At 47.9% G+C, this 412,087-nt stretch overlaps 11 protein-coding genes and 1 long non-coding RNA gene across 29 annotated transcripts; 7 read left to right on the top strand and 5 right to left on the bottom strand.

Annotated features, from left to right (window-relative positions):
* The first annotated feature begins 43 nt into the window (after positions 1 to 43).
* Positions 44 to 121,208, top strand: CREBBP (CREB binding protein). Of its 4 annotated transcripts, none has more exons than XM_025859064.2 (31): positions 44 to 359; positions 23,307 to 24,019; positions 54,702 to 54,878; positions 70,772 to 71,012; positions 72,333 to 72,446; positions 79,812 to 80,054; positions 81,515 to 81,617; positions 81,930 to 82,076; positions 83,395 to 83,512; positions 84,184 to 84,355; positions 84,671 to 84,715; positions 86,934 to 87,058; positions 87,644 to 87,832; positions 89,152 to 89,568; positions 91,139 to 91,318; positions 92,283 to 92,472; positions 96,305 to 96,423; positions 97,264 to 97,503; positions 97,957 to 98,045; positions 103,278 to 103,358; positions 104,827 to 104,883; positions 105,910 to 105,987; positions 106,299 to 106,366; positions 110,179 to 110,329; positions 110,847 to 110,993; positions 111,642 to 111,755; positions 112,866 to 113,031; positions 113,250 to 113,417; positions 115,998 to 116,159; positions 116,309 to 116,590; positions 118,021 to 121,208. In XM_025859064.2, the coding sequence occupies exons 1-31, from the start codon at positions 275 to 277 to the stop codon at positions 120,139 to 120,141; spliced, it is 7,302 nt and encodes a 2,433-aa protein (XP_025714849.1). In that variant the 5' UTR covers positions 44 to 274; the 3' UTR covers positions 120,142 to 121,208. The 4 variants fall into 4 exon arrangements, with proteins under 4 accessions (XP_025714849.1, XP_025714850.1, XP_073755698.1 ...); XM_025859065.2 differs by having other exon boundaries at positions 81,539 to 81,617; XM_073899599.1 differs by lacking the exon at positions 44 to 359 and adding an exon at positions 18,254 to 18,404.
* A 9,395-nt stretch (positions 121,209 to 130,603) lies between these two features.
* Positions 130,604 to 187,745, top strand: TRAP1 (TNF receptor associated protein 1). Its single transcript, XM_025859066.2, has 18 exons — positions 130,604 to 130,750; positions 157,980 to 158,144; positions 159,349 to 159,431; positions 160,587 to 160,727; positions 163,421 to 163,492; positions 164,825 to 164,985; positions 166,081 to 166,190; positions 166,777 to 166,850; positions 167,643 to 167,798; positions 169,488 to 169,608; positions 170,526 to 170,595; positions 178,574 to 178,721; positions 180,653 to 180,838; positions 181,208 to 181,346; positions 182,123 to 182,208; positions 182,872 to 183,017; positions 187,118 to 187,190; positions 187,506 to 187,745. Exons 1-18 carry the CDS (start codon positions 130,675 to 130,677, stop codon positions 187,605 to 187,607), a joined length of 2,109 nt encoding a protein of 702 aa, XP_025714851.1. The 5' UTR covers positions 130,604 to 130,674; the 3' UTR covers positions 187,608 to 187,745.
* On the bottom strand, positions 181,176 to 231,001 carry DNASE1 (deoxyribonuclease 1). 6 transcript variants are annotated; one of them, XM_073899600.1, is made up of 11 exons: positions 230,863 to 231,001; positions 203,642 to 204,147; positions 189,830 to 196,390; positions 189,203 to 189,286; positions 188,888 to 189,003; positions 188,631 to 188,743; positions 188,404 to 188,558; positions 188,168 to 188,264; positions 187,920 to 188,029; positions 181,944 to 182,133; positions 181,177 to 181,311 (listed from the first exon to the last, which is right to left on the bottom strand). In XM_073899600.1, the coding sequence occupies exons 3-9, from the start codon at positions 189,856 to 189,858 to the stop codon at positions 187,976 to 187,978; spliced, it is 648 nt and encodes a 215-aa protein (XP_073755701.1). In that variant the 5' UTR covers positions 189,859 to 196,390; positions 203,642 to 204,147; positions 230,863 to 231,001; the 3' UTR covers positions 181,177 to 181,311; positions 181,944 to 182,133; positions 187,920 to 187,975. The 6 variants fall into 6 exon arrangements, with proteins under 6 accessions (XP_025714853.1, XP_073755701.1, XP_025714860.1 ...); XM_025859075.2 differs by lacking the exons at positions 203,642 to 204,147; positions 230,863 to 231,001 and adding an exon at positions 189,441 to 189,529 and having other exon boundaries at positions 188,888 to 188,976; positions 189,830 to 190,007; XM_025859072.2 differs by lacking the exons at positions 203,642 to 204,147; positions 230,863 to 231,001 and adding an exon at positions 189,441 to 189,529 and having other exon boundaries at positions 189,830 to 190,007.
* Positions 231,002 to 231,058: 57 nt separating this feature from the next.
* Positions 231,059 to 252,393, top strand: SLX4 (SLX4 structure-specific endonuclease subunit). 5 transcript variants are annotated; one of them, XM_025858988.2, is made up of 15 exons: positions 231,059 to 231,132; positions 233,012 to 233,717; positions 235,137 to 235,361; positions 237,386 to 237,572; positions 238,412 to 238,624; positions 240,618 to 240,814; positions 240,936 to 241,237; positions 241,784 to 242,024; positions 242,506 to 242,594; positions 243,390 to 243,536; positions 244,178 to 244,347; positions 245,297 to 247,539; positions 249,836 to 249,935; positions 250,480 to 250,896; positions 251,297 to 252,393. In XM_025858988.2, exons 2-15 carry the CDS (start codon positions 233,375 to 233,377, stop codon positions 251,685 to 251,687), a joined length of 5,265 nt encoding a protein of 1,754 aa, XP_025714773.1. In that variant the 5' UTR covers positions 231,059 to 231,132; positions 233,012 to 233,374; the 3' UTR covers positions 251,688 to 252,393. The 5 variants fall into 5 exon arrangements, with proteins under 5 accessions (XP_025714773.1, XP_025714772.1, XP_025714775.1 ...); XM_025858987.2 differs by lacking the exon at positions 231,059 to 231,132 and adding an exon at positions 231,136 to 231,213; XM_025858990.2 differs by lacking the exon at positions 231,059 to 231,132 and adding an exon at positions 231,223 to 231,614.
* LOC112813811 (uncharacterized) lies at positions 241,179 to 267,136 on the bottom strand. The gene is made up of 7 exons (XR_003205582.2): positions 267,043 to 267,136; positions 254,818 to 255,066; positions 254,356 to 254,533; positions 253,217 to 253,325; positions 249,286 to 252,852; positions 248,087 to 248,200; positions 241,179 to 241,315 (listed from the first exon to the last, which is right to left on the bottom strand). It is a non-coding gene; the product is annotated as an uncharacterized lncRNA (long non-coding RNA).
* NLRC3 (NLR family CARD domain containing 3) lies at positions 255,475 to 285,461 on the top strand. Its single transcript, XM_025858993.2, has 20 exons — positions 255,475 to 255,791; positions 266,258 to 266,349; positions 266,750 to 266,811; positions 267,100 to 267,283; positions 267,382 to 269,131; positions 270,108 to 270,194; positions 272,905 to 272,988; positions 273,467 to 273,550; positions 274,991 to 275,074; positions 276,376 to 276,459; positions 276,963 to 277,046; positions 277,734 to 277,817; positions 278,335 to 278,418; positions 278,946 to 279,029; positions 279,511 to 279,594; positions 281,621 to 281,704; positions 282,121 to 282,204; positions 283,062 to 283,145; positions 283,565 to 283,648; positions 283,931 to 285,461. The coding sequence occupies exons 4-20, from the start codon at positions 267,124 to 267,126 to the stop codon at positions 284,019 to 284,021; spliced, it is 3,180 nt and encodes a 1,059-aa protein (XP_025714778.1). The 5' UTR covers positions 255,475 to 255,791; positions 266,258 to 266,349; positions 266,750 to 266,811; positions 267,100 to 267,123; the 3' UTR covers positions 284,022 to 285,461.
* A 3,770-nt stretch (positions 285,462 to 289,231) lies between these two features.
* Positions 289,232 to 322,083, bottom strand: CLUAP1 (clusterin associated protein 1). Of its 3 annotated transcripts, XM_073899603.1 has the most exons (13): positions 321,937 to 322,083; positions 319,194 to 319,305; positions 318,215 to 318,299; positions 317,185 to 317,364; positions 314,012 to 314,107; positions 311,455 to 311,538; positions 307,000 to 307,133; positions 304,604 to 304,745; positions 302,679 to 302,751; positions 296,986 to 297,093; positions 294,000 to 294,055; positions 293,670 to 293,726; positions 289,232 to 290,256 (listed from the first exon to the last, which is right to left on the bottom strand). In XM_073899603.1, the coding sequence occupies exons 1-13, from the start codon at positions 321,956 to 321,958 to the stop codon at positions 290,110 to 290,112; spliced, it is 1,296 nt and encodes a 431-aa protein (XP_073755704.1). In that variant the 5' UTR covers positions 321,959 to 322,083; the 3' UTR covers positions 289,232 to 290,109. The 3 variants fall into 3 exon arrangements, with proteins under 3 accessions (XP_073755704.1, XP_073755705.1, XP_025714878.1); XM_073899604.1 differs by lacking the exon at positions 317,185 to 317,364; XM_025859093.2 differs by lacking the exon at positions 293,670 to 293,726.
* On the top strand, positions 290,796 to 291,184 carry LOC112813853 (large ribosomal subunit protein eL37). Its single transcript, XM_025859095.2, has one exon. The coding sequence runs from the start codon at positions 290,827 to 290,829 to the stop codon at positions 291,118 to 291,120; it is 294 nt and encodes a 97-aa protein (XP_025714880.1). The 5' UTR covers positions 290,796 to 290,826; the 3' UTR covers positions 291,121 to 291,184.
* Positions 322,084 to 328,728: 6,645 nt separating the features above from the next.
* CUNH16orf90 (chromosome unknown C16orf90 homolog) lies at positions 328,729 to 330,641 on the top strand. Of its 4 annotated transcripts, none has more exons than XM_025859100.2 (3): positions 328,729 to 328,856; positions 329,353 to 329,706; positions 330,131 to 330,641. In XM_025859100.2, the coding sequence occupies exons 1-3, from the start codon at positions 328,811 to 328,813 to the stop codon at positions 330,286 to 330,288; spliced, it is 558 nt and encodes a 185-aa protein (XP_025714885.1). In that variant the 5' UTR covers positions 328,729 to 328,810; the 3' UTR covers positions 330,289 to 330,641. The 4 variants fall into 4 exon arrangements, with proteins under 4 accessions (XP_025714885.1, XP_073756381.1, XP_025714886.1 ...); XM_073900280.1 differs by having other exon boundaries at positions 328,731 to 328,822; XM_025859101.2 differs by having other exon boundaries at positions 328,747 to 328,826.
* A 5,123-nt stretch (positions 330,642 to 335,764) lies between these two features.
* Positions 335,765 to 360,262, bottom strand: NAA60 (N-alpha-acetyltransferase 60, NatF catalytic subunit). The gene is made up of 6 exons (XM_025859062.2): positions 360,124 to 360,262; positions 344,188 to 344,303; positions 340,039 to 340,168; positions 338,570 to 338,666; positions 337,098 to 337,332; positions 335,765 to 336,053 (listed from the first exon to the last, which is right to left on the bottom strand). The coding sequence occupies exons 2-6, from the start codon at positions 344,295 to 344,297 to the stop codon at positions 335,897 to 335,899; spliced, it is 729 nt and encodes a 242-aa protein (XP_025714847.1). The 5' UTR covers positions 344,298 to 344,303; positions 360,124 to 360,262; the 3' UTR covers positions 335,765 to 335,896.
* Positions 360,263 to 373,883: 13,621 nt separating this feature from the next.
* On the top strand, positions 373,884 to 379,392 carry ZNF597 (zinc finger protein 597). Its single transcript, XM_025859096.2, has 4 exons — positions 373,884 to 374,019; positions 374,419 to 374,504; positions 375,356 to 375,482; positions 377,399 to 379,392. The coding sequence occupies exons 2-4, from the start codon at positions 374,472 to 374,474 to the stop codon at positions 378,508 to 378,510; spliced, it is 1,272 nt and encodes a 423-aa protein (XP_025714881.1). The 5' UTR covers positions 373,884 to 374,019; positions 374,419 to 374,471; the 3' UTR covers positions 378,511 to 379,392.
* Positions 379,393 to 393,136: 13,744 nt separating this feature from the next.
* ZNF174 (zinc finger protein 174) lies at positions 393,137 to 402,147 on the bottom strand. Its single transcript, XM_073899626.1, has 4 exons — positions 402,065 to 402,147; positions 400,987 to 401,625; positions 399,720 to 399,942; positions 393,137 to 396,429 (listed from the first exon to the last, which is right to left on the bottom strand). The coding sequence occupies exons 2-4, from the start codon at positions 401,392 to 401,394 to the stop codon at positions 395,828 to 395,830; spliced, it is 1,233 nt and encodes a 410-aa protein (XP_073755727.1). The 5' UTR covers positions 401,395 to 401,625; positions 402,065 to 402,147; the 3' UTR covers positions 393,137 to 395,827.
* Positions 402,148 to 412,087: the final 9,940 nt, after the last annotated feature.

Raw genomic sequence — 412,087 nt, forward strand, 5'->3', positions numbered from 1 at the left:
GGGGATGAGGGGGCCGCGGCCGGCGGCGGCGGCGGCGGCGGCGGCCGGGGGCGGGCGGTGAGCGCTGCGGGGCGCTGTTGCTGTGGCTGAGATTTGGCCGCCGCCTCCCCCACCCGGCCTGCGCCCTCCCTCTCCCTCGGCGCTCGCTCGCGGCTCGCGGCTCGCGCTCGCTCCTCTCCCCTCGCAGCCGGCCGGGGCCGGCGCCGACCCCAGCCCGGGAGCCCTTGCCGGCCCGGCCGCCCGCGCTCGGGGCTGTTTCCGCGAGCAGGTGAAAATGGCCGAGAACTTGCTGGACGGACCGCCCAACCCCAAACGAGCCAAACTCAGCTCGCCCGGCTTCTCGGCGAATGACAGCACAGGTGAGGGGGGGGCCAAGCGGGGGGCGGGGGCCCACCCCCAGGTGAGCGCCGGGGAGACCCTCCCCGAGGCGGAGGCCCGCGCAGCCGCTTCCCGGGACTACGCCGGGCCGGCCGAGGGGAAGTTTGTGGCCAGACTGCGCCGGGGCCCCAAGCGGGGGCCGGCCCTTCCCGAGCGCTCGCGGCGGGCCCCGGAGTTGGGGAGTCCTCCGCGCGCCGAAAGCGAGCGGTACCTGCGGGGAGGAAAAGTAAAGTGGAGCGAGCTCGTCTTCGTGGGGATTCCACGCGCCTCTCTGTGCCACCGTGCGTCGGCACACTCGGGGCTGCCTGGAGGGATGACAGCACAGGGTAGGTTTCATGGTTAGGGAAGGAAAAAGTGCGGCGAAAGGGGGGGCCCAAAGTGTTTTCTGAAGTAGTAGCACAATTCGCAGTGCTGCGACTAGAAGACACTAGTAGCAGCATCCAGCCTGGGAGTTACGACTTGGAAGTTTCTTTGGAATGTGCTCCTTGGGAAAATGCTTAGCAGTTATCTTGAAAACTCTCGTTGTTTGGTCACTTAAGTCGTTCCATTTTCACCTTCCCAAACTTCGTTAGCAAGATGTCATCAAAGTTGCTGTGGTGTGTTTCAGAGGCACAACCTTAAAAGAAAGTTAGATAGCAGATCCTTTCGGGCTACAATCTCCACTTGAGCTGGTGTGGCTTTTACAGTGTAGATGTATTTTTAAAAAATTATGTTAAGGAATGTAGGAATTGCAATTTTTGCCCCCCCCCCCCATTTTTTTTTTTTTTTTTTTAGCACGGTATTAAACAGCATCCCCGAAAACTTCCTGAGGTAATCCCATCAGTTGCTTAAGTATTTTAGTTTATTCGTTTAATAACTCTGGGTTCTTCTGGGCTGGTTCACGGTAGCATTATGATCGAGTTGTATTTCCTCTTTCAGAGCTCTCCTTTGCAGTAAAAAAACTTGTGCGCTGCTTGCATTTCTCCAGTACAGTCTTGGAGTAGCAGCATCTGAAAATCAGTTTATAATGAATGGGTCCAAATTGAGTTATATTGCTGCAGCAATGCCTTCAGATTTGCAGAAGACACAGCTGTTCAGCTTGTGCAAATATTTCTGTGGCCACTGACATGTTTCTACTAATGGTCTAAAAATTTTATTTCTCCTGTTGAAACAAAACTACTTGAATTTTGTGGCTTCAGTTTTAACACAGTTCCTAGAATATTAATGTAGGGGTGAGAGAAACGATTTTTAAAAAATCCGCTATAAGGAGATTCTTGTCTAGTTTAAATAAAATTTGTTAAATGGTTGAGGGGGGTAGTAAATACGTCTCATGAGACATAAAAGTCACTAATGCTTTTTTTTAAATTGGTAAAGAATTGAGTGTGATGTTTATTTTGTCAAATCACCTTGTCTGAAGTAAGAAGTGTGGAAACAACCATGATTTAAATGCCCTTTTACTGCGGAACAGATCTCCTTTGCTTCATTAATCTTGCTGTGTTTGAATGAAAAGTCTTTAATCATGTGAAACATAGATCATACCAGGCAAGTTCAGCTTTGAAGCTTGTCTTCTGAAACTGGTAGCTTTTTGAATGGCCTTGCAGCTTTGCTGTTGTTGAAGGAGTGTATTACAGATTGTGTTTTCTTGAGGGATAAATTACTAACACAAGACTTAACAGAAAGGCTTGTCCAAATATATACATTCAGCTGTTAACAAGATGGAGCCCAGAGAATGGCCTTTTTGGGTAGTTCTGTTATTGGATGGTCACATATTTACTTGATGCACTGCTAAATCACAACAAAGTTTATCTGAGAGGATTTTTCCCTCTTGGCCACTTTTCCCTCCTTCCTTTCCAACGTCGATCCTCCCAAGGCTTGAGGGCTCGCTCTTTTCCAAATGTGGAGCAAAAAAAGTTTTTAATAGCTTCAATTTAAATCATTTAAAGAATAAAATTCATGATCATACTTATGTCGAGTTCCCTTGGTTACATGTTCATCACGTCACGTTATCAGGCAAGAGTCTATTAGTGTGGGGGCCAAGGAAGGGATCATCATCCAGCACATTAAACGAGGTACAACCTTGTCTCCCATCGCTACTAGTCTGAGACAGAGAGATCTTAAGGATACATATTAAGCAAATAAAGGATTAAAGGAATCGCATTACGTACAATCAAAGGAGTGAGGGCATTGGGTTAGATGGGAAAGTAGGGAGACTCAACCTCATTGTAGTGAGAGGATGTGTTTTTGAGGCTCCCAGGAGAAAATTGGACCAGGTGGAGCAAGGTGTGTTTCCTGTTTCTGTGATAAACTTTGAGTGACGGGAGCTCTGTGCATATGAGGAGGAGCAGGAGGAGCCCGGATGGCCTGAGAAACCTGAGTGATTTGGACTGCCACCATGCAGTACGTGTCTGTGGGGACTGGCCTGGGGAGCCATCGGTGTCCATTGTGTGAGTCTGGGGGGCTGACATTGGGTGGAGAGAACAGTACTCCTGCCATTGGGGAGCTCACAGGCCAGGGTACTGCCTACAGGGCACTTACAGTCTAGCAGAGGGAGTGTGGCATGCCAGTGAGGTAAGGTGGCATCTCTGAGTGATAAATGTCATTACCACTGATGACAGGAGAGGCTGGGAAGGCTTCTGAGGAGAGTTTGGGGAGGGGATGCGGCACTAGAGAATGTGCCCCAAAGGAAAGTAGCAAGAGGAAGAAGGAAAAGAAGGAAAACTGACCTCACCCAAACCTCAGCTCTGGAGTGGCCCTGGATTTAACATCAGGAGATTGCTGTTGAAGTAGCATTTTCTTGTTTTACATCGAAGGCTTTCTCACAAGTGCAGTCTTCCTTCGCTTGGCACCCATTATAAGAGGTAGGACCGTGTGTTTCCAGTATTAATTGTGTGTTTTGGAAACTTCTTTATTTAATATGTTCAGATTAAAACAGCATATTAGTATTTTTCAACAGCAGGGATTCATGATTTAACATTGAAGGAGAAGTAAATATCCGGGCAAGCAGTAGACTTTTTTTTTTTTTTTTGGTAAGCTTTATTGAAGCCACATTTACATACAACAAATAGACTAGTTAAAGTTTTTAAAGACTGTCTTCTGAAAATTGAACACAGATCTATTTCATCCTATCCTGTTTAAGTGTCCCTAAGTAGTTGTGATATACTTTATAAGGTGAGTCCCTTTAAATGCTATAGGAAACCATATTTAAAGAAAGTTTGGGGTAAATACGGTTACCAACCAAAATACCTTTCACAACAAAATAATGATCTGTTATGTATGTGTCGTGTTTTACTTATCAGAGTGCTTTTCTCCACATCCCCTCAGCTTGGTCCTCACAGCATCCTTTGAGGTAGGATGGGAAGATACTCTTCCTGCCCATTCTAGGGAAAGAACCAGACGAGAGAGGTGATCCGCCCAAAACCAGAACCAAACCTAGGTGATTAAAGTAAATATTTTGTGTATATTCGTTTTCCAAATCTGTGTCCATAAACAGGAAATTTGCTTGAATCATGGATTTAGGAGCTTGTAGTACTTGGCAAGTTTCAATAGCGTAACTCCAGCAGGTGAAGTAAATCTTGGGGGTGTGGAGTCTGCCACCAGCTCTGGGGGGAAGCAGAATGTGTTCTTCCTACCGGGGGTGCAGGGCACTGGCTCCCTCTTCCCTCTGGTTCTGGTGCAGCAGTTTGTTCTCACCTTCCTGCGGATGGCAGTGAAAATTGAGGACCAGTCAAGTTTTTTCATCTCTTCATTGAGTTCTGGCTAAATAGGAAACAAACTTTTGTAGAGACTTCTAGGGCCAGGGCTTTTCATGACTTGACTTGACTTTTACACGTGTTGGAAAAGTAGGGACTTTTGGATAACCTAGGGCTCCGTTGAACTTGCTCAGGGATGATGATGGGTAAGTACGAACCCCACCAGGGGTGTCTCTCGGTGCAGCAGACCACCGAGAATCACTCCTGTTGGACGTTCGAGTGTGATCCCGTAACTTTTAAACCTTACAGAGACAACTTGTAAAGGGGTGGAGGGGCTTGTTCTTAGACCAGTAGCAGTGTTTTTACAACTTGTGACTAGTACCACTGTGGCTCTGAGACAGAGTATGTGATTACTTGGGGCCATATAAATGCTGACTTTGTGTTTTTACTTAATGTATTTGAAAACAAGAGTTAAAAATGATTTTGCCAAAGTATGCCTTCTCTGGTTAGGATGAAATGTATCTTATTGTGAGCTGTTCAAAATGAGCAAAGCTTGTGTTAAGCCAGTTGAGTTCTTGGGTGCCATTAGTCAGGACACCACCTCTTCCATCTTAATTCAAGCCAGCATTCCAAGTATGTTCCAAGAAAACTAGAAGGCATGCGAAGAAGCATTTCTTAGAAAAGGTTTTGTGCTCACACGAGGCTGGGAATAGCTGAGGAGCTCTACGGCAAGGCCTTTCCAGAGCCCTAACATGCTGCTGGGCTCTAGCCTCACGGCACAGGGCTGTAGTTTGCACCATTCCCAAACCTTTTTTATGTAAATACAAGGGTTGACAGACTTTCTCTAAAGGGCCCAAGGTCATATTCTTGGCTTTCCAGGCCGTATGGTCTCTGTCATACTGAAGACTGCCTTTTCAGCAGGGAAACAGCCCTGGACGTAAGTACACAAATGGGCGCGGCTATGTGCTGGTAAACTAGTAACTTTGTCAGAGCCAGGAGTTGGCTCTCAGGCCACAGTATGGGACACTGATGTAATGTGGGATTCCTGCTCTGAGGATCCTCGGTTTTCTCTTTTGAAAAGTGAATGTGCCCCCATAGTCCTGGCTCCTTGGACCAGAGACCTGTTTGTTGATGGATCTGTCAGAGACAGTCACCATGCGCATGCGTCCGTGTAGTCCCACGAGCAGGCAGATCGGTTGCAGTGTAACACACTCAAGTGGGGTGGTAGCCAAGAATTCTGTAGTCAAGACTATTGATTTTTGTCTCCATTTTCAATTATATGTCTATGTAATAGGAACAGGAGGACCATGAAATTTTAAAATTGCAAGAACTTAGGTGGTGCGGTGTATTCTGAAGATTATTAACTAACTTGAAGCATATTTCATGGACTGTTTCTGCAGCAAATGAATAGGTGATTCTGGTTCTTTACCACATGTATAACAATTCAGTCTGAGTTACCTAGGCAGTAGCAGTATACAGAGGATTCTTATCAGTGGCTCTGAGTAGCGTAGAACTGTGTTGACAAAATAAAACTTGGAGGCAAAACTCAAGAATACAAAATGCTATCAAGTGCTAGAATGCTTGAGTCATAAAGGGCAATCGGAGAGGGCTTCATTTATTCACCTGCTGTTCACTGGATGTCCCTGTATGCAGAAACCTGGGGCTGGATGTCCAGGTGGGGGGTAGCACCTGAGAGATCCTGGGGACAGACAAGGGAGCCTTGGCTGAGGGAAGCACCAGGAGTAGCCTGGTGGGCCCTCTGAACTCCTGTACTCCGGTGCCGCCGCCTCTTCTGAGCCAGAACAAGGCACCTGGCAGCTGGGGAAGTCTGCTGGGGTCTGTGCCTTCTGTAATGTTAAGAAAAGCACTCTGGCCGGGGCACCTGAGTGGCTCAGTCGTTGGGCATCTGCCTTCCGCTCAGGTCATGTTCCCAGGGTCCTGGGAGCCAGAGCCCCGCATCTGGCTCCCTGCTCAGCGGGAAGCCTGTTTCTCCCTCTCCTGCCCACCCCCCGCCCCCGCTTGTGTTCCCTCTCTCGCTGTGTGTTTCTCTGTGTCAAATAAATAAAATCTTTTTAAAAAGAAAAGAAAAGCACTCTGGCCACTCACAGCAGTTTCGTCTCTATGAGTGTCATCATGTATGGCCTGTGGGTATGATCTGTGGCCCCTGGCTCGCATTGAAGTCTTCTAGTTGCCCCAGACTGTGTCTCCTAAGCTCTCAAACTCTCGGCCATCCCCTCTGGTTTTCAGCACACGTGCCTGTTGTTCCCTGACCCAGTCTTAGGCCTTTGCCTAGTGGTGCATCCCTCCTTAGAAATGCCATCCTATGCTTGATGGGCTCCTCGGGGCTGGCGTGGTTGTCCACGGCTCCTGCATTAACTGGGGGAGGGGTGCCACACTTGTCCAGCTCAGTCTTAAACTTTGCTTTCAGGGAAATTCTCACATTGCAGCACATCACTGATGAAGAAATGTAATCCCTTGTGGCAGTGCCTGTTGGGGGGCTTTTGCACATTCGGCTTTCTGTGGGGGCTGTGCTCTGCTGTCAGGAGTGCTGAGATGGAGCCACATGCGGGGTCCTGTGGGAGTGGGGCAGAGGTTGCCCAGCTCCAGCCTGGACTTGGTGAGCCGTGAATCACTCTGATTTGCAGGAGAGCTCTTTAGATGCAGGGAATGGGTGCAGGAAAGGCACGCAAGTAAGCAAAAGTGATTCCTTTTCCCCCCAGGATTTTAGACAATGTAGGGAATGACTGTTGCTGACGTTGAAAAACTGCCTTCAGGGTGTTTCTGGTTCTAAATTTGGGAAGCAAGGCTATCTCTGAGCTATATGTCTAAAAGTTGAATTCCTTTCTTTTTAAATCTTCCCCTTAGAAAGATACCATCCCATGTGACATTCCCCCCCCCCGTGTTTCATTTCCATTAATCAAAAGAACGTTTAGTGGAACCATCCCTAAGCATAGTAAAATCTAATGGTGAAAAAAATTTCACCTGATTATATCTGACTTTCCTGTTTCTAGGCGTCCCATCTGCTACTGTTTAAAAATCTCTTAATTTGCCCATCTTTCTAATGCACCTGTGCCACAGCGTAGACAGTAGGTGGTTCTTAACAGTGGTAAGCTGTTTAATGGGGTTGGACAGTTCTGTTGTGAAGCAGATTCTTTTTATTATTTCAAAAGCTTCCCTTTGCACTACCACCCAAATATTTTGGATTTTTTTAAACTGTACCATTTATACATGTTTTAACTTTGTGGTTAGAATAACCAATGAAATACCAAAAAAAACAAAACAAAACAAAACAAAAAAAAAACTCTTGTTATGAGAGGCTTGTCCAATATTTAAATAAAGGACATTTCAGTATTTGATTACAAACCAAATGATGACACTCAGAACTATAGAAATCTATCAAATAATTAGGGTTTGCTTTGACAATTACGGGCTATAAAAGCTTGACCCAGTTCCTTTGGATTAAAATATTTTGAGTATTTGTCACCTGATTAAAAGTAGAACCTTCTACCCATGACTCAGAGTTGAAGGAAATGTCAGAGCTTTTTATACTGAGAGGCGGGCAGCGCGGTAGTAAGGAAGGAGCCCTGGCCTCCGCTCGGAGTGGACACTGAATCTCAGCTCTCAGCTTGTCAGTTCTGTGACTTGGGCCAGTGACTTTACATTTGAGCTTGGGTAGGTGAGGGTGGCGATCTTTTTCTCCAGGGGAAAAAAATTCCTTTTTCTGTTATCACTTTGACTCACTTTGTATATTGGGCTACTGTGGTTACTGGTATGTAGCAGGTTGCAGCAGCTGTTATTGGTCTTTAATTGTTTGGGAAAACATTAGTCGTGCGCTTCCTTGTGGGCTGGTGGGGTTTGGGATGATGTAGGTAGGTGAAGAGTCTGACCCAGAACCAGATCCATGGGAGTTTCTCTCTGAATGAATGGAAAGATGCCACCCCTGCCTAGTTCTCTTCCTGTACCAGGGCTGGTGTTGAGTGTTGGCTCTATCAACTTGCAAAAGAATGAATTAGAAGCCGAGATTCAGGAATCCTACAAACCAGGTGATAATTTGACACACTTTACTCAGTTTGTGTTTGAAGTTAAAAACTATCCTTTATTGGAAAATTGAAGTCTAAATGAAATTGTTTTTCAACAGGAAGTTGATTTAGGTTAGGACTTAGTGAAAAAAGAAAAGCAAGTATGGAGAAATCATAAAAACAGTCTTTTTCTAAAACAGGAGAAATGGCCTTGGGATCACTGTCCAGTTTAGTCAGGTTGATTAGACGGAAGAAGTGTCAGTGAAGTTCACTTTCTCCCTTGGTTCAGCTGCACTGCTCTGGAAGGGGTCAGAGTGAGCTTTCTGCTGTATTGTGGGGGTTTTCTCTCCTACAGATTCTGTCCTGGAAGCGATTTCAATGGAGTTTATGGCTTTCCATTCTAGATATTTTGGGTGTGGTGATTTGTGGTTTTTGCTGGGAAAACTGTCCCATGGTGGACAAAGAGCTTTTTCTCCTAATTTGTGTGTCTTTACGTTAAATCTTGTTTACATTTTATTTAGTAAACAACTTTCACTGAAAATGACTAAAAGGCATGAAGTGTACTGATAGATTTTCTGTCCTGTTTTTGTTGTGCCTCTACTAATAATGGGTTTGGGTTCTGTTTGAAGAAGAGCACAGTCTGCCCAGGGTTGAACTTCTCTTTAAAAATCTGTAAGAGAATCATTTGAATTACTGGTAGATAATTGGCTATTTTAGCTTGCACTGGTGACTTTCTCAGTCTTTGAAAGTGTAAGGAAAAACTGATTTCTTCTCCACAGTAAGAGAGTAGATTGGGACGTTTCCTTTGTTTGAAATGCCCATGTTCTCGTGGTAATCTGAGCGAGTACAGTCCAGTAGAACTTGATGTGATGGTGCCATGTTCTGTATCTGCACTGCCCAGTACTGGAATCACCAGCAAATTGTTACTAATGTAATTCAGGAACTAAATTTCAGATTTTATTTAATTTTAATTAATGTACATGTCAACAGCGGCCTCTGGCTAGTGGCTGCTGTGTGGTACAGCACAGCCCTGAGTGCATTTACTTATGTCATTTGTTCATAGTTTTAAGGTATTTATGACCTAGAGGACAAAGTTCCTTCCAAGGGACCATTTTCTAAAGACACTTTCAAAAGTATTTGTTGCTTTAGATGTAGGATCTTTTACCCATTTAGACAATATTTTACGCTGTGGGGTCCTCCGTGGACATTTAGTATGATGCGACGAGTCCAATGTCTGCCTTCATGGGAGACAGCTGTAGTTTGGTGTAACCGAGCACCTCGGAGGGGAGGTCCCCAGGCATATGGTCCCATGCATGGTGGGGCACAGGACAGAGTCTGTTCTGAGGGTCTTGGAGGGTCTTCTGGGAGAGGTGACATTTGCATGGAGACCTATGGATGGACAGGAGATGGGGGTGGAGACTACCGTTGCAGGTGTAGGGAATGGCGTAAATAGCCATCATGAAGGTCTGGAAGTTGAGAGTCCTGAGTGTGTAACAGCTTTTGCAGAAGCCAGTTTTATTTTTGGTTTACACTCATTGGGCTACCATTTAGAGGCCATGTGGTCTTGCTTCTGAGAGGCAGAGACTGCCGGTGTGGTCCCACTCTGGATACAATCTCAGCTGTACCGCTTCATTCTTTTAATCAACAAAGATTTAAATGCTTATGTCACTCAAATCGGTGATATGTTCTTACTCTGTGTGGGATACTGCTAGGCTGTGGTGACCCCAGTGCTGGTTCCGTCCTCTTGGACGGAGCTGTGGTGGTGTGGCCAGGCAGTCCAGCAGGCCCACCAATGCCTGTCTGATCTCATACTGAGATCAGCGCTGCAACGGAGGCTTCAGGGCCGCGGTCAGGAAAACTTCGTATGTAGAAGGACTATTGGGGGACTCAGTCTGGGCACCTGAAGGCAAGGTAAGGTTGTGGAGAGCCTCTGGTGTCAGACCAGGGAGTCCAGATCATCCTTTTAGGGCTTGAAAAACAATACAAAATTTTAGAAACCCGTTGCGTCCAGGGTAATTGGAGGAAGCAACTGTGATTTGTTCTCCAGAAATCTAGATCAGCTTTTCCAAGGGTGTATTTTTCCATCCATGTTCGTATCTGCTGGGAGAGTTGACAACTGCTTTCTCTTCCCCACAAGCCCTGTTTGTGAGAGGAAAAGCCCCATGAATCAGAATTCATATACTTATTTAAGATATTAGGAATTTCTTGTACAAACATAATTTTCTTTCAAAAACTTTTTTAAAAATTGTTTTGAGAGTATGGGTAACGTATTCGTATGGCTCAAACTTGCAACCAGCAGGAAAGATGGTTTAGGAGAGGGCCTCCTTCTCCTGCCTCTGGAGCCCCCGGCGTCCTCCCTGGAGGCAGCCCGCGCTAGCTGCTGCTTGTGCGCCTTTCTAGAGCACGCTGTGCGGGTGGAAGCGCATGCCCTCGCTTGCTCTTTCCTGCCAGAGTGGCACAGCATGCATGTTGCTCCCACTCTAAGTGCACTCCTGACTGAGAAATACCTCAGAGCTGTTGCAAATACTAATATTTGAAGAGCAGGCTTCATTCTAAAAATCCTTTTTTTTTTTTATGGTAAAATATTTTGGTGCTGTACTTAACACAAAATGATTTCAATGTTTTCACTGTACTATAAATAGGAAGAATTGAAGTTTCAAAAAAATTAATCGAAGACTGTAGGAGATTTTGCTACTGTCATCATGTTACATGTCATGCAACCAGTTCACACCAAAGCTCTGTTCCTAGTTTCCCAGTTTCTGGAAGAGATTCCTAAAACCAGAGGTTTTTTATTATTCACCTTATTAATTAATGATATACACATATCTCTAGCTTAACAACCTACTTGTATACCAAGCAGATAAAGTAAAAATCAGTCTCTTGTTTGGTAGGACTTCTAAGAATGTTCACATTAACTCCAGACCTTTTCTTTAATTTAGTTAGTTGACCTAGAGATTGCAAAAATTAAGGTGACCAAAAGGTCCTTCAGAAGAGGAGTGGCTGAGTCCCCTGCCATGGTGGTTTGGGGAAGGGAAGCGATCTTCCCTTCAAAAGGAAGAGAAGTCTGAGGGTTATTAACTTTAAAACAGATGGAAAACATACATGATAATTAGGCCCTTCTCAGTAGTAAAAAGTGTGTATACATAGATTTCCAGAAGAAAACCTCCAGAAATTGTTTTTCTTGGCAGCGGGGGACTGAAGATGTTTTGGGGGCTCTCTGCTTTGCACTTTATATTCTTCTAAATGCTTCAAAAAAAATCCATAAGAGCGCCTAGGTGGCTCAGTGGGTTAAGCGACTGCCTTCGGCTCAGGTCATGATCCCGGAGTCCTGGGATCGAGTTCCGCATCAGGCTCCCTGCTCCCCCAAGGAGCCTGCTTCTCCCTCTGACCCTCTCCCCTCTCATGTACTCTCTCTCGTTCTCGCTCTCTCAAATAAATAAATCTTTAAAAAAATAAAATAAAAAAAATCCATAAACATCATACTTTCATCACAAAACTAGTGAAAGAGTAAATCAAATCCAAAGCAAAAATCTTAGTTTTTGTGGTTAGAAGAATCTGTTAAATGGTGACAAGTGGTGTTTTGGTTAGTTCTGTTGCAAAACCTTTAGACCTCTAGCAAGAATGATTTGAACAAGTGTAAATTAACTTAGAAGTGCCATCCAAAGATAGGAAAATGTGATTGTGTTTTAGTGGCATGTCCTGTTACCACTTTCTTTGTCACAAGCTCCGATTCTAACAGAATCCTTTCAGTTAGAGGTTTCTCCATTGATGTTACTGGAAGCCGCGGGACCTGACACCACCTAATGTTTGAGTATTTCAAACTACTGTCGGCTTCCCCAATGTGGCAACATTTAGCTGTTACATTGGGTGCACAATGCTGTATGTAGATTGTCATACTCCTTTAGGAAAAAAACAGTAGTTTTTGAAAAGTCCTTCTTTAAAGTACTTTTTCTTTTCCTGCCTTTTAAGCTCATGTGAACACTAAAACTATTTTAAACTAATATTGAGTGCGTTTCAGATTTCATCTTCAAACTGCAAATACTCCCAACTGGAAGTGTTCCAGGTGTTATCATCTGGGCTGAATGAAGCTCATCACCTGGGCCTGCACACCCCAGGGGCTGCCTTTAAAAAAATCAATTTCCTTAATTACTTAAATGAATCGTTCATTCACAGGGTTCAAAAATCAGAGGAGGACACAAAGCTGTAGAGTGAAACTTTCCTCCCTCCCTCCAACTAGTGCCCCCAGGTAACCACTGTGAGTAGATTGTGCACCCCTCCAGGGTTCCTCTCTTCAAGCAGACGCTGTCTATTCTTGGCTCCCTTGCCGCCTTCCTGCCTTTTCTTGTTCCTGGAGGTAGCATACTGTACACATTGTTGCACACCTGTACATAGCAGCATGTGGAGAGCTTCATTGTCTCTTTCCATAGTTGCTGGTGTCCATTATATGAGATGTGCCATAATTGGTTTAATCTGCTCCCCACTGATGGACATTTAGGTTATTTCCAATCCTGTTCTCGCACAAACAGTGCTTTAATGAATAGCCATGCACAATTATATGTGTATCTGTAGAACAGATCCCTAAAAAGCGAATAAAAGGTTAAAAGGAATATGCATTTATAATTTTGATCATATCATCAAATTATCCTCCCCAGTGCTTGTATGTTGGTGGATTCTTAAAGCTTGAAAAGCAGCACACTTATATCCAGCATAGACCTCACTGGGTATTTTGGGTATATTATTTATTAAATATAGTCTAGTTGATGGATACTCAAGTTATTCTTCAGCTCGTGATTCTCCGTCATTTTGTACCTCTTAGTCGCTTGCGATTTATCTATAATTCTATGGTGTTTTTTCCCCGTTAAGACTTTTTTTAGAGCAGTTTCAGATTTCATGGTAAAATTGAGGGGAGGGTGCAGAGATTTTCCACACATACCCTGCCCCCACATGCACAGCCTTCCCCATTAAGGGCACTCCCACTAGAGTGTGTTTGTTATACTTGATAAACCTACATGGACACATCATCATCAGTTTACCTTAGGGTTCATTCTTGGTTTTGTACGTTCTGTGTTTGGACAAATGTATCATGACATCTATCCATCATTGTATTATACAGAGTATGTTCCCTGTGCTAAAAAATCCCTGGACTCCACCTGTCCAAACCGCCCCCCCTCCGCCGCAGCTGCTGACCTTTTTATTGTCTCTGTAGTTTTGCCTTTTCCAGAATGTCCGATAGTTGGGACCACGCAGTTTGTAGCCTTTTCAGATTGGCTTCTTCCACTTAGTATTATACACATAAGGTTCCTCCATGTCTTTTTGTGGCCTGATAGCTCATTTCTTTCTAGTGCTGAATAATACTCCATTGTCTGGATGTTGGTGTACTTTTTGGACTTAATGCATTTACTTCCTGTTATGGGTGTTCCTGTAGTCCACATATAAGCCCACTTTTATTTGCTGTATAGTTGACACCGCAAGTTCAGACAGCGGTATTTCCCCCTTCCTCCTGACTTGGTGTTGCTGCCTGCCAGCCACAGCTGCCAGCATTTGGGCCAAAGGACCTGGTCTCTGGGCATCCCTTGCTTGTTCCTCACGCGGTAGCCAAGTAGTCTGAGGTGGCCTGGCACCTGGGGCCTGGGGTAGTTTCTGCAGAGGTTAGATCCTAGCCCAGCTGCCAACATTCCTCCTCCTTCAGGACTTCAGAGTTGCACAGTGGATGGGTAGCTGATTCCAGCCCCTCACCTGGGTCTCAGTACCCCCTCGGCTGTGGTGGTGGAGAATAGTGAAACCCTTTCTGCTCCCTTGGCTCCAGACCACCTGGTTACCATTTGGGGGCCACTGAGTGAATTACGGTTGGTCTGGTGGTGGCTTGCTGCTGTGACCACATCTTCTGTCCCACCTTTGTCTTACGAAGCCTTCAAAATCTCCACCATTCACGGATGAGGGAGAAAGCACACAAACCACATTTAAGAAACTTAAAATTGTCCTAGCTCTCTGGGAATGGCACTTCCCTGGAACTTGTAAGTGCGTGGAGTGAGGGTAGGAGGCTGACTGTGATTCCAGGACTCTGGTGATTCAGGCCCAGGGTGACAGGACTTGCGGTCTGGACTGTCTTGGGTTCCTTAAGTGAAGGGTAAATAGCAAACATTCAGGGAAGCAAGATTTCTCCATCTCTGAAGCACAGTAACCATGAAATGCATTTGTGAATGAGAAAAAAAAATGCTCGAATTTTAATAGTAAATGATGATCCAAAGTAGACTTTAGCCTTCTTGGGTAGACTTATTGTATAGAGGGCATTTTTATAAACCAGGTTTTTCCCTTCTGACTTAATATCACAGTTTCTAAAGTACTGTAGTTTTATTTCATTTAGTTTCATCTACTGCAATAGCCTGCTGTCCTTCCCCTCACTTCAGACAATATAGTTGTTGGTGTTTAAATATTTAAAGGTACTTACTGGACAGGTTTCCATCTAAAAGAGTCCCCTGGGTGGATCCTTTGGTAACAGGAATATTTGTCCCCTAAATTAGCTATAAATTTGGGTTTAATAAATTATAACTGTCAACACAACACTTATATTGGAGAATAGAATTTAGGCTTTTATTTTTTTTGTTTGGGTTTTTTTTTTTTTTTTTTTTTGGTCCTATGCTCTGCATGATGAGTGGTTTTTTAAAAGACATTAACAACGGATCTTCCCAAAGAAGGCCTTTCTTCATTTAAAGTGTTCTGGTGGGGTCCCTTCCTCCTGAATCACATCCACACACCTGCAGAGGGAAGCCCACCATGTTGGAGTTAAAATCCATCACAAGCAAAGTGGCCAGCTTGTTCTGTCTGCCCAGCCCCCTTCTTCCACCCCGTCCATGTGCAGTGTTCCTTTCTCAGCGTCTTTTCCTTCTAAAGATCTGCTCAGAGTTTGCCTCTCATCTGCAGCCTTTTCCACTTGCTTGTAAAATCTGGTATCTGTGTTAGCAGTTTCAGTTTGTGACTTGGTGTCCATGACCTGTCTTCCTCAATTAGATTAGAATCCTCTGGGGGGCAGACTTTTATTCGAGTCTCAGATAAGCCCAGTTGTCCCTGCAGGGAGTGAAGTCCCGAGCACGACATGTGCCCACTCTAGGAAGGCCCCAGAGGAGGCAGATTGCTCAGCCACGTCTGCTCTGGCTCTTGAGCAGATAGTGATTCTGAGGTGAGGCAGGACTTTTTGTTCAATATAAAATCACTGTTCAGAATGAAGTAAAACCTCATTCTGTACTAATTAGGGGGTAGTATGTCTGCATAAAAAGCTTGAATCACAGAAGATTTAAGAAGGAATTTACTTTAATTATTTCCCAATAGTCATTGTAAAAAAAAAAAAGATGTCTTTTGGGAACTTGTTTAAATGCCTAGATAAAAATTATTTGTGGTGTGCCAGGTGGCTCAATCTGTTGAGAGTTTGACTCTTGATTTTGGCTCAGGTCATGTTCTCAGGGTTGTGAGATCAAGCCCCACATTGGGCTCTGCCCTGGGCAGGAAGCCTGCCTGGGGTTCTGTCTCTCCCTCTCCCTCTGTCCCTTTCCCCCTCCAAAATTATTTGTAATGGGCCTAAATGCTAAGAAAACAGTGTTCTTTTCTTTTTCTTTTCCTTTTTTTTTTTTCAAGATTTGAGAGAGCGTGAGACAGCAAGCAAGAGAGCACAAGCAGGGGGAGCAGCAGAGAGAGGGACAAGCAGACTCCTCACTCAGCAGAGAGCCCGATGTGGGGCTTGATCCCAGGACCCCGGGGTCATGACCTGAGCCAAAGGCAGAAGCCCAACCAACTGAGCCACCCAGGCACCTCTCTTGTCCTTTTAAAAATGTTTTAATTCTGCATTGTTGGAGAGTTGTCCCGTTATTTATTTGCACAATCCCCACGAATTTTCAAAGCAGAGTAAGCTTTACTTCTACTAGCGTTGTCACAAATTATTAGGACTTTACCTCAGAGAACTGACAGTCACTGAGCATGAACCCTGTACCAGGGATGCCTGGTCCTTGATGGGCATGTATCGGTTAGCCCTCATAGCAATCTTGGAAGATGGTGCCGTGACAGATAGTGACTGATATGTATTGAGTCCTTACTGCATGCCAGGCTAAGTACTATGTACACACAGTATGGTTTCATTCTTTCCTCAGTGAGCCTAGAGGCAGCTACTATTTTCATTTCCGTTTTAGAGCTGAGCAAACACATCAGGAGGTGTAGTCGGAGTGACAGAGAGGGGCTTGAATCAAGACCAGGCTGTGGTTCCTGTATTGTGAGTGTCTCACTGGTAATGTATTGATAAATGTACTGTGGAGGTCTCAAATGGTCTCCAGATCATCTAAGAATTAGAACCCTATGAAAGTGTTTACCATTCTGTGGATTCCTCTTCTTCAGATATGAGCTTTTTCAGAATGCATTGCCCTTTTTGGATTAATTTTTGTATCCAGTTTTTACTTAGGAATTAAAAATTCTTTTTGTAAAAATTTCCAGGGTTGATGAATAAAAGTGCTTAGCTTTTCTAAGATTTAAGAGAAGCATTTGAATAGTCAGAGTTATAGTACGAGTAATGCCAAAGGTCATGTAAAAAAAATAGGGAAGGAAAAACAAAAACAACTTTTTCAAAGAGAATGAGGGCTGCAGTGAGAAATGGGCGTGGGTTGGGGGAGAGGAGGCATCTGTGGGAGGGGTGTTTCATGCTCAGGAGTAGAGAAACGTAACAGGAACCAGCACCTAAACTCTTACTCTCAGGTTTGTTTCTCAGGCTATCTCTTATTCTGTGTTAGGCCATTTAATCTTCACACCGGCCACAGGATGGAGGGCCCTGGATCCTGAGGTGTATCCAGAGAGAGAAGTAGCCTGACTGGTCCCCTGCAGGTTTCCTGCAGGCTGCAGGAAAGGGGTGGGTGGGTAAAGAGAAGGATGAGTAGAACAGGGAAGCATTTTAAGAGAATTCATTATTGAATTTTGTTCTCTTTGTTTCTGTTTTATGATAGTAGTAACGTTAAGATAAATGTATCTTAAAATGTTTAACAAAATGTTTATATCTTCAGCTAAACAAGTAAAGTGTTAAAATTGTTATTTTGTATCCTGTAACTTTGGCACTCTTCTCCAGAATTCATTCACATGTTCAGGGTGGAGGTACTCGTGGAGAGCCCAGTCCCTCTTTCATGGTCCTTACAGCCTTGTGAGTTATAACTGAGAGTTGATATATGATTTTAAGACTCACTCATTATGTCTGCAAAGTATAGAAGAGTTCCTACTTCTGGCCAATACGAGATTTGATAAACTAGTTTGTACACATTGGGACAGAAAAATCAGTTCTGTGCCAGTTAGAGAATTTAGGGCCCCAGTTGTCAATCAAAGGAAGAAAGTAAAGTAATATGAGAGAAAGAGGAGACGTTAGAAAACCTAAGGAAAGATGTGTTTTAGGGATGACTTACTTGCTTAGCTGCATTTTAACAGACTTTCATATGTTACAGGCTGGGCAGATGGACTCAGCCACTTACCTGCTATTTGATTTGTAAAATGGATAGCTTTTTTCAGAGTACCTGATAGTAGTTCATCCCTTGTTTAAGGTGAAATATGGACTTCTGATAACGATGGCTAAGAATGGATCTTAGAACATGTAGGTTTCCTTGTCTTCGGGGTTGAGAGGGAATTGTTTCCTGGAGCGAGGTTTCTCTAAGCAGTCCAGAAGTGATCCCTTGTGATCGTGCTTGATGAAGACCTTCTGTGCTGTGGGTGCCCCAGCCTTGTAGGAGTGTGACAGAGACTGGGAAACCGGTAGCTGCTTTTCTTCCACCTCCGCTTAATGAAAGGGACGGACTCTGGGTTAGAGGCCAAAGAGCCCCAAAAGAGAGAAAATTCCTGGTGGCTGCGGAAGCATGACAGGCTGTGTGTGCTGTGTGATTGGGATGTCTCCTGCCAAGGCTAAGCCCCTAGAAAGCCGGGTCCCACGAATCTTGTTCAGCCTCAGCTCTGCTCCCTCCTGGGGCCGCTGGTGACTTGGTGGAGGAAAGGGAAACTACCTGGGATTGGAAGTGGTGAAGCTTAATCTTGAATCTTCAGAACTTCCGGTGATTCAGATTGGTATTGCCCAACCTGTGTGTTGGGACACTTTGGTGTATAGAAAGCATCACTCTGTATGTTGCAATATCCTGGCTTTCCTTCATCATTCTCCTTTGTCCGCTTTGTGAGCCAGAGAATATGTGCGTGGAGACAGTCACAGGGAGAAGAGGGGTGGCACTGTGAGTGGGGATGGCCCTCCGCACACCCTGCCCAGCCTACCTTGTCTTACAAAGACGCTCCCTGTGGATTTGCTTGTGGACGTGTGCACACGTGGTTGGACTGGTAGGTAAGGACGTAAGCAGAATTAGTCCGTTCTTTCCACAACCAAACAGCTGTGAGATGTGTTTGGACTGAAACAGGGTGAGAAAAGTGGTTGAGGTGGCCAAAGTGTGGCGGAGCAGCACAAACCAAACTGAGCCCAAAACATACCGCCCATGACAGCTGTCAGAGTCGCATGTGCGTGTGGAGTGGAGCTCCAGTAAACCACTAAGAAAAACCACACTGGTAAATTTGAGAGTGGTGGAATGGTGGGTGGATTTTTTTTTCTTTAAATTTTTATTGTTATGTTAATCACCATACATTACATCATTAGTTTTTGATGTAGTGTTCCATGTTTCATTGTTTGTGCATAACACCCAGTGCTCCATGCAGAATGTGCCCTCTTTAATATGGTGGGTGGATTTTTAAAGGTAAGAAATTTTATAGTTTGTGTGCAAGAATAGAGTACGATAGCCTGTTCCAGCTTTCATCGTGTAGATGGGCTATTGTCCCTGTTTCGCGGTTGGGGGAAGTGCGATCCAGAGGTTGAACGGTTTGTTCAAGGATGCGGGGCTGGCTGATTGAGCCTGGATTTGAATGCGTGTGTTCCACTTGCAGGTGTGCCTTTTCCTTCCTCAGTTCCAGTTCCCACACTGGAATCAGGGACCTGGACTCTGACACTGTGTAACTGTTCATTTGGGTTTACCTGCTTTTGTCCTGGCCCAGCTGCCCTCTCTTTGGGAAAGGGCTTCGAGACGATGGGAAGAGACAATCGGGGCTTTGGCAGGTTGTTCCAAACTTTAAATATTTGGAGTTCATTTCCTTCTAACGATTTACAGTGCTTGGCACCGACTCTTCATCCCCTCCCTGGCAAATAGAAAGGAAACTTGGTCTCTGTCTTAATGGGTCCTGTTGCTGGTTTAGATGAAGTTTCATTTTCATGGTCATAGATTAAGGAGCATTGCGTTAATTAAATGCACACACCGGGGTTTTGTTTTGTTATAAGAATACTGAGTAGGGGCGCCTGGCTGGCTCAGCTGTTAGAGCGTGCGACTCTTGATCTTGGGGTCGTGAGTTCGAGCCCCATGTTGGGTGTAGAGATGACTTAAAACCTTTTTAAAAAGAAAGAAAGGATACTGAGTAAAAATGTGCATGTGTGTGGACAGAGTCTGGAAGATAACAGAAACATCAGTTATGTTGGAGAGTTGGTTTTTTTACTTTATTTCATGTGTTCTTCCCACCCCTGCCCGCAATGTGTTCTTTTTATCTGGAGACCTTAGTGGATCTCGACATTCAGGACAGCACAGTGCCACAGAAGCTATGGAATGGAACGCACAAAACCACGTTGAGATGCAGAAGCTGGGTAGTTGGCAGCAAAAACCCTGATCCGTGGCAGTGTCTCAGCTGTCTGCCGTATCCAGGAGTTGACTCCTGTGTCTCTTCATAATTACGTGTCCTGTAATCAGGAGGAAGCGACCCCAAATTGAGGGACATTCTACAAAACAACTGGCCTGTCCTCTTCAAAAATGTCACAGTTAGGAAAGAACAAGTCTGAGGAACCTTTCTAGACAAAAGGAAAAGACCGAGACATGACAGCTAGGTGCACTGGGGTCCTGAACTGGATTTTAGACCAGGAAAATAAATGTAATAAAGGGCATTATTGAGACAGCTGGCTAAATTTGAGTATTGTATCAGTGTTAAATTTACCAAATTTGATAAATGTGCCGTGATTTTGTACAAGGGTGTTCTTGGGAGATGCATGGTCAAATACTTGGGAGGAAAGACTCATGCTGTCTGCAGCTTACTCTCACAGGTTCTGTAAAAATCTGTGTGTGTATGTATGTGTATGTGTACAGTTGCAAGTAATCCCTAATTCCTTATAGTTGGGTAGGATGGAATAGGTATATGTTAGTTAGAGGTGGTTTACTAGGCATGTATGTACAGAGAACTTTGGAGGCTGAAAAGAGGGACTGGTCTGTTCTGGGGTAGCCCGAAGACAGTCTTCGTAGTCACTGCGTTTAATCTGAGTGAGAGGTAGGGGTATTGTTTTCTAGACAGAGAACATCCAGAAGAAGGATTTCTGTTGCACGTGACAGCTCACTCTTGTGGCTGGAAGGTAGGGTGCATCAGAAGGTGCCAGGGGAGGGGCGCCTGGGTGGCTCAGTCGTTAAGCGTCTGCCTTCGGCTCAGGTCATGATCCCAGGGTCCTGAGATCGAGCCCCACATTGGGCTCCCTGCTCTGCGGGAAGCCTGCTTCTCCCTCTCCCACTCCCCTTGCTTGTGTTCCTGCTCTTGCTATCTCTCTGTCAAATAAATAAAATCTTTAAAAAAAAAAAAAAGATGCCAGGGGAACAAGGGTTGAGAAGTGGTCAGGGGCCACATTCTGATGGCCTTGTATGCCTTACAAAGGAGTTTGAACTTCATCGGGTGACCTTAAACTTTGGCTAGAATGGCTTAAATGACAGGAAATGCATTTTCTCCCATAATGAGAAATCTGAAGGTAGGGAGGCTCCAGGGTTGGGTAACTGAGCTCAGAGTTGGCTTCATGACCCCAGCGTTAGTTTTTGCTACAGTCATCCCTGGTGTGTGCGAGATGCCTCCTCTCCTGTCTGAGGTTGGCTGCCGTAGCTCCACTATGAAATGTGGTGAAGGAAAGGGAGATTTCTTCCTGAGCATTCCTTCCCAGTAGGAAGGAAAACCTTTTCTACATTGTCATGGCCAGCTTGCCTTTAACTCCTTTAGCTGGGATTGTGTCACCTGCAAGGAGAAGGTGCTTATGGGGGGGTGGCTTCTCCAATCAGTCCTACTCATGCAGCTGGGAAGGTGTTGCTGTTTTTTAGAGGAACCCCAGAGCAGCCACCCGAGGGGGTTGTGGGGCAGGCAGTCTTAGGGTCTGACACCGCGGAGAAGACAGTTCAGTTTTCTCAAAGGGGGTGGTGGGGGGCGGGTGGCTCTGTTTGAAACAACAACAGAAAGCCACATGCACTCATCACCCCACCACTTCTACCAGTACGATTCTTTATTTTTGGCGTGTTACTTGCCAGCCACTGCCCACATGCACACACTTCAGTTCTAATTGACGTGCCGTTTTGCATGCAATGCTAATTGCATGTTTTTACATCACATACACATTTTCCTACATTTTTACAGTCATCATAATTTAGTAGAGGTGTAATTTTTAAAAGATTTTATTTATTTTAGATAGTGAATGGGGGGAGGGGCAGAGGGAGAGGGATAGAGAGTCTTAAGCAGACCCCATGCTGAGCACGGAGCCTGACATGGGGCTCGATCTCGCAACCCTGAGGATCATGACCTGAGCCAAAATCAAGAGTTGGACACTCAACTAACTGAGCCACCCAGGTGCCAAAGATGTGTAATGTTTTCTAATATTATACAGTAATTTATCAAACCTTCTGTTACTGGATAAAAGTAATAATAACAGCTGATAATGACGGTGCACTTAACCACCCACAGGCACTGTTGAAGTGCTTTACATTTATTAATTCATTCAGTCCCCACGAAACCCTATGAGGTGTGGTGGCCAGATGGAGGACACTGAGGCACAGAAAGTCTAGGTAATTTAGAGCTAAGAAGTAGGGAGCTGGAGGCGGAGCTGGGTTCAGTTGCAGGCAGTCTGGGTCTAGAGACTAACCACTAGGCTGACCTGCCTCCGTGTATTGTTTGCCCCTGTTTCGATATCACACATGAAGCCACTCTTGTCATAGTTCTGCTGATCTTGTCCTTTGTGCATGCACGTGTGGCCAGGTGGTTGTGGGTTGAAGAAAACGTCAGTGAGGGACTAGAGATGACACTTAGGCCACATGTTAGAGAAATGGTACTTTGAGAGGGACCAGGAGGAAGAAAACGTGGTCAGTGAGGGACTAGAGATGACACTTAGGCCACATGTTAGAGAAATGGTACTTTGAGAGGGACCAGGAGGAAGAAGTTGCTTTACTTGTCATTGATTACTGGGTAGGATGATCTCTTCCGTTGACTTTTATCTTCCTTTTTGATACTTACCTGCTGGCCTCCTTTGTGTGTTTATATTCGGGAGTCAGTGTGCTGCCAGTCCTTCTGCAGGGCTGACGTTAGCCCCTTTCATGTGAGACAAGTAGCTGTTAAGTTATTTTCTTTTACTTTTAACTATTTTTAGTTTCTTTATACATCTTTATTTTCTGCAGCTTCATTTGGAGAACTCTCATTTTCTGGGGTGGGTTTTTTTTTTTAATTTACTTTTTAAAAAATAGGTAATCACTTAAGGTTAGGCTTTACTTAATTTCCCCAAATTGCTGTTCATTTAACCGATTCCCAGTTACTTTTTCACACACATGTATTCTTAAAAGCATTTTAACTTAAGTTCAGTGAAGGTTTAACTCCCCGTTGATTTCCTTTAGTTTATATATCTACATTTCTCCTCAAGCCACATGATTTAATTATTGTTTTAGAATATATGGTAACATCTAGTGGGGTTGACCCTCCTCTCACCTCTGTTTAACTTTTCCTTCTTCAGAATTTGAAAAATAAGCTTCCTTGTTTTATTTTCCCAAATGAAGTTTCAAGTCATTTTGACATTACTCTTAAGATGTGCTGGCGTTCTGGGGGTCCTCGGTGGCTCAGTTGGTTAAGTGTCTGCCTTCGGCTCAGGTCATGATCTCAGGGTCCTGGGATCGAGCCCCGCATTGGGCTCCCTGCTCAGCGGGGAGCCTACTTCTCCCTCTCCCCCTGTAGCTCCCCCTGCTTGTGCTCTCTCTCTCTCTTTCAAATAAATCACATCTTTTTAAAAAAAAATTAAAATTAAAAAAAAAACACTTTAAAAAAGATGCTAGCATTCTGTGTGGACTCCTTTAGGTTAAGATCATAGTAACGTATGATAGTTGGAAAGCTGTTGTGGTTGCTTAGTTTCTCATTTCCATTTCTGTTTAATTTCTAGATTTTGGATCATTGTTTGACTTGGAAAATGATCTTCCTGATGAGCTGATCCCCAATGGAGGAGAATTAAGCCTTTTAAACAGTGGGAACCTCGTTCCAGATGCTGCTTCCAAACATAAACAACTGTCGGAGCTACTGCGCGGAGGCAGCGGCTCTAGTATCAACCCAGGAATAGGAAATGTTAGCGCCAGCAGCCCCGTGCAGCAAGGCCTTGGCGGCCAGGCTCAGGGGCAGCCGAACAGTGCAAACATGGCCAGCTTGGGTGCCATGGGCAAGAGCCCTCTGAACCAGGGAGATTCTTCAGCCCCCAGCCTGCCCAAACAGGCAGCCAGCACCTCTGGGCCCACTCCCCCTGCTTCGCAAGCACTGAATCCGCAAGCACAAAAGCAGGTGGGGCTGGTGACCAGCAGCCCTGCCACGTCGCAGACGGGACCTGGGATCTGCATGAATGCTAACTTTAACCAGACTCACCCAGGCCTCCTCAATAGTAACTCTGGCCATAGTTTAATGAACCAGGCCCAGCAAGGACAGGCGCAAGTCATGAATGGTTCTCTTGGGGCCGCTGGCAGAGGAAGGGGAGCTGGGATGCCGTACCCTGCTCCAGCCATGCAGGGGGCCACAAGCAGTGTGCTAGCCGAGACGTTAACACAGGTTTCTCCGCAAATGGCCAGTCACGCTGGACTGAACACGGCGCAGGCAGGAGGCATGACCAAGGTAAGTGAGCTTAAGTGCTTTGAATGCTTCCTGTAAGCGGGGGTGGGGAGCTTTTCCTTCTAAGCAAGCAGCACAGTGAAGCGGGACGATGTGGCACGTTCCTGTCCTCCTCCAGTCTTTCTTCCTGCCCCTCTGATTTGGAAGAGGGAGGTTTGGTATCTGGAACCCAGAAGATCTCTGCCCATCCTGAAAGTGGGCACTCTTAAGCCAGCAGTAGAATAGCCTGCACATCAGGCAGTTGCGAACATAGGGGATGTGTTTGGACTGATGGCCAGTTTTCAGCCTCTGAGGAAAATGGTGGAAATAGGACCACGTAGTTGAAAGAGGCAACTTCCGGCGGGGAATCTGCTTTCTGTTGCATCACTGAATCTGGTGAAGGCTGCTGACCCTCTCCTTTACCAGCTGACCAAGTTCTTCCTCCGTATACCTTTTCCTTTTTATGTTCACCTGGTGAGGTGTCTTGCCACAGTCTCTGTTTTACCAAGAAGCTGGTCCACAAGCTGCCACGGTTCACAGCGGGTGAGGTGGCAGAGCCAGGGGCAGTGCAGGCCCTCGGGTCACAGAAGGACCTCTGCAGCAGTGGTTCCCAGAGCGAGGTCCGTGGGCCGGCAGCGCAGCACCAGGGACTTGTTAGAAGTGCAGAGCTACTGGACTCAGAACCTGGGGGGCCCTTTGGAGCCTCTAGGTGGCTTTGAGGTCTGTGCAGGTTGAGAGCACTGTTTTGGGTTTCAGCCACCAGTCCTGCAGCTGGCGTGTAGAGTAGGAGCTGAACGTGGAGGACAGGGAAGGCAGATGCCATGGTAGAGGGGGACAACTGGAAAGCTGGAAGCTGACAAGCGGCGTGCAGGCAAATTCCCAGAGAGGGAGCAGACACCATGGCAGCTCTGAGACAAGGCTCCTTGGTGGCAGCCACTGGAGCACCTGTTGCAGGCAGTATTTATAACAGCAAGTTCTAGAACAGTAGAACAGTTTGTGCTATTTCTTGAATTTGATTAGTCCAAATGAAGGAAAAGGACAGGTAAGAGTAGCAGTTTCCCCACAAAGCTGTTGCGGGCACTAAGGGACGCAGATGAAGCCTGGGACGGTCTTAGGTAAAGAGATAATTTCTTTTTTTTTAACTTAAATAAAAATGAAGTACAGTTGAATCTTGAACAACACAAGTTTGAACTACACGAGTTTCCTTATACATGGGGTGGATTTTTTTGTTTTTTGGTAAGTACAGTACTGTAAATGTGTTTTCCTTATGATTTTCTTAATGTTTTCTTTTCTGTATTTTTATTGTAAGAAAACAATATATAATACATATACAAAAAATGTGCTAATCAACTGTTTATGTTTTGGTAAGGCTTCCGGGCAATAGTAGGCTATTCGTTACTAAATTTTTTTAGGAAGTCACAATTTTTATGCCGATTTTCCACTGGGCAGGGGTCAGGGCTTCAAACCCCCACATTGTTCAGCAGTCAACTGTAATTCCAACATTAAAATTGGCATTTATCTCTTTTGAAGTGTTGTTAAAGGGGAGGGAATGTGAACTTAAATTTTAGTTGTCCCTGGCGTTTGCAGAGGGGTCTGTGTATGCACATGCCTTCCAGAGGTAGGTTGAGAAGAGATTACTGTGGGTTTAGGGCTCATGGTCAGCCTGATGTTTGCTCTTTCCCAATTCACTCATCAATCCATGCTACCCCCTTACAAAAAAACTTAATTTGGAGAATTTCAGTCCTGTGCAAAAGTAGACATAGTAGTTTAATGCAAGGGTTCTCAAACTTTTTGGTCTTAGGATTGTTAGGCCCAACTGTTGAGGGCCCCAAGGAAATTTCTTTAAAATGTGGATTATATCTATCAATATTTGCCACATTAAATACTGAAACAGAATTTTGAAAACCAGGCACACATTCTTTTAGCCATTAAGCACGGTGATACCACAGGTCCCAGAGCTTCTGGAAAGTGCCTCTGTGTTTTTGTGAGAGAATGAGAGTGTCTTAGTATTTTATGAAAATAGTTTTGACATCATGACCCCCTCCCCACCCCGAAGGTATCTGGGCTCCTTGATTATACTTAGTGAGCCATTGATAATGTGTATTCCTAAAAGTTAGACAGGGTAGACCTAAACCCAGTGCCATTCTCACATGTAAATAAATGAATGATTTCTTGTCATCAAGGTCTACTAGATAACTCAAATTTCCAGTGGCCTCATGTGTCCCAATCTGTTTTTACGGGGGGTTTTTTCCCCCCTCCAAATTGGAATAACTATATTCAGTGGATATGGCTTTTAAGAATCTGTTAGTCTCTAGGATCCTTACAATTCATTTGTTGAAGAATCTGGTTGTTTTGTTTGTTTTGTTTATTGGTTCTGGCAGGTTTCCTGCAGTCTGGGCTCTGTTGGTGTGTCTCTCATTTATGCTCCTGGCTGCCCAGGGCTTTCATTCCTTTGTACAGAGTGATCTCTCTTTCAGACAACACTTGGCGAGTGCTCACTGTTGTGGGGACAGTCATCTCTGCTCCCCGTAGGTACCCCAAAGAGGCTGATGGTAAAGGAAGGACAGGGACTGGTGTTTTTTGGAAGGGTTGTTGTGGCTTTTGGGTGGGACAAAAGAACTAATAGTGATGGGCAAATAGTAAGAGCAAGAGACAAGTTCGTTTTAAGCCAGGTAAGATTTTAAGATGCACAGGAGGGAAAAGAAACTTTTTTAAAAGATAATTTTGTTTAAAAAATTATCATCACAAAGGAAATGCAGATTGCCTATAAAATAATTCAAATAATAAAAAAGAGCAGCCTCATTTCTTACAGATGACCACTTATTTTTTTTCCCTCGTTTATTTTTTGTTTTTGTTCTGTTCTCTTTTTTTTAAGTAGGCTCATTGCCCAGTGTGGAGCCCATTGCAGGGCTTGAACTCAAGACCCCGAGATTAAGACCTGATTGAGCTGAGATCAAGAGTCAGATACTTAACTGACTGAGCTGCCCAGGCACCCCCAGATAACCACTCTCTACAAATATGTTCATAAGAAATGGAACCAAACTACATTAGCACCTTGCTGTTTTATGTAACGGTATATACACTACTTGCCTTTCCTTAGCAGTGCACACAGATTTCCCTTGTTTTCATCAAGTAGCTGGCAAAGTATTCCATTAAAGGATGCACCATAATTTATTGATCTCCTCTAATGATGAACATTTGGATTGCTTTTGATTTTTCATTAGTACAGCTGCAATGAATGTATTTTTTTGTATAGGCATATCCACATGCATCATGGGATAGATTCTGTGAGGTTATTAGGTCAAAGCCTTTGTTAAAAGTTTTGTTTCTAGAAAGTAATCCTGTACATGGTTTAATAACAAACCACAAAAAAAAAAAAAGTAAAAAGGCACCACGAGTAAGAACTGAAAAATTAATCTCCCTTAACTCTTGACCTTTGGCTCTCCCAAATTCTCTCACCAAAGACAACTATTTCTTACCTATCCTGTTGGGGATGATCTGTGCATAGAGAGGTGAGTGTGTGTACGTGTATCTGCCCTAAACATAAAGAGTAGTATAGTATAACATCTCTCTCTCTGCCCCTCCTTATATGTATGTTGGTATACATATACCTCCTTCTTGCCACTTTAATGTAAGTTGGAAGTTCTGTGTTAGGCAGAGTTCAGTCCTTCTTACTGGGTTTGATATGGTAGTAGTCCCCAATTTGGGTATATCTTAATTTATATGACTAGTGCCCTAATGGCTGTACATTTAGGTTATTTCCAGTGTTTTGCTGATGTAACAATTTTGATAATTCATCTTTCTACAGCTGAGTGTATCTGCTAGATAAATTCTTGGTAGTGGGGCAACCCTGTCATGACCTCTCTGACTCTGGAGAGCTTTTTATGTGTCCTTGCTTAATAAAACTCACCCCCTCCCAAATCTTGGTAGTGAAACTTCTGTATTAAAGGCTACTGACATTTTTGATAAGCATAGCTGTTGTCAAATACTCTCCATAAACATTGTGCATTACACCCTCACCAAAAGCGAATGACTCCCTGTCACTCCCCACCCCCCCATCCCCTGATTCTTACCAACACTGATAGCATACTTTTGCTGATTTGCCATTCTCTTAGGCAAAAATGTCTTTTCATGAATTCATGGGCATTTATATTGTACTATTCGTGTCCTCTGCTAGTTTTTCTGTTGTGTTTCCTTTTTTTCTTGTTGTTTTGAATATTTTTTATATTGAAAGTTAAAACCTTTATTAAATGTAAGCTTTTTCCCCCTCTTTTTTTTATTTGCTGAAGTCTGTTTTACCAGGAGTATGGCTACTTGGGTTTACAGTTTGATAGTTCTGTGTTTTTACCAAGTGGATGTTTTCAGTTTTTATAGAAACAGATTTATCCATTTTTTCTTTTACGGCTTTTGGGTTTTTTGTTATGTTTAGGAATGCTTTCTGTATTCCAAAATTATGAAATATTTTTCTGTATTTTTTTCTCCTTATATCTTGGATATTTAGCTCAGAATTGATTTTGGCCAGAGTGAGATACAGAGATCTAGCTGTATATTTTTTTCCAAATGGTAGTCGTCATCCCAGTGCCATTTATTTAGACTGCTGATCCAGCTTTTTTCCCCACTAATGTAACATACCATTTTGGTTAGATTTTACTCAGTTTTCACATATACAAGGTTTGGGTCTAATTCTGGACTCTTTGTTTGTTTCACTGATCTTTGCTTATCCTGTGCCAGAAACTTAACTGTACTACCTATATAATTTCAGTACATGATGGAGGTAGTTGCTCTTCATTCTTTTTCAAGAATCCAGTATTTTCTTGGCCGTCCTTATAAGATACTCTTCTAGATGGGTCATTCTCAACCGTATCTGCACATCAGAATTACCTGGGGAGATTTTTTAAAAATGCAATGCCTGAACCCCACTGCAGACCAATTAAGTTAGATTCTCTGGGGTGTGGTATGAGCATTGATATGGTTCACAGTTCCTCATATGATTTTCATGGCAGCCAGGGTTGAGAACTACTGTTTCAAGTAAACTTTAGAACTGTCTTTCAAATTCTTAAAAACAAACAAAAGTCTTAGAATTTGATTGGGATTGTATTGAACTTTATAAATCATTTAAGAAGGAATTTGGTATTTTAATAGTTTTGTGGCTTCATGAGTCATCTTATTCTAAACTTACAAGTTATGTCTTTTCATGGAGTCTTATGTTGCTCAGAAGCATAGTATAGTTTTCTTTATATAGATAATACACCTTTCTTAATTAAGTTTATTTCTGCATGATTCAGTGGGTTTATTGCTGTTGGGATGAGTTATTCTCTTTCACTACATGATTACTGTTAGTACAGGAAAGATGGTAACATATATATATGTTACTTTGATAATCCTGGCCACTTTATGGGAATTCTCTTATTTATTCTAATACTTTTTCAGGTGATTGTCTTGGGTTTTCCTGGTAGACAGTCATCTTTGCATTTCTGATACTTTCATCTTCTTCTTGCCAGTATTTCTACCAGTGTTTATGTTCTTGGACTTCCCTGTCTTTTATCTGACTTAAATTAGAGGTGTATCTAGTATTTTATTATTATGTATGATGTGAGCTTTGGTTTGCAGCCATTTTAAATTGGAGCATAATCTAATCCTCATTTATTAGTTGTTGGATTTTATTAAATTCTTTTTTAACGTCTAAGATTATCCTGTGATTTTTCTCTTCTGTTTTATTTATGTGACATATTTCCTCAGTAGGTTTCCTAATAACAAATCGAACCCTCTCTGTAATTGTGAAGTTAAAAGCTAATGTAATGCTGAATTTTATTTGCTAGTGTTTCATTTAGAAACTAATCAGTAGTGAGATTGACCCATAGTTCTGTTTTGTGTTTTGTCAGGTTTTGATATGGTGTTCTGTAACTGGGTCAGTATGAGTTTGGAAACCTTTCACATCTCTTCTCTGGAAAGGTTTAGCATTTGAATGATCTGTTTCTTGAAGAATTGAGAGATACGACCTGTACAACTGTATGGGCCTGAAGCTTTTTTTCTCTAGGGGGTGACTGAAGATCTTTGACAGCACTCGTATTTTCTGTAGATCCTGGACCTTTTAGACACTTGATGTCTTTGGTCAATATATTTTTCTTTAAGAAAAGTCTAACTTTGGGGCACCTGGATGGCTCAGTTGGTTAAGGGTCTGCCTTTGGCTCAGGTCATGACCGAACCCCACATCGGGCTCCCTGCCCAGTGGGGAGTCTGCTTCTCCCTCTGCTGCTCCCCCTCCTTGTGTGTGCGCTCTCTCTTCAAATAAAATCTTTAAAAAATATAATAAAGAAAAGTCTAAGTTTACTTTCATTTTGAGGAAAACTCAAAAACTTTTTAACTTTTAGGGGCACCTGGGTGGCTCAGTTGGTTAAATGTTTGCCTTCGGCTCAGGTCATGATCTCAGGGTCCTAGGATCAAGTCCCACATCAGGCTCTCTGTTCAGCGGGGAGCCTGCTTCTCCCTCTCCCTCTCCCTGCTGCTCTGCCTATTTGTGCTCTCTCTGCCAAATAAATAAGTAAAAAAATCTTTAAAAAAATATTTAACTTTTATTCCCCATAAAACTGTATGAAGTGGGTAGTATATACTATTTCCATGTCACAGATTAAGAAATGGAAGAACACAGGGGCACCTGGGTGGCTCAATCGTTGAGCGTCTGCCTTCAGCTCAGGTCATGGTCCCAGGGTCCTGGGATCGAGGCTGCATCGGGCTCCCTGCTCAGCAGGAAGCCTGCTGCTTCCACTCCCCCTGCTTGTGTTCCCTCTCTCGCTGTGTCTCTCTCTGTCAAATAAATAAAATCTTTAAAAAAAAAAAAAAAAAAAGGAAGAAAGAGTGGAGAGAATGAAGGAAAGTTGACTAATTTAGCACAGTGGCAGAACCAGGATTGGATCCCATGCAGTCTGGCTAAGGGTCTCTTCATCACTGACCTGTGCAGTCTGTTCTTGGGTCAATTTTATAATTTATATCTTAATAGAAATTCTTTTGGGGGCACCTGGGTATCACAGTCAGTTAAGCATCTGACTCTAGGTTTTGGCTTGGATTGTGATCTCAGGATCATGAGATCAAGCCCCACCCACATCGGGCCCTGTGCTCAGCCTCAGAGTCTCCTTGACTCTTCTCTCTCTCTGCCCCTTCCCCGTTCTTGCACACTCGCTTGCTCTCTGTGTCTCTCTCTCTCATATAAAGAAATCTTTAAAGAAAATAGAAATTCTTTTCATCCAGCCTTAGAGCTCACAGCTCTAAGCACATTAGCTTAGAGTCATGCAAAATTTTTTATTATAATTTTAGGCTTTCTCGATGTTTGTGATTATTTCTGCTTTCTTATTCCTAATTTTGTGGCTCTTAAAGAAAATATTTAAAATAGAAAATATAAGCTATTTCAACAACATAGCAATAATGTTAACAAGGCACAGTATGACTTAAGAAAAAAAAGGAAACAGTCTCAACTTCAACAGTGGCAGAACCTGGTACGTTATCTCTTTGGTAGCATGTTCTAGTTTTCCACTGAAAATATCCCAAATGCTTGTCTTTTAGAAGGAAAGCAAAAAAGATAAATTCAAGTGGGAATTGGAAGCTGTACACTTTAGTCTCCCGGCTATAGGTGTTGAGAGTTGTTGCTCTGCATAGAGAAGGTTGCGGAGGAAAGTCAGCAGCTGATAGAGGATGGTGTTGTGATATGTGTTGCCAAGGGTCCAGAATCTCTCTAATTCTAAGGTTGATAAAAATGTGCTTTTGCGACCCTAGAAATCCTATTAGTCCTTTCTTAGAAGTAACAAATTTGAAAGGGACCAAAGTAGTTTGTATGGTAAATCATCTTCACAGGGGGTTAGATGAGGGCTTATTTTTTTTTTAAATAACATTTTTGGAATATTCTTCTCTTTTGGAAAGTGGTCAAAAAAACATAGAGTTTACTTTTGCCTAGAGCTCTCTCTAAGGGGTAAAGGCTTTGATTTAGATGAAGACCCCTTGGACCCAGTCAACCATCATTTTGGTCAGATGCGAGGAAGGAGTGATTCTCAGACTTGAGCATCCAGCAGAATCACTGTAGGCTTGTTAACGCAGAATCCTGGACCCCTCCCCAGAGTTTCTGATTCAGTGGCCTTGGGGTGGGACCTAAGAATTTGCTTTTTTTTGCCAGCTCCCATGTGAGCAACCATGTAGTTGTGCTGATCCATGACCACCCTCTGAGAACCTAAAGGAATGAATTAGGAGAATATAGTGTGTAAAGAATTAGTAGAGCCAAGTTGGCTATTAAAGGAATGAATGACTCATCCACCTTCTCTGTTTTTGAATGATAATAAGATATTTCTAATATTTAATAGCAAGAGAAATAATACTGTACATTTGTCTGATACTTTTCTTGTTTTCATGTAATCTGATCCTTTCATCTGATCCTTGAACTAATGCAAAGAAAATAAGGGAATTTTAAGTAAATCCTAAATTGGCCTTTTATTTATAGTCACAGTGAAAATTAGTGGTCAGTTTATGGAATGAGAAGATTGAGAGCTTTGAATGCAGCGTGCCATGGGTTGCGTGTAGCTCCGATAGGCACCAGTTTTGGGGAAAAATGTTAAGCCAGCTCAGTAATCAAATCCATGATCTTAATGGAAGGTACTCACAGCTGTGCCTAATTTCCCATGGTAATTATCCATGAATTTGGGGCACCTGGGTGGCTCAGTCCGTTAAGCATCTGCCTTGGTTCAGGTCATGATCCCAGCGTCCCCGCATACTGACTCCCTGCTCAGTGGGAAGGTCTGCTTCTCCCTCTCTGTCTGCCCCCCCCCCCACGTACACTGTCTCCCTCTCTCAAATAAAATCTTAAAAAAAATTATCCATGAATTTACTTATTTTTCAAACCTTTTAATTAAATGAGATTGTATATGTATAGTAAATGGCTTGGCTACAGGTAGTACTTGACCTTCTTCCTCTTCCTCCTCCTTTTTTCTTCCTCTTCATAGTAGCAGTGCAGCCACCGCCACTGTGTTCCCCAGATTCAGTACAGGGCTCTGCTTAAGAGCCAAGCCAGAGCTCTGCAGGAAGCTCTCGTTCAGACCCAGACTCTGCTAATTATCAGCTGTGGGGAAAATTATGTAACCACTCTGGGTCTTAGTTTTTTGTCTTTTAAATGAGGATAATAATAGTACCTGCCTTTGAGAATTGTGTAGATTAAAGGGGGGTGATGATAATAATATTTGTCCCGGAGAGTTGTTGTGCTGATTGAATGAGGTAGTGTGCACATCATTCTTAGCACGGTGCCTGAAAACTTTCAGAGAAGATCGATAAGGTGGCTTGTGCTGTCTTATAGAAAGGATTTGAGATAACCACAGAACATTTGAAGTGATAATGAGACTACTTTTCTAATGTTTTCAGAGAATATTTTCTTTTTTTTTTTTTTTAAGATTTTATTTATTTTTTGACAGAGCGCAAGAGAGGGAATACAAGCAGGGGGAGTGGGAGAGGAAGAAGCAGGCTTCCCGCCGAGCAGGGAGCCCGATGCAGGGCTCCATCCCAGGACCCTGGGATCATGACCTGAGCTGAAGGCAGACGCTTAACGACTGAGCCACCCAGGCGCCCCTGGGGAATATTTTCTAATAATGGAAATAGTTGCTGTTTACTGTACAAAATTTTGAAAGTCTAGAGAAGAAAATACTGTTCATGAGGATGCTATCACTTAGTTCAAAATTAGTGTTACTTTTTTGATGTCTTCCTTACCAGTCTTTTATCTATAATTATGTATCTCTTTTTAAAGTCAAAGTGGGAGTCATATTTCTTTTTTTATAGTTAACTTTGTGACTGATTATGTTCTTTTAGACAAACTGAATGTTTTGCATGATAGCAACATTGAATACTTTGATTAGGTAAGTCTCCCAGGTGACTATTTTGAAGAGTAATACTTGTAAGGAAACCCAGTCAACCTTGTTACTTTCCAACTAAAGGTCAACTGTTAGGATCTGGAGTTAAAGACCTACGAATTTTTAAATGCTATATTGTTTTATTATTTTTGGAAATGCAATGTACATAGTGTGAAATGCACAGGTCTTAAGTGTTAATTTGATGCATTTGTCAAAACTCAAGGGGGTGTAGCCCATATCCCTGTCAAGATGTAGGGTGTTTCCATTATCCCAGAAAGTTCCTTTGTATTTCTCTCTTCTCCTGTCCTTCCACCCCACTCCTGCAGTCACTACTGATTTCTTTCACCTTGTACCTGTTCTCAGACTTTGTATAAATAGAATCCTATGGCATGGACTTTTATCACAAAGCTTCTTTTCCTCATGGTGTGTTTTTGAGCTTCATCCATGTAATTCCTGAGTTTGGTTCTTTTTATTACCAAATAGTATTCCATTGTGTGAGTACACCGTGATTTGCTTATCCAGTCTCCTATTCATGCAGGTTGTGGTGGTTTCCAGTTTGGAGCCATTAAGAATAAAGCTTCTGTGAACATTTTTGTGTAAGTCTTTGTGTGGACATAAATTTTCATTTCTCTTGGATAAATAACTAGGAATGGAATTGACTGGATAAGGAGGGGTCTGTTTCTAGACTCTCTAGTCCAGGAGTCAGCAAGCTACAACCCAGGGGCCAGATCTGGCCTGTGGACTATTTTTATATGGCCCACAACCTAAGAATGGCTTTTATATTTTTAAAGGATTGGTTAAAAAATACACTAAAAAACAAACTAATGAGGGGCACCTGGGTGGCTCAGTCATCAAGCGTCTGCCTTCGGCTCAGGTCAAGGTCCCAGGGTCCTGGGATCGAGCCCCGCATCAGGCTCCCTGCTCCACGGAAAGCCTGCTTCTCCCACTCCCCCTGCTTGTGTTCCCTCTCTCGCTGTCTCTCTCTCTCTCTCTCTCTCTCAAATAAAAAAAAAAATCTTAAAAACAAATAAATGAATGAGGGATGGAAACCATAGGTTGCCTGCTAAGACTAAAATCTTTAGTAACGTTTCCTTTGCAGAAGAACTCTCCCACCCCTGTTCTGGTCTATTTCATTGATCTGTCTGTTCATTTCTTTAGGTTTCCGGTAAGTATTAAAATCAGGTTGCTTAGTTTCTCATTTTCATTTCTATTCATTTTCTAGGTTTTATATCATTGGTTGACTTGTTTGTTGCTAATATGGAGAAATATAACTTGACTTTTCTGTATTAATGTTGTATCTTATAACCTTGCTAAACTCAGTTATTGGTTCTGTTATTTATTTGGTAGATGCCTTAAAATTTTCTAAGTCATGTTGTCTTTGAATAGAGAGTTTATTTCTTCCACTCTTGTTTTTCTGTCTTTATTGCTCTGCCTGAGATCTCCAATACAGTGTTTCATGAAAGTGGTGTAAGCACATGTGTTGTTATTCTTGACCTGTAGAGGAAAGCATCCTGCCACTATTAAGTGTAGTGTTAGTTGGAGGCTTTTTAGGATTTCCTTGACTAAGAAAGGCCCCTGCTGTTCCTACTTTGCTGAGTCTTTTGATCATAAATGATTGCTGAACTTCATCAGATACTTCTTCTGCATCTGTTGAGATAATCATAGACATTTTCTTTATTAATGTGGTGAAGTACATCTTTCTGAATGTTGAACCAGCCTTACATTCCTGGGATAACTTCCCTTGATCATGATGCGTGGTCTTCTGTGTGTATTACTGGATCTGATGTATTAAAATACTGTCCAGGATTTATGCATCTGTGTTCATGAGGGATACAGGCATGTGCTTTTCTTGCCACGTCCTCCCTGGTTTTTGGTATTGAGACCCTACTGGCTTCATAGAATTACTTTGGAACAGTTACCCTTTCCCTTCTTTCCTGAAAGAGTTTGTCTAAGATTAGTATTGTTTACTCCTTAAGTGTTTCATAAAATTCACCATGAAGCCATCTGGGGTTTTTCTGATGGGAAGATTTTTAATTATTACTCAGTTAATTTCATAGGTACAGACTCTTCAACATTTTCACTTCAGCTTGTGCTCCTTTTGTACTGGTAGCTTATTTTTCAAGGGGTTTATCCATTTAATCTAAATTCTTAAATTTATTTGGCATAAATGTGCTCATAATATTCCCCTAATTTCCTTCTAATGTCTGTAGAATCTGTCATTAATGGTCAGTACCCCTTTTCAATCTGGTATTTATAATTTCTGCTTCTCTCTTGTTTCTCCCTGATCAGGCTGGGTAGGGGTTTGTCAACTTTAGTTTTTCAAGCAATCAATTTTTGATTTATCACCTTCTTGTTTTTTATATCAATTCCATTTTTGTTAATTTCTTTCCAATTAATTTGGGTTTGTTTTGTTCTTGCTAGCTTCTTGGGGTAGGCGCTTAGATCACTGGTTTTAGATTTTTCCAATAATTAACATTTGAGCAGTAAATTTCATCCAAAATATTGCTCCACACTGCATCCCATAATTGTGTTTTCATTACCATTTAGTTCGAAGTATTTTTATATTTTACTTGTGATTTCTTCTTTGATTTGTGTTTTTATGTGGAAGTATGTTGCTTAATTTTCAAATATTTGGGAATTTTGCAGATACTCTTACTCCTTTCTAATTCATTTGTGGTCAGAAAATATATTCTATATGATTTTTGTCCTCTGACATTTGCTGAGACCTGTTTTATGGTCCAGCATATAGTCTGTCTTGGTGAATGTTCTGCATGTGGTCTGGAAGAACGTGCATCTTGCAGCTGTGGGGTGAGATGTTCTGTAATGTCAGAGTTGGTGGATTGTGCTCACATCAACTGTATTCTTACTGACTTTTTTTTTGGTTTTATCAGTTACTGAGAGACTGTTAAAATATCCAATTGTAATTATAGATTTGTCTATTTTTCCTTTAGTCAGAATGAAATCTGACTGCTTATTTCCTATGTTTTGAAGCCCTTTCATTAGACAGATATACATTTTGGATTATTCTGTCTAGCTGATGAATTGAGCCTTTTATCATTCTAAATGCCCCTCTTTATTTCTGTTAATACCCTTTGTCTTGAAATCTGCTTGTCTCGTTAACATAGCCGCTCCTACTTTTTTATGATTACTATTTGCAAGGCATATTTTTTTACCCTCTTGTGTCTGATAAAGTCCATGGGGTGTCTGGCTGACTCATCGGTGGACTCTTGATCTTGGAATTGTGAGTTAGAGCTCCACGTTGGGTGTAGAGATTACTTAAAAATAAAATCTTTAAAATAAAAAAATAAGGGGCGCCTGGGTGGCTTAGTGGGTTAAGTGTCTGACTCTTGATTTTGGCTCAGGTAATAATCTCAGGGTCTTGAGATGGAGCCCTGGTTCAGGCTCCACACTGGGCATGGAGCCTGCTTGAGATTCTCTCTCTCTCTCTCTCTCTCAAAAAAAAAAATAATAATAATAAAGCCCATCTCTTGTAAAGAGCATATGGTTGGAACCTATTTTTAATTTATTTGGACAATCTGAGTTGTGGAGTATTCAGTTTATTTACAATGAATATTGATATAGTTGGATTTAGGTCCCCATCTTGCTATCTGTTTACTATTTGTAACAGATACTATTTGTCCCTTCTGTGTTTTTTTCCTTTTTTCTCTTCCTTTCCTGTCCTTCTTTTGAACGCTGATTTTTGCATTTGTGGTATTTTGTTTTTTATATATATATAATTTTCGATTGTGGGTTACATTTTCCCACTTCTGTATGTTCAGTAATTTTTGATATGTAGTGGACATTGTGAATATGTTGTTGGAAGATGAGTTTTGCTGTCTACCTTTAGAGAGTGTTGTTGTAGAAGATGTTAGACTCATAGGCCAGTTTGATCCTTTCAAGACTTGTTTTTAAACTTTCTTAAGGCAGGTCTTGAAGAGTCCTGCTCCTTAGACTTGGTCTTTTGTGGGCGGTCTCAGTTCAGTATCTGGGATTTTGAGCAAAGTCTTGAACTAGCTGGTCAGAATTTCCATGTCTCCAGCACTGTGCTGCCTCTGGTATCTGTTAAGTGCGTGGTTCCTTGATAGTTGTGCACACCTGAGCATTTGCATTCAGAACCCACGTTCACTCACTAAGGTGTCCAGGGCCCTTGTACTGCCTTCAGCTTCAGCCTTGCTGAGCTGCTGTACTGACTGCAGGTTCTCTCAAGCCTCTGCTCAGACTCTTCCCTGGGCCTGCTCTCTGTTGCTTATGGATCTCTGCATTTTGTTGTTTGTTGCCTGTGGTTTCTTGATTGGGAACTTGCCTGACTTGAACGAACAAATGGAATTTTTGGGGTTGAGGGGCTCTAAGCTGTGAGGTTGACCCTCAGGCCAGCCTCTACTATGGCAGGCATGCAGCCTCAGAGATGAGCTGAAGGGACAGGCTTGCCCCGATGTGGCAGAAGACTGCAGCAGATTACCAGAAAGCTTGAAAATGTGATTGTACCTAAGCTTTAATGTTACCCTGTAACTACTCAGTAGGTGAAAAATTTGGAGCTCAGAATCAAATGTTTTACTTAGGGTCCCAGTTGGGAGATGGTGGTGCAGTATTCAAACCTAGGGTCTCTGTGAAGCCTGTGTTCCATTATATTCCTCTTCAGGTGCATTTTAGGAACCATTCTCAAACCTGGCCAGGCACCTACCTGTCAGACTTCAGCATAGATTTGGGCAGTGCTTCCTAAACTTTAAGGACTTAGGAATCACTTGGGGATCTTGTTAAGATGCAGATTCTAATTTGGAGGTCTTGGGGGTGGGGCACTATGAGTTTGCTTCTGTTACCAGCTCTACAAGGGGCCAGTGCTGTGGCACTGGGAGACCTCTCCAACTTGATGTGAGCATACGTTAGAATATGGAATGGGGGATCCTGGGTAGCTCAGTGGGTTAAGCATCTCATTCTTGACCTCAGCTCAGGTCTTGATCTCAGGGTCGTGAGTTCAAGCCCCTCATTGGAATCCATGCTAGGTGCGGAGCCTACTTACGTTGCCCATTGGTGACTAGACACATCACACTTCAAAAGGTATCTGTCATTTCCTTCATTGTTCGGTGTAGAAAGTTGGAATGTGCTAAACCTAATATTCTTTATGTAAATGGGTCCAAAGCATGACTTCAGGGATCCACTTCTCCACAATATTTCTGCAATATTTTGGAAAGAATCACATTTACTGTAGACAGAAATTTGCTGTCCATCTGTCATCAAGTTAAAACATTTAGGGTTTTTGTGTTGAGTACTGTGTAATACTTTTGGCATTGTTCAGAATTATATAATGACTATAACATAACATTTCAGTATGATCCTATTATGAACAAGGATAACAATTATTGTACTTACTCTTCCTGAGTTATGGTAAGAGAGGAACAGGTGAGGAGTGACCATTCTTGGGTGCCCACTGTGCTAGGGAGTTGGTGGCTTGATCCCACTTCATCTTGTGCATCTGGTAGCCCAGGGAGGTAGGTAGGTGCCTTATCTGTTTGACACATGGAATAAAATATTCTGAGCTACTTTCTTGCCTCCCAGGAAATTATTCAAGATGTAGCGATGTGGACGTACAGCCTGTCCATGTCTGACTCCACAGTCCGTAGTTACTCTTGTTACACCATTTTGTCTGTAAGACAGCAAAATTCCGAATTGGTGGGAAATAGCTGATGTGTATGTGTCAGATTTCCCCTGTGTGTAAAATTTATAGAACAAATAACTTGGAGAGAAAGTCTTAGTTTTCCAGGAGCATTTTTCATCCTGAAAGGATTTTCTCCTTCCACTTTTCTAGAAACACACCCACGTGTACTGTGAGCCTTGCCTGTGTTCTGATTGGGCTGTGGCTCTCAGTCTGAAATACTAACTCAGCCAAGCAGGTTTTGCAAGACCCTTGAAGAAGTCAACTTTTCTGGCTGGTGAACATGTGTGTTTACCTAACATGCAGGAGGCCAGCACAAATTATAATTTCTTTACACGTGAATTTTAGAAGTGATCTTGCGACTTAATTTTTTTTTAAAGATTTTATTTATTCATTTGAGACACAGATACAGAGAGAGAGAGAGAGAGAGCATGAGCAGTGGGAGGGGCAGAGGGAGAAGGAGAAGCAGACTCCCTGCCGAGCCAGGAGCACGATGTGGGGCTTGATCCCAGGACCCCGGGATCACGACCTGAGCCGAAGGCAGACGCTCAACCATCTGAGCCACCCAGGCGTCCCTTAATTTTTTTTTTTTTAACAGTATTACTGTAGCAAAGAAAGGTCTGAATTGTGACTTTCAGGTTTTTTTAAATTTTCAAAACACAAAAGAACACAATAATGTAACCAGTACCTGTGTTTCCATTAGAATTAACACATGTTGGTATTCATCAGATCATTTTCATGTTTTTTTTTCCTGTTTTTAAAGTACACTTTTGGGGCGCCTGGGCGGCTCAGATGGTTAAGCGTCTGCCTTCGGCTTAGGTCATGATCTTAGGGTCCTGGAATTGAGTCCCGCATGGGGCTCCCTGCTCAGAGGAGAGTCTGCTTCTTCCTCTGCCTCTCCTGCTTGTGCTTTGTGTCTCCTGCTTGTGTTCTGTCTCTCTCTCTCTCTCAAATGAATAAATCTTAAAAAAAATACACTTTTAGAACGGTTTTAGATTTACAGAAAAATTAGCAGCACAGAAGAAGATCCCCATATCTTCTTCCCCTGCCCACCAATTACACAGTTTCCCGTTATTAAAATCTTGGTTGAATATGGTGTATTTGTCACAGTTAGTGAACCAGTATTGATATAGTACTATTATTAACCGAAATCTATACAGATTTCCTTAATTTTCCACTAATGTCCTCTTTCTGTTTTAGTTAGGATCCCATCCAAGATACCACATTACCTTTTTCATTTCTTATTAGGCTCACTCCTCTTGGCTGTGACATTTTCTCAGACTTCACTTGTTTTTAATGACTTTGACAGTTTTGAGGAGGACCAATCAGGTATACTTAGGGTGCTCCTTTACTGGGGTTTTTCTGATGTTTTCCCATGATAAGACTAAGGTTAAGGACTTTCGGGCTACTGAAGGAAGACTGTGAAGACAAAGTGCCGTTTTTATCACAGCAAGGACAGGTACTGTCAGCATGGCTTATCATAATGGCCAGTGTTGCCCTTGATCACCTGGCTGAGGTCATGTCTACCAAGTGTCTCTCTGTAGCATTCTTCCTTCTTCCCCCTTCCTTCCTGCCCTCTTTTGAAGGAAGTCATTCAGCATAGCCCACATTTAAGGGGTGGGGGGTGTTCCTACCTCTCTTATGCTGGAGTGTCTATATAATTTATTTGGAATGCTCCTGCATGGGAGATGTCTCTTCTTCATAGTTTTTTAAAATAAATGAAATCAAATTTAACAGTTTAAAAATCTTAATGTCTTGGGGCATCTGGCTGGCTCAGTTGATGGAGTGTATGACTCTTGGTCTCTGGCTTGTGAGTTGAAGCCCCATGTTGGTTGTAGGGATTACTTAAAAATAAAATCTTAAAAAATATTTGGTATTATTAAAAATGAATACATATAGATTTGATTCATTTGTTATTATAGCTTCTATTCATATCATTTTAAATTCTACCTTGTATTTTTTTCTACTACAATTTTTCTATATTGTTATAACTTTTGAAGGTCCATATAGCCAGAAAACTGCCTCCTACCAGACGTTCAAATAGTGGGTGTGACTGGACCTCAGAAACCAGAGGTTTTGTCTTAGTAATTTTTTTTTAAGATTTTATTTATTTATTTGACAGGGAGAGACACAGCGAGAGAAGGAACACAAGCAGGGAGAGTGGGAGAGGGAGACACAGGCTTCCCACAGAGCAGAGAGCCCAATGTGGGACTCGATCCCAGGACCCTGGGATCATGACCTGAGCCGAAGGCAGCCGCTTAATGACTGAGCCCCCCCAGGCGCCCTGTCTTAGTAATTTTTAAATAAAGATGTATTCACTCAGAAGCAACCCAAGTGTCCATCAATAGATGAATGGGTAAAAAAAATATGGTGGGTGTGTGTTTATGTATGTGTGTGCATTCAGTGGAATATTACTCTGCCATAAAAAAAAAAATGAGATCTTGCCATTTACAACAATATGGATGGAACAGAGGGTATTATGCTAAGTAAAAGATCAGAGTAAGACAAATGCCATGTGATTTCGCTTATATGTGGAATATATAAAAAAAACTAACGAACAAACAAAAACAGACTCTTAAATACAGAGAATAAACTGATGATTGCCAGAGGGGTGGTTAGTAGAGGAGGGTGGGTGAAGTAGATAAAGGGGATTAAGGGTACAAGCATCCAGTTATAAAATAAATAAGTCATGGAGATGAAAAGTGCAGCGTAGGGAACATAGCAATGCTGTGATAATGTATAGTCACAGGTAACGACCACACCTCCCGCGGTGGGCGTAGAGGAACGTATAGAATCGTTGAATCAATATGTTGTACACCTGAAACTAATGTAACATTGTATGTTAGTTGTATTTCCAATGTAAAATAATTAAAGGCAGATTACAAAATTGGCAGGCGGGGAGGGGAAAGAATGTACTCAATTACAAATGGAGTTTTCCCCCAAGCATCTTTGATCATCTTTGCCTACACAGAATACATTTTATCAAGCAAATCAAAGAGTCCCTTTCACAGGCGCAGGTGTCTGCTGAGGAGTGCGCACCTTTCCTGAATGTTCTAACTAGGCGAGTGTCCACAGTGCTCTAAACAGCACCTCATCAGAGCTCTAAATTGAATGTCGGTGACACTGTCTATTCAGAAGAGGTAAATAATTACCAGTGGATTATAACTCCAAGGCCATAGTTCTGTATATGTACACCTGTGCATATTATTATGAATTTTAGGATGAGAATGTGGCACTTTGGTTTGTGGCTTTTGAAAATGGTGCATAATCTGAGGTAACCTCATTGCAGTGGTTGCTTTGTTATCTACTAAGTGGAAACTTGATGCCCTCAGTAATGAGCCATATTATTCATTTCATGTTTTTCTACCAAGTATATGAAGAAAGAACTGGAAAACAAGCCATCTTAAATCCTAGAACAGGACAATAAATAGGTAATACTAGGAAATGCCAATTTCAAATATAGTTTTGGAATTACTGACTTTGTAAATTGTTACAATTAGGGTACATGCCTGTCTCTTTTTCAGTATTATAGAAAATGTATTCACTGTAGAAAATCCTTTCGGATGTTAAGAGATTTTCTGTGCTCTAGTTTTGGAAAGAGACCTTAAAGCCACCTCCAGATTGCACAGTGCTTTGCGGTTTCCCGATCATCTTCCTATGTGCTATCCCATGTAAGTTGGAAACAGGAAGTCTGAGCAGCCCCATGTGCTTGGCTTGCAAGGGTGTGTGGTCTCAGCAGGGAGCAGCCAGACTGATGGGGCACAGAGATAAGGGACAGACCAAGGGGAGGTTACAGGGCATCCTTTCTCTCCTGAAAACGTGGCACATTTTGTTTGGAGATTTACTGTGGAATGGGAGGCGCTGGCCCGCTTGGCATTTGTACTGAAAATTGTCAGGTGTGGCTGTGCCTAGGTGTGCTTTTGCTACGTGTGGGTTCGTTGAAGGAAAGGTGTGTGGAGGTGGCTGTGACTCCAGATCGAGTCTGTCAGGATCTGATTGGAGGGATCACAGCAGCTTTCTTCCCTGGCTGGCGGTGTTGCGAATGATGCTCTTCTGAGACAGTGCTTAGCTTTGATGAGTGATCAACCGAATTAATAACCGGCTTACTCCTGCTCTTTCCAGTCTCGGCGCTCATTTTAATTAATACCTTAGACCTGTCAGTTAACTCCCAGCCAGATGGATGGTCATCTAGTCCTGTTGAGGATATGTGAGTAGAGGTCGACTTTGAAACTGCAAGAATGAAAACTTCTCTAGGCCTAGTGGATACTCAGACCCCTTCCTGACAGGTCTTCCTCTGTCCTCGTGGATGGTGATGATGCAGAACAGTAGCTCCCAAAGTTGGCTATCACTGTTACTGTTTAGCCCAGCTCAGGTGTGACCTCTTGAGTCATTTGTCCCCCGGGCCAGGACCCTGTTGCCCTCTTCAGACTGCACTTAAGTGTTCCATGTGCGTGCTAGCTGCTCACCTCACACATCTGGTTTCCTTGGAGCTTGTGTCTCTCCTTGGGCCTGGGAGGGCACGGCCTTGCATGCTGTGCACCTCCACTGTCCCAGAGTGTCTCCCTCCTGGAAGATGCTTACATGGTCAGTAAACATGCATATTGCTGTAGCCTTTCAGATACCACTGTCCCAAAGATCAGAGCGTCACTGCTCAGAGCTCAGAGATAGGAGGCAGGTGGGCTTTAGTGAGAGGTGGGCAGACAGGATAGCTTCTGTCCCCTTCCTTGAATAGGTACTTTCCACTTAAAATGCACCTTGCTGTCTGAACCTGGGAGCCAAAGACATTCGGGTAAATCCCTCACGATCCAGTCTCCTGCCTGTTGTTCTCCAGAGCTCAGGTACCGCGTAGGTTCGAGTGAATGGTTTCCCCAATGGCCTGAACTACGAACCAGAGTATGGGTAACAGGGTAACTGTGCCTTTGTTGTACCAGGAATCTACTGTGCAGTTTCCAAGTTGATAAACATAAACAAGTAGAGCAGTGTGCCAAACAAGTAGAGCAGTGTGCCGCCTTTTATATCCTGACTGGCTTGACTGTATTTGCTTCTCTTTCCCCTTCTTTAGCCTTCTTTGCAGAGAGTGGTAGGACATGGCTGAGTGGCTTAGCCTTGTTAGGCTTTTTCTGGCCACATCTATAATCCATTAGAGCAGAGTGTGACAACTTATAGCCATGTTATAACCAGAGTGAATTTGATTAAATTACCACCCAAGAGTAATCTCTGGCCGTCATAATCAGTTTGATCTACCTAGTTTTATCAGTGTCTGTTGACAGCTTAAATTAATATTTCAGATATGGATGTGCAGCCAAACAGTGGGTCGTCGTATCCCTATGGGTAGTCAGAATGTTTGAGTAGAGGATAGTTTTAAAAAACAACTTTTCTCCTTATAAAATAATGCCCTGTGTAGAGGATTTGAATAATATAGAAAATACTTAGAAGAAAACTTTTAAAAATCACTTGTAAACCCTCTAGAGTCACCACAATTAAATATGTTGGTGTTTGGGGTGCCTGGCTGGCTCATTTGGTAGAGCCTAAGACTCCTGATCCTCAGGGTTGTGAGTTCGCGCCCCTTGTTGGCCGTAGAGCTCATTAAAAAAAAAAGAAGAGAAAGAAAATGTGTTCTCTTTGCTGTGTGTGTGCAGGCACATCTGTTAATTATAGGGATTATATGTTTTGTATTCTTTTTTTTTTTTTTTTTTTTACAAATTAATGTGCAAGGAGCATTTTCCCTTCATCAGTAATGAGTTTTCATAGTAAAAGAAGAGTTTTACTTGCAGTGCCACCACTGCCTTCCATCAGCTTCACACTTTCCCAAGTGCTTTCCCACACCTCATTTGTGAGCCACGGTGCAGAGTGTGGCGCGCCAAGGTGACTCTGGGCGTCCTCAAAAGCCCTGCTCTACCTCCTCACCAGAATCACCAGTGGGGAAGACTGGAAACATTCATATTTCATTAGCAATTTCGGAACTCAGTGTTTGGTTGGAAGTAGAGTTACGTGTATGTGGAACAGTCCTGTAGTAGAGTAGTAGTAGTGTTTCATGGTTTGAGATTTATGGCGTTCCATAAGCTGGACAGCACCTTACTTTATCTCCTCATGTCGTCTTGGGGCTGAGGCCCAAGAAGCTGGATAGGGGGAGGCCACAGGAAGCCCCAGGTTTGTGTCCTCGTGCCTGCCTCCTGGGGCTCGCCCTCCACCCTGCCTGTTTGAAGAACTTCCTCCGTTCTCCTGCCCCAAGGTAGAAGAGGAACATAATTTTCGAATTTTCTTTAGCTTTCTTTCTCCTCTGATGTAATAATCATAGGCTCACTTCCCCAAAGCCTTCTTTGCATGTTCAGTCCCACCTTTACCTGTCCTTCCCCATGTGGACATTGCCTTGTTCCTCTGTGCTCCATCTGCGCTCTTTCCTCGCTTTTCGAGGGGACAGTAAATGCCTGCGGGAGAGTACTCCTCAGCCTAACAGGCGTTGGGCTAAAGGCTTGCGTCATGGAGTAGATTACTGAAAGCCTGGATCTCTATTGCATTGTGCCACAGCTGAGCTGCAGTGTAAATTAAAATTCATCTTCATCAAGATGCGCTCTTTGTAAAATAAAATGCTTTTCTTTTTTTCCCTTTTCTCTCTTACTCTTTTATCATCTTATTCTCCTTTCTCTTCTCTCTCCATGGTTGCTGTGGGCTAATGCTGGCCTTTACTTTGCTTGCAAGGAGTACTCAATCCTAATGAGGCTGCTTTTCTACCTAGGAGGATATTTGGACTTGGAAGCACTGGGGGAAGGAATTTTTTCCTTCTGTTGATTGTAGTTTCATTGCCCTCACCTGCGACTGTTGTGCCTGTGACCTACTCTGGGATGGTGTGGAGGGTCTGGAGCTATGGAAAGCCTGGGCCCTGTGCATTGTGGGTGGCAGGGAGATCCCCAGTGTTCTGGACAGGCCGCTGGCCACTCCACAGGATCCCCACAGGAGCATTACCCTGGGAGGTCCTCCTGCCCCAGGGCCTGGCACTTGGCTCAACTCCAAGTCTCCGGTTGTTACCCACTCTGAGTAGCTGCGCCTTCCAGGAGTGTAGACCTCATGCGATTTAAGCACCGATTGTTTCAAACGAAAAAAGTCATCAGATTTAGGCTCAGAAGATCACCTAGTGGTCATCTGAATGCTTCATGTTTTACAGCCAAGGAGAACTTAGAGGGGGCAAGAGGTTTGTCACACAGCTGATGAGTGTAGAACCACGATGGCAGACAGTGTCCCACTGAACTTGGCCTGGTGCATTTGCCAGTGAGCTGTCAAGGGTCACACCCTGGAGAGCTGGTGTATCTAACTGCTGTGACATGCCAAGGTAGCTCTAACTCTAAGGTACTAGTTGTGTTGCTAGAAGGTTCTAGAGTGAATTATGGGTGAATACAGATGAGGCCCCAGGCCTGAAACCTTGGCAGTGATTTGCTGTCCCATCACCTTCCTTTTAGCCGCGTCCGTTGTTTCTAAGTCACATTCTGGTCATACATTATCCAAGTGAAATATACCACGAGCATCGCTAAATACTCTTACCGATCTTCCAGTTGTGATTTATTGGTCTAAGGGAAGTGTCCAGACTCGGGGGCTATGGATTTCCCTGAATAATTTCCAAGTTGGCAACGTTATAAGAGTCGAGTCCAGTGAGGTGGGCCGGGCCGTTCCTGTGCCTGGTTCCCTTGCTCCAGGTGACTCTGCACAGGCCAGGCCATGGCTTTGGTGTTGCGATCTGTTGCATATTTCTCCTTACTCTTTATTTGCCAAGTTGAGGTACTGGAAGGATTCCAAGAGCAAGCGGGTGATAGCAGACAACTGAATGCAACCATGTCTTTCCATGAAAACTGCTTTTCTTGGCTTTCTCCCAACCATGGTAGGTTGCCAAGAGAAAATGCTTTTGGCTTTACAAATGATATGGCCATACTCTGGGTTAGTTCTGGTTCTTTATGTCATTGAAAAGAAAGAATACTTCTGGCTCTTAAATTATTTGGCAGATTTTTGCCGATGGTGTATGAAATTGCGTTGTCTTTACACGCCCTCTGTGAATCTGTGGCTTCACATGTTTGCCAGCATGTGAAGGAACAGGCTGGACTCTTCAGGCTAGTGAACATGTTGGGCCAGGTTGAAGCCACATGAGGATGGAGCACTTGGTGCTGTGTCACGGCCAACTTACAGGCAGAAGTCCCCTCCGTTTCTTTTCTTTGTAGGTATATTCTTCCATGTTTTGGTTTAAATTCAAGCCCAGGAAGTTTAGGCCTGGGTTGTGCTGGTGTTACATTGTTATTGCTTATAGTATGTATTAAGATTCTGAGTATGGTTTTTAAGGCTAGAAAACAGTCTGAAGTGAGAACTGGAAATGTTTGTGGTTTGCTAGGACAGCTTGAAAACAGTTGCCCATTATAAGTATTGCTACAACTGGTAAATGCATGGGTTGGGGTTTGTCACAAGTTTATTTCATGTTTCTCTGAAAGTGTCTCATAATCCAATGCCAGTGTCTCCAGCTGGCCTCTCCCTCTGATTCTGTCTGAATCACTCCCCACCATCACACATTCTCTGAAAAACATTCACTTATTTTGTTATTACCCTAAGCATGTTTCTGAAAGAAATCCTATCTAATGTGAAACCATTCCTCCGCACACCAAGTGATAGCAGCGTCCTAGCCAGCACCCATAGTACAACCTCCTCCTGAGGTTTTACATCTGTGGGTTTGTTTAATCATCCCTCATCTCTAAGAGGAGGTGCTGTTATGTCTGTTTTAGGGAACAGAGAGGTGTAAGTAAATTGCCCAAGATCACACAGCTCACCCTTAGCAGAGAGCTCCCCTCAGACCAGGTAACTATCCCCAGAGTCCGTACACTTAGCTACTGCTTGCTGCTTGTCCAAATGAAATCCTGTTTGTATCTGTTTTCCAGGAAAACTTTAATTTGTTTTGGGTTGGCTTTGTTGCCCATGCTGCTGGTCCTGTGGACTGAGCCTTCTTGTCCAGCAGTATCACGTGCCATGCATGCACCAGGCCAGGTGTGGCTGGGGGAGACACGGTTCTGCTTTAGCACCGAGGCGGTGGGGAGTGCCAGGGTCAGTTCTCCATCGGATTTGCTGTCTTCCTCAGCTTTCTGGGCCCCCCTCTCCTCTTCCACAAAGGGATACATTTTAACCAGATATATTTTGAAGCCCTCACACTTGAAAATTCTAACCTGTCCAGTTGTCCCTTCTAAGGTCATACTCTGCTTCCTTTCTGTGTGTTTTCTGACCAGCATCAGTAACGCCCCCCAGAGCAGTACTTCCTCTGATTGCTGTGCTGTGTAGTTTGGTTTTAAGTGTATGTGAGGTGCGAGGAAAGCTGCTGAAGAATGCATTTTTTGAAAAAGAACGTGTTTAGTGGTCTCATCGAAACCACATCAAACTCCACATTTGTTGCCACTTAAAGCATTTCTGAAGGCCTGGCTGACTCTTAAGTAAAATCATGCAGTGGAAGCATCTTTCTGCTGGTCCTGTTCAGGCTCTGCCTTCTGCTGGTCACACAGCATCGTCCCTATCAGGCTTTTAGCTCATAAGTGGTTATGATCTGATGCTTCCTGAGAGGGTATGTTGAAAAGAGGATGTTTGGAGACGAAAATTGAGGAGAGTTCATTTGTGAGGGTGGTGGTTTACATGAGTGGTTGACATCTTTGGACGGGAGAGTGTCTACTGGAAAAGGCCCATGTGTGGCAGGGGTGTGAGATTGGGGAGAGCTTCCCCTTCCCTGAGAATGGAGAGGAACAGGCAGTGAGGAGTTTCCTTCCCCCCAGGGCCGGCATCCTTAACCTTTAGGGGTTACCAGGGAGCAAGAACATGGATACTTGGCTTGCCACTATTGTAGAAATTTCTACTGTCTGTGCTATTTTTCTTTAACCATCCCCTCCCCCCGTTAGCTCTTTCATTTTTAGTTTACTACCTTATTTGATGAGGTGAGCAGTAAAGATGTTCTTAGGATTAGTGGAGTGGAGAGAATTTTGCTGTTTTGGGGAGAGCCTAGAGCTTGTTTTTTTTAGTACTATATGTTGATAGTTGTCATGACACAAGTAGAAAATAAAAATATTTGTCCCACATGCTGGGGTCAGCAGAGGAGGTTGTTTGCAGCCACTGGTGACCACTGAGGCCAATAGATCAGTGTTTTGTTGCACCATTGGGAAGCCTGGGGGAGGGGGGTACGGCCTGGAGCCTTGCACCAAAGCCAAGGCTTTGCTGGCCCAGTGGATGTAGCGCAGAGAACCTGCTCTACAGCCGGGCCAAGCTCCTGTGTATACTGTGATGCCCCACAGAGCTATCATCTTCCTGTAAAACCAGCTCCTGAGGGCATGGTCTCGTCGTGCTGAAATTCAGCATGGCCAGCAGGCTGCCTGTCTGCTCTGTCCTCCTGTCTATCGGGATGGGTATTTAGAAGATAGGAGGGACACCATTCCTGCCTTTCCCAGTGCCCCTCCAGCCGGTGGTGACTGGCCCCCAGTTCTTCAGTTGCATCTGCCTTCAGGGCTGATGTTGGGGTCTCTGTTGTTCTGAGCAGCTGTGTGATGCAGTAGTCTCTTAAAGGGCTCATTTATCTGGTTCCTTCCCCAAATACTAAATAAGCACCCACTACGTACTAGGGCCCGAGAACACAGAGGAAATGTATGTTCCAGGAAGGCAAGTCTTATTCTGGTTTTATGCCAAAGACAGATTTAGGGTGGACTGTCATAAGTCATATTATGACAAATAATGCCATAGACTTAGGTAGTGTTTTATACTTTGCACAGTATATCTGTAGTACATGTCTGTTACAGTAGAAAGAGAAGCATCGTCCGTCCTGTCCTCCTCCTGTAGATGGCGGTCACTCACCTACTTGCCAGACAGCTCAGGACTTCAGGTTTTGATTGATGGGCCAGGCACTGTTACTACAATTTATTTCAGACACTGTCTGTTTCAATAACAAAGGCTAGTGTGCAGGTATTGTTCAAATTTCTTTTTTTCTTTTTTTTTCCTTTTGAGAGTACTTATTTATTTATTTATTTGAGAGCGAGAGAGCACAAGCCAGGTGGGTGGGAGGGGCAGAGGCAGAAGCAGACTTCCCGCGGAGCAGGGAGCCCGATGTAGGGCTCGATCCCAAGACCCCGGGATCATGACTTGAGCCGAAGGCAGACGCTTAAAAACTGAGCCACCCAGGCGTCCCTTGTTCGGGTTTCTTGGACTAAACTCTAAAGAGAGATTTCTCTTTGGATCTCGTGCTTTAGAGCCCTGCTTTGGCTAATACGTAATCCACATCCCTGTGTAGTTGGGGGGGCAGGTAGGCCTCTGGATCTGCACTAGTAATTTTCTCTCCTTCTTATCTAGTTTGTGCTCTCCTGTGCACTGGGACTGCCATCTACATGTCTTATTCTCTTGTTGAAGTGAGAGCCACAGATGACAGAATCAGTAGGTTTTCCAATGAGTGATCCACCTGTTAACAGTATTGTTTTTTCACGGGAAAATGCGGTAGACCTATTTAATTTAGATTTCGTTATAGGAGAGCGTACCTTTTTTTAGGTACTTAACTTGTCCACTCTTCCCATTTCTTGAGATTGAACTTGAATTCAGTGCTTAAAGGAGCTCCGAAAGAATAGAGTTAACATGTGTGGGCTGTTGCTGAATGAGGCAGAATATAAATATTAATTCCATAGGCTTTAATTTATTCATACGTTATATAAATTTCACCATCAATTGAACAGTTGCCTATTTCTGCTGTTCTGCCTTTTGAATTTTATTGAAAAGATTAACACGGTCGTTCTCTAGCAGCCTTAAGCCAGATCCTGATAAACTTTAGTTGCAAATAAAGCCAAGTGTACAAACTTGTTATCAAGTAACTTGGGAAATTAGAACAAATATGTAGATATTTATTAATTGGAAATAGACATTTTGATTTTACTACTTACTACTTCATTATGAACCTTGGTGCCAACAATGTGTGTTAGCCTAGGCTTGGACCATTTGTATTCAGTCTGATCAAAGGAGAATAAATATAGAACAGGAATTCAGAAATCTACAAATCTTTAGAAGTGAATAGCTCTTACCCCAAACTGTAGGCGAGGACTGGAGAGTAGCCTTCAGTTCTACCAGGTTCTGTCAAGACAGTCTATGACAGGGGAGGTAGGTGGCTGCAGCCCTTTGCAGGACTGTCCATTGGTTTTCCTGTTCGCTCTGACTGGTTAAGGTCAGCCTGGAGTGGGCTCTGGGCCGAGGGAGCAGAGCCTGACCTCTTGCAGGTAGCCTGGACTCACTATGCTTATCTCTGGAGGTGTGTGTTGTCATAGACTAAGGATGGCATTTCCCCCTGTTTTTTAAATGTATAGCTGGACATTTCCCTACCTGCCATCTGTGATCTTTGACCTTACCTTGGTTCTTGCCCTATGAGGTTCAAAACCACCTTGAGATAGTTTCCTTCATTGTTGATTGAAGAAAAGAAGAAAAAGTGACAAGAAATCTGTCAGAGTGGGACGCCTGGGTGGCTCAGTCAGTTAAGCATCTGCCTTTGGCTCAGGTCGTGATCCCAGGGTCCTGGAATCGAGTCCCGCATGGGGCTCCTTGCTCAGCAGGGAGTCTGCTGCTCCCTCTGCCGCTCCCTCTGCTTGTGCTCTCCTTTCTCTCTCGGACAAAAAAATAAATAAAATCTTTTAAAAAAAGAAAAAAATCTGTCAGAGTGCATCAAACACTCTGAAACATTTGATTCAGCCACTTAGAAAATGCTTTGCCCAGAGGCTCACCAGGCAAGTAGTACCCAACTAACCAGACCACCTACCTACCTCATTTTCACCCTGGCAAGACAATTCTAGAAATAGGTTTTTCAGAACAGGTTGGGTGAACTTTGAGACTCACAGAACTCCTTTGGGAGTTCATTGGCTTCTTGGTACTTACTCCCCTCTGCACCAAAGGGTGATGCCCTTGGATGGTTGGTGTGAGTAGGAGGACAGTTACTTCTTCCTGCCCTCTAGTTGCTACCCACTTTGGTTTGCTGATGCTAGAAACTTCCACAACAACATTGATTTTCTTGTTTGTCAGATTGGTGGCTCTAAGGAGTGCACTCCATGACAGGTGGGAGAGGTGCATCTACACATGCTTAAAACCGGGCATGGCTCACAGCAGGCACTCAGGAAGTCCTGGCTGACCTCGAGGCCAGGGCGAGTTCATGGAGGCGTGAATGGTGCACATGCCTTCTAGCATACGTGTCCTAAGTAGAGAAATTTTAAATGAAATCCAGGAAGTAGAAATCCTAAGAATGTTTTCTCTGCAAAATCTTGGACCACTAAGAACAGGGTTTGATTTTATTCAATGAAACAAATTCTGAGAGAAAGAATTACTTCATGGAGTTAATTTGGGGTAATCCTTTTTGAAAATACAAGTTCTTCAGTTCTTCAGAGTTTCAGGTAACAACTGAAGGAACCTAGTTGAGAATCAGAAATGCCCGTTACGTTAAGAGCTACCATGTCGCTTGGGTTAAATCATCTGAACTGAAAGTTGAGCCTAATTACTGGGCTTTGAGAAGAATTTGTTTTTGTTTCAGTTACTCAGGTTGAATTTGAAGTTCCATTGAATTTAAATTTGTTTCCATTTACTCAAGGAAAGCAAGTAGGGTAAAAGTGGCAACTGGAACGTGTTCAGTTTCAAACAGGTGAAAATGTCAGCAGTGAGGGCCATGCCTAGACGCCACCTGCACGTATGAACATGCTCGGGAGCAAGATCTTCTTGGTTATACTAGTTTGTGTTTTTATGTGGACATTTCAGCTGAGAAAGGTCAGCTGTGGTGAGCATTGGTTTGTTTGCAACCTAGAATCTTAGAGCTGAAAGAAATAATGTAATTCTTCTTGTTCAAGACACTCATCTTACAGGTGAGATCAGGGTCCATAGGAGGAGTGAGTGGAAGTTGCCCGGCAGCAGTGGTCCCCGTGTGGGGTTAGCCGGGAGAGCTGAGCCACGGTTTCTTGATTGCGGGCAGCGCTCTTCCCTAGGAGGCCGTCCCTCAGGGTACCCTTCCTCCCACTTTCCAAACATCAAACTCATAGAGACACCAGAGAAGTCGAGCGAGCACCAGGCAATAGGTAGGATATTAGAACTTTGAGGAAAAGCGGGGGCAGGTGACTAAAGAAGCCAATCCCTCCAGAGTGGCAGGCCCGGCTGGGTGTCGCTGCAAGGTTCCCGAGCTCACTCCTGTACGGACTGGAGCTGGAGAGAGGCATAGATGGGGGCTCCTCCTTCCTTTTCTTGCCTTTAGCTACTGTATGTTTGATTTTATTTCACTAATTAAAAAAAACTTCTTCATGGAGCACTCAACCCTAACTTGTAATATTAGAGAAGGTAGTATAACAACCTCCCCACACCTGTCACCTGGTTAGGAGTTAGCAACATGGGGTGCCTGGGTGGCTCAGTCATTAAGCGTCTGCCTTCAGCTCAGGTCATGATCCCAGGGTCCTGGGATCGAGCCCCGCATCGGGCTCCCTGCTCCTTGGGAGCCTGCTTCTCCCTCTCCCACTCCCCCTCTTTCGCCGTGTCTCTCTCTGTCAAATAAATAAACAGAATCTTAAAAAAAAAAAAAAGCAACATATGGCCAGTCATTTTTCATCTAGGCCCCTTTCTTGCCACAACCCCTTGCCTCCTGGGATTATTTTAAAGTGAATCCCAGAGGTTATATCATTTCGTTGTCAACATGCCTACTACTATTTTGAGCTAATGGAAACAGTTTCAATCTGATGGGGGAATTTGAAAGAAAGTAGTTACTGGGGGAGTGGTTCAGGATTAAACTCAAGGAGCTCCCCTTTGTCAATGATTCTGGAAGCTCCATTTTCCAGATGATTTTCTTAATGTGTTGCTGCCATTGTCGGGGCATGGGGGTGTTAGGATGAGGATTACGGCTGGGGTGAGGGTGGAAAGGTGCTGGCTCTTGGGATGATGGTTAAGGAAGTAAGGCAGAACTGTCGGGAGTGGCTTTGGTCTTCTGCCTTTATGTGCCGCCATTGTAGCAAGTTGCTCTGTTCATAACCCAAAAGGAACCTGGAGAATGAGCATTCAATTTATAATTAAAATGAGGGTTTCACAAGAAGTAATGATTTTTGCTTCAGTGGGTCAAAGTGAGCATTTCTGAGGCCCTTCCTCTTGTATGTGATTGTGTCATGACCGCTCATGTTGCCTCTTTCTGTTTCAGATGGGAATGACTGGTAACACAAGTCCATTCGGACAACCCTTTAGTCAAACTGGAGGGCAGCAAATGGGAGCCCCTGGAGTAAACCCCCAGTTATCCAGCAAACAGAGCATGGTCAATAGTTTGCCTCCCTTCCCTACAGACATCAAGAATGCTTCAGTCACCAACGTGCCAAACATGGTAAGTTGCCCTTGGCCCTCAGGCTGTGGTCTCCAGTGGGTGCTTTGGCGTGTGGAGTGTGTCATACGAACTGTGAAGATCTGCAACTGGACGTGTGTCGTGGTGATAGGAAAAGAGAAATAGCCCTGAGTAGCGCGCTCTCAGTGAGTTTCTCTTCGCTGAGCTGGAGGCTAGGTGGAGGTGGCTCCCTCTGTGCAGGAGGAGCTTCGTGGCAGTCATGGAGCAGGAAACAGCCGGGCTCTTCTCACGCTTCCTGTTAGTGGGTGAGGCTGTCCGAAGAAGCCCATCGACTTGTGTTATAAACGAAGGGCGTTGACCTCCAAGGACTGCAGTGTACCTGGGTGATGAGGATGTCGTGTCCTTCTTGGTAGAGGGCTTCACATGTGTTTCTTCTTCCTGAGATTTCCTACCTATAAGAGAGGAGCTAGCCTCAGAGCCTCCTAGCCTAACTAACCAAGATCGTGATGGGAAAATAGCTCCCTTTGCCCTGCAAAATGGAATCTTTCAAAATTCCAAACCCTGAGGGGCAGGTGTGTTCTTTTGTCAGACTTCACTGTGCACACTTAGTGACTGGATATCTGATGTGCCTTTGGTGGTCGGTCAAGGCCATCTGTCTTCCCTGGGCTTATTGCTGGGAACCTGCCCTTCCAAGCTTGCCATCCACGTAGTTGTGCAGTAGCGGTTTCACAAGGCTCAGAAGAAAGCCAGGGATTATGTTCAGAAAAGCATCATTTTTGGTTTGTCTTTTGATTTTTAAAAAACTTTTTCTTTATATATAAAGATACCATGGAGAATTCCTATATCTCTGTCACTTGGCTTCTCCTGATGTTAGCATCTTAAGTAAATAACCTTGGTACAGTTGTCACAACTAAGAAATTGCCATTGCTTACAGTACTTATAGTTTTGAGGCTGTTGGAAGTGGGGGGGGTTGTTGGATTACTCTTAGTTTTTGATAAAATCAGAAAATGGGGTAAGAGCAAGGTATCCTGATCAAGTGTTCTCTCTGTTACATTCTTCTTTCTTTAGAAAAAAAAAAGGCGGCGGTGGGGGGGACAAGTAATAAAACAGGTTCTCAAACTATTTAAATTTTTTACTACTTTATTTCTTCTGATCATCTCCCCATAACCTCCCTGGATCTGCTGTTCTCTTTGCAATAACATTTTGTTGCCAGGATTGTCCTGTTCTCAGTGGTGCAGATCCAGAACCTGAATCAAAGCCACCGCTCCCTGGGTCGGCTCCTCCGAGCTCTGGGGCAGCAGGTTGGGACCTGGCATCCACGCTCTTGATGCTCTTCCTTTTCCAGTCTCCTTGTGTGGACTCGAGTGCTGGTGATCATCCCCTGAGCTCAACCAGAGTGAGAGTGTGTGCTTCTGTACAGAGAGTCTGTGTTTTGTTGTCTGGGAAACCCCACCTTACATTTTCCTCCCTTCTCTCTTTTCAGATCTTCCCCAGCCCATTTCCCCCGTTCTCTCTCCTTTACCTAAAGCTTGGTGGCAGAGGCCCTTTGCCTTAGGTTCCCCTCTCTGCCTCTGCCTCTGGGGACTGAATTCCTGGCATTGGTGTGCATGTCGAGGCAGATTCATTTTGGACTTTAGAGAGGCTTCTGGGTCCCTTCACATGTACCAGGGCTGGTGGGGACAGTGGGGACAACCCTTTGGTGTGGGGCAGGGCTTCTTTCTCCCTCAGCCCTGTTGACATTTGGGACTGGATCTTTCTCTGTTGTGAGGGCCATCCTGTGTATTGTGCCCCTCACCCACCAGGTGCTCACAGCCGTCCTCTATCCCCACAGTCGCCCCAGGTGAGAACACCTGCTCTGGGAAGGCAGTAGCACTAGCATTCTATTCTCTGTCTGTGTTTGTGACATGTAGCTCTCTCCATCCCTGTCTTTTTCTCTCCCTCTCCCTTCCAACTACACTCTTTCTTACTCAGAATATCAGGGTAAACTGAGGAAGTGTTTTGATCTGTAGAGCTGTGCTGTTTGCCTAGCCACCACTGTCCCACAGGGGTATGCATGCACTTTGACAGAGATCCCCAGCAGGGAGGGCAGGCTTTGAATGCTGTCCTCAGACATTCACCTGAAGCGTACGGGGCTGACTTTGCCAGCATGTGTGTCTATAAGGGAGCATGGCCCAGTCGCAGCCTTGGTGCTGTTGGGATGGGAACCAGAGGGGACTGGCAGAGACGTGAGACAGTGCACAGTTTGCCTGAGGTCTTTCTAAGTGCCCTCATGCCCTGCAGTTTACCTTATTTTTATAACAGTCTCTTAAAAGACATTACTACATGTCCCATTTTACAGATGAGGAAGTTGAGGGTCTGAGGGGTTCTCATTTGTTCAAGGCTATGAAGCTCCTGTCTGCAAAGCCTAAAGCTCTTTTTAATAATGCCTGGTATCATGTTTTAGCAGCCCTGAGTCCACTGGGAATGCTAGCCTTTGTTTATGTCGCTTCCTTGAGCATGTTTTGTGGTCTTCCTTAAATTTTTTAAATTATACCTGACCCCTTGGAATCTGTGGATTTTTTTAATTTTATTTTTCATTTTTATTTTTGCACAGTGAGGGAAAGAAAGTAGCAAAAACTGGGTGTCTTTAATGGGAAAAAAGAATATGAAGCCTTTTTTTTTTTAAAGATTTATTTTTATTTTTATTTATTTGACAGAATGAGATAGTGAGAGCAGGAACACAAGCAGGGGGAGTGGGAGAGGGAGAAGCAGACTTCCTGCGGAGCAGGGAGCCCGATGCGGGGCTTGATCCCAGGACCCTGGGACCATGACCTGAGCGGAAGGCAGACACTTAACGACTGAGCCACCCAGGCGCCCCAAGAATATGAAGCCTTGATCTTATTTGTGTTTTTTTTTTGTCATCCTTTGGGGAATAATCTTTTAAAACCCAACTGGATCTGGTATACCAAACAATTCAGCTCAGGGCTCTGGTGCCACATCACCTGATGCCCTGGTCGAGCTCTTCATGGAATGATTTTAAGCTACTCAGTCATTGATCATGGGGCGCTTGCGTTTTCCTCTGTCCTAGTTTTTGGAGGACTCCAGCATCCCCAGGTAGTGTTGAGAAAGGAAGGGGATGTGGCCATCCCTTTAATTCACCCCATTTGTCGAACACCTTCTCCTGGCCCATGTGCTCCCAGGATGCAGGTGTGAGTGAGCTCACCCCCTCTTTCATGAAATTTGGTGGGTGGTGATGAAAAACAAATCATCACAAAACACTGCCCTAGCAGGTCTCAGTAGCAAGCAGTGGTTGAGGTTGCCACAGGGACCTCCTTAAGGCCAAACCAAGGAGGGACATTTAAGGGCAAGGTCAGAAGATGAGCAGAAGCCACAGAGACCTCGGGGCACGGGGAGAGTGTTGGCTTGTATAGGGACCAGCAGGCAGCCAGTGGGAAAGGCAACTCTCGAGGGAGTGGAGAGCCATGTACTGGAATGTTGGGGGCCGAGCAGGAGCCAGCTCAGGGAGGGCTTTGGGTGGCAGGGATCACTGCGGTGGTCTAGACTAAAGGACGCACTTGATCACAAAGGGAGGGGACGGAGACCAGACAAGGTTTGCCACTGGAACAGAAGTGTGGGCCCCACCACATAAGGCGACTTGGTGGGTGGGGGAACCATTTACAGAGCTGGGGGAGGAACAGACTGGAGAGGGGTGAGGACGAGGTGACAGAGGGGAGGGCGTTCGTAATTGCACTTCACCTGTGTTCCTTTTGAGATGCTTGTGAGATGTCCTGGTGGAGTTGTCAAGCAAACGGGTAGGCGGGCATACAACAGGGCAGCCGCTGTGCCACTCCCAAGGGAGTGAGAAAGCCCTGCAGGGGAGACAGGTGGAGGAGGAGCTGGGTAATGGGATGATACCACTGCAGTGGAGAGAGGAGGAAATTTGAACAGGAGGGGATGGCGAGTCAGGCGCCAGGGCAGAAGAGTGTCCCCGGAACATGGGGGTCAGTCTGTGGGGCAGTCTTTCATCTTTGAAGTCAGTGGTCGTGGAGCCCTGTGACTATGCTCTGTTGTCCCCCACAGCGTTCCCAGCTGTCATGATCCTCTGGGATGTGCTGGGGGCGTCTGGCAGGGAGTGGGGGAGGCTCCAGGCCCCAGTGCAGGTGGGATCATTGTTGAGGGCTCATAGATCCTCAGGATAATACTCCAAAGCAAATTGGCACATTTTCCTAAATTTTTAAATGTATCTCATCATAGTTCTATGTTTGGCCATCGTGTTTGTAATTTCTTAACTTTCTACAGATTATTTAAGTTTGTTAGAAATTTCACCATATTATTACTGTGTTTTATCATTCTAAGATGCACTTTTTTTTTCAGATTGTAGTATCTCTGAAATCAGGTTGTGCTTTAGAAATAATCAAGATTTATTTAAATCTAATAAAATACAGTCTGTATGCTATTTTACTTGTTCATAATTTGAATTAATAGGAATGATGTAACACTTAAACATATATATTCACTGTATAGTTTTCCTGAACAGCTTTCATGGATAGAAGGATTTTTTAATTATTTAAATTTTACTGACAAAGAAACAGGAGCAGATTTGGGTTGGGGTAGAGGTTGGGTCATCTTTCTGTGGACTGGGATTGAGGTCCAGGTAGGCCATCTTGAAGGAGGGGGGTGTGCACATGGACGTATGAGGAAGCAGAGAGGGGGAGATAGTTTCCCGGGCAGTGCTCTGGAAGAGGAGGCCCCCTCATTCCTGGTGATACTGTCCAAGAGGGAGGGACATCTGACATCATTTGGGACTGGAGTTGTCAATTAGGTCATTGCTGACCTTCACAACAGGTTCAGGGTTTGTTTTTAAAGGAGCATTGTTAAGAAGTGGGACGCATTTTGGGTGTATCTAATCTGAGAAAGTTTGGTGACCAAAGGAGCCTCCTCGTCAGGTTCTCCCATGGACTCTCCTGTGGGGCTCTCAGATGTAGCCTCCTGCCGGGTTCTTTCTAATAGGAAGTTCAGGGGAAGGGGGGGTGGTGGTGTTCTTCTTGTTTGGTTTGGGGCTTTTGTTTGTTTTTTGAGAAAAACTTAAGAACTGTGTTATGGAAATGTCCTGATTCTTAAAGTTGTAACGAGGGAAATCAGGAGTGCTGCTTATTTAAAATTGCTCATGAGAGTGTGTTAGGATTCACATTGGTCCCCATGTCACAGGAGTTTGAAGTGGAAGCTTCAGGTGAGGCCCCGAGATCACTGCTGATCCAGGTCTGTCCACGGGAGGAAAACATGGCAGGTGGAGGCCTGTGCGCTCAGGGGAGGGCTATGCCCTCCTGCCAGAAGGACGGAGCTGGGACTGACTGCGCTGTTAGCTGCATGGAGTGGCGAGCAATTAGCTGCGGCCTATGCGGCGGGCGGGGGAAGGGGGGGCCTCTGTGCATCTTAGGGTTTTGTTTCTGTTTCTCAAGGTGTGTCCATGGACCCACTGCTCCAGAGTGACTGGCTCCTGGACCCCATCCAGTCTTCCTGGGCAGAATCTCTTAGAGGAAGGACAGGAAATCTCTGCTTTTGTGGTCACTGTTCAGTTTTTTCTTTTCCAGTGTTTACCACTCAGTTCCTTCTAAGGCAGTTCAGGAGAATCACCCAGTAGGTGGGTTTATTGTTCTTTCTCTTAACACTGGAATCTGCGGTTTTAAAACAACTGCCCCAGTGACTCAGATGTAGAATAACATTTTTGAGAGCCTCTGTCCATTACAGTGTTGGCAACCTGCTGTAGAGGGGGCTGACTTTGTTGGTCTCTGTGTCCACTTTAGTACCTCAAAAGGCTTCCCCCAACCCTTGTTTGTCTTATTCTCATAATTTTCTGTCTCCTGTATCCAGTTTCTGATCACTGAGGGGTCAAGACTTGAAATGACCAAGCAGGGTGAAGCCTCATGAACCCAGGGGTTCCTTGCAGAGATGCTCCCCTTCTCATAACCCTGTACACCTGCTCCTTGTACTTCACAACGGGAACTTACAGTCACTGATTGGTTGATAGAGCCCTCCTGTCATTCTGGGGAAACCAACAGCGAGGGAGTGGTCACACCAGCTCAGATCACTCCATGGTTAGGAATGGTGCCTCTGTCCTTGAACTGGGAACCATGGGCAAAGGCTAGGAAGTAAGTGTGTGTTATTATTAGTAACAGCAGTGTTTGTGTATTTTTAAGAGTTTACATCTGCTTCGCTCATCTTCTTCACCTCTGTCTTGAAGATCCCTCAGAGAATATGGATGTGGGGCCTTTGAAGAATAACTGAGTCTAGAATTCTCACCAGTAGCTCTGTAAATCCTTGCTACTGTTTAAACTTTTGGCAATACATATCAACCTAAGCACAAAATAAGATACCTTGCAAATACCAGGAAACTATAAATTGAGAAAAATGAACAACGTCCCTTGATATCAGGCATGAGCATAAGGATTGCAAGTAGTCAGGGTCGTTTGACTTTCTTTCCAGGGTCTGATTAGTACAGGCCTTTCTTCAGCCACCCCCTCTAGGTAGCAGCTCACATTATCTCCAGGGACACTCTGCTCTCACGCTTCCTGCCGAGTAGAGAGCCTACGGGAAGGCTCCATGGCTCTGAGGCTGGGCCGTGTCCCCACTGACTGCTAATGTTAGGATGGGTGCCTGCCTGTCAGCAGCAAGTGCGACCGAAGTTTACGAGGCATTTCTGAGGAGTGAGGTGACCCTTCGAAGACCTCTGTAGAGAGCACGCTTGGTCTGGATGCTTGCACAGGGCTCCGCACCGTCTGGCACCGCATCTGAAGTGCCATAAGCCGATTTTCCCTCCCTTTCCATGGCTGCCTGAAACGGCCCCGAGGCTCATGTCACCAGACACCAATTTGTCACATGAGGAATTTGCCAAATTATCAAATACTCACTGTGATAAGTATTTCTGAAGAACGTGTTCATGTGTATTGATGATATTCAAGAAGGATGTTTCATAAAACTTTTTGGTACATTGGTAATTCTCATGATCTGGTCATTTGGTGAATGGGCCTGATGTTGAGACCCTTGGTCTGGTTGGCCTGTCACGTTGGCCATTGGAGTAGATCCAGCACATTCTACCTTTTAGGGTTTATTTGTGCAGAAGCAGGTAACCACTCAGCCCTTCTTGGCAGACTGACTCCAGTTTGAAAGGAGTGACCTTGAGGCTGGGGAGAGAATGAGGGGGTGTGTCCAGTTGTTAGTCCCACACCTTTGCCGCCACCATGCCCCCACCCACTCCACGGTCTATCATGTTTTCTTCCTTGATGTAACCATTTTTTTTCTGTTCTAAAATAATTTCTTATTTGGAAGATTATTTAAAAATTCTTGTCCAGCTTGCTCATTTTAAGTTATTGTCTTAATGGGATTTAAATCTTAAATTTTAAGGTAATCTTATTTCTTAAAATCAATAAGCACCAAGCAAAAAGAAGAGAACACAAGAAACATTATTCGGCCTATCTAAACAGCTATGTTCTTTTCCTTACCAGTTGATCTTTATCATCTCAAAGGTGATTATTGCCTCTTCCTAGTTTGATAGCTGTGTGCACTTAATGAGCATTTTCTTTATTTTATGACTCCAAAGCTTTGCATACCCAGCTGTTCTAGGGTCCTTCTGGGGGAATCAGAACAAGCTCATATTGCAGAGCAATTCTGTGTCCCACCTGGTGTTTGCTTTGGTGTCATTTTCTGACTTGAAGTGGAGGCTGGGGAGAAGTCAGGTTTCCAGGTGGGCCAGGGGAAGGATGCTAGAGTGTGGGTCTGAACCCCACTGGAGATGTGGAAGGTTTGGGCCAGGTTAATCTGAAGGGCCATCTCCAGGAATCCCAGCCTCATGTGGATGGGAGGCAAGAGTTTGGTAGAGAGAGGAAGGGCTTCTACCACCTCCACCCCGCCTCCATCCACCCCTCCCCCAGTCCTACCCCCTCTCCTACCTTGGTCAGTTCCTGCTGTATACTGTTTGTGCTAGTCTTTGCAGATATGATAGCCTTTTCTTGGATGCTTAATGTAAAATAACTTTTTTCTAGGAAGAATGCCAGGATAAATTTTATTATATATGCTCTTTATGCACATCTGTGATTATATCCTTAGGATAGAATATAGGGCATATATAGAAATGGGTTTGGTGCTACTTATTCAAACCTGTGTAACAATAGCAATTCTAATAAAAGTACATGTTAGATTCTTTTAAATATTAAAGAATACCAGAATATTAATGGCTTGCTTTTCCAGGTTATTCGATGGATAAGGGTATGAACAAAGATTAAGTTATGGTGACAAGTGATACATGCAAAGAGCATGTGACCAAATCTAGCAAAGCCTGGAGTGGAGTGAGCAGGCTATAGGCCCTGCAGCTGCTGGGTCAGTGAGCTGTGTTCACCTGCTGTTACTCATGGCTCAGAATGTTCACATACAGGGTAGAATCGTGATGGAGCCGTTGTGGCTCTTGCACCATGCTAACCTCGTGATTAGGAATTACCTGTGAGCTCATTTGAGTCCCAGAAATGGGTATTACGTATATTTTAAGGATACCATTATATTGCCTTCAACAAAAAGCTATGTACCATGTTTCCAGTATTAAACAGTGCTTCCGTGGCTAGGGTTGTCACTCTGTCCTTTGATGGGAGAAAATGGTGTTTCATTATATTGATTTGCATTTCTTTGATTACTAATGAGAATTAAAGTACTTAGATTTGGAGACATACTTCCTTTTTTTTTTTTAAGATTTTATTTATTTATTTTAGAGTGAGAGCTCAAATGGGTAGGGGCAGAGGGAGAAAATCTTAAGCAGACTCCACATGGAGCCTGACGTGGGGCTTGATCCCAGAACACTGTGATCATGATCAAGAGTTGGATGCTTAACCGACTGAGCCACCCAGGCGCCCCTAGAGACATGCGTTTCTTTCCTGAGTGGCTTAGTTCCTGTCTTCTGACAGTTTTTCTGTTAGATTCAAAGCAAGGTGGTTAGCCCTCAGTCAAGGTAGGCTGCAGAGAGCTTAAGGGTGCAGCTCAGCTGCTAGATCACCCACTCCACCAGCACCGCCAAGCATTGCCCTCTGAGTATGGGGCACCCCTCTGGGGTTACTTCTGTTGTACCTCGGGATTGGCCCCAAGTTAGTTCCTCCCTTGGTGGTTGGGTATTAAATGAGTTGCTGCTTGTTGGGCACTGAACGCAGCCTGCACAGAGAACTTGAGAAATACAGACTGGCCAAGAGGAGAAGGAATTATACCCACGTGATTATTTGCTTTGTCTTGTGTGTTTCAAATACCGTTTCCTGGTTTGCTGATTGCATTTGTTCCAGCAGTTTTGGCACTTGCCCTTTCTAGACCGGTCTGCACTGCATCAGAATCACCTGTGTACCTTTTTGCTTTTCAGGGTTTTGCTTTCTTCTATGAAAGTACATACATGTTCATTTTGGAAAATTTGGGAAAAAGTTTAACACTTAAAACGATAAAGCACCCTCCTGTGGAACATTAACAAATAGAAATGCTCCTAGCTTTTCGTCCGCTCTGTGAATCCTAGTCTGGGAGGAGGGAATGGGGAATCAGTTTGTAGGGGTTTACTGGCGATTGGTTAGGAACCACTGCTTTGGGTTTTGTTTTTGTTGTTGTTTTTTTATGAAGGCCTTTACCACCTTTGCATTACAAAATACTCATTTTAACTACCTTCTGAGACCTTTACAGTTTTAAGATGCACATTAATTCTTTAGTGTTTTCTATTGATTCCTCTGATTTCTTTTTTCTCCGAAGTAGAGTGTTTTCTGGTTCTAAAAATGGTAGACACTTGTTGTAAAACATTCAGACAATACGTGGTTATAAGCAGGATCTCACCCCTGCCTAGGGGTAGCTACCAGATCATTGTAACAAGGTTTTTTTTTAAAGAACAGGTGCAGATAGATAAAGTTAATAAGGAAAAACGGAATGATTTCATGGTATTATTTTTTAACTTCCTTTTTTAGCTTAATGTTATTATAGACTGCTTTTGTGAAAGCATAAAGGTCTGCGTTATTATTGTTATCCTCACGTAACAATCATTTTATTACATCTCAGTTTTGGGGGCCAGACTTGGCTGGGCCGTTCTTTTGCACCTGGCTTTTTGACTAGGGTCACTTGAGGTCTGCCTTACTTTTCATGGCTGCATATTATTTCATTAGGTCTGTAGCCAAGAATTAATCCACCTTCTGTAGGATTTAGGGGTATTCTGGTTTTCAGTAACTTAATAACTTATGGTGTGATGCCTGTCTTTGCATGGACATTCTAGCACGCTAGCCCAGTCTCTTACTCCCTAATAATAAGTTGTAAGAAGTGGAGCTACTAGGTGAAAAAAATGCACATTTTTCTTTTTGATACAAGTGGCTTTCCAAAGTTAAACCAAATTGCATTATCACCAGAGCACCTGAGAATTCTCTACACCCTCATCAATACCAGTTATTTATTATATTATTTTGGTCAGATTGATAGGTGGAAAATGCCTTTTTATTTTAATTTCTTTTTTTTTTTTTTGGTGGTTAGTGACAGAGCTCTTAAAGAATTATTTATTCATTGGAGAGAGAGACAGAGCACAAGCAGGGGAGAGGCAGAGGGAGAGGGAGAAGCAGGCTCCCTGCTGAGCCAGAAGCCTGATGTGTGGGGCTCAATCCCAGGACCTGGAGATCATGACCTGAGCTGAAGGCAGATGCCCAACCATCTGAGCCACCCAGGCACCCCATGAGATAGAGCTTTTTAAAAAAAAAAAAACCATTTTATTAAGATACAACGCATACCATACAATTCCTGCCTTTAAAGTACATGAATCAGTGGTGGTTTATATTGTACAACCATCACCGCAATCAATTTTAAAGATTTGTTTATTTATTTTAGAGAGAGAGAGCAACAGAGAGCACAAGTGGGAGAGACAGAGGGAGAGAGAATCCTCAAGCAGACTCTACACTGAGCGCAGAGCCCAATGAGGGGCTTGATCCCAGGACCCTGAGATCATGACCTGAGCCAAAACCAAGTCAGACTCAACTGACTGAGTCACCCAGGCGTCCCTCACCACAGTCAGTTTTAGAACAGTCTATTACCCCGGAAAGAAACCCTGTACCATTTGCAGTTACTCCCCATTTTCTGTGAACCCCTACCCAGAAGCAACCAGTAATGTATTTTCTACCCCTGTGAAATGACCTCTTCTGGACATTTCAAAGAAATGGTATTTTACAGTGTGTGCTCTTTTGTGACGTCTGTTTTAACCTGAGCATAGTGTTTTCAGAGTTCCTGATTCAGCATGTGTTTAGTGCTTCCTTTTCGTGGCTGAATAGTAGTCCATTGTGGATGTATCATGTTCTGTTTTCCATTCATCCCTTAATGGGCATCTGGGTTGTTTCCGCTTTTTGGCTGTTATGAATAATGCTACTACAGACATTTGTGTGAACATAGTTTTCACTTCTTTTGAGTAGATACTTAGGAGAGGAATTGCTGGGTCTTATGGTGACTCTAGGTTTAACCTTTTGGGGAGCCGCCAGACTGTTCTCCAAAGCGGCTGCTCCATTTGACGTTGGTGTAGCTTTCCACATGCTCATCAGCACATGCTGTGCCTCTTGTTGTTAATTGTGGCCATCCTGGTGGGGATGACGCAGCGTCTCATTGTGGTTCCCATTTGTTTCCCTGATGGCTGATGGTGTTGAGCAGCTTTTCGTGTATTTATTGACCATTTGTGTGTCTTTTGGGAGGAAATATTCAGATATTTTGCCCATTTTTTATTTTTTTAAGATTTTATTTATTTATTTGACAGAGACAGTGAGAAAGGAAACACAAGCAGGGGGAGTGGGAGAGGGAGAAGCAGGCTTCCCACGGAGCAGGGAGCCCAGTGTGGGGCTCGATCCCAGGACCCTGGGACCATGACCTGAGCCGAAGGCAGACGCTTAACGACTGAGCCACCCAGGTGCCCCTATTTTGCCCATTTTTTAATTAGGTGTTTGTCTTTTTATCATTGAGTTGTAAGAGTTCTTTGTATGTTTTAGATGCGAGTGCCTATCACATCTGTGATTTGCAAATATTTTCTCCCATTCTTTGAGTTGTCTCTCACTTTCTCAGTGGTGTCCTTTGAAGCAAACAGGTTTTAATTTTAATGAGGTCCAGCTTCTCTTTGTTGTTGCTGTTGTTCGTGCTTTTGGTGACATATCTAAGAACTCATTGCTTAGCCCAAGGTCATGAAAATTTACTCCTGTGATTTTTCTGAGAGTTCCAGTTTCAGTGCCCACTGTTAGGTGCTGGGTTTGTTCTGAGTTACTGTTTGGGTATGGCGTGAGCGAGGGGTCCACATTCGTGCTTATGCGGGTGAGTGTCCAGTCCTTCCCTCTTCACCACCAGTAGTTCGGAAGACTCTTCTTCCCTCCATTGAGTGGTTCTGTCACTGAGGCGTGGAACGTGTTTTATGTTTGTCATATCCTTGTATTTCCTTTGTTGAGGTGTCTGCACATTTCCCCCACATACTTTTTAGTGAAGTAGTGGTGTTTTTTGTTTTTTGTTGTTTTCTTTTTCCTCTTAAGAACTCTTTATATGATATAAATGCCACAGCCTTCCTGGAAAGCAGACATTTCAGGAGCTTAAAAAATGGTCCTATCGAGGCGCCTGGGTGGCTCAGTCATTAAGCATCTGCCTTCAGCTCAGGTCATGATCTCAGGGTCCTGGGATCGAGCCCCATGTTGGGCGCCCTGCTCAGCAGGGTGTCTGCTTCTCCCTCTGCCGTTACCCCCACTCATGTGTGCGTTCTCTCTCTGAAATAAATAAATAAAATCTTTTTTTAAAATGGTCCTTTTGGGGTGCCTGGGTGGCTCAGTCGTTGGGTGTCTACCTTTAGCTCAGGTCATGATCTCAGGGTCCTGGGATCACTGTCTCTGTCAAATAAATAAAGAATATCTCCAAAAAAAAATGGCCCTATATTTTTACTATTTCTACTTCTTAAAAACAACCATTTTTTTCTCAGTCTTTTTACCTTTATTTATTTTTAAAAATTTTATTTATCTCTTTGACAGAGAGAGAGACAGCGAGAGCGGGAATACAAGCACAGGGAGTTGGGGAGGGAGAAGCAGGTCTCCTGCAGAGCAGGGAGCCCGATGCGGGGGGCTCGATCCCAGGACCCTAGGATCATGACCTGAGCCAAAGGCAGACGCTTAGCAACTGAACCACCCAGGCGCCCCTGAAGGGTGTTTCTGACGGATTTCAGGACACTTGCAGTTCATGTAACTCCTTCGTCTCATCAGATCTCAGTCTGAGAGTGGAGGCATTTGACTCTGCCCTGCATTTGTCAGCACCTTGCTAAGTGGACTAGCCCCATACAGCTCTACAGAGTCATCAGGAGGGCCAGACACAGGCACCGGAGGCGTGTCTTATGTTCCATTTTGCCCGAGACTTATGTCTACGACATGTAGAGCTCATCAAGCATCTCCTGATAAACATGTGCCATAGACTTTCCAACTGTGCTCTTTTGACATGTTGAGCTTCCAAAATGTGGTCATTATAGTTGAAAAAATGCTATTAAGAACATCCCAAATGAGAATCAGTGTGTTAATTTGTAGTAACCTAAAAGCATTCCATTTATAATTTAATCGTAAGTTTAGGGTTTCACCTGGCTTTTATATGATTTATATTTTTGTATGTAGCATTTCTGTATCTTAAGAAATAGGACAACTGGCATGGTCTCTTCAATAAGTCAGGTTCATGAAAAAATAAAGGAGGAGGGAAGCAATAGATGAACCTTAAAAACAACCACCAAATGTGGGGTGTGGGCCTTAATTGGGTCCTGTTTCTGCAAACCAACTTTAAAAGACACTTTTTGGACAACTAGAGAAATTTGCATATGGACTAAGTATTAATGAATATTAAGGAATCGTTCACTTAGGTGTGATAATGGTATCCTTTCCTGTTTACTTTTCTGTATATTTGATACTTTTGTAAATGCAGCAGAGAGAAGCCTGAGCAAGGGTCCTCTTCCATTTCTCCATTCCTTTTGATTTCTTATGGGACTTTCTATTGGGAATAACCCGATCGAGGAGGAAACTTTGAGTATCGGTAGTGAATGCTGCTGGGGGCATAGTCAAAGGCTGCTTGTGAAAGCTGTATTTTAAGTTGCAAGAAAAGGGAGGCGGGGAGTGTAGTTTATGTTCAGCAATGGGAGATTGGATAAATGAATGTATAGTCATATGCTCATTACAAATCATGCTGTCATATTGTATGAAACAACTTAATGGGGGCACCTGGGTGGCTCAGTCATTAAGCGTCTGCCTTCGGCTCAGGTCATGGTTGGGATCGAGCCCCACATCTGGCTCCATGCTCCGCGGGAAGCCTGCTTCTCCCTCTCCCACTTCCCTGCTTGTGTTCCCTTGCTCGCTGTGTGTCTCTCTCTGTCAAATAAATAAAATCTTAAAAAAAGAAAAAAAAAAGAAACAATAATCCGGGACAGAGCCTGGAGTTAAATACCAAGTCGTGTGTGTCTGTGAGTGAGTGAGTGATAGAAGACTGTTGATTATGGTTCATACATACGCATGTACGTAGAAGAGAAGACTGCAAGAAGAAAAACCTATCAGCACTTTAAGAGTGGACTCTTGGATGTTGGGATTTCAGATGTTAATTATCTCCTTCATAGCTCTTTTGCTTTTCAGATGTTCTGCAGCATGCATATAGTACTTTTACACCGGGGAAAATTAACATAAGGAAGGAGAGGTTCTCTTTTCCTTGGTGTTATGTGCTTCTCCAGTCAGCAGCTAGGACTTTGCTTTTGCTTTTGCTTTGGACCCTAGTTAGGTTTCCAGGAGTTGTGCTTCTGAGGAAGCCTTGTGGCTTTTCTACATACTTATTTTCTGAGTTCTCATAAAGATAGAACCAAAACAAAACTCTGTAACTTTTTGAAAATGAGCTTTGATTCGTTAAGAAATATTTGTATAGGTTTTTTTTTTCTCTTGTAATTGGAGGTAAATAGTTTTGATGCTTAATATGAAAAGTCAGAGAGGTGGTATACTTGGGGGAGGCAGTGAGTGCTGTGAGGTGGAGCTGGGAGTTGTGGGGTCAGAGCCTGAGAGAAGGTTAGAAACCCTGCACTGTGGACTGCATCCTTGCACATCAGGAATGTCACATGCCTCTCACTTTGTAAGTTTCTTTGGTACATTTTCTGAAGGATATTGGCAGTCTGTAAAGAATAAGAAGACTCCACAGATCACCTTTCCCATTCTCTTTGCAGTTGGGAGGTGTGGTCAGCCTTGCTTGTTAGTTTGAAAGGATGAAAGCAATTAAACTCTATATCCGTACTTTAGCAGATCATCAGCTACTTCTTGAAAAAATTGTCAGATATCTGAGTTGAAATTTTAATAGGCCACAGCATTTCCTGAGCATTAACAGCTGTACAGAAGGGTTGTCTTAAGGGTGTGTGTCATACAATTCTTTGAGGAGAGGTCAGAAGTGAAGCAAGAACTGTCCTGGTCACAAGATAGTGAAATCCGCTCTGCGTGTGGCTCCAGGTTCTCTGATGCACTGGGTATTTGCAATGGGTTGTGATTGGTCAGGCCTCGGCAGTCTAAAGGTTGAACCATGAAATTGCCAGCGTGTGGCCATTGGGCCTAACGGAAACAAGTTTCATATGGTTTAAGCTAAGACAGCCCACAGCCACTCCTGCACTTATGTATATTATAGAATAAGCTGGGTTTGGTTATGATGGTTCAGGAGTAAGTGTCATTTTCTTGCTCTGAGATCCTCACACATGAGTGAATTTTAACCAGCCTTCTGAGTTGGTTTATTTCTGTGCTTCTGGATCTTCCTTAAAATTGCTGTTAAATTAAAGAGAACCACACCAGCTGCCTTCTCTCTGTGGCCAATATTGCCCATCAGCTTTAACGTTAACCTGAAAAATAATGAATGTGAATTAGACCTCTGAAAGCTTATTAAAAAATTTTTATTAATTTGTTTTATTTTAGTCTCAGATGCAAACTTCAGTGGGAATTGTCCCCACACAGGCGATCGCAGCGGGCCCCACTGCAGATCCTGAGAAACGCAAACTGATACAGCAGCAGCTGGTTCTACTGCTTCATGCTCATAAGTGTCAGAGACGAGAACAAGCGAACGGAGAGGTTCGGGCCTGCTCTCTCCCACACTGTCGAACCATGAAAAATGTTTTGAATCACATGACACATTGTCAGGCTGGGAAAGCCTGTCAAGGTAAGTGCCGTTTTCTGAAATCCTGGTGGCGTGGCTTAGGATGAAATGTGTCCGGTATTCTTCGGGAGCTCTCTTGTTAGTAAGGTTCCTGCAACCTCCGCCTCCACACACCAACCAGGCACAGGCCACTGGCACGCTTACCTGCTCAGGAGAACGGTGGTTTCGTTTCCTAATACTCTGTGAGCTTCTACTGGATGAGGCAGTGCCCTGCGTTTGTTCTCTTCCTCCTTCCTCTGTCACGGAAGACATTTGTCACTTCTTGAGCACTGTCTTTATCATAAATGTCTAGAGCACGGTTTTGTTTTGGGTAGGATGGCACAGGCGCGTGCGCGCGCAGCCCTCCCTGAACCTAGAGCATCTGTCTTGCAGCTGTTTCATGTGTTCTGGCTGCCGGAGGCCCCTGCCTTGCTCCTCCACCCTTTCATCTTGAGGCCGTTCAGGATACCAGCGACGTTGTCCTGGGCCACGATCCGTGACACGGGGAGCCGTGTGCACCGTATCATCCCTGCCACCTCCTTCCTTCTCCTTGAGAAGGGGGTGAATCCTTTCCCCTCTTCTCTGGCAGACACCTCAAGTCTACAGAAGAAAGTGTTTCTTACTAACAACTATACTTTGATCTTTATCCTCCTCCTTTCTCTTCTTACTTGTGCTCCTAGACCTTGGGGAGAATCTCTCCCTGACTTCCCTCTCTCTCCCTTTGTGACATTTGTGAGTCCCCAGCATAACCAGGATCCTGATGGAGAAGCAGAAGAGGGTCATGCTAGATCTTTAGAAAGAAATCACAGTGCCTCGGTATGGAGTGAAAATGAAGACTCAGAGTAACCGCTAGGTTCAGTCACCCTCTCATGTACTTAGAAAAGTGCCCGGCGTCCCCTTTAGAATCTCCCCAGACTTCTCATTTGCTTCTCTGTATGTATTTCTTGAACTGTGGTGTTGAGATGGTTTCATCCTTCAACATAATGTAGAATTTTTATTTTCATTAGTGACATGACATTATTATTTGTCCTAACTTTCATTCCAATTGTTCAGTATTTCAAATCAGATAGTTTTTGTTACGTTTTGTTTTTGTTTTGTGGGCCGAACCTTAATCACCATCATCCATGACATTGCTTCTATGGGAAATTTGTGTTTAGAATTCTCAACAGTCGACTTACAAACGTTTTGGAAAACATCCTGTTTGTAAGTTGAGGACTGCCTGTACTGTGTTATGGTTACACGTGTTACCATTTTCTTATGGAATCTGGCATTATAATTTAGGTGTAATTGAAAGTGTGACGATCTGGATAGAAAAATAACATCTCGTTGTTTTTCTGGTCATAGTTGCCCATTGTGCATCTTCACGACAAATCATCTCTCATTGGAAGAACTGCACACGACATGACTGTCCTGTTTGCCTCCCTTTGAAAAATGCCAGTGACAAGCGAAACCAACAAAGTAAGTGAGCATTGGGGGTAGAGAAGCTCGGAGATGAGAACAGCTACTTGGAAAGAGAGTGCGGGAGAAGAGGTAGGAAGCAGAGCAGTGATCTCGAGCCCAGAGGCTAGTGGTGAGCAGAGACACGGAGGTGGAGCTGCACTGAGACACCAGGGGGAAGCTGAGCTTAGCAAGAGATGGATTCTCAGTGTGCACAGGGCCACTTTGGGATATCGTCCCCACTCTTGTGCACGCGCGCACACACACACACACACACCCACCAGAATTGGCAGCAGCGGACCAGAGCAAAGGAGGAAAGTCGCTGTGACCGCAGAGCGGACGTGACAAGGCTTCCTATGTCTTGACAGACACTCAGTATCTGAGGATTGAATGTCACGTCACTATAATGGCAGTGACTTCCAAGGGGGCGGGGAAGTAGAGGGGACACTTACTTTGGAATTGAAACACCTTATCCTAAAGTAAGTTTGGCGAGGGCTGTGCTATGGAAGTGTCAGGCAGGCAGGGTCAGTATAAAATGCCACATGTAGACACTTGGGAGGTTTGCCGTCCTCCATGCAGAGGCGGTTCCCAGACCTGTTTGTGTAACTAATGATTGATTCAGCACAGATTGAGTGTTTGCCCCAGGACTGGCCGCATCCTGACCATTCCCATCGTTTCGTTGTCTTTCGAGCCATCTGTATAGCCCTTAGCTGGTCGGCGGAGCCGAGGCCCCTGCTCAGGAGGTCTGAGTGTGGCTCCCTGGGGGATCCCTGCCCTCGTGGGCATCAGAGCAGTGAAAGGATGAACATCTCTTCCAGTTTTAAGTCCTTTCCTGTCACTTCAGGGGTAAAACTGTGGTCTTAGGGTATGTCCCTCAGTTGGGACAGATAGGACGTGCCCTCCGGTGTCGTGTGACCCCTCTGGCTGGAGCTGCTCCCCGCGACCTCCAGCACCACACAGTCTTGCTCATCTTCCTCCATCTTGTCTGGGCCATCTTGTTTGTGGTTGCGTGTTCATTGCTCTCATCCTTCTTGATCATCTGCCTCGAGACCCCACTGCTGCCTGGAGAGCCTGTGCAGCTGTCTCTCTGTTCGTTTCCTTGGGGCCTGGGGCACGGCAGAAAGCATGCCCTGAGAGTGCTGGGGTGTTGCACCAGTGACGCCGGGGGTGTCCCTCCCAAGTGGGCAGCCGATTGTGGGTTCGTTGTCGTCCCTCCCTACAGAAGGACTCACACTGCGTTTCCTTTGAAAAGGCACTTTCCTAAATCAGTTTAATTTTTCTTTGACCACAGTTGGAATTAATACACAGTTTTCCAGGACCTCTCTTACATGAAGTGAAGTTCTAGGAATCTAGGTCTTTCAGAACCATGTATTTGGGAGAGTAGTTCTGTTGGTATAAGCTTGTTTTTCCTCATAGTTAGTGTAAAACTATTTTTTTTAACTAGTATATTATGGTTACGTTTTCTTGTGTTTCAGGACATGTTTCAGTAACAGGCTTTTTAAGTGCCAAAATATTCATTCCATGAATAATAAGTTAGGATTATATTCTGAATTTCTCATTTGGGGGTGTGGCTTTTCTGAGACCTTTTGTTTTTAGTATGTGTTGCCATGACAGTGTTAAACTTTGGTGATTTCTCTTTTTAAGAAACACTTATGTGGTTTTTGTTTTAAAAAAGAAAAGAAATACATGTGGGTTTTTTTTTTCTTCAACATCCTTATAACTGCCTGAATGTTGTGACAGTTGATCCAGTGCGTGCTCTGAAGTGGTAAACCACAGTGCTTCCACTAGTCATAATGTAAGGTGTCACCAGGGTGATTTTATAACGTCAAGTCACCGGGAATATTTAGATTAACTTTATACCAGGTTCTGGTAACTTTTTTGTAAAAGAAATGAAAGCACTTATGTAAGAAATGGTTAAATACTCCTCAAATTAGGTTTCGGCCCTGAGTGTGCTCTTCTGGCTCTCTCTCGCTCTGTGGTTTTCTGAGGGCAGGAGGTTGATGTGGTGAGTGAGAACGTTCCAGCAGTGTGCTTCTATAAGCGTTTGCTCTTCCTCCTCTCCCGAAGCAGACTGTGCTGGTGGTGTGTGCCCACGGGGGTTCGGCAGCAGGGAGAAAGTGTGGGTCCAGCCCTCCGACAGCTTCAAGTCAGGGGCCAGAGTCAGAAGATGTACACTGCAGCGAGGTGACAGTTGTGCCACAGGAAGGAACGAGCTGGAGGCGAGTCCTGGGGGAGGACCCGGAGGACCTGTGTGTGCTGGAGGCCAGGGCTTGATGGAGCCCCATTCCAGTACCGTAACGATGGAAGGACACTGCACACAGCACAGTGTCCGCACAACCTGTGCAAGCGAGGGGATTCGGGGAGGGAGGGAGGGTTTGTGGCGAGAGGTTGGGGCCCCTGGGGTTTTGCCGGGAGACTCCCAGTACCTGCCGAGGCTGTGCTTTCCTGGCAGGTTTCCTGCAGGTGCTCATACCCTCCACGGCCTCACTTCCTCCGTGGATGTCTCTGCTGAGAGACCCTACCGGTATCATCTGTGGAACTAAGCCACTCCATTGGTTACCTTTCTGGCCTGTGTTGAGATACTGTTCAATGTTTCTTTGTTTTCTTGAGATTGTGTTATCACTGATCTTGAGCTATCCCTCCCTTAGAGAGATAATCAGATTTTATTGAATAGTTAGGACTTTTCAAGGTATACACCTAATGTCAGTTCTGACATCTGACTTCCAGAAAATTCCAGTGCGCAGGGCTGTGTGGACACAAGACCTAATTCCCTATGTGAACCCCTGTTGCCTCATCAATGGGGTTCTTGCTACCAGGCTACACAGGCAGAAGTGCAGAAAGTCAAGCCCCATCTCAGAAGTCCTCGGTGATCAGTATGCACAGTACAGCTGAGATGCACAGCCTTGGAGGATGCCTTGAAGGGCTCGGTGTTTGTCCCAGAGCCCTTGAGACGTTTCGAGTCACTCTGGGGAAATCATGGGTTTCCCAGCTCAGAATCCCACAAGAACTGTCAAAATCTGTTCCGCGGGATCAGCCTCCTCCTGAGACCAAACACAGTCACTGCTCACAGCCGTCTTAGATGCGGGCTGAGCCCCGCAGCATGACAATGGGGAGTGTCTGAGTCAGTAGTCCTCTGGTCCGGCGCTTGAATACCTCCATGGGCTTGACCCTCACTACCTGGTCTGGCTGTCTGTTCCAATTTTAAGCACCTGTGATTGTGAAGTGCCTTCCTTCATGACGTGAGTCCAGATCTACCTCCTTAGAGCTTCTGCCCATGGAGCAGCCTGCTCCGGGGCACAGTAAGGGTTTGTTGAACAGGCCCTTGTTCCACCTGAGAGCCCTTCAGAGACTCTCAGATGCCTCTTCTGACGGCCTGTGCCTGGGATGCGGAGCAGAGGTTGCAGTGGAACTTGAATGGCTGTAGGGGTAGAGCTGTAGGCTTGTCTGCCCCTAATTTAAGTACCCAGCAGTCAGTGGTGATGTGTATCATCAAAGTAGCTTTTGCCTTGCTCGTCTGGGTCCCACAGTGTTGCCCCTCCTGAGTCGTTTGGCTTCTGAAGAAAACCTGTTGCACGCTTGTGTGTTCTAGCTCAGTGGTGGCTGTGCTGGAGGTCCAGCCCTGGGGCTTAGGTGTTCTTTCTTGTTCCTGCCCTGCACCGTGCACAGGAAGATGCTGGAGGGGCACTGGACCCCCTCTTTTGGTAGAACATGTGACTCTTGAAATTAGGTTGGTGAGTTCGAGCCCCATGTTGGGTGTAGAGATGGCTTGTAAAAAAAAAGGATGCTGGAAAGGAAGGTCGACCTGGTGCGCACAGAGGTGTGGGGGCCACTCTGCAGAGACGTCTGCAGGTCTGAGTTAATTCCAGCATGACTTTTTTCAGTAGAAATCTAAGCAGTGACTAGTTAGTCACTGCTTTGCCTGCTTCGTGGTAAATCTCCCACCATGCTGACAAAGCTTTGAAATTTAGTTTGTTCATTTTCATTGGATTTTCACCTCGAGTCCAGTTTTACTGAGAACATCTGGGGACTTGAATTTTCGCAATGTGCTCTGAACGCGGGACCTGTTAGTGTAGCGGTCTCCATTCTCTCAGGGGAAGGACATGAAAAGTGGCAGGTGGATCCTGAAAAGAGCCCACTAGAAAACTTGGCCTTTTATTTCCTAGGTCACGGGCTCCCGATTTAGCTGCAGCAGGAGGGTGGTGAGGCAGTGGAGATGTTGGGGGTATCTTGAAGATGGGCTGCTGGCGGGAATGCCACTGACCCACAGGGAGGAGAGCCACACTGATGGATTGAGACACTGTATGAGGGGATAGAGACTGGATACGAAATATAGCATTAAGCTCTAAGAAAGGAAAGAAGATGTAAAAATGGGAAAAAGAACAAGAGGTTTTAACATTTAAAGAGGTAAATGTCGATAATGTTTAAAACTGATGAATGCAGAAGGCCTCGTTCTCAGTGATGCCAGATAAATGAGCGTTGCTGCCTTTAGCACTCCTTGCTTTTGTTCAACCCCAAGGCCTGTGGTGTTGCATGCCGGGAGGGCCCTGGGAAGGCCGGTCGCTCTGCCACCTGCCACAGCTCCCTGAACTCGGCCGGGGCTTTCCAGGGCTGTGTCCATGGCACCATGCTTGGCCTGCCTTCAGGGAGTATACAGGGATGATGGGATGAGCATGGTTTTCTCCTTCCAGGGTCCAGAGCCGCTGTGACTTAGGGGATTATTAGGTTGATGTGTTCTCTCTCCCAGCCGCCCCTGTGCCCCGAGTGCAGACTTTGTGCTCCCGTCCTGGAACCTCTCAGAGTGCCCCGCACAGTCTGCATGCACTCCACCTGTGGACTGAGTGAGTGAGCGTGTGAGGTGGAAAAGGCGCAGAGAGAAGCAGAGGCCCAGTAGGCATTGTAGGAATGGCAGGAAGCCTTATTGCCACCCAGGAGGCGAAGAAGACTTCTAGGAGAAATGCAGAACAGAGTTTAAACAGAATCTCCTTTTACCTGATGACTCCTCTTTCAACCAGTCATCACCCCTACAGTAAACGTCTGCATTCCCTTACCCTGAGGTACCCAAAACTAGCATTTGTCATTTGGACTCAAATTGGACTATGCTTAAATGTCATAAACCTTTTTTACTTTTTTGTGCTTTGTTTTCCATGCCTCTGAATTGTTAGGATTGTCAAATACCAAATGCTTACTTGTCTCCTGATAGATAATGTGTTGTTTCATTTTTTTAATAAAAAAACACCATAATGTTTATATGTAGGAATTAAATGCTTTTAACACAAATACAAATACAGTGACCGTATCAGCAGCTTCCGTGGAGGCTCTGGCTTCCCCACAAATGGCCTTTGGCTTGGGAGTGGCATTCACCCTAAGGTGGGGCATTTTTCATGGAAAGGATGGCATTTGGGGCTGGGTGGATGAAAGTGGAATGTAGTAGGAAAAGTTGTTATTTCTTCACCCTGAAACAGAAGGCTACCTAGACACCTTCTTCCTTTAAATTCCTCTCCACAATTCATCACTGTGTGTAGCAAATATAGTCTGGGCCTGTTCTTTCTTAAACCAGTAGGTGATAGAAAAATAAACCATCCTACCATTATTTCTTTCTTTTTAACATCAGAGTGTTGTGTTTTGTTTTGTTTTTTAAGTAGGCTCCATGCCCAGTGTGGAGCCCAATGTGGAGCCCAATGCAGGCCTTGACCCTGAGATCAAGACCTGAGCTGAGATTCAAGATTCTGACGCTCAACCGACTGAGCAACCCAGGCACCCCTAACGTATCAGAGTTCTTTTAGAAAATCTGACCTGTCAGTTTTAGGAATACGGTGGGCACATGTTGAAAGTTTGGGGAGGGGGAGTATTAACTATTAGGGAAGATACTTTTAAAGATATCATACATGACTTAAGCTACACGCTTGTCATAAAGAGTAGCTTGGGAATTGCTTTTCATTTATAATAATGAGGTGCTTGGTGTGTGTAATTGTGTCTAATGAGCGTTAATGAGTTTGAGATCTGAATATCCTTATTAGAAAAGTTAATAGTATGGAATGTGTAATTACCAAGATTTTTTTTTACACCTTTAGCTTTAATTAAAATACTCTGATAAGTATGTGAGTTGTTTACATTATAGTTGCATGGTTGAATGTGAGAATATTATCGTTACACGTAATTGTCAGAATATGAAAGGAAAGCTTTGTGAGAGTGCTTAATGTGTCAAAGATCATATGTTATAGTATCAGTTTTATAAGCTACTGTTTATAACATGACTAAAATTTGGGGAAGTTGGAAAGAAGGGAAATCTTAAGAATAAGAATAAATAGTAGAACATAAAGCTTTTGCCTTATGATGCGTGCTCACCAAATGAGGACATTTGGATGGTTGGACAGAGGGATGAATTGAACTTGAAGTGACCAAGGAGATACAGATTTGGGGCCATCTCTGTTAAGTTTGAAGTGCTTGGGAATGGGGTTCTTTATGTTGCTCCAAATTTTCCTTCGGTCTTTTGGGATTGGCCCTGGTAGATGGTGGAGTACCAGGAGGGAGAGGGAGTGCCTGCAAGCCATATCAGTAGGCCAGGTAGTGGGCGTGGATGGCTGCGTGAGGCTGTGCCAGTTCCTGAATCTCAGTGGTACTGAGGTGACGCCTGGATAAATGAAAATCCATGCAGAATCTCCAAGCCTCGTTCCATCCATTAATTTTAGCTAGATCAGTCAGTCAGGTACAGTATTTCTTGAGCAGCTTTAGATAGCCAGACAGCTTAGCATGGGCCTTCCTGCATAGGAAACTGTAGGAAAGAAAGGTTTGGTGTTAATGCCATTGTACATATAAGTTTTGAGGAATTGAAATTTTGTCGTTAGAAAGATTGAAGTCCTAGACTTATTAATTAATAAGTAACAAAACTGACCAACTAGGTGTCACCTCTGCCCCTTCTTTAATCCTCTGTACCTGTGCAGGTGAGCAGTGAAGGACCCCAGGGAAAGTGGCAGCCAAAGGGGGGCCCCCTTAGTTCATGTCAGTGATGGCAGTTGCTCCCCCAAATCAGAACACTTTCTTTTGTCACGTGTGTGCCACTCCCCTGAAACAGAGTTCTGAGTCTCTAGATTTCATACATAATTTTCATTAAGTGAGCTCTGATTTTGTGATCTGTTGGTTGTAAGATCAAAGCTTGAATTTCCTTCAGGTTTTTGCTCCTCAAGTGCTGCTATACAGAATAGGTGACGACCTCAGGCTCCTTTTCTCTGCACAGCTCCATTCTCAATAGCCTTGTTCTGTTGCCTTATGACATACGTAGATAGTCTGCTGATGAAATTGTACTGGCTTCTCAGTAGCTTGTCAATCATTTGTGGGCTTCTCCCTTTTACTTAACTTTTTCGTTTGTCTGTCTGTTTGTTGTTTTAGCCATCCTGGGGTCTCCAGCTAGTGGGATTCAGAACACAATTGGTTCTGTTGGCACAGGCCAGCAGAATGCCGCATCTTTAAGTAACCCAAATCCCATAGACCCCAGCTCCATGCAGCGCGCGTACGCTGCTCTTGGACTCCCCTACCTGAACCAGCCCCAGACGCAGCTGCAGCCTCAGGTTCCCGGCCAGCAACCAGCACAGCCTCAGACTCACCAGCAGATGAGGACTCTCAACCCCCTGGGTAGGTGAAGGAATGCTTGAGAACTTGTTTGTTCAATGCAGCAGTGGGAATGACAAGTCTTTCTGGAACCCAAGGCAGTTTACCGTTAACTGTTTTTGCTTTAAATTCAAATTAATATATATATAAATTATGATGAAGGTATCTTTTAAGTGCTTGAAGTAAAGAACTTCCAGGAAAAGGCTACCATGTCTATTCAAGGAAGATGTTCCAGGTTTGAGAAAAGAGAAGCATTTATAAAGGAACCAACATGAGGTCGCTATGCCGCTCCTGTCTGGACAGTTTTCAGAAGGGGCATTTCACATGACTCAGAATGTGGGATCTCACAAGTTAGAATTACGACTGTCCCACTTGTAGACCACTGCTCTGCTGGAGAACTCGTAGGTGGCCTGCCAGTTCCTGGCATGTCTTGGTCACGGGCTAAGCCACAGCTGGAGGCGAGCAGCCGGACAGGAGCGGCCTAGCAAGGAGTCTCCGCACATGCTTCCTGCCTCAACCTTGTCCCGGGCACAGGGCTTCCTGCTGTCATCTGAGCTCATCATTAGCCAGGGTTTGCTCATTCGCTCACACATCTCCATAGTTTCTGCCATCTCTGCATATTGTGTTTTTATTGTTTTTCTTTTAAATTGACACAATGCTCTTAAAGTGAGCCCCGCAGGCAGTTAAGTGAAGTCAAGGTGGTTGTGCTAGTTTGGTTGTTTTCCTAATAAAGTATGTCTTTTAACCTTAAAAATGACCCTTTTAAGATTGACGAATTAAAAACATCTCATTCATTGCTTTTTGGACAAAACTGCCCTAATGTGTATCTAACTTCTAGTGGCCTTGCAACTGGGTTGGAGCCCTCAGACCTGAGTTGTAAGGTGGACTCTTACTCCTGTTTGAGGGTATAATTTGGGACAAGACTATTAACCTCTCTCAGTCTAAGCTTTTTCTTACTTTAAAATGAATATTCTGCCCCTGAAACAAATAATACATAATACGTTAATTTAAAATATTTTTTTAATTTTTAAAAATAAAAAATAAAATGAATACACAGATGTTTTCACTTGCAAGTAATTTCTATGATTTTATTTTCTGATATGAAAAGAAAAGGTGACACAAATCTTTGTGGCAGGTCAGTTTAGTTGTTTAGGGCACGGTATTAATGAAGCCAGAATAAAAGTCTGAAGCTTACAAGCAGATCACTTGTCCTTTTTTGCACAGCCACAGAGTCCACTTATGATACCAGATAGCCTCCGCAGAAATGCTTGATTTTGGTTACAAAATGCAGTGAGAAGGAGTCTTGCAACTGAATTTGTACAAGTTGATTACAATTATTGAAAATAATAGCTTGCAGAGTTCCTACCATAGTGGCTATTATTATAACTCCTAAGAATCACTTATGTGGTGACTTGTTTACGTTATCAGTACTTTGAAGTGTATATTATATTTAGGACTTGGTTGATTTCTTTCTGTCTTTAAAGGAAATAACCCAATGAACATTCCAGCAGGAGGAATAACAACAGATCAGCAGCCACCAAACTTGATTTCAGAATCAGCTCTTCCAACTTCCCTTGGGGCCACAAAGTAAGACTCGTGTTTGAATCAGCTCCTATCTGAGTGATGGTCGCACATGAAAGTGGGTTGGGAATCACAAAACTGTGATAGTTTCTTAAATGTGTGACAGCGAAGATAGTATGGAGGGGGGTGCTTTTTTTAAATTATCATTATTATTATTATAACCATAGAGCTGATAATAAATTAAACACGGTTTCGGTTTTGTTGTATATACATCACTTGGCTGTCCTGAGTTTTTAAAAGTCAAGTGTGGTTGAAAAACCTCATTTAAATGAAGCGCATTTGCATCACTTGTAATGAGTATTCTTGTTCTTCCCCTAGCCCACTGATGAACGATGGCTCAAGCCCTGCAAACATTGGGACCCTCAGCACTATACCTACAGCGGCCCCTCCTTCCAGCACCGGCGTTCGGAAAGGATGGCACGAACACGTCACTCAGGACCTGCGGAGCCATCTAGTGCATAAACTGTACGTGCCTGCCTCACCTTCATTCACATATGATGGAAACATTTTGTGGCTGACAGCAGTGTGACAGTTTTGTAGTTTCACTGATGTCTGATTTAATTCCTAAGTGGTCCCCTGGGTCTCAGGTGACAGTGCTCTAGCAGCTGAAGAGGGTCACACACTTGTTCAGAGAGCCACAGCCACTGCAGGCAGGCCAGAGAATCCTAGTTGGGGGTGGGGGGTGTCAGAGCATCCATGGCTCTGCCCTGCCTGGGACATGAACTGTCATCCATGTCACAGAGGTCAAGATTTCTAGTGTGGCCAGACCTCTTGTCCTTTGAGCTCTGACATGCAACAGGGAGCTGGTGTTAGCTCAAAAGCTTTGCCTTGTTTTATAGCTGAAGATTGTAATCGTGGAGGCCCCTGAGAGCTGGGGGAGTTTGGGCCTGGGGAATACAGAGGGCAGGATAGTGCACATACAGTATGTTAACAGGAAGTCAGCAGTTAACTCTTCCGAGCTACTGAGGTAAATTGAAGGGGAAATTAGATGAGCTTAATTCCCTTAGAGTGTTTTTTTCCTTCATCTTTTTAGTGAAAACTATCTATGATAAATAGTTTAAAGATTAGGAGTTCCAGGGGGCACCTGGGTGGCTCAGTCAGTTAAGTGTCCAACTCCTGATTTTGGCTCAGGGCATGATCTCAGGGTCAAGGGATCGAGCCCTGCATCGAGCCCCATGCTCAGTGGGGGAGCCTGCTTAAGATTCTCTCCCTCTGCCTCTCCCCCCACCTCCCCGCTCACACCCTCTCTCTCTCTCCTTCTCAAATAAATAAATCTTAAAGAATTAGGAGTTTGAAATTGTATTATTCTTGAGATGACCTAGCACGTTCTGTAAATAGCAAAATATTGGTGTGTTTGACGTATAGATAAATTGACAGGTCAGTATTGTTTCCAGAAAGTGATTTCATTTGTGTGTTCACATACTGGGCGAGAGAGATTTGGCATTTCTCTCAGCAGTATGTTGCCCCCCATAAGTAGATGGTCTCATTTCTCTCTCTCCATGTCATCATGTATAAACTAGCAAGACACTGATGGTGTCTCAAAAGTCTGTTGACAGGGGCGCCTGGGTGGCTCAGTCGTTGGGCGTCTGCCTTCGGCTCAGGTCATGATCCCAGGGTGCTGAGATCGAGCCCCGCATCGGGCTCCCTGCTCCGCGGGAAGCCTGCTTCTCCCTCTCCCACTCCCCCTGCTTGTGTTCCCTCTCTCACTGTGTCTCTCTCTGTCAGATAAATAAAATCTTAAAAAAAAAAAAAAAAGTGTTGACAGAACATGTTGTCCTTGCAGCGTCCAAGCCATCTTTCCAACCCCTGACCCGGCAGCCCTGAAGGATCGCCGCATGGAGAACCTGGTGGCTTACGCTAAGAAAGTGGAGGGGGATATGTATGAGTCTGCCAACAGCAGGGTAGGTTGCCATCCATGTTCCAGCCGCATGACACCCACAGTCGAAAGAATGGCATCTGTCTGGAAATGGGGAAATCTGTTAGGTAGACTCATCACCTCGAGGACACTGACCAGAGAGACTTCCCGGATAAGACAGCAGACTCCTGCACAACTCTCTTGATTGATGACACATGTCCACTACGGTGGTGAATGAGCATGTAAAATTGTGTTTTATCCATGGATGGACTTTACAGAGGGCGCTGTTTCTAATGCTCGTACTGTGTTACTACTGCCAGTGTCGAATATCCAGGAAGTGATTGGACTGCGGAATGAAATGTAATGTGCATTTAGCGCCCCTTGCCTGATAAGTCCTATAATGTCACTAGGCGTTCAACAAGAAGTTGGGCCTTGGGTTTATTGGTTAGAAGTGCTGGATGCTGGGGCACCGGGCTGGTTCAGCTGGTAGAGCATGCGACTCTTGATCTTGGGGTCATGAGTTCAAGCGCCCTGTTGGGCCTAGAGCTTACTTAAAACAAAAAACAACAGAACAGAAGTGCTAATACTTACCTTTGCCAACATACTTAATGTAAAAGTTCATTCATTTGCTAAAACATGTAAAACAGATTGGGTTGGGTTCCCCCCCTTCCCCTGCACAGCTTTGGCTGCTTAATATTGAATGTTATTGCTTTTTAGGATGAATACTATCACTTACTGGCAGAAAAAATCTACAAGATACAAAAAGAACTAGAAGAAAAGCGGAGGTCACGTTTGCACAAACAAGGCATCTTGGGTAACCAGCCCTCCCTGCCGGCTCCCGGGGCGCAGCCCCCAGGGATTCCGCAGACACAGCCTGTGAGGCCTCCAAGTAAGGACTCCACCTCCTTCTGCCAGCCCTCAGTCTGACGGCTTGTTTTCTCCTCTGGGTTTGGGGTGTGTTTCTAAGCCTAGAGAACTGTGTTCTCAGGGAGCCCGCACTTTGGAAGCTGTGTGGTTGCGGCCGTGGCCTTCCGCACCGGTCTGTTTCTGGAGAGGCCTCGGGAGGGTGTGCAGGCGGCCGAATGCTCAGTGTCTTCGCACCTACTCACGGGTTTTCCCTTTAAGTTTGATGTTCTGAAGGTAAAATTCCTTGTTCCCAAATGAAGGATTATTTTAAATAAGCAGGTTTTTTCTGCCATTGCAGACGGACCCATGCCCTTGCCGGTGAACCGCGTGCAGGTGTCCCAAGGTATTGAACCGTTGTTGTGAATCATGTTTTGGTTTAACACTCAACAGCCGCAAAGCTGATCCGTTGATCCTCTTCTGTCTGCATCTCTTTGTAGCTTCTCGTTAGTCCCTCCCCTCCTTCTGCTGGTGGTCGGAATTTACTTCCACAGGCAGTGTGCTTATCTGTGATATTTGCAAGTTAAAAGACCATAGGAAAGCTCTCCCAGGACATCAGAAGCAGGGTTTAGCTTTTTTTTTTTTTTTTAAGATTTTATTTATTTGACAGAGAGACACACGGTGAGAAAGGGAACACAAGCAGGGGAAGTGGAAGAGGGAGAAGCAGGCTTCCTACCGAGCAGGGAGCCCCTCGATCCCAGGACCCTGAGATCATGACCTGAGCCGAAGGCAGACCCTTAACGACTGAGCCACCCAGGCGCCCCAGCCTTTTTTTTTTTTTTTAATGGACAGGAAGGGATATTACTCTTTGGAAGAGTTTCCTCGAAAAGCCTCATTGGTGGGGGCAGGAAACCTGCCGGAAAACTGTGGAGGAGAGCGTTAAGCCGGACTGAAGAGGGTTTGTGCTCCTCCTCAGGTTGGGTTGTGCTGGCAGCGGCCTGAACCACTTTTAAAGGCTCTTTCTCAAGTTGAGATTCTATGGTGTCTGTGGTTGAAACACTCATTGGAGTTTGGGAGAGGAGCATTTCAAGGCTTTTACGGCTCTTGTCACATAGAGACTTGAACAACGGGATGTTTTTACAGGTTGTGAAATAAGGTGGTGACATTATCCAGGAGATTCCAAAGCAAGGCCTTGCTGCTGTGGGCAGAGTAGTACGAGAGGGGAGAAAGGGTCATTTTAAAAGTTGTGGTAGTCTTGGGGTTGTGAGTTTGAGCCCCACATCGGGTGTAGAGATTACTTTCAAAAGGTAAATAAAAAAATTTTTAAAAAGTTGTGGTAATCTTAATTGCATACTGAAGAGACATGGTAGGTCAACTGATGTTTGGGAGAAACTTGAGGGCCTTGTTTTGATGGACAGACTAGATATGAGAGTGAAGGAAGTCAGGAAAATGGAGCCTTGAGAATGTAGCTGAATGCTGCGTGGGGGATGACGTGGAAGATGGGGCTGATTTGGGATGTGAGGAGGGCTGTTGAGCAGGGTATTGAAGGAGTTTTCTAGCAAAACCCTCATAGCTCCCTTATCAGCACATTTCCGTCTGTGAAGAGGGGCTCTTTGTGGTGCTGTTTCTCAGTACTGCCTTTTTCTCTTATATAAAATCCTCAGGGAGAGGGGGAAGCTTATAGCCTTCCTAGAAAGTCCTCCTGGGCCCGTGCAGGCACTGGTTTGTTTTAGGTGACGTTTCTAGGTGTCCTTGAAGGTAATGCTGAGGGAGGCACATGTTCTCCGAGACCTTCTCACGTGTGTGCCAGTGTTAAGACGGCACCTCAAGGATTGTTAGATTCCCAGCGTCAGTCCTAAGACTTGCTTGAACCAACATTGATGTGTAGAGCTTTACATGTAGGTGTGGAGTTTACAGAGTATGGTGGGAAGTGAGGAAGAATGAGACACCGTGGTCCGGAGACGCGTAGCAGCCAGTGAGGTGTCTTTGATCGTGTGACATTCCTGTGGGCTGTGGACACCCCTGGGAAGGGGAAGATAGCCATGGGAGGGGGAGCTTGCCAGTCTGGAGAGAGGAGGCTGCGATTGAGAATTGCTCACCCTTGGGCACTTTCTAAACACTTTACATGCTCGCAAAATTAAAACCATAGTTTGAGTCTTATTTCAGTTTCTAACAATAAATGTAAACCCAGCCGAAGAGCCAGGAGGCCTGGGATGATGGGGCAGGCCTTCCTGCAGGAGAGGAAAAGGGAGCCATGTGCTCTGGAAGGTTTTGGGGAGGTTGTCTCAGATGGGTGCCCTGGCCTTAGCCAAGACCTCCTCCATGGAGGGTAGGAGCGCCTTCCTGGTGCCACCTCGTTCATTGGTGGTTGACCTGACTTTCTCCCTTCGTCTCCTCATGCTGCCCTGCCCCCACCCCACCAAACCACTCTCACCACCGCCACATTGGTGCCATTTTTCTGTATTTGAAAAGTGTTACATGGCCATCTTTTCTGATTTCCTGGGTGATTTCTGTTGTATGTCTTGTGTATGTATTCCAATTTATTTTGCATAGAGTTTGGCGAGCTGTAGCTCTGTTTTCCTGTGGGTGCTTTTTCTAATGAATCATTGTGGGTGCATTTACAGGGATGAATTCATTTACCCCGATGTCCTTGGGGAATGTACAGTTGCCACAAGCTCCCATGGGACCGCGTGCAGCATCCCCCATGAACCACTCTGTCCCGATGAACAGCATGGGCTCCGTTCCAGGGGTAAGTGCTTCTGTTTGCCTGAGCCGTGCTGAGAGGGCCTTGCTCGAATAAGGAAAATTCTCTATGCAGTGAAATTGAGATTGTGCTTGTTTCTCTGGATTTAGTTATGTTTTATTTACTTCATATCTCTCTCCCTCTCTCTTTGGTCTTCCTGACTACAGATGAGAATTATATGACCATTGTTTATTTTTATTGGGATGTTAAATTCATAGGGACTTGTGACTTTGTGAGAAGACACAAGTTCTGAGGTTGGAGTAGGCAGTCTCAGATATGTCTCCGAGAGATGCTTGACAGCGTCCCTTGACTCCTGGAGCTTACTCTCCTGAGGCTGCTTTCTTAACATGTCATAGAAGTCGTGAAAGGCATATTTTGAACTTTAAAGTATAGCATGCTATTGATCTCTCTTCAGAGATGAATTTGAAACTGGCTTCTTGGAGACCTTATATGAGAAAGCACGCAAAGTGCCTGGGAGCTGGAAGGTCTTAGTGGTGGTTCTCTTGCCACAGGGAAGGGAGGGTTCAGAGAGTTCTATCTTGAAGACTCTGGTCCTCATCCTCCGATCTCTTGATGATGCTTGTTTTTTAGATGGCCATTTCTCCTTCCCGAATGCCTCAGCCTCCGAACATGATGGGCGCTCACACCAACAACATTATGGCCCAGGCGCCTGCGCAGAACCAGTTCCTGCCACAGAACCAGTTCCAGTCCTCCAGTGGGGCGATGAGTGTAAACAGTGTGGGCATGGGGCAGCCGGCGACCCAGACAGGCGTGCCACAGGTACTGCGCTCCCGGGTCAGGGCTCCAGCTTCCTCCTGATTAGAATTCCAGAATACACATCTCATTATTACAGATGAGCATCTCTTGATTTTTTACCCCCATTTTGTTGTTATTTTTACCTTCTTCAGAATTACTCTTATCATCTCTGGGCCAACTTCATACGAAAGTGGAATGGATTGTGGTTTTTTGGTTCATAGGCTTTGTGTTTTGGGTTTTTGGGTTTTAGTGGTCATTTTCTTGGTTTTTATTTGTGTGTTTTAAATTCACATGTGATCCTGAGAGACCTTGAATATTAGAGAGTGAGGACAGGCCCCATGAACTCGGCTGGTGACTTGGTTGGTGTGTCCTGTTGCCCGTCTCTCTGGGCATCCTGGGTGAAGTCCGCTAACTGGATCGATTGAGTAGTTCTCTTCTTGTCAAATTTGTTTTTAACGATGCTGTTTAAAGCTGAGGAGAACTATTTTCCATTCATTTTAGTGCCTTTTTCCCCCTTTTGAGAACTGATAATTGTCGGGCATGGAGTTGCTGCTGTATACACATATGCATGTGTTTAGAACAGGCTGGATCTTCCCCTGGAAGACAGTATTCCTGTTCTCAGTTTTTACATGAAGTAATGTTGAAAAAAGTCATTGACTGTGCTCGATTTACTCACTCAATATTTACTAATTCTTCATTTCTGTAACACGCCATTGTTCTGGAACAGCAGACTTGTTCCTGTAAATGCTTCCGACTCTTTGAACTACTCGGTCTCACTGTTGTGGAGCTGCCAGGGGCATAGTCGTTCACACGTAATTGAAGGGGTGTGGCTGTGTTCCAGACTTTCCTACAGGGACAGGCAGCTAGCTGGACTGGGCCCTAACCCCTGTTCTAGAGCAATGATTTGGAATCGCTTTTTTAAGAAGTCCATGGATAATTGCGAAGCCTGTCCCCATTTGGGAATCACTTTATTGAAACATTTCAGTGTTTCAATAACTCATTTCTTGAAAAAAAGAGAAACACCTTTTTCAGTGGTCTAAGCGGGTAGATGTTTTGGAGCATGAAGCTAGTAAGCTGAGTGGATATGTGTTAGTTTAAGACAGAGGTTTCAACAGTTCTGTAAATCACAGGATGAGAAACATTCCACTGCATTAACTTTACTGGAAAGTGCATGTTGTTATAAGTGTACAGCTGGGTGAAGTTTTACAAATGACACATGCCCTTGAAATGAGCAGACCTCACCAAGAAACCATGGTTAGATTTTCATGCGTTTAATTCTTTAAATCTGTTGCCACGTTTTCACTTGGGGAAATAATTTTAACATCCTCTGTTCTACCTGTTAGGGACAGGTGCCTGGTGCCGCTCTTCCTAACCCTCTGAACATGCTTGGGCCCCAGGCCGGCCAGCTTCCCTGTCCACCAGTGACACAGTCACCGTTGCACCAGACGCCACCTCCTGCTTCCACAGCTGCTGGCATGCCATCTCTCCAGCACCCGACGGCGCCTGGGATGACTCCTCCTCAGCCAGCAGCCCCCACCCAGCCATCGACTCCCGTGTCGTCTTCCGGGCAGACTCCCACCCCGACTCCAGGCTCCGTGCCCAGTGCTAGCCAAACCCAGAGCACCCCTACGGTCCAGGCAGCGGCCCAGGCCCAGGTGACCCCGCAGCCTCAGACCCCAGTCCAGCCCCCATCTGTGGCCACCCCTCAGTCATCACAGCAGCAGCCGACACCTGTGCACACCCAGCCTCCTGGCACACCGGTGAGCCCCGCAGTCTGTCTTTGGGCTGAGACTCCTGATCGAGAACTTCTCCATAAAAAAAATCCTGTCACAAAGTTGCCTTAGTGTCTTGACACAAGCCCAGAGTATCTGTCCCGTAATCAAACCATAGGAGCTGTATTTTGTCCCTGACATTGGCTCCAAAGGCCATGTTTGTGTTTGGCAGGATGTGACTTAAGATTATCTTCTCTCATTAAACGAGTTTTTAGAAATTAGCAGTTATAAAGAAATCATACGTGGGTCCTCTGTCTGTACATAGGAGCCGTGTGTTCCCCCTTATCTGTCCTAGGTGGGTGTCCTCTGGTGTTAGTAGTTTTTCTCTTAACATTCTGAGGATATGGTAAACAAGTCTCGTTCCTAATTGTATGTGCTTTGACTTTGCCTGTCAGCCTTGTTTTCAGACCTGGAGCCTATTCTTCTCACGACAAAATGGCAGACCCAGGTTAGCGCTTTCTGTGGCTCATGTCTGCCCAGTCCTCTGTGGACCTGCTTGCTGGCCATGCCCAGCTGTAGGCTGCCCACTCGCCACCCCCACACACACCCCTGCCCCATTTGCCACTGAAATCTTCACATCTGTTTTCATATCATCCTGACTTAGACACCACCCTTCCCCCTGAAATACGTTAACTTTATTCTTAGGAACTGAGGATATTTATTTATAAAATATCAAAATCTTAACAACACCCCCAAGATAACATTACCTTATGTATTTCTCTACAGGAAGTATGTTTATTATTTATCCTTATTTTATATTTCTTATTTTTAAATAAGATTCCTTTGTAATTTTATATTCCCTTTTGTTTACTTGAATTAGAACTCTGTGAGGCAGGGGTGCCTGGGTGGCTCAGTCGGTTGAGCATCCAACTTGGTTTCGGCTCAGGTCGTGATCTCGGGGTCTTCGGGCTCTGAGCTCGGCACAGAGTCTCCTTGTCCCTCTCCCTCCCCCTTTTACCCCTCCCCTGACTCATGAATGCCCTTGGGCTCGCTCGCACTCTAAAATGGATAAATAAAATCTTTAAAAAAAAAAATTATGAGGAAGGCTTTGAAAATTGAGAGTTCTTGTGGTGGTTCCTTACCTTGATGTTTGCTTACTCCACCACCACTGCCACCGCCCCTGCCCCTGCAGTTATAACAGGCTAATTACACATTCTTCATGTAGGCACTTCATCCCCCTTCTACATGTACACTTCTATATCTACAGTTCAGCATTTTACAATAAACTGTAATGACCTTATTGGAAGGAATTAATTTTAAAATAGGCGGTTCTGTGACTTAGAAACTTCCAGAAAATAGTCTTATATCAAAATGTGAAAAGCCCTGCTCTTCCATCTCTACATTCTTGGTAGGAAGTTCTTTGTGTTTCTATATGATGTTGACTTCCTCTGGGACTCCTGTTTTAAGTTTTCTGTTCTTTAGCTCTCTCAAATAGGGCTGTCTGTTAGTTTAGTATTGAAAAATGTTAACACGAAACTGTGTATTGGGTGAACAATAGAGTTTAACAGCATTTCTGTTGTCTTAGTAATGGAGATAAATAATTTTGGTTTCTCCACAGCTTTCCCAGGCAGCCGCCAGCATCGATAACAGGGTCCCCACTCCTTCCTCGGTGGCCAGTGCTGAAACCAACTCTCAGCAGCCAGGACCCGATGTACCAATGCTGGAAGTGAAGACAGAGGTCAAGACTGAGGATGTTGAGCCCGATGCCAGTGACTCCAAGGGGGAGCCTGGGTCTGCGGTAAGTGCCATTCCAGGGTGTGAGCAGATGTGCAACACGCAGAAATGTCACTCAAGTGTGCTAAGGGGAAACATCACGGGTCCTCCATGGATGACACTACTTTTTGCTTTAATACCCTGTTTGATTATGGGTTCAGAGAGGATAGAGGTTAAAAATAGAGTGGTTATTTTTAGGTATTAGGTATGGGTTTTACTTTATTTTGCTAGAAATAAGAGTACTGGTTTATATTTTAAATGACTGAATCATCCAGTGACTTTTCACTGCCATTCTTCATTCATACATAGTTCTGCAGCGTTGGGCTGCACAAGGGTGTGCTCGTTCACTAACCTGTGGCAAAAGTTGAAAACTGGATCCAGCCCCATGGACATGTTTTGTTCGACCCACACAGTATTTTTAAAAATGAGGAATTACAAATAAAATGCTGAATTTCTGGCTTTTCTATGAAAATGAGAAGCTCTGTCAACATTGCGCTTGCATTCCTGTGGCAGCAGTCTGGGTGGGAGCCTCAGCCGGGGCTTGGTCTCTCCAGTTTGCCCGAGTCCCCATTCCTCCCTGCTGGCTCACACAGCTCCTGCTGCGTCAGTGACTTCACCCGCCTGGCTGTCTGAGCAATTTGGTTTTTTCCCCAATTTTCAAGGAGGTTCTTGTTCCAAACTAGGAGGACCTATATGTGAAACTACTGAGCAGGTGGTGGGGTGTGTGGATGCAGTGTCTTGTAAGCACTCAAGCATGTAAATTTTTTGAATCAGGATTCTGATTGCAGTGGTGCTGTATTAAGGCAACTCACCCGGCCCCAGATGCTCCATTCATCCCTGGGGGAGAGGAAAGGATGGTAAATACAGCTCTGAGTAGGGGACGGTTTGACGAGCCCAGATAGATGGTTGAGAGACTTCCAGAGAGGCTGAGTTAGAATGAAGTTCTTTGCTATTCATACATCGTTGTCTCTAATTCTGTTTTTCTCAAGATGATGGAGGAGGATCTACAGGGATCTTCTCAAGTGAAAGAAGAAACAGACACAACAGAACAGAAATCAGAACCGATGGAAGTGGATGAGAAGAAACCGGAAGTCAAAGTAGAAGCTAAAGAGGAAGAAGAGAACAACGCTAATGGGGCCGCCTCTCAGTCAACATCTCCTTCACAGCCACGCAAGAAAAGTAGGCCTTGTTTCCTTGAACTTTTCAACTGTGCTGCCTTCCCATCATGTTGTGATTGCACACTGCGGGTTAAAAACTAAAGCTTTTATCTTTGCTGCCTGCCATTCCCCAAGTTTTACCTTTTCAGAAATGGTGACAGTGAGCGAGATTCCAGCCCAAGGGCCCGCAGGGTTTATGGTAGGAATGAGAAACAAGTCACGTCTCTGAGGGGCAGCCCAGGAGCACATCTCTCCTCTGAGCTGTCACTGGCTGTGGGGCCAGGGTAGAGGTTGCATCTGAGTCCTTGTGCCTGCCAAGAAGCTTGGGCTTTCTTTACTCAACAAGCTGTGGACAAGCACGATAGATTTGAGCAGGAGATTGCCCGAAAGCCATGTGAGGGAAGTTACCACCATGGCAGAACATGTGTGCACTGTTACAGATGGGAGACTGTGTGCCCAGAATAAGTGCGCTGTGCGGTAGGGCCCAGTGGCCTCGTGGGGTGATAAGTGAAGATGCTCTGGGCTCTGAGATGTGCTGGCTGAGCCAGCCTCACAGAGGGAGTCGGAGGGAACCCATTGGAGGTCCACCGTAAGGAGGTCAACAGGGTGTCAGAACGTTGTTAGGTGACCCTTGCAAATGGGGGATGTGGCTCAGAAGTTAAGGGCTGCTTGTGGCACATTTGAGAAAGACAGCAGAGAACTGTGAGAGGTTGATATTGTATAGTTTTGCCACTGGGAGGGAGAACCTACAGAAGCTTTCAAGTTTTTGGTCTAAGATCTGTTTATGCTCCTAAAAATTGAGGACCCTGGAGTTACTGTTCGTATGGATTATCTGTCACTATTTACTCTATTAGAAATTTTAAAAACATGCATTTAACAAATCTGTTACATGGCATCCACGAATAACACATTTTTATGAAAAATAAGTTTCCCACAACAAACATACTTAGAGTAGTGACAGTGTTTCGTGTACAGTTTTGCGACTCAGAGATTTCGGCGGACGTGGCTGGACTCTCCTGCTGCCGCTGCTGGCTCTGTTGTGCTGTGTTGTTCGGTGCATGCCCTGCCCCACGCAGATAGCTGGTTGATGAAAGCTTTTTCAGATAATTGTGGGTGTTCTTTTTTTAATACTACACCAAAACTCAGCAAGTGTGCAAGTTTCCTAAAGATTAGTTTCCATGTGAAGTCTGGATGCATAGCTCTGAGTTCTTCCTGCCCAGTGACGTTAGAGTCCCTCTGTCTTGTGCTGTGAACGAATCTTTTGCCCTTGTGTGAATTTTTTTTTTTTTTTTAATAACATGATCCTTTGGTCATCTTGGAATTTGGCTCATGAGTTACACAGATTTTCCAGATGTCACCACACTTCACTGTACGATAGTTCTAAAAATCACATTGATTAATACCACTGTGAATCTCCTCAAAAAAGTCTTGGGAATTTGGGAAGGCTGTCAAACTCACGTGACAGATGCAAGTTCTCCAAATTCTAATTTTGATATAAGTCCAAACTTTACCATTAGCAATAAATACTGTCAGTTGTCCTTGGTGTCACTGGCCCACTTAGTTCCCTTTTGGGAAAATGTCTGCTTCTTGCCCAGATCTGAATACCCATAGCTCGTCTAACCTCCCCAGTCTTTTGTGCTCCGTGCAGAGAAGCAGCTGCCTCCACGCTCAGCTCTGCGCACACGAGCACTTTCTGTCAGGACTGCCAGCTTCCTGTTTGGTCGTTCAAAATCCAGACACGTAGCCAGGGCTTGAAAGCACGATGACAACTAATGCAGCATTGGTGCTGCTGCCTGCTTTGTGCGGCAGTGCGAGTGACTTTGTTGTGGTTCCTTTTGCCCGTTTATGCCGGCATCAACACGGTGCACCAGGTGGATGACGGCCTAGTGTTATCGGGAAAATCATTTTATGTTATGGGAGTAAACTTGGTTGCACGGACCCTAGAAAACTGGATCCAGCCCCATAGACATTTTGTTCGACCCACACAGTATTTTTAAAAACGAGGAATTACAAATAAAATGCTGAATTTCTGGCTTTTCTTTGAAAATGAGAAGCTCTGTCAACATTGCGCTTGCATTCCTGTGGCAGCAGTCTGTGTGGGAGCCTCAGCTGGGGCTTGGTCTCTCCAGTTTGCCCGAGTCCCCATTCCTCCCTGCTGGCTCACACACCTCCTGCCGTGTCAGTGACTTCACCTGCTTGGCCGTCTGAGCAATTTGGTTTTTTCCCCAATTTTCAAGGAGGTTCTTGTTCCAAACTAGGAGGACCTATATGTGAAACTACTGAGCAGGTGGTGGGGTGTGTGGGTGTTCTTTTTTAGAAAGGGCCTGGAGCAGTGCTAGAACTTTCTGTGACGACAGGAACGTTACATGTCTGTGCTCTCTGTAGTTGTCACCAACCACATGTAGCTCCTGAGCACTTGAAATGTGGCAGGTATGACTGAGGAAGTGATTTTACATCAGGCCGGTGGCTAAAGACAGGAGTTTGGAGCTGCTTTTTCCTTGGCATAGGTGTTTTCGGCAAATGTGTAGTGAGTAATGAGCAACTGACCAAAGTGACGTGCGTGTGAGGTTGCCCCTAGGAGATGATGGGCCTGCAGCAGGCTTGCCACAGGCTCTGAGAAGAGCCCGATCGCTCCCCTCGGGCTTTGTGCGCCAGAATGTTTCATGGTTTGAAAGCCACTGCAGACAGTATGTGAGCAAATGCGCTTAACTGCCTTCTCACAAACCTTTATTTTTGGAGACTAAAATTTGATTTCGTGTATCATAAAATATTATTCTTTTCTTTTTTTCCTAACCATGAAACACCACAAAACCCAATCTTAGCTCATGAGCTATACAAAGGCAGTGGCTGGTCAGATTGGGCCAGTGGGTCCAAGTTTGCTGACCCCGGGCCTAAGAGGAAGGAAAAAGCTATCAATTAAAGAATTGTTCTCTTGGAAAGAATTATTCAAAGAAAACCAACTGCTACTCCCATTACTGTAAAAACAGTAGAAGAAAAGGAGCTAGCTGAAGGCAGGATGTGTATGTGTTTCGTGAGGCTTCCGTGGGGCACATCTGCTCACCGGCCCCCAGCAGTGGTCCCATCTCTAAAGCGGGATGCAGCAGAACACAAGCGCTGCTCACCGACCTGCCTCTTGCCTTCATAGGTTCTTACACACGTTTTCCCCGGTCAGTAAAATTCATTGGGTTTTGTATGAATGTATCGTCTTGAATGTACGTGGCAGCCAGTGTTTATCCTTCGATTGGTGACAACACAAGGTGTAGTAGGAAATGGAGTGGCTGAGGGGTGGAGGGAATGGGCATTGGTAAATGTAGGAGGGAACGATTCAGAAGTTTTGGGGAAAAACTTGATTTTGTTTCTCTGTTACTATGTACGTTTGTTTGTGAGGTTGTAAGACAAAACCATTTGTCCCAGGTGTCTGGAGTTTACTTCGTCCAAGGACAGACAAATTTCATCAGAGGAAGAAAGGCCCTCTTCCAGTGAAATGGCTTTATTACCACCCATTGGATCAAGGAAATCAGATTTGGGAGTTAGCTTCATTTTCTGTTGCAGCACAGTTTTAACATTGGAAACCCTTATTATTGAAGAAGCAAACTTACCGGTGTGATATTTAGCCTTGTGACGTAGAAGCAGTTTTAAAACCCTAATGTAACGGTGTTTTCAGAAGCCCCGAATTGTAGCTTGAGAATGTTCATGGACTCTGCAGTGAATGAGAGCCCTTGGGGTCTGCACGGCTTGGGGTGGAGATGATAGGGGCCTTCTAGAAGCAGCCCAGGCTTCCATTTGAAATGTGATGGACAAAGAGTCTGAGCGCCTTGTAAGTAGGGTCACTTCCTGATGTTTTCTAACCGTAGTCTTTAAGCCAGAGGAGTTACGCCAGGCTCTGATGCCTACCCTCGAAGCGCTGTACCGACAGGATCCGGAGTCCCTACCTTTTCGGCAGCCTGTAGATCCTCAGCTCCTAGGAATTCCGGTAAGTTAACATAATAAAAAGAAAGCCTTACCAGCGATACTTAGAATATCCATGTTTTATCTCTGAAAATTGGGTAACGAACCCTTGTTTTGAAGATTTTTCTCCTATAAAAAAAATTTTTCTGTCAAAACAGTATGTTTCATTGATTGGAACGTGTGTTTCCCTGCCTGTTCTGTCAGCCCCAGGGGTCTGTGGCAGGGGCGCACTGCCTGCTCACCTTGGTGCACGGCCTCCGTAGCCTTGCTGTCTGTCTGGGGCTCTGTGTGAGCCTTCGTCTGAAAGGGGGGATTTGAAGAACTGGTGGACACCAGTTAGAAAGCATGTGGGTCTTGTTCTGGTATTTCTGGGGAGTCTTGTAAGGGCCATGGCAACCCCACAGGTTTCTCTTGAGCAGTGTCACTATTTTTGTTTCTGTTCTTATGTTTGTCTTGGAATTTCATCTTGTTTGCCAGGACCAAGAGTAAATCTCTAAAAAAACAATGTCTGATAAGTGTGCTTACCTTTTTAATTCAGTGGATTAAAATCCATATTTTAAAAATTCTGTATTAAAAAAATTTTTTAACCCATTCTTTTATTAAATAATATATTGATATTATTTTGCCCTTAATTTTGCTTTTGAAATAATTTGGTCACACTTGACAATACTAATTACAATTTTAGATAATAAAATCAGAGGAAGGTCAGAGACTGTTTTCTCTTTAGTTCCCATTTATTATTACTAAAAACGGAGGTTGTCTGGGGCTGATTATTTCTATTTCGTTTTTTAAGATAAAGCTGCTACATTAGGCTGGCATTTGGTATTTGGGGGATCCACTAGACTGAAACGATTTTGTCTTTAAGGATTATTTTGACATTGTGAAGAATCCCATGGACCTTTCCACCATCAAACGGAAGCTGGATACAGGGCAGTACCAAGAACCCTGGCAGTATGTGGACGATGTCTGGCTTATGTTCAACAATGCCTGGCTCTATAATCGTAAGACGTCCCGGGTCTATAAGTTCTGCAGTAAACTTGCAGAGGTCTTTGAGCAAGAAATTGACCCTGTTATGCAGTCCCTTGGATATTGCTGTGGACGCAAGGTACAGTTTAAACTTTTTCTGGAAAGTGAACTTCCCTGGTTAATCGAACCAGAGAGGGTATTATGATGACATGATAGACTCAACATTTTGGCCACACACCTATGTGCTGGGAAGGACCCAGATGGGGTCTGGGCTTTGGTAAAAACAGTTGATTGCCTGAAGCCATGTAATGGATGATCAAAGCTGGAGGCGCTTACTGGAGAAGACCTTGGGTTACGCCTTTCTGGCCGCCCTTGCGTCCCTTTATCCATCTGTAATAAATGTCTCCCGGCAACTGATTCTGTCACATTGAATCCAAAAACGTCTCTAAATAGCTGTGAAAGTTGTTAGAAAACTATCCCATGTGCTAACAGAAATATTTTACTAGCTGAATCTAACTCTCCGTAATGAACCAGAATATGATGTGACAGTAACTAGGATATATTTTTAGTATTTTCTCCTTTGTTTTTGCAGTATGAGTTTTCCCCACAGACTTTGTGCTGCTACGGGAAGCAGCTGTGTACAATTCCTCGTGACGCTGCCTACTACAGCTATCAGAATAGGTAAGCCCCGGGCCCATGTCCCGAGTTACAGGATCAAAGGATGGTCTTAGGGCAAGGCGTGTTCATCTGATGGTAGCCTGGGTACATTATTTCTCTTGTGAAGTTCTAATGAAACAGGCCACAGTTTTCAGTGCTGCTCAGTCACTCAGGCCCTCAGTCTCTTAACTTTAAAGCACCCTTTTACAGTATAAAAATTTAAGCTCAAAACTGCTCACTGCACTACTTGAATCAGGAGCATTCATTCTTAAGGTGTGCTCTTTCCAAAAAGGAACCACATAAGAAAGAGTCTGCACGTGAGAGTAAGTCTAATAAAGGGAGCTTTACCTTTTTGAAGATCTTAGTAAAGTGGATACATTGTATTTCACTATTTCGCATGTACTTGGCCTGGACAGTCTGATGGAAAGACTTGATTTAGTGATAATTTATCTAAAAAAGTACTAAAAGCTTTAAAGAATTTTTTTTTTTTAACTAAGAGCACAACACTGAGTGTTCTTGTTGAGTTCCACGTGAACTCTGCTGTCACAGAATGGCCGTTTCAGGGTTTTGTGAGTGGGAGGCATCCTCGAGAAATCTTTGCCATTCTCTTGAAATGTGAAGATGGCTGAGTCTCCTGTCTTAAGCAGAAGAGAATGAAAATATTTTTTGTTGCTCATTTGCCATACAGATACGACTTCCACAGTTTGGGGGGGGGTTGAAAATTAAAGTTAGTTGTATCTGTTGCTCCAAGTGGCCCCACATTGCCATAGCATGAGGGTGTCATGCCCGGAGGCACAGGTGGTAAATCTCGGTCACATTCAGTTACTTTGCCTGCATGTTAGGAACAGATGGTGAAATGTATGTGACCAAGGTGCCACTTTGTCCCTCTTGTTCCTCTTTAGATTCAAGTATTAAGCATCAACATTTAGGGTTTGATGTTTTGATTACTTGATCTTAACTGCTTATAGTGATTACCTATGTTCTCACATTTCGAGGAAGATCAGGAAAGGGCTTCTTGTTATTCAGAGATATGTCCACAGGCCTGAATAATTTGGAATTTTGAAATATTTATCTTCTAGTTAGGATTTTAAAGTACCTGAATTTTTTTAAAAAATCTAATCATATTTAAAATAATTAGTAACTCCCATGAAAATCCTGCTTAAAAAAAGAGAGAGAGAAAGAACTCTTGACCTAAAAATGCCTCAAGGTGCAATTTCTAAGCCCTTCCCGGCCCCCTCGTCCTGGCACGGTGGCAGCATGAGATGCCGGTGCTTGTTCTGGGGGGAACAGGAGTGTGGCCTGTGCCCCTGTCCTAAAAATACGTTCACGCCTGGACTTAGTTCCTGTCCTGGCTTCCCTTCTATCAGTAGGAGCATTTGAAATAATACCACAGTCCTTCGTGATAGAGTCACTCCTGTAGTGACACGTGCTGTTCTGGGGGTTCTGGCCCCGCCGGTGAGTTTTAGCCCCGTGACGTTCAGCACATCCCATAACATACCAAGTTTAACACCTTCCCTGACAACCTCGATTGTCACTTTCTGTCAAATAACGATCAGGAATTCCCTTTGGAAACTTTTTATGTGCCAAGCAAAATAATGAAACTTCAAGAGAACAGATTTCAGTTAACTCTTCCCTGAAAAATGCCCCTGCTACTGGTTGTCCCGTGTGGTTTGGGTCTAGAGGGAAGAACAGACAGCAGGTTGTTTGCCACCATTTCTAAAGTTTGGGGCCTTTTCACTGTCTCCGGGTCCGTTGAAACCTTGCCTTTGCTGATTTGCACAGATTTTGGCCATTTTTAAGTGGAGAGCAATTAATTTAAATAGAGTTGATAGGATCAGGTTACACTGCTACTCTCCCGACAGGAGGTTATGCGTGGAGTGAAAACACGGGGTTGTTTTTAAAGCTCTGAAATACCCAGTTTTAGTTTTTGTGTAGAATTTTATCTTTACTCAGCAAAAGTAATAATGTTTTTCTTACGAGTAGAGAAATAAAGGAGTTCTGTTCTGTTAGTGATACATTTTTTAAAGTGTAGGCATACTGCTCCTTAGCTGAATCTCACAAGGTGTGCTTCCTAGAATACTGTACTTGGAGAGAGTAACGTGTTGTCATGCTAAGAAAGCAGTGGCCTAACTATGATCAGCATCCTGACTGCTGACACTTCTATTCGCATCTTTGGCTACTTAGCAACACCGATGTTCTCATGAGTAACTGTTTTGGCACTTATGGTCCTAAACTGTTTGGGCATTTCGAACAATAGAAAGTCCTACAGACCATTTAAACAAGTGAAATTAATATTTAAACTAGCATATGAGTACATTTTCACTTGTTTCCATGCTTTGAAAATTTGAAAGTAACTCATGTTGAGAAAACAGCTATATGAATTTTCCAGATACTATCTTTAGATGTCCCAGTTATTTGTATATACTGATATGGTACTTAAAACAATCTGCATTTGAAAATTTACTCCATACGTTACCCTTGTAGATAAACTATGCAGTTACATTGTGCTAACTTTAGGTACCCAGATGCACATCATCATCGGATTATGTGGAAGTATTTCTCCTTTGCAATTCCATATTCATGAAATTGCTTCCTTCACACAAGGCTAATGTCAGCAAGGCTCTTAAGATTGAAAAGTGACTTTCTGTACCATTCTGTATTTTTAGGGTGAAAAAGTTTGGACTAGGTAATAATGTGGGGGCAGCCTGGCATTCCCATCTGTCCCCCACTGATTGCCAAGGTGGTTTCAGCACACTTGACCAGTGGGTGGCTGTGCCCCTTCTCCAGACTGTCACCACCTCTCAGGAGGGCACACTGAAGGGCGGCCTGGGCCTTCCCCTCCCATTCTCAAACCCCAGCAGGTTCAATTCTCCAATGTCTCCGACGTCTCCACTTGCTCTGGGACAGGCACTAGAGCGTGTTAACTCTCTCTGTGCCTCCCACTTTCTGACGCTGAGGTTCTTTGCAAATGAGAGCTAGTTACACAAAGTGTAGGCTTCCGCCACTTCAGGGCCTGCCCTTGAGCCATCAGTGTTGTGTTCTGGGCCGGTTTCCGCTGCGAGTAAACAGTGGGCTTAAGATTCTTGTTTCCTTGGTGTTCCTGGGCTTGATACCCTGCTTGAATAAAAGCTAAGAGTTTGTCCAGGATTTTAAAGTCGTTTTGCCTCATGTGCAATTATCGTGGTGATTTTGTTTCCAGAGGAGTTCAGCTTTTCGCTCACCCACAGCAGCTATATGTTTGGTCATAAAATGAATTGGAACAGTCAAGTCCAAGTTTTATTTTCAAAAGGGAGACACTTGCTGTTGAGGGGGATATCTTTTTTGCATATTGCCCTGGTCACCCCTGAATTGGTTTGTGGTTTCTGTACTTTAATTCTTTCGTGCCAGTGATGATCACGCCCTCCTGCACATGGAAATTCTTTTTACCACATGATTTCAAGGCTCCATACGAATATTTATGAAATAATGATAGCCAGTTGATTCAGGAGAAGAACATACAGATACAGATACTTTTAAACAGCAATGTTTGTTCTTGGTCAGAGTTTTTAATCTTGGCAGAATTCGTTGATTGAATCATTCTAAATAAACTGGTCCCAGAAGAAACTTTCATTAATCCAGTTGCTACCCACAGTGAATCTGTCATGTTCCTCCTTAACAATTTAAAAGATCAGATCATTTTGAGATGGGTGCATGCTCTAAAGTTCATGCTTTTAATTGACTCTGTGTGTTTAGTCGGAGAAGTACACAGACAAAATGCTCAGTGTGTTTAATTCAGACTAGAATTAGAACTTGAGGGGGACTGACCTGAGCAGTAACGGAGACAGACGGCCAGCCAGGGGCCTGAGCCTCCGTCCTTTGCAGCCGTGTGTGCGCGTGCGTGAGTGAGCCTGCAAGCTGCCGCGTCCCCTGCGCGTGTCCGTGTGGCGTGGCGCTCCAAGTCTCGTCACAGTGTCTTTAACACTAATCCTCGTGGCATCTTGTAGACGTAGTTTTGAGCACTAAAACCGCATTTGACTGTACTGCTGCCACTACCTTCTACTCCTCCTTTCCGCTTGTATCATTCACCTCCCTTCAGCTTGTTTATTTTGACAGTACTCCTGTGTGCCCATCTTGTTTTATGCAGCATTAGCCTGCATTTTTGTTGACTTCTCATGCGTGTCCTTTCCAAACATTTAATAGTTTTTAATTGTTCCTATTTGATACTTCGAGCCCAGGCTCCATATTATCTTTCAAGAAATTGGGGTAATGGATAATTTCTCAAATGCAGATTGTGCTTTAAAGATCAACTCTCTAAATTTGCTTAACTTGGATTGTCACCAAGTCAGAGCAGTTAATCACTGAGGATCTCAGATTGGTGAACGATTCGTCCCATTACCAAAAAGTTTAAACCAAAGCTTAGAATTGAATTTTAAAAGTCTTTAAGATTGTTCATGGATTTACATATATTGTATTGCTTATACAATATATCTCAGCTTTTTTTCTCTGTACATTCGTACTGATAAATGGCTGGAAAGTCTTTGACCCTGACTGCGTTTCTGTTAAATGTTTGTCTAGAATATGGATTTGGTTTCATTTGTATTATAACCCAATTAACTAAGTGATTAACATGAGAAAAATAACAGGAAAAAATTAAAACCAGTTCTGCGTCCTCAACATTTTTAGTACCTTTAAAGATCTGGCTTACTACCGGAAATAAAATCTGTGAATTGCTGTCAAGCATAAATTTGCCATTTTGAAAAATAATTCCTTTTTTTTAAGGCCTTTGTGAGACTATTTTGTTCAAAAGTGAATTTTTTTCCATCGCAAACCCTGGAGTTATATTTGATTTTCTCTAAGTAATAACAAAAGTCAAACTCCTAAATTGAGGCTCCTTGCAATTCTAGTATTAACAACTCCTCGAAAACGTTTGCATCTTGGAGCTGGCCCGAGCCCAGCCGTTGTTAGCGATGATGGCCTGTGACGTGTGCAGTGAGACCGAATGCTAATCAAGCTTTGCCTTGGCTTTCTGCTCTGTGTTGTCTCGGTGTTTGCGTCTTACCTCTGTGTCTCTGCTATCTGTTCCCTTCCCTGTTCTCTAATCCTGCCCTTCCCCACCTGCCCCTCTTCCTTCCATTGTCCTCACTGACCCATCAATCAACCAACAACGCCCCCCCTTCGTCGTGGTGATCTGCCCTGCTCTGATTGGTGGCTTCGTTGCTTGGGTGGCTGTGTGTTATGATGGACCAGTTCACCCAAGTATGGCCTTCTTGCTGACAGGTATCATTTCTGTGAGAAGTGTTTCACAGAGATCCAGGGGGAGAATGTTACCCTGGGTGACGACCCTTCACAGCCCCAGACGTAAGTACTATCCTGTCATTTTTCTCAGGGTTGACTCTTGTATTTTTCCTCTTGCCCATGACTAAAAGGGAAGCACCTCCGCCATGCTGGTGCATTTTTTCATACTCAAATACGCCCACATTCATACTCTGGAATTCAGCTCTTTAACTGGACACCAGGGCCACCTCCACATTCTCCCCTTCTTTGAAGACTGTGATGCTGTAGCCCCCACTGCAGCTCTCCGGTCTCTCTCGACCTTGCTCTGTCTCTTCTTTTAAAATACTTGCCTTTTCCTAGTGGTGGTCCTCCTCCATTTGGAGAAATTGTAAATTTTCAGTTACACCTCAGAAACCAGTTCACCCTTCTGACCTGGCAGTAGCGAGAAATGAATCTTGCATACATAACCCATCTTCAGCATTCATATCATCTTCCACTGAAACCTCTGTCCTAAAATGCAGACTGTGAGACCCCAGAGAGGAAACATGTCTCCTTCCTTGCTGGAGCGGTGGCTCTTGCTTATGTGCTCTGGCATGCACAGGCATGAGTTGGTTCATTCATTCCTTCACTGAGTTTGCCTTTGAGTGGTCACATAGTCGGAATGTGGCCAGAAAGAGCAGATCCACTAATTGAATGGTCACCTCCTTTATGTGCTTGAGATACCAAAAACCTGCCAGCCACCGTGTCTACCCAGGACTGCCAGCATTTTGTGGTTCTCTCTTTTCTCCTGACTCTGCCGTGATTCCTGCCCTGCTGGGACGTCTGCTCGCGGGACTGTCCCTACAGGCAGGAGGGCTTCCCACCAGAGCAGCTTCCAGCAGTCTAGGATGCGGACTCTGCACTTCACGTTTACTGTATCCAAACACAGAACAAACTGTAGCCATTCATGAGACACATAAACAGAAATGCCTGAAATTCTACATAATTTATTTTTATGTCCCTTTTAATCTTAATTCTTTGGTCCAATTATGTGATTGATAATTGGGTTATACAGTTCCATGAATCAAATAATTCATATATGCGCTGATCATAACAAAAGGACAGACAGTATAGAAACCAGGTCCTCGGTCCTTTAAGAATAAATAAAATATCCCCTAGTAGATGCTGATCTTGTGTCAGCTAATTCTATTGTAATTAGAAGAATTGAATATGCCATTTATCCATCAGATCCAGGAGCCATTCACCATACAGATTTGATTGAAAATTTATAGTTTTGGATCTCAGAGTAAGTGCTGGTGGTAGTTGGGAGGAAATACCCCAAGGCAGATAGAGAAAAACAGATGGTAGTGCTTTCTGTGGAGATAAATTTTATATATTCATGCCATCATTACATCTACTTGAGATTTTGGCTGACCATTTTTTACTTTTTATTTGAAAAAATAGTTACAAAATAATATCCCACAGACCCTGTAGTTTAGACTCAGCAGATAAATTTTGTTAATTAACATTTCTCTTTTTTCTTTTCTTTTCTTTTTTTTTTTTTTTAAACAAGGACAATTTCAAAGGATCAGTTTGAAAAGAAGAAAAATGATACCTTAGATCCTGAACCGTGAGTAGTATAGCGATTTCTTTCTGACTCTTGGATTTTAGTTTCCGATCAGGAAAAATCCCTCCTCGTGACTGGCCTGCAGAAGACACTGTTGGAACATTGGAAATACGTTGCCCTGGGTGGGATTTTTTTGTATGAAGTTATTTCAGATACGGATTCTTTTTTAAAACTCCAACAAAACATGTACGTCCCTGTAGCATGCTCTCCAGTTACTGAATTTCAACAGTGATAAGATTAGATGGATGTTCTCGTTCTGTCAGAACCTCTCTGATAAGCTGGTCATAAGGCATAAGTTGTGGTAGTTAAGGGAGTGGCTGAATAAATAGGTTTTGATGTCCACGCATATTGGCAACTAAGAGTCCCAGTGAGGTGACAGGGCCCAGGTGAGGCAGGGTGGGGGCTGCTACAGAGGGTGAGCGGAGCGGTGTACCCCTGCTGTCTGGTGCTTACATGAATAAAGCCTCGCATTTACCAGTCAGCTTGACACTTCCCACCTTTGTAGCTGGCTCCGAGCAGATGCTTCCTGCGCGTAGGCTTAAGAGCAAGTGTTTCTGACACTGGAAGCATTGTTCTCTGTTATTTGAGGCAGTTTGGGCCTGTGCGGTCACCAGTGCAAGCACTGGTCTTGAAAATGTGTAGTCATGTCAGAAATACTGGCCTGTAAAATCCGCCTCTATCATAGCGGTTTTTGAAAGTAAAGTTTGATTTCTGGTTGTCAAGGAGATTGGGAGAAGCAAGGGATAGGCATTTGTACAGAGAAATGGAGGAAGTCTGCTTTCTCATAGAAAGTATCATACCGATGTGACTTGATCTTGGAGTTGTGAGTTCGAGCCCCACGTTGGGCATAGAGCTTAACCTTAGAAGAAAAAGGAAAGTAAAATGTGGCTGAATCAATTGGCAGAAGCATTAACCCCACAATACAGGCAGTGATTCAGAGGATGAGGTGTGAATGCGGTACGCAGGCTACTACAGATGACCCCCTTGCGTGCTTCCATGTGCGTTAGACACACTCTCTTTGTCTTCCAGTTTTGTTGATTGCAAGGAGTGTGGCCGGAAGATGCATCAGATTTGTGTTCTGCACTATGACATCATCTGGCCTTCAGGGTGAGTAGTTTCCTGGTGATTTCCTGTGATCCTGGGGAAGGGAAAGCCTCTCTGCCGGGACTGGAGGGAGGGGTGTGCTGCTGGGCATTGGCTGTTGCCTAGCAAGGGCTAGGGTGGGGGCGGGGGACAGCCGGTTCTCAGTTTTTTTTACATCCTATGTATTGGCCTGCTTTAGGGATTGTAGACTCAAAGCTGCCTGCCTCTTCGCTTGCGAATAGTGATGCCAACGAAACACTTCCCAGCTGCATGTCGCTGGTTTGGCAGCATAGACTATTTCATACACTCTGATCACACTCATTCTTTTTTTGCAGCTTTGTGTGTGACAACTGTTTGAAGAAAACTGGCAGAACTCGGAAAGAAAACAAGTTCAGTGCTAAGAGTAAGTTGTGGGAGGGCTTCTGTCTCCCCGTCTGAGTGTGAGGGGCTTGTCCCCCTTCCCGGTCTTCCTGCAGCTCCTCTCCGTGTGCGGCTTGGGGCTCCCTTGTCTGAGGCCCTGTACTGTGAGTTCGTTTTCCATACTTCATACTTGTCGGTCTTACCCCTCCATGGAAACATTGGACATGCTCTTTACATGAAGACTAGCTTCATGGTCAGTTCATGTTTTAAATGAAAGTTTAGAAAGCTCAGATATAACGTTAAACTTTGTAAATTCTGAGAGAAAATTTGTCAGCAGATCTTTTTCAAGTGGCTCAGAAATAAGACCCCCCCCCGCCCCCCAACACACACACGCACCCCACTCTGACATCCTGTCGCGACCAGCATGCTCAGCCCTGGGTGCGTGTGGGGCGGCCGCTGCTCCATTGGCCGGCGTGGCCCTCAGCCTGCTGGAGTCGGCCGCCACCGGCCGGGACTGGCAGAGCCCTGTCTGCACGAGGACTTGTGAGCATTGCTGCTGCATTTAGGGCGGCTCCTGGTGTCTCTTCACAGTAGAGACAGCCTGTTGCTATGCCAAGTACCTCTTCCTGGGTAGTCTTCACTCAGTGATAGCATTCTTTTCAAAAGTGTACAATATGAGATTTTCGTCAACTTGGTTCTCGAGGGCTAGGGGCCACCTTCCGCAGCATGGTGTCCCTGAGCTGGCCTTTGCGGAGTTCAGTGACCCTGAGTGAGAATGCCACCTGTGGTGGAGACTTTACAGCTTGCTTGTCTAGCGCTCCCTGCAGCTGTCACCCTCCCCAGCAGGGCAGGGTGTCCCCAGCAGGAGCCAGGCCATCTGAGGATCAGGGAGTAGGAGCGAGATGGGATGGAGAGAGAGATCCCACACCAGGGGGAGGAGAAGAGGGGGAGCAAGCAAGGAAGAAGCCACTCTGTGGGCCTCCCAAGTCATTGCTAATTCAGGGTTAGACTGTTGTTACCAAAATCCACAGTTATCCTATAACTTAAGCTCACTCTTGTAAAATCTTTTGAAATACGGATGAACTCACAAACCATTGTAATATTTCTCTTCAGATCAGGGTTTCTCAACCTGAGCCACCATTGACATTCAGGCCCAGATAATTCTCTGTTTTGGGGGCTGTCCTGCGCTTTGTAGGATATTTAAGAGCATCTCTGGCTGCTACCCGCTAAGTGCTAGTAACATGAACCCCACTCCCATGAGTGGTCACCTTCAGAAATGTCTCCGAACATTGGTAGATGTTCCCCTAGGAGAGCAGAGTTGCTTCCAGTGAGAACCCCTGCTTTAGAGGGTCCATTCAGGGTGAGATCACTAAAGCAGTCAGCAAGCTAGAAACACTTTCCTGGGCCAGAGCCTCGTGCCCAGAACACAATTGCCAGGAGAGCTGGGCCCAGGTCAGAGAGCAGTTGCAGCTGGTAGCGGATGGGGGCAGAAGAACCCAAGAGCGGGCCTGTGACGAGAACCTTTAGGGTTAAAGATGGACAACACTCACTGACAGAAGAGAACCTTCAAAGTCTGGCTACCCGGCGTCATTTGGTGTGGACATATGGGCACAGCCTTTGCGAGGGTCTGTAGGCCCCAAAGGATGGGCTGCCTCATTCGCATTGGCACCAACCCCGTACTGCTGATGAGTGGGTGAAGCACGGTCAACAACTGACCGTCCCCCACTCGCTCCACCCTCCCCCCCTGACAGCCTGCACTGTGCCCAGCCCAGCCGGGTGGAGGGAGAAGGAGAACCACCAGAGGTGCCTCCGAGTCAGTCCCTGTGTTGGGTTGTGAGAAGCCTCCCTGGAGATGGGACAGCCCTGATGTCGGAGAGCAGAAGGCCGAAGGATTTGATCACTGGGAGAGGAAGGGGGACTGCAATCTAGAGTGTTCGTTTCCAGACTCCGTGATTGCACTTGTGCGCGCGTGTCCCACAACGTGTGTGTGCGTGAAGGCATGTGTAAGGACGGCCCCCGCAGCGTGAGGAGGAGCTCTGGGACGTGAGAGTGAGGCAGAGCTGTGTGTGTCGGACACAAGGGGCGTGATTCTCCCCAAAATTGTTCTGCGGGTTCGCCTCCGCACAAGCCCTTCCTCTTTGCCACAGGAGCAACTGCTCTTCTGGGGGATCCTCAGCACCTTCACAGCGCTCGGTTTCGTGCCTGTAACAAGATTGTCATATATGGTCTTGTTTAAAGCTTTTTTTTTTTTGCTTTTTTTTTTTTAGTACAGGTAGTTCAGGTTATTTGAAGAAAAAAAATAAGACAATTTTAAAGGTTTACTCTCCCGTTTGCTATTTGAAAACCACAGTATGTAGGGTCCTGTGTTGAAAAGGGAAGGGGAGTGAGGGGAGCCAGACTTGCTCAGCAGTGGCATGAGGGGGCCCACGGGAGTGAGAATGGGAGGGTCTCCTCTAGGGGCTGCTGGGGTAGATGTGCTGGCTCCCAGGCCCCTCTGCACCCGACTCTGTTTCTCGGGGAGGCTGTTGCAGCCACGGCGCTCAGCAGAGCGTCCATGGCTGTGTGGAGGGCATGCCTTCGTCCAGGTGTGAAATCCACTTTTCCCCTCAGTTTTGTAGCTTTTCAAGTTTTTATTTTTCTATGGGGTTTTTATTTCATCTTCATGTCGTGTTTTCTTTTTAAATCACTTGTATGCAGGTATAACTTAGATACCAAAAAAGCTCCACCATTGTTATATTAATTGTAGAAAAATGGAATTTAGAAAGTCAGTCTAAATTTTCTAGATACTTCTTGGCTTCAGTAAGGAATCTTAGGAAATCCCAAATAGCTTTTTAAAAAGATTTCTCATCCATGTAGTAAATAGTTAAAAATCAGTAAATATAAAGAAGAAAATGTCTTTCAAATCCCATACCTGTAAATAACCACTGTTAACTTTCTGCAGCTTTTCCTTCTAGTTTTTTCCCCTCCTGCGAAGAATTTTTAGGCTGTGACCAGTGTTTTATCTGGGGGTAGCTTGTTGGAAAAGTCCTGTCACAGTGGCCACACCTGGGGCATCCCCAGGAGAGGGAAGGTGTGGAGGGGGTTCAGGGCTGAACTGGGTTCTGATGCTGTGTGAGCTCCTGCCTGGGATAAACTCGCAAGGCTGCATTCTGGACTCCTCTGAGCTGGGCAGAAAGGGGAGAGCAGCCCTGCCCTCCAGGAAAAGCAGAGTTTCTCAAACACTGTGGATTCTGGCTTCGGGCCCAGCTCTGACACCGAGCAGCCACGTGGGGGCGCCCGGGGCCAGATCACGGCCTCATCCTGGCCAGGGCAGGGGAGGCAGGAGGTGGGCTCAGCATGGCCCCTGTGTCTGCTCCTTCCCCTTTAGCCCACAGCCTTCAGTCAGCCTTCATGGCTCTTCTGCCCTTGCAGCTAAAAAAAGGTGGAAATGTGTGGGCGTTTAAATGACAGCATTTGTCAGTGTGTGGAGTGCCTGAGATTCCAGAGTCCACCTTTTCCTTACATGCTTACCTTGTAGGACAGACTAGGTCCCTTCTGGATTTGGAAAACATTAATCCTTAGAAAATCAATCAGACTGCACTAGGGGCACCGGTGTGGCTCAGCGTTTGCCTTCAGCTCAGGTCATGACCCTGGAGTCCTGGGATCGAGCCCCACATCGGGCTCCCTGCTCAGTGGGGAGTCTGCTTCTCCCTTTCTCTGTTCCCCCTGCTTGTGTGTGCTCTCTCTCTATCTGTCTCAAATAAAGTCTTTAAAAAGAAAAAATCAGGCCACTCTTAAGGGTGGGTCCTGTGGCCTCAGCCACCTTCTCCATAGCCCATCCGAAGCCCCCTCACCTGTTTGCTCTGGACTTTGCAGGACTACAGACCACACGATTGGGCAACCACTTGGAAGACCGAGTCAACAAGTTTTTGCGGCGACAGAATCATCCTGAAGCCGGGGAGGTCTTTGTCCGTGTGGTGGCCAGCTCAGACAAGACTGTGGAGGTCAAGCCCGGGATGAAGTCACGGTTTGTGTGCACACGTTGTGCTGTTTTGTAAAGCGCTCTTTGAGGGATCCTGTACCTGGTTAACCAAAGCCCTGCTTTCTGGCACAGCTTTAGAGTTTGTATAATTCAGGGCGCCTCGCTGGCTCAGTCAGTAGCACATGTGACTCTTGATCTTGGGGTTATGAATTCGAGCCCTACATTGGGTGTAGAGAGTGCTAAAAAAAAAATAAGCTTAGAGTTTGTATAACTTAAAGGTTTTTCAGCGTGTGTGGTACAGTCAACTCTTTTCTCAGTATTCCATATTCATAAGGGGAGATAAAATTCCTGGCTGAGCAAGACTATGTCACGAAGAATAGGGTCACAACCCCGAGCTGCCCAAGGCCAGGCTGGTAGGCAGAGCTCTGGGCCAGCAGTCAGCAAAGGCGAGCAGGCCTTCAGCTCCTCTGCACTGCACGGGCTTAGAGCAGCAGATCTCATTTATAAAGTGCCTTGTAAAACAATGATGTGTGCACACCTCAGGCTCTGACTTTGATTTCAGGTTTGTGGATTCTGGGGAAATGTCAGAATCTTTCCCGTATCGAACCAAAGCGCTCTTTGCTTTTGAGGAAATTGACGGAGTGGATGTGTGCTTCTTTGGGATGCACGTGCAAGAATATGGCTCTGATTGCCCCCCTCCAAATACAAGGTAGTCCTTCTCCTCCCCTTCTTGGGTACATATCAGTGGGCCCGCGATGTCGCAGCAGACTGAGAACCTAAGTGTCTTGTTGGAGAACCTGTGTGCTCCAGACCTGGGTTTAAATCAGATAAGCCACGCCTAACAAACCAAACTAGTTAGTTGAGTTTTCCACTAAGCCAGTGAGAAATGAAGGGTTTTGATGACTGTTTAAAGTGTGTTTTGTGTAGTGAGTACTCGTGGGTTCCAGTCCTGGTCTTGCTGTTGTCCCTGTCTTACCTGGGGCAGGTAAACCTACAGACAGGGGGGTGGGGATCACTCCATGGGCCCACGTGTTGTAAAAACCAAGTACCTCTGCCAAGAGTTATTTCACATTCAGTCAAGAATCCAGGTGAGAGGGAATTGGAAGAGGCTTTGTGTTAGTTTGCCCTGGCCTTCCCATGGCTCTCCATCGTGGGCGATCCATCGCTCTTGCCCCAGGGATGGAATTGTTTATTCATGGGCAGTGGCCCTTGGTGATAGGAGTTTCCTTACGTCTTGTTTGCACGGCCAGTGTAAATGCTATGAAAACAGAATTTATTTCTGGAGCCTCTTTTGGATGTTGGTGTTTGGTTTCAAGTTTGGGGGATACCAGTTAATTTCTTCCCACCCACCCCCCAGGCGTGTGTACATATCTTATCTGGACAGTATTCATTTCTTCCGGCCCCGATGCCTCCGGACAGCTGTTTACCATGAGATCCTTATTGGATATTTAGAATATGTGAAGAAATTGGGGTGAGTTTAATTCAGATTATTCAGAACTAATAAAAATTTTATTTTTAATTTTCACTGTGTGTTTTGCGAAATAACCAGAGTATTTTTTAAAGCCGTATGTGTTTCTATTCTAACGTCCTCAGATTGATTCAGAGTTCTCCCCAGCCCCCCTCCCGGGCACTTCCTTGGGCCACGCAGATCTGGGCTCCCCAGCACAGCGCACATGCTTTCCCTGTCTTCTGTGCTTTTCTCACTCTTTTTCCTATTCTAGTCTCCTTTTTTTTCTTTTTAACGTTTTTGAGGAATATTTTATGTATCATAAAATCTGCCTATGTCAAGTGTACACTCCAGTGATTTTTAGTAACTTCACTGAGCGGCGCGGCCTGGATGTCAATCCATTTCCAAGCGTTGTCCTCCCCCCAGTAGTGGGACCGCCACACCCATTTGTTGTTTATCCTTGTTCTACCGCTGCGCCCAGCAACCATTGATCTGCTTTCTCTATATATAAATTTGCGTTTTCTGGACCTTTCATATGAATGGGATCCTACAGGATACTGGTCTTTTGCATCTGCTTTTCTCTGTTTCGGCATTCTAGATCTGTCGCATCCCTTCCCAAATTTGAAAAAGTTAGAAGTATTTGACTGACAGGTGTCTAACAGAGTGACAGATTATTTTGACTTTGGCCCTTTAGAGATACTCAGCTCCTCTCCATCGCACAGGAAGAGATAGTTAGGAAATGGAGCACATCCCTGGGCATAAGCCGTTCCCCGTGCCTCAGAGCCACGTCTTCCGGGCTCTGTTCCATGCTGACAGGATTCCCTGGAAGCCTTGACCCCTGCCCGGCATGCACACCCTGAGAAGGAGTGTCTGAGGGCTGATTTCCAGGTGTGCTCTCGCATGCAGAGATTTGGCCTTGCCCACCCATGCACCCCTCTCCCCCCTCCCCCACACCGGTTTGGAACTTCTCTGAGCCTGTTATATTTGGCTGCAAGCATCGTGGAAATTTCTTTGTTTTCTCTTTTCTAGTTATTTCTGTCCTTGCTTTGGTTCCTGCTCCTCAGCTGTTACTCCTTGAAGGCAGGGAGGCTTTCACTTAGTACTGTGGTCTGAATTTGTCTGTGTGTCCTGCAGGTATGTAACAGGACACATCTGGGCCTGCCCCCCGAGTGAAGGAGACGACTATATCTTCCATTGCCACCCCCCTGATCAGAAAATCCCCAAACCAAAGCGCCTACAGGAGTGGTACAAGAAGATGCTGGACAAGGCGTTTGCGGAGCGGATCATTCACGACTACAAGGTACCTGGGGCTGAAGCAGGGCCTGGCGGCTCATGCATGTCAAAGCTCTGTTCACCTATGAGGAGTAGAAAGCAAAAAGAAGGAGAGCGTAGAGAAAAGGCATAGAAGCACTTTACATGTAGTTGCCGTGCCCCATCCTCACCCAGCGGCACAGCCCCTGGGCCCCTCCCCGGAGTGCCACTGACTTCCCTGTTTGCTGTGCTTCCTTCACTCCCCAGGACATTTTCAAACAAGCAACTGAAGACAGGCTCACCAGCGCCAAGGAGCTGCCCTATTTTGAGGGTGATTTCTGGCCTAATGTGCTGGAAGAGAGCATTAAGGAGTTGGAGCAAGAAGAAGAGGAGAGGAAGAAGGAGGAGAGCACGGCAGCTAGCGAGACAACAGAGGTAAGGAGATGCGGCGGGCCCGGCCTCGCGCCAAGGACAGTGGACGCACGCCTTCTTTGTCGGTGGGATTGCTTTTACACGTGCCTGCCCCTTGTCACCAGCCACCGCAGGTCAGGGCTGGAGCTCGAAGGGCGAGCTGAGACACGGTGCTGGAGACACGAGGTCACCTGGGAGAAGGCAGATGGGAGGTGCTGGGTCTAGCATCTGTGAACAGGGCAGGCGGGGTGGAGGCTCAGAAAGACGAGAGCGGGGGACATCCTGCCCAGCATCCCAGAGCAGACAGAGCCCTGTGCTCGCAGTCAGCAGCCAGGCCACTGACTACAGACCTTTCCTGAGAAGGAGAACCTCGGGCGTCATCAGGCCTCTCCCTTTCACTTCGTCATGAGCCAGCCCACCCCATCAGACAGCCCTCCATCTGGTGTTGCCTTCGGGCACTCACCTGCTTACCAAATCCCGCCTCACATGGGCTCTGTGCTCAGCAGTGCGGTGGTGAACTGTAGAAGACTCCATCCCTGCCCTCCCAGGGTGCGCGTTTTAGTGGGGAAAACAATGCATCCAAACGCAGCGGTAGGAGCTGTAAGGAAAGGGATCACCGAGATTGGCTGGGTCGGCACCCAGCCAATAGGTGGGGAGGTGGCAGAGGCTGACCTGCTGAGAAGGAACCCACACGGTGGGGAGCTGCCGGTGGGAGGAGGAGATGTGTGAGGGCTCACGTTGGGAGCAAGTGTGTATGTGTTTGGGATGTCCAAGAAAGAGAGGATGGGGGTTTCCGTTAGGTTCATAGCTTTAGAAGCAGCGGGGAGTGTATGATGTGTTTTGAGAGTAGCAGCCCCAGAACATGGCGCGGACTGTTGTGGTGTGTGAGGGAAATCCTGGATCGGAGCTGCCTGCTGGGTCTGGGGCCCGAGCATCTGAGTCAGTGCTGCCGCCTCTACTCAAAGGAGGAGGCTAGGGAAGCATGTTTGGGAAAGAAGTCCTTCAGGAACTGGCTGCTGAGATGCCTGTTAATGCCAAGGGGCTGTGCAAGACGGGCCCTCAGAACTAGGGTCTGCTGCGGGGGTCCTTTTGCTGGGGCCTCCCTGGAGGCAGGATCTGTCATCTGACCAAAGATAACAATACTCCCAAATGTCAGGGGTTTTAGGGCTCGAGAAACCACTCCGCTGGGGTCTTTAGGAGGCCACCAGAGATCCTGTTTGGGTGGGCCAAATTTGAGTAGAAACCAGGGAGTTCTGGCAGGAGAGAGTGCAGAGCTGAGCTGTGAGCCCAGGTCCCTCTCCGTGTCCGCCACTGCCTGCACCTTGGATGAGAGGTGGCCTGAGTCAGAACATGCATCTGGGGCTCCAGGGCAGCGGGGGGGGGGGTCACAGCAGGGAGAAGAGGGTCTGCGGCCTCTGAGGCAGGACACAGGCTCCAGCTTGGTGTCCTGTCCAAGGAGGACCTGCTTATCTCTGGCCTGGTGGCGGCTCATTACCAGCTTTTGCAGTGTTGGGGACTTCCCCGTGGTATCCAGTCCACAGAGGCAGCGGGCAGGCCCCACCCTGTGGACACCCCAGGATCCCATGGCGGGCGGTGGCCTCAGTTGTGGACGGCATGTGGGCCGGACTGCTGCTTTACCATTGGCAGTGTCCTTCCCTGGGGGAGGTGGGGAAGGGATAGGCTCAGTGTCACGTGTGTGACCCCAGCTCCAGGGGGAGAACCACCCGCGGGAGCCACGCATAGGTACAATTCCAAGAAGAAAAATTGGAATGCTGCTGCTCAGGGTGGCCAAAAAAAATTTTTTTTTTAATTTGGCTATATTTTCTGAACTTTGTGCAGTGAATCTATTTCTTTTATAACTTTTTGAAAGTCAGCTTAGTTTTTAGAACGGTTTCAAGGCTTACTGAAAACTCGAGCGGTGAGCGGAGCTCCCTGTACTGCGCGGTCCCCCCGCGGCTGCCTGGGAGTTGTGCAGCCCGCGCCAGCGCGCTGCTCTTCACCGGGGCCCTCTTCTGCCCCAGGCTCCAGACAGGAGTTGTCAGTGCCTCTCGGCACCCAGAGCATCTGTCCTTCTCTCTCCTCTTCTTGAGAACAAAGTTCTTTGGACCAGACCTGGGGCCTAAATGACGGAGGGCCTGAGTTCTTTCCAGACCTGGGGGGCAGGACTCCTCACACCTCAGCTCGCTAGAGAGCTCAGGGTGGGGGTTTCAGGCCCACACGGCACCTTCTCCTGGCACTGTTCCCCCGTCTCATGCACAGTGGATGTTTGGAACTGTGTGCAACGGAGCATGTGGCACATGGCATGGAGTGGTATGGAGCAAGGAAAAATAGCTTGGACCCCCTGCCTTGTTAGAGTCCATCCTGGGTGTATTCTCCCCCAGTGTCACCACTGCCATGTGGCCAGTGTGGCCCCTGTGTCACCACTGCACCCCTGGCCCTGCTCCTGTCCTCCTCACCTCTGCCTCCATGACGCCTTCCGAAGGCAGCTGTGGAGCCTCCTGGGGCACCCATCTCCCTGGCCGTGGGGGCTGGGTGCCCCAGCCAAGTGCCAGGCACGGAGGAGGGGAGGCTGGGCTTGAGCAGCAGCTTCGCGTGTTGTTTCAGGGCAGCCAGGGCGACAGCAAGAATGCCAAGAAGAAGAACAACAAGAAAACCAACAAGAATAAAAGCAGCATCAGTCGAGCCAACAAGAAGAAGCCCAGCATGCCCAATGTGTCCAATGACTTGTCCCAGAAGCTCTACGCCACGATGGAGAAGCACAAAGAGGTAGAGACCAGGGCCCCTCCTGGTCTGTGGGATCAAGGAGAGGGATTGCTGAGAAGCCGGGGCCCGTGGGCCTTGTGGAGAGGGCCCTGGGCACTGGAAGGCCAAGTTACCTCGCTCTCCGTGGAGGCTAATGCTATCCTCTCCTGCAGGTCTTCTTTGTGATCCACCTGCATGCTGGGCCTGTCATCAACACGCTGCCCCCCATCGTTGACCCCGACCCCCTGCTCAGCTGTGACCTCATGGATGGGCGGGACGCCTTCCTCACACTCGCCAGAGATAAGCACTGGGAGTTCTCTTCCTTGCGCCGGTCCAAGTGGTCCACACTGTGCATGCTGGTGGAGCTGCACACCCAGGGCCAGGACCGCTTCGTCTATACTTGCAACGAGTGCAAGCACCATGTGGAGACGCGCTGGCACTGCACCGTGTGCGAGGTAGGCCCCACTTCCCTCCCTCCCCGGTCACTCCCCTGCCCTCGCCACCGTCGGCGTGGTCAGCATTTCAGATTGAACGGTGAGATAGTCGGCATTTTCTAGGGGCACCAAATGAAAAAGGCTCATCTACCCCCTGGTCCTCTCCGGGAGTTGTTGGTCATGAGGTTGGTGTTTCCTTGTTCACAAAGAAGAGAATCCGTGCTCTGTGCCTGCTCCAGGCTCAACAGCAGATGTTCAGGGTAGGAAGGAAGGAGCCTTTCTCCCTTCATGGAGCATGTATGGTCCCAACCCTGCTGAGCATAACAGAGGGTGTTAGTGTGTGTCCGGGCTACACTTGGCCCCTGGCAGGAGGGGCTGGTCTCCCTAGGAGGCAGAGGAGTGGACAGGCCTCCTAGGGGAGGCAGTGTTTCTGCTGATTTTTTCAGGAAGACGTGATTACAGAGCACTTTTATTTTATTCCTTGTTGTTTGCTAACACCAGCCGTGTGTCAGGAACATCCACGGGCCCTCTGGTGCCAGAGTAGGAGCCAAAAGAGGCACCGGCTATGCTTCGGCCCCGCCAGGATTCTGACTGGTTTCCCCTGTTCATACCTCCAGTTGTATGTAGCCTTGCACAGGTTGAGCTGCTGAGAAGGCGCTGTCCTGGGGGACCCGTGGTTGCACACGCTGTGTGAAGGGGTGTGGTCCGTCCCTTCCTCAGATGGGTCCCTCTGTCCCCCCCACCCCACCCTCGCCTTGCCAGCGTCTGCATTCCAAACGGTTCCCAGAATCACATGCCCGTAGGAGCAGCTCTGTGATCTTGGGCAGAGGGGGCGGATGGATCCTCTGTAATGCCTTTGTCTTCATTTCCCGGTTTTTCCTGCCTCCTTCTGTTCTCTGGTCACTGCCCATTGTTGGGATCTTCATGTCCTTTTGGAAAAAGGGTGTGTCTCGGTCATACGGTTTCCTTCTCCAGACCTGGCATTTGGTAGTCTCTCTGTCTGCAGATACAAGCAACTTTTAAGAAACCCGTGAGCGTGCGTTTTGTCGCTGGGGTTTGAGCCCAAGGCCTGTCTTATGGTGAAGGCCTCTCAGTCCCGCAGGCTCTCTGGGCCACCCTGCAGAGCTCAGAGGGCGCACCAGGGCACCCAGCAGCAGCCCCAGGGAGTGGGGGCTGGTTTCTAGAAACCCAGGTGCGTAGCACTTGGGTGAGCTCGGGAGGAACTGCCAGGCTTCCCAGGCCAGGTATGGGAGCAGGGCCTCAGTGGTGTGGGTGCCCTTCCCCAAGGGCCAAGGAAGGAAGGAAAGGGGACCAGATGTGAGCCAACGCACCCAGGAGCCTCTGAGACCATTGGTGGGGGGGTTGTGAGGCTGCCGGGGTAGACACGGGCAGACATCTGGTCCCGTGGGGCCTCGTGCTGACCGCGGCGCATGCCCTGTGCTTATCTGCAGGACTACGACCTTTGCATCAACTGCTACAACACCAAGAGCCACGCCCACAAGATGGTGAAGTGGGGGCTGGGCCTGGACGACGAGGGCAGTAGCCAGGGCGAGCCACAGTCCAAGAGCCCCCAGGAGTCGCGGCGCCTGAGCATCCAGCGCTGCATCCAGTCCCTGGTGCACGCCTGCCAGTGCCGCAACGCCAACTGCTCGCTGCCATCCTGCCAGAAGATGAAGCGGGTGGTGCAGCATACCAAGGGCTGCAAGCGCAAGACCAATGGGGGCTGCCCGGTGTGCAAGCAGCTCATCGCCCTCTGCTGCTACCATGCCAAACACTGCCAAGAAAACAAATGCCCGGTGCCCTTCTGCCTCAACATCAAACACAAGCTCCGCCAGCAGCAGATCCAGCACCGCCTGCAGCAGGCTCAGCTCATGCGCCGGCGGATGGCCACCATGAACACCCGCAATGTGCCTCAGCAGAGTCTGCCTTCCCCTACCTCAGCTCCGCCCGGGACCCCCACACAGCAGCCCAGCACGCCCCAGACGCCGCAGCCCCCGGCCCAACCCCAGCCCTCACCCGTGAGCATGTCACCAGCCGGCTTTCCCAGTGTGGCCCGGACTCAGCCCCCTACGACGGTGTCCACCGGGAAGCCCGCCAACCAGGTGCCAGCCCCACCGCCCCCCGCACAGCCCCCACCAGCCGCGGTGGAAGCGGCCCGGCAGATTGAGCGGGAGGCCCAGCAGCAGCAGCACCTGTACCGGGTGAACATCAACAATGGCATGCCCCCAGGGCGCACGGGCATGGTTACCCCAGTGAGCCAGATGGCCCCCGTGGGCCTGAACGTGCCCCGGCCCAGCCAGGTCAGTGGGCCTGTCATGCCCAACCTGCCACCCGGGCAGTGGCAGCAGGCGCCTCTCCCCCAACAGCAGCCGATGCCAGGCATGCCCCGGCCTGTGCTGTCCATGCAGGCCCAGCCAGCCGTGGCCGGCCCGCGGATGTCCGGCGTGCAGCCGCCCCGGAGCATCTCGCCCGGCGCCCTGCAGGACCTGCTGCGGACCCTGAAGTCACCCAGCTCCCCGCAGCAGCAGCAGCAGGTGCTGAACATCCTCAAGTCCAACCCGCAGCTGATGGCGGCCTTCATCAAGCAGCGCACAGCCAAGTATGTGGCCAGTCAGCCTGGCCTGCAGCCCCAACCCGGCCTGCAGCCCCAGCCCGGCCTCCAGGCCCAGCCCGGCCTGCACCAGCAGCCCGGCCTGCAGAACCTGAACGCCATGCAAGCCGGCGGGCCCCGGCCCGGCGTGCCTCCGCAGCAGCAGGCGATGGGAGGCCTGAACCCCCAGGGCCAGGCCCTGAACATCATGAACCCGGGCCACAGCCCCAGCATGGCGAGCATGAACCCGCAGTACCGGGAGATGCTCCGCCGGCAGCTGCTCCAGCAGCAGCAGCAGCAGCAGGGCAGTGCAGGCATGGCCGGGGGCATGGCCGGGCACGGCCAGTTCCAGCAGCCCCAGGGACCCGGAGGCTACCCCCCAGCCATGCAGCAGCAGCGGATGCAGCAGCACCTCCCCATCCAGGGTGGCTCCATGGGCCAGATGGCGGCTCAGATGGGACAGCTCGGCCAGATGGGGCAGCCAGGGCTGGGCGCAGACAGCACCCCCAACATCCAGCAGGCCCTGCAGCAGCGGATTCTGCAGCAGCAGCAGATGAAGCAGCAGATTGGCTCCCCGGGCCAGCCGAACCCCATGAGCCCCCAGCAGCACATGCTCTCAGGACAGCCGCAGGCCTCGCACCTCCCCGGCCAGCAGATGGCCACGTCCCTCAGTAGCCAGGTGCGGTCTCCGGCCCCTGTCCAGTCTCCGCGGCCCCAGTCCCAGCCTCCACATTCCAGCCCGTCGCCACGGATACAGCCCCAGCCTTCTCCACACCACGTCTCACCCCAGACTGGTTCCCCCCACCCAGGACTCGCAGTCACCATGGCCAGCTCCATAGATCAGGGACACTTGGGGAACCCCGAACAGAGTGCAATGCTCCCGCAGCTGAACACCCCCAACAGGAGTGCGTTGTCCAGTGAGCTGTCCCTGGTCGGCGACACCACAGGAGATACCCTAGAAAAGTTTGTGGAGGGTTTGTAGCATTGTGAGAGCATCGCCTTTTTTTTCCCCCCTTTCATGTTCTTGGACCTTTTGTACTGAAATCCAGGCATCTAGGCTCTTTTTATTCCTAGACGGAACTGCTACTTCCAAGCCATGGAAGGGTAGATTGCTGTTTAAAGAAACAATACAAAGAATATATTTTTTTGTTAAAAACCAGTTGATTTAAATATCTGGTCTCTCTCTCTCTTTCCTTTTGTTTTTGTTTTTTGTTTTTGTTTTTTTGTTTTGGGGGGAGGGGGGTTTTGTTTGGATTCTTTTTGTCGTCATTACTGGTGACTCATGCCTTTTTTTAACGGGAAAAACAAGTTCATTATATTCATATTTTTTATTTGTATTTTCAAGACTTTAAACATTTATGTTTAAAAGTGAGAAGAAAAATAATATTCAGAAACTGATTCTTGAAATAATGCAAGCTTATAATGTATCCCGATAACTTTCTGACGTTGCGGGAAGATTTTTTTCTATAGTGAACTCTGTGGGCGTTCTCCAAGTATTACCCCTGGACGATAGGAATTGGCTCCTGCGTGCACACACGTACACACCCACACACACATCTATCTATACATACTGGCCTAAGCCAAACTTTTGTCTTGCAGATGTAGAAATTGTTGCTTTGTTTCTCTGATAAAACTGGTTTTAGACAAAAAATAGGGATGATCACTCTCTTAGACCATGCTAATGTTAATAGAGAAGAAGCATTCTTTTCTTTCTTCTATGTGAAACTTGAAATGAGGAAAAGCAATTCTAGTGTAAATCATGCAAGCGCTATAATTACTATAAATAAGAAAATTCAAGAAGATTCAATCACTGTATAGAATGGTAAAGTACCAACTCATTTCTTATATCATATTGTTAAATAAACTGTGTGCAACAGACAAAAAGGGTGGTCCTTCTTGAATTCATGTACATGGTATTAACACTTAGTGTTCGGGGTTTTTTGTTATGAAAATGCTGTTTTCAACATTGTATTTGGACTATGCATGTGTTTTTCCCCCATTGTATATAAAGTACCGCTTAAAATTGATATAAATTACTGAAGTTTTTAACATGTATTCTGTTCTTTAAGATCCCTGTAAGAATGTTTAAGGTTTTTATTTATTTATATATATTTTTGGAGTCTGTTCTTTGTAAGACATGATTCTGGTGGATTGCTCACAGAGGAGAGGCAGGGACCACGGTCCTGGTGGCCATGTGGGTGGCAGGCAGGCTCAGCCAAGGCCTTGGGTGGTTCCCTTTCCAGGAAGCGAGGTGGCCAAGCTCATTGATGGTCTCATATATTCAGTGCTCCACGGGGAACTTCACCCACCGAGTTAGGGCTTCAGGTGGGTCAGAAGCAGCACTTTGTCTCCTGTCCTCCCTTAAGCCTCGAGAAACCAGAGTAGGGATGGTTCCTGCGGTTGTTGTCAGCAGTACCTACCCTCCCCTTTCCTATATGTAAATCCCAAAATTGGTGCAAAATCTGCTCCAGGGACTGGAGGTGGTTCCTGCTTCCCCCTAAATCCTGTGCTCTGTACGGGAGGATGCTACACGCAGCATGTCCTGCTGTGACCTCCGATGCTGGGCTGGGCAGCTAAGTGCTCTGGCCTTTGCTCTCCACCCTCTAGAAACAGGGCCTGTGGGCAGCACTGTGGTGAAAGAGCCCTCCAGCTTTGAGGGACGGGCACTTGGCCACGTGGTCCCACACACATCACTCACCACCACCCCGCCTGCCCCCCCCAGGTCCACAGTCAGGTGCCCTTACCAAGAGGGTGACACTCAAGTCCCTGGATGCTGTAAACATCACGTCGGAGCGGAGGAATGCCTCCAGGGAGCGTGGATGTGTGCCCTCTAGACTGCAACATCCCTTCCCCACCAAGCACAAGGGACTTGAGTCCTGCCTCTTGTGTCCCTGGTCCCCCAACCTGGGCGGGGGCGGTTGTGGTGGCAAATTTAGAATTCATGGCCCAAATAGCTTCCCTTTGGGCCCTGTATTCACAGAGATCATTTCAAAATACTTAATTTGGGAATCTAAACTTGAGGAAACTTTGAAAAAAATTAATTCTAGCACAGAGCTTCAAATCTTGAGTTTTAACATAGATTATGCCAGATAATAAGACCATCTAGCATTGCCAACCAACTGCCACCTCCACCACATCCCCAAAAGGGAAAGCAGGGCCATGGCCCTCCAGTGGCTATCTAGCCATCCTTGCTCTGCTTACTTCTTGAATCTGGGACCCTCTCCCGAATCACCCTCTCCACTGATGTTAAACCTTGAGCCCGTGTTCAGACCGAAGGGGTTGAGCCATCTGGAGCCCTGGAGGAGCGGCTCCAGGCCCATGTTACACGTTGTGCAGGGCAGCCATTTAATGGGGCCAGTGGGGGGCCTCTTTTTCAGGTCGTCCTGGGATCCGAAACTCTGTGTACAGATCTCATCTTTTTGGAGTCCATGTCCCGTGTAATCCGCCAAGGGATGCGGCCGAGGGTGTGGTCGGTGGATGCTAACCCCGCACTTGGCGTAAGGAGATTTCTGTAAGACAGCTGGAAAACCCCGGCGCTGTGTCTCATGCTGTATACTTAAGAGGAGAAGAAAAAAGTCCTATATTTGTGATCAAAAAGAGAAAACTTGAAATGTGCTGGTGTTTATAATAAAAGCTGGTAAAACTGCTTGGATTCAAAGATGGTCCCAGTCGGCTAACAACCCTTAGAATTAGCTTAGCAGCTAGTCTTCGTGAGATCGAAGGGTCTCGGTTGAGTGTGCCTAGTACGTGTGTTTGATGATGTTCCTGAGAATTTAGCATGTTGAAAACGAGTAGGATGCAATCTCTGGAAAACAAGGTGGAGTGTCTTCGGCTTATAAGATCGCAGACTGAAGACATAACTTTCTCCCTTTTTTTGTTTTTTTTTTTTTTTACTGCTACAAAATGGAACCGAAGATTCCGTTTAAGCCGAAACGTGCTTCTAGCACTGCACAGGAGAGTAAGCTGCTCTGAAAAAGGAAAGTCTTTTCATGAAGGAGCTGAGTACAGATTGGTCGCCATCGCACCTTCGGGACGCATGTCACCCAAGGACCGTGCTGGGAAGTCGGTGCTCCAGCCAGGCCACCTTAGCAAGTAGGGGTGCAGGAGCATGTAGGGATGGGGGCTGGAGAAACCAGATTGCACCTTCCCGGGATGTCTCATGTTCATGCTACTGCATCACTTGGGTATGATATCATTGTGCAAAATCAGGAGTAGGGAAATGGGTCGGTTTTGAAACGTAAGCGAATGCAGCCCCCAGGCTGGAGGACGAGACAGGAACTTTGGTGATGGTGAGGCGATGAGAAGGCAGATGGTGCCTTCGATCCTCGCACGCCTTCCTCCCGAGGATTTACCAGGCTGTGTGGACGGTGGCACCTGTGTCAGACTACGGCACCCAGCGGAGAATCCACAGGTGCTGACTGAACACCTTGGGCTGATTCAGACAATCGGGGGTGTTGAGAGCGAGCGGGAGGCAAGCACACGGGAAGTGGGGGCCTGCGGCGTCCTGGTGAAGGGATGGCAAGTGGGCACGTCAGGGGGGTGGCCACCGGGAGCCAGGGCCTTGGTGGGGAGTGAGCTCTCTCAACCCCGCCTGCCTTCCTCGGTGAGACTTGGTAACACGTGTTGGAAGACCCCACTAACTCCTCCGTCCTGGCTGCGAGGTAGGACAGTGTGGGGACCTGCCCGAGTTCACGGGTGGTGGGCAGGGGCAGGTGTGGGCCGCTCAGCCAGAGCCATGCTCTTCACCACTGGGCCCGAAAGGAGCTTTCCTCCCCTACTAGCTCCGCAGGCTCACCTTGAACTCACTTTGGGGATACCTTGAGGAAAGGGGGGTGCATTACAATACCTCTAACCCCTCAAGCGTCGCAGACAGGACCTTACACAGGACTAAGTGGGACTTGGCCTGCCTGAGTGTGGTGCCCACCGGTTCAGCCCCTGGAGAGGGCTGTTACTGAAATGGGCTTTATGCTCTGGTCCCGGGACCCCAAGGAAGCCTCTTAGAAATGGATGTTTAAAGTGGTCCTATATAGGCATATCAACAAAGTTTAGACTTGAAGATCCTCAAAGCCACTAGTGATGTTTAGAGAATGTTCCAGGTGAGGGTGGACTGTCAGGAAAATGTCCAGAGAGGACATCCTTGGAAGGATGGTGAGGCATGGTGTGCCGGGGCTCCCTGCACCAGGAACCTTCCTGTGTCTCTGACCCCACCCAGGACCCCTTCACGTCTGGCACAGGTTTGGGAGCCTCAGAAGAGGGAGGGTGGTTTCACGTGCTGCCACAAGTTGAGCATCTGGAGGCTGGGCGGTCAGGGGGGGAGAGTCTTGGGGACAAGACTGAAGCTGGGAGGTGCAGAGAAAGAGGCAGCTGACTCGAGGGAGGCCAAGGCTCTGCGCGGGAGGCAACCAGAGTTGCCTGGTGTTCAGCGGCCAGAACGAGTGTCCCCTGTGAGGGCTGGACCTCTGCAGCCAGAAGCACAGAGGACCCTCCGAACTTCCAGGGAAGTCAGTTCTTGCTATTTCCAAGCCTCTAGACACTGGCATTCTGGTCTCCGGTTTCCTGAGTGAGGAAAGGGGGTTCTTTTGTGGGGAGAGGTCTGCAAGTGTGAGAAATGGCAGGAGAGACATGAGTGGGCCCCGAGCCAAGGCCCCCTTCTCTCCCAAACAGGCAGTTGGAGGGGTGCACACTGCTGCTTCTAGTTGACAGGAAAATACGCAGGTCTTGTCCAAGCACTGAGTTTGCTTACTCAGCAAGCATTTACCGAGCAGATCCTAGGCACGGATCTCAGCCCTTGGAGAACTCCACCGAGAGACACAATCAGTCACTGGAGGAAGGTACAAGGTGGTGCCAGGGCTCGAAGCCGGAGCACCGACTCCAGTTTGTGCTGGGAACGAGGAGATGTCTCTCTTTGTCAGGGCCAGCAAGAGCACAGTGCTGGGGAGCACTCATCCTCCCTGACCCTGCCCCGTGCTCAGGGCAGCACTCCCCCAGCTCTGACGCGCAGACGGCGTACCTGAGATCTTGCTAACACCCCGATTTAGTAGGTCTGGGCCAGGGAGTGGGCAGACTGAGCTTTTAGGTTTCGAAAGAGCTCCCAGGTGAGGCCTGGACCTACTTGGAGTAGCAAGGACATAGGGGACCAAGAACAACCATCTAGACTTTGAAATTGCCTTAGTCTGTTTTTTTTCCGTAAAGATTTTTTTTAAGTAATCTCAACACCCAACATGGGGCTCGAACCCACAACCCCCAAGAATCGCAGTTTCCACCGACAGAGCCAGTCAGGCGCCCTGAAACTGCCTTAGTCTTAATGTTCACGATAAATGTGGGTGCAGGGAGAGGGGGTTTGGCCAAGCGGTTCTTTGTCTCCTTCACAGCTTTTGTTCTGAGCTGGTACCCTCTGTCCCCTTTTGTCCTCAAATCCCTGAATAAGTACATGGCAGGAGTACTGGCCACTGAGGTCTCCTGGACGGGACGGGAGCTAGGGCAGAACCCGGGGGACCAAGAGGTACGGGACGATGTCCTGTGAAGTGCATTTGTGAAAATGCAGCTTGTGAGCAAAACAAACTTCTTTTCCAAAGAAGCAGGAGGAGTGCCCTGCTCCTGGAGCAGGTGCTGGGGTCAGGCCTGTCCTCCCTGTTTCCTGAACCACACGCGTGGCACCCCCCCATTCAGAAGACACCTGCCTGAGACTGAGACCACGGCCCCCTCTGACCTGTGCCTGGGGGCATTGGCCCCTTCAGGGAGCATACCGGATGGCTTGCATTCCCACCCTGTCCTCCGATACCGCATCGGACCAGAGAATCCTGACGGAGGGGACCATCTTCATACCTGAAGAGATGCAGTCTTGGGGAGGGGAGCTCCATGGAAGCCGCCCACCTGCTGGGGCCTGATGCCAGGTGCTGCTCAGGATGCCACCTGGACTGGGCTCTGGCTGGGGTGGGGGCCCTTGGCACCCAGGCAAAGTCCCAGTCCTTAAGGGAGGCAGGACCTCACTGACACGGAACAGCTGTTGAGAGGGCCCTGCAGCTACCAGGCAGCCATGCTGAGCAGGGAAAGGGGCTGTCAGCTGGCGAAGCCTCCCCAGATGGCCTCTCTGCTCCCTACAAGTGTCGGGGTAACAATGGTGGCTTATAGGAATTACAGGTGCAAAGCCTGAGCCCAGATGCACACATGCTCCCAACCATACACGGCATGGAATTGCTTCTCTACACAGGAGAGTCTCTCACACCAAACTCATTTTTACTTGTCTTCCTTCTCGCAAGCCATAGACACCGTAGATTCTGAGTTGGGTGGACATGTTTTTATTCCAATGCCTATAATGACCTCATCCACAAGCTGGGGGAGAAATGTCCTGAATGCTTTGGCAGGACAGAAGGCATCTTTCAAAATATGCCCTCAAGGCTAGTTCGCCAAGTGGTATCCCCCAGTGGAAGTTTCTGGGGATAAATGCAGCAGGGGAGGTGGCTGCCTCCTCCACCCTGCCTTTCCCTGAGCCAGACTTGCTCAGAAAAGACCCTGCCAGTGATTCGTTGTGGTTGTGTGGACTCAGCTCTGTTCCATTTATTGTGCTGGGCAGGGAGGCTGGAAGCCCAGCAGAATGGCCCACCCTGCTCCTCCTGCAGGGGACACAGACCAGGTGCAGGGGATTGCCAAGGGCAGCCCAGTGAGTGCACGGCCAGGAAGCCCCTAAAAGGGCCTGGACAAAATGCCAATGCCACAAATCATGAAAAGGGACAAAGGCCTTGGGTTCACTCTCCTGAAAGTTTGGGGGTCTGTGGATTCAATCTGGGACATTTCCAGTGTCCTTGATGGTGGAATAAAAAGTGGACACCGACAGGGGTACCTGGGTGGCTCGGTTAAGTGTCTGCCTTTGGCTCAGTTCATGATATCAGGGTCCTGGGATTTAGCCCTGCTCAGCGGGGAGTCCGCTTCTCTCTCGCTCCCTCTGCCCCTCCCCTTGCTTGTGCTCTCTCGCTCTCAAACAATAAAATCTTAAAAAAAAAAATAAGACACTGACAAAGCAGAAGGAGTCATTTGGAGAAAAAGCTTCAGAGTCACCCACATTTGGAGAAAAAGCTTCAGAGTCACTCACCCACCCACTGAAATGAGAAGTGTTCTAGTAAGTTCCAGACCAGGTCCCAAGTGGCTGCACCTGCCTCCACAGAGGGCCATAGGTCTTGCTTCTGGCCATGTCCCACCATTAGCATGTGTGCAAGGAGGGGTCAGGGCCTGGGTTGCCGCCAGACCTAGTGTTGCCATGGGCAGGGGTCTGAATTCAGCATACTGGGATGGGTGTCAAGTGAATCAGCAAATACTCAGTCTCTGAGTTCTGACCCATCCTGAGTTGACATGGAAGTCCTGCAAAGGATGAAAAGGACTTTAAGAATCACCCAAAACCCTGAGCTGGCACCACCAGGCCATTAGATGCTTCTCCTAATTTGAACGTTTTGGCACCTCTGAAAGCCCAGAAGAATTAGTGCCCTTGAAGCTGTGGTCACAGCCTCCAAACTGCAGCTGCTGTTGTCCCAAAGGGGGTCTGTACAGGTCCCCTTGTGCTAGGGGTTGGGGGGCATCCTTGTTCCTGAGGCCTGAACACCAACAGTAACAGTAACAGCATAGTTACTAACAGTAACAGCTTAGCTTTCAGACAACACCTGGCATCTGCAGGACTGCCTAGTCTCTCCTCAATACCTGCCCTCAACTGTTCAAAAAATATATTTTATTTTTAAGTAATCTCTACACCCGACATGGGGCTCAAACCTACACCCCGAGATCAAATAGTCACATGCTCCACTGACTGAGCTAGCCAGACGCCCCAATACCCCTATTTTTTGAGCTTCAAAAATTAAGGTGCCTTATTCAAGGGTTTATGAAATTGGAAGAAAATCCCATCATCCCTGGGCCCTTTCCAGGCCAAAAAGTACCCTATAGCCACGAGCTTTTCCTCCTCTGGGAACTCCCAGGATGCTGCCCGAGGAGGGGAGAAACTCACCCAGAAGTTGGTGCCTCGAACAAAGAAAGGAAGATAAAGGGAGACATATTTGTTTTTCCTTTCCAGAAGGCAATATACATAACATAAAGATTACCATCGTAATAATTTTTTAAAGGTTTTATTTATTTTAGAGCTCACTCCAGGGGAAGGCAGTGATTTCTGGAGAAGGAGCGGGCAGCCTCGTAGAGGCTACAGTGGTGGTCAGGAGACCCAGGAGCCCTCTCCTCCTCTGCTTCTCTCTCTGCTCTCCCCAAGCAAGTCCCTGCCAGCCTCCATCAGTTCAACTTGTACATGTTCATCTAATCATTTTTTTTTTCTTCTTCCATTTTCCTTGTATGCATAGGGGCTGAAATCTGCCCAGGCCCCCTCAAGACTTGGTTTGGATCCCTAAGCATCTTAAAAAGCCACAGTTCCCCGAGGTACCAGAGACTGGTTTCTCGAATATCTGAGGATGTCTGAAGTCAGTCCACAGGCTGAGAGGACAGGAGGTGCTGTTAAGTGTGTCTGAAACCTGGTGTGTTTGCCTTTCACAGAGCCTGGATCCTGCCTGTCATTTTTAAAAAATTTTTAATTTAAATTTTATCTTTTATTTATTTTTAAAGATTTTATTTTTTTGACAGGCACAGACACAGCGAGAGAGAGAACACAAGCAGGGGGAGTGGGAGTGGGAGAGGGAGAAGCAAGCTTCCTGCACAGCAGGCAGCCGGATGAGGGGCTCAATCCCAGGACCCTGGGATCATGACCTAAGCCGAATGCAGACCCTTAACAACTGAGCCACACAGGCGCCCCTTATCTTTTATTGAAGGATAGTTGACACAAGATGCCCCCATCCTTTTTTTTTTTTAAGATTTATTTATTTGACAGAGAGAGCACAAGCGGGGGGTGGGGGCGAGGGATAGAAGCAGACTCCCTGCTGAGCAAGGAGCCCGATGCCGGGCTGGATCCCAGGACCCTGGGATCACAACCTGAGCCGAAGGCAGACACTTAACCAACTGAGCCACCCGGGCGCCCCAAGATGCCCCCCCATCCTTAAGTGAAGTGTAGGTTTTGCTCTTCCCTTTGCCAAATACCACTTCCCCTTCCTGAAATAAAAGGGCTTCTCAGCCTAGATCTATTGCCCCATAGACCACTGTGTTGGCTCTTACAAAAGGGAGGATTTCCTGGGTGCACAACAAATGCAACATGAGGCTGAGACCCCTCAGTTCCCCCAGAGCAGCTGCAGTGACACACTGGACCGGCTCGGCCTGGGACAGGCTCTGTGTGTCTGGAGCGTGGTGGGGGGGGGGGGGGAGAGGCAGGTGTCAGGTTGTACAGGGCCTGGAGGCCAAGGGGTTTGCAATCGATTCTAAGTGTGCACTAGAGGGGAGGCACTAGAGGACGGTAACTGCTAAGTGTATGATCCAGCTGCCTTGGGGGCCAGTGAGGAGGTTGCTGGAGTCTTCTTCCAACACCAGAGAACTGCTCTTCCAGCCAAGTCCGCCCACCTCCTTGACATTCTTCTCAACTGCTAAAGCCTGGCACGTGGGGCTCATCCTTCACACCTTCCACCTGGAAGAGCCCCAGAAGTGCCCCTCCCAATGCCCCGACTGTGTCCTGGCTCCAGGCGGACCCTCTCCTGACTTTTGTACTTTGCAACTCTGGTCAAATCTCAAGCACCTCCGTTTTTGCAGGTTTTTTTTCTGTGGCAGCGAGTCTCCAGCGAGCCTCAGAATCATCTGCGGGCGGGGGCCGCCGGGGCCTCGCTTCAGGCGGCGTCAGAGAACCTGCACGTTGCGCGGCGTAGCACTGGGCGAGAAAGGGCGTTGACTGGGGCAGGAGCTGCACCGCACAGCGACTGCAGTCACTGGCCGAGGGTTGCGGGATGACCCACAGCAGCTACACCGGGGGTGGGCGCGGCACAAGGTGCGGCGCTGCTGAATCACGACATTCCACATCTGGAACTAATCTTTGTGTGTCAACCATACTTCAATTTAGAAAAATTTATTTTAATTAAAAGAAAAGGAGTGGTGGTTCTCAACCTCAGCCTCACCTCCAGCAGGGCGGGAAACAAGGAAGGAATAAGCCCAGTCCTGCTGGTGGGGGCGGCTCCTGCGTTCGCGCTTAGGAGTGGACACAGGCCGGCCTGAAGTCCGTCCTTCCCCTTCTCCGCCCGCCTCGGTCGGGCCGATGGCACGGGGACGGCAACAACCTCCGCCTGGGCGCTGCCTTTTCACACCCTCCGGGTGCCTGCGAACGGCAGCCTCGTTCTAGGGATGCGCGAAGTGAGGCCCAGCTGGCGGACAGCGCGCTCGGTCCGTCGCCTTTGACAACGCGACACAAGGTCACGGAGGGCACGCCCTCAGGTCCGACTGTCTCCGCGCGGGCCAGCGGTGCCCGCGCCACACAGGCCCCCCGCCCACTCTCCGGCGCAGGCAGTGGGCCGGGCAGCCCTGCGCTCACCGTGACGTCACCGCGCCGCGCCCGAGGAAGGCCCCGCCCCGCCCCGCCTCCGCTGCGCGTGCTGCACGGCTGCTGGGGAAGAAGGACATGGCGCGTGAGCTGCGGGTGTTGCTGCTGTGGGGTCGCAGCCTGCGGGCGCCGGCCCTGGCGGCTGCCCCGAGAGGTGAGGGGGGCCGGGTGGGTGGGCGGACCCCGTCAGGTCCCGAGCCCGCTTCCTCCTCCTTGGGAGGCACAGAGGTTTTGTGAGATTTATGTGCCACACACGCGGCGAGCGCTGAGCGTCCGGGTGTCGCCGGACTGCCCGGGTTTCCTCCCCCACCCGCCGTCAGGTAGCGGGGTTGAGCCCCGGCCCGCGGCACTCCTGCAGGGCCTTCTCCCCGTCGAGACCTCCGGCTCGGTTTGAGGCGGAGGGGCCGAGGGCTCCTCGCTCCTGCATCCGACGGCAGTTACGGCGAGTGGGAACGGACTTCACCTGGGTGATCACTTAAGCACCTTCATGGCGATTTTATTGCTCCCCTCCCCCAAGTTGTGTTATACCGCGGTGATGCAGAAGCCACTTGCTCTGCATCCTTCGGCACAACACTGAGTGCCCACTTCGCGCGGGACACAGCCACGAACCAGGCAGAACCGCCTCTGCCCTCGTGCAGCCCCTGGACTCTGGGTTCTTGACCCCCGTATTCCCAGGACCTGAAATTGGTAGGTGCTCAAATAAATGTTAGGGCAAAAAAAAAAAGAATAACCATAACTGCTTTCTTACTCTCCCCTCGGAAGAAACCAGGGGTGAACGTCTTAGCGTTCCTTCCAGGCTCTGCACACATTGTTACACACACGTGGACAGATGTCTGTTTTTATGTGAAAAGTCCTAACCCATAAATGCAGTTTGCTCCTGAATTGTTTTTAACGTTCTCTGCAAAGCTTACACATCTTGTGTCACTAACCCCGGTCTGTGGCTTTCCAGTGGTTGCATAGTGTCCTGTATTGTGGACGTATAGTCATTTACTTAGCCGAATCCTATTGGACATAATTTTCCAGGGTTTTTTGTTTTTGTCTACATTGTTGCGTAGAATGGGCGAATATTTAAATCTTTGGGCACGTGTACGGCATTTCTTTAGAATTTCAGAATCCGAGTTTTAGAATTGATGGTTCAGAGTCTGTGCATATTTGAAATGTTAGCTGACATTGCCAAATTGCTGTCCAGGGTCCTCCTCGTTAGTATAGTGGTGAGTATCCCCGCCTGTCAAATTGCTGTCCAGGAAGGCTTTATCGGTTTATAGTCCCATTAGCAGGGAATGAGACTACCTCTATCAAGGCATTTCCTCCATGGATAGTAGTGAGAAAGAATGTTTTCATTTGTTTAATGGCCGTTGAGGTATCTTCTATGAATTTCTTTTTCACGTCTCCTGTATTTTTTTTTTCAAGATTTTATTTATTTATTTGACTCAGAGAAAGAGGGAGCACAAGCAGGGGGAGCAGCAGAGGGAGAGGGAGAAGCAGGCTTCCCGCTGAGCAGAGAGCCCAGCCTGGGATCATGACCTGAGCTGAAGGCAGACGCTTAACCTACTGAGCCACCCACGCGCCCCATCCTACACTTTTTCTATTACCTGAGTTTTATATTTTCGTGTAGTGTTTTTTTTTTAAACAATAATTTTTAAAAATAACATGTGTTAACCGATAAGACAACTGTAAGTTTTATACTTTTGCTTGTACCCACCGTCTTCCTTCCTTAATGGATTTATTTCCTGTCATATGAGAGTATACCCGTGTGTTAGTTTTGCAGAAGTCTCTGGGTTGTGAATTTTCTAAGCCCTGCCATGTCTAAAAGATTTTATTTTGCCCCCATACCTGTATAGTAGGTTGCCTGGGTATTGTATTCCAGATCAAAATAATTTTCCTTTGAAGAATGAGGATATTGCTCTGCTGTTTTCTAGCATCTGTGTTACAGATGAGCAGTCATATCAATTTCATTTTCTTTTGTAGCTTTTTTTTTACCTTTCTGTGGAGGTTAAGGTTTTTTTCTCTTTTTGTTCATGTTCTAAGATGTTCCAGCCACGTGTGTTGTAATTCATTCTTTGTACCATGCAGTATCTCTTCCACTAGGAAGACACACCAGTTTTCAGCCCAGTTTTTCTCTCTTTTTTTTTTAACTCTTTCCCTTAATATTCTGCGTCCTCTCCCTCTGAACTTCCGTCACAGTGCTCTGTGCAGTCTTTTGTTTGAATCTAAGATCGAGAACCTGTTCTTGGAAGTGTGACGTATTGCAGATGCCCTTGATACCCACCTGTGTGGGCAGTCATGAAGGTACAGTTGTTTGGAGGGACTGAGGGATGGGTGAGTTTAGCCTAGAAAATATGTATCTTATACAATGGGGGAAAAGAATAAGTGAAATCACCCCTACAGAAAATTCAGAATTCACCTGTATTTTTTTTTCTCTGTTGTTGGGAAAGTGTTGCTAAATGTTAGCATGTGCTTGGCGTCACATCTGAGAGTCTGACTTTGTCACCATCCCAGTCCTTCCCACCTGCTCTGTGAAGTGTGGAACAGTCTCAACTTTTGGACTTTTTAGTTTTCATTTTTGTTCGTTACTTAGTTTATTCAGCAGATATATTTTGAGCGGCACCTGGCTGGCTTAGTCAGAAGGGCATGCAACTGTTGATCTTTGAGCCCCATGTTGGGTGTAGAGATTACTTTTTAAAAAATAATAAAAATATTTTGAATGTTCTCTGGGACTTCAAAGATGACGTGACCCTGCCGTTGGGGTCATACGTTAAGTGGGAGCATGTGTTTTCCAGGCAGTGTACTGGGCCATATTGGAGGCCTGTGTGGCCAGTCAGGGAGCGCAGAAACATATGGATGATTGCTTGTTTGGCTCTCATAGAAGAGAGGGTTATGGGCCCAGTCTTGAAAGCACCAGCTGCAGGGTAGGAGGCACTACTGAATGATTGGGTTTGACAAGAAATGGGAATATATGGGAGTGAGGGTGAAGGAGGCTGAAAATTACGTCCTTTCTCTTCTGTTAGATGTAAATTTGTGGGCCATTTTCTGTAATATCAGGATAGTCACAGTGCCAGACGTGGGCCAGTGTTTGGGGAACCCAGCTGCAGGCACTGTGAGGTCCACACACCTGATTTTCTGAATGCTCTCAGGACCAGGTGGGTGACTGATTACAGACAGTGTTGTCCCTGGTGAATCTGGTGGTTGAGAACCATTGAGTAATTCCTTCCACTGGTAGAAGGTAATTATAAGGAGTAGGGCTATTAGAACCTGGGTAATGTGGAAAATGTAATGTTCATAGTAAAAATGTAAACTGCCATCAAACCTTTCCACCAGTTCTGACAAGTAGCAGAAGTAATGGATTTGCCGGCGACAAATAAGAAAGCCACCTCCCGAAGAAGAGACAGTGAGCCTGAAAAATCAGCAATAGGCTTGGTTTCCCAAAGCAGATGATTGTGTTGTAAGGTGGGGAGGGTGGTGGGTTGGTCATTTCACGTGCCCGTGTAACTGCCTTGACACCACAGCCTGAGCTCTGTGTCCTACTCTCGAGGACACCGTTCTCACTGTTGGCATCGCCAGGACCCCATCTTGAGGCAGCTGCCGTAGGACTGCTTGGGCCTTGAGTTAGTGTCTTCTGCCTTTTCCAATCTCTGCAAGCTGGAACCCTTTCTGGACTTTTCTGGCTTAGAAGTGAGACTTGGAAGGGGTGAGGAGTCTGCTCCAAGCACCAGAAAAGTCAGAAGAGCAGGGTTCCCCCGCTTTGTTGTAGGGCTCCAGCATTGCAGGTTTATTTCCCCAAACGAACCCCACCCAGACCCTGTGCAGGCAGTCTCATATTTACTGCTTTTATCCTTTTGTTTATTTATTTTGCTTCCTCCTCCTGCTCTCACTTTGTTTGGAGGCCCATACTGTTTAATTCATGCGCTCATACCTCTTGTGTTACAGCCATCATGAGAATTGATGCAAATTCAGGTGTTCCCAGGCTCTCTGCAGGATGAGTGGAGCAGCACTTGTGGGCAGATTTCATTCTCCGTGAAACAGCTATTCCTGTTGCTAACATAAAATAATGATAACAGGTTTGATCCTTAACTGCTTAGATCCTCAATGGCGTTGCCGCCTCTGTAAACCAGTGCTGGGGCCTTGGTCAGCACCAGCGAGGCACATGGGCAAAGGGTGTATAGTGTGGCCGGCTGCCCAAGAGGCACTGGGTTAGGACCAGAGGGGCCGAGTCATCTGTAGAAGATCAAACCAACCCAAATGTAATAGGTTAGCAAAGGCCTTATTAGTTACTAGGTGAGTAGTTGCCCAGAATTAAGGCCAAAAATAAAAAAAAAAATCTAAATGTTTGCTGCCCTTGTGCGTTGAGACAAATGCTGCTTGAAGGGCCGGGAGGTGGGGGGGTGCGTGGGAGTTGGATTGAAGAGAAAACAAACATTTCCCACCTCTGCCCCCAAAGTCCATTCCCAGGTAATAAAGGTGATTTCTGTAGGGAGACTTACTGAGGCAGTGGTGGTGGTCGCTCTCTCAAACCAAAATACTGGGCATTAGCAAAGTGTATCCAGTTCACACTCCAGTGAAATGTTTTAGTTCAAAGCCAGAGGATGTTCTTGAATTGCATTTGTGGTGCCCTCAACGTAGCCAGCTAGAATTTTTCTTTTTTTAAGATTTTATTTATTTGACAGAGAGCACAAGCGGGGGAACAGCAGAGGGAGAGGGAAAAGCAGGCTCCCAACGTGGGGCTCGATCCCAGGACCCCGGGATCATAACCTGAGCCAAAGGCAGACACTTAATGACAGCCACCCAGGTGCCCCTAGAATTTTTCTTAAATACAGTCTTGCTCAGTCTGGATACAGAAGACTCAGTTTTTACTAGGAAGCTGCTGTTTGCTTACTCTACAAAGGAAACATTTAGTGAAGATAGATTTTGGGGTGTTCATTTCTGGTATGGCTGCTAAAGCCACTAGGAATCACAGACCATGAAAGTTGTAGCTTAGAGAACCACTATCTACTTGGGCATCATCCCCACCTGCTTTTCCACTGGGTGAATGCCCACAGATCAGGTAAATTGAATTCAGGTGTACCCGAGTCATGGCCTTAACTAATTTTAAGAGTGGCTCAGTTATTTAACAGCTATATAATTAAAATCTGTGATTAGAACATTTAAAGAAAAAAAATACAGTATTTTAAAAACCCAGAAGATTATATGGCAATCCTATTAACAAATGGAAAGGTCTCAGTCCTTCTAGTGGAACTGGATGTATCGGGTAGCCAGTGTGGCGCATTCCCATTGTGGTTCACACTCACCAGTATTCTTGCATTTATGGAGAATTGGAGCACCTGAGCGGATGTTCCATGAAGCTTACTTTTAAAGAAGTAAAACATTTCATTTTAGTCATTATGATTAGAAGTGTTTCTAAAAGAGGTACATCAGATGGAACATAACTAAACCTTCTTTTGATGTTTTCAGAGTCATTGTGAATGTTAATCTACAGTTTTCTCTGCTAACACACAGGCCCTTGAGGGGCACTGGGTAGGACGACTCCCATCTATGAAGTGTCTCCACAGTGAAACTGCTTCTTGAGTGTTGCTATGTTTTTAGCCTCCTTTCCTCTTGTTTAGCTGGCCAGGCCTCCCTGGGGCCATGTTCCCTCCTCTGCCAATTTCCAGATGTGGGCTGGGAAACTAGATTATAAAACCTGTTAGTGACAGATTTTTTTAAAAGAGAAATATGGTGGGGGGGCACCGGGGCGGCTCAGTTGTTGAGCGTCTGCCTTCGGCTCAGGTCATAATCCTGAGGTGCTGGGATCAAGCTCCTGTCGGGCTCCCTGCTCAGTGGGGAGCCTGCTTCTCCCTGGGCCTGCCTCTCTGCCTACTTGTGCGCGTATGCTCGCTCTTGTCAAATAAAGTCTTAAAAAATAATAATAAAAGAAAGAGGGGCTGTTAGTGAGGACAGGAATAGTCTTGGGTGACTAAAACTTGGGGTGTGGGTTTTATGTCCTATATTTTGACTCTTTTAAGAGGTGCCCCTCCTTTTTTGTTGTTTTGTTTCTTTGTATTTGGGGAGTTGATGTAAGAGTTTGGTAGAGCTAAATAAATGATTAGAACAGGAAGGAAGCAGTGAAAATGTTCAAGAATGCCATAGGTAAGAAGTCAAAAATTTTCAAGGGAATATAAATCCTTATTTGGTATGTAAGTAGAAGGTGGAGCGTTCTGTCTAGAATATTGGAAAACTTGGGGTGCCTGGATGGCTCGGTTAAGCAGCCAACTCTTGATTTTGGCTCACGTCAGAATCTCAGGGTCATGAGATAGAGCCCTGCATCCAGCTCTGTGCTCAGCTTGGAATCTGCTTGTCCCTCTTCTTGTCCCTCCCCCTGCACGTGCATGCATGCGTGTGCTCGCTCTCGCTCTTTCTCTCTAAAGTAAATAAAATCTTCAGAACATTGAAGAACTTAAAACAAATGTTACCTGACATAATTACAGAATTTAAGAAACCAAATGTTCGGACAGATTTCAGATGTGAGTAGCTAACCTGTGGTATCCGGTGGAAATTGAATAATGAAACTGTCCAGGTTGACTACTGAAAAGCAGAGAATTTCATGGTTATCGGCATAAAACTCTGGTAAAATAATTGGAGATGTTTGGGGCAAAAGCTAGAGGCTACATTGTAAAGAACTACAGTTTTTCCAGGATAGTATTTCTACTTTGTGGGAGAGCATTAATTCTACTTTTCACTGATTTGAAAGTACCTTTAGTTTATGGAATTTTAAACTTACAAAGCAAACTTATTTTTAAAGAAATATTTTACAGAACCCAAAACATTTATTTATTTTAAGATTTTATTTACTGGGGCGCCTGGGCGGCTCAGTCACTTAAGTGTCTGCCTTCAGCTCAGGTCATGATCTCAGGGTCGTGGGATCGAGCCCCGCATCGGGCTCCCTGCTCGGCGGGAAGCCTGCTTCTCCCTCTCCCACTCCCCCTGCTTGTGTTCCCTCTCTCGCTGTTCTCTTTCTGTGAAATAAATAAAATATTTTTTAAAAAAAGATTTTATTTACTTATTTGACAGAGCACGAGCAGGGGGAGCAGCAGGCGGAGGGAGAGGGAGAAGTAGGCTCCCGACCTGGGGCTCGATCCCGGGACTCCAGGATCATGACCTGAGCCAAAGGCAGATGCTTCACCGACTGAGTCACCCAGGTGCCCCTCCATTTCATTTTTTTAAAAAAATTCTGGTTTAACCCACATTCAGTGATTTTGACACCAGCCACCAAGATTGGTGGGTCACCTGTCTAGATCTACAGTCGGTGAAGCTCTTTGAGTTACGTGTCCGTGCCTTCTGAGAAAATTACCACATGTTTATTGAGGGCCTGCTCTGACTCTAGCATTATCATGGGAAAGACGGATGCGGGACTGTCCGGGACATCTCCCACATGGTGTAGTGCTAGCAGTTCATTAATCATCTCAGCTGCCTCCTTGGTGCCTGATACTGCTCTGGTGCTAGGTGCTGCCCCGGGGACAAAGCAGACAAGAATCCTGGCCCTCCGTGGTGCTGGGGTGCAGATAAATAAATGCAGTGTGAATGTTGGGTGCCAAGCCCCATGAAGAAACCAAAGCAGGAGGGGGATCCTGATAGAGTGGGCAGGGAAGGCTTCCTGTGGAAGGTAGCATTAAGCACGGCCTGGAAGAGTGGGGAGGTGGCTGGGGAAGGGCGGCTCACGCCAAGGCAGCAGCCCGTGCCAGGGTCCTGAGGCAGGAGTGGTCTGGCATACTTCGGGGACAGCTAGAAGCCCTGGGCCAGTGCTGGGGGTGCTTTTGAGAGCAGTCAGGGCAGAGGTGTGCTTCTTCCGTCTTAGTGTGAGTCTCAGATTGAGATTTGGCTGATGGGTAAGACTGGGCATTGAGTTCAGAGTAAAGGCTAATGTTACGGAAGTTTTCTGAGGAAAATCCTTCCAAGTTTTTGTTACTGAGAAAGTAGGGCTGTCTTTCAGAACCAGTTGGTATGGTGGAAAAAAAAAATCTCCTTCCGCCCTTAGTGCGCAGCAGTGCCAGAGAAAGCCCCTGTGGTGACATGGGGGTGCACACCCAGGTCCCTTAGGCGGGAGAAGCTGCGCTGCACCAGGCATGTGGTCAGGCCTCCCCCACCCTTCCTGCAATGCGTCTCGGGGTCCGTTTCCTGTCCCTGCTTGAGCTGTGCTGTCCCCTGTGTGGGCGCCCCTCACTCAGCCCTTTCCTGTTTCCACATTTGCTTAAATCACAGGCCGCACCGCCATCCGAGTCTCACACCTTCACCAGCGTGAACCTAGTGTTAGTTGTCAGTCTGACAGTGAAAATGCTGTCTTGTTTTCACAAGCATTTCTTTAGTCTTGAGTGTGGTCAAGCATCTTCTCTGATTCAGAGCCATTGATGTTTCTCTTTTAGGGAATTGCCTTTTTTCTGTTAAGCTCTTGGCCTTTTTGTTACAGACCTATAAGTGACCTTTTAAAGTGTTAAGGAAGCTGGCCTTGTGCTGTTTGCCTGCTGACTTTAATTTTTTTTTTTTTGGTAGCATGCTTATTTTTAGTTGTCCGTGTGTGTGTGTGTGTGTGTGTATTTTAAAGATTTTATTTATGTATTTGACAGAGACACACAGCGAGAGAGGGAACAGAAGCAGGGGGAGTGGGAGAGGGAGAAGCAGACCTCCTGCGGAGCAGGGAGCCTGATAAGGGGCTCGATCCCAGGGCCCTGGGATCATGACCCAAGCCGAAGGCAGATGCTTAACGACTGAGCCACCCAGGCACCCCTATGTATATAGATCGATCGATCTATCTATATATTTTAAGCTTTATCCCCAGTGTGGGGCAGGAACTCACAACCCTGAGGTCAAGAGTCGCACACTCTACTGACGGCACCATCCAGGCGCCCCCATGTATGTATTTTTAAAATTAAATTTTATTTATTTTTACTTTAATTTTTAAAATATTTATATATTTTTAAGTAATCTCTATACCCAGTGTGGGGCTCAGACTCACAAGAGTTGCATGCTCTGTTCACTGGGCCACCTGGCCCCCATGTGATGAGAACTTTTATGATTTATTCTATTTAATTATTTTGTGCTCCATAAATTTATGGTTTGTGGGTTATGTATTTTGTTTAGAAAGCATTTCCCCTTAAGTCATTAGAGAAAAAGATGTCAAGATGATCATTATTGGTAGGAAAGGCAAATCAAAACAACAGTGTGGTGTGACTTCATACCCACTCTGGTGGCTGGAATAAAAACCATAGGTGATAATGATGTACTTTGGAGTGTTGAGGTCCGGAGCCAGTGGCCAAGAAAGGATTCTTGAGATGTCTTTGGTGCAAAATGGTGGTTTTATTAAAGCATGGGGACAGGACCCGTGGGCAGAAAGAGCTGCATTGGGGTCTTGAGGAGTGACTGATTTTATGTAAGAGTGTTTTTTGTTTTGTTTTTTAAGAGAGCTCAAGCGGGGGCGGAGGGGAGCAGAGGGAGACGGAGAAACAGGCTTCCCAGCTGAGCAGGGAGCTTGGGATCATGACCTGAGCTGAAGGCAGATGCTTAAGGACTGAGCCACCCAGGTGTCCCTGGAGATTGCTTTTTTTCTTGTAAATCATTAAGACAGTTGCAAACTGATGGAGATTCCTGTCCTGCATGAGTGTGATCTCTATCAGGTAACCACTTGTTTTTCCCTTTCCTTTGTTCCAGGGCATCCAGGAGGGCTTAAGGAATGTCACATATTTTCCACCTTGGCGGGGGTTGGGGGGGACAGTTTGCGGGCTGTCAGCTTGTGCTTTGCCCTCAGCTCGCCTTCTGCCCCCTCATCAGGAACACGGCAGCAACTGGTGAGGGTGTGGAGAAGCCCGAGCCCTTGCTCCCTGCTGGCGGGGACGTAAAGGGATGCATCACTTTGGAAAACAGTCTGCAGTTCCTCCAGTGGTTAAACACAGTTACTATTCAACCCAGCACTTCCACTGCTAGGTGTATGCCCAGGAGACAATACGTCCTCACAGAGGCTTGTACAACAGTGTCCACAGCACAGCCAAAAGGCAGAAACACCCCAGTTGCCCCTTAACTGACGAATGGATAAACAACACATGGTCTGACCATATAACGGATCATTACCCTGTGGCGCCTGGCTGGCTCAGTCAGAAGAGCATGCAACTCTTGATCTCGAGGTCGTGAGTTCGAGCCCCATGTTGGGGGTGAAGATTACTTAAATGTTTTTAAAAAGAGTATTACTCAGCTGTAAAAAGGAGTGAGGTATGATATGTGTTACAGCGTGGACGAACCTTGAAAACCATTATATTAACTGAAAAAGGCCAGACACAGAGGACCGTGTATAGTATGATTCCATTTGTGTGAAATGTCCCAAACTGGCAAATCTACAGGGACAGAAAATGACTGCTAGGAGCTGGGGGAGTGGGGAGTTGTTGCTAATGAGCACGTGATTTCTTTCTGGGGTGATGACGTGTTCTGGGATTAGGTGGTAGTGATGGATGCACAGCTCTGTGAATGTGCTCACGCCCACTGAATTGTACACTTGGGGTGAATTTTATCTCCCTAAAGCTGTTCTTAAAATACCTTTTATGTTTTCTTCCAGTACTTTTAGCTTTTTTTTTTTCACTTTTATAGCCCATCTGGAATTTTTGATTTAATAAGTGAGAGAGGAAATTAATATGGTGGCTTAAATTAATGTGCTTTAACACAGTTAATAGTCTTTCCTCACGGTTTTCAAAAATCTTGGCCATTCATGCAAAAATTTAGTCGTCCATATGAATTTTGGAATTAGGTTGAATCTTTTAAAAAATTCTGAGTTTTCATTGGGCTCATGTTAAAGATAGAGGCTAATTTAGAGAATTGATGTCTGTCTGTATTTATTTATTTTAAGTAACTTTTATGCCCAGTGTGAGGCTCGAACTCACAACACTGAGATCACAAGTCATGCACTCCACCACCTGAGCCAGTCAGCTGCCCAGAGAATTGATGTCTTTAAATATTTGCTCTTCCTGTCAAGGGACAGGAAGATCAAAAAAAAGCTTTTTTGATCCTTTTGTAAATGTGTTTTACGTCCCTAGTAAATTTTTTTAGTGTGTTTTGTAATTAGGTAATTTTTATAGATAGGCTATTTTGTGAATAGGCTATAGATATACATAGCACAGAACTCACAAGGCACAAAGGTGTGTGCACTGAAAAGTACGTCTCTGTCACTGCTACCCTCAGACACCAGTTACCCTCCTGGTTGCAGCCCCCTTAGCCAGATTCTCGGTGTCATTGCAAAGATATGCTTGGCTTGGGGTGCCTGGGTGCCTCAGTCGTTAAGCGTGTGCCTTCAGCTCGGGTCTCCCTGCTCGTGCTCGCGTGCCCTCTCAAATTAATTTAAAAAAAGTTTATTGTTAATTTTAAGTAAGTAAATATTTATGTGTTTTTGGTTTTTTTTAAAGATTTTATTTATTTATTTGACAGGGCGAGGGAGCACAAGCAGGGGGAACGTCAGAAGGAGAGGGAGAAGCAGGCCCCCCCCGCTAAGCAGGGAGCCCGATACAGGTCTCAATCCCAGGACTCTGGGATCGTTACCTGAGCCAAAGGCAGACGCTCAACCATCTGAGCCACCCAGGCATCCCAGTAAATATTTATTTGATTGAAAAGGTATGCATTGAGAGGTCTTGCCCTCAGCTCGGTCCCCTTCTCCCCCACGCCCTCACCCTCCTAGGTCATCTTGGTTAGGAGTTGCTCCTACATCCTACCTGTGTTCGTGTGAATGCAGTAAGTACAGATGAGCCCCTGCCTCTGTATTTTAGTCACTGAGCAGACCCTGGAGAGCTTGCTGTGACAGCACCACTGTTACCTTCCTGTCTTTTTCTTGACAGCCACGTAGTGTAGTGGTAGGAGTCCAGGAGTTGCTTGGGAGGCAGGCACCGTGGTTGAGGTACTGTTCTCCTCAGTACCACAGGACATGTGGGTGGTTTCCAGGCATTTGCTGTTCTGTACGATGTTACAGTGTTATGGCCCTTTAGCTCTGTCTTTATATACAGGTTCAGGTGTATCCAGGGAGCGAAGTCTCCACACACAACTGCCAGATGTGAGAGGGTATATGCATTTGTAAACTTGACCAGTGTGGCCAAATCACCTTTCACTGGGTCAGGCCATTCTTGCTGCCCTGCGAGCCTCCCTCACTGGGCCACCAGAAGTACTGTCTGGAAGTTGCCCCTGAAGTAACACGGGTGTGTGGGCATCTCTCCCTTTATCTGAGCCGGTGAAGGTTAAGCGTGGTTGGAACTGGGGCACGGTGCCCACGTCGAGGCCTCAGAGTGGGGAGTGTTGATTGAGCTGCTGGGGCTGCCGGGCCCTGCCTGATGCCCTTCTTTCCTGTCCTGATGTACATTCCGCCAACTCTGTGTGGGAGAGTTGCTGCTGTGCTGTGTCCTCACCGACACTCGGGATTTCCAGACGTTCTAAATGTTTGTGAATTTGATGGTTACAAAGTGGTGTTTCAGTTGTGATATTAGTTGTATTTTGATAAATTGCCAGTGAAGCTGAACATCTTTTCATGGTTTATTGGCCATTTGTTTCCATTTCTGTGAAATCCTACCCATGTCTTTTGCCCCAATGTTTTCTTCTGGATTGGTTGACTTTTCTTATCATGTATTTTTGTATATACTCTTTTTTTTCTCAGAGGGAGAACCAGACTCCCCACTGAGCAGGGAGCCCGATGCGGGACTCGATTCCGGGATCATGACCCAAGCCAAAGGCAGTTGCTTAACCAACTGAGGCACCCAGGCGCCCCTTGTATATACTCTTTATGGGCACTAATCTTCTATCACTTCATCCTTTGTCAGTCAGGAATGATTGTTGGAAATGTGTTCTCCCAGGTGTAGCTCGCTGCTTCACTTTGATCCTGGTGTCTGTTTTTGTTTTTAGATTATTTATTTGAGAGAGAGGGGTGGGGTGAGCACATGCGCTGGAGCTTGAGGGGGAAAGACAGGGAGAGGCAGAGGGAGAAGCAGGGAGCCCAACACGGGGCTCCGATCCCAGGACCCTGGGATCATGACCAGAGAGGAAGGCAGATGCTTCACCGACTGAGCCACCCAGGCACCTCTTGTTTTGTTTTGTTTTTTTTTTCGATGAATGGAAGTTCTTAATCTTTTTTTTTTTTTTAAGATTTTATTTATTTATTTGACAGAGAGAGACACAGTGAGAGCAGGAACACAAGCAGGGGGAGTGGGAGAGGGAGAAGCAGGCTTCCCGCTGAGCAGGGAGCCCAATGTGGGACTCGATCCCAGGACCCTGGGATCATGACCTGAGCCGAAGGCAGACGCTTAACGACTGAGCCACCCAGGCGTCCAGAAGTTCTTAATCTTGATTTTGTCAACTATACCAGTCTTTTCCTTTGTGGTTTACCCAAGATTCTGTAAGCTAAGGCCTGTGGGTTGGGTTAGGCCCATGGCCTGTTTTTGTAAATAAAGTTTTATTGGGGCTCAGGCATGCTTATACTTTCACATGTTTGTGGCCACTTTCCTGCCGTAATGGCAGAGTTGAGCAAGAGAGACCACAGGGTCCAGAAGGCCTAAAATATTTACTGTATGCCCTTTCCAGGAAATGTTTGCCAACCTCTGTTTACTCCAAGGTCATAAAGATCATCTACTTCCATAAAAGTTGTTTCCTGATGCATTTCTACCAAACAGGAGTAGGAGCCTTTATTTGAAGCTTTACTCATTCTCTCTTTGCTGGTAAACTTTCTCATGGGCTTCATTTTCAAGATAGGAGATTAGAAAAAACAGAACTAGCAATCACAGGCTAATTCTGGCTATAAACAAATTGTGTTTGGCCCAAATATATTTTTTTAAATATTTATTTATTTGACAGAGACACAGCGAGAGAGGGAACACAGCAGGGGGAGTGGGAGAGGGAGAAGCAGGCTTCCCACGGAGTAGGGAGCCTGATGCGGGGATCGATCCCAGGACCCTGGGATCATGACCTGAGCCGAAGGCACACGCTTAAGGACTGAGCCACCCAGGTGCCCCTTGGCCCAAATATTTTTTTAAAAAGTAGTTGCAAGGGCACCTGGGTGGCTCAGTTGGTTAAGCGACTGCCTTCGGCTCAGGTCATGATCCTGGAGTCCTGGGATCGAGTCCCGCATCGGGCTCCCTGCTCAGCGGGGAGTCTGCTTCTCCCTCTGACCCTCTTCCCTCTCATGCTCTCTATCTCTCATTCTCTCTCTCTAATAAATAAATAAAATCTTAAAAAAAAATAGTTGCAAATATTTGAAGTCAGATTTCACATAAATATTTGAATTGCTTATTTCTTTTGAAAACTGAAAAGTTCTGGGAGTTTTGGTTTACATTCCACAATGGCAACAGTCTCTTGGGATACGGTGGCAGCTGCTGCCTCCTGCAGATGGACCTGCCCTCTCCAGTTAGGTGTAGTACCACACGCTCAGTTGCTCTTCATTCACAGCCCATTGGTGCCATTTCTTTTTTTTTTTTTAAAGATTTTATTTATTTATTTGACAGAGAGCACAAGTAGGCAGAGAGGCAGACAGAGGGAGAAGGAGAAGCAGGCTCCCCACCGAGCAGGGAGCCTGACATGGGGCTTGATTCCAGGACCCTGGGATCATGACCTGAGCCGAAGGCAGCCGCTTAACTGACTGAGCCACCCAGGCGCCCCTGTTGATGCCATTTCTTCATATAGTAAATTACTTGATTGATGGTCTAGTGCTAAAAACAGCCTTGCATCCCTGGGATAAACATGCTTGGTCATTATGTAGTATCATTTTTACCTGTTGCAGGATTTGATCGGCTAATTTTTTATTACGGACCTCCATGTCTGTGTTCATAAGGGATATTGTTCTCTTATTTATTGTGTGCATGTAATGTCCCTGGCAGACTTTGATAATTAGGGTTATGCTGTCATCATAAAACTTGTCAGGAAATATTCACTCTGTTTTCTGAAATAGTTTGTGAATATTGGTCTTATTGTCTCTTCATATGTTTGATAGATTTCACTGGTAAAAATTCTGAGCGTAGAATTTCATTTGTGGAAATTTTTTTTTTTTTAAAGATTTTATTTATTTATTTGAGAGAGAGAGAAAGAGAGCACAAGCAGGGGGAGCAGTGGAGAGATAGGGAGAAGCGATGTGGGGCTTGATCCAAGGACCCTGGGATCATGACCTGATCCGAAGGCAGCCACTTAACAACTGAGCCACCCAGGTGCCCCTGTGGAGATGTTTTTGAAAACAAATTCAATTTCTTTTTTTTTTTTAATTTTATTTATTTGAGAGTGAGAGAGAGAGCCCAAGAGGGGGTAGAGTCAGAGGGAGAAGCAGGCTTCCCGCTGAGCAGGGAGCCCGATGCGCACTTGATCCCAGGACTCTGGGATCATGACCTGAGCCAAACGCAGTCGCTCAACCAACTGAGCCACCCAGGCACCCGAAAACAAACTCAATTTCTTTATTAGATATAAAGCAGTTTAGAATTTCTGTTTCATCTTTTGTCACCCTGGATAAATTTAATTTTTTTCAAGGTAATTTATCCATTTCACCTAAGTTGTTAAATTTCTTGCCATGAATTTGTTCAGAATATTTCCTTATTATCCTTTTAATGTCTGTAGATTTGTCATGATAACCCCAGCTTCATTCCTGATGTTAACGATTGGTGTTCTCTGGTTTCTTGATCAGTTCAGGGGTTTACCCATCACTCCTGTTGATCTTTTTTAAGAATCAGCTGTGGCTTTGTTAATTTTCCTCAGTGTTTATTTTCTGTTTCATTGATTTGTACTCTTTGTTATTTCTTCCCTTCTATTTTATTTGGGTTGACTTTGTACTTTTTTCTAGGGTGAAACCTTAGGTCATTGATTTTAGACTTCTTTTCTAACCCAAGCATTTGAAGCTGTAAGTTTCCTGCTATGTGCTTCTGTGGGTGACCCCACGGCTTCTAACATACTGTGTTTTTATTATTGCTCAGTAATCTCCTTTTGATTTCTTCTTTGACCTATGGATCATTTAGTATATGTTGTTTAATTCCCAGATACTTGGGGTTTTCCTAGATGTTTTGTTATTACAGATTCTGACTTAACTCTAGTATTCAGAGAGCTTACTTGGTATGATTTCAGCCCTTCTAAGTTTATTAAGACTTGTGGCCCACTTACTGTGTCTCCTAGTGAATATACCATGTGCATTTGAAAAAATATGCTTTTCAAAAAGAACCGTATTTTACACTTGGGTGTAGTATTCGATGAGTAAGTCAAAGTATTTCATACTGTAGTTCAGACGATCTTTGCCTTGATTTATCTTTTGGTCTCGTTCTATCAGTCGTTGAGAGAGAGACAGCTCTGACTTTCTTTTAAATCTTTTAGTTGTTTTTTTTTTTAAGATTTTTATATTTATTTTAGAGAGCAAGAGAGAACAACCAAAAGTGGGGGGAGGGATAGAGGGAGAGAGAGAAGCTCAAGCCGACTCCCCGCTGGACAGAGAGCCTGACACTAGCTGATCCCACTGCCCTGAGATCATGACCTGAGCTGAAATCAAGAGTCGGACGCCTAACTGACTGAGCCACCCGGGCACCCCTAATTCTTTTAGTTTTAATGTCATATTTTGAAGCTCTGTTATTAGACACCCAATTGTGATTAAGCTTTCCTGATGAATTGTATCTTTTATTCTGAAATATATCTTTTTCTCAAGTAATACTTGTTTTGAAGTCTGTTTTGTCTGATATTAATATGGCCTCCACCCTTGCTAGGCTTACTTTGTGCACGGTATCTCGTGTTCCGTCCATTCCTTTTCAGTGTATTTAGTTTTTATATTTGTGTTTTTTATTTAAGATTTTATTTATTTGAGAAAGAGAGCATGCAAGTGGCGGGGGGGTGCGGTGGGTAGGAGCAGAGGGAGAGTCAGAGAGAATATTCCAAGCCGATTTCATGCCGAGCGAAAACAGGGCTTGATCCCATGACCCTGAGACCATGACCCAAGCCGATATTGAGTCGGATGCTTATGGGGCGCCTGGGTGGCTCAGTCGGTTAATAAGTGTCTGCCTTCGGCTGAGGTCATGGTCCCAGGGTCCAGGGATCGAGCCCCACATCAGGCTCCCTGCTCCGCGAGAAGCCTGCTTCTCCCTCTCCCACTCCCCCTGCTTGTGTTCCTTCTCTTGCTATCTCTCTGTCAAAAAAAAAGAGTCGGATGCTTAACTGACTGAGCCACCCAGGCGCCCCACTGTTTTTATATTTGAAGTGATTGTTTTGTAGACAGCATATCATTAAGTCTTGCTTTATCATTTCTGACAGTCTTTGCCTTATAATTGGAGCGTTTAGTCCATTAATATAAAATGCATTTATTGGTATAGTTGGTCTCTATTGTTTTATTGTCTCCTCTCATTTTTTCTCCTTCTTCCTTTTTTGCCTCTTTTTGGATCGGTAAATATTTTTTAGAATTCCATTTTAATTCATCTAATGCTTCCTTAGTTATACCTTCTTATGTCTTTTTTTTTAGTGGTTTGTCTGGTGAATGTAATGTTCATCTTTTTCATAGTCTGTTTAGAATTAGTATTGCAATACTTTGTAGAAAATGAAAAAAACTTGCAACTGTATTAAAGTGCATTTCCTCTCTACTCCATCTTTTTTTTTTTTTTTTCTTAAAGATTCTATCCATCCATTTGACAGAGTCACAGCAAGAGCAGGAACACAAGCAGGGGGAGCGGGGGAGGGAGAAGCAGGCTTCCCGCTGAGCAGGGAGCCCGATGCAGGGCTCCATCCCAGGACCCTGGGGTCATGACCTGAGCCGAAGGCAGACGCCCAACGACTGAGCCACCCAGGCGCCCCATGTACTCCATCCTTTATGTGAGAGTTGTCATATGCATGGCATGTACATCTGTTATAAGCTCCATAAGACAATTTTTTAACTTCTGTTTAAGTTATTGTTTATCTTTTGTTTTATTTTTTTAAGATTTTATTTATTTTTTAGAGAGCACAAGCACTGGGGAGGGGTAGAGGGAGAGGGAGAAGCAGGCTCCCTGCTGAGCGGGGAGCCCCACATGGGGCTCGATCCAAGGACCCTGGGATCATGATCTAAGCCAAAGGCAGACGCTTAACCAAAGGCAGACTGAGCTACCCAGGTGCTCTATTGTATATATTTTAAAGAAATTAAGAGAAAAATACTTTTGTATTTATCTGGGTTGCCGTTTCTGATGCTCTGCCTTCTTGAAGATCCAGGTTTCCATCTGATATCATTTCCATTCAGCCTGCAGAACTATAGCATTTCCTTTCCTGCTGGTCTGCTGTTAAAGACTTCAAAGATGTACCGTTGTTTTCTGGAAGGTTCGCTGTCATTCACATTATTGTTCTCCCATGTAATGTGTCATTTTTCCCTGGCTGCTTCCAAGATTTTCTTTTTATTTAGTTTTCAGCAGTTGACTATGATGTGCCTGGGGGCTTTTCTTTGAAATTATCCTGCTAGTGGTTCACTGAGCTTTTGAATCTGTAAATTGATGTCTTTGATAAACTTTGGGGGAAATTTTCAGTCATTACCTCAAATATTTTTTTCTGTCCTATCCTATTCTCTTTCCCCTCTCCTTTTGGAACTCTAGTTACATGTAGTTAAATCTTTTTTTCTCTCTATACCTGAGACCCTGTTTTTTTTTAATCTTTTTTTCTCTCTGTTTCACACTGAATAATTCCTGTCATTCTATTTTCAAGTTCACAGACTCTTCTCTGGTGTCTCCACTTGGTTGTTAAGCCTTCTAATTAATTTTTAAATTTCAGATAACTGTATTTTTATACCTAGAATTTTCACTTGGTTCTTCTCTTACAATTTATATCTCTGAAATTTCCCACCTTTAATTTTGAGCATATTTTACTATAGATCATTACAGTATTGTAATGACTGTTTTAAAACCCTCTGATTCCAACATCTGGATCTTCTTGGCACCAGTCTCCATTGATTGACCCTTCTCTTGAGCAGGGGTCACGTTTTCCTGTTTCTCTGTGTGTAGTAACTTGTTATTGCATCCTGGACATTGTGGATGTTACCTTGTGGAGTCTCTAGATTGTGTTATATTCCTCTGAAGAGTAGTTCTTGTTTTAAAGTGGGCTATTAAACTAGTTGGAGTCCAGCTGCAAGCAGAACCGTTTGATTTTTATTCTTAATGGGCTGTTTGCATTTTCCCCCCACATGCATGGTTCAGGGGGTCAGCCAGAGACTTAGAGGAGTTTATTCCCCAACCTGGGGGCTCCCTTTCTTTTACTCTCTCCTTTCTGGGACCCCCCCCCCATGTTTTACCCTTTATGGTTATCCTAATCTCTCCTCTCGTTCTTCTGGCCAGAAAAATTATACATTGTGTGTGCATCAGCCAGCCACCCTTTGTAGAATCTGCCCCCATTCTGTGCTCTTCTCTTCTTCCAAGTGTTGGCTCTTATGCAGAAACTGCCTGCTTTTGCTGATTTCTCCAGAGCCTTTCAGGTAGTCCTTTTGTTGTGGTTCCTAAGTTCATGGTTGTTATCCACAGGAGGTTTGGTTGGAGGCTGTAATGGCCTGTTGTACACAAAGTGGCACTCTGTAGTAAAGACAAAAAGTTAAATTGTTCTCTATTCTACACATGGTAAAAAGGGAGACTGTCCATTTGGGATATGTAATTCCAAGAAAAGAGTCTGCATATTTCTCACGGTTTAAAATACTAAGTATGTCTGTATCTAAAGTACTGTACTTAAGATGTCATCATAAGGGGCGCCTGAGGGGCTCAGTTGATTAAGCGTCTGCCTTTGGCTCAGGTCATGATCCCAGGGTTCTGGGATCAAGCCCCGGATTGGGCTCCTGTTAACCGGGGAGCCTGATTCTCCCTCTCTCGGCCCCTCCCCCCACTTGTGCGCGCGCTCTCTCTCTCTCTCTCTCTCTGTCAGATCTTAAAAAAAAAAAAAAAAGTCATTATAAGAAGCAAAACCATAGTAAGAATGGGCGCTTGGGTGGCTCAGTAAGTTAAGCATCCAACTCATGATCTCAGGGTTGTGAGATCCAATGTGGGCTTCCACCCGCAGCATAGAATCTGTTTCTTTTTTTTTTATTTATTATTATTTTTTTAAGATTTTATTTATTTGACAGAGAGCACAAGTAGGCAGAAAGGCAGGCAGAGGGAGAGTGAGAAGCAGGCTCCCTGCCGAGCAGGGAGCCCGACATGGGTCTCGATCCCATGGCTCCGGGATCATGACCCGAGCCAAAGGCAGTTGCTTAACAGACTGAGCCACCCAGGTGCCCCTGGAATCTGTTTCTCTCCCTCTGCTCCTTCTGCCAGTCCCCTGCTTGTGCACATGCACTCTCTCTCTCTCTCTCTCTAAAAATCTTAAAAAAAGAGAGAGAACTGATAGGGCACCTGGGTGGCTCAGTCGGTTAGTGTCTTGCCTTCGGCTCAGGTCATGATCCCGGGGTCCTGGGATCGAGTTCCACATCAGGCTCCCTGCTCAGTGGGGAGCCTGCTTCTCCCTCTGCCTCTCTCTGTCTCTCATGAATAAATAAATAAAATCTTTAAAAACAAACAAGAAAACCAGATTAAGAACAATGGCAGATGTAGAGGGGAGATGAGTGATTAGAACAAAAAAAAGTATCCAGTGTGTTTTGACTCCTTTGCCTTACTTGGCTGCCCCTGTAGGCAGTTACATTTTTAATTCTTGCTTCTTCCTGAGAAATGGCCCTGCAGGACCACTACCACTGTCTTTTGGCTGACCGAATGTCCTGTGTCTGAGCATGGTGATGTTTGTTGTGATAAAAGTTGCATGTTTGTAAGGAGAGCTGCTTCTGCACTAGAGGCCATGGAGTAGGGAGAAGTTTGTGCCCTCTTGCCTTCCTTGAGTTTGATACTAAGAAACACAGACTTGTTTCTGCCCTTGGGTGGTGACGTGTTCTCTCTGAGCAAAGTCAGTAGTAGAGGGGCGTCTGGGGGGCTCAGTCGGTTATGTGTCCGACTCTTGATCTCAGCTCAGGTATGGATCTCAGGGTTGTGAGGTCAAGCCCCGCGCTGGGCTCCACGCTGGGCATGGAGCATACTTAAAAAAAAAAAAAAAAAAAAAGGCCACAAGCTGGCTTAGAGCTGCAGTTCGAAATGAGCAGTGTAGGAAGTAAGTGCTGTGAATTCATAGTAGGGAGAGGTGGTTATGAGGTGCTGGGGATGGGAGCACCTCACCCTGGACTCTGAAACAGTTCGGGTAGAGAGAGGGACATGCTTGCAGCCTGAGGAAACAGCATGAGCACTGGCAGGGGTGTGTGGAGTGTTAGATTCAAACTGTTCCCATTTTGTGCGACCCCAAACCACCACACAGAGTAACACACAGACATGGCTGCCTGGCACTGAAGCTTGTGGTTTTTCCTTCAGGGTGTAGAGGAAGCCTGAAGACAGATACTGTATAGATAGTGTTTGTATCTGCTTCGGGCTGATTGACTGCACTGTTGGTTTATTCATACAGTCATTGTGGGAAGTATAACTCTCAGTCAAATTTGCTCTCAGTAGTGCTGTTGATTACTTTAGTCTTGGAATTAAATGGAAGGTCTGAAAACCCTGGTTGGAAATATGGATTGGTTATTTGTTCCTTTTTCCTTACGAGGAAGACTTCTCTGTTTCTCCCATCATGAATAACAGATCATTCCAAAAAGATCGTATTCAGTGGGAAAAACAACAGGAATAGGAAAAATGAGACATGGGAAAGCGGTGTTGAGTCTTGGAGTGAGGAAGGCCTTTACCAATAGGACTAATTTTGGAAGGCCGTGCACCTCGCCTCTGGTGGCTATGTCAACTTTACGGAGTCCGTGGCTGCACTTGGCCGCCTCCTCATCCGGAACGTGGAACAGAAGCTGTACTGGTACTAGAAGCTCTATGAAGGGCAACCGATGCATCTGCCACAACGAGCTGCTCACCATCATCCGGGCCATTAACCCCTGCAGTGACTTGACTGTGAGTGCGGAGGAGTCACCGATATGGTGTTTTCCAAGATTGATGTCAGTGGCAATGAGGAACCTTCCCAGAGGAGCTCATGGAAGGCATTTGGAAGGACCCAGATGCCCCTGGACATGCTGACATGGAGCCTGGACCTCACCCGCATCATGTGCAGGTGCCAGAACAGCAAGCAAAATGAGGGTGCGGGAAGGAGGCTGGTGATGGGGAGACTGAGGCAGCCAGCTGAGCCCATTGCCAGGCTGCTTTTCTGTATTGGGGAGGGGGTGTGTGCTGGTGCCTGGGGTCGTCATCATTGTAATACTAGATACAGCCTACTGAAAAACAAAAACGAAGACTAAGTTCGTTAAACTCTGAAGTACTCTACAAGTCAGTAAGAAAAATACTATAGTAGAAAAATGGTCAGGATATCAGAAGTTCATCATGAAAAAAGGAAATAGAAAATATTTAAAAATATGGGTAGGTGCTCAGGTCTTGCTCGTGGCAAGAGAAATGTAAATGAAAACTACAGTAAAAATTTTACCCGACCCAGGACACCTGGGTGGCTCAGTCGTTAGCGTCTGCCGTCAGCTCAGGTCGTGGTCCCAGGGTCCTGGGATTGAGCCCTGCACCAGGCTCCCTGCTCGGTGGGAAGCCTGCTTCTCCCTCTCCCACTCCCCCTGCTTGTGTTCCCTCTCTTGCTGTGTCTCTGTCAAATAAATAAAGAAAACCTTTAAAAAATATTTTAAAAAAGGGCGCCTGAGTGGCTCAGTCGTTAAGCGTCTGCCTTTGGCTCAGGTCATGATCCCAGCGTCCTGGGATTGAGCCCCGCATCGGGCACCCTGTTCACCTGGGAGCCTGCTTCTCCCTCTGCCTACCCTTCCCCTTGCTTGTGTTCTCTCTAACAAAAAAATAAAATCTTAAAAAAAATTTTTTTTACCTGACCTATAGGCAGGGGTCCAAAGTTTCCCTAAGGCCATCCTGGCAGGAGTGTGAGGTGACACACCCCTGTGCTGCTCCCGGAATGTGAGCCGACGGTCCCTGGAGGGTGACTTGGCAGCATTGACCATATTGTAATCTGGACATAACCTGGGACCTGGTGAGCCCACTTCTAGATGTGTACACCGACATGTGTCCATGCAGGAATGAAATGACACGTGGTTGAGAATGTTTTTTATTTTGAAACTTTTTACTCTGGAGTGTTTTCTACCTTACAGAGCTGTTCCTGCTGTAGTGCACAGGGTCCCCTTGCCTTAGTTTCTCCTAATGTTAACATCTTACGTCACCATGGTATGAGGATTAGAAATGAGTAGCAGTGGTGCTGATTCATGGGCCTGTCTTACTCAAATTGAGTCAGTTTCCCCACTGATGTCCTTCTCTGTCCAGGATCCTACACCGCAGGTCCTTTCCGGCTCTGATGGTTCCTCGGTCTGTGTGTGTCCTTCATGATCGTGACACTTTGGAAGAGTACTGCCCGTTATCTCATAGGATATCCCTAGATTTGGGTTTGTCTGATGGTGTTTTTATGATTAGGTTGAGATGCATTTTTGGCAAGACAAGCAGGGAAGGGAGGCCATGCCCTTCCACGCCACCAGGATTGCAGGGTGTTGACCTGTCTCACTCCTGGTGACAGTGACTGTGGTCATTTGGTCAGGAGGTATCTGGCACTTCACAGCAAATGACTGTTTTTCTCTTTGAAATCAGTGTGTGTCTTGTGGGGGATACTGTGAGATTTTGCGAATGTTCTCATGGACATTTAAACCATCCACAGTTTCTCCCTGTCACAGCTGCAACTGTGCTTGCCAAATGGGGACCGCACCATTAATTGTAATTCTGTGAGGAAGAGGTCTTCTGTCCCCCGTTTATTTATAAGTCAGCTAAGTGTGGACTAACTGATGTTTATTTTATTCGCCGGCTGTAAGCTTACAGTCCATTACCATCATCCTTTTGTTGCTCAGACGGTCCTAGGTTTTGCCTTTGGGACTGCCTTCCAGTTGGAGCCTGTGCACTCTTGGAGACCCCATCCTTGGGGCCCTTCCTCCCTTTCTGGCACCATCTTTGTGTTCTCCAGCAGCCCTGGAGATGGCATTTACACACCAAGGTCTGGGTGTGGGGAAAGTGACCACAGTGGCCCGTTCTGGGACAGTTGTCCTCCCTGTGCGGGTGTGCTGCTGGTGTGTCGTGGCCTCTGCCCCCCCAACCCCCCACCTCCGTATTTGTTCCGGCACCAGTCTGTGAATCAGCGAGAATCTCCCATCCATTTCCAGTGCAGCACCCCCCCGGTGCCGCCAGGCCTCCTCCTTCCCCTTTGGTAACTGCTTCCTCCTGCCGTGGGACCCACAAGCTACTTATTTGCCTGATCCGAGTAGCTGCCGAAAGCCGTTTCAGAAGCGTTCACGATTCTGCTGCAGTAATTATATGCGGTGCTCTCTGAGGCTGACTTGACAACCACAGTACCATTTTTGAAGTCATTTAGGTTCTTGTCTTTTAGGGTGCTTAGGTTGTTCATAATACAGCTATGCGTATCTATTACGGTTTCTGTCTCATTGAATGTGCCCCGCACCCCCCACAGGTGCTCCTAGTTACTCTTCGGTTGTGCAAGAAAGAACTGTGGTTTTGAGAGTCGGATATACGAAAGGGCATACTCAGAAATGTCATATTCCCCTCAGCTCTGCTCCCCTGTCCCCAACTCCCCCACTCTTTCTCTTGTGTTCCCACATACCCATTATGGGTTGAGTTGTTGCCTCCCAAAAAGATGTTGAAATCCTGACCTCCATGACCTGTCATTGTGACCTTATTTGGAAATAGGGTCTTCGCAGCTGATCAAGTTAAGATGAGGCTGTTAGGGTGAGCCCTGGTCCAGCATGACCATGTCTTTATAAAACGGTGGAATTTGGACACAGAGTCTGACGTGCAAGAGGTCGGACCCCATGTACAAGCCAAGGGACACCTGAGGCTATGGAATCGAGGAGAGGGGCCTGGGACAGATTCTTCCTTGCAGTCTCAGAAGGAACCAGCCCTGCCAGCACTCTGATTTTGGACTTCTAGCCTCCAGAACTTGAGATGGAAAATTCCTGTGGTTTCAGCTGCCCAGTCTGTGGTGCTTGGCCACAGGAAGCCCAGGAAACAGCACATACCTCTTCTAGGTGTTCAGTTTCTTGTGGTTTGAATTGTGTGCCCCGAAAAGATACGTCCACGTGCTAACCCTGGGTACCTGTGAATGTGACCTTATCTGGAAATAGGGTCTTTGCAGATGCAAATAAAGATGAGGGTGTACTGGATTAGAGGGAGCCCCAAATCCAATGTCACCGGTGTGTCTGACAGGGAAATTGGGACACGGGAGATACACACGGGGAGTGAAAACAGAGCTTGGAGCCAGGCAGCTGTGAGTCAAGGAACGCCAGGACTGCTGACAGCACCCCAAGACGGCAGAGGTGTGGACAGACTTCCTTAGAGCCTCTGGGAGGAACCAGCCCTGCTGACACCTTCAGTTTGGACTTCTGGCCTCCAGAACTATGAGGGGATGGGTTTCTGCTGTCGTTAGCCACCCAGCATTTGCTGCTGCTTTCCAGCAGGCCTGTGAAATGATCTCACAAGTTTCTGGTTCATCCTGCCTGTGTTTCTTGTGCACAGAGCGGTGAAACATGCGTATTTTTCTGCATCGTCTCCTTTCATCCATCAAGGAGGGTAATGTGGTAGATAATTCTTTGGCACTACAGAGCATTATTTTTTAACAGTACAAGACAAGAAACAGTTTAAACATCCATCAATTGAGTGCTAAATACTTACCCATTACAGTGGAATAGTACTTGTTTGTTAAAAAAGAATGAGGAGCTCTGTGTCCTGACATGGAATGATCTGTGAGATGTGTTATTTTTATCTAAAAAATTTTTTAAGATTTTATTTCTTTGAGAGAGAGAAAGCCCGAGAGAGGGGAAGGTCAGAGGGAGAAGCAGACTCCCTCTTGAGCAGGAATCCTGATGCCGGACTCTATCCTGGGACTGCAGGATCATGTCCTGAGCTGAAGGCAGATGTTTAACTGACTGAGCCACCCAGGTGCCCTTATTTAAGTTTTTATTTTAATTTTTAAACTGTGTGGATAAAGTGAACAGTGGAGTTAGGCCCAGATAATTAAATACTTAGACTGTTTGGAAATTGAATATTTAGGGTTTTTTTTTTTTTTTAAGATTTTATTCACTTATTTGAGAGAGTGAGCACGCACGAGCAGGGTGAGGAGAAGAGAGAGAAGCAGACTCCCCGCCTAGCAGGGAGCCCGATGCGGGGCTCGATCCCAGGACCCTGAGATCATGACCTGAGCTGAAGGCAGACATCCAACCGACTGAGCCACCCAGGCACCCCCAAAACTGTCAGTTTTTTAAAAATTAGTGTATTTAAAAACTGAAAACCAGCAAATGATCTCCCCTAATCAGGAAGGGGACTCACAGTGTCTCATGTTAGTTTTCTGACTTCTTGCTCAGCACAGCAGACTGAGGAACGACTGTGAGGGAAGAAGGCAAACCCCTCTCTCCAACACTGTGGTCTGCAGCCTGGCATGCTGGACAGCCACCCCCTGCGGACACCTCCAGCCCACCCTGCAGGACGGAACCCACCTTTAGCAGGAGCCCCTCAAGACAGCATCACTCACTGGCGTTGGTTTAGTAGGTGCTTAATGCCCAAGGCTTTTAAGGAGACAGGTCAGACACTGCAAGACATCCCGTGTCAAAGTCTAGACCTGCATGAGCTGCACCCACCTGCTGTGTACGACACACGTTGGTCGGAAAGGAATGATTCACAATGTCCAGAAAAGACCTGGAGGTTTCAAAACAACGTATCAACTTGTGGGAGTCCGCCTCTCCCTCTCCCTCTGGCCCTCCCTCAGCTTATACCCTCTCTTGCTCTTTCTCTCTCTCTCAAATAAAATCTTTAAAAAAAATAAAATGCTCTTTTAAAAAAAACCTGACAGTTTTGGACACCAGTTTAGAACATGGTGAGACTGTTTTGGAACATTAATATAAAAATTTGGATCCCTCTTAGGGGTATATTTTTCCCCCCTCTTTTTCATGGTTGTCACACGGTAAGGAAGGCTGGCGTGTGTTACTGCGGGCTCGGAGGGGGGTGCTGTGAGCGCCAAGGCATGTTTGAGTTTGGTGGGTTTGTGCAGGATCCCTCCCAGGCCACACAGGGGAGTGATGATGAGGGCCTCTGCCCACCTCCTGCAGCTCTGCCCCTGAGTTGGGATTCTTTCTTGGAATTTGATGTGTGTGAGGATGTGTTACCAAACCGTACGGTGAAGTGCCCGCCGTGTGTCGGGCCCTGCCACCCCGAGTGCTCCCGATCTCGTCTGAGATACCCACCGGCTGCTCAGCATTCGGTCACTTTGAATTTCCCCTGGGTGATCTTGGGGCTTTTGATCAACGGCTTGCCTTAGAGATCTCCACGTTAGCGTTTGCAGGACTTACCAGACATGTTTCCGATGTCTTACTAAATGTTTATTCTTTCTGCTTGTCTTACCAGGAAAACCCTTTCTGTGTCCTTGGCGGACCCCGGCCCAGTCCAGGAACCCCAGGCAAAGCCTGGCGTCGAGCTTCCACGCTGGACGGCTCTTCAGCTCGCAGGCTGTGGAGGACCGGACGGAGGAGCCCCTGCACTCCATCATCAGCGGCACCGAGACCGTGCAGGGTACTGTGCGCAGCCGGCCTGTGAGGGGAAGTTCTTGAGGCAGAAGCAGTGATTGATAGAGCCACCCACTTGCTTCAGTCCGAGGGAGGGTTCCCCCAAACAAAGCATCCTCCGTTTCCTGCTTGGCCAGGAGCTGCTGACTGCCAGCCTGGTGTGTCTTGCCCCCTCTGGTGGTCACCCGTGAGCTCGCGGCCGGCCACTCGGTGTGGTGATTCATGGCCCATCTGCTAATAATCATGGAAGCAGGATATAAACCCAGCATTGGCTGTGCCGACGCAGGCCTGCACGCTCAAGCTGTCCTGTCACCTCAGAAGTCTAGAAAAGCAGTCTGCAGCCAGTACTCACGTGGGTCCGTTTCTGGCTTTCACATGAGATGACAACACAGTCTCTGATGTTTGGGTTAAGAAGTGAGATTTTCTTGTTCATTTGTTTTCTAAATAAATAATTTGGAAACCATGGTTTTGAAGAGCAGAATCTAGGGTCTGGTTATTAGAGCCAGTCCGCTTCTCATGTCCTTGGGAAGTGCCGGCCCCGACTGGCCCTCGAGGTAGTGGCCTCGAGGGGACGGGTCTCAGTGGTGGGAAGCAGGGGAGGCTCCCTTTGCCCCTTCCTGTGGATAGAGGGGGCCCCTGGCTTGTCCTTTCTGACACCTCCTCCCTGAGAGCCCCAGTGACGTAGTTTTTCTTTTTTCACTCCTTTTTTTTTTAAGATTTTATTATTATTTTTTTAAAATGTTTTATTGTTATGTTAATCACCATACATTACATCATTAGTTCTTGATGTGTAGTGTTCCATGATTCATTCTTTGGGCATAACACCCAGTGCTCCACGCAGAATGTGCCCTCTTTAATACCCATCACCAGACTAACCCATCCCCCCACCCTTCTCCCCTCTGGAACCCTCAGTTTGTTTTTCAGAGTCCATCGTCTCTCATGGTTCGTCTCCCCCTCCGACTTACTCCCCTTCATTCTTCCCCTCCTGCTTTAAGATTTTATTTTTAAGTAAACCCTACACCCAGCGAGGGACTGAACTCACAACCCAAGATGGAGAGTCACATGCTCCACTGACTCAGCCAGGCGCCCCTTTTGTTCACTCTTTTGAAAAATGTTTAAAATTCATTACCTGAAACATTCTTTTGAATGTTACATAGCATACCATAAAAATAAAAACTAAACTTTTCTGCTTGTGTCTGATTCATTACCAGGTTCCATTTCCAAACATGAGTTCCAGGCTGAGACAAAGAAGCTTCTGGACATTGTTGCCCGTTCCTTGTACTCAGAAAAAGAGGTGCAGTATCTGTTCATCACTCCCAGTGCTAGCAGCGTTTCTTTTTGAAAAAACGATTTTTATGCTACTCTAGGGAAATGCCAGGTAGTGTAATAACTGTGAGAATGCATTAAATTTGGACAGGTCTGGATCTTAGTTACCAGCAAGAGTATTTTTACTAAAATCTGTTTGGATTTCATGGACAGATAGGCCCAGATGACTCTTCGTGCTAGATTGACTCCGGGAGTTACTTTTGCTGATAGTTTAGAAGCCTCCCCACCCCCCAGATACTTGGCGTGGGGGCCCTGGGGCTCATTTCTTTGGTGGTGGCAGTATGCTCTGAGGCCCTGTGTTACTGTGTCACGTGGCGGGTGGTCACCAGGTGACCACTAGATGGACGGCGGGGCTATGGGAGGAAGGCCCCCCAGCCCCATGTGGAGAGAATAGGGGCTGAAAGGCAGTGAGGAACGACAGGCTGTGGGAGAAGTCGAGAACAAGTGGTCCATTGTGTCCATGTTCGTTATTGCTAGAATGCAGAGGGGAATTTTGGGGAAGGGTAAAGCACAAAATTCCAATGTTAAAAGGGACTTTTTAGGAAATACTTTCCAGGCTCGTGCTGCCGCACGCCATATTCAGGTATCCCTGTGATCTCCAGCTTCTGTGCCCTTGGGGTCACATCACCGTGCTTCCTCCCTCACCTGCAGGAAGAAGGTCTGTTTGAGGCAAAGGTGCTTCTCAGACACAGGTAGTTGGACCATGTGGCCCTTTCCTCCCCAGAGCGTGGTAGGCCTTCACTAAAGAAAGCCAGAGTCTTCAAGGCGTAGAAGAAACAGGTGTCAGGGGATATTTTGACATCCTTGGTCAAGAGTTGGGCAAGAAGTGGTGGCACGGGGCTCTTCAAGTTTGAGCTGACATAACAGATCGGCACCTGCTTGATTTTCAGGACAGAGCAGCATGGTTAGAGTTCACTCCTTAAAGCAGTGTCAGGGAGAAGCCCTGGGCCTTGAGTCATTTTGGGAGCTGCCTTGGAGAAACTGTCTCTGAGAAAAGTGGGAGGTCTTTATGGTTAAAACACTGAATATTCTTTGGTAGTTTTCCCCGAACTTTGAACACACGCTGTGGGTGCTGCTGACCAGGACGGCCTGTGGCGCTGGCATCTTCTTTCTGCTCCTGTAGGTGTTCATACGGGAGCTGGTCTCCAACGCCAGTGACGCCTTGGAAAAGCTGCGTCACAGGCTGCTGTCTGAAGGCCAAGTGCTGCCGGAAATGGAGATCCACTTGCAGACGGACGCCGAGAAAGGCACCATCACCATCCAGGTACCCCCTTCTGAGTGCCCTGCCCCCAGCGCTACCCCCTTCTCTCCTGGGGCAGGGGAGCTGGACCTGCCTTTTCATTCCATCTCCGGGCTCCAAGTGACGCACCATCTGTCTTCGTTGTTGACTCTTGTTTTATTTTTTTTATTTTATTTTTTTAAAGATTTTATTGATTTATTTGAGAGAGAATGAAAGAGAGAGAAAGCACATGAGATGGGGGGAGGGTCAGAGGGAGAAACAGACTCCCCGCTGAGCAGGGAGCCCGATGCGGGACTCGATCCAGGGACTCCAGGATCATGACCTGAGCCGAAGGCAGTCGCTTAACCAACTGAGCCACCCAGCCGCCCTGACTCTTATTTTAATTTACTATAAAAATAACCCTTGTTCAGTATAGAAAATTTGGAAAACACAAAAGAAGCAAGTTTAAGGCTTCATTTGGGGCTGACAGCTGTTACCGTGTTAGTGTAGTTTTTTGGTGTCTGTGCATTTATTTACATATCTAAACGTTAAACTGTGTGTCATTTTTAGTGTTTTCTCTTTACATTTTTAACTGTACTTTTCCTCTCGTAATGCGTGTTTCCCCGTGTCATTAAATATCCTGCAGTACTATTGTTAATCACAGCCCGGTGTTTGGATTAACGGTCTTACTTTAGATGAAACAATACTTAGGGCTGTTGTAACCTGTTGAAAATTAATTAAGGTCAGAAAGAAAGGCAGAAGTGGGGGGCTCATCTGCAGTGGTTGAGGGACACCGTGTTGCTGAGACAGCTGCTTCAGGGTCCTGGGGTGATGGCTGGAACTGGGGAGGGGGGCGCCTGCAAGGTGGAAGGACGTGCTGTGGAGGCTCTGAGCCCCTGACCTGGGCTTCCTGCCTCCGCCAAGGGGATGGTGCTGGCGGGGGGGCTCTTAGGCCGTTGCTCGTTCCTTCTGGTCTGCGTGTGTGCACCTTTTTTGCTGTTGTTTTAAGAAGCTTTATTGAGGTAAGATTTATACACAGTAAAATTCAGCAGGTTCAGGTGCACACATTCTGGTGACCACGATGCCATCATGATTTCCTCCCCCAAGGTCCCCACTGCCTTCCCAGCTCGTCAACCACTCATGTGCTCTCTGTCCCTTCAGGTTTATATTTTCTAGAATTCCATAGAAACAGAGTTTGGTCTGACTTCTTGCCATCAGCAGAATGCTGTGAGATTCATCCCTGGGGCAGCATGTAGCTGTAGCTTGTTCCATTTCCTCCCGGAGAAGTATTCCGTCGCACGCGTGCAGAGCACTCGGCGTCCACTCACCACGTGATGTGCTTCGGCTTGTTTCCACTTCGGGGTGTTCAGAATAAAGCTCTTGGGTGAATGCCTAGGAGTGGGGCCGCTGGCTCCAGGAGAGCTGTGTAACCGTGACACATGCCAGGCTGCCTGCAGTGGGTGTCCCGGTTTGCTTGCTGGCTGCGGCGGCTGGGAAGTCGTCACGGCTGCTGTCCTTGCTGGCACTGGTTACTGTTGGCCGTGGAGATGGCCATTCCAGCGGCTCAGCTTTTTGTTTGCTTATTTATTTGAGAGAGAGCACTAGGGAGAGGGAGCAAGAGAGAGCAAGCATGACTGGGAGCGGAGGGAGAGGAAGAAGCAGGGAACCCACCGTGGGGCTCGATCCCAGGACCCCGGGATCATGACCTGAGCCGATGGCAGACGCTTAACCATCTGAGCCACCCAGGCGCCCCCGGGACTGAGTTTTTATCGTGCATTTCCCTCGTGATTAATGGTCGATCCTGAGCATCTTGTCATGTGTTTGCCACTTCTGTATCTTCCTTGTGAAATGTCCAGATTTTTGGTTTATTTTTAATCAAGTTTTTTTAATTGAGATGTGAGACTTCTTTATATGTTCTGCATGTAAGTTGCATATCAGATACGTACTCTTTTTTTTTTAAAGATTTTATTTATTTATTTGACAGACACATCGAGAGAGGGAACACAAGCAGGGGGAGCAGGAGAGGGAGAAGCAGGCTTCCCGTGGAGCGGGGGTCCCGATGTGGGGCTCGATCCCAGCACCCTGGGATCATGACCCGAGCTGAAGGCAGATGCTTAACGACTGAGCCACCCAGGCACCCCTCAGATACATACTTTGCAAATATTTTTTTCCCAGTGTGTGGTTTGCTTTTTTATTTTCTTGGTGGTTTTTGAAAAGCAAAAGGTTTTAATTGTAATGAGGTCTAGTTTATCACTTTTTCTTTCTGTTTCATGCTTTTAGTAACGTAAGAAATCACTGCCTCTTCCACAGTCAGATTTTCCCGTGTTTTCGTGTAGAAATTGTGCAGTCTTCGCTGGTCCTCTGTGTCTGATCTGTTGGGGGCCTGGTGTGAGGGGGGCTGAGGTTGGGTGCACTTTCAGCACCATCTGCTTTCCTTTCCCCTGTTGAGTTCTCTCAGAACCTTTGTCAGAAATCAAGGGACACAGTCTGCACAGTTGTTTCTGGACTCTCTTCTGTCTCTTGGCTCTGGGTTTCTTTGCTAGGGGGGTTTGTTCTGGTGCGGCCGGCCCCCCGGACTAGAACTGGTCTCCCTGATGACGTGTGCTGTGACTTCCCCAGGTCCTGCCTGGCACGTGTAATTCATGCTCCCCCCCGCCCCCCCGGTCCCCGGCTGTCCGCCCACGTCCATCCCAGCTCCCGCGTGCTGGCCTTGGAGCTTAGCGTGCCTCTCTCCTCAGGACACCGGTATCGGGATGACACAGGAAGAGCTGGTGTCCAACCTGGGAACCATTGCCAGGTCGGGGTCAAAGGTAAGCCCCCCCCCACCCCTTCCTCAGGGGCTGCAGCTGGTACCCCCCTTAGGGCTCGAGGATCTGTTCTCGAGGCCACCTGACCAGAGAGGGCAGGACCCAGAGGGCTCTAGGCCCCAGCGACAGCAGGACTATTCTTGGGTGCCAGCTCTGTTGGCGCTGTGGGAGCGCTTTGCCCTTCACGGGGACCTCTGAGGCGGTTTCCCTTTCTTATAGATGAAGAGGTGGAAATTAGTACTTTGTAGCTAGAAATCGGCCAACCCCAGGCTCCAAGCCCGTCTGTCAGAGTCTGGGTCTGTCAGAGTCTGGAACGCACCATTCTGTCCCTGCCTTTCTCCCTCTCTCAGCAATTGCTTGAGGCCGAGGGGGCCTGGCAGAGATAGTCATTCCTCCTCTTCATCCTCAGCACCATTCATGAGACTAGGCCATGTCTGTGGATGGGCAGCTCTGTGGGGAGGAAACGCCCTGGGAGTCGTGGCTGCCGTGTGACCCTCAGGGGGCAGGCGATCCTGGGACCTCTGCCAGCAGTGAGTTGGAGACTGGTGGCCCCCGTCTGCCTGTGTACCTCTCCTTGGTTTTGTGGGCCTAGGTGGTGCCTAAAATGGAACCATGCAATGATGAAAGTGCTGGAAGTAGTGTAATTCTTGGTCCAAAGTGACTTGCAGAAATTCTTTTAAGAAACCATATTGCCGTAACAGTTCCTCCCCCTGTTACATTCTTGGTTCTATTTCTGTCAAGGAAAGTCTGTGCCGTCACATACAATAGCCACCAGCTATACATGCCTGTTTGAATTTAAGTTAAATGTAATATAAAATTTGGTTCCTGGGGCATACTAGCCCCACTTGAGTGCTTGAGAGCCAAATGTGGTCCACAGCCACCATATTGGGCCATGTAGAACACTTCTGTCATCGTAGATGGCGCCATAGCAGTGAGTGGGTGTCTTTTACTTCATTTTTAATCTTAGAAACTTTGATAAACTGGAGTCATAAAAATTGTCTTCTGATACCATATCAGACCTGAATGTGGTATATACCGTTTCCCCCTGAAGCTTAGAATCTAGGAGACACGCAGAAGACACATTTAGGAAAACTCTGGGGGTCACTCTTTCTGTGCCCTGCCTGCTCAGATCGCTGCCCCCCATGCCTGGGAAGTGTGGCCCACCTGTCTTAGTTTCCGGGCTGGACCATGTGGTGAAAAACCACTCAATGTGGTTGTCTTGAGGATGAAGGGTGTTCCCCACCAGCGCTAGGGGAATGGACACAGGGAGTCACAGATACGCGTTCTGCCTGGGGAAGGGGCCACCCTTCCTCTGACCAGCCTTCGCCACCACAGGCCTTTCTGGATGCACTGCAGAGCCAGGCGGAGGCCAGCAGCAAGATCATCGGCCAGTTTGGAGTGGGTTTCTACTCTGCTTTCATGGTGGCTGACAAAGTGGAGGTCTATTCCCGTTCAGCGGACCCGGGCAGCCCTGGTTACCAGTGGCTCTCAGATGGGTGAGTAAGTGAGAGCGGGCCTCACGTCACACACACACAGTGCCCTGGGGCCACCACAGCCAAGCGTACCTGATGTGCACCTGATGTGCACTGCGAGGGTCAGCTGAGATGTTAGCACTTCACTTGGAAAGTTAAGAGTCACTTCACTCTTTGGGGAACCAGTGACTCTTTCCCCTCCAGATGGCGCATGCTGTCTGTGCCTTAGGTTTGTGCTCTGGAGCGTGGCCTGTGCCAGGCAGGGCTCCTTTGGGAATGGCTGGCCGTTGGATCGGCCGGGCACCAGGTATCCCCTGCTCCGGGGCGGCCTGTCTGGATTCTGTTTTGCGGGAATTCCTGGGTTTGCCGGGTCAGGCCCAAGGCCTTGCCTATTAAAGATGCTTGTTTGTTGTGCAGCCTGCTCAGGGACCGTGGCTCACAGGCTCGTTGGGTGGATGTTCCAGGAGAATCTTGAGACTCTGTTTAAGGAGAATGGTACCCTGGCCAAATTGAAGCATGTACTTCAATAGGCCCAAACCTTCATTTCCGAATCCCTCCCCGATGTCTCCCATCTGCCGTGGGGGTCCAGCGGTGCACGCGAGAGGGGCTCTGCCAGACCCCAGCCCGTTTCCCTCAGTCAGAACTGCGATTTCTGTTTAATGCTGCGAAGGTGGTGCTCAGAGGAAACAGGCCAGGGTTTGACAAGGCACTTTCTGGGGGTGCATCTTCCCCTCTTGTACTTCGGAAATAGTTTCTCTGCCTGGTCTCTGCTAGAGGTTCAGAAACACGGGGGGTTAGCTCGAGCTAGGGGCGGTCCCTGTGCATCTGCTCTTTCTGCCCAGTACCTTACGGCATCGGGGCCGCTTTGGGTGACCCTAGAGCCCATGAGGTGGCGCTCGTCATAGGGGGAGCCCCACTCTGCAACCCTGCGGCTGTGCTCCCTGGGGGAGACAACAGCTGGGGGCTCAGTGGGCTCCGAAGTGGTGGCACTCAGGCTTGTGTCTCTGCGTGTGGATGTGGGCTCTGCTTGCGACAGTACTACGAAGGGTGACTGGACGGGCAGTGTAGGACCCATCACCTTCGCTGTGTGCAGCTGGCTTTCCCTTTCCCATGTCTTAGTTCTGGGGTGTTTGAAATCGCTGAAGCCTCGGGAGTGAGAACCGGGACCAAAATCATCATCCACCTCAAGTCAGACAGCCGAGAGTTCGCCAGCGAGGCCCGGGTCCGAGGTGAGCGGGAGCCTGGGCTGCGGGGGATGGGTGCACGATGGCACCGGGGCCGCGCAGTGGTTAGGGCGCGGCTCACGTTGGTCGCCTGGGGCTGCTGGCTCTGTGTGGCGCCGGGAGGCCAGGCCTCCTGGGGCACCGTCAGGTTTGGTTCTGTCTTCTGCCCTCAGTGCTTGCACGCAGTGCGTTCCCTGGCCCCTCTGTGTTGTAAGATGCTTCCCGAAGCCTGCGCCTGCTTCACAGAGAACAAGAGCTGGCGCTTCCATGCGGTGGTCTCATCCGGTCTGAGTGGATGCTTCTCTGAGGTGCCGAGTGCTTCCAGGATTCACCATTAACCCACAAAACTATATTTATGCCACCAAGAAGGTGTGGGGGTTCATGATGGCCTGGGCCTCAGATCTCTGGTTCTCGTATGAGTTCTGGTCCCTCTGCAGGCAGGACATTGTCCCTGACATGGCCTGGCTTTGCACCTGTGAAACTGCTGGCCTGGAGTTGCCCTGGTGTGCTGTTACCTGCAGCCACTTCCAGAGCTTTTGTATCCAGAAGCTTCCTGTATTCATTGTTGCTGTGTGTTTTTTCTCTTTTCAAGATGTGGTGACAAAGTACAGTAACTTCATCAGCTTCCCCTTGTACCTAAACGGAAGGCGTGTTAATACCTTGCAGGTGAGACCCTCGGCTGCCTGAAGGGCTCGGGTGGCTGTGGGGAGCGTTTGGTACATTCCAGCGCTGGATGGACAGTGTCCGGGCTGGGTGGCACTGTTCGAGTCCCAGCGTGGGGAGTCCCCTGTGCAAGGCCAGGTCTTGACCCCTCCATGTCCTGTCCCCATGCACCATGTGCAGTTCAGCGTCCTTCATGTGTTCACAGAGCCACAGTCTGTTCTAGAACATTCTCATCCCAAAAAGGACCCTGCCTGTGTTAGTAGTCGCTCCCCATCTCCCCTCCCATCACCCCTGACATGTCATGTCAGTGGAATCAGACACTGTGGCCTTTGTGTCTGGCTTCTCACCATAACGGTTCCAGGGTTCATCCATGTTGGAGCCTGTGTCAGTCCTCTGTTCCTTTTTACAGCTGAGTTATAGTCCACGGCTAGACCATGTTTCTTTGTCCATTCACTCATTGATGCACTGGTGATGTCCTACAGGCATGTGCAGACCTCTGGGCTGGCCTTTCCTGACGCCCTGTACTGGGAGGAGGGGGCGCCCTTGTTCTAGAGCCTCTTGTGTGTCTTTGTGGTTCCCCCCTTCCTCCCCACACTGGAGTGGGTGGGGCTGGAGACTGGGATGGAGGCTTGCACCCGAGCCCACAGCCCTGGTCTGTCCCATGGGTGGGTCCTTGGGTCATCCTGGGGGCGTACTTGCCAGCGCCCAGGGCCACAGGCTCCAGAGGCCCAGCTCTCTGCGGTTGTTGGGAGGGCACGTCTTAGACACTGCGGCCTCATGTATCTCCATTTCCAGGCTATCTGGATGATGGACCCCAAGGATGTGAGTGAGTGGCAGCACGAGGAATTCTACCGCTATGTCGCTCAGGCCTACGACAAACCCCGCTACACCCTGCACTACAAGACGGACGCACCTCTTAACATCCGTAGCATCTTCTATGTGCCGGACACGGTGAGGCCTGGCGGGTGTGGGGCAGGGGCTGCCAGTGCTTGTCTGCTGCTCCTTGGGATGGGGGCCTCCCTCATGGCGACAGCGTTTCTCAGCACCAGTAGCACTTGCCTTGAAGGGTGACAGATCAGCACAAACATCACAAAAATTAACTTGGTAGCATCAGAGTAAAAGCAAAATTCATGCCTCCGGTTAGGTGAGCACAGGGTTTTAAAGTGGGGGGGGTGGTTCACGTGCCATCTTGGGGAAGAACAGAATCATTTGGTCGTGCGGGCTTGGGCTGTTGTAGACCCATGGGAAGACCCTCAGAGCAGCGTGTGGGCGGCCTTTGCATGCGGGTGCACCCCTGAGCTGTGCGGCTAACTGGGGCTCCGTGGTGTTCTGATGAGTTGGCGGGCACTCTGTACTTGTGCTTGGCCCCTAATACCCCATGCTCACAGCAGCATGGCGAAGGCTCAGATGAATCCTGCGAAGGGGAAATCTGCTCAGGGGTTAGAAAAGCTTCCTGGCCTTTTCTGACTGCCGCTCTTGTAACATCCCATGGCTACGCATTTTGGGAAGCAGCATGAGACCCTCACTACTGAGTGAGTTCCGCAGACCAGTACCAGCATGTCCTGGGACTTATTAGGGATGCAGGATCTCAGTGGCCCCAGGATCTCCATTTCAGCAGGATCCCAATGTGATGTGCGTGCATGCTGCAGGTTTAGAGCAGGAGTTGGGGGATGGTTGTGACTAGTTTGGGCTATATAAGCCGTGCACATCCTGGAGCCCTGCCCCCGTAGCGTGGACACCCATAAGCTGCAGATGAGCCCGGCTGTGTTCTAGGAAACTTCATAGACCCTGCAGTGTGGATTTCACATATTTTTCACATATCATGAGACCTTCTTTGTTTGCTTTTTCACAGTCCTTTGAAAGTGTGCAAGTTAAAAAATAAAAGTGTACAAGTTGTGGGGTGCCTGAGTGGCTCAGTCGGTTAAGCATCCAACTCTTGATTTCGGCTCAGGTCATGATCTCAGGGTTCTGGGATCGAGCCCCGAGTCGGGCTTTGTGCTCAGCAGAGAATCTGTTTCAGATATTCTGTCTCCCTCTTTGCTCCTCCCTCCTCAAATAAATAGATACATTAAAAAAAAAAATTACGGGGCACCTGGGTGGCTCAGCTGGTTAAGCGTCTGCCTTTGGCTCAGGTCATGATCCCAGGATCCTGGGATTGAGCCCCGTTAGCGGGGAGCCTGCTTCTCCCTCTCCCTCTGCTGCTCCCCCTGCTTGTGCTCACTTGGTGCGCATGCATGCACTCTCTCTCTGTCAAGTAAAATATTAAAAAGAAATAAAAATGAAAGTGAGCGAGCTGTTCTGGGGCTATACCAGCCAGGTGATTTGGCCTGTGGGTTGTTAGTTGCTGACCCCTGGCCCCTGTTGGGTTTGGCTCTGTTCACAGGGACGTGCAGGTAGTTGTTTATTTTCTCCAGGGGAACAAGCTGAGGGGCTGCAGCTGCCCAGAGAAGGCCCATGGCCTGCTCCCCCTGCCGAGAGCATCTAGGGCTTCTCAGCAGACAGGGGGTGGCCTCCTGGCCTCTCTCTCCCTCTGGGTCCCCACACTCCCCACCCCCCCCACTCCCCAGTGCCGACCTCTGTCAGAAAGGTTCTCAGAGTTGTCCTCAGAGCTCCCCAACACTGCTCTCTCCTTGTCCCCAGAAACCATCCATGTTTGATGTGAGCCGGGAGTTGGGCTCCAGCATCGCGCTGTACAGCCGCAAGGTCCTCATCCAGACCAAGGCCACCGACATCCTGCCCAAGTGGCTGCGCTTCGTTCGAGGTAAGGCACTGATGCCAGTGCTTCGCCGTGTGGGCCGTGGCCCTGCAGCCCCGGACTGCGCAGCTGCCGGGGTGAGGCGGGGCTGCCGACTCTGGGAGAAGGCATTCGTGTGCCGTGGGTGCAGGGTCGGGGTGAGCAGGCACAGGAAGCTGCTCAGTGCTGCCCAGGGAGCTTCCCGCCTCTGGCCGCCTCGTCTTGGTGCAGGGCCAGGGTGACAGGACACGTTAAAATGGTTTTTTTTTTTTTTTTTTAACTTATTTGACAGAGACAGCGAGAGAGGGAACACAAGCAGGGGAGTGGGAGAGGGAGAAGCAGGCTCCCTGCTCAGCAGGGAGCCCGATGTGGGGCTCGATCCCAGGACCCTGGGACCATGACCTGAGCCGAAGGTGGACGCTTAATGACTGAGCCACCCAGGCGCCCCTGAATGGAATTCTTTTTAAATGTTTATTCATATTATGTGAGTTTCAGGTTTACATATGAATTGTCTTGAATTTGAGCGAGATTATAGCTTTAAAAAGTATTCACCTAAACCATTGTGTCACCTTAGCCTCCAAAGTGTGAGGTGTCCACAATATAGTTGTGATTCTGAACATAAAAGTCCAGGACGTGGTTTCACAGTGTCAAGCTGAGGCTAAAATCAGCAGCTCTCCCTGGCAGAGCTCATCTGCCTTGCCGGCTTTTTTTCTGATTGCTTTGCTGTGACTGGGGCTGTGTGCGTCAGCTCTGGGGCATCAGTGGGACCTGGAGGGGCCAGAAGGTGTTGCCTCACTGCATCTCCCCTGTGTCCTTCGCCAGTTTGCTGTCACCCAGGTGTGGTCTCACTTGGTGTCATGCGGGGAGGCAGAAGGGGGTGTGCAGTGAGGACGGGGCAGAGCCGTGGGCGCTGCAAGGGTCCTGACGGCCTGTGTCTCACTCAGGCGTGGTGGACAGTGAGGACATCCCCCTGAACCTCAGCCGGGAGCTCCTCCAGGAGAGCGCACTCATCAGGTAAGCTGCACAGGAGGTGGCCCCTGCAGCGCTCACCTTGGCCACCAAGGGTCCCCAGGGAGCATGAAGGAGTTGAGAGCCGAGTGTGGTGCTGCGGTGGGACCAGGCCTGGGGGGCCGTGTGTGGGGAAATGCCCCCACCTTGGCCATGCTGGGGGAGACTCCAGGCCTGCTGCCTCTGAGGTGGAGGAGGCGAAGGATGACAGTCGCAGGAGGGATCTGACCTTGGTCCACAAAGGTCACTAATGATGTGAAGGTGACCCTCTCTCCAGGAAGTCTCTCTGGAATCCCTGTGGGCTGAAGTGGCTGCATTTCTCAGCTCCCCACCCTGACTGTAGCAATAGCTACTGTTTGCTGAGTGCTAACGCACACCTGGGACCTCCCGGGGCCTTTCCTGGGCAGCCCGTGTCGTCCTTTGAGGGGGCTCCACAAGGTCATGGTTGCAGAAAGTTACAGACCAGTGACGCCAGTCAGTGGGTGCACCTGGATTTGAATCCGTGTGCTTAGGGGCAGGCACTGCACAGTGACTGCAGCCTGGCACACAGAGCCTGACTTTGGAGTTGTCGTCCCATTACTAGGGATGTTCACATGGCACATGACGAAGGGGGTGTCTGCCAGGCATCTCCGTGTCGAGTTATTCTTTTCCCCTTTGGAATTAATACACTGTACATGGGGGTGGTATTTTGCAGCTGTGTGAACAGCATCTTGCTTCATCAAACTTTTTAAGATTTTATTTATGTGAGAGGGAGTGTGCACAAGCAGGGGGAGCGGCAGAGGGAAAGGGAGAAGCAGACTCCCTGCTGAGCAGGGAGCCTGATGCAGGGCTCTATCCCAGGACCATGATCTGAGATCATGATCTGAGCTGAAGGCTGACTCTTAACCAACTGAGCCACCCAGGTGCCCCACTTCATCAGACTTTCAGTGTATTTATTATAGTATGTGTGCATTTTTAAATACCTAAAGTTTATTTATAGGAACTGATTTTCCATTTTGTTCAGTGGGTTCTGATGTGTTACTGTCATCGTGCATCTCGATGCCCACATGTCGTGCAGCGTAGCCAGCAGGAAGGAGCCCGCCCGGACTGGCTCCTGGGCCCTTTGACTATGCCCCCACCTTGCTTTCAGCATCCTTGCTTTCGGCACAAGATGTTCTAGGCTCTCCTTGTATTTCGCCTACATCTTGTCCTGACCCTGGAACCACTTACTCCATGAAGGTGCCCCGTTTCCTTTGATTGGAACATGGTATTGAGAAGCCAAGATCTGGGCCCTAGGGATGGCGTTGCTGTTGGGGTGTCCTTTCTCCCAGGCCCTCTTAGTAGTCAGCTAAGGAATACACGAGGTCTGCATGTGTGGATGTGTGTGCCTCTACAGCAGTACTTCTTTCTGAGTCTGGTGAGTTCACCAGTGACCTCCCAACACCACTGGGACTTCCTGGTCTTGACCCTGCCCATGTGTGCTGCTCCCTTTTTATTTTTTTTAATTTTTTATTGTTATGTTAATCACCATATATTACATCATTAGTTTTTGGTGCAGTATTCCATGATTCATTGTTTGTTCATAACACCCAGTGCTCCATGCAGAACGTGCCCTCCTCAATACCCATCACCAGGATAACCCATCCCCCTCCCCCCCTCCCCTCTAGAACCCTCAGTTTGTTTTTCAGAGTCCATCATCTCTCATGGTTCGTCTCCCCCTCTGACATACTCCCCTTTTCTTCCTCTCCTGTTATCTTCTTCTTTTTCTTTTTTCTTAAAATATGTTGCGTTATTTGTTTCAGAAGTACAGATCTGTGATTCAACAGTCTTGCACAATTCACAGCGCTCACCGTAGCACATACCCTCCCCAATGTCTATCACCCAGCCACCCCATCCCTCCCACCCCCAACCACTCCAGTAACACTCAGTTTGTTTCCTGAGATTAAGAATTCCTCATATCAGTGAGGTCATGTGATACATGTCTTTCTCTGATTGACTTATTTCACTCAGCATAACACCCTCCAGTTCCATCCACGTCGTTGCAAATGGCAAGATCTCATTCCTTTTGATGGCTGCATAATATTCCATTGTGTATATATGCCACATCTTCTTTATCCATTCATCTGTCGATGGGCATCTTGGCTCTTTCCACAGTTTGGCTATTGTGGACATTGCTGCTATAAACATTGGGGTACACGTACCCCTTCGGGTCCCTACATTTGTATCTTTGGGGTAAATACCCAGTAGTGCAATTGTTGGATTGAACGGTAGCTCTAATTTCAACTGTTTGAGGAACCTCCATACTGTTTTCCAGAGTGGTTGCACCAGCTTGCATTCCCACCAACAGTGTAGGAGGGTTCCCCTTTCTCCACATCCCTGCCAACATCTGTTGTTCCCTGACTTGTTAATTTTAGCCATTCTGACGGGTGTGAGGTGGTATCTCATTGAGGTTTTGATTTGGATTTCCCTGATGCCGAGCAATGTTGAGCACTTTTTCATGTGCCTGTTGGCCATTTGGATGTCTTCTTTGGAGAAATGTCTGTTCATGTCTTCTGCCCATTTCTTGATTGGATTATTTGTTCTTTGGGTGTTGAGTTTGATAAGTTCTTTATAGATTTTGGATACTAGCCCTTTATCTGATATGTCGTTTGCAAATATTTTCTCCCATTCTGTCGGTTGTCTTTTGGTTTTGTGGACTGTTTCTTTTGCTGTGCAAAAGCTTTTTATCTTGATGAAATCCCAGTAGTTCATTTTTGCCCTGGCTTCCCGTGCCTTTGGCGATGTTTCTAGGAAGAAGTTGCTGCGGCTAAGGTCGAAAAGGTTGCTACCTGTGTTCTCCTTTAGGATTTTGATGGACTCCTGTCTCACGTTTAGGTCTTTCAACCATTTGGAGTCTATTTTTGTGTGTGGTGTAAGGAAATGGTCCAGTTTCATTCTTCTGCATGTGGCTGTCCAATTTTCCCAACACCATTTGTTGAAGAGACTGTCTTTTTGCCATTGGACATTCTTTCCTGCTTTGTCAAAGATAAGTTGACCATAGAGTTGAGGGTCCATTTCTGGGCTCTCGATTCTGTTCCATTGATCTATGTGTCTGTTTTTGTGCCAGTACCAAACTGTCTTGATGATGACAGCTTTGTAATAGAGCTGGAAGTCCGGAATTGTGATGCCGCCAGCTTTGCTTTTCTTTTTCAGTATTCCTCTGGCTATTCTGGGTCTCTTCTGGTTCCATACAAATTTTAAGATTATTTGTTCCATTTCTTTGAAAAAAGTGGATGGTATTTTGATGGGGATTGCATTGAATGTGTAGATTGCTCTAGGTAGCATTGACATCTTCACAATGTTGATTCTCCCAATCCATGAGCATGGAACGTTTTTCCATTTCTTTGTGTCTTCTTCAATTTCTTTCATGAGTATTTTATAGTTTTCTGAGTACAGATCCTTTGCCTCTTTGGTTAGATTTATTCCTAGGTATCTAATGGTTTTGGGTGCAATTGTAAATGGGATAGACTCCTTGATTTGTCTCTCTTCTGTCTTGTTGTTGGTGTATAGGAATGCCACTGATTTCTGTGCATTGATTTTATATCCTGCTACTTTACTGAATTCCTGTATGAGTTCTAGCAGTTTTGGGGTGGAGTCTTTTGGGTTTTCCACATACAGTATCATATCATCTGCAAAGAGTGAGAGTTTGACTTCCTCTTTGCCGATTTGGATGCCTTTGATTTCTTTTTGTTGTCTGATTGCTGTGGCTAGGACTTCTAATACTATGTTGAATAGCAGTGGTGAGAGTGGACATCCCTGCCGCGTTCCTGACCTTAGGGGAAAGGCTCTCAGCCTTTCCCCATTGAGAATGATACTCGCTGTAGGTTTTTCATAGATGGCTTTTATGATATTGAGGTATGTACCCTCTATCCCTATACTCTGAAGAGTTTTGATCAAGAAAGGATGTTGTACTTTGTCAAATGCTTTTTCTGCATCTATTGAGAGGATCATATGATTCTTGTTCTTTCTTTTGTTAATGTATTGTATCACGTTGATTGATTTGCGGATGTTGAACCAGCCTTGCAGCCCAGGAATAAATCCCACTTGGTCATGGTGAATAATCCTTTTAATGTACTGTTGGATCCTATTGGCTAGTATTTTGGTGAGAATTTTTGCATCCATGTTCATCAAGGATATTGGTCTGTAATTCTCTTTTTTGATGGGGTCTTTGTCTGGTTTTGGGATCAAGGTAATGCTGGCCTCATAAAATGAGTTTGGAAGTTTCCCTTCCATTTCTATTTTTTGGAACAGTTTCAGGAGAATAGGTATTAATTCTTCTTGAAATGTCTGATAGAATTCCCCTGGGAAGCCATCTGGCCCTGGGCTTTTGTTTCTTGGGAGATTTTTGATGACTGCTTCAATTTCCTTAGTGGTTATAGGTCTGTTCAGGTTTTCTATTTCTTCCTGGTTCAATTTTGGTAGTTGATACATCTCTAGGAATGCACCCATTTCTTCCAGGTTATCTAATTTGCTGGCATAGAGTTGCTCATAATATGTTCTTATAATTGTTTGTATTTCTTTGGTGTTGGTTGTGATCTCTCCTCTTTCATTCATGATTTTGTTGATTTGGGTCATTTCTCTTTTCTTTTTGATCAGTCTGGCCAGGTGTTTATCAATCTTGTTAATTCTTTCAAAGAACCAGCTCCTAGTTTCATTGATCTGTTCTACTGTTCTTTTGGTTTCTAGTTCATTGATTTCTGCTCTGATCTTTAAGATTTCTCTTCTCCTGCTGGGTTTAGGCTTTATTTGCTGTTCTTTCTCCAGCTCCTTTAGGTGTAGGGTTAGGTTGTGTATTTGAGACCTTTCTTGTTTCTTGAGAAAGGCTTGTATTGCTATATACTTTCCTCTCAGGACTGCCTTTGCTGTATCCCAAAGATTTTGAACAGTTGTGTTTTCATTTTCATTGGTTTCCATGAATTTTTTTAATTCTTCTTTAATTTCTTGGTTGACCCATTCATTCTTTAGTAGGATGCTCTTTAGCCTCCATGTATTTGAGTTCTTTCCGACTTTCCTCTTGTGGTTGAGTTCTAGTTTCAAAGCATTGTGGTCTGAAAATATGCAGGGAATGATCCCAATCTTTTGGTACCGGTTGAGACCTGATTTGTGACCTAGAATGTGATCAATTCTGGAGAATGTTCCATGGGTACTAGAGAAGAATGTGTATTCCGGTGCTTTGGGATGGAATGTTCTGAATATGTCTGTGAAGTCCATTTGGTCCAGTGTGTCATTTAAAGTCTTTATTTCCTTGTTGATCTTTTGCTTAGATGATCTGTCCATTTCAGTCAGGGGGCTGTTAAAGTCCCCCACTATTATTGTATTGTTGTCAATGTGTTTCTTTGCTTTTGTTATTAATTACCTTATATAATTGGCTGCTCCCATGTTCAGGGCATAGATATTTACAATTGTTAGATCTTCTTGTTGGATAGACCCTTTAAGTAGGATATAGTGTCCTTCCTCATCTCTTATTACAGTCTTTGTTTTAAAATCTAGTTTGTCTGATATAAGGATTGCCACCCCAGCTTTCTTTTGGTGTCCATTAGCATGGTAAATGGTTTTCCACCCCCTCACTTTCAATCTGGGGGTGTCTTTGCGTCTAAAATGAGTCTCTTGCAGACAGCATATTGATGGGTCTTGTTTTTTAATCCAATCTGATAGCCTGTGTCTTTTGATTGGGGAATTGAGCCCATTTACATTCAGGGTAACTATTGAAAGGTATGAATTTAGTGCCATTGTATTACCTGTAAGGTGACTGTTAACTGTCTGTTGTCTGTGTTCGTTTCTGCTCTTTGCTGCTTTTAGGTTCTCTCTTTGCTTAGAGGACCCCTCTCAATATTTCTTGGAGGGCTGGTTTCGTGTTTGCAAATTCCTTTAGTTTTTGTTTGTTCTGGAAGCTTTTTATCTCTCCTTCTATTTTCAATGATAGCCTAGCTGGATATAGTATTCTTGGCTGCATATTTTTCTCGTTTAGTGCTCTGAAGATACCTTGCCAGTCCTTTCTGGCCTGCCAGGTCTCTGTGGATAGGTCTGTTGCCAATCTAATGTTTCTACCATTGTAGGTTACATATCTCTTCTCCCGAGCTGCCTTCAGGATTTTCTCTTTGTCTCTGAGACTCGTAAGTTTTACTATTAGATGTCGGGGTGTTGACCTATTATTATTGATTTTGAGAGGGGTTCTCTGTGCCTCCTGGATTTTAATGCCTGTTTCCTTCCTCACATTAGGGAAGTTCTCTGCTATAATTTGCTCCAATATACCTTCTGCCCCTCTCTCTCTCTCTTCTTCTTCTGGGATCCCAATTATTCTAATGTTGTTTCGTCTTATGGTATCACTTATCTCTCAAATTCTGCCCTCGTGATTCTGTAATTGTTTCTCTCTCTTTTTCTCAGCCTCTTTATTTTCCATCATTTGGTCTTCTATATCACTGATTCTCTCTTCTGCCTCATTTATCCTAGCAGTTAGTGCCCCCATTTTGGATTGCACCTCATCAATAGCCTTTTTGATTTCGATTTGGTTAGATTTTAGTTCTTTTATTTCTCCAGAAAGGGTTTCTCTAATAACTTCCACGCTTTTTTCAAGCCCAGCTAGTATCTTTAAAGTCATGATTCTGAACTCTAGGTCCGACATCGTACTAATGTCCGTATTGAGTAGGTCCCTGGCTGACGGTACTACCTCTTGTTCTTTTTGCTGAGGTGATTTCTTTCGTCTTGTCATTTTGTCCAGAGGAGACTTCCAGTAAGTGGTCGCTTCTCTGTTCAGAGAGTTGTTGCTACTCTCCTGTTCGATCTCCTGTTGAGTTCGTAGGTGTTCAGAATGGTTTGATCCCTATGAGACCAGACGAAATCTAGGTCTCCTGCTCCTCCGCCATCTTGCTCCGCCCCCCTGTGCTGCTCCCTTTGACCGTGAGCCATCTGTTTCTCGTCATCCCTAACCTGTGGAGCGTTGACCAGTCACCTTCTGTGAAATCAGCTTGCCCGTGGCCACTGCCCTCCCCTCACACTGGTGCCCCCCGCACCTCCTGGGCTCTGACCTTCCACACCAGGCTGCGTGGTCACCCTCCGGGCGCTCGATGTCCCATTCTAGCCACTCTGGCTGCCCCAGCCCGGGTGCAGGTGCTGTCCCATCCTGCCCTCGGGCTGAGGGATTGGGGTTGGGGATGGGAGCAGAGAGGGAAGGCTTAGGGGTAATGTGAGACTCTTGCCCCCTACCCTGCGTTATTACAGAAACACACGGTAATTTTGCTTTTGTAAAAGAAAAGGCAAAATATTAGGAAGGAAGAATACCCTTGATACCCGTAATGAAGCTGCTTGTAATTTCATGCCATTGTATAATGCCACAGTCAACACCCTGATCCCCTGAAGTCCGAGTTTTGTACGGTTGGTTGTGCCTGTAGCGTGTGCCGCATCAGCCCCGGCTACAGCGCACACCCTGGCCGGAGGGTGGATCCCGACAGGGACACTGCAGCGCACAGAAGGCAGGGGGACAGTCTTGGCGCACGCGCACCACACCCTGTTCGGTCGCGTACGGTCTGTTCGTGTCTGTATCTGCTGCTGCTTCCAGCACGGGCACTTTCTCACATCCTTCAGAACCACTAGAGGATGTGATGTTTGGCCAGGCAGCTTGTTACGTTCCTTCAGTCTAGTCTTCCCCAGTCAGCACGGGGGCTGTGCGTCCCCGCGGAAGGCCGGTCCCTAAAGCTTGCTGACTCTGGTCTCAGGTGTGATCTGCAGTGGGAACCGAGGCTGTAGCCTCCAAAGGGGGGTTGGTTCGCATTCCTTCCTCTCGGGGGCGTCTCTCCCCGGCTGGGATTTGTCAGGGGTCCCCTTTGTTTTTGCTTCATCTTTTTTTGTTTTATCAAAATGGTGTCATTTTCACTTCTTTGATTATTAGTGGGAGTGAATGTTTTTTGTGCCCTTTGACCTTTTGTATTTCACAGAAGTTGTTTGGGATAAATGTATTTCTGTTCTGCAGGAAACTCCGGGACCTTCTACAGCAGAGGCTAATAAAATTCTTCATTGACCAGAGTAAAAAAGACGCCAAAAAATACACCAAGTTTTTTGAAGATTATGGCTTGTTCATGAGGGAGGGCATTGTGACCACTGCCGAGCAGGAAGTCAAGGTAGGGTCTGGGTTTCTGGGCCTTTCTCTGGGTTGCCATGGCTGTGGAGGCCCGAAACCTGAGCTTCTCGGGACATGAGTGTGGCCCAGCCTGGCGCCGCGCAGGGGTCAGTAAAGGCAGTGTTTGGCTTCTGGGCCTCTGTCGGGGGACACAACAGGCCTGGTGCCACTTCCCAGAGCCTCCTTACCGTGTCCCATAGCACTGAGCTCTTCCTGGCCTGATGCTGGAAGGAAGTGGGTGTGCATGGTCTCCCACAAGAGTTCAGTGTGCTCAGGAGATCACAAAATGCAGGGGACAGGGCAAGGTGCCTGGTTCTTGGGGTGGGAAGGGCAGTCACGGCATTTGCACAGTGTGATTGGTGGAAATTCTTTAATGCGGTGTCTCTGGGGCCAGAGTTCAATTTAATTACTTAATGATACGATCATCCCATAAACATTTTTTGGCCAATTTTAAATTGCCATATAATTCACATACCATAAAATTCACCCTTGTATTATTTTTTTGACGATTTTATTTGAGAGCAGGGACAGAGGCAGAGGGAGAAGCAGACTCCCCACTGAGCAGGGAGCCCGACGTGGGGCTCAATCCCAGGACCCCAGGATCATGACCTGAGCTGAAGGCAGACATTTGATTGAGCCACCCATGCTCCCCAAAATTCACCCTTTTAAAAAGTAAACAGTTCAGTGGCCCTTCATGCATTCACAAGTTGTGCAACCATGACCATCCAGTTCCAGAACATTCTCTTCCTCTCAAAAAGACACCCATGCCCATTAAGCAGGCCCTCCCAGGGCTGGGATTTCATCTGCTGCACCAGAACAGCAGTGAGGAAGGAAGTGACCAAGCATCTGGGGTTCGCCAGGGGGTGTTTCAGGCCATGGGGCTTGGGCCTCAGGCCCTCCTTGCTGCTGGCTGGTGGCAGACTCCTCCAGTTCCTGGTGTGGGCCTGTCTGAATTTCCATGTGCTGTCAGTTATGTGTTTATGGTTAACAGCACCTAGGTGGCATTTTCATTTCCATCGTGCCATTTTGTCGGACATCGCCTCTGAACAGGCTCCAGTCTTCCCTGTGTTCCCCTCTCCCTGCACGTCTGTGTTGGATAATCCAGGAGAAGTCAATGGTATAGACTAGGCAGAGTTTAGTTCTCGAGTCACATCTGGGCTGGTGGCATCAGGGACCCAGGCCCCAGCTTGTTGTCAGGTAGCTCCCACGTTGAGAGGCTAGGGCAGCAGCAGGCGCGTTGACTTCAGCTGACAGGAAGGAAGAGGTCGGACCCCCCCCCCCCTTCAGGACATGCCCGCTGTCGTTTGTACCCCACCACGGGCTAGTTCATTCTGTGGGGAAGTCTGGGAATGTGGCCTCCACACCGAGTCCACGTGCCCAAGAGGCAGGGTCAGTGACTAGAATGGAGGGAGGATGCTGGGTCCAGGAAAGTCTCTGCCACGGACAGTGTCTGGCCACTCCTGGGACAGGACCAGAAAGCCCTTCTCCACAGGGCCCTGGACCACCTGGGTGAAGGTTCTCTCCAGGGTCCCCTGAACTTTTTGTTTTTTAAGATTGTATTTATTTGACAGAGAGAGATACAGCGAGAGAGGGAACACAAGCAGGGGGAATTGGGAGAGGGAGAAGCAGGCTTCCCGTGGAGCAGGGAGCCCGATGCGGGGCTTGATCCCAGAACCCTGGGATCATGACCTGAGCCGAAGGCAGGCGCCCCTCCCCTGAACTTTTGATGTGGGACCTAATGGATACCACCAGAGTCCCCAAACCCCCCCCCCTACCCCGGGGCTGAGCACTATCCCTGGGCCTGGCAGCCCGGGTTGAGGCCGGCCAGAACCCTTCCTCCCCATAGCCATAGGCTTCCGAGGTCTGTGCCAGGCAGGTGGGAGGCTTTCAGAACAGGACCTGGAATGAGAGCAAGCTGGCCTTTGTCCGCAGGAGGATATCGCAAAGCTGCTGCGGTACGAGTCCTCGGCCTTGCCCGCTGGGCAGCTGACCAGCCTCCCGGACTATGCGAGCCGCATGCAGGCCGGCACCCGCACCATCTACTACCTGTGTGCCCCCAGCCGGCACCTGGCCGAGCATTCACCCTACTACGAAGCCATGAAGCAGAAAAACATGGAGGTGGGTGAGCCACGGGCTGGGGCCAGGACAGGGTAACCGGTGTCTGAGCCCCTGAAGGAGGGTCTCTGCTTAGTGGACAGTGGCTGAATGGGCCCAGGACACAGGAGAGCCAAGCAGTGCGAGGTAGCATCCAGAGGCCCAGCCCAGCTGCCGTTAGTCTGTCTCTGGGAAGGGACGTGGGGTTCTGTAGAGTCACTGTTGCTGCTGGTGCGTCATAGCCCAGGGCCTGCTCAGGACTGTGCTGAGGCCCTAGGGTCTCTGGTGTGGCATTTCCAGACGTGGGACCCCGCCTGCCTCTCACGCGCCCCTCTCTTCCTGTCACGGGCAGACATCTCAAGGCCCGATGCTGACGTTCTCCGGCTCTCGCAGGTTCTCTTCTGCTACGAGCAGTTTGATGAGCTGACCTTGCTCCACCTTCGTGAGTTTGACAAGAAGAAACTGATCTCTGTGGAGACGGACATCGTTGTTGACCACTATAAGGAGGAGAAGTTGGAGGATGGGTCCCCAGGTCAGCTTGCCTTCTGTCTGGGCCCAGGCCTGGGCAGTGGCCTGGGGGTGTGGGGAGGCAGGCCCCGGGGGGCTATTTATATGGGGTTTTCTTTGCTTGTTTGTATCTGGGGTCCCCACCCTGCATAAAAGAAGCTGCTGGGAACATCTTTGTTTAGATCCTGGGACCTCTCCTATGCTCCTTCCAGCTTGGCTTCCTGAGAGAATTAGAAATCGTCTTCTTAAAACCCCTACAAAATTAATATGGGCCTGGGGCGCCTGGGTGGCTCAGTTGGTTAAGTGATTGCCTTCGGCTCAGGTCGTGATCCTGGAGTCCCGGGATCGAGTCCCACATCGGGCTCCCTGCTCGGCGGGGAGTCTGCTTCTCCCTCTGACCCTCTTCCCTCTCGTGCTCCCTCTTGTTCTCTCTCAAATAAATAAGTAAAATCTTCAAAAAAAATTAACATGGGCCTCAGGCAACAAAAGTGTCCTTTTTTAAAAGTAGGCTCCACATCCACTGTGGGGCTTGAATTTGTGACCCTGAGAGCAAGAGTCACATGCTCTACCAGCGCAGCCAGCCGGGCACCCCTAAAATGTCCTTTTTGAGGTCCAGTTTTACCTGCTTGCTTTTAGGTGAAGAGCCTTCTGGGAAGCTTCTTTGTGCTGGCGGCCAGTGGGGGGTGGAGGGAGCCTTCTTTAAAACCCGCTCTTGGGGCTTTAGCGTTTCAGGCCCCGGCGGGATCCCCTGGGGGGGAGTCACCGGTAACAGCTCAGAGCTCACTGCCTTCTCTCCTGTAGCTGGTGACCGCCTGTCGGAGAAGGAGACGGAGGACCTGATGGCTTGGATGAGAAATGTGCTGGGGTCCCGTGTCACCACTGTGAAGGTGAGGCCTTCCAGAGGGACGTGCCACTTCCCAGCTGCCATGGCCCTCTGTGACCCCACTGCTGCGGGCTGAGTGGCTGGCTTCGTGTGCGTCTCCCGGTGCCGCTCGAGGCCCTGACCTGGGGTGGAGACGGGCATGTTGCTGCCGCTCCTACGCGTGTGCACACAGCACCGGGGGCGTGAACGCTTGCGGGGAGATGGTGCGCCCGGACGACCTAAGGCCCCTGGGAGCCGTGGGCAGGGCTGGAGGGGTGGTGAGAGCGTTGTCTGTGGGAAGGAGGCTTGGGCCATCGGGATGGGTGGGCCTCCAGAGTCCTAGACAGTCGTAGGACTCGGCGGTGGTCCCTGTGCAGCCGAGAGGCGTGAGTAACCAGGCAGGATGGCCCTGGGACAGCCACTGATTCATGAGAAGCCGGTAGCTGTGAGGGACACGGGAGGAGGGAGTCCCCAGTCAGGATTCTGTCCCGGGGACTTGTGTGGCAGTGGCTCGAGCTCCCTTCTCAGTAGTGCATCAGGCGGGGGGGAGGAGGGGTTGTCCCCAGAGATCTGCATTCTTTCGTGTCATCTGGGGAAGCTTCCGACCTGGTCAAGACCCTGCAGCCCAGCCCTCCCTGCCTCCCCCCCTCTGGCTCCTCCCTCACCCGGTCCCTGACCTTGCTTGTAGGTGACTCTTCGACTGGACACCCACCCTGCCATGATCACCGTGCTGGAGATGGGGGCTGCCCGGCACTTCCTGCGCATGCAGCAGCTGGCCAAGACCCAGGAGGAGCGCGCTCAGCTCCTGCAGCCCACGCTGGAGATCAACCCCAGGTAGGCTCCCGGCCCCTCGGGCCCAGGGCACGGGCCCGCACGATCCCCCCCCGCCCAGTAATCCACAGTGGTGTGTGAGCTGCTTGTGTGTCTGACAGCTACAAAGGGCAAAAGGCTTACATGCAGTTTGGTGACCATAAAGACACCACCTGTGTGATCCAACTGCATTTCAGTTTACACGTCCCCCCAACCCCCTGCGGGAGGTTCTCGAACACTGCAAGTGGCCCAGTGGGGGCCTGTCCCTCCTCAGTGGCCAGACAGCCCTCACTGTAGAGACAGAGTTCCTGCCTGAGCTCTAGTCCGCCATCCGCCGTGTGTCCTGGAGACAGATCTGAGTGGCCTGTCAGTGGAGTCCCCGGGCACGTGCTTCGGAAGTGCTTCCTTCACTCAGCGACAGGCGGTGCCCGGGGAGGGAGGCTGGGGGTGCGGTCGTGTTCGGGGCGGAGTGACAGGCCGGAGTGTGCCTCAGTGCCGCGATTTAGTCTTTCTTAGTGAACTTGTGAGTTGTTCTCATTTGGGGGCTGCCGGGAATGGGTTGCTCTGAACACTCCTGTCTCGTCTGGCCCCCGCGCGTCTCCCTGAGGCTCACCTGCCCAGGTGCCCTCCGCGGGGCAAGGAGACGCCGCTGTTCGCACACTGTGGCCCCGGGCCCTGTGCGCGAGGACGCGCCCAAGACTAGCCTTTTTCCTGTTCTGTTTCATAGTTTATGTACGCTTTCTCGGTTGCCACTGTCGTCTTCCAGTGTCGTTTCATCTGTCTAAAGATGTGTTCTGAGAAGTTCTTAATTTTAACGAAATCATAACTTTTAAAATACTCATACTTTGGTTGAAGTCTAGTGGACATACGGTGTTAGTTTAAGGCGTACAACATAGTGATGTTGATGTTTATGGATGTGACAACGGGCTCACCGCGAGAAGTCCCTTACCCCATCACTGTGCTGCTACCGATGGTTCTGTGCTGTACTTCTCTTCCTGTGACTTGACTTTACAACTGAAGTTTGAGCCCCTCAACCCCTTCGCCCACTGCCCCTGTCCCCCCACCATGCTGGAAGTCTGTGTTCGTTGCTGTTCTAGGTTTTGGAGAAATCTTTATCAGAGTCTTGAATGTACTGTCTAAAAGCTTTAAGGTTTTAGTCCATCTCTCATTGGTTCGGGATGTGGGAGAGTTGTCGTCTCTCACTCCACATGAACACCTGCTTGCCCTGTGCCGTGACTGCTCACAGCTGCCCTCTCCCTGCTTATTGGCTTCACGTCTCTGTCCAGCATCACGTGGCCGCAGTGCACGGTGTTCCCCACACATCTGTATTCAGTCAGTCCCCCCTTATTTCCCTTCAAGGGTATCTTCCCTCCTGTAGGTCTGTGCTTGGACGAGGTGGCCTGACAGGTGTCCCCCTCCCCCTCCACCCCCACACACAGTTGGGCTTGTGGTTGAGGTTATACTGGCTCCCAAGTCAATTTCGAATGAACTGGCATCTTTGTGTCCAATCTTTCATCCATGAACATGCCAGATTTCTCTATTTAGGTCTTATTTAGTATTTTTTGGTAACTGTAGAGAGATTGCACATTGTTTATGATGTACCTTATTTATTGGATATTTAGAAATGCCATTTTCTAACTTGCAATTGTATATGAAGATTTTTTGGAGCGATTTTGTATACAGTAGTAATTTTATAAGATTTATTTTACAGAGAGGGTACACATGGTTGGAGGTAGGGGCGGAGGGAGGGAGAATCTCAAGCAGATTCTGCGTTGAGTGTGGGGCTTGATACCATGACCCTGGGATCATGACCTGAGCTGAAACCAAGAGTTGGCTCCTTAACTGACTGAGCCACCTAGGCGCCCCTTCAGTAATTTTTTAAATGAAATTACACCAACAAGTTACCTAAAATGTTAGAAAATAGCAAAAAGCAAACATCTAGGCTTGTCCCCTACCACAGTCACTACAGCCCATTTGGTGTTTTTTCTGGACTCCGGTCTTACATTGTTACATCCTTTTTTTTTTTTTTTAAGAGAGAGTGCAAATGAGCATGGAGGGGGTAAGGGAGAGAGGGAGAGGGCGAGAGAATCTCAAGCAGACTCCCTGCTGAGCGCAGAGCCCGTAACCCTGAGATCATGATCCGAGCCGAAACCAAGTCAGACACTTGACTGAGCCACCCAGGCGACCCTGTACGTTTTTTTTTTAAATTACTATTTTTAATCGTTACCATATTTTTCATGTTGGTTTATAATCATAAATTTTGTTTAGACTGCCGGGGGTAGGAAAGCGGTTCCTCTTCCACGTTGTGAGCCAAATGACTAGACACAAGAGTCTGTGGATGAGAGGTTGGACGTGGCTCACGGCCAGTCGCACGGCATGGGGCAGCTCCGCGCAGGAGCCGCTCCCGTGGCACCTCTGTCCGGCTGCGCAGGGGGCTTCCAGCTGTGAGTGCCTGGCCCAGGCGCGGACTGGCCCCGTGGGCGTGCCTTCATGCTGGCTTGGAAGTGGTTCTGTGAGGGAGCTGTACTGGGTGCTCATTTCTGTTGCCAGAGCCTATTCTGAAATTTTAGTTGCTTTTAAAATTGGTAATTCGTTCATCTGGTTCAGAAATCCGAAGAACCAAGAGAGTTCACAGTGACATTTCCCTTGCACCTTTGCCCCCCATGTGGCCCACGTTAGGTGTGTGTGTCTTCCCAGAGCCAGCGGGTGCGTGTGCAAGCACATTTGCTGGTGGCTCTTGGAGTGTTTTACCAGATGCAGTGCTGTGGGAAGGGGGTTGCTGTGTCTCAGAGCAGTGTACGTGCCCAGTTTACAGACTCCACTGTCCTCTGTGGCAGACACACTTCAGTTTCCCTGACGCCTTCAGTTTTACCAAACTTCTCTATTTATGGTGTTTTCTCCTGTGCAGGAAGAGATGCACTTCTCATGCAAAGCTCTCTCCTTTTTGACCTCTGTGTATTTTGCTTCAAAAGTCCTTCTGAAATTTTCCTCTAAATGTGTGTATTTCTTTTGATCTAAGAATCCAGTAGAAATCCAGTAGCATTCTGAGTGGCCAATTACCCTCCCTCATGTATAGTTAGGCGATCTCTCTGTTTGCACCAAGATACTCGCTTTTTTCTTTTTTTTAAGATTTTATTTATTTGAGAGAGAGAGCACGAGAGGGAAGAGGGTCAGAGGGAGAAGCAGACCCCCCCCCCGCTGAGCAGGGAGCCCGATGTGGGAGTCGATCCCAGGACTCCAGGATCATGACCTGAGCCGAAGGCAGTCGCTTAACCAACTCAGCCACCCAGGCGCCCTCGCTTTTTTTCTTTTGTTTTAAAAAAAGATTTTATTTATTCATTCAAGAGTGAGAAGCAGATTCCCTGCTGAACAGGGAGCCCGACACAGGGTTCAATCCCAGCACTCCAGCTGAAGGCAGACGCTTAACTGAGCTACCCAGGCACCCCAAAAATGCTATCGGCTTTTTAATGCTGTAGTTTATTTTTAAAGTAAGCTCTACACCCAACATGGGGCTTGAACTCAGGACCCTGAGATCAAGTCACTCAGAGTCACTCTACCAGCTGAGCCAAGCAGGGGCCCCAGATGTTGGCTTTTCACTTTTCAGAGCCAGCAATCCAATTACTGGAGCCTTATAATACACTTTAATACCTGCGAGAGCTCTTCCCCTGGCTCTTCTTCCATGTTTATGAATTTAAAAGATTTTTTTTTTTTAATACTAATAGGTTCATCTGTTAAATGTATGGATTAAGTAGGGTTCTTGACAACTAATGTCTTTTTCATATATTTTGGTACTTGCTGCATTTGCTAATCAAATCTATTTCTCCTGGTTTTCTTGGTATATCATCTGAAATTGATATGTGCTTTTCCTTTTATTAGCATGAGAGAGGCAGGCTTCCCACTGAACAGGGAGCCCAACATTGGGCTCGATCCTGGGGTCCCAGGATCATGACCTGAGCCGAAAGCAGTTGCTTGACCCACTGAGCCACTCAGGCGCCCCCGTTGTGCTTCTTGTACTGGAACATCCTCCTACATTTTTTTGAATGTTCAGATAACCCCAAACTCTCAGAAAAGTCATCAGAACACAGAGGCTCTTGAGCTAATTTCTGGTGTTTTCTATGCTATAGACACATGCTGATTAAGAAGCTCAGTCAGCTGAGAGAGAGTGAGCCTGACCTGGCCCAGCTACTGGTTGATCAGGTGAGTCTCCTGGGGACGAGCAGAACTGCGGTGCCCACATCGTCTGGTGAAGTGGGATACCTGTTACCTTTTAAAACCCTGGTTTAAAGTTTTGAGAGAGCGCGTGGGGTGGGGGTGGGGCACGGCAGCAAAGGGAGAAGCAGGTTCCCTGCTGAGCAGGGAGCCCAGTGCGGGGCTTAGTCCTAGGACCCTGAGATTATGACCTAAGCCACCCAGGTGCCCCTAATACCCATTTTGAAAAAGGTAGTGCTCTTTTTTTTTTTCCCCTCTGCAGGGCCTTGTCCTCTCACTGATGAGGTTACCCCTACCTTTCAGATCTATGAGAACGCCATGATTGCCGCGGGGCTCGTCGATGACCCCCGCCCCATGGTGGGCCGCCTGAACCACCTGCTTGTCAAGGCCCTAGAGCGACGCTGAGGGGCCGTGGGCATGAAGGCCCCCAGTCTACCCGCAGGGACTAGGGCTCAAGTGGAGGACGACGAGGTAGCCTGAGACAGGACTGGTGACAGCACCCCCTTTGAGCTTTATTTACTTAAAAGCATTTGTTAATCTAAATGGTAAACTGGTAAACTTGTGTCTGGACTGCAAAGGCAGGTAGGCGCTCGGCTGCCACAAGGCCCTTACTCACACAGGAAGCAGAGATAGTGCCAGGTCTACTTCCCCAGACTCCAGCTGCTGGGGTGGTTCAGGGGAGGGTGCTCAGAGGAAAACCTCATTGCCCATGCTTACCGTGAGGACAGGCAAGCTGGAGAGGGGAGAGGTCACCAGCCCAGGCCCCATTCACATCAAACCATCTTTAGCATCACCTCCACCGGGTAATGGTCGCTGATGGCCTGGGCCTGTGGGGGAACCCATAGTGAGGACAGGGGTGCACGGCCCGCTCTGCACACGGTACTTTGTGACCGGACCCCCCCCCCCCACCCCCGCACCATGTGCTGGCCCCAGCAAAGCTGAAGCACGTAAGGGAGGACACCTACCAGCTCGCTGCTCAGGCCATAGGCAGCCTGGAAGTCAAAGGGGGTGGCCGAGTCCGGAACGATGGCATGCTGGAGCAGCGTCCCTGCCACCACAATCCTGCCGCACACAAGAAGGTCCCTGGCTGGGCCGAGGGACTGGGCACTAGGGTCCCGGACTGCACCCCACTGCCTGCAGCTCAGGAGGGTGACTGCCCCAGAGGAGGCAAGGCTGCTCCCAGAGTCGACCCCCTCCCTACCTGTCATAGGCACAGTGCGTGGCGGTGGCCGTGGTGTCTGCGGTATCAGGAATCAGCCACTGGAAGGCCGGGTTCATGCGCAGGCGGATGGAGGCCCACTGGGAGGGGGCCATGTAGCTGCAGCCAGCATTGAAGTCGCCCATGAGCATGATGTCCTAGTAAGAGACGGCAGCTGCTTGGCCTGGGCACGTTGCACATGCCCCCGGAGCCTGGGGTGGGGGACTGACCTCCAGGTCCCACTTCTGCCGGACATCCAGGTAGACGTCATAGAGCGAGTCCATCTCCGCCACGGCGTCCAGGGGGGCCGCATGCAAGGGAATAATGGCGAAGGCCTGGACCGCTGGGGAGAGGGTGGTCCTGCTCAGTCCCAGGGTGGGGGCATGAGCCAGTCCCAAGGCGGTGTGTTCCCGAGTGCCTTCAACGTCAGACTGAAGCACTAGGGGGGGGGCAGGGCTTTCCAGGGCCCCCAGGAAGGGGTGCATACCGGTGAGCGGGGAGTGGAACAGGACGATGGCGGGCTCGCGGCTGAAAGTGTCGTTCCCGCAGGGCTCGCAGCCGTCGTCATACTGGTAGCTGTCCAGTACAGACACCTGGTTGGGTCTGGGGAAGGCCAGGGGCTTAGCCTGGGACCGGGGGTGCAGCCTGGTGGAGGGGGGGTGGCCCACACCAGGGCCCCGGGCTCTTGGGAGGCCACAGAGCACGAGCCAGTTCCTCCCCGTAGGACAGACTGCTGCCCTTGAGGACCCCCTCAGCCTCAACGTCCCCGGGTGGCCCCCATTTCTCGGCGCTGGGGCTTTACCTGAACAAGAAGAGGTACTGTTCCTTGTAGCTGTTGCGGCCCAGCGGCTTACTGACCACGAACTGATAGGTGTTGGGGTCATCCCTGGATTAAGGAAATGAACATGCCCGTCAGAGGGCCCCCAGGGAACCCTCCTGTTGCCCACAGCAGGGCTCTTGGCTCCGTCAGGCAATGGTACCGTGCCATGGGGGGAGGATCACCGTCCTGTGCCTCCCCAGCCCCCCCCCCAATCACCCACTGATTGAGTATGTCCAGCAGCTTCCCCACGGCTGTCAGGTGGCTGTCTCTGACCTCCTGGATGACAGCAATGTCATAGCGGCTCAGGATCTGTGGACAGGGCCACGGTGGTGCTGAGCAGGGCAGCCTGGGTGGACACCGGCTGCAGGTCCCCACAAGGGCTGAAATGCTCCCTGGGGCATCTTCAGGTTATGGTTTGGCCTGATGCTCCTGCCTGGGATTCTGTCGCCAACCATGATGGAACAGCAGACGGGGGTCCTCCCTGTCACCAGAGGCTCTCTATACCCCGTCTGTGGTCGCCCTCAGGACTGGCTGCTGCCCCAGTGTTCCCAGAACCTGTTAGACACCCCCACCCCGGGGTTCCTTGGGGACAGGCCGGCCTGGACTGACCTGCACAATGTAGTGGGAGAGCGTGGCATTGGACATCTTGGTCTCCCCAAAAGTTCGGATGTTGAAGGCTGCTATTTTCAGGGACAGGGCCACCTGCAGCAGGCCAGCCAGGGCGAGCAGTGCCCCCATCAGCCTGGCGCCTCTCATCGTGGAACAGGAGGGATGTTTACCTGTGAGGCTGGAAATAAGACAGTGCCTCCTCCTCCTCCCCGAGTCCAACCAGGTGGGGCTGGTGGAGCCCAAAGTGGAGTAAATCCTGTTTCTGTAGGCTATGCTGAACAGGCCAGGCTGAGCACAACCCTCTCCCCAGTGTCCAGAGAGCCAGACAGCTAAGTAAAACGCCCTTGGGTCTTCTCACTACACCTGCCAGAAGACCAGCCCCTGTGAGAGTTGCCGGCCCGAGGTGGCCCCCGGCCCTCTGTTGCTGAGACACCGGCTCACTGCCCTCCCTGCTCCAGGCACCCACCCAGCCTGGACGGGCAAGGGCTCTTCCCAAGGGGCCAGTCACCTGAGGGGCCTCCAGGCCTGGCACCCCTTTTCCATGGGCCCTGTGTCACACTGCCCTTGGGGCACCAGACACTCACCCGAAGGTCAGCTTCTGCAAGGACGATGGAAATTCTTACAAGAGTTAGGAATAGATATCCTCTGCTCAGTATCTATGGTCTCCTTTTGCTACTTTAAGAAAAATTAGTTACAAAGAGAGTGAATTAAAAAACAGGCGAGACACCCATGCAGAGTTGCAGCTGAGTCCCAGCACAGGGAATGTTTGTTTCCCCCTGGGGTTTTAAAGGTTTAGGCAGTTGTGACCTTTCCCAGGGCATCACCTGGGGGACAGAAGAATGGTGCAGCCTGTGTGGCTTTCCCACGCACCTGGTTGGCTGGCGTGCACCTATTCCAACAGGCACAGGTTCTTGCTGCTGTAAAAAGAGCACCAGATAATATTTGCCATTGGTTTCAAAAAGTCTAATGACCGGGCCAAGGTGCCCGTGTCCTTCACACATGCTGCTCTCCCAGGTAGCAGGTGTGTGTCAGGGGCCGGGCCCGGCTGTGTTCCAGTCTGGAGATGACCTTGGAGCCACAGGTCAAAGCCAACCATTCCCCCCGAGACCCAACCACCGCTTCCTCATGGGTCTGCAGTGTCGGCTGCAGGCCACTGGGCTGGAAATTGGGCTCTCCCTGAGGAGCACGTGCCGTGGGCCCCAGGAAGCGGTGGGATGCAGGGCCCACCTCCATTGCCAGCAAGGCAACGGGGAACCTTAGGGTGAAGAGTGTGTGTTTCAGGCGGAGGTGACCCCAGGTGACTGAAGGACACCATCAAGCAGCTGAAGGCTCTGGGCTAGGCCTCATGTACAGTCATTTCTGTTTTGAAATCCCTGACTGTCCTGTTTGTGGTCATTTTCTGTGTCTGCAGAAACAAGTCACTAAAAAGCTGGTGGCTTAAATTGACAAAAACGTATTCTCTAACAGCTGTGGAGGCCAAAGACCAAAATCCATTTCACGGCGCTGAAATCAAAGTGTCCCGGGGGCCGCACTCCCATAGAGACATGGGGGAAGGTTCCCTGAATCTCCAGCTCCCGGGGGCTCCAGGTCACCCCACTCCATCCACCCCCGTCGGCACGCTGCTGTCAGTTCTGTTCCTCTTACAAGATCCATGGGATGGGATTTAGCATCCTCCCGGACCTTCAGAACCTTCTCCCCATCTCAAGAGCCTTGACTTGATTGCACCTGTAGAATCTATTTCCTGTCCTCTAAGTTAACAGTCAGAGGTTCCAGGGGTTAGGCCAGGGATCTCTTCTGGGAGCCATTTACGATCCCCTGGAAGGGACTCCGCCCATCAGGAGGGGCCACAGGACTGGAGGACAGGGAGCTTGGAGCGGCCTTGAGGCAAGGGTCAGGGAAGTGCGGATCCAGCCAGGGCGTCACGGGGCAGGAGGTGGCAAAGGGGATGAAAAACCAGTCAGACGGTAAACCAACAAGACCAGGAGTCCAAGGTAATGAAAGCCTGCTGACAGACAGCTGTGGCTGTCACACCAGTCCGTTCACGTGTCCCTCCTGTGTAGTCAGGTGGCCTGGCCCTCAAACTGCCAGCACGCCCATCACAGCCTGAACAAAGATTTGCTTGCTGCCTCTCCCGTTCTCCATCTCTTGAGTTTTTAAGCACATCAAAATCCAGATTGTGCTCAGCGAGCAAGACTGTTGGTGTGTGCACCGCAGGCACCTGGAGCCTGTTCTCCCATGCACTCGTTGCTAGACACCCCGTGCCGGACCTTTCAAGGGAAATCTGGGAGCAAACGCAGAAGGAGGCTGCCAGCCCCGCTTCTGAATGAACATGGAATGCTGCCCACAGGTGGCATTAAGTGTCACCCTGCAGCTACCTGGTCCTTCCAGTTCTCAGCACACGCAACACGGGCACCTATCAGCACACCCGTCCTGGGCAAAACGCTGCCCTTGTGCCCTGTGGAGCTCCCTGGTGTGGTCTCTGCCCTCCCTCCTGGGTCCTCACTGCGGCCCCACTTATACCAAGAGCCAGGCCCAGTGCATGGCTGCCGTATCGGCTGCCCTAGGAGTTGGGCCTGCAGGAGCAGCAACACCGCCCGCAAAAGAGCTTCGATCAGGAGTTGGGGGTCTGGGGGCCGCACCAGACTCACCTGCTGCATCTTCACCCATTTTTTTTTTTTTAAAGATTTATCTATGCATTTGAGAGAGCACGCACGTGCGCAGAAACGGGAGGGACAGAGGGAGAGGGAGCCCGACGGGACTCGATCCCAGGACCCTGAGATCATGACCTGAGCTGAAGGCAGACACTTAACGACTGAGCCACCCAGGCGCCCTGCATCCTCACTCTCATTTTGAGCCTCGTCTTCATCTATAAAATGGGGAAAAAACTGTCACTGCCCTCCTCTTGGGTTTAAGTATCAACGGATAACATTCCACGGAAGACACATATCACATGTCCTTAAAAATCGTCTTTATCCTTAAGAATAATAACCCTCTCAAAGGCTCTATTTGTCACTCTCTTACCTTTTTCTCATGGACTTCTTTTCAGTTTTTATCAGTCAGCTCTTGTGTAACAAGCAATCCCCAAACTCAATGTACAACATATGCTTCCTCATGCTCACAGGCCTGCAGCTACCCAAGGCACAGTCCTGTAAATGGTGGAAGGTGAAACTTCCAGAGGAGCAAATAAACGATGCCTCCAGAGGCCCCAATTCAGAATTTGCATGTTGCCACCTCTGACCACATTCTTTTGGCCTCCACAGTGGCCAAGCTCAACACTAACAGCGAGGAGTCCGGGTACACTCCTCCCATGCCCAGCCCCACAACGGAGACACAGAATAGGTGGCCAGGGAAAGGTAGGAAGCCCCATGCTTCTGGCATTTTTCAGTCCTGACAGCAGGGAAATGAGCGCTGACAGCAGACCACCTTCTCTGATCAGGCTGAAGTATTTTTACATCAATCCTGAAAGACTGACACCCTCTTTGGTTAAACCCTACTCCAGAGACAGGAAGGGGAAACTGCACGTCACAATGGTTTACTGAAGTCAAAGCCAGGTCTTCAGCTCTGGTATGGCTGAAATCAAAGGATAAGGAAAACATCCTCTAAGCACTAAGGCTGGCAACAATGGCAGCAAAGGAACACCTCTGTGCAGGTTGGTGGCCTGCATGTCACAGTAACTGCCACAAGACCCTGTGACCTGCTTCTGAACGCTCTGGGGGTGGGGGTGGCTTGACACCAAAATGTAGCCCTGGGGTGAGGATGACCACGGAAATGGGAAGGACACACAGCTGTGGTTCCCACACTGACCCTGCTGGGCACCACAGGACATGCAGCTTCTGAGGGGACCAGTGATCCTCAACATGGCTGGACACTGTGGTTCAGGTGCTCACGGTTTCAACAGTTTCTCTTGCTACATTCCTTTCCGTTGCTGCAGGTCTGTGCAAGGCTAGGTTTCTGCGGTTACTGAGAATGTTCTGTGTGAAAATCTGTGTGCGGCAGGCACTAGGGATGGCAGCATCCACTCTGATTCCATGATTGTAAAAGTGCCCAATAGGCTTACGTTCCATTCCTAAGTAATTTTGGTGACTTACTGAAAATATTTTTTCTTCAAATTCATATGTACAGACATTCCTCAATTTATAATAAAGGTTATGTCCTGGTAACCGCTGTAACCACATTGAGAACCATAACTTTCCACTGCAAGTTGAAAATGTTGAAATGCACTTGATACACCTAACCTACCGAACACCACACCTTAGGCTCGCCTACGTTAAACGTGCTTGGAACACTGACATTAGCCTACAGTTGGGCCAAATCCTCCCACACAAAGCCTATTTTATAATAAAGCATTCAATATCTCATGTAATTTGCTGAATACTGTACTGACAGTGAAAAACAATGTCTGTCAAGGGTATCGACTGCTACCCTTGTGACCGCATGGCCGACTGGGTGCTGGGGTTCCTGCCACTGCCCAGCATCCCGAGAGAGGATCCTACTGCAGATCATCGGTCCAGGAAAAGATCGACGTTCAAAATTTAAAGTATGGGTTCTAATGAATGCATATCATTTTTGCACATTATAAAGTCAAAACTCTTAAGATGAACCATTGTGTGTTAGGGACTATATTACTTTTCCAAATGTCTCTAAGTTGCTAGGACATAAATACTTAAGTTGTTTAGACTTACCTATTTAATTAATGGAACTGTTAGGTATTTTTGGTCTAGGCAGTCCCTTAGAATAATTACGGAACCTTACATAGGGGTGCTCTGAACTGAGAACGTCTGGGAACCTTTGGATCTAACACATACATAATGAATATGCCTGAGTTACCGTATCTATAGGTTCCTATACGGAAGATACCTTCTCTTCCAGCCTTCATCATTTCTAACAGAGTGAATACCTATCTTTTCACAAATTCTCAAATCTACAAACTGCTAATGAGAATAATTGCGATCTCAACTGTTTTTAAATGCATGAGTACATACCGATGTAAAAAATTCATCAGTCACCTTTGGGAGATAGTGGGGAATCAGCTTGTTATTCTGCAAAGTGGCCAACAGTCAAAAATCAAGAAAACTCCCTGCCTTTCCTATGTAAATGGTACCACTGAGTTGCTCAATGGTTACTAAGGGGAAAGTTGTTTATATAGGAGTATTCCAACTAAGCAATGAATTCCAGCTAAGCAATGAATGACTGCTAGAATTTGAGACTCAGCAATTTGCAACCCCTAATGTAGGCACTGATCATCAGTGGTTACTAACTCAACAGAAGACAACCAGCTGTCCACACCTGAACAGAGGACACAACAGCACTTAGAAAGTAGCTTGCCAAAACCACTGCAAATATATGCAACCCCTAGATCTCAGTACCAACTCACAAGGGACAGAAGCACATCAGTCATCACCACCATGGGGATGCAGCATAATCCAGACTGTGGGAAACTACAGGACAAAGGATGGTCTCATCAATAAATTTTAAGAAAAAGAGGAGAGAGGGGCGCCTGGGTGGCTCAGTCGTTAAGCGTCTGTCTTGCGGCTTGGGTCATGATCCCGGGGTCCTGGGATCAAGCCCCACATCGGGCTCCCTGCTCGGCGGGAGGCCTGCTTCTCCCTCTCCCACTCCCCCTGCTTGTGTTCCCTCTCGCTGTGCCTGTGTCAAATAAATAAAATCTTTAAAAAAAAAAAAAAAGGAGAGGAGGAACTCAGAATAAAATGAAATATGAGATCTATTACTAATGCAATATGGATCCTGTAAAACAATGGATCTCAGTCGTTTAAACAAACATTTCCTTGGGGCGCCTGGGTGGCTCAACTGGTTAAGTGTCTCAGTATCAGCTCCGGTCTTGATCTGAGGGTTCTGAGATCGAGCCCCACACTGGACTCCATGCTGGGTGTGGAGCCTATTTAAAAAATAATGAACGAAATGGGGTGCCTGGGTGGCTCAGTTAAGCGTCTGCCTTCGGCTCAGGTCATGATCCCTGGGGTCCCGGGATCGAGCCCCATGTCGGGCTCCCTGCTCGGCGGGAAGTCTGCTCCTCCCACTGCCCCTCTACTGCTGCTTGTGCTCTCTCTCACTCTGCTAATAAATAAAATCTTACAAAAAAAAACCCCTAACTAAATAAATGAATGTTTGCTTAACAAACAAGTCACTTAAGAGGCAATCGGGAACATGAGAACACTGGTGTGGTGAGTGAGGAAATTTCAAGCGCACCTGGGCTCACTGCTCTTTGCTTTAGTGCGCTTCACACAAACTGCAGTTGTGGGACAACCCTGCCTCAGGCACGTCTGTCAGCACCGCGGAGCCCACAGCACCACCTGCTCACTCCGTCCCTGTCTGTGTCACATTCGCGTACTTCTCACAGGAGTTCCACCGTTTTCATTCTTACCGCACTTACTGTGGGGATCTGGGAGGGGTGAGCTGTGATGTTACCAGCGTAGCTGTTCTGGGGCACCACAAACTGCGCCAATGCTGAGACAGCACACTCCAAAGTATTGTGCATGTTCCGTCCGCTCCTGCAACTGGCCGTTGCCCCATCTCTTGCCCTCTCCTCGGGCTTCCCTGTTCCTGGAGACACAACAGTACTGAAATCAAGCCAATTACTAACTGGACAGTGGCCTTTAGAAACTGAAAGGAGGAGTGAGTCACTCATCTCTCACTTTAAATCCAAAGCTAGAAATGACTGAGCTTAGCGAGGAAGGCGCATCAAAAGTCAAGACAGACAAAAGCGAGGCCTCTTATACCAGTTCGCCAAGTTGTAAATGCAAAGGAAAGGTTCTTGAAGGAAATTAAAGATGCTACTCCAAGTGAACACACAAAAATGAGAGAGCGCAACAGCCTTATTGCTAATACAGAGAAAGCTTTAATGGGCTGGATAGAAGATCAAACCAGACACAACACTGCCTTAAATGAAAGCGTGATCCAGAGCCAGGTCATCTCTTCAAACCTATGAAGGCTGAGGGATGTAAGAAAGCTGAAGAAGGAAAGCACAAAACAAGTAGAGGTGGTTCATGAGGTTTAAGGAAAGAAGCCAAAAAAAGTGCAAGATGAATCTGTGAGTACTGATAGGCTGCAGAAAGGGATCCAGAAGATCAATGAGATCATTAATGAAGGTGCCTACAATGACCAACAGATTTTCAACCTACACAAAACAGCCTTGTAAAGAGAAGATGTCATCTAGCACAGTCACAGCTAGACTAGACATGTCAGTGCCCGGCTTCAAAAGGCAGACTGACTCTCTTGTTAGGTGCTCATTTAAGAGCTGGTGACTTTAAGTTGAAGCCAGTGTTTACTTACCACACTGAAAATCCTAGGGTCCTTAAGATTATACAAATCTACTCTGCTCGTGCTCTCTGAATGGAACAACAAAGCCTGGATGACGGCACATCTGTTTACAACATGATCTACTGAATAGTAAGCCCACATGTTGAGACCTACTGCTCAGAAAAAGATTCCTTTCAAAATGCTCATGACAATGCACCTGGTCAGCCAAGAGTTCTGATGGAGATGGACAATGAGATTCATGTTGTTTTCACGCCCACTGACACAACATCCATTCTGCAGCCCAAAGAGCAAGGAGTAATTTTGACTTTCAAATCTTAATATTGAGAAATACATTCTGTAAGGCTGTAACTGCCTTAGACAGTGATTCCTCTGACGGATCTGGGCAAAGTCAACTGAAATCCTTCTGGAAAGAATTCACCATTAACATTTGTGATTCATGGAAAGAGATCAAATATCAACCTGGAGTTTGGAAGAAGTTGATTCCAACCCTCATGAATGACTTCGAGGTGTTCAAGACTTCAGTGGAGGAAGTCACTGAGATGTGGTGGAAATGGTAAGAGAACTAGAATCAGAAGTGGAGCCTCGGGTGCCTGGCTGGCTCAGGCAGAGGAGTGAGCAACTCTTGATCTTGGGGTTATGAGTTTGAGCCCTACATCGGGTGGAGAGATTACTTAAATAAGTAAATACTAAAAAAAGAAGTGGAGCGTGAAGATGGGGCTGAATCACTGCGATCTCATAATAAAACTTAAAACAGATGAGGAGTTGCTTCATGTGGATGAGCAAAGAAAGTGCTTTATTGAGACAGAATCTTTCCTGGGGAAGATGCTCTGAAGACTGTTGAAATGACAACAAAATATTTATTGTAAACTTAGCTGATAAAGCAGCCGTAGGGTTTCAGAGGATTGACTCCAATCTTGAAAGAATTTCTGCCATGGGTAAAATGCTATCAAACAGTATCACATGCTACAAAGAAATCGTTTGTGAAAGGAAGAATCGATTAAGGCGGCAAACACCACTGTTGTCTTATTTTAAGAAATTGCCACAGTCACCCCCACCTTTAGCAGCCACCACCCTGATCAGTCAGCAGCCACCAACATCAAGGCAAGACCCTCCTCCAGCAAAAAGATTATGACTTCCAGAAAGCTCAGACGATGGTTAGCATTTTTTAGCAATAAAGTAATTTTTAATTAAAGTTCGTACATTGTTTTTTAGACATAATGGCATTGCATATTTTAATAGACTACAGGATACTGTAAACATAACTTTTATATTCACTAGGAAACCCAAAAATTCATTTGGCTCACTTTATTGTGACAGTCACATTATGATGGTGGTCTGCAAATGAACCAAACACCAAGGTGGGCTGGTATTAAATGTTTAGGTGTGGTCATGCCATTGTGGATATGCTTTCAATGATCCTTGGATTTTTTTTTTTTTTTGTGCAAAACCTGTTTTTATTAAAGCAAAGGGACAGGACTCATGGGCAGAAAGAGCTGCCAATCCTTGAATTTTAGAGTCACACTGAAATATTTAAGGATGAAATTATATGCTATCTGGGATTTGCTTCAAAATGTGGCCCTGAAGCTAGGTGGTGGGCACATGAAGGTCCAGCATACTAATTTCTACTTTTGAATATGTTGAAATTTTCCATAATTTAAAAAAATTCTATAATTGAAACATTTGTAATCCATAACTAAATACAAGGCATCATCCAAAAATGATGTAGTAAGAAGTTGGGGGCACCTGGCTGGCTCAGTCAGAATAACATGTGACTCTTGATCTTAGGGTCATGAGTTTGAGCCTGACGTTGGGTGAAGAGATTACTTTAAAAAAAAAACAAAAAACAAATTTTAAAAATGTAGTAAGTTAATATTAAAAAAGAAATCACTCAAAATACTTTAAATGCTCAGGTCTGCAGGTTAGGAAGTGCCTCTGGTAACCGTGAGGAGCAGGGCTGGGCTCGGGCGGAGGGAAGGCAAGCAGGCTGCCTCCAGGTGAAGGGACAAGGATGGCTGACATGGAAGGTATGGTGAGGCGGGGAGAGCGCTGTGGCCTTAGGACAAGCCTTGGTGGCATACTGGATGTGGAACATGAGAAAGAAGGATTTCAAGCTGTCAGAAACTCTGGGTTGGGAGACGGTGACCAGCTGTCAGGTCCTGCAGTCCGGCAGCCTTAAGAGGGATGGTGCTTTTCCACCTGTGCAAGAAACACTGCTGACTCTCCTCAGAGATGGGGCTCTGTCCCCCATCCTGGCTGCAGCCAGGACACCTCCACTGACATCCAGTGGGCTTTGCAAACTTGCTACGAAGGAACCAGACTGCAGACTGCATCCCTGGATGTCCCCACCCTGCCTCCACTGAGATGCTCAGATACCTCAGACTCCCCTGGCTCCCTGCCTTCCCTCAGCGCGACCCCAAATGCAGTCCCTGTCTGCACTCACTCTGCTTCTGCAGCCACCATGCCAGTCCTCCCCGGAAACATGCAATGCCCACCAGTGGTCTCCCTGCTTCCGGAAATCCACCCCATGATCTGTCTCTGCACAGGACCCAGCACGTCTTGTGAACGTGCCATCAGATCATGTTATTCTTCTGCTTACAATCTGTCATCAGTTTCTCCCAGTCCCTGAGATGAAAGCTGAAGCGATTCTAGCTCTGGGCCTCTGCTCCGCCTGCAGAGCTGGGCTGCCCTGTCATTCTGGTTTCAGCTCAAACATCACCTCTTAAGGGAGGTCATCCTCTCTCCAACAATCCTTACCACCAACATGGTCCCAGTATCATCTCTTTCATTACTTTTAGCACTTGTTTTCTTTGTTCTTTCATGTGTTTGCTCTTACTTATTTACACTCGTTTAAGGCCACCTCTGGACTGGAACACAAACCCCACGAGAGCAGAGACCTGGTACAACCTGTCCATCAACTTCCTTGTGCCTAAACCAGTGCCTGGAACACAGAAGGCGTGCCACTGACAAATGCCTAACACAGTCGGGCTGTGTTCACCTATGAACACAGTCGGGCTATGTGCTCACCTGCTCCACACCTCCCTCAGCACCCTCCTGGCTAAGAGGATGTCCGTTCCTCAGGGACCATCCAGAGACCCCAGCAAGGCCTCCTGTCTTGAAGCACAGGGTACACTGTGGGGCATCCAAGTGGCCTCCCAGGAACGAGAACCTCCCAGGAACCATGGCTGTCACGGCCCCCCAGGCCTGCCTCCCCTCACCCAGACTCAACATGTATTCCTTCTCTCTCTGTGGGAAGGGTGTTCACTGCCCCACAGAGCAGTTTAGAAGACAAGGGGCTTCCATCCTTTCCTTCAGATAAAAGGCTGATGTCTTTGCCATGACATTGCTTTAATCCATGTCAAACAACCTGTGTGGGTCAGCACGCTGGCCTTGGCCCATGACCTTGCCTTACCTCACCATCCCTCATGAATTTATTTCTGTTCATTATAAAGAAACCATTAACCCAGAGTGGAAAACTCCTCAGAACAACATGCACCTAAATCGCTATGATCCAAAACAGCATCAGTCATGCTCTGCAGTAGCTCTGGCCCCCACGTCCTCACCCCTGCCTGTGCCCATGCCCATCACATCAGTGCAACAGGTGGCACTCAGGACCCGCGATGTGATGCCTGAAAAGCGTGTGCACACCCCTTGCAAACCAGACGGGCCTCCATTTCCCCAATCCCACCAGTCCTCAATGCTACCTTTCTGCACTCTGCATTCAGGGGAGAAGCAAACAAAAAGCTGTGTAAAAAGGCAGTTTCTAAGGCGTATGTTGAGAGGTTAGCATACATTTAGCCCAAGACCATAAATAAAAACATGCTTGTGTTCCTGACAATGAATTTGAGGGCCCCAAAGATTTCATTAGCATCACAAAGCTCTTCCAACATGCCAAGAGTATTTCCAACAAAGTTGCACTGAAACATGTTCTCCAAGTTCCAAAGACCTGCCAGTTTCTCCAAGCACAAAGAACCTTCCTTGGCAGGAACCCCCCTGCTGCCCAAGGTTGGGGGTCTACAGAAGAGACAAACAGGGCCCTGGGGGCCCAGGACAAGGACGCTCAAAGGGTAGTGTGGGCTAGTTGCAGAGGGTTTTGCAGGGGTATTTTCTACTATCTCTCTTCCAGTTCACTAATCCTTTCTTCAACTGCCTCTAACCTACTGTTAGGTCCACTTACTGAACTTTAAATTTTAGTCATGCTCTCCTGTTTCAGATTTTTCATTTAATTTTTTTATGAATTCTATGTGGAATTCTGCATCTTCTCTCTTTGCTTTAATATGTTAATCAGCTAAAGTCCGTGTCTGACAACTCCAATACCATAGTCTCTGGGTGGGTCTGTCACCCTGCCCAGTCCTGTTTGTCAGGGTACCTGGTAAACTAACTCAGCATCAGGCACGGTGGGTGAAAGGATGTGGGTTGATTAACTCCGCAAGCTGGTCTGGCTAGCATAGGCTACATGGACATCTCTGAGCTATATGTGGCCTGTGCAGAGGTATACCAACCGATGAGTGACAGCCAGAAGGAACACAGGCCATGTCCCTCTGCCTGACCAAGAGTCTCTGGGGCTGAAGACCTCTGTGTCCTTGTCTGAACCCTCTGGTATCTCTCCTTACCAGCCCAGTCCTACAGTGAAGATGGCAGCAGGACACAGCAATTCTACATTCTAGAAGCTCATTCTATAACTTCTCAGAGAACAGGAGCGTGTGCCCTCAGCTGAGGTCTACCACCTCGCTCTTAGAGAAGGAGCCTTGGGGGTTGCAGACTGCCAGCTCCAGGCCTGCTTCCTCTCTGGGGACCCTGCCCTCCTGGCCAGATGGGCAATGCTGGTTTTTTTATAATTAGTGCAAGTAACTGCTGTGCTTCCTGCCTAGGACTGGCCATGGTGCTTATCTATAAACACTATAGTTTGTTATACATTGACAGTTTCAAACATGTTTCCCAAATGGGCTCCTGCCTCAGGGCCTTAGCACTGTCCCTCTACCTGGCATTCTGCCTCCAGATGGGCATACTGCTTGCCCCTTTCACTCAAGCCTCTTCCCAGATGTCACCTCACCACAGCATCCTACTTAACATGTTTTGTCCCTTATTTTTGTCTTACCACAATCACATCTAATAATGTACATTCTGTCATATTGGATGCAGTCCAGTGACAGCTAGGGCTTATGTATCAGCACCTAAACAAGCCATGACCCATAGTGGGTGCTCACCAAGTGGCTGCTGAACAAAAGGATGCACATCAGAGAGGGGCCTTTTTGACAGAACAATGGCTTTATCTAGATGCTCTCCACCCTCTCCAGCTGCTTTGGCTGTCCCCATCTAAGTGTGAGCATCTCACACAAAGGGGGCCTGACCCAGTCTTCACTGCTGAATGAGTGAAGGGATAGGCTTCTGCCACCAGGCCAGGCTCCTCAGCCTCCACATCCCAAATCCTTGTGGGATGGAGACATCGAACCAAGGGTGATAAGGGAGCACCAAAGTTACAGCTCTTACTGGGAGGGAAAGGCTCCTGTAGGCTAAGGAGCTGTCAGAGTAGTACTTGGGTAAAGCACAGCCAGAAAGCAAAGACAGGACCAGTTCATCCTGTCATGGAAGTCCCAGGCAGAGGCTGAGGACTGTCAGACAGCAGACCCCAGAGAGTAGCTGGTGTGGGCCTATCTCTGTGGAGAGGAGGGAACTGCCCAAGTCTGAGCCCAGAAGGACCCTCACAAGAACCAGTGGTCCCAGGAGCCAACACGCATTAGATGGTGCAGCCCCACAACATAGTGGCCACTGAAGCTCTCACCACTGACCCTCAGGTCTGAGTACTAAGTGACGGCGTCTTTTCTAATTCTGCCCAATCCTTCCTGGATGGGCCAGCTGGGAGGGTTGATCCCATGTCTTCCCTACCTCCCCGGTTACTGTGTCCACTAGTCCCCAGCCTCTGTTCACCCATTCTCTGAGCATCGCTGGACCTTAGACTGTAGGACATTAAGGCAATGTGGCTCTGCTAGTGTGGAGGAGACCACAGTTCCCAAACTCCTCTTGGTGTTTCCCACCCCCCAGGAAGCTTCACGCTGGAATGTTCCCATAACTCTTCCCTGGGGGGTAGGGATGCATGCAGTGAGAGCCTATGGGGCTGAGTCACATGAAAAGGCTCCCACTAAACCATCCTACCCCAGCGCCTCAGCCTTCCCCCTTAACTGGCCTCCAGGACAGACGCCTCATCAGGTCTGCCACGAGTGGAGGATGATGCACTTGTCCTGCCCCAGACCCCCACCGAGCCACGGGGCTCCCAGAGTGCCTGCCTGTCCTGAACCCCTGAATGTGGGCAAACTCAAGGACCCTGCCACCACTCTCCCCCCAGAGGTCTGGGTACCACCCCCAGGGAAGAATGTGAGGCTGGTAGAGTCCTGGCTGCGGGAACAGGAAGGTGCTTCTGGGTGGAGAACAGGAAAGGCAGTCGCAGAGACCTCTGCCTACTCACGAACTGCAGGCTCTGGGGAGCAGCACTGGTTCCCACCCCACTTCTATACCGCTTCAGAAAACACGTCTACTCACCTTGCAAGGCTGGCTTTTCAGGCTCCCCTCTTGCTGCCTGCATGACAGCTGCCAGCCAGGGATCAGGGTCCCTGCCTCAAAGTGGAAGTGTAGCAGGGCAGCACTGGCCACCAGTGGCCATTTCGACCCAGCTGTGGCCGTGGACAGGGCCTCGGGCAGAAGCAGAGGTGGCCCCAGGAAGCCAAGGAGGAGCCCAGGCCAAGGTCAGGCTGCCCAGAGGTAGGTGGCCTTGTCAGTCCAGTTCCCCGTCGTCTGAAGACTACTGGAGTCATGGTGGGCCACGGAAGCAGGCCAGAGACTCTGCCTGTGCAAGTTCATGGGTGATCAGCTCCTTTCTTCACGTGAGGTCCTGTGAGGAGGTGTTGATCCTTGCAAGCACCTCAGCCCAGCAAGGACACAGCCACACAATATGGTAAAGGTGAGCCTGCTGTGGGGCGAACCCCAGGCCTCCACCACGTCACTGTCTTCCAATCTGTACCATCTTCCTGTTCCCATTCGTGTGACTGCTTAATAAAAGAAAAAGGAGTGTTAACACTGTCAGTTGGCTTAGCCAGAGAGCCCCCCTACCCCATTCTGAATTTCATTAAGCTCCTGACAGGTTGTTTCATCTATTTGGTTATGTAGTCATTCAAGACAGAGTAACAGGGCCCTGTGAACTCAGGAAAACTGGGCAAGAGATGATGTGATGCGTCTCCTGTCACCAGAGGTGATCGCAGCAAGAAGGGAAACCAACAGTGGGAGCCCTGTGACTGCACCAGCCACGGCCAAGGTGGTTCCAGGCTACAGGGCGGGGAAAGGAAACTCAGACAGCCGGCCGTCTCCTTCAGGGGAAGAGACAGGAGGGCAAGGAGGCAGCTAGGACGTGGGGGCAGAGTGCTAGGGAGGAGGGGCTGCAGAGCAGGCAGAGCTCCAAGATATGCAGCTGAGGAGGAATCTGTACCCATGTGAGACAAACTATGCGAGGAGCCCAGGGCAGGAATCCCTGGAAAAGAGCAGATGGAACCAGACCTCACACAGGGATGGCCCTATTTTATGTTCCCATAAGCCACCATGGTAAAGCCTCCCAATTCATAGCGTATCGGGTAGAATCCTCAGAAGGGGATTGCCCCTCACAATGGGGCTAAATTAGCTGCAGACCAAAGGCCCACCCTAACACTGCTCAGAAGCAAGCCTCCAAAGAATCACCTGATGCCAAGGAACTTAACTGTGTGCCAGACCAAGATTAACTCTATTTGAAGGAATGCAACAAACCCCAGCAACCAACAACATAAATTCACAATGTCCAGTATTCAATAAGGAAACGGCCAGGTATATCAGCTGGAGTCCAGCCAGGAGAGAGAAACCACATGGTATTTTAACAAGGGAAGTTTAGTATAATTATTAACCATTTATAAGGGGTTAACTGAAAGGAAACAAAAGAGAACTCTACAGAATACCCTACGGTGAAGGGAGGTACCCAAGGAAAGGATTCACACCTGGGAGGTGGGTGGTCACCAGCCCACTGGATGGTGAAAAGTTCACTGGGCTGTCCCAGGCCAAAGCTGGAGGCTGACGACAACCAGTGTGGGTGCCAACAAAATGAGATGGGAAGCTGTGTGCAGAGGTGCTGATGAATTCACTGGAAAGCTGCCAGGAGGCCAGCCAGGGTCCCATGGAACTTGCCTGGCAGTGCCTGCCCCTTCCAGACATACAGAGAGTATCAGGGCGGGCACCACAGGGGTGCTGCTGAATTTGCAGCCAGGAAACTGCCTGAAAAGGTGCCACAGAAACTTAGTGGAGTGAGCTCTCATGCGTCCTATGTGCCAGCCTGTGTCATAGAACAGAAAAAAGCAGAACACACAGAACCAGGAAGAGAGGCCCCTTCTCCTCCAGCACCCCCAACGGCGAGGACTGGCATCAGGCTAGCTGGCAAGGGAGAAACATTCCAGCATCACAAGCAAGCAATGAAGCGTGAACTGGTAACTGCTATACCAGGCATGTGAAAGAGCGAAATACGACCTCCAACCTTCAGAAAGACCATTAGAAACTGACCTAGCAAAGGCAGAGATATAGGAACTGGCAGACAAGGATGATGAATATTATTTTATAAAAATGCTTCACATATTCAGGACCTTAGAGGGAAACATGTGCATGATGGAGAGGAAAATGGAAGCCATAAAAAGACCCTAGAGATGGTAAGAATAGTCACTGAAATGAAAAAACATTAGTATGGGATTAACATCAGATCAACACTGTAAAAGAAAAGATCAAAGACTTTAAAGACATAGCAACTGAAATGACTCAAAGTAATACACACACAAATAAATAAATAAAGCATACAGATAAAACAAACAAGAAACACCAGACACTACCAAGCAGGCCAATGTGCATTAACTGGAATCCCAGAAAAAAGAAGAGCAAAAAGGAGACAGAAACAGTATCTGAAGAAATAAAGCAAAATTTCCCAAATATGATCAAGACTATAAACTCACAGATTCAAGAAGCTCAATAAAACCCAAGGAGAATAAACCTCAAAAGACCACCACCAAGGTACATCATAATCAAGTTGTTGAACACCAGCGTCAAAGAAAAAAATTCTTTAAAGAAGCCAGGCTTTTAAAGAGCACGTTATGTACAGTCCCAGCCTTGGGTACTGCTGCGCAGCTCTGAGGACTGCCACTGGCTGCTGCCAAAATGTCACCGGAGACTTCAGCAGACACAGAATCTAGTACATAAGGTCTTTCTTGCCTTTGGAGTGCTGTAGGTGGTACAGCTCCCCTCTTGATTCAGCATTTCTCCCAGGGGTTAGAGGTTTAAACTAGACTCTGACCATCTCATACCTAGAGACTTGAGTTCTATCCAGCAGTTTGCAGACTGTCAGCTGTGGACTCCAGTAGGTTTCTAATAATTATGTGAACAATTTTGTAGCCCTCAAGTGAGACCATCTGTGAACTGGTCATTAATTGGCCCAGTCCCCATAGATGATAGCTTTTTAGAGTTAATTTCCTATTTTTTTCATGCCATATGTTTATTTATAAATATACTATATTGAATTCAAGAGATTGATCAATTTTTCAAAGAGACTGAACCTCTTCAAATGCTCCTTTTCACATCTGTTTAATGGATTAATTAAAACACCCTTATTTCTTGACCGGTTGGTATCTTACTATAAAAAAAGGGTGCAGCAAATTCAGATCCAAAGTACAAAGTCACCATAATTAGTAACCACCATTCAGTTTTCCACTGAAAATGGCAAATTCTTCCCCGGGCCCTCCTTACAGAGTCTCCTAGAGACCACAGAGGTTGTGAACCTCCAGATGCTCTGTCCCAACACAGCGCTGTTGGAAGTTCTGTGAAAGGCACAGAGACCTAAGACAGTAGAAATGTTTGTTTCCTATTTTTATCCATATTCTACTTCCTAAATCTATCTTCTAAGTTATGCTTTCAATTAGGCATTGGTCAGGGGTGGATGACTCTTTTCACAGAAGACAACTAACCAGAGACACTTTCTTCAATGTCACAGACTGTCTACACGAGATGCTGCTTTGGAAATAGCTTTATCATCTGAGAGACTTGCTGTGTGTGTGAGACTTTCATCAATGCGCTATGTGGCTTACAGATGGGAATTCAAGTAAGAATGAAAACAGGCAAGGGGGCCCTAAGGGAGAAATACAGAGTTATTACCACTCTGGCACACCGTTACTGGAGGATTCTAAAATTCTGGTTTGTATGCTAGCATGTGACTTACATAGCAACAACAGTTCAGGTGCACCAGACATGGGCTCAGTTTAATAACTGTTCCCTTGACATCAATGAAATGACGTAATGTTGAAGACACACCCTGCAGGGTGCCCAGCTGTAAGAAGGAAGCAGCGGTCAGTGTCGGGCCATTAGCCCACTCTCAGCTCAGGGGCTCTGGGCCTGGTCTGACTCTGAAACCTTGGTGCTCCCTCCTTGCCTGATGCCCAGTCAGTCCCATGTAAGCCGCTGGCTCCTACATTAACCTAGGGATACCTTGCTTCTATCTGTGCATTCAGCAGGGATCTTGCCCACTGTAACAAACTGAATAAACTGTTTATAAACATGAAAAAAAAAAGCACATTATGTATAGATAAATAAAGGTAAGAATCCTAAGTGACTTCTGCTATAAGCTGGAGGGCAATGGAATGACATCTTTAAAACATAGAAAGAAAGGGAAAAAAGGTATCACCAGGAATTCTTTTACTCTACCAAAAATATCTTTCAAAAATGAAAGCAACAAACTTTCATTTTCCAGTCTGGCATGTAAGGAGTTTGGAAGCGGTTACTACTGTCCTTACAATAAAAAAGCTAAACAAATTGAAAAACAGTTCTTCTTAGATCCATCAGAGAACTGAAGTCAAAGGATAAAACATTGCCCAAACAATCAGAGGAACAGGCAAATACAGAAAATCACAGCTTACTGGAGCAGATGCCTGGGGCAGAAACCAGGGCAGGAAAAAGCAAAGTATAACGGAAGAATCTCTAGAGGTTAAAAGTGGACAAGTTCAAAAAAAATTTTTTTTTAAGATTTTATTTATTTATTTGACAGAGAGACACAGCCAGAGAGGGAACACAAGCGGGGGAGTGGGAGAGGGAGAGGCAGGCCTCCTTGAGGAGCAGGGAGCCCGATGCTGGGCTTGATCCCAGGACGCTGGGACCATGACAGACACGTAACCAGCAAAGAAATTGAAGTAGTAATCAAAAATCTCCCAATAAATTGAAGTCCTGGGCCAGATGGCTTCCCTGGGGAACCCTACCAGACATTTTTTAAAAAGATCTTATTCATTCATTCATTCATTTATGAGAGAGAGCAAGCGAGCATGAGGTGGTGGGGGGGGCAGAGGGAGAGGAAGAAGCAGTCTCCCCACTGAGCAGGGAGCCCGCTGGGGTACTCAATCCCAGGACTTTGGGACTATGACCCTGGCCAAAGGCAGACGCAACCAACTGAGCCATCCAGGCACCCCTCTACTAGACATTTAAACAAGAGTTAATACCCATTCTTCTCAAAGTGTTCCAAAAAATAGAAATGGAAAACTTCCAAACTCATTCTACAAAGCCGGTATTACCTTGATTCCAAAACCAAAAACCCCACTAAAAAGGAGAATTATAGGCCAATAACCCAGAAGAACATGGACATAAAAATTCTCAATAAAATACTAGCAAATTGAGTTCAACAGTACATTCAAAGAATTATCCACCACAATCAAGTGGGATTTACTCCCGGGCTGCAGGGGTGGTTCAATATTCACAAATCAATGTGATATACCATATTAATAAAAGAAAGCATAAGAACCATATGATCCTGTCAATAGAGGCATAAAAAGCATTTGAAAAATACAGCATCCTTTCCTGATAAAAACCCTCAACAAAGCAGGGGTAGATGGAACATACCTCAACATTTTAAAGGCCATATGCAAAAGACCACAGCTAATATCATCCTCAATGGGGAAAAACTGAGAGCCTTTCCCCTACAGTCAGGAACAGGACAAGGATATCCACTCTCATCACTACTATTTAACATAGTACTGGAAGTCTTAGCCTCAGCAATCAGACAACAAAAAGAAATAAAAGGCATCCAAATTGGCAAGGAAGAAGTCAAACTTTCACTATTTGCCGATGACATGATACTCTGTAGAAAATCTTAAAGACTCCACCAGAAAATTGCTAGAACTCATATATAAATTCAGCAAAATCTCAGGATATAAAATCAATGTACATTTCTACACATCAATAACAAAGCAGAGGAAAAAGAAATCAAGGAATCAATCCCATTTGCAATTGCACCAAAAATAAGATACCTAGGAATAAATCTAACTAAAGAAATAAAAGATCTGTACTCTGAAAACTATAAAACAGTTATGAAAGAATCAAAGAAGACACAAAGAAATGGAAAAACATTCCATACTCATGGATTGGAAGAACAAACACTGTTAAAATGTCTTTATTACCCAAAGCAATCTACACATTTAATGCAATCCCCATCAAAATACAACCAGCATTTTTCACAGAGCTAGAACAATCCTAAAATTTCTATGGAACCACAAAAGACCCTAAATAGCCAAAGCAATTCTGAAAAACAAAAAACTGAAGGCATCATGATTCCGGATTTCAAGCTATTTTACAAAGCTGTAGTCATCCAGACAGTATGGTACTGGCACAAAAACAGACACCTAGATCAATGGAATAGAGAACCCAGAAATGGACCCCCCAACTATATGGACAACTAATCTTCAACAAAGCAGGAAAGAATATCCAATGGAAAAAAAACAGTCTTCAACAAATGGTGCTGGCAAAACTGGACAGCCACAAGCAAAAGAATGAAACTGGACCACTTTCTTACACCATACATAAAAATAAATTTAAAATGGATGAAAGACCTTAATGTGAGACAGGAAACCATCAAAATCCTAGAGGAAAACACAGACAGGGCGTCTGGGTGGCTCAGTTGGTTGAGCGACTGCCTTCAGCTCAGGTCATGATCCTGGAGTCCCAGGATCGAGTCCCGCATCGGGCTCCCTGCTCGGCGGGGAGTCTGCTTCTCCCCTGAACCTCCCCCCTCTCATGCTATCTCATTCTCTCTCTCAAATAGATAAAATATTTTAAAAAAACACACACACACAGACAGAAACCTCTTTAACTTTGGTCGTAGCAACTTCTTACTAGACATCACCACAGGCAAGGAAAACAAAAGCAAAAATGAACTACTGGGACTTCAGCAAGATAAAAAGCTTCTGCACAGCAAAGGAAACAATCAACAAAACTAAAAGGCAGCCCATGGAATGGGAGAAGATACTTGTAAATGACATATCTGATAAAGGGTTAGTATCCAAAATCTACAAAGAACTTAGCAAACTCAACACCCAAAAAACCAATAACCCAGTTGAGAAATAGGCAGAAGACATGAACAGACACTTTTCCAAAGAAGACAGCCAGATGGCTAACAGACACTTGAAAAAATGCTCAACAGAAATATAAATCAAAACCACGAGATACCACCTCACACCTGTGAGAATGGCTAAAATTAACAACATAGGAAACAACAGGTGTTGGCGAGGATTGTGGAGAAAGGGGAACCCTTTCACTGCACTGTTAATGGGAATGCGAACTGGTGCAGCCACGCTGGAGAACAGTATGGAGGTTCTCAAAAAGCTAAAAGTAGAACTACCCTTGATCCAGCAATTGCACTATGGGGTATGTACCCAAAGGATACAAAAATACAGATTTGAAGGGATACATACATCCTAATGTTTATAGCAGATTATCAACAATAGCCAAACTGTGGAGAGAGCCCAAATGTCCACCAACTGATGAACAATAAAGATGTGGTATATATAGGCAATGGAATATTACTCAGCCATCAAAAATGAAATCTTGCCACTTATAATGACATGGATGGAGCTAGAGTGTGAGTGTATTACACTAAGTGAAATAAGTCACAGAAACACAAATACCACATGATTTCACGCATATGTGAATTTAAGAAAGAAAACAGATGAACATATGGGAAGGGGAAAAAGAAAAAAAGGAGAGAGGGAAACAAGCCATAAGAGACATTTTTTTTTTAAAGATTTTATTTGACAGAGAGAGAGACAGCCAGAGAGAGAACACAAGCAGGGGGAGCTGGAGAGGGAGAAGCAGGCTTCCTGCAGAGCAGGGACCCGATGTGGGGCTCGATCCCAGGACCCTGGGATCATGACCTGAGCTGAAGCCAGACGCTTAACCATCTGAGCCACCCAGGCGCACAGCCATAAGAGATTCTTAATGACAGACTGAGGGTTTACGGAGGGAAATGGGTGGGAGATGGGCTAGAAGCGTGATGGCTATTAAGGAGGGCACTTGTTATGAAAAGCACTGGATGTTGTATGTAAATGAGGAGGAGTCACTGAATTCTACTCCAGAAACCAATATTGCACTGTATGTTAACTACCTAAAATATAAATAAAAATTAATTAAAAAGTCAATAGTCTAAATACACCATTTCAAAGACAGAGACTGTCAAGAGCACCTGGCTGGTTCAGTTGGAAGAGCACACAACTCTTGATCTTGGTGTCATGAGTTGAGCCCTACAATGGACGGAGAGATTGCTAAAATAAATAACTTTTAAAAAAAGACAAGATTGTTAGAATGGATCAAAAAATACTACCCAACTAACTATATGATGTCTTCAAGAAACCCACTTTTTAATTTTTTTTTTTTTTTTGAGAGAGTGCACGCGTGAGCAGGGGGTGGGGAGCGACTGAAGGAAGTGGGGAGAGAGAATACCAAGCAAGCTCCATGCTCAGCACAGAAGCTGACACAGGGCCAGATCTCACAACCAAGATCATGACCTGCGGGGCGCCTGGGTGGCTCAGTCGTTAAGCGTCTGCCTTCAGCTCAGGTCATGATCCCAGGGTCCTGGGATCGAGCCCCGCATCGGGCTCCTTGCTCCACGGGAAGTCTGCTTCTCCCTCTCTCACTCCCCCTGCCTGTGTTCCCTCTCTCGCTGTGTCTTTCTCTGTCAAATAAATAAATAAAATCTTTAAAAAGAAAAAAAAAAAGATCATGACCTGAACCTAAATCAAGTTTTAGATACTTAATGAACTGAGCTACCCAGGCACCCCAAAACCCACTTTAAATATAGAGATACAGGGGTGCCTGGGTGGCTCAGTCATTAAGCATTTGCCTTTGGCTCAGGTCATGATCCCAGGGTCCTTGGATCAAGCCTCATATCAGACTCCCTGCTCAGCAGGAAGCCTGCTTCTCCCTCTCCCACTCTCCCTGCTTGTGTTCCCTCTCTTGCTGTCTCTTCTCTCTGTCCAAAAATAAAAACAAAAATCTTTAATAAAAGAAAATTTAAAAAAATAAAAAAATAAATATAGAGATACAGACTAAAAGTAAAAGGATGGACAAATACATACCATGTTAAAACTAATCAAAATAAAGCTGGAGTAAGTATATTAATTTCAGACAGAAAAAACTTCAGAGCAATGAAAATTATCAGACATAAAGAGAAGCATTAAATAACAATAAAGGGATCAGTTCTTCAAGAAGACATAATAATCCTTCATGTGTATGCATCTAAAAACAGAGCTTCAAAATACATGTGGGAAAAACATAGAACTTCAAGAACAGACAGATGAAACCACTACAGTTGCAGACTTCACTACCCCTCTATCAGAAATGGACAGATCCAACAGGCAGAAAATCAGTGAGAACATAGCTGACCTCAACAACACCATCATTCAACTGCACATAACAGACATATAGAGACTACTTTATCAAGCAACAGCAGAACATGCTTTCTTCTCAAGCTTACATAGAACATTCCCCAACAAAGACCACATATGGGCCATAAAACACATTTTAAGAAATTTAAAAGAATAAAAATCATCCAATGTCTACTCTCAGTCCACAACAGAATTAAACTAGATATCGGCAACAGAAAAATAGCTGGAAAATCCCCAAATACTTGGATATTAAATAACACTTCCAAATAATACATAGGTCAAAGAAGAAATTTCAAGAGAAATTAAGAAATATTTTGAATTAAATGAAAATGAAAAATAGAATTTACCAAAATTTGTGAGATGCACTGAAAGCAGTGCCTAGAAGGAAATTTATAGTATTGAATGCGTGTATTTGAAAAAAAGATCTAAAATCAGTAACCTAAGGTTCCACTCTAGGAAAAGAAAGAAGAGCAGATTAATTCTAAAGTAAGAAGAAAAATAATAAAAATTAGAGCAGAAACCAATAAAACTGAAAATAGGAAATCAAGAAAGAAATTCAAGAAACCAAAAGCTGTTTCTATGAAAAGATGAATAGAATTGTAAAACTCTAGCCAGGCTAAGAAAACCAGACGACACATATTACTAATATGCAAAATTAAAGAGAGGACATGGCTAGAGATCTCATGAACATTAAAAGGATAATGAAAGAATATTATGCACAACTCTATGCCTACAAATTTGATAACTCAGAGGAAATGGACCAATTCCTTGAAAGCACAATCTGCCAAAATTCACACAGAAACAGAGAACCTGACTAGTCCTCTATTTAATAAAAAAATTCAATCAACCATAACTTTCTAACAGAAATTATCAGGCCCATTTGGATTCACTGATGAATTCTACCAAGAAATTATACCAATTCTCTATAGTCTCTTTCAGAAGATAGGAGTAGAGGGTACACTTCCTAAGTCATTCTGTGACGTCAGCATTACCTTAATGCCAAAACCAGACAGTCTTTATAAGAAAGGAAAACCAAAGACTGATCTCTCTCGTGAACATAAATAATAAAAAAATCCTTCAAAATACATAAACAATTCAGATCCAAATAATGTATAAAAGGAATTATATATCATGACCCAGTGGAATTTATTCCAGGTATTAAAGGCTCGTTCAACATTCAATAATCAATTAAGATAAATCATCACATCAAGAGGCCAAAGGAAAAAAGTGGGATCATATTAACAGATGCAAAAGAAAACATTTCACAAAATTCAACACCCATTCAATTAAGGGGGAAAAAAAACTCAGCAAGGGGCGCCTGAGTGGCTCAGTCGTTAAGCGTCTGCCTTCGGCTCAGTCATGATCCCAGGGTCCTGGGATTGAGCCCCGCATCCGGCTTCCCGCTCCGTTCTTCCTCCCTCTCCCACTCCTCCTCATGTTCCTCTCTCACTGTATCTCTCTCTGTCAAAAAAACAAAACAAAACAAAAAAAACTCAGCAAACTAGAAACAGTGAGGAACTTCCTCAACATTACTCACTCTGTAAGCGAAGACATATACACAATCTAAGCCACAAAGAGAAGCTAGAGACAAGACTCTTTGGGAAGGTAAGACATTCAAAAAACAGCTGTGGGGCGTGCCTGGGTGGCTCAGTCAGCTGAGTGTCTCACTTCTGATTTCGGCTCAGGTCACGATCTTGGGGTTGTGAGATTGAGCCCTGTGTCAGGGAGTCTGCTTGGGATTCTCTCTCCCTCTCCCTGCACTCCTCCCTCCACTCATGCTCTCTCTTTAAATAAATAAGTAAAATCTTAAAAAAAACAAAACAAAACAGCTGTGTATATGGAGGAACTGAAAAAGTGACACACAAACTAAGGCAAAACACAGCCTCAGAAAAGACCTTAAACTATCACCTTGGGCTGATCCCTAAGCTCAGATCAAGTCGATCCAAATCAGTGAAGGCACTGCCCAGGCACAGAACCAGTCTGCAAGCACAGGTAGAGGTGGCTGTTTCCTCAAATACATAACTTTCAACAAAAAAAAGGCATACAAAGAAGAAAATATGGCCTATTCGAAAAATAAATTGGCAAAAACCATTCCCGAGGAAGCACAAACGTCAGACTTACTAGACAAACACTTTACTTTCTATTTATTTGACAAAGAGAGTGAGAGAGCACAAACAGGGGAACAGCAGAGGGAGAGGGAGAAGCAGGCTCCCCACAGAGCAGGGAGCCCGATGCAGGGCTCGATCCCAGGACCCCGGGATCATGACCTGAGCCGAAGGCAGATGCTCAGCCGCCTGAGTAACCCAGGCACCCCTAGACAAAGACTTTAAAACAGCAGTCTTAAATATTCCATTCACAATAGCATCAAAGAGAGTAAACTGCTTAGAAATAAACAATTAAGGAGGCAAAAGATATACACTGAAAAGTACAAATCACTGCAAAAAGGAATTCAAGAAGGCATATATAAATGCAAAAACATTGTGTCTTCATGGACTGGAAGACTTAATATTAAGATGTTACTACTATCCCAAGTGACCTACAGATTCATGCAATCCCCACCAAAATCTCAATAATCCTTTTTATAGAAATAGAAAAACCTATCTTAAAATTTGTATGGAATCTCAAGGGACCCCTAAATAGCCAACAACAATCTTGAAAAAGAAGGATAAAGGTCTCACACTTCCCAATTCTGAAACTTAGTACAAAGCTACAGTAATCAAAACCGTGTAATACAAGCCTACAGACAGACATATGGAACAACGGAATAGAGAACCCAGAAACAAACACCTGCCTATAAGGTTAAATTGTCTTCTACACTGTTGTAAGTATGTCTGTATAGGAAAAAACAGCATATACAGGGTTCGGTACTATCTGTGATTTCAGACACCCGCTCTGGGTCTTGAAATGTATCCCCCACAGATAAGGGGGAACCAATGTATACTAGGCAATGGGATCTCTGGCTTCCAGTTCCACAAGCAAGGAGCTTGGAAACTGCCACCCCATCCTAACAAGTAGTAAAACACAGCTGACTAAAAATCAGTTCTTCTTGGATCCATGAGAGGGGACGACACAGGCCAAACCGTTGCCCACAAAGTTGGAGGGACAAAAAGATGAATTCAGGAACCTTAAATGCATATTACTAAGTGAAAGAAGCCAATCAGAAAAGGCTACATGTGGGGCACCTGGGTGGCTCAGTCGTTAAGCATCTGCCTTCAGCTCAGGTCATGATCCCAGGGTCCTGGGATCGAGCCCCACATCAGGCTCCTTGCTCCACGGGAAGCCTGCTTCTCTCTCTCCTACTCCCCATGCTTGTGTTCCCTCTCTTGCTATGTCTCTCTCCGTCAAATAAATAAAATCTTAAAAAAAAAAAAAAAAAAGGCTACATGCTACATGATCCAAACTATGTATGTGGGAAAAGGCAAAACCATAGAGGCAATAAAAAGATCCGTGGTTGCCAGTGGCTCAAGGAAGGAGGGATGGATGCACAGGTGGAGCACAGGAGATTTTTAGGGCCCTATTTTTTTAGGGCATTCTTAAGTACTCTATACGATACTATAATGATGGATACTTATCATTATACATTTGTCAAAACCCACAGAATGTAAAACAGCAAGAGTGAACCCTAACAAACTATTGACTTTTATTTTTTTTTTAAAGATTTTATTTATTTATTTGAGAGAGAGAATGAGAGAGAGCATGAGAGAGAAGAGGGTCAGAGGGAGAAGCAGGCTCCCTGCTGAGCAGGGAGCCCGATGCGGGACTCGATCCCAGAACTCCAGGATCATGACCTGAGCCGAAGGCAGCAGCCCAAACAACCGAGCCACCCAGGCGCCCGACTTTTATTTTTTTTTTAACATTTTATTTTTAAGCAACTCTACACCTAACATGGGGCTCAAACTCATAACCCCGAGACCAGGAGTCACCCGCTCTAGCAGCTGAGCCAGCCAGGCGCCCCTTGGACTTTAGTTAATAATAATGCATCAATATTGGCTCATCAACTCTAATAAATGTAGTAGCACACCCTTGTGGGATATCAAAATTAGAGGAAAATGTGGTGGGGGAGAGGAAGGGGGTATATGGAAACTGTGCTTTTAGGTCAATTTCTCAATAAACTTAAATCCGTTCTAAAAAATACAGTCTATTAGTTTTTCAAAACTAAAATGAGGATAAGACTGACTTCTGGCATGACAACATGAAGAGTTATGCTGACCTGCTCCCCAGTAAAACTGATGAAAGCCATAAAACACAACTCTCTAAAGTGTCTGGAAATGGTCCTAAAGGTGAACAGCAAATAAGAACATCCACGGAGGGGCGCCTGGGTGGCTCAGTCATTAAGCATCTGCCTTTGGCTCAGGTCATGATCAGGGTCCTGGGATCGAGTCCCGCATCGGGCTTCCTGCTCTGCAGAAAGCCTGCTTCTCCCTCTCCCACTCCCCCTGCTTGTATTCCTGCCCTCACTCTGTCAAATAAATAAATAAAATCTTAAAAAAGGAAAAAGAACATCCAAGGAAATTCAAAATTTGATAAGAAAGGCATGAGTCTGAGGTATCTGAACCAAGACTGCTCCCTTCCTCCCCTAACCCAGTTCAGCAGCAAGTGGAGACTCCGCTCCCTCTCCAGACTACTGCCATCAAGAAGACAGCACCCAGACAGAGGGCTCTCTTCCCTGGAAGAGCAGGACCTCAGAGTTTTACTTGGCCCTCAGCAGCCTGTTCCTGAAGCTAAGTCTCAGGCGAATGCAGTAAATAGAGGGGACTCCCTTCTTTTGTCCAGCCCCTAACTCATGGAAGGGAGGCTCTATCTTGGGCAGGATGATCTGAGTGGACTGGGGATCCTGATCACCTTTGTCTCAGCTTGTGATGTGGTAGATCCATGCCAGGAGAAGCTGAGTGTACCTCAGGTTGCTGCCTCCCCTCCCCCGCCAGCCCAGCACTGAGAATGGGGTGTCACTCAGAGAAAAGCTTACCACTGGCCTACCCATCTCCACAGTTCTGGCTTAGAGAATTTTACCTAGTATAGAAACAGGCCAGAAAGCATCAGCTCCTAAACTGCTCCTCAGGAACTGACTTCATTTACATCAGAGGGTGAAGATGTTGAAGCCCCAAGAGGATCTCGAGAACGGCGGAGATTGTGATAAAAGGCAGCTGGGAGGAGACTCAAGATACAGGCTAAGCCATAGGCCAGCTAGTTCACAGGAGAGAACAGGGAAATAACACATGGGAGGAGCTGTCTTGGGGTGAGAAGAAATGTCAAACACTGACTTCAGAAACTATTCCTTCAATGGAGCTAGAATTCAATAGGATTAGTTTATAGAGAGATTTATGGACCCTAACTGCACTCAGGCCACTGGTATACAGTAGCAACAACATGCCTGTTGAACTAAACAACACAGGCCCACAAGACAGAAATAGGCCTTAGGGGAGGTAAGCGCCAATCTAGGCATGGGACAAGCTGAATTCACTTTCAGTGAGGAACACTGTACTGTGCTCCCGCCTAGGGGCACTTGTAATTTACACCGATGCGTTGTGACCGCCCTCATCCCAGAACAGGTCAGAATAAGATGTAACCCGTAGTATAGCTAGCAGGTCTAAGAAATATTCTACATAGCACTTGGATCCTCCCTGTAGAGAGAGGTGAGCCCCGTTATATAACACACAACGGAGACCAGTCTCAGTACAAGCCAATGAGCTGAGATGGGATAGCTTGTTTTGTTCCCAATTAACTTAGAATCCAGAATAACCGAGTCATGGTCAGTTATAATGATGCCTGCTCAGGATAATATCTGGCATACAGACAAGGGTCAATTCTGTTTGGAAGACAAAGCAAACACCTCTGTAATTCATACTCATCTGTTCTGTAATGAAACTGAAATATACTGTGATCATACTACAATATGGTGTAATACTTGTATTGTTGGTAAGATTCAACTACCTCATGTAAGTAGGTCTATGGTAGTACTGATATTAAAAATCACATTTAGGAGTGCCTGGGTGGCTCAGTCGTTATGCATCTGCCTTTGGCTCAGGTCATGATCCCAGGGTCCTGGGATAGAGCCCCCAATCAGGTTCCCTGCTCAGCGGGAAGCCTGCTTCTCCCTCTCCCACTCCCACTCCCCCTGCTTGTGTTCCCTCTCTCACTGTGTCTCTGTCAAATAAATAAATAAAACCTTTAAAAATATATAAAAAAAAAAAAAAGGGTGCCTGAGTGGCTCAGTCATTAAGCGTCTGCCTTCGGCTCAGGTCATGATCCCAGCGTCCTGGAATCAAGCCCCGCATCGGACTCCCTGCTCCACGGGAAGCCTGCTTCTCCCTCTCCCACTCCCTCTGCTTGTGTTCCCTCTTTCACTATTTCTCTGTCAAATAAATAAAATCTTTAAAAAAAATAAAAAACATATACAAAAAAAATAAAGATCACATTTATTGGGAGATTGAGTTAAAGCCTCCTTTAAGGGATCTACGGAAAATGGCTGGCCTGAGGAAGAACATATCTAGCTAACTTCAGCTGATTTCTACACTAAATAGTTCTGCACAAGCTTATCATAAAGTACAAAGAGCAAAAATTCAACATAAAACCTGCTTTGTTTTTTTTTTCGTTTTTTTATTGTTATGTTAATCACCATATATTACATCATTAGTTTTTGATGCAGTGTTCCATGATTCATTGTTTGTTCATAACACCCAGTGCACCATGCAAAACGTGCCCTCCTCAATACCCATCACCAGGCTAACCCATCCCCCCACCCCCCTACCCTCTAGAACCCTCAGTTTTTCAGAGTCCATCATCTCTCATGGTTCGTCTCCCCCTCTGACATACTCCCCTTTTCTTCCTCTCCTGTTATCTTCTTCTTTTCCTTTTTTCTTAAAATATGTTGCGTTGAAACCTGCTTTGTTTTTAATTCTTCCATACGCCAGATCACTCAATCTTTTCACAAACATAGGGGTTGCTGAATACATGCTGGCCTGAACAAACACAAAAAACACCTTCCCTTCTTTAAACCACTTGTTACAAAAAATGTTTTCAATGAAAGAACTAAACATAGCTGGCAAATATCCTAAACATTTCTGACTATTCATTTACCCCCTACCCTGTTCTGTGTGCCTAAGGGACAGCTGGGGACTCTCTGAGCACACACAGGAGACTTGGCCAAACCAAAGTGACAGCTTTGGTGGAAGAGCCTTCTTTGATCAAAGAGCACTGTGATTAGCCTGACAGCTCCTCACCTGGCATGTTCCGCTACAGGGCATGTTTGCCCTTACTGCCATTTAATGGAGCAAATGTTGAGAGCAGGAGTTTCAGGTGAAGAGTACCACATCCAGGATTGCTTCCTGTGGCCCAGGGACCACTGAGGGATAGCTGAAGCCATCATGGACAATGGCACTTGATGACTCCTAAATCACCCCTCTTTTGGGGGCTCCCTTGTTTTCCTTCTCGTCTACTCTTTCCCTTTCTGTGTTACACTTAATAGGGACCTTGCTTAGCCCAAGAGGTGTCACAAAAATAGTCACAACCACCTGCTGTACAATCTTAGAAGGGACACTTAGCTGTACCCCTCAATGGCAGATGACCCTTTGGACCACAGCTCCAGACCCCTCTGGGGGCACACATCAGATGTGTTACAGAACACATCAATGGTGAAAACTCATTTCAGCACTTCAGGATATGGGGCTACTGGGAGATATGACATTTCTTCACAGGAGGGTCCAATTGCCCTGGGTTGGCAGGGACGGAGGGAAGCAACAGAGGAGATTCCTGATCTCTACGTCTGGGTCTCAGAAGGTATGGGGAGTTGAGAACACTGAACTCTCTCCAAATTCAAATAAGCTGCATCAATAGGCCCTGAGTTAGTTCAGTTATGCTCACCAGGGATAATCAGCCCCTCAGCAGGACAGTGCTCTCACTCTTCCACTCTTGAATGTATCTCATGCACCACCAGGTCCCTTTCAAGAAGTAAGGCTAGAAGCCCAAGAGCCTCCTGGGTCCTCCCGCTCTGCTCTCTGAGCAAGTGGGCAAGAGCCCATGAGGGGTGACAATTCCACTGGCCCACGTGAGCAAGGAGGCAGGGGTAAGCATGTTCACTGCAGTGTTGTGTATAATAGCAGAAAAGAAACACACACCTAAGTGCCACCTACACAGACTGAGGGTAGAACTAAGGACTGGAACTACCTTGGGCCCACTCCCAGCCAGCCCAGGCGCACAGCCACTCATGACATTCACAAAGGGGCAGCAGCAGGTCACTGGATAACCATTCTCTCTCCTGCTGCCACCCTCCCCCGCATCACTCCATATCATCATCCCAAGTATTTACGAGACAACAAACTGTGGATGATGCTAGGTTCTGTACAAATCAAGTTCTACTCTCCCATAAGACATGCAGTTAGGGAAACAAAAGCATTAATCACTTCTGTTCCATAACAGAAAAGCCAAATGTATTTTTGGGAAAGGTCAAAACAGTATTTAACTGAGGTGAATGTAAAGTACTGATAAGAATCCCATGAGCAGACCGGGTCAAGAGAATCAGATTTCACTCTGGAGGGTGAAGGATTAGTATTAGAGGATCTAAATGTAGAGAGGGAACTCCATTACCAGCTGGTGGAGGAAACTGCTAGATGTCTCAGTAAAGTTTAGAAAGGCTCAAAAGACTATTACATTATATAGGAAATGCAAAAACGTAGCTGAAGATCTACCCTAAAAGAGGTTTTAATGACAATGTTCTCCAGGGGCGCCTGGGTGGCTCAGGTCATGATCCCAGCCCTAGGGCAGGCCCCCTGCTCAGCAGGTCGTCTGCTTGTCCCTCTCCCTCTGTCCCTCCCCCTCACTCGGGCATGCATGCTCTCTCTCAAATAAATAAATTAAATCTTTAAAAAACCCACAAAACCTATAGTCTTGAACTTAAACAGAAATAACAGGGGGGCTCCTGGGTGGCGCAGCTGGTTGGGCATCCAACTCCTGGTTTTGGCTTAGGTGATGATCTCGTGGGTTGTGAGATGGAACCCCATGTCAGGCTCTGGGCTCAGTGTGGAGTCGGCTTCAGATTCTCTCTTCAGCTCGCTCGCTCTCAAATAAATAAGACCTTTTAAAAAAACAGAAAAAGCAGGAACTCACAATATTTTCTCTGAAATAGATATACTTCCTAGCTCTGATCCCTGACAAGGCTGGAAACAATGGCCAAACTGGTACCAAAGAGCATTCCTAGTACCAAGGCTGTGATTCTGAAACACCATTTCCAACTAAAAGAAACCCAGGTTTCCTGGAGAAAAAGCTGATTCCACGTCTGGGTGCAGGAAATGTGCCTGAAACATCCTGACATACCAATGGAGGAGTTCAGAACATGCCACCCCAAAATAAGCTGCTTTGGCATATTGACTATTTTGAATTAAAGGCACCTGAAAACAGCAAATGTAAGAAAAACACTCCGACCTACCTTCTTTTTCTTAAAAGCAGATGTAATTCCCATATAAGAGAAGTCCTCTCAGTATCAGGAGAGTAACTTTTTTTTTTTTTTTAAATGAAGTCCCCCCCCCTTTTTTTTAAGATTTTTATTTATTTGACAGAGAGAGACACAGCGAGAGAGGGAACACAAGCAGGGGGAGTGGGAGAGGGAGAAGCAGTCTTCCCGCTGAGCAGGGAGCCTGAAGTGGGACTCGATCCCAGGACCGAGATCATGACCCAAGCCGAAGGCAGACGCCCAACGACTGAACCATCCAGGCGCCCGGAGAGTAACATTCTTATCAAGGATAAAGTTGAGACAGAGAGTTCTATAACAGACTTTGTTAAAAATAATTATGTTCCTTATCTTCCTCACCATACACTTTAGTCACTTTTTCACAACTGCCTCTTCATTCAACCCAATACAAAAGCAAGTAAGTTTCATCATTTCTTTGGCTTTTCATTCCTCATGAAGGCTCCTGTGTCATTTAAAATTTGTGTTACAGGGTGCCTGGGTGGCTCAGTTAAGCAACTGCTTTGGCTCAGGTCATGATCTCAGGGCCCTGGGATGGAGCCCCATGTCCAGCTCCCTGCTCAGCGGGGAGTCTGCTTCCTCTGCCCCTCCCCCCCCACATGCCCACAATCTAATAAGTAAAATTTTTAAAATAAAGTAAAATAAAACTTGTATTACAAAAATGTATATGCCTTTCTCCTAATTTGTCTTATGTCAATTTAATTCTCAGGCCCAGCCAATAGAACCCTAAGAGGGTAGAGGTAGAAATTTTGCTTCCCCTACACCAGTTATCAAGCAAACTCAATGACTGCTAGGACTGTGTCGAAAGGACTCAGGAGCCAAGTTAGAGGCTCTCATTGACCAAAGATGGGATTAATTGGGCTTCAATAAGAACAGTAACTTCAAAGAATTGAAACCCATCGAATAATTAAAATCCATGAGTTGATGATATTTTATTTTCAAGATTTATTTGAGAGAGAAAAAAACGCTCACACACGGGGGGGAAGGGCAGAGAGAGAGAGACAAGCAGACTCCCCGCCGAGTGTGGAGCCTGATACAGGTCCAATTCCACCACCCCGAGATCACCACCCAAGCTGATATCAAGGGTCGGAGGCTCAACCGGACTGCACCACCCAGGCGCCCTGATAATATATTAAAAATAACTTGGGCAGCTGGGTGGCTCAGTCAGTTAAGCATCTGCCTTTGGCTCAGATCATGATCCCAGGGTCCTGGGACTGAGTCCCACACATCGGACTCCATGCTCAGTGGGGAGTCTGGTTCTCCCTCTACTCCTCCCCCCACTTATGTGTTCACTTGCTCTCTCTCATACAAAAATAAATAAATATTCTTAAAAAAAAAAGAAAAGAAAACTAAGTGGTCACCTTCTGAGGATGAAAGAGAACCAATTCATTCCTTTGAAAACTAGATAAAGGAATCAAAGATTTACCAACCAGTACATAAGGGGGAGTCTGTCCTTATGAAATGATTCCAGCTAATATATGAAAACAAAATTATAATTAGAATATCACTTATCATGCAATCTCCAAAGAAGTAATAGATCTAGCCACTGAGCATCGACGGCTATTCTTTTTTAAAAAGCCAACACCCAGACATTATATGCCTCCCGATATGTGATAAGACACTATCTATAATCTTGCCAAAGGATTAAATCCTAGCCTGATAGTCTCTTGGGTCCAGCTTATAAATTTACAAGAATTACAGAGTGCAGAGGAACATGTCAAACTGTAATGCAAATATAATAAGCAAAATCCAACCTGAAAAACTCTACAAATCAACCTGCCAATGTCCTTCAGAAGATATAAGGAAAATAAAGGGATTGAGGAGAAACATGTAGATTAAGAGATTTAAAAGGCATACTGATTTTTTCAATGTACAAGACTAAAACTAAGGGGACTAAGGCAGGGTACTGGTAAGAATATACTAGGCATAACGGCCCACAAGATGCATAAAAATGTGGAGAAGAAAGGCAATGGGGTCAATGGACTAGAAGTTCCTATCAAGGTTAGAGAAAAGATGTAATAGTAACCAATCCCCCAAATGTAAACTCCAGGTTCCCTGGGATTTGGGGAAGGAAGATAATTTGGTGAGGTGGTCAGTTTGCATTTAGACACATCTGGGCTGAGTCCTGGATCTGCTTTGTTAGCTTCGTGACCTTGGGCAAATTATTTACCATGAGCCAATTTCCTCATTTATAAGTACAATAATATTTATCTCATACAGTTTTTCAGAAGATTAAGGGAGATAATGGATGGAAAAGGCCAAAGAAGGTGCCTAGGACATTAACTCATAAATGTTCTTTTCTTTCTAGAGGTAAAACTCAGTATTTATTCAGGGCCAAGTTCAGATTCCAAATTAGTAAAGTTTCCTTTACTAAGGGGGCACCTGGGTGGCCCAGTTTGGTAAGCGTCGGACTCAGTTTCAGCTAAGGTGGTGATTTCGGGGTCGGAAGATTGAGCCCCATCCGGCTCCACACTCAGTGGAGAGTTTGCTTGGGATTCTCTCTCCCTCTGCCCGCACCCCCAACCCCTGATCCGTGTGCACGCGCTCTCTCAAGCAAATAAATCTTAAAAAAAAAAAAAAAAAAAAAAACTTTACTAACTATACGGAGCTTTTCAATCTTGATATGTTTTTACCTAGTTACATGAACGTAACTAAATGATGTGATAAATGATATGGGCAAATGAATACGACACATGGTAAGTATGACATGTAAATTTGCTGAAAGCCACTCTTACGAATTTTCCTTATACTTATAACCAATCTGCTGACTCAATGAAATATTAAGTGTAACAGTAAAGGGAATTTACTGGGAATTTACAAATACAGAAGATAACAGCTCCTGGCTATCTCAGTTAGTAAAGCATGTGACTCTTGATCTCGGGATCATGAGTTCAAGCCCTGCATGGGGTGTAGAGATTACTTAAATATTTTTTTAAAATACTGAAAATAATGCTCTATTTCTTAGGCTGGACGGTAGATACACTTGTGTTTGTCAGTATTCTGTTTATCAATATTCTTTACACTACTTATGTCCTTATGGTATACAATGTTTCACAATAAATTGTTTAAAGTGAGGGACCCCTGGGTGGCTCAGTCGGTTAAGTGTTTGCCTTTGGCTCAGGTCATGATCCCAGGGTCCTGGGAACGAGCCCCACATCCTGCTCCTTTCTCAGCGGGGAGCCTGCTTCTCCCTCTGCCTGCCACTCCCCCTGCTTGTGCTCACTCACTCTCTCTGATAAATAAAATCTTTAAAAAAAAAATCGTTTAAAGTGAAGAACCAGCTTTCAGTCTTGAGTGTTTTCCCCTAAGAACTGAGAAACGATTCTGGCTGCATCAAAGAACTGGCCAACTTTTAAAAAATAAAAGGCTATACCATTTATATGGTGTATATGTACACCATATATAACCAAAGGTTAATTATACCGTTAATATAATCATTAAAAATAAGCAAACACACATTGTAACATGTATTCCACTGGATATACATGTCTATGCCATGTTTTGTTTATCCACTCATCTACTGATGGGCATTTGGGTTGTTTCTATCATTTGGCTATCAGGAGTCGTCCAAGTTTTTGTTTAAACAACTTTTTTTTTTGTAAGATTTTATTTATTTATTCATGAGAGACACACAGAGAGAGAGAGAGAGGCAGAGGGAGAAGCAGGCTTCCAAGGAGCAGGGAGCCTGATGCGGGACCCGATCCCAGGACTCTGGGATCATGACCTGAGCTGAAGGCAGACGCTTAACCATCTGAGCCACCGAGGTGCCCAACAACTTTTTTTTTTTCAATTCTTTTGGGCAAATACCAAGGAACAGAATTACCAAGTCATTCGGTAATTCTATGTTTAACCTACTGAGGGACCACCAAACTTTTTCCACAGCAACTGCACCATTATGGACCTCTAGCAATGTATGAGATTTCTGATTTCTCCACATCCTTTCCAACACTTATTTTCTGAGATTTTTGAATTTTCTTTTCCAAGCTGTCCTATGGGACGTGAAGTGGTATCTCACAGTGGTTTTGATTTGCGCTTCTCTAATGACTGATGATGCTGAGCATCTTTTCATGTGCTTGTTGGCCATTCGTATCTCCTTTGGAGAAATGTCTATTCAAGTCCTTTGCCCATTTTCAAAGTGGGTATTATCTTTTTGTTGCGGAGTTTAAGAGTTCTTTTTTTTTTTTTAAAGATTTATTTATTTATTTGAGAGAGAGAATGAGATAGAGAGAGAGAACATGAGAGAGGGGAGGGTCAGAGGGAGAAGCAGACTCCCTGCCGAGCAGGGAGCCCGATGTGGGACTCGATCCCGGGACTCCAGGATCATGACCTGAGCTGAAGGCAGTGGCTTAACCGACTGAGCCACCCAGGCGCCCAAGAGTTCTTTATACATTGTGGATATTAGACCCTTATCAGATACGACCTTCAAATGCTCTCTCCCACTCTGTGGGTTGTCCTCCCCATCCCTTGATAGGGTCCTTGATGCACAAACATTTTACATTTTTATTAAGTCCAATTCTTCTATTTTTGTCTTTTGTTCCTTGCTTGTGCTTTTTGTTGTCATCTCTAGAATCCAGGGTCAAATCAAGGTCATGATTTGTTTTCTCCTAAAAGTTTTATGGTTTTGTTCTCCCATTTAGGTCTTTAACCCATTTTGAATTAGCTTTTGTATATGATCTAAAGGGCCCAACTTCATTTTTTTGCATTTGGATATTCTGTTGTCCCAGAACCATTCATTCAAAAGATTCTTCTTTCCCCAAGGAATGATCTTGGCATTATTATTATTTTTTTAAGATTATTTGAGAGAAAGCGTGCACGAGCAGGGGGAGGGGCAGAGGGAGAGGGACAAGCAGACTCCCTGCTGAGCAGGGAGCCTGATATGGGGCTTGATCCCACAACTCTGAGATCATGACATGAGCTGAAGTCAGACGCTTAACCGACTGAACCACACAGGTGCCCCTTGGCATTCTTGTCAATAACCAATTGCCCATGAATGTGTAGGTTCATTTCTGGACTCTCTATTCCACTGATACATATATGTCTAGTCTTAGGCCAGTAGGCAGTCTTGATTACTGTAGCTTTATAGTAAGTTTTGAAATCAGAAGTATGCATCTTCCAACCTTGTTCTTCTTCAAGATTGTTTTGGCTATTTAGGGTTCCTTGCAATTCCACATGAATTTTGAGATCAGTTTTTCCATTTCTGCAAAAAAATAAGGGCTATTGGGATTTTGACAAGGATTACACTGAATCTACAGACTACTTGGGGGAGTACTGCCATCTTAATATTAAGTGGAAGATGACTTAATCTTAACAGCAAAATTACAAATGCCATTATCAACTTTATTGGAGAAAATACTATTTTGCAGTTGAGGGCGTACATCTGCATGGAATCTCCCCTTAAACTCACCTAACAAAATTAATAGAACTACATCACACAAAAGGTAGCAGTGGTAGACTGGGAGAAACGCAACATAACCCAGAATGACTTCTGTACACTCTGAAATGTAAAAAAGTCCTTCCATCTGATTTCAGCAATTTTAGCAGTGTAGGAAACAGGGTTATACAAGAATAAATAAAAGTTTATGTGACCAAAGAACTGAGGAGACAGACAATTCTCCTTTGTTCAATCTGCTCTCTCCCCAACTCCTGCCAAGATAAATGAGAGGGAGCTGGGCAGGTTTTGGTTTTGTGATTTATAACCAAACCACAGACTTGGGACAAGGGCCTTTCACTTCTTCCATGGAACTGTTTAAAACCTTAACTCAGTGAAAGATGCCCAGTTTCCAAAAAGGAAACATTTCAGGAGAGTAAGCAAGTGATAATCAGCATATTCAACTTTTGCCTATTTCCCCTGGACCCAAAAATGATCTACTCCTAAGGGCTTTGAAAACAGAGCCTCTACTTGGAGTAACACTCCTTACACTGTGTCTAAAATTTTCCATACACTTCTGCAACCATTTTCTCTTTCTGATAAACTCTGTAAGGTTTATTAAACATAACCTTTTAATATATTAAATGTTCCTTCATGTCCCTGGTTTTAGTGTTTTAGCAGTGCAGTTCTGCTACAAAGGCTGGCAGTTAACATGTGGTATTCCCAATGAAGTAACATGGACGTAATAACATTGTCTCTGGACACGTCGCTCAGCTTCGTCACAGGCTACTTCTGCCCAGTTCCAGTGGAACAGTGTGAACCTCAGAGCTTCTGCTGGAGAGAAGTCACAATAGGGTCCAGGTCAAGGCAGCTCCCATGGTTCACCCCGGGCCAAAGAGAAAGTTGCCCCAGAACTTTGTTCCTTGAAGAGAGAAACTATATCTAACTCTAAATCCCAATAACCTCTCATCCAGCTTTTGGCATCTCTTTTACACTTAGCCTATAAGATTGGATCAGTAGGTATCAATTAAATATAGTGATCATCAGTATCTAATCTAAAGATCATTAGAATCACCTGCGAAACTTTCAAAAGATACAGGTTGTTAGGGTTGCCCAAGATTTATTCAGCAGATCAAAGAGTGGTATCCAAGCATTTCCAGGTTAACATATTCCACAGGTAATTCAGTTGAGAATCTAAGTCTTCTAAAGAACACTTCCTTCTCTAAAATACACTTCGACTAACTAATTTTCCTTAAGAGAATAATATGGCCAGATTTTTTTTTCTCCCACAGGGGAGGGTTTTCTTCCCCGGGGCCTCTAAGAGATCTGAGTCCTAAACTGGGCTCAGGCCCCACATTTCCAATACAACTAGACAAAAATCAGCACCACCTTTACAGCTGGCCTTCATATCAACCCAGTCATGTATATTAATCACTTTTTTAAAATTTTGTGTCTTACCATGTTCTGACATCTTAAAAACCTTGCTGGTGGGGAGAGACAGCCCTTCCCAGGGCTAGCTAATTCCTAAAGATGGGGATCAACTTACTTGGGAGCAGCCTCTCACTCCTCTCACAATCAACTCCTTTAATACTCACAGACCAGACCAATATCTTCTCAGCCCTAAATCATCCCAGGGCCAGGGACCAGGCAACCAGAGACCACTGCTATAGCCCAAAGCCCACCAGAATTATTGAAACTAGCCTAAACTGTTTCCTCTGGCCTGCCTCACCTTTCTCAAAAATGAAGGCTCTGACCTAGGTTTTCCCCGTCTCCTGCTCTGCCTCTTGATCAAAACCTTCCCTGTGGCCCCATGTGGCATGGGGCATACCCTCTTCTATCTGGAAATATAACAAATTCTTCCAATGGCATTGGCCTATGTTGTCACCCAGTCACCTCTATAAATTAAAACCCTGCGGGTACAAATGAGACACTCCACTCCAACCATGCCTCTGTACTGCCACTACTCTTGTGCTGTTCACTGAACTAATCCAATTGGAAACCATATTACAAAGTAACCTAGGTTTCCAAAACCATAAAGAAAAAGCTCTTGGGAGTCCTATTAGCATTTGAAACTCAACACTCGCAACTAAAGGTAGTATGACCCAGCAATTACATTCTTAAGTATACACCCAAGAGAACTAAAAACACACAACTCCTACAACATTGTTCACAGCAGCATTATTCATAATAGCCAAAAAGTCCACCAACGGATAAACAGAATGTGGAGTATCCATACAAGGGAGTATTATTCAGCCACTAAAAGAAAAACCAATTCATGCTACAACATGAACGGACCTTAAAGACATTGTGTTAAGTAAAAGCCAGACCAAAAAAGGCCACAGTGGCATTTATAAAAAGTGAACAGAATAGGCAAATCCACAGGAACAGTCGTTTGCTGGGGCCAGGGTGCTAGGGGAGATGGGAAGGCAGAAGGGGTAGTATCTGCTCCTGGATAGAGGGATTTCTATTTGGATTTGCAAAATGTTCGGGAATGACATGGTGAGGACTGAACAACCTTGCAAATGTACGAAAAACCAATGAATTGTACCCTTTAAAGAGGTGAATCTTACGGTGTTACGTCTTGAAAACAAACCCAGCTAAAAGTATTCTCGTCCTTCCAAAGCTGCTCCTTCTCCTGTGTTCATTATTTCAGTAAATGGAACCACACTCCACTCCAGACGCTCAAGCCAGAAAGCTACAAATCTTAACGCGAACACCTAAGTACTTCTCCATCCTTTCCGCTCCAACCTCCACTCCAGGCCACGCTCACTTCTCCTGTGGATCACAGCCTTCTCCCAATGGCTCCCCCGGCCTCCAGTCTTGCCTCTCCAGATCCTTCCTCAGGTGCGCCGGGGCTCCAAGCACCACCTGCAGCTAGAAGGTCCTCAAACTGGAGCCCGCGGCGAACCCCGCCGGCGGCACTTGACCGCGCGCACCAGCCAGCCCCGAGGGCGGGCGGCCGCTCCCTCATGCGGCCCCGCCACCCGACCTCCCGGCCTCCGTACGCTCGCTACCACCTCGGCCGGGGGGTTCTCTGGCCCCGACCAGTCGCGCTCGGCGCGTCTCCAAGACGCTCCCTCGGGCAGGTGCGCCCCGAGGGGCCGTCCCTGCCTCCGCAAACATTTCCTGTGGGAACCGTGGTGGACCCAAACTTCGACTACATACTGCGGCGTTGCCCTTAACTTACCCTGCCTGTTACTCAACTTAGCAGACTTCGCGGGACGCCGCGCACACTTAAGCCACTCGGGCCTCGAGCGCCGCACTCAGCCGAGCCACGCCCGCCTCGAGCCGTCCGGAAACGCTCCCAGCCGCGCGCCTGGACCGCGTAGGACGACGGGAAGCGGGCGTCTCGGGCCGCTCCGCGCCTGCGCGGGCGCTATCCTCCGCGAGGGGCGCTGGTTGGCGCATGCGTAGGCGCGAGGTTCTCCGTTGAGAAGGTGCCTCGGCGGCGCCGGAGGTAGGAGGAGTCGGGCTTTGGGGCTGGGAGTCTGCAGTCTGGAGAAGGTCCAGTCGTCTAGGGCCTTTCTCGCTGCCGGGGGTGAGGAAGAAGAGCCTTTCTAGCTCGCGGTGTAGCGGCAGGAGCCGCGCTCGGGTGGAGGGGGCTGAGGCCGCCTGGAGGGAGGAAGGGTGAGGAGGGGATCGGGTACCCACCGGGTCACTGCCCGGGGGTCAGGCTGGTGATCGGAAATCGCCGTCCGGCTTCGTAGCCGCCAGAGTCGTTGGCAGTTCTCCCCCAGGCCTAGCCCCCCGCCCGCTTGCGGTGTGTGTCACCGGGTCAGGGGGAGCGGGAGGGTCCGCCCCGCACTGCCCACTCATTCATTCCGCGCCAGCTGCGAGCTGGGCGGCCCGGCGGGTACCGAGCCGGCGTAGACTCAAGTCCCCAGCCCTCCGGAAACTTGCTGCGTCCTTCGGCAAATACTGAGCGAGCACGTATAGGAGGTGGGCTGTTGTCGGACTAACGTCACAGGCCCGTGGAGACTCCGCGGGGTGTGGAGGGTGGAATCTGCTCTAGCTCCGCACGTCCCACGGGCTCGATTCAGGCGCCCGGACACCGGTCGCTGCACTGATCCCTGCAGCCTCCTCCCACTGTACCAAAGTCTTTGCGGTTGAGTGACTGTACAAAAGTTGAGCTTTTTTTTTTACAAATCAGGTGTCTGATCAGCCAAAGAGAATATGGAGTAAAATAGATGAGTCTGTGCCCTCCTTCAGTTTTGAACTTAGTAGGGGACAGAAAATAAGTGAATAAAAATGTAGGTGTAGATGCCCTAGAACCACCTGCTTGGCTTTGATCTCAGCTCTGCCACTTCAAAAGTTGTGTAAAGTTAAGCCACTTCTTCATTCTTGGATCTGACTCCTTGCTGTAAAGGGAAGACAGTAGAGTCTAAGGAATAGGATTGTTGTTAGGGCTACATGAGTTAGACTTGTAAAGCAATTAGACCCATGCCTGGCCCATACCGTAAGCATTCGATAAATGTTATTACAAATGATTGTAATTTGTTATAAGTGTGATTGTGAAAACAATGTGTGATGACGGAAAATAATGGGCGTGGAGAGGGTCCACTTGGATAAAGGATTAGGGGAAGCTTCTCTAAGGAGGTGACATGGAAAAGGAGGATGGGCCGGGCCATGCGAAGTAGATTACAGGTATGCCTGTCTGCCTGGCTCCGGAAAAATAGGTGATTAATTGGACTACTCTGATGGAGGAGATTGCACTTTCTGTCACTGGGTCATTCAATTTTGAATTCTAAATCCCACTAAACTGTGCCAGTGTAAATAATTATGCCCATAAGGCCCAGGCTTTGCGGTGGTCACCATTCCAGTCACTTGAGTTTGGAGAGCTCATGCTGAAGTGAGAGAGGGTGGAGAAAAGTGGCCCTTTTTTGATTTGGAAACATTGCTCATATCAGTGAAGGATGAGCCTCTCCTGTCTTGTTTCTTCCCAAGCACTCAAGTGCGTATTCTCTCCATTGGCTGCCCTGCACATTAAGTTGCCTGTTGATAGGGCCTAAGAGTTTTTCTGCATTTGGCCATCATCTTGTTTCTGTGGTGACTGCCCTTCATGGGATTCATTCCCCAGATTTCAGTAAAAACCATACTCTTCCAAGATGCTCATGTTCTTCTCTGATGGGTTTTTAGATCCCTCCCCCTGTGTTGTATTGTGATATCCTGTAAGACCACGAGTTTGTGTTAACCAGGCTGTGGCTGAGTATTTGACACAGATATTGTTACTCTGAGGACTTTGCACATACCCCACATTCTCTTGTAGCTTCCTGGAAGAAATGGCATAAGATGCGGTGTCTGTCTAATTACGTTTAGATGCTTTTTGTTTTCCACAGATGTGACATTAAATGAACCAATGTGTTTTATCACTATGGAGATCTTGGAAAATCACCTGAGTGTGAAGTTCATATGTATCCTATCTCAGAGGCATCTGTTGGACAACAAAAGCTCTCAGATGTGAACTTTAAACATGCTGTTTAACAGGGACTCAATTTGAAGATAGGCATTTTAAATCCTTATGGAGGGGAAGGCACTACTTTTTGCTCAATTGTGCAAACTCTCCAGGTGTCCTAGTGAGAAGCAGAGAGGAGCCTTAATGGAGCTGCAAGTGTGAATGAGGCCCTGCTAGGCTTGTTCTCGGGCCCCCCAGATAGACCTCACACCTCTGAAGACCACCTGCAAACCTTAAAGCTGGCCAGATGATGGATGAGTCAGATGATGATTTTAAGGAACTCTGCGCCAGCTTTCTCCAAAGGGTGAAAAAGAATGTCACCAAGGAAGTGTCGGGGGAAAGGAAGACACAAAAGGCCTCCAACAGCACTCAGATAAGCAAACCGAAAAGGACCAAACCAACTGCTACCAAAGGCAAAACCCTTCAAGGCCCCAGGGAGAAGAAAACTCAGTCTGGCAGCCAGGCCCCGAGGACTAAAAAGCAAGGGGCACCCAAGGGGCAGAGGAGTGAACCCACTCCCCCTGAGAATGGAGAGGGAAATGTGCTTGCCTCTGCTGTGCTCCAGGAGGGTGTGCAGAGCACCCAGACAGGTAACTGGGCCAGAACCACTGCCAGGATGTTTCCAGAGAGGAAACCAGAGGTGACTGTACTGATCTAAACCAGGGGTCAGAAAACTTTCTGAAAAAGGCCAGACAGCAAATTATTTTGGCTCTGCAGCCTTGGTCTCTGCAACTTATCAACTCCCTAGACAATCTGTAAGCAAATGAATGGGCTGTGTTTCAACAAAACTTCATTAAGGAAAACAGGCAGCTCCCTGAGGACCATAGTTGGCCAACTCCTGTTTTAAACAGTGATTATAAAAAATATAACCCCTATGTGAATTTTCTACATGATTATGTTTGGGGCCCTGTGCCCTTTTAGAATTTCCTATTAATGTTTACATTATGTATTTGACACAAGTAACGTGAACATGAAAATAATGCTGCTTCTCTCATTTTCTTGAATTCCTTCCAGAGTGGGTAAGTTGCAGTGGTGCCAGCCAGTTAGGTAAGGCTGCTCAGAAGGCAGTAGGAAGCTGCCAGATAGGTTTAGATCTCAGGAGAATCTTTAGGTCCTTCCTTTTTTCCTCCAAACACCTTTGTTCTTTTCTTTTCCTTTGTTTGTTTGCTTGAAGCAGGTTTCCTACCCTGCTGCCTTTGGTGTACTGAACCATATGTTTAACATGCATTCTTCAAGCAGAACTGAGAACCAGCCTTGCATAGGATCTTTAGGCTCCTGTGTTCTGTTTCTAAATATTTCTCACCTTCACTTCCTGATCTTAAATGGTATTTTTTACTAGTGTGGTCAGCATGATCTCTCAATGGAATAGTGGTAAAGAATTAACTCGCAGAGACCGTTGTAAGGCTTCAGTAGTGTTACTAAAACATCATTGGTCCTTCAGGCCCCTTTGGGAGCAGTGAAAGCTATGCATGATTCCCCCGAAAACTGCCACCCCCCCACACCTGCGAAATTGGCATAAACCTGCAGGGTCTTCATGAATCCCCACCAGAGGCCACCTGTGGACACCAAGTTAGAGGAGAACTTATGACCTAGGAAGATAAAAATGTTTGTCATTAATATTTCTTTAATAACAGCTTTATAGAAAGAATTTACATTCTGTAAAACGTACCCTTTTAAAGTGGGCAGTTTAGTGGTTTTAGTGTATTCACAGAATTGTATAATCATTACCACTGGCTAATTTTAGAACATTTTTATCACTCCAAAAATAAACCCTGTGCTCAGTAGCAGTCACTCCCTGTGCCCCCTCCTGTCACAGATATTTATGACAGGTCTATTTATATTACCTCCAACGGTGAGGCTACCAATAATCAGTCCTCTCACACTTGAGAGTCAAACCTCAACTAGTTGGTAAGGGACCCCTTGAAACTTGGGTCTAACCTGTATCTGATGGAAGAGTCTTTGTTTCTCCAGCTAGAACAGATGCCTGTGAATGTTTCCCTCTTTGCCAGAGACTGCTCCAGACAGCAACTCCCAGCCCCCTCCTTCCTGTCTGACAGTGACAGCACCAAGTCCCTCCAAACCCCGGACGGCAGAGTTGGTCCTACAACGAATGCAGCAGTTCAAGAGAGCAGACCCCAAGCGTTTGCAGCATGCTTCGGAAGGGAGCTCTCTGGAGGCTACACTTGAAGAAAAGGCCCCAGAGGGCCCTCCAGAGGAGATGACAGCAGGGAATGGTATGATGGGAGTTTTGTATAGTCCCATCAGGGTTAAGTTCGAACTCTGGAGAAAGGCGGGGAGGAAGGAACCCGCATTCCTTGAGTTGCTGGTGGGGGTGTGTGCTCTGCCTGGCACTGTACCTTGGCCACTTCATTGTATCTAGCCAGAGAATGAAGGGTCCCTGGGGTCATTTAGCTTGGGTCACTTAGCTTCTTTGACAAGGTACCTCTTCCTCTTTTTATTTTGATCTTTTATTATGAAATTTTTCCCATAGAGAAAGGTAAAAAAAAAATACTATAATAAACCCCCATACCCTCAACCTGTACTTAACAATTGTTAACATTTTGCCATGTATTTTTTTATATCTCTAAATATATGATTCTTCTATACCATTCAAAAGTAAGTTCCAGACATCATGATACTTCCCCCCACAGATCTACATGATCACGGTGCTCTTGTCACACGTAATTCCATAATATTGCCTAGTGTCCAGTTCATATTAAAATTTACCCACTTGTCCCAAGGACAGCTTTATAGCTGGTTTCTTTTTTCCTGAGCAAGGATCCACCAGAACTGTAAGTCCCACACACTGCATATGCTATAGTCCATAGTCTCTTAAAGTCTAGACTCTGGAACAGTCCCCTTGTCTTGTCCTGTTTGTTTGTTTTTCATGATTCCAACTTTCAGAAGAGTCCAGGACAACTGTCTTTCTGAATTTCCCACTTTCTAGATTTGTTTGTTTCCTCGTGGTGTTGCATAACCACTTCCTGTAGCCCCCGGAGTGCATCACAGGCGAGTAAACCAGAAGGCCGGGTGGCCCCAGGTGAAGATAGCTTGGCGCCAACAGTGTAGGTGCTGTGCAGGGCACATTGTACACCCCAGAGGCACGTCATATCCCTGGTTCTATTCTTTACCCCCTAAACGACATAAGCCCTCATCTCTAGTAAAAATATACAAAAGGGGAAGAAATAGGGCAGAAACTGTATTGACGGCCCTACGGCTAACAAGTCTATAGTCCCCTGGTAGTGCGTTTGCAGACTGCGCTCTGGGATTCTCAGGCTGCCTGCCTCTAAGGTCCACACAGGCAGTGGTGGGACATCTGCCATGGCATCAGTCCCTGAAGCACCAATGGGGTGCGTCGGAGTTTCTCAGCCAGGACACGAGCTCAGCACCTGCCCTACACGTGCCTCAACTGTTCCCATAGAGCTTCACGGGATACCCAGTAATGCTTAGTGCTCAGGACAGAAAAACTATTTCTTTGTTTAAAAAAAAAAAAAAAATAGGGCACCAAAATGAATTGTGATGCTTTTCTAGCTTCAGTGGAAAGAGTGCTAGGCCACAGGAATATTCAAGAACTGGGGATTTATGAAGTTCTCCAATCCCCCTGTGAGTGCTTAGGGTCTGCTCCAGCCATATCAGATGTGACAGAGGGCCACAGCGGTGGGCCTGGCCACTTGGGGAACCACCTCCACACTAGAGTCAGTCAGTCCATCCTTCTGTCTGCTGCTGGGAAGGAGAAGGCGTTTTAAAAAAGGGGTTTCCCTTTGACTTGGTTCTTCTAGAATGGGTGACAAAAGGTCATAGCAATAGGAAAGGCTGAGCTTTGAAGAGAAAACCTAGACTTATTGGAATAGGAGTCTTGTAAGCCTGGAACGCCTGAGGTAGACGACTTTAGCAGAAATGAGTAAAATGCAAGGCACATTCTCTAGGACCTTGCTACTCAAACAGTGGTCCTGAACCAGCAGTGTGTCCTGCCCCGGGAGTTGTCCCAAATGGGGAATCTCAGGAAGCTCCATCTAGACCACTGGGATGCGAACCTGCATTTTAACAAGCTTCCCGGGGGTTCCTATGCATATTACAGTCAGAGAAGTATGCCCCGGGAGCCCTGTTAGTGCCCAGCTCACTGGGCAGTACTGGCAGGGGGCAGAGCGGTGCTGGGTCTGCGCTCTCCACGTTCCCTCTGCTGTCTGCGCTGTGAGCCCTGACAGGAGGTGCAGAGGTCTGAGGGTGCGCTCCTCATGGAGACCGTGCCTCCTCACAGGGTCTGGGCCCGGGCTTCCTGCCACAGAGAGCGACGCTGCAGTGGCCTTGGCTCTGCAGCAGGAGTTTGGGCAGCAGCGAGCACCCACACACGAGGCTAACCTGGAGGAGACGGGGTTCTTCTGTCAGATCTGTCACAAGAACCTCTCAGCCATGAACGTGACACGAAGGGAGCAGCACGTGAACCGGTAGGAGCAGCTTGACTCTCGCTTCTCTGGGGTCACCTCTGCCATGGGTGTGACAGACCCAGGGGAATCTGTGGTGGGAATCCTGACTGTGACCATAGCACCTCAGTGTTGGTGTCAGCCTGTCCTTACTGGTTCTTTAAACGGCTTTATTGAGAGATAATTCCCATATTATACAATTCATCTTAAAGTTAACAATTCAATGGCTTTTAATTACTACAGTCACAGAACTGTGCAGCCATTACCACAGTCGATTTTAGAATATTTTTGTTACCCCCAATAAAACCCTGTCCCCGTTAGTGCTCACTCCCCATTCCCCCTCTGCCAGCCCCTGGCAACCTCTGTGGATTTGTCTGCTCGAGACATAAGTGGAATCACACAGACGTAGCCTTTGGTGTTTGGCTTCCTATCCTCAGCGTAGTGTTTTCAAGGTTCATCCAGGTTGGAGCACGGATCAGAATTTCGTTCCTTTTTATGGCTGAAAAATACCATCTTGTGGGTAGACCACATCTTGTTCATCCATTGATGGCTGTGGACTGCTTCTGCCTGTTGGATGTTGTGAATAGAGCTGCTATGACCTGTGTTTCTCCTACTAGTTCGAGTACCTGCTCTCACTTCCTTGTGGTACAGACTCAGGAGTGGGATTGCCACTGTCTGACGTGTTCTTGCTCTCTTTAGCCACCTTCACTAGCAGAACCAAAATTTAGGGTTTGGAGGCTGGCTGCAGGCTGTGTGGAGGAGTTGGCTTTGGGAGAACAGGCTGGGCCCACAGCCTGTCCTTGCTGACATGGACGCATGTTACCAATGGAGAGGGTTCTCATGTGTTTACTCTCTTCCTCCAGGTGCTTGGATGAGGCTGAAAAGGCACTGACACCCACCACACCTCGGATCCCCGAATGCCCAATTTGTGGCAAGCCCTTTCTCAGCCCAAAGAGCAGAATCAGCCACCTGAAACAGTGTGCAGTGAAGATGGATGTTGGCCCCCAGCTCCTGCTCCAGGCTGTGCGGCTGCAGACAGCTCAGCCTGACGGGGCCTGTGGCACACTGGCATCGAGGTGAGTCAAATGGAAAGGAGGAAAATCAGAGAAATACTCTGATTTTTTCTTTTTAAAGCCTTTTGTAGCTTTAGAGAACAGTAGAGCGCTAGAACCCTCCTTGATTCTGGAAATGAAACATTTGAGGAGGAAATCAGGCAGTCTCCACTGGGACTGAGGAAGAGAAAGATTCTGTACCTTCAAAGGCTTTGAAATGGTCCGTGTGGGCATGCCTGCAGAAAGGACTGGTTGGACTGGTTTCCTGAGGTCCTTCCTGAGATTTTTCCATTCTCGCGGTCCTGGTCCTACCAGTGTCCTGTGGAGCAGCGAGGAATCTGCTAACGCACTTTACCGTGTCCATTCATCCATTCCGGTGTGGCGTGCCGTGGCTTCCGTCTGTGCGGCCCGAGTCTCCTACTGTCCACGGAAGAGGACTCTGCACAGTTCACAGAGTTGGCAAGAAAGAACCACAGGCTTTTTTTTTTTTTTAACATGCATGAATTAAATGCTTAGGTGTTGCAGTAGGAGGCCTCGCTCCTAGCTGGGAACAAGCCCTAGGACTGCAAATCACAGGCACACAAGCAGCTCCACTCCCCTCATACTGCCCCTGGCTCTGTGGATGCCACATTACAGGGAACAAACTAGTGCAGGTCCTGGACTTCTGTAGGTTTGGGCCTTCTCTCCTTTGACAGCTCTCAAGAGCAAAGGGAAGGCCAAGGGTGGTGGCTCTGTTTGTCCTGGCCACTGCCTTGCACACAGGCTATGGGCATCTGAGCCGGGCCCATGTCTCCGGAGACTGGAGTGGGCAGAGCTGGATTCTTGGCTGGTGAGCCTGTCTATATCATAGCACATCAACACTAGCATCTCAGAATTGGAAGCCTTAAGGCCCTAGCATAGACATTATCTAAGCCATTGCTTGCCTTTTGCCAGGACTGGATAGGAACCAGCTACTCAGAGGAACTATATCTGCTTTTTCAATACCTGAGAAGAGAAACGAGATATGTGTGGGTCCTAGAAGGTTGATGAAGTAGAAAACTCTAGCAAATGGCCACCCTTACCTAGGCTTCGAGCCTCCTCTCTGCCTGAAGGCCAAGCCTGGGGTGTGTGGAACTCTGGGGTAGTCAGATGTTGGGACGGCTCCTTGCCTTCTGGGAGGCTGTAGTTATCGTGTGGGGTTCCCGGAAAGTTGAACTCAATTAGGCCTTGCTTAGATCTTCCAAATTGATACCTGAGATTCTTGAGCCATCCCGGGCCCAGGGGACAGCATGAGCTTCAGCAAAGGGCGCTTTCTGGGGCACCCCCACAGCTGGGTTTGAGCTCCCAGTTTTTCTCTCACTTTGCCTTCCTATTTCTTGCTCAGCTTGTTGGGGTTCACCAGGCAATCTAGGTTCTCCAGCTGGAAAATCCTTTAAGCAAATCTCCTCCAAGCCAAATGCTGCTGTACACTGACTTCCAGGCTAGCTGACCATGCTGGTGGTCGAACCTGGGAGGCCTTTCCTTCGGGCCTTGGGCAGAGGAAATGCCCACAGGCCCCTGCGGGAGGGGAAGGGATCCTGTCATGGCCAACGTGGCCAGGACTGCCTGAGGGGCATCTGAAGTATCAATGGGCAGAAGTTGGTGGAATCCAGGAAGCTGACTCAGAGCCATTGAGTGCTGGCTCCTCTGGAAGGGTTTGGCCACAGCTAGGGTATGCAGGGACCACTCATAGCTAACCACTCACACCTGCCAACAGCTAGCTCAGCAGGGTAGCATCACGTAGAAGGACCCAGACCCTCCCCTCTCTGGACGGCCCGGCACTTGGCCCAGGATGGTGTGAGCTTACACAAGTCAGTAGGATAAGCACAGTGAACGCCCAAAGCAGTCGATGTCTCTAATGGGTAAACATTTATCCCTTTGCTCTCCCACCTTAGAGGAGAAGGGGTCCAGGCCTCTCTGGTCCAGCGGGAACGCCCTCAGAACAGGAAGTGCTCACACCTCTGGCCTCGCTAACTTTTCTGTTTGGCTGCCTTTTAAGCTTCAGCAGTCATGTTGGAGGTCTGAAGCGGAAGGGAGCCACCAACAGGAAGGAGCTGCAGAAGAAGCAGAAGGTCAATGAGCCCGAGGACCTGCTGGTGGCCATGGCTCTGTCCCGGTCCGAGATGGAGCGGGAGGCCGTGCCCACGGTGCTCAGACTAGAAAGCACTTTCCCTGAGAGGATAAGACTGGGGGCAGGTAGGTGTGGCCCCTGGCTGGCAGTGCCTCGCCGTACCGCTGCTGGCCGAAGGTGACCACGGCTGGGCCTCAGGGTGTGTGGCAGCTCTGTCACTGACCCTGTGTTTCTGTTTACGTTCAGAAAAGAAGAGTCGTAAGAGGAAAGCACCTTTATGCCCTCCGCCGTTGTTAGTCCAGGACCCGGAGACCACACAGAGGCAGACAGAGGACCGAGTGGCCCAGCTCTTCGCAGAGGAGATGGAGCTGTCCAGCACACCGCCACTTCCTGCGAGCAGGATGGTAAAGGAAGAGCTGGAAAAGGCCAGCCGGCAACTGAAGCAGAACTTTCTGTGGGAGGGCAGCGCCCTGACTGGGGCCTGGGCTCTGGAAGCCTTCTACACCGCAAGCCTGGTCCCTCCCATGGTGCCCCAGCCGCCCGCCAAGGTGGGTCCTCCCTTCTAGGCATGCGGGGGCTCTGGGCGGAGGCGGCAGTCAAGACGGCCCTCGGCATCAACAGAAAGTCTGAAAAGGAAGAAAGGGCAGGAAGTCAGGCATGCCGGCTGTAGCGTGTTTCTCTGTACAGCAACTGATCGGGCTCTCCTGGGAAGAACAGGGAGGCCCACTGGTTCCCAAATGTATCCTGTTCCTGGAGGGTTTGTTTGAAATGCAGTCTGGGGCCCCACCCCCAGGGGGCTGGTATAATCTGAGTGTGTTGGGGCCCAGGAACCAGACAAGCTGCTGTAGGAGGGCCTGGAGTCACTAAATGCTTGAGGCCATTTAGATAACATTAGGGGAACAGACCCCTCAGGGACCTTTCTGCTGATGTAGACACAATAGGCATGGCCTTCACCGTGACAGAGAAGCCTGCTGATGGTAATGGGAGAAAGCTTCCCAGGGTTGCTCTGGGCTGTGGCTGACACTCTCAGGGGCCCTCTGTGTGGTGGCTGCTGCAGTGGCCACACGGTCACGTGGCTTCCTGACTTCTTTCAGGGTCTTACCCAGGAGCCCACGCTGCCGCCAGTGCTGCCTGACGAGCCAGAGCTGGGTGTGCGAACGCCACCTGCTCTTCCCGGTGCCCCGCCTGCAGGCTATGGCCCCGGGAACCCCTCACCCTCCGCCAGCCAGAGAGAGCATCAGGCCCTGCAGGACCTTGTGGACCTGGCGGGAGAGGGGCTGAGTGCCACCCCATGGCCCTGCAGTGGGGGCCTGGCCAGCTCAGGAGGGGCCGCAGGTGAGACCCTGGATGGGACACCTGGATGGGACACCTGGGCCAGCCCCGCCCCCCCGGCCCCCCTTCCCTGTGGTGGTGGCCGTGACCAGCTAGTCCCTGGGGCCTGGGGACAGCCGCTCAGATCCAAGGCGCCTTGGCTTGTCCCCGTATGATGGGGAGAACACAGTTTCTGTAAGTGCTTTCCTTTTTTTCCTCCAAGATGGATGTCATACAGGTGAGTCCGTCACAATCTCCTCCAACTTTAACCAAGGACAAAACCCTTGCCCAGAGCCAGTGATTATGCAGACTCTCTGTTTTTACCACCTGTGTACCTCTGGGGAGCGGGGAAAAACTCAGTGGGTGGTTCACTCGCAGTGAAGAAGCCCTCGGGTAAAGAGCATCTCCAGGGCGCTGTAGGGTTGGCTGACAGACACTTGATGCTCTTTCTTGGAGACTGACGTTGCCGGGAGGTGATGTTCTTTTCTGTGGATCCTTCTCTCAGGGATGGATGTGTCACCCACTGGCCTTCGACCTACTGGGTTTGTCCTGCCACCTAAGGAAAAGCCCCTGGAGAGGGATAGCCAGGCTTCGGTAAGCACCGGGGCTCCTTGCTGTGGGCTGTGCAGCCTGGCCCTGCTCCCTGCTCTGTGGTCCTGGCCACCGGAGTTCGTCCTCTGCTCCGCACGGTCAGCTCCCAGCTGGCCTCCAGAGCCTCGCACGAGTCCGCTGGCCCCCTCGACAGCCTCTGAGCTAAGGCAGCAAGAGCCCCTCTAGGGCTCTGCCATGAGGCTTTTGTCCCTTCTGTCCTTGAACTCTAGGGCACCTCAGTAGCCCAGCCCCAGGAGCCTGCTTTGTCCTGAGAGCCCATAGGGATCCCCATTGCTCTGTGAGGTGGCCTCATGCCCCAAAGTTTCATTCATTCGTTCAGGACCAGCTGTGCACCTCTGACGTGCAGGACCTGGCTGGTCTCCAAGTAAGGGTTCACGTTCCGTGTCAGTGACGCTGGGTTGGAAGTTGGGTTTTCCTCAGAGTGGATGTCAGCCTGTTAGTATATCGGTATCAGCCAAACACTTCACCCCAAGTTCTGCTGGATGACCACAGCGCGTAGTCAGAGAAGGACCGAGACTCTTCTCAGCCGGGTACCCGAACGGCGTGGGCTCGGGGTCCCTGCCTATCACAGCAGGGCCACACACGGTGCTTGTGAAGCGCTCAGCCCGGCTGTAGCTTCATCGCGGCCATCGTGCCTCCCCTTGCTTGCCACCCACCCCCCCCCCACTGCCCCGTGTTAGGCCAGGGGACTCGGTGTAATAGAGAATTTGAGAAAGAAGCTAGCACCCCTGAAGTTGGGGAACTTGCTGTGAGACCCATGTGCTCCCCTCCTTCCAGCTCACCCTCAGTTTGCTGCTGGCTGACTTCAGAGCCATGGTTAATAACCCACACCTGAGTGACGTCCAGCTGCAGACGGACAGCGGGGACGTGCTTTACGCCCACAAGTTCGTGCTTTATGCCCGATGCCCCCTTCTCATGCAATATGTGAGTACGGCCCCCGCACCTCCTCCCTCCCGCTGCAAGCGCTTTCCCACACTCCCCTCTGGCCTCCTGCCCCCTTCGCTCCCCTCCACGCCCCCCACACATGCACCCGCCTCCCTGTCAGTGTACCTGCCTCAGTCCGGACACGTTTGAGGTTAGGAAGTGCTGTGAGGAGATGAGCTGAGGATTGGGGAACATCAGATTTCTTGACCAGTTGAATAAAAATCCATTTTCCCTAGAACTTTCCCTTTTCCTCTATTTCTGTAATTATGAAGTCCTAATCGACCTGCTGACAGACATTTCTATGCTGACCTGTGCCAACATGCATCGGAATGAATGTTGTGCTGCGGGAATCCGGGAAACTGCTGCTGGTCTCTCCCAGAAAGTTCTCGTGCCTCTGATGTGTCTGTCAAAAGGGAACCAGCTGGGTGCTTGAACCTCTACAGTCCGATTTTGCCAAGAGAGAAGTTGTAGGGCCTGACTGCAGAGTTCCTGACCAGCAGCCTGGCATGACGCTGGCCAGTGCTGGTGCCAGGGAAGGACTGCGTGGAGGCATGGGTCACACGGAGCCCCCCGGGCCCTCTGTGTGGTGTCGCATCACATCTGTGAGGTTGTAAACCTTCTGTACTTTACTTCATTCTCAGGTGAACAGTGAGGGCTTCTTCGCCGTGGAGGATGGCGATCTGCGGAGCCAGCGTGTGCTGCTGAGTGACGTGAGCACCGAGGCTGCCCGGGCGCTCCTGCACTACCTGTACACCGCGGACCCCGGTGTGCCCCCCCGGCTGGCCCCCGGCCTGAGCGCTCTGGCCCACAGGTCTGATGGCTCTTTCCATTGACCTGCTAGCATGTGACATTAACGACGAGCACGAGCAGGTTGACGGCTCGCAGGAGGCTCAGGGCTGAGTCCTTCCTGTACCTATTAACCCCGGGTTTATGCTCAGTGGTGACTTTGCACAGGACATAGTGACTGGCAGTCTGGCCAGAATGGACACTGGCAGGAGAGCCCAGTGCTGGCTGAGGATGGCCTCTGCCGGGTCATGTGGCTCTTAGCTCCGTGGGTGTGATGAGGGGGTGGTCCTCAGCCTCAGCTGCCCCCAGGTGCTACCACTCCTTGGTCATTCAGCTACAGAAGCTGAATGGTGGCTGTTCTTTCTCAGGTCCCAGGAAACAGGAGTGTCAACAGGAGTGTAATGCCTAGTGTAACTCCCATGGGTTTGCACGCATGTTCTATCTCCTGACAGGGCTGAGGGCCCCTGGGATAAAACTGTGTTCGCCCAAGGCCCTGTTATCCCTCAGGTGCACTCCTGGGAAGGGATCAGCTCGGCCTCTGGGGTCCTGAGGTAGCCTTCAGACCAGGGAGCCCTCACGGAGGCGGCAGGCTGGTGTACCCCTTGGCCCAGGCTGACGGGGACAGGTTTGGTCTTTGGGGTTTGCTTCAGGTGCCTCTCAGGGCAGCACCCTCTCCAGCTTTGCAGCACCACTGATTCCTGTCATCTTCAGCTCAGCCCGATGCACCCCTTTGTGTTTGGGCAGTAGAGTTAGTGAACCCTGCCCTAAAGGTCCACGAGTCTCTCCTTGAGCTCAACAGCCTGGGGTGTTGCTGGCTGGGAGCATGGGCACCATCGCTGCAAGAGAGCAAGGGAAGGGCCAGGACCGAGCACGGTTGTCCTCCCTGCCAGGACTTGCGCTCCAATCCTTGCCTGTGCTGGGGCGCCTGGCTACCACCTCTGCAGGGCAGTGATGCGTGGCATTTCCTGTTGCAGGTTTGGTGTTAGTGAGCTTGTTCTTCTGTGCGAACAAGCCCCTGACATGAGCGATTCAGAGGACAGACCGTGGAAGGAGAAGGAAGATGAGGAATGTGAAAGCCGCGCGGAGAACTTCCAAGAACTCTTGAGGTCCATGTGGATAGATGAAGAGGAAGAAGCGGAGGCTTTGTTGAAATCTGAGAGCCATGAAGAAGACAGAGAAAAAGTGAATGAAGCAGAAATGGAAGAAATTTATGAATTTGCAGCCACTCAGCGAAAGTTGCTCCGGGGGGAAGGAGCTACAGAGATCAAGGAAGAAACTGACCAGTTCGGGGATGATGGTCCAGCATCTGCGCAAATCTTAGCGAGTGGCCAAGTTAGTCAACAGCCAGAAAATGCAGAACAGATGGAATCACCTGGTGAGGGAAAAGAAGAGGCCCCAGCCACATGGAAAAGCGTGAGACAGTCCACGCCCCTGCCACTCAAGGGCCAGTGTGCGGATGAGGAGAAAGCAGGGTCCCCAGAGGAAGCACTGAGTCGTTCCGGCTCCCCTTCTGGGGGCTGCAAGGCAGGGAGAAAGGAAGGCGTGTTTTGGTGCTCAGCAGATGCTCCTGAGGCCCGGCCATTTTCATCAACTCCCAGAAAATGCCGTGGACTGTCCCAGATAACGAGCCATCTCCAGGAAGGCAACAGCACCATCTCAGGAAAGAGGGCGGGGAGCCCCTCTACCCCTGCTCGCTGGCAGACACCCCTGTGGCGCCCATGCCTGTCACAGCCCCCTGGGGGCCAGAGGCCCGGCCGGCCACACCCTCATCCTCATCTTTGGGGTGAGTCACCCTCACCAGGGCCCCAGCCACAGGGCAGAGCTTCCAGGGGGGCCACCCAGGACTCCCCAGCAAAGCAGAGGAGGGGCAGGAGCCTCCTCACGTTACTTAAAGATCCAGGCCTCCAGAAGGGCAAAGAACGTGGTTCCTCATTGGAATGCAGAAATAAAGGGGTTCTGGTCTCCCCAGAAAAGTCTCCATCCATCGACCTAACCCAGTCAAAACCTGGCCACTTGAGCTCCAGATCTCAGAATACTCTATCCAGCAAGAACAGAGAAGATGAGATTATCCTTTTATTGGATTCAGATGAAGAGCTAGAGCTAGAACAAACCAAAATAAAGTCCGTTTTCAATGGTCCCCTGGAAGAAAGGAAAGTTCTAGAAGTTAGCCCCAAGTCTTCTGAACTGTTTTCTGTCATCGACGTCGATGCAGATCAAGAACCTTTCCAAAGCCCAGCAAGAAAAGAGGCTTCCCTGCAGGGCAGGGAGGAGGGGCCGGCAGGGAACTGGGGCTCTGTGGGGGGCAGAGGGATCCCCTGGCTGTCGTGTCACCCCGAGAGTGGCCCCGAGGAAGACAGCACCACGGATACCTCATGGCTCGTGCCTGCCACGCCACTGGCCAGTGGAAGCCGGGACTCTTCCTCACAGACGCAGATAACAGGCCTTAGGTCCAGGGCTTCGGTGGATCACGTGGCTCAGGTCAAGCCCTGGGCCCCATTAGAAAACAGGGGTGGCTCCGAAGCCACAAGTAAGCTTCCGGTCATCACACCCCAGATGTCGTCGTCATGCCTGGTCCCCGTCCGTGCAGGCAGCCCTGACAGCAGGAGCCCTTCCAGGCCCCACGCCGGGCACCACCAGCACTGCTCTCTGGCTCCCTGTCCCGTCTCTGGCGGCCCCGGCGATCTCAGCGGGCAGCCCCAGAAGCGCTCACGCCCCAGGCCGAGCCTAGTGAGCCAGGCCATCACCAGTGAGGTGGTGGAGGTGGAAGACAGTGAAGACGAGCAGGAGGTGGCCTCCCGTCAGGCGAGCAGCAGCCCCCTGCTGGACGGCGACCCTCCAATTCCCCTGGATGGTTGCCACTGGCACGTGGAGCCCCTCTCCCCGATTCCCATTGACCGCCTGAACCTCGAGCGGACCGGCCCCCTGAGCACCAGCGGTCCGGGCAGTAGGGCCGGGGAGGCCCCAGACTGCCACAGGTGCTGCTCTCCCACCCTCCAGGGCACCGCCCCCGCCCCAGGAAGCTGCGCCGGCCGCACAGAGTCTCACGAGAAGGCCCATCGGGCCGGCTCGCCTGGGAGCAGCAGGCCGAGCTTTTTGAACTCTGCTCTGTGGGATGACTGGGATGGAGAGGAAGAGAAGTCTCCAGAGCTCCTTCCTCCGGCCCAGAGGCTGAGTGCTAATGTTGCTGCTCCGAACTCAGAAGGGCTGGAGACACCAAGTGAGTAGCAGGAGGGTAGTTGTTACACTGCTTTACACTAAGGGGCTGGAGGGGGCAGTAGAGACAGCGTGGGGTGGAGGGGCTGCAGGGCCTGCTGGGCTGCGGCGAGCCCCCTCCCCACCCTCCCTTGCGGAGGGAGAACGGGCTTGCCCTTAGACGTGCTGCTTAGCCAGTTCCTCAACCTGCCTGGCTCCCATGGCTCGCCTGGGCCCCTGTTAAAAACCCCCATCTGTGGACCCCACTCGAGCATACTGAACCAGCACTTCTGAAAGGCCAAGGCAAGCACCTCAGGTGCACTTAAAATTGGGCAAGCATGGTTCCTCACGGTTACACAGAGCATTGCCATGAGGACCCAGCAGCTCCCCTCCTGTGAGCGCTCCCAGAAGAATGGAGATCAGGACAGACACAGATTTCACAGCAGCCGTACTCACGGTAGCCCAAAGGGGAAGACAACCCAGATGTCCATCAGCTGATGAGTGGACCAATAAAACGTGGTCCATTCATACAGTGTAGTATAATCTGCCATAGGAAGGCATGAAGCACTGACCTCTGTTACCTTGTGGATGAACCTCGAAAACATGGCGCTCAGTGAGAGATGTCAGTCACAGAAGACCACACAGCATGCAAGTGCATTTATCTAAAATGTCCAGAGGGAGCAAATCTGTGGAGACAGAAAGTAGACGAGCAGTTGCCAGGACAGGGGGAAGGGGAGAACAGGGAGTATGCTGGGTACGGAACCTCCTTTGGGGGTGATGAAAATGCTTTAGAGCTAGAGGTGGTGGTTGCAGTGAATTAGGACACTGAATGTACTAAGTGCCTCTGAATTGTTTGCTTTAAAACAACAGCAGATGGGGTGAGGGTCGGGTGTTGGCTGTGAGTCTTGGTCCTCCCTCATCTACCTCCCCAAGCCCATGGAAGGGTGCAGTTTCCCAGCTCATGTCAGTCATAAAGGAGAATCAGGGTCTCGAGGGTCAGCCCCTTGAGGTTCTGCTGCCCATACCCGTTCCCCTGCCAGGCAGATGCTGGGAGAGCCAGGAAGGGGCAGGGTTGTGCAAAGCAGCGGCTGGTCGCAGGAAAGCAGCCTGTGGGCAGAGGATCTGCAGGTGACCTGGTGTTGCATTTCCTCCCAAAATCCAAGACCAGCTGGGCATGACTGACCAGCTCTCAGCCTTGAGTGGGGATCAGAACTGCCTGGAGAGCTTCCCACATACATGGCCAGGCCCCACCCCAGAGTGGAGACCAAGAATTTGCATTTCTAACCCGTTCTCAGGTAGTGCTATGAGAACCAGACTTCAGACAAGGGACCTTAGTCTGAACTTGAGGTGGACTTCCAGGAGGTGACAACTTTTCTCAAATTATATAAAAAATTTTGTGCTTTTTTTTTTAGGAGATAGCCTGTTTTCACTGGAGTCTCAAAGGGCTCCATGCTCTTGAAAAGGATAAGAACCAAAGTCCATATATTCCTGAGTTGTTCCATTTGTCTTTAAAATACTGATTTCTTTTTTAAAGTAACAGCTTTATTGGACTGTTACTCACATACCATAAAGTTCACCCTTTAAAATATACAATTCGGTGGTTTTTAGTACATGAACAACAGGGCCAGGGGTGGGGGGTTGCGATCCAGGCTTCCAGTTATGGAATGAATAAGTCACAGCAGGGAATACAGACAGTGGTATGATAGCACGGGGTGACAGATGGTAGCCACAAAACAAAAGCCAGACCACACAGTTCAGTGGCTTTTCCTACCTGAACAGTGTTTGGCGGCCATCACCGCTAGTCCCAGAACATTTTCACCGCATCCATCAGCAGTCACTCAGGTGCCCCTTCCCCCCGGCCCCTAGCAGCCATGAATCTGCTTTCTGCCCTGTTCCCACAGCTTTGGCACTGCACGGGGCCATGGCCCTGGCCACCTCTGTGTGATGCTTTCCAACGGGAAGACCATTCTTGCATCCAGCGGTAAAGGGTGGAGCAGAACGGTGGATGGGCTTTCTTCAAACGCACTATTTCTCTCGGTGCTATTGCTGAGCTCAGAAGAGGTCAATCCAAGGGTGCCTTGGTGGCTCAGTCGTTAAGCATCTGCCTTTGGCTCAGGTTGTGATCCCAGGGTCCTGGGACTGAGCCCCACATCGGGCTCCCTGCTCAGCAAGAAGCCTGCTTCTCCCTCTCCCACTTCCCCTGCTTGTGTTCCCTCTCTCGCTGTGTCTCTGTCAAATAAATAAAATCTTTAAAAAAAAAAAAAAAAAAGAGGTCAATCCAGATGCCTTGTGCTGAAACATGTTTCTTTTGTTCTACCTAGAAGGTGCTAATCGGAAGAACTTGCCCCCGAAAGTGCCCATAACGCCCATGCCAAGGTATTCCATCATGGAGACTCCGGTACTGAAGAAAGAACTGGAGAGGTGGGTGGTCTTGAAAACTTGCTCAGGGGTGGTCCACTCCCCGCTGTGCAGGTCCAGGCTTAGTGGGGCTGGGAGCTGAAGGACCAGCCGTGGGGCTCTGGTAACAGGAGCCGCTGGGGGACAGGAGCATGTGTGGCTGCTAGCTCTCTGCATGCTCTTCCCCAAACTACCAGCTCCCTGAGAAGCTACGAGATGAGACTCCAGGCACCCGTCAGTTGATAGATCTCCATGTGCCCAGTGGATGGAGATGGGCCCTTGCCTTAATAGTCTGACCTGATTTTTTTAAAAGAACATCAAAAAAACTGTCACATCCCAGTCAGTGCTGCTCTTCACCTTGGGCCCCGGAGGTGTTATCACTACCACCATTGCCGAACCTGGGAATGGCCCTTTTGGAGTATTCTTCAGAGTAAGCTCAGTTGGTATGCAGAATAGACACCTCTGAACGCTCACAAAAGTCAGGCATGTAAGATTTCATTTACACAAAGCCATTAATTTGCTGATAACTCTTTGCTCTGTGCTGAAGTTCACCTGTTTCCCCATTCAGGTTTGGGGTCCGCCGTCTACCCAAACGCCAGATGGTCCTAAAACTGAAGGAGATATTCCAGTACACTCACCAGACTCTGGAGTCCGACTCGGAGAATGAGAGCCAGTCCTCACAGGTGCTCCTGGAGGCTCCGCACAGCCAGACCCACGCCAGCAGGACCTCCAAGGCTTCCAGAGCCGTTGGCCATGCCTGGCTGGAGGCCACTTCTGGCCCTCTTCCCCAAAGGTCCAAGGAGTCCACTAAGACCAAGGACCCCCGACAGCAAAAGAAACAGCCTGGTGGAAGCATCCCTCCGATGAGCATGTCACAGGCCAACGAGGAGCCTCCAGACCCTGATGGGGACGCCCAGCTCCCAGCATCCCAGGAATCAGTGGCCTCCTCTGTGGACAGCAGTGACAGCTCCTTTAGCTCACAAAGGTAACAAGATGGGAGGACAGGGCCAGTGGCTTCATAGGTCCTCTGACCCCGGGTCTGTGAGTTGGCATAAGCCAGGCCTAATGCTGAGGTTGAGAAATCCCGTTGCCTTCTGGATTTGAACTGCAGGAAACCCAGTTGGGGCGAAGGACAGTCCCGTGAGCCTCCTGAGCAGACCCTTGGAGCTTCCGTGTCCTCGCCACACAGGATGCTCTCGTGAGGGGGCTGGCATCTGGGGTGCCAGAAGCATGGCAGCCTGGAGCTTCCCGCCTCCCAGGGAGGCCATCCAAGCCGGTGTCGTGCTCCGCAGGGGACACAAACACTCCTTCCATCAAAGGGGCTCCTGGTCTCGGGTGCTGGAGAGAAGGAGCGTCACAAAATGTTTTGGTCTGGTTCTTTTCAGTTCTTCCTGTGAGTTTGGAGTGGGCTTTGAGTCTGCAGAAGATGAAGAGGGTGAAGAGGAGCTTAGCACATCCCAGGCGGCGGTGCATGCGGCAGCCACGGAGGAGGCTGTGAGGCGCTACATCCGCTCCAGGCCGGCCCTCTACCGCAAGGTCCTGCTGTACCAGCCCTTTGAGCTGGCAGAGCTGCAGGCCGAGCTGAAGCAGCATGGCATCCACGTGGCCACGGCGAAGCTGCTGGACTTCCTGGATGCCCACTGCATCACCTTCACCACCGCCGCGGCCCGGAAGGAGAAGCTCCACCGGAAGAGACTGCAGCCTGTGGGCAAGAAGCGGGGCCGAGCCGCCAGGCCGGTCCGCCCCTCCCCACCCCTGTCCGTCAGCAGCCTGTGAGGGTCCACAGCCCCCGGCAGTTAGCCAGGCCTCCACGGGCGTTCCTGGGCCTGGGGACTGCAACCGGCCACCATGAGAGGGGCCGGCCACAGCACCGAGCTGGGTCAGCTGTCCCCAGCTCCATTTCCCGGAGTAGTGTTTGGAGCGTGGCACCCCCACGATGTAGGGCCCCAGCCCCTCCCTCTGTTGGCGCCCACAGTTTGTCTCCCTTTAACCCCGCCGTGCCCCCGGTGCTTCACAAGGGCCCCGGTGGCCACCAGCTGGCCAGGGCGGGGTCTGTCAGGCACATGTCCTCGCCTTGGATGGATGCCCCGGGCTAGCTTGCCCCTGCCCCGACTTCCGTCTCAGCCCTCAGACCATAATCCCAGCCTCACCAGCACATCAGGTGTCCACAAGCTTCTCACACTGCCCCACCTCAGGTGTTCTGCTGGCCCAGCCATCCTGCCCAGACACCTGTCCTTATCACCAGCAATTTCCAAACTGGGCAGTGCAGGAGGGCCCACACAGAATTCGCATGTTCTTTGTTAACCGGCTTTGTTGGTGTGGTAAGGCTGTCTTCGGCCTCAGAAGCAGTGTGGAGCACAGGTGACAACCAGAAGGAAGAAAAGTTGGGGTCTCTACATCCTTGTGAATGTCTCGTCTATGTTAAATACAGTGCAGTCCATTTTCTATGATGTGCAATAAAAACAAAAAGGCTTTATAAAAATCTTCCAGATGCTACACTGCAGAAAGGTAATGAGGGAAGCTGGCTGGGAGCTTCACCCACAGCTCCCTTGCTGCCCTCATAACCGTGTCTGCAGAAGGCCTTTGTGCCTGTCCTTCATTGCAAAGGGTGACCCAGGCCTGCTGGCTCCTTATGTCCCTTTGGTTCGTAGATAAGAGATGTGTGTTCATCCATTCATCCACATTTGTGAATCTGTAGCCCCACATTAAGACAGCCCCTACCAAGCACTGAGCTCCAGCCCTTGATGAGGCCCAGGGCCCAGTAGCAGGACCCTGGGGATTGTTACGGATACAGGCTTGGGCTTGCCCAGACCTACTGAGTTAGAATCTGCATTTTAACAGGATAAGCTTGTGAAGCCCTCTCTGTCCTGTGTGCTGGGCCCCATGGAGAAAGGTCAGAAATCAGCTGGTGCTTCTAGTCTTCAGCCAGACTGGCCTGTCCCTGTGCCGGATGTAAGGGTTGGTGCTCAGATGGCCTCCTGCAATAGGGGGACTGTAAGCTGGGCCTCAGGGTGCGTGCAGCATCCAGGGAGGTGAAATAGGGTTTTTTGAACACATGCTGTGGGTCCTGGTCTGTGACCAGGCAGAGAGGGCTGGGCCCTGCCTGTGCACACTGCCCAGGGGCAGGGGTTAGAGGGAACAGTGGGATGCCAGGGCTCAGATCTCACAGCTAACAGCACAGGAGACTGAAGATGGAGTCTGGCCTGTGTTTCTCATACCAAGGACTTGCTCTCCTACCCTAGTATGTACTGTTTCAGGGACGTGAGATGGGGTTTGGGAGGTGGGAGGCCACTTGGAGCCCTTACCTGGCTTCACTGGCTCCTTGTGGAGACCCTGGACTCAGACGAGCAGCTCTGGATGTACTGGGAGCCCTTGCTCCTTGGAAGGCAGCCTAGACTGGCAGAAGCTTACCACCTGCAGGTTGATAAGATGTTGGGGGTGGGGTTGAAACAGGTAAAAAGCCGCAGGCCAGGGAAAGGGGGGGGGAAAGCGAGGCCTGGTGGCTGAGGGCCTTGGCCAGGTCAGGTCCGGGCAGCGTGCCCCCAGGGGCCAGCAGTGGGCCTGGCCAGGGCCCGAGCCCATATGCAAGGCAGGCAAAGGGGTTAAAAACCGGCACTGCAGTGAAGACAGCCCTACAACAAGAGAACTGGCAGTGTCCTTGACCTTTCCACAGTAGCCAGACCTACTGAACTGGGCAACTGGAAAATTAGATCCAGCTTGCTGGTTGAGAAGGAAAATGGTGAGCTGCCCCATCCCAGCACCTGTGGTGAGGCTGGAGGAGCGGGGCCCGCAGTGGGCCTCATGCTGCACAGCGGGCAGACACTCCTCTCCAGAAGCTCTGCCCAGCCTTGTGAGGGGTCCTTAGCACAAGAAGAGAGCGTGCTGAGCCCCAGAGCAGTGGAAAGCCACACAGCACCCAGGTTTTGCTGTGCTGTGTTGAGACCTCCCAGGCCTGTCCCCTTCCTGTGGCCGGCCTGGCCATGGTCACTCAGGCAACCACAGGAGAGCCACAGCCCAGCTCCAGCAGGGCCCAGGCAAGGGAGCCCCCAGGGGCCTGCACAACCCCCAGGGAGGCCCCCGCCCTTGAAGGCAGGAAGCCTCAAGCTGTCTGAGTTGGGAAGAGCCGAGGCCACTGCCTATCTGGCTGTCACAGGTCTCGGTGGACAGAAAGCCCTAGAGTGAGAACTGTGGGAGACCGTTCCCCAAACATACAAACGCCCAGGAGAGTCAAGAGGATGGCTCCCCTGCCCCCGGGAGCCCAAGAACCAGCCCTGTCTGGCCATGGGCCATCTGTGTGAGGTGGAGGCCAAAGTTGCAGGGGAGAGTGCCCCGAGACCCCCATGGAGGAGGCTGCTTCCTCCTGTGCTCAAGATCCCCCCTCCCTGAGCTGTGGAGGGGGGAACAGAGCGGGCCTCTTGGCCTCTTTCATGTGACGGATACCCACCAGGCCCCTGCGGCTTCCAACATCCTGTGGGCGACCTGGTTTCAGACGCCTTCAGTGCACCTCACAGCCGTGGCTACAGTGTGCTCTGACGACCTGCAGCCTCAGCAGGCTTCTCAAGGGCAAGCCCCATGCGTCTCACCTGGCACCTGGCCAGCTGCTGGGCCCTCGGAAGGCACTGCTGGAAGGGTGGCAGGGAGGGGGGCACAGAAGGGTGTCATTGCATGGAGTGCTTCTAATCTGCCACCTCAGTCCCCTCTGCCCCCACACCTCAGTCCCCTCTGCCCCCACTCCTCTGCCCCCAGCTCCGGAGAACAGGCTGATAGAAGCACACAGCCCCTCCCACCACCCTTTATCCACAAGCTGCCACATCATCTGAACCCACTACCCTCCCGCTCTACAACCATCAATGGCTCCCAGTTGACTTTTTTAGGAAAAGTGAGGTACCCATCCCTTGGCTCCCACCTTGCCTCCATGGCTTGCTCCCTGTCACTGGAGGATGTCCTGCACTTTTCCTCTATTGTCATGCTTCTCCTGTCGTCCACTCTGGGCATGCCCTTTCCCTTCACCCCTTCGCTCTCAGTGCTGCCCACATGCTGAGGCCCACCTCCGGGGCCTGAGGGAACTGCCACACTCTGCTGTTTCAGGGTGCAGCCGGCCTGCCTCTGGGAAGACACTGTGGGGTACAGCTGGGTCGCAGGTGCCTGCTGGGTGCTAGAGAGAGCAAAGCACGGGGCATTAGACAACATGATGAGGGCCTCGGCCACAGCAGAGTATGCCGGCCTGGAAGTGAGAGGACTCTGCTCCAGACACAGTGGCCAGCTTCCTGCTGTGTGGCCTTGGGCAAGTCACTGAACATCCCTGCAGGTAGCCTAGTTTCCCTAGAGCCCCCCAAAAGCAAAGGTCTGCAGGTGGTGAGACTGTCTTCCTCTGTGGCCTTGGCTGAACCCTTCTCCTGAGCATGACGTCTACAGGGGTCCTCAAATCCAGATCCTGCTGAAACCCCCTGCCTCTCTAACTTACGGGGTGGTGACAGAGCCAATCCGGGCAGCCGCGGCTCATTGATTTGTCTGAGAGGCTGCTGGCTTTTGAAATCAGACAGGAAGGAGGGTTGAGGTGGAGCCCAGCACAGGAAGAGGTGAGGAGCCCCAGCTGCCGTGACAGCTGGTGGGCTTGGGGGACTGCAGGAGCCGCCGGGCTGCAACCTCACCGCCCTGCACGGTCAGCACCTCCCCATCCCTTCCCACGGGACCTTGCTCCTGCCTTGCACAGATCCTGAGGGCTCGGGGCCCAGCTGACCGGCCACAGAGAATCCCAGGACATCCCCACCACCACGCAGCTGCTTCCATCCACTGGAACAGGGCTGAGCCTGGGAGCACCAGGATGGAGCATCCCCAGCCCCCCAGTCTCGGCATCCCTAGGACCACGAGGCCCAGGAGGTAAGTCAAGCCCAGGCTGCCTCAGCACAGGATGGGGGAGGAAGAAGGGACTGCTGGCAGGAAGGACCGTGACTTTTAAGGCCTGAGCTTCTCTAGGGGGCAGTGGCTGGGTGGTGCTGAGATGTCCCCATGGGTGCTGGATGCTGCTTGAGCAGGACTAGTTCACCACGTGGAATAAACATGTGCCCAAGGACAACCCACGTTGGGCCGAGGGACAAAGCTCAGCTCCCCAGGTACCAATGATGGGCTAGGAGGAGCAGGAAGTCACCAGAAAGTGCTGCAGGCAGGCAAAAGGGAGGTTGAGCAGGGCAGACCAGGCCTGAAACCTGGAATCTGCAGACCCGGGCTCCATTCCCAGCACCCTAATTCCACCTGTAAGATGTGGGGGGACAGTACCAGACCTGCCCCAGGGCCCTGAGGGGCCAAGAGTAGACGGTGCAGGAAGGCTGGGGTCCAGCACAAACACCACCCTTGTGTTGGGTGAGCAGCCCTGAGGGATCTCTTCCAGCCACACCTTTGGATGGAGATGAGGCTCATCATTTTGACAGAGACGGTAACCACAGAGGCCTTCTCAGAAGAGATGCCACTGAGCTGGGCCAGGGGTGACTGCTGCCGTGGGGTCCTCCCCATGGCCAGGCTCCTGGGCTCCCAGGGCTCCTCTGGGTCTCCTCAATGGGGGCAAGGCTTTCCCTGAGCTAGGGTCTCACTCTTGGCCATCAGAGGCCACCCTATGGCTGGCTCCCAGGTCGGGGCACAGGCTAGCTGCCCTCCTCTGTCCCAGGGGCAGTGCAGTGACAGGAGGCCGTGTCCTGCAGCAAAGGCACCACTACCTCCCACCTCTGCAAAAGGCTGTTTGGTTTCAAGTGGTCTGTAGCCATGGTTCTGGGCTACCTCAAGGGAGCTGAAGACTGCGCTCTCGGGTCTTGGGAGGCAGGGTGGGGGCAGGGAGTCAGGAGAGAGGAGCACCCAAGAGGCCGTGGCCTGAGGGAAGGGCAGCCCAGGCAGGAGGTCAGCACTGCAGGGCCCTTGCAGCCGCGGCGTGCAGGCAGGCAGAGGGAGGCCAGCTGTCGTGCATGGGTCACAGATGGCTAGGACTCGGGCCCCAGGGGAGGGGAGCACAGGACAAGACAGGACCTGTTGGCAGAGACGATGAGTCAGTCGGGACCTGTGTCTTCTCAGGGATGAGACAGAAGCTCAGCTGTCAAACCTGAGGGACAGCAACACCAGGGAGCACAGGTCCTCTGCTGCGTCCTACCCAATGGATGAGGCTCCAGAGGACACACGGGCAAGGGGAAGACAGGCTCCTGGGGAGGGGGCGTCTGCCTGGCCTTGCCCTGCCCGCAACAGCGCAGACCTTCTCATACTGACTGACTTCTGGCCTTCAGATCCCCCAAGGCAGCCCGAGGCCCACCCGCCCCTCTGTCTTCCCCATTGAGGCTGGCGCGGCCTCCTCGCACTCTCCCTAGAGGCTGTCTACACTGGGCAGGACCTGACTGTCCCTGATGGATGTGTGGCCACCAGATCACACTCCACTCAGAGGTCTGGGGCGAGTTCCACCCTGCAGGGCAGCATCTGGGCTGCACACAGGTCCTGTTCACACGAGCAGCCAGGTAGCTGTCCCATGGGGGGAGCTCTCTTGTCAGCCTCCAATATTGGCCCTGGGTTTTAAAGTATAAGTATATCCCATGTATTATATGGGATATACTTATACTGAAAGAACCATTGTTTATCTGAAATTCAAATTTTACTGGGTGTCCTGTATCTCAATTTGCTAAATCTGGCACCTCTAGCCCTGAAGTCAGCAGGGCAACAAGGATGGCTGTCTGATTCAGAGGAAGCGCTGGTTTCCAACACGGAGAGGCTCACCCCTCCCACCTTCCCATACAGACTCGGTCCTATCTCCTCTCCCCTCATTCTTGTGTGCTGTCATCCCTCCTCTGTCACTTGCCCAGCCTCTCTGGTCTAGCGGTTCTCAATTCTGGCTGCTCCTTACAATACCCGGGTAGCTTTAAACTACACCGTGTTAAGGCCCTACTTCACACCAAATACATCTCTAGGTGGTTGCGCTAAGCAGAGGCGTTTTAAAAATAGTGCTCCATAGAAGGACGGTATGTCAGCAATTCCACCTCTGAGTACATATACCCCAAAGAACAGAAAGCAGGGATGTGAACAGGTATCTGTACACCCGTGTCCACAGCAACATTTGTTCACAAGAGAAAAAAGGTGGAAACAACCCAAATGTCCACTGAAGGATGAATGGATAAACAAAATGTGGTCCATCCATAAAATGGAATATTATTTAGTCTTAAAAGGGAATGAAATGTTTATATATGTTAAAACAAGGATGAACCTGGAAAATACCATGCTCAGTGAAAGAAGCCAGACACAAAAGGACAGATACTATATGATTTCACTTATATGAGGTCCCTAGAGTAGTCAGATTCATAACAACAAAAAGTAGAAGGGTGGGTGCCAGGGGTTGGGAGGAGGGAAACGGGAAGTTAGTGCTTAGTAGGGGCAGAGTTCGCGCTTGGGGGATGAAAAAGTCTAGAGGTAGTTGGTGGTGATGGTCTCACAGCGTTGTAAATGTACTCAGTGCCACTGAGTGTAAATTGTACACTTAAAAAATGGTTACAATGGCAATTTTTATGCTGTACATATTTTAATAAAAAATTAAATTAAAAAAGAGCGCTCTAGACACTGTCCTGCCAGAGTAGAGATGCTCTGAGCCTGGCCCTTCTTCACCATGGTCCCCTCATACTCCTGGCCACCACCCCACCCCCAGCAGCAGCACTCTGTCACCCTTGGGGGCCTCTGGAGTCCAGCCCTGGGCCGTGGCCTGACATCACCCATGCCAACAGCTGGACAGAGGCCCTAGCATCCTGGCCTCATGCACTAAGAGGCCGCAGTAACATTGCTTCCTTTGGGTTTAGGCACATTTGCATTTGTAGATGGCTGCTAGCATAACTGTTTTATTTTTATTTTTTTTAAAGATTTATTTATTTATTTGACAGAGAGAGAGAGAGAGAGAGCGCACAAGCAGGGGGAGAGGGGCAGAGGGAGAAGGAGAAGCAGACTCCCCACTGAGGAGGGAGCCCGATGCAGGACTCGATCCCAGGACCCTGGGATCATGACCTGAGCTGAAGGCAGGCGCTTAACCGACTGAGACACCCAGGCGCCCCATGACTATTTTTAAACTGACCTATAACTTACAGATAGTAAAGTGAACTCAGTGGAGTTTTACATATGTATACACCTCTGTGTACCAATCAATGATCCGACTAATCATCCAGATCAATGTGTAGAGGTTTCCAGTGCCCCAGAACTCCCACAGGCCCCTGCCCAGTTGGAACCACCCCCAAGGGCAGCCACTGTTTTGACTCCAATTGCCTCATTGGTTGGGCCTGACATTAAACTCCCCGTAAGTGGAATCACAGAGTATGTTCTCCTTTCTCTCACTCCACATGTCTGCGAAAGTCAGTCACACTGCTGAGTGTGTCCGTGGTTTATTTTTTGTCATTACTATGCAGGACTTGATTTTATGAACATACCAAAAAAAAAAAAAAAAAAGGAATCCCATTCTATTGTTGATGGATATTGGTTGTTTCCATTTTTTTGGACACCATGAGTAAAGCGGCTGGAATACTCTGATACACTGTTTTGATAGATATAAACAATTGTTTCTGTTGGGTATATACCCAGGCAGGGAATGGCTGGATCACAAAAATAGGCATATTTAGTCTTATCACTACCAAACATTTTTCCAAAGTGATTTTAATTTGCATTTCTCTGATAAGTAAGGATATTATATATATATTAATTATATATAATAAATTATATATATATTACTATTTTAAAAAAATTTTAAGAGGGGAAGGGGCAGAGGGGGAGAAAAAGAATCTTTTTATTTTTATTTTATTTATTTTGACAGAAAGAGACAGCAATAGACGGAACACAAGCAGGGGGAGTGGGAGAGGGAGAAGCAGACTCCCCGCTGAGCAGGGAGCCCGATGTGGGGCTCGATCCCAGGACCTCGGGATCACGACCTGAGCCGAAGGCAGATGCTTAATGACTGAGCCACCCAGGCACCCCGAGAAAAAGAATCTTAAGCAGGCTCCATGCCCAGCACAAAGCCTGACACGGGGCTTGATCTCATGACCCTGAGATCATGACCTGAGCTGAAATCACGAGTCTGATACTTAACCACATGAGCCACCCAGGCAGCCCTCTGATGACTAAGGATATTATCTTTTGTGACATATCTTCAATTTTTTGGCTCATTTTTAACTAGGCTCTTACTGATTTTTAAATGTATTAGAGACATCTCCTATACAAACTGGAGACAATCTGCTTTCTCACCCTTTTAAAACTGTCTTCTGTTGAGCAGATATCCCTAATTTTAATGAAAACCAATATATCACTCTTTTCTTTCCTGGTTAGTGCTTTTTTTTTGTGCTCCATAGAGTTTTTACCTAGCTCAAATTCCTGAAGGTATTCTGTACTTTTTTCTAAAGGCTTGGCTGTGTTAGCATTCATATTTAGATCTATGATCCAGCTTGAATTAATTTTCGTGTATGGTGGAAAGGAGGGGGTCAAGGTCCGTTTTCCTATAAGAATATCCCATTGGAGCAGCACAATTTAATAGAAAAACCGTCCTTTCTCCGCTGAACTACAGTGGAGGCCTTGTTGTACATCTGCTGATCATACATGTGCGGGTCTGTTTCTGTATGGTCTGTTGTACTGCATTGGTCTATTTGTCTGCACTTGTGCCAATACCTAAAGTGCTAGACTAAGCGTTGATATTGTATAGTATAAGTCTTCTGGCTTTGTTCTTCTTTTTCAAAATAATTTTGGCTACTCCAGAGTCTTTTGCTTTACACGTCTATTTTAGAATCAACTTGTCAATTTCTACCCTCCCTTCCTCACCGAAAAAGCTTGCTGGAATTCTGATTAGGAAGTCATTCAATTTATAGATCGATTTGGGAAGAACAGACATTTTAACAATATTAAGTCTTCCAATCCATGAATGTGGTAAATCCCTCCTTTAGGTCTTCTTTAATTTCTCTTAGTATTGTTTTGTAGTTTTCAGTGTAGAGGTCTTACAGAGAATTTGTTAAATTTCTTAGATATTTGCTTTTTAAATATTTCAAAAATTTATTTTCGGGGCGCCTGGGAGGCTCAGTTGTTAGGCGTCTGCCTTCAGATCATGACCTGAGCCTGATCCTGGGTCCTGGGATCAAGCCCCACATCGGGCTCTCTGCTCAGTGGGAAGCCTGCTTCTCCCTCCCCGACTCCCCCTGCTTGTGTTCCCTCTCTCGCTGTGTCTCTCTCCGTCAAATAAATAAAATCTTAAAAATAAATTTACTTTCAATTTCATTATTGCCACTAAGCAGAAATATACATGATCTTTTAATGTACTGATCTTGTGTTCAGAAACCTAAGTCCATGTATTAGTTCTAATCAATTGTGGATTCTTTGGATTTTCATTGTATACCATCATGTCAACTGTGAATAGGGACAGTTTTTTTTTTCCATTTCCAATCCTGATACCTTTTATTCTTTCATTTTCCCTATTGCACTAGCACCTAATTAAAAAATGAAACAGGGTACCTGGGTGGCTCAGTTGGTTAAGTGACTGCCTTCGGCTCAGGTCATGATCCCAGAGTCCTGGGATCAAGTCCCACATCAGGCTCCCCCTGCTCTGCGGGGAACCTGCTTCTCCCTCTCCTCTGCCTGCCACTCTCCCTGCTTGTGCTATCTCTGTCAAATAAAAAAAATACAAAAATAAAAAATAAAAAATGAAACAAAACATCAACCAGAAAAGGTTACTCCTAGGGAATGAAAGTGAAGTATATACTTTACTTGCTTTTATATTATTTAAATGCTTTTAAATATCATGTATTACTTTTATAATTCTGTAAGCAATCTATTTAAATGAGGTGGGGAAGTAATAAATGTTTGTTAGCAAAATCTAAGCAACTGAAATTTACAAAATAGGGGTGCCTGGCTGGCTCAATTGGTAGAGCATGCAACTCTTGATCTCAGGGTCGTGAGTTCAAGTCTCACATTAGGCACGGAGCCTACTTAAAAAAAAAAGGAAATTTACAAAATAAAAAACAATTTCTTAATCACACTGTCCTACATTTCCAGCTTTTCTCTATAAGGCCAGACAAAAATGGGATCTGATTATCGCAACCCGCCCCCCAAAAAGGTATCCTATCATAATTCTCCATACCTTAATTTTTTCCATATAAAAATACACTATAAAATATCCAGGAAGCTCAACAAATTCTAGGTAAGATTAATTCAAAGAGACCCGTACTAAGACACATTATAACCAAACTTTCAAAAGACAAAGAGAAAATATTAAAATCAGCAAGACAGAGCAAATTATCACATAAAGTGATCCTCAATAAGATTATTAGCAGTCTTTACAGAAAAAAAAATTAAGGCACAAGCTAGTAGTACTGTAACTTTGGTTTATAACTCCAAATTTTGTTTCTACATAATTTAAGAGACTAAAGAAGGGGTGCCTGGCTGGCTCAATTGGTAGAGCATGTGACTCTTGATCTCGGGGTTGTAAATTCAAGCCCCATACTGGGTGTACAGATTACGTAAAAAATTTTAAAAATTAAAGAAAAGAGACTAAGGAATTTTTAAAAATCATTAATTTATGTTTGAGGGCACACAATGTATAAAGATGTAACACTGTGACACCAATAACCAAAAGGGGTCAGATAGAGTTGTAGAGTAGCAAAGTCTTTGTATGTTGTGAAGTTAGGCTGGTATAAATTCAAATTAGTGTTGGAACTTCAGGATGTTAAATGTAATCCCATGGTAACCACAAAGAAAATAGCTATAATACATACACAAAAGAAAACATGGAAGGAATTTAAACCTTTCCCTACAAAAAATCAACTACAGGACCCACAACTATATGGTCAGCTAATCTTTGACAAAGCAAGAAGGAATATTCAATGGAAAAAAGACAGTCTCGGGCTCCTGGGTGGCTCAGTCGTTAAGCAGCTGCCTTTGGCTCAGGTCATGATCCCAGGGTCCTGGGATCGAGTCCCACATCGGGCTCCCTGGTCTGCGGGAAGCCTGCTTCTCCCTCCCCCAGTCCCCCTGCTTGTGTTCCCTCTCTCGCTGTCTCTGTCTCTGTCAAATAAATAAATAAAATCTTAAAAAAAAAAAAGACAGTCTCTTCTACAAATCATGTTGGGAACACTGGACAGCCTCATGCAGAAGAATGAAACTGGACCACTTTCTTACACCATACACAAAAATAAATTCAAAATGGATGAAAGACCTAAATGTGAGACAGGAAACCATCAAAATCCTAGTGGAAAATACAGGCAGAAACCTCTTTGACCTCAGTCATAGCAACTTCATACTAGACACAGCACCAGAGGCAAGGGAAACAAAAGCAAAAATGAACTATTGGAACTTCATCAAGATAAAAGACTTCTGTACAGCAAAGGATACAGTCAACAAAACTAAAAGGCAGACTATGGAATGGGGGAAGATATTTGCAAATGTCATAGCTGATAAAGGATTAGTATCCAAAATCTATAAAGAACTTACCAAACTCAACACCCAAAAAACAAGTAATTCAGTTAAGAAATGGGCAGCAGACATGAATAGACACTTTTCCAAAGAAGACATCCAGATGACTAACAGACACATGAAAGATGCGTAACATCACTCATCATCAGGGAAATATAAATCAAAACCACAAAGAGATACCACCTCATGCCTGTCAGAATGGCTAAAATTAACAACACAGGAAACAACTGATGTTGGCGAGGATGCGGAGAAAGAGGAACCCTCTCGCCCTGTTGGTAGGAATGCAAACTGGTGCAGCCACTCTGGAAAACAGTATGGAGGTTCCTGAAAAAGTTAAAAATAGAACTACCCCACATCCAGCAACTACACTACTAAGTATGTACCCAAAGGATATAAAAATACAGATTTGAAGGGGTACACACCCCAATGTTTATAGCAGATTATCAACAATAGCCAAACTATGGAAAGAGCCCAAATGTCCATCAGCTGATGAATGGATAAAGATGTGGTATATATATACAATGGACTATTACTGAGCCATCAAAAAGAATGAAATCTTGCCATTTGCAATGACATGGTTGGAGCTAGAGGGTATTATGCTAAGTGAAATAAGTCAGAGAAAGACAAATACCATACGATTTCACTCATATGTGGTATTTAAGAAACAAAACAGATGAACATATGGAAAGGGGGGAAAAGAGAGAGAGGGGAACAAACTATAAGAGACTCTTAGTGATAGAGAACAAACTGAGGGGTGATGGGGGGAGGTGGGTGGGGAATGGGCTACATGGGCAATGAGCATTAAGAAGGGCACTTTTTTTTTTAAAGATTTTATTTATTTACTTATTTGACAGAGAGGGAGCACAAGCAGGGGGAGCGGCAGGCAGAGGGAGAGGGAGAAGTAGGCTCCCCACGGAGCAGGGAGCCCAATGCGGGGCTCGATCCCAGGACTCTGGGATCATGACCTGAGCCAAAGGCTTAACCAACTGAGCCACTCAGGCACCCCTTCCTAACTCATTCTATGAGGTCAGGTCTACCAAAGCCAAAGACATTACAAGAAAAGAAAACTATGGACCAATATTCCTTATGAACATTAATGCAAAAATCCTCAACAAAAAACAAATTTCAGGAATTTAATAAATTTAATCATTTAATAAATTCAGGAATTTATTCCTGGAATAATTTTACCAAACCTCTTTGAACAAAAATTTAGGTATTTCCCATTCAACTTCTTGTTGTTACAAAGAATGCTTCAGGATCATCCTTGTGGTCACATCTTTGTGCACTTATCCACTTATTTCTTTGGGATAAATTCCCAGAAGTGGAACTTCTGGGTAAAAAGATATTTAATAGCAACAGATAATGGTAAAATATGATCCAGAATCATACTAATTTACCCTCTCACCAACTCTGTGTTACGATTCCTACCACTCCCACATTCTCACCAATGTAGCCTGTTATGTCATTATAATCTTTGTCAGAAGATTATAGAAAAATATGTCAGAAAAATAGTTCATTGTTTTGTTTTTTTCTTGATCATTAGCGAGAATGAGCATCTTTTCAATGTCTTGGTCATTTATACTTCCATGAATTATCTGTATCCTTTTCTCTATTTCTATCTGTGTCCATAATTATCTGTCTGTAACCAAATAATTCTATTTGTTTACTTATTTCTTATTGATTTACAAGAGCTCTCTCTATATTATGGATATTAGTGCTCTTTCATGTATATTGCAAAGGTTGACTCCTGGGTTGAGGTTTTTCTTACAATTTGATTGATGGCTTTTAATGTTATTGGGAAATTTTATTTTATTTTATTTTAAAGATTTATTTATTTATTTGAGAGAGCGAGAATGAGAGAGAGTACATGAGGGGGGGAGGGTCAGAGGGAGAAGCAGGCTCCTTGCTGAGCAGGGAGCCTGATGTGGGACTCGATCCCGGGACTCCGGGATCATGACCTGAGCCAAAGGCAGTCGCTTAACCAACTGAGCCACCCAGGCGCCCGTTATTTGGAAATTTTAAATTAAGGCAAGTCTGTTAGTCTTCCCCTTGTGATCCAAGATTTTATGTCTTGCTTAAAAAAAGCCTTCCTCAGGGTGCCTGGGTGGCTCAGTCAGTTAAGTGTCTGCCTTCGGCTCAGGTCATGATCCCGGGGTCCTGGGATCGAGCCCCACATCGGGCTCCCTGCTCAGCGGGGAGCCTGCTTCCCCCTCTGCCCCTGCCCCTCCCCCACCCCCTGCCTGTGCTCGCTCTCGCTTCTAATAAATAAATAAAAATTTAAAAATATTTAAAAATATCTAAATACAAATAGGATTGGCAAGATCCACATGAGGGAAAACAGTTTTACTAAAGGATCTAAAGGAAGACCAATGACACCCACACCAGTCTATACACATTAACGTGATTTCAGTCCCAAATCTGGTTTCTTCTCTCCCCGGTTTTGACGCTTAGAAGAACAAAAGCGTGAGAACAGCGAGAGGATCTGAGGAAGTATAAGGAGCGTGGCCTTGCCTGGCCTTCTACTAATGCTCCCAGATTCCCCCGGCCGGGCTGGACACCATCTACCCTGAATTCACTGCGCTAGTTAGTTCTTCAACAGTGCTATGAACAGAATGGCTGGAAAATGCTATTTTACTTGTCGCCGAGCTTCTTTCAGCATTTTCCAGGTAAAAAGGTTCATCCTGAGTTAAAACGCTAGGAAAGCCCAATGCAAATACAAGGGCAGGGAATCTGTTGCACCCTTGGGGCTCAGCCAGTTGACCCCTCATAAGTGACTGGCACTGAGACCCAGAGAACCACAGGGCTGGGAGGCATGGGTCAGACCCATCTCAGTGAGCTCTTGCCACCTGGAGCACTAGCTGGGACCTCTGCCCAGGGCTGTGTCCTGTTTTCTCCCCTAGACCTGTGGACAAGGGATGGCCGACCCCCACCCCCTGAGTTCGTGGGGCCCAGCGGAGGGGCTGCCGTGGGCTGGACATCCCGCCCGCTGCAGGTGAGGAGGGGAAGGGGGTAGGTTGGGCTTGGGGTCCTCCAGTTCCAGTGTCCACCTTAGCTGAGGGAGGGACACATGGGGGCGGCCAGCCTTGGCTACAGGATTCACTCAAATCCTCAGAGAGGAAAAGGAATGTGAGCAGGTGCTCCACCTCATTGTGGCTGTGGAAAACAGTGCTGCGGAGGGTCAGGAGACCCAGGGAAACACTGAGATAAACAGCAACACTCCTGGAGATGTCCACTGTAGGAGTTTGGACAAGCATACCATGGCACGAACCCACCACTGTAGGACCGTGCACAGTGGCTTCACTGTCCTAAGAGCCCCCTGGGCTCCACCTATCGACCCTTCATTTGCCCTTTCGTGTGAGCGGAACTGCACTTACCCTCTTGTCTATTTCCAGGTCACAAATGAGGACACCACCGCACCAGCAGCTTAGGCGGCCTGCCCAGCGTCACACAGCTGGTAAGTGGCAGAGCTCACGATCCAGCTCGGGCCCGGGTCTGATCCACTAGCCCTGGGTCTGATCCACCAGCCCCCCCATGTCTGAGCCATGCTCCTGGCGTCAGGGGCCCCTCTCACCGTCTGGGAACAAACAGCACTTCCAAGCCCTTCGTGGAGGCCAGACCGAGGGCCACCAGCAGGCTGGGGAAGGACAGAGAGTGGATGCCTCCCTGTCCCTGGAGGCTCACTCACCTGTCCCAGGCCAGGGTGGTGACACGGCACACAGCACTTCAGGCCCTCTCTTCACAGCTCCTGGCAGCAATCCCGGACTCCATGAGGAAGCAGGAGGTGCGGACGAGTGGGGAGGCAGGCCAGGGCCGAGGCCCCGGCTCCCCGGCAGGGCAGGTGAAAGCCCTCATGGACCTGCTGGCTGGGAAGAGCAGTCAGGGCTCCCAGGCCCCACAGACTGCAGACAGGACGCCACACAGTGACGGTAGGCAGATGGGAGGGTCTCCCCCCGCCCTCCCCCCTTCACCCCTCCCTCCCCTCCCCCATCTTCCCCAGCCCTCCCCTTTGGCCTCTATCCCACAGACTCAAGGATACAGAAGTGCCAGGAGGCTCTGCTGAACAGGGCGAAGGGCAGCCCAGAGCTGAGCAGCCCCTCGCCCAGGCTGACCAACCTCCTGCTGGTGGAGGGGCTCACAGACTTGCAGCTGAAGGAACATGACTTCACGCAGGTGGAGACCACACGTGGGGGCTGGCACCCGGCCAAGATCATCGCCCTGGACAGACTCTTCCTGCCTCTATCTCGAGTGTCTATCCCACCCCGAATCTCCATCACCATCGGGGTAGCTGGCGTGGGCAAAACCACCCTGGTGAGGAACTTTGTCCACCTCTGGGCCCAGGGACAGGTGGGCAAGGACTTCTCTCTGGTGCTACCTTTGACCTTCCGAGATCTCAACACCCACGAGAAGCTGTCTGCAGACAGACTCATCCGCTCCGTCTTCCCGCACACTGGGGAGTCTGGCCTGGTGGCAGCAGCCCTCCCCAAAATCCTCCTGATCCTGGATGGCCTGGACGAATGTAAGACGCCTCTGGACTTCTCCAACACTGTGGCATGCACAGACCCCAAGAAGGAGATCCAGGTGGACCATCTGATCACCAACATCATCCGAGGCAACCTCTTCCCAGAAGTTTCTGTCTGGGTCACTTCCCGCCCCGGCGTGGCTGGCCAGATCCCGGGGGGCCTGGTGGACCGGATGACAGAGATCCGGGGCTTTACTGAGGAAGAGATCAAGGTGTGTCTGGAGGAGATGTTCCCCGAGGACCACACCCTCTCAGACTGGGTCCTGAGGCAGGTGCAGGCCAATAGGGCCCTGTACCTGATGTGCACGGTCCCAGCCTTCTGCCGGCTCGCAGGGTCGGCACTGGGTCACTTGAGCCGCAGCAAGCTGGGGCCCCAGGATGCAGAGCCGTGGACTCCAAGGACCCTGTGCGAGCTCTACTCTTGGTACTTCAGGATGGCCCTTGGTGGGGACGGGCAGGAGAAGGGCAAGGCGAGCCCTCGCATCGAGCAGGTGGCCCACAGCAGCCGCAAGATGGTGGGAACTCTGGGTCGGCTGGCCTTCCATGGGCTGGTCAGGAGGAAGTACGTGTTCTACGAGCAGGACCTGAAGGTGTTTGGCGTGGATCTCGCCCTGCTGCAGAGCGCCCTGTGCGGCTGCTTCCTGCGGCGGGAAGAGACCCTGGCCTGCTCGACAGCCTACTGCTTCACCCACCTGTCCCTGCAGGAGTTCGTGGCGGCCGCGTACTATTACAGTGCGTCCAAGAGGGCCATCTTTGACCTCTTCACCGAAGGTGGCGTGTCCTGGCCCCGCCTCGGCTTCCTCACCCATTTCCGGAGTGCGGCCCAGAGGGCCATGCAGGCCGAGGACGGGCGGCTGGATGTGTTCTTGCGCTTCCTCTCAGGACTTCTGTCTCCGAAGGTCAATGCCCTGCTGGCGGGCTCCCTGCTGGCCCAGGGGGAGCACCAGGGCTACCGGACCCAGGTGGCTGAGCTCCTGCAGGGCTGCCTACGCCCCAACGTGGCCGTCTGTGCCCGGGCGGTCAACATCCTGCACTGCCTGCACGAGCTGCAGCACACGGAGCTGGCCCGCAGCGTGGAGGAGGCCATGGAGAGCGGGCGCCTGGCAGGGCTGACCAGCCCCCAGCACCGCGCCGCCCTGGCCTATCTCCTGCAGGTGTCGGATGCCTGCGCCCGGGAGGCCAACCTGTCACTGCGCCTCAGCAAGGGTGTCCTCCAGAGCCTGCTGCCCCAGCTGCTGTACTGCCGGAGCCTGAGGTGGGCGCTGGGGCTGGGCTCACCAGGTGTGCGGGGGGGGGGGGTGGAGCAGAGGTCCCAGAAGCTTCTTCCCTTCCACCACGCGCCCCTGGGTCAGCATCCTGGGGCTGCCATAAAGAAGGACCACAACATGGATGGGTTAAGGCATCAGAAACTTACTCTCTCACAGCTCAGGAGACCAGAGTCCAAAATCAAGTTGTTAGCAGGGCTGAGCTCCCTCTGAAACCTGTAGGGGAACATCATTCCTGCCTCTCTAGTGTGTGCTGTTTGCTGGCATCCTCAGCTTGTCCACACATTACTCCCGTCTTTGTGGCACACGGACTCCTCCTCTGTGTCTCTGTCTTTGTGTAGTGCTCCCTCTGCTGAGCACACCAGTCATGTGGGGTTACAGGCCTAGTCCGCTCAGAATGACTTCATCTTAACGAATTACATCCGCAATGACTCTATTTCCAAATAAGGTCACATTTTTGAGGCACTGGGGGGTCAGAACACCTACCTATCTTTCTGGGGAACACAATTCAACCTCCAACACCCTGTGAACCATCCCAGTGCTGACAGATGCCACACCCACACACCCCACCCCCAGCCCAGCGTCCACCCAGTGCTCTGGACCTTAGGAAGGCTATAAGACCAGGGCCATTCCGGACCTGAGAGCAGGTGCCACGTCCTCAGGAGAAGGAGAGCTAACAACCCATGTCCCATAGACTCACAGGGTGTGCGGGGCTGCTGGGAAGACACCCCTCCGGGTAGGAATCCTGGGGCTCAAAACACTGAGCCTCCCAGTCCACCCTCACGGGAAAACGCTGAGCGTGGTGGGTGTGCTAGCACAGACCCCTGAGCCACACAGCGGGGGCTGCATCACGATGGAAACGTCGGCCTGGGCATCTCTGTGGCCGTGATGCCGGCCCTTTGCCAGCGCCTTGCTCCACCTGCTTGCGGGCACTGATACCACTCATCATCGTTCTTCCTTCCGCAGGCTGGACAACAACCAGTTCCAGGACCCCGTGATGGAACTGCTGGGCAGTGTGCTGAGTGGGAAGGACTGTCGCATTCAAAGGATCAGGTAACGCTGACCCAGGAGACCCGATCCGGGATGCTCACCTGTTGCACAGGGTCTGGGGCTCCTTTCCCATCCTCCTCTCTGCTCAACCGGCCAGGGGTGCTTTCAAGGAGAAGTGCCTTTGAAGCATGTGGCTCAGGATACATGCTGCTTGTTTCTACCCATTCCAGAAAGTTCCAGAGGCTCAGGTGCCTCATCTGTGAGAAGAGGGAAAGGACAGGGTGAGGGTCAGAGGCTATCATGGACATGGAAGCATGTCTCTGAATACTCTATGTTCGGATGTGGTGCCAGGCCCAGTCTTCTCTAACATCCTCTCAAAGTTAACCCTCAAAACAGTATCAGAGGCACGGGATCACATCTTTAAATCAAATTTTAAAGTTTTTAATTTAAAAAATGAGTTTAAACTTAAAGTTTTATTTAAATGAATGCAAAAAATACAATTTAAACATTGCATCTTTAAAGTTGTAATTAGACAAAAGTCTATATGCTGACAGCAGAAGAGATTTTTGTGTTTGTGAAATCTCTTCTTGTGATAACATTTCTGAGTCTGAGTAACACCCGGGTTTGGAGCTGAACTGGTGTGATGATCTGGGGGTAGCTAGAACTAGGGAGATGAGCTTGGAGCATAGGATCCAGAGGGGAATTCTTCATCTTCATGTAAGCCTCCCTCCGGGTTCTGAAATCATCTTTATCTGAGAAAACAAAAACAAATGTGGAACGGGTCAGGAGCAAAAACAAGTCACCAAGGACCGCAGTGAGAGCGGTGGGCCCTATATGGCCCTGTATACTGTCACTTCTCTGCCTAAAGAGGATAAAAATGGGGTGAAAACAGTATCTGTGAGTCCAGGGGTCCCCATGACCCTCCAGGTTCAATGATTCACTAGAAGGACTCACAGAACTCAGAAAAGTTCTTGTACCCACGGTTGTGGTTCATCACACCAAAAAGATACAGATGAAAATCTGCAGAGGGAAGGTGCGTGGGGCAGGCCTGGGGAGACCAGGCAGGCTTTCACTTGTCCCTCCTGGTGTAGTCATATACACAGTGCCTCCCTCTCCCAGTGACCACCAAGCATTCCCGGCAGCGAGGCTCACCCGGGCTTGTGGGCAGTTTTCATGGGGGGCTGGGCATGGAGACATACCTCACTGCCCATAGGGAAGCCCCTCCAGGGGTCAAGCTGCTACTGTGGGGCCCCAAGTCCCCCTGGTAAACAAAGGTCAGCTTTCAGGAACTGGGGGCAAGGTTAACCCTTTCCTGCACACTAACTACCTCTTCGGGTTGTCGAGCAGCTCCAACAGGTTAATACAAGGCAAGTATGAGGACAGGCCAGGCACAGATTGTACAAGGGCTAGCCGTTCTAAGCAGGGTTCTCTCTGACTTGTTAGCCAGAGATATAAATGCAATCCCTTTGAAAGAAACATGATAATGACAACTTTTCATTATTTTTTCCTTCATGGGAGGCTTCAGCAAAATAGTCAACTTCCAGTGTTTTTGCATAAAGGAGTCTGGTTAACACTCAGAATGTTTTCTGAACAAAAGCCCCAAATTTCTTTGATGGCCACATGCCCTTCTTCACCTCCCTGTAGTTGGTTCTCAGGGCCACATCCCTGTGTAAAATGCCCAAGGCACCGCTCAGAATACACACATGGCTCATGAAATATTACTTATAAAATGTTATAGAAGTCCTGGGTGGAGGGGGACAGAGGCGCTCTAGAACTCGAGAACGTTTATATAGAAGGTGGTCTGGATGAATGGTCTTCAAAGTTTAAGCAACAGAAGCCTTTTTAAAAGTGGTCTATCAGGCAGGACTCCAGTAAGAGATGGGCAACTGGGAGCTGCTGGGATTGAAATAAGAAGGGTGCTTGGTTCCTCCTCAGCCTCTAGGGGCTCCTGAGGCTTTTCTGAGGAACACCAGGAGCCCTTGAAACACAGCTTGAAAAGCACTGGGGATTCTAACTGTATCCCCTGGGGATGCTCCACAGTTTTAAATGCCTAAGAAACTGTAAAAAATCTCAACTAGCCACCATTTCTGAAACTGGGTCCATGAAGCAACATGATCCACCAGCTTATTCCTGAAATCACCCTTTTAGGGCAGACACAAGTGTTTTTTGGTTTTTGGTTGTTTTACTTTCAAGTTAGTTCTGTAATAAGTACCCTCTTCCTTTCTTGTATTAGAAAAAGGGCTGGGGCCAGTGGTGAGCCAGAACTATGAATTCAGCCACTGGTTCATGAGAGCAGATTATTCAAGTTTTAGGAACTTCTGCAAGCTGGGAGTGCTTGAAATTGGCCGTGGGAGAGTGTTTACACCACGGAAATTGGCCAATGCTACACGTCAGTGTTTCTGTATTTTGTTTCTTGCAGCACACCACTGTGCGGAATCTCCACGGGAGATTTCTGTAACTGCCCAGGCTCTCTGTGGCACTGCTGGTGTAGAAGCTTCTGTGCCAGATTCTGGCCAAACTCTGCCCTGTGACTCTTTGCCCGTGTGAGGGTCTGTCCCCCTCCACACACACACACTCTGGCCCTACCTTACCTGGCTCAGAGGCTTTTCTGGGCTGGGCACTTCCACTCCAGGGCTCACCTCATCTCCACCTGTGTCCAGGGCCTCATGATGCTGGTGAAACCGAGAGGTTTGGATCACAAGCCTGGTGTTGAGGAAGAGGCAATGAGATTTACAGACCTGCAATAACCACTCCTCTCCTTCTCCTTGTGCAGCTTGGCTGAGAACCAGATCAGTAACAAAGGGGCCAAAGCTCTGGCCAGATCCCTCCTGGTCAACAGAAGTCTGACTGCTCTGGAGTAAGTAGGACACATAGGCCAACCTTCCACCATTGGGCCACGAACAGCTTGTGAGCCATCTCGTGAAGTCACCTGGACCACACTCTCCCCTGGGTGGGGTGGAAGGACAGCTGAGCAAGCAAAATCCTGGCTCCTCCTCAGCTGTTGGGACCGGCCCAAGGAGGCACCAGAAGTTTGGCCCTGAAGCTGGCGTTATTCTCCCTGCTCTCCACACCTGGCCCAAGCCAAGTCCATCAGATCCTTCTTTCTTTGCCCCATCACATGGGGCCATACTGAGAAATTCCTTACTTGTTCACCTAAATAAGGATCTCAGCAAAACATGAAATCCTAAACCCCAGTACATTATTTTCAAGGAGCATAGATTTAAAGGTCATGTAATTTCTGTTCTTTTTTCCCCTCCCTGGGAATTGGATTAAAACAAACAAACAAACAAACAAACAAACAAAAAACAGTTCTTTTTCTCTCTTCCTTCCGCCAGCCTCCGCAGTAACTCCATTGGACCTCAAGGGGCAAAGGCTTTGGCAGATGCTCTGAAGATTAACCGCACTCTGGCTTTTCTGAGGTATGTTCCATCTGCTCCCTGTCCCGGTGTAACCAGTAGAGGACCCAGAAAACCCTCTCCCAGGTGCCAACCATGGAGTGGGAGATGATTCAAAATGGCGGGCATGCTATACTGGCTCCCATCTAGGTGGATACTACATGATCTTGTATCCTACACAACTTTCAGGTTTCAGCTCTTCCCTGGTCATTGGCCCTGTGTTTACAGCCAAATCAGGGGATTGAGGAGAAGGATGATGGGGTTGTACAGAAATGGAAAGGCAAGATAATCTACGAGGAAAACCTCTTGTCCTCCAGTGAGTGGGAAACCGCCAAGGCCATGGTGTCAGAATGTTCCCCTGAGGTGTTTTCTAGGACAATGAAAAGCCCATCTTCCAGAATATTCCTATGGTTTGCTGTGGTTTGCTGTGCTTTTAGGGGCCTGTGGTTATATCCATCCTTAGTTGAGTGTGTATTGTCATTTGTTTTTTCATTTATTTATTTTTAGTGGGGTGAAATTCACCATTTTAAAGTATACATTTCAATGGCACTTAGCACATTCACAGTTGTTCATTCATCACCTCTGTCAGGTTCCAAAATATTTCCATCACCTAAAGGTAGACCCTGTATCCATTAGCAATCACTTCCCATTCTCTGCTCTCCGCCCCCCTCGCCACCCCAGCAGCCACCAGGGCCTGCTGTTTTCTTTGTCTATGTTTACCTACTCTGGAGATTTCCTATATATAGAATCCTTCAGTAAGACCCTTTTGTCTGGCTCCTGTCGCTGAGTGTCATGTCTTCAAGGTTCAGCCACGTTGTGGCAGGTATCAGTGCTTCATTCCTATTTATGGCTGAGCCATACTCCACTGTATGGACAGACCACAATTCACCCATTCATTGGTTGATGGACATGTGGGTTGTTTCCGCCTTTTGGCTCTTGTGAATAATGCTACTGCACCCATTCATGCACACACATTTGAGTGCCTGTCCTCATTTCTTTGGGGCAGACACAGACCAGTGGAATCTGCTGTGTCATATGGTAACTCTGTTTGACCTTCTGAGGAACTGCCAGATTGTTTTCACAATGTCTGCCCCATTTTACATTCCCACCAGCAATGGGTGAGGGTTCCAATTTTTCCACATCCCTGTCAACACTTGGATGCTGTGGCTTTTAGCTGTAATCAAGACTATTGATAACCTAGTTATTGTTATCCAGATGCCTTGGGCACCTTGTTCTCAGTCAACAGACAAATGCTTAGAAACCCAGAGGGAATCCTCAGGCCAGAGCAGCACTGGAAAGAACTAACTCTTCCCAAATCCTGTGTGGTGCGCAGTAAGCGCATGAAGCAGACAGCTGCCCACCCCCCATGCCTTGGGCCTTGGTAACACTGCCGTAGAGGTTAAGGCCACCACTGGGCACCCTCATGTACGCCTTTGCTGATGCACTTCTTCCTTGACTCCACAGCCTCCAGAGCAACTCAATCAGGGATGATGGTGCCAGGTCCATGGCTGAGGCCTTGGCTGCCAACCGGACCCTCTCTGTGCTGCAGTAAGTGGACATGCTGACCGGCAGAGGGACCCCCTTCTTCTCTCCTCTCCTCCTCCAAGGGTCTCTCTGTCTGTTTTCTGCAAGGAAGGATGATTGGGGAGATGGCCTGAGGCTTTCTGACCCATCTGGATGGCCCCTGGAAATCTTGATGTCCACTGTTTTCCATAGAACAAGTGTTGGAAAATTATTAAAAATAAAGCCTTCTGCCAATGCAGAGAATCCTCTCCACAAATGTAGTAAAGAATGAAACAGTTTAATTATTTGAATAATCAACTAGACTGCAGTGTACATCATTGGCTACCTACCAACGAGACGGCAAAGACAAAAAAATCTCGCCTTTTTCTCCAGCCAAGCAGATACAATCCATGATAGGTGTGTTTCAAGATAACTTGTCCTCAAGTAAGAGGACTGGACAGCACCATTTGTTGCACATAGTTTTTCTTTAAATTTGCCTGGTAGCTGGGGTGGCCAGCTGTTTACTAATTGCCTTTATCCAAAGGAAAAAACCAAACTTCCCCTATCTTTATGACAACTTAGAATCATGCTATCTTCCTTAATGTGTACATCTCAAAGAGATGGCTCCATGGTCCCTATAAGCTGTAAATCTGGCAAGAGGTTTATTTAGTTTTTAAAAAAGATTTACACACTTCTCAAAGGGACAGCTTTACCACTGCAAGTTTTCCCAAAGAAACACTGTAAGGGAAAGGAAGGTCTCTTTCCCTTTTGGAACCAGGGAAAATTCCCTTTTGCTTACATTGTATTTAGCCTTACACAAGATAGGTCCTGCCTTGCCTGTCTTCCTAGGAGGGCACAGGGGCTCTTGGCAACATCTTCCTCCTCCAGATTTAGTATAAAGGGAAGTAGCTGTTGGAGAAGGGCCTAAATGGAGGGTCTGCCCTAGGGAGGACTGCAGGGTTGGGAGGCAGGCTGCTGGTTGGTCTAGAGGGAGGTAGACTGTTGAGTGTTGGGAGGGTTGACTGGGTGAGGAGCTGGAGGGACTCGTATGTGGAAGTCGCCACTCGAGAGGCTGCTGGGTATTACATGTTCTCTGATCACTTCCCAGTTTCTGACGAGGGAGGGCCCAGCTGTCCTTGCCTCCGACAGCCCCCAGAACCATGTCAGTCTGCTGACATCACTTTGGCAACAATCCACAGACCTTTCCTAGAGACCACTCTGCCAATGCTGTGATAAATGGAGAGGGCATTCGAGTAGTCTCTGAGCTCTCACCTCGAACCAGACTGTCCCTGGCGTGGGAATGGCTGTGGCCAGCTTTGCTGAAAGACGTTTCTCCTCTCCCACAGCCTACAGAAGAATACCATCGGGCCTGTGGGAGCCCAGCAGATGGCAGATACCCTAAAACAGAACAGGAGTCTGAAGGAGCTCATGTGAGAAATGCAGAAAGGCGAAATTTGTATCCTCAGTGACTGGCACAATGCCCAGCCCATCATAAATATTTGTGAGCACGATGGATGGATGGATGGATGGATGGATGGATGGATGGATGGATGGACGGACGGACGGATGGATGGTAGTATGGGTGCAAGATAGCTGGCTTTGGACTCCAGATTCCCAGGATTGGGACTGTCTCAGACTTAAATTTACTGCCTTCCCAACACTTCCTGGCTACCTTCACATAAAATTTCACAAGAGTTGGCTCTGCCCCCCGCTAAGGAGTCAAGTACTTTGCTACCTCGATGTCTTACAGGCCATAGGGAGTCACTTGCAGAGGCGACCAGCCACAGACTCAAGCCGAACAAGCTCTGCACTGGGCACCCTTAACACAACAGAGAAAGCACAGCCCTGGAGCGCTTCCCTGACCCTGATCCCAGGCCACCCCCCTGCCAGGCTGCTCCAGAAACCCAGCTCATCCTTGTCTCATCTCTTACAGATTCTCCAGTAACAGCATTGGCGACGGAGGGGCCGGGGCCCTGGCTAAGGCCCTGAAGGTGAACCAGGGCCTGGAGAGCCTGGAGTGAGTCTGCCTGACCACCCTCCAGAAGTGACCGCGGGCAGTGGGTGACTCCCCTGGTTTCCCCATCTAGAAGGTGGGCGGGTCCTGGAGGAGGGCTGTCAGTCAGGACCATGACTTTGCCAGAACCCAACCAACCACCAACAGGGGGCATGCTGTGATCTCAGTCTCTCTCCATGCCCACCTCACTGTTCCATCCCACCCCACCAGCCCCATTTCCCTAGACAGTTGTGGTTGGTGTTGATTGTGGAGTTTTCAGAGTGACAAGCACTGAGTGCCCTTGAAAACCTGGCACAGGTGGCTAAAGAGGGCGTCGGCTGCAATGGCCTTGGTGGGGGGTGGAGGAGCTCAGTGCTGCCCCCACAGTGGGGAGATTCAGCTGCACGACTTTCTCTGGGGGCTGCAGACACAACACACACTCTGACCCCGGACTATTTGGAGCCACTCAAATCAAGGCAGAGTCTGAGCTTTGAGGCTGATTATGCTAGACCCAGCTGCCCTGACCGAGGTCTGGAACGTGGGGAATGGGGACAGGAAGAAGGGATGATGAGCAGAGCAGTGTGGGGTGGCACCTGCTCCCAGGGTTCCCCAGCTCTGTTGAACCTGATGCCGGCAGTCCGCAGGCTGGAGCAGTGCTCCCTGCGAGTCCTGGGATGGCCACCCCAAGCGTGCCCCATCCTCTGTTTGCAGCCTGCAGAGCAATTCCATCAGTGATGCAGGGGTGGCGGCACTGATGGGGGCCCTTTGTGCCAACAAGACCCTCGTCAGCCTCAAGTAAGTCCCGCTTCCCTCTCCAGACGGGGTCTCCCTTTGGCCAAGGGGTCTGAAAGGACTTTGGGACTTGGGAGAAAAGCCCACACCTCCCACTGTGGGCCTATTCTGAAGATAATCTATGGTTGGGCAGCTTGGTTCTGGGGCCTGGCATCCCGCACACTGCCTGCTCTCTCAGGAGGGCAGGGGACAGCTGGGGCCCTCAGCTCCCCAGTTCTGCTGCTCCCTTCTGGTGCCCCAGCCCTTGAGGCAGCCAAGCCTACCCCCAGCCCCTCACCTCTGAGGGCCTGTCAACGGATCCTCCTCCTCCTGATGGGTCCCGCCATCAGCAGTCCAATAGGGGAGACGCTTGGCGGGCTAGCCATGGGAGTCTGGCTTGCTGGAGGCTCTTCACACCTCAGCCCTGATCACTCAAGAGGCCCTGAGGTTCCTTGGGCTCGAAAGGTCTGAGCACCGGGGCTTGTCTCCCCTAGAGTCCCCACACGTCTGGTCAGCAGCTCAGGGTCTTCTCTCTCCCCAGCCTGCGAGAAAACTCCATCAGCTCAGAGGGAGCCCGGGAACTGGCTCGAGCTCTCTGCATCAACAGCACCCTGAAGAACCTGGAGTACGTGAGTGGGGTGCAGGCTGTGCTTCCCATCGCCCCTTTAGCTGAGGGCCTGGCCTACCCGGAACCCTGGGGATGGGGAGGGCAGGTCCTCATGGCCTTGCCACTTTATACGCTGGAGAAGGACCTGGTTGGGGAGGGGTAGCCAGGAGACCTGGCCTCTGGTGGCAACTCCTCCACTCTCACATCCTACGTTACCTGTGGATGAGGTCTGTGGGGATGCTGCCTGCCCTTCGCCCCCCTCCCCACGGCGGTGTGGGAGGGCCCAGGCCTCAGGGGTAGCGCAGTACAGGGATCAGGTGGGTGATCTCTCCTGGAACCTCACTGAGCTGAACCTGGGCCCCTTCTCCATGTGCCTGTCAGGATTCGGTACAACAGCGTAAGACACATGCTTGGCACACACCAGTGCTCAATAAACATGAGCTAGGCCGGTCCTCAGGGAGGAGGGGAGCTAGATTCCCAGGTAAGTAAGGGGGTTCAACGGCCAGCTAGCTCCTGCTTACTCACCCCTGTTCCCCTCTTCCCAGCCTGACAGCCAACCTCCTCCACGACCAGGGTGCCCAGGCCATCGCGGTGGCAATGAGAGAAAACCAGGCCCTCACGTCCCTTCAGTGAGTCTCTGGCACCTCCCCACCCCATCCCCTCTGCAGAGCTGCAGGGCCATCACACCAGCTCAGGCAGGAAAATGAGTCTGGCTTTGGGGCCCTTCCACAACACAGCCTTGGGGGCCTCCAGGAGGCTGTGCCCTGCCGCCTGCTCTGTTTCCTGGGGCTGATCCACAGAGAGGCCAATGGTGGGAGGTGGGCACCCATGCCATGCCTCCAAGTGTCCCAAGCTTCATTCAGGGGCCATGTGGAGTCTTTGAGCCTGCCCCTGTGTCCACCCTTAACCAGAGAGTGCTTGTAGACCCCTTTTGACTAAACCTGAGGTAGGCTGCAAGAGATCTGCCCATCAGTGGCCAGGATCCCGTCCTGCAAGGACTCCTTTCCTGCTGCCAGACCCTCCTGGGAGAAGTCCCCTCTTTCTGGAGCCTCCAGACCCTCCTGGGCTCTGCCCTGGGCCACGTGGTCACATGTGTCTGTCTCTGCCCAGCCTGCAGTGGAATTTCATCCAGGCCGGTGCTGCCAAGGCCCTGGGACAAGCACTGCAGCTCAACAGGAGCCTGACCAGCCTCGAGTAAGTAGGGCCTCTGCAGGGGCTGCAGGAAGGACAGGGGAGCAAGGACATTTGAGACCTCAGTGTCCACCAGGCACATGGCTTGGGCCAGAGGCCCTCAGCACACAGCCTCCTCTGCCTTAAGGCCAGCAGGCACATTTCTATTCTCATCTGCTCCAATAGTTTTATTGATACATAATCCAGGTACCACAAAAACTACCCATATAAAGTGCACAATTCATTGGTTTCTAGTATATTCACAGTCGTGCAACCATCACCATCACCACAATCCATCACCCCAAGAAGACACCCCAGACTCATTAGCCATCACTCCCCATTGCCCCCACGCCCCAGCCCCTCACAACCAAACGTCTGCTCTGTCTCTATGGAGTCACCTGCACTTGATGTCTCAGTCACATGGAATCATACCGTAGGTGCCTTTTCAACCGAGGTCTCTCATTTAGTGTCATTTCTTCAAGGGTCACCTGGGCGGCAGCATGAATCAGAGCTTCCTTCCTTCCTATGGCTGAATCCTAGTCCACTGTGCATAGACCACACTGGGTTTATCCACTCATCCACTGATGGACATTTGGGTTGTTGCCACTGTTTGGCTCTTGCTAGTGATACTGCTGTGAGCGTTCGTGCACAGGTTTCTGTGTGGGTGTGTGCTTTCACTTCTTGTGGTTACACACCTGTGAGTGGAACTGCTGGGTCGAAGGGTAACTCTTGTCTTTCATCAGGATTTCCCACCTCTGGCTTGTTCTTCTGTCCGACTGACATCCTGGTGTTCCCTAGGGTTCTGTCCTAGGCCGTCTTCTCTTGAATGATCTCTTTTCCAAAGCTCTTCTCTCCCAGGCTCCTTGCCTTCAGAGCCCTGGTACCCCCACGTCTATCCCCCAGACTTCTCTCCTGAGCTCCAGACCCATGTCCTCCCTGCCCCCTCAGCATCTCCCCTTGGGCGCCTCGTAGGAACTTCAAACCACTCTAACTCCCTGCCCACAAGCCTGCTTCTCCATCCCCACCTCATGAACGGAACCAGCCAGTCGTGCAAGCAAGAAATACCACCTCTGCTCTCGCTTCCCATTTGCGGCTCTCCTCCGAACGTCCCACCGGTTCCCTCCGCCCCCATGGCCAGCGGCATCACTCACCTGCATCACGGCAGCAACACCTCTATGCCCAGTCCACCGTCTCACACTGCTGGCCAAATATCTTTCCAAAACGTAAATCCATCCCTGTCCTGGGTGAGAGACTTAAATGCTGCCCAGTGCCTGCAAGTGAAGGCCAACCCTTAGTGTGGCTTCCAAAGAAGGCCCCAAGGACCTGCTTCCTTTGTACCTCCTTGGCCTCTTTTCATGTGCCGGCGACTTGCCTGGATTTGGGTTCTGCGGATGTGCCAGACCCTCTCCCCCATGCCACCCTTCAGGTTTTGGTTTAGACCTATTTCTTCTGGCAGCTTCTGTGATGACACAGGGGTGGGAGACCCTGTGGGGTCCTCCGTGCAGTTGGCACGTGGCCTTTGGTGCCTGCTCATTCAATCACAACTCCTCACCTGAGACGGTCCTGGGCCTGTACAATTGTGTGGACAAAATAGACACTCAAATGTGTTAAAATTATTAACGCAAACTCTCCCCTAAACACACTGATGCCCACCTGAACTAAACTCTTAGCCACTGACTGCTCTAGGGCCTACTACTTTACTCCAATGTGGAAGGGAAGAAAAAAAAAAAAAAGATGTAAAACACTGACCAGCAAGACTGCCCAGGGATAGAAGGCCTTGGCTTAATTCTCTGGCTGGCACATCCTTTTTTGTCCCTTTTCCATGTACCCCTTTTCTTGTTTGCTTCTGATGGTCCAGGTTCATGCAGACCCCAGAGCCCTCTGCATGTTAAGTAGGAGGCCCTGGGGACGGTTATCCCCAACGCAACCCTGGGAGTCCAGTCCATGGTGTGTGTGGTCTGAAGGAAATCTAGAAGGTCCAAGCTCAGCACGTCCTGCCACAGTGCTAGCGTGGTGCCCTGTGAGCCCAGGGGTCACGCTCTGTGTTCAGTTTACAGGAGAACGCCATCGGGGATGAAGGCGCCTCTGCAGTGGCCAACGCACTCAAGGCCAACACGGCCCTCACTGCGCTCTAGTAAGTGCTAACGTGCACAGCAGCCCAGAAGGCCGGCCCGCACACTACACATCAGTTTTGCCTTCCAGTCAAGGAAGGTGTGTTTGATTTTCCTAGTGTTAGCAATTGGGACATCGAACATATGGAAGCTAAGAAGCAGGGGCTCGGGGAGTGTTCTCCCTCAAACAGGAGGCCAGCTCTCCTTGCTGTATCTGGAGCATCCAGATCTCTGTCCTAGGCTTCAGACAGTGCACGCAGGGGGCGCAGCATTCCTTGGACAGATCACGGGCCAACAACCTTCAGTGCTGTGTTGCCACTTTCAGCACTAATTCCAGGGGTGGTGAAAAGGAAGGACAAGTATGCGTGGATGCTGGGCCAGGCAGGGTGCGGGCTGGCGAGGCCCCGCCTGTCCGCATTGACTGCATCTCTTCCTCCAGTCTGCAGGTGGCCTCCATTGGCTCCCGGGGGGCCCAGGCGCTAGGGGATGCCCTGGCTGTGAACAGAACCTTGGAGATTCTCGAGTAAGTATTCCAGTCTCTGGCTATAGTCTCTTGCCCCAAGAAACCAAGCTGTTGATTTGAAATGAAGATATGGAAGGAAAAAAAAAGTCAATTTACACGGAAACTCACAAATCATTTAAACGTCATCCTTTAGATCAAGCATGCCCCAGCTTCTCCATTCCCACTGCACACCTCTTCCCTGGGAGTCACTACTGTTGGGCCTCCTCTCCTTGAGGACCTGCTCTCCTCAGCCTTGCCTAGGCTGCCCACGTCCCGAGGTCCTGTGTAGGGGTCCCTGGCCACTGACCTCAGGCAATGAGAAGATCCAGACTCCTGGGGGAGGGGGTTAAGCTCAGTGGGGCTCTCAGGCATGTCCCAGTCGTCCCTGCTCCTGTGGTCCTGAGATGCTGAGGGTGTGAGGACCGCGGGATGAAGTGTTCCCTTTCTTTTCTTTTTTTAAAGATTTTATTTATTTATTTGAGAGAGAGAGCACATGAGGGAGGGGAGGCTCAGAGGGAGAAGCAGACTCCCCACCGAGCAGGGAGCCCGATGCGGCACTCGATCCCGGGACTCCAGGATCATGACCTGAGCCAAAGGCAGTCGCTTAACCGACTGAGCCACCCAGGCGCCCTGAAGTGTTGCCTTTCTTGTCTCAGCCCCACTCTCCTTTCTTTGGGATGGAGGAGGGGGAGGGCTCCAACAAACCACCCAAATTTGTCCGATCGCCACTCTGCACCCAGGAGTGAGAAAGAAGCAACCTCACCCCCAGGGTTGCTGAGTCCATGCTGCCTCTGCCAGGAGCCCATGCTCATCAGAAGAGGTACAGTTTTCACCCCACAGCTGACACTGTGCCTTAGGCTTCTTATCTTTCCGGACAGCTTACGAGGAAATGCCATCGGGTTGGCCGGAGCCAAAGCCTTGGCAAATGCTCTGAAGGTGAACTCAAGTCTCCGAAGACTCAAGTGAGTGGCTATAGAGACCTACCTGCATCCCAGAGCAGCAGGCTTCTCTGCTGAAACCTCCCCCATTAGAGGAGATGCTCTTGATTTCCTCTGTAGCTGCTTCCTTCCAAATATAAATAGCTCTGACGACTAGAGTCCCTCTTGCAGATGGGTTTGTTCATTCTGTCTAGCTTATGCCAGAGCTAAGTCACTTAACATCTGCATTTTCGGTCTTGCCCCTTCCATGGCACTTGGATGGGACCACCCAGCTACTTGTAGACACTGGTCTCAGGGGTAAACACCCCCTTGCTGTGAACAAATCATCCCCAGAAGTGCATATTTCCTCCACGGCCCCCCAAGATAATGCAGGGCTGCTTCCTGGGGCGGGTTCTAACATACCGAATGGTTCACGGTGGTGTCTCCATCTTTTCTCTGCCTAGTCTTCAAGAGAATTCCTTGGGGATGGACGGGGCAATATTCGTTGCCACCGCACTGTCTGGAAACCATGGCCTCCAGCATATCAAGTGAGTGGGGCTCAGCAGCACCTGCCTTTCCCTGCAATTCTTGCTCATCCTTAGAACAACTCCCAGCTTCTCGGAGCCTGCTGACTCCCGGGTCTTTCAGCAGCTCTGCAGGGAAACTCGGTATAAAGGGGAGCCATTCTGGGCCTTCTCCGTGGGAGGGATCCTGGAAGTATGAAGGTCTTGGCTGGAGCTCTGCATTTCGTGCTCTTTACTAAAGAGAACCTGCAGGCCTCTAGGCCTTGAGCCCACCTCTCAAGTCCTGCCCTAATCCTTCTCTTGTAGTCTCCAGGGAAATCACATTGGGGAATCTGGTGCCAGGATGATCTCAGACACTATCAGAACAAATGCTCCTTCGTGCACTGTTGAAATGTGAGCAAAACAAGTTCCTGGTGGACCTGGTGGGAGGACAGACGGAGCAACAACTGGAAGCTTCTGAACGGAAAGACCATTTTCCAGGGTTCCTTCCTGTGGTCTGGGAATGATGCTGACCCACACAAAAGCTGGTCTCCTAAAAGGAGGCAGGAAAGGTGCTGCCAAAGAGGTCAGGAGCACCTGTCCTGGACCCGGGTCAGTCCAGGCAGGGGTGAGATGGATTCTCTGCTACGGTGCAGAGAAGGGAAGGTCTCCATCAAGGACACAGGCCTTAAAGCTCAGCATGTAAGAAGCCGGTGTGAGCTTATTTATACACGGAGGTCTTCATGTGCCCCTAACTTTTATTATTATTGCCCTTCTCCACTGGTTAAAATCATCCCCCTCACTTTGAAATGAGCTGCCATCTTCAAGCCTATATAGAGGATCAATTTGGCATTGGTGACAGAAGGGACCTCTTTTCTCAAGAAGACTAGAAGGTCTTAGGAGTATAATCCTTAGAGACACATGGAAAAATTAGAATTTTTTGAAGAGAAATGAAGGATTTAATGACAGGATTCTGGAGACAAAAAAAGTTGTCCAACGTTCTTGCCATCTTTTATCCATTACAAAATCTCTCAAAGGCACGGATTATGTCTGGCATATGTTATGTGGGGTCTGGCACACTGGTTATCAACAGCATGTTAAATGTGGATGCCCTAATAATGTGCTTCTACATTGGGCTTCCAAAACCACTGCTGTGCCTGCAGCTTCTCCGTGAAGGTGAGCAAGCTGAGCCTCCATGTGGTACAGGTTCCCTCGGGTGTCTGTCTGTGATGAAGGGAAAAAGATCCTAAGGGACACCACAGCTGTCATCCACTAAATAACCAAGGAAAATGCTTATGAAGACTATAATTATCATTTTAAAGTTTGAACAGGAAGCATTTTTGTTCCAAACATGCCTTTAAAAATGAATATTCAGGCAAGAATCCTCGATGGATGCTAAAACCATGGATGAAACTCTATCGAGGAAGAAGATAGCCACCCAGACTCAAAATCTCACCCCACAAGGGATAGTTACGAAGGGGAAAAAAGGTATCTTTAAAGATGGACAATTTTGCATATACTTTCTTAACAAAGTAATTAAACTTAACATCACCAATAATGGGACGGATGGACATAATGTGCCCCTGATGTGATGAACTGAGGACACACCGTGTCAAAAATACTGATTTGAATCTGATCAAGAAGGAAAAATTGGACAAAATCCAAATCAAGCGGCATTCTGCAAAAAAATAAAAATTAGCCTAACCTCTTCAAAAATGTCAATGTCATGAAAAATACAAAAGGCTGCAGACTATTTCAAATTGTAGATTACAGAGACCTAACTACTTAATGCAAGATCTCTGATTGGATCCTCAACTGAAGAAAAACAATCAGCTATAAAAAAGTATTTGGAAATGGGGGACATCTGAACGTGGGTCTTGTGTCGTATTTATTTGGATTGCTGGGTTTTTAAAGCTTTTTGTTTTTGCTGGGTATGGAATTTTAGGCTGGTGTTTGGCTCTTGGTACTTTCAAGATGCCACTATCCTGTCCTCTGGTTTGTGCAGTGTCTGGCAGTGTCTGGCAGTGTCCACCTAGTTGTGACCTTGACGGAACAAAGAGTTGCAGTAGCCAAACGGTGGAGAAAGCGGTGCCTTGCAGGAATCCAGCACCAGAGAAACCTCAGGGGCCATGAGAAAAATCATGCTCTTTGGGGACTTGAAGAGCAAGCCACACCAGAGAGGGAAGGAGAGCCCCTTCCTTCTCCAAAGTCTCCACAGCAGCCTATTGCCAAGGCCCACGCTCTTGCGAGCCGGCAAAGCGGAGAGGCTTTACAAGGACTAGCTCTACCCCCGTAGGGCAGGCCGGAGGGTGAGCACAGCTGAGGCAATAAACCCCCCGGCGCAGCAGGACTTCTCGTCTTTTCAGTTTGAGCAGTTCCCCTTGCTGTGTCTTCACAGTCAGCATATTGTCCACTTCTGTGGTGCCTCAAACCAGTGTGTGTTTGCACGGTCTTTGTCGCGCTTCTCTAATCTCTAGAAGTTCTGAGATTTAGGTCTTCCTTCTCTCTTCTTAATATGCTCATGCCTCCCTCCACCACCTCAGTATAGGGACGAGAGTTAAAAACTATCCGAATGTCCTTTTTTACTAAGTCTATCAACTGTCATTTCTGGGTCATTTCTTGATTTTTCTCATTACGGTAATTTTTGATTGGATACCAGATACTGGGAATTTTATCTTGTTTGGCTTATTTTTATATTCCTTGCAATTCTTGAGTTTTATCCTGGGACACATGCCTTAGAAACAGCTGGATCTTTTCAAAGCTTGCTATTTTAAGTTTTGTTAGTCAGGATCAACCATCCTTATTTGAGGGCTACTGTGGCCCAACTTCTGAGGCAATGTCTCCATATTCTGGGTACTCTACCTGATGCCCAAGTCAACAAACTGTTTTGGGGCCTTATCTACAGCAGACACTATAGAAATCTAGGTGTAAAAGATTGTCACATCAACCAAAGTCAGCTTACCCTAAATGGTAGCATCAGGGGGCGCCTGGGTGGCTCAGTTGGTTAAGTGGCTGCCTTCAGCTCAGGTCATGATCTCAGGGTCCTGGGATCGAGCCCCATGTCAGGCTCCCTGCTCAGCTGGGGGTCTGCTTCTCCCTCTGCCCCTCCCCCCGCTTGTGCTCTGTCTCTGTCTCTCTCAAATAAATAAATAAAATCTCCAAAAAAAAAAAAACGGTAGGGTCAGCCCAGCTGGTTATCTGGTGCGTATGTCTTCAATACACAGTATGGATTTAAACAGAATGACTCCTAATGAAGCCTTTGCTTCATCAATTACACACACTCTCTCTCTTATAGATTTAAGCCCTCCCCTTCCACAAGCTCATTCCCTCCAGCTGAAAACTCAGGCTCAAGTTTTGCTCTCAAAAAACCAAACCAAACCTCCCCCGCCCCTCCACAATGTTCTTCGACCACACGTTCCTCCCCTGGCCGTGCCCTCTTTCCTCTTGTGACCACCCACCTTTCCGAACACTCGTCAATACTCACTGTGTTCATTTCAAAGTCGAACCGCTCTTCGACCCATCGCTAGCTACGTGACTGCTCCTGGCTAAGGTCACCAGAGATTTCCTAACTGCTGATTCCAGGGGCCTCTCTGACTCAAGTTCATTTACGACAAGGATTTAGCACTTCTTCTTTGGAGATTCTCCCCTGCTCTGGCTTCCCTAACAGAACCTTCCAGTCCTCCCACCTTTTCGTTACCCCTCTTCTTCAACACTCTTTGGAAAATAGAACAGTTTTTCCTAATTATTAAAGTGAAATATAGTCACTTTAGAAAACTTAGAAAATACTTACCCAGTCTCTTCTTCTGGCTCCTTGTGGCCCATGCCCCTGAGACACAGGCATTTCTCAGGCTTCCACCCTTGGCTCTCTTCCCATCCCACATGTTCTCCCCTGAGAAATCTCACAAAAAAATGATCCTTAAACCTCGGTCTCCAGCCCTTACCCTTTCCCTGTCTATAGATTTACCTTTTCAAAAATTCATCAAAAACAATATTCATAGTAACACATAGTTTAAAAAGCCAAAAACTACTAGGCTTATAAGGGAAAACAGCAGTCTCTGTCTTGCCCCCCTTCCCGAATAACCCTACTCCCCAAACTAAACATCCTACATGTGCTATTTCTTGTCTTATCATCTTAGAGATTATCTGTTGACTTCTATATGGGAAAGGGCACTTGGATGTCCATCAGCTTACATCCCCATTTTTTGTTTCTCCGTCCTTCCAACATAGTTATTAGAATTAAATCGTTTAAATCATTAGTGTTTATCTTATGACTTGATTAGTATTCATTATTCCTGAGCCATTCTCTCCTATATAATTATTCTTTTTAGAATTAACAGTGCATCATTTAAAAACTTAATTTTCTATGTTACTCTTGCTTAATCCTTTCCAGACTGCCCAACAGAGGTGTCAAGTGAGAACACTGTGTCTCAGACCCACGGGTTTCCCGTCAGTGACATGTTTCCCTGATGAGCGCTCTGTCCTCCTGGCTCCAGGAAGGGCTTCTGCTCTGGCCAGTTTCAGTTCTCTTCCAAGGCTGCCAGGCCCGGTTCCAGCACCTAAGAGTCCCCTGGACCAATCCAACAGCGGGGATACTTATGCAGTGTGTTGCTGTCATGAAGGGACTCCGCTTCCTTTCAGACGGGTGACACTGAAAGTATAGTTTAAAATGCTAACGAAAGAGCGCTTGCAGGTCTTCTTCCTGTCCCGGCTAAAAGGGAGACAGTTCCTTGGACTCCCCAATGCAAGTCCTTGGACTCTGTTCTCATGGTTGCCACCAATAAAAATTAAGGACTTTAAAAATCTCTTTATATTTTCTATCAATATACATGTTGTAAAGCATTTTAGGAGGTCCTTTAATCACACAGTTTGAAACAGTAACAACTGTCGACAATGATCTAAAGACTGGTTTTTCACTGACCTAATCACACAGTCTTCTCTGGGGTGCGAGTCTGCTCTGATGCTTGGCCAAAACCAATGGCACGAGGTCAAAAGGCACTTGCACACACCTGACTGCGGGGTCTGTCACGGCAGCAACAGACAGACATTTGTAACTACAATCAGGTGCTTGAAGCTCCTTGGCTGACAGGAGCTGCTCGAGTAAGGAAGTGCCATTCCATGGTGAGACTGCGCAACAGGTAACCAAGGGATGCCTCTGTCTGTGGAGGGGTCACCTGCGGCGCGGGCCACACTCCTGTGGTAATGCCCACTAGAAGAAAGCATCACATTAAGAAAATGGAAATACATTTTTTTTTTTTTTAAATATAAGGCAGGTCAGACTCAGGGAAACCAAAACTAGAACATCCAAGAAGACGCAATGACTTTTGCACCTTAGAAGCCACGGCACCTGAGGGGGTTGGCATGGCTCCCGACACTCCCATTTCCCTTTTACATCATCCTTTCAACAATGGCACATCTCAAACTGCTAGTGAATTAGCTGAATGCTGAATGTTTAAAAAAGGGAGTAATGTCTTATGTAGGAATTAGAAAAAGGCAGAGAAAAAAGCAAAGATAGAAATATCACATCGTCTCCTAAAAATTTACATGTACCATAGTAACCTGTAAACATCTCCCAAGTATTTGTCATAGGTGCAAATAAACAACGTAATTCAACTTTCAAGTAAAACTTAATGATATAAAAAACAAGGACTTAAATACATTTATTATGAGTCAAGTAACTCCAGAAGTCTTCTGACTTTATAAGTGAAAAATAAATGAAAACTGCTCTGTGTTTTCCATATCAGAAAAACAAAACAAGTCCACCTGTCACTTCTCATTTCACATCAGGGTAATTATTCTAGTGCTACTCAACCTAATACATTCTGGTTCATCTTTTTAGAGTCAGAAACACAAGTGTGTACCAACATTTCTTCTTTAATTTGCTTTTCTAAGGAGGAATGTCAACCTTCTGAGAGAAAATGGAGCATTTATATTCTGGAGCATCTCTCTGTTATCTGATCTTTAATGAAAGTGGGTTTTCATCTGACTTAGCTAACTTTCATTCAGAACAAGTTTGGTATTGTGAACATACAGAAGAAAATAAGACAACGAAACAAAAGCTAGAATTAAAAGCCAATAACCGTAAATGTCCAAAATTGTACACTCCCCCACAATTCCTAAAGTGAGTCCTGGTGCCCAGCCCCACGTCCGTCCCCCCGACTCTGAGAGGCAAATACATCACAACAACAACAGCCAAGACCTGATGGTGCCGACCCTTATTTCTCCTTGGGTGTTTGTCCCGTGCATGTGCATCTCTAAGAACACATGCATTCCCCAAGTTTCAGGACATAAATAAGGCAAAAAAACACATTCTCTTTGGGGCTTACTTCAGTTCTTATTGAAGCTCTGTGGAATAACACAGAGGAGGCTAAAGAACAACTAGGTGTTGCTTCATTAATGAGTCCAACTAGTTTAGTGAACAAAATAGGTTTCCTTCCTAACCTTCCAACTTCCCATTTACCTATATAGATCTGAGGGATTTAATCAGTCTGGTCCCTTGGGCAAGAGGGTCAGAAGTCATTGTCGCTCTCATCCAGGGGCTCGGGCTTCCGGACCCTTCGAATGGGCTTAGCTGGCGAGAGGGCAATGCTCTCATCTTCCAAATCGTCGTCTTCTTCATCACCCTCCATGTCAATCTCACTGTCCTCGGAGTCCTCCTACAGGAAGACAGCAAAGACAAGTGAGGGCCCATCCCACTAGCCGCAGCTTGTCAGCCGAGACCCTTACCCACCAGCAGCTCAGTAACGAGTAATGCCCACATGTGAAGGAAGAGCTGGGCGGAGCAGCAGTCAGGCTGTGGGGGCGTGAGAGGGGGACCCACGTCCCACACTGCCAGCGGAGATACAAACATAACTGGCTCAGCTAACCAGTGACCTTCAGACACCAGTGTGCAGCCATGCTTGGTGCTGCAGGGGCTGGCTTTCCCACGGAGGTCTCAGCAACATCACTGGATCTGCACCGCAGCTCACCGGAGGCTGCTCGGCCCCTGGGGGCCCAGACACCCACCAGGGGACTGCAAGGACGGTAGGGCTTGGAGATTACGAGGGTTGGTTTTTTTTGTTTGTTTTTTGCCTTTTACCAGATTAGGGATGGAAAGCCACACAGGAAATGGGCATTAGGAACAAAATAAAAGGAACACTCTCTCCATCACCTAGATCTAGGGTGACCAACTCAGCCAGGTTTTAAAACTGCAAGTCCTGCTCTTTGGGGTTGGCCGCGGAAACAAGATGACGAAGGGGACGTCATCGTTTGGAAAGCGTCGCAATAAGACGCACACGTTGTGCCGCCGCTGTGGCTCGAAGGCCTATCACCTTCAGAAGTCCACCTGTGGCAAATGCGGCTATCCTGCCAAGCGCAAGAGAAAGTATAACTGGAGTGCCAAGGCTAAAAGACGAAACACCACTGGGACCGGTCGAATGAGGCACCTAAAAATTGTATACCGCAGATTCAGGCATGGATTCCGTGAAGGAACAACACCTAAGCCCAAGAGGGCAGCTGTTGCAGCATCCAGTTCATCTTAAGGATTTCAACGATTAGTCACACAATAAACGTTCTGGTTTTAAAAAAAAAAAAAAAAAAAAAAAAAAACTGCAAGTCCTGTGTCCCAGGGAAACCAAGATGGCTAGCCACTCCCACCAGCATACATACATGCTACTATTTCCTTCTTCTTAAAAACACAACACAAAACAAAAACCCCAAAGTTAATCCCACCTTCCTCCCCAGCTGCTCTGCCCTGTTCTTCTACCCACCCTCCCAACAATAAACTCCTTGAAGGAGTTTTGAACCCACCACCTTGCTGGTTCTCTTCTCGCTGCATCCTCAAAACACTCAGCAGGCTTTCACCTGACAATCTACTGAAACATTCAGCAGATTCAAATCCAATGAATGAGTCTCAGGTGTCTCGTGACCTCTAGGCTGCATTGGGCACAGGACGGCTCCTTCCTCGAAAGCCACTCTGCTGCAGGGCACCCTTCTCTGTGGGCACTCGCCCCACCTCACTCCACATCTTCCCTGTCTCTCATACCCCCACGCCCTCCATCTCCCTGACTCTGCAGCTGGCTCAGTTTAGAGCCTTGGGCGTCCTCTTCTCTTTTTACTCTCTCCCCCACACCACCACATGTATCCTTGTGGCTTGAAGACCACCTAATTATGAGGGCTCCCAAATTCAACTCCAGCCCAGACCTGACCCTTGCACTCTAGACTTGAACTCCAACTGGCTACTCAAACACAGCATGTGGATGGCTGGCAAGCAATGCATGGGTAGAATGTCCATAACCAAAGTCCTGCTCTGCTCTCCAAGCCCCTCCTCAGGCCTGCCCTATCTCGGGGAAAAGCAAACTCTATGTATACTATTAGCCCATTATGACACAAGCAAGGCCTCCTTCATTTCTCTCTCTCACACCCCATGTCCAATTAACAAAACTTCATGGTTCTGACCTTGGAAACATCCAGAATCTGGCCACTTCTTAACACCTCTGCTGCCACTACCTCAGGCTGAGCCGCCAGCACCTCTGGACTAGTGCAAATGCCTCCCGATGGGGGTCTCTCAATGCCAGTTAGCTCTTGGCACTACTGGGCTCACGATTTCCATGCCCACTGCACTCAGAAAATTCCGGGTCCTCATCACGTCCTGCAAAGCTCTGCACAGCCCCTAACTGCCTCTTAGTGCTCCTGCCCCCAGCCCACTCCATCCCAGTCACGCCACCATCTCTGGTCCTCCGATGCAGGAACCCCATTCCCTGGGCCTTGGATGCCCCACTCTGCACCACAGCCCTCCTTCCATTCAGGCCTCTGCCCAGTGTCACCTTACCAGAGAGACATGCCCTGACTGATCAAAAGACATCAATCTCCTCCTTCAACCCTGTCACTCTGTTCCCCGAACTGCTTTGTTTTCTTCTTGCCATTATGACCCAATGTATCCGGTTGATTACCACTGGAATGTAAGCTCCCTAAGGGCAGGGGTGTATTGCCCATAATCTGTAACAACACCTGCACATAACAGGCACTCGGTAATGATCTGTCAAGTGGAAGAGTGAGCACACGGGGACAAGCCTGTGTGGCTGCGGAATGTGTGCAGGCAGCCTCCTGGAAGCAAACAAGCGGCACGAGGCACAGGGGAGATGTCAGCTGTAGCCTGGGCATTCGTCCTGAGAAAGCTATGCACATGACCAAGCAGATCGGAAGATGAAGGACCAGATGGTGCCGTCCAGGCATCCCCAGGACCCACGCCAGACTTCTGACTCCTGCCTCAAATGGGTAAGATGGATGGGCAGAAGCTACTAACCACCCACCCCAACTGTTAAAAATGTTTGAGGTGTTTCTCTGCTTCTCTAAGACTACCTTCTGTGATTTCAAGGCTCAATCCTCTCTGTGCATTTTGGCCAGCAAACCTGAGTGACCTTTCCCTCTGTGGATTTTGGTCACAAAATACACTGTTGGCACTAAATAAAAGGATCTTTTGTACAAGAATGTCAGGCTCAGGCTGTGTCCCTGTGTAGCCACTAGTGCCATGCTCCAGACACATGTGGCAGATGACCTGATGAGGAGGTCTGGGGTCTGGTGGTCTAGTCACCCTTTGCCTCTGGGGCCTCACAGCTTACCAGGGACTGCCACAAAGAAAGCAGACCCAGGGTGATGGACGGGGCAGCCCTGGCAGCAGGGCCCCATTCCACTGAGTTTCCCAGTCAGTATTACCTCAAGGACACTCAAGGCACCAGCAGCCTGATGCCGCAGCCTGAGCCTCTCTGAGGCTCTTGTCTCAAGAGAGCCTCCTTTTCCTATTTCTTCCCCAGAATGGAACAGAAGAGAGGGCTGGCCTTGGCCTGGGGTTCCCACGTTCCCTTCTCAACAGGTTCCCTTCTTTTCCATGTTATACTTCAAGGTCCTGATAACCTTGGCTCAGCACTCAACCCTCCTCTCCCGCCAGGGACCTTTAGGCAACTGCACCGTTCACTGAGTGGCTCTTGCCCAGTAAGAGGCATCACTGCTGAGGAAGGCTCTCTGGGGGTCCTAAGCCGGCTAACTAACACACTAACACACACACACACACGAGATGAAAAAGAAAACCAACCTGCTTCTTGGAGCTGGAATTCTTGCATTTACCTAAGAGAGCTGGTGCTGCTTCCATCTTTAGAAAGTGAGAATGGAAAGAACAGTGAGAAGGAAAAAAGGGGGGGGGGCAAGCACATTCATTTGAAAAGAAAACAGCCATCAACAAGCAGAGAAGAGTCCAGCTCCTTGGGAGGCCGAACTCTGGCACACACCCAGCAGCAGGCCAGGCTGAGAGGCCGCCCCTCGCGCTCAGCTTGTCGGCTCAGCTAGTCTATGGCTCAGCTAGTCTACGAGGCCAGCCTGAGACTGGGAAGAACAGAGCTGCTAAAGGGAGCCAGTTGGGACTCACGTCGTCATCAGAGTCTCCGCCTTGCATTGTGCCCACGATGCGTTTGCTGGGTCTTCCTGAGGAGAACCAAAGCATGAAAAAATTAAGAAAACCTTGTTAAAAAAAGAAAGAAAGAAAAAGCAAGGAATGGCATTCAAGACTTGTTTCCTTTAGAAAATTGGGAAAACAAGAATCAACTAAGAAATTTACTTAAGTTGCATCCAAATAATCAAAACTGCCAACAAACAGTAATGGATTTTCTACATTTCCACTTTGAAAAAAAGGAAAAGGGTAATAAAATATAATCACAACTCAGAAACCAGAAAACAAAATATGCATCCTGTACAAGTTTTCCAAAAAAAAGAAAAAAAATCACTGAATCCCAGGGTAGCTCTATTTTTAATTTTTGAGGAACCTCCACACTCTTATTTACCCCAAAGATACAGATGTAGTGAAAAGAAGGGCCACATACACCCCAATGTTCATAGCAGCAATGTCCGCAATAGCCAAACTGTGGAAAGAGCCGAGATGCCCTTCAACAGACAAATGCATAAAGAAGATGTGGTCCATATATACAATGGAATATTACTCAGCCATCAGAAAGGATGAATACCCAACTTTTGCATCAACATGGGTGGGACTGGAGGAGATGATGCTAAGTGAACTAAGTCAAGCAGAGAAAGTCAATTATCATATGGTTTCACTTATTTGTGGAACATAAGGAACAGCACAGAGGACATTAGAAGGAAGGGAAAATGAGGGGGGGAAATCGGAGGGAGATACGACCCATGAGAGACTATGGACTCTGAGAAACTGAGGGTTTTAGAAGGGAGGGGGATGGGGGGATGGGTGAGCCCGGTGATGGGTATTAAGGAGGGCACATACTGCATGGAACACTGGGTGTTATATGCAAACAAAGAATCATGGAACACTACATCAAATACTAATGATGTACTGTATGGTGACTAAAATAATAAAAAAAAAAAAATCACCAGATACTGCTCTATCTTTGTGATAGAACAGCTCTACTATCTGCTGAAAAAAGAAATGCAGTGTCCCTCCACGGACCAATGTTACTTGTATTTGAATCTATGTCTGAGCTCCAAAGAGGAAAACTTTTGAGGCTCACCGTTAGTTCATCTTTCAAAACACCCACACTATCTCAGTGATTCTCCACTCTCCTCTGGAAGTCACGTTGCCTGGCTGTGACTTCTGCAAACACCCAGGAGCCGTCCTTCCTTGGCAGGAGGCAGACAGCTGCCCCTCACACCCAAAGGCTGAGAAAGGAGCACCCAGGACCCAGTTCCATGCTGCACGAGGGGCAAAAGCAGAGAGGGCAGCTCACAGAGGAGCTCGCTCAGGACAGGCCTGGGATGACCACCAAGAGCTAATTATAGACTTCCCTTGGTCAGATAAAATGCAAACCTTATGTTGTCTAAAGCCCTTATTTATAGTTCTTAGATTTTACTTCTGGTGGCTGAGCAGTCAGCAGAATTTAGGAGCACGAGTGCCTTTATTAGGTTCTCCTGAGCCAAGCCCATACCTTTTCAGAGCCTCAGTTTCCATCTATAGAATGGGAGTCAGAACCTCTAGCCTCTATTTATATCATGAACCTGTTAAAAAATAAAAGGAGAGGGGCGCCTGGGTGGCTCAGTTGGTTGAATGTCTCTTGATTTCAGCTCAGGTCATGATCTCAGGGTCATGGGATTGAGCCCTGCGTTGGGTTTCACACTCAGTGTGGGGTCTGCTTCAGATTCTCTCTCCCTCTCCCTGTTCCCCATCCCGTGCTCACTTCCTCTCTAAAATAAATTTTAAAACCTTTAAAAAAAAAAAAAGAGCAGTTAGCAGCAAAACTTAATATAAAGTGAAGATAATTTACCTCTGAAATGTATCATGTATATAAAAATGCAAACTGCTCCAAATATTAACAGATGGTAGAGGATGTTTTAAAGGCAAATATAGAGCAATTTGGTAGTACCTATCAAAACAGGGATTTATATAACCATTGACCCAAGAATCCCACATCTAATGGTATGAACACTACAGATAAGCAGAAAGATGTATGTACAAGGAAAAGAGGAAAATAACTTAAATATACTTTTTTAAAAAATATCTTTTAATATGGGAATGCCCAAGTAAATCATGGGTACAGTCATGCTATGGAATACTATGCAGCTGTCAAAAAGAACAAAGCAGATTTCTAATTTACTGACATGGGAGGAGTTGTTCTAATATATTTAATAATAATTTTTTTAAAAAAAGCAAGTTGCAGAACTATACACAGAGGCTGGTCCCATTTAAGTTAAAAAATGTCTTAGGGGGTGCATGGGTGGTTCAGATGGTTAAGAGTCTGCCTGTGGCTCAGGTCATGGTCCCGGGGTCCTGGGATCGAGCCCTGCATCAGGCTCCTTGCTCAGTGGGGAGTCTGTTTCTCCCTCTCCCTCTGCCCCTATCCCCCTGCTCATGCTGTCTCAAATGAATAAAATCTTAAAAAAAAAAAAAATGTGTCGGCTGATCTTTGTGTATTTCATGGTATGTGTGTGGAAAGGCAATTTGGAAGGGCACACCCCCAAGCCCTTCTAAAGGTGGAAAGTGAGGAATGAAGAAGACCCTCGGGGAACACCCACATTTGCTCCACAGATTTTTTTGCTTTAGTCTTTAGCAATGAAAAAGTAGAAACTAGAAGATTTTTTAAATGGCAGAGATGGTTGTGTGAGTCCTTTCTCTGTGCATTAGTTCTCTGATTATAGGGGATGCTACTGCACTGAGAGCAGTGTGGACCCAAAGTGGGTAGAACACAGCTCTGTGACAGAAGCCGTGTATTCCCGTGGCCTCTGTGAGAAATCCCAGGCCACAAAGAAGAATCAGCTATTCTTGGGACCACAGGTAAGAGTATTAGCAGCAAAGGTGACCACTGAGCAGTTTAAGAGCTGAATCCTGATACACAGGAGGCCAGTGTTCTGTGACAGGGCACAGCGGGGAGGGCAAGCGAAAGCAGCTGCGGTACCTTGCATGAGCACCTCCATGGCCGGCCGCAGCTTGGACAGTCGCCTCTCCTCCAATTCACTGTCAGATTCGTCATCTTCCTGGATGTCAATGTCTGAGTCATCATTACCTGGGAGAACACAAGTACGCAAAACAGAAGGGCAGCTCCATTATTACCTCTAAAACAGCTTCTATCCACAAGGCTCTTGTGCAAAACCATCTACACTTCTCAGTCTTTCTTTTAGTGCATTAGATTTTATGAGACTATTTGCCTGTAGATAGTTAGGAGTTACTGCAGACAATGATATACTGGTTTGTTTTTTTAAACAATCTTTCAGGGCGCCTGGGTGGCTCAGTTGGTTAAGCGACTGCCTTCGGCTCAGGTCATGATCCTGGAGTCCCGGGATCGAGTCCCGCATTGGGCTCCCTGCTCGGCAGGGAGTCTGCTTCTCCCTCTGACCCTCTTCCCTCTCGTGCTCTCTCTCATTCTCTCTCAAATAAATACATAAAATCTTTTAAAAAAATAAATAAACAATCTTCCAAAGCAAGACAAAAGTGGATCAGAATATATCAATTAGAAACACTTCTGGCAGCTGAAACTAAAAGTTGAACAGCCAGGGCGCCTGGGTGGCTCAGATGGTTGGGCGTCTGCCTTCGGCTCAGGTCATGATCCCAGGGTCCTGGGATCAAGTTCCACATCAGGCTCCCTGCTCCTTGGGAGCCTGCTTCTCCCTCTGCCTCTCTCTCTCTCTCTCTCTCTCTCTCTCTCTCTCTCATGAATAAATAAATAAAAAGTTTTAAAAAAAAAGTTAATAGCCAGCTGTCAAGGTAGCTGAAAGCTCTTGGTTAGTTGGAGGGGGGACCCATTCTCTGTTTAGTGTTAGGTGATGTTACCCCAACTTGAGCTCTTTGTGGATAACAAAGATGAGGAAGTGGAGCCCCCCGAAAAGATGAGTGACTGCGCCAAACAAGCCCGCAGGCAAGACGGAGCCCAGGCCAGGAATGGCCGAGCACAGCGGGCCTGAGAAAGATGGCGACCTAATGAGTGGCAACAAGAGCTGGTACTCAGGATACTGCTTCTGGGAGAGAATTCATCATAGACAAATATAAACAGAGATCGTTCTCAGTGCAACAGCCTTATACATTAATTTCTTAAATACTCTCCTGGAGTCAGGTTGGACATTTCCTACAGTGAATCTATAGAAGGAGAGTTTCCACAGTGGAGAGAAAAAGCTTTCACTGACCAGCCCGACTCCCTACAACCAGGGAGAGACACTGGTTTTGGAAGGATGGAAGTGGAGGAGTTTGCAGTTGCTGTTCTGTTCACCGAGTCAGCAGTTTGGAAGGATAGTAACTGTGCATCTATGAAAAGGCTTCGCTTAGCCCCTGTGATAGGGGGTAAAGAAATGGCAGCTGCCTCTAGCTGGGCTCCGCTTTCTTCACCACGGAGGTGTGTGAGAGAGCTGTGCTCTCTGGCATGGAAGGGCAAACCTCGGAGCCAGGGAAGTGTGAGGAAGAGCACCCTGCCCAGGCCTCCACACAACCTATCTGAAAACTACCACCTTACAAAAGCCTATACAGAGAATATGGTGAAATATTAATACAAATTCATGACTATAAATTGAAATTACTATTCAACTTTGCTCACTTTTTATTTCATCCAGGAATATTATGACATTATATCATTACCTCATGCAATATAAATCAAGTATTACAAATTTTAAAGTATCAACATGTTTCTCAGGCTCAACATAATTTCTTCTGACAAACTCCAGCCAACACACTAAATTAATGTATGCTGACCCTGAAATCACCGAGTTATCAGTGATGCATTAAAATTAAGTATGGCAGGGGCACCTGGGTGGCTCAGTCGGTTAAGTGTCTGCCTTCAGCTCAGGTCATGATCCCGGGGTCCTGGTATCAAGCCCCACATCAGGCTCCCTGCTCATCAGGGGAGCCTGCTTCTCCCTCTGCCTGCCACTCCCCCCTGCTTCTGTGCTCTCGCTCTCTCTCTCAAATAAATAAAGTTTTAAAAAAAATAAAATAAAATAAAATATGGCAGACAAGAGTGCCCATAAAATTCAAAGAGGAAAGAGTAGTCTTTCCAAAAAATGGTGCTGGAACAACTGGATAGGTACATGCCCAACAATGAGGTTGGACCCCTACCTCACACCACATGCAAAAATTAACTCAAAATGGATCAGAAATCTAAATAAAAATTGTAACTATAAAAGTCCTGCAAGAAAACCTAGGGACAAATCCTGATGACCTTAAATTAGGCAATGGTTGCTTAGATATGACACTAAAAACACAAGTAACAAAAGGACAACTGATAGTGGGGACTTCATTAAAACTCTGTGCAGCAAAAGCCATCACCAAGAAAGTGAAAAGATAGTCCAGAGAATGAGAGAAAATATTTGCAAATCACAAATCACATAAGGATCTAGTACCCAGAATATATATAAGAACTCTTGCAATTCACTAATAAAAAAATAACCCAATTTGAAAATGTCCAAGGACATGAATAGACATCTCTCCAAAGAAGATTTATATGAATGGCCAATGAGTAAAGAAAAGATGTTCCATTTCATTAGCTATCAGAGGAACTCATATCAAAACCACAAAGAGATATACTTCATAACCACTTAAACAGTTTCTTTGTGTCTCCTTTGAGATCAGCACAGTCCAACAGAAATGTAATGCCTGCTGGCAGATGTAATTTAAAATTGTCTCCTAACGGGCACCTGGGTGGCTCAGTTGGTTGGGCGACTGCCTTCGGCTCAGGTCATAATCCTGGAGTCCCGGGATCGAGTCCCGCATCGGGCTCCCTGCTCGGCAGGGAGTCTGCTTCTCCCTCTGACCCTCCCCCCTCTCATGTGCGCTCGCTCTCTCTCTCATTCTCTCTCTCAAATAAATAAAATCTTTAAAAAAAATTGTCTTTAAGTAACTACGTTAAAGTAAAAAGGAACAAGTAAATTAATTTTAGCAATGTTTTACTTAACCCAATATATCCAAAATATCATTTCAATAAGTAAACAATGTAAAATATTAATTAATGAGTAATTTTACTTTTCTATCATACTAAGTCTTCAAAACCTGGTGTATATTTTCCACAAACACCAAACCTCAATTTGGACCAGCCACACCCGAAGTGCTTAAGAGTCACACATGGCTTGTGGCTAGGTACTGGGTGGCACAGTTCTAGACTCTGAGCTTCCTGAGTACTTCATCCATCACTGTGTCCCGAATGCTGGCATGATGCCTGACATGCAGTAGGCATGCAGTAAAGTAAGTGTAAATGCAGGAACATCTGCTCTTCACTATACCATAAAAACCACAGCAAGGTTACTAAAGTGTTTTCTAGAAATTTCTGGGTCATTTTATGAATTTATCACCAGCAGTGAGGGTTTAAAAGGATGGTGGGAAGATGAAGGCTGCCCTTACTTCTATTATAGAGCATCTGAACAAAATACTTGGCCTTTTTAATCTCTGGGGCCCCTAGGGCATTCTCCTGTCTCTAAGCACTCAGACTTTCTCTCTCTTCTTCAAGTCCCTTCCTCCTAAACCCACAAAGCCAATTTGGTGACTTCACCTCCTGCTCAACAGAAAAGACAGGAGCATCAGATGGGAGCCCTTCAGCACATGATCCTTCTTCCAGCTTGTCTGTCCTGCCTGAGTTCAAGTCTTGCATTCACACATTTAGCAAAACTCATCGCCTCACTGGGCTCTGGTTCCCACCCTCTCTTACAGACTCCCAGGACTCTCCTCATCTGGTACCTCCTTTCTCCCCAGATCCACTTACTTAGGCTTTGCTTAAATAGCATCTCCTAATGAGGCCTACGCTGACCCCCTATTTATTTTATTTATTTTTAATAATTTATTTATTTGACAGAGAGAGACACAGCGAGAGAGGGAACACAGCAGGGGGAGTGGGAGAGGGACAAGCAGGCTTCCCGCTGAGCAGGGAGCCCGATGCGGGGCTCGATCCCAGTACCCTGGGATCATGAGCCAAGCCAAAGGCAGCCGCTTAACGACTGAGCCACCCAGCCGCCCCAACCCCCTATTTAAAATGCAATTCCATCCCCCCCCCCCCCTCCCCCTCTCTGTTTTACCCCCCCCCCCCACCCCGCTGCCACCCCACCCCCACCACCAGGGCATTTTTCACCTTCTGCTTGCCTGATGTTTGTCTCCTCACTGGCAAGTAGACTGGTTAAAGCAAAGGTCCCTGTCTTTTGTCCACTAATGAATCCTTTGCTCCCAGAAGAGATATTCAACAATGCTTTGTTGCACTTAATCAGCTGCCTGCAGAGTGGTCTAAATATGATGATCTCTTCCAGCTCCCGCATTTTGCTCATTCTTGCCCCTAATTCATGTCTGTGTCCTATTAGGTTTTTATGTTCAGAGAAGTCTTTCAGAAAGTCTTCCTTTTTCTATCTCCCCCAATCCCAATTCTCTGGTCAATGTTCCCACATATATAGCAAAGAAAGACAGAACACCCTAAAAACTTTAGGGTGAACAGAACTGAGAATGGTCCTTCATATTTTCTTAACTTCTTTGCCCACCCCAAGCTAATTAAGTGCTATCCTTTATTCAGTTGGTTTAAACTGGAAATTATTTTTCCAAAAAAAGTATATCAGAGATGCTCCTATGAATGCTTGTCCTTCAAGAGATCCCAAACCTATGGATAACAAAATTAAAGTGTGAGTTCAGAAGAATAAATCAAGATCAGTGAGAAAGGTCTTACATGCTGGCCCGGGAATGGAGCAGGGTACAGCCGACCAATCAGGGCTCTTACCTGTGCCGGGCCACTCAGGAGGGGATAAACTCCATGCAGACTTATCATTTAGGGCCGCTTTAGGCTCTCCTGGCTGACCTGGAACCATAAAGGTGAGGGGCTGCTTTGGCTAGAGAGGCCCTTGGAATTCCCTAAACTTGCCCCTAAAGGATTTTCCAGCAGTCCCTATTCTCCTTCCAGAGTTTCCTGAGATTTAGGAGGGAGAGGCGTAGAACAAGTACAAAAGGAGACAGAGAGAGAGCTCACACGCAAGCCTGAAGTTCCAGGTAAAGTATCCTCAAGCACAAGAGAATAAAATATTTCATCATCAAAAAGAGAGCAATAAGCAAGAGAAGGAGGCACCCTGAGACATGCAGCATGAAGACCATGCGCTGCTACGGCTCCCGAGCCTGACCTAACACCTCAGTGAAGTTCGAGGAGAAGCTCGCTAACCAGCGACAGAGAACAGTCCTCCCCAGCATCGAGCTCCTATATATAGGTAACCCCCATTTCCCTACAGACAACAGCCTCACTGAACCATCTTGGATTACTGGGGGACCTATGACGGCTAGGTAGGTAGGGGGACCCATTCACAGGCACAGCATTACGACCCTTGCTTTCTACCAGTCTGCCCTAATGTAAGGAACCCTATAGACCTCCAAGACCCAGTTTTCTTTCATAGTTACATATTATATGCAATTCAAACTAACAGTATCATTTAAACAGGAAAACAGTATTTTAGTTGACAAGAAAACCAACGTGCCTTAACTGTTATGTAATTTGAACCAGCCTCTTAAGCTCTTGCGTGAATTAAAATGGTACCTGATACAAAACTTGTGAGAAAACTGCCTTTTGAAAATAAATAAAATATACACAAAGATTTTTCAAGGCTACCGCCACCCGCCCAGAGGAAAGAGCCCCGTCTGTGAGCGTGGCCTTACTTCCACTCCGGAGCAGGCGCTTCTCTTCCTCCTTCAGCTTGTTCTGCATCAGGCGCAGAGTGTTTTCAGCTTCCTATGGGACAGCAAATACAAGATTCAGAAGAAAGGACCCTTTTATGGACTGTTTTGTTATTCTTTAGAATTTGGGTAAGTAGGGCTACATCTGTACTGAAGAACCAGTGAAGATCTAAACCGCACAAAAAGAACGAACACCGCCTGAGCAAGGAGCAGGGCCGGACCCCAGGGCCCCTGCTCTCTGCCAGCAGGAGCAGCTCAGACAAAGGAAGGCAGCCAGAAGCGGTGCAGATGGCCCTCCAAGCCCTGCAGAGAATGGAACAACGGGGTGACAGGCCATCACATGCGATCACGTGTGCCGCCATTGGATGTCAACACAGGAACAAATGCATCAACTACAGGCCTCCTGCTCCTAAAGACTAAAGCTCTGCACAATTTCAGCCCCAAAGATGCTTAACGGTGTGACTGATCAGGATGAAGAGAAAAAAAAGAAATACTAGTCTAACCCCTAGGGGGACAAAAGCTAATGCTTCAGCTGGGTTACAAAATGTGGCCCTGATCACCATCAAAAGAGAGAATGGGAGAGGAGATTGATTTTTAAAATTTTGCTATTGTTCTAAACATTAAAAAGAGAGCACTGTTTCATGCATGAGATAGCCCTAGGGGCCAGGTGCTTTAAGCATAGAGAGGAGAGGAGAGCACAGGAGAAAAAGAGCCAAGTAGCTGCTGAAGGATGGAAGAATGCACATCCCGAGGCACATTCTCCGGCACACTCTGTGCACGTAGTGGTGGCCCCACATGATAGCACGAAATGCTCACTTTACCTTCACTGGCCCTTTTCTGTTCTTCCCTAGATACCCAACTTTTAAAACGTCCTGAACTCCAGGCTCTTTCCACTGCCCTCAAAATGTGCCTGTCCTGGACCCTGTTGCTCCGCGGCCTGCCCCTACCCTAGAGCAATGGTGGCAAGGGCTCCTTGTCGAGAGAAACGCATCCACAGGAGTGCAGCAGTTACCCCCAGCCAGGCCTCCTGTACCCCAGAACAGCTTCACCTCATTCAAACACCCAGGTTTGTAGAAAGGCTACCATGACCTTTATACCAAAAGCTGTCAAGGACAGTATGAGAAAGGGAGACTGTAGACCAATTTCATCGTGAACAGATTCCAAGCGACCATTTTTGGGTTAAGCAAAAATATCCCCAAGGGATTAGGGCAATTCAAAGAGTGATAGTAGGGGCGCCTGGGTGGCTCATGTCTGCCTTCGGCTCAGGTCATGATCCCAGAGTCCTGGGATCGAGCCCTGCATCGGGCTCCCTGCACCATGGGAAGCCTGCTTCTCCCTCTCCCACTCCCCTGCTTGAGTTCCCTCTCTCGCTATCTCTCTCTCTCTGTGCCAAATAAATAAATAAAATCGTAAAAAAAAAAAATAAAAAGCAGTCTCTGATAAACTGGTTTGGATGATTCAATTAACCAGGGCCCCTGAAAAATCTTTCACTAAACTGACCAAGCAAATTTTTAGATCTTTACCCAAGACCAGTTACCTACTCTTGGGACTTAGTGCAAATTAAAATGCACTTAAAAATTATGAAGAATTTCAAGCCAATGATAGCATAGCATTGAAGCAAGCACAGGCCCTTCTAAGCTGAGTCTTGTGCAATGACACAGGTCATGTGTCGGTCCTGTCCGCAGTCCTAACTGACCAAACCCATCAGAGAGCTGACAATCCTGAAGGCCAGGCTACACTAACAGTAAAACAAAAGAATTACATGAGCAATCCTCAGACTTGATCGGGGAGAAAAAACATTCACAGATTTTTTTTCTACAATGATATTTACAAACTGACACATCAACAAGTACAAACTAACCCAGCAGAAGGAATGGTCTGTACAGAGATGTGGGCTAAGTACTTACCTCAAACCTCTCTTGCTCCAACCTATGATGGTCCTCGAGCTGCTGTTCCAGATAAGCCAGATTCCGAAATTTCTCTAGATAAATGTCATACTGCTTTTGCAACTCCTCCTCGATCTTCTCATATTCATCCATAAAGGCTGGCCTGAAAAAAACGAATGAAATAAAAAGTGAAAGATTAATCAACATACAGAAGTTTGAACTAGTACTCTGAGTTCCAAGTCCCATCATGGTTTGCTGTGGAAAGCCTTTAGCTGGAGATGGTTCTTCAACTTGTAGGGGCTGAAAGTTAATTTTCCTTTTCTCCTCCCTCCCCTTGAAAGGAACATACTTTTTTTTTTTAAATCAAAAGCTCTTAGGGGCACCTTGGTGCCCCTAAGGCTCAGTGTCCGCCCTCCACTTGGGTCATGATCCCAGAATCCTGGGATCGAGCCCTGTGTCGGGCTCCCTGCTCAGCGGGAAGCCTGCTTCTCCCTCTCCCTCTGTCTGCCATTCCCCCTGCTTGTGCGCACGCTCTCTCGCTCTCAAATAAAATCTAAAAAAAAAAAAAACAAAAGCTCTTTGTAAATCTGAAATAATCCCAAAAGTATGAAGACTAAGGTAAAAATTATTCATAATCCAGGGCACCTGGGTGGCTCAGTTGGTTAAGCGACTGCCTTCGGCTTAGGTCATGATCCCGGGGTCCTGGGATCGAGTCCCGTGTCAGGCTCCCCACTCAGTGAGGCGCCTGCTTCTCCCTCTGATCCTCCCAGCTCAAGTGCTCTCTCGCTCTTTCTCTCTCAAATAAACAAAATCTTTAAAAAAAATTACTCATAATCCTAACACCAGATAAAGGACTTAGTATTTGATAAGCATCCTTCCAGACTTTTCTATGCATGGACACATACAGGAATGTATTTTTAAGCATCATTAAGTATATTACCTTCAAAGAAGATTTGCAGTCTTTTTTTCTTACTCAACATGCCCTGGATTTTAATAAAGACTTAAAAAGTAATCATGCATCATATACACCTCACAAAATCAAGAAGTTAAATATATGCATTATCTTAGTTGAGCATAATATTCTGCTGTCTGAATGCTCCAAAATGTATTCAGTCCCCAAAAAAGGGAAACATAGGTTGCTACATTAAAGCTAAATTCTTTAAAAAGACTTTATTATTATTTTTTTTTTTGAGAGAGAGAGAGATAGAGAGTGTGTGCACAGTGAGGGGCAGAAGGAGAGGGGGAGAGAGAATCCTCAAGCAGACTCCTGCTGTGTGGGGAGCCTGATGTGGGGCTGGCTCTATCTCATGACTCTGAGATCATGACCTGAGCTGAAACCAAGAGTCCAATGCTTAACTGACTGAGCCACCCATGTGCCCCTAAATCTAAGTTTTTAACAATATAAAATCTAAAACCAAAACCATAATACAAAAACCTGTTTCAACTGGTTTGCTGAATCTATTCTTTTCTCTTATTTTTGATCTTAAAGGGAAAACGCTCTTCTTTTAAAAATATAAACAGATACACTCAGAAATAATAAATCTTTGGGAGTAGAGCAAAACACAGAAACTTTTCTACTGAAAGGCCATGAGGCTTAACAAAAATGAATTTATGCCCGAGAGGCAGAATTTTTTAATGAGATACATTTATCAGGTGGCCCAGATTCCAAAGGTGGAAAGGGCGTGGGTTTGCCTGTGGCAAACCCTCATGTCCCCAGGGGCTGCCTTCCCACAGATGTTAGGACGGTAGCCAGGGTGTGCCCCAGTCACCAGTATCTCCAAAGAGTACACCATTTAGACAGATGCAGCAGCTACACAGATGGAGAGAGAAAAATAAAGGGAGAATGAAAAGGATGAGTAGTGGTGCAGGACAAAAAAATGACAAAGAGACGGAGCAAGAGAAGGAGGGTGCAAAACGAGAGAGAGAATGGTTCCAAGAAAACGTGAGGAACCCACTTGAAAGGCTCTGAAGACCTGGAAGGTATTGTGCACTACCATTATCCATTCATATTCCCTGGAAAAGGTACTTTCAGAGAGGGAAAGTCAAAAGAAAGATGAATTACTGGTGAAGAAATATAAAGATCTAAAATCTACTCAAACCAAGAAATGGGAGTATGCTTCTGTTTCCACATCGAGCCTTGCATAACTTTCACCATCTGGATTCACTTACTCTGCCCTGCATTCCAAGAAGCTATAAAAGCCTGAAGGGAGGTTCGAGAAGTGAACAGTTTCCCAAGCATACTGAAAGCAGTAAAGACAATGAGTTTGGCAGAGCATTTGTTAGAATGCGCGTGGCCCGCACACTTTCAGTCCAGATGGCCTTACACCTGAGAGGCTACCACCACTGACCACATGTCCTCACCCTGCTTGAACTTCCGAAGACAACTTTCTACCCACTCTTCAGGTGTTCGGATCTACCTGACACTCTGCAGAGTCTGAAGCCGCTTCCGATTTCGTTCCAGTTCTAATTTCCTCTTCTCGATTTTGGCTTCTAAATTAGCTTCATCAGAGGCCACATTATTGAGCATATCTTTAGTCTTCTGCACCTGTGCCTGCATTGAACAGGAAATGAATGAGACAACGTGCCAGTAAGGAACTCCCACCTGACTCCTGGAAGAGAGGAATTCCACAGCTCCTCAGGCACAGCGACATCATGCTACATAAAAGCAAAAGTAAACACACAGAGCAAACCCTCCCCCAAGCCATCACTCAGTTAGCCAACTATTTCCAGACAGGAGGTCACATAGGCCCAGAAAAAATGATCATCCTTTTTCCACGAGAAGAGGGTGTTTGTACCCAGGAAAACAAATGAAGATGGTGAGAACAGTGTCCTGAGCAGAGGGGAGCAGGCCCAGACCTCTTGGGCAGCTCACTTGCTCACACTGCTTCCATACCACACTCGAGTGTCAGTCTGCCTTTATTCATATCATTCAGCTCACTCCCCTAGTTACACATATGTGCCTCACAGAATATATGCACCCACACATGAGGCTTTATTTAGGAGGGGACAAAAAGAAGTATTAGGTGGTCCCAGCCCTCATCCACTGCCTGCTGGGACTGAGAGAGAAGGTTCTCTTCCCTCCCACTGACAAGTACAACTACAGACTAAAACAGAGAAACCACTCCGTGAAGTCAGCGAGCAAATGGCTCCGTTAGTGGACCCAGCTTTTGGAGGGAGCCTGTGCAGCAGGGGCAGAGAAAGAAAGTGAAGGGGAAGAAAGATCATGGACAAAACCCACACAAGAGCAAGTTCATCTGACAAGGGATAATCAGAATGAATGCATGGTCTTCACACTTGTCTTGTCTGGGAAAAATGTCCAGGTCGGGCCTGTGGCTCAGTGGTGATCCGCCTTTTTTTTTTTTTAGGAACAATGTCTGGAATGGAGCCAGCTGAGTGTGCGACTGCCTTCCGAGTTCTGACGTCCCAACTCTCCTTAGTTCCTGATGCCCAACATGGGTTCTCCCCACCAGTACTTTGGCACAAGGTGTTGTGCCCCACAAAGGCTCAGTGACGGTTTACCTACAGGTCTCTGAGACACTATGGGGTCCACAAAAAAAATCATCGAAGGAGCCCAGACACTCTCTGTAACAGTCAAAGACAGTGTATATTTGGAAGCAACCATTTTCATTGTTTATTTATGGTTGAGTTTTTTTCAACTAAGTACACTAATCATTTCCAAGATGTTATCATGAAAATAATCTTATCACTATCCATTTGCTACAAGTGCTTTAAAAACCCCACATGAGACATGAGTTTACTCTCACAGGAAGACAAGGTGAGTTTCTGAACAAATCACATTGATGGCAACTATTTCTCTGAACAAGTCAGATTAAACCTAGTGAATTTATCTGACTTCAAAAATAAAAGCAATTTGTTAAAGGTACATGCTCCTCAAATATGAAATATCAGTGGGGCGCCTGGGTGGCTCAGTCGGTTAAGCGTCTGACTCTTGGTTTTCACTCAGGTCATGATCTCGGGGTCGTGGGATCAAGCCCCGAGTTGGGCTCTGTGCTCAGCAGGGAGTCTGCTTGAGATTCTCTCTCACTCTGCCGCTCCCCAATGCATGCATGAGCCCACACGCTCTAACAGACAATCTTAAAAAAAGTTAAAAAACAATTATCAGTGTGATAAACACAATTTTCCCTAGCTTTCTGAAACAAATGGCCTATATATCATAACCCCTTTTAAGTATCCATATTGTTGCTCTGGTTTTGTTTTTAGAATTATCACATATCATAGATATTTTGCAACAACAGATATATTAAAAGGTGTTCACCAACTATGTTGTACACCTGAAACTAATGTAACATTGTGTGTCAGCTACAGTTCAAAAAAAAAAAAACAAACAGAAATAATAGGGCACCTGGGTGGCTCAGTCGATTAAGCATCTGCCTTCGGCTCAGGTCACGATGTCAAGGTCCGGGGATCAAGTCCCCTGTTGGGCTCCCTGCTCAAAGGGGAGTCTGCTTCTCCCTCTGCCCCTCCCCCTGCACGCGCACTCTCCCTCTCGCAAAAATAAACAATCTTTTAAAAAAGGGAAAATAATAAATACATACATACATACAGGGAATCACCAAGAAATGAATGATGCCCTCATTTCACTATTCTAATTTATACTTAGTGTTAAAGGCACATTCATGCCATGTTAACTTGATCCAACCAGGACACTGACAAGCACAAGAGCATCAGCAGATAAAAGAGTTTTAAATTCAAAAACAATCACAAACTTACAAATAGCTGGATTAGAACATAAAGCATTTTTTTTCCTGACTTAGGTCAGAGTAGGTTGCTGATCTGAGGTCCCATCACCTCTAAATATTTGTGTATATTTCCTATGAATAAGGACTTTTTCCTTCACATCCATGACACAATCACTGAAACATGAAATAAACACAGATGCACTATCAACCATCTAATCCTCAGACCCGCTCAGATTTCCCCACTTGTCCCTGTGGAGTCTGTAACATCAGGCGGAGTTCACCCTGGCATTCAATAATTAATCACCCGATTAAGCGGTTGTCTGCCAGGATTCTCTTGTGAAGTCACTCTTTTCTCCTTTGTAATTACTAAGTACTTTTGGGCGGAGCTACTTTGAAACTATTTGAAATACCTTCTCTTCATCAGCTTTCAGTATGTTCACTTTTATTTCAGTAAGAACTCACGGTCTCCCATTTCATTCAATGGTCTATAACCCATTACACTAATTTATTTATTTTGAAGCGTAATTGTCCCTGGTTTGACCAGGGGAAGCCCACTCAGGCTGGCAACTGTTTTGCAAGGGATTTTGACAGATCCCTTTCATTCTCCCGGCATTTACTTGCTCTCCAGCACAAGAGGATCTTGTACTTTCCTGTCCCTGCTCTGGACTCAGACACTTCTCCCCAAGAGTCCTGGTTCCTTTTAGTGGAGAATGCCATTTAGAAGCCAAGATCTGGGTGCTAGGTGTGCTCAGAGCTAGGAAATGTACGAATGTGTATGTGGGTGTGCATGCGCATGTACATAAATATATGACATACACTCATGTACAAAAACATGCATGCATAGCAACAGTATTCCTAAAGTTAGCTAGCTACCTACCTATCTATCCAATGAAAACCATGCATTTAACCATCACCTCCAATTTCAGGGTTCATTTTAAGTTTCTTTTTCATATCTGCAACTGCCTTTTCCAACAGTGAGAACCTTCGCTTCCGTTATCTTTAACATATTTACCTACGTGATCAGTCTGCCTGTATGTAACAGACCTCCCACCTCAGCTGCCCTGCCCTCCTCACCTGCTGAGGCTGAACCCTGGTGCTGGGTCGCCCAGGGAGTAGTATTGTTTTATGACAAGGATATTATAAAAACCCATCAATCTTAGAATTTACAACTCTCAGCAAATCCTTGTTTTATGCTACTCCTACTTTACATAAGGCTCTCCTGTGTCTACTGAATAAAATGAATCCCTAATAACGACTGAATACCTACCATATGCCAGAGACTATGTACAACACGCACTGTCATAATGACTGTACATAAGGACCCTATGGGGCAGACACGGCCATTCTCCCCATTTTACAGTTGAGGAAAGTGAGGCAAAGGGAGGTTAAGTAACTTGCCTAAGATCACACAGTGGGATTCAAACCCAAGCAGTGTGAGTCTGGAGTCTCCCTCACTACTGCCCTCCAAATGAATATGTCAGATGAGATAAGCAAATAATTGATTGTGGGTAAGCAATAAAGGATGGCAGTCATTCTGTTCTTCACAGCACTAGTTAGAAATCTCTGCGCCCAGGGGCACCTGGATGTCGCCGTTGGTTAAAGTGTCCGACTCTTGGTTTCAGCTCAGGTCGAGCTCGGCATCAGGGTCTGCTCTCAGCGAGGAGTCTGCCTGAGATTCTCTCTCACTGTCCCTCTCCCTCTGCCCTCCCCCCCCAGCTCATAGGCTCTCTCTGAAATAAATCTTGACAGAGAGAGAGAGAGAAAAATCTCTGTGCCCAGGTTTCAGCACCAAAAACACCCAAAAAACAACAACAAAAAAAAACCTCTGGGAAAATCACTTAAATGCCCAGCAGTGAGGAAGTGGTTAAAGTGTGAAGAGTCCATTAAATAGAGCATTATTTATGAAAATTATTGAAGAATTTAAGCAAATTATTAATTATTAAAACTGACAAATTTTTAGGGAGAAGTTGTTCATATTTATAACAAAGGGAAAAAAACAGAAGTAAGTAACCTAGGTATCCTAGAATCTCTTCTGCATCTTCCCTTTCCCCATGATCATATACCTTCTCTGTCACTAGGCCTAGGGTTGTTCTGTCTTAAGAAGGCAGGGAGTAAATCAGTATTTTCAAGTCCCAGGCACAAAAACATTAAATAAAAGCAAATAAATCTTACCAAAATATCTTTTATTGCAATTCTCATCACTTTTTCAGTCTCGTTTATTTCCAGAGGTCTGGCAATTGCTTCTGTTCTCAGTTCCTATGAGAAACGATGAAATGAAATTACATGTACTTTCAGGAAAGGAATTCTCAAAACCAATCCCCAAATCTGGATATGGCTTATAGACTAGTTCTCGAAAGTTCCATCACAGGGTGCATCTCTGATGCAAAACCACTTCTTCCAGCCCCTCTTCCAAACGTCTTTCTTTTTCTTTAAGTACTCTCTACACCCAACGTGGGGCCTGCACTTACAACCCAAGATCAAGAGTCATATGCTCCACCAACTGAGCCAGCCAGGTCTCAGTTGGTAATCCTACCACCAACCTGGCCTCCCTCCGGTGCCCTGGGCCTTCCCCAGCTACAGGCCCCACATTCTCACAACACAAGGGGCAAAACTGAGCTTACCCCTGTCATCTTTTCTCCCAAATTTGCTTCTTTACCTACATTCGTTCAGGTGAACCCCAAACCAAGCGCAGCTCAACCTGCTGTCTGAACCCCCTGCCAGTCCCTATCATCTTTCCTATGATTAATTTCCTCTAAGTTGCCTGTCACTGCCCACTGCAACCAATGAGAGGAGTCACCTTAACCCTGCCCCTAGCGTTATCCATTAACCAATCAAGGGAGGCATTTGTGCCTATCACACCAGCGCTAGGAACTTCTGAGACATGGGATTTCAACACCAATGCAGTTATGAGGTTCCTGTAGCACTTTCCCAAACTGTCTTGGGCTTCCTTTATTTCATGGTACCCCTCAGCTCCAGCACTGGTAGAAAACTATGGAGGGCAGGGATTATGACCTACACAGAGCCTGTCTGTGGTTGGAGCTAGTCCTCAAGGAATGTTTGTTGAGTGTATGAAAAACCAATACTGGATAGAGGATCTTCCTCAGATCACAGCTGTATACAGAATTTGAGTAGCTGGCTCCCATGGCAACACTTCGGCCACTGATTCTTTCAATTCATTACAGGATGGTGCCAAGAGTCCCCAGTGGAATCCTGGATGAAGTCTCACAATGAAACCAGTCTGTGGCAATTACCAAGTAACCAGCTCTTGACAGGTCTGTCTCTAGGTCTGCTAGACATGTGTGTAGACACAGGCACACAACTGCACTATAAAGAGAAAACACAGAAATCCTGGAGCTGCCTTGTTAGTTATCTAAATTAGCTATTAGATAGGAGTGGCAGTTTTGTTCTGTCAACTGCCCTTTACCAGGTGGCAATCGCTAGGTTAATATATCAATGATGGTGAGCTGGCACCCCAGTCCCCTGCTCCCAGTCTGCTCCTGGGGCAGAAATGAAAGGCCAGAGGAAAAATACCATTACACTAGAGCCGCGATGCCAGAACACAGGCCAGGCGGTGAGAGAGGTCATGGCTGACACACCTGATTGCAATAAAATGAATTAAATGCACTTAATTTAAAAACACTAGAGGTGAGCATGTATGCTTCAAATGCCGTAAGTCCTTACAGGTAAGAATTAAACAATACTCCATTTCTTCTTAAACCACTGGGTCCCAAACTCTGCTGCACATTAGAATCACTTGGAGATCCTTAAAAGCTCGATGCCTGGAGGGTGCCTCGGGGCTGCAGTTGGTTAAGTGACCAACTCTTGTTTTCAGCTCAGGTCATGATCTCAGGGTTGTGAAATCAAGCCTCACACTGGGTTCTACACTCAGCGAGGAGTCTGCTTGAGATTCTCTCTCCCTCTCCCTCTGCCCCTCCTGCTTGTGCCTCTCTCTCTCTCTCTCTCTCACTCAAATAAATAAATCTTAGGGAGGAAAAAAAAGGCTGGATGCCTGGCTCTCACCCCCAGACATTCTGATTCACTGGTATGGGAGACAACCTAGACATGAGGTGATTTAAAAGGACTACAGGAGCTCTATAGGGGTTTTAGGAGCCATACTCTTATTCAACAGCTCGATAAACATAGTAGATGAAGTATTCTTCTTAGTTGGCATTGGCTAGAACAAGGATTGCAAATAAATTTTAACGGTGACACCAACTTTAGCTGAGGAATAGTGACAGCCCTTGTTGGGCTGTCCAGCACTGCTGCACATTAGAATCACTCTAATGCCCAGGTCCACTCCAAACCAGTGACATCAGCATGGAAGCCAGGTATCAGTAGTTTTTACAGGTCCCCAAAGGATTCCACATGGAAGGAAGGTTTGGGAACCAGGGGCTCAGAAGAGCACTTTGTAGACAGGAATGCTGAGTTCCCCAGGAAAAACACCATGACCAGGAAAGTCTGCCACGGCGCAAGGAGGAAAGTTCCAGCAACATGCTACATAATTCCCATTCCTGAACTAGAAGTTAAAGCTATTAAAAACAGACCAGCGGCCACTAGAAGCAGGAACTAGAAGCAGGAACAGTAGCTAAGGCTATTACCACCCTGTAGATCATCTCACTTAATCAGATACAGTGTGATGAAATGAGCAGGCCAGGAAAAAGCAGAATCGGAAAGAAAACCTTGAAAATGCTTAGCTGAGGAAGTATTTAAGTATCTGAACATGGCTCACCCTCAACTCTACCTCCTTGCCCAGCAGGTCATACAGAGATGCTCCTTTGGAGGTGATTTCAGAAGCAAGCTGCCTGGCTGCTTTCAAGTCTGCAATCTGGAGGGAAAATAGCAAAACCAGAAACTTCAGTGACAGGTTTTTTGCTTTTTGTTTTTTTGAAGATTTTATTTATTTGACAGAGAGACACAGTGAGAGAGGGAACACAAGCAGGGGGAGCAGGAGAGGGAGACGCAAGCTTCCCGCAGAGCAGGGAGCCCGATGTGGGGCTCGATCCCAGGACCCTGGGATTATGACCTGAGCCGAAGGCAGACGCTGAATGACTGAGCCACCCAGGCACCCCCAGTGACAGCTTTTTAATAGACATTCAGAAACAACCAGTTTGGGGCGCCTGGGTGGCTCAGTCGGTCAAGCGTCTGCCTTCAGGTCAGGTCACAATAGGGTCCTGGGATCAAGCCCGTCGTCGGGCTCCCTGCTCAGAGGGGAGTCTGCTTCTCCCCCTCCCTCTGCCCCTCCCCACTGCTCGTGCGCACGCGCTCGCTCTCTCTCAAATAAATAAAATCTTTAAAAAAAATAAAAAAGAAACACTTTGTTAATATCAATTCCTGCCTCCCATCAGGATACCGGACAACTGAACACGTTTTCCATAAGACACGTATTTACATCCTGTGGAGGAGTGCTCCCAGGACATCTGGGTCTCTCTAAAAATCCAAATCTCAAGTCAAATGTAATCTTTAACCAGAAACTGTAGGAGGGTGAAAGTGACATTCTTCCTGTTTGGACGAGGTCACATCAGGGGACCCCGACAGTAGCAGGGCGACCAGAGGGGAACCTGACAGACACATGTCCTACTGCAGAATCCTGCTGCCCCCTGGCTCTCCGCCTCTGGACGGCACGGCACAGGGCTGCTGTGGCTCCCACGAGTTAACCAGCACACAGCCCCACGGCAGTACCTGGCTCCCCCAAGGGTGGCAGCTGCTGCGAAGACAGCGGCCTCTAGCGTGCAGCACGAGCTTCTTCCTTAGAATGCATAGGTCACCCCCACTTCCTTGCATATGGTAACTTCTCCAGAGAACCCAAACATTTCCTTGCTCTGTTCACTCTTCCTCTCTCCAATTCCCACCTTGCTTTTATTCCCAAACCAGCAGCAGCACGTCTCCCTCTGCATTCACAGCTGCTGACTTTCTTCCCCTTCCCTTAGTCCTCCAGGGTTCTGCTCCCTCCAGCTCCAGCTCCCCGCTCCCGAAACCACCTCATAGCATCAAACGTCCCATTTCCTTTGCAGGAGTCTCATCATCTCCCCTGCTTCCCAGCCCTGGAGCCATCAGAGTTCAGTTGCCTAAACTCTTCTCCACTCACACTCCCTCCTAAGCTCCTGGCTGTAACACCTGCTATAACCCGAGGCCAGACACCTCATACTGAACGTGTTCCAACCCAAACACTCCACCTTTCCCACTAGGCCCGCTCCTCTCACACTCCCCTCCATTTCAGTAAAGGCAACTTCACCCCTGCAGGTGCTCAGACCAAAAACTTCAGAGCTATGGTGGCTAAAACAGTGTGGACTTGCCACACGTAGCCATTTCAATGTTAAATTATTTAAATTTATTTTATTTTATTACGTTATGTCAGTCACCATACAGTATAAATTATTTAAATTTAAATAAAATTTAAATAAAATTATTCAGTGGTGCTAGCTACATGTGGCTAGTGGCTGCTAAAGTATGGCATAGAGAACACACCCATCATCACAGAAAGTTCTAGTAGACAGTGTGGCTGTAGGATCTTCTTTGCATGGTCCGTTTTCTCTCAACCCACATCCCACCCCACAAGATCCACATTCAAATTAGGTTCTAACCCCTGGCCACTTCTTTCCACTGAGGAGTCTGGCTCCTGGTTAAAAACCTAGGTGTGATTTCCCCGGCCTGACCACAGGTGATCACAAAGGCTTTCCCCTGCAGGCCTGATGGGGGTGACCTGAGCCCAAGCTCAGCAAGACACTGCAGGCTCTGAAGGGCCTGGCAGTCAAGGACTCGGGGCCTTTCACTCCCAGGTCTCTTCATGGCGGGCTGAGGTCCTCTTCAGCACCCCTGCCGCGGCCTCCTTGTGGGGGAGCTGGGGAGAAAACCTGAGGACACTCTTCCACTCCTAGTCCTCTCCCACCTCAGAGTACATAAAACTGCCGGAGCCTTTTGTTCAGAGCTCCCTTGGGAGACAACCCCTTGAAGGGTGTGCCATCTCCTGGGAGAAAAAGGAACAGCGTGGCGGGAGGGAGAGGTGACGCTTCCTCTGCTTTTAACCCCTTGACCAAACCATCACAGTAAGTGATTAAAGACTTAACTTTCATTTTTGGCTTGCTGCTTTCATCAAGTCCTCTGATGCGTGGCAGCTCGGCTCTCTCCCAGCTCAGCTGAGCTCCTGACATCACCAACCACTCTGTTCAAAGTCACTGTCATCTCTTGCTTTCTAACAGGTCTGCTTACACCCTCACTCCCCCTTCAGTCTGATCTCAACCCAGCAGCCAGAGGGATCCTTTTAATATGAAGTTTCAAATCATGTACTTCTCTGCTCAAAACACAATGATTTTCCATCTCAAAATCAACCTCTTTACAGTGGTTGTGCAGGCACCACAGGGCGGGGTCTGTCACCGACCCCTCCGAGTTCTCATGCTCTCCTCAAATGCCCCGTTTCCTCAAACACACTAAGCACACTTTTGTCAAGGATTACCTTTCCCCTTCCACTGCACGGCTTGCTCCTTCCCTCCTTCAGATCTCTGCTGAAGATGTCACCCATCCCATCTCCCTGCTGAAGATACCTGCCCCAGCCCTGCTTTACCATCCCCCACACCCTGACCACCTGACCTGACATTCTTTCTGCTTTGTGGTTTAGTCCGACTCCCCCACTGAGCCATAGGAACAGAGGATTTCTGTCCTTGCTGTTCACGTCTGTATCCCCAGCATCTGAACTGAGCCTGGAATATAGTAGGCTTTTGGTAAGTAGTTGGATTAATTTACTGTGACTTCTTTTTGTATCCAAATGCTAATGAGCACAGAACTGACAAACTGCTCTCAGTCAAGGAGTAAGGAAAGAAGCGATGACATGAGTATGAGACATGTTCCCTTTCAGAGTTTAAGAAATACACATACTGTCCCACACTGGGAGCCTTTCATTGCCCTTACCTTTGAGCCAAGATCAAACTTGAATTTGCTGATGTCCTCCTCTCCTATCTTAGAGCCCTCCATCCCTTTGGTCTTCATGGCATTATAAAGGACAGAGGTGATCTTCAAAAGCTCTTTCACTGCATACCCATCTGCCTGATAAAGCTTCTTAGTATTGAGTTTTATATGTGCCTTGGTGGCCTATTTTCAGACCAAAAAAAAAAAAATAGTGTAAGGTCTTTTCCACGTAAAATCTAAATCAAATCCCATGTAAGTAATTTGCAATAACCTGATTGTATTGAGTCAAACTTCCAAGTGACTCAAGTGCTGCAAGTGGGTGTCTAAACTTATATAATCTTGACGGAGAGCTATTTGGTAAATGACAATAAAATTCGAAATCCACCCATCTTTGACACAGCAATTCCAATCCTAAGAACTTACCCTAGGGATACAGTCACAAAGTGATACGTACAGGTTATTCACTACAGCATAGCTTCAAAGAGCAAAAGTTACAATCTAAACGCCTATCTATATATAAATTACATAAATCATGGTATACTCATGAAAGCAATACTACTCAGGTATAAGACAGAATGAAGAAACTGGATATGTATTTGGAAAGTTCTCCAAAACGTACCATTAAGTGAAGAAAGCAAGATTCTAAGCAGTGGTGTACCGTACGCCACCATTTGTGCAAAAGGAAGGGGACAGAAGGTATACTGTGTTTGCTTATCTATGTGTAAAAAACCCTGGAGGATGGAAATGGGGATGAACTGGGTCAACGGCAGACACGACAGAAAGTCATTTTACTCTATACTGCTTCTTAATTAAGAAAAAACTTTGAACCATGATGTATATTACCTATTCTAAACTAAATAGAATTCTTAAAAAATAATGAATTAAAAACAAAAACCGAAAAACCTGTGCTGCCGAAATGCCTCCACAGGAACCTGGTGACCAGATGGGCTTAGACACCGTGAAAGCAGCCCCAGCTGGGACTCATCTGTAATGTACTTAATATCAAAATTCCAGCAAATAAATGTCAACTAACCAGAAACTGGGCAATTGCCTTAATGAAGAAAACTCGGTCTTGTTCAGTCTCAACATCGGAAGGGATGTCGGTCTGAGGTTCATATCTTTCAGAGGAAGAGAGAAGACAAGTTAATTAAGTACAAAGTTCACAAAAGAGAAAGTAGGCAGCTGAGAGGATCTGTAACAGCAAGCTCTCTGAGTCCCGGCTAAGGTAGTAAGATTAAGAGAGACTTCAAAAGCAGCATAAAATGCACCCAAGGGAGTGAATCCTCACCTAAGAATAGATTTAAGTGATTTCAAAAATCAAATTTGGGGCTCAGCTTACAAAATCAAATCTCAGACCTCAAAGTTTAATTAAAATAGAACTATTACTCTAGCTGACAGCCCTTGACCCAGGGCTAACTAGTTAGCTTGAGAAGCAGCAGCGTTATTGGAGTTCTTCGAGTTACTGATGACCCACCAGGGGTCAGCGGACTGCAGCCCTTGGTCTCTTTCTGTACAGACTGAATGCTAAGAAGAGTTTTTACATTTTTAAAGGATTATCACAAACAAAACACATGGAAGAATATGCAACAAAGATCTTATGTAGCCTGCAACACCTATAATATTTATGATCTCAAAAAAGTTCGCCAACCCTGAATCATACCAGGTTTTTCACACGAACTGAAATCTCAATCTAAATGATTTCTACTTCAGTATAGTCATTAGAGCGTGTGGACAGATCCCTGTCACTCCCTGATCAAAGTGAGAGCATGAAGAGGAGCTTGGACCAGTGCCCAGTGTCAGCTTCTAACTGAGAAATCTCCTTTTACCATCGCCTGGTATATTTCCTCTCCACAGTGTTCTTCATACTCAACTGATTTTTAACAGGTTACAACTAAGTCTGTCAAACTCAAAATTTATTGAATTCTTCGCTTCATCACGATATCGTTTCAATAGGTGGCTATTGAATAAAATAAAGCGCTCATTCTTAGATCTTAATAAAGTACATTTCTAACCGTCTCACAAGCCAAAGCAGCACTTCAGACACAAGTCCAAAATTTGGTGTACGGAAGTTTTCCATAGAGATATGGCGAGGGTATCCCAAGGCTCTCATCATCTCTGTAAAATCTGTCCAGAGGTAAAATACAGTTCAGTCAGTTCCCCATCAAAGAGCAACTACTTATTTACTTAGATACTTTCCTTGATTTCCCTTTTTATTCCCAACGTACTGACAGTTTCAGGGACTATTTATCAAGTCTCTAAGAGAGAAAGTAAAAAGGACATGAAAGTTAAAATACATAATCTGCTTCCTGAAAAACATTTAAGTTCAATGTGAGGAAAAAGTGGAAGCTGTATATTATAATAGGGTTTAGGGATTGGCTGTGAATAGAATTTCTCTCTTTGATATGTCATTTCTCTCTTGGATATCTTTCTCTTTACCACTCAAAATGAGAAATACCTGGTTTTATAAAATGTCATAAAGAAAAAATATGTTGGGGCACCTGGGTGGCTCAGTAAGTTGAGCGCTGGACTCTTGATTTTGGCTCAGGTCACAATCTCAGGGTGAAGAGATCGAGCCCTGCATGGGCTCCACACTTAGCGGGGAGTCTGCTTGTCTCCCTCTCTCTGCCCAGCCACCCTGCTCATGTACAAGTGCACGTGCGTGCTTTATCTTTCTCAAATAAATAAATATTTAAAAAATATGTTAAATGTTAACAGTGGTTATGTTTAGGGGTTATAGTGGTAGGGCGAAGTTCACCTCTCTGAGTCATTCTGGAGTTGGCTTTTTAATCTTTTTTTTTAAGATTTTATTTATTTATTTGAGAGACAGAGAGTGAGGGGCAGAGGGAGAGGGAGAAGCAGACCCCCCACTGAGCAGGGAATCCAATGCGGGGCTCATTCCCAGGACCCTGGGATCACGACAAGAGCCAAAGGCAAACCTTAACCAACTGAGCCACGCAGGTGTCCCAACTGCATTGTATTTAAAGAAATCTTAAAGAGACTGGTTGAACTATACAGCAATATTTACATTTTTTATAAATCAGAACAAGAAACAATAATACTAATACTAAACCAGAGGTAGTGGTCACTACGCTTTAAGCAAAATGAGAAAATGAACACAACAAACGTTTTTTGCGTTGCCACAACATGCCAAGATCTACGTTTGGTGCGCTTCTGGCTGTATGTAATGCCTGTCCTTGCTCTTCCTGAAGGTTCCAAATATCTCAACAACATTCACAAAAAAGCTACCTGGGCACCGGAGCTTAGGTTAGATCTCACCAGGCAATAGAAGGTACGAGCAAAGGAAAGAGCAAGGGCACAGAGGGCCCTTGTCACTGTTTTCTGGGAAATGTGAACAGAATGATGATCAATAAAACGAATGATGATCAATAAAAAGAATTCTTCCCAGCACACAGCCAGGCATTGCCTCAATACTTCTTCCCATTAAGTAGTAGTCAAGTTCTGTTAAATCTGCAAAATGGGGACCATTTGACTACAATGCCTATCATAAACTGCACAAATGTATGGTATTCATATAGGGTCAAAACATTCAGAAATCCCTTTCTTACACCTTCCTTTTAGCAGAACGCTGGCCTCGGCCTGCCAAGGAGGAGAAACCTGTCTCTACAACACACAGTTGCCACAAACCCTCAAATCCCAAAGAGCATAATTCACACTATGGTGTTACTATATAGTGTGTCCCTTATATTTACATGGTAGAAAAAGAGCGATTACTAACTGAAAGGAGTAATCGTTAATGGTGCAACATCCAGCAATTCGTTAGAAAACTGGCAGTAAAGATCGCGCTCCAGATCACACCAAATTGGCAATCACCTGCTACACCTATGCAGGTGGAGCCAGTTAGTCAAACAGCTTCAGATTCAGAAAATGACGGCACATAAAAAACAAAGAATTTTGACTCAGCCCCACGGCTCCAATCGTGCTTTCCACTCAGTTCTAGCTGCGTGACTTAAAGTAAGCCACTTGACCTCTCTGTGCCTCCAAGTATTTCATGTAAGGATCGCACTACCGACCTCACTGTACACGTGAGGACGAACATCAGATACTGAATATAAAACGCCTGGTGTGTTAACAGGTGCCCCCAAAGGAGTAGGAACTAATTCGCTTATCTCCATTCCACTCCCCACTCTCCTAGCAAAGGCCCTTGGGTTCCCTTCTCCTCGACAGTCCCTTTAGGAAGGATGAGGCTTTGGAAGTCAGATAAACCGAATTCAAATTCCCGCGCCAGCTCCCCCCGCCTGTGTCCTTGGGCCGAGTTCCCTAACCTCCCTGCCCGGTTCCCGCTCTCTGAATACACACACAGTGGTTCAGAGGAGTCAATGAAACGATGCACACGCATACAACAGGAACTCCCCGGCAGATCGTAAGAACTCAAAAAATGCCACCCGCAATTGTCATTCACTAGTCCCCTCCTCCGTTTTGTTCGTTTTTCTGAGCTCTTCACCTAACCCAACTCAAAAGCGGTCTCAGCGTTTTCCAACCCGGTAGCATGCAGCCCCATGTGGCCATACAAGTCGTCTAAAATTAGACAAAATTAACACTTCGGCTCCTCATCCGCCTAAACCCACGAGACCAGGGACACACACAGCACCTCCCGCCAGGTCGGAGGGCTGACAAGGGGCGGGGGCGCTCGGCCTGGGGGGCGGTAGCGGCCAGGGACGCCCCGGAGCCGCACAGGCCCGTGCGGGGGCACTCGGGCCGCGAACCCGCAGAGGACAGCGGGCAGGGCGGCCTTACTGCGGAGGTCGCGGAAAGACATCGTGCTCTTGGTCCCCGGCAGCCCAGCGCCTGGGCCGCTCGCCCCTCAGCGCTCATGGGTCTCTATGGCAACGCACAGAGCCCGCGACGGCGCGCGGCGTGGGCCAAACAGGACCGGAGGCGAAGCAGCCCGGGCGCGCGTGTGCGCATGCGCAGGGGCGAGGCGCAGGGGGTGTCTCGGGGACGCCAAAGAAACCTGACCGCGGCAAGGGACTGCGAGCTGCGCGGCATCTGGGTCCTCTTAACACACTTTGCAAACAACATCTGGCCCTGGCGGACACATTGTGAGCACCTACTATGTGCCTGACGCTGTGCTAGGCGCTCTACGTACTGCTTCTCATTTATTCCTCAACTCCCTAGAATGTACGATAATGTTACGAAGCCGGGTCTCCCTCCTGGGTCCTGTGCCAAGCACATTTCTCCCTAGCATGGGTAAACTCGCTGGTTTCGCGGGCGACCGAGACCCTCGAGAAACGGCAAAGGGATGAAAAGGCGAGGCCGGGGACGTGGGAAGAGAAGACCCAGGCCAGCCGCGCGGCGGCGACAGACCACCCGGCGGCGACTGCGCATGCGCAGCTCGCTCGGGCTTCACAACGGGCCGGAAACCGGCCCGGGTCCTCGTTCGCCGGCGATTGTCTTGGCAACCGAGGCTCTTGGGGCGGGGACGTGGTCGTGAGCCCGCGGAAGGACGGCGTGGCTGCGGGAGAGCTGCGCGCGAGACGTGGCCTGCTCAGCTGGGGGCTCGCCTGGGAGTCTTCCCTGTCCCGCAGCCACGGTGGGAGGCTGGCGACCGAGAAGGGCTGGGGAGGGGAAAGAAGTGTGGCGACCCGGAAGGGCGGGCCCAGAGGAGGGACTGCCACCCGCCGGCCGCCCTCCCCCCTCCCTTGGCGAAGGGACACACAAAAACGCTGGGACCTCAAAGAGATCCTGAGCTAGAGCCACACGCAGCTGGTCAGTGTGACAAGGGTGGCATTGCTCTTCAGTGGAGAAAGAAGTCTTTCAACAAATGGTTTTGGGACAATTGGAAATCCATATGCAAATAAATGAATCTCTGCCCTTTCCTAAATGTAAAACTTAAAAAGCTGTAGAAGTTTTCTAGAAGAAAGCTTAGGAGAAATATTCTGTGACTGTGTTAAGCAAGATTTCCTAAATACACCAGAGGTATGATCCTTTAAAAAAAAGGGAGGGGGGGGGTTAGGGCTTCTGCCTTGGGCTCATGATAACATGATAACAGGGTCCTGGGATGGAGCCTCACGTTGTGCTCCCTACTCAGCCGGGGTTGGGGGGGGTGGAGTCTCTTTCTCCCTCTCCTCTCCACTCTTTCTATCAAATAAATAAAATCTTTTTTTAAAAGATTTATTTTTTTAAAAGATTTTATTTATTCATTTGACAGAGAGAGGCACAGCGAGAGAGGAAACACAAGCAGGGGGAGTGGGAGAGGGAGAAGCAGGCCTCCTGCGGAGCAGGGAACCCCATGCGGGGATAGATCCCAGGACCCCAAGACCCCAGCACCCCAGGACCATGACCTGAGCCAAAGGCAGACGCTTAACGACTGAGCCACCCAGGCACCCTTTTAAAGATTTATTTGAGAGAGAGAGAGCACAAGAGGGGAGAGGGTCAGAGGGAGAAGCAGACTCCCCGCTGAGCAGGGAGCCCGATGCGGGACTCGATCCCCGGACTCCAGGATCATGACCTGAGCAGAAGGCAGTCACTCAACCAACGGAGCCACCAAGGCGCCCCCCGAATAAATAAAATCTTAATAAAAAAATAAATGTTTTTTTTATAAATTGCACTTCAACAAAATTTAAAACTGTTCTTCAAGACACTTTTAAGAAAATGAAAAGATAGCCCACTATCTAGAAGAAAATATTCACAAAACACATTTGATAGGAAGACTTGTATCCAGAATACATAATGAACTCTCAAAACTCAATAAAACAATCTAATTAGAAAGTAGACAAAAAATTAAGATACTTCACAGAAGAAGATATATGGCAACTAATAAGCAAATGAAAAGATGCTCAAGATTATTCATCATTAGGGAAATGCATATTAAACACAATGAGGTATCACTAGGCAGTTACTGAAATGGTTAAAGCAACAAACAACAACAAAGACCCTTACAGTGCCAAGGGTTTGAAAGGATGTGGAGCAACTTGAACTTTTGTACGTCATTGGTGAGAAAGTAAAACAGTGTAGCCCCTTTGAAAACTGGTAATTTTTTATAAAATTCAATATACATTTTACATATGGCTCAGCAGTCCCACTCCTAAGTATTTGCCCAAGAGAAACAAAAACTTGGTTTCACACAAAAGCCCGTACACAAAGAGCAGCTTTATTCATAATCTCCCAAAACTTGAAACCATTCAAGTGGCCCTCAATTTATGAATGCATAAGGAAATTGTGGTATATCCATATAATGGATTACCACTCAGCAATAAAAAAGAAACAAACTGCTGATATACAGAACAATGATGAAAGGCCAAAGCATTATGCTAAGTGTAAGAAGCCATATGTCCTGTATGATTCCATTCATACGACAATCTGGATACGATGAGAATATAAAGACAAAAAACAAATCAGTGGTTGCCAGGAGGAGTTAGGTGCAGAAGAATTTTTTGGGGTGATGGAACTGTTCTATAACTTGATCACGGTGCTAACTACATGACGGTAGGTGTTTCTCAAAACATAGAACTAGGCATTAAAAAACCCCTCAATTTTACCATATCTGAAATTGTATCTCAATGACTAAAAACAAAAAAAGCCTTAAAAAAGCAAAACTATTCAATGGCTTCCCATTGCAGTTCAAATAAAACTCATACCCCTTAGCTGTGTCTGTTTTTCTTACTCTCTTTCCTCCATCTGCTGTGGCTTGCTTTCCCTTAAACATGCCCACCATCTTCCTGCCTCAGGCCTTTGCACACGCAGTTCCCTTGGCCTGCAGTGCTCTTCCCAGCTTCTTCAGATCTTTGTGAAGAGGCCTCTGGACTGCCTACACCAAAGCAGATACTTCCCAGCCCCTGCCTGTCACATTACCCTGTTTTATTTTCTTCACAGTGTGATCTGGAAACAAGCAAACGCTTGTTTTCTGTCTCTCTGGTCTGGACAGGTAGGCTCCATGAAAGCAGATACCTATTCTGCCCTACTCTGGACTCTCCCCAAGTCCATAATAGTATTTGGCGCTCCGTAGGTCCTCAGAACGTATTTAATACCTGACTGGCCGAATGAATGAATGAAGTCACCTCGCTTTGGTGAAAGGTCTTTGAGGAAAGGCCATGCAGTCTGTTTCCTGCCCTCCCACGCCACCCCCATGCCCGGTGCTGGCTGTGATGCCCACTTCCGGGCTGGCTGTAGGCCAGGTGCTGGTTAGCTCCAGACTTGCGTGCTCACAATAGGCCACTGGAAAGCCCACCAGTTCTGCTTTAAGTTAGAGCAAACTCTGAACACTGTCCCTAAAGGGTAGCAGTCCGCTGATCCTGTACTGTGATGTAGTTTTGGAATATAGGTGAGGTTGGTGGGGTGAGATTCAGAGGGGTAGGTTTGAGGGGTGTCAGCTTGTGTTTTATCCTCAGCTTGCCTTCTGCTCCCTCATTAACTGTACTCAGCATCCACTATAGTTGGAAGAGCACAAACGAAGCACTTGGAAGGGAGTCAGAGCCTCCTCCCTTGTTTTTTTTTTTTTTTTTCCAAGATTTTTATTTATTTAACAGAGAGAGAGAGAGAGCACAAGTAGCCAGAGCGGCAGACAGAGGGAGAGGGAGAAGCAGGCTCTCCGCCGAGCAGGGAGCCCGATGTGGGGCTCTATCCCAGGACCCTGGGATCACGACCTGAGCCGAAGGCAGCTGCTTAACCGTCTGAGCCACCCAGGCACCCCTCCCTTGGTTTTTAATTTTTTAAGTTAATTAATTAATTAATTAATTAAAGTAATCTCTGCACCCAGCATGGTGCTGGAACTCACAACCCTGAGATCAAGAGCCGCATGCTCTCCTGACTGAGCCAGCTGGGCGCCCCGGATCTTAATTTTTTAATAGTTTTATTGACATATGAAAAATGCACATATTTAAAGCGTGCAATTTAGGGCGCCTGGATGGCTCAGATGGTTGGGCGTCTGCCTTCGGCTCAGGTCATGATCCCGGGGTCCTGGGATCAAGTCCCGCATTGGGCTCCTTGCTCGGCGGGGAGTCTGCTTCTCCCTCTCCCTCTACCTCTCCCCCTGCTTGTTCTCTCTCTGTCTCTCTCGCAAGTGAATAAATAAAATCTTTAAAAAAAAAAAAAGCGTGCAATTTAATGTTTTGATAAGTATACACATGCAAGAAGCTACAATCAAGACAGAGAACAAATCTTCACCCCTGGTTTTTTTTGTGCCCCACTCCTCCTACTCCAGGGGACCATTGCTCTGCTTTCTGTCACTGTAGATTTGCATATTTCTAGAGTTTTATATAAATGGAATCATACTGGGGCACCTCGCTCAGTCAGTTGGCTGTCGGCCTTCGGCTCGGGTCATGATCCTGGGGGTCCTGGGATCGAGCCCCATGTCAGGCTCCCTGCTCAGCGGGGAGTCTGCTTGTCCCCTCCCTCTGCCTGCCACTCCCCTGCATGTGCTCTCTCTCTAATAAATAAATAAAATCTTAAAAAAAAAAATACCTGTTCTCAATTCTTTGGGATATAGGTGGGAGTGAAATTACTGTGTCATATGGTAGGTAATTCTGCGTTTAACTAATTGGGAACTGCCAGACTGTTCTCCACAGTGGCTGCACCATTTTACATCCCCACCAGTAATGTCCAAGAGTTCCAATTTCTCCACATCTTCATCAATACTTGTCATTTTCCTTTTTTTAATAGCCATCCTGTGGGAGTGAAGTAGTATCTCACTGTGGTTTAAATTTGTATTTCCCTAATGACTACGATGTTGAACATCATTTCATGTGCTTGTTAACCATTTGTGTATCTTTTTTGGTGAAATGTTTATTCAAGTGTTTCATTCATTTTTAAATTGGGTTGCCTTGGGGCACCTGGGTGGCTCAGTCGTTAAGCATCTGCCTTTGGCTCAGGTCGTGATCCCAGGGTCCTGGGATCGAGCCCCGCATCTGGCTCCCTGCTCGGCCAGGAGCCTGCTTCTCCCTCTCTCGCTCCCCCTGCTTGTGTTCCCTCTCTAGCTGTCTTTCTCTGTGTCAAATAAATAAATAAAATCTTTAAAATAAATAAATAAATAAATAGGGTTGCCTTTTTGTTGAGTTCATAGGTGTTCTTTATATATTCTGGACATTGTACTTATCAGATATATAATATACAAATATTTTCTCCCATTCTCTAGGCTGTCTTTTCACTTCTTGATAGTGTCTTTCATAGCACACAAATTTTCAATTTTGATGAGGTCCAATTTATCTATTTTTTTTTGTTGCTTGTGCTTCTGTTACCATATCTAAGAAACCACTGCCAAATCCAGGGTCACGAAGATTTACCCCTATGTTTTCTTTAAGTAGTTTTATAGTTTTAAGCTCCTACATTTAGGCCTTTGTTGTATTTTGAGTTAATGTTTGTATATGGTGTGAGGTAGGGGTCTAACTTCATTCTTTTGCGTGTGGCTATCCAGTTGTCCCAGCACCACTTGTTGGAGGGACTATTTTTACCCTATTTAATGGTCTTGGTACCCTTGTAGAAAATCAATTGAGCAAAGATGCATGACTTTATTTCTGGACTCTCTTTTCTATTACATTGGTTGAGACGTCTAGCCGTACACCCCTTCCCCACTGTTTTGGTTATTGTAGCATTATAGTAAGTTTTGTAATCAGGGAAAAGGAATCTTCCAACTTTTTCTTTTTTAAGATTGTTTTTGGTTATTTGGCTTGTAATCCCACATGATTTTTAAGATCAGCTTTCCTGTTTCTGTCTAAAAGGCTATTGTGATCCTGATATGGATTTCATTGAATTTGTAGATCATTCTGGGGAGTGTTGCTGTCTTAACAATGTTAAGCCCTCAATCCATGAACAAGAATTTTGGGGGGGGGGAGTATTTTATTTATTTCTGTAAGTTTTGTCATTTTCAGTGTTGTTTTGTACCTCCTTAAATTTACTCGTTTTATTTTTTTTGTTCTCTGGTAGTACATAAAAATACAATTAATTTTTGTGTGTTGATCTTATGTCTTGTATCTAATGAGCTGAACCTTTTTCTCTCTACTGATTTTTATCAGCTCAAATAGGTTTTGTTTTTACATGTGAATTAATGTTTTCCCTACATGAGAGCCCGCCATCTGTGAATGAGGAGAGGTGAAAGTTTAACTTTTGCAGAAACTGTCTCCCAAAGCAGTGGTACCACTTTACATTCCCCTCAGCAGTACATGGGAGCTCCAGTTATTCCACATCCTTATACTTGGTACGACCCACATCATACCCCATTATCTACTTATAGGGCAATGGACAGTGCCATTTTAGAAAAATTAAGTGACTTGCTCAGCCATCCAGAACCACCTTCTCAGCAGGCTCAAAGCACTGGCTCAGATCTCACAAGTCTTGTGTCCCTAAAGCTTCATTTCCCACCCATGCAAGAGCAAACTGAGACCCCAAGAGGTCACCCAGGGAGTGACTTTCCAGCCTGCAAGAGCTGAGTCTGTTTCGTGTGGCCTGTCACAAGCGACCTCCCCTCGGGTTCCATCCCCTTCCCTTGCCCTCTAGCCCCCTGCCCCAGCCCTGGGCATCATCCCCTCCCAAACTTGGGGGTCCAGGAAGGCTGGGAGTCTTCCATTTGACATCACAGAGCTGGTTGCCATGGGAGACCTGCAGACCCAGGCAGGGGAGAGTAGAGCCCTGCTGCACAGGAGGCCCAGCCGCTCCTCCCCCACCACGCTGGCCCTCCATGGAAGCCTTGGTCTGTGCGTTCTCTGAGCTGCGCATAAGAGAAGGTGCCAGGCTGCAGGGAGGAGTGGCAGGAGGAGAGATGCCCTCCTATCCTGACCTGGGCCCAAAGCCACGAGAGTGGCCTCAGGGACGTTCATGCTTGGGAGAGGGGAATGGCCACTGGTCTAGGCTGTGTGACCCTGGACTGTGTGATCCTGGACCCACTGTGCAATTCCTATACTGACACCGGAATGCTCTTTCTAGGGTAGGGGGCAAAAAGGGGTGGTAGAAAGGGCTTGAAATCCTGAAAGAGATCTTTGTGTCATGATCTCAGGCTTCTCAGACCTCCCTGTTGGTTGGGAAAGGGAAGAGGAGTAATATGTTGGGTGGGGGTTGGTAGGAGGCAGGGGACTGAGCCCATTTGATGGAAAGGTAGGCCAAGGCTCAGCAAGCCACGGGTGGAGGCCATCACACAAGCTGGTCTTAGAGCATGTGACTGTGTTCTCCCTTCTTGGCTGCTGCGGCCTGCCAACCTCCACCCTCCTGCTCTCCCCTCCGCAGATGCAGTGAGCTGGGCCCGAGGACATCCCAGCCACCCTGACACACCACCCAACATCTACGAGGGGGGGCTGGGGGCCCAGCAGCAGCAGTGCCCCCGTGCCCAGGGAAGCAAGCCCAAGAACTTCCGGCTACGCCACCTCCGGGGCCTGGCTCTCTACCTGCCGGGCCATATGCAGGCTGCCGGCCAGTGTGAGAGCCACTGGTTGGGCCGGCTCGTGGCCAGGGGCTGCCTCCCACAGCCTGAGGGCATGGCCTGGCCCCTAGACCTTCCACAGGGGACTCTGGGCCCAGGTAACAGCCACTGCTCAGCCCTTCTGGAAGCTCCAGTGCCCAGGGACATCCTGGGAAATACAGGTGAGCACCGGTCCAGGTGAGGCAGAGCCGGGGACAGGAGGGAACGACTCAGGGAAGGGTTGGCTGGGGACTCAGATGGACCGAGATGGGCCCTTCTTCACTCCCAAGGTTCCGGGGTTCCTGCCCCAGCTCTGCACTTGGTGAGGGACCTTGAACAGCTCCCCACCATCACACCTGCCATCCCCAGCTTCAGTGTGCCCATTTATAAAATGAGGGGATCGTTAGACAAGGGTCCTTCCAGCTTGAACCCTCTGCTTCCTTCTTCTTCCTCCCTCCCTCATGGGCTCTCTTTCAGGAGAACTGCCCCTCCCTTTCTATTTTGAAGAATGCCAGGTCCCGGGGGTTAGGGGGTGGGTTCATAGGATGGCCTGGCAGCCTCCACTTGGGTCCCTCCGAGTGACTTGTCTCTCCCTACTTTCCTCAGCTTCCACTTTCAGCGCGGACCCAGCCAAGGGTGTCCCCTCCCAGCCTGGTCCCTCCAAAGTCTTGGGGCTCAGGCCCAAAAGGTCCTGGGGGACCTCAGAGGAGTCCACATGTCCCTTGTGCAAGAGAACCCGCTCTGGGGCTCTGGAGAGACCGTAGGGATCTGAGAGCCAAGCCTGGCTGTCCCGGCTGTGGACAGGAGGGAAAAGGATGGCTCCGGAGGAGGAGGCAGGTGCAGACAGGAAGGGCTCTGCCCCTACCAGCAGCCGCCCCACACTGACGCACCCCGGCAGCTGCCCAGCACCAGAGCTTGGGCCGGCCTCAGGCAGAAGACTCAACAGGGGGGAGGGAGGAGGAAGTCCTGCGGGAGGAACAGAAAAAATAGAAGCCCTTGCAGCCTGCTCCAGCTCAGGTCAGCCACTTGTACCTGGGAGGCCAGGCTGAGTGGAGATTTAGGCTCCAAGAGGCCAGGGAGCCCACAGGTCTAATTTCAATAAAAGCCAAGGCCTGCACCCTCTCGTCCCTGGGTCTGTCTGTGGTGAGGTCAATGCAGAGAAAGAGCCTCTCAGAGCACCTGCCATCTGTGTTGAGAGCCAAGTTCCAGGTTGATGCCAGGGAGGATCCAGGGCACTCCCAGTGTTGGTTGAGGAGTGAACATTCTCCTCTGGGTGGGACTCCCGGAAGTCTTCCTGGATAGACGATGTCTCAACAGACCTAAATGCAAGGCAGGGCATTCTGGCCGAGGCAGCAGAGGACCAACGAAGCAGGCCAGGTGTAGAGAGAGTACCAGAGAAGAGAGCAACTCTCGACCTGGGTGGAAATGTTGGCCTGAACCCCATGCCACCACTCACTCAGTCCTTGGTTGAGTTCACTGCCCCATGGGGACCCCTGGCTGCCCTGTCCCTTCACACAGGATGGACACAGCCGTTCTTTCAGCTGGCCTGGACTCCAGGCACACTCAGCTTGGACTCCTCTGTACCTCGACTCTGTTGACATTCAGGGCTGGATCTTTCTGTTATGGCTGCCATCCTGTGCATTGTAGGATGTCTCCCAGTGTGACAACCAAGTGTCTCCGGACAGTGTCCAATGTCCCCTGGGGGAGGGGGTGGCAGAATCACTCTGGTTGAAACCCCCTGCTCTATATCACTAGACCTCAGCCCAAGGGGGACAATATGGGATGATCTGGGTTTGTCGCAATGCCCCTCACTGTGTGGCTGACTTCCAGTCCTGGCAGCCCAGGTCAGGCTAGGGCTGAGCTGGCCCCACCAGGGGCTCTTGGCAGATCACATGTGATTAAGGACACTATGGACACCTGGACAGCTGGGTTCCTTCCAGATGGAGGGGAATAATCCCCCCGCCCCGCCCCCCCCTTGTACCCTGGTCTCACAACTGGACATTTTGTAGGTCCCTGGGACAGCAGATTCTGGAGACTTTGGTCCCTGGGTAGTTTTCAGGTTGTTACAAGTATGGCTGTGGCCTTGGGTGGTGGGAGCCTGAGTTGCAGCATCCAGAGAGCAGCCCTAGAAGGCGGACTGATGAGAGCAGGTGTTGAATGCTCCACCTGGGACTGGGGCAGGGACATAGCCACGCAGCGGGTCCACTCCAGATGAGCCACTGGGGGGTGACAAAAAGGGTGTCTCCTCCCTCTGCTACAATACCTACTGCCCCAGAAGGCCAAGGCCAGGTAGAATTAAGACAGAAGCTAGGGAGGCCATCCCAGGCACTGGGCAGAATCGAGACCTTGCCAGCAGCCACAGTATTTGGTCCTAGTAGACAGAGGCCCAATCCCCTCACTTTTGGATGAAGCCGTGAGGCTCAGGAGGGAGTGCAGACTACTCCAGAGTCCAGATCTCGGGATACTCAGGCTGGGGTCAGGGGCCACTCTGGTGGCCTCCAATGCGTGCGTCCCAGTATTCTGGCTCCTGCAGTCCCCCTCCCCAACCTTGAACTGGGACTGGCTCAAGGTCTTGCTTGACCAAGAGAATGTGGCAGAAGTGACATGGTGTCACTTCTGGCCTGAAGGACGCCTGGCAGCTTCCAGGGTGTGCGCTGGGGAGGCCAGTCCCACATGATGGGAAACCAAGTCAGTTCAGGTGAGGCCACATGGAGGGAGCCACAGCCACAGTCACAGCCAAGCTCTGGGCCCTCTTGGAGCAGATCCCTTGGCCCCAGCTCTTCCCTGGAGAGACACCTGCTGCAACAGACAAGCTGGATCCAAAGAAAACCCACTAGGCTGACTTCTCAACAGTTTCTCTCTTAACCTCCCAAGACTTTCTTGAAAAAAACTCAGAAGAGGCTGAGAGCGAAGCCGCAGTCCTAGTGCCCCAGCTGATGTGAAGGAACATCCCAGACAAGCAGACACTCCGGGAAATGTGACTGGCCACCCTGGGGTACCCCAACCCCACCCTCTCAATAGCCACAGGGTCCTGCACCAGGCCACCAGGGGTCAGTTTCAGCCCTTGGGACACTGTGTCCTTGAAGCCCGCTGTGGGGAGGCCAGGCCGGGAAGGCACAGCTGCGTTCAGGGCACGGCTCAATCAGAACCCCCACCCCCCAGGGGCAAGCTGATACTCGGCCACACAACTGGGCAAGGGCCCCAAGGACTTAGCTACTTACTTACTCCTGAAGCTGACCCATTGGCACAGTGAAGACAGATGTTCCAGCGTAAGTAACCTGAGTGTCACTTGCCAGCACCAGGGACGCTGCTCAGGGCTCCCTATGGGAGCATCACCTCCCACCCCCACCCCAGGGGCTCCCACACACCCAGCTCTGCAGGTGCCTTAGGCCCTGTTCCCCAGGGAGGGCTGTGTGGATGATGCCCGACCCTCAGGGAGCAGCACACATGGGCTACGAAGAGGTCCAGGCCTGGGCTACCATTCACGTGCTGAGCAGCTGTGGGGTAACTCGCAGTCCCCGAACCAATTTTCTTCATCTGTCCAATGGAGTGACAGACATGACCCCGTTCCCCCAGAGTGGCCAGAAGCTCCAAGGAGAGGTTGGTGGAAGCACCTGGTCCCCGGCTTGGCCCAGCCAGGGGCTGGGACACACCTGAGCCCTGCCTCAGGCTCCCATGCTGCGGCCCAGAGTCCCTACCTGACAATGGTGTTCAGTCCCCTGTGGAACCTTTTCTGAGCCAGGACAGTGCAGGACCGGGCCCCAGCTAAGGCCAAGAGCTGCACAGAGACCCCTAAACAGCAGGCGGCTGCTGAGGACCTTCCGATCTCAGAGCCTTGTCGTGCTGCTCAGCTCTAGAAGCTCTTCCCCACGACTGCGTTCTTTGCTGAATTACGCAAAAACAATCAGCCCTTTCAGCTGGAAGCCATCCTTGGAATTTGACAGTGGACAAGCAGTTCCTGGGCTGCCCTCAGCCACCGGGGCTGAGTCCACAGGGGTAGAGCCCAAAGCGTGGTGGGCCGGCACTGGAAAGACACGATGTGACCAATTAAAGTCTGTTTATTTGTAATGAGACAAACACTACAATCTGTTCAACACTAGGCTGGACACTGCAGTGATTGAGGGCAGGGAGGGAGAGGCAGGGCGAGGCCTCTGAGCTCAATTATGAATGTCCAAGGCAAAACCTTCCAGAAGACTCTTCCTTACCCCTCGGGGCAGAAATAAAAATCACACAATCACCGATGATTCAGATGAGAGAGAACATCAGGCTGGGCCTCAATATGACGCCAAGGTCAGTGCAGAGGTGGGGACAGGTCAGCGAGACCCAGACCTCTCCCCGAGAGGCACCACCAGTCAGGAGGCAGTCGAAGGAGGAAAAGTGTTCCTCCAGCCCAGGGCTCATCCTCCTCTTGAGAACACCTTTCCCCCCCCGAGGGTGGAGGTGACCCCAGGCTGGGCAATTCTGAGGGAGGGAAGCATGGCAGTCACTCCGGCCCCCGGCTCAGTTGCTCCCCCTTCTCCTCCTGCCCTCAGGTTGGCGCGCCGTGGCCATGGCTCCAAGACACCGCAGCAACACCGGGCATGACTCTGCCGCCCGGCCCTCTACTCTGGAGGGCAGGGCAGACAGCAAGCAGCTTTGGGGAACGGGGGTGAGGGTGACGCCAGAAGCAAGTGATGTTCGCACGCACACTTCCTGGCACTGACGGCCTCTCCTGTCTCTGCCCCTGGGGACTGAGGGGCCACATGGCACGTGACAGCCCCCCACCCCAAAGGCAGGGCCCCACTCCATCAAGAGCACTCTCAGCTTCCTCCTATCTGCATCTTCGAGTTGCAGCTCATGGACTTGGGGAGGTGGGGAGGGAACCCCCGGACACTTCACTGGCACCTGTCCTCAGCCCAGCTCCCGGGGGCAGCTCAGCTGAGCCAACCTCTGCCATCTGATGGGCAGTTCCATTCTCCCCAGGACAGCAGGAAGCCCTCAGCAGGAGGCCACTGGAGGACTGGACCTCCCACGTCAGGGTCCAAGCCCCAGAGCTCTGTGCTGGGGTGAAAAGCCTCTGGGCTCTGCCCGCCATGCGACAGCCCCTCACGGAGAGGCAGGGGCTTCTCCTCACACCCCAGGATTCTGTGGGCTGGTTTTGGATAAGGATCTGGCATTCCCTTTATTTCACCCCCTCATTGTTCTGAGGCTCCTCTGCCTTTAGGGTGAGGTCTGTCCATAACACTTGGGTTCCTCCCTTCCAGCAAAAGTTCATTCCGGCTTTGGAGGAAGGAGCTAGAAGGAACGGGCAGTGGAGGGGAAGGGGTAGAGGAAGAAACAGACCACAGTGAATGCCGCCACACCCCAGCCGGCCAGTGGGGCTGGTGCATACTCCCAGAGGCAGGACCAGGGCGCAGGCAGAGGCAGCGGTTTCCGGAGGTTACCAGAAAAGGAAGGAGGGCTGGAAGAGCCTGCGGGAAAGAAGAGGGGAGCGGGGGTGAAGGTTCCCGGGAGATGTCCTGTGCTAGCCTGCACAACCTAGCCTGGAGCACAAGCCCTCCAGGCCCAGAGTCCCTCCCAGTCCCTGAACAAATCAAGGCACAGGTGGTCATGAAGTGCTGCTGTGTGAGTTACCCCCAACACGAAACTGCTTTGGGCTATGCCCGTGCACCAGGGGGTGGGCCTTGCGGTCCCCATGACCCCTCGTGGCTCAGAGGTCTGAGATCAGCTCCCTGCGGCACTCACGGCACTCACAAGTGGCTGCATCTGAGCAGAGCTCTGGTCTACCAGGCACCTGCCCCAAGCTGCTGGTGTTATAGCGGACCTGGAAACTCGGCCACGACGCAGCAGCATCAGAAGTCCCTCAGGAAGGCAGCTGAGTGGCTGGGGCCGGGGCTTGATCTTTTGGTATCTTCTCCATTTCTGAACCATGTGAATGCATCCTTTTTTAACATGCAGTTCAGGAAGTGAAGAGACAGAAGTCTGGCCAAGGGCTCAAGGACTCTGTTTTCCTTCCTGAAGTTTCTGAAAGTCAGTCAGGCTACCTCAGCTCTTGCTACTATTTCCCAACACCCCAGTGCAGCAAGTACCCATTCAGGCCCTTCTCTTTTTATGGCTGAGTGTGCCATGGGCTTCATTTCCTGGTACCATCATCCCGCCAGGCTCTGCACCCCTCTTCCCTAAACAACCTGCTCCAGCGTACCTGTCAGACCAGGTGTGCCCTGCGACGCTCTGTTCCGAGCCCACGTAGCACCGGGCCTGCAGCTGGGGCAGGCCGACAGGCCAGGCAAGGGGCCACCAGCAACTATGCAGACAACAGAAGTCAGATGGCCAGGAAGGCGGGTTCTACAGGGTGCCGAAGGGTGGGGCCTGATGTCAGCTGCCCGGCTGGTGTCACATGGTCCGGCTATACTCAATGCCACCCTTGGTGGAGATGCCGGACCATGGCAGGAAGCTGCAGAGCAGGCTGTGGGCCTGGCGGTAGATCCTGTGCGGGATGGAGCAGGGGCTCAGGTTTGCTAGCGCGGAGCCCAGGTGCTGAATGTAGTCCGTGCGGCTCCGTTAAGGAAGACTCTGACTCGCCTCGCCTGCCCACACACCCCTGGATGGCACCGTCAGCAGGGGCCCACATCGTCATCTGCTGGGCTGCGTGCAGATGCCACACCATTTCTGAAGGATCCCCAAAGCCTGCCAAGCCTCCATGGAGCGCCGGAAAGCCTTGTTAGAGGGAGGGGCCTCCGCTGTGCAAAATAATCAAGGGTGGCACGCGGTACAAGAGGACCTTCTGGGCCAGGCCTCAGGCACAAGGACACCTGGACCAAAGCTGATGGACAGGGACTGGGGACCAGGGTGACCAGTCTGCTGGAAGAGCAAGCGTTCCCAGTTCACTCCCATACTCGGTCATTAGAACGGCAGGGCCCCGTCCCTGGGACAAGGAGGGGGGGTCCCATCTTCACAGGGAGGCCTGCAGAGTTTTGGGCCAGGCTTCTGCCTCCTGTTTACTCCCGTGACATGGCTAAATCCTAGCCTCACTCAGTTCACTCCTAGCTCGCTCACTCTCAGTGTCTGGTGCCACACCATCTATCAGAAGGTCTTCTGGCCTCCCTTCCTCCTGTTCCAGCCCAGAGAGAGTTAAAGAGGAGGGAGTAGGGGAGGGACACAGCTCTGAGGCCTCAGGAAAGGCAGGTCTGAACCCAAGCACTCCCAAAGGCGAGCAATTCTTTTCATCCTGCTGGTGTGTCTTCTCCCCAGGTGGCATAAGGCCCTCTGAGGGCAGGGGACCCATCTGTTGGGTTCACAGCTGTCTCTCCTGTGCACCTGGAACAGGAGGCTCTCAATCAGTATTTGTTGGACGGGTGGATCATTGGCCAAGAGGGTTAAAACCCACACCTCATGCCAGCTGAAGTCTGAGGAACAATGAGTACAATCAGATCTACCCACAACACCGTCTGGTCAGGAAAAACATGTCCCGTGAGCTTGGCCTCATGAATCATGTGAAGGCAACACGGCTCCATCTGGTGCATGGGCCCCGACCCTGCGAGTGACCCTTGTGGCTAGGAAGCCACATCCCTCACCCCTGAGAAGTAAAGGATATAGGATTGTCCAGGGAGGGTGGCCGCCGTTGATGTAGAGGACATAGGTGAAGCCATCTTTGAGGACCCCTCGGATGGAGTAGTAATAGGGGAGATAGTGATGTTGCTTAAAGTCTCTGTTTTCGTAGAAGTTTATTGCTGTGTTGTTGGTGGTGAGGACGTGCAGGTAGATGGCTTTGCAGTGGTCCTGGGCAGTGGTTGATATGTGATCCTTTAAACTCTCAAGTAAAAGGGAACCTGCAGGAGAAAGGGCGACAGTCACACACGGCAGGACAGGCAGGCAGGGAGCATGAAGCAGACAAGGAAGTGACCTTGCCAGACATCTCTACAGATCTCCCTGCCATTGTATCAAAGATGAACTCCCATAACCACCCTGTCAGAGCCCCTAAAATCCCATGGCCAGACGGGGCTCATCTGCTGCACACCATCGGGCATCTGGAACCACAGACAGGGGCCAGGTACTTCCCTGGCAGGGGCTGGGCCAGGGGTGGAGACTCACTAACCTTTCCCACAACAGAAAGAGCAAATGTAGCTCAGGAAAAGGTAGAACAGACAGGCCTGGGTCACGCAGGAAGACTGCTGCCTGCTGGCTGTGTGGCAGAGTGGGGGGATTTTGGAGATAGGCCTGGGGCACAGCTACCTGCACGCAACGGGCATCTGATAAATGGCAGCTGGGACTGTTTTTCTTTTTCTTTTAAATTTTATTCATTTGGGCGCCTGGGTGGCTCAGTCGTTAAGTGTCTGCCTTCAGCTCAGGTCATGATCCCAGGGTCCTGGGATCGAGCCCTGCATCAGGCTCCCTGCTCCACGGGAAGCCTGCTTCTCCCTCTCCCACTCCCCCTGCTTGTGTTCCTGCTCTCGCTGTGTCTGTCTCTGTCAAATAAATAAATAAAATCTTAAAAAAAAAATCTATTTATTTATTTGTCAGAGAAAGAGAGAGAGGGAGAGAGCACAAGCAGGGGGAACGGCAGGCAGAGGGAGAAGCAGGCTCCCCGCTGAGCAAGGGGCCTGATGTGGCACTCAATCCCAGGACCTTGGGATCATGACCTGAGCTGAAGGCAGACACTTAACCGACTGAGCCACCCAGGCGTCCCTGGGACTGTTTTTCAATTATGTTTTCTATTCTTAATCAAGAACACCTCGTGACCAAACATAAGCCATGTGTGGTGGCAGGTGTGGTGAGAGGTGCCCATTCCCTGAGCAGGACATCTGGGAGCGTTATGAATCTGATCCAGTCAGACTTGGGAATGAGGCCATTGCCTAGAGACCTGATGATGGGTGCAAAGAGCACAAGCTGAAGGCCAACAGACTGGAGGTGGGGCAGGGAGAGCTGCTGGGAGGGGCAGGAGGCTGAACGTCCCTGCAGGCCAGGGGGACGAGGGACATTTATGGGCTGCTCATCAGCACGTGGGAAATGACTGCACATGGTGGCTGGAGCACATGTGCCAAACCCCACAAGCTCAGCTCCCCTTACCGATGCCGTGCTTCCTGAACTCCTTCACTACTCCCAGACTTAAAATGTACGCAACCTGCGTGTCAACAGAGAAGTTGGAAGCTAGAATATCTCCGTCCTGAAGGAAAAGTCAGACATAAAGGCAAGTTAACGGTTGAGGCACCTGGTACCACTGCAGGGCACATCCCACCTACCGACTCCCTGACCACGACACATGGGGTGGGGCTGGGGTGGGAGGGGACAGAGCAAAGGATAATGGAGAGTCAGTCCCACAGACACCCACACGGAAATGACAGGGTGCAGGTCCTGGCGGCACGAATGGCTAAACTAAGGACACACACGGAATGTTGCTCCTCTTGTCGGAATGTCGCTCCTCTTGGGGAGCTGTGGTGGACCTGACAAGGGTTGAAGGCAGAGCAGTAACGGGGAAGTGACTGTGCCACGTGGACACGTACTGGACACCCAGGACGAGACAAAGTTTGAAAAGGTTTGCCTCAAGGATCCTACGCTGCCCCCAGGCGGTCTCTGAGCAAAGGGAGTGGGTGTCTGAGCGGCCTCACAGCCCTGTGCTGCCCACGCCAGGCAGAGCTCCGCCCCATGCCGCCCTGTGCCTGGGGGGCTCCTGAATCTGACCACTATGCAACACAAAGTGGAAGAAAAAAACTCAGGAGGGAGCTGGGACAGAAAGTCACTCTTAAAAGAAACTACCTTTGCCAGAATCTAATTACAAGCAAAATGGGTACAACACTTGAGCGGGTCGGGTCTTTCAAAGGGCGATGTCCTTCTTGTACTTTTAAAGAAATAAGCTGAAGCTGAACAGATAGAACCTGCTGCCAGTTGTCAGTGGGTTTTTTCCTGTCCTTGGAGTAAACACCCACATGATAAACACTACTCAGTTGCGAAGATGACCAAAATTACTGGGCAGAATCTTGACCCAAGACAACCACACAGAACAATGTGTCTGTGGCCGTGACCTCACATTTTATTTTATACTCAGAGCAGAGCTTGCTGATGTGGGGCCACAGACTCTTAGGAGTTCCAACATAGATCTCGGAGAGGTCTGTGAAGCTGGATGAAAAGAAATTATATCTCTATCTTCACTAACCCCTAACTGGAACCTAGCATGTCCTTCAACCAACTACAGCACCATTAGTAGTTTCTACAAATCATTGATCTTCCCAGAGCCCTTGACAACTTTGGGGGTTTTCAGTGTACCATTTACATTCCCCCCTACTTTGTGTTTTGGGTTTTTTTTAACTCCTCCCTACTTTAAAATGCCAGCCGTTATGAAGCCTGCAGCTAGGACTCTTATTCAATTCGTGTCTAACTGTATCACCTACACCCAGAAGGAAACCAACTAGGTATGAGTCTCATAATTGGTCTGGGCTGCGAGGAGAAAGGGCCACAGAGAAGGCAGTGTGATTTGGCTGCAAGCCCTTGCAGGCCCGTGCAGCGACAGGGACCACCAACTCCTTGCCACACGTACTTACTTCCTTGTGTATCTTGGTCCTACTTTTTATTTCAGCTACTATCATTCCCACGATGGCACCCCTGTAGGTCGCGGCGAGGGAAAAGAACTTCTTGTTGGAGGTGATATCACGATACCATGAGTCTGGGTACCTGAGGAGAACAAACTGAGGTGAACCCCCAAAGGTCAAGCTCAACTAATGTGGGGCTTCACAGTGGAACCACACTCTGCCCACTGTTCCACGGTTGATAAGGAGTCTGTCCACCACTCAGCCTACACCAAAGGGTCTTCTTAAAGCAGTAATCTGTCTAGATGGGACTGGGAATTTCTTAAAAATGTGTGGCTTTTTAAGGTTTATTTATTTATTTTGGGGGGGAAGGGGCAGAGGGAGAGGGAGAAACTCAAGCAGACTCCTAGTGCGAAGCCCAACGCAGGGCTTGATCTCATGACCCTGAGATCATGACTTGAGCTGAAACCAAGAGTTGGACACTTCGGGCGCCTGGGTGGCTCAGTTGGTTAAGCGACTGCCTTCGGCTCAGGTCATGATCCCGGAGTCCTGGGATCGAGTCCCACATTGAGCCTGCTTCTCCCTCTGACCCTTTCCCCTCTCATGCTGTTTCTCTCTCTCTCTCTCTCTCTCTCAAATAAATAAATAAATAAATAAATAAATAAATCTTAAAAAAAAAAAAGAGTTGGACACTTTACTTACTGAGCCACTTAGGAACCCCTAGACGGGACTGGGAATTTCTTTTTTTTTTTTATACAAAACTTTTTTTTAAAGATTTTATTTATTTACAGAGAGAGAGACAGCCAGAGAGGGAAAACAAGCAGGGGGAGTGGGAGAGGGAAAAGCAGGCTTCCTGCAGAGCAGGGAGCCTGACGCAGGGCTCAATCCCCAGGACCCTGGGATCATGACCTGAGCCGAAGGCAGATGCCTAACGACTGAGCCACCCAGGCGCCCCGGGACTGGGAATTTCTAATGGGAAAAATAATTTTACTATCATTTTTTGAGAGATGAGAGAAAAAAAAAAAAACCTCTGACAACATTCTCTCGACAAGAGCAGGATGTGGAGGGACAGCTGGATAGCTGGATGAGTTAAGACTGATGGTCCTTGATAGCCCATAGACCTGGGTGATTTCCGAGAATTCTGTGAGTCCTTCTGAAGACTGGGGGTGTGGGGAGAGCCAAGTTCACAGCTGAGTGGCATTTGAGTTCACTGCACCTCCCTGGGCAGGGATGGGGACAAGGTTTCGAGGGCAGGGTGTGGCTAGGGTTGCTAGGGGCTATTTACCAAGACCCCTCACTCAGGGGAGCAGGAAGAGAACATTTAGTGCAAAGCCCCAGGACAGTAACGAAAGGCAGACTCACCACAGCCAGGAGACATGGTCAGGAGGGCAGGGGCACTCGGGGCCTAGGGGCGTGTGGGCTTGTTTTTTAGCTTGGGGTAGACATAATAGGTTAGCCTGAGATGCCTTTGTTGAGACCAAGAGCTGGGGGAGGGGACCATACCCTCTCGGTGACATAGCAGACAGGTCCTCTACTCGGCTCTACTCTACAGCGGCCACTGACCATTCACCAGAAGGTTCTACAGGGCCTGAACATCACCTGTACTCCTCCCTGGTCCTCGTCACACTACCCCAGAGGGATCGGCTGGCATGGCAACCAGGACATGGAGCTGCCACCACACAGCCAATGGGACTGCAGTTCACTCCACCGTCTTCGGAACCTGAGGCCTCGGGCGCAGGAAGCTGTGACGAGAGGCAGGAAGGCTGGGCGCCTCAGGAGGCAGAAGCTACGGCCCCACGGGGCTCTACTGGGCGCAGGCGCCCTCAGCTGGGTCTTATCCGAGCACATACTGGGCTACTTTGCGGTGGCAGCGGGACTGCTGGCGGAAGCACGGCCCTTCTATGGCCCATAAAACCGCCACTAGCCCACATCCCCAGGAGGCTGAGGCACATCCCACCAGAGCCGTGAGGCTGGCCCGTCTCCTCCCTCCCGGCCTGCAACAGATTAAACCACTAGTCTGAGGTCAGGACTCATGGAAATACGAGGCTTGGCGGGATCTAGTTCATTTTTACGAATTTTTTTTTTTAATAATAAATTCTTGTGATGAGAACTCAGGATTTACTGTATGAACAGCTTCCTACATATAACATATCCAACAGTGTTCACTCTAGTTGGCATGTGGTTCATTACACCCCAGTACTTCTTTATCTTGTACTGCCAGTTTGTAAAACAAAAAGCCTGTGTCTGGGGCGCCTGGGTGGCTCAGTCGTTAGGCGTCTGCCTTCGGCTCAGGTCATGATCCCGGGATCCTGGGATCAAGCCCAGCATCGGGCTCCCCGCTTGGCGGGAAGCCTGCTTCTCCCTCTCCCACTCCCCCTGCTTGTGTTCCCTCTCTTGCTGTGTCTCTCTGTCAAATAAATAAATAAAATCTTAAAAAAAAAAAAGCCTGCAACTATTTTTCCCACTACAAAAACTGTATGTGCCTATTACAGAAGCAAAACAGACAAAACTGTAGCTGCTAATAATCTGCCCACCTCAAACTACTAAAAACACCCTGCTACACGGAATATAACCTCATAAGCTTTTATCTTGTACATGTTTTTATTTATTTATTTTAAAGATTTTATTTATTTTTTGACAGAGAAAGAGACAGCGAGAGAGGGAACACAAGCAGGGGGAGTGGGAGAGGGAGAAGCAGGCTTCCCGCAGAGCAAGAAGCTTGATGCAGTGCTCGATCCCAGGACCCTGGGATCATGAACTGAGCTGAAGGCAGACGCTTAAAAGGCAATCGCCTAATCAACTGAGCCACCCAGGCGCCCCTCTTGTACATGTTTTTAAATAAATGCAGGATTGAGGGGTGCCTGGGTGGCTCAGCTGGTTGAGCGTCTACCTTTGGCTCAGGTCATGATCCCGGTCCTGGGATCGAGCCCCGCATCAAGCTCCCTGCTCGGCGGGAAGCCTGCTTCTCCCTCTCCCACTCCCCCTGCTTGTGTTCCCTCTCTCACTGTGTCTCTCTCTGTCAAATAAATAAATAAAATCTTTAAAAAAAAAAAAAAAAGCAGGATTGAGGGGTGCCTGGGTGGCTCAGTCGATTAGGCGATTGCCTTTGGCTTGGGTCTTGTTCCAAGGGTCCTGGGATCAGGCCCCGCATCGGGCTCCCTGCTCAGTAGGGAGCCTGCTTCTCCCTCTCCCTCTGCTTGTGCTCTCCTGCTGTCAAGTAAACAAATAAAATCTTAAAAATAAATAAATAAATAAATAAAAGCAGGCCTGGGATACACACTGTTTTCTAGTCTACTTTTCCCATTTATTATCTCATTAAAAAAAATCCTTATCGGGCGCCTGGGTGGCTCAGTTGGTTAAGCGACTGCCTTTGGCTCAGGTCATGATCCTGGAGTCCCGGGATTGAGTCCCGCATTGGGCTCCCTGCTCGGCAGGGAGTCTGCTTCTCCCTCTGACCCTCCCCCCTCTCATGTGCTCTCTCTCTCTCATTCTTTCTCTCAATAAGTAAAAAAATCTTTAAAAAAAAAAATCCTGGGCGCCTGGGTGGCTCAGTTGGTTAAGCGACTGCCTTCAGCTCAGGTCATGATCCTGGAGTCACCGGATCGAGTTCCACATCCGGCTCCCTGCTCAGCAGGGAGTCTGCTTCTCCCTCTGACCCTCTTCCCTCTCATGCTCTCTATCTCTCATTCTCTCTCTCAAATAAATGAATAAAATCTTAAAAAAAATCCTTATCAACAAATACAGCTCTTCAACAGATTTTTACCCCCCTGGCTGAATAACAAGCCCTTGCAGGCACATACCCCAACGTATGGAACCAAGTCCTCACTGTTAGGATACTTAAGTTGCTTCTCAATTTTCTGAATTACCAATAGCACTGCACTGAAAATCTTTTCAACTAAAGACTCTCAGAAAAGGCCTTCTGGGGAACTCTCTGCACGAGGGATGCGGTGAGGTGGAAAGAGGCTGATGGTAGCCAGGGCCCGAGGCCTGGGGTCCAACAATAGGGAAGGTGACACTGGGCCACCACGGAACCTCCAGGCCACATTGGCTGTCATAGCAAGTCTTCTGGCTCCAGCACCGGCGCTTACGTGTGTCCCTTCCCCCCCAGCCTCACCCCCCGCCCTACCGAGCTGCAGCTGGGACAGTGGGTGCTGCTCAACTTACTCAATGGGGAACCAGTCACCACACAGATGCTTCACGGTGTCTATGTCATCATGGCAGAGGAGGCGTAGGCTGACCTCGCTGAGGGCGCTGGACGGCACCACCTCTGTCATTCACACCTGCAGGGAGGGAGGCGGCGTCAGGAGGGTGGCCGCGCCCCCTCACCAGCCCACCGGGCAGTCACCACATACTACCTCCTCCTCCTCCTCATGCTAACCTGTGAGGCAGGCAAGACAGGGAAGCTAGTATGGTCGCCCATGGACGGACGTCTCCTCAGTACCCACACCGAGTGTGTCTGTCTCTCACAACAGCCCCAAGGCACAGGTGGCAGTCGCCCCCCACACCACAGACGAGGAAATGGGGTGCCCCACCCCAGCCCAGCTCCTCCCCCACTGGTCTCACATCTCCCTCCCGAAGCTGTTTCTCTGCCGCTGCAGAGAGCACCGCCCCCCACTCTGCCCCACATCCCAATGTTTCCCGACCTGGGTCCCCCCTGGGGCAGCCTGGTGGGGGGCCACGGTTGGGCTGGATTTCAGCAGAAGTGGCGCTAGCTGGCTGGGCTGCTTCTCCTCCCCCAGCCAGCGGACAAAGACTCATGGGCAGGAAGAGAGACTATGAGACACACCAAAGTTCAAATCAAGGGTCATGAGTTGCTGATAACTCTTTTATATTTAAAAATATATTATTTATTTATTTATTTTATAAAGGATCCTGCATTCTTATTTTTCTTTCAGCAATCTCCATGCCCAACGTGTGGCTTGAACTCATGACCCTGAGATTGAGAGCGGGGCGAGCGCCCTGCTAACAACTCTTCTAAATCAGGAGAGTATGTTCAGTCCAGGCTGCTGGAGCAGCCTCTTTGTTTTAGTTGAAGGAAGGCAGGTGGAAAGGCTGGGCTCCCACAGAGCACCTGCACTCCCAGGATTTACTGACTACGAGAAAGCGGAACCTGCCAACCCAGGTCCAGCAGCCCCTCAAGCCCAGCCTCTAACCGAGATGTGAAATACACTCATCACTCAGGGTTCCACCTAAAATGCTGGGCGCAGACCCATTCGAGCCTCCAGGCCTAACTGCACACAGGCTTCAGTTCAAGGGCACCATAACGCCCAACATACACGGAATGAGGGGCATTCTACAAGGCAACTGGCCTGGTCTCTTCAAAAGATCAAGGTCATTAAAAAAAAAAAAAGGAAAAAAAGTAAACTAAAAGAGGTGAGAAGATCTAGCACTGATTGTGATGTGTAAACCCCCAACGGGAAAAAGAACAAGTCAAAATAACCTTCTGGGGAAATGTAAACACGGGCTAGACAGCAGATGATGTTATGAAGCTGTTACTGACGGTACTGGACAAGAAAGTGTGTAATTAGGTAGGAAGTCTTGGGAGTGAGGCATTGTGAGGTCTGAAACTAAATGTTTCAAGAGAATCCAACTACTTAGGAAGCAAACATGATACAATGCTATTCACCACTCCATCCAGGTGGCAGATAAGACACAATACAGGAACTTACTGCCCACACATTCAACTTCTCTGTATGTTCGAATTTTTTCATAACAAATGTTGGGGGTGGCGGGACCCCAGAGAGGCTGGTCATCACCTACTGACCTGAGCTTACTCTAGAAACCGGTTCTGTGAATGTGCACCAAGATCATCTCGGCAACACCCAAAGGTCTTGGGGACCCAGATGTTCAGCCCTGACCACTCAGCCAGCCCAAGTAAGTGCCTATGACAATCCTTCAAGGTCACCTGCTCGGACTGCCCTGGCATCGTTAGTGCCTGGTTCCCATGAGACTTCAGGTGTTTCCGGGAGGGTCCCCAGGAAGGTCATGTCCTAATGTGCCAGCTGCCAGGGGCTGAAATCCACCCCGAGGCTTGACCACTGGGACGGTGGGGCAGATGCTCAGTCTCTAATCCCTGGACACAACCCCAGCAGGCTCTACTAAGCAAGAAGCATTCCTGTGAGGGCCGCTCATGGGCTGGCAGCCCCCTAGGACCACGTGGGCTGAGCAGTCAGGAGGTGGGCAGGAGGAGGTGGACGTACTGCAGGAGCTCTGTGGCTCTGTGGCCACATTGGGTTCTCTCTTCTGGCACACGCCAAACTCCCAGGGGGTGGGGACCATGCCACCTTGACACGTCCCCCTGCACAGCACTGGCTCAAAGCTGAAATGAGCAGGGACCTGCTTTCTCCTCCTCCAACCATGTTTTCAGCCAAGTGCGTGTGCACTGCCTATGTGGGGTCTGCAAGGTGGGTACCTCTCCTGTGGCCCTCCCCACAGTGCAAGGTGCCCTCCCCCGGGGCTCTGAGGGGGACAGAATGGGATGCTCATCATGACAAGGGTTTGTTCCTGCTTGAGGCCTGGTGGGCCCCCAAAGGTCCAGGATCAGGCAGCAGCTGAGGTACCACCTCTACCTTACGAAGGAGCCCTGCTAGAGACCTATCACTTAGAAGGGGACAGAGCTGGTCTCTGGATACAAGATCTTGATGGAACCCCTGAAAGCTAAGCTGACCTAGACAAAAGCCCCTTTCTGGGCAGGGCAGAGACAGCCAGCTGTGCTAACAAAACAAGGGACACAGCCATCACAAAAGTTAAAGTGAGAGGCCTGCTGAGATAGGGTAGGCCCCAGCTGCTGGGCTGTATCTGTTTAAGTTCTTCGTTCCAAACACAAAACAAAACTGAAACACCCACGAAACAACAGAAACTATCCTCAATCTAGGCAAATCTGATCTTCCCATGTTGCTTGGTGTTTCTTCTTTCTTGAGATGCAACTTCAAAAAAGAAGACCCCGTCCAGCCTGATCTCTGGGTCAACAACAGCTCCACTATTTGGTTCCTGAACAGTGGGGCCATTCCAGGGCTCAGCACCCCCATCTGTGGCCGCCCACTCAAGCCCACGCCCCTGTTGGTATCCAGGATGCGGCCTGTGGCCCAGAACGTGCTGGTGTGACCTTAGGGACCTCATGCCTCTCAAGTGGCCAGCCACCTCTTGGGAAATGGAACTGATCAACCAAAAATGGCAAGTCCTGAGTTTTATGAGTCATCTCTGTCCAAAATAGAGCCTAGCAGTCACTGGATAGGATGTGGTTCCCCAGTTAGCCTGAGCCAAGGGCTGTTCTGTCCCACAGAACATGAGTGTACGGGTTAGAGGAGTTTGCCCACCAACAGCAGGATGGACCCGGCACTTCACATTCAGGTACGAAGTGCTGCTCCCCTGGAGGTTTCTGCGCAACACCCAAAGTAAGGGTAACCCTGCCTTCTTCCACAAAAGGGATAGATTCAGACACTGAGCCTGGTCTTGTCTCTGGCTCACCCTTTGCTAGCCAGGCTCTGAGTCCCCTCTAAAATAGAGAGGGTCAGGCCCAACAGGACAGTGCTGAGGCTGCAATGAGCTGCTGATGGCAAAGGGCTAGGAACTGAAGAAGAACTGCCCATCAATGTGGGCCATTGGTGCCCACCAACTGGTGACCAGCATGGTCTGGCTAGTCCAGGGACATTCCCTTGGCCTTTAACAGTGATGTCCTGGGGCGCCTGCGTGGCTCAGTCGTTAAGCATCTGCCTTCGGCTCAGGTCATGGTCCCAGGGTCCTGGGATCGAGCCACGCATCAGGCTCTCTATTTGGCGGGAAGCCTGCTTCTCCCTCTTCCACTCCCCCTGCTTGTGTTCCCTCTCTCGCTGTGTCTCTGTCAAATAAATAAATAAAATCTAAAAAAAAAAAACAGTGATGTCCTAAGTAGTTTTGCTCCGATTCCTAACTTAGGTGGTTCTCAGCTGCTGGTTCAATGTTAGAGGCACCAAACCAGTTCAGGCTCACCTAAACTGGAAGGAGGCCCTGCCCCACAATCCCCTTAGCTGGGTTCTGAATCCACACACAGTTTACCTCTGACACTTTATTTTTTTATTTTATTTTTTTAAAGATTTTATTTATTTGAGAGAGAGGGAGTGCACAAGCAGGGGGAGGGGAAGAGGGAGAGGGAGAAGGAGACTCCCTGTCGAGCAGGGAGCCCTATACAGGACTTGATCCCAGGACCCTGAGATCATGACCTGAGTCAAAGGAAGACACTTAACTGACCAAGCTACTCAGGTGCCCCCCCACCACCCTTTTTAAAAAAGATTTTATTTATTTATTTGAGAGAAAGATACCTCTGATACTTTAAAAAACAGTTCTCTGGCACAACACATGCACAAAAGCTACAACCAAAGGTTTCGTTAATCTTGTAAGATATGAGAACAGCATTGTGGTTGTGCAGAAAATGCCATGCTCTTTAGACATGTACACTGGATATGTAGAAGCAAAATGACATCATATCCTGTAACTTAATTTAGCTGGAGCAAAAGTGCCTAAGTGTTAATAATTGTTGAATTGGATGATAGGTATGCCAAATGGCTGTTTAAAAATGTTCCCGGGGCACCAGGGTGGCTCATTCGGCTAAGCGTCTGCCTTCGGCTCAGGTCATGATCCCACAGTCCTGGGATGGAGCTCCCCATCGGGCTCCCTGCTCAGCAGGGAGTCTGCTTCTCCCTCTGCCCCTCCCCCCTCTTGTGCGCTCTCTCTCTCTCTCTCTCTCTCTCTCTCTCTCTCTCTCAAATAAAACCTTAAAAAAAATAGAGTGCATTTCTCAAAAAAAGAAAAGAAAAAGTTCCCGATTAAAAACCAACCAACCAACCCCCAACTGAACTTTTCCACAGAGGCCGAGTTTCGGGTACAGGTGGCAGCTTTGGCCAGGTGGCTGACTTCAGTGTCTCTGGCGTCCTGCAGCCCGAGCCCCGCAAAGCAGCGCCACATGCCGCAGCAGCCACCGCAGTCTCCGCACACCTCCTCGCTGGAAGAGTAAGTTCTCGGCAAACCATGGTTGGTTCGCTGATGTGCACTCTGGATCCCAGGTGGGTTAGGCGCCTGGTTCAGAGGGTTATGGGTTCAGGGAATACTGCTCAGGACCCAAGCTAACCAAATCTCAAACTCCACTGATGTTTTAAGGAGCGACAGGACACAGGGCACTGTTTCAGGAGCTGGCCTGAAGCTGCCCAAGATGCTAAATATCAACCACAGGGCCAGCTTAGGGCAACGCCTCCCCACTTCAGGGCCAAGAAAACTGGGATGTGCATGAAGTCTCTGCCAATACCTGGAGCCTCTGGGTCAAAGTCAACAACCCCACATCATCCAAGGCCAAGCCCTGTCCCTCAGTGCAGTCTTTCCAGAGAAGGCTCCGGGGACAAGGGGGGGCCTCTCCTCCCTGTTGCAACAATCTTCAGAGAAAATCCTAGTGGACAAGCCCAAACACATCACCACCTCCCAATCCAGGTGGCCAAACAGGATGATCTATGAAAATCCTCCTCAGCACCCCAGCAAGGACACAATCCTGCTTCTGAATTGAGCAGGGGAGGGAGTGGGAGTCCACGATTGACTGTCAATGGATGAACAAATCAATAAACTGCAGGGGACATTTAAACCTACACCTGCTACAACGCGGATGAATGCTGAAAACGTGATGTTGAGTGAAAGAAGCCAGACACAAAAGGCCACATGTCTTATGATTCCAGTTATATGAAATGTCTAGAACAGGCAAATCCAGAGAGACAGTAAGCAAGCGGTTGCTGGAGGCTGGCTGGATTGGGGGGGGGCGGGGTGGCTATGCGTGTGAGGTTTCTTTTGGGAGCAGTAAAAATGTCCTGAAACTCAACGTGGTGATGGACACACAGCTCTGTAAATACACTAAAAATGCTGAATGGTACACTCTGTACGGGTGATTTGTATAGCATGTGGATTATATCTCAATAAAGCTGTTAAAAACAAAACAAAACAAATCCTGAGTGAATGTTTCTTTTGTGAACAAATGGATGAAAAAAATTATTTCTGAAGACAGTCACAGTAGATTCCAGAAAGAATCAGAAGCTTTGTAGCCTGCAAATTAACTGCAGGGACCTAGGCTGGTACCCATGGGGGGCTGGCCTGGACCCTGCCACCTGGGTGTGTGGGGTGTGCGTGTGCGCATGTGCATCTGTGCCACCCCCAAAAGGGCCGGGGTGGGGTGTGGGACCCTGGGAAGACAGGGCTGAAGATCAGAGAGCTTGGCAAAAGACACAGACTCAGAGAAGAGGAAGAACCACCAGCCCACCAAGGTCCACCTGGTAGCTTACTCCAGATTTGGGCCAATTTTAATTATTTCATACTCAAGGGAAAAAATCCGTCGCGGTGTAAGAAGTGATCAGAGGAAATTATCGAGTCGTAGCCAAGAATGTCTGTGCGGTCTATGAGTTTTCACAGGTTAGGCAACTTAAAATGCCTTTGAGAAAGGAAAGATCACACTCAGACTCCGCCCAGCCCCAGCCGAGAAATCAACGCGAACCATAATCACCAGATGAATCTGAAATCAACTTTCAGCTCCAATGTCTGACCGGTGCCAGGAAACTCCATGTCCTCCTCTTTCCAGGAATTGCTCTCTAGACTGTTCATCTGCTGCGAGACGGGCTTGAGCCAGCCCGAGAAACGGGGTGCTACGACTGCCTGCCCTCGCTGCTCTCCCCAGAGCTCCAGGTGTTTCACTGCCTGTGCCCCACGGTGCTCCGGATCAACAGCAAATGTGCTCTGAGCTCCCGCGGAAAAGAGGTGCAGGAGAGGACACCAACAGCGTGCTCTCAGCAGACCCTCCAGCACAGGGGGCAGAAGGAGTACAAGCACCCGGCAACATCAGCCAGCAGTCAGGGTCTGGACAGTCTCCGACCTGGGGCATCTGAGGAGCCCGGGAGCAAGGGCTGGGGGTGGGGCACTTCCTGAGGGGACGGAATGTTCTCTCTGTAGATGGTGGTGCTAGTTACACACACAGACACACACATATACACACAGATTAAAACTCACTGGATGCGTTTGTCGTATGTATACTAAACTTCAATAAAGTTGCTTTTAAAAGATTTTTTAAAAACCCTCTACGTTGAGCCTGATAGCAAAGGGAGAGATCTATAATAAATGAGCATCGCATGTCCAGGGATTTAGAAATTCTTCCCTAGTATCCCCAGGACAAGGCTCTTGACCAAAGGGACAGGATCTATTCCCTGTTTGACTTTCAAGAAAAACACTGGGCTCCAAGATGCACAGCTATTTGTGGATTCTCACATCCCTATTGAAAGTACTTCCATGTTTTCAAAAGCCCTGATTTAAAAATAGAAACAAGTCACTTTTAACTAAGGGAAAAATGCAACATTTATAGTGCTGAGTCTGTTCCAGCCCAGCTGACAGCGGGCAGAGAAAGGACAGGAAGGCCGGGAAAGGGAGAGCCTGGTGTGTGGGTCCCGCAGGAAACTCCGGCGTTGGAGGCCAAGTTTACAGAGAGGGTGGCAGGGCAAATGAGATGCTGGCGTGGCAAGTGGCCAGTTCACAGACAGGGAGCAGGCCAGAGGACCCACCTCTGGCACCTGTAGGAATCCCCATTTACCCATCTAGAACCTTCCACCATGTGCCAGTCTCCTATCGCTATGGGCTACTCTTAGGGCTTAAGGGACAAGGATCCTGATGATTCACTGAGAACAGGGGCCAGAGGGTGAAGCCAGAGCACAGCCGCCCCACTCACCCCCCTCCGGCCTCCTTTCTGAGCCCTCAGGTGGTGGCACTGAAGCCTCAACACGCAGGCCACCTTTCAGGACATCTCCCTACAAAGACACAGACACATCTACGCTACAACAGTAGGGGCACATTGTACAGGGAACCCAAACTTTGTTTAGACTTTGAAGTTAAAACATGAAGCTGCAAAGGTTCAGGCTTCTATGAGACTTCTCGCCAGGGTTTCCTGGGTCTGCATCCTGCCCTTGGCCTCGCGGGGTGGGGGGGGAGGGGTCGGGGTGGTTGAGTGAAGCAATTCCAGGGGACAGAAACCAGATTCTCCAAGATCCAAATGAAGGGCCTGCCTGCTCACCTGCTCTACCCTTTCTCCTTCCCCGACCTCATCCTCAGGAGGCTGTCTGCAAACCTTGTCTTCTTTCTGTGCTGAAAGGACCCCATGGTCCCTGTACGAAGGCCACTTTTCCCTGAGGACTCCCAGGTGGCAGGAAGGGTGATGTCTGGACCCCTGGGCACTGCCTCCACATGCTCACCCAGAGGGACAGAGGGAAATGGCAGAAAAGCAAACCAAGATGTCCCCAACATCCACAGGAACACCTTTCGTCTCCCTTCCACTGGCAAGTGCTGGGGATTCAGAATCTGGGGGCTGAGAATGGAATCATTCCACTTCCTGGAGGGGTCTCCCGGCACTGTCATGAGGCCCACAGGGCACTCCACTCCCACCCCAAGTAAGGAGGCTGGAACAACCCTATTCTTGGCCACCCCTCCCCTGTGTCCTGACAACCCAGATCCCACAGTCCTCCTTCAAAGGCACTGCTTCTTGGTCTCACACAAGCCACGTTCAACTTTTAAAAACCACCCCATCCTCTTAATGTCTTAGGACGTGCTCTGGCCTCTCCCCTCGCCCTCATCAGACATCCGGTATTCAGGCTAGCCATGGCCACACTGCACCCTCTATCACTAATAGAACCTTCCCTTCCTTTTCTTCTTTCATTCCCATTGGTTCAAAGGGTCCTTTCTCCTTGCCAAGGTTAGCCACCCTCCACTTAGGCTCTGGGTGCTATGTCCTCCATGTGGTCTCAGACCCTGCAAGGATGCTGGGGTCACTGTGACCACTGAGACATCTGTCCTATAGGCGCTTCTGTTTTCTTCTCTGTCGCTGAGAAGATAAAAGGAAATGGCCTTTTCCAAAGGGCCACCCCAATTGCTGGCCCAGCTCCACGTCTCCTCCTGCGCACACAGCCACTCCTCTGAGTACTGTGTACCCCCCTCTTGGACAGGCCTTCCCACCACCTGCTTCCCTTCCACACAACTACCTGCACTGCCCCATATGCCGCCACCTTCCTGCTTTATCCCCTGTGCCCATCGTCAGCCCAGCTTCTGCTCCAGTACACCCATGACAAGGCACCAACAGCTTCCCCTCCCTGGAAGCCAGCAGCCTCCCTCAGGACTCTCCTCCCCAAACCCTCTCAAGCTCACAACTGAGTCCATCCCTTTCTCAAAACCTCAGCTCCCTTGACCCATGATGAAGTCTTTCCCCAAACTCCAGGCTTCTTCTCAGGTGAGGCTCAAGGGAAGATTAGCACACACTCGCCCTCGGCCCAAGAACTAGACATAGGGCTCTCAGGAACGTGCAATTCTGCAGACACCAGGTTGATCGGCTCGAAAAATCCAACAGTAATGAGCTCTAAGCTCTTGCCTTTAGGATGGATGGGGGACAAAAGGAAAACTAAGCTAGGGATGGATAGAGGAGCCTGCCCTGCACAGCAGTAAGATGGGCTACAGCGCTCCAAGGAGACGGAGGGACACAGCAAGCCCTCTTCACAGCTCAGCTGTTCACACGGGCAGCTGCTCGGGTGGGGGGAGCGAGCGTCTCCACAGCAGCCGGGGCTTCTTCTAAAACCTCAGTGTGCAAGCAACATGAATAATGTACAAGATGACAAGAAACAAACACCCGGCACTCTGGCTCCAAACAGCCTTCCTCTTAAAACCCACCTCATCATGCTCTGAGGGGAACCTGTAATTCTTACATACAATTCTCTTCAAACACGAATTGATGATACTGGAGGACTGCATTTGTAGGACATTCTAAAACTGGCTAAAAGAATCAAAAGTGACAGAAATCAGAAAGTAGATGCGGTGGGGGACACTGAGAAGAGGCAGAAGGCAACCTGCTGGGGCGATGGTGATATGCTGTGTCTCCTTCAATGGTCATCAAACATATGGCTCTGCTTCAGCTCTGAGCAGTTGGCTGCATAGTAAACACTAGTCAGGTGCCAAGTTCTCTGCCAGGGGCCGGCGAACTTGGGGTACCTGAACTTGACAGTGGGCCCTCCTTCAGATTCTCAAGGGTGAGAAGGCAAAGACAAAGACCTCCGTGTAGTACAAGGAGGACATCTTGCATTTTGGAGCTCTGCTCTTAAGCTTTACACTGTGCAAGATGACATAGATCTTATTTTGTTTTAAATTTATTTCTCTATTTTGTTTTACTGCACATCCAAGGTAAAATGACCAGATGTGGAGGGCATATTGAGGCCACTGTGCACATGTGCCACCTGCAAACCTCTGATCCTCCTTGGGAAGGCATCTGCACTAACGCTGGTCAACACAGTCGGAGAGAATCCTCTGGTTGTTCTCAGGACCTTCATCACAGCGCTGGGGCCAGCGAATTTCCACACAGACAGGGGACTGGACTGTGGGCAGGCAGCCGAAGGGCTCTCTGCCTTTTGTGGCCTTAGCTGGCCAGTGTCAGAACTGGAGAAGGAAAGCCCAGGTCTGGGGTGAGACAAGGACAAAGAGGAAGACTGGATAATATGAGCTAGTAGAAAAAGGGGACATGGGAACCAAGGGCCAGCGATGTGGAGCTGCGAGCAGACACCATGGTCCCCTTGCCGGAAAGTTCCAGACGTGTCTCATCTTCCCAGAATTGAACACGAGGGTGCAGATAAGCCTCCACTGCCAGCTCACATGCTGGCGCTGAAAGACACAAAGCGCAAGGGTGTCGAGGCCACAGGGGCGTGGGCTGGATGGGCCTGAGGATGGCTTAGAGAAGAAGTGTGTTTGCCCCTCGGCTTTTTAAGCTGGGATCTTGGTAGGAGGCCACCTGACAAGGTACACCCAGAATAGAGCTCCCAGTTCAGATCCACTGAGTGGTCAACTAGTTTGGTTTAACAACAAAACTACCTGTAAACAGCCAAATTTTTAGGGGGTGGGAATAAAAACGTATGTAATAATCTGCAGTCCCGACTACCAGCCGAGACTGGACCTTGTCTAGGGCTCAAACTCAGCCAGGAGTGTGTGTTCTCCCACAGAGAACTCTGGCAGCTGCGACCAGCCCTCAGCACTGCTGGGGGCAGTAGGTGACAGGGACCAGGCAGCTACTCACTTTGAAAGGAAAAAGTACAGCAATAGGGGAGTTGGGTTTCAGAGACTCTGCCCCCCCCCTCGACCCCCCTGCTGCCCTCAGCAGGCCAGGCCTCCCTGCCTTTCTTCTAGGTTTCCATCTCAGCTAGCTTTTGTTGTTTGACAGGTTTTTAAACTCTGCTTCTCTGGCTTTGCGTTTAAGATCCTTCAGAATCAAAGAGATGTTAATTATGAAAGTGGGTCAAATTTGGTATAAATTAACACTTGATCATGAGGTTAACTTATTATTTTTAAAAAGTAATTCAACCTCCAGTCAGCATTTGCCTCTGGAATTACACAGATGTCTGTGTTCATCACTCCTTTCTGTATTACTTATTTTTTTTAAATGGGCTTGAGTTGTTCTTGTTTTCAGAAAAAAAAAAGACTTTCAGGTGGTATGAGAAAATTATGAATACATTTTTATGAAAATTATCTCACAGGCTGTTTTTAATTAGCAACAACTTGGAAGTTTTACAGTGTCTCTTCAAATTGTAAGTAGAATGATTACCCATTTTGCCCCAAAACAGTCTCTCATAGTGCTTTCAAATCCCAGAGCCCTGGAATAGCCTGCCATTTTGTGCACGGATACCAGAAATAAATGTTCTAAACAGATTCAAAGTTGTAATGAAGCAAAAAGGACGCAGTTGTGAAAAAGGACGATAAACAGACTTGTAAACATACTGTAAAGGGTTCCTGTGTAATTATTAAACAACAACTTAAGTGGCTTTATAAAAGCCAATTTAAAATATTTACAAGTTTTAGATGACCATTTTTAAAAAGGTTTAAAAAAAAACATTCCCAGGGCACCTGGCTGGCTCAGTCCATGCGATTCTTAATCTCTGGGTCGTCAGTCTGAGCCCCATGTGGGGTGTAGAGATTACTTAAAATAAAATAAAATAAAATTAAGATAAAAAACATTTCCCTCTTCTTGAAGGAGGGAAATGCTCTTGCAAACTTTTTTTGTTTTACTATGAACACATGTTCACAGTAAAATAAGTCACATGCAATATAAAGCAAAACTAAGATTCCCCTATTCACCCCATCCCCAGTAAAATGACTGTTAATGTTTCTGGTGTTTCCTACGAGAAAATGATTTTTGGGGGGGCACCTGGGTGGCTCAGTCGGTTAAGCGTCTGCCCTCGGCTCAGGTCATGATCCCAGGGTCCTGGGATCCAGACAGCGTTGGGCTCCTTGCCCAGCGGGGAGCCTGCTTCTCCTTCTCCCTCTGCCCCTCCATCCCTGCTTATGCTCTCTCTCGCTCAGCTCTCTCTCAGCTCTCTCTCTCAAATAAATAACATCTTAATGATTTGTTGTTGTTGTTGTTTGTAAATAGGAGAGAGAGGGCTTGGTTGGTAAGGGGCCAAAGGGTCTTTGGGGTGGTGGGTATACAGATACTCCCATCCCATGACCATTTGTCAAGCAGTGTACTTTTTTCTGTTGGCACACTTCAATGAAGTTGTTAAAAATGGAGGGCCAGAGGAGAAACAAAGTAATCTGAAACTAAGACTAGAAAGAGTAGCAACTCTCTGAACCAGCAAGTCCTTCTGCAGAGTTTAAAGAGAAGGAGTGGTTTGAAAAAGAAACAAAATTGAAGCAAGTACCCAGCAGCACTCCCATGAACACTACAGAAAAGGTGTAAATATTGTTATCAACATTTTCCAGATAAGAATTCTTTTTAGTACCTAAGGGACAATTACCCACAGGCTGTTTTATACAACGAAACTGCTTTCTTCTCAGTCATTTTCAACATGGGCTCAAATTTCAATACTTTGCTGCCCAAATTGATCATATTTCAGGAATTCAGGAAATAAAAAAAGAGAACGTGATTTGATTTTTAACAGTATTCAACAAGAAACAGAACTGGAAGAATTTTTTTCAATGGGGTTTATTAAAGATGACAAAATACATTTCTCTGGTGTTCCTGTGGAAGCAAAGGGAACAGACTTCCTCAGACAGCTGTTCTGTGTCCCCTTCCACAAGCACCTCCTCTTTGCTTCTTTACGACTGTCAAGCTGTCTTTAGAAGGTTTATTTCTTGCATCAGTACACAAAATGCCATGCTATTCCAAGGCCATGGGGTAAAAGTTGGCACTAAGAGTCCATTTGGGGGCAAAATGGGTAAAGGGACGTTTAAAAATCTCTACACTGTCACATTCATAGGTACTTTTGCCCCCTTCCTGCCACACAGGCCCTACCTGAGCAGGAAGTTGATCTCAGGTGAAGAGACGGGGAGTCTGAGATGTAGACAGGACAAACAAAGGACCAGCCCTCATTTGCTGTTACTCCTCTACCTGACCATCTAGTTCAGCTCAGTGCTGTGGCCACCTTGGCTGACTGTCGCATGCATGCTGGCCTCCGCAGTGGGGCACTCAGGCTCCAGGGAACACTGGTTCAACTGTTGACCTGGACCCCAAACCACATCCCGCAGAAAGCCCTGGCTCCCTGTCCAGACGTCCTTCCTATCATTCCATGAGCACTGAGCAAATGCCTTAAGGTTCACAGCAGAACACTAACCTACCATTTGCTCCCTGGCTTTTCTGATGCATGGGTCTCTCTTTAATCAGCTAACCCAGAACTGGCCTGCCAGCTAGCTCCTATCAGAGGTCATGCTAAAAAAGAATGATATTTAGGGAAGGAGGCTTGATCTTGATGTTATCAAAGACACAAATACTTCCTGTGGGGAAAAAAAATCAGCATATGAACTTAGCCAGAAAGAGACCCACGAGGTCCAGCATTATTTTGCAGATCAGCATTTACTTGAAAGCAACGCACAGGGACATTAGCAAGACCAGCTTTGACACCCAGTCTATACCCCAAGCTTGCTTTCTGCAAACAAGGAACAGAAATGGAAAAACCATGAGGGCTTTGTGGATTCCTTCCAGAAAGAGATGTCGAGGGAAGATAATGGAGATAAAACTTAGACACGGAGGAGCAACCATTTAAGAGAAGACAATGCCTGATAGGCAGCCAGCTCTCTATTCAGGTAGGAGAGCTGTCACCAACAGCTGAGACCTCTGGGCTATTTCAGCAGTGCAAAGACATGTGCCAGCCTAAATTCAGAGCTCTGAGGATTCTTCTCTACACTGTGTTACCTGGGGCAGCTGGGTGTAAGGACGCTGTGTCCATCTGGTCTAAACACAACTCAGATTGCTAGAAACCAAAATGCTGCTAATAGTCTACTGACGCTCAGTCTTGGAGCCAAGTACCCAGTTAGCAATGACAGCATCACCCCGGTTCGGGTGTAAGTATCTTTTATCTCTCAAACCTCCTACCATTCAGGAATTTTCTTCCATCCCAGACTGAGGCATGCTGTTACTAAGCAACTTCAAGTCATATCTGAAGTCTGTGAGTGGGTGTGGTTAAAATAAACAGATGACAAAGTCACTGCAAGTTACAGAGAGGCAAAAGCTACACAAAGACCTTTTAAAAACATGCCTGTACTTTTTATTCTGGTCTGTCAACGCCACACCATGCCTTGACTTTGTTTTGTACAGGTTTTAACTGTCTTCATAGAATCCCAGCATTTCTGCAAGCTCAGTGAGAGGGAATTGCAGCCAACTGTGGCCCAACGGAGAAGGAGCTCAGGCACACTGCATTCTCCAGGGCCAATGTGCACACTGATTCTGATGGGTACAAATCCTAAATGGGGTTAAGTGAAGACCTATGTGCACTGCCATGACTTATCTGTCCATTTGAAAAGATGACCGGGACTTATATTTCAGCCACCCCTGAGTTTCTTCTAGTGTTTATTCCCTTCTTCTCCAAACTTAAGGCAATTCAGAGATTTTTGTGAGAGACAGAGAATTTGTTTTTGCTCCAGCCCCTTTTAATTCAGTGATGCTCAAGACTCCCCTCCTTCCTGCCTCGCAGGCCAAACAAATAACTTTTCACACTTATCTCTACATCACAAGATGTCATAGGAATTGTGGTATTTTTTTAGATGACCTGGAGTCACCTATTTTTCCTGGATCACTCAGTTAATCACTAACTAGAGGCTTTCTGCCTTCAGTCCTCTGGTGACACTTCTGCAACCAGCAATGTTCTCTCCAGTTCTGACACTCCAATTACCAACCACCCGGGCGCCACAGGGAGCTACTGTGTGGGGCTGCTATCCTTTACCATCAGGACAACTGAGTAACAAAATCTCATGGCTCAGGACTTGGCAGAGTAAAACAGATCAATGAAGCTACCAATGCCCACGTTTACTGCAGAATAACTCCTGGTCCTGGGCTCCGACACCCGCCGGGCACACACATATGTGTTGTCAGTGATCCAGAGAAGGCCCACAGTCTCCCTCATAATTTTCCCACGGGGACACACCACAGGAGCTACAGGCTCCCAGTCTTCCTTGAGAAGTGCCCGATCTGATGGAGGAGGTCAGAGCTGTCGTAGGGTCTGCATGGCCAATCTGTAAACTACCAAAAACCTAAGGAACTGACGCGTCTTAAAACCGAAAGGTACAGCGAGGACGAAAGAGTCGGAGACAACGAAGACAGAGCCCCAGGCTTTCAGAGTTCACAGGAGGGCAAAGAAGTCGGCAAATAACTACAATCCGTGCAACAAGTACCAAAGCAAAGGCAAGGCCAGGCGAACCGCTGACCTGTGAAAAGGCCAGGCCCTTCAGCAGGAAGGAGACCCGGAGAGAAACGAGGGGCAGTCTGACCTCTGGTCCCAAATTTCCCCCCACCAACTCGTCTCGGGGCCTGGCCGGGAGGCACCCAGGCAAAGAGGGCGCGGAACGGGGGGTGCGGTGCTGGGAAGCGCGCCGGTCCTCGCCCCGCGAACGCCCCGCGGGCCCTCTTCAGCCTCGGCCAGCGCGAGCTCTGCGGCCCTCTCGTCACCCCGCGGATACGTCTGGGCACCTAGAGGCGTGGGTCGCGCCCCGGCCGCGGTCGACTCGGGCCCTGCCTCTCCCTTCCGGCCCGGGGCCGGGCGGCTCCCTCCTCCCTCAAGACCCCTGCCCCACCGCAGGCCGGAGCCGGCGGAGCCTCACCTCGGACGGGAGCCGGCGGCAGCGGACGCCGTCGTGGGGCTCACAGCATCCTGGGGTCGCAGGCAGCCAAGAAGTGCGGCCGCGCGGAGCCCGAAACGAGTTATGTAACCGACAGGGGCCGCAGCCGGGACGGAGGCGGCGGCCCGCGGCACTTCCGCCTCCCGCGCCGGGCCGGCGGCGCAGGCCGGAAGCCCATTGGCCACCGGTCCCCACGTGAGACGACGCCGCCGCCGCTGCCCGACGCCGCAGCCGCCATTTTACGAGCGGGCAGGTCTCCGGTGAGGCCCGGCGGCGGGCGGCGGGCGGCGGCGCGGACGAGGCGGGCCGCAGGCCAAGCACTCCTGCGCTGGCGGACGTGGGCGCTGGCGGACGTAGACGCTCGCGGCGCCCCCTCCCCTCCCCCGGTGGAAGCCGGCCGGTTGGTGCCGTCTGGGCCTGGCTGAGTGCCCCATACGCAGAGCGTGGGTGCTCCCGAGACAGGGATTGCTCCTCGTCCTCCAGTCTTGCCTGGGCTGACGCTCCCCTCGCTTGGGCTTGGGGCTCGGCCTTTTCCATCCCTGGCGCCCCGCGGCGCATCGAGCCGGGAAAGCGTGGTGGTGTGGACGCGGCCGAAAGCCATTCCGTCTCCGCACAAAGGCTGTGGAGGGCTGTCGCCGTGCCAAAGCGTAGGGGTCGGTCGCACTCAAGGTGCAGGAGGGTCTGTATCACAAGATCGAACTCAAGTTCTCTTAGTAGGGAACCCGAGTTGAGCAACATCTGATAGTAACTTTAAAGCAGGAATTTATTCTTTGCCTTCAAATAAAAGTGGTCCACATAGCCAAAGGATGGACTAAGAAGGACCTGCTTACAGCCAAAGGCTAGAATGATCCACCCTAAAAGGATTTCATTTGTATCCAAGAGAATAAACGTTATCACAGGTCAAAAGTCTAAATAAAATAACACTATCTTAGAAAAGTTAAAAGCATATTCTTTTTAACATTTTTAAAAGGAAAAACTAAAGAGGTGAGAAGTTTTAAAAGTAACTGGTATAAATAGATTAAGAGTAATATGGGGTGCCTGGGTGTCTCAGTCTGTTAAGTGTCTGCCTTCATGATCCCAGGATCCTGACATCCAGCCCCACTTCCCACTTCCCTCGCCCTGCTCAGCCAGGAGCCTTCTTCTCCCTCCCCCTCTGCCCCCTCTTCCACACACCCCCCCATTGTGTGCTCTCTCAAATAAAATCTTAAAAAAAAAATAGAGGTAACAAGGCAATATAAAATAAGGAATAATCTCTTGTTGTCTACATAGTATGATGTGTAGAGGCTGATGGAATCTTGATTTATATACAGCAAGTATTTATATTTACGTTTTGTAAGTTTCTGTAAGTTCCTGTTTTTTTAAGAAAGCTGAAAATAACACTTGAACAAAATGAAAATTGATATAATTCTCTTTACAGCTCTGCACTGTTACATGTTTAAGGACCGCAAACATGCTATTGTAAGCAAAGATGCCGTGGTGAACTGTGTTTGGGCCCATTCAGAACATTTTGAGGACTTCACACAATTATATTTAGTGTGTCATTATTAAATTATTTATAAATTAAATTTGTTGCAAAAAAAAAAAAGATTTAAGAATGATTAGAAAGATCCACACAGTACAGCAAGATAAATGAGGGCCAAACAGGGTGTGGTGATGTGGGTGTGTAAAATGCACTTTGAGGTCCTGTATACTTTCTAGAGGTGGGCTGAGACTTCAGCTCGATCTTTCCAGAATCCACTTCCAAGAGAACAACTGGTTACAAGATTTAAGGGGTCAATGTGTCAGAGGTGGCTAACTGCTACCTACTGTCTATTGTCCCACAAGTCTTTCTTCTCCTCCTTCTCCAATAACTGCTTTATCACATCTTCTTGTAGTAACAGAACCCCACTCCCTACAGCAAGCAAATAGCTGTCAAGGTAGGGTTGTATTTCTCAGCCTCCCTTGCAGCAAGGTGAGGCTGTATGCCAAATTTATTACCAATGGACAAGAGTGAAAGGACATAGGCAATGTCTGTGTCCTTAAAAGCAATTTGTGTAAATGTTACCAATTGATGGAGCTAAGTTGGCAGGTACATAAGTGTTTGCTGCATTATTCTTTCAAATATTCAGGTTTGAATTTTTTTTTTTTATTTGTGTGAGACAGAGACAGGGGGAGTGGCAGACAGAGGAAGAAGCAGGCTCCCCACTAAGCAAGGAGCCCGATGGGGGACTTGATCCCAGGACCCTAGTATCATGACCTGAGCTGAAGGCAGACGTTTAACCAACTGAGCTGAGCCACTCAGCCATCCCAGGTTTGAATTTTTTTTTTAAAGATTTTATTTATTTATTTGACAGAACGAGAGCAGGAACACAAGCAAGGGGAGTGGGAGAGGGAGAAGCAGGCTCCCCACGGAGCAGGGAGCCCGATGCGGGGCTCAATTCCAGGACCCTGGGATCATGACCCGAGCGGAAGGCAGACGTTTAACGACTGAGCCACCCAGGCATCCCTGAATTTTTTTTAAATAAAGAGATGAGGTTTAAAAAAAGGAAGTTGCTTGCTTTCTTCCTCTTCTTTCTCCCTTTCCCTGTGTTCCCGTCCATGGAAAATGGATGCAGTGATATACCCCCTCAGTAACACAGGAGAAGTGAAACCTTACCTATCTCCTTGCTACTTAAAGTGTGGTCTGTGGTCCAGCAGCATCAGCATCCCTGGGAGCTTGTTAAAAATACGGAACCTCAGGCCTCAGCCAGATTGAATCAGAATTTGCATTTAACTAAAACCTGTGTTTAACAGGATCCCTAGTTGATTTATAGTTTGAGAAGCCTTAAAACATTGGAAGTTTGAAACATTGAAACATTAAAGTTTGAGAAGCCCACCCTATGTGATGACATTTTTGTTTCCAGGGTTCTATGCACAGTACTTTAAGATGAACTGTCAAAACTGAGAAGGGCATATACATCCATTCAAACTTTAAAAACACTGTTTTTAAACACAAATGAGAAAATATTCTCCCAAAGGCTTATTATTTGCCAAGTACTGCATTAAGCTTCTAACAGGGGATCTCTTTTATCCTCAGGACAAGGAGGTACCACATCTTACGACATGTTACTACAAGGGTTATTCAAGGTAGTTGTCCTCTTAAAAAAAAAAAACATTCCACCCCCAAAATGGTCTCTAATTGGTTTAATCAATTAAGGTCAGCCCCTTGGGGCGCCTGGGTGGCTCAGTCCGTTAAGCATCTGCCTTCAGCTCACATCATGATCCCAGGGTCCTGGGATCGAGTCCCACATCGGGCTCCTTGCTCAATGCGGAGCCTGCTTCTCCCTCTGCCTGCTGCTCCCCCTGCTTGTGATTGTGTGCGCTCTCTCTCTGACAGATAAAAAATAAATAAATCCAAGGCTCTGGTATATAGATAAGAAATAAGGTCAGCCCCTGTCTCTTGGCTCAGTGATTTGGGTAGTGTGGTCGTCAGTCTCCTCCAGTTCTGTTTCATCAGGAGCTGCCTGTTTTGAGCACTCTGCTCCTCCTCCCTCTGGCTGCAAGGCCTCTTCTGCTGTACCATTATTTTTCTCTTGCCTACTCACGGCCATGGGTCAAGCAGGGAGAAACCTAGAGGCACTACTCTCGAGGAGAGCCAGCAATCTCTACTCCTGTAGCTTAGCCACATTCCAAGCTGCCAAGCAGAGGCAGTACTCCAGGAAGCACTTGAAGGGAAACCCTCAATTCCTGCCTCCTCAGATGCAGAACCCTCTCCCAGCCTTGGAGACAGGGGAAGGTAACCAGGCTTCTCTGGGCCAGGGCGAGCAGCAAGCCACCATCGACATGGGCTGCCTGTGCCCTTCCCAAGCCCTGGCTTAATTACTGGGCTAATTTTGGAAGTAATATATACTCACGATTCTATGAATCTCTAAGGCCAAGATCTCTCCAGAAATTAAGGCATTTAAATTTCCACCTCTCCCTTCTGGTCCCTGGGGTCTCATCTGGCCCATAGAAGAACAAAGTTGGGTACTACTCTTTTATTCCAAGCATGGGTGATAGCACTTATCTAGGGCCCTCCTCACTACTCTGTCAACAAATGGGCTAGGGTTGGGGAGGAGGATAGCAGGGACCGGCAATCAAGGTTTCCCCTGCAATACCCACACATTCAGGTTATAAAAAGCATTGCAACTAACAACTTTGTACAGAAACCTGCACTCATTTCAGATTGTTTTTTTTTTTAGGGAACAATTCCTAGAATGTTGGTTAAAAAATTTTTCTTTAAAGATTTATTTATTTTAGAAAGAGAGAGCTGGGGGAGGGGCAGAGGGGGAGAGAGAATCCCAAGGAGACTCCCAATGTGGGGCTCAATCCCACAACCCTGAGATCATGACCCGAGCTGAAACCGAGAGTCGGACACTCAACCGACTGAGCCACCCAGGTGCCCCCCAAATTATTTTTTAATTGACCACATTTCAATTTGGAAACAAACCTCTGCCCAAAAGTTTTTACTAGTTTATTCTGACACCAAGAGTGAGAAAGCTTCTGTCACACATATCCTCACCAACATGGGGTATTATTATTTTTTAATTAAAAGATTCTAGGGCGCCTGGGTGGCTCAGTTGGTTAAGCGACTGCCTTCGGCTCAGGTCATGATCCTGGAGTCCTGGGATCGAGTCCCGCCTCGGGCTCCCTGCTCAGCAGGGAGTCTGCTTCTCCCTCTGACCCTCCCCCTCTCATGCTCTCTCTCTATCTCTCATTCTCTCTCTCAAATAAATAAAATTTAAAAAAAAGATTCTATTTACTTATTCATGAGGGGGGGGGGCAGAGGAAGAAGCAGCCTCCCGGCAGAGGAGGGACTGATGTGGGACTCGATCCCAGGACCCTGGGATCATGACCTGAGCTGAAGGCAGACGCCTAACCAACTGAGCCACCCAGGTGCCCAACATGGGGTATTATTATTCCTTACCTCTCTGCATCTGGGTGAAATGATCTCATAATTTTAATGTGTATTTCTTGGTAAGTTTGATCACTTTTCCCTATTTTTATTAACCATTTATATGTCTTCCATATATGATTTTTACAGATGTTTCCAACATATTTTCGTTTGGGCTTAACTGGGGGGTGGGGGATTTTCTAAAACAAACTTTTAATTTTCTTTTGAAGTGGTGGGGTTCAGAGCCAACAGCCAAGAAAGAATTCTTGAGATGCCTTTGGGGCAAAAAGGTGGTTTTATGAAAGCACAGGGACAGGAGCTATAGGCAAAAAGATCTGCATTTGGGTCACGAGGAGTGGCCGATTATATACTTTCAAGTTGAGAGGGGGTTAGGGACAGCAGAAGCCTCCAAGGTATTTTGGAAACAAGGTTTCCATGACCCTGAGGAGACTAGCTATTGTTAGAAAAAGGTCATTTATTACTGTCTCATAAAAACTCAGTCATGAGACCCTTCAGATGTATATCAGTGGGACATATGCTTGGAGGATGATTGCTAACCTATATCTTGGTGGGCAGAGATAAAGGAAGTTTCCAAGGAATTTTTATATGTTAAAGTAGACTTACAGGCTCCTGGGGGGTGGATGGGGAGAGGCCAGGCTAAGATTGCCTTTTGCCCTTACCAAGGTGTCAACATTGAGGCAGAGGAAGGTCATTCTGCCTTTTTCAAGGCCCTGTCAGTGGACTGTAAGCAGCAAGGAAATCTAAGTTTCCCCTTTTGCCTTTGTTTCCCACATCAGGCTCCATACCCAGTGTGGAGCCCAACGTGGGGCGTGAACTCATGACCCTGAGATCAAGACCTGAGCTAAGATAAAGACTCAGATGCTTGACTGAGTGAGCCACCCAGGCGTCCCTAACAAACTTTTTTTTTTAGAAGTATGCTTGCCCATGGCCAATTTTCAGAAACACAACAAAAGGAGATATAGTGAAAAGTACGTTTTCCTCTTTTTGACTCTGAGTGCCAGAGTTCTCCAGATAACCACTATTGCCAGGATCCTGGTATCCTCTCAGAGATCTTATTTGTGCGCACAAGCAATATGATATTTTCACCAATAAAAAGCAAGTGTGAATGAGGTGAGGGTTGAGCTTAGATACAGGATTCTGTTCCTTACTTCTTCCCTCTTTTCAAGAGCGCTGGCCACTGTGCCATGGGCTGTGGGTACAAATGGTGACTGAGATGCATTCTCTGCCTTTGAGCAGATGTATGATTACAAGATGGCCTGATAAGGGTTCCAAAGAGGCACTTAAACAGGACAACGGGAATTTTAGAACAGACTATGAGTGAATGCGTATTTGCTAAGTGTCTGCCATATGCTACACCCTGTGTCACAGCCCTTCCTGAGGGACCTTGTATACTTCCCAACAACTCTGAGAAGTAGGTATGGTTGTCCCCATTTTACGGACCATGATGCCTACACTTTCCTGACTCACCCAGGAGGACAGGTGGGTTTCAAAAGGCAGGCTTTCCAGGAAGACCCTGAAAACATTTTTCCAGGGTCCCACAAACAGACCATGAACAAGCCACTTCATACAAGTGCTGTAGATGGTTGACCAGCATCTGCCTGGCCTGAGAGGGCTCTGGACCACTCTGGGAGCACTCCCAGGAGAGGAAAAGGCTCCATGAGACTGGCTTGAAGTGGGGGAGATTATTCTGATTCATGGTCCTGAAGGGTTTATTAACATTTGCATGGATCAAAGCCACTACAACCAAGAACTAAATATTTTGCTTCCAAAGAAATTCCCTTTTGGTGTAAAATGCTACAAATGTGTATATTGGGTCACCAAGAATGAGCCTGCTTGCTGCAATAAACCCAAGACAGAGGGAGCACAAAGGATGATCGTGCTTGCTGCAATAAAACCAAGACAGAGGGACCACTTAGCCTGGTCTGGGAGTGTCAGGCCAGCATATTGGGAGGGTATGGTTCTCCAGTTATATTGTCAGTACACCCTGAGACTGGGCTTACTGCTCAGACTCACAAAAGCTGAGGCTTAAGCCAAATTCTGGCTTACCTGTTTATGGTTAAGGGTCACTGGAATACTCCTAGTCCTGCTCCAGATGCCTCTTTCTCTATCAGGGTTCCTAGAAAGCTAGATCACTAATCAGGAAGTTCTTGGTGAGCAGGGGGTATGAAGAAGGGAACAGTCTTTTTTTTTTTTTAAGATTTTGTGAATGGGAAACGACGCCACCGGCTCGGCCTCAGGCACCTGAGATGACCTGGAGCGCTCCAGGGGCACCACGGAGGGCCAGTCGCAACGCGCTCAGCACGCCCAAGCGGGTGAGCAGCGCCGCGTCGGGCCGGCCCTCCCCGCGGCGGATAGGGCCGCGCACCACACACGAAGCCAGGAAAGGCAAGCGAGAGTGTCTGCTGCGTCAGGGGACCCCGGTCCCGCGAGCGCCGTGAGGCAGAACATGGGAAGGCGGGGTCGGGTCGGAGCCTGCACGTCAACCCCCACCCCTACCCCCCACACACCGCCACGGCGGGCGGAGGCTAAGGAGCGAGGCGCCCGCGGGCAGAACGAGAAGAGCAATCCCATTCGCCATCAATGTCCGTGCCTCGTCTGGCGCGGCTCAGGCCCGGCCCGGGGGGAGCGCGAGATCACCACATCGATCAGCAAAGGGAACAAGAGTCTCAAGGGAGATCTTTTACTCAGGCCCTGGTCCAACACAGCAGACCCTTCTACGGTGTCATGAATGCTTGTCCCATTCATTCAACATTCCTTTGCCTGAGCAGCACTAGGAGGGTGCCAGACTCTTGCTGACTTTTCTTCCTCTTGGTTCCACTCAGACTACGCCCCTCTGGTAAACACATTCCTTTTCAGACCCGCAAATCACAACTTGATGAACTTCCCAGGCTTTGCTTAAAGTTACTTGTTATTTCTTTCTTTCTTTTTTTTTTTTTTTTTAAAGATTTTATTTATTTCACAGAGGGAGAGACACGGTGAGAGAGGGAACACAAGCAGGGGGAGAGGAAGAGAAGCAGTCTTCCCGCGGAGCGGGGAGCCCGATGCGGGTCTCGATCCCAGGACCCTGGGACCATGACCTGAGCTGAAGGCAGACGCTTAACGACTGAGCCACCCAGGCGCCCCATTACTTGTTATTTCTGAAGAAACTGATTTCATCTCAACTTTCTCAGCTTCTCAGCGTTCAGCCTTATTCCCCTTCTTTCAAGTTCTTGGGAAACATGTCATTGCGGGAAGCTCTATGTGGACTATGTTGATGTGTCTGATTGCTAATTTTATTTAAAAACTTTTTTTTTTTTAAGTAGGCTGCATGCCCAGCATGGAACCCAATGTGGGCTTAAACTCACAACCCTGAGATCAAGACCTGAGCCGAGATCAAGACCTGAGCTGAGATCAAGAGTGGGATGTCCAACCAACCGAGCCACCCAGACGCCCCTAAAAATCTTTTCAATGATAAAGCTCATACTTTTGAGCACTTCTTGTACGCTAGAGTGTTGTGTCATAGTATCTCATTTAACCATCCTAACAACGACATGAGGTAGGACCTGAGGTATTTACACTCATTGTTCCTCTTTTGCAGCTATGGAAACTGAGGCTTCGAGAGGACAAATAATGAATCCAAGATGTTAGAGCTGTTAAGAGCAATTTCAAGCCACGCAGTCCAACTCCAGACTAGTTTTGGAAGAAATACCTACTCACTGTAATAAGAAAAATATAGAGGAGCATAAAGAAGAAAAAAATCACCATTTGCTCACCAACCCAAGATGACCACTTAACATTTGCATGTCTCATTGTTCTCTTCAGTACATTTTTTTATTTTTATTTTTATTTTTACTTTTAAAGATTTTATTTATTTGACAGAGAGAGACACAGTGAGAGAGGGAACACAAGCAGGGGGAGTGGGAGAGGGAGAAGCAGGCCTCCCGCGGAGCAGGGAGCCCGAAGCGGGGCTCGATCCCAGGACCCTGGGATCATGACCTGAGCCGAAGGCAGACGCTTAATGACTGAGCCACCCAGGCGCCCCCAGTACATTTTTTTTAAAGATTTTATTTATTTATTTGACAGAGAGAGACATAGTGAGAGAGGGAACACAAGCAGGGGGAGTGGCAGAGAGAGAAGCAGGCTCCCTGCTGAGCAAGGAGTCTGATGCGGGGTTCCATCCCAGGACCCTGGGACTATAACCTGAGCCCAAGACATGCTTAATGACTGAGCCCCCCAGGTGCACCTCTTCAGTACATTTTTAATAATGATAGTATTTTGCATACAGTTTTGTATCCCTTAAAAATTTTTAATGTTAGTATTTCCCCATATTATTTAAAAACTCCTTATAGGGCGCCTGGGTGGCTCATCGGTTAAGTGTCTGCCTTGGGCTCAGGTCATGATCCCAGGGTCCTGGGATTGAGCCCCATGTTATCTGGCTCACTGCTCAACGGGGAGCCTGCTTCTCCCTCTCCCACCTGCCCCCTGCTTGTGCGCTCTCTAAGAAATTGTTAAAAATCTTTTAAAAATACTGACTAATAAAATGGGTTTCATTCAAGTAGGTTTCCTCTGACTGTGAGCACATCATCCACAGCAGAACACAGCAGCCTTTGACTCACTCTCTGCAACTCTTCTCCCAGCTCCAGCGGCTCCGTGCCTCGCTCCTCCAGGTACGGCCTTTCTGTCCGCTGCAGGGGAGAAAGAGGCCATGCCATGCTGTTTCTGTTCACTCCTGGGCCAAGTGTCTCAGACAGTTAAACCTGTGATCTCAGAAAGCTCAATCTGAAGGATCCTTTGGGGGGAAATTAATTGTCTAAGCATGTTGTCTTCTCGTCTGCTCTCCAACCCATTGTTCCTTCTCCAACCTCACTGTGACCAACCTGTATGCTCTGTAGATCTTATCATCCTCCAGAAATCTCCGCTTACAGTTTCTATTTGCAAGAATCAGTCAGTATCAGTAGGTCCAGAATCTTCCTTTGGAAGCATTTCTAGCCTCAGTGACTGAGAAAGAATTTTGTTAGAGTCAACACAGAGCAAAACCACTTTCTGGTCATAGGATTAATGTATTGGAGGCACAATTTAGAGCCCTTTGCCCCCTCCCTCCTTCCTTCCTCCTTCTCTTTCTTTTCTTTCCTCCTCCCTCCCTTCCTCTCTCTCTCTCTCTCTTTTTTGAGTCTCTTTCTGATGAAGGGATTCCTGCCCAGCTAGAGGTAATCCTAGCTTCAAAGTCGTGAGAGCCTTTTGCTGTGACAGTAAGTCCTGCAGGCATGACCAGTAACCATCATTCCCTTCATTAGAGACTGGATACTAGTGAGCCAGGGTTCCTAACTGCCCAGTCAGGCATTCTGGATTCCTGCGAGAAAAGCCTCTTGCTGAAGTTGGGAGAAAAAGCTAATCTTGCTTATCTATACTCTTCTGGTACATCCTAATATGGCCCTGCCAATTTCTCATTGGTATTCACATCTCACGAAGGATACAAAAGCTGTAAGAACCAGAGACATACTTATTTTTAAGTAACGGACCCTGAAAAACAGAACTGTCTGGGAATGTTTAAAATGCCAAACTTAGAGAGCAATTTGTTCTGGAAATTATGCTTAAAATTACCAGGGAAAATATCTATACTTAAAAGGGAACATTGGTAATCTCTGAATGATAAGAATGTAGTGCTTTTATTTTCTATTTTTTTCTTATCTGTATTTTCTAACTTTCTAAAACGCATATATACTGCTTTTCTAATAATAAAAAGTTATTTTTTTTAAAGATTTCATTTATTTATTTGAGACTGAGAGATAGCAAGAGAGCATGAGGGGGGCGATGGGCAGAGAGATAGGGAGAAGTAGACCTCCTGCCAAGCAGGGAGCCCCAACTTGGGGCTTGATCCCAGGACCCTGGGATCATGACCTGAGCTGAATGCTTAATTGACTGAGCCACCCAGACGCTCCTATAAAAAGTTATTTTTAATTTTTAAAAAGATAATGTGATCTTCAGAGAAACCGCAGATCTTTGGCTACAGAAAGAATTTTAATACATACAGATTATTATTGATATGTTAAAGGCTGAAATGAAGACACTGTCAGAAGGTTGTGGCAAAAGAATTTTTGAGTTTTGTGTTTTTTTTAGAGAGTATGTGAGCGAGAGGAGGGGCAGGGAGGAGAGGGGCAGAAGGAGAGAATCTTAACCAGTCTCTGTGCACCCCAGGATTTGTGAGTTTTGAATATTAAAATCTGTTATTTGAGGGGCACCTGGGTGGCTTAGTTGGTTAAGTGTCGGACTCTTGGTTTTGGAGACTGAGCCCCGCATCTGGCTCTGCACTCAGTGTGGAATCTGCTTGTCCCTCTCCCTCAGCTCCTCTCCCCCACTCTCTCTTTCTCTCTCTCTCATAAATAAAATCTTAAAAAAAAAACCTGTTACTTGAACATATAATGGATATATAGTCAAGCATCTCTGATTTTTAAAAAACAAAGTTAGGCATATATTTCAGTCTTATTCTTTCAATCTTGGTCTTAGACTTTGTACCTCATCTCTTTAAGCAAGATCAATCTTTCAAGCTCCCTTCTTGATCTACTCTGCTCAGTTTTGGAAAAGGGTCTTGGGAAGATTTAGTTTCTTCTCCCATTTCAAAGATAACTCTTTCTCTCTGGTTATCCATTGAGTTAATACCACAAGCTTCACTTCTGATCATTGGAAACTGTGTTTATTTCTTTGTTATGAGACCAAAGTTCAAAGGAAAAGGCCACAAGAGCCTCTTGTTCTTGGTGAAGGGGCCAAAAATCAGAATCAGGAGAATCTGAGCCGTAAACGAGATATCCTTGACAGAAGAATGGCATTAAATATAAGCACAAAGGAAGGGGGGGAGGAATATGACTACTTGAGCACTACCATGATTCGATAATAAACGTGCTTTCAGTTTAGACCTCCGTGTACCAGGCTGTTAGCTCTTCTTCAACATTTATGCTTTGGATTGGTCTAGCCTGTGGGGAAATTTTTCCTTATCATTCTTCCACTTGTCCTTTCACCACCCTTCTCCTCTCCCTAGCGCACTTCTTTTGTGACCCATTGTCAGAAGGCCTAGCTCTGGGGCGCCTGGGTGGCTCAGTCATTGAATGTCTGCCTTCGGCTTGGGTCATGATCCCAGGGTCCTGGGATCGAGCCCCACATCGGGCTCCCTGCTCAGCGGGAAGCCTGCTTCTCTCACTCCCCCTGCTTGCGTTCCCTCTCTCGCTGTCTCACTCTCTCTGTCAAATAAATAAATAAAATCTTAAAAAAAAAAAAGAAGGGCTTTGTTGAAGAAGCCAAAGAAGATCTTTGTTGTCAACAGATGTCACTTGTGGCAGATGCTCTTAGTTACCTATTTGATATGTTCTACTTCCTTCTTTTTCTTTTCTAACAGAGCCCTGATTTTGTGCAGGTAGTTGGCCAGGGGAGGCTGGGTCCTTCCCCCAGTGCTAGGGGGTGAACCATGGCTGGTCAAAACCAATTATGGTAGGTATAGTCTTTTTACCCTTGATAATGATTGGTTTAGGATGGGTATCTGGCACAATGCACGTCTGCATGTATTATGTAGATTCCACTGTCACTTTCACCAACATGCTAAGGATGGCAGAGGAGAAAAATAGAAGCATTAAGACCTTGATGGTGTCACTGAGCCACTGAATTAACCAATCTGTATCTGCCCTACTTTTGAACATAGTTTTGTTGGGTTTTCTGTTACTCGCAACTGAAACTGTCCTGTCTGATATTCCACCGGTTCCCACTACTTATTTTGTCAGTTCTGATGATATTGTTTCAATAACCATACAACAATTTCTTGAGTAACCTTTTAGATACAGGCACATGTCTGGTACTAGAATAAGAAAATATATTGAGACTTACCCAGTATTTTCTATTAAGGTACCTATCATCCTTGCTTTTTCACCTTTGTAAATTGACACCTTTATAAACTGACAACTTATTTGAAACTACCCTCTGAGGAGAAGCATTTGGAACTCTTTGCAGCTGAGGAAAGCAAAGTTGTATATTGGCCAAGATAACCCCAGCAATCAGTGGCAAAGCTTGAGAACGAGCTCAATTTTAAATTCCAAATCCCTACACCACCGAATCCAGTGTCAGCGAAGTGTACAATATGTGGCAATGGGACAGGTCGAATGTGAGGTATTAGGAGGCATACGGCGTCTCGCAAAGCAAGCCAATGGCTTTACTCCCGCTTGAGATTCCGCTGTCTCTGAGCCTCATTTTGGCTCAGCTCCGCTGCAGTCGCGGGGCACAACGCCCCTAGAATGCACTGGGTCATGGACTAGCAACCTGGTCGAAGCCAATCTGAATTCTGTCCACGCAGAAGGCACCCCTTTTCACTCCACGGCCCCACAGTCCACCCAAAACACAGCAGACTTGACTGCTCAGGCCAAGACTAGGACTTGCACTCCTGGCCACTCACCTCATCCTGGCCGGACCCACGTTTTGGGGCCACGGGGCACTGCCGCCCAAACCCACATTTCGGTGCCAATAGTCCTTCGGGTTCGAAATCTCCCTGTCTTCTTACTTTCCTTCTTCCCTGAAACATTACGTCGCTCCGGGGTCACCGTACCTCTTCACACCCTACCTATTCACTTACCTGCCTGCGTATAAGCGGACCGGAGCTCACCCGGGAGACCCAAGCAGCGGAACCGGAAATACTTACTTCGAGAGACAGAAGGAAAACTATATCTCCCAGCCTGCCCAGCGAGTTTTCTGTCCTCTGTTAATGGAGTCGATTGGTCAACACACGAGAAGGACTGCCCCCTTCGGAGTACCGCTGGCCAATCACAGGGCACAGTTTCATGAGCGCATGGGGGCGGTCCGTTTCCGGGGGCTTTCCCGGCAGCTCCTGCGTAGAGGAGTGCGGGAGCCTCGCAGTGGCTGTGGCTCTCGGTCTAGAGTGCCCCTGGGGCGTCGCCCTCTGCTCCTTCTGTCCTGGTAGCGGGAGACTTTCTAACATCACTAATCTCAGAGCGGTAGGTGGGACCTGGCCGGCCGAAGAGTCGGCCCCTCCGAGGCTGGGCTGCGGAGAGGAGCCTTCGGGTCAGGTTTTTGTTTGTTTGTTTATTTATTTATTTATAATTTTATTTATTTATTTGACAGAGAGAGAGAGATAGTGAGAGAGGGAACATAAACAGGGGGAGTGGGAGAGGGAGAAGCAGGCTTCCCCCTGAGCAGGGAGCCTGATGTGGGGTTCGATCCCAGGACTCTGGAATCATGACCTGAGCCGAAGGCAGACGCTTAGCGACTGAGCCACTCAGGCGCCCCCCGCTCAGGTTTTAAAGGGGTTGGGAAAGCGAGGAAGCCTTGGGAGTCTGTGGAGGGGCTTTGCAGCCAAATTGGTCCCTCTTGAGGATTATTCTCTTCCCTCCTAGATCTGTCTTGAAGTCAGTGTGGCCACTTGAGGAAGGCACTCCCACCCCCTGAGATGATGTCCACGCTTCCAACAACCGGGGCCCAGGTAAGATCAGGTTCCTTCTCGGGGTCCCAGTACCTGTCGCTACTTTCTGGCCTCTGCCTGCCTTCCTTTGGAAGAGGGTTAGGAATGCCCATGTCGGTGGGAGGGCTCCCGATCCCCAAATAGCCCTTTGATCAAGCTGTCTTCCTTGGACCAGGCACTTCGGAGAAATGGCTATCACATTCTTCCTTTCAGAACCACCAGCTGGGAGCAGGGCCCATTGGAAAAGGCTATCAGAGTACCTCAAAGTGGTTTTCTGGAATGCTGCTCAAACTTGCAGATATCTAGGCACATCCCACATATTTTGAATAAACACAGAAACAAAAACCCCAGGTGATTTTTAATCACATCGAGGTTCTGTTGGTTTATAAGCCTGGTAAACTAAAGGAAGGAGGACTAGGCCTGGATATGATTCTAAAGAGAGCTTAGCAGTTGAGTGTCATGTGCAAGGAGGAGAGAGACTAGCAAGCAGAAGGATGTTGGGAGAACACTGGAACCACTGTCCCTTTTCATGATTCTTCTGGGCTGCTCAGTTTTCTTTCTCTTAGAGCATCTGTATGTAATGGTTTCCCTCCCTGAGAGTTCCCTTATCTTTCCTATAAGTCTCTTCTAGAACTTCTTATAGTTTACTGTCTTGGCCCTTATACTACTGTCTCAGAAATTATGTTCTTCCCAGTTTCCACCACCATCCTTAGAACCCATTTATACACCATCCCCAGCATTCAGGAACCTTTTACACCAAGCCCCTTCCTCCCTTGGTTCTGATGTTTCTAGCTCTTCTCAGTCTTCCTAAACCAAGTGAGGGGGTGGCCTTGGGGCCTCTTGTCCTGAGATGGGCTCTCATGTTGTTTCAGGGGCCAATGCTGTTTGAGGATCTGGCTGTGTATTTTTCTCAAGAGGAGTATGTGAGTCTGCACCCTGTCCAGAGGTCCCTCAGCAGAGATACTACACAGGAGTGTTTCGAGGATATGGCCTTGATGGGTAAGGCAGTTGTTTTTCCTGCATTTTGGAACTTTAGTCAGTTCGAGGAACAGGATTTCATGTCTCATTCACATGTTGATATGGGGCGTGGGACCTTTTTCTGGGTGACTATGTGGATATGACAAGAACTTGCATGACAGTGCAGTATTCGAAGGATGAGATGATTTCTTAAAGACAAAAAAAAAAACCTATCTAGTACAGTGACTGTGGTTTTGCATGAGACATGGCAGTATCCAGTAATCTTCCCAAATATTTGTTAAAGTCAGTTCACAGTTTTACTTGCAAAACCTCATGAGTATAGGTTACTGTCATCTACTAAAGATTCGAAATTGATTTACCCTTAAGGGGGGTGCTACGCCATTTTCACATAAGGGGAACTATATGCAGAAATGTTCCCATGCCTGAGTAGAGTTTGTCTCTGACTAGGGTTGACTCTTGGAACTATATCGTAACTCATGTTTCATATTTTCCACCTCTCTCTTCATCATGTTCATGTTTCCCTCTACCTTGTTGAACATGAGAAGTATAGTTTTAGCTCTTCTAACATTGTTGCTACTAGTTTCATCATCTGTGTCATTTCTGGGTCTGCTTCTCTTCGTTGATTTTGCTCCTAGTTATGGGTCATATTTTTCTGCTTCTTTACATGTCTGATAATTTTTGATTGGATGCTGGACATTGTGAGTTTTATGTTGTTGGATGTTCATTTTGTTGTATTTTTTAAAATATTTTTGGACTTTGCATTTAAGTTACTTGGGATCAGTGTGATCCTTTCAGGGCTTGCTTTTTGTTTTGTTAGGGTGTATTCAGAGCAGCCTTTAGTCTAGGGCCCTTCTGACCTGCTGCTAAAGCAATGTCTTTTTGAGGATACTGCCTGATACCTTGTGTGTTCCATCTTGGCTGTCAGGAACATGAACTATTGAACTATGTATGATGTGAACCCTGAAGATTTTTCTCTGTGTTCCTTTTTGATGATTCTTTTCCCAGTCTGGGGTAGTTTCTTCATGTGCACTTACAGATTAATGTTCAGCCCAAGTCTTAACGGGGCCCTACCTAGATGTCCAGGGCTCTGCCTGGGCACCTGCCTTGTCCCCAGTATTTTGTTGTCAAATTCTAGCCATCTTGGCATCCCTGAATTTGGTCTCTTCAAAACAGCAAAATCACTGGGTATCATTTGGATTCCCACACTGCACTGCAGCCCAGAAATCCTTTCTAGGCAGTGTGCTAGGGCAGTCATAGGGCTGTTTCTCTGGAAGGAAAGACCCCTTTTATATTGATATGTTGGCTTTACAAATTAAGAATATTTGGACAAATATTAAGAATGGTTTTTGGCAGCCCAAGTTTTATCAGCCGTCCCAGCAGTGAGACCAGTTATCATTTGGCTGCTGTATGCATGGCAGCTCTACCTTGATCTTTCCTCCAGGAGAGGTAAAGAAATTTTGAAGAACTCTCCTGGTGACAATAAAACTATTTCTAATAACCAGATTGTTTCTCTGCTAGGTAGAAAAATACTCACTTGCTCTCTTTCTCTCTTAAATATGAATCCCAGTCTCTATTCCAGTTGTGGTTGTTCAGTGGTCACTTGAGATTCCTTAAATGATGAAAAGTTCTTGAGACTCAGGAGACTAACTGGAAACCTTCTGTAGACAGCATCAACCAAGATTGCCCTTGGTTCCTATCCTACTGGACCCTAACGTAGTTACACGTCTTTTCCACTTCCTCCTCTCACAGGACCACTAACAACTAGATCCTCTGGGAAGTCACTAGAGCCTGCTGGCCTGATTTTGTATAGTATGAGTGTCTGGGTTTTAGGATAAGCCCTCTACAGATTCTTGGTCCCTGTGTAACTAGCTTGTTCTTTCCCCAGTACCACTTGAGGGTGTTATCTGTGCTTTGCTTTGTTTTGTTTTTATCAACAGGAGGGGAAGGCAAGACTGAAATTTCTCAACAGTTAAATCTAGAGTCTACGGGATTTGAAGAACTTGCCCCAGAAAACTCCTCCATCACTGTGCCCCTTATCTATTACCCAGAAAAATCTGAGACTGGAGTTGGAGACCCAGAAAGGAAAGTATCAGGTGGAGCTCTGGCTTGCAAGAAAAGGTTCATAAGCCTATTAGTTACCATTGAAAACCAAACTCCATTACTAGAACTGTCTCAGTGTTTAGGAACCAGAGCACTTTCTGAAATTCTTGAATTTCCTGGGGAAGAAGCCAAAAATTTGTACAAGTGTCCTGAATGTGACGAAAGCTTCAGTGATAACTCATACCTTGTTTTGCATCAGAAAACTCATTCTGGAGAGAAAAAGTATAAATGTGGTGACTGTGGGAAGATTTTCAATCATAGAGCCAACCTGAGGACACACAGGAGGATCCATACTGGCGAGAAGCCTTATAAGTGTGCTGAGTGCGGCAGTAGCTTCCGCCAGCACTCACATCTGTCTCGGCACATGAATATCCACATAAAGGAGAAACCCCACACATGTGGCATATGTGGGAGAGGTTTTATGTGGCTCCCAGGATTGTCACAGCATCAGAAAACCCACGCTGCCAAAAAAGCCTATGAATGTACTGACTGCGGTAAATATTTTGGTCAGAAAACAAATCTTGCTTTGCATGAAAGAACGCACACGTCAGCCACCCAGTACCAGTGCACTCAGTGTGTGAAGTGCTTCGGGCAGTCCTCACACCTTGTTCTCCCTGAGCAGGGCCATGCAGATGACTCTGAACACTGCAGTGACTGTGGGGAAAATATGCTTTTGTTCTCAAAATTTAAACCTTTAAAATGTCCTGAGTGTGCGAAGACCTTCCTTCGTGTCTCTGAGCTTATTTCCCATCAGAGCATTCATAGAGGGGAAAAGCCCCATAAATGCAAAACATGGGCAAAAAGTTTTATTTTGGACTCAGAGCTTGCATGCCACCAGAAGAACCACACAGGAGAGGAACCTTTTAAATGTACCATGTGTGGGGAAAATTTCAGGTTGAATATGCATCTCATCGTTCATCAGCAAACCCATACGAAAACCACCATGTAAATATAGCAAGTTTTCATTAACGACACTGTGCTTCTCAGTATCTATACTGCAAACTGGGGACCAGTTACCCTTTATGTACCAGGCACTTTATATGCATTCCATGTCACGTGTCACTTAGTCTCCATCACAACCTTGCTTTAGGCACTATGATTCCATTTTATAACCGAGGAAGGATAATGTCACAGCTAGTGAATGAAGCCAGGATTCTAACTCAGTAACTCAGTCACTGTTCACATTGCATTTGTATGAGCCAGAGAATGATATGGAACTTTTCTTTAAATTCAGTTTTCATTAAAATGAAAGTTTGGCTAGAAGTTCTTTTAATTTTGCTACATGGTTTCTAAGTAAGTTTTAGAAGAAGGAGAATTTCCTTTTTCTTTTTCTTTTTTTCTTTCTTTCTTTCTTTCTCTCTCTCTCTCTCCCTTTCTTTCTTTCTCTCTTTCTCTCTCTCTCTCTCTCTCTCTCTTTCTTCTTTCTTGCCAGTTCTGCAGATCTAGGATCTAGGAAAATAATCTGTCTCTGTCTTACACTTTTTTGGGATATAACTAAATGTAACATTTGTAAGAGATGATATTTCACATGTGAATTTCTGATGTGGTTTAGGAGCTTTTATGCCTGGTGTGAAAAGTTCCCAAATAGGTGGACAAGTTGGTGTCTTAATGGCTATTAGTATCCTTGGAGTTCCATTCTCATATTTCTGATGCCACTGGCCTTTGTGACTCATTTGCAAGGAATTTTGGCAATCTGACTGTAGCCTTTTCTGGCACCTGGACTTGATCTAGGGAAAGATACTTGCTCCTCTCTGTAAGGAGTTACCTCTAAGTCTCTACCAAAGTACATTACCTGCCTTTCTAGGAATAATAGTAACTCTTGTTTAGTGAACATGCTAGATGTTTTAGGGGTATTATCTAATTTAATCAGATAAATCTGATAAATCTGACAGATTTCTCTGACAGAGAAAGGGCTATCCTTGTTTCATAAACAAGGAAACTGAAGCCCACAGAGGTAAAGTCAGTATCTTGCCTAAGACAAAAATAGCAATGTGCTGAAGCTGGCATTAACCTTGGGTGTCTCTGATGCTGAAGGTTGTGCATTCTTCAACCCTGTTATGTGTTGGCATATGTGTTAGGACCGCAAGCAGCCAGGAAGGCTGAGATGATTGGGTGAGGAGGATCATCATGGAGGCTACCCTGTGCACACACATCCTAGAACCCTTTCATTGCCTTTATGCTTTATCCCAAGTCTGATTTAATGTGTATAGTAATAAAGCAACAGAAAGATTCCCCAGGATTTCCAGTTCAAACTCCTATCGCTATGATCAGATCAGAGATTACAAACTCTACAGAGTACAGTCCTTATGGTTTTAGTTGGATTTTGGTTTTAAAAAAAATTTCCTCCTGATCGCCAAAGAAAAATACATACAGAAAACTATTAGAGTTTAACCAAACTACTTGACAATATATAGATCTTTAGAAACTGCTGTTACATATAAATATGGGAGCAAAATGTTGTTGAATGGAATGGTTACTAATGTTTAACCAGGGAACCTTGTAAATTACACAATTTCTCTTTAAAGCAAAATTGATTGTGTACTTATCAGCAAGACCAGTTTTTAATGGACTTTTGATCAGGATGTGAGGATGGTCTTAATTTTACTGAAATAGTACAGAAGTACAGCATTGATTAAAGTGGGGTTGTCACTGTGAAACCTCGTGAGCAATGATAAGCCTGTTTAGGAGAGTAGTACCTGGAAGATGTGGTCTTTCTACAGAACAGCCAATTGAGAACTGAATATACAAAAAGATGCTGGCTACTGCTGTAAGCTTTTAACACTGTTTAGAGGCAAGAAAATACTCCTGGTAAGGGAAATGGAGACTCCATCCCAGCTCCCACTCCTGTCCCCCTTTTTGTTGTTTCTTGTTTGCAGATCCACAGTTGAGACCCTGTGCTCTGAAAGGTCATACTAGACTCTCTGTTTCTGATGTCTCCACTCAATATGAGACACCAGTCTGCTAGGGCTTTAGGGTCTTAAAAAGTGAGGTCATCTGTAGGTGGTTCTTCAGCAAATCTCTGGGGAGCTTAGACTTGTGTAGAAAAATGGTCTCTAGTTAGATTTCTTATCAGCCAATTTTGGGATATAATAATCTTGCTAAATACCAGAAAGCACTATCCAACAGCTCTCCTGCTTCTGCCTTTGGTGGCTGAAAGGAGTTGTAGGGCAGGGAATAAAATTGGGAAAGAGGCCCCTACTTGCACAGTTGCTGCAGAAAATAGGAAAGGCTATCTTAGAAGGTATGCGGACAAAATGGGGCTGACCTAAAAGCTGGAAGCTGCCATGCTTTCCTTTGCTCCTACAACAGTATGGGGGAAGGTGAGAATTTATGCTATATATGCTGTTCTGCACCTCAGTATGGGAAGTCACCTTCCCAGATGAGGCTTCCTTCACAATTAAATTCAGGTTTTACATTTTTATTTCCCAGATTTTGTAAGATTATGCCAAACCTCCATAAGAGATTAGAAAAATAGCACTTTTATAAAAACATTAACATACACATGAGTGTAAGATGCCTTTTTGGTGTAATAATCATTGGGGTTAATGACTGGTATGCAGAAAAAAACTGAAACAACTTCGAGTGTCAGTTACTGTGAAAGAGGCATAATTTTAGTTGTTGCCTTATTGTGCGCTTGCACCTAAGTACATTTACTGGATGTAATTCAAGCTGCTCTGAGCCCAAAAAGTCGGAGGAAGGAGTCAGTCCACCAATGAGATCCATGCTGTTTTTATGATGATGGCTTTTTCACCTATTTACAGCGTCGACTGATGGAGCTAGATTTCACAGTTTGTCATTAACTGAGAGAGATTAGCCTGCTATGTTAGTATTAACAAATACTGGATAAAAGTTAATGCAGGGATGAGAAACGCAGGAGTTTATCATTAGGAACGGTTGATTCACTACCTTTTGCAGCATGGATGTTGACATACTATGCAGGTGAGAGCTTTGTACTAAAGAAATTGACTTTTGAACAAATGTGGTTTCTCTTGAGGCACAGATGAAAATGTGTATCAAACAAGTCCTTAATGTGACTGCCCGAATATCAGGGTGTATTAACAGCCATCATTGATACAAACAGCATTATTTCAGTAGATTTCAGGTGTCAACAGTTTATATTTTATACCTAAAGAAAGGGTGGGATTTAGTTGTTATACTGGAACGAGTTGTACTGTTTTGTTTAGAGCCTTGTTGCAGTAGTTAATAGGCTATTCACATCTTCTCATTTAACACAGAAAATGACGAACCCAGTATACAGGGAGTGAAAACAAGTGACATTTCACAGTAAATGGTGTTTTGAGTCTTTGACTTCTGAGATTCCATATAATTAAGTGGCATCGTTCTGATGACTGCAGCGTCTTACACAGTCTGATACCGCAGAGTTTGCTCAAAGTAATCTGCCAATTTACTGAGTATGTGTACAAGGCAGATTATAGTTTACCGAATTAGTTTATTTTGAATAGTTCATTGAACTCATTATCTTTATAGGATTTCAGTAGTAAAGTGTTTTTGCTTTGACCATCTGTTAAAAAAATAACTGATCTTCATTTGAAGTATGTATATTCATCTGGTTTAGTTGTAGATTTAGAGAGCTATTGATTCAATGTCAGGATGATCATTACCCATCTTTTCATGCCCATCTGGCTACAGGTTTTTTGTCTTTTACTTTTAGACATCCCTCCTTACATTAACACCCTGGGGAGGCTGGGGATATAACATAAATGTATATATAACCCCGAGAATATGCTGCAATCTCCAGTTCGTTTGGATACCTCAGAAGTAGGTCTGTTATGTGCATTTGTACTAATGTTTTGATTTTACCGATTTCGGTGTGTTCTCATCATTCTTCTAGAATACACGCTCTTACTAGGCTGTGATTAAGTCTATCCCCATGTGCGGTATGGCATCTAATAAATGCTGTTCTCTGGGGATGGCAATGAAGTGAACTTGTTCTACACGCCAGTGGTTTTGGATGGCAACCAGTTTTGAAGAATTTTGAAGACGGGCGGGATTGTGGGTTTGGAGTGTGAATGCGTGACCTCGAGCCATTTCCTAATGCAGGTACAAGTCGTTAGCTCCCCAGAACGCAGAAGAAAAGTTCCAGCGTAACCCCGTGAAGCTGCCCTAGACTTCGAAGTCCCCTCCAGCCCCGGCTCCGCCGCCGCGGTATGGGGGGGATCGGTGCCTGAGGCCACGGAGGGCGGCAAAGGCCCGCGTGCTACCCGCCCAGAACCGGGAGTGAAAGCCGGCCGTGCGCCGTACGACTCCCAAGAGGCTCTGCGCGGCCACGGAGCGCCTAGGCGGCTCTGGCTCCGCAGCCAGCTACGCAGGCCTGCGGGAATGCCAGCGAGGTGGGGCGCGCTAGAGCGGCCCACAGGGCTGGGAACCGGAAGTAGTGCGTTCACTTCCGGCGACCTTCTTGGGCTGCGCGGCTGCGCGCTCCCGGGGCGCCTGGGACGGCTAGGACGTGATGGGTCGCGGGCTCCCGGCGGCGGCCTTGAACTGGTTCCCAGCCCATCCCCGGCACGACCGCGGGGCGGTCTCCGCAAAAACTGGGCGGCGTGGCCGAGAGCGTTGGACGACGGGTCCTTCCGGTCTCGCCCTCTGCACCACCGCTATGACTCTCCGGGGCCAGAGGAATCTCCGTCCCTCGACTCTAGGCACGGACCGCGCGCCAAGGGCGGGAGGAGCCCGTGCTACCTCCCGGTCCCGAAGCCTGCTTTGGCAATGCGAAGCTGCCGGCTCGCCCAATTTGTGTACCTTTGTCTTGTTGAAAGGACACTTTGTGGTTCCGACTTGCCCTAGGTAGAGTGTCTCCTCTCTAGAACTAGCGCCAGTCTCCTCGTCGGCTTTCTGTGTGCCTTGCAGCCGAATTCTAACATGCTTCTGTTGCTTACTGTATCCTGGGTTCACCTGAGTACAGGGCTCCCACCCAAGCGAGCTTCGCCACTTCCATGACTACAAAGACCTCACTTTACGTCTCGCCCGGATTTCTTCTCTCCCTGCATTCCAGATTCCTATATTCAGGTTTCTGTGAAACATCTTCCTTTGGATGTCTGAGGCATCAAAACACATGCCCTAGACTTAACTTAAGCTTTTAGCCCTTGATCTGTTTGCCTCCAGTGTGTGGTGCCCCATATAATTGCTCATGCTACCAACACATTCCCTCTTCCTCTGCTCATCCAGTCCATCATCAAGTCCTGTGGATTCTGCCTCAGATACATCTCTCAGACCTGACTGGTTCTCTGTGTCTCCACTGTCACCACCCTTCACAGTACTCATTGGGGTCGACTGAAATAGCGCTCTAACCTCGCACATCACTCTTGGTCTCTGCCAGCACAGCCAACACGTCTGATCATGTCACCATCCAATTTGACATCTTCCACTGGCTTCCGGTTGTCTTTAGAATAACATCCAAAATATTCAACATAACCTTCCTAACTGTTACTTCCCTGTCAACCCCAGCTACTTTCTTTATTCTCTCTCTTAAGCTGCACTGCTTTCAGTTCATCAAATGTACCAAGCTCTTTACTTCCTCAGGAACTATGAACATGCTTTCCCTTTACCTGGAACACTCTCCTGCCCCATCCCCACCTACCATTACAAAACTGAATAGTAATTATACAACTAGTGGTTTAATGTCTCTGTGGGGGCAGGGACAGACACATGGCAAGTGCTTAAAATTGTGCATTTAAAGAATGACATTTCTATGGCTCTGGCACTTTTATACTGCTGGATACAGCTACAAGACTGACAGGAGGAAAGGGAATAGGCATTGGTGCTGTCATTTACAAGTAGGCAGGAGATTTAACAGTGGCCCAGAAAAGCTGTAAGGAATTTAGCAAAAAGCTTGACTAAGATAGTTCTCAGGATAAAAATGTTATGATGTTCTATTGCTTGGAAGGAATAATTTAGCAAAGAGGCACAACTGCTACAAGCCACATTTGAAGGAAGTGAGGTAAATGTGGTTTGTATTTCATTTTTTTTTAAAGATTTTACTTGTTCATTTGACACAGAGAACAGAAGCAGGTGGAGTGGCAGGCAGAGGGAGAGGGAAAAGCAGGTCCCCGCTGAGCTAAGAGCCCGATGTGGGGCTCAATCCCAGGACCCTGGGATCAAGACCCAAGCGGAAGGCAGACGCCAAACCAACTGAGCCACCCAGGCACCCCATGCATTTCAAATAGAATTGTTTTGAGCTAATACAACAGATAGGGAGACCTTAAAGAGTTGGGTCTACACAACCTACTGCCTTGAACCTTCTGTGAGTAAAGCGTTGTGGTTAAAATAGCTCGGATCACTGGCATGGAGGGTAGCTGGCCTGACAACATTATTGCCTGTTGTTCCCATTCTAGAAGATCCCCTCAGTGAGGGAGGGGAAAACACCCAAAGTGGGCAGAATGGTCCTACACTTGCAGGCTAGGCTGCCCAAGAAATTACAAGAAGGGGAACTACTGTCACCCTGACACTCTGGAACAAAAGAGAACTTGGCTAATAGTTTCACATTCCTCTTAGAAGTTAAGTTTCATTTGACTGATGTTGCTCATGAGCCCATCTCTGAACCAACCACTGTGGCTGGGGGGATGGAGTAGACTGGCCGGACCTGCTTGTCATGCACTCTCCTGGAGCTGTGATTGGGGTCAGCCCCACCAAAATTATATGTACAAAGTGGGAGAGAAGAGGTAACTCTAAGGGATACTGTGGAAAGAAGAGAGGATGGGCACTGGGGTAACAGGTGAGTCAGAGTAGACAGAGAGGCAATTAGAGTAGTGATGGAAACGTCCAACACTAATCAAGGGCTTGTTCTGTGCCTGGCTCTCCCATGCTGAGCACTTTTCCTGGATTAGTTCACCATTGTTATCATCCACATTTCTCACATGCAGAAAACAGGGCTGGATTGCAGGGTGTGTTATGAAGTAGGAGGAGACAGGGTGGAAGTCGGGTTCATTGTTGAAGGTGTGTGGTTAAAGCCCAGCTACCTGTGATTGTGCTAACTCCAGAAAATGATTGAGTCTCGGTCTCCTCGAAGGCCCAGAGAATAATCATGAAGTATACCTTCAAGTGTGTAAGGGTTAAGGGAGATGCTGTGAGATACATCTCTGAGTAATCATTACTGCCATCAAACAGTTGTGCTGGCAGGAGAAACCTGGGAGGCCCTGACTTTCCTCTCTCAAGTAGAGCCTTCCCCAGTCATTTCCCACCACGTGATTCCTGTTTCAGTTTTTTCCTTAACAGTTACTGTTGCAGTTTTACATTTGTTTGTACAATTACCTGATTCATGTCTGTTTCCTCCTCTAACACTGGGCTTTCTAAGCATGCACATGGTCTGGGTTCACCACAGTAACCCCAGCACCTGAAGGTGCCTGGAATGTAGTAGGGATTTAAGAAATAGTTATCACAAGAGTGAACGAACTTAACGAGTGAGCCTCCAGGACAGCCTTTCAGCTTGAGGCTAATGGTACCAAGCGATCACCCGCCCCAAGCGTTCCGATCCGCGTTGGAGGCGGAGCCGGCTGGAACTACATTTCCCAGAGAGCTTCACAGCAGGGGGCCCCCCCCCTTCATACTGACAGCTGCGACAGGCAATGGGAGGCGAGGCTCCCTCGGGGGGTCGAACGGCCCAATCAGAGAGGAAGGGTACTTCCTGTCGAAGTTCTGTCCCTCACCCTCGCCCGCTTTTCCTGTGGTTGCCAGTGCCCAATGGGTCCGCCTGGGAAGGGCGGGCAGGGCCTCGCTCCGCGGGAGGGGCCTGTGCACGCGTCCCTGGGGGAGCCGGGTACTACCCCTTCCACCGAGCAAGTCCCGGGCCCCCCGCCTTCTGCGCCCATCCCTAGCCCCCCACCCCCCGCGTGCCGCCTTGGGTGAGGGATGCCCCGGTGCGTAGTGGGATGGGAAGGCCGGTCAGGGTACCCTGCTTTGTGGTGCAGGCTGGGACAGAGGGTTGCAGTGGCACGAGTGAGAGAGGAGGGCCTGGAGTAGGCGGGGGTCCTGGGGATGAGGAAGAGGGGGGGTGGCTTCAAGACAGATTCAGGAGGCAAAAGAAACGACTTAGCAGGGGAGAGGGCAGGGAGTCAGAGAGGACTTGGAAGTTTCTGCGTTGAGTGACTTGGCGGCAGCTCTATGGAGAGAGGATGTCCTGCCTCCTCATGAATCTGTGGGTTTTCTAACTTCCTAGAGGGTGACAAAAGGTGGTAACCCTGATGGAGGATTTGCAGAGAAAGTCTAGGAAGCCAGGATGCTGGGTGGGAAGGGCCAGAAAAGACCTAGAATCATGAGTGACACTGCAGCTGTGCTAAGTGCTACAGAAGAGAGGTGTGTTAGGCCAGGAGAGGTATTACACCAGGCTGAGAAGCTCAGGGAGCCCACTTTCTTCTGAGAGCTGAACACTGACTGGGAGTTCATTTTTGGAGACCTCTGGAAAGGACACAGGGCCGGGGGCTGCTGTCTTTAACGGAGAATGTGTCAACTGACCCCACCTATATAGCAGGCTTTCCCTGCTCACCTGTACTGTTTCAAGGGAAAAACAGCCAGAAACTGGAGAACCCAGATGCTTGACTACACCCTACAGAGATACAGGGTGTGACATTCCCAGGTCCAGTCCCAGCTGGTATGAGGCCATTTCCTGAGCCATAAGATGGCTGCAAACTTGGGTGCCCTGGACCTCCCCATCCCCTAGAACTAGAAAACCTTCTGATTAAAGATGCCACGTGGGAGTGGGAATCCTACCCTCAGACCCATGATCTCGGTCCTGAAACACTGTTGTCAGTGCATCAGACCCTCTGTCACGAGGAGGTAGCTGGGCCAGGGAGGCTCTTGGCTACCATTGGGGATTGTGCCATCAGTGGCTAAGGCCAGAGATGTCCCGCAAGGAGCAGATCCTGAAGCTGCTGCAGTGCTTGTAACTATCCTGTCTGAGATAGTTATCCACACTGGGTTCAGCATGAGCACCCAGAGGGTGACAAGAGGTGGTAACCCTGATGGAGGATTTGCAGAGAGAGCCTAGGAAGCCAGGATGCTGGGTGGGAAGGGCCAGAAGAGACCTAGAGAGTAAACACTGGATGGATGAAAAGCTCCCCTCCTTGGGGGGGGGGGGTACCCTGAACAGATGCCTTCCTCCCTCCCCCCCCCAACCCCCACCGGGATCCTGTCTCCAAGGCTTCCAACAAGAATCCTCACTATGGAGCTCTGAGGGTCACCTTTACTTTGACAGAACCAGACTTTCCAGGTATAGACTGGGCAGCTGAGTAGGACTGAAAAGAAAACTAGAGAGCATTTTGTCTAAGCCCCTGATTTTACTGAGAACTCATTAACTGGCCAGCTGCACACCAGAAATGGAAGCGGGGTCTTCAGGCTCCTGGCTCATTGCCTTTTCCAGGGTCCCAGGCTGTCTCATGGTGAAGTCTACTGCAGCAGTATGCTAGCCGTGGATCAGCTAGCTCCTTATGAAGCAGTCACTTGTCTCTCTCCAAAAGACATGTATCTGGTCATAACTTTGTGAATATACTAAAAACCACTGAACTGCATACTTTAAAAGGATGAATTTTAGAGTATCTGAATTTTATCTCAATTTAAAAAATAAACTTTGAAGTAAAAGCAGTTGAAATATGTATTTTACAACTGCAATACATTTAAATGTAATATACAAAATAACATGTCAAAGACATGAAAATAATTTCTGCTGCCAGCTTATTTGTGTGCAGACCTGATAGAGAGTAAAGCTGTTTTTGTCTTTAGAGTAGTCTCTGTAAGATGAGCTGTTAAAACAGCATTTGCAACTAATCTGTGTGTTAGAATTCGCTCAATACTATAAATCAAAATAAAAATCAAATAAGCTGGATATTAATATAAGAATGCAGTTCCCAGCAAGATTATAAATAAACAATAGAAAAGATGGGGTGTCCTGGTTTAGGTAGTTTCCTTCCACAGAACTCACCTGTTGCAAAGGGAAAATAGGTCACATAGTTTCAAAGAACAGGATGGGAGGGTTTTCTCTGGGGTTTGGGGGAAGAGCTTGGCCCTGAGTGGAAGCAGTTGCAAGTCGGCCTTGGGAGTGGCACTTCCCACTCAGCCTCCACCGCCCCCCGGCCCCTGACCAGGTGTGAGTAGTCCTCTGGGATATAACTAGGCACCTCATCCCCTCCGCCTACCCCAGGAGGTCCCTTACTCTCTAGAGCAAACTTCTCTATCAGAGAGAACTTCCTCCTTAGCTCCGATTTCTTCCTGAGGGCAGGTCTCTGATTCTGGTGTCATCTATGACCTCTGATGCCTCCAAATCCTGGATCAGACAGGACTCTTCCTGTCCTCTTCTAGAACAGTACTTCCTACCCAGGGAAGCATCTGCTTGGTGCCATATATGCCTCAGAAGTGGACATACAGGGGCATGCCCTCCAGAGGTATCTGTGTCCTCAAATGCTTTACTTCACCTTCACCCTGAAAACACCATCCCTGGCGGGCTCCTTCCCTACATTCAGAAGAGTTCAGATATTTACAAAGGACAGATATTTACAAAACCTTTGTGCGGGCCATTCTAGAGGCTAGAGCATGATCCCTCTCATCCCTGGGCCCCTGCACCTGCCTATCCCCTCTCCAGGGAATTCACAGAAGCAACCAAGGCCCCAGGGGTAAAGGCTTGCACGGCTCAAAGGCCAGCATCTTAGAACGTGAGACGACGAGGACAGCCCTGGAAGCGCACAACTTGGATCCTCTCATTTAAACCTTAAAAAGCTGAAGAAACACATTTGAAAGGGGATCTAGAGTCAGGATTGGAACTAGGGCTGTCCAAAGCCAAAGTTCATGCATACTTGGTGCTATGGTCTGAATAAACATTTGAGGCTTCCCCAGAATTCGTATGTTGAAATCTGGACCCCCCCCCCAAAGATGATGGTATTAGGAGGCGGGGCCTTTGGGAAGTTCTTAGGTCATGCGGGTGGAGCCTCATGAACAGGATTATTGTTCTTCTAAAAGAGACCCCAGAGAGCGTCCTCACCCGTTCCACCATGTGAGGTCCCACTGACAGGATGGCCGACTCTGAACCAGGAATAGGGCTCTCACCAGAACATGACCTGGTGGTGCTGGCACCTTGATCTCGGACTTCCAGCCTCCAGCACCATGAGAGATAATGTCTGTTGTTTGTAAGCCATGGAGTCTGGTACTTAGTTATAGCAGCCCGAATAAACTAAAACACCTGGCTACCCTGAACTATCTCCCATCACTCCTTTCTTAAAGTTTTCCAAAAAGTAAAGCAAGTGCCTTAAACTCCTCCTCTGGACACGGTCTTTGGACTGAACCCCCACTTTCCACATGAACCATACTCCTCTGCAGTGTCATTTCCTGGTCTCTGCCACTTCCTGGGACTCTGTCAGTCTCAGAATCCATCAACTCACCCCCCCTCACCCCCAGCTGGAGAAAGCACACGGCTCCTGTCCTCTCCCGACAAAGCTGAGTCCACAGTGCTGGTGGCTTCCCCCCACCCATTACCCCCAGACATATCCTCACACCTCACAGTGGGACCCAGGCAGCCCCCAATTCTAATCTCCATTCTCAGGTATTCAAAAGGTGCTTAAAGCTGCTCCTGTCAGGGACACCCTCTGCCTTTGCCACCCTGGTCTCTCTCCTTGCCCTTAACCCTCTGCTCCACCTTCTAGAGCAAGTCCCTCCCTAGACCTTGGCCCCATTACTGCTTGCAGCTACTCCAGGAACACAACACAGGGGGCCACTCTCACATGGCTCTGTGGCCCTGTGGCAAACTTTTCATTAGGGATTTACAAAAAGTAAGGAAGACGTTATTCACAATATCCAAAAGATGGAAACAACTCCAATGTCCACCAATGGAAGAATGGCTACACAAAATGTGGTCTGTCCATACAGTGGAATATTATCCAGCCTTAAAAAAGGAGAGGCATTCTGACGCATGCTACAGCATGGACAAACCTGGAGGACATGATGCTGAGTGAAAGAAGCCAGTCACAAAAGGACAACTACCGTGTGACTTCACTTACACTAGATCCCTAGAGTCGACAACCTCAAAGAGGTGGAAAGTGGAAGGGTGGGTGCCGGGGGAGGGGAATGAGGAGTGTTTAATGGGGACAGAGTGTCAGTTTGGGAAGAAGTAGTTCTGGAGAGGGATGGTGGCGAGGGCTGCACAACAGGGTGAATGTGCTTCCTGCCACCGAACTGAACCATCACGAATGGTTAAAGTGGTAAATTGTATGTATATTTTACTACAGTAAAAAAAGAAAAAGTGAAGAGCAGCACAAAAAGCCATGCTAGAAAGGGGGTGCCTCTGCTTTGGGACCCCTCTCTAGGACACCAATTTTATCCCCAAACAGCCTTTTAGAGAAATTCTCCCTTTCAGGACATTATCTCCTGTGACCGCGGTGTAAAAAAAATGCTAAATCCAGGAAATAGGACCTCTCCTCCCCCGAATTCCTGCAGCCTCTTTGCTCCTTCCAGGATCTGAAGGGCTGAGGGGAGAATTCAAGAAGCTCCGTATTACTTGACGCAGAATTCACCTTCCTTTCGTATGATGCTGTCCAGGAGGCAAAATGCTTTCACATACACACATTCACTTCACTGATCATGTGAGGGAAGCAGGGCAGGTCTTCCCATTTCCAGGGGAGGAAACAGGCCTGGATGTTTTAAATGATGCATCCAGGTTATTGAGCTGGCAAAGCCCTGCCTCCGGCTTAATGAGCTGCCTCAGATCTGACTACGGCCAAGTCACCCCCAAGACAAGGTAGGTTCTTGGGGTGTGTCTAGCTGGCTCTGCCCTTATCTGGTCCAAGACAAGTTTCTAGAGCCATTCTAGAAAGTGACATTTGGAGAGAGTTGCCTCATACTTCTGTTTCACGGCCAATTCAGGAATTGTGACTGTATGGGTCACTTTTGTATTTTGACAGGTGACAGCTGCTTTAAAAGATGTATTGCAATTGCACAAAAGTATACTACAAAAGAATGGGAGAAAATATTTGCAAGTCCTACATCTAATAAGAACTTGATTCCAGGATCTATAAAAGACTCTTACAACAATGAAAAGACAACCGAATTTTAAAAGAGCAGAGGTTCTGAATAGCCATTTCTCCAAAGAAGATACACAAATGGCCAGCAAACATATGAAAAGATGCCCAACATCAGGGAAACGCCAACCAAAACCACAGTGAAACAGCACTTCAAACGGACTAGCGTGGCTATAATCAAATCGACGATAGCAAACACTGATGGCGATGTGGGGAAACTGAGACCCTCACACCTGCAGGTGGGGAACTGGGGTGCAGACCCTGTAGAAAACAGCCTGGCAGCTCCTCAGAAACGGCTAAACATGATGTTACCACATGACCCAGCAATTCCACTCCTAGTATTTACCCAAGAGAAATGAAAATACATGTTTACAGAACTTTTTTTTTAAGATTTTTTAAAAAAATTTATTTATTTGAGAGAGAAAGAGCAAAAGCAAGGAGGAGAGGCAGAGGGAGAGGGAGAAGCAGACTCCCCACTGAGAAGGGAGCCCGATGTGGGGCTTGATCCCAGGACCCTGAGATCATGACTTGAGCCGAAGGTGGATGCTTAACGACTGAGCCACACAGGCGCCCTGTTCACAGAAAAACTAGTACACACGTTCACAGCAGCACTATTCACAAGAGCCCCGAAATGCAAACAACCAAATGTCCACTGGATGAATGGATAAATGAAAGTGGTCCATCCACGCGGTGGACTATTACTAAGTCACGGAAAGGCCAAAGTACTGACACCTGCTATGACATGATTGAACCTTGAAAACTTTGTGCTGAGTGAAGAGGAGGCTCAAGAGGGCACAGGGATGGGGAGTGACTGCTAGATGTGACGGGGTTTATTTTTAGCTGTTGAAAATGTTCTCAAGTTAGATTGTGATGGTTACACAACTCTGTGGATATAGTGTAATTATTGAACTATATAAACGGATGAACCTTCTATGTGAGATCTCCATAAAGCTGTAAAAACAGCATTTTTCTTTTGGAAACATTGGGGGAAATTTCAATGCTATGTATTGGATGGTATTTGGGAGTCATTAATTCTGTCAGGAGTGGTAATAGTATTATGGGAAGGGTTTTACAAGCCTTTATCTGCTGTAGATGGAAAATGCTTTCCAGGGACATCTGCGAAGTCCAGGTTCCCCACCACGCATGATGTTTCCCTCTCCCCCTGTCTCAATGGGGGCCACCAGAGGACCAAATAACTTGAGTGGGAGTCATCCCCCTCCATGGCTAAATACAGGCCAAACCCAGAAAAGATGGTAAACCTTACAGGTTGCTCGTGGGTGAAGAGAAAGGGTATTTCTTATATGGGGTAGCTAAGTGCAAGCCTGCAAGTCAGTGGTCTGTGTGGAGGCCCTGTGGTGGAACCACACGTGGGCAAGGGGGACGGGAAGGATCCTACATCTGAAGAACTGAGTACACCTGCAAATGTGGCTGGGCGCCTTCTGCCAGCCCTGACTCTCCTCATCTGGAGTTGAGCCTCATCTGCCAGAGGGAAACTGGACTGGGAGAGGTGAGGTAGCATCACAGGCTTGAAAACCTTTTGGGAATGAGTAATATTCAGATTGGTAATTTTGTCACATTTATTCAAGGACCACAGTTGAACAGATACCCAAAGACTTTTAAGATTCAGCAGTTATTGTTCAGAAGAGAGAAAACACATACAGGTTCTTCAACACATACCAAACAAACAAAGCTTTCATTTAAGGACGAGTTCCTATCCCAACTCTTATAAATAAAAGTGGAAATCTATGTTCATTTGCTTTTAGGAGAGATCTTTGACTAACCAAGTTGATTCAACAGACAGGTGTGCTTGGTTGAATCTGGCCCCCCAAGTATGTCCACATTCTAATCCCTGGAATCCATGAATGTTACCTTATATGGCAAAAGGGATTGTGCAGATGTGATTAAGAATCTTGAGATGGGGGGATTATCTTGGATTAGCTGGGTGGGCCCAATATAATGATGGCCCTTTATTACAGGGGGCCAGAGGGTCAGAGTCAGAGGACAAGGGGATGTGGTGACAAGAGGAGGAAGCATGCACTCTGAAGATGGAGGAAGCGGCCACTAGAAGCTGAGAAAGGCAAGGAAACAGATTCTCCCCTCGGACACCTTAATTTTGGTTCTGTGAAACTGATTTTGGACTCCTGACCTTTGGAACTCTAAGAGATTATGTTTGTGTTGTTTGAAGCCATTAAGTTTGTGATCATGTTATAGCGCCAACAGGGCACGGACACAGACGTAACCATGATGAGGAGGGTCTTGTGACAGCAAAACTGTCCTGGAAAAGGATGCATGAGGTGGGAGCAAATGAGGAATCAAGAGGCCCTGACCAGTGAGAGGCGATAGACGGGGGCGAGGTAAGGCGCAGGCGTAGTAATAAAGACAAGCTCCTCTAACATCTAACACGGTTGCTGGGAAGTGGACTGCGACGTAGTCTAAAGGCCACTGAGCTTCCATTAAGTCTCTCTCTGCCCAAAAGACAAGAGGCTTTGTCAAATGCATTCAACACACTGTCACCAGAATCTCTGGTTCAGGCAGGACCGGGCCCTGACTGAACACCTATTTCCCTTGGCTGGGCATGGGCTTAGTCTAAAAGCTAAAATGATGGAAAAATAAGGTTCTTGTCCTTAAAGAGCTTTTACCGTGTACGGTATAGTTCCCCAACCTTGGCACTACTGACACTTTGGACCAGGTGACTCTGCTATGGGGCTGTCCTGTGCACTGTAGGACATTTAGCTGCATCCCTGGTCTCTACTGAGAGGCCAGGAGCTACCCTCCCACCCCCCAAGTCATAACGACCAACAGCATTTCCAGACGTGGCCAAATGTCTCGCTGGGGAGGGCGGAGAGGGGTGCAAATCTGCTCCCAGGTTGAGCACCACTGGTGTGTGGAGTACAGCAGGGAGTGACACAATAAAGCCGGCCTGGAACCGGTCAGAGAGGGTTTTGCTGAGTAGGATGCTCCTGTGAGACGGGACAGGGAGGAAGCAGTGGGGGGTGGCAGGTTGTAAAATCAAAGGGAACAGCATGTGCCCTGGGAGGTGAGGATGCAGCACAGGACACAGCCTGGAGGTGACTGGCAGTGACTGGAGGATAGTGATGCCTTAGCAAGAATGCCACCTACCCGTTTCCTGCTGGAGGCAGTGCACCCGTCTACTGGAGGTCTTCTCTGAACTCAGAGGTCCGCTGGCTTGCTCTGGGTGACTGAAAACTATACTGACTGGGTTTGGATTTTTACTTTGAGAGAATGAAAGGATGGAATTCAATCAACTCTCCAGCCTCGTTCCAGGACTTTCACATTTTATACAAATATATTTTGTGTTAAGAAAATTCATTGATATAATTTATATATCATAAAATTAACCCATTTCAATGAGTTTAAGTAAATGTACTGAAATAATCTACTTTTATAACACTCATCACCCCAGTCTTTTGTTATTCTTAAGGCTGCCGGCCTAAGTGAGGAAGGAGAGTAGTAAGGGTCCCTTTGGCATGTCCTTAGCTGTCCACACACACTATGTGCTTCTTTCCTGTTGTAGCTTTCCCCTGTTGCCTGGGTGGGGGCTGCAGCAGCTGTGGAGATTTCTTCCTAAATCAAAGGTGCCTTCATATAAATAGATCCCTCATCCTGTGTGTTTGTGTTTGTGTGTGTGTGTAAAAGCACTATTTACTTGGAAAGCCTTTCCTCATACAAACATGTTCAAACTCTCACTTCATGTGTCCTTTGTTATGGCCAGGAATTACAGTAAGAATATTAGGGGATTTATATTCCAATGAACTTTTGCCTTGAAATTCTAGCGGGTCACTGATCTTTATTAAAGAAGTGTGTGTATGTGTGTGTGTGTGTGTGTGTGTTTGTGAGGAGAGAGAGAGAGATAAAGATTGTCTGGTATGATAGCAAGTACATTAAGTATGTATGTAATTTACCCTTGGACATGTTTAGAGAATAAATAAAGAGGCAGGGGCATCTGCAGGATCAGCCGGATTGTCTTAGCAGTTACTCCCTGCTCTCCAGCAGAGATCCTGGTTCTCTCTGACCCAACACCCAGACCTGCCATCTCTTCACTCTGTCACCGACAGGGTCACATCCCCCTTGGTGTCTTCTGGGACTCCTCAGTAGCCAAAAGTGCACCAGCATTCCTCAGGGACTTCTTGCTTTCCTTGTAAGTCACACAGACAGTCTGTGGTTTACATGCAAGTAAGGGGAAGGAGAAACACAGATGCCTTCCTTATGAACAGAGAGAACAAAGCCCTGCTTTCAGTCCCCATGGTGGAGTCTGTGGTGCTGGTGGAGGTTTGAGCTCTGGCGAAAGCTTTTCCCACACTGGCTGCACTGGTATGGCTTCTCCCCGGTGTGGATCCTCTGGTGCAGTTTCAGGGTTGACTGGCGCCCAAAGCAGTTCCCACATTCTCCGCATGTGTAGGGCCTCTCCCCTGTGTGTACACGCTTGTGTCTTTTCAGCTCTGAATTCCACGTGAAGCTTTTCCCACAGTCATCACATTTGTAAGGCTTCTTTGCTGAGCGGGTTGGCTGGTGACCAAGACGCTGCAAACGACTGCTCAGGCTCCTTTTGCTTCCTTTGCTTTTCTTCAGCTCTCTCAGTGGGTGGCTTTTCAGGGGGCTGCTGATGTATTCCAGTTCCCTGCAATGTCTCTGGTAGTGAGTGAATGGCTTCTGAGCATTCGGGGGGCTGACCTGCCTCCGTGACAACCGGGGTTCATTCATATTCGCCCCTCTCGGTTCAGGACTCTGCAGACCATTCCCTTTGGATCTGCCAGGGGACACTGCACATGGCTTTCCTCCTTTAGCCCCCTCTGGCTGTGGATTTTCCTTGTTGTCACTTTTCATTCTGGGGGCCTCTATAATCAGAAAGAATATGTTTCATTTTCTGGGCTTTGAAGAAAGCAGCTCAGCCAAAGAGCTAAGAAATACTCTCAAAGTGTGGTCCTCCACTGGCAACTTGCATTCGACTCATCTGGGCCACCTGTTAGACAAGCAGGCTGCCCCTGCATCCCCATGGATGCTGAGTCAGAATCTCTGGGGAGGGGGGGGGTCCTGGAAATCTACATGGCTAACAGGCTCCTGGGGTGATAACTTATATCAATGTTAGGAACCAAGTTCTCCAACCCCATCTCTCCTTCCTACCTTTAGGGAAAGGTCAGGGAAAGAAGAAATATGGAAAAGCAAACTCATCAGACCTGAGTGTCAATTAACAAATGAAAAGAAAGGAGAGAGTTGAACTTTCAACATTGCAAATCTACTCGCTCACATGGACACTGATTGATCACCACTGTCTCTTCAAATAATGGGAAATCCAGCAAATGTGGCATGTTCTTTCTTCTCTTCATAAACGTGACAGCATTAGGGTTACAAACTGCAATATGGGCTAGACATGTATCCTAATTTCAGAAACTCTGCAATTTCTGACCATGAGGATTGAGGATCAGGATGGAACCAAGCCGGAATGTTTGTGGGCAAGTTGGAGGATCTAGAGCTGTGTTATCCCACAGGATTCCTGCCAGGTGGGAAGTGTGTGTGTGTACGTGAGCATGTGCACATACTATTCAACGTGGCAGCCACTAGCCACATAGGGCCACCGAGTCCTTGAAATGTGGCTAATATGATGGAGAAAACTGAATTTTAAATTTTATCTAATTTTATTTCATTTTAATTCAGATTTAAATAAGCAGCCTATACAATTATGGTCAACTGCTTTTCAACAAGGTTGTCAAGGCAATTCAATGGGGGAAAGAATAGTCTTTTCAATAAAGGGTGCTGGGACAACTGGATTTCCACATGCAAAAGAGTGAGGTTGGACCCCTGCCTCACAACACATACAAAAAGTAACTCTAAATGGATCAAAAACCTAAATAGAAGACCTAAACCAATGTCTCTTTGAACAAAACATAGGTGTAAATCTTTGTGATTTTGGATTAGGCAATGGTATTTTAGATATGTCACCAAAACACAAGCAAATTAACACAAAAATAGATAAATTGGACTTGATCAAAATTAAAACATTTGTGCTTCAAAGGATACTATCAAGGAAGTGAAACACAACCCAGGGTGGGAGAAAATACTTGCAAATTATATGTAGGGGTAGAGTATCCAGGATATATAAAGAACTCTTACAACAAAAGACTAGGGACGCCTGGGTGGCTCAGTTGGTTAAGCGACTGCCTTCGGCTCAGGTCATGATCCTGGAGTCCCAGGATCGAGTCCTGCATCAGGCTCTCCGCTCAGCGGGGAGTCTGCTTCTCCCTCTGACCCTCTTCCCTCTCGTGCTCTCTGTCTCTCATTCTCTCTCTCAAATAAATAAATAAAATCTTAAAAAAAACAACAACAAAAGACTAACCCAATTTAGAGATGGGCAAAGGATCTGAATAGATATTTCTCCAAAGAAGATATACAACTGACCAATAAATACAAGAAAAGATGCTCAACATTATCTGCCATCAGGGAAATAAAACCTCTATGAGATATCACTTCACACCTAATGCGATTACTATAACCAAAACACCAACAACAAGTGTTGACAAGGATGTGGAGAAATTAAGAGTCCTCACAGGGATTGCTGGTAGAAATGTAAAATGGCGCAGCCACTTTGGAAAACAGTCTGGCGTTTCCTCAAAAGGTTAAAAAGAGAGCTAATGTCTGACCCAGCAATTCCATTCCTAGGTATATGCCAAGAGAAATGAAAACATATATCCACACAAAAACTTGTACACAAATGTTCATAGAAGCATTATTCATAATAGCCAAAAAATGGAAACACCCCAAACGACCATCAACTAATGAATAAACAAAATGTCCATATAATGATGTATCAGCCGTAAAAAAGATGAAGGAGTAACACATGTGACAACATGGTTGAACCTTGAAAACCTTCTCAGTGAAAGCAGTCAAAAAAGAGCACAACATATATGATTCTGAAATACCCACAATAGGCAAATCCAGAAACAAGATGGCTGATAGATGGCTGTTGCCAGGGGCCGGAGGAGGGGCACCGGAGAATGACTGCCAAGGGGTCTGGGTTTCTTTTTGAGGTCATGAACATTTTTAAGAATTAGACAGATGGGGATGGTCACACGAGTGTGTGAATGTACTAAACACCACTGAAATGTATACTTCAAAGGGGTGAATCTTATAGTATGGGAATTATATCTCCATAAATAAAAATTAAATAGCCATAATGTGGACACTGGCAACTTACTGGGCAGTGCAGTTCTGAAGGAAGGCAGTACTGGATCTTAGGGGTGAGGAACATGAGAATCTACCTTTGGGGATCAAATAAAAGGAGATGGAGACTGCACGCCCACTGAGCTGCCTACGATGAGCCAGGAAAAGGGAATGTGCGTGCTCAGGACCACAAAGCCCATAGGTTATGGGGCAGGACCTCAGCCAGGGTCACAGTGCTTTTCCGCTGGATGCCCCAGGTCTGCTCCATTCCTAAGTTCCAAGAATAACCAAACTGAAGTGTTTCACTGATTGTAGCAAACCTTAAGGAAATCAAGGCATTCCAGCCTTCTGGTAACATTCTCTAACCTGCTGACCATCCCCTCTACTCACATCACTAAGACTGGCCAAAGTGTCTCTGTTATTCAGTCTTAGAGATCACAAGACTGAGCACAGCAGGGCCAGCAATGACTGGCATTGTACCACAGACAGGGAAATGGACACAGGGTTTAAAGCACAGACAATGTCAAGGAGGAGGAAGAGGCAGAAAATAATACGGAGCAGGACTTTTCCTCTAATGAGTATAACATTCTTTAGGCCCCTTCTCAACATGGGACCATTTTAAGCGATGAAACTCAGCCACAGTTTGTATGCAAGTTCATCAGTGGTCATATGTGATCTGTCTTCACTACAAGAAGCTCTGAAGGGGGCAGAGTAGATAATCCTGTTATGTACTGTCACTGAGTCATTAACAGATTGTCAAAGAGTCATTAACAGAAAATGATAAAACCATGCTTTTTATATACACTGTCCCTGCTATTCTAATCAATGAAATCTGTTAAGGAATAAAGATCTACTGTTACATAAAACATTAAAAAGCCCAACATGCAGTCTATGGTGTTTCAGAACCACAAGATGTTCTGATGGAGGTAAAGAACTTAGGAGAGGGAGAGAAGAGGCACAGAGTGTTTACCTGTGCCAGCCAATTTGGGGCTTGGTTCCTGAAAGAGCGGGGATTTTTCCCAATGATGAGAGCTCAGCTGATCTTGAGATCCTGCCTGGGATGGCTCCTCCAGAGAGCTCTCCCTGGGATACCTCCTAGGAGTTTGCAGTTGAAAGTCTGGCAGTTCCTGTTCTCCAAGCTGAGATCCAGTCTTCTCCAAGAGCACCTTCTGCCCCTGCATACAAACGGCCACCTAGGAACAAGCCCCATGCATTAGAGCGCAGCTAGAGGACTGACTGGGGGCAGCTTAACCTCTTACTGCTCTGTAATGATCCCTTTACCCTGGGAATTACCGACAACAGCCTGGAGGCCAACTTTGAGACTATGAAGACTCTCAAAGGTAGCAAAGGGAAGGACATGCAGAATGATTAGGGGGACTAATCCTAATCCATGGAGGCTGCTTCAAATCAGCCAAGACTTCCTGAGTGGTTAACTCTAAACGGGTCTTTCTCAGGGCCTCAAACTCATCAGAGAGAAGGCACAGATAACAGGGTCAGTCATGACACTAGCCTAGCAGATTCTCACCCTATGTCCATCCAGACACCCGAGTCTCACCCTAAGTCCACCCTATGTCACCCACCCAGCAGATTCTATTGGAAACAGACCCCACTGGATCAGGAAGCATATGATAAGACCATTAAAAAACACCCATACCTAATAAATTGTTCTGCCCAAAGCTTCCCTGATAAGGAGATCTCAGTAGTAGTAGGGCTAGGAGAGGACTGCCTACCCTGTTCCCTGACTGCCTCCATTCCTCAAAGCACATGGTTATTTGCTTCCTGCCTAGGCCCTGAATGGGGTCTGAATTGGGGGGTGGGGGTTGGAAGAAATACTGGCCAAGTAAGTGAGCTGCAACTTCCTGATCCAAAGGGAAGACACATCACCGAAGCATGGTCCACCACAAAGTTCCCCCCAAATCAAATTCCTACACAACAAGATGATCCTGCCTGCTAAGAATCCTGATTGTAGGAAAACTTCAGGAGGAATGGGTGTGGGGAGATGTGTGGGCAAAAATGCAAGGATCCTTGCACTTGATCCTTATCTTTCTCACTGGAGTGCTGGTGCCTGGGTTTTCTAAAAACCTGTTACATCTCCTGGGGGGGTTCCCAAATAGAGGCCAGAAGAAACATTTGACGCCATCAGGTCCATTTCTGGACTCTGAGTAACTAGGGAGGGATCCAGAGACCAGATACTATCCAGATGAAAAAAGGCGACCACGAGAGAGGGGCCTCCTTACCCACTGCTTTGGTCTCTTGGCTGCTCTTTGAAAATCTTCCACCATGGTCACAATCTCCTTGCTGCTCATTGGACATCGATGCCTGACCCGAGCCTGGATCTCCGGAGGCAGGATGTTCAGGAACTGCTCCAGCACTAGCAGCTCCAAAATCTGTTCCTTCGTGTGCAGCTCGGGCTGCAGCCACTGCCGGCAGAGCTGCTGGAGCCGGGAGAGTGCCTCTTGGGGTCCAGACACCTCTTGATAACAAAACCGTCGAAAGCTCTGACGGGAGAGCTCAGGATCGGGGCGGTCTTTTTGCAGAGTGGGTCCCCGTCTGTCTTCCAGCTTTGTTATTATGTGTCTCTCTGGCTTGTTGGAAGCCTGAATGTGGGACTGCGAGCTCAAAGTTATCTCCATCTTAGCCGCCATCTTCGGGCTCAAGAGACAAGGCTCTCTCTCCTCTGAAGCAGCTCAGGCCTTCGGGCTCATGGCTCTGCAGAAGTCTCTCTAAATGTCAGCAAGATGCTGCGGAGGGCGGGGCACACACAGGCCCCAAGCTTCCGAGAACAACACACGGCCTGACGGTGAGGAGAGTCTGTCCCTCTGGCAGTTTCCTCAACTGTCTCGAAATGGAGCAAAGTCATAACGTCCTGAAACGAACTGGAGGAAAATGCTTTTATTTCATCGATAAACGCACGAGGACTCATAGGGATCGCGCAACGTGACCCAACTGGCGGTCGGGAAAGCCCAGGAAAAGTTCAAGTTGTCACACAGGTGGCCTGCGCCACCTCCCCAGCACCCGGGCGGCGCCGACCTCGAGCATCTCGCCGGGAGGTGCGGGGCAGGCGGCACGGAGAGCGCGGAAGCCCCCAGCTCGCAGCAAGGCAGGAGGAGTGCGGCGGCCGCTAGCTCCCGACACCCGGCAGGCCCGCCCGCTCCGGCCTCGGAGGGCGCCCCGGCGGCTCTCCAGCTGGGCGAAGCTGCGGCTCTCCGGCGCGCGGCTCAACTTCGCCGCTGCGTGCGAGCCCCGCGGGCTAACGCCTAAGGCGGCAACGTCGCCGACGGCCCAGGACCCCGCGCCCACCTGCAGCGGACTCACCTCTCTGGGGACCTGGGACCCGGAACCCAGGAGCCAGGGCTGGGGGCGGGGCCGAGGCCGCTCGTTGCGGACACTCCCACTGGCTGAGGGGGAATGACGCGAGGAAGTACGCCGCAGGCGGGCCCGCCCTTCTCCTGGGGGATTGGCTCCCAGAGGGCGGTCTCTCGCGTCTATTTGCTGCTGAATCTGTCGATGCTGGCGAAGGAAGGCGACCGGCCTTTGCAGTGCACGCCGGGAGCTGCAGTTCAATGGCGCTGCTTGCGAGTACGCGCAGGGGGTGGACTAGCGCCGGGGGGACGCGGCGGGACGCGGCGGGACGCGGCGGGACGCGGCGGGACGCGGCGGGACGCGGCGGGGGTGGGGAGATGTCCAGAGGCTGACTTCCGGACCGGCGGCTGAGCGAATCGGGTAAGTGCTCTGCTCCTCGCGGCCGCGGGCTCGAAGCTGGGTCCGACGCCGTCGTTTCTGGACTGTAGGTACAGGCGCGGGCGCCCCCCGCACGCGCCCCGGCCCCTTGAACCCGCCAGCCCGGACTCCCTGCAGGCCGTGACCGTGCGGGTGTTTCCCCACGCCGCTTCCGCCCCAGCTGCTGACCCTCGCGCCCAGCGAGCCGGCACGACTCAGGGCATCTCTGCCGAGCGAGACGTGAACCAGCCCGGCTCCCACCCTCGTCCTGCTTTGCACCGAGCGCCTGGGTCTTCGCCAGAGTGGAACGCGAGAGCAGCATTCTCAAACGAACTATGGACGGGATGTTAGCGGACAGGAGGAGCACAGGCTCCGTATTCCGCATGAAACTAGGATAGCATTTACTAAATTATTCTTCATCCGGATAAGGTGCAAATCTGCGGCATGGCATACATCTTCGAGGCCCGGGCCTTGCCGCTGAGGAGCTGTGCCGTGTGATGCTCCTTTTTTGTTAAAAAGGACTGCTACCAGTACTGTCTTCCATTCCTCTATCTCTAGCCTCTTGGGCTGCATTATATGTAAAGAGATTATAAGTGAAGGCAGCTTAAGTTCTTTGGAAGAAGAGCAACCTGAATCCAGTTTTTTAATTTTTTTTTTGGTGTGTTTTGTTTACTTGTGTGAACAGGCTCACTCCTTTGATGGAGCAGTGGAATGCTGAGTGACACAATTACAGATCGCTCCAGTCTTACATCCTCCCAATTCAGCAATTCCTAGGAAATTTGGAATTTCTCCCACCTCACCTTAGGTAAAACCTCAGAGACTTTTGAAAGGCTCAGTTTATGTCAGATACCTGCTCCTGTGGTGGGAGGGAAGGGTACTGTAATGAATAGCCCCACCAGACCCACTGGAGTTTAGAGGGCCTCAATCACAAAGGAAGAAGATGCATTCTAAAGTAAGAAGGAATACTAGAAAATAAAAGCATACAGCAAACCAGTCATTTCTCATCCACACTGTGTGTGTGTGTGTGTGGTGGTGATAGAGGAAGGTGTAATGATGAACAGGTTAATCCAGAGGCACCTCACAAGAAGGTGGCAATTGGGAAGGTGGCTCCTGGCTTCCTGAGGGGAGGGAGGGGAGAGAACAAGACCCAAGAATATGGGGAACACAAGAAAGAACAGCCGGACTGCACTGTGAAAGTAGCTTGGGGAATACACGAGCAAACACCAATCTGGCTGTGGAGAAAACTGTTTTGATATTTCCAGCGGTTTAGATTCTCGGATTATAGAGGGAGCAAAGGAAAAAGACAAAGTACATCACTAGAAGCAGAGGGAAGGAATATGACATCACTTTATGCTGTCTTTTTCCATTTCCTACAGCTTCCCTATCATTCGTCGAGTCTTTTTCAGCTGTGATTCTGCACCACTAAGATATTCTAATGTTTCTCTGATTCCAGGAGGACTTTCACTGGTGTCCGGAGAATGGCTTCCCAGTGATATGAGGAAAAAATGGAACCTGATCTACAGGGTAGAAGTGGCTGCCAGTCAGCCAGTTTGCTGAGGCAAATCATGGCTACAACAAGGAATCCCCAGGCATACCCCATCCCCAAAAAGGACTGCTCCCAGGGACAGAAAGCCTTTCATTGCACCAACCCTGACTCGGAAGGTTCCCGCCAGCGCTTCAGGCGGTTCTCCTACCAGGAGGTAGCTGGCCCCCACAAAGGTTTTAACAGCTCTGGAAAGTCTGTTGTCAGTGGCTAAGTCTTAGGACACACTCAAAAGAGCAAATGCTGAAGCTGCTGGTTTTGGAGCAGTTGGAGCAGTTTCTGACCATTTGTCAGAGATCCAGACCTGGGTGAGGAAACAACACCCAGGAAACGGAGAGGAAGGTGTGGCTCTTGTTGAAGATGAACAGAGTGCATCTGGACAACAGGTGAGGAAAGGCACTCAGAACCTGGTGAGTTTTGTTATGAAGAACTGAGTGAGAAGCACAGGAATCTGGTTAGTGGAGACGAACCAAGTTGAGAAATGCACAGGAGCCCTCTGTCACCCACCAGAAACTATGAGCTAACTTGGGGTGGTCCCCTGTCCTTCGTCTATGGGGAGAATTTCTCATTTGCTACAATAACGTAGACACTGATATATTCAGGGAATGTTTAGGGTCCCTAATACAAATGTAAAACCTCAGAATAGTTCCCAACAGAAGGCCAGGGAAAGGACAACTATCCCTCACGCAGGGAATCAGGAAAATTAGAGTTGCTGAATTAAAATCCAGTGTCTCTTGCAGAAAGGTTCCTTGAGTGCAGATGCCATGTGCTATACACAAAATAATGTTGTATCAGAGCTGTTACTGCTGCCAGGATTAAGGGGTCAGTAAGGGATAGTGATGAGTTTCACAAAGTATGCACTTGTCCAGTTAGGAACTAGGTCTGATATCTGGTCAGTGTAATGATCTTGTACATTTTGGGAGAAGGGAGGTGTGACAGGCACAGGAGAAGGAACGTGGCTTTGGTTGTGGGAGATTTGTGGGAAGAAAGCAACTGAGATCCCAATCCCAAGTCTGGGAGAGGCACAGACTAAAGGAGGAGTGTGGGTCAGAGGGACGCTGTAGACTGAGCGGCTCTGTGGTCAACAGGAAGCAGCTCGCTGGGTGCGGAGACTGCATCACTGGAACAGGAGATGCTGGTGTCCCCAGTGAGGAGGCAGACATGTCCTCAGGCAGCAGGGGGAAGAGTGTTGTTGACATAATGTGGAGAAGGCAGAGCTGTGTGGTGGGGACACTTTGGGGTCCAAGCTGAGGAGGTTCATGAAGGATCCATGAGGTTGGGATAATTAATAACACCTAAGAGGGGGCGGAGAAGGGCAAGCAGTAGCACATGAATGGAGTTAGAGACTGGACAGGAGAACAGCGGGAGCCCCTACATGCTGGTAGGCATCCTGCTCTAGGCCCCCTTGCCCTCTCTCTGTGGGGACGGTCTCTCCCTTGTGGCCCCCACCATTTCAGAGCCAAGGTCTTAACAGGAATGCAAAGAGTACAGGAATGTAAGGGTTGAGAGAGCTACGTGAAACCTGCCTGGGATGTGAAGGGCAGAGCAAGAAGTAGAGGTGAGCAAGAAGTAGAGGTGACAGGGAGCAGTGCAGATTGGTAGCATGTGTCAGGATGCCCAGCTGCCTCTCCCTGCCACCCCTTGGTCACCAAGGACCAGTTAGAAGCTTGGGATGTAAGGGATGCAGGTGGCTCTGAGAGACACAAGTAGCTCCGAGGAGCCTGCCACGTGCCACATATTGGTTGGGGATTTCACAGTGAACGTGACAGGCGTGGTCCTTGGCCTGCAGGAGCCTACACTCCGTGGGGGAAACGGACAACAGGCAAAGGAAGAAAGCTACTTTGGGATAAGTGCTCTACAGGAAGGAGCAGGCTGACGTGCTGGACAAGGACCGCGGGGCACACATTAGGAAGATACTCCTCATTCTCTTTCGATTTGCATTTTCTGTGAATTGTAGAAAGGGTATCCTACAACACATGACTTTCCTTGCCGGCCTTCCCTCACTGAGAAGGTTTCAAGGCTGTTATTACTACTTCGTTCCTTTTCATGTCTGAATAATCCATTGCAGGGACGGACCAAGACTCTGTCTTTACACACGTCTTCCAGTGAAACACTGTGGCTGCATACATTTAAAGACGGCCCACAGCCACTGCTGCCTTTTATGGCTGCCTTTTATGCTTAATTGAAAGCTTCCATTATAGGGTGCTCAGTAACTTTTACTTTATTTTTAAAAAATTACTTATCTAAGTAATCTCGACACCCGACATGAGGCTCAAACTGACAACCTCAAGATCGAGAGCACATGCTCTTCTGACTGAGCCAGCCAGGCATGCCTGCTCCGTAACCTTTAAAAGTCAGCTCTTGTGTCACCTGGGTTCCTCAGTTGGTTAAGCAAGAGCCTTCGGCTCAGTTCATGATCCCGGGTCCTGGGATCGAGCCCCGCATCGGGCTCCTTGCTCAGCAGGGAGCCTGCTTCTCCCTCTCCCTCTATCTGCTACACCAACACTTGTGCTCTCTGTCTCTGTCAAATACATAAATTAAAAATCTTTTAAAAAAAAAAAGCTCTTTATTTAATCCAAATTCTATAGGAAAACATGACATGTTCACACTCTGTACGTTGGCTAACTTCGGTTGATGAAGCGGAAAATTGTCTAAGAGGTGTATTTGCTGTAATGTTTTCTACAGATGAAACAATCAGTATCAGTGTAAATCTTAGCATTTACTTCTTTTTAGTCCCTGGGAACATCACTGTTCTCTGGTGTGTGGTTTCTGAGACTCTGGGGTTGAATGTGAAGGGGGGTAGGACTCACCGTGTGCCCAGTTCCGCTGCTGTTGCTCACCCTGGTTTCGGGCTCCTCAGATCCCTAGTACTGTAAACTCCTCAGAGTCACAGACGTGTGTGTGTCCCCCGAGGTTCCGTTAATAAGTCAAAAAAATGAACCACTTCCTCACTAGAATTCTTGCAGATGGATTTCTGGGACAGAATATATTATGCTGGCCTGAAAAAAATGAAAGGCTTGAGTTACTGTGGTATCTTTAGGACTACTAGGGTCATCTCTAGGTGGCGGGGCTCGAGCTTTATCTAGAATGTGCATATGAAACATTTTGTTCTATAATGTGCATATACTACTTTAGAATGAAGCAAATTTTTGTTTTTGTGTTTTTTTTTAAATAAACAGCTATTATGCCAGCAATCTGCTGAAAGGAGCTTCTCGCCACCCAGAGGCCACTGGCGCTGGCTCAGACGCACCTGGGGGGCATGTTCGGGCACATCCCCAGAGCTTCAGATACAGTGGGTGCAGGTGGGGCCCAGGAATATGCGTTTGTGACAGGTTACCGGCGCGGCTGGCCTGTGACCCCACTCAGCCCCTGCTCTGTGGCAGCCGCCCTCCACCAGAGGCCATTTTCTCCCCAGCCTGGCTGATGGCGCAGGCTCCCAGGAACCTTTCCCGGAAGAGGGGTCTTCGAGACCAGGAGACTGTGTGTTGGGCAGCTGGGGCCCAGGTGAGCTGTGCTTGATGCCCGCTGTCTCCCGAGGTTCCCATTTCACTCTTCGCCCCAAGCCCTTTCTTACTTAGGGATGTTAGAAAGATCATGAGGTCCATGCACTGGCCGTCCCTTGCATTGTCGTCTGTCCATCTGGCATCTCCACATGGCTCTGTGCTCACCCTGGTGCTTCCCTCGGAGGCCTGACCTCCCTGCCTTGCTTTGCCCGTATCTGATGCCAGTGGTCCTGTCTCTGCCCTACGCCAGGCTGGAGCGGTGCTACTTTACAGGCAGCAGCAGCCCCCGGTGTTGTTACAGGGACCAGTCACGTGTGAGGACAGAGCCATATGCCTCTGTCAGGAAAGACAGACACTCTTTGGCCCTACACAGAGGACCCTCTACAGGGGCGTCACTCAGAAGAACGACGAAGATCACTCTCTGCGTAAGGATGCCCATTCCCTCAGGGCCAGACTGTCTGTGTTCCTCTCTTCAGAGAGAGACGCAGACCCGAAGACCCGAGAAAGGAGGAGACAGAGGCAGTGGAGACTGTTGGGTGGAGGGAGGGAGATAAAGAGGAAGAGTCTACTCACTGATATGAGGAATTCTTAATCTCAGGAAACAAACTGAGTGTTACTGGAGTGGTTGGGGGTGGGAGGGATGGGGTGGCTGGGTGATAGACATTGGGGAGGGTATGTGCTACAGTGAGCGCTGTGAATTGTGCAAGACTACTGAATCACAGATCTGTACTTCTGAAACAATGCAACATATTTGAAGAAAAAAGAAAAGAAGATAGGAGAGGAAGAATGAAGGGGAGTAAGTCAGAGGGGGAGACGAACCATGAGAGATGATGGACTCTGAAAAACAAACTGAGGGTTCTAGAGGGGAGAGGGGTAGGGGGATGGGTTAGCCTGGTGATGGGTATTGAGGAGGGCACGTTCTGCATGGAGCACTGGGTGTTATGAACAAACAATGAATCATGGAACACTGCACCAAAAACTAATGATGTAATATATGGTGATTAACATAACAATAAAAAAATTTTTAAAAAAAGAGGAAGAGTCTAAGAGCAGGCACGACACACAGGGACTGCAAGAAAGGGAAAGCAAGACACCAGAGGGCTCAGGACAGGGTGGACAGCACGTGTGACAGCGAGCGGGAACAAGGGAGGGGCGAGACACGGAAAGCAGTGGGGACAGAGTGTGGCAGGTAGAGCATGGCACTGGGGGACAGCCTGCAGCGAAGGAGACACGGCCTGTGGGAAGAGCAGGGCGACGTGAACGCACACGTGCTCGCGCACACAGCGGAGACCAACCTGAGGGGCAGCGGGCACTCGAACGGAGCCAGCGTGCTTGTGAGCCCAGGCCGTCGGGGGGCAGCGGGCCCCTTCAGACGTCAGACCATTAGAGCCACACTCCCTCAAGGATTCCCCCACCGTGGACACAGGCGAGCATCACACTCACCGTGAGTCAGCTCTCAGGACAAATGAGTGGGATTCAGGATAAGGAGAAACAAAAGGGCAGCTTTGGTAAATATTCCACAGCCCCTTCTCCGTCAGAGGGGATGCCCTTCCCGCTATGCCGAGCGTCTGTGTTTTAGGAAAGAAGCCCACAGTGGGGTAGCTTCCCAGGGATGACAGCACACAGTTGTGGCAGAGCCTGACAAACCGGCACGCAACTTCCTGAGCTGCTAACCCGGCCGTGTGGTGTGCAGGGCCCTGTGGTCTTATCGTGTGTCCCGTGGCCCCAGGCAGCAGGTGTACACTGGGGCGACGAGGAGACCGAGACGCTCCTGGCCACCCTGTGGATGCTCAGCATCATGAGAAACTCCAATTCGTGAGCACAGCCAGGCCTATAGGGCGGTGGCAGGACGACTCCGGGAGCAGGGCTTTCTGCGGACCCCAGAGCAGTGTCGCACCGAGTTCACCAGCCTGCCGTCGAGGTACCACAAGGGGAGGGCAGGCCATGTGCCTGAGCCATGTGTCCTTTATGAGGCAGCGGATGCCCTGTCAAGCTCCCGGGCCGCTGCACCCACGGTGGCAAGCCGTGCTGTTCCTGGCCAAGAGGGAAGGGCTGCAGAGCCCGGAGAGCTGAGTCAGCAGAACGGGGAGCCCACAGAGGTCGGAGAAGGGGCCTGGGCGGATGGTGCAGCCGGGGATGAGCAGGACTTCCGGGATCCTGGCCGGGAAGGTAGGAGACGTGACCTGCCAGTCTTGTTCCCACACAGAGTTGGTGAAATTCTTGGCTCTGACAGCCAAGGGACAGGGACGTCCCCCCAGTGGCCATCAGCCCGGCCATCAAGAGGGATCTGCCTCTGCCGCTGGCGTGCTCACTGCCCTGATGGACGGCCTGGCACGGGCCCGGGAGGCCGGCTCTCGGTGTGGAGGCTTTCCCCTTGCCCTTCAGAGCCCAGGCCCGCATGTGCCAGCCTCTTTCACGGAGTACGTTGCATTTTTCCTGTGCGGCTCCCTTCCTCGGCTTCCTCAGACTGCCAGAGGCTCCGGCCCAGACTCTCTCCCCTGCCCTCCTGCTCCAGCACCACCCTCCTGTCCTGGCCTGAGCGTCTGCTGGCCACGTCGTGGCCACACGCTTACCTCTCATTTCAGCCAACCTCAGGGCAGCCTGTTGTTACTCAGCTGCCGGCGGCAAGGCCGTCAAGAGTTGAGGTGAAGCCTGGAGACAGACTGGCAGATGACACAGAGCTAGCCTCTCGGCCTCAGACGTGTCACTGTCTTAACATCCAAAAAGAGACAGTACGGGGCGCCTGGGTGGCTCAGTCAGTTAAGTGTCTGCCTTCGGCTCAGGTCGTGATCCCGGGGTCCTGGGATCCAGCCCCGTGTCAGGGTCCCTGCTCAACGGGGAGCCTGCTTCTCCTTCTCCCTCTGCCTGCTGCTCTGCCTACTTGTGCGCACACTCTCTCGGGGTCAAATAAATAAAATCTCTTTTAAAAAAAGAGAGATGGTATAGGACAGTAGGTGGAATCTAGGGGCAATTTTCCCTTGACCACAGGGTTTGGAGCTTGAAAGTACTACAATCGGAGAATGAAACTAGGCTAGTACTTAGCAGAAAGCTGAATCCCATGAGGAATTCCATTTAGGGGGTGTCTGGGTGGCTTAGCTGGTTAAGCATCTGCCTCTGGCTTAGGTCATAATCCCGGGGTTGAGCCCCCATGGGACTGAGCCCCCATGTCGAGCTCCCTGCTTAGTGGGGAACCTGTTTCTTCCTCTCCCTCCCTGGTGCACGCACCTGATTTCTCTCTTTCTCCAATAAATTAGTAAGATCTTTTTAAAAAAAGAAAGGGGGCGGGCGCCTGGGTGGCTCAGTTGCTTAAGCGACTGCCTTCAGCTCAGGTCATGATTCTGGAGTCCCGGGATCGAGTCCCACATCGGGCTCCCTGCTTAGCAGGGAGTCTGCTTCTCCCTCTGACCCTCCCCCCTCTTGTGCTCTCTCTCATTCTCTGTCTCTCAAACAAATAAATAAAATCTTAGAAGAAGAAAGAAAGAGGGCACCTGGGTGGCTCAGTCGGTTGAGCGTCTGCCTTTGGCTCGGGTCATGATCCCGGCGTCCTGGGATCGAGTCGTGCAGAGGGCTCCCCACTCTGTGGGTAGCCTGCTTCTCCTTCTGACTGCTGCTCCCCCTGCTTTCTCTCTCTGTCAAATAAATAAATAAAATCTTCAAAAAAATAAAAAAGAAAGAAAAGAGACAGTATAGAACAGTAGGTGGACTCTAGGGGTTTTTTTCCCCATGACCACAGGCTTTGGAGCTTGAATATACAACAATTGGAAAATGAAATGAGGCTATTACTCAGCAGAAGGCTAAATCCTGTGAAGAATTCCATTTAGGTATTTCTCCCTTATGGTGCTTTAACTGTAACTTTCCTCATTGTTCTGTTCTTTCTCCATAGTCCCATGTCTTTCTGTTCCCTCAGGTCTTGAGATCAAGAACAAAACTAAAACAGAGAATCAGAAATGGGATGATTCAGGGCAAGCAGAAGTGAAGAAGGCCGTATGGAGAAAGTGTAGTGAAATTTTTTGGCACCCTGAGCCCAAGAGAGGCCAGAGGGTGAGCCTGAGCCCAAAGGGCAATGAAGACGTTCTCCAGGGGAGCGTGCGGGGAGACCCCCCTTCCCAGGACAGGAGGAGTCAGCAGAGACTCCATGCCGGCGAGAAGGCCTGTGCGCGTGTCCCGAGTGGGGGAGACTGCTCTCAGCGCTCTCTCTGTCGCCACCAGCCAGTCCCCGAACTGGAAAAAAACATCTAAGTGCCAGCAGTGTGGGAAAAGCTTTAGCCGAGGTTCTTACCTCATTCGGCATCAAAGAATCCATACAGGAGAGAAGCCTCACAAGTGCAGCGAATGTGGGAAAGGCTTCAGTGAGCACTGCCACCTCATTGCCCACCTAAGGACGCACACGGGGGAGAGACCCTACCGCTGTGGGGAATGTGGGAAAAGCTTCAACCAGAGCTCCAGCCTCATCATCCACCACAGGACCCACACCGGCGAGAAGCCTTATCAGTGCGCCGTCTGTGGGAAGAGATTCAACAACAGCTCCCAGTTCAGTGCTCACCAGTGAGCCCACATCCGGCAGAGCCCCCC

Source organism: Callorhinus ursinus, unplaced genomic scaffold (genome assembly GCF_003265705.2).
Source record: "Callorhinus ursinus isolate GAN/ISIS: 27379988/994484 unplaced genomic scaffold, GSC_fseal_2.0 scaffold13, whole genome shotgun sequence".
Taxonomy (NCBI): domain Eukaryota; kingdom Metazoa; phylum Chordata; class Mammalia; order Carnivora; family Otariidae; genus Callorhinus; species Callorhinus ursinus.

Bases quoted from the DNA above. Each gene is read 5' to 3' on its own strand.
- CREBBP (XM_073899599.1), top strand. From the start codon at position 18,308: ATGGCCCTCCGCACACCCTGCCCAGCCTACCTTGTCTTACAAAGACGC. The intron at 92,473-96,304 runs GTAGGCCTTGTT...TTCTAACCGTAG, and splicing joins TTCACAGCCACGCAAGAAAA to TCTTTAAGCCAGAGGAGTTA. The intron at 113,418-115,997 runs GTAAGGAGATGC...GTGTTGTTTCAG, and splicing joins CAGCTAGCGAGACAACAGAG to GGCAGCCAGGGCGACAGCAA.
- TRAP1 (XM_025859066.2), top strand. From the start codon at position 130,675: ATGGCGCGTGAGCTGCGGGTGTTGCTGCTGTGGGGTCGCAGCCTGCGG. The intron at 166,851-167,642 runs GTGAGACCCTCG...CTCCATTTCCAG, and splicing joins GGCGTGTTAATACCTTGCAG to GCTATCTGGATGATGGACCC. The intron at 183,018-187,117 runs GTAGGCTCCCGG...TCTATGCTATAG, and splicing joins ACGCTGGAGATCAACCCCAG to ACACATGCTGATTAAGAAGC.
- DNASE1 (XM_025859068.2), bottom strand. From the start codon at position 189,976: ATGAGAGGCGCCAGGCTGATGGGGGCACTGCTCGCCCTGGCTGGCCTG. The intron at 189,287-189,440 runs GTGGGTGATTGG...TCCTTAATCCAG, and splicing joins CTGCTGGACATACTCAATCA to GGATGACCCCAACACCTATC. The intron at 188,559-188,630 runs GTCAGTCCCCCA...GTCTCTTACTAG, and splicing joins GGCAGAAGTGGGACCTGGAG to GACATCATGCTCATGGGCGA.
- SLX4 (XM_025858988.2), top strand. From the start codon at position 233,375: ATGATGGATGAGTCAGATGATGATTTTAAGGAACTCTGCGCCAGCTTT. The intron at 233,718-235,136 runs GTAACTGGGCCA...CCTCTTTGCCAG, and splicing joins TGTGCAGAGCACCCAGACAG to AGACTGCTCCAGACAGCAAC. The intron at 240,815-240,935 runs GTAGGTGTGGCC...GTTTACGTTCAG, and splicing joins GAGGATAAGACTGGGGGCAG to AAAAGAAGAGTCGTAAGAGG.
- NLRC3 (XM_025858993.2), top strand. From the start codon at position 267,124: ATGAGGAAGCAGGAGGTGCGGACGAGTGGGGAGGCAGGCCAGGGCCGA. The intron at 277,047-277,733 runs GTGAGTCTGCCT...CTCTGTTTGCAG, and splicing joins CAGGGCCTGGAGAGCCTGGA to CCTGCAGAGCAATTCCATCA. The intron at 278,419-278,945 runs GTACGTGAGTGG...CCCTCTTCCCAG, and splicing joins AGCACCCTGAAGAACCTGGA to CCTGACAGCCAACCTCCTCC.
- LOC112813853 (XM_025859095.2), top strand. From the start codon at position 290,827: ATGACGAAGGGGACGTCATCGTTTGGAAAGCGTCGCAATAAGACGCAC.
- CLUAP1 (XM_073899603.1), bottom strand. From the start codon at position 321,958: ATGTCTTTCCGCGACCTCCGCA. The intron at 319,306-321,936 runs GTAAGGCCGCCC...ACCTCTGGACAG, and splicing joins GTCTTTCCGCGACCTCCGCA to ATTTTACAGAGATGATGAGA. The intron at 307,134-311,454 runs GTAAGATTTATT...TGTTCAATGCAG, and splicing joins TTGCAATAAAAGATATTTTG to GCACAGGTGCAGAAGACTAA.
- CUNH16orf90 (XM_025859100.2), top strand. From the start codon at position 328,811: ATGGAAGCCTTGGTCTGTGCGTTCTCTGAGCTGCGCATAAGAGAAG. The intron at 328,857-329,352 runs GTGCCAGGCTGC...TCCCCTCCGCAG, and splicing joins TGAGCTGCGCATAAGAGAAG to ATGCAGTGAGCTGGGCCCGA. The intron at 329,707-330,130 runs GTGAGCACCGGT...TACTTTCCTCAG, and splicing joins GGACATCCTGGGAAATACAG to CTTCCACTTTCAGCGCGGAC.
- NAA60 (XM_025859062.2), bottom strand. From the start codon at position 344,297: ATGACAGAGGTGGTGCCGTCCAGCGCCCTCAGCGAGGTCAGCCTACGC. The intron at 340,169-344,187 runs GTAAGTTGAGCA...TGTTCTCCTCAG, and splicing joins GGTGACTGGTTCCCCATTGA to GTACCCAGACTCATGGTATC. The intron at 337,333-338,569 runs GTAAGGGGAGCT...TTTCTCCTGCAG, and splicing joins GTTCAGGAAGCACGGCATCG to GTTCCCTTTTACTTGAGAGT.
- ZNF597 (XM_025859096.2), top strand. From the start codon at position 374,472: ATGATGTCCACGCTTCCAACAACCGGGGCCCAG. The intron at 374,505-375,355 runs GTAAGATCAGGT...ATGTTGTTTCAG, and splicing joins TTCCAACAACCGGGGCCCAG to GGGCCAATGCTGTTTGAGGA. The intron at 375,483-377,398 runs GTAAGGCAGTTG...TTTTATCAACAG, and splicing joins CGAGGATATGGCCTTGATGG to GAGGGGAAGGCAAGACTGAA.
- ZNF174 (XM_073899626.1), bottom strand. From the start codon at position 401,394: ATGGCGGCTAAGATGGAGATAACTTTGAGCTCGCAGTCCCACATTCAG. The intron at 399,943-400,986 runs GTAAGGAGGCCC...GCTTGTTCCTAG, and splicing joins CCAAGAGACCAAAGCAGTGG to GTGGCCGTTTGTATGCAGGG. The intron at 396,430-399,719 runs GTAAACACTCTG...TTCTGATTATAG, and splicing joins CCCCAAATTGGCTGGCACAG to AGGCCCCCAGAATGAAAAGT.